The sequence below is a fragment of the Caretta caretta genome, chromosome 15, assembly GCF_965140235.1.
Source record: "Caretta caretta isolate rCarCar2 chromosome 15, rCarCar1.hap1, whole genome shotgun sequence".
Classification (NCBI taxonomy): domain Eukaryota; kingdom Metazoa; phylum Chordata; order Testudines; family Cheloniidae; genus Caretta; species Caretta caretta.
The window spans coordinates 25,459,553-26,017,215 of NC_134220.1; the positions used below are offsets into that span (position 1 = coordinate 25,459,553).

The window sequence follows — 557,663 nt, forward strand, 5'->3', positions numbered from 1 at the left end:
TGTGACTACAGGTCACACAGGAAGTCCTTGGCAGAGGTGAGACATTAACTCAGGTGTCCTGGCACCTAACCCAATACACAATCTAACAGATCACAGCTACAAAGGAGTTACCACCTATGAGTGCTGCACCAGACGTGTTTTATGTCAGGTGAACTTTGAATTCCTTTGGTTTGGGTTTTAGTCTTATAACATCATTTAAATGTAGTTTGTGTGTGTTTCTTTCCAAAAGCTAGAGGGATGTAGGATCCAGTCCTGCAGTACTTTCTCAGGAGAAACTCAGCAGAAGCTTTTGCCTAAAAAGAGCTGGGCCCTTACTAATGCTGTATATTTCTGTAGGGTGCCCAATGGCCTTGGAGGAAGGGGGTTGAGAAACGCTGATAATGGAAATAAAGAAAGTACACAGAAGGAGAAGAACCAGGTGAGGGGTCACACAGCTTATGTCTTTCAGATAGTGCAGTAGTATTTGGAAATGTAACTGCATGTAAGGGGGCCAGAAACAAGGTGTATAGAGAGGAGGAGATGATTTAGTGGAGACTAGCCCCACTTATGGCCTTTTCTCCTTTGATTAAAAAAAATTAAGAACACATTCTTATTTTAAGTCACTCCTGCCTTCAGAGTGTGAGTGTTGGGAGAGAACATCAAACTCATGTAACACACTGGTTCTGTAGGACATGTCCCCTTCTAGTGGCTGGCCTACATAGGGATTAAAAGCCCACTACTGCTACCAGTTAACAGTCAGCTCAGATGGTGGAGACGTGATTTTGGTGCAGAAGGTTCCCAGCTTCTATCTCTGCTGGGTGTCCCATGAATAGAGGTTATTGCACCTGACAGGTGCTGGATGGAGAACAATGGAAGTGATGTCCTCTGTTTGCAGAATGTGGACCCCAGCAACATGACCTGACCCTCACCTGAAGGCAGTATCTCTGAGGGAATTCGGCTCTGGTATCCTTGCTACAATTGCCAACAAGGTAGATTGTTGGGATGATGTTTTTTTGTTGCAGCCACAAATGATTAAACGGAGACCACTAATTTTACATGGACCACAGACCATTAGATAGATGGGAACAACTTTTGGTCACTTTGTACCCAAGCCAACTTCACTGGGGGCTGCCCAGAGTGAAAAGTCAGAACAAAAGGTAGCCAGTCAAGCCAAGTAAAGTTGACATGTACTGCAGGTGCCAAAACGTAAGGGTCTGATTTTCTGTGGTCTTGCACCTTGTGTTGTCATTTACAGCTGAGCCAAGAGAGTTGCAGAGTTGATGTAAAATCCTATTGTTCTGACAGGGTATCAATAGACACCCACTTTGCACAGGTGTCAGTGATGGAGAATCCGGCTCTAAATTCTTGACAGCTTCCTATCAGTGGAGAAAGAAAAAAAGGGAGTGCTCAAAAAAGTAGAAGGGTCCCTCTACACCTTGTACTACTGTATTCTAAAGAGAGATGTTTTCATAGGGTCTTTGCTATTTTGAAGACATTTATGATAGGAGCATTGTATATTTTTAAGCTGTTAGTGTAAGAACCAGGTAAACCACCCAGACTCTAATTCTCCAAGGCCCTGCAGTTGTTTACACTAATGCAGAGTGGCTGTAGAATACTACTAACTGGGAAAGGCACCATTCTACACCTACTTCATAGACGTGTAAAGGACTGCAGCAGGGTCAGGGCAATGGAGAATCAGGCCCACAAAGAGCAAGGCCAAGAATTGTGTGTTTCTGCAAAGTTTTACAAGCATTCGAGGGATCATTGTAAACACAATTATTTCCAAATCCTGCAGCAAAGTTTCAGGGACAGTCAGGCATCAATTTGCAAAGTGCTGGTTAGGGGGTTTAGCTGTGTGACTCCTGTTGACTTTGATGAGAATTGCGCAGCCAAGCTTTACGCGCCACTTTGAAAATATGGGGTAAAAAGCATATAATTCTGTGCCTTAGGCTTTCAGGCCCTGTGATAACAGAGTACAGCACACATCAGTTGTTTAAGCAATAGTCCTCACCACTCTGGGCTCCACTGCCCTAACTTGAGATGCATTTGGAGTTGAAAGTGATACTTCAGAACATCCAGATCATTTATTTTACAGTAGATCAGGCATCAGCCATGATTATTCCTATTAGACAGTGCCCTTATGTAGTGTTTAGTGGGTAGAACAGGGGAGTGGAGCTCAGAGACTTGAGTTGCAGTTCCTGTTGTGTGACCTTACACAAATTGTTTAACCTCTGTGACTCAGTTTCTCCACCTATAAAATGGAGATCACACCTACCTTCCTTTGTAAAGCACTAATGAAATGGAAGATGATATAGGCCCAATTCTGTGCCATGTAAGTCAAGGGGAGGCTGCCATTAAAAAGGAACGGGATTGGGCCCCATCTGGTTGTAAAATATTAGTAGAAATTGTAACAGTGTTACAGCCTTCTCAGAGTGACACTCTTACAATGGAAATGCCATGTAATGTGAAAGTTCCAGCATGGTGCTTAATTACAGTTGCAGAACCCACTAGAAAAGGCAGTCGGCCAGATTCTGATCAATTACACTCAGGTAAATCTGGAATCATTTGAACTGAATATCCCACAGGTTTACTGTGGATAAATCTGAGGATAACTCTGTTGCAATTAAATCGATCCCATCGTCTGAATGAGTTTTGGGGTCACAGATTGGTGTTTCTAAGACTTTTTAAAAATTTTTAAACTTTAGCATTCTGAATCGGCGTGGAAATTTATTTTTCATGACCATGTCTTTGCAAACAGAAAACCAGTTAATTATTATTATTATCATCTAGTTTTGTCTTTATTAAAGCTCTCAGTTGCTGCAGTCTATATTAACCTTCAACCTCTGATCAGACCGAACTGATGGTCAGACAGAAACGGTATTTAGTATATAAAATAACTGAAAAGAACACCTGTTTCACTTTATTAGGAGAATTGAAAAGAATGTTTTCTAACTTATTAGCAGATATTGCCCACCACTCAAATTAATTGGAAAGATTATAATATTAAATTTTTAAAAATACAGATTATTGCCTAATCTCCCGCAAAAACCCATCCCAGGCACCCTAAAACAAATCCAGCTCTTTTTATCCTTTAAAGAATGCCCTTCAACACTTCCCCACACCCCGAACTCCCCCCTTTGAACAAGTTACAGGATAAGCTTTCAACCCAAAAGTTCTGCCAAAAGTTTCTGAAGTTAATTTAAAACCCCACGTTATTTAAAACAATAACAACCCCCAGAGCTCTATTGTTTGCTCTTTAAAAATCAAAACGACCCCCCCCCCCAGCAATAAAAATCTAAAGTGCTCTGGGCGAGGAGGACCCTGGCTGGGAGAGACGTGTGAATGCCTTTTCTCCCCTAAAGTTTTTGGATGCATGTCTCCTAATGATGTATGGATGATATATTGCATTGTGGGTGTCAATATAAGTGACGGCCATATTTGCCGGTGCTGCTACCGCTGTAAACAACCCAAAGTGTCTGGGAGACACAGAGACGCTCCACGGAGTGTCAGGGCATTTTTCTTTCTTGCCTTTGCCATGTCTCTAGGAATGTCTTACAAGCCCAACCTGAACGCCCACCTCCCCGGGACTTCCATCAACCAGGGTAAGTCTCCGACGGCAACTGGAGGGCAAGTTTCCCAGCCCCTTTTCGGAGGCACAAGCAGAGCGCCGCGGTGCAGCGCGGATACCTGGGGAAAGCCCCGGACTGTAGTTTTTGTCCAGTTCTAGACGTAGGGTCAGATTCCCCGGAGCTGATTCATATCCGCCATTATTACTAATCACCCGCGGCGCGGCGCTGCCCAAGGAGCAAACTTCGGCTCCCCCCCCCGCCGCCCCTCCCCGGGCCCCGCGGCGCCCCGCGCCCCGCCTGGCGCCCAGGTGCCGGCCGCCTCCGCGCGGCGCCGCTCGGTCGGTGGCTCTTTGGATCCGGCCGTTCGCTTTCCTCCATGATCGCCTCCCCAGGGCTGCTGATTGATCTGGATCAGGAATATTCTGTGCGCGGCTCAGCCGCGACCGCTGCTGGCGGGACGCTGCAAGTGCCTGGCCGCGCGCGGTGCGGGAGCCCCGCTTCCCTCTGCTCTCCAGGGCTCGCGCCCCGAGTGACCCCCCTTTCTGCAGGGCTGCGCCCCGGAGCCGCTTTGAAACAGCCCCCTCCGCCCCGCCCCGCCCCGCCCCGAAACGGCCCCCTCTCCGCCAGGGTTTGCCCTCAGGGGAGAGTCACTCAAAGTGCTGGAGTCTGGAGATTAGCCTGGGCTGGATAAGTCTCCCCCTACCAGCATGAGACTCAGTTAGGAGCTTTGGAGAGCTTAATTTTTGTGAACGAGGGCCTCCTTTTTATTTCATTTTATTTTTTCTGTCAGTGCTTGTTTTTATTCCCCATCTTTTCCACCCCCTGCAAAGTTACTGGGGTGGAGTGAACTTTTTTATTTTCAAAGGTAACCGTCATTTAAAAAAAAATTTTGCGGTGAACTTTGCTGCGTGTATGGGGGTGCGTGTGTAATTTGGAAAATTCGGAAGAAAGCAGCTGCAATTCACTGTGGGATATTTTCAGACGATCCCGTATATCTGCACAAGACGGATATTAAAACAAAAAATGGAGAAGTTGTCTGTAACCGTTCTGGTTTTAACAGTTCGCTCACACATATAGTGTCTACAGGTCTGACATCAAAATATCAACAGGAAGAAATGTGACTTAAAAAAAAAAGGCAGAGAGAGAAGTTTTGATGTTTTAGAAGGCGGTGGAAATATACTTCAGTGGTTTTGCAGCACTGTCTGTCATTCTGTTCCTGGAGTATTGATGAGCTAAAGGGATTAATTACATGTACCCCAAAGAAACTACAATGACCGGCAATTATAGCAGATCTCATTTTGCTGTAAGGAATTGTCAACAGCTGACAGAGAAGAAATGAACTGCAGCCTTGATCCTGCAAACACCTACACATGAGAATAGCTTGAAGCATGTGAGTAGCTGACTTAAATGGGTACTCAGGTGTGTACAATGAAGCATGTAAGTATTTGCAGGATCATGGCCTGAGATCAGTGTGCTACTTTTTAAAAAAAGCCAGGAAAAAGGCATGTTCCTGACTTCAGATTCTTGTGACATACTAAAGCAATGTCACCAGAAAGAACCAAGCGATGGAACTGTTCCTTTTTGTGTCTCACTGCAGCCAGTGTCTCATTCTCTAAAATACCTCCATAGAAGAGCAGGGACACTGAGCTTTTTGTTTTGATTTTTGGCTTACGTCATGGAGCGAGAGGAAAACACAAGGCTAACTGCACTTCAGATGAAAGCAACGGCTAAGACCATGGCAAACATGTTACTGAGACTATTGGTTTAAGTAACTTGGAAAGTTCTTTCTGTGATTTTTGTTGCTATCATTGTTCTGTCTATATGCTCTCTAATGATCCATGCCATGATTCAGGCTGTACGTTTCTTTCATTCAGTTTGTCCTCTTTTTTTAATGGCTTTTCAGCAGTCCCCTGTGAGGCTTCAGTGATCCCCGAACTTGTGCTTGTTTGATTCATGTTGTCCTTAACACCCACAGACTCTTTGCAAGGAAAAATATTTTAATCAGTATCCAAAATGGGCTCTCTCTTTCTCTCCATCTCCTGCCATTATCCCTCATGCACCAGCCCTTCCTCTAGCTAGTGGCGATGCCAGCATGATGGCCTGAGGCCAAGGGAGTTAGACAAAGCATTCCTTGCAGGGGCACACATTGCATTCACAGTGATGTGATTACAAATGGCTTCCCTCCTTGCTGGACCCTAATTCTGAGTTTCAGGAGGTTCCTTCTCTATTGTGTTTAAATTAAATGCCACCAGCTCAGCTAGAAGTGGAAATCCTGGGTTTGCTTCCAAACCCGGGGCTAGAGCATCCCTTTCCTTTGTATCCTGTGAAGGGGCTGAAAGCAGGACATCTGTCCCTTTGGCCTGAGATCAGCTCTGCAGAAGCTGCTCTGCGGGAACTTGGAGTGATTGGGGCTCAGGGCTTTGAGGGGATGCAGCCAGCTGGGGGTACCTATATAATAATGCCGAAGCTCTGTGCTGCAGGGTTTTTGGTGCAAGTGGGACTAGAGGGGCTGTGGTGCCATGTTTCTGAAGTCTGTGTCTTCACTGCACAGTTAACTTGTGTTATCTACGCTCTGGTTAATTCCTCTCAACTAAGTCTAGCTCAAGTGAGAGTGGCCACTCTACAAAATAGCACGTGAGCTACCTGGGGTGTTTGTATTAGCAGCTGATGAGTTCTGCTAACCTGAGCTGCAGACTATACCACCAGGCAGGCCAGCCAACTCCACCCTGGGGTTTTTGTGTGTGGATGGGTCTCGAATTAGGGATAAGCCAAGTTACTTGTGCAGTGAAGGCAAGCCTTGAGAGAGAGGAGAGTTGCCATAGGAGCAGGGAGGGCTGCAAAGGGTTAATGGGAGATCTTGGGATGACTGTGGGGATTCCCTGCAGATCTTGGGACGGCTGTGTAAGGAAAGTCTGTCTACTCCACAGGTAATTTAAACCCCCTCCCCAGCTATATGATACTGGGGGCACTCCAGGGGCCTGATTCTCCACTGCCTTGCAGCTTTGTCATTTACACTCATTCAAAGAGAGAGTAATTTGCTTCCAAAGGGGAATTTTACACCTTGCTTTGCCCAGACTTGAGTGATGATGCAAAGCTCAGGGCAGTTGGGGTTTAGGCCCCAGGTGATTAACCTTGCAGTGTTTTTCCAGGTATCTGTAGTCTTCCCATGGGACTTTCCACTCTGGAGCCTGGGCTCTTGTGGTATAACGTTCAGTGCTGGTCCTGTGTTTATAAACCAGCCCCTCGCAGACAAGTTCTTAATCTCAAACACAAAACCTTCTGTTTTTTAAGGTCCTCTTTATTATCTCACTCGCTTTTTTTGTTTTGTTTAGTTTAAACAGGGTTAGAGCTATTATGGCTGTATTTTGTTTGTGCACCAGCATCTTTAATAATTTCACCTGGAATCTGCACAGCTCTGGGAATGGTATTTGCAAGGCGCATACTGTATCCGTCTCTTTTTTTTTTTTTTGCTCTGAACCCGCAGCAATGACCGCTTAAACTGCCCCCCTCCCCAACAAAATGCGAAGATCAGAGTGAAGTTTTAAAACTTCCATGTGTAGGATCAAGTTCCAGCAGATTATAATGATGTTAAGATAGCAGGCTGCATCCCGGATCCACATTGTTCAACAGCAACCCTTTAAACAGAAAAAATATTGTAACCTAGGACTTCCATAGTTCTCACTGTGCTTGCAGTGTCACCACTCAAAACTTTACAGTACTGAGATTCTCCTGTTCCAGAAGCACAGGTACCTCCCGCCACTTGAGCCAAAAGAGAATCTCCATTATCTGGTATCAGTATAGTAGGGGCCCAACACAACTGAGAGTTCTGATTCCAGCCAGTAGAGGGCAGTGGAACATATGCACCTGCTAGCTAGTCTCTTATGTCCAATAATATGTTACATTATTAACATTAAGGTTCTGACTCAGCTCCATGAACAAACTGCTTCCTTAATGTTCTTTATGTAATTATATTCAACGTGATCCTGTTGTCCTTATTCAGTTTTTATGGAGGGGGGAGTCGATTGTGCCACAAGAGTGCAGAAAATGAAGTACTCTGTTCAGATATCAGTTTGTGGAAGCTTTTACATATTAAACTATGCTAGACACAAGGAGTAATTTGTGGGCATTATATTTAACATTCGTTTTCCAGATTTACATATATATTTAAACTCTCTCTTGTCTTGGATTCACTTTTTCAAAGATTCACAGTGGCATTGCTCTGAAACCTGTTTTTATGACTGTAATTCAATTTGCTAAAATGTAATACAGCGCTTGCTCACTATTCACTGGAAGTCCAAGTTGTTAAAAATAGTCTGAAAAGAGCTGAGCTAAACATGCTGAGTAGTTTACTTTTTCCAGATGTAACTCACCTGGTCTCTTATCAAGTGAGTGCCTCCTTCCCCCCAATTCTCCCCCCCCCCATAGAAATGGATAATGGCAGGGGGGCACTGAGGGGTGTTTTTTTGCTGGTTTGAGCCAAAAGGGGTGTGGAATTACCAAATATGAATTACCTTTGTCTGTGTCTAAAATGTTAAAGCTTAAAAGAGGTTCTTTGGCTGTTGCAGAAGAACAACCCGAGCATTTTTTGTTTGGTTTTGTTTTTAAGGAAATGGCCTGATTCTCATTTGCCTTTCATTGACACCAAAGCCCCTTTCCAGGCTCTGGCAGTGTAAAGGGGATTTAAAGTGGGTGTAAATACAAAGTAAATATATAGATATAATGCACGTTGCATTTACACAGCTAGAGCACTGTGAAGGGGACTTTGTAAAGGGGATCAGTCCCAATATTTCCTACTAAAATGGCTTGTTTGTTTGTTTAAATATTCAGTGGGACTGGAGTGTTTAGGGGAATTGGTAATGGGACACAGAGTGTTTCACTGTGAGGTTGGCAGTGCCTGTCCTGCTTTGCCCTGGTGCTGAAGTAGGATCTGCCTGCATAGACACTGATGCCCATGTGGCATCTCCATTTCTATTATTCTAATCATTTAGGACTGGAAGGGACCTTGAATCAATTTCTAGTCCAACTCCCCACACTGAGGCAGGACCACGTAAACCCAGACCATCCCTGACAGGTGTTTGTCCAACCTGTTCTTAGAAACTTCCAATGATGGGGATACCACAACCTCCCTTGGAAGGTATTTCAAAGATTAACTATCTTTATAGTTAGAAAGTTTTTCCTAATAACTAACCTAAATCTCCCTTGATGCAGATTAAGCCCATTACTTCTTGTCCTACCTTCAGTGGACATGGAGAACAATAGATCACCATCCTCTTTTTATACTAGCCCTTAACATATTTGAAGACTATTAGCAGGTCCCCTCTCAGTCTTCTTTTCTGAAGACGAAACATACTTTGCACTTGTCTTCATTAAATTTAATCTTGTTGATTTCAGACCAATTCTCCAGTTTGTCCAGATGGTTTTGAGTTTTAATCCTCTTTTCCTAAGTGCTCGTAACCCCTCCCAGCCTGGTGTTATCCACACATTTTATAAGCATACTCTCCATTTCATTAGCCAAGTCATTAATGAAAATATAGAATAATGCCAGACCCAGAACTGGACCCTACTAGATACGCCCTCCCAGTTTGACAGTGAACCATTGATAACTACTCTCTAGCAATCAGTTTTGCACCCACCTTATAATAATTTTATCTAGACCACATTTCCCTAGTTTGCTTCTGAGAACATTATGTGGGACTGTCTAAAGCCTTACTAAAACCAAGATACATTACATCTACACCTTCCCCCCCATCCACTAAGCTAGTAACCCTGTCAGAGAAGGAAGTTAGGCTGGTATGGCGTTATTCATTCGTGACAAATCCGTGTTGGCTGTTACTTATAAACCTATTATCCTGTAGGTACTTACCATTTGATTGTTTAATAATGTTCCAGTATCTTTCCCGGTATTAAAGTTAGGTTGACTGGTCTGTAATTCCCTGGGTCTCTTGGTTCCCCTTTTTAAAGACAGGTACCATGTTTGCCCTTCTCCACCTGTCCTCCAAGAGATTGCAGTGAAATTTTGTATAAATGAAGCCAAAACGTTTTGAGTGCTAAGAACTCACATTCTTTCCTTCTAAGTTTGAACACTAAAACCACAATTCAGACAGATGCGATTGTAAAATGGCCAGATTCCACAAATTGGGCCCAGCATCTGGGGTGAAATCCTGGCCCCATTGATTTCTCTCCTTGTGGGTAGTCACTTCCACCTGTGCCCAGGAGCTGTAGAATTCCACCCAATCAAAAAGGCAGCAGTTTGCCCAGAGTACAAGGCAGTGGAGGAATTTACCCAGTGAGCTTAATTCTGCTCTTACTTAAACCAGGTTTACATGCCTGCGACACCAATAAGTTCAATAGGATTATTTCTGATTTACATGGATGGATTTGAGAGTAGAATCAGGCCTATATGTTCATTACACAATCTTAGTTGGGCAAATGTGTTAAACTCACAATTAATCCACTTGTATTCAAAATGCAACTTAAGATGAACTGGCTTTTTCTTAGGGCTGAGAGTTGTGTGTGGGGTTTTGTTTTTAAGAAAAAGCTTTTATTTTCTGCTCTAAGAAATATCAGGTTTTGCCTTTATTTATTTATTGCCAGAGGATTCTATGGATGACTAGACAAGTGTGTGGAGGATTTACATCACAAGAAGATGACTGCTGAGCAATTGAGAGGGGAGCAGGTTTTTATTCAGACTCTTTAAGATGTGTTTTTTAACTTCCCGTTTTTGCTCAAGTGCTCGTCAAACATTTGGGATAAAAGCACTTTGTGAAAAATTCAGACCTCCTGCAGAGGCACTGTGGGATAATTGCATGGATTTTCTCCAGCAAGCACCAAAATATTCACAGATTTTGTACCAGTATAAATACTTTAGTTAAAATAATAAAATCAACCCTCTAACTAAATAGTTATACTTGTAGGACCCCTAGTGTGGACACAATTATACTGGAATAAATTCCTTAAATTTGTATAGTTTTTTCCCCTTCCCATACAGGAATAACTATACTGCTAGAAGCATCTGTAACTGTATGCAAGTGGAGGTGGGAACGTGTACCACTTTAACTACATCTATGTAATTAAAGCAGTACAAATACTGAGTGTAGACAAGGGCACAGTTAAGCAGCACAGTAGGTTTGGATGCGATAAACATGCCACATGGTTGTGTGATGACAAAAGCTGCCACCATGTGTCTGTAACTGTCTGTATGTGTTATAAGCAGATCAGATGAGAGTGCCTTGACCTGGCTACAGAAACACAGTTTACTTTGCAGGATGCACAGGGTTTTGTGAGCTCTCCAAGCACAACCTGACTTCCCATCCACTTCACTTGCTGGCAACAGCAGTAGATTTAAAAATGCAAATTCTCATCAACCACATGAGTGAAACCAGAGAGACTTGGAGGAGCAGCTCTGCAGGAAGGAAGAGGAGTTAAAGGCAGGGCAGCTGCATGGAAGGCATATAGCTCCATCCAGCTTCTACTGAAGTCAGTGGAAAGGTTCCTGTTGCCTTCTGTGGGAGATGGGTTGGGCATATAGGGCTTGATTCCAGGCCCGCTGAAGTCTATGGGACCTTTCCATTTACTTGAATTACACTGTGTGTTGAATCAGGCTGAGAGAGAGCAGCTGGAGGTAAGTTGGGGGGCTGGAATGGGGAGGATTGGGAGTAAATGTTATAACAGTCGTTCCAAGAGTGCAACTGAATCTTGAGCGGAGGGGATGTTTGAGGCTGAGGAGTGCAACTAGCATCTGTCATTCCTCCAGAGGCTCTGGTGACAGTTGTACTCCAGCATTCGTCTCTATTCTCTATTTGCGGTATTGCTAACTGCCAGCATTCAAAAGTAATGAGTCAGGTCCCAAAATCATGAGATTGTCCCATAAAATCATGAGATTGAGAAAATATACATTTGGCGTTCTTGTTTGACCTGTGGTTTTTGAACCTTTGGGGGCACTCAGATGACTTTTTCAAGCTTTTTTTCCTGCAATCAAGAGAAACTGGAACTTAAAAATGTCTCTTTTTAAACTTCTCTAAAAATTGCTAAAAACTTCTCTTTTTAAAAAAATATGCAAGCTGAGATTCTCATATGATCACTTTCCTCCAGCATCTGGAGCATTAAGAAGAACATCAAATAGTGCAAGGCTCGTGATAAATCCGTGAGCTTTGTCAGCACTGTTTACATCTAAAGATAGATAAATCAGCATGCCTATCATCTAGTCCCCCAGTCTCCTGGATAGAACAATACTTGCACCCCTCCTTTATCAATACCAGCATGGATTGGCTACCAGCCTAGGGTTAAGCAACATGGGTATCCCAAAATTGCCACCATCAGACCTTACACCCTGCGGTGAAGGTCAGCAGCCTTGACCTCAGTTGGATCAAACTGGGGAGTGAATTTGAGTTGTCGCTGCCCCTCCTACTCTCCCCTCCACGTCTACAGTGAGAACATACTGCTCCAGGTCCCAGATGTTCAGGTCTAGAGTCTGACTCCAGCTAGCCTCATCCCTGGTGCTGGCAGAGGGAGGAAGCTGCTCAGGTAGCCTGAACAGAAGCCATATAGCGCTCTGCAGATCTCATCAGCACTTTGGATCAGCAAAGGGTGCAGACAGGATGCCCGAGAAATACGACATCTGAATGCCATAATCGATCTTTCATCCTCTTCTATGGAGTACAGTCATTTTGACATCTTGACCTGGTCTCCTATGACTTATGATGCCATATAGGGCTCGCTGGCCTGGTTTTGCTGCTCATTATAATGACAGGAGCCAGCAAATGTAATTTGAAATCTATTAAATGCTTAGATACACAAATGTATTTTGGATTAACTAAGTAAAAACATCTAAGACCCAGGACCCTTCTAGGGGATTAATGGGAGAGTTGAGAGGGTGAGAAAAGGCCAAGGTCCATTACCCCTCACCAGACATTAATTCTCAGGACATACCTTGCACTCAAGCTCGTTAGGATCACAACCGCGTTTTAAATAAATACAAAAATTTGATTTTCCGTTTATTCTGTCGAGTCCAACTCCCTCCCCCACTCCCTCGGGGAATGACTGGCAGGCGTCTGACATGGGCGCCTGCAGCGCATGAAGAACTCGTATCACAGCCAAGCTAAATCCCTTTCTTTGTTCCCTGTGCCTGCTGCTACTGATAAAGTGGTTGGCGCATGGCATTATGTCTTATTACATTTTTGATGCAGACTGCAAAGAAACAGGTAAACTCACCATGGTTACCACTACTTGTCATTCGGCAGGACATTCTTTACTCTGTAATGGCCTCTAGTGTCTGCATCACAGCTTTGCATATGCTGTGGGTAAAGTAGACAATACAGTGTCCCTGGCTGCTCCAGTGCCAAAATTCCATTGATCTGATTATTGAGAGGTGATGCACGTGGTGTCACTAAAATCCCAGTGCCAATCCCTTTCCCATAGCTCTCTGACAGGATCAGGTTTTTAGCAAATTCTCCTTATTGGTTGTACACTTTTTCCTTTAATGCTCCTTCAGCCACTGTCAAAATCTGCAGCTACTCTGTACTGCAATGCCATATTGTTGTCAGTGTCCAGATCTGTGAAACTTTCTCATGCAGCACCTCACTGCTTTGTCTCAGTGCATCAGGCACCTGATGGTTTTTGTTCTTATCTGTACGCTCCTTGTGTTGTAATCTTGACTTCTATCCAGGCTGGGAACCTGACATAGTTCCAATTAACATGGTCTAAGCAGGAGATCAATGAGATGTCTGTTCTGTATTGTTGTTAAAAGCAGCCAGCGGAAACAAATAATGTTAGTTGTTTTCTTCTACTTCTTCTTTTTTTTTTTTTCACTTCATAGCCAATAGGAAAGGTGTGTTGGCTAGTTGCTAGGACAGGTGACTGGAGACTGGACTCCTGAATGTCTTGTCCTTGTAAACCAGGGATAGGCAACCTATGGCCCGTGGGCCAAAGGCGGCAGGGGAGCTGATTTTCAGTGTCACTCACGCTGCCTTGGTCCTGGCCACCGGTCCGGGGGGGGCTCTGCATTTTAATTTAATTTTAAATGAAGCTTCTTAAACATTTTAAAAACCTTATTTACTTTACATACAACAATAGTTTAGTTATATATTACAGACTTATAGAAAGAGACCTTCTAAAAACGTGAGAAGGTATCACTGGCACGCGAAACCTTAAATTAGAATGAATAAATGAAGACTCGGCACACCACTTCTGAAAGGTTGCCGATCCCTGTTGTAAACTGATTGACCCTGTAAATGCCTTTCCGCCCAGGTGGTGGGCTTATTACTGCAAACCGTTCCGCAGACTTCAATTAGACTTTTCAGAATCACCTAGTAGCAAGCCTTCACAGGATTGGGCCCATGCTTTGTGACTGGAGGGAAAGACACTTAACCCACCTATGCCCAGTTTTGTTTTCTGTAAAATGGGCATAACCAAACTCCCCTTCCTTACAGCGTGCTGGGCTAACTAATGGTTGTAAAGCGTTATGAGACCCTTGGAGGAAAGGTGCTACTTCCCGCAAAGTAGCATCATGGATGTCGGTTCGACATCATTCTTATAGATTTTGGAAAGGTCGGGTAAAATGTGGATATAAAAATATTGCAGGTGTAAGTGTGTCCTGAGACGACAACCCACGTTACAGAGTGTAAGAATGGAGAATGTTAAGGTGTACCGTCGCTAGGAAAAAGGTGTGTTATACCTCATGTTAGCAACCCTTTCAAGACAAGGCAGTCTGTAATTTTTCAAACAAAATTAGCAGATTGAGCTAAAGGTTAAAGGGGAGATGAGTCTTCAGCTCAAGCAACTGACTCATGAAAAAGCTACAGACCGCCTTGTCTTCACTAGGATTTTATCTCGCATTAGCTAACTCAAGTTAAGAACACCCTTTCTTTTTGTAGTGAAGACCAGGCCATCATGGTTCCCTGTGATTGCTACAGAAGCACAATGATACTTTCAAAATGAGGAAGATTAGACTCATGGTTCCATCATGCACTCAGTACTTCTTACAGTGTGATCTCTGCTTCCTCTGATGGTGTCCTTGCAAAAATAAATAAGAGTCAGGAGTAGAACACTAAACGGAACAAAATGACTCTCATGTCAAATCCTTTTCATTTGTATTTCATTTAAATTCCAAATAGGGCCACGAACATGGGAAGGGAGTGGGAAAAGCCTTGGAATTTTCAGGGAAGAGGTCTGTAGAGAAGGGAGTTGGTGTGTCTGGGTGGCTGCAGAGAAAGCCTGGACAGAGGGAAGTTACAGTAGGAGCAGGAACGTTTGAAGGGGAAGAGGAGAGAAAGAACAGCTAGCCATGATGATATAAATCCCCCTTAGGTCAGATTCTGCAATCCCTACTTGGGCAGAACTCCCAATAAGGTTATGAAAACAAGCAGCAGGATTGGGACCCTTACATGCCTTTTTATTTTTCATGGTGCATTTTCCTGAAAAGGATGATATAAGATGACTGAGGAGGCTGTTTCAGTGGGCAGACGAGATGAGATCAATAGGTGCCATTAGCAGACTCACATGGACAGAGGTTGAGCCCTTAAATCAGCAGTGCACAACACTGGATCTGTCTATCATGTGCATTTCCCCCCAAAATTTTGAATTTTAGAAACTGATTAAGGAATCTGTTCAGATTCTCTTCTACCGGAGCAGATCTTTGACTGATAACACTGGCAAAACCCATTAAATTAGGTCCTGTAACTCTTGCTTAATTTAAAAAGCCACCTTAACTTATGGAATAATAATAAAGGACACAAAAAGTTTTGGGTTTATTTGCAGGGAGAGTAGGAGGAATGTTCCTGTGCAGTGTGAGTAACTCACCTTGAACTCCTTCAGGAAAAGATGCAATCGTTCAGAAAGTGCCAAGTATAGCAGCTATCTTTTGAGGAACCTATTATTTTTAAAATAATCAAGATGGAACATTAAGTAGATAATTACTTCTATTACTTTACGATCCATGCAAGGTTTATTGACCCTAGAAGTAATGTCTGTCAGTATTTACTTAAAGGGACCATAAAGTTTGATAACGACAAAAGTAAATATATGTTCATAATAAGAATGTTCTGTCAGTGCAGTTTAACTTCACACAGAAGTCTGATGATCTTGTGAAATATCAGACTTAGTAACAAAAAAAGTGGTGTTATATTAGTGATATCTTTCCTTGGTTTATTTGCATAGCCCAATCCTACTGGTGAAAAATGTTTGACATCACACAAGAGATGAATGTGATGAACAATATTCACTGCTGACGTCACACAATAAATAGTTGTGGGGTTAGCTCAAAATAGCTTTTTAGGGTGATTTGCATTGCAAATGTGATGACAATTTGAGTTGTAAAATTATAGCCATATTTACAGTAAGTCTATACAGAACATTTAATTTTATATAGTGTTGCATTTTTAACAGTACAAATGATATAACTAGGCGTGGCAGAACTAAATTTTTACTTTTTCGGTGTTTATTTTTGAGCATTTTTTTCTATTAGTGATTTAAATATTCACAGTTGTGCAAAATGATGGGGTGTGGGTCAGACAGTAGATGCTAAGATTCAGAAAATTTAAACTTTATAACCCTTAAAACACAAATTGCCAACATCACATGTCAAAATATACCAAGTAAATATCCTTAAATCAAACTCTTTAAGTTCTCAAGCTTATGGGTTTGTGTGTGTTTGGTGACATGATCATTTACCGACATTTACCGATCAAAAATCTAATCCTCCCAAGGCTAGAGATATCTGTAATGTTTTAGCCTGCACTACTTTCACATGTAATCATCCTGTAGGGAACACTGTACTTTAACTGTCTGTACTGTTTGCAGTGAACAGTGTGACTCTTGAGTTAGTGATCTGGAAAAAAAATGTTGACAGGTTACTGTTTGTTTAAAAACAACATCACCTCACTGAATTATGCCCCAATGGGTATTGACTAATTTATTCTTAGATAATAAATCTTGCTTTCCTATTTTTTCTTCCTCAAAAGCTGGAAGTGTTCACTCTCCCTCCACAAGTATGGCAACCTCTGCACAATACAGACAGCTTATAAATGATTATGGACCCCCGTCTCTAGGCTATACACAAGGAATGCAGGTAAAATTCCAATTTTTTTTTTAAATTGTATTGGTGACGAGTTTTGAGCGATAGTATGAATCACATGTGGCATGGAGACTGATGTGACCCTCCCTTGCTTTGAAATGAAATACAAATGGCAGACAGATTCATCACATGCATCCTGGTTTCATATTAGACTAACTGTAGTGCTCACTGGGGGTTATAGAATCATATGTAAGTCTGGAAGGGACTTCAAGAGGTCGTCTAATCCATCCTCCCATGCTGAGGCAGGGTATTTAATAACTAACCACGAGTCCCTGCCCACCGGTGAACCTTGATGTGAGTTGTGTTTGAAGACAAAGGCACAGGTATAAAATGATCAAAGATTATAATCTGATGGTAAAGGCTGCAACAAACAGGACTCTATTAGTATGACTTTTAAAATAGAAAATCATATTTAATATTAAATATATTTCTAACTGTAAATTAAGATTTACACCAGCAAAACAATGTTATAAAATGCATGATCCAAACCTTCCTGTTGGCTGCTACAAGAATCTAATTGGTCAACTTTTGTGGAGTGGCTTCTACCATTTAACAGGGAGAAGGAGGCCTTCTTGTGGCATATGGACAGCTTTCTTCTCTCTCTTACTGACTTCCCCACCTATTTTAACATACTCTGAAAACATGTCTGGTCAGTTTTTGCCTGTACTACTACTTAAAATTAGAACAAATGGAGGGAGAGAGAGATGAACTTGAGCGTTGGGTTAGTTAATGATTTGCAATACTGTTCGGATGAAATGTTAAAAGGTCCCAGCCCTGCAGTCAGATCTGCCCTGATAGATCCTTGCAACTGCATGGTACCTCATCGTATCTGATGGCAGGAGCAGGGGCTAAAGCAGCATCGTGTTTAAAATCCTGTAAAACTATAAACTTGATGCATTTAGTGCAAGTGACCATGATCAACGGGAGCACATTATGAAATAGATTCTTATGATTTCTTTAATCTGCTATTTTTTGCTATGTATAATTCAGATTAATTTATTTCAAACTGTAGGGTACCAGCAGCAGTCAAGTACCACAAAGCAAATATGCAGAACTTCTAGCTATCATAGAAGAATTAGGAAAAGAAATTAGACCTACATATGCTGGAAGTAAAAGTGCCATGGAGAGGCTAAAACGAGGTAATCTTTTTTTTATTAGAATGGACAGTGTTTTGGATCCATTATTTCCAAACCGTTTCCCCACATCCTTTATTTCAGAGATGGGGAAACTTACAGCTGGCTTGACTTAGTGTGTTTAGTTATGAGTTGCTGGTTTAACATAGCTTAGCAATAGCCCATTCACTTTCTACGTGACCAACCAACGACTGAATGGATTTCATGTGTACAGAGGGGAGTACAGGTTAGTGTAACTTGCACCTTTTTCCAGCCCCCTCACCGTGTACATAACATCAGTGAAGGCTCCCAAAAGACTTACTTAGAATCGCCTAAACTCTCTTCCATAGATTCCAAACCATGTACCAAAGTATCACTTATACATCACTTTTCCAGCTGGTCCACTTAATCTTAACTGAATGTATCTTTGCTTGAAGAGATTCTGTGCTGTGGTAACTTGCATATTGAGGGGCCTGGAGAGAGGAGTATAGGGGGGAAAAGCAAACAGGAGGCTCACATTGAACTAGCCAGCATCTTCCTCTGTCACATGTATTTCTACTCCTCCTGGCTCCTCTGTTAAGTTCCACCTGCTTAGACTGCCTCATACGCCAGTAAGCAGATGTAAGTACATCTAAGGGAGCCTGAAGCTACTAGAGTCTAAGGGCCCAGTTCATCCGTGGTCCACAGTTCCTTTTGGCCAGCAAAAGAGGGTAGTGAGTCTCCTTTCCTCTCCGTTGGGGAAATCACTGCATGCCCTACAGCTGGTGCAGCCAGCTCCACACCATCCCCTGCAGGAGGCATGTCAAGGACATTCCTGAAGTGCTGCTGGAGTGACCCATAAGGGCCATGAACAGCTCAGTGCAAGGCAGTTCCCCAAGTTGCTCTATCCTGTGCCAGAGGCTAAAATGGTCTCTGGTTAGCCCAGCAGCTGGGTAGTGCAAAGGTGGCATTAAGCCAGCTGTATGTAAGGCCCTACCATTAAGGGGAGAGTAATATATCTACCACAATGTGCAATAAAATGAATAGTAGCTGTTCTTGGAAGGGATGTAATAAAGTCTGCTGATAAGAGTGGTAAAGTGGAATCTGGGCTGACTAAAATCAATGTTGCAGGAGTCTCTTTATTGCACTCGCTGAGTCAGTGTCAAAATAGATCAAGAATGGCTATAGGCTAATGAGAAGGACGTAGAAGAAACTTGGAAAAGTTCAGACTGTCAGCATGAACAATTGCTTGCTGAACAGTTGAGTTGCTAAATTAAAGTTGTGCTTTCCTACATTACAGCATGTATTTATATAGGGCTCATGGATATCAGCCAGTTTTTCTGACATCTTCTGACTCAAAAACTTGCCCACTTAATAGTGGAGGAGGTTTCTATGAGGAGGAATTAAGTGTGTGTGCAGGGAGCATACAGTAGTATGATGGGGTGGGGCTGGGGGAATCTTGCAGGTGTCCCGCACAGGAGCGGGAAGGTATATGGATCATTCCTCCTGCAGGAGACTTCTGTCTTTGTGCTCCACCAACTTAAAAGCCACACAGGCTGTCAAGCTTTGAAATCAATTAACAGTCTGTTTTCTACCTAATTCAGGGTAGCTCTGCTGCATAAACTGGGTACCTTGCCACATAAAGTCTAATGTGCTGCTTTGAGTCTGTATCTGTGCATACCATAGGTACAGGCACCAATTTTCTAGTGTGCATATATATTTAACCCTTTGAAAATCCTTGTATCCCTAACTTTTCTAGTGTAATTATTTAATGAACAATTATTTCTTTGGGTGCAATCACTGGCTGCTCTGTGACCATGAAGCTTCCGGGCTGGCAGTCCTTCAGAGGCAATGTACTTTGAGTGGGATGAGGCTAAGCATCTCCTGCTGCTCAACAGCAACTCCTCCACCCAGCTAAGGAGCAATAGTGGTGGGCTCTGAGCAGAAACCAATCTATTCTCTCTTGCCCTGAAACCTTGGTGCCAGAGCGTAGCCCTGTCTGCACGGGGAAAGTCATGCCAAAATCTCCCTTGGACCGAACACAGGCTGCTGTGAACTTCGGTAGCACTCGTCTAGATCTGCCACTAGTGTTTTAAGTATTAAGGCTGGGACTTAACGGTGCTTTTGAAAATTCTAGTTCATGTCAACTAGACCTGAGCAAGGTTACACAACATAGTGCTTACAATGATGGACTGTCTACGCTGGCACTCTCAAGGTTGTTACCACTGGTGGAGCTTAGACTTTGACTTTCAAGGCAGGGTGACAGTTATGGCTCTGAGTTGAGAGACACCCTCTCAAAGCGGGTTTCAGAGTAGCAGCCGTGTTAGTCTGTATCCGCAAAAAGAAAAGGAGTGAAGGGAGCTGTAGCTCACGAAAGCTTATGCTCAAATAAATTTGTTAGTCTCTAAGGTGCCACAAGTCCTCCTTTCCTCTCAAAGCAAAAGTTACTCGATGGACAGATCAGGTTTTTTTGATTAAATTATTTTTAGCAAATTTTCAAATTACAATTATGCAAGATCCAGTTTGTTTTTTAAATTAAGATTTGCAGTTTAAAATAGCCTGCGCTGCAAAGTTTAGATCTCTCTCTGAATGTGGAACTTAATTTCACAGGTGCTTGGATTCAGGGTTTTGGTTAGGACACATTTAACTGAAGTTTAACACAATGGTCCCTTCGGCGTTCATCTGTGAAAAGATGCCAGTTAGGAGAACCAAACTCACTTGCTTGAACTACAGGTGGGATGCTGCTGCCACCGCTGCCTTAGTTATGGTACGTTGCAGCACCCTTGCTAGCTAGTTTAGGACAGAAACATTAAACCGCTTTGTTGAATTTCGACTGTCACCTAACCTGATACTTTCAAAAATCTTCCGTTCTTTTACAGGCATCATTCACGCTAGAGGATTAGTTCGGGAATGCTTGGCTGAGACTGAACGGAATGCAAGATCCTAGCCTACTAATTAAGTTACAAGACTTTCCAGCTCTTTATGAAGAAAAATGTAATACTTATTCCTTTTGAAACATGCAGATGAATCTTTTTATTTTGAGCGTTTTACCCTTTTTTTTGCCCTTATGAAAACGTACAGTTAAGAAGGAGAAGATTTTTCAATTTACTGAGGGTTTGCATTTTTTTAGATGCTAAACTCCCCAAATTCTTTCTAAAAGGTTAAGACTAAAACTGCATGCAGAGGAATGCTTTCTCTCCCACAGCCTATACTTAAGTTCCTTTCTTATCCAGCCACCGTCTCATTCTTTTTATTTCTTTGACTATATTCACTTAAACCCACATGGTCAATCTTTCAACCTTTGACATAAACTCTAAGGATTTTTTTTTTTTAATAACTGCACTGGTAGCATGTTTTACCTAGTAGTTGGCTATACTCACACAGTTTGACATACAGCATAGACCCTGCTTAGAAATAATCCTTTTTTTTTTTTTTTTTTGCATAAGCATTTGCATGATTGTTAGTGCTTTGGAGTCCATTTAAAGTGCATGAGTTATAAATACAGAAGATAGAGCAACCTAACAAACAATAACAAGGTCCCAGAAAACTAATTTTCACCCTAAGGCTGAAGATTTCATTGTAAGTTTGCCAAAAAACAAAATTCTGGATAAGTTACTAAAACTGTTATTTGCATCTTTGTATGTATTTATTACTTGATGTAATAAAGCTTATTTTCATTAACCATTTGTATTAAAACTGTATGTACTGTCACTTTAATCAACATTATGTTAAAAGTGCAAAAACTCAGTAGATAGGCCAATGTTTAACCTTCATGCAAGAGCCTCAAGTCCAGGAACAGACTAAGGAATAGGGCTGCAGACTGCTGGAGACGTTCCATCCATAGCACTGGCCCGATGCAGTCAGTCTCTGGAGGAAGCAGGTAAGGCTGCTTGCCGGCTCCATTGCTACTTATAAAAAGCAAAGTGTGGGATATGTGTAAGAATGAAAGATACCGTAAAGTTCTAGGGATGTGATTTGACACCTTGTAAAAAAACCCATCACCACTCCATTAAGATGGAAGATCACCTCTTCCCTTTTGATTTTAAATCAACATCTTTAATAAAACTAAGCAGATGCTCCCTATTCAAATAAAGCTGGGGAAATTTTAAAAACAGAATAAAGACCCTTTCTGAGGTGAAACTATTTAAGTGTATTGTGATATAGTAAAGACAATGGCATAACACTGGTATTCAGTCACATCAAAATTCTGCAAGGTAAACTAAGTAAAACTGTCTACTGAAACTGGACAATGAAACCCAAAGAAAGGGAGACTTATCAGTGCAAACTATGGATGTTGGAGGATAATACATTTTTGGGAAAGGGACAATTTTGCATAAAAATGGTTCAGATGAGTGAACTCACAGACGTTCCTTTCAACCTACTGTATCCTCCACATCTTTGTCTGTTAGTTTTCACATCTTTCTTCAATTGACAAAGATATAATGTCTAAAAACTAAGGCTGTCAAATGATTTAAAAAAAATTGGTTTTAATTGCACTGTTAAATGATAGAATATCAATTTAAATTTATTAAAAATATTTTTGGATGTTTTTCTACAATTTCAAATATACTGATTTCATTTACAACACAGAATACAAAGTGTACAGTGCTCACTTTATTTTTTGATTACAAATATTTGCACTGTAAAAAACAGTATTTTCAATTTACCTCATACAAGTACTGTAATACAATCTCTATCGTGAAAGTGCAACTTACAAATGTAGAGTTTTTTTTACATACCTGCACTCAAAAACAAAACTATGTAAAACTTTAGAGCCTACAAGTCCACTCAGTCCTACTTCTTGTTCAGCCAATTACTAAGAAAAACAAGTTTGTTTACATTTGAGAGATAAGGCTGCCCGCTTCTTATCAGAATGTCACCTGAAAGTGGTAACAAGCGTTCACAAGGCACTGTTGTAGCCAGCGTTGCAAGGTATTTACGTGCCAGATATGCTAAACATTTGTATGCCCCTTTATGCTTTGACCACCATTCCAGAGGACATGCTTCCATGCTGATGACTGGTTCTGCCTGATAACAATCCAAAGCAGTGCAGACTGACAGACCTTCATTTTTATCATCTGAGTCAGATGGCACCAACAAAAGGTTGATTTTGTTTTTTGGTGGTTCGGGTTCTGTAGTTTCTGCATCAGAGTATTGCTCTATTAAGACTTCTGACAGCATGTTCCAAACCTCTTCCCTCTTGGGTTTTGGAAGGCACTTCAGATTCTTAAACCTTGGATTGAATGCTGTAGCTATCTTTAGAAATCTTATGTTGGTACCTTCTTTGCATTTTGTCAAACCTACAGTGAAAGTGTTCTTAAAATCGAACAACATATGCTGGGTTGTCAGAGACTGCCATAACACGAAATAAATGGCAGAATGCGGGTAAAACCACGGAGCACGAGACATACAATTTCCCCCCAAGGAGTTCAGTCACAACCTTGCAAGGCTCAAGTAGTGTTTCTAGCTTTTGCAGTTTTTCAAAATTATTATCTGGTGGCACTGATAGATTGGGCTTTTGAAGAGCTAATGTGGCTGTGATAGCAGCTTTACTTCTAAGCATGAACTGAACCATACCCAATGTGGAGTTCCATCTGGTTGAAATATCTTGTACAAGAGGTTCTTGTTTCTGTCCATTTGCAGTTTGTTGTATTTCTAGCTCTGTACTGTTAGCTGGATTGTGCTTGAAATGGCCCACAAGTTTTCTACATTTTGCCAGCACGTTTTCTAAACCACCATCGAGTGCTACTGTAATGGATCGCTGCAGACTGTGAGTGATGCATGCCATGTGTTCAAAAGGCAAATGACTGGCTGCTGCAATCATACTGTGTGCACTGTCAGTACTAATTGTTGTTACCTTTTCTTGAATATTCCATTCTTTCGCAACATCCAAGAAGCACTCTGCATATGTTTCAGCATAATGTCTCTCTTCAATGTGTGTTACCGTTAAAGCAAATGATTGCAGTGTCCATGCAGCATCAATTAGGTGTGCTGTGACTCCAACACAGCTGTGATTGCTCAAGGATGTCCAGTGATCACCACCCAAAGCAACAGCTAGTGCATTTTTCAGAAGCTCCAACTTTGTAGTCTTCTCATGATATAGGCATCACAAATACTTGGCAATGGTCTCTTGGGAGGGCAAGGTATACGACTAATTAGAAGATCCTATTTGAAGAACGTCTCTTAGCCCTCTGTTTACAATGTTGAGTGGTCTGCACTCCATAGCTATGCACTTTGCAATAGTACTGGTTAAACTGTTGTACTTTGATCCATGGGCTTGTAGCAATCCTGAAACTCTATAAGTGTACTCTGTTGCAGCTGGCAGGATTCATTTGCTGTCAGTGGGTTATCTGTAGCACAAGAACTGGAGGTGAAAGCATGTTTAGCACGTATGTGGTACTGCAGACTTTAAGTACTTCGATGGTACTGGAATTCAGTCTTGCAATAGCTACAGATAACTGTCTTTTTATCCAGAGGTTTCTTAAAAATAAACTTCCCATTCAAAAGACCTAAACTTTTGGTGCTTTGCTCCATTAACTTTTTCTGATATTTAATCACTCCAGATCATGAGAATACAGTAGAACTGTGCCAGTGTCCACCAAGTAATGTAGTACAGTAAGTAAGAAGGTCAAAACAAAGCTGTGCGAGTAACTCATTTAAAAAAACATTCATTGTTTTGTATTAATTGCTTGTATTAACTGCAATTAATTGACAACCCTACTAGAAATGAGAGGTTTTTTTTTATAGCTCATCCAATCTGTCTACTGTAAGTTATAAAGGGGATTCTGATTTAAATGGAAATGTTGCCTGAGTATGGACTATAGGATAAGGCCAACTATGTTTCAGAAGAAGTCCTCATCTTTATGTGACTTAAGCATGAAAGCATTAGAGATTGTGTCTAAATCCTCTCACAGTGAGAGAAGAATATTCTCAGCTGATTTGAGTTTTTCCCTCCATTAACAAAAGTGGATAGCGTTTTCCTGTAACATCCATTTAATTAAGGTTTTATGGATCTTGTTTTCTTATCACACCTGTCCGAAACTTGGCACAAATGAACTGACGATTATATTGAATCTGAGTGTACCAGGATGCCCACCGTAGATGAAATATATGACTGCTATTAACATTGGGCTAAATACTTTAGCCTTGCACTAATAGCAGGTCACTAAACTCAACAATTTAATAGTGTTTATTATGAAGTCTTAACAGCATTAAGCCAGAAAACTTCTAACACATGTTTCAAGGGTAGCAACAAACTCTCTCCTCTTTCCCTGACGAGCCAAATCGGTATTTTCTCTCTCACTTATTTGGCATCTGATTCTTGCATTTCTTTAATATGCCTTTTCTTTTCTAGATTCTCCTTTGCTCTTTTTTTCTTTTCTTGCTTTTTCTTCTCAGCTGCTCTTTTCTCTTTGAAAATGTCACTATTTTCACCTTTGTAAAAGAGGTCAACTTTTTGCTGCAGGATTTCTCTGGCTCTCTGTCGGTTCAGCTCCACTGATCTAGTTTGATGACACTAAAAAAAAATTTGTTATTGTAAATTAATTCTGTTCATTCTACACGTACACATTTTTTCCTTTTACTAAACATGTTGTACTACTACAGAGCCTCATCCTGTAAAATCCTTATTAATATAAATTAATCCTAAAACTTAAAAATGTTTATATGAGTAAGGAGTAGAATACTTGGCTTGTAATTTGATTTTATTTATGTACTAGCTGAAAGGAAAAAAAGCAACCCTGATAAGAGATATTTAATTTCAGACTAGTAAGGGAAAGTGCACAAGGAAATAAGAAGCCAAATTTGTGTCATGACAGTTTCTAAAGGAAAAGTGTTCTCTTTATGTGGTAACATTCAAGAAATGATTAGAACAATTATGAAGTCTATTAATTAAATTAATGGCTCAAAAAAATCCATTTTAAATGAGCTAGCCTCTCTCTTTCTGCAATAGCAGTAAACGGCAAACCATTTTTGGTAGCCATCAGATGACATGAAGTTAGTGTTTTGAAGTAGCATTTATTGTTTAAGGGTTCTTCTAGTTTTGCCTACTGATTTTTGTCTTAATCCTTTCTCACTGGTAGACTTGAAAATTGCTCCTCCATTCTTTTGAAGTTACTTCTGAATTTAAATTATACAGAGTAAAAGGAAGACACTAAGTTACAGCTAGTGAGCAAAAATTTGTCTCATAAGGATCAATGGGCAGCCCCTAGTTGATAAATTATTTTTACTTATGAGTAATTTGAGGAGCAATAGGTAGGCTCAGTTTGTACCAAGCTTGTTGGATCTGTAGTCTCATCTTGCATTTGTAATAGGGAAGGGAGAGCCAGGAGTTCTGATTTTTAGTTCCCTGCTCTAGGACCCTGGGAAAGTCACTTAAACTCTGTCCCTCCATTTTACCATCTGTAAAATGGAGAAATTTCCTTAGGGCATAGCATGTTGGAAAGCTTAAAGTTTATAAAGTACTTTGGAGTTCTTTAGATGATAGGAGCTATTGAAGAGGAAAATTTCAGGATCCCTTTAACTGGATGCAAGATTTGAATGCAAATTTGGTGTTGCCTACTTTTCCTATGAATGAAAGGATTGCCTCAAAAAAAAAAATCTTATCATTTAGCTTTTAAAGTCTAATTATTATACTCCTGGGGGAATTCTGCACCAAAAATTAAGAATTCTGCACACCATATTTTAAAATTCTGCATATTTTATTTGTCAAAATAACACAATATAATCAGGCTGGTTTCAATTATTTAATGGAACCAAATAAATGAATTACCTTGACTACAATCCCAGATGGAATATGCTTCAGGACCACACAGTTGCTTGTCTTATTAGTTGCTTGGCCTCCTGGGCCATCACCTCTTACAAACTGTTCTTCTAAGTCTGTTTCACTTAGTGCAAGAAGATCACAAGAATTCTTCTTTCCTGCTACCGGCAATAAAGGTACAGCCAGTCGGGGGGATAAAAACTTTTGCTGCCTCCAAAGCCATGGCCTCCAAGACAAAGTATTTATGTTGCTTAGTAAGATTGAGGAATGAAACAAACTTGAAGCATTCATAAGGAAATGGAAACAAAAACTCCTCTTGACTGGAACCTGAAATAGAAAATACCTTGTTTTAACATGATCTAGTTTAGCCTAATATGACCCAATGCATTTTAAAAGATGTTATAAACTAGCTATGTAACATTGTTACAGATCTGTCAAATTTGGAATGCTAAATATTTCAAATGAATGTTATGAAGTTGCCTTACAGACGAAATAACAACTTTGGCCACTTATTTTGTTGCATCTGTAAAATAGCCACTAAATTAAAACAGACTAAATTTCAAAATCAAGGTGTTAAGTGGCACCTGAAAACACTTATTAACAGAGAAAAGCCTCACACAATATGTGTCCAAATTTGAGCTTTAGGATGCAGTTAGTTCTGGTGAAATAAACTAATCGCTCACATCATTCTTTTAAGTTTACTTTGTCTTGGAAATTTGATATAAACAATGGTTCAAAACAGCATTCAAATAGGGAAGCAGTTTTGGTTTATACACTCTGGGTGAAATCCTGGTCTCAAGAAAGCAACGGTCCGAATATTATCCCATATACCAGAAAAGAAGGGGGTAAAGACCTAATGGAAAGAGAAGGCTATGCACCTGGCTACATAAAAATCTTATTTGGAAGTCCTTACTCAGGCAAAACTCCCACCAAGTCCTGATATCCTTAAGTCCAGATTCATTCTTGCATTAGCTTAATAGTTCCTATAGTTTTGAGACTATTCCTGGTTCCCATTCTAATTTTTAAAATAAATGGAAGTAATATGTTTTACTTGCTGGTACTTCATGCTGCACTGACTTTACTGAATTTATCAGTATACCAGCTTGATCAACTTGATTTCAAATTAAGAATCTTTTGTGCTCTGCTGTTTGCCATAAGTTGCTCCTGTCATCAAACCTTTGTGATTTCATTCATGATTTTTGTGCCCACTCCTCCGGTTCTATTTTTCCCTTCATAACTGTTTGTTTCCACATCAAAATGGACACTGACAGTTTAAGATAGCAGGTGAAAGAGCAAATGGGCTATGAAGACAGAATGCTTCACACCTAGAGGTGATCCCTCCTAGTCAGGGTTTTTGATCCTTATAGGCCTGAAAGTGCAGGGAAGCTTGCACTGCAACCACCTATTCTGTGGTTACACAAATGACTCCAGATTTCTAGTGTTATCAAAGAGCACTGTTCCTTGGGCTCTAAGTTAAGATAAAAGAAAAGGAGGACTTGGGGCACCTTAGAGACTAACCAAATTATTTGAGCATGAGCTTTCGTGAGCTACAGCTCACTTCAAGTGAGCTGTAGCTCACGAAAGCTCATGCTCAAATAATTTGGTTAGTCTCTAAGGTGCCCCAAGTCCTCCTTTTCTTTTTGCGAATACAGACTAACACGGCTGTTACTCTGAAACCTAAGTTAAGATAATAAATGTCTTTGTTTTGCTTTAAATATTTACTTATTTGGCTCAAAAGAATGACTACGTGAACTGTATGTCCTGAATGCAGTTGATGAAAAATGTTGACATTCAACTAGCAATAAATCTACACTGGTACAAGAAAGGGGGAAAAACGGAAATAGTTTTGAGTAGTTTTAATGAGCAAGTAAAACTGGCCACTTGGTGGCACTAAAAACTAAAAGATGGGAATGCAGTGTTTTATTGCAGAAACCATAAAGCAACATTTAATTCTTCAAAGCATAGCAGCAATGAGTTATGGTAACAATTTTCCCCTTCCTCCAACTCAGTTACTATTGTCAGTAACTGGTTGCTTATATAACCTTAGTTGAAACAAAGGATAACTGTCTGAGCTACTCATCACACATGAATAGAGAAGGTTTGGGGAGTGCTTAATGCTTGCAGACTAATGTGAATTTGCTACTGTTCCTTGATGCTACAGCTATAAAAAATGACTAAAACAAATATGTACAGAGCAAGACTGACCTACCAGGATTTCACTTTACACAAAACAGGGTCTAAACCCCCCCCCCCCACAGTTGTTAGATATTGTGTGTGTAGGAGAGAAAGGAAATAATGGTGAACCATAGTCCTACTCAGAATGGGTGGTACCTTGCTATCTTTAATATAGCTTAATGAGGGGAAACATCTTAGTATATAAAAACAGTATCATCCCAGGGTTTTTTTATACAGTCCTAGAAATGTCAAGTCTGTCAGAATTCCTTAGATCAGGAGGTTTGTACAGTTTGAAAGCTCTGCAATTATTATATCCTATTTATAACATCCAACAGCACACTGGAGATTTTAATTATTGAAGTCTCCACACACACTTAAGACACAGAAGTATCACTCCATTTTGATGAAAGGCTTCTAAATAGTCAACTGTCTTGGTGTCTCTTGGTTAAATATATCCTGCAACTCAAACTGAGAAAACTTTATCAATTTTAGCAAAATGCCCTTAACAGTCAGGCTAGGAAGAAGAACAGTCAGTACTTTAATATGCTGAATATTCTCCTGCTAGCCTTCCTAATTGGAGCAGTCAGCACATATTCCTAAATGCAAGGGTGTCACCTACAAAAAGAGTAGTGGACAACTTGGGTGTTAGGACACCTGTGTCCTATTCTTTCTACCCTGACCAACCGTATGACATTAAACAAGTCTCTTACCGATAGCTTATTTCACCCATCTCTAAGACATGCAATACCTGCCTTATTAAGGTGCTACACAAGTGAGTAGCATTATTTAATGAATCAGCATTATCATACTGATTTGCAGGTCACCTTATACATTAAAAATATAAATACTTCCTATGTGACTTAAGATGTGTTTTCACTAATGGCTTTCTCCTTCACAGCTCATCCTCTCCTTTTGCTTCATCCTGCAGTGAAGTCACAATCCAGTACTTACAATATCAGTTGTCAAGGAAATAACTGTGGTAGTAAAAACAATGCATCATGCTTTTACTGCAGGATCAGCTAGGAAGAGGTCAGCAAGGGACCATGATCTGATTTAAAAAACAGATTGGAAATTATTCATCATGGTAAGCAATTATGGCATATAGATAAGAGATGGGTTTTTTCCCCTTCTAATATAATATCTTTGGAACAGGCACCTTATCTTCATACCTGTCTGTAAAGCAACTAGCACCCTGTTGGCATTGTGTGTATGTATGTCTGTTGGGGCAACTAAGAACTAGTCCAAAACATCAGTGTTTATTTTGAAATGCAAATAACCACTTGCAATAACTTGTATCTATTTCTTAAGAAGAGTACCATCCACTTAAGGTCACTGACTAGGGTTAATAGTTAAGTAAGTAAGGCCTGCACAAACTGTTTCAGTGATTCTCAGTCTGTGGTTCATGCAAGTCTGCTTTCATTCCCTCACACACTGGCAGCACCCTAACAAGCACCTGTCCCACTATTAGCAGCATAAAGGATTCTAGGATAGAGTTGAGGTTGTGAGCACAAGCCTGGGGAAGCAGAAGAAAAAAGTAGTAGAATGTGAGGTCAAGGGAATAAAAAGTCTGAACACCTGCTCTGTTTGGTTTGCAGCCTGGGTTTCCAGTGTATGGGGAGCGAGATGGGTCCTCTCTCTCAGTCACTGGAGATACCACCAGGGCCTTGACAGCTGAGGGACAAAGCAGGAGGCTCAATATTGCAGATGCATTGTCCTGCTGGCTGAACACCCATATTGCTCCCCATCAGGCATATTTTTGGGGGCTCCATCAAGACCTTAAGTGAAGTTCTACAACCCAGTTCTAAGTCCATGAAAAACAGACAATTTTGAAAAGGAGTTTGTGCAGTGGTGGCTAGAACAGAGGAAGGGGGCGTGGGAGCCAGGACTCCTAGATTTTTAAGAGCAGGTTGGATAAACACCTATCAGGGATGGTCTAGATCAGTGGTTCTTAAACTGGGGTGTGAGACATGCCAGATTTTTTTAGAAAGTAAATAACTGAAAACACAAATTAAGCACAGTCATGTAAATACAACTACTTTGTTTCATCAAACCTAGGTTTTTATTATACATTTTTTAACAATTACTGTAATATACAAACACAATATATCTAGGTTTTTCATAAGGGGTGCGAGAACATATTTTGATAACCAAAGGGGTGCAGGCTCCAGTAAAGATTAAGAACCACTGGTCTAGATAATACTTAGTCCTGGCTTGAATGCAGGGGACTGGACCGAGGTCCCTTCCAGTTCTATGATTCTCTCCCCAGCTCGGGGAGGAGGGCGGGGTGTCAAGATGGGTGTGTAAGGAACAAGAGCTGGGATTCCTAGATTTCCTCCCCAGCTGTAGGAGCAAAGAGAGAATGGAGGGTTGGTGGGGGGGGGGGGGGAGGCAGGGATGGGGGCCAGGACTACTGACTTCTCGCCCCAGTTCTAGGAGCAAAGTGGGAAGGGGGACTGAGAGCCGGGACTCCTGGGTTCACTCCCCAGCTCTGGGACCGGAGCGGAGGGGGGGAGGGGTGGGCGGTAGGGATAGGAGCCGGGACTCCTGGGTTCACTCCCCAGCTCTGGGAGCAGAGCGGGGGAGGGGGGGGGTGGGCGGTAGGGATAGGAGCCGGGACTCCTGGGTTCACTCCCCAGCTCTGGGAGCAGAGCGGGGGAAGGGGGGGGGTGGGCGGTAGGGATAGGAGCCGGGACTCCTGGGTTCACTCCCCAGCTCTGGGAGCAGAGAGGGGATGGAGGGTTAGAGCGGTAGGGATAGGAGCCGGGACTCCTGGGTTCACTCCCCAGCTCTGGGAGCAGAGCGGGGGAGGGGGAGGGGTGGGCGGTAGGGATAGGAGCCGGGACTCCTGGGTTCACTCCCCAGCTCTGGGAGCAGAGCGGGGGAGGGGGAGGGGTGGGCGGTAGGGATAGGAGCCGGGACTCCTGGGTTCAGTCCCCAGCTCTGGGAGCAGAGCGGGGGAGGGGGGGGGGGTGGGCGGTAGGGATAGGAGCCGGGACTCCTGGGTTCACTCCCCAGCTCTGGGAGCAGAGCGGGGGAGGTGGGCGGTAGGGATAGGAGCCGGGACTCCTGGGTTCACTCCCCAGCTCTGGGACCGGAGCGGAGGGGGGGAGGGGTGGGCGGTAGGAATAGGAGCCGGGACTCCTGGGTTCACTCCCCAGCTCTGGGAGCAGAGCGGGGGAGGGGGCGGTGGGCGGTAGGGATAGGAGCCGGGACTCCTGGGTTCACTCCCCAGCTCTGGGAGCAGAGAGGGGATGGAGGGTTAGAGCGGGAGGGAGGGGGGCAGGAATAGGAGCCGGGTTCTCTCCCCAGCTGGGCCCCTGCCTGTAGCCTGACAAACCCGCAGCGAAGAGCTGGAGTCTGAAGTCCAGATCAAAGGGGGCTCGGGGTCAGGCGCGCGCCCAACCGCTCTAAGGCGCCAGGCGGGACCCTTCTTACTTACAGGCAAGGGAGGGTCAGCACAGGTCCCACAACATCCGCATCGGCCGTTTTGCGCATGCGCCCTTCCCCCCAAGACAGTACCACAGACATACATCTGCGCATACGTAATACACTTCCTACTGTATGAGCGCTCTGCGCATCTCCAATCCACAAGAATCCCTCACTGAGCATGCGCAGGCAAGCCAGTCCTCCCGCACACTATGCCGGAGCGCAAAAACCAATCAGCCAATCATGTCCCGGGTACTCGTGCGGCGCGCAGCCGCACCTGCCAATCCGAACGCGGCGATATGGCTCGCCTGTACTTCCCGCACCTCAGCCAATAACGTCGCACGATTGGGTCTGGCGCGCGGCCAGAACAGCCAATCATCGCGAGGGGGCCAGTCTCTCGTGCCCTCTGCCCCCCCCCAACGTTCGAATCCCAGCCGCCAATCGTGAGGAAGGAGATCGCGGCTGGTGCTTGTTTACCGCCTAACGGTCGCCGGAGGGGAGCAGTGCTGAAACCAGGATACCCTTCCCTCCGAACAGGCAGAGATGCAGGTAAGGGCGGAGCGAGCCCAGACATGGGACCCTGGAGCAGAAGACACCCAGTGACGCGGGCCTTAGCATGCCGCGGCTTTCAGCCCCCTCCCCCCTCAGTCCCAGTTAGGCGAGACGTCCTCAATTATAGCTTCGACCCCGCCCCCAACAGCGAGTGGCGGTCTTGTTGACCAATCCTGGGGTAGCAGCCCTGTCAACAGTCTAAAACGCGGTGGTTAGCCGCCCAATGAGAGGAGAGGGGCGGAGCCTGGACTGGGAAATTGGAACGGGGTGCGGGGCGGAGAGCTCTAGGGGAGAGGAAACCCACGGAAAGGAGGCGGGGTTAGAGGGGGAGAGGAGAGCAAGCGACTGAGGAGATAGCTGGGAGGAGTGAGGGAGAGATGGGAGAAGAGGCTGGAGGGAGTGGGAGGACCCAGTAGGGTGGGGTAGGAACTAGTGGGAGGTGAGGAGAGGGTGGGGGAGGACCCAATGCGAGGGAAGGGGCGTGAGGGAGGATGGGGGCCTGAAAGGGGAGAGATAGTGGACAGAGAGAGGGCCTGAAGTGGGAGGGGAGGAAAGTACTTGAGGGCAAAGAGACCAGATGCTGCTCAGATGTGGGGGTTGTTAAATGAGGGGGGTAATCCCCACTGTAAATGTGCTGGTGTTGGTGTAGCAGCTCACCAGCATACATGTTTAGTTCATGTTTTTTTGAGTTGGTCCTAGAGTTTGTTCTGGGATGTACCTTGGCCTGTAAGAATAGAGTCCAGGAAATGTTTCCTGTCATTTTTCTGTTTAATTAAAAGTGAGAATAGTCTAAAATTGTAAAAGAGTTTGGAGGTTACTTGTCACGCTCCTAAGCACTGGTGTAATTGAAGTGGTTTAGTTCTCCCAAATTAAATTTAGTGATCAAATGTGTTTCTTTTATGGCCCAGTTATTTTAAGAGTGATAAAAAAAGCCAACATTTAATGTCTGAAATGTAGTTTCTGCATGCTGAAAGTTCAGAGCAATCTAGATGCAATTTTATGTGCACTTGACTTCTCCATATTTTTACTCTCACAGGTATTTAACTTCTATTAAAAAACTTGCATCAGTTCATCTGAGGGAAAACACATAAGGGTTAGTTTTGCAGACTGGTCTAATTTAGTGTCTTTCTACACTAAATGGAAGATCAGTGTTTGGGACTGTAAGGGCTGATCGGTACTGCAAGAACAACCAAAATAAGGGACCCCATGACAGCTGAGTTATTTCCTGATCCAGTTACAATAACGTTAAAATTTGTAATGTGGACAGGACTAGGCTTGGCAAGCTGGTCAATTGACTGGCCAGTTGGTCACCTATTATTTGACCAATGTCAAATATCGTCAACAGATATTCCAGCAAGAACGCCCAGAGCTCAGCAGCAGCCTACTTTTGTTTGCATCCTCATGCTATCAATTAGCAACCCTACTTAAATGTCTTGTCGCTCACTTCACTACCTGTTTGGGGGGGAAAAGGTGAACTGATCGAAAGTTGAGCATCTTAACTGGGTGTAATCTTCAGAACAAACATTCTGTGTATGCATGTATATCATCATATACCAGACCATCAATATACGTAGCAGCTTACAAAGCACGTTAAACAACTTAAAAGACATGGTCCATGTCCCAAAGTGTTTACTATCTAAACTGACTAGACAAATGTACAAACTGAGAGGAGGGTTCAGTCATTAAACCTTCTCCCTAACACAAAGAAAATTAGATGCGCAGCCATTAAGCTTGAAGAGTTGGCCTCGCATAAGTGCATTTAAAAATGACTTTTTTTCTTTTATAGTTGCCATATGTTTGTTTTTGTTTCTGTTTAATTTCATGTTTCTTTTCTTTTGTAACTGTTAAGTCTTGAGTAACTTCATATTTAAATGCTAACCTAATATTGCTATAAAGTATAATTATGCTATCATTTTTTTCAGAACTCCACTTAATAGTGTTTTGCATTTTTCTGAGTTAAAATAACTCAGTTAAGTAACTCGTTTTTTGTACTTAGGTATAAGTATCCATCTAAGATTTTTGGACACCATAAAGTCATACTCTTTTTTGTTACTGTTGTTAATGTTCTGATCAATTAATGCTTTACAATATTTGGCTATTTTTGACATTATTTGATTAGTCAATTGACCATTTATTTTTGGAATGATCAACCAACAGAAACCACACACTGTAGTTCACCTCTCCACTTCCAGCAAGTCCATGGCATAGGTTCTGAACACTTGTAACATAGTTTGTTCTTGTGTTGTTTGTAGATGCAAATCATGTGACAACTGTGTTTGAAAATTATTCCAGATGCTGTTATATAACCAAGAGTGGACCAGTCCTGAACTGATATTCTTGAGGCAGCGGTTGAGTCTGAGTGCAGTGAAGGCAGTTTATTCAGGCCTTGAGGGAGAAAAGGACCTCATATTGTTCTATAATGGTTTCTTTTGCTGACTTGTAGAGCAGTACTAATGGATTCCCGAGGGAGCAAATTCTGGCTTTCCTGGGCTGGATCAACAGTTGACACAATCCAGGAACTTTTAACATGGAGCTTGATGCAAATTTGCCAGACACCCATTAGTTTAAAGACTAAACTTACCAGACAGAGCCAATATGAGAGAATGGTGTCAGGAGAGCCACCAGCAAATACCAGGAGCAATTTGCTGCTAAGGAACATAATCCCTGACTTCAGGCTGATGGAAAATGGGTGAATGCTGGGATTCTTGCTAAGAAGCTGTCCCTGAACTTTGGTTGGGACCTCTATTTTTTGTATCCACTTTTAGGTGTCTGATAAATTTGAAGCCTTTCCACATCTTTTCTGGCTGCTAGAAGGGAGAAAGAGCTTTCTTTTTCTAAGCACCTCTGACTATTAGGGAAGTGTGCATCTTTAGTATTCTACCCTTTCCCCAGCTTCTGTTTTTTTAGATCCTCCTCTCATGGAGATAGCTGCAGTGCCTGCCTGTGAAGTAATTTTTTCAGACATGACTTTTCTCAGTTTCACTGCTGCCTACTGAATTATTAAATACCAGCAATGAAAAAAACAGAGTCTAGTTAATTTTCATCAGCTGCTGCTTGGAAAAGCAACTTTAAGATGATGGTTTGGGGGGAGCAGGACGGTGCTCTGGGCTGGGACTGAGGGTTTCGGAGGGCGGGAGAGGGATCAGGCTGGGGCAGGGTGTCGGGGAACAGGAGGGGGTCAGGGGTACAGGCTCTGGGCGTCGCTTACCTCAAGTGGCTCCCAGAAGCAGCGGCATGTCCTCCCTCCAGCTCCTATGCGGATGTGCGGCCGGGCAGCTTTGCACACTGCCCTGTCCGCAGGCACCGCCCCTGCAGCTCCCATTGGCTGCGGTTCCCGGCCAATGGGAGCTGTGGGGGCAGTGTGCGGCACCCCCTGACTGCCCCTATGTTTAGGAGCTGGAGGGGAGACATGCCACTGCTTCCAGGAGCCACGCGGAGTGGGACAAGCCCCCAACCCTGCTCCCTGGCGGGAGCTCGAGAACCAGATTAAAACTTCTGGAGGGCTGGATGCGGCCCTTGGGCCACAGTTTTCCCACCCCGATCTAAAGATTAATCAAATTGTTTAATCAAACAACGAAGCCAAACTGCTTTTTGAATTGAAAGTATGATAATTCTGTATTTTCAAAGAATAACAACGGTATCGTTTTGGGGAATAAAATATGGAAAATTTGGACTTGGTGAAAACTGTGCAAGAACTCTCTCACTCTTCTATAGAATCTGACATCAGAAGTTCCTACAACTCTGGCTGTAACTTGAATACTAACAGGTAATGATAATGTATAGCACAAACTAATACGTATATTTTTAAAAGAGGAAATATGTATTGGACTACAGCTCTTTTTTGTCTCTTTCTGTTTGGATGGTGCCTAAACTCATTTGAAGTGATGTCTTGTTTCACTAAAGTAGAAGCTTCAGAATTTATTATGCGGCTTTGTTAGCTTCTGCTGGGACAAAAAGAAAGGTGACAAAAAAGGGCCAAAGCATACATGTGAAATAATACCTCAATTGTTGGTGTACTTCTTTATTATTTTAAATCTGTAGAGAATGCAGCTGTATTATTAAATCTGTATGTAAATGTATATAGGCCACTTCTACCCAAATATAATATTGTGAATAGTTTGTTCTTTCATATGTTAAATGGAGCTAATATAAGACCACTTTTATGATAAAATTGCTTATTAAAATAGGTTTCAGAGTAGCAGCCGTGTTAGTCTGTATTCGCAAAAAGAAAAGGAGTACTTGTGGCACCTTAGGTGCCACAAGTACTCCTTTTCTTATTAAAATAGTAATTGTATTCATTTACCTGTACTTACATTTTGTAATGTAGGAGGAAGCATCACAGTTCACATTTATTTATTGTTCTTAAAATGCATCTTCCTTGTTTTTCCAACTTGTCTCTTTCTTCCTTTCAAGGTTGAACTTTTTTTCTTCTTGTGCGCTTTGGGCCTGATAAAAGCCCAATGAAGTCGATGTGATATTTTCCATTGACTTCAGTGGGATTTGGATTAGGTCCATTCAGTCCGGGATCAGTTATGTCAGTGTCATGTGAGTGACAGTTGTGATCTTGCACAGCCTTTTGTAATACTGATGTGTTTTCTGGCATTGAGAAATGAATAAAGATAATTCTATTCCTTTAGTATACTGTTGCTGTAGGAGGGATAGGACTATCTATTGTGATTAATGAGTATTGCTGTTGAAAGCCACAAAATCTCATTTCTTTAGACGATAGAGAGGTACTTAGAATGAAACTAGACAACCTTTTAGTCTGTCACTCAAACTGCTAACAGTCACCATTTCCAGGCAGGTGACACAATAAATGTTGAGCCAAGAATGACAGTCTGTATCCAGAGCATTTTGTTAAATAAAGCTATAAAATAATAGAACATACCTGTTGACTCTTACCAATTCTTATTCTATCTATAGGTACATCTTTATAAAGACAAGAAGGAAAAATTAAAAATTCTGTAATTGTGATGGTCTCATAATATCTATCAATCCAGAAGGAGGCACTGCAGTTCTTTTCTTTTTCTTTACACTTCATAAAAACAAAGAAAATATATTGTAAACATCCTGATATGAAATAGGATTCTGCAAGACAACTGTAATGTGCAAAACACGAAAAGGAATACAAAAAGCTGTCCACTTAAGCAGATAACTCCATTGTGCCAGGAAGCTAAATCTGGGCTAGTGAACCTACCAGGTAGCTAATCAAGTGTAGGACTGTGATTACTAGTTCAGCATCAAGTGGTTAGTGAGCACATAAGCTTTCTGTGGCTTTACCCTATACTTTCACCTCCTGTGAAGGTTAGAATTTCCAAGTAGGAATTAAGGCTAGGACAGAGATTTTTTTTGGGACTGTACCAGATTCCCAATAGAAAGAGGGAAGGATGCATTTCCCTGGAAAACAGGGATTTATAATTTGTGATTAAATTGTAGCCCTGGTTGATCTCACTCACTAAACTGCTGTGTTTGAATCCCGACACTGGATGATTTTGTTTGACTCTGGCTTCTCTGGCACTCTGCCTGGGCATAGATTCTGTGTGGTACCCTTTCTGGAAGTGGGATCCCTGGGCCCAGTTGCCCTAGTTCCCAGGACCAGTGCTGAACTCCCTAAGAGTCCCCAGTAACTTAAACATGCCCTTTCCCAGAGCTCCATTTTTGTGGGCACTCTGGTTTATAATTTACCCCTTCAGGGGACATATTATAGTTGAAGCAAATAGACACAGATTTTGCAAAAAGATTTTTAGAACAATCACTTTTTGCTTTAAACAGCACCAGAGATACACAGATCAAGACAAAAGAATACACATCTACACACCATTACCTGCCCTCACTTCATTACCACTTGTGAGCATTCTTCAGGATTTGAATCTGTTTCTTCTCAGGGATCCAAATCCCTTCTCTGAGACTTCACTCCTCCAGCTCAGGCTTCTCTTCTGAATCTCCTTTCTGCCCCTGCAGCCGCTTTCTTTAGCTTTGTCTGGTCAGAAACCTGCCTTTTTTGAATCACTCCAAAGTTCTCAGTGTTTGTGTTTTTTAACCCCCTGTTCTGACACTTCTGTCTCTTTGTTCTCTTCTGGAGATTTTCCACTCCTTAAACCCCTTTTACTCTCTGCAGCCAAGCAAGAGAAAACTGCTTTCACCTAGGATGTAGTCATCCCATTTTTCTGTCTGGGTTTGTTGATGGTCTTTAACAACTGTCCTACTCAGAGATGGACACTAAGGAATCTCTCTCTGTCTCCTTAGGACAAGGAATATGAGGCAAGAATACAGTAAAGTTCATAGTGATAAGTACTCAAATATGCAAAAAGTTCATAATTTCAAACAGAATTAATAAATTATACATTGATTCCCTAAGTTATCGCAACATGTTTTATGAATTCTCTCACTTTTTTGAGGGGAAAAATAACCTTGTTTGTGTGATCAGATCAATCTGATTTTTAGTATAGTGGGTTTCAGAATGAGAAATCAATACATAAAAAGGGTTTTGTATTACTAGTGTATTATTTTGAGTACTGTTGTTGGACAACATTTGGCGCAGTAAATAATTCAAATGTTTTTCTTCATGTTTCAACAGAAGTAGTCCTTCATCCAATCCGAATGGAGTTTCCAGTTTCTCAGGGAAGACCAGCCCCTCTGTAATTCCTGGTTCTGTTGAAGTGCTGGCCTCCTTTATGCAAGATATACAAAAGAGTGGAAGGACAGACTCAGAAATTTTGAAGAACTGTGAGGTATCTGATGTTCAGTTTTATTTTTTTAAGTTTGTATTATGTAAAAAGGTTGCAGTATGGAGGACAGGTCTAATGGTGCTATAATTTAGAAATAAGATGTGACAATGTGTGTTTTGACATGTATTTAGGGAACTGTTGTGACATAACAGTTAGAATGTAGTACATTCCACAATGTAATCAGTTACATTTCTGTGCCTTATTGGAATCCTAGCTTGGCTTCGTATATCTTAATATGGCACATATAAAGTACAGATGTAAATGTGTTTGAAATGTAATAGACATTTTTTTAAAATGTTGCAATAACTTTGAGTCTAATTTTTAAACCTTTAAAAGCACTGAAATTCAATGTAAAATATTACACCAGGGTAACTACACGGTTGTTAGCAGAGTTACTTGTACTGTATGGTATGGTACCATGAAATCAGAATCAGAACCAAAGTCTTAGAAAAGTACTAGTGTGAGTCATTAGTTTTATTTTCAAGAAACGATTAGTGTTTTTGAATTGTGGCATCAGTGTGTGTTGCATTCTTCAACAGGTGTCAGGTCACTTTAGCTCATTCTAGATTAAAATATAAGTATAAAAATAAGATAATGTAAATAAAACCAAACTCACTGGTGCTATTTATAAATTTGATAGTCACTTAATGTTTTAGAAGTCTTTTACATCATTTTATTAACTTGCATTTGTTTTAGTCTTTTTAAAATCTGTAATAATGTTATTGACATTGTAGTAGCACTTTGTAGTGGTGGAAATGTCTTGAAATACTATTAATGTTTTACAAAAAAGTAGCTTCTTTGCAAATCCAGTACTTTTTCAGAGTTTCATGACTTGACATTTTAACATAAATTTCCCCAAACCACTAGGCAGAAGTCAACATCTTGATAGTGAATAAGAGATAGTAAGTAGGTAGAGTGGGATATGGTATGAACTTTAGACAAATATTACTCTGACTAGAACTGACCTGTCATCAAATGATGGGACTCAGGATTTTGGCCTGCATACATAATGTATGTTTGCTTTTTGGAACATACTCATCCTGAGAACCATTGGTGCTCCTATTCTCTTGTCACGTGAATGACAATGAGAGTGGAACCAGTGCAGGATTTTTATGGCAGGACTCTGCGAGACATGTTGGAGTGTTGCTGCCAAGGTGATTCTTAATGGCTATAATTGTCTATGGTCAGCCCCCAGTGGTGAGGGTGTCGTCTGTCTCAGTCTTGACAGTGTTGCCTTGACCTTGTCAAGGAACGCTCATAAATCCCTCAGAAGCTGGTCTCCTATCTCTGTATGTTCCATGGTGGCAAGATTTTCTTATAGATATGGCAATGGCAACATCATCACTGCTTATGCACCTGCTAACCTTGATGATGAGGAGGACAAGGAACTATATGCACCAGCCATGTATGATGTCATCAGCAGAGTATCTGTTCATGACATTTTCATTGTGTGATGAGATGTCAATGCTATGCTGGTAGCCAATGCTAGAACAGCTTGGCCGGAAAGCATTGGGCATTTCTTTGTGGATGCGACCACAAATGATAACGGTAAGTGATTGCTCAGGTTTTGTGCTCCAACCAGACTCCATGTTTCTGACACCGATTTCCAACAGAAGAACATACATGCCTGGACTTGGTATTTGAATGCTGGAAGAAGAATCAACAAAGCACTAGATCACATTCTCATATCCAAGCAATGGAGAATCTGTATACACCTCTGTTGGGTGATAAGTAGCACTGAAGTTGGGAATACTGCCTGCAGGTTGCCTGTGGCCATGGTGAAACCAAAGTTGTAGGCAACTCAAACCAAGCCTTCCGTTAGTCATTTAGACTGACTGACTGACATTGCTGTCAAAATGAAATACCAGACCGAAATCTTCAAATGATTTGACACTCTAATCCTTGCATATGAAAACCCTGAACATTAGGAAATCAACAATTTGTGCGACTGTTCCCAGCCTTCTGTTATGGATGCCCCAAACAAAGTGCTGGGGAAAAGTTGCACCAGCCCTAAACATTAATGAATCAATCAACAGAGCCCGGACATCATAGGAAAACAGCATGTGGCTCACTTAAATGGGAACTATCAAGAATACTGATGACTCAGTGCCTTGCATAATACAACTTTAGAGCAGGACCATGAAATGTTTTGGGCAAATAAGGCTCAATTGATGGAAGCTTCATTGGCCAGAAATGATTATGGCTTGTCTGTAAAGAACTGTGCACCTTAAAAACTGGTCCACGGAACAAATCCTCCATTGTGAAAGATGGACACAATAACATACTGGACACCGAGGCAGAGTGTCTGAATGGATGGAAAGAACACTTTCAGGAGCTTCTGAACAACCCCATCAAAGCTGCTGATGTGCAGCTTCAGGAGGATGCAAAGAATCCAGTAACCGCCCCACCATGTAGAGGATGTACTATTGAGGAGGTTCGAAGTGCAGCCTATACGCCCAAGAATTGTTGTGCTGCTGGTATTTGTGGTGTAGCTGATCAAACATGGTTGGTATTCTGTCTTGGAGTGGCTGACACATATTATCAACCAAGTATGGGTTCGTGAGAAACTACCGAATAACTGGGACCATAGAATTGTTTTGAAAAGGGAAAGGTGATTGTCCGGTGTGTTCTACTCACCATGGAATCACTTTGTGCTCCATTCCAAGCAACTGTTCACGCTGGTTCTTCTTGAGCATGTTAAGCCCACTGTAACGAATCTGTGACATCTACAGCAAGCCAGGTTTATGCCTGGCTGATTAACCATAGAACAGATTTTTACCATTAGACAAACGATTAAAAAAGCCCAAGAGTTTTGGTGTGGGAAGGATGAGATGTATATAGCTTTTATTAATATAAAAGCAGCTTTTGACTCTCTGGATCATTGCTCCCTATGGCTCCGCCTGCAAGATGCTGGTGTGCTTGGCAAATTCTGCAATCTTCATAGATATGCACTTCCAAAATGAAAGCTGTTTGCTTAGGTACTAGTGTGTCCAACTGGTTTGAGTACCACAGAGGCATCTCTTAAGGGTGCATGGCTGTTTCTGATCTGTTCAATACTGTTGTTCACTGACTGACTGGAAGCCATCACTAGCTGCACACAGGGGGTGGTACTGCGTGACTTTTGACATAATAGACCTGGAATATGCAGATGGCATGGCTGTACTTGCATTCTCATGAATTAATCTCATCAGTGCCCTCAATGTGTTTACAAAAGATGCAAGTAAACTTGGTCTTCTTCCAATTGACTAGAAGACCAAAATGATGTAAGTGGTCAAGGTATCTCTACCCCATCCCACCATGGTCTAATTTTGTAGAGAACACTTTTTCCTCCTTTATTTTTTAAATAAAACTTAGATATGAATACATTAACTAGAAGTGTCTTTTTTTATTTTTCTGTGTTTACTTTGAGTGTCACTTCTTTTCCTTTGCTGTAGTTGTTTTTCTAGCTGCTATTATTATTTATTATTTATATTGCAGTTATAACTAGGGGCCTTAACTGAGATTGGGGTCCCATTGTGCTGCTAGAGTAAAAGCAATATGATTTTTAATTATTTCACTTTTTGGTTTAATAGACTAGGTGGATACAGTTATTCAAACTGGTGGAGAAACAGTGTCAAGAGCAGATAGTTGCCCAGCAAGAGCAGTTCCATCACCAAATCCAAGTAAGCCATTATTTGTTTATGCAGCAGCTTTAGGCTGACTGCTTTTTAACGTTTTGATAAATTTTTGTATATTTACAAAACAGTACAGCACTGTATCATCCACTGCTGTTGTTTTTGTTCTGTGAATACATGTAGGGCCTGATAGTCCTTACATATGTTCAAATTTAGTTAATGGGAGTTGCGTGTTTTCATATCGGGGGAAAATTGGACCTCTGATGTTTAATATGGACGTCTGCAGTACCTTATCACCTGGCTGTTTAATAGTGTACATTTTTAGAAAGGGAAAAACAAAGTGGGTTTTTGACTCAAATTGTTCTTTTTCATAAACATGTATTTTGACCAAATACACAACAAATGAGATTTTTATAGATAACTACCATTATACGTTAACAGTTGGAATACATATTTTTCTAATTTTAAAATAATATTTGCTCTAGTTCAGAAAACATAATCTGAAACATGATTGTCTTAGTTTTATGGAGTTTTGCGCATAGTACAACATTCATTGTAATATTCGAACAGATATTTTACCCTTGACTTGGAGAACTTCCCTTTCTAACAATGAAAAAAGATTCAAGATGTTAAGATCTTGTTGTCAGGATTCAAATTCTCCCTCATTCTTGTTTCACAATAATATCAGATTAGAAGAAAATGTATGTGTGAGCATGTAAAAGAGAGAATATTTTAATATCTTCATTTTGGTTGCTGTTTTTTCCCTTCCCTTTCCTAATACCCTCTACGCTAGTAGTAAGCAACAGTTCCTGAATTGATAAAATTAACAAGAGGTACTGTCCTTTTCTTCTATCCTATCTCCTATTACCTCCTTATTTTTTAAAATATTTTTGTCTGAACATTTTTGTCCTACCCATGTCCTGCACTCTTGTATTTTCTTCCTCATGCTGTAGAGGTTAATTATAGTTGTTGTTGCTCTTGCTAGCCTTGACTAGTACACTATGTTGGCTTTACCAGCCTTGCTTTTATTGATAGGAGGGCCTACCTCTACAAGAGTTAACTCTGTACTTTGTGGTATTAGCAGAGACTAGCTGCATGAATGGTCACACTGTTGAATATAAAACTAATGGCCCTAATGCTTTTCTCAATTACTCCAGTATAAATTAGGAGTAACTCAATTAAATCCATCATGAAGTAAATGGAGTTACTCAAGATTTATACAGGTTAACTGAGAACAGACTTTAGCCCAGTGAATCAGTGGAAAAATATGGGGAGAAAACACATTTTTAATAAGGAGACAAAACTTGTCATGTAGCAAGAAGCTTCTTTGATATTTAGTACCACTCTGAGATATTTGGTTTGCTGTGCTGTCAGTGACATTTTAACTCCAAGGGACAAAGAGCCTGAGTTCGGTTTGGAATCACAACGGGGCAGATCCTCAGTTGATATATGAAATTCTTTGAAAAGCTACCTAAAATACATGTTTACTATAGGTCTGAACGTTTGCAATAGATAATTCAATATCTAGATATTATGTAATATTTTCCATTGCTTTTGACCTTGTGGAGTCATTTACATCTGTGCAAAGTGGGTGTACAATGCTGCCCAGTTAGAATAGTAGTGTTTTACACACTTTCCATAGATGTAAATGCCTACACATATTGAAAGGCAATGGAGAATCTGACCCATTTATGTCTAGTTCCTCCCCACCCGCACAAAGAAAATTAAAACAGAAAATGTTGTTGGTCTTGTGATCCAAATCACCAGTGGCCAAGGAAATTTTAATTTAGGACAGGAACTCCATCCTTGAATGTTTGTGGACAGAGAGGGAGAGAAAAAGACTGAGTTAAAATCCTCAGTAGTTCATTTTTATCACAAGTTAATTAAAGCTAGTGGGCCTGATCCTGAGAGGTGCATTACACCTGCAACTCCCACTGAAATCAGTGGGTTTTGCTGGTGTTCACTATCTCTTGGAATCAGGGCTTGTTTTTATTTTTCAGATTTTTGGACAGAAAGGTTTTTGTTTAATATTTTAATCTGTGCTCTCCAGAAACATTAAAAGAGATTTGACTCCTGTGCACAGAAAACTTATTAAAGTGTATGGGAGTTTAGTACGTTACATTTCTGGAAAACAACTATAGATTCTGATCTTGCAATGCATGCATAGAGGACCCCTGTGTACACATAGAGCTTCACTGACTTCAGTGGGGATATAGGTTACAATTCTAGTGCAGCTTATTGCAGGATCATGGCCATAGGTACCAACACAGAACTTGATAAAAACATTTGGTTACTCTTTGGAACTGTTCCAGTAAATCAGCAATTATAAAACAATTTTTAAATGGTGTATTGTTTACCAGTATACTGAAATGGCTCTTTTGGAGACAATCCAGACTGAAAATTAAATATTTGAATTCATACTCTAATTCTAGCAAATCTATATAGATAATCCAGTTAGTGTGGATATTTATGACAGAATGTTGTACAACCATAAGGCAAACACATAAAAAGTAAACCTCTGTGTCAAAATGAACTGCATAATATAAACTTATTACCTAAAAGGGATATTTTAAAACAAAGAGTTCATAGAAAATAATCTTACAGAGGTATGTTATTCCTATTACAGTTAAAGCTGAATTGTAGTTTCCACTTCCATTAAAGCTCTCCTTCTATTGTCAGAAATGTATAACTTGGATATAAATTTCCTTTAGACCTAAATTTAGCAAACATGTTCTTTGCCCTGAGACAAATTGTTTGCCTATTTTAAAGGATATGATTAAACAATTTATACAATTTATAACTCTGTATTTAGCTGATAAATCACAATAATTCTGAAGGCATATTGGATACACACATGCATGTTTTTAAATTTATAGGTGATTGCTGAGGATCGTCATTCACTGCTTCAGACTAAGATTTTTTTTTAACACACATTTTACTGTTATGCATAGGACACGTTTTTATTTTATGCACAATATATCTATATATCGAAAAGCCTTAACCGGGAATTAGTTCAGATAAGTTCACTAATTCCTAACAATGAAAGTTAATGTAATATTCATCAAAATACTAATGGGATTTGTGGCACAATTGTATGGTAAAAGCATTTTATCTATTCATCTTTTCTTTTTTTTTAGTGTATACAGAATGAGATAAGACACTTAGTGAAATTGCAGAACAGTAATGCTTCATGGGATTCCTTCAACAGCAAAAGTTCTCCCACTAAACATGCAAACAATTTCTCTTCACTAGAAAGTCAAATGGGGTTTTGTTCTGAAAACTTTGAAGAAACTCGGTGCATTGTCAATCAACTTAAATCTAATGAAGCTGAAAGTCAGCCAAAAGCATCTGCTGAGCATCAAGAGTGTTGTGTAAATAGTATTTCAATGAGCAGTGGTTATGGTACCCTTTCTGCATCAGAACTGAATCCTAGGAATTCTAAAGACATTCTGAAGTGCATGGGGTATCCAGAGAAGATTTCAAAAGGACAGGGTGATGCACCTGTGACGAAGAAGGATTCAATTGCAGCCAATGTACAAACTAAAAGAGAATTTATACAAAAAACTGAGAAATATTGTCCATCACTAAAAGATGGTATTTTAGTTTTTCCTGCTGAACTTGAACATGAGATTACTGAAGGTCAATGTGGAAAAGCAAACTGGTAAGTGACAGACTTTCCAATTAGTAAATTTAGTACAGTGTGGCGCCAGTCCTGCAAACACACACGAGTAATTTTATGCACACAAGTAATCCCATTGAATTTAATGAGACTACTGGCATGCGTAAGTGTACTGTGCTGCTTGGCATATGGTCAAGTTAATTTATCTCAGCTTTTTATGTATGATACATTTCTTGCCTTTTATGATATTTGGAATGCTTGTCTGTTATTGATATGGGGGGATAAATGCAGTGATATATTTCTGATTACAAAAATGAGCTAAAAACACATAGTTGCTATGCAGTGTTTTCATTTATAGGTGGCAAATTTCATGTATTTAAGTTTTGAATGTCTGCCTGTATGTGATTAGTATGCTGCTATCTTGTGCAATGGCATCGTTTCCCGTGTGCATGCATTGTAGTATAGGTTGGACTGTCATGAATCACAAAAAACAAAAATTGTTCTTTTTTTGCTGTACTCAGCAGAATGAAAGTTCGAAGGGTAAGAAGAACTTTTCATCATCAATAAACTGAAATGAATGTCAAAATGTTTAAATTAATTTGGCTGGTTGACAGCATATAATACCATATATGGCTGACTCTTCCCTTTCAGTGAGGTGGAAATGGGAATGTGTGATTTTCTGCTCCATATTTATATCCTCTGGGTGTGAGTGTTTCTCTCCCTCATCCTTCTTTTATTGGGGTAGATTCTGATAACCTTGTTCATGATGACTAGTATCTTAGTTCCATGAGTTGTCCTCTTGAAGTCAATGGGGCTCTCACAGAGTACTACTCATCATAAGTAAAGGTCTCAGTCTCTCTCTCTCTCTCTCTCTCTCTCTAACTTTTCTTTGTGTATCTCTGTTTGCATCTCTCCTACTGTTACAGAATCACTTGGATTGGAAGGGACCCCTAATAGTAGGCTATGTGGCCATGCCCCTGCTTAATGTTGTGATTGAGTCTGTTGTTCCTAAATTAACATTGATTGCTGTTGAGTCAGTCAAATTACTGCTTTACATTTGGCTATCTTTTTATTCATAATCAGACTGATAACAGACACACTGCACTGAAAGACTTTACTTATGGAACTAGCCAGGATTCCATGGTTCTGGTCAATTTCAGCCTGTCACCAGTGTGCCACTGTTAACATAATTCTGTGAATTAACATAGCGCTCACTTGGTTTATTGTAATCCACTGTGTAGTTACTTGAACTGACCAGGAAACATGACGTTTGTCTAAGTATGTGTAGTGCCTCTGTTATACATATAAGTTTCTGTTGTGATTTGTTAAAATATAGAAAGTTTGATTCTAAGTTTACGGGGCCAATAATTTTCCTTATCAGTGCTTTTGCTGGAAGTCAAAACGCAGAAAATCAATTTGGTATCAGTTATTTCTCACTCTTTCTCAAAAATGCATATGGGCAATGAAACTTTGATATCTGTGTTTCATATTGAATGAAATGAATTTAGCAAGAAATGAATTTCAGTAGAAATTATTTTTACGTTACTATAAAGGGAATAGCTGTTGTGTGTGGTTGTTGTTTTTTTCCCCTCTTCTTTCCATGTAGTAAATATCTAACATCATGGGCACAAAAGCTGAAACAAAACCAGCCGAAAAGAACAAATCTGGAAGAAGAAGGGTACATGAACGCTGTGCAAGGAAATGAGCAAGCTAAGAAATTAACATTTGAGAACGTAAGTGATCTACTACTCCTGCCTAGGATGTTTCGACACAGATGTTCAAATAAAGCTTTACGAGTTACTTTTTACAGTATGTACTTTTTATAAATGATCGTATACTTTGCAACTGTGTTGTATTACATCCAGAAATCTCTTCCTAAAAAATGTAGGGCCTAATGTGAGGTGAAGCCCTACAGAGCTGAGGGCACTTAGCATCTCCTCGGATACCCTGCACACCCCTTCCAGGTCGGGAACCTTAAGCAGCTGGGAACCACTGACTAGTTTTATTGGCCTTTTATAATAAAACTCGTGGCAGGTTTTTCTTTTTTCAAGCATTGGTTGATGTAAGCACAAGGAACTTTGTCCCTCCCCATATATGCTTTCACTAAAAACCTGCCCCATGAATCCAATTACAGTATAGGGTGCTAAAAACACACAATCAGCCCTACCTATGAGAGACATTTGGGACACTGGATTAGATGTTCAAAACCACTTACAGTAATGTACATAGTTGTGGCTTTGGTATTCATGGTTTTTGTGCTGTAGCTCTAAAAGTATAATGTTGCCTTTTCTTTTAATGTTCATTATGTTGTCTGCCCAGAATGCATTCACTCTTGTGTTGCCTTCCATAGAATAAAAGTGCCAGCTGGCATGACGTTTTTAACCTTAAAGGAGCAATATGCAGTATAATAATTTACATGCTAATCTCAGAATCTGGTCAAACATCTAACTATGATGCTTTAGAACGATGGTAATTGTACTAATAATTGTCATACACCTCTCTCCTGACACCATCTTAAGGAAGAGATCCTACACAGCTGTTTAATGACTCCACCTGCCAGGAAGTAGCAGCCTTGAGGATTGCTTTATAAGGTGCTGCCTATTCACTTTCCTTTTAGTCTCTTTGCCGCTCTAGAAGCACTCAGTTGAGACCTTTTCATTTTTCATTGTCATGCCTCTGAAGAGCAGAAGAAAGAAATTTAAAAAACTGAAGTTAAGAAATAAGAAAAAAAAATTTGGGGGAGAGAGAGAACATGTGATGCAATGATTTGGGAAGGTTTTTCTGCTTTGTTTTGGTTTTTGTTCCCACTTTCCCATTTAGCAAATCCTCCCCTTTTTCAGTCCTGAGCTATACTGAGCTTTTCAGTTCTGCCAAGCAGCATAGTTACTGAGCAACAATAGCTTCCTGCATTTGGGGCTGAGCAGCATCAGTATGCCAAAAGGGTGGGAGGTGGGGGCTATCCTAGTTGATTGGAATGTCTTCAGACCCTAGCATGCTCTTGAGTAAACTTGAATGTACTGCAGGATAGTATTTCTGTCTTGATTTTCCCCAGCTCTGCTTAGCAGACCTTCTTGAGGTGTACTTCCCACTCTACTCCTTTGTCGGTTGGTGCTTTTTCCTGGAAAACAAACAAACCCCATATATATATAGCTTCTGACTCTTTTTCCTTACTTTTCAGATGGTATTGGAGGGAGCTTAGCTAGTCTTTCAATCTTTGGGCACCCTGAATGTAAAATCCAGTTTTGTATGTCCTGCAGGGGGAAGAGGAGTAATGGATTGTGTGATGTAATTCTTAGAAAGTACAAAACTTGAAGTTGCAGCCGCTAGGGACTTTCTCCCAGTAAGAAATCTCTTGGAATCACTTGCAAATGATTGGATATCTGCAATGTAAAAACTTTGTTTTATGCCAATATGTGTACAGGTTATTAAGGAAAGCAATATACTGCATGTATACAGGACATGCTTTTCAGAAAACAACTTTATATAGGTATCAAATGTATTGAAATTTAGGTAAGATTGTATTTTTCATCGAAGACTACAGACATGCTGAGTTTGACTCCTTTACAAGAAAATATCTTTGAGTTATTAGAGTGCAAGTTCAGCATTTCTGAAGAAGAACACAGGAATTGCCAATCTAGTCTAGTATCCTGTTTCTGACAGTGGCCAGTACCAGTTGCTTCAGCAGAAGGTTTAAGAAAACCCTGCAGGTGGGATGGTGCTCTCAAGTATGATGCTTTATATACCTTCCAAAACTCTTCATTTTTTAATATTAAAGGTGGGTTTGTAAATTAGAGACATTGTCTGTTGATTTCTGACTCCCATCTTGAATTTTACCCCCAAAAGATTTAGTGTATCAACGTACTACATCAAAAGTCTTGCAGAGATGGTCTTCGGTGAGAGTTGCAGTACTTGGCACCTCATTGAATGAAGTTCCTAGTCATATCCTACTCGTATTCTGTTTTAGCAGTGTTTCTTCATTACAAAAGCTGTTTTCATTCACTGAATGTAAAACAATTTTTGAAGGTTCCCCGAGGTTGTACTAAGGAGTTTTGAGATTCCCAAGGCTTGCTCTGTTTGATTCCAGGCTCTTAAATAGGGTCAGAAAGCTTCAAGCACTGGGCTTTTAAGATGATGCAATTAAATTTGAAATCACGTAGAATACATTACCAATGCACAAAAAAGGTCATTTTACTAGAGTTTTGACAACTTCATGGGTTGAGATGATGAAGGCTTAAATAAAACACCTTTGTATAGAGCCATACCGGTTCATTTGCCATATTTTCCTGTTCTTTCTTAAAAGATGGGACTACTTTTTTCTATGGATGCTTCATTTTTGTCAGAGTGCTGCAGGTAAGACCTCAACCTAGTTTAACTACCCTATACATCAGCTTAGTGAAAGGCATTTCTTCCTTTGATTAGGGAAGAGGAGAGAGTTATGACAAAATGAAAATTGAAATTATTTGCTGTAGTCTTCTCCATACTACTTCCCACCTCTGTTGAGGTTTTGTGTCACTTTGTATTTGTTGGGGTGGTTGATTAGATAGTCTTGAGTGATGACAAAAGGGTGTTGGTGGTGTATTACAAAGTTAAGATTATAGAGAGTATTTACCTCCTGATTCCTGGTAGGTGGAGTCATAACAGCTGAATGTAAGAAATTCCAGTCTTAGGATGAGGAGAGAGAATAACACATGTATTGGTAAGTAAGTCGTCTCTATAATTGCACCTTTTATGGAGCAAAAATTCAGATGACTGTCAAGCTGACAATGGGAGAGTTCTTAGTTTTGTGAAATTTCACAAAACCACATTCAACTAAACATATCACACTTGAATTAAATAAAAAAGTGGGTTCCCAAATGTGTGTGTGGGTCTTTTTTTTGTTTTTTAACAAATATAGTATGCTGTGTTTGTTGGCTGCAGCGTATTGGACACACAATGTCTGGGCCTCAATATCAATTCAGTTGAATGCAGATGAATCATGTTATTAAACTAAATTTTTAATTAATTGTTTGTGTAACAAAAAATGTTCTAATGCAATATTTTGAACTGGTGCACCTTTATTCCTCCTTTTCTGCTTTTATGTTTTGTAGTCCATAAACCATGTTCTTTTCCCTTTGGAATTTTAGACTAGTGTTGCTGCTTCACCGTCATACACTTTTTACCTCAGCCAACCAAATGAAAGTCCGAATTCCTTAGCCTCTGAAGCTTCAGGTAGAGTTAATTACCGGTTTATTACTAGTAAAGCCTGACATTCCATTCTTTTTTCTTTTAGATTCTCAGTATTTAGAATTCAGTCCTTTACAGTTACCTCTTCTGTTGTTTTTATTTTTCTCTAGGAAATTTGTTTCTAGCATTGGCAGGCTGTTGAACCTTTTAAAATCACATAATTCTGATTATCATCTTGCTATTTTCCCCCTTCAAACCCTTGATGACTTTCACAGCCAATATCTCACTACAGCTAGAGTTAGGCTGTAAATCAAAGGATCTAAGGCAATGTTTCAAAACCTACTAGGACTAAAATCACTATGCTGGATTAATAAACATTTTCAGTTGTCAATCCTGGTTCAGTGATCGGAGGGGGTGTGGAAACTTGGAAGCACCACTGCTGTAAGCCTGCAGCATGTTTCCATACTCATTCCCCAAATATGTGAGCAGACTGCATAGACCTGTTTTTGTCAGTCAGACCCAAACAATCAACTGACATATTTTGATCAGAACATAATGCAGATACATTTTAGGAACAAGACCAAGTACAGAAGTACATTTATGCAAATTTACTACACCCACTCATAACCTACTGAGACAGAACTGTGAATTTAAGGCAGCAACTTGGACTCGGAGCTGTTTGTTCATCCCATTGATGCTGGGTCTTCTGGAGGATTTTATTAGCTTACTCCAGAGTGCTGATCCAAACCAAGGAGTAGGCAATTCAGAGTTATGACTAGGGCTAGATTCTCAGCTCTAGCGTACATTTTCATAGCTCCATTGACTTAAATAGGTCTATGACAATGTACAGTAGTGGAGGATCTGTCCACTAGAGTCCAAGGAGGAAGCCCAAATATTTTCACTAATTTATTGGCACTATGTTTCTGGAGTGGTATAGTGTAATACTAGTATACTTTTGTTAAAACCTCTTGATGCAAAACACCAGTTGCTGCTGCCAAAGATTTGAAGATGCTTAAGTAGACACTAGTATTTAATACAATGGCTATGTTGGCTATGAAAACAACAGCTACATAACAGACTTCACTATTTTTGTTATGCAGAGGTGAACTTTAAAATTGTGATACATCTTTTATTTTTGCGTCTTAGGACTTACCTACTGGAAACTAGATGAAAAGGAAATGTATCACTCTTTGCCTGAAAATTGTAGAAATGAATTTTCTAGTATTTTTGCCACAAAAGTTTCATCAGATCAGGTACTTTTTTGTTCTTGCTTTGAAAATCCTATAACTGTTCATTGTTTCCCATTTGCTCTTTATAGTCCGCAAAAGAGTCAATCTCTGCAGTCTGCCTGCTATAGGGGCTATCTAATTTCTTTTGTGATCCTGTGGCTGTTGAGGTCATAGAGGTGCTCAAGCTACCAGTAGCAGCCCCCTATTTTAAAGAGAGGGGGATAGAGGCTAGTGTGGTCAATGAAGGAGCCTGAACTCTGGATCTCCCCCTTTCCCACTCTAAATAAGACAGCAACAGAATCTGTAGACCTTTTAGAGTATGTCTACACTGCAGCTTGGTGCATGGCTCCCAGCCTGGATAAACAGACATGGGCTACCTCTACTTGAGCTAGCAGTACAAACCCGCCCAACCCCCTAGATCTGTACTTGGGTGGCTCACCCATGCCACTGCCCGTGTTACAATGTCCACACTGCGCTTTTTTTTAAATGCACTGGCTCAAGCAGCGCTTGCACATGTCTGTCTACCTGGACTGGGAAGCATGCTCCGAGTTTTTTCCCCACCCTAAGGCATGCTGCAAGACCTCCACTCAGCAGGCTTTTGGGACGGGGTGCATTGATGAGGTTCTAAGTGAGTAAAAGAGATTAGTAATTGATAATCCTGACATTTTGGTTGTGTGGGGAACATATCTAATTAATAAAAGGTTATTTTGTAAGGTTTGTATGTATCATATTGTACACTTGCCTAGAGTTTAAAAAATAAGTAACTGAGAGATACCTCCTAAAACAATTGCATACAAACTTCATTAGTAATTAAAATATCTTTAAACCCTGCAGGCCTGAATGTCTTGTCACTCCAGTGATTTACAATGTTAGGTAGTCTTATGTAAGCTTTGGTGCCTAAAGGGAAGATGAGACGGTGGATAGACGATTATGAATTTACCATAACAATCATACTTCAGATGATCCATTTTCATTTGGATTGAGTGGTGGGCTTCTGTTATTTAGCCCTGTCAATTATACAGAGAAGTAAACTTCCCCATGGAAATGTCTTTTTTGCTATTAACTCCCACTTTCAAATTCTGCTTCTTCATTATTCACTTGCATCTGATGAACTGCTGTGTTGGGGTCCTGTGGGCTGTCAGGTGGAGAAATTGTAGTAAAATTGAGGAAAAGGCAGAAGTGCTGTTCTTCAGCCGTTCACTATAGATTGCTTCTCCTAAATGTGTAGCCATTATTGTTTTGAACGAGCAGCAACCAGAATAATTGTTTTATTGAGCTCCTCATTATCTTCAGTCTTGTAATGTCTACTGGAAACTAATCTGCCTTTAACATGGGTTTAGCTGAGAACAGTAGAATTAAAATTACCACCTGCTTTTTATCTTGTTTAAATACTTCAGGCATTCAGAGATAGAGAGAGAGGCTTACTGTTTACTAAGGATTTATATATATTATTGAAAGCTCAGTGATTTTCCATGGGTGCATTAAACAAGCCCTTCCTAAGTTCTTCATTTTAAATGAAATGTATTAGGTGAAGATTGCTTAAATATCATGTTTGTTTTCATTTGGGAAACAATTAGCAATTTTGTTGTTTTTTAAGTCATCTTCTGGTGATGAGATGAAACCATCGTTGAAGGATATTTATCATAAAAAACAAAGGGAAAGCAAGCAGCCGCCAGAATGGAATCTCATTTCTCTAGCCCAGCCAAGTCACCCACCAGAGGTAACATTTATTTGCACATTAATGCCTCACGTTTGAACAGAAACATTTGGCATGTTCTGAGGTTTCAGACTGGTGATTCGCTCTCATTTTCCATTCACAAACCAAGTTCCCACTTTTGAAACAAAGACAAGATGTAGGTTGTGCAGATCTTCATGACCTTATCTAACTGTATCAAATGCCATGATATCTGATTTTCCCTCTTCTTCCTTGAATCATCAACAAAATAGTTAATCACTCTTTAAGAGTCAACCTTGTTAAGTTTCAGAACCAAAATCCCTTGAGATGATTAGGGACAGCACACCTTTCTTGCAGTTATATTGTCACATTCTCTGCAGTCTTGGGCAGATATCACTGAATTCGATTACATTTGGCTGACACTTTAAAAGTTTTCTTCACAACTACAAGTTCTAGAGATCGCTCCTTTATTAAAATGAAAACCAGGAAGACAAGTAGCTGCCACCAAAAAACAGTGCCAGCTCACTAAACTGTTGCAAGTCCACCCAGTTCTACCCTTGTGTATTGCTACCAAATAACTGTTGTAATACTACTTCTAATAGTTTCTGCAGTAGATTTGTATCTCCTTCTAATGGGTTAAATGATTCTTCATTCATAAAATCCAATCATAGTTTATTAGTATTGTAATTATTTATTTCATAGGTCTTAACACTAGATCCAACATTGCACATGAAACCCGGTGAGCAGAATCCAGGACATTGTTTTGTCAGTACTTTTGGTGAGAAGACTCCTTTTTCTCCAGACTCTATAGTGGGTCCCACTTTTTCAAGTCATTCCAACACTGATTCATTTTCACATACAAGCAATATAACTTCACCTCAACTAGGTGGTTCTCCAAAACATACTTCCAGCACTAAAGATTTACATTTGGACCCTTGGGAAAATAATGCATTCCAAAGTGAAACCAAGATTGGCTGTTCTTTTCCGATGCCATATGCTGATACTAGTAATGATCTGTTAATCAACACTGATGAAGAAAGTTTAACTTTAACTCCATCTTCGATCATCCAGTCCCAGCTTTCATGTGCTGACAACAATTTACCAGAATATAGTATTTCCGTGACTTCCTTCGAAGAGCCGGTGATGTTGTCAAAGTAAGCATTTTTGGCTTTTGTCTTATGTAAATTTAAAAATTCAAAGTTCAGCAGAATGGAGGGAGAGGTTGGATTAGCTCAAAAAAGCACTGCTAGAATGTCACTTAAAGTTTTTTGGGGTAATACAGATTTGTGCATACCCTCTCTGAGGTAACTAAGAACGTAAGAATGGCCACATTGGGTCAGACCAAAGATCCATCTAGCCCAATATTCTGTCTTCCGACAGTGGCCAAGGCCAGGTGCCCCAAAGGGAATGAACAGAACAGGTAATCATCAAGTGATCCATTCCTTATCGCCCATTCCCAGCTTCTGGCAAACAGAGGCTAGAGACACCATGCCTGCCCATCCTGGCTTATAGCCATTGATGGACCTGTCCTCCATGAATTTATCTAGTTCTTTTTTTGCACTGTTATCCTCATTTTACAGATGAGGAAAAACTGAGGTTCAGAGAAGTGAAGTGACTTGTCCAACACCGCGTTATTGGTTGTGAGAGCCATTAGAACCCTGTCACCCCATCCCATGCACATTAAACAGCTTGCACAGGAGGTAACATGACTGCTAACGTCTCTGTGCCTCTGTCACCATTTATAAAATGGAGATGATAATACCTATTTCACAGAGTGAACGTGAGAAGTAATATGTATAAAACATTTCAAGGGATAAAATATATATGTATTATTATTTGTGGCGCCCTGCTAAGAGGAGCAAAGAGCCACACTATCCAATGAAAAGCAAATATTCCTTCGCTCCCTCTTTTTAAGCTGTATTGCTTTCCTCAGAGACCAAGAGACCCAGTCTATATAAGGGGTGTGTGTATGTGTGTCTTTTCTAAGGGATCACGGCTTGGAGGTAGTTTTGGAGTTTTCTTCTGTTTTATCCCCCCTATTTTAATTTAGCGTGCATATCTTCTATTGGTCTGTGCGGGCAGAGAGAAAAAAAGTCTTGAATTTGTTAATATACATATGTACGTATATACAAGCACTGAGAGCTTGATCCTAGACCAGTAAAGCCAACTTTCTCTATTAACCTCAATAGGAGCAGTAGATAGTCCTGTGTGAGAGAAGTCCATGTAGTAATAAATATGGCAATGGTTTTAATGTTAGGTTGCCAGTGGATGGTAATGTGGACTAGGGTAAGATTTACATTCAGTAATGTGGAAAAAGCAATATTTTTTTGTTCTTAATTTTTAAAATCAGGATTAGGCAGAACTTGAGGAAAAAACATGCCCGACACATAGCTGATCTACGAGCTTATTATGACTCAGAGATACATAGCTTAAAACAACAACTTGAGGCAAGCCATAAAACTGCTTCATCTGAAGAGCTGAAGAAAATCAATCAAAATCTTGTTGATAGGTAATATTTGTTTTTGTGACTATAAGGGAAAGAGTTTTTTATTGTATAAATTCTTTGGTAATTTAAAAAAAAATTTATGCCTCTAGGTGTGACCAGTTAGATGCTGCTCTCAATGAAGCTAGTACTCGCCTGAGAACCCTTGAAAATAATAATAATATGCTAGAAATGCAAGTGGTAAGTATATATTGTGGGTAACATGGATTAAAGTTGGTTGTTAAGTGAAAAGGTAAGAATGTGCAACTATTAAAAATATAGATTAAATTGATAGTTATATTGGCCTCATCCAATATCACATAATATTAACAGCCAGATCATATTTGCATAGACACTACGTTCTGCACCTTTAGAACCTCTTGATCTACAAAATCCCCATCTTTTGAGTGTCATTCCATTCCAACCACTGCCCATTCTCATGCAAAGAAATTTTGCCATCATGTGAGTTCTCTCTGCCATTTTATTCTCACACTCCCTTCCCAGTGCATGATGGGCAAGCTGTGCTCTACAGATGTGATCCTCCTTATCCCTGATTGTTAACATTTCTGTTTGGGGTTTGGTTGAGAACCTTGACCTCTGTAAAGGTTTAAACTTTATTATTTGTAAATAACCCTATCCCCCACCTTCCTTCCAATTTTAGCAAGAACTAAAGTTCACCAATAAAATATTAAAGGCATGTGTTTCTGATCTCTCTCCCTCCCTCCCTCAATCCCTCCCTCAAAAAAAAATGGTGGGGAGAAGGCTAAATACAGTAATTACTTCCTTTTCTTATTTTACACCTGGGTGATGAGGCAAATTTCTTGTGCACTGAGGCAAAAAGAACTATCCCTATAGCTTTATTTACGCTACTGTAGGTGGTAAAGGCCCAGCTGGGTCAAAATATACGAATCCTCCTTTTATGACCCTCAGCTTTCCTGATAGGCCTGGACCTGTTCTTTCATGGCTATACAGCAAACTGGTTCCTTGCTAAAGAATAGGAAATATTTTTACGAGATGGAAATTGAGTGTCTTGTCTTGAATCTTAGTTTTATAGTCCAATGCATTGCACTAAAGAAAGTAGCTTAAACTTTTTTCAGTTTCTGTGCATTACTAAAAACTAACTTCTGCTTTCTATCCTTGTAAGATTTAAGATTATAACTTTAATATTTAGAGACAAAATATGTTATGTAAATGTTTTAATGAACCTTGGTTTTTTTTGTAGACCGATTGGAGAGAACACTTTTATGCAGTGAGTAATAGTTCCAAAGTTTTGCAAGAACGTATTGAAGAAATGCGTGCAAGTCATAAAGAGAAGGATAACAGTATCAGCCGACTAAAATCTAGGCTTAAGGATCTAGAAGAAGCATTTGAAAAGGCTTACAAGCTGTCAGATAATAAAGATGCCAGGTTAAAGGAAGAAAATAAAATGTTTCAAGATGTAAGTGAGAAAATAATTAATAATGGTTTACAACTGCACAATATTCCACAAACTGTAAAAGTCCTAGGTGCTTTTGGAATAACGCTTAAAATTTACTGCAGCAAAATCTGTCTTAAGTGATCAGCCAAGGGACCAGGAAAATTCAGTCCTGTGGAGGTGGCAGTTAAATAAAGGTTGAACAAGATTATACTAGAAATATAATAGATATTTTAAAATTGTTATTTAAGAGACCAAATTGTTTACTCAAATTGGTCATTCGTTCAGATTTGATTATTTTGTTGTTGTTGTTGTACATACTAAAAGAAAAGAATATGTATAGTATATCTCATCTTGTATTTTTATTACTTTTTAAACTGTTAAGATTATTTTACTGAGATTATAGAGAAATTAAGTATTATTTATACCCTTCAAATCCAGATGGCTAGGTGTTGTTTTGCAACAGCAGGGAGACAGATCTCTAAAGGCTCTGCCTACTCAGTTTCTTTTCTGTCTCCAGCAGTCAAATAGCGGTGCTAGCTTAGCTTACCATCTGTGTGTCTGGTAAGGCAATATTTTCTGAACTAATTTTAGAATAAGTTTCTCATTGATTTTTTTTTTTTTTAATTCACTGGGGATGAGCTGACTTTCTGTATTGTAACTCTTTGTGGTTTGTTTGGATTTTGTGTCCGACTGCAGACCAAATTAATAGAACCTTGCTCTCTAGCTTTTCATTATTACTTTATATTAAAATTAATCTGTCTTTACAGAATGGGTGTTAGCAGTGTGAAAACGTATTGGGAGCTTTAGCTCCCTTTTTAGGATGGGATTCTGAAAAGTGCTCTGTGTTGGCCAAAATCTTTCCTTTTAAAGTGAGTGGGAAATTTGACCATTGACTTCACTGGGAGCAGAGCAAAGCCAGTATTGAGCACCTTTGAAAATCCCATCTTTGGGTAAGTAATTTTTATTTCCTTTTTTCTGACTACTTTCTTGACATTTCTTTTATAAGAAGTTTTTTTATATTTTGTACTTTTAATAAAATTCATTTTAGAAAAATCTAACATACTCCAAGCAGGGTAATGCTAAAGCACACAAGGTTTATTAGATAAGTCAACAAACTGTTAACATTATTTGTGCAAACAAAAAGGACTGCAAATATTTTAGAAATAAAGCCTACTAGGGAAAATCTGACTTTCTGGACTTATCCAGTTTGTGTACTGTTATACATATGCCCCGAATATTTAAAAGTATGTCTGCCACTGGGAATTGGAAGAAAAAAGTGAATTTAAAACCGAAACAGCTGTCAGCAATAAAAAGGGTAACTCCTGAATAGAGACAACTATATTGATCAATAAACATGAATTCATTAAGAACCACTCCACAAAATCATTTCTTTATATTGTTCAGTAATATTCTTCTAGGGTGAAAGACACCTCTCAAACCCTTTTTAAAGCTTCAGCTCAGCAAAGCACTGGATCTTAGGGCTTAAATATGTCATAAATGGTGTAGATGTTCTTGCAAGCATCCTGCTCAGTGATGATTTTTCACCCGTTGTGAATGAGGAGATCCATATTAAATATTTTTCAGGTGTTGTTGGTCCCAATCTTGCAAATTGTTCTGCAACGCTGCATTTGTGCATAGCCCCATTGACTTTAATGAAGCTCCATAGGTAGGCAGAGGTGCCTGTGTGCAAAATAGTTTGCAGGATGGTGGCTGTAGTCAGAAAATTGCTCTATGTTAAATGACTTGGGTCCACATCCTGCAAACTCTGACTCCCACAGTTAAGCTCATGGGTCTGCAGGATCTGGCTCATAATTCTTTCCATATTAATTTTGTTCAGTTTACATTAAAAAGGTTTTTCATTTTTATTCAGCCTTTAGTCAGTTTTATGGCCCAGACTCAAATATTACATTATCTGGATTGCAAATACTCGAAGGGACTATGTGTCTTAAGAAAACTGTTTCCACTGGATTTTTTGTGTGTGTGTAAATTTTCAATGGATCGTAAAGCTTCATAAAACAAAAGTTTAACAAACCCTAAAGTTCAGGCTTAACTGATTTGGCAGTATGTTTTCAACTTTTTGCCTCAAGTAAACTATTCTTCAGTTCGAATAATTTCTACGTTTAAATCTTAATAGTCAAGATAGTGCAAGGGACAATGAGTTGAAACAGAGGGTGAGGGGATGTAAGGTGCCTCCTTATTTCTGTATGCTCTTCTTGGGGCCCAGCGCTGGAAGGAAAACAGCCTTCTTGCAACTTGTACTTCTCCTCCACTCATGTGCAGGTGGGCTGGTGCAGGCAACCAAGAAATGGTTGGCTTATCCCTCCGGTGTGCCACCCACTGGCACAGAGGTTGAAATAGTCTGCTACAGACATAGACCGATAGCAAACTGGTGTACTAATTCACCAGAGCAAATGGGCAGCCAAGGAGAGAAATTTAACTCTCTTAAGTCACAATTCCCTCATGTGTCTTCACCTTACATTTACAATCAGAAATATACAGTCTAGCCTTACCGTAGTGTAAGGGAGCAAATATGCTACAATTCTTATTTTGCTTGTAGCTAAATGGCTTAAACTTGGTTTTTGTAATTGGTCTTTTGCTTTAGGTCAATAACTTTAAAAGAAATTAAAATGCATATGAAATTATAAGAGTTTAGTTTTCCATTATGTTTTAATTTTACTACTTGCAGTTTTTTTTTCTTTTAGCTTCTGGGAGAATATGAATCTCTTGGAAAAGAACATGAAAGAGTAAAGGTAAGTAGGCATGGATTAATTATATTTTAAAAACTTTTGAGTAAAAAGTCTTTGTATAGTTTTAATATATATATTTTTAAAGGAGTGACAGTACTGGAATGTCCAGATATCCAACTATAGGTGAGAGGATAATATTTGAATCAAGGGAACTAAAGGCAGGGAAAAATTTGAACAGCCACAGTATTAGGCCTAGATATATCACCATGGCACAGAAATGCATATTAATTGAATATTTTAAGTATTTAAAAAAGGATTACAGGGATGAATCCATATATTTTAAGGAGTGGCTTCATAGTATGTTTGCAGTGTCAAAGAAGGAGGAAGAGCATGGAGTTTAGAGTACATCAGATGAAGAAGGAAATCTTATTGTTTATATGATAGTCTAATCATAGGCAAAAAGAGTATTGCAAAGTCAAATTGAAGTCTAAGGATTTTTTTTTTACATAACTCCCTTTCAAATAAAAAGGTGACACATTGTAATTTTTCAATATAGATGAAGTTACCCATTTTTTCCCTTATAAAGTATCTGCACTTGTTACTTTTTTCTTTGTGTATTTTATAGGATACATTGAATGCAACTGAAAATAAATTGCTTGATGCAAATACCCAGATTTCTGATTTGAAAAGGTAAAATGTGAAAGCATCTTAGTACTATCTTAATAATATGAATCTAGGTTATAAAGCATTTAGCATTTAATCCTTGATAATGAAAATTATTGCAGATCTTTAGATGCAGTGCGATTTGTAAAAAATTAATGAAGCACCTTTGTACAGATATTGAATAATTTTATGTTACGTTGCACAAATTATAAGAGCCTACTTATTTTACAACACTTTAAACATTTTTTGCCTCATCAGGACCTCCTCCCAATCTGGAATGAATGGGTTGTCTCTCTTCTTTCTGTTGTCACTCAGTTCAGCCAATCCACTTGTCAAGCTTTTCATGCCAGAGTTCTCTCCTCAAAAGCCCTCATCATCAGCCTACCAGTCTTTGTTCTGGTTTTCAGGAATGTGGATGCTGACAGGAATTTGCAGTTCAAGATTATGGCACCTAGGCACAAATAAAGGACAGGAAAGTGTTCCATGTATAGAGCAGGAATAATACCTCCTGTGGCTGTCCCTCCTGCTATCTAGACCTCTCTCCTGGCTGATAGAACTGCAATCCATTGAATTTACACTTTCTGGATATATATCAGACAGGACACATGACCATCAAGGGATGAATGTTGGGGCCAAAGTCCAGCCAGTATTGTGCATGGGTACAGACTGCTGAAAGTCTGTCTCATATTTCTCAACAGTTCCCTTGCAAGCCTGCTAAACAGAGCATTCAGGGAGGCTGGCAGGGGAAGAGGGACTTTACTCTGGGAAAGCTCTAGTATAAGCCCCACAGGATCTCTTTGAGCTGACTTATCTTGCTGTATGACTCACTGTGTTTCTCTTTTGTGGGTATGTGCTGTCATCCCTTCCCTCCCCATGTCCATTTGAGCATCTGGAGTCTCGCTGTTCATAAATCAGAAAGATTAGGAGAGATCGGGAAATTACAATTTTTCATGTACATTTTTGTTTGTTGTTTTTCACAGTGTTACTCTTAGGATGGTCACCAGTTTCATCTCCTAGTCAATTGTAGATTTCATTGCTGCTAAGCCATTAACCTTCCATTGCTTTGTCTAAAGCCAGACTAGCCAAAGAGAGAGAATTTGGGACCATTTTAGGTGTTGTCATGGCCCTTTTATATATTTGTATAATTCGCAGGTTTTTAGAAAGCCAAAATCCTTATTTATTTTGTTCTGGGTCCAAAAAAAAAGGGGGAAAGAAGGCCTCCTGCTTAAGCTTTGAATTTACTCCTCAATCAAGAAAGTATACATGATTAAGCATTTGAGAGTTTTTAGACCAGAAAGGGTGTAGAGACATCCCAAGCTGACATGGTGTCCACCTGTCTAAAAGAAACTTACTGGTCATTCACCTGGCTTCTATCTACACTTTTTTTAGGTATTTCTCTGAAGATTGAGGAGCCTTTGCCATACTTGTATTCTGTGTTCTGAGAGCAGGAGTCGGGGCAGTTCAGTCTAGTATTTCTTTTGCGTTGTCTGTTTCTCTCATCTGGTTCTGTGAACTGCTGGGGCATAGACCATTCCAGATTGGGGGAACCTTAATGGAAAAGGATATTTTGTTTTCCTATCTGAAAACTGTATTTCTCTGATGGATCCCAGTATCACTTTTTGCGGTTACTTGAGGTGGATAACTACCACTTTCTTACATCATGGGAGAGCCTTGTCTTTGCCCCCTAGATTTTAGGAAAGCCTCCCCAACTACTGGCTGTTGGCAACACAAGTCTTCTGCTCTGGGCTCTACAACCCCCTCTCGCAATGTAGGCTAGCAATTTCACACACCCCACTTTGATACACTTGAGTGCCAACCCTTTATTGATTGGACACCCACAGTCTACACTGATCCGCTGCCTCCATGGAAGCAGTTCACCTCAGTTCACCATTCTCCTTAGCACAAGGACTTAAATAAAATTCATTTTGGTTTTACGTCTAACAGAGTTTGAGATAGGCATTCAAATAAAAGCAAGTATAAAAGTTTGGGAACATAAGGATACAAGTAAAAGAAAAACATATACAAAATCTATAGATTATACTCATTAACAAGTTACTTTCCTGTCTAATACTATATTTCTCACCCAATGGTCAGTCCTTGCCACGTTTGTCCAGTTCAGGAAGCTACGATTCACCTTTAATGAGACAGCTCCCACTTCCGCTGGCAGAGTATCTCCTCTATAATAGAACAAATGTTGTGCCCTTTCCCGAGGGGATTCCTTTATTCAGAGACTCTTCCTGGAGTTCTTTTGTCTTTACAAAGCCTGCACCTGGTCCAGATAGTAACCATGGGGCTGGCTTCACAGATGTCTATTGTTCCCAGTGTTGATTGAGTTAGCTCTGAAACCTGCCTCGCCTCATGTGACAAATTCAGCAGTTTTGAAACCTAATATTCTGCATTTTACGTATCTCTTAAATTATTTCCCTTACAAACATTTCACAGTAATCATGACAATCAGCTAGTTCCTAGCTTTCAGCAGAGACCACACACAAGCTCTTTGATGAAATATTGAGAAATGGTTGGACACAGAGGTAATATACATGCCTGGGCATGTCTGTGTCACAGTCCCCCAATTTAGAAGCCCACCAGGTTTTGGCTTTTTCACTTTAACTCTGATTGCAGGTTTAATAGAATTCTTGCTAAGGTTTGGTTAATTGAAGGGGTGGGCTACTTTGTGGGGGAAGGCAGGTGAAAAGGGAGAGCTATAATGTGAAAAGTCTGAACAGCAGGCTGGGTGAGTTACCTGAGTGACATGTGAGATGAAGATCAGAATGGGGGAGCTCTTTATAGAAATCCACCTTTTCAAGGAGGAAAAGAGATTTTTTTTTTCTTCCTTTTGGTGAAGCTAATTTTAAAAAAATAGACTTCATTCAGCTAGAACCCACGTAACCTTATTAGTATTTTTAAATGGTTTTACACTTGGATGGAATTATTCCAGGGAAACATATTTTTTTCTTGCCCTCCATTCATGTTGTTTAACTTCTGATTAGGCAGAGCTTGGAATCATGTACAGTGAAGTATCTTTACATACTGGTTATGCTCCTTCCACCTAAACCTCCACTAAGGACATTAAAAAATTTAAAAAATATTTAAAAAATCCCTATATTTTAATACTGTGTAAGATCTAATAACACTATCTTAATCTTCTTTTTAACCTCCTTATAATATGTCTTCATTACTTCTGCATTAGAACAATTTCAAAACTCGAAGCTCAGATCAAGCAGGTAGAACATGAAAATATGTTGAAACTCCGTCACATTACTGAAAGTCATTTAAGAACATCTCATGCCAAGTAAGTGAATATTCTGTCCTGTGAAAAAGTGGGTGATGTGTTTTATTGAGCAGTTTGTCTGTTTTGGCTAAAAATCGGTTATCTAATGGTAGACTGTAGCAGTTGAAGGACATTACATAATCTAGTATATTATATGCCAGGAAATGATTAAAAGATCAAATAAAAAATATTGGCGTCCAGTTTTGCAAGCTTTACCTGTACAATCCTTACTCTCATAAGTGGTTTCAATTACTTCATTGGGATTACTTAAATGAGTAGAGATTACCCTTGTCAGTAAAGGTACACAGTAGGAAGCATAAGATCTGAACCTGCAATTGGACTGTAAAGGCTCCATGTTATTGTACCTTTAACACTTTGAATCAGAAAGGTGTACGTGACTCTTTAAATTTTTTAAAATAACATTTTACAAGTGTCACTTACATTTATGTGGAAATTAGAGTGTAAATTTTGCTAGAAGAAGAGAAAAATTGGGGTGTGCCTGCTTTGCTCCTTTGATGTATAAAGCAGGCCTCAAAAGTTTTACCTTCATCCGTTTTTTTAAATAATAGAAATATTAGATCATGACTTCCTGTTTGTTTCAATTTAATACTTTTAATTGGTGCTGTGGTGTGCACTGCATGTTAATCTAATGCATATGTTTTAGGACTGTCCATTGGTATGTACATTCTGATATAGAAGTACTTCAGAGAGCCAAAGTGATCAGTGATAGCAGTATTTTCTTGGATCTCAAAATTTTTCTATTCAGGAACTTCAGAAATGTACCAATTAGCAACTGGAGGGATAGTTTCTATTGAGGACTAGTTGAATAGCTAGAAAATGGGGATGCCTCCAAAATAGGAAAAATGGAGAAACTTAAACATTATGAGACAGATTTGCCCCCACTGGTGTGTAGGGAAGAGGTGCAATTTACTGAAGCCAATGTAGAACTGGGGATGAAATCAGGCCTTATAAATTGATAGCACACCTGGAGAAAGCATCATTCCATTTAAACAAACAGCAGGATAGATTTAAAGAAATATCATTACTGTTCTTGGTATTGTGTGAATGATATGCTGTTGTTCTAATTTTTGGGTACTTTTTAGTGAATTTATATATAAAATCACTTTTTTTGGTATTTCTAATCTGTAATTTTTCAGTTGAAAATAGTTGGTGGCCTCTATTCATCACTCCTTTGTATTATCAGTTGTGCTCTTTCTTTTTAAGAAATATATAGGATGAGACAAAAGAGAAGTAAAGAGTTGGAGGCTTTAAACCAACAGATTCACCTTAGGTACAGTTATATCTTAGTTTTGTAAAATTCATTCATAATCTTTGAGAAGAAGCAAACTTGGTATCCGGCATTTGAAGTCAGAAAAGCAAGTGTTTCTGTAAGGAAGTATAGATCTGTGGAAAATACTGCCTTCTAAAACTACATTATAAATAATTGCTGAAATTTGAGTGTGTGTGTTTTTCTTTCAATTAAAACACTCACTTTTTAAAAAGGTACTTATTTCTCCAAATATTTACAAATTTGTAATTGTGTGTTGGAATGTAAGATCTTTTCTCTCTTTGGCTAGTATGAGTGCTATTTGTTTGTTTGTTTTTTTTAATTTCAAAACCAAAACTTCAAGCATTTCATAATCCTGAAGCTTTTCACTCCAATAGCAAGCTGACAGCTTCTGATGTAAACAGACGGAAGTGGTTGATACCAGGGGCAGAGTATTCAATCTTCACAGGCCAACCGTTAGAAAATCAAGAGAGCATTATGGATAATAGACTTGAGGAAACCTACATTCCTTCTAGGTAAGATAGCTTCCTGTAACCACCACCCTCCACTCTGATGTAGTGGAGAATCAGAGCAGTTGTATTTAAGAAATATGTATGCAATTTCTGATTTTAAAAATAATTTTCTCTAAAATTGACTGTTCTTGAGTTTTGTGCTTGTATTTATTTACTAAAGTTCTAAAGTATTTATCCATTGCCTGAAGTGCTATGCATATTTTGAAAGAACCTACTAATCTAGTGTGAAAGAGGCAGGGACTTTCTTAGCTCTTAAAGGTCTTTTGGCCCTTGAAGGGACCTAATCAGTATATCTTGTTCACTGACCAATTGTCATTGTCTTTATGCCTTCTGGAGTGTTCCACTTCAGTTCCTTGGTCATCAAAGGAGTTCTCTGTCAGAATTGCACTGGCATGGTTGGTTGCAGCTCTGCTGGTTCTGCAGACTTCAGTTTTGATGAGGATGTCACTCTGTCTTCTTAGTAGTTTGCTTTGTTCCTCGTACGTTCCTCCGTCTCTGTCAGGGTATATTTGGTTTTAAGATTTTGCAGAGTTGATGTTTGAAAAGTTCTAGCTCACCAAACTTCACTCATTTCCACTATTGCTCAGATTTGGGGGCTCAAATCATCCTGTAACTAATATTTAGAAGTCAGAGGTTTCTGGATGAAATAAAGAACATGATAAGAATTTCCATTTGGACTGTTATAAGATGACACAATACTTTTTACCAACAAACTGTGAAGTATTAAATTCATTTCTGTGCGAGTATAACTCTCGGTTGACATTTGTATCGCCTACTTACAGTATAAAACCTTGGTTCCTCATATGCTGCTTTTATATATTTAAGGCACCATTCTCCTCCTGAAAAGGACCCTTCACAAGAAGACTCTTCAACAAAAAAAGAAAATGAGGCACCAGACACACCAATCATGAAAGCCTTTAAAGAACTTGAAGAGGGAAAAGCATTTAAAAGTTGGGGCACACAGACCGAAAAAGAAGACACTTCAACGAGTAAATTTATTTATATTCTTGGATTTGTCTTGACTTGCATCCTCAAAATCACCTGTCCTTCCCCCCCCCCCCCTTTTGTTTTCAAGGATTAAAATTAGTCTGGCTCAGGTGAAAAGGGTAAAAATAGTTAATAGCTTTGCAAACTTTGTGAAGTGTCTTTGTGTATCCTAAAACAATGCTCTGTAGTTTGCCAAACAAAACCTGAAATAATAAAGCTAGCTGACTTGTTTAAAATAGTAGGAATGCAAAAAATTCTCTATAGCATCATACTGGTTCATCTAGTTCAGTGTCCTTTCTCTAGGGGAAATTTATATACATTGAGGATTCAGAAAGTTCCTGCTGTCTTTGCACCCACCTTTGTTTTGTTGTAGTGTAACATCTAAATGTTGGCATGAAAGATGGCATGTATTATATGACTGAGTAGACTTAATCTCTTCCTCTATGGTGCTGGAGTTGCAGGTGCTCAGTACCTCGTCGCATCAGGCCTTTATTACTCAGGAGCCAAAAATATGGATTTAGGAGCCTAAATTTAAGCATCTAGGTTTGAAAACTTAGGTCCTGTTCTAACTCCTGTCTCTCAAGATACTTGTGCTACCCTGCTTTCTGTCTTCTGTTTCTATTAAGTCTGTACTATTTCTCACTAGCTCAGACTTGTCCTGTTTACCTTCACTTTAAACTCAGTTCTTCTCTTCTATATCTGTGCTGCAGAACAGCTCTCCTCATAGGTCAGGTTAACATCTTATTTCAATGAATATCAAATATTGATCAATTTCTAGTGGGAACAGGACTTAAGCATGTACAGCTGGTTAGTATAACACAAACCTGCTGATATGGGAAACAGCTGAGATGGAACAAGTACCGGTTTGAGTACAGTAGGGTACATGGGGACTGAGTGAAGGAGAATCTTCAATATCCTGTGTAATATAAATGTTAACTTCTATATGTTTGCTTTGTTACAGAAACATCAAATCGACGTCAAACTGTTGGATTTAATGAAAGCACTTTTAGTGCCAATGAGTCCCCAGAGAAATGCAGAGATCAACAAAGATCAAAAAGATATAGCTCACCTAGTGGGCAGAGGTCATCATCCCTCCCACCTTCAAACAGGAAGGCAAACACTCCAAGTAAGCATTTTTGTGTACAGGGTTATTGTGTCTCACTTCAAAATGCAATGTATTTAAATAACATAAGGTTGTGTTACAAACAGCTGAAGGTAGGAAATTTAAAAGTTGCAATTCTCACACTGTTATGGATTTTCTGAAAAAAGGATTGCATACATGAGCTACAGACTATGTGAAAGCTGTAACCTTACTATCATTTGTCAGTGTGTGACACATACTTTATATGATTTGAGAGGACAATACTTCATGGAGAATTTTGAAAATTAATTCTTTAAGACTTGGGTTCAAATTGTATTAAGAAAAACTATTTAAATAGAAAAAGTGTTGGGCACTTAAATCTTTTCTCCTCTGCAGCAAGAAGAGAAATAATGCTGGCACCAGTGTCAGTGACATACAGCCCAAAACGATCTCCAAGAGAAAATCTGTCTCCGGGATTTAGCCACTTGCTTGGCAAAAACGAAAACACAGTGACTAGGTACACATTTGTAAATATTAATTTTGGAGCAGGGTTTATTTTCTGATAGTAGTTACACAATTTATGGGCTTTATCCAGCATACCCATACTTTTGTGAATAGTTCCTACTCATGGCGGTAGTCTTATCACATTTAATGTGAAATACTCATATGAGAGAGGCCTGGTCACTTAAGTAAGGGTTTGCATGACTGGGACATATATCTGAAGTCAAGTTTGCTTTTTGAAATAGAGGAAGAATAACCTTGGATTCCCCCCAGTTAGCATTCACCAAGGTGATATGTCAGGTATATCATATTTGATGGAATAATATTGACAGGGAAAAGACTGTAGAGGCATTGTCCTATGTCTACACAGAGTAAATCTGGGTCAGTTTGCAGGGATACAAGTGATGCCTTAAAGAATGGGTAAAAGAAAGTAAGCATTTAGAGCTCTTTTTCACTCCCCCAAAGAAACTTGTGTGGAGACTAAACTTACTACTGAAACAAAGGGTTCTCTTTTTATAGTAAGCTGGATATCCTGTTTGGCAGAGCTGCAGAGGCAGCATTCTGATTCTGGAGGTGCGGTACAGGGCAGGCATACGTAAGGAGGAGGAAAAGGAAAGTACAGCATCACTCTTAAGTGTAACATTAAAGTGCTCTTGAGAATGGGAGTCAGGCCTCTTCCTTTAGAAAGAAACACGTTGCATGATTCAAGGCCTTTGATATATGGAAACCAAAGAACCGGAGGGTGGGGTTGTAATTAGGAGAATCCAGAGGGATCACATTTTCCATTGAAGAGGAAATTGTTTTTAATATGTAAAAGTATAAAAAGAAATACCAATTATAAAAAATTGTCTCTAACAAGTAGTTGTCTCTTCTACACCCCTCCCCTCATCATTCTGTAGATTCAATATACTTCTGGATGATTTGGAAACTGCTCCTACCTCTACATTACAACATAGCAATCCAAGAAAACAACTCCAGTTTCTTTCAATAGATGATATAGAAGGTAATTTGTCAGAATGGGCAGAATTATGTTTGTTTGTTTTTTTCATCCTCCTAAAGGGAACTCTTTTTCTCCACATAGCTTCCACCAACTAGATAGGAGGAATCATGACATTTTTCTAATAAAGCTCTATCTTTTATTTTGCAATAAATAAATGCAACAGTAATATTGCTTGTAGCTGTAGAAAATTACTATTATTACAGTAAATATTTAATTTTTATGCACAAACAATAGAATAACAAATAATTCAACTGAAAAATAAGAAAGGAAATACATTTTCTAATTTAGTTAAGCAATGTATGTATTACGAGGAACCATGTCATTGTATGTATTCAATATCCTTAATGAAGGATCTGTTTCTAAGTGTTGCATACAAATAGTTAAGGGTAATTATAATAATAAAGCTAGTTAATTAAAATTTTTTAAATAGTTGGATGAAAACATTATTTTTAATCACATTTTCATTAAAATACTGAATGTATGATATTTTATATTACATTTTAAATTTTTAATATTTTTAATATTCAATCATGTTTTTAATTCTTTAACTATAATATAAAGAGGAGTCTGAAGCTACAGTGAAATATTTTTCATTACCTGTATTAAATATTCTGGTTTAATATTGTAGTAAATTATTTTGTTGTAAATCTGAGATTACTAAGGTCTTAACTCATCAACAGCAACTAATCAATATTGCATAACTTCTAGCCAAGTTTAGCTTCATCTTGAAAGAATTCTGATAATATCATGAGTCATAATTAAATATATTAGTAAGTTTTAGTAGTGAAAGCCTCATGTGAATTTTTGTGCCTTTGTCTGTGTCCTACAGAATCACAGTGATTCATTGCTTTTCCTATGGTTCACTTTATGTTCTGTTATGTATAATACATTATATATAATGGAGAATTTAAAAAAATAAACAGCACTTTCATCTTTTCATAGGAAGGCAGCATTCAGCTAAAGGCATTGACAGCTGTGTTAAACATAGTTCTTGCACTGAATCTTTGCACACTGGAATGAAGAAAGGAACTGTGGCATCTGGTTGGGAAGAGAGGAATATACAACACAAAAATGAACAAAGTATTCCTCCACCAGTAGTACCTTATGATGCTGATTTCAAGTATACATCAAGAATTAAGACATTGGCTGAAACTGAGAGACTTTTTGATGAACTCACACAAGAAAAGCAACAGGTAGAAACCGTTTTTTCCCTAAATTTGTGAATAAATGCTGAATCCATCCGATGAAGTGAGCTGCAGCTCACGAGAGTTTATGCTCAAATAAATTTGTTAGTCTCTAAGGTGTGCCACAAGTCCTCCTTTTCTTTTTGTATAAGAGAGAGGCTAGTGAGACAGCCATATAGCTGCACTATGCCTGGCTCAAACCAATTCAAAGTTCCCAGAGTTGTTCTGAAAAATGCATCGTCTTCCTTACACAGTAAACTTCTGCAAAAAGAAAAGGAGTACTTGTGGCACCTTAGAGACTAACCAGTTTATTTGAGCATGAGCTTTCGTGAGCTACAGCTCACTTCATCGGATGCATACCGTGGAAACTGCAGGAGACTTTATATACACACAGAGAATATGAAACAATACCTCCTCCCACCCCACACTCCTGCTGGTAATAGCTTATCTAAAGTGATCATCAAGTTGGGCCATTTCCAGCACAAATCCAGGTTTTCTCACCCTCTGCCCCCCCCCCCCCCCAACTCACTCTCCTGCTGGTAATAGCCCATCCAAAGTGACCACTCTCTTTAAAATGTGTATGATAATCAAGGTGGGCTATTCCAGCACAAATCCAGGTTTTCTCACCCCCCCACTCCCCTCCAAAAACCACACACACAAACTCACTCTCCTGCTGGTAATAGCTTATCCAAAGCGACCACTCTCCTCACAATGTGCATGATAATCAAGGTGGGCCATTTCCAGCACAAATCCAGGTTTTCTCACCCCCCACCCCCCCCCCACACAAACTCACTGTTTGTGATACTGATACTCCAGTCCTTTGACTCTTCTATGCAAAGTCATATTCTGCAATTGAGCAGACAAATGGGGATAGAGGGTCTGAGGTGAATTTATTTTGCAACAAGCCAAGATTTAAACTAGCCTTTCAGAGATGAAAGGTTTGTGCATTAAACCATTCCAGCATCAAATCAGAGTGCGCTCTTCTTCAAAGGGATGTTTGTGAGGGTGGGCAGGAGTACACATAATTACATAGTATGGGACATATTATATAGTTACACAATATCTAAACAACTACACTGCACATATATCTCTAACCTATCCCTGACTTTCTTGGAGATTAAAGATTAGGCAGTTTTATACTGGCTCTTTAATTTACAGCTGCGATATTTTGTGTGTTACTAGATTGAGGCTGCATTGAGTCGAATACCTGGTAGTGGGGGAAGAACAACCTTACAAGCAAGATTAAACCAGGTGAAAACACTTATTTCTGTGTATCTGACTATTTTTTTCAGTTAATCTCCCAATACTGGAAGTTCAATCTGTATTCTCTGTTTTGCTACAGAATAAGGTATGGTTTAGTGGATTGTAACAGGAGCTTTTCCATACCACTCTACAGTGCCCATGAATTGGTTTGAATCTTTAGCTTTTATGGAAATTGTTTGCCAGTTATCGTGATGTCTTAGGACTAAATCAAGAAATGATGGGGTGTAAATTAGATTAAGTTAAAATCACTTAGAACTACTGATACGTGTAGTTGTTGTAAGTTAGTGCAGTGGTTTTCAACCTTTTTTTCAATTGCGGATCCCTACAATATTTCCAAAGGAGGTGTGGACCCCTTTGGAAATCTTAGACATAGTCTGCGGACCCCCACAGTTCTGTGGACCACAAGTTGAAAACCACTGTTCTGTGGCAACGACAACCTTTCACAGAATCCTTAGACATAGTCCACGGACCCCAGATTGTAAACCACTGAGTGAGAATACAGTAGAATCTCAGTTATGAACACCTCAGGAATGGAGGTTGTTCGTAACTCTGAACAAAACGTTATCGTTGTTCTTCCAAAAGTTTACAACTGAACATTGACTTAACACAGCTTTGAAGCTCTATTATGCAGAAGAAAAAGGCTGCTTTCCTCCCCTTTTTTTTAGTAGTTTACGTTTAATACAGTACTGTACTGTATTTGCTTTTGTGTGTGTGTGTGTGTCTGTCTCTCTCTCTCGCTGCTGCTGCTGCTGCTGCCTGATTGCATACTTCTGGTTCCAAATGAGGTGTGTGGTTGACTGGTCAGTTTGTAACTCTGATGTTCATAACTCTGAGGTTCTACTGTGTATCTGCACAACAAATGAAAGTATAGTGGTAGCTCAGGTAGGCACACGCATGCTAGCTTGAATCTAACTCGCACAAGGAACAATAGTAGTGAAGATGTGGCAGCATAGACTTCAGTGCAGGCTAGCTGCCTGAGTACATACTCAGGTAGACAAGCGTCCTGGTGCTAATGGAAAGCTGTTAATGTATCAGAAAAGACACTGATGGAAAATGGGGACAGTACCAACATATTAGTTTTAGAAGGACCATTACTTGTAACTGTATGATATTGAATGTATTATCTTTTTCAAATGTTTTCTTTAGGAAGCCTTGGAAGATCGCTTGGAAAGGATTAATAGAGATTTGGGCTCAATCCGTATGACACTGAAAAGATTTAATGTTTTACGTACCTCTGCAAATCTTTGAGACTTGTACCTATTAAATTCAGATATGCTTTTGTTTGCACTAATGTATAATTATGCACTCAGCAAATGCAATTTGTTTTGTATTTTTGTAAACCCTCAATAGTAGTTTTACAACCATGTTATCCTTTACACACAGCAATATTTTGTACTTCAAATAGCCACATATATTTAAACATATTTTCTTACACTTGAGAAATCAATCTGTTAATCGTGTATTTTACTATTTAAAAAAAAATGTGAATTATTTTTAAATAGTGTATAAGAATTCAGTTTATAATAAGGAAGTAAAGTGAGGCAGCTTGTTTTCTGAACAAAATCATGTTGTAATCTTTTTGCAGTTCATTTTGCTCACCATTTTTATAGAGATTAATATCTACATTATAAATAATAGATACTATGACATTTTGAACTTTTATATTATGCAGAAAGCAACACAAAGCTTCTGTGGTGAATATAACTACAAGCATATGGTAAACACCTTTTATTTAAAATATTGTAGCTTTGTTTTTAATTTGTTGTTGTGACATATCTTAAATAAATGCATATCTGCAAACTGGAATTCTATTAAATGTCCATTTGTATAAATGCATAGAAAGTAGTTATACAAACTGAAGATTTTTTTTCAGAATTGTATTTCTTGTGTGAATGGGTGAGGATATTACAGAGCCACGTGAATTAAAAATTATTTCTTTAGTGTTGAGACTTACTAATTTAATTTAGAATCCTGTTGGAAATATCCAGGGCCAAATTCTGGTCCATGCCATCTGGTCTTGTCCTCATATATCTCAGTGTTGGTAAATAAGAACTCCCCTCCCAAGAGGCTTGGAGAGGGAAAAGTATACGGAGCTCTTCAAGTGTTTAGGGCTTGCACAAACGGTGTGGCCTTTATCTCAGACTGTGAGGGGCAGCTTCTCACTGTGAGCCTAAATTAATGCTGAAAAGGGGTTTTCAAGTTACAAGAGGGTTGAGTGTTGAAGATGCAGAGCGCTGCAGAACTACATGCATGGCAGCATTGGTAGAGGGCCTTCTATGTATGGAAATCTTGTTCATGCCCCTCACAGTCTGAGATAAAGGCCACACTCTCTGCGCAAGCCCTAGACGCTTGAAGAGTTCCATATGTTTTCCCTCTCTTTGCCTTTTGGGAGAGTAGTTCTTGTTCTCTATTCTGTCTGTTTGTAATCATTAGGAGTAATTAAATGTAATGATCAATGTAATCACTCAAAAAATCTCCACAAGTATCTTCCCTTGAGGAAATAGTTTGCTATAGTAACTGTGTACTTAATGTTTCTACTTTGTCTTGATAAAATTCACTTCTGATTATCTCCTTCACACACACACAAAAGAGAATTGCACACAATGAAGGGATGTATAATGACTCTTAGAAAATAATACTTGACACAGAAATGCGTTCTGTACTATGCTTCAGCAAGTACATTGTATACGAGTGAAAGAGGGTTGAGTTCTGTTTCATTGTGGCTTTTAGGGGTTTGTATAAAATTTATCATTCCAGTTTGAGATTTTGCTTCAGTAGTTTTGTAACGAGTGCTTTCTTTATACAGTTTTAGCAACTAGAAGCAATACTTGCATTATGTCTGGATGACTGTAGATCGTGATGTTTTTTGCAAGCTTGATTGCCATTGGCCTATGTTAGCAGATCATTTCTAGTACTGTTTTGCTATTTCTCAACAGCTCTAGTTTGTAAAGTTTGGACACAATGGATCACAGTGAGTGCTAGCACACCTCTCCTCTCCCCATGACACTCCCAAGACCTGGGAAATCTAACCACAGGTTTTTTTAATATGCCAGGCACTAACCATCATGCTGTCCCTATTCCAATCACAGTTATGTTCACATTTGTTACCTTTGTCCAGCTTGTCTTCGTCCATCCCTCCAAGTCGACGTCACACCATTCCTTTTTGTTGCAAGCACGTTCTTTCCATTTCTGGCCAAAGAGTTTTATCATGGGATTGGCCCAGCGCATTTTCAGTCTCTCCAGTGGTCGCTTGTGGTCTCTGGGGATCCAGTCACTGGTGCGGGTTGTTCACCTATTGTCTTGCCTGTGGACTACATGATCTGCCCATCACACATTAAAAAATAAAATCTGCCTTTTACACTTACAAATTTTGTTGTGGTGAATAATATGTATTTGTTAGGTTGGACATTACTGAATTACAAAGGTGCATACCTAATTTTTCAGTTTAGTATTTTAGTATTAAACATTTAATTAGATTATTTCCTGCTGCCCAAGAATAATACTAGGTTCAGGGATATTACCCAGTGATGATCTAGGTTTTAACCATATCATCTGTTTCAAATTCTGTCATGGTTCAAGCTATCAACAATATGATTACTTTGCAACAGAAAGGGCAGGATCATTGGCATAAGGGAAGCTTGTGCAAGTTTGATTCTAACATTATAGAACTAGGTTTTAAAGCATTCAGTGAAGAACCTTCCCTATTTGCCCCTGAACACAGGCACTCCAAATACACACACACACACACTCTCTCTCTCTCTCTCTCTCTGCAGCATTCACTTTGCCAATGGAAGATTAGAAGGGGGACTGAAAATGTCAGTGAGGGGGAGCTCAGGAAGTGGAACATTCTCCCTCTGATCTAACATAGACTAGGACTAGTCTTCTGGGTATTTTATATTCTGATTTGTATATTGGATTCAAAATACCTAAATAGAATAGGAATCTCAGCCTCCAAACAGCTGCAATGCCACTCACAAGGAATGGTGTTGCCACAATTTTGAATTAGTATAGTGTGCTTGCTAATGCCTTCAAATGTATAATTCAGCCTGGAGGGTTTTCTCGCAAGGAGTCCATTACTGGATACGTTTACACTTGGGAATTAAGACAGGGCTTCAGTCTCCACATTGTCTTAAGTGCTTTTTTTCTTGTTTACAAATCTGTTCTCTTCCCTCAGTTATCAGAAGAACCAATTTTCCTTGGATAATTGATATACCTACTGGTTTCACATTTCAGCTATTCCATTATCGCTCCACTACCCTTCATTTTAGACCTAAATTTACCTCCATCCTACCCCCTTTGGTACTGTTCTCTTTTTATTACTGTCATTTGTTGACATCAGGAAAGAAGAATCATTAAAGTGAGTTTATATTATTTCTGTCTGAAAGTTACCTCCCATTAGCTCAGGCTTTCTGAGCTATTTCTGTTTGTGTTCTCATACTGCTGAGAAAAACTAGGTGTTGGTCCAACATTTTCAAAAAGTATCACTGATTTTGGGTGCCCTACTTAAGACACCTCATGCCTGATTTTCAGAAGTGCTGAGAACCTGCATCACCAAATTATGTCTGGGAAATCTAGATGTTCAGCACTTCTGAAAATCAGGCCAAGGGCTGGGAACCAAGAAATAGGCGCACCCAAAATCAGTAGCTGCTTTTGAAACTATATCTGTTATTGCAGCTGACGTTTCTGAATGGTGTCCTTTTAAATGAGATTTTTAAATGTACAATTTTAAAATGGCTTTCCTTTAACACCGATTCTGTGCTGAAGGCCAAATTATATTTTCAACAGGTTTGAACATATTTATGCTCTTTCCAAGTATGCTCTTTTCCCTTTGCAATTCCTCCCATTCCTATGGCACTTCTAAGCATCGGAGGGATGGGAAATTAACTAGGAATCACCACATTTGTGTGTCAGTCTTTTCTGTTAGTTTTCTTGTAGACAGCTCTCCGGTGTAAATCTCTTCCATTGCTGGATCCTGCTTTAATTTGTTGCCCAAATTTATAGCATTATGGTAAAGTGAAGAGAGAGGCAGATCAGTTATCTCCAGACCAACTGACTGATCAACATCCCTGCTCTGATAAGTATAGTTAAGGAAGATTATTCTCTGAACTAAATCACTGAGATGTGCTGAAAAATAAACAGGTGAAAAAAAATTAAAACAAAAGCAAGAGGTCCAGAGTTGTATAAAACTGTTGTCTATCTCATTTCCTGACCCTCAGATGAGGAGTTTTGTTACTTTAGTAGTACTTCCTTAAGTATGTTGCACTTAGCTGGTTTCAGTTATTTATATAGCAGTGTATAGTGTACTTGTGGACAGGCACTTTGCAAAGCAAATAAAGAGTCAGGGCCCCTGCTTTAAAGTGTTTATAATCTAAGTGAGAAACAAAACACAACAGTTCAAGCATATAAGCAGCAGATGAGCTCTTTGGAGGAATGGGTTTTAAGGAGGAGATGAAGGGCAGTGGACAAGAATTGGTAGATACTACATTTGGGTAGGAGACAAATTTTGGGAATTTAGTGGAAAAGATTAAAGGAGCAGTAAGGAGAGAGGATAGGAATGTTAGTAGGGAATGAAAGTTGGAGGATAAGAGAGCAGTGGTGAGATATATAAAAGGCTTTGAAGGTGGGGACAAAGATCCTGAACGTGCTGCAATAAAGAAGAAAGTTCAGTGTGTTGATAGTGCAATTATATGGAAAAGGCTAATGACTTTATTTGTAATTCATTGTATGTCTCCCAGCTCTGCAAATTGGTTGTTGACAGTGTATAGTTGTGTGATATGAGAAGTAATCACAGGACATATTTTCAATAACCAATTACGATAACTAATGATGTCATTATTTTTAAAATATGTAAGGAATCTGGTTACTTCTCAGGCTTCACACCAGCATAGATAACTGTATTTTTCTTGCCTTTATCCAATCTTGTTAGTGAGCAAAGATGTAAGAGTAGTCAGTGCTGCTCTAGTCTTGCTATGTATCTCAGAATCAATCACTATGTTGAAATTGTAACAGGGCTGGGGTGCTGAGAATTTAAAGGAGGGCGGCTCTGGTGGGAGGTCAAATTAAATGAAAATGTTAGGCTTCCTAATTCTGGCCATTAAGTTCCAACCCTGGTGTATGATGAAAAGATAATGTGAAAGAAAAATCAGTAAAGGAAAGCTTATAGGATGGAGCTTATCAATTACTTGTAATTATTTCAAGTTAATTTTAAGTCCCATTATCATGGGATGGAAATTAATGTGCAGATGATATAGGCAAGCATCATCAAACCAGCCTGAAAACATTGATTTGGAAATTCTAGAAAAGCCACGCACAAGTCTAGATGCAGACCCAAGTAATTAACATGTTGCATTATATTTATCAAGGGATAATGCAACAAATTAAAAAGGGTCAATGGGGGATCCTTCCTGGCCTAGGAAGTGAGAGAACATTTTGAGGCAGAGATAACATGGCTTAGTGAAGCCCTATCTTCATACTTTGAGCTTGTGATGTTGACTGGTGCTTTCCACCCACAGTCAGCAGTCATCTGAGGAGTTTTACAAATATTTGTTGTGCTAGGTGGGGGTTGCAATGCATGAGCAGAGATCTTTCACTTGAGTCCAGTTGACCTGATTTCTTTTCATGGTGGATGGGAAGTCCCAAGCCCTGCAGCTGCTTCCCCTACATCCAGCCCTCAATGCGCTCTGCCTTGCATTTGGCCATGACCCTAAAGCCATTGATCCCAGCAATGACCATAGCAATAGCACTATGGGAAAGTCCCCGAATACACTAGTGTGCATTACTAGTGTGAGGTGCTCCCTGTACAGATGTGCCATGAGAAACAGGGCTATTGTGTGTACACTGTGCAAGACAAACTTCCATTTATGGATCTGAGAGTTAGGAGAGACGGGATCCATTCCAGAAGTACTCCTTCTTTTTGCTGATACACATTAACAGGGCTATCACTCTGAAACCTATTACCTCACTGTGGCCCCTTGGGGAAGTCAGTTGACTTCTTGATACCTCCGTTTTGCACGTGAGAAATGGGATAGAGATGCTGACTGTCCTCCCTTTGTAAAGCAGGGGGAGATCTAACCCTGAAGAGTGCAAGGGCAGTGTATTATTATTTCTTAGGAAGAAGAAAAGGAGTACTTGTGGCACCTTAGAGACTAACCAATTTATTTGAGCATGAGCTTTCGTGAGCTACAGCTCACTTCATCAGATGTTTTTCCCTGGGGAATTTCTTAGGCTAACCCTAGACCATTGCACCTGCCTACATCCCCTGGCGGAGCCTGGAAAGTTCTTGAGTTTAGTCCCAGGGCCCAGCTAGTTTGGAAGGGAGAGATTTCACTACCTCTCGCCCCACCTCTGTAAAGCACCCGTGAGCCGGTGCTGGGGTTTTCCCGCCAGCCTCACCCAAGCCCCTTCCAGCCTCAGCCGCTCAGAGCCCGGCGGTGCAGCTCCCAGGTGGCCCCTGCCCAGCCGGAGCAGCCGCGCTGTCGTACCCCGCCGCGGCCGGAGGGGGGCGCACCCCGCCTGGCTTTCCTCTCGTGCTCCCGGCGCCCAGAGTGAGGGAATGCCTGCGAGCCGGGGAAGGAAGTGGCCGCGCTCTGCAGCAGTGGGCAAGGCTCGCGCCGGGAGAGGCGGCTGCCAGCCGGGTCCGTGTCGCTGCCGAGGGGGAGCCGGGGCGCCCCTCCCCGCGGCAAGAGCCCTGCCAGGCAGCCGCCCAGGGATTGCCGCGCCAGCGGCTCCGAGGAGCCCCGCTGCCCTGCCCGCCCTCGCCGGGGATTATGCGAGAGGGGAGCGGGCAGGTCGGCAGCCCGCTCCTGGTAGCCGGGGAGAGCAGCAGCCGCCGCCGCCGAGCGAGCGCTGGGGCCGCGACCGGCGGAGGAGCCGCAGCCGGTGCGTGGGGCGGGGGGGAGAAGCCGCTTCCCGCAGCGCGGGGGCCGGCGGGGGGGAGGCGCCGGGGCCGGCCTAGGCCGCTGGAGCCGGAGGGGGCGGCCGGCCCCGTGGCGACGCGGCTGTTCTGAGGGGCGCTCCGGCCTGGCCGCGGGGGGCCGGGCCGGCCGGCTGGCTGGAGGGGCATGCGGCGCAGGCTCTGGGCTGGGAGCCGGGCGGGTCTCCAGGGGCTGTGGGCTCAGCCCCCCGCCTGGCCAGCCGCGGGATAGCGCAGGGGGGCAGCAGGTGGCTGGACGGGCCCCCGGCTGCTGGGCATCGCTCCCTGGGGAATTAACGTCTGTCTCCTCTGGGCGCCAAACCCCACTGCCCCGGGCGCGGGGAGGGATGAGGGTCCCCCCCTTCCGCTCAGTTACATGGGCGTGAGGGTGGCTCCCTGAGGGAGCGAGTTTCACCTTTCTCCAGCTGTTTCTTGGAGGAGGGGGGGATTCATTTTAACTCCCCCCCCCCCCCCCCCACAGCCGCCGCCGCCGCCTTTCTCAAGCTGGTCAGGTCTGTTGGATTCGTATGGCCGAATTGTGGATGGGAAAGCTACCTACCCCCTGTGTTGCTAAGAAACAACCTCATCAAGCTGCTGCACAGACTCGGGCATTAATGGTCACTTCTGTGCCCACAGGTCCAGTCTCGTGCTCGTGATTACTACAAAGAAACCTTTCAGAGAGATGGGGGTGTGTGTGTGTGTTTCTTTTAAATGTTCTTGACGCATGGACACTTCTGTCCTAGAGACAGCATTGTTTTGTTATTTGCACTGACAGCTTTTTTCTAATATGGATTTCTTCTGGTGCTATAGTTAGCAACACAGGGCTGGTAATGCACCGTAAGAGCAGGCTGTAAGGTAATACCAGTCACTTGCTGTTTCCAACTGAGTATTGCTAGGACTCTTCTGTGTTTTAACCCCCAGGGTGGCAAACAGGGTGTTTTGCTAGCAAAAAGTTTCCTATGTAAATGAGGTGGTATAGTTGGAAAGACCGATTTTTTTGTAATATAATAAAAATAGTCTTAAGAGCTGCGGCAATAACAATACTGTTTTACAGAAAAGATGAACTGTTCATGATCTAGTTAAAATAACCCATAAATATCCTAAAATGTGTAGTTGTCTTGTTTGCTAGCTACTTGTGCAGAGTGGCTTTCCTCTTAATTTTAGGCTGTAATTTGAATATAATCTGAGGAGATGTTTGTGTTTGAAAATATGAGGTAGCAGGTGTACCTGTCTCTTGTTTCAAACCAGCAAATGGAACATTTTAGGTAGTTCATGTACTTGATGTGTATGAAATATTGCTGGGCTTCAGGGATACCACCCTGCTAGACTTTAAGGGTCATATAATTTTAATGCTAAAATTGATTATAAGCATGTGATTTATTTACCTTTGACCATAATCTTAAACTCGTAACTTGAAGGTTAGGTTTTTGGTTTGGTTTTTTTTGTAAATGAATTTAGCCTTACCAAAGGTGTCAGATTTGACATCCCTGGAGATTTCACTCTGCTCATCCCCAGAGCAGGTACAGCACAGGCTTTCCTCAAGCTGCCCTGTGGCACTTGTCAACTCTAACCTGGCTGGATCGCTTCGAGGGATATAGAAGGGCAGATCTGTCTAAATCCCATTTCAATTCTAACCTGTCTGCTGAAGGTTCCCAGCTAGTGGGCAGACTCTCAGGACAAGGGCACTTTTCAAATTGAAATGGAGCTGTGACCACCGGCTGGGTTTACATAATCCAGGGGTTCACAAACTTCTTTGCACCGTGACCACCTTCTGACAACAAAAACCCATGACCCCAGGAGAGGGAACTGAAGCCTGAGTCTTCCTGAGCCCCGCTGCCCCTGGTGGGGAGGCCAAAGTCCAAGGGCTTCAGCCCCAGTTGGGGGGCCTGTAACCAGAGCCCCACCACCCTTGGCTGAAGCCCTTTCGCTATGGCCCTGGGTGGTGGAGCTCGGGCTTTGTCTTTGTCCCCAGGTGATGGGGCTTGGACTTCAACCCCGTCTCCGGGCCCCAGTAAGTCTAATGCCAGCCCCGGCGACCTCATTAAAATGGGGTCGCAACCCCCCTCGTCCTGACCCACAGTTTGAGAACTGCTGACGTAATCTAGAAAAGAGTCACCAGATAAGAATAATAGAAATGTAGGACTGGAAGGGACCTCAGTCGGTCTTGTCCAATCCCCTGCACTGAGGAAAGACTAATTATTATCTAGACATTCCTGACAAGTGTTTGTCTAACCTTAAAAATCTCCAATGACAAAAGAATTCATAATTCAAAATCCATAGGTAATTTTTCCAGTGCTTAGCTACTCTGACAGGAAGTTTTTCCTAATATCTAACCTAAATCTCCTCTTGCTGCACTTCAGGCAGCTTTGTCCCAAGCCATTCCCTCTGCAATCTGACTTGGTTTACCCCTCTGGGAAGAGAGGTGGAAGGGGCTTTTTCCCCTTTCAGGGATCTGATTCTCTGGTTATTTGGGTGTTGGAGCACCTGCGTGGAGGGAGGGGGAAAGCATCTCCATGCTACTCTTTGTAAAGGGGCTCTAAAGAAACCTGTTGGTGCTCCTCCATCCACCTGCAAGGACTGAATTTGCAGTATTTCCTCACAGCCGGGAGAGCTTTTGGATTGCATTCTGGAGCTGCGTGTGTATATCCTCCCCATGGCACTGTACTGGTACGATCTGGCAGCATCAATAATGATGCTTTATAGAGTGCTGTTTATCCATAGCTCGCAAAGGAGGCTAAGGCATTACTATCGATAGTTAGGGAAATAGAGGACAGTTGACTTGCTCAAGATTGTGCCACACATCCATGGCAGGACTAGGAATAGAACCCAAGTCTCTGTTCTCCCAGTTCAGTGCCCTCTCCAGAGGCCCATGCCTCTTTCTGAAGATGGGCTGATTTTATTTCATTCTACTTTGGCTTATTCGTGACTTTTTAATGTAAACTTTATAAATATGTAATAGTTGCATTGAAAAAAAATCCTGTTCACTGATTCCGACTCTGTAGAGTCCATTCCAAGTGTCTTGGTTTTGCAGTACAGTGCAATAAAATGTAAATTGATGCATGTGCTCAAGTCCAAGTATGTGAGTAGTCCCATTAAAGTCAGTGGGACTGTGCAGTCTTTGTAAGCACAGGGGTTTAGTAATTAGTATGCACTGTCTTGATTTCATATTTGAATAAAGTGGACTCATAAAATTGCCTCTCCCTTTATTGCTTGATAACCCCCCTTTCTGCTCCCAATCCTTAATCCTCTGGAATATTTTTGTCATGTTTATTTCTGCCATGTCTGTTTTGTGTGCCTGAGTAATAGAAGAAGATTGATTGTGTTACAGAACACAATCATAGCTTCTAAGTGATTTTTCCACTCTCGAATACTAGGCTGCCGCTTTTGGGCATGCACCATTCTGTCCTTTCACAGAGCTCATGCCTGATATGTTCAATTGACCTTTGTACAGCTAGTTATTTTAATGGTTGATCAGTTCATGGGTTGCTCGATGGCTGAAAAGCCTCAGCATGAAATACAAAGTGAAGAATAGCTAAGCATGACAGAAGAATGGCCACAGACCAGTCCTCTCTCGCGGTTCTATGTTGCAATGCTTCTTTACAATACTGTTGATGTATTCTGATCATGATAGCATCTCAAAGAGAGAGGGAGAGACATGTGAGGCTTAGGGGTTAAAAATGTGGCTTGTTACGTCTTACCGTTGATAGAGCAGACTCCTGATAGGATGTTAATTTGCATTAATCATATTTAAGTTTCCATAACTAACTTTTAATTAAAGCATGGTTGATACCAGCTTAATGAATGTACGTATGCTAGGCCATCTGCATGAATAAAAATTCTTTTTAATTCCCTTACTATTCCCTTTATGGCCCCTTAGATGCTTTTGGTGGCCATTTAAACAGCATATGGTAGCAGCTGTTCATCTTTTTAATATAACTTTTTTGCATCTGTGTTCAAGAAACAAGAATTGTATAAATAAACAACTATCTCGTATCTTTAAAAATATTTTTTAAGTAACTTGGAACATGAAAAGGGGGTAAATTATGTCTAGGTGTGTGTATGAGAAAATGTTGCCTAATTTAGGACCTCATCCAAAGCCAGCTGAGGTTAATGGAGAGCCTTTTTTGTTGACTTCAGTAGGCTTTGGATCAGCTGTTGGGCTCCAGTTCAGCAAAACATTTATTTATGTGCTTAAGTCTCACTGAAACCACTGGAACTTAAGCATGTGCTTTAACTGTTTTGCTGAGTAGAGGTGGATTGTTCTTTCTTAATGTACTCTGATCCTAAATCTCCTCTTAGTTACAGTAACCTTTCACTAGAGTAACTCTAATGACTTCAGTAGAGTTAATCTTGATATACACCTTGGTTAGTGAGAGCAGAATGAAGACCTCAGAGAGTGATTTAAAGCTCATGCTCAAATAAATTGGTTAGTCTCTAAGGTGCCACAAGTACTCCTTTTCTTTTTGGATTGTAATTTATTTAATTGGCATCTTTCACCAAAACAATAGTTTCTGATACAATATCTCTGTTGTTTTGGATTTGCCTCGGACAGCATATTTGAATGTCTTCAGTGTTGTGCATCGAACAGCCCAGACGTTTATTGTGGGTTGCCATCTGGTATGTGGGAGTTTTATGCGACTGCTAATTTAGTTAACAACCAATTTAGAAAGACTGTGTTTTAGCCTGTTGAGAAATGCTAAAAAGTTGCAAGTGAAAGTGGGATGTTTTGGGGTTTAATTATTTTATTGATTTGCTTTTTAATTTGAAATCTGTATCGCCTCTGAGAGTTTTTCTCTAATGTAGCATCACATCTTCCAGGTAAGTTCATTTTTTAAAAGGCTCATTCAACTGGCCCCAAACAGTTTTTTTTGTTGGAATTTACAGACTTCAGTAAAAAAAAATCTGTCCTATTTGTTGTGATATCCACATAATATTATAGCTAATTAGCCACACTATATTTTTTAACAAACTGTTATGTGAGGGCCTGATTCAAGAGCTGCAGAGTGAAATGGTGCTCTTTCTAGTGTAGAGTGGTAGCTGCTATTTATTTTTTTTGAATCTAGCATGACTCATTACTGTGAATTTGTGAGAATACAATAATGTGTTCTAGGACCAGTACAATCCACTGGGAAATATTTCTTAACCTGTCACTTTTCCTTTTAACATTTCCCTTTTAAGTTTTCTATCAAAAATGCATTTTTCTTATTTGAATAGTCCTAAATTAACCGTTTTCTCTAATTTCTGAATTTTTCCTCTTCTAATTAATTTTGAAGCTGATTTGTATAGAGAAGGAGAGCAATCAGTGTTTCTATTTAAAAAACCAAAAAATTAGTGAGTGTTTTTCAGGCCCAGATTTCAGGTTTTGTAAACAAACAAGGGTTTTGCAAATCCCAATATGAATAGAAATGTAGTTGTGAAACTGAGGAGGGCTGGGGTGGAGAGAATAAAATTAAACCACATTTGTTTATAACTTTTCCCAGGCAATGTTGAGAATCCAAATACAACAACATTGCACTAGGGCAGGAGAATCTGAAATTGAAACTTTCTATAAATCTAAAGTGTCTCTAGCTAGTTCAGTTTCAGTGTCTAAGTTAAGTGTGGTGCCAATTGTAAACAAACAACATAAATAGTGAACGATAAATTTTTGGAAAATTATTAAAATTTTAATAACGTAAGGTGGGATTTTCAAAAATACTTTGCATCAGCCTCGCTCGACTCCCTTTAAAGTTATTGGGAGTTTTACCCAATAGGGGTGTTAAGTCAGTGCAAAGAGCTCCTGAAAATTCTACTTATAAAGTATCAGTAACATGGGCAATGAGGTTAATACGTGTAACTATCTGAATAGTGCCTCTTCAGTGAGTTGCACTGAGGGAACTGGGAAACAGTGTGAAAATACACCAGGTCTTATCATAGATGATCCTGGCTTCTGGTGCGTCACCTAAGATCTACAGGTGTCAAGAGTCAAATCTCCTTTCCATTCTGTGGGGTACAAAGGGCTACAGGGTTAAATAGTTTGGAGCCCTTGTGATCACCCTCTGCACAATGACAGATTTTGCCCAGAGAGGAGCATGGAAGGATTTTCCTTGTCAGAGGATAAATAGTGGAGGATGTGCCACAGAGAAAAAGGTAACTGAGCTTGAAAATGTGTGTGCAAGCTCCATCAATGAAAAGTAGGAAGAATCCAATAATCTTAGAACTCAAACAACCCCTGGAGAGTACTTGGGAATACCTGAGGAAATCCATGCGCTCTGGCCCACTCCCCGGCAGGAGTGCTGGGTGGAGCAGGTCAAGCCCCCGACCCAGCTTACCGGCTGGAGTGCCTGGTGGGCGGAGTGGGTCGGGGCACAGGGACACCCATTTTTCTGGGGTCCCCCAGTTGGCCGGGTTGCCTGAGCACGGGCCCCGTTGGCCCAGTGGCTAATGCGCTACTGAATCCTGGTATCTGTAGATCTTCATAAAGGAGAGCAGGGAGGGATGCTGTGTAACAGTAAGAGCTGGCATTGCTGGTATATGGTGCCTTTTCATCTAAGGATCCTGAGGGATTTGATGAATGTTGACTAACCACTGCACAATACTCTTTATGTTCAGAACAGGATGCATGAGTATTACTTCCTCTGCCATTAAGTTGCAGTTGCCACCTGAGAGTGTGCAGCAACAAAACAGTTGAGGACAGGAATTGACAAAGAATATTTTAGCCAATAAGACTGTGGGTAGAATGTAATTGTCTGAGTTGGAATATGAGCAGCAGGCCAGGGTTACCTGGGCTCTTATAGAAGAGCAGTAGGATCTTTTAATGACCATGTGTCATTAGGACTTCAGTTTTTGCATCTCTTCCCAACTCAGTTGCAGCTCAGGGGTTCCAAATGAACTGCTTCTGGACTTTATTCCAGCTTCGATGCAGCAGCCAAAATGTTTTGCTCAGATGTGTCTGACAAGACTATAAGATCAGGAATCCTCAACCTGGTGAACAGTGAAATGCCCACCAATGAGAAAAATGTAAGGAGTTGGGTATCCTGGATAGTTTTGGAAGAGTTACACAGATTCCATTTGGTCTTGCATGGTGTTTAGACAGCTGTGCTCAGTGAGGGCCATGAAACTAACAGGAGACTTTATAACCGTTATGCGCACAGGAAAGGAACAGCACTTAGGCAGCTTGGAGAGAGACCTTGAATAAGATAAGCAATGGTGATTCACCACTAACTCTTCCCCCACCAGAGTGACTTAGCAGCTTAGCTCCCTAGCTGAGACCATGTACATCAGATTCCTGCTTGGAGTGAACTTTTATAGCCAGTTTATAAGCCTAGGTGACCAGGGGAAAAGGGCAGAGAATTGGCTAATGTCCTAAATGGTGTGCTGTAGCAATCGGAGTGGTAGCCGTGTTTGTCTGTATCAACAGAAAGAACAAGGAGTACTTGTGGCACTTTAGAGACTAACAGATTTATTTGAGCATAAGCTTTCCTGGGCTAAAGCCCACTTCAGCATTCTTGTACCGTCTGGAGAGGTTATAAAAGACAATAGTGAGTTAATGGTTTAAAGTTTTTAATTTGTCATGGTGAGTGCAACTAATTTGATGGATAGAAAAGCTGACTATAATTTGTTTGGATTGCTGGTGCTTACATAACTAATCCTTAGCTACTAGTTCAAGCAAATTATCTTATTTAACCCATACAACCGTGTCCTCAAAAGGCATTCCCTTCTAATTGTGTAGTGCCCTGCTTAGAAAGTGGGCATGTGTAACAGCACAAGCATATGGAGGACCTTGACATACCCGAGCACTTCACTGTCGAGAGCCACTAGATAGGCGTTGTTATCCCAGGATGTATAGGAAGAGTCAGGTCCTTGCAAGATGTTGGAAGTATCATAAGGATTTAATTCTATTTAAGTGCTTTAAAAGGATATGGGAGGATTGCAGGTTTTATAGTACAGCTGTGGGTCACTACTCTTCAGCTTACACAATGTGTCCTGAATTGGTTAGTCATCAGGAATCTGGTTTAGGTTAGTCTCTAAGGTGCCACAAGTACTCCTTTTCTTTTTGCGAATACAGACTAACACGGCTGCTATTCTGAAACCTGTTTAGGGCTCAGTGAGTCACTCTTCTGACTGCTCATTTTGAATTGAAGTCTATGAATTATGACTTCTTGGGAAAGCTGGCAGGGCTGTTGCCATCTCCGAAGAGGTAAAGAATACCATTGTGCCCTTGTATGAGAGTTTACGCTCAGGGTCCACTCCTGGTTCCAACAAAGTCACGAGGAGTTGGGAATTAATAGATTACAATTTTTCTTTTTTGCCTTCTGTCACAAAAAGGCACAAAATGGGGTGTGAATTTCTGTTGTGATTTTTTTTTTAAGCTCAATAGTTTTAGGTAATCTAAGAGGTCTTCTTTTAGGGAAAAGGAACAATATAGAATGATTTTTCTCTATGTGGGTGGTTTACTTACTTCAGTGTTGTTGTTCTTCACCCTGCCACTTTTCTTTAAAGGAAATAGAACATGGTTTTTTGTTTATCATGTCAGATGAAATTGAAATCCAAATATTTACATCTTCTTGCAGTATCTCAGGTTCAAAACCAATTGTAGGCGTTTCCAAGCTGTTAAATTTTCCTTTTCACTGAGTCGGTTTTTCCCCCTGCATGATGGAAACATGGATCCTAATTTCTTTTCAATATTTCCTGGCCAGACTCTGCAGCTGGAAACACTTCCCTCTCAACCTGGCATCAGGCTCGTAGTGTTCTAATCTGAACATACCCAAACTTTGTTGCTGGCCCCCTCTCTAGTAGCAAATGAAGTGAATTAAAGTGTGAGAAACAAGGGCAGAGATAGTTTAATGTCTAAATAACTATGTATACCTCTGAAAACATGAATTTAAAATGCTGTGGGAAAAACAGAGGACTTATCTCTCTCTAGATAACCCTTACCTCTTCTATAACGCCCTTTGTCTGACTATCTCAAAGCTCTTTGCAAAGGAGGTTGAAATATCATCTCCATTTTACAGATCTTTACACTGAAGCACCGAAGTGTAAAGTCATTTGTCCAAGTCACACAGTGAGGCAGCCAAAGAGCCAGGGAAAGAACCCAGGTCTCCTATCTCCTAAGCCAGTGCCCTATCTTTTGGTCCACACTAACTCTCATGAATATTCCCATGTAACCAAGCTGAGACTATTTTTCTGTTGAGCCGTTCTGACAGATCACTCATTTGGGCCCCTATCCTGTGCATTGTGTAGTCCCACCTAAATAAATGATATGAACAGAAGCACAGTAGGCACCATGGTGTGTGGGTTTTTGAGGGGTTGTGTGTGTGTGTTAGATGCCACATTTACAAAGGTTTGAAAACAGTATTTGAATTTACTGCTGTTTTTCCCCTACTTAGACTATGAAATACTGCAGCTAATTTAACTATCGAAGAAGTTAAACACTTGTTTTGTTTTTAATTGTGTCCACTGTAAAGTAACACTTTGAGGAATGGTTCCCAAATATACATTTAGCATGGCTACAATGTGTCCTATCTGTTTTGTGAACCCAGAATGACTCTTAAAGCTCACCATCTCTTCTGTAAACTCCCCTAAATGGGCTTTTCAACGACAGAATTTATTTAACACACAATAATTGCCAGGTAGAAATGCATATTAGGGCAAGCCTAATTGAAGCATTAACCTTTTGGCAGCAGCTCCTCTGTAGCAAGCCTCTGTTCTAGCCTCATGTGTATTTTATCAGTTTGTTTGTTTGTTTAGCGTAACAGGATGAGTTTTTGACTCTCTGCATACTTTGCTAGCTCTATTTGACAGGCTACTTGACCAGAGATTCATATAATGATATTATTTGAACCAGAGCACTGGAAATACATCATCACTGCTTGGAGGGGAAAAAGCCACATTGAATTAGGGGCTGATCTTTAACAGCGCTGATTATTTTTGCAAATCTGTGAGGAAAACTGCTTAAAATGTTTTACTCTCGTACATTGCTTCCCATTCTGAGTTAATCGCCATACACAGTGGACTTTACCACAGAGATGCACCAGTTCTGTTACATGCTTCTCCTTTCCCTTGACCCTATGGAAGGCTCTTCTGTAGGCCTGTCAAAGGGCTTGAGCTCTATAGATGGTGAGGGCATTTGTCTCTTCCCCCACCCCCATGGAGATTCTCTTGCATAAGATAACGTTGACATCATCAGCATCCTCTTATGCTGCATGATGTGGTATGCCCTGGAGGGGAATTTCCAGCAGCTGCCAGTGGGGAGTCCATGGGAAGTACTGTGGAACTAGGGTGACCAGATGTCCCGATTTTATAGGGACAGTCCTGATATTTGGGGTTTTGTCTTATATAGGCGCCTATTACCCTCCACCCCCATCCTGATTTTTCACACTTGCTGTCTGGTCACCCTATGTGGAACTGAATAGAAGCACTGGATAGAAGCACTGTAACTAGCCTGTGTCCAGCATGGATGTCAGGATGCCTGTAAGTTTATGGAGGGGGACCCCTGTCTCTCCTCAGTGAACAGTAAGAATTTCCTGTGGAATCAGCTTCCTTCTGCTGGTTTCTCTGCATTAGGGGATGATACTGTCAATTGTTAAAAGAAAAGGAGTACTTGTGGCACCTTAGAGACTAGCAAATTTATTTGAGCATACTTACCTCACTGGCAGTAATGGAATTCCCTCTCCTCCCCCCAAGCCTTGGTGAGGCCAAGTCCCTCCCTCCGTTACAACCATACAACCCTGTTGATTTTGGTAGGGCTGCAGAAATGTAACTGAGAGCAGAATGTGCCCCATATAAGCATTGGACTTGTTCTGTGTTGCAGGCTCTTCTTCAGAGAAAAGCTGTGGAGAGTTTCAAATTTGGTTTTTGATTTTCAAAATGGGGCCACCTTTCCTAACACACACCCTGCGGGAATAGTATGAAAATGACCTGTGTCAGTGTTTTTTATAGTACGAAACATGGCTGTAATAAAATGAGCACAGTTCTACTAGTACCTACTCACAATGTCTGCAATCTGCGTGTCTTTGAGCCATACCTGATAGCTTTAGTGACAAAACCCTGTTTTGACTCCCTGCTAGCAGTGCGGAGCTTAAAGAGCAGGCAGGAATATCTTTTATCTTGCGCATCATCAATAACGTTTTCATCTAAGTTGCGTTAGCAGTTTTTTTACTGCTGATGATCTGAGGCAGACCTTGACTTTTAGACCTCAAGTTGAGTTTGCAGCACCAGCAGTTAGAATATGCATCTTCTGTTTTAAACTGAAGTCACCAAGAGGATAAACTTGGAATCCCTGGTGTCCGTTTTACAGCTGCTTCTCAGAGGAGAACTGCATTTTAATATTCCCACTAAGTACTTGAAAGAGATCTTGCAGTAAACTTGTAATTGTTAAACTTTTGTGCATAATTTGGTTATATTATTATGAAACGCTCCATGAAACCTAATATAAATGAGTTAAACTCTTAAAAACTTTATTTGTAGACGGGCATGAACTGGGTCCATTCATTTGTTTTCCCCCTCAGTGTACTCTAGTCAGGTTGTTATTTAACACCCTTTACTGTAGTATCTGTAAGGCAGATGTTAACATTGCACTTACTTATTTTTCATAGACTACTGAAGATCAGAGTTGTACAGTAGATTATGTAACTGAATACCAGCGTGAAGTTAAACCACTAACTTGGGGTGGGGGGAGGAATCGGTGAGATGCCTTTTCTCCAGAATCAGTTGCTGAATTGGCAATACATTCCTTCTGCCAACATATGTTAATCTGACTAGCTATAGCTGGAGTAAATATTTAAAGCTCTTCTAGCAAAGATTTCAGCAGCAAAACATTTAGCTTTTTTATATGATTAAAACTCTGATGTAAATCCTACCAAAGCTGTTTGCATTCAGGGATAAATCCAATTTAAAGCCAGCTTCCTAAGTCTGTTCATACTTAAGTCACTTGGGGTCTCTACGACTGAAGGCCAGCGGGACTGGCTCCTAAATTGTGGCCATATGCTACTACTATATCTAGGAGAGGGGAGAAATGTAGCTGAGCTCACTACTAATCCTGCATGACAAGCATAAGCTCAACATCTCTGAGTTTATGGGGGTCTAAGGAAAGATAGGAGCAACGAGGGAAGGGAAATCCAAAGCACTGTACAGTACACTGGAAAGCCGACTTAACTTAATCATAACAAAGTTACTGTAGCTCAGGGCAGTAGCGTTTGTTTTATTTTTAGGTTTTAATTTTTGATTTCTCTGTGCTCCCGTCCCCCAGCTGTAAAATGGGGGTAATGCTTCCTTTGTCTGTCTTGTTCGTTTAGATTGTGAGCTCTTTTGGGTATGGACTGTCTCTCGTTATGTATTTGTACAGTGCCTAGCACAAAGGGACTTACCTTTCAGTTGGGGCCTCTAGATGCTATTGTAATACAAATGACAGCACTGGGGCCCAATGTTCTTAAGCTACTACAAGCTATTGCATCTTGAAGAAAACCTTTCTATAAAATATTTCTTAATCTGTAAAATAATGAAAGCTAGCAAATTATGCCAAACCTAAAAGATGTGTTTCCATTTGACTCATCGGTTGTCCAAAAGATGACACCATTTGCCTCATTAAAAATGAGACATCGTTGCTGAACTGGCATATTTGTTCATTCTGTTAGGTGTTGAGCACTCATTTTCAGTTAAGAAAATAAGTAAATTATTAGTTCAGCTAAAGTCGGGATGAAATTTGTAAATTTTCAGTCTTAAATATTTAGGATTAAGAATTGCAGCAGGGATGGATTCATGTGTGATGCTCTACCTCGACCTAAACAATGTGCAAGAATCCACTTAAAAAATAATATATACTGTATTTTTAAAACCCTTTTAAAATGCAGACTAGCCAGATGGTCAAAAGAACCAATCAATGAGGCAATATGTAAATATTTTCAATCATTACCAGAGCACTTCTGTGTTGACACTGAAATGTTAAGGCTATTCCATGGAGCTCATGGGTGATCAGTAGATGAGCTCTGATAAAACAGAGAATAAAGGTGAAAGCCTGAATATTATTATGGATTGTGGGTTTCATCTATACAGAGAGACTACAGTTAATTTGTAGAACATGATGGAAAAGCTCTCTGTATTCTCTCTTTAAGCATATTATTTAAACCCAGACAGTCTTTATTTCCTCTCTGTCAGGTCCTGATCAGATGTTGTTGTGGGTTTTTCTTTTTTCTTTTTTTGAGACTTCTCATTTCAACTGAAATGTTGTGCAGTAGTTACCACTTCTGCTTTAATTGCCACGTGTATTTGGAAAGGGGCAGAGACTGGAGCTGTTGAGGAGTTCTTTGCTTTAAACATACCCAGCTAGAGAGAGTGATCAGAAAGTAGTTAAAAATCAGCAGATTAAAATAAATTTTAAAAGTAAAAAAGCCTTCCTAAAAGGAAGCTGCATGTATCAGCCAGAGCAAACCTTTTAGAAATGTGTACTAAGAGCAGTAACATTTTCATATATAAAACATGAGGTTCCCTCAGTGAGAACAAATCCGGAGCCCTCATCCAGCAGAAAGCAGCTTCTTCAATTGCTTGGCCCTTCAGAATCTCAGTGTCTGTGACCCCCATTGAGGATGCTTCCACTTGGGAGGATTTTTTCCACCCTTTTGTGGTAACTGTCTGTCTAATGTTAATTTAGGAGCTATGGCAGATCCTCCCCAGAGTCTGAGACTGTAACTGGCTGCCTCACTAGGCCTGTGTGGAGCAGTTACTATTGTTCTAGTAGGGGCATGGCAACAGAGGGGCCCAAAGGCCATCGTCCATTTTGGAAGGTGGGGTTCTGAACAGACTGGCTGCAGCTTACAGCAGGCTCTCATAATATTAAATACAAGTTCTCCCTGCTGTAATGAGAACACAAGGACCAGGGGAGTTAAGTCAGGATGTATGTGGGGCCTCCTCCTTTGAGGTGCTGAGTATTGCTGAAGTCAATGGGATATAGATATGGCATCTTTAGTCTGTCTCCGTGCAGTCTAGCACAAGTTTGGCTCTCTGCCATTAATTTTATGAGAGGCCTGGAACAGTGCTTTGAGTACAGGGCTGGAAGACAGGAACTGCTGAGTTCTGATCCTTGCTCTGATGCAGACTCCATCACTGACCTTGGGCCCATCGCTAACTTTTTGGCCTCCATTTTCCCATAAGTAAAATGGGATAACCACTTGCCTACCTTGCTAGGGTACTGGGCTGGTTACTGTTTGCAAGGAGCTTTGAGAATGAAAATGCCATGTGAATGCTGAATGTCATTGTAGGCACTGCATAGTCCAAAGAGCTGTCCCTGGATGACATCTCTGCCCTGGTGCTCGGCCAAGGAGAGAGCTCTTCTCACCCTCACACAGCTGCTTCCTTTCCCAAACAAAGTGATGGGGAAACTCCATGCGAGGATGGTAGGCTGAGGATCCCTGCCTGGGTGGGGGTGGGGCGAGTCTGAATAATCTTACTCCACCAAGAAGAGAGAGACCTTCATCCTCCTAACTGTGTAAACAAATTTACCACATGAGCCTTGGGGGGCCCACTTGTATTCCCTCTCTGAGGGCCACATACAGGGTGTTACTCCATCCCCAGGTGTGGAGTAACACTCTTGGGCTCAATAGCTGTAGTTGGGTGCAGAGGTCCAGCATATGGGGTTGCTTTGCAGTGAAGTGAGGTGTGCGGCTCAGTGAACTCCTCTTCCCTTCCCCGAGCTACTTTGTCATTCTCCACCCCATCCCCCTTTCCCTTTATGCCTTGTGCAGCATCATATCCTTTCCATTGGATGGATCAGCCTGCAGCCCAACCAGTACCTTCAGCCTCTCAGACCTAGCATTTTCCTGAAGCCTGTATATATTTTCTCTTGGCTCAGGCCCTTTGTGGGTGAAACCAGAAGTATCTCTCTGTTACTTAAAATGTGTAACTGCAGCAGCACAGTAAAGGATCCAGATGCAAGTGAGGGGAGGGAAGAGCTGGGAACATCCCTTTCTGTGCACCTTCTATTATTTCTGCATTTATTGCCACATTTAGCTTTCTTGTTATTAACTGCACGTGTTCCCCGGCGTGTTCTGCTGTCTGTTTTATCTGAATACAAGGTGCTTTTTGGTTTTGGATTTATTTATTCCTTTTTTTTAAACAAAAAGCCAAAGTGCTGGCAGCAGCTTAACTAGTTATAGCCGGATATGGCCTGTTAGGACCGATTAAAGGTCTGATAAGACAGGGAAAAACCCTTTCATTTCAGGGTAGGCAACTACTGTGAATGCCCAGCCAGAGAATGTTGCTTGCAAATTGTGCATGTACAGTATTGGGCAGCAGCTGACCTCTATGAGGATGTAACATATTATTATAGATTGTACAAAATCATTAGACTGGGCTATAACAACTGCGCTGTTTGGAACTATTTCATTTACCCTTGGAAAATTGCACTGTGCCCACTCTTATGGGGATGCAGAAACAGAACAAGGATCTTTTTTCCTCTCTTCCCCACTCCTTTCTCGGTAGCAGTGTGGCAGTGTTCTTCTGTTGACCCTCCCTGTTATCACATGCTAGAGTCCTGCGTAAAGCTACTGACTGATTGTGGCAGGTGTGGTTTGTTAACTCTGGTTAAAAGAAGGTGAAAGTACCCTTCTAGGCACAGGGAACTAGGGCACAGAGGCTTCTGCAGGGAAACCGTAGGAATGGCCAAGCATAGGGACAAGGCTGAGGCTTATGGTGTATTGTTATATTTGTTTAAACAAATGATAAAGCCAAATGTCAGGTGGGGACCAAACTTGGGATGCAGTGTTGTGTTGTACATAAGGCACTAGAATGGAAATTGGGAGTCTTTGGTTATGTTCCAAGCTCTGCCAGTCATCTGTTGCCTGACCATGGTGAGTCACTTCCCCTCTTTGTGCTTCTGTTTCCCCTTCCACCCTTTGTCTTCTCTATTTAAATTGTAAGCTCCTTGGGGCAGGGACTATGTCTCTTGTTGTATGTCTGTACTACATTTGGCCCTGATTTTGGCTTGGGACTGTAAGCGCTACCATAATCCAAATAAATATTTGGTCCATGGTATACCCCAGTGGCTGTCAACCAGGGGTATGTAGAGGTCTTCCGGAGGTACATCAGCTCATCTAGATATTTGCCTAGTTTTTCAACAGGCTACATAAAATGCACTAGTAAAGTCAGTACAAACTAAAATTTCATACAGACTGACTTGTTTATACTGCTCTATATACTATACACTGAAATGTAAGTGCAATATTTATATTCCAATCGATTTATTGTATAATTATATGGTAAAAATGAGAAAGTCAGCCATTTTCCAGTAGCAGTGCGCTGTGACACTTTTTTGTATTTTTATGTCTGATTTTGTAAGGAAGTAGTATTAAAGTGAGGTGAAACTTGGGGGTATGCAAGACAAATCAGGCTCCTGAAAGGGGTACAGTAGTCTGGAAAGGTTCAGAGCCACTAGTATATCCTGTTGTATTTGTTCTGTTCACGGTGGGAACTCCACCCATTCCCCAATAAAAAGGTACTTGTGTGTGACACTTACGATATCTCTTAGGGGGAACAACTGAGAAGTGCAGCACAACACATCAGTTAAGTAGACAGGCCTTCAGAAGCCAGCCAAAAGAATGTTATAATTAGTCTCTTTCCATGGAAAGATAAATGCCAGTTCTATTAGTGTAGTGCAGCGTTTTCAACGTTTGTGCTAAAAATGAGCAACTCACCACCTGCTGGGTGGCACCTCATCCTAACTGCAAAATGTATTTACATCTGAATCTATCTACTAATAGCTACGGCTGCTTTGATCATCTTCTGCATGGTATCATGATGCTTTTGAACCTAATTTTGTGTGTGTGTGTGTGTGTGTGTGTGTGCGCGTGCGAGAGAGAGAATCTCAAGAGGTGCTGAGCAATCCCAACTCCCATGGAAGTCTGAGAGAGTTGGGATTGCTCAGTACCTCTCTGGATCAGACTCCTAATTGGTGGTCAGTAAATATGCTATCATGTATTAGCATTTCTGTGTTTTTTCTGGTGTGAGCCACCTTGACCCAAATGTCTCCCTGGTGCAACTCCACTAAAGCCTTCATGGTTGCAGCAAGAATGAATTTAGATCCATGTGTTTAAGAAGACACTATCATGGTATGTCTTTATAATGAAGACGCAGTGGATAAAAGTTGATGCTTTTTTTTTTATTTAAAATAACAATCATTTTCTTATTGAACTTGGGTTTTTTAAATTAAATACATTTATCTTTTAAAAAATAAACATGTTTAAAATTAAATTTGAAATTATCACAAGCTATGTAAAGGTCTAAACTTAATATAATTTACTAATTGTTTAAATTTTTCAAAAAATTGCAGCACCCTTCTGCAAAAATGAATTAAAGGGTGCTCCTTTTTTAAATTATACATAGATTAATGGGGTGTGGGAATCTTTAACTTTTGAGGACAATTCAAGCTATGTCACAATGTCCTGTACTGTATTAAGTAAAAAGAAAAGGAGTACTTGTGGCACCTTAGAGACTAACCAATTTATTTGAGCATAAGCTTTCATGAGCTGCAGCTCACTTCATCGGATTCATTCACGAAAAGCTTACGAAAGCTTATGCTCAGATAAATTGGTTAGTCTCTAAGGTGCCACAAGTACTCCTTTTCTTTTTGCGAATACAGACTAACACGGCTCTACTCTGAAACTGTATGAAGTAAGTATCTCTGTTGTTTTTAGTCTTTACAATGGAAGGAATGCTGGTATTTAAATTTTTCCAATGTAAGTACTTTGTTTCTTTTGTACAGAAAAGCTTTTGCCTTAATTTCTTTTGGTTTCATTTTAGTTAGCAGGTGCAGAGAGAATATTTTCTTCATGCAGACTAGTTAATTCAAACTTGAGAAGCTGATAGGGAGTTGAAAAAGCAGGAATGCTCATTTTCCTTATCCAATCTATGAATAAAAAAACAGGTGGGAGAGAATGAGGTCTACTAATTCTAAAAATGTGAAGGACATGGCAACAGGTTTTCAATGGTATTTAGGCAGAGAGGCACCTAATAGGATTTTCAAAAAGTGATTCCCATGGGAGTTAGGCACCTAATGTATTTAGACACTTTTTGAAAATTCCACTAGGAGCCTAGCTGCACCTTCAGGCACTTAAACACTTTTGAAAATCTGGCTCATGGTGACCAGAAACAAGTTAGTCAGTTCACTAACTGCAAATGATATTTCCTTTATTTAATAAATCGGTTAGTTTAAAATGCAAGGCATAATTTGATAAATGTTTTTTATGTAACTAGCACATTTAAGGTAGTTTTATTTAACTCATAAAAACTAGTTTAAAATGCTGCTTTTGTGCATTTTTAATTGAATTCAAATTTTCATCCTAATGCAAGTGAGAAAGAAATCATGAGTAAAAAATATTATCATCTAGTCATGTAAATAGAAAATGGTGAATGACACATTTTTTAACATGATAAAAAATGTAAAAATTAAGAATCTGAACAAATGTATGTTAAGCTACATAATTCCTTAAATAAAATGTGTGTAGATACAGTGTAAACTTGATTAGCAAAAATGTTGATTAGTACCAACATTTAGTGTAAAGGCTATATTTGCATTGCAAATCAACATATTTGAATGGTCATGACAGCCAAGCAGGACAAACTTTTCTTTTGGACCATATACAAACAAAACAAAATTAAAATGATTTAAATCAAGGTTTCCTGCTTGCTTATTGAAATCACTTTTAATTTAAATCAAGCCTCTTAGATGAGGGTAGGAGGTAATTCCTGTTGACTTTTGTCTGGTATCAGATTCTTGCAAGCCTGAAGCTGAAATCTATCAATAGATGTTTCTTTGTTGGCACCAGGGTTAGCGTTTGGGACTGCCTGACTGTTGTTCCTGTTGTCTGATCACTATGCCATGTCGCCAGAGTTGCAGTTCAATTTCTAAGTCAAATTGCATCCATTAATAATAGTCACAATACCAAAGGTTTGTATATAGGTTAAATAACTTTCTGTCGAACTGTTGTAACGTTTTTATCTGTGCTGGGAAAGCAGAAGTGGTGTTTGGGCTCCATGCGATTGGCTGAGCTGTGAATCGGCAGATGAAGTTAATAAGCATTTGAGGACTAAATATATTTTAAGCTGTCTGGCTGTTTGCTGTCTGTGACGACTCTGAAACTAATGGACCTGAAACATTGCTCATGCTTGCTCTTTCTCCAGTGTGACTGTGACCCGCGCAAGCTTTGTATGAAGGTACAAGAGTAAACTGCAATTAAAATCTATTTTGGTAAGGTATAAATCAATCCTATTAACCATGGCAGGGTCAGCTAAATAGTGCACAGTGTAGTGATTCCACGCCTGGCTCGGTATGTCCTGCCTTCTGGCTCATAATCCATGTTCCAGTCCCAGAGTTGCTGTGCATGTGTGTAGTCTGTTCTGGTAGGCGTGTGTTCCAAGGTATCTCCTGCCAGGATAGGTTTTACTTTATGCTTGATCTACAGGAGGTTTCTTTGGGGGGGGGGGGGGGAGGAGGAGGGGTTGAGGCTGCCCATGTATCTCTGCTGTGAGTGTGTGTGCTGGGGAAACGCTTGTGCTGCCATGAAGTGTTTTTCTCCTGCTATGTAACGCAGGGGCGTAGAGTCCAGGATAGGGGCCAGGATCACCTGTGCTGGCACAAGTTACAGCTCCCAGTGCCAGAAAGGATAGTTGGACACCTCCCAAGCTCAAAGGGATGATGTTTCCACTGCCCCCCTGGAGGTTCTGCTGAGATAAGGCAGCTTTAACAGGAGGCCAGTTAATGGGGGCTGCCTTGTGGATGCATTGAATTGGTGCATCACCACTCCCTTGGCATGCCTGGCTATGCCACCTCATCGCCACACCCACCTCTGAGATGGTGTTGGCTGGCTGTTGGCCTTGTGGCAAAGGCAGATGCATGCAGATGCCTGGTGTCATTGCTGTCTTCCCTCCCCTCTCTGGACTGCCCACTGCTGGGAGCCTTTGTCAGGGTCTGTGCTGGCTGCCTCTGGGAGAAAGGGATTAAGGAAGGAGTCAGGAGCAGAGGTGTGGATGAGGCCAAAGTTTTGTAGGGCTTTGAAGAGACATAGAGGAGCTTTACTCTAATGTGGGAAAGGGGCAAGAAGCAAGTGGAGTGAGGGTTGGTGGGACTGGGGAGGGTTGTGTGTGTGTGTGACCTGATGTACTGATCAGGCACTTTAAAAGAATGCATTAAAAATGATCTACAGTAGTTAAAAGCAATGCTGAGAGTCCACCCAAAGGAATCTCTTTAAAAAGGTAATAGGCCACTTGCCATTATTAAACTCCATGAGCTACTTAGGATATAGTTGTTCTATTATGTTCCTTGTAGATCTCTCTCAGCTCTCCGGGCAAGGGCAGCCTGCGGGGCCAGGATACCAGTAACCACAGGCGGGGGCAGGGAGGTGGAAGGGGTGGTGTCTCAGATATAAATTCCCCATCTCTGCCCCAGTACAGGAGGGGAGCCGACATCTACCTGGCTTGAGGCACTGAAAACTCTCACTTCCCCTGGTAGCCCAGCCCTCTCCCCTTTCACTGTGCTGCTCCTCTTGCAATATTAGGGGTAAAGAACCATCTCTCTGCAGTAGTACTGGGAGGTGCTATTTTTCCTTACTCCTCCCCTGCCTGTGGAAGCGAATAGCTTCTATAAAGACAATTCCAGCTCTCTTCCCACTCCTAAAGCAACGGGTCCTGCCTCATCTCAGGGGAGCTGTTTAGTAGACTGCTGCTATGTGAATTTTTTCTTCAGCAACATCCACGCTAAATATCTTACATCATTCAGCACCCTGCGTGAACTAGTAACCTTGTATGGGGGATTATGATTATGTTATGCAAAGAGAGCATGTGGTAGTGGTCAGTGCAATAATTTTTTTTCTTATTTTAAATTTCCATGAGTTAGAGATTACGATGACTCATGGCTTCGAATGAGCTGAAATCCCTAAGGTGCTTGTTACCGCCTACTATCATGTATTGAATTTCTAACATACTGGAGGGATGTCTGCAGAGAACTATGATGTACAATTATAAAAGGTTATAGCTTCATGTTGTTTGTACAGGAGCTATTAGCATGCCATAACTTCACTCTTGCTGTTAATTTCCCAGCGGCATGGTTGTTAAGTACATGTTTTTTATTTTCTCTAGGATGTTGACATATGTGGACCAACAGTGACATCCTACGTCAGCAATGCTGCGTTAACTCCCTGCTGCATTCAGAAGTATCCAGAGAGATTTCATACATAAGGTATGTTCTGACAGTTCCATTGAATTTCAGTTCTCTTTCTATTAAAAAAAAAATTATTCATACACTACTGTGGGGAATGGCAACCATCTCTGGGGAACAAGTGGTTAGCCTCAGCTCAGGTTCCTCAGTGGAAGGGCTATACAATGGAAGTTCAAAGAGTGGCTGCTTGGGTAGCCTTTGGGAAGGTCAGACTCCATGCTTAGGGTCACAGGAGTAGGTTGTCCTGTGCTGAGTTAACTTGTGTGTATTTTCTGGTTATAATTGTTCTCCTTTTGAAGAAAACTTTTGCTGAGTGTACCTGTGCTTTTGTTTCTGTTCAGTCAACACCCAGAGCTCTCTTAGGTTTGTAAAGTGGGTTCACTAAAGGGATGCTACCAAATAGGTTTCAGAGTAACAGCCGTGTTAGTCTGTATTCGCAAAAAGAAAAGGAGTACTTGTGGCACCTTAGGGACTACCAAATAGGTTACTCCCCAAATTTAGACCTAATATATTTAAAAAACAAACAAACAAAAAAAAAACCCCAAAACCCCTCATACAAATATATTCATTTTTCTTCTTCTTTTAAAAAATCAGTGAATATAAGTATTTTGTTTTTAATTTACACCAGGCAGTGTTTGGAACCTGAATACTGTAATATTGTGTTAGTGCAAGTAATCCAGAAAGCAAGTAGAAATTGACAGGCTTATGTTCATTTTCCAAGCGGACAGAAATTGCAATTCCTCCCCACCCCCACCCCAAAACAAACAGCACAAATGGTGAGAAGTTGGAATTCTTTTTCTGTTAGGATAATTAAAGGTAACAAGCGACTTTTTTTTCTTTTGTAATGACATAGTACATTGCAATTACATTGTGATTTAACCTTGTGGTGTATTCCTTTAATGTTTGTTTTAAATATTTGGTGATTTTCATTAAATGTCCTTCATGTTAGTTTTACTGTCCTGACTCATATTTCTAAAACTGCCTATGGAACTAGCAAATGTACAGGTGTTCTGCAGCTAATTTACTTGAAAGTAGGTGTGGCCTCAGCATACCCTTTTGACTATTCATGACTGTTCTGCTTGAATCTGTTGTATTTTCCCACTTCCCTTACCCCATTCCCCCAAGCCCCATTAAAATTTGTACCAACAATGGTTTAACTTTTATCTCTAGTCAATATTTCCCTTTGGAATGATGTCTAGGGTGCTGCAATCTTGCATTCTGCTGTTATATACTAAAATTCGGGGCTGCTGACCTTCAATTCAAGAGCAACTGGAAGCAGGCACAGGGTGGACAAGTATAGCTGTGAGAGCACCAAGGCTGAGAAGTACAAGTTGCTTTCAGTGATTCTGGATTCACACCCTCAAGGCACTGTAGTTATTCTGAATGTTCACAGTTGTGAGTGAAAGCGTAATCTGGCCTTGAACTAGCACTTGGATGCCTCAAGCAGAAGTCGCTGAAGACAAAGGGCCACGTGGTACCCTTAGTATTGTACTGGCATAAAACCCATGGGAGAGGGACAGAGAGCCCAGGAAATTGAGCAGCATTCACCTTGCAGCATCTCCTCCTGATACTCCCCAGAAAGTCTGTGGGGCCCAGATACTGGTATGGTAACTGTTCCTAACCTTGCAGACGGCTTGAGCCTCTTTGGGACATAGCTTCTCTCCTGGGGGAGCCATGCTGCCATTGGAGTATCCCTCCCTACTGCAGCCGTGCAGTAGGAACCATGGATGGGTCTCTCTGGGAGTAAATACTACTGTTAGCAGCTTAACAGCAGGGTTAATGCTCTTAGCAGCACAAATTTTCACTCCTATCCACAGGGCCCTGAGAAGAGCCTCCCCGAGCCTCCTCTGTGTGGTGGAGGCATTGAAGGGCCTCCACTTGCTTGGAGGAACGGCAGGAGCAGGCTCTGCTCTCACTTCCCATGGGTTTAAGGTGCTTTATGTCCGAGTTCCTGCTCCTTTGCTCACCTCTGAGCTGTGTAATGGAGGAGAATGTGCTCTGTAAACTAGTGACAAGCAAAGGAAGGCAAATGCAGTGTCATCCCATTTTCAGGGTTAGCTTTGCCCTGTGGGCTTAGCCCCATGCCTTTCACTCACCTGAAGAGATTAATGTATCAAGAGGCTTGAGTGTTTCTCTGTAAAACAGACACAAAATTGGTCGTCAGTTACTTAGAGAGCAAGGAAATGCTACCTTTACACGCAGCAAAATGAAGCTGCACGGTGTGGGTCGCTAGGAAGCTGCAAGGAGTGAGGAATATCTATGGCTCGGCAGGGTAAGTACGTAAGGGAATAAAATTGGCTTTAAAATGATGGTGAATGCGGCACTCATGAAAACAAAGGTCTAAATGGCATTGGCCAGAAGTAGGAGCAGTTGGATGCAGGCGCTGGGTAATTTTCCTACTGTGCTCTACCACTGTCCCTGTGCCAGATTCTGTTGTTCAGTCCCTGAGGGACTTGTGACCAGACTGCCAAACAGAACAAATAATGTGAGGGGGTGGGGGGAAGAGGGAGCTCCCTTAAGGCTGCTCCTCTGAGGTGCTGAGGATCTTCCACCCCCCACTGCCCTGAGCACCTTACAGGGTCGGCACCTGAGAGAAACCATATCCCACATCCATGGGGGCATTATAATTAAAATATAAGAACTGGGCTTGATTCACAAGAACAGAGCTGGCCCTGTGGGTGTGCAGGCTGAGTGTCCATGTGTGGTGCCTCCACCCTGTGGGTGTGCAGGCTGGGAGGCAGCACCCGTGCTAGGGGACAGAGGTTGCTGGTACGGAGTGCCTGTTGCACGAGCAGCCTAACCGGTCCCCCCTGCTCCCTTGCGCCTACCTGTTCTGAGGGACAGAATTTCCTCATTGCCCTTCCACCCTTCCCTGAGCCTCAGAGGGGAGGAAACGAGAATGTTCCCCTCCCTCATACTCATGTCAGTTAGTCTCTGCCTATACCTCTGTTGGGTGGGAGGGCAGTTGGGAGCTGGTGTACAGGAAGGGAGTGTGGAGGGGTGACAGACCAGGAGTCGGGGGTTATGTGGGGAGGGGCAGCAGGAGTGAGGTATGAGGGAGGGCAGGAATGGCTAATTGGAGGCAGGGCTCTCGTACTCTGGAGAAGCTGTGCCCCCTCTGGGCAATTCACATGTCTTAAAACAACAATGCATAGAACCACCCCGCAAAGGGAAATATAAATTACACCTGAATTGGCTCTTCCCCATATATCCTGGTTGTGCCCCCTTTTCCAGCCTGCACTACCACTTCTTTGGGCTGCACTGTTGCCCTAAGCCCGCAGTAAGGCAGGTGGGCACAGCTGAGTTGGGTTGCCTGAACCAACCCTGCAGCAAGCTTTCCCCTGTAGAGCCCTGGGCCTCTATGTGGGAGTAAACCAGGGCTGAATCTAACCCTTGGCATATGTTGTACTAAGCAAGAGTCTTACAGTTATGTGGTCTGAGGAAAGTGGTCTGAGCATCACCCATAGCATGAGTGAAGATGACTCTAAAGGCAGATGAATGGATCAATACAACACAATCTGTTTTTATGTAGAATCTTTGATATGAAGTATCGCAAGCCATTTTACGAGGAGAGTTAGATCAAGGTGATAACACTTCAGAGAGCTGGGTGACAGCCACTCTCCAAAAGACAGAGAACTGGACTCTGTGTGGAGATGCAGCTGAGCAAGATAGGAGAGAACTGCAATTTTAAAAGCGTTTAAAGTGATGCGTGTTAGCACGGCAGCTGTTGAGTTACAGTGACGGGAGAGGAGAAAGGAGTCGGTAATAGGAGAGACATGAGTGTGGATAACTTGTGGTAAGGGAAGTGGATTATGAGCAAATTGAATTGGGTATGGTATTAGCTCTCAGCAGAGGTGAGCAATCGGGTACAGGGTGCCTCTCTTTAAAAGACTATGACTTCAGCCTGCACTGATGTTTTTGAATCTCTAGTGGAAATAAGAGTGTGTTTAACTTTTTCCCCCCATCTCATTGTCGCAGTAATAGCACTAGGCGTGATGAGCTGTTTGGACACCCAGCGTAACGGGGAGGAAAGAGCTGACGACACTGGTGTGGTTCTAACCGCAACATCAACTGACAGTAGTTTCCTGTTACTGGTGTAACTCCCTATAGATGTGAACTTTCTTCATCTGTGTGCTTGTCTCTCTCTCATTTGTTAATTTTTGGCTAAGGTTCTGTTAATTTTGTTTAGGGATGGTTGTATTCTTCATTTTTTAAATTTTTTTATTTTATTTTATTTTATTTTTTTGCACCTTTGTCATACTTGTGTTTTGAGGGTGAGGTAATTATAGAACTCATTACTATCAAACATTTAAGAACATGAAAACAGACATCTGCACCTCTCTTTTACAGATAACAATAACAAAGCCAACAAACAACCCCTCCCAAAAAGCATGCCAGGCCCCAGTTTTGCAATCAGATCTGCACACACAAAGCCCTACTGGTTTCAGTGGGACTCAGTGGTCATAAAGATATACCTGTGGGGATCTGATTACAGGATTGGGGCCTCTGATTTCACCCTTTCCACAGATTCATTTCATCCCCTCCTTAATGTGTAAAATATCGCAGTTGCAAAAACTAGAGCATGCTCTCTTCTGCCATTCCCATTCCAGCTGGAAAACTTGGCCTGATCCTTCCCTTGTGGTTTGTGATATTGTAAATAAAGGCTTGGGGAGGTCACACGTTTTCCAGCTACAGTTATTTTGATTCCAAGGCTGCGGGGCGGAAATTAAATTGAACTCTTCTGGGTTGTTGTGGGAAAAGTATAATTATTATGGGAAAACAATGGAAAAAAGACCATCCCAAATAAGACCATTCCTTTCTGACAAGAGCTTCGTCTAGGGACATGAGGCCAGAAATATTCTAAGGTAGGCACCTTAAGAAAAGTGACCTGATTTTCCAAAGGTTATGAACATCTGCAGCTCCTGCTGACCTCACTGGCATTTATGGATGCTTCTGAAAAGTAAGCTATTTATCCTTGAGAGCATAAGGACATAATTCTGCAAATATTTGTGTATGTGAGTAACTCTAACCATGCCCATAGTGGCACTAACACATGAGTAAATTTACTCAAAAGCATTAATGTGTGTCAGTCAGACCTTTGAATATGGAGTTTTGGAAAATTTTGGTTATAGGTCTTATCAGGTATGACACATCCTGTGGTTCATTTAGTCCAGTACCCTGCCTTAGGTAGTGAGCAATATCTAATGCTGAGGGGATTAGGGTAGAGGGTGCAGGGGGAATGCATTATGTAAGAGCTGTACTATTTTGTGTTTTGAAAACTTGTGCTGGTTTTTACTAGTAGATGTAAACTCTCTTGTGCTGAGCCATGATTTATTTGTTTTTGTTATCGAAGTAAATGCCTGTTTCATCTATCTGCCTGTTTTTTGTCTCCCCCTTCTGTGTTGGTGTTTGAAACTTTCTGGTAATAAGTATTCACAACAGAATATTGTTGGTCTTTAAACTACTATTTCATGTTGTTAGTTTAGATATTTATATTTAATCCTGTTAGGATTTACTAAGAGACAAGGGATCACAACAAGGCTATTGGGGCTTTATTACTGGCTGATATGCCGTGTGATGTTAATGTTGGCTACAGCACTGCAAGTTTCTCTGTGTTGGTCCCAGGATATGAAAAAGGCAAGGTAGGTCAGGTAATATCTTTTATGGGACCAACTTCTGGTGGTGGAAGGTACACGCTTTTGAGCTACACCGAGCTCTTCTTTTCTACCAGCAGAAGTTGATCCCATAAAAGATATTACTTCACTTACCTCATCTCTTTAGAGTAACTAACAATTACTAGCAATTTCGTGTCACTGTTTGTTGTTATTGTTGCTTTTATTAGATATTTACGAGGAAAAGGTCTTTAAATAAAACTGCAAAGATTTTTCTTGGTGCTTTTCTTTATCAAAACAGGATATAAAGTGTGAATGCCATTTGTCACTTGAATCTTGCATTGTAGCTCAGTGCTAGAGAAGTCAAATTTGACATAAAATTTATATAGCTCTAAAAGTGTAGCAGGAAATAGATTTGGTGAAAATACATTCTACATATAGATGTTAATTTTGTGTCTGCAGGGCAGGTTTTGGATACTTACTTAACCTGATTTTGTTCTTAGTGGGCACATAATTCATGGACATAAAAATAATGGCCCAGTTTTATCCCTGCTGTAACTCCATTGACGTCACTAAAGTTACAGCAGGGATGATTTGGCCCAGTTTCTTTAAAAGTAAGACCTGATGAGCAAACCCTTAAGGAAAAGACCTATAGAGAATGATTTCCCTGGGACAGGATAAAAGGGATCTGATTTTTTATTAAATTCTATAGGACCAGTTTTGGTTCCATATCTATGAAATTAGATAGGACCCTTTCAGAAGGGAAGGGTGTAACATGCACTTGCAGTCTGGAGGTGTCACAAGTGACACCAGCGAAAGGTTAATCAGTTCAGAGCATATCCACTTTAAAGGGACAAATTTAGAACTAGTCATGTACATGGAAGTCAACTGGGTTGTATCCCCTACAACAGGTTTACATTTTGCATGTTGAAAGACCCAGTAGAGCAATTTATTCTGTTATCCCTCTTTCTTAAGAAACAACATTCTGAGACATGTAATCTTGAACCACGTTTTAGAGAAGAGACTGTGTCTATTATTGAGATGCCAAGTTTTCCTTTTCCCTACTGCCTTCTAGAACTGTTGTGGCTGAAGTATACCAGGTTAGAAATCAAAGACACAATAGCTTCCACTTGTCCTGTTTCCAGAATTTTGTCCTGCTGTGGAAATGAGAAGGCATAGACAATACTGAAGGCAAAAAACAATACTGACCACTACAGAAATGTAAATAACAGTTGTCTTAAATCTCCCCGTCTCCCCAACCAAAAATAAAAACCCAGCAAAACAACCTCCTGTATTTGCAGGCTTAGCATAAATTGAAAACTGGGACAAGTACTATGGACATTTAAGAGTTGCTCGTCATTAGCGTCTCCCAGCTCCTTTTGAGGGAGTTGTAGATACCCAGCACTTCTGAAAATTGTGCCACTAATTCATAAAGTGATTATTTTGGTTCAGAGCCTATTGGCAATATTTAGGAGAAGAAATCTTTAGAAAAAGTGAGGCCTGTCGTAACTCATTAAATTTCAGAGTACGGGTTCAATTCGGCTCTTGAAATGCTCATTTTTGTTGTATAGGGTAGCTGTGTAATTGGGAACTCATTAAGCTGTGGGTTCTTGGCACTTTAGATGGCAACAGCTATATCTGGTCAAGATCTAGTTAGCAACTTCTTTTTTTAAAGCGTTCTTGACCTCTTGCACAACAGCAGATTATTCATTTCAAGGTGAGTATTCCTGGACATACAAGTAATTCTCCATGATGAAGAAAATGGTTTTCACATTTTTGGTGAAATAATTCTCCGAGCATGCAAAGCAACTGGATTGCAAAAGAAATACCTTGCTGATTTAGGGGCCAGTGTTTCCTTCTGTGTATGTGAGTGCATGCACTGTAAGGGAATTCAAGTGGGCAGGCTTTTCAGCATTTTGGTAGAGCACTACAGAAAGTGCCATTGACTAGTATAAACAGTGAAAAAACTGCCAGAAGCTGGAACTGGACGACAAGGGATGCATCTAGCACTGGCCATTGTTGGAAGAGAGGATATACACGGCTAAATGGACCACTGGTCTGACCCAGTATGGCTGTTCTCATGTTCTTATGGTCTGTTTTCTCTCCCCACCCCACTTTAATTTTCATACTTATTTTGTTAGCTTCCTTAACTCCAAATGGAAAATGTGTACTCCTTTATGGTGGGAGGGAGCTCTTAGTGAGGATGATAGGTTCTAGAACCTAATCTTGAGTGTTTCTACTGTTCTAATCTCTGCTCCTGTGCATGGGCTCATTTGCTCCAGTAGGACCAAGGATAGACAAGGCATTTAGTTTGCAGGCTTTTTTCATATCCATTTTATATATGAAAATACCACCCCTTTTTTCTAGCTTGAGGAAGGGTGGGGGGTTGGGACTCCATCTGGTACAGCAAAGAATTGACCCCCTCCTTTTCTAGCCCCTTATACCTCCTATAAGGGGGGGACGATGGGGTCCCAGCAACCAGATGGCTGGGGCCAGGCTGGGGTTTTGTGGAAATCATTAGGGGAAGGGAGATGACCTGTACTATACAATTTGTTGCTGGGCACTCCCAGATATGTCAAGAGAATAAAGTTGTGGCAAGTGTACCACATCCATTGCCTCCATTGTCTTTCTTCTGGGGTGGCTGGACGATGTTATATGGCATCAAATTAGACAAAGGGCAAAATTTTCAAAAGTGTCTTACGAGCCTTGAGTCACTTTTGAAAAATTTGCCCTTGCCTATTTCCAAAAAAAGAGGATGCTTAAAGTGCCCATAAATTCTTTAGCTGTAGCATTCACTGTGATGGTGTTTGCAATGAATTTATAGGTCTTGTGGACAGAGAGCCCCCTGATGTAACACTTTTGACCATAGAGAAGTTAAAACAGATCTGAATTTTGCTCAGTATGTTTGTCACATCGTGTCCATGTGAAATGGTGCATTAATTAAAATCATAGCAGATTCAAACGTAGATAGACTAAGAGTTATAAGCATTGGATTACTGCTGAAGAAAATAGAATGGCACTGGTAGAATGCTGCTCTGATACATTTATTGAAACATTAATAAGCCTTTGGGTGGGTTTTTTTGGTTTAAAAATAGTGGCCAAAGTACTGTCCTTCAACGGATACCTGCCCTCTCTCAGAATATTCCCAACCCCAATCATTGAAAAATCATGAGTCTGGCCCCAAAAGATGATGAGAATTTTGAAAAGAGTAAATTATTTTTTTTATTTGCCTTTTTGGTGTATGAGTTTTAGGTATCTCATTTTTTTTCAAGGTTTCCTCAGCAACCATGAGGACAAGAAACAACATTTTAACATGAAAGCTGAGATCGTTATGCAGTGTAATAACATGACTCCAGGAGCTAAGCCTCTTAAGAAAAATGCCAGATGTTACAAGACTTGTGATAAAATTGTGAGAGTTATCAACAGAGTTCAAGCATTGATTGTAAGATCTCTCTCTCAGCCCTTTAACGACTTTTTGCCCTGAGATCTTCCCTCAGATGTATTTTCAACCACTTCCCCTTTACTCATGGCTGTTTCCCCCCCACCTATGGAGGCAGACTTATGTGGCATTTCTCTTAAATCCCTAGCCCATTGTTACATTCCTACTCTTGACTTATCTGCCATCTTGAATCAATGATTACACCCCCTCCTTTCCTTGGATTCAAGTGGGAGTTAAAATTTGGCAGAAGGGTGTGGAGGCATGAGATAGATGTATTGTTTTATTCAATGGGGCAGGGCTTGGGAGACATCTAAACTTCCTGGGAATCAGGGTGGTGCATCCTCACTGTGTGGGCAGTTGAGGTAACTTTAAAATTGACTGTACACCAGTCATTTTACTGTGAATACAGAGCCCAGTGCTGTGAGTTGCTGAGGGCCGCTGGCTCCCAGTCAAGTCCATAGGAGTAAAGGGCACTACTACCTCATGTGACTAAACTCCTGAAAGCACGAGTTGTGTTGGAACAAAATGAACAGACTGTTAATCCAGCGTTCTGATTGTACTGGAGGGGCCACCTGTAGTACAATGAACACTGAAGTGCTTGTGCTCTTCGTGCTGTCTTTAGCAGTTTTTATTCAAGGACAAAGACCTGTTCTCCAAACAGGATGCCAAGAAGTTCAGAAGGTGGGAAAGCAGGAAGCAGTAGTATGATGCAGGGTTATGATGCATACAATCCTGGTTTAGATTTATGCTCGCTTTGTTTTGGTGGGATTTGTACTTCATTTCCTGGCGTACTCAGTGCATTACCCTTTGTCTTGCTAGACGGCTACACTTAACCCTAGGTCGTCACCATGGCTGTGAGTAGAGATAAAGGCCAAGATGAAAAGCTTTTTTGTCTGGATCGAGACTTGTCCCAAGTTCTGAGGGGTCTGGACCCAGGGTTTTGGTTTGGCCCTGTCCCTAACTCTTATTGTACAGAGGATTATAAAAACATGACCTTTACAGTTGGCATTAGACATAAATCTGTTTCCCTAAACATCTAGAAACACACTTTTAGCAAATATGTGATCATTGCGAAATGAGGATGGTGTTTGCGCATGCGACTGTGTCAGCAAATTTTATATAATTTAGGGAACTTATTCCACTTGATTGTGTTCTCGGAATCATTCCCTTTTTATAAATGGGGAAAAAAAATCCAAAACCCTCCATACCTATTTCCATAAGAGGTTCCCTCTGTCTCAATATCAACTAAATTATACCAATGAAAAAACATACCAGGTAGTATAAGCTGCAGTGCTTGGGACCGTTGCTGTAGAATGTAGCAGTACATCTTTTTTCATATATTTTTTAAAAGTAATCATATTCTAAGAGAAACAAGTCTCAGACATTTTTGCTAAACCTGCAGCCAACAGTGGCCTCAAGTCATGCGGTGCCCCACCTCACCAGGGACATGTTGAAATGGCAGCATGATGTTTTCTGCGCTCTTGCCACTTGACTTGGGGGGTGAGTGGGTTCATGCCAGGCGAGAGCTGTGCAGGGGATTAGGGTATCTGCCCCATAGGCCAGCCTGTCATAATTGCCCCCTCCTTCTGTTCAATGGAAAGCATCCAGCCAATAACCCTATATGCCCCTCCACAAATACCCACATCAGTTCTGGACATGCTACCTATTGACTTCCCTCGTCTGTGAAATACCCCCCCCTCCTCCATCTGCTATAAAAGAGGGGATTGAGGCAGGTGAGTGGAAACATATAGCACACTGACTATTTGGTTCTGCAGCTTTGGATTGAAATGAACGGCTCTGCAGAACCTGCCAAATTTTCTTGAATCAGCCCTGATCCTAACATGTGTTGCATACAAATACAAAATCCTACTGAGGAGGGCTTGTTGAGAGCTAAGCTAAATCAAGTGGTACTTTTGCCAATTAAGTTGACTTATACCTTCTATAAATAAGTCTTTACAAAAAAAATATGTACTTTATTGTAGTGCATGGAAACTTTCAGATGGATTAATTTCTTTTTCGAGTGATGGCCCCTATCTGTATTCCACACGTGGGATATGCATGTTCTCTGAACATTCGGAAGGCTTTGGCCTTCTATTTGCAAAGAGCAAAGGACAGTAGAAAGATACCTAAATATTTGTTTCATAGCAGAGTGATCAAGAGGTCAACCTATATGGTGCAGAGACTTTCAAAATGGATCTTGGGTTGTATTACCTTTTGTTACCACCTAGTTCCCCACCCCTCATCCCCCAAGAAAGAGCAAAGGCTCATTTCACCAGGAGGCAAGCTACTTCAGCTGCATCTGTGAGAGACGTGCCTATAGTAGAGATATGTAGGGCAGCCACTTGGAGCTCTTTGCATACTTTCACGGGACAGTACGCCCTGGTACAATCGTCAGCTGTGGATACGGCTGTGGGGACAGCAATGCTACGGTCAGCCATCACTTCTGCATCCTTGCACCACCTGTTTGACTACTGCTCGTTAATCTCACGTGTGGAATACACGTAAGGACCATCACTCGAGGAAGAAATTAAGGTTACTTACCTGTATCTGGAGGTCCTTTAAGATGTATGGTTCCTATCTGTATTCCACTACGCACTCTCCATCCCTTCTGCTGGAGGTTCATTACACAGCAGTAAGAATGGGAAACTGGAGAGGCATCAGCCTGCACCACCCTTTATGCCCTCGGTTGGGAGCATGGAAGAGCGATGGCGCATGTGTGGGCCAATACACGTTGTTTGCAAGAATTCTGGACTGAAGAGCATAGTGCGCATGCATATCCAACATGTGGAATACAGATTGAGACCATGCTGCTTGAAGAACCTGCAGTTACAGATGAGTAACCTCCATGTCCTGAGTGACCCATTAGTGTAGCTTCTAGTGACTTTAAAGATGTTATTAATTTAATTCCTTCACTTCCGTTAAAATTGTCTGCTGTTTTTACTCCAGCTTACAGTAGACACGCACTTAAAGTGGGGTGAGGAGGGGGAAGAGATACTGAAATGTTTGTATCCACTTACGTACAAAAGATTCTGAGAAAGAAACACACTACCCAGCTCTACCATAGCAACTGAAAGCTTGGTATCAAAGTACAAGCAGATTCATCAGGTGAGGTAAGATGGCGTCTTGTTCAGACAGCATTTTGGTGTTAATTTCATAATGTGGGAGAAGGGGAGGAAACATCTACAGAATGTTTAGTCAAAACATATGCTTTCAGCTAATACTTCTTCTAAGTAGCCCCTTACAGTTCACTGAAATTGCCAATGTTGGGTGTATGATCACATCTCCTCTACTCGTGTAGTAATGGCATGTCCTCCAGCCTTGGTGACTCTCTGTTGATAAGTGCTAAAATGTTACCCTTTTGAGTGTTATAGTGGTGTCCTGGTAGTGCCTGTTTAAAGATAAGGTTAAAGAAAAGTTTTTATTATAACACTGTAAAATGGCTGAAGTTTGAAACTTGTCAGGGGCAGTGTCTTCATTATGATCTAGTACAGATATTCCAGCATCATGGTCCACAGAGCAGTTGCCAGTGGTTTGCAGAAGGCTGGATGGTCACATGCTGCTGTCTCCAACTTGTTTTTAGTTGCAGAACTGCATTAAAAGAAAAATACATAGGCTATATGTTGTATTGTATGCTAAGAGCTGCATTGCGCGCGCTCTCTCTCTCTCTCTCTCTCTCTCTCTCTACTTGGGTTATGAGAGAGATTCATCTGATCTAAGGCAACTGTTAGTACTGTAATACTAAGGTTTCTCCCCCCACCCCATCCTCTTCCCCTTTTTCTAAAAACATTTCTGTTTAATAGGTTGGGAGAAAATAACTAGTTCTATGAAATTTTGCTTTGTTACTTGAAAATAATCTTACTGATTTTAAACATATAAAATATTACAACTGGGTTTTTTATTAATGTTATGTTTTGTTGGTATAATTTAATTAATATGGAAATAGCAAAAGTCCAATGGAAATAAAATTACACTGATGTTAATGCCAGATAAATAAATCATGTTCAGTGCTATTACAATGAATACAAAATTATTTTTTAAATTCTTAATGGGACTATTAGAACAATAAATGTAGATCTAAAGAGACATGCTTATATGCTCTAAGCTTATGTTTATGGGTTTATAATTAAATGTTAGGTAATAACATGTTAGTCCTTGATCTTGGCTAATAACTAGATTTCAGCTGTAGCTGAGAGTGCCAAAATGTCTTTACTATAATAACTTCTCTCCACAGCCAGGTCTAGAGTTTTTAAAGCACCTGCATGTACCTTGTGCTGGCTCTGTGTAGTTTAATTAAATCCTAAAATAGGCCTGTAAATAGTATCATCCCTGTCTTACAGATGGGGCATTGAGCAAGTGGGGTATTCTTTCAGTCTCCAGCCTCAGACCCTGGCCAAGTTGGTAAGAGAATCTTGGCTAAAGATGGATGAGGAAGGGTAAGGTGTGTATAGCTTCCTAATTCACTGTTTGCATTGTATATCCTATTTTGTGAGTAATCTGTTTCCACTGGTGGGAATCATATAATATCAGATAACTCATTAACTGAGAAATGTTTTATTTAACGTAAAAAGGTGTCAGTGGTTTTTACAGCTCTGTTACAGTATTTTATATGATTAAATTGTAGTTTTGAACTAAGGATTTTTGGTATATAATTTTCAATAGTACTTGTAGTTTCAGGGATCAGAAATCCAGTTTCTAGCAGTAATGAAACGCTTCTTAAAATGCTCCTCTTGTGTGTGCCTTTGTTTAAATTATTAAATCATTGTGGTTGTGACTATAATAATACTGTCGTTTCATATCTTGGAAAAGGAAAAAATAATTTTATTTGGGCAGAATAATGCAATTGGAACACACGTGCCTCTGAGTTCTTTGAGTTAAAGGCTAAAATGGTGCTGATAGTTGACAGAGATGCATAGTCCTGTTCTTTGATGATCTGCATAAATTCCACCACCATATAGTGGCAGCATATTGGTTTTCCTCTAATTACTCATGAGTAAACACTAATGTTTTTATGATGTGAATACACTGGAACAATGCAGGATAAAAAAGCTTGCTTGTCAGGGGAGACAGTATTTCTAGTGTTTATACCTGGGGTTTTAGAGTGAGTAGAGACCTGGGCTCTGTTATGGGAACTACCACTGACTTGCTATGTGACTGTGGGCAAGTTTCTTAACCTCCTTGTGCCTCAATAGATCACTTGTAGAATGAGTGTCAATATCTATTTATGACATACTTTTTGTGAAGCACTTTGAGATCCTCAGATGTAAATCTCTGTAGAAATGGAAAATGTTGTTTTATTTCTCTTTTGAAGGAGAGGGGAAATGTATGCAGAAACTCGGCCATTCCCTAGAGAATCTTAAAATCAAGGCTCCTGCACGTACTGTATCCAATGCTGAGTCAAATATAATTTTATACATTAAATATAAAGACCCAGTGTATGACCTTCTGCAAAATGCAAAGGTGTGTGTACCATTTGTGCTTTAAACACTGTGCACATCTTTGTCTTTCCTGTTTGCTACTCATTGAACGAGTCCCTTGTGCCTTGTTGTTTTTGGCTCAGTAACGGATGGCTTAGTGGAACGTGCTGAAAGTGAAATTTCAATATAAAAAAGTGGTGTGCTTGTTTTTCACATAAAGGTCTTTCTATAATTCATTTAAAAAAACCCCAAACCTTCTTTCCACTATTTATTATCTCTGTTCTTGTGGCTCCCACAATCTGCTAGGCACTGTCTACATAATCACATAGTCCAGCCTTGAAATAGATGACTTCCCTCTCTGAAATATGTGCCTGAGGTGAGGAGGCAGAGAGATCAATTTCTTTCCCATCTAGGCTGAAGCATCTTGTGGGCTATAAACATCTCTTGCCAGCTCAGTGGTATGGCCAGTTTGTAGACACAGGTATCTGGACAATGATGTGTTTTTCCCCTCTGTTTCAAAGCACGGTACATCTTGACTATTTATTTAACAGTTGTCATTGCTGTCATTTGTTGGGCGAAATTTTTAAATTGCATCACATCCAGTTTCTCATTTCACTTCAATTGACTGTGAAGCCTTGGTAGGAGGCTGTTCAAAGACATGTGAAGCAATAAAAGTTCAGTGGAGCTAGCATGTGAGCAATGTTACTTGTGTGAGAAATAAGCCCACATATTTTGAAGGGCTCTAGAACTCTGCTCTGTCAATGGGATCCTATGCCTGTGAGGCCTCGTGAGCTGGTGTCATGATTTGTGCTACTGGACACATAGAGTTGAGGTTTGTAATAGATATTTTGTGTCCCTCTCTCTCAGTGCCATGGATTGGAATGCTAGGGGCTCAGTGTGATAAGTCCCTGGCAGAGTTCAAGGGACTAATGAGACTCTCAAGATGAGAGGCAGACTGGGCTGGAAGGACTCTTGGATTTCCTTGTCCTTCTTTCCCCCTCATTGTCTTCCTTGCCCTCTCTGAACCTGCACCTTTCCTTTGTATTCCCCTCCACTCCCTCCAGCCTGCTGGCAAGGTGAAACCTACACTGCTTGCACACTCTCTTGCCTCAGTCCGATCATCATCAACACTCCTTGCTCTGCCAGAAACCAATAGCCAGAAACCAATAGCCAGAAACCAATGGCCAGAAACCAATGGCCAGAAACCAATGGCCAGAAACCAATGGCCAGAAACCAATGGCCAGAAACCAATGGCCAGAAACCAATGGCCAGAAACCAATGGCCAGAAACCAATGGCCAGAAACCAATGGCCAGAAACCAATGGCCAGAAACCAATGGCCAGAAACCAATGGCCAGAAACCAATGGCCAGACTGCCAGTAAGGGAAGCAAGTAGTGTTGCTCTAAGTGGTGCTTGGCTCCCTGCAAGTGAGTGAGAGAAATGGACCTGGCGGGGAACAGCCTGAGCAATAGGGTTGCCAACAGTGCCGTATTACAAGAGATGTCCCTTATTTAAATAAAAAATAGCCCATCCTGTGTTAAATTAGTACGGGACACCTTTTATCCAGTATTTCAATGAGGGAAGTACTTCTGGTTGGCAACTTGACCTGGGGCACAGGGTTGCAATGCCAAACGCCACTCAGATTTTACCTGGCCATCCCTCCATCATCCCTATGTGGCCCATGGGTTTGTCCTGTATTTTTGAAATGCAATGTTGGCAACCCTACTGAGCAGGTAGGAACTGTCAGAGATTGAGGGAATTGGAGACCACTCTCACTCTGAGGCACTCCCGGAGCAGGCGGTTCTGAGGGAAAATACCTTGCATTGTTCAGCAGCTGCCCCGCCAGTCAACTTAAAGGGACATCTTCTTAAACTTGTTTTGCCAGGAGTCTTTGGACCTACTATCGTTAAAAGTAACCTCTAAATCTCTCCATTTACTCTGTGTTTTTGGTAGAGCTTTGTGTTCAGTCATCGTCACTGTTTCCCTGCGTGGTCAGTTAGCACGAGAAGATAACTGAAAAGACCATTATGAACATTAACAGCGGAGAGAGAGCAGAAACACTTTCTTTTTGAATATGAGGCCCTGAATTTGTTTGTGTGCACTCTTTTGGAGAGTGTTGCTTTCAGGAGTGGTGTTGATGGGCTCAATTTGAGAATCCTGACTTAATTCCATCAGGGAAGGTCAGGAGCAATGAAATTGGGTATTGAGGTTGGGGAAGAATTTATAGTAATAACAACACTGGTAGATTCAAGTTATGCTGTCTCTTAGTTATAGCCCAGCCTAGAACTCTTTTCACTGTCAGGGCTCCTAGAGGTTTTACTGACAAATTAAAATAAATTTTTTTCCAAATGCTCCTTTTTGTCCTGCATGGCTGCTTCATATCCCTTTTGGGGTAAGTTCAACTGTGATCACATTTTGCAGAGCAGTAGGCTACAAGGGGAGGTTCAGAACCAATAAAACTCTACCCATGCACTCATAGGAAATAAAGTGTGGATAAAGGGGAAAAATAATTAGGGAGTAGAAGGTACCTTCTGCTCTGCACAGTAAAATGAGTTCATTTTACTCTTGTCATCTTTAATACTGCCTAGTATTATTTCTTTATACAACCAAGGACAGAAGCTGCTTCAGGGCAAGGGTTGAGAGTCTGGGAGTTGAGTTGGTACCTTTGAAAATCTTCCTCTCTTTAGAAGTGGTTGGTCTACAGTCTGAAAAAGTTTGAGAACCACTGACTGTACCAAATTGTAAACCCTCTCCATGACTTAAAATTATTCTGCCTTGTGTTGGACACATTGGCAACCTGCTGTCCTATGTCCAGCACTAAAAGCCTATGAGTTATTGTTTCAGCAGGATGAATAATGGAGTTTTAGCACCGGCACCTCTTCTGATGGAAATAGGGGAGGAAGGCCATCTGTATTTTGCTCCCTCCTCCTGTAATTACAGCATGTTTGGGCTAGAGATGTATTGAACTACCCAGGCTGCAGAGGATGTTATGGATTCTCCATATTGCGAGCCCTAATCTTAGTTACATACGGCACAGTTCATGCCAATATTCACCCACTTAGATTTGCACTTCCAGTAGCAATCATCACACTGTGAATTTCACCTACGCACAGCTTGTCGTGCAGTTGAACCTGTGGTGTCGATTCATTTTTGCCACAGCATGGTGGGGGAAAGGAGGGAGAAGAAACACACACAAATGAGATACTGGGACAAGCCTCTGAAAAGCGCTGCTTTGTGGTGCTTGTTGCAGCCCATCAGAGGTGGGTTGAGGGAAGAAAGGGGAAGAAATTCATTAACTCTATTTTTTCCTTCTACTTTGAGAAGCCCTGTGCATTTGGGAAAACTCTGCTGTATGTTCCACATTGGTGTGTGTGGGCTGTTTTGAGATCCAGTTTGTCAAGTCAGGAGCTTGAGTAGATTCCAAAATGCACTTGACAATGGGGAAGCTCTACTGTCAAAACCTCTCCTCCATTTGCAATGAAACAAAGAAGCTCATGAATAACTTCCCCCCCAAGTGCTTAAAAAACCCACCCTTCCAATTTTCCAGAGTTGTTCTTGTATGTCATCTTCATTGTATTGAAAATGTGTTTGTACATCTTTCACATTGCCTATTGGAGCACTAAAAAACTTGTAGTTGTGGTGATAGCACATGATTTGGTTTTTATGATCTCTTTAATTGAATGGTCACAGGGTAGCTGGCTCTTGTAACTGAAGTAGGTCCAGCTCTCCTGTGCCAAAGCAGGTGCTCCTAGTTGGGCTAATTAAGGGGGTGGGGTTGCAGTTGCAGCTATAAAGTGTTTGAGGGAGTTCCCAATGCTCCAGTGTAGGGCTGGTTTTGAGAAGGAACTGGCTGGGGGAGAGTGAAGCAGAAACAGGAAGCTGTTGGAAGCAGGACTTCGAGTCCCCTGGGAGGGGAAGCAGTGAAACCTTGAGATGCAAAGTGTAAACTGAGAAACTGTTTGTTTTGGTTGGTGGTTTAAGTTTGGACCATAGAAACCTGCCTAAAAGAGACTCTGGTTGTGTCACTGAGGCCTCCATAAGCTGATGAGAAGCCCTGTCATGTGACCCACAATGGATAATGCAGGCGCCTCAATTAGCTTCTGATTCCAGGGGAAAATGAGGATTGTTGGTGAAAGCCAAGAAAGGGACTTCAAGTTTCCCTTTGAGATTGACTAACCCCCACCTCATTTGAATGTTTAAGGATCATGGAAAAGGCCATCTGTATACTGGTGACAGTGCAGCAGGAGACAGCCACATTACAGTGGCAGCAGGAACAGCAGCAACAAACACAGACTGTGCTCCGGTAGCTGTTGGACAGCCTGCAGAAGCAACAATAGGCAGAATTCGGCACTCAACAGTGGAGGCAAGAGGCCCACTTCCAGCAATAGGAGTGGCTGCAGAAGCTTCTGGGCCAAGGGTTTCAGTGGAATGTGGTTGATGCTGGAGAGGGAAGCTCGGGCTGGTCCCCAGCCTGGCAAAGCTAGGGCCAGAAGATGACCTGGAGGCCTTCCTCCAGACCTTTGAGAGAGTGGCAAGTACTGGTAGGAATCAATTTGGGCAGCCCATATAGCTCCGTTTCTGACTGGTGAGGCACAGGCACCCTACTGAGCTGTAAGTGATGAGCAGGAAGATTCCTATCCTGTGATGAAGGTTGCCATCTTAGATAGATTGGGAATGACTCTGAAGGTGCATATGCACCAATGTTGGGTTGAACCCTTCCAGCATGGGACATGACCCTGGGTAATAGCTCAAAAATTACAGGACCTCACAGCTTGGTGGCTATGCTCCCAAATCAGCTCAGAAGAGAAAATCATAGACCAAGTCATCCTGGAAAAGTTTTGAAGTACTACAGATGGGAGCCCAAAGATGGGTAAAATGATTTCAGCTTCCCAGCAGAAGATTATCAATCATTCAGTAGAACTGGAACAGCAATTAGCCTGGGTTAGGGTGGAGGCAGAGAGTGAGAATCAGCAGTGCTTACGCTAGAGCAGGAGTTGGCGAGGCTCCAGGGAGAGAAGGGGGGGCAGAGTATAGTGGAGACTTAGAGGCTGAAGCTAAGTGAGCGGGGTACAGTAGGGACCCAGACAGAGCTTCATCAGCGTGCTGGGAGCCAGACCAGAGGCCAAGGGCAAAAACAGTGGCCTTTTGCGGAAGGGGAAACAGGGATACCTGATTTATGGCTGCCGTCCTGAGGACTGGAGAGCTCCTGGAATGACTGGAGGCCACAGAATGTTAGCTACAAAACGTTGGACCAGAAAGAGAGAGAGCAGCTGGCTTCAGGACATCCAGCTGCTCAGGAAGAGAGAGGTTGCCTGATCCTGATGGTCAGTGAGCATGAGGGGGAAATAGTGAGACTGCATGCAGAGACCTCAAAACCCCAGAGAGGATAAAATTCTATAGACAATCCCTGGTGAAGATAGGAATTGTCCGATTGGTGTTAAGACCTGTGGGGAACTTGGGGAATATGGAGACACATATAAATAAATGTATATGTATGAGTTCACGTAGAGACTTTGTGTTTTGGATTAGGGGTCAGAGCGGTCCAGATAGGGCTCCACAGGCCAGTGTAAATACCTGTATGTGAAAGAGACAGGCTTTTCTGAAGGGAGGTTCATGGCAGGGTATGTCACACAGTCGTTGGCCCCTATAACTGAACTAGGTCCAGCTCCCCTGTGGCAGAGCAGGTGGTCCCAGTTGGGCCAATTAAGGTGGGGCTGCACTTGTTGCTATAAGGGGTTCGAGGGAGTTCCAGTGAGAAGAAATTGGATGAGGGAGAGTGAACCAGAGAGAGACAGGAAGCTGCTGGAAGCAGGACTGCCAAGCTCCCTTGGGAGGGGCGGCAGCGAAAGCCTGAGATGCAAAGGGTGAGCTGAGGAACTGTTTTTTGGTTATGTTTGGTTAATAAAAACATGCCTAAAAGAGACTCTGGCTGTGAGGCCTTGGCAAGCTATTGAGAAGCCCTGCCATGGGACATGGACTATGTGAGATTATATATATTGACAGAAGTGTCTAGGGGGAGCTGTCAAAATACTAAGGAAGGAATGAATGCATATAATGTTGTAATCTGCTCTTGATCAATATGTTATAGCTTATTTATCAAGTCAGGGCGAAGCCTTAATTACTGATATGAAGCCGTTAGGGTCTGCAGCAGTGGTTTGAGCTCTTATTGAAGTTGTGCTTATATTTCTGAAGATTTAAGCACATAGAAGGCTTTCTAGGTTGGTTTTATAGGCTAATCCCTTGCTTTTGTTCTCTCTCCAACAAGCTTGTGTGATGGTATCATTGCTTAAACCTAAAATAAATGCTGTGCTGCTCTGTTTAATGCAATATTTCTCCCCCCAACAAGAAGGCTAAATGTGACCTTCGCTGCTGTCGGGCAGGATAAAATGTACATCATTTGTTCGTGTTTTCAAGCAGGCAGCTTCTGTAAACAATTCCAAATGTGACATGAGAGGAGTGGTCAGTGGAAGCCTTAGTCTGGACCAGTGCCCTGCAATTCCATCTGCAGTGTTTTTGATTCAAATTGGCTACAGCTTGTCTTCAATTTAATCTTTGGACTCTTGGTCACCTCTGTCAAAATCAGTGCTTTGCTCTGTTGCCGTTTATGCTCCCCAGCACAAACAAACACACACACACACACATTTGCAATAAGCTTTGAGTTGCCTAAATGCAGTATGTGCCTCATGCTGAGAGATGCTAAGCACCCAGCTCTGAAGTTAATGAGTTGCAGGCTTCTTGCTGTAAGCTCCCCTGGGCTGAGACTGTGCAGTGTGGTGGGTCCAACTTTTTCAGCCGGTGGGTCTCGCACATTATTTCAAGCTGCATTCAGTATGTTGGAGGAAGACTCTCCTTTGCCATAATGCTAACAAAAAAAACTTGACCATGGTTAGGTTCCTGGTGTGCAGAGGTCACTGCCTGTCGTGCTGACATGCTCTCATAATTTCCTTACAGTGCCCCATCTGCCTGTGTCAATCGGTTGTCTCTTATCTTATACTTGATTGCAAACTCTTTGGGGGAGGGATCGTCTTTTTGTTCTGTGTTTGTACAGCACCTAGCACAACTGGGGCTCTTGGGCACGATGATAATACAAATAATTATAATAGTTGGTCTGCCCTTCTGTGTCAGTCAGTGGGAAACTTAAATCTCTGTGGCAAGTTCTAAGATTTATTATTGTATAAAAGGCCTATTTTCTCAGATTGTCTGTCCAGTTGTCCGTTTCAGTCATTTTACGTCTGTTTTAAGGCTATGTTTTTTCTGACTTCTGGCATGATAAGTTGGTTTTGGTGGTGGAAAATATTATTGCCTAAGCTCCATAGGGTAATAATTCACAGTATGGAAGTTGAAGGATTACTTGATGTCTTTGAGTGGCTGTAGTAATGATACATCTGGTATATTTTCAAGTTTTCTCTCCCTGAACTACCCTTTCCAGAGCAGAAAAGAGCTAATTAGTTGTGAGGTTCACGTGACAGCGAATGTGTAAGGCTCCTAAATGATGCAGCAGCTAGTGAGCATTCAGAACAATTTCCCTTAGATGTTAACAAGAAGCTGTCCATGAAATCTTCCAGACACAGTGCTGCTGCATTTTTCATTATTTATCAAAAGGTAAAACTTCTCTGTTTGATGTTCACCCTAATAAACTGCTGTGTGTTAGATGGCTTTTTAAAAAACATGTATACATTATTACACATAGAGCACTGTTTCTTTCCTGGATGACAGCACTGCCTGCTTAAACCCTGTCACTGCTGTTCATAAAAAGAATTGTTAAGTATACTGTCCAGAGTAGAATATCTGACCCTGAATAGTTTTAGAATTACTGTTGATGTTTAATAGCTTAAATTAATACAAATTATCTATTTTTATGAGTGGGTAATTTGGCCCAGTAAATTGTTTACAAGTGTAAATCTGTAAATATCTAAGAGACATAAAAGAAAGCGCCAAGGAGCTGTTTGAAGAATCCGTAGAAATTTTAAAGATGGGAAAGGCATTTTATATTTACTCTTCATTCATCCTCCTGCCAAGACAGAATTGGTTTCTTCAATAGATTCTCCAGTACTTGTTCCAGTCCAGCTTTAAATGACCTAAGGAATGGATGGGGCTTCTGTCACTTCACTTAGGGACTGTTTCACTACGTGAAATCTTATTGCCAATATGTTTTCCCTGATGTTACTCATAAATTTACTTTTGCTTTAATTTATTCCAGGCACTTCCAGCTGTATACTGACATTGAGCTATCCTGAATCATCTTCCTTGGTGTTTTCATCCTGCAATAGGGTGACCAGACAGCAAGTGTGAAAAGTTGGGATGGTGATGGGGGGGTAATAGGAGCCTATATAAGAAAAAGACCCAAAAAATCAGGACATCTGGTCACCCTACCCTGCAAATGCTTGCAGGTGATACCTCCATCTTAGTTACTGCGTAGTTAAGCTATACTCTTTCCATAAACAGTGATTTTCCCTTTCCCCCTTAATTTTTTTTTTTTCCTATGATGCTGAGGCTGGGATTTTCAGGATGGGTGACTGAAGGAAATTGGGCACCCAACTCTCATTGACTTTGTAGGATCGGGGCCTTATTTTGCGCAAGCACCTCCTTGAGGCAACTATATTATTACTGTCTATGGGTTGGTTCCTGTCTCCCTTAGGCCCCTTGACAATTCTCTACAATGCATTGTGTCCTCTTGGGTTCTTACCAGTGCTGGAGAGAGAGACCCTCACCTCTTAGATCTATAGTTTGCCTCTGTATGCCTCTGTGTATTCCACTCAGAATCATTGGGGATTTTTTGTTGTCATATCACAATGCAAATTGATATCTAATTTACTGTCGACTGCTATCCCCAGGTCTCCTGGATTATCTTTCCCCAATGTATTTGCTTGCATTTTTCCAAGCTGAAACTCACATTTTGTTATTTCAGCCCTGTATTTCTAAACTCTCTACAGAAGTACTTTATCTTCTTTTGTGTGTGTGTGTGTGTGTGTGTGTGTTTTCTTGATCCTCTGTGGTCTTCAAAACATCATCTGATTTCATATCATCATCTGTGAATGGTATTAACGTGCTGATTACAGTTTCTCTTCCAGATCATTAATAACCATGTTAAACGAAGCTGTGCTTAATACCAAGCCATGTGCTTTATCAGCCCTGTATTGTTTAAAAGAAATTCCACATAACATAATGTCACCAAGAATGTCTGATGGTGCCTTGTGAATGATTATGCCGCATAATACGGTATCCTGTAGGGTAAGGTATGATAAAACTAGGTTAAAATGTGTTAGCATAGAAATCTGAGAACAGTGAGACAGCCCTAGAATGAGTTGAGGGCCCAGATAAATCAGGATCCCTTTCTGGTTCCGTTGCTGCAGGACAGGGTGAGTGGGTAGGGGCCTCCATGTCTCAGAGCCTTCCTTGTGGGCCAGACAGAGAGCAGGTTTACTTTGCTAGACCTGAAGGTCTAGGAAGAGTTCATCTGTATGCCCTGTTGAGAGGTGGGTGGGAATGATCTGTGAGTATAGTAATAGGAGAGAACCTAATATGCATTACTCTTTACCCGAGCAGATGTTTTGGGGAGTGGGAATTATAGCTTTGGAGGAAGTTGCCCACTCTAATGTGTGATGTGGATTGGGTTCCAGTTTGATGTCTGGCTGGGATCCTCCTTGGCACTGGCCCACCTGAACAACTGAATGAAAATCCATTTCAGGTAAACTTCAAGGCTGGAGGAATTTATGCTTAATGGACTAAAATCTGCTCTGAGTGACATTGGTGTTGGTCTGGAGTAACTGCAGTGGCTTCACTATGGTTACTCTGGTTTTACTCTAGCAAATGTGAGAGCAGAATTAGATCTAGTGAGTGTTGCACAGTACATCCCTTTCCCATCCTGGAAAATTTTAACCCTTGAGGATGGTTGGGCCTTTCTACATTTGTGTTGATATGTTTTCATTTAAAAGGGCTCTGGTGGCTAGGTTTTAGTGCTAGAATTTGGGAGATGGAGGGCTGGGGAGAGTATATTACAAACATGTATTAATAGAAATATGTTAAGTAAACTATTAAAACAGTTTTCATTAACTGCTTCTAGTATTCAAACCTCCAGTTGCAGTTCATTGATCTAGGTACTCAGTCATTTATTAGTGCATGAGAATCAGACTGTGAAATTGATCTGTTTTTTCATTGTCAAAACTGAGCGAAAAGCCAAAAGTAAGTGGCACAAATGGTGAAAAGTGAGCTAGACTTTTAAAAGCCTTTCAGCTTTGTTACAGATACTACAGTACTAGAAACATGGGGAAGGACGTTTGCTTTAAAAATAAACCTAATTTATTTTATCATGACAGTGCTCTTTTAAATTCTCTTTGCTTTTGTAACACTTATAACTTTTTACTTTTTCCTGTGCTTTCCTCTTTGGCATAGACTTGCACAGTGTGTGGTGTTCCGTCTCGTTACGTTGTGCTTCTTCTTGCAGCCTAATGTCTCCACAGACTTATGTTGACAGTGATTTTTTGACATCACTCTGTTGCTGTCTTATATTTTGCAGTCTCTCCTGCTTGCTTTTCCCTTTCTTCACAGCATAACACTGTTTCCATTAGTTTTGCATTGACATTATCATGAAGCGGCTATCATTCAAACAAATGGAGAATTCCTATTAACATGAGAAAGTTAAGAGAATTGCTGCATGAGGATCACCACAGCATTGGTTTTATTAAGATGAATGGAAAAGCTTTGCAAGGAGAGAGGAAGTACTGGTGTCTTGAGGGCATGATGTTTGGAAATGGCAACTCTCCCACCTGAGGAGACTTGGTTTGAGGGTGCTACGTCTTCCCCTTTCTGATTATATAGGCCAGATATTTTCCACTGCTGGATGATGTGAAGGGGAGAGGAAAGGTACGTTAGTGAGGTAGAAGTGTTCTGATAGGAGTCTGCGGCGGGGGAGTTCACAGCATTTACTCTTTTCCTAGCCCCCACCTCAGAACCCTGAAGAATCTTTCTTGGCTAGCACTGTGTAAGATTGGGTTGGAGATGGAGAGCCCATGCAGTGCGTGAGCTGCTCCAATGGTGGAGCTAATAGGGAGACAGGGGTAAGTGGGAGGGGCAGTCTTCCCCCTGTTGTCCTTTAGTGGTGCCATATCAAACCAATAGGTATAATTGAAGGTGGCATCACCAATGAAACCCATCAACCCCCTGGCTCTGTATCTGCTCAAAACCTGGGCTCCACTACTGAAGCTCCCTCAAGCACTAATAGAAAGTGGGATTCACCCCTTCTGTAATTTCTTCACCATGGGGGGTGGGGGGGGAGAGGGTTGGGGCATAGCCATGGGTGAGACCTATTAGCAGTGTAACTCTTCAGGGATACGCTGCCTAGCAGGATGGGGGCGATGGATACCCCAGGAAACAATGGAGGATGCCTCTTGTGAGACTGGAGCTAGATTTCCCCAAGGGTCCTTGACGTCCCCGCAGTGTGCAGCGACAGTCAAAAAAAAAAGAAAAAAAGTAAACAGGATGTTAGGGATAATTAAAAAAGGGATAGAGAGTAAGATGGAGAATATCTTATTGCCCTTATATAAATTCATGGTATGCCCACATCTTGAATACTGCGTATAGATGTGGTTTCCTCATCTCAAGAAAGATATACTGGCATTAGAAAAGGTTCAGAGAAGGGCAACTAAAATGATAAGGGGTTTGGAACGGGTCCTATATGAGGAGAGATTAAAGAGGCTAGGACTTTTCAGCTTGGAAAAGAGGAGACTAAGGGGGGATATGATAGAGGTATATAAAATCATGAGTAGTGTGGAGAAAGTGAATAAGGAAAGGTTATTTACTTGTTCCCATAATATAAGAACTAGGGATATAAGAACCAAATGAAATTAATGGGCAGCAGATTTAAAACAAATAAAAGGAAGTTCTTCTTCACCCAGCGCACAGTCAACCTGTGGAACTCCTTGTCTGAGGAGGTTGTGAAGGCTAGGACTATAACAGGGTTTAAAAGAGAACTAGATAAATTCATGGAGGTTAAGTCCATTAATGGCTATTAGCCAGGATGAGTAAGGAATGGTGTCCCTAGCCTCTGTTTGTCAGAGGGTGGAGATGGATGGCAGGAGAGAGATCACTTAATCATTACCTGTTAGGTTCACTCCCTTGGGGGCACCTGGCATTGGCCACTGTCAGCAGACAGGATACTGGGCTGGATGAACCGTTGGTTTGACCCAGTATGGCCGTTCTTATTCTTATGTTCTCTGAAGTTCCTGGCCCAGGCTCCTTTCACAATCAGTAAATCTATCCCCCAGTGAGAGATGGGGAAATGCTGCAGAGTTTTCTGGCTGCTTTTGCCCTCTTCTTTGTGTCTTTCTGATGCAGGCAGCATTTGGGCCTCTGACTGTGAGATGATCCCGCTGTTATTCTGCAGATGTCATTGCACTAAGTGACCCAACAGCATAAGGAACCTGAGAGAGACACCAGGGAAAACTTTTTGCCTCCCAAGACCTGAGTTTGGGGCTCTGTGACTTTACCTACAACAGTAGATTGTATCACACAAAACTGAGAGCAGAAGCTGCACTCTCTGGAACTTCTTTGCCTACTTTCCAAACACACTCTCCTCCTTGTTTGCAAGCAACCTCTGTTGGTTTTGATGGAAGTTATGAGTGCTCAGCACTTCTAAGAATTGGGGACTAAAGTGTCTCAAAATAAATGGGCACTTCTAAAAATGTTGGCGGTAGTTATTCCTCAGTCGGCTCTTGAGATATAAACACGCTGTTCAGCCCTGCCCAAGGGAAAACAAAATGTATATTTGGACTCCCAGTTGCTTTATATGTGTGTGAGTGCATGTTCATTTTATTTAAGGAGTTGGTACATAATCCGTTTTAAAATTAACTAACTGTCTGTTGACTTGTCACCCTGTGAATGAAAGCACATTGCTTGTAATTTGTTTGACATTATTCTGTCCTGTTATCAGACTTCTAATTACATTTAGAACATAACCCAGATGTTTGTCTTTCTCTCTCTCTTTTTTTCCCCTTTTAATTTTAAAACATGGAGGGAAACAATTATCCAGTGAACCTGTGGAAGTCTGTTTGATCTTGTAAAACTTGTTTACTTAATTGCTGTGTGGTCATCTGCAAGTAGATTTGAGATGCAAAGTTCATGTCAGGATCTGGACCCGTCTTTTCAAAAGGGACTAGTGGATGCTTTGCTTGTGTGCCCAACCTGAGATGCCTTAAAGGCAAAATGTGAACACTTGCCCTTCTGAACATGAGGCCCTTTTAAAATGTCTCCGTTTGGGTCCCCTAAATCACTAGTATTGTTTCAAAGCTTAGACCCTCAAGTGGAACTTCCCTGCAGTTTGGGGTATTTGAACCAACCTCTAAATGTATCATGCAGACCTATATTAAGCATCTGTCTTTAGCCATTGCTCTAAAAAGATGAGGTGGGGAGTGAGAGGAGAAAGAGAGGGAAGTTGCTTGTGCTTTACAATGTTTGTATCTAAATAGTGATAAAGAGATTTAGAAAGGTTGCCCCCTCAGGAGGAAAGCCATGTTTGCAAGTGGGTGATCTTTTATAAATCAGGAGTAGGATTGGCTGTCCTCTAAATAAGAGCATGATATACCCTGCCGGCTTGGCTTTGTGAGGGTTTGGCTGGGAGAACTCAAGCCATTTCCCACGTGCTGGAGTGGGAAGTTTACCTCTCAGAATCTCTTTGCAACTTGTGTTTCTTAGCGACTCCCCACACACTCTTAGACACATGGGATAAAATTATCAGTAGCACGTAAAGGACATCAGCTTAAGTCTCTCTTTTTTCAAAAGCACCTAAGCCACTTCGGCACTCTTGAAAATTTTACCCTAGCTCTAGCTAGTCCAGTAGTGGAGTAAGAAAGTCCTGTGTAGGCTGATAGGTGAATACCTGTCCCAGCTACAGTAACCCAATTCAGCTGATCCAATTTTGTAAGGAGATTAGTGCTTGGTGACTTCACTCCTTTTGAAGAGCTTTAGTTCCCTCAAGGTCTCCTGAGATCCAACTTTTTGTGTGCGTGCGCTGATCTCCATCTTTCTAAGCACCCCAAGCTGCAACACTAGCATCAAATTTAACACTGTCTTCTCTAGAGAAAATATTTTGATCTGGCTGGCTCCAGCAGGGGGACTGATTTCTCAGTTCTACAAGGCTTCGATCAAAACTGAGATCGTGGTGGAGGAGATGGCAAAAGTTTGAGGAGGTCTCAGTGGGTTGTTGTAGAGAAGGACACCTGGGGAAGAAGAAGAAAGGGAACAAAACATACTTTTAATACAACATACTTTTAATACAATTGATGTTTGAGAGACTTAACACAAAATAATTCCTAGGCTTTTTATTTCCCTGCCACAAAGAACAAATATTTTCTGATGCTTAGTCTGAAAGTTTTAAAGGTATGACAGGCCACTCAAACTGGACCTCACGAGTGATTCTGTCCCTTTGGTGGAGGTGATTTTGTTTGTCATTCTGTTTTAGCGTTGTGGTGCCTTTTGATCCTCTGCCTTTGTTACTTAAGGACTTAACATCCTGGCTGTAGAATGACCAGAGAGAAGTGATGAGGGGTTATTTGGGGTTCCTTCCCTGCTCTCCTGTCTGCTCTTCTGAGCATTTATTTTATTATCAAAGGGAAAAGCTTTGTCTCTTAATTCTTGTATGTTAGTTTCTGTAACTGATAATTCACCAACAAAATAAATACCATAAATGTTAACTTCATCTGGCCTGTTCATACATATTCTTGAATCTATAACAGTATTTTATGCATACATAAAGAAAATTTTTTTTCACCCGGAAGAGACGTTACTGAGTCCATATGAGGACCAATATGAAAATTCAGAGCATATCTTTTTAACAAAAGATGTAATTTAAAAAAAAAATTACCTGAACTAGGATGTGAAATTTCAGGTGGGTTGGTTTGATTTTGTATAAGTTAGGCTCTGGTGGGATGTCAGATTTGCTCTTGTCATGAGAAGCTAGCTTCAATAATTGTTGGAAGGATGACGTTCCTCTCCATAATATAGCTTTCTTCATTTTTCTTGAAGGAAGTGCTGGTACAAAATACAACCCTAATGCTGCAGATGTTAAACTTTGTGTGCATGAATTGTCTCAGTAGCTGAAGTGGAGCTATTCATGTATGTAAAATTAAAAATGTATGTTTGTATGTATTTGCAGGATTGAGGCCTTGGAAAGTAAGGAAAATAAAATAATAAATGAAACATTAATAGGACAAATATGCAGTGTGCCTTTTACAGAAAAAAAATATTGAACAGAAAAAGTAACCAGTATTATAATTGCACTAATAAGGGGAAGAATTAAAAAGATTTAACAGCTTAGATATATTTTTGTTTTTCCTTGTATTAGGTATTATATTCACTATACGTGTCACTTCTAATAGTGATAGTTTTTTCCCCATGATGAGGTGCCCCCATGATTTATTAAAGCATTTATTAACAGGGATTATGCATTTTTTCCAACTTTCAGCCAAAGCCTAAAAAGAGAGAGAACTGTAAATAAGATTACATAGTATGGAAGCAATGAATTATACACCCTTCGTATTTCGTTTTGATCATGCAGTAGCATAGTATGAAAGGGAATCTCTCTTCTGTGCTCATCGGATTTCATGGGTCCTTTCTTGTCCATGATGCAAAATATCCAGGACCAGTAAACTAGATCCTGGACTTCTCTTCATTGCTGAATTTTAATTTAATTTGTTTTCAGTTGTCCATATTTTCCCTCTGTGATAGAACACTAATCTTGTTCTTTCTTATGGCACTTAATTACCCCCTCTACTCCCACCGAGACAGGAAGAGCTATTTGCTCACTTTTGGTAGGAATCTTTCCTTTGCAGCTATATCATCTTCCTAAAGAAGAACTGATGAGACATCCGAGAAATATTGACTACATTTGAATATATAAATCTCTTTCTTTCTCCATCTGCTATGGTTTCTCTCTGGATAACACTGAATAATGCTGGTTTCTCTCTCTCTGTGCTCTGCCATTTGTGGATACAAAAGGTCCAGTCTAAAGGCTTGACCCTTCACGTGCTTACACGTATGCATAATCCTGTTGAGTTCTACAGAATTACTCACATAAGTAAAGTTATTAATGAATCTTTGCAGGCTGGGGGCCTAGCAAAAAATTCATCTAGGACTTAGGAAATGCAGAGCCCATTTGAGCGTTTGACGAGGCAGACCACTTTCAAACTTTTTACGTTCTGTTGGTTTTTTGATTAAGGGCCACTGCTAAAGTGTACAAATCCTTTCAAATTAATAGAACTTAAAACAATTCTGATTGGCCAGTTCAGACAGGCATTCGGTCAATCTGCATTTCTGAGTCCTCCCTTAGCTTATCAGGCTAAGTAGGTGGCTTCCAATGTGACAATCTTTTAAAATTATACTGAAGACACTTAGTAATAAAATGATGATTTATTTCCTCTTTGCAGTTTGCCTCGGTGGTTGGGTTATCATCTATATTACACTGCCTGTGTGCTGTAATGAAATGGCTAGCTAGAGTAATCCTTGACACATTCACCTCTGAAAACTTTGGGGAACTAGCACTTAGTTTTCCTTTTAGGAATCATTCCTTCTCATACTTTTTCCTCTTCATACTCTAGTTCTGACATACCCAAAATAAACCAAACATGCAAACCACTCCTCCTCATGTTCCTCCATGTCTGTAGGTGTTGACATTTCAAAGGGATGCTGTCAGCTGAAGTTGCACTTGTCTCTGGAAAGTTTTGGTTTTACTTATTATTCTTTCCTAGTAAAAATCATACCATTTGCCTCTTTGTGCCTCAGTTACCTCACAATAAAAAGGGGATAACTGCACTTCACCACTTCACAGGATTGTTGTGTGGCTTACTGAGTCTTCATAAGGCATTTGGAGATACTCTGTGGAAAGGCGTTCCAGAAGCACAAAGTTATTATTTAATTATTTTTACTATTCAGGATGTGTGAGGCCAGAGTTCTTAGAATCACTCATATGTGGAATTTGGGAAACTTGTTGCTTTGGTAACAGTTCTGTCTGGTGTTGCCTGCATGCGGAGAATGGGCTGCTTTTGACACCAGTTATTAAAATGGCTTCCTCCAGGCATTTCTCTAAATGTTTTAAACAGCTGTCCTTCTGGGGTCAGGATGGTCAGACCAGTTCAACACATTTTGTAGGAACACATTTGAAAGGTTCAGAAAAGAGCCATGAGAATGATTAAAGGATTGTTATAGTGATAGACTCAGAGCTTAACTTATTTCACTTGACAACAAAAAGGTTAAGGGGTGACTTAACTACAGGGAACAGATATTTCACAATGGGCTCTTCAATCTAGCAGAGAAAGGTCTAACATGATTCAGTGGCTGGAAGTTGAAGCTAGACAAATTCAGACTGGAAATAAAGCATACATTTTTGACAGGGAGGGTAATCGATGGCAAATTTGAAGCAACTATAGAACCATAGAATATCAGGGTTGGAAGGGACCTTAAGAGGTCATCTAGTCCAACCCCCTGCTCAAAGCAGGACCAATCCCCAATTTTTTCCCCAGATCCCTAAATAGCCCCCTCAAGGATTGAACTCACAACCCTGGGTTTAGCAGGCCAAGGCTCAAACCACTGAGCTATCCATTGGTAATGGTAATGAACCATTGGAACAATTTACCAATGGTCGTTGTGGATTCTCCATCTCTGATAATTTTTAAATCAAGGTTGGAAGTTTTTCTAAAAGATTTTCTATAGGAATTATTGTGAGGAAGCTCTATTCAGGAAGTCTAGATGATCACAATGGTTCCTTCTACTACGTATCTAGAACTATTTGCTATAACTTGTATTGAATCTCTCAGGCGCTGTCTTTGCTGCAGAAAAGGTGGGTTCTTTACAGTGGGATAACTAATGCACAATAGCTGTCCTGCTGTAAAATCATAGTGGAGGCAAGGCACCTGTAGTTTTTACTGCAGAGTAGCTAGTAACACTTTCACACATAAATTCCCTCACCTACCTTTCGAGTCATCCACAGTTGATCTCGCCTAGGCTACCTCGTGGTAAAACTGCAGAGTCTTGTCTCCACTAGAATTCTACAGTGGGCTGGGTAATGTGCATTCGTTATCTCACAGTAAAAACATGCCTTTTTGACAGTAAAGACAAAGCCTTAGACTGCAAGCTCCTTGGGATAGTGCATATGTCTCCCTCTAAGTTTGTATAGAGTCTAATGGTGATACTGTAATATAAATATTACATATTAATAATGTTGACCCTCTCTGTCCCAGTGGGGCAATCATTTGCAACAACCCTTTGAGAGGTACAGGGGAGATGTTGTCAAGAATGGCTAATTTTCCTAATGTATACTCTGCCTCCCATGACATTCTTCAAATCAGCAGCCCGAAGTATGCTGAGATGTGCACACTTTCTGTGAATACAGCTGCTGCTGTTAACCCATCTGCCAAAAATTCTGGTCCTCAAATACAGCTTGCTGCTGTTTAGCTCTCTGTTTTGTTGGAAATGAGAACAGCATTTTAGCACAGTTTTCCTCAATGCAAAAGAACGACTAACTCCCCTTTTAAGGATGTGTTCCAGAGTGTGAATAAGCATGGGCTGAAGTTTTAAAACGGGCCAACAATTTCTGAATTTGAGCCATCACATAAAAGTATTTGTCACTGTGAAAAATCTCCCTTCAAGAGCATGAAAATTCCTTCAGCAAACATGGCTGTGTGATGCCAAACCTAGTTCATTTAAGACCGTGCTTCTTAGATTTCTTGCCCTCCCCATTCAAACGAAACTTGAATCCTCTGGTGCATCTTTAATTTTAATGAGTAAGCTATGGGTACAAGGATTTTTCCTGTGCCCAAAAATTATAGTTGTTTTCCATGACTATTTCTGGATGCCACTTTATAAATTAAAAAATAGATTTCAGATAAGTGTTTCCCCCACTCCCTTCGATTCTGTTAAACTTGACATTTTAATGACTCTCTTAAACCTTTTTTTTTTTTTAAGTTAGGGATGTTAAACCAACTGGAAAATGTTCAGTTGGCTGAAGGCCTGTGAACATCCATTCTGCATTTAAAATACCTTGTGAGATGCACAAACAAGAAACTCTCTAGACTGACGTGAAGTGGTGGGTATGGGAGACATGCTTGCGTATGTATTACTGCTCTCTACTGGAATGAATGGCTAACTCATCTGTGTGAGAGAGTGTGGTCAATCTCTAGTGGCTGCAGTCTACAGCTGAGAAAAGCCCTAATACTACAGCAGTTCATGGAGGTTAGAGGATAGATGTCTGTTGTTTTTTTTTTAATTATTTTTTGCAGCCATAAACTCCAGGTCTTATTGCCTGGTTTGTATGCCTGAGGCTTAGCTGATGACCATGGTGAGAGGGAATTTGCAGCGTAAGGGGATCCATAACTACAACCCCAGGGGAAAAAGAACAAACAAGATTTTACTACTCATTTAAAAAAACAAACAAACAAAAAAAAACCTTTCTCTTTTGGACAAATTGTTTTAAAATACGTGGCTCCTTGTGACGGGGTGCAACTCGCCATTGCAGCACTTCCTACTGGCTGTTTTGGGAATTAGCTCTGTGCTCTCTTCTGGTGGTGTCTCGCCCACTGTCACCTCTGCTCCTGGACACACGTCACTCCCAGGACCATGGCGTCCTTTTCATGACCCTGCCCTCTGGCTGTGCACACTCTGTGTTCTCCCCTTCCGGGGGACCTGTAATCTCCTGTCCGGCTGCTCCCTTCAGTGGCAAACTGCAGTCCACAGTCTAGCCACTTCCCACATGGTTCCATTACCTCATTGCCCTTGTGTCAGGGCCTCAGTCTGCAACCCCCAACAGCCAGACAGGAGTTCTCTCTTGCTCCCTTGGCCCCTGTTGGCAGCACTTTTCTGTCCAGGGTGCTGGCAGTTCTCTCAGCCCATCAGGGACCCAGTCTTTCCTCCCAGGGCTCTCAACAGAGAACTGCCCTCCTCTGCCCTGCAGCTCCCTTTTTCTATGGTGTGATGTTGCACTCTATATGATTTTATGAAAGTATGCTGATGAGTGTGAATATAATGTAACTAAAATATGCTTCATGCAAAAGGTCTCTTGTAAGGTATCATTACAAAGCTAATAATCTACTGAGTGTGGTCATCCTGTTTGTATAAATGTATCACTCTTGTATCCAAAACTAGAAATATGAAATATAACTGTGAAGGTCTATTGTAATTATGCAAAGTGTGGACCATTAATGATGGTTTGAAATCTTGATGGCGCCCATCAACCAGGACAATTGACTGTGGATGGCTCTGTTTGCAGGCAGGCCTTCCTGTGAGTCAGGTTGGGAGGAATGAAGGCTTGGGGTCTTACAGTGACATGCGATCATGTCACCTGAACTGGAATCCATCTTTAACCTAGTGTTTTTCCATTGAGAAGAAGGGGTGGGAACCCAGAGGGACAAAGGATTCCCACCTTATGCAAAAGATATATAAGTGGGTGGAACAGAACAAGGGGGCAGCCATCATGAGAAATCCCCCAGCTACCATCTGAGCTGGAACATGGGCTGTACCAGGGGAAAGGATTGTGCCCAGACTAGCAAGGTGTTCGGTCTGTGAAAGAAACTTATTGAAACATCTCTAAGGGTGAGATTTTATCTGCATTCAGTTTTTATTACTGTACTAGACTTAGACTTGCGTATTTTATTTTATTTTGCTTGGTAATTTACTTTGTTCTGTCTGTTACTATTTGGAACCACTTAAATCCTACTTTCTGTATTTAATAAAATCATTTTTTACTTATTAATTAACCCAGAGTATGTATTAATACTTGGAGGGGAAAACAGCTGTGCATATCTCTCTATCAGTGTTATAGAGGGCGAACAATTTGAGTTTACCCTGTATAAGCTTTATACAGGGTAAAAAAGATTTATTTAGGGTTTGGACCCTATTGGGAGTTGGGCATTTGAGTGTCAAGGACAGGAACACTTCTGTAAGCTGCTTTCAGTTAAGCCTACAGCTGTTAGGGGATGTAGTTCAGATCTTGGTCTGGGTTTGCAGCAGGCTAACGGTTCTGGCTCAAACCAGGCAGGATGCTGGAGTCCTAAGCTGCCAGGGAAGGAAAGCAGGAGGAGTAGTAGTCTTGGCACATCAAGTGGTAGCCCCAAGGGGGTTTCTGTGATCCAACCTGTCACACATGGGTCTGTTTTGCCCTGATTGGCTGCTCCCCTCAGCCCTTCTTTGATTGGCTCTCTCCTGCGCAGCCTCCCTAGGGCTGCTATTAACCCCTTTTCTGCCAATGTGAGGCAGACACCCCATCACACTCCCAAAGGGGGCTCCCAACTGAATTATAGGGACCCTAATTCCAGTGCTAGCTAGTGACAGAATCTCTCTTCTTCGCGACCTGCTTGCTGCCATGAGCAGTGTTCGTGAGACCCCCCTTGTATGACCCCACCCTATACTTTTCAGTGTTCGTGAGACCCCACCCTATACTTTTCCATTAGAAGTTACTCTTTCAGTAACCATATCACGATATTGTTCAGATTTTGGAAGCTGAATGGACATAATGGAACACAATTGTTAATTCATTACAGTGGTATTTTAGCTTTACAAATTAAATTGAGTGTCCCAGTGAGGCTGCTTCTCTGTGGTGCTGGGGGCATCAGGCTGGTTATTGTTGCTTCTGTGGAAACTGACACAGGCTCTTGGTACTCATAAGTATCTTGGATGCTTATTCGCTGTTCTGCTTAGCTGTGTGTCCACCTCTGCGGCAAATATTCAGTGCATTAAATACATGTTCCAGCTATCTAACTAGTTGCAGTCCTCTTAAGGGACTCTGGGTTGACTGGCTCTGATAGACCTCTCTGCCTGCTCCCTGACAGCATAAAAGGGTCTAAAGAAGATATGGAGGCCCCTCTTCATCAAGCTGCATCCTGTCTCCTCTTTTCTGCATTTGCCATACCATGCCAGTGAGTGACTCAGTGGCATCCTCCTCGCCAGGCCTGCAGCACCCCCCCAGCATAAGAGGGCCCTGCAGACTTTTCACTTAGCAGCTGAAGTGTATGTATATGAACTTGAGCAAGGACACCAATGCTGCCTGTCACCACAGTGCCAGTGTTTTATGCAATCAGTGAACATCAGCTGCAGGCAACTCAGGATACTAACAAAAAGATGAGTATCTGATCCTGCTGGGGCCTTTTGCCTCTTGGGACACACATTCATGTGAAGGTAATCTGAGGGTATGTCTACACTACTAAATTAGGTCGAATTTATAGAAGTCGGGTTTTTAGAAATCGTTTTTATATATTTGAGTGTGTGTCCCCCCACAGAAAATGCTCTAAGTGCATTAAGTGCATTAACTCGGCGGAGTGCTTCCACAGTACCAAGACAAGCGTCGACTTCTGGAGTGTTGCACTGTGGGTAGCTATCCCACAGTTCCCGCAGTCTCCACTGCCCATTGGAATTCTGGGTTGGGATCTCAATGTCTGATGAGGCTAAAACATTGTCGCGGGTGGTTCTGGGTACATATCGTCAGGCCCCCGTTCCCTCCCTCCCTCCGTGAAAGCAGCAGCAGCAGACAATTGTTTCGCGCCTTTTTTCTTGAGTTACCTGTGCAGACGCCATACCACGGCAAGCATGGAGCCCGCTCAGGTAACCATCACTGTATGTCTCCTGGGTGCTGGCAGACGTGGTACTGCATTGCTACACAGCAGCATCAACCCATTGCCTTGTGGCAGCAGACGGTACAGTAGGACTGGTAGCCGTCATCATCATGTCCGAGGTGCTCCTGGTCGCCTCTGTGAGGTCAATCAGGAGCGCTTGGGCAGACATGGGCGCAGGGACTAAATTTGGAGTGACTTGACCAGGTCGTTCTCTTTAGTCCTGCAGTCAGTCCTATTGAACCATCTTATGGTGAGCAGACAAGCGATACGGATTGCTAGCAGTCCTACTGTACCATCTTCTGCCAGGCAGGCAAGAGAGGAGGATGGCTAACAGTCCTACTGCACCATCTTCTGCCGAGCAGCCATGAGATGTGGATGGCTTGCAGTCCTTCTGCACCGTCTGCTGCCAGCGAAAGATGTAAAAGATAGATGGAATGGATCAAAACAAGAAATAGACCAGATTTGTTTTGTACTCATTTGCTTCTCCCCCTCCCCCGTCTAGGGGACTCATTCCTCTAGCTCACACTGCAGTCACTCACAGAGAAGGTGCAGCGAGGTAAATCTAGCCATGTATCAATTAGAGGCCAGACCAACCTGCTTGTTCCAATAAGAACAATTACTTAGGTGCACCATTTCTTATTGGAACCCTCTGTGAAGTCCTGCCTGAAATACTCATTCATGTAAAGCCACCCCCTTTGTTGATTTTAATTCCCTGTAAGCCAACCCTGTAAGCCATGTCGTCAGTCGCCCCTCCCTCCGTCAGAGCAACGGCAGACAATCGTTCCATGCCTTTTTTCTGTGCGGACGCCATACCAAGGCAAGCATGGAGGCTGCTCAGGTCACTTTGGCAATTAGGAGCACATTAAACACCACACGCATTATCCAGCAATATATGCAGCACCAGAACCTGGCAGAGCGATACTGGGCGAGGAGGCGACATCAGCACAGTCACGTGAGTGATCAGGACATGGACACAGATTTCTCTCAAAGCATGGGCCGTGCCAATGCATGCATCGTGGTGCTAATGGGGCAGGTTCATGCTGTGGAACGCCGATTCTGGGCTCGGGAAACAAGCACAGACTGGTGGGACCGCATAGTGTTGCAGGTCTGGGACGATTCCCAGTGGCTGCGAAACTTTCGCATGCGTAAGAGCACTTTCATGGAACTTTGTGACTTGCTTTCCATTGCCCTGAAGCGCATGAATACCAAGATGAGAGCAGCCCTCACAGTTGAGAAGAGAGTGGCGATAGCCCTGTGAAAGCTTGCAATGCCAGACAGCTACCGGCCAGTTGGGAATCAATTTGGAGTTGGCAAATCTACTGTGGGGGCTGCTGTGATGCAAGTAGCCCACGCAATCAAAGATCTGCTGATATCAAGGGTAGTGACCCTGGGAAATGTGCAGGTCATAGTGGATGGCTTTGCTGCAATGGGATTCCCTAACTGTGGTGGGGCTGTAGACGGAACCCATATCCCTATCTTGGCACCGGAGCACCAAGCCGGCGAGTACATAAACCTCCAGGGGTACTTTTCAATAGTGCTGCAAGCTCTGGTGGATCACAGGGGACGTTTCACCAACATCAACGTGGGATGGCCGGGAAAGGTACATGACGCTCGCATCTTCAGGAACTCTGGTCTGTTTCAAAAGCTGCAGGAAGACTTTATTCCCAGACTAGAAAATAACTGTTGGGGATGTTGAAATGCCTATATGTATCCTTGGGGACCCAGCCTACCCCTTAATGCCATGGCTCATGAAGCCGTACACAGGCAGCCTGGTCAGTAGTCAGGAGCTGTTCAACTACAGGCTGAGCAAGTGCAGAATGGTGGTAGAATGTGCATTTGGACGTCTAAAGGTGCGTTGGCGCAGTTTACTGACTCGCTTAGACCTCAGCAAAACCAATATTCCCACTGTTATTACTGCTTGCTGTGCGCTCCACAATATCTATGAGAGTAAGGGGGAGACGTTTATGGCGGGGTGGGAGGTTGAGGGAAATCGCCTGGCTGCTGGTTACGCGTAGCCAGACACCAGGGCGGTTAGAAGAGCACAGGAGGGCGCGGTACGCATCAGAGAAGCTTTGAAAACCAGTTTCATGACTGGCCAGGCTACGGTGTGAAAGTTCTTTGTTTCTCCTTGATGAAACCCCCCGCCCCTTGGTTCACTCTACTTCCCTGTAAGCTAACCACCACCTCCTCCCTTCGATCACCGCTTGCAGAGGCAATAAAGTCATTGTTGCTTCACATTCATGCATTCTTTATTCATTCATCACACAAATAGGGGGATGACTACCAAGGTAGCCCAGTGGTGGAGGAGGGAAGGAAAATGCTACACAGCACTTTAAAAGTTTACAACTTTAAAATTTATTGAATGCCAGCCTTCTGGTTTTTGGGCAATCCTCTGTGGTGGAGCGGCTGGTTGGCCGGAGGTCCCCCCACCGCGTTCTTGGGCGTGGAGGCTATGGAACTTGGGGAGGAGGGCGGTTGGTTACACAGGGGCTGTAGTGGCAGTCTGTGCTCCAGCTGCCTTTGCTGCAGCTCAACCATACGCTGGAGCTTACTGGTTTGATCCTCCAGCAGCCTCAGCATTGAATCCTGCCTCCTCTCATCATGCTGCCACCACATTTGAGCTTCAGCCATGTCTTCAGCCCGCCACCTCTCCTCCCGGTCATTTTGTGCTTTCCTGCACTCTGACATTATTTGCCTCCACGCATTCGTCTGTGCTCTGTCAGTGTGGGAGGACAGCATGAGCTCAGAGAACATTTCATCACGAGTGCATTTTTTTTTCTTTCTAATCTTCACTAGCCTCTGGGAAAGAGAAGATCCTGTGATCATTGAAACACATGCAGCTGGTGGAGAAAAAAAAAGGGACAGCGGTATTTAAAAGAGACATTTTATAAAACAGTGGCTACACTCTTTCAGGGTAAACCTTGCTGTTAACATTACATACATGGCACATGTGCTTTCATTACAAGGTTGCATTTTGCCTCCCCCCACCACGTGGCTACCCCCTCAACCCTCCCTCCTCCCCGTGGCTAACAGTGGGGAACATTTCTGTTCAGCCACAGGCAAACAGCCCAGCAGGAACGGGCGCCTCTGAGTGTCCCCTGAAGAAAAGTACCCTATTTCAACCAGGTGACTATGAATGATATCTCACTCTCCTGAGGATAACACAGAGAGATAAAGAACTGATGTTGTTTGAACGCCAGCAAACTTACACTGCAATGCTTTGTTGTACAGTGATTCCCGAGTACGTGTTACTGGCCTGGAGTGGTAAAGTGTCCTACCACGGAGGACGCAATAAGGCTGCCCTCCCCAGAAACCTTTTGCAAAGGCTTTGGGAGTACATCCAGGAGAGCCGCGAATGCCAGGGCAAATTAATCCTTTCACATGCTTGCTTTTAAACCATGTGTAGTATTTTAAAAGATACACTCACCGGAGGTCCCTTCTCCGCCTGCCGGGTCCAGGAGGCAACCTTGGGTGGATTTGGGGGGTACTGGCTCCAGGTCCAGGGTGAGAAACAGTTCCTGGCTGTCGGGAAAACCGGTTTCTCCGTTTGCTTGCTGTGAGCTATCTACAACCTCATCATCATCATCCTCTTCGTCCCCAAAACCTGCTTCCATGTTACCTCCATCTCCATTGAAGGAGTCAAACAACACGGCTGGGGTAGTGGTGGCTGAACCCCCTAAAATGGCATGCAGCAGCCGTTCGCCTCTCTGGTTTTCTAGTAGGCTTGCCTCAGCTCCTTAAGTTTCACGCGGCACTGCTTCGGGTCTCTGTTATGGCCTCTGTCCTTCATGCCCTGGGAGATTTTGACAAAGGCTTTGGCATTTCGAAAACTGGAACGGAGTTCTGATAGCACGGATTCCTCTCCCCATACAGTGATCAGATCCCGTACCTCCCGTTCAGTCCATGCTGGAGCTCTTTTGTGATTCTGGGGCTCCATCATGGTCACCTCTGCTGATGAGCTCTGCATGGTCACCTCTGCCGATGAGCTCTGCATGGCCACCTGCAGCTTGCCACGCTGGCCAAACAGGAAATGAGATTCAAAAGTTCGCGGTTCTTTTCCTGTCTACCTGGCCAGTGCATCTGAGTTGAGAATGCTGTCCAGAGCGGTCACAATGGAGCACTCTGGGATAGCTCCCGGAGGCCAATACTGTCGAATTGTGTCCACAGTACCCCCAAATTCGACCTGGCAAGGCCAATTTAAGCGTTAATCCACTTGTCAGGGGTGGAGTAAGGAAATCGATTTTAAGAGCCCTTTAAGTCGAGAAAAAGGGCTTCATCGTGTGGACGGGTGCAGGTTTACATCGATTTAACGCTGCTAAATTCAACCTAAAGTCCTAGTGTAGACCAGGGCTGAGGGGAGAAGCAATCTGCTCCATCATAGGCAAATTAGCTGCACCCTTTGGGTTCCAAGCAAGCTGTAAATACAGCTTTCAGTTGTGTGAGGTGTGGGCACCTCCCTTGCAAACTAATATTCCGAGGGCTGTGGTTTTTATCTCCAGTTTATTTAGTTAGCTGTATTATAGTATATTTTCTAAATAGGTCACATTTCCAAAATATGCTAACTGCTTTTTAATTCCTTACGTGCAGTCTCTGCCTTGTAGAAAAGGAGGTATGGTAGCAGTGCTCCGACGGGAATAGCCATAGTTTACCTGAAAGAGACATTTCAAAGCTGGTAATTTCACAGAAAGGGGGATGGCAACGGGTCTAATGCTGCCGTGTACAGAAAATATTAGGGACGTTTTACTGTAATTGTGATTGTACATTGTCTGATTTCAGTGGTTACAAAGGTTCAACAAAACGCAATTATCTTAATAGGCTAATTTGGCAACGGTGCATGGTTTTTTGTTTTGCTATTGTGGGGATAGCACTGGCTCATGCTCATGAGTGTTGCGTGGAAGTTACATTAATAGTAATTGCTAGTCATTTCTTCTCAGCCTCAGATTATTGGGTGCACTTAGAAATGTGCCACTGATGGCCCATTTGTTTTTACTTTCCCTCTGGCGACACTGTATTGTCTCCTTTCACCACATACTTCAAGTTGCTTCACAGCTCCCCTTTTCTCCATGGCAACTTAGCTTAGTAGTTCCAGCAGAAGAGAGAATCTGTTTAGTTTTCTTTTTGCCTGAACATGACTTTTGTGTCCAACTGACATGAATGCATCACTCTGCACTTCTGGTTTTATGGCATGTCATAAAAGAAGTGGTGGCAGCCAATTCATTAAAGATGCCAGAACAGGGGAATGCCTCAGGATTCTGCAAAAGTGTATCAGACCAACAAATGCTTACTGTGTTTCCCCCGCCCAAGGTAGTTTTGCAGTTTCTTTGGAAGTGTGGTGATACAGGGGTTCTGTCAGCTTGTAAGGCGAAGGATTAGTCACACAAGCTTGTTTTCTCCTAGACTAGCTGGAATTTTCAAAAGAGAGACTGAAAGTGGATGGGTTTCAGAGTAGCAGCCGTGTTAGTCTGTATTCACGAAAAGAAAAGGAGTACTTGTGGCACCTTAGAGACTAACAGATTTATTTGAGCATAAGTTTTTGTGAGCTACAGCTCACTTCATCGGATGTATTCAGTGGAAAATACTGAATGCATCCGATGAAGTGAGCTGTAGCTCACGAAAGCTTATGCTCAAATCAGTTTGTTAGTTTCTAAGGTGCCACAAGTACTCTTTTTCTTTTTGTGAAAGTGGATGTACAGAATAGTTTATTCTTCCTGGGAGAATCCTGGTGGGTGCTGCTTGTTCCATTCTGCTATGCAGGAAGTAATCAGGCAGCTTTATCTATTTAATTCATACTTAAAAATACAAGGTGTACTTATCAAGATCAGGAATAATACATAGAAGTGCATGGTACTGCTACAAATATAGTATTTTAAAAAATAGATAAGGAAATAGAAATATGGAGAAATACTCTTTATTCACTGTGTATTGATTTGAGAATAAATCCTTTTCCATATTAGAAATTGGGTTAGGTTATATTAAAGACTGGCTTAAGGGCAGAAGTATTTTGTTAGCAACTTTGATGAGAGCAGGCAGATGTCTGAAAACATAATCTTGCTTGCAAACATTTCCTGTTTTAAGAACAGGAGTACTTGTGGCACCTTCGAGACTCTGGCACCTGTCTGATTCTTCAGTTACCTTATACCTTTTCCCCCTCTCTCCTCTCATCACTGTTGCTGATATTTCCATTGAAAATAGAGTCCTAATTCAGGAAAAGGTTAATAAAAGGAGATCTTCTTGCCATACTAGTGCTGGGTGCCTCACCTGCCAGGAAGACGGTATGTCTGCCCCATTTTCACCTTAGAGACCTCAGCTATGATATTTATTTACTGTGGGTTAGAATATTCCCCCTGTCTTCATATGCCGTGTGCTCAAGGTAGTGACAGAGAGGACATTGCGGGGATGCAGTTCAGCAGTCAGCTCTTAGAAACAGCTGTTTTGAATTTTGTTTGAGAATAAAATGTCTGATCTTTTAAATAGCAAATGGGCACAGAAATATGCTTCATGAGGCACTTCCAACAGATTTATCAGGACTTTGTGATATAAACAGCCAGAAAAAGCAGTGGTTTGTTTCACCTCATCTGCGACTGACAGTACACCTCTACCCCGATATAACGCGACCCAATATAACTCGAATTCGGATATAACGCAGTAAAGCAGCGCTCTGGGGGGACGGCGCTGTGTGCTCCGGTGGATCAAAGCAAGTTCGATATAATGTGGTTTCACCTATAATGCAGTAAGATATTTTGGCTCCCGAGGACAGCGTTATATCGGGGTAGAGGTGTAATTGTAATGAGTTCATATGAAATTCAGGCTTTTTCTCTTTGTTCCTTTTTTCTCTCTTTCGATTGCATTGTTGGAATATGTGGCTTCTGCTAAATGCTGGCTTTTAGTCAGTTTTGGAGAGTCCATATAGGGTGCATGTTTATAGCAATAAACACATGGCATTTTCAGTCCAGAATACAAAATGGATTCTTTGTGGGGTAAAAATATTGATCTTCCTCTTCAGCATCTTTACTAAGCAACAAGTCACTAAAAGTAAATAGAGCTAAAAGGGCAAATGGCTGGCTCCCTAAGCGGAGGTTCACAGTCCAGGTTAGTTGTCTGTTTATAGGTTGTTTTACATTTTGGTTTTAATGGATAAAGAAATGCTTACCTTCTTGCAGTGCCAATTAACTGTGTTGTTCTGTACTTCAATATATCTGCATTTGTTGGGCTGGATTTGGAATGTGTGTTTTGTGCTGTGAAAGACTTTATCTTTTCTCTGAGGCTGAAAGGCTGAGTATGAATGTAAGAGACAGATATGTAGGATCTTTAAGTGCTCATTTATATTGACAGAGCGTTACTAAACTTTTTTGATGTTTAGTTGGTTGCAGTGTGCGTGCGTGTGTGTGTGTGTCTGTCTTACAGGTTGCTTCATGTAAATTGACGGTTTAAAAAAAATTACTTTTCCGAGCAGTATTTAACACTGAGTGGAGAATTTAAAGGTCAAATTCTAGACAACAGCTCTGCTTTTGTTATCCTTTATGTTCTCTGCAGGACAAATTTGTTTTCTGTATCTTGTCCAGATCTGCTGTTGTGTAGATTTATTTTTCTTTGTTTTTTTTAACAGGAATTTTGAAATGGTTGTGGCAGTAAAACTGTTCTCAGAATGTATGTATTATACTGTATATATCATAGCCATTGCTCCTCTCCTACTAGTTATTCAGAGATAGTAGTATTGATCGGAGCATGGAATTTTCATACTGTTGGAAGCAAAAATTATGCTATTATGCTGGAGGCTTTTAAAGGATTCTTTTACAGCAATAAATGTATGTGGGCACTAGTTATCAAAACTCTTTATTAAGTTATCTGTAAACTATCTGCCAAGCTGTAGGCTAAAAATTCTGCTGTCAGTGTGTTAATATTTCTAACTCTCCTTTCAGCGTAATGGTGTATGGACTGTATGTTCACAAGCTAATTCCAGAAAGACATTTCTGTCTGATAGGGTAGTTTTCAGGACCAGCGAAGTGATTATCTTTTTCCTTTATGGAAGATCATGTGCTATTTATGAAGGTGGTTGTTATTATTAGGGCTTAATTTACTGAGAGAAGGGGGGAAAAATCAGTTCATAACATCATGAACTTCAGTAGGTAATGTGTTTGTTTTGTCCTCCTGTTTGTTCAGTTCAGATGGCTAGATGAACCACCTGTTCTTAGAACTGTATTGGCTGCACTCTTAGAACAGTAAAGATGCAATGACATAAATTGCTCTGCGTGACTTTGATTTAATTTTAGTGCGAGTGCAGCTGAAGTGAGTGTTTTTAATTTGCAAGGTGAGCAGCTCTAATGAACCGTCTTGTCTTTGGGCTTTAAAGATGTCCTTATGTTTTGTTATGGCAGATAGCTCTGTGATTTTAAGTGGAGACTTTGTTTTGTAGGGCCCCTGGTGACAGTGTTGATTAGGAATTTGTTCTTCATGGTACATTTCTGAATAGTTTTGCAAGTTTATTCCAGTTCATGAGCCCTGGAGTTTGATGGGACTGAACCAAACATCTTTGAATTTGGGGAAATTTCAGATACAGATTTGCATACAAATTTTGTGGGATTTGGCTCAGTCTCTGGTCTGGGCTAGTGCAGGAAAGCTGCTATAGCGTGTAGCTTGTTTTTTATAGCTGAACCAATTTCCTGGGAAAGATTTTTAAGATACATTAAACTTCACACCAAATGATTAATTTTGTAACAACCAACCTTCTTTTGTGTGTGTTTCTCTCTGCTGGAAGAGCCTGTATTGTCAGTATAAGGTAGGCTTACCAAACATGAGTACATGGCTAGTTATCTGAAACAAAACTAGAGCATCTTTAATTACTTTGGAACCATTGCTTAGCATTTTTAACAGGTCTCTTGACGTTGTGCAAAAACATTACTTGCGATGTATGAATCTTTAATGGGACACAGGTTTGAACTGAATTCTGCCTTGAGTGGCTCACTTTTTTGCAACTGAACTGTTTGCTTTTTGAAGTTCTGATCAGATTTTGGCCAAATGAATCCAATGAGTTCCTTTCCAGAGGCGTTCCAATAATTCTTTACTCTCTTGATCATACCAGTGATGAAGATGCCTGCTCCAAAAGGCCTTACCCAACCTATGGAAAACTCCAGATTTATCAGAAAACACCTTACAGTTGTTAACATATTAACATCAATCATAGTAGTCTTTAGGTGTCTGAGACCATTGGATAAAAAGCAGCTTATAAATGTTAATGAAGTAATCTTCACAAACTTTCCTATCAGGTAAATGGTATTATCCCCATTACACAGATGAAGAATCAGAGGCACAGAGAAATTTGGTGACTTTCTGAAGGTTAAATGGAGTCACTGTTGCTGAGGCATGACTTTGAACCCAGATCTCCTGAGTCCTCTGGTGCTTTTAATGTCAAAGTTTGTGGGAAGTAGGTATGTATATTCTGTGTTTATGTATCTGTGTGGCCTTTGTGTATACAGGGCTTATGTGATGGAGCTGAGGGCATCTACAAAGTTTTTATGGACAGGAGTTTGGCATGACTACATTACTGATCAGTGTCTCAGCTGCTTGGGGTGGGAGGATTGGAGAGGGCCTTCTGAAACAAGTGGCAATACAAAAAGATCATTCCTCTGGAATTATATATTTTACCATGTTTGTCTTTGTGAATTTTTAGGTTTTTGTGCCTTTATTTAGTGTCTCTCTACTTTCCTTTCCCTCTTTAGTTACAACAGAAACCATGTCATTGGCACAAGCGGAGCTTCGTGACTCTCACAACTGCCAAATAAAATTGCCCCCATAGTCTTTAGTTTGTGAACTATGTGTAGTGTATTTGATACCCTAGGGCAACGTGAGACTGACCTTCCTTGTGTGGACATGCTAATTTTTATAGCATCTACTGCCTTAGCAACTAGGAGCTTCAATTATAGAAATTAAAACCATGCAAGGAACCTGTACCACCCCCAGCAAGCATGGGTATTAAACTGAAAAACACCCTGACTGCAACTGTGCCTAGCAAGCCTTGGAAAATGAAACACAACCATCAACCTGAAATATGGGTTGCAGCTGGACCCTTCACCCTTTGCACACATGAGCTTGGGTCCCACTGAAATGTGTAAAGAAGCTGAGAGAGAGCAGCACTTTTCAGGGTCTGACCCTAATAGAAAGACTCCTATTGACTTAACGATGTTTGGGTTGGAACCTCTATGCATGGAGTTAAACAGCAAATGCATTTTTAAATCAAAGCAGCTGACAACTCATTCCTGCCTCCCTCCTCCAGAGCTCTCCTTGCGGCAGTTGACATTACAAACACTTTGCAGGTCAGTGCAGACGTGCTGTCTCCCTGCTCGGTTTATGGGGTTAGTAATGTCACACAACTCCTATAGGAACCCTGAACTTGGAACTTGGCAAATCAAATACCTTTTCAGTTTACCTTTAAAAATGAGATACTCTGTATCCTCTGCCTGGCTATTTTAGAGATTTATCTAGAAATGCAGTGTAGCACAGTAATGGTCTCTGTACTGTATGTGAACCTTACCTGTCTTTACTACTGCCTGATTTATCTGGCTCTGTGCACTCTGTTCTGGCGTGATGGCTTATGAGTTTCTTCCTGAGAACTAGACAGAATGGATATTTTAATAACACTCATATTGATTTCCCTATTAGAAAGCAGACCTGCACTTGTTTAAAAATTTAAGCAGGTATTTTATAAGAGCAGCTTGCTATGGTGTGATCTAACAGAAGCATCTGCCACCCTAGCCTTGCCTGACCACCTGAGCGATTAATTGTGGAGACCCCTTAACTGCTCCATAGTTCAAGTTGCCTTCAGAGTTTCACTTAAAGCAGGGATAAAATTCTGCTACCTTGCACTTTATGGTTTTCAGTTTAGTCTCTGAATTTAACCCCTTTTTGTAAGGTCAAAGATTTACTAGCTTTGGCAGAGGAATCATTTATACATGAAACCTTTTTGAACTTTTCATTGAGATTATAAATTCTTCTATGGGCTCTTCTGTCTGAACCACAAGCCCTGTGTGTGTGTCTGTCAGGACAAACTGGTGGCAGTGTCAAGTTCTGCTGCTGTTTTGTTTCTCAGATGCTGCTATCCTAATCATCAGGTCTCCCCAGCATGGAGTCTGAGGGGACAGGGAGGTCTGAGTGGGGCTGTGTGTGCTGGGGGCTTTGGGAAAGGCAGGATCTGTAAGGAGATGGTTGGGGTGGGAGGAGCAAAATCTGAGGTGTGCAGAGACTTGGCTTCCCAGCCTGCTGGGTGTTGTGCCATGGGTACACAAGGTAGATGGGTGTAATCACGGCTATAGCATGGTCTGGAGGTGCAGTGGAAACGTGTGGTGGAGTAGAGGGATGCGTGAGGGCATGCATCTGGGCTTCCTGGGGATTCCCACCATTCCCCACTGGTAGTTCAAGTCAGATGGACTTCCCTTTGGCAGAGCAGAGAGTGAAGCTCCCATCTCTCCCCATCTCCCATTGTTACTCAGGAAAGCGGGAGAAGCCAGTGCAGGGAGATGGGGTCAGGGCTGGGACCAAGAAGCTGATCTTGGTGGCTGTGTTTTGAATACAGAAACACCTGGGCAGGTAGAAACACGTGCGAGTCCTTATTTATTGTTTTTTTAAAAACCAGGCCAGGTGCACATAGTGCATGTGTAAATAGTTGATTGCACACACAGACTGACATTACCACAGCAATTACATGCCTAATTTGTTTAAAAATAATCCTGACATCATCCTGGCTTCTGGGCAGCACCAAACCTGCTTTGAATGTTAATTGAAAAGGCCTGAATTTTTAATTTAATTTTTGATATTATGGGGCTTCCGGTGCTTAATTTACCCGCACAAAGTTGGTATAATTTTTTTTAAAAGTAATAATCTTGTATTTTTTTATATTCACCAAGCATCAGATTTGAGACACCCTAGAAGTGTAAATTGAAATTCCATCTGGGTAATCTCAGCCATTCATCATTTATACATGTCGTATATTGTATAGTTCACTGTGTTTAATCCTTTTGGATGAGTCCTTAAAAAACAAGCTGTAATCTGCACTTCATGGATGCTAGTAATATGCTTGCTTGCTACCTACCATCCCAAACTTGGCTGCATTTCAGTAGTGAAGAGCTTTGGTTACTCTGGGAGGAAAGATGCTAGAGAAAAGTAAAATATTATCCTTATTGCTACCTTTTTAGCCTGACCTTTGTCCCACTAGACAGAGCAGTTGGGCCTAGAGCAGGCTGAGAATAACTGCCCAGGACTATTTTATGGCCATTCACAATGAAAATTCTGAAAATGTGTCACAAAGGACATCTATAGAGCTTTAAGGTATTAATTACCACTCTTAAAAGACCAGTCTTTGAAAAACCTGCTCCTTCAATAAATGCGATCCTATAAATTGGGACTTTCAAAGCCTAAGAGAATTCGACTCCCAAATCCTATTGAAATTCAGGGTGAGTTGTGTGCCTAACACCATTGGGCTCCTTTAAAAACTTCAGCCATAATCCTTAGGAGGAAGAAAGAAGGTGCCACTAGTACTCCTTTTCTTTTTGCAAATACAGACTAACATGGCTGCTACTCTGAATCCTTAGGAGGGGAACTTCAGAAAGCTAGGCTGCTGCTCATTGCCAGGTGATCATTGTGGGGCATCTAATGGTGAATGTGACTTATCTGAGTTTGTCTGTTATTACCAGGCTAAAAAAAATGTGTCCTGTCGTGTTAATGAATCATGAGAGTGTACCTTGAAAGTACAGTGCTGGAGTGGATAATATGAAAAAGAGTATTATAACTTTTTGTTTAGCTTTTCCTATTTTGTCCCTGTACAGGAGCACCTAAAAATAAGTAATAATTCTGTGATACAGTCTGGTTGTAATCCCATTTGTCACTATAAATCTGGCAAATACTTCAAAATAAACTCCATGCACTATCAGCTGAGACCATCAAGCAGAGTAGTTTCCACATATATTTTCTCTTCAAAGGAAAGATATTGGCCTTTCTCTCAACGAAGGACTCAAGCAGGCTTTAGTGGTGCTTCTGAGAAACAGTAATGGTTGTCCTAAGATTGGCCGTCACCTTGTCCATGAGTCACTTTACCTTGCATATTTCTTTAGACTGTGTGCTAACTGCTTATACTAAACTTATCTGTTCAATCTTATTTTTAGCTGTGACTTTACCTTTCACAGACCCGAAGAAGAGGTCTGTGTAGCTCAAAAGCTTAACTCTCTCTCCTACAGAAGTTGGTCCAATAAAAGATATTACCTTACCCACCTTGTCTAATTCCCTTATAAAAGGGTGTTTTCCTCAATTCCCCTTTTGATACAAATAATTAAGCATGAACGATCTGTGTAAAATACTAATGTACCAGAGGAAACTGCCAGTAATTGGTTTGTTGGGTGATGTTGTGTAAAATGGCAGACTCTTTGGTTCAGCTTATCTCTAAGCACTGCCCATCAGTGTATTAATGACACAGCTTCTCCATGGTAACAGGCCTCCTCTTAAATTATTGGAAAATAGTGACGCTTCCTTCCCAGATGGTAAGCGTTCCCCTGTATTAATCTCTGCCCTGGCATTGTAGCTGCCAGAGTCATTGGCACGTTGTGATGACCTTGTGAAATGAGACCAAAGCAGCACAGTTGTGTGTGTTCTCTACTGGGCTGTAGACTAGCAGATCTCCCCTTCTTATGGTGGCCCAGTTTAACGAGTCCATGCTCAGTAGTGGGGGTTGTTTAATGTGAGACTAGTTTGTAGTCTAATGCGGGAAAGTTCGTTCTGAACTTCCTGTGGTACTAGATGGGATTATTAATGAAGGGTCTTTGTGTTTCGTACCACTCACTCTCAAGAATAGTCACCTTGAAGTTGAGGGGGGATTGTTATATAAGTGGTTCTTGGTCTGAGCAAGGGTTTCAGAATTGGGCCCCATGTTGTTATGAGTAAATGCAATTTGTGGTTTGCTACCATAGCTCATGAGAGAGGGTTTCCCACTGTGAGAGCTGAGAGCATTTATAGTTCAGGCTCCTATAGCACGAACTTCTCAGGGTGGGGGGTGCTCTCTGGAGCAGGCTCTTGGCTGTGGAATTCCTGTGTCTTCTAGGGCACAGTGCGAGGGTCCTCTTGTCATAGCCCATTTAATGAGAGAGGCTTGTGCTGTGTGGCCTGAAGATTTGATCCCCCTTAGGAATCAAATGGATAAAAATGAGGGCGGGGTGGAGATGGCTGTCTTGTATGCATAAGAGAGAGCAGCAACAATGCTATATGCACCCGTATGCTGTGGAGATTGGAAGAGAGAAATGGGTAGATGGAAACCTTATAAAGTCCAAGATAAAATGCAAAACGTAGAAGAACTGAGCAGCAATCCAGGCTTTTAATTGCCTTCACTCTCAACTCTTCTCTGAAGTTTTGCTCTGTATTGACGTGCTAACGCATAGGAAGCTAATGCTGTTGTTTTCTCCTAATCTTTTCCCAATAAAAAAAGCACTGGCTAAGTTTAGAAAGAAACAGTCCTCCATGTTGAGCATTGCAAACCACTCCCTTTTCAGAAATTCGTTCTCTCTGTTGACTGACATTACTGGTGGCTTGTGATACTGAGCTGAGTGCAGCAACAGTCCACCTAGAATTTGTCTTTGTCCATTACTGTAAAGATCACTGTCTCACAACTCTGGGTCATTGCTGGCAAGGTGATGCATTTAATATACTTCCTCACTACACATGTTTAATGATGCTCCTAGGTTTTATGCCAGTGTAATGAAATCTTGACTAATTACTCTAGTCTGTGAAAGATGCTTGCAAACCTAGTTAGAAAGCCCAATGGCCTTAGTTAAAGTGCATATCAGAAGTGAAGAGTGTATGTGTAAGTATACAAGCATGATGGGATGAAAAATGCTTGAGCATAAACAGTTTAATGTGTCTATTTTGGACGGGCACCTGCCTGCTCTGTACAGTCAGGCAAAATTTGGATCTGGATTTTGACTCTCCGCAGCAGATAGGTGTTCAGGTCTGCTGCACTGTTTCAGTTTGTTTATTTGTAGGTTCCTCAGTGTGATGGACATTGTACAAATATATAGAAGGTATGGGACCTGCCCCAAGAAGCTTGGTCTTTAAAAAAAGAGAGAAGGACCGTGAAATTCAGACTTTGATTCAGATTCAGAGAGGCTTGATCTAGGGATTTTAATTTAATCATCTCTACTATCTCCTTTTCCTTCCTAAAATCAGTGAGATATATTTGGCATAAGAAAGCCATTACTGTATTTCACGTCTCTAAAAGTGCGTTTGGCTAATGAATTCATCCTGATCAGTGTTAATCCACAAAGCTCAAACACACCAGAGAGATAAGGCATCAATTTGCTAGTACAAGAAATAGAGCAGTAAGGAAACCTGTTGGTAATTTCAGTTCTTTTCAACCTTATCTGGCCTCTGCTGTCTGAGGGTCTCAAATCACTTTAAGCCTCTTAATCTTTTGTCTTCCCACCTCCTCCCCCTTGACCTTTTTTAATCGAAAGTGACCTGTACAGTATGACTTTCAAATATGGCTCTTCTCTCCATGTCTGTTCTGAGGAATGATGTAAACTTGACTTGTTGATAATATGCGATTTATTTTGCCCAGGTTACTAACATCCTAGGTTATCAAAAGTGAAAGAAAGTTTTTTTTAAAAAAATCCAATTTATTTGTCAGTGTTTATGCTCTTACTTTTTGCCTTTCTTTCTGCTTGGACAATAAAAATCAATGAAGTCCATTTCACTTCAGATTCTTAGTGTCGTGGTGATTTCCAGTCACTACAGGGGAATGTACTTGCAATTTAAAAACAACTGTTTTCATGAGTGTTTAAAAAAAAATGGAAAATTTTACAAAATGTAAATGATGAGCCTCCTGTAAGTAGACAATGGTCTCTTTAAAACCATTCTTCCTCATTCTCCTCCTTTCCTTTTTCAGGCTTTCACTGAATGAACATTGCATAGGTTGTCTGTCGCTTGTCTGGCTTTGATATAGTCAGATTTATTTATTTTAAGTGGCAACCACTTTTGCTGCTCTAGAGCTACTAAAAATAACACCAGAACTCTCTGTTAAAGACAGACTAGCCAGAATTTTTCATGGTGGGATTATACTGGACAGTGCCCCTTCTCCCCTGATCTAAAGAGGCTAGTATGGAGCAGCTGGGTAGTTTTTCCAAATGTCTTTTGGAAATGGCAACTCTGGTTAATGTTAATGGAGAATGTGGGCTATTGGCCTTTGCTCTTTAACTCAGGAGTCAGAGTGGTAGCATGTTAGTCTGTATCAGCAAAAAGAATGAGAAGTACTTCTGGCACCTTAGAGACTAACACATTTATTTGGGCATAAGCTTTTGTGGGCTAGAACCCACTTCATCAGATGCATCTGATGAAGTAGGTTTTAGCCCATGAAAGCTTATGCCCAAATAAATGCATTAGTCTCTAAGGTGCCACAAGTACTCTTCGTTCTTTTAACTCAGGAGTGTTCACTATTGCATTTGTTATTTCAGCTCTTACATGATCACTTTATTATTGTCTCTCAAAGTATTTTTGAAAAGTAGTGGATGAATAGTGGCAACATAACAATAACATATTTAGAAGATTTGTTCCCTGTGCGTATTTTGAGTCATCCTTTCTGACTTTAGTAAAAATATTTTTATCACTACTGTCTGCTTCTGACCTGTTAGTCATCAGAAGAGGGTGAGCTGGATTCTGTTCTGGCTCATGCATGATCAAGGGAGTTAACTAGGGCCCCAATCCTGTAAACACTTAAGCACGTGTTTAGCGTCACAAATGCGAGTAGTCTCATTTAGCTCACAGATTCCTGTCTGATCTATCTTCCTGTACCTCAGTTCCCCTCCTGTAAAATGGGGATAAATCTTCCCTACCTGGCAAGGCTGTTGAGGATAAATTAATGTTTATGATGTGCTCAGATACTAGTGATGGGCCAAATAAATATCTTGGCAGATAGATCTGCAGACTGTAATCACATGAGTAAGAGTTTGCAGGCTTGGGCCCTATGTGAGTCTATGTATAAGCAAAGGAAGTGGGTGGGATCTGACACAGACTCGTGATTGTTTAGCTCAGGCTTCTTGTTTGTTTTAGGGGGGTTTGTTTGTTTTTATTTTTCATATAACTTATCAAATCAACTTAGAAGATTTTGCCCATCTATAATGCTGCCCTGAGAGCAGGAGGAGGGGATAGTTCTTAGTGAAAGTGAGTTTTCAGAAGGTGCTTGAAGACTGGACAGGCAGGGTTGTTTGGTTTATGTTGGGTATATTGGTATCTCAGTCATGGGTTTCAAACATTTCTCCACTCTGAGTTGCAATTGCAAACCTTTCACTCTCTTATCTCCACCTAAGGATTCTGTGCTTTATTCTTGCAAGAGATTCTGGTTGAGTGGTGTCCTCTGAGGGCCAGATCCTCAACTGGTGCGAATCAATAAATGATCATAGCTCCTTTGACTTCAGTGGAGCTATGCCAGTTTGTGCCTAGCTGAGGATCTGGCCACTTTTTTTTTTTTTTAATTAGTCCTTTTTCTTCGAGTGATTGCTCATGTCCATTCAACTTTAGGTGCGTGTGCTCGCCACATGCACTGGTGCCGGAAATTTTTCCCTCAGAAGTATCCATAGGGGACCAGCTCCGGCGTCCCCTGGAGTGGCGTGCACATGCTGTGGTATATAAGGCTCCGCCAATTTCCCCCCACTTTCAGTTCCTTTTTGCCAGAAACTCTGACTGTGGGGAAGGAGGGCTGGTTGTGGAATGGACATGAGCAACGCATCTTGAAGAACACGAATTATGGAAAAAGTAACTGTCTTTTCTTCTTTGAGTGATTGCTCATGTCCATTCAACTTAGGTGACTCTCAGGCAGTACCCCTTGGAGGTGGGCAGGAGTTCACGGACGTGTAGCTTGCAACACAGCTCTGCTAAACCCAGCGTTGTCCCTGGCCTCCTGAGTGATGGTGTAGTGGGCCGTAAACGTATGCCCAAGGACCATGTCACGGCTCGACAGATGTCCTGGATCAGAAATGTGCCAGGAAGGCCGCCGAAGATGCCTGTGCTCTGGTCCAGTGGGCTCTGACGATCGTTAGTGGAGGGACTCCCACCAAAGCGTAGCAGGTCCGAATGCAAGAGGTGATCCAGTTAGAAGTCTTCTGCATGGTCACTGGGAGGCCCTTTATCCTATCAGCTGTAGAGATGAAAAGCTGAGTCGACTTACAGAAAGGCTTTATCCGATCTAAGTAGAAAGCCAGAGCCCTTCTTACGTCCAAAGCATGAAGCCGCCTCTCTTCACTAGTCTCATGGGGCTTAGGGCAGAAGACTGGAAGGAAGATGTCCTGGCTCATGTGGAAAGCGGACACCACCTGGGGAAGGAAGGCCGGGTAGGGCCAGAACTGGACCTTGTCTTTATAGAAGACTGTGTACCGTGGTTCTGAGGTCAGGGCTCACAGCTCAGAGACTCGCCAACGGCACTGCCACCAGGAAAGCTACCTTCCATGATAGGTGAGACAGGGAGCATAAGGCCAAAAGCTCAAAGGGTGAGCCTGTGAGCCTGGACAGAACCAAGTTGAGATCCCACTGAGGGGCTGGGGACCAGACTTGAGGAAAGAGTCTCTCAAGGCCTCTAAGGAACCTGACCATCATGTCATGGGAGAACACCACCTGCCCTTGGATTGGCAGATGAAAGGCTGAAATTGCTGCCAGATGCACCCTGATAGAGGAGTGCGCCAGGCCCCGGTTCCTTAAATGAAGCAGGTAGTCTAAGATCGACTGCACCGAAGAATACAAAGGGGATATGCTCCATTTGGCCGCACAGCGGGAGAACCTCATCCACTTTGCCAGGTAGGTCTGCCTAGTCTAGGGCTTTCTACTCTCAAGGAGGACCTTCTGAATGGGCCTGTTCATCTGGGTTCAGCCACGCAACATCCACACCATGAGGTGGAGGGACGCGAGGTTGGGGTGAAAGAGTTGGCTGTGATCCTGTGACAGCATGTCCAGTTGGTTCAGAAGGGGCCAGGGAGGGATCGCTGACAAGCTTGATAGTGCCCCGCTGGCAAGGCCACGCTGGGGCGATCATGATAAGGGTGCTGGAGTCGGTCCCCTACGGATACTGCTGAGGGGAAAACTTCCAGCACTGGTGCATGTGGCGAGCACACACACCTAAGTTGAATGGACATGAGCAACACATCTCAAAGAACATCAGTTACGGAAAAGGTGACTGTCTTTTCCGTTATTGAGACTGCATCGCTCTTTCTCCTTCTTTCCAAGCCGTATTGACTCCAAATAAACTTCCTCTTTCTTACTTTCTTTACAGGTGTTGTCCTTGGGACACAAGCCAGCCACTGACTGCCCGGGGTTAGAAAGAAACTTCCCCTTTGGGCAGGTACTGCATAATTGCCCCTTATGGGAATTTCACACCTTTCTCTGAAGCATCTGCTACTAGCTATTGTCAGAGGGAACAGAAGCCTAGATGGGCCACTGGGATGATCCAATATGGCAATTGCTGAAATGCCTTCCAGTAACTCCCCATGGTGCGAAACTGGCTCCTTGCCTCACTTGCAGTCAAGAGTGTTCCAAATCTGTCTCCTAAAAATCATTTGTGTTGTGAATGGTTGACTTCCAGAGTTCAGAAACTTCATAGTGGCATAGTGAAAAGCAAAGAGCAGTAGGAGGACAAATGTATCAGTAAATCACATTGAAGAAGCAGTAAGTAATCAGTCTGGGATGAACTCTGCTCATAATTTAATTTTTGCACAATGTAAAATTAAAAACTTCTGTTGTACAGCCCAGAGGCTGTATAGAAAAAGGTTCTTACCAGTATATTTTGGAAATCTTGTACAGTAAAGGGGTCTCGCTAAAAAAAACAAATCAATTATATGTATTAGTAGCTCTGTGGCTTGCTGCTGCTTTGCTTCTCTTGTAATTAGCAAGGCTGGTTTAGGATAGTTTTTCCACATATCAATATTTCCTGCCAAATTGGCTAAAGAAATGCAAGCATTTGTCTCCTCTGACATGAGAAATGTTCTCTCAAGAAACAGACACCGCACACATCCTGAACTTTCCTTCATGGTGAGGTCTGGTTTTATTCCTTTAACATTATGGTAACAGTACTTGATATAATCATGTCATCTTTTTTAAAGCATGCTTGTTTTTATTTTTATATGTACACATATAGACCTCATGAATTAGGCTCATGGATCGGAATGTTGTCTTTGGCTATTTTGTATTACCAGCCCCAATCATAGCCTCTTTCTTTTTCTGATATTCTTTAAATGCACATCCCCGGACCTTGATCCTGCAACGAAATCAATGCAGAAAGACCCCTTCACCGAGGCAGAGCCCTGTCTGCACAGATTTCATTGTAGCAATGGAAACTTTGGTCATAATAAATACGAGCAGGTTTTTTTAGTTCCTGCATGATCCCCTCTTCTCCCTGTTGAGCTGGTCTCTGCTTTAACTTCTATGATTTCTTGTTACATCAGGTATCAGTAGTGAGTTGAGTACCAGAGACTGAGTTATATTGATCATGCTTCCCCTATTTGAGTATATTTTTAGCATTAATTAAACTCCCACAGTGACCTATTCTTGCATGCACTGGATCAGTATTTTCAGTAAAATAACCTGGGTTGCACTTTCTCGTCTTGTTTGTACCCAAACCCTGGTCACAATATTGCATGGCGCCGTAAGAGTGGACATTCTGTTTCCCTCCCCATAGCTGCAAATCCTCTGCCCCAGTCTCTGAACCTTACCTTAGCCTTGAATCTCCTAAAATAAATCTAGTCTCAGGCACAAACCTGTCAACTGCCTCCTTTATTAGACCCAACTGCCCTGAACCAACCGGATGCTGTTGCTCCACTTCTTTTGAAGTGACTTAATTTGTGTCCTAAATGCCTGACTCCTGGAAGTGAGACTCTTGACAACAGTCTTGTATATGGCGAAGAGCTGATTACCACCTCACTGACATCATGCCTTTTGTAATGCTGCTCTTCTTGTGTCCCTTCACTTGGTGCTTTGTCCCACATTTGGATCTTAGTTAGTGTTTGAGATCTATTGAGCTGTGAATTCACCTGAGTTTACTGAGTAGAGAGATACCCACTGGCTTTAGTTAATATTGGACTTTGTCTGATAATGGCTGGAGCACTGTGTACCTTTTTAAGGTATTGCAAGGAACACAAGAAAAGGTCAAAAAGAAAAGGAGTACTTGTGGCACCTTAAAGACTAACAAATTTATTTCGAAACATGTAGCCATTGATGCGGCTAGTATGTGCTGATGTAAAACTCCTCTTTAGGAGAAACTGAAACTGAATATTCAATGAACATTCATGAATATCCTCCTTGGAACCGCAGATTCATATTCCAGAAAGGTCATCTCAACCCTTCCTCTTTCTAAAGAGAAATTCACTACCAGGCAGTGCATAAGACTTTGCATGAGAACATGAAGTGGAGATCCTGCTTACTCTGTACTGACATTAAGGAGCCTGTGGTGTCTTCCATAAGAGAAGGTGTTTGCCCCAGTGTTGCTTAGTAAAATCTCCCTTTCTCCCATTGTTGTGTGCCAGTTGCTTGTGGGTGGCTGCACGCAATTGGCATTTTACGTATAGTGAGTAATGTGCTTGGGGATGAGATGCACTATAGAAATGTAAAAGGTGGCATTGGATACTTCTTCGCCCGACTTGTAATTTTGGAGCTTCCATGGCTGAAGCATTTCTCTGTAAATATAGGCCTCCTGTCTGATTTAATGATGCCTCTAAGGAGATTTCTACCCAGAGGTATTGTTGTCTGTGGGTCTGACAAGGGCTCATTGTGCACAGGGCCTTTACCCAGTGACTTGTCTCAATTCCTTCCTTCCTTCCTTCCTTCCTTCCTTCCTGCTTTAACTCCCAAACTCAGGAACTTGCAGTTATTTCACAGATGATGGGCCTTGTTCTGAAACTCAGACGGCTTATGCTTTTACTGTCTCTGTAAATGCTGACTGGCTTATCATTTCAACTCTCTTGTTTCTCTCCCACTGTCACCACCATCAGTAAGCAGCTGTGGTTGCAAACAATGCCTGTTGGGCAGCTGAATGACCCAGATGCCAAGTGGAGGAAAATATGGATTCTGTTTCCAGCAGTTGTCACACTAGTTGGTGCATGTTTCCCTCTTTGATAAGATAGAATCACTTCTGGGAATGGGTTGGATCAGATGACTGGAGCAGCTGAGCTTTATTTTCCTTGGGTTCAGTTTTGATTAAATAAACATACAGTAGTTTCACGTCTTTGAAAAGAAACCCTTGTCTTTGGAGGGTTTATATCTACCCACAATGGCATTTGTAATGCTGTAAGAGCAAAACAGGACCGTTATTCTTCAGGACCATTTGTTGAACAAATTGCGAGGTCTTTGCATCACCTCTTCAGTGATGGATGTGATCAATATACTCAAACCAGTAATGCACATAATGGGGAAAGGTTCATTTGAAAACTAGGCTGTATACCAGAGCTCAGATAAGTTTTTAGGATTGTGATCTGGCTTAAGAAGCTCTACTTTTCTTGAGGATTCTCCCAGAGAGACTTAGTTTTTTCTGGTGCCTTTTTTTCAGGAGTTCACAAAGATACAGGCTGAATAGTAATGTCTCAACACTTCTGCACAGTTTGCGCTCAGGTAAGCCTCCTAAATGAACGTGCCTCTCATTTCACATCCAGCAAACTGTAGCAACCAATTTTTTTAAAATAAAAGGATAGTTTCCCAGGCAACATAGAGGAGCAGTAAATATATTTTAAGCACCCTGCATGTATAGCAAACTATTGCCCATGGAGACTAGAGCCAAGTAATGCCAATGACCAGAAAAAAGCCTCATTCAGGTTTAATTAAAGTACATGGAAAAATAGATTGGTGAGATGCTGTGTATTCTCAGAGGCAGAAGAAATACGTTAGTGAGTCGGGACAGAGCCTGGACAAGAACTCAGTAGGGCCTGGGCCTGCTCAGGTCACTGCCTACAGTGAGTTCTGCAGATTGAGTTTATCTTTGCAAAAATAGTATTTCTAAACGTGTCACCTGTATGGAGATCATTTATACCTCAGTAGGTCAAGATTATAAATCCGATCTAAGACCTTAGGCTAAACTTGGAGATTTCCCATCAAAGGACATGTGATAGGACCTTCTGATTCCAAACAGTCTAGACTGTGAGTAGTTCCATGGTGCTCATCAGAATAGTACATATATATATAAAGGGTGACAGGAGCAGTCAGCGTGGCTCAGTGAGATCTACAAGGCAATGTTTAGCTTACTAAGGATAAAAGTTGTGGGGGTGGGTGGGTGTGTTACTGTCAGGCAGGACCTATGTCCCAGACAGTGGGTTTTGAAACTGTAGGAAAGGATCTGTAAGCAGCTGTATGCTGTTGAATGGCTTCTCAGGTCACAAACCATAGAGCATAGTATTTCCTACAATGAGTATCAAGTCTGCTATCCTGCCATGGCCAATATCTGATGCAAACCGTGCATCCGGCAGTTTTGTGCAATACTGTATGTTGGGAGACAGGGAATTTCCTGCATGACCTCTACTGCAATCAGCTTGTCACTAAAGCATGCAATTATATTTCTATTATTGTAGCTTGCATAGCTATGGATGTCATCGGTCATAAAATGTATACAGCCTTTTTTCAAAAAGCCAGTCACAATATTTGTGATATCTATTTCTGTTGCTGTTAGGATCTGAAGAAAACTGGAAGAGCAATCATAGAGTTCCTGGAATAGCAGAACACAAATCAATATATTAGTGTAACAAAGCTGTAGCGTGCCTGGCAAATGAATCTCAAATCTCCCACTGAAAAAAAATAGAGTTTGAACTTTTAATAAAAACAGACATGAGAAACTGAATTATCAAATGGTTGTATTATGAGTATAATAGACACTCTTCTCAATTTGGTGAGCTTTAAATATTCATTTAAATCTAGAACCTGCTTTAAAATCTCAGGCTTCTAATCCATTTTCAAATGGTAATTAATTTTGAAAAGCAAACATTTATTTGTGTCTATGGTGACGTGATCCTGGATAGTCTGGGGTTACCTCTGGAGAGGTTTTATTAGGTTTTTTAGCCACAGCATGTGGGTTCAGTAGTTTTTGGTGATCAACTCAAATTAAGCAGACAAGATTGAGACCAGTAAGAAAATCAGTCCATGGTATCGTTTGCTCATACATTTAGTTGCCTGTTTGTTGTAAGTGTTTGGAACAAATGGAATAGTCGAAATGAGGAAGTTTAGTGCTCAGCTGGAAGGTGCTTTTAAGACTTCATGGATGTATTCAAAACTTCAGGGCAATAAAAGGTGTAGCATCTAGATCCTCCTCCTCCAAAAGCACAGAGTACTAGTAGAGTTAATGGGGAATCTCTGTTATTTGTTAACATTACAGGGACTATGACAGGTAGTTGACCAGTTCTGATTCAATCCATTAGAGGACAGGAGTACTCACACACCCTCAAACAAACCAACGCAATAATCTTAATGTTAAGATTATGTTTTAAAAGTCTAGAACCCAGGTTAGGTTACTGTTTACATCAAACATATGTCTGCTGTGTATACAGCTGTAATGCCCCAGTGTATGAAGAGTGTGTATGATTTTTCACAAAGATCATGCAGTGTACCTCCTATCTGATATACTGACAGCTGAAGCCAAAATATCAAGAATAAAGAAATTCTCAAGACACAAGTACTAGGTAAATCAGATAAGGATGGACAGGAGACCGCAAGTGACGGAAACAGAAAATGTATTTCACAGAAAGAGAGCTCAGCCTGGTGGTGCAGAAGGGTGTAGTGGTGGTGGTTCTTATTGTGTAGGGCGAGAATACTTACAAACAACACTGTCCTACGGGAGGCCAAATCCTACAAAATTTATGCAAATACCAAATATGGTAGAATTGGGTTCTCTAATTCTACCTGTGCTTCTGTCGGAAGCATCATGCCTGTCTAGAATACATCAGCTATTTTCAAACTGAAACAATAATTCATTCTTTCCTGTAACTGTTCTAATCAAAAAATAAATTTGTGCCATGACCTTTGCAAACTGAGGTCAATTAATTTGGTTTGTACAGGATTTTCTTAAAAGGACACTCTCGGGAGGGAGGGGGGAGACGGTTTGCTCATTGTTTATACTAGCCATGGAAGACTGAAACTGAAATCTGTTTCCTATCTTTATTAATTGCTTTCTGTTGCACATGCGCACAATGGTTTTTTGTTATAGAGCTGCCCTTGAGTGTTGGGTTTTTGTTTTGTTTTGGTTTAACAGAGGAAAAAATGTGTATGGAAGTCCAGCTTGTTTTGAGAAATAAAAATACATGGAATTACATGAGCATTTGTCAACGGTTATAAGAAATCTACTCTTGGGAAAATCTCTAATATATTATAGCACTGAAATCATTATAGTTAATGGTCAACCTTGCCCCTCTAAAAGAGTTTTTTTTTCTGGGACGAAACCTAGCACAATCTTAACAAAATCTGATCTCAGATTTTTAGAGCAGCCAACAGGAGGAAAAAATGTTTCTGGGGACCTCAGTCTTAGCAAAACAACTCAAAATAAAGTACTAAAAATGAAGCTGACGTATGGTCCTGAATTTGCGCTTGTGTATTTGACCATTTGAAAATGAATTAATTCCTGTATGCCCAAAATATTAATGCTAAAATGACTGCTCTGGATTCAAGTTAACGACTTCTGATGATGTGTTATCAGTGGCAGGGATTATTTTCACCAGTCTTTCTTTGAGGAGCCCATTTTAATCAGGGTTAGATAATCTCCTGAAGCCATTGGTATTTAGGAAAAAATGTCCATGACACATTAGAGGAAGGGGCTGCTCCACAGATTTTTTGGTACTTGTATCATGGGGAGAGGAGTAGAACGTCCATCAATGGATGCCATGTTATATTGTGGTGATCTGCCAAATTTCCTGTTTCCATTCATGCTATTGAAGTCACATTTCCAAGGAGTAAGGGAAATTTTCAAAAGTTATCTTGCCTACACTATAAATAGTGGCCTCAATATCCTTGCCATTGAGAAGGGGCCTGTTCCATATTAAAAGGGGACCCAAGCTCAAGGGTGATGCCTTTTGATGATGGCAGTTTTAAAGGAAAAAAAGTCCTTGTGGTGTTGAGGAGTCTTTTTGTAGCTTGGCTAACCAATGAGTATGGAAGATTATACAGGGATGTAAGGAGAAACTCTTATTTCTGAAAGGAGAATCCGTTTAACTGGGGCACTTTCCAGGAATGATCCATTTCTCTGGAAGTTAATAGTTCCAAGTTTTAAGGCGGCATGTGTTAAGGAGTCACTTTAAACACATCTTTAGTCCATGTTGTTTCTGATTTTATTGGTAAACCGCATGTAGGGATCTACTTTGGCCATACAGAATGATGCTGATCAGCTTAGCCTCATTCATTTACAGAGGGGAAAGGTGGTTTTGTGGCTGAAGCCTAGAAGTGGGAGCCAGGAAGTCCTCAGTTCTGTTCCCAGATCTATCACCCATTCATTGTGTGACCCTGGGCAAGGCACTTTGTCTCTCTCTCTCTCATTTCCCCACCTGCAAACTAGAGATAATGACACTACCCTAACTCAAAAGGGTACTGCAAGGCTTAAATCACTAATGTTTTTCAAGTGCTTTGAGATTCTTGCAAGGAATTCACTAGGTCTGGGCAGCTAAGTATTATTTGTTACTCTTACAGCACTTGTTGATCACCATCACTCTTTTATCGTTCCCTGCTTTGTAAAATTTTTGTTCTTCTATACTAGAGTTTTGGGAGTGCTAAGCATGCTTCAGATTTTAACCCTTTTCCCCCCGAGTTAACCTTTGGTCCCTGTCTTCTATTTTCAGACAGTGTTCAATGCTGTTGTGGTTTTTTTTTTTCTCATTCTTAGTCTGTTTTCTGAACCAACAATTTTAAAATAACACAAAAAAGCCAATAGATCTCCTCTTTACAGTTCAGGTAGTTGAACACCTTGCAGAGTAGTCACTTAGGATGACGGGCAGGAAAGCAGTTCAGAATAATTCGTGATGTTGCTCAGGGTTTTTAGAACTGACCACATGGAGGGGCTAAGATTCCATTAAGAGGTGTTGTTTATTTTCTCTTCTCCAGCTCATCCTATTACAGCTGCCGCTGCAGTATACAGTTTGAATGTTCTTTATTTTACAGCAAGGAAACTAAACAAATGCGGGATTGAGTTTAATCTTGTAAAAGGTTTATTAGTACTGTGCTGAAACATGCTGTACTTCTGATTCAAAATGGCTCCTACAAGTTTAAATATACAAAGGTGTGGCTGGCTTCCCTCTTGGGACTGGCAGGGTCTTTTTCTACAGTATAATCAGCCTTCTCTGACCGTAGCCTGTCTCTGCACCTGGGTTTTATTATGATCAACTTCGCTGCAGGTGTTCTTTGAGTTGAGGTTTGCAAAAGCTCGGCTTTGCTATTGGGAATTATCAGACAGATGACTGGGCTAATGAAGAAATATGGGGGTTCAGTGGGAAGTTGATTGGGGCATTGTGAGAAGAAACTGGGGGAGAGATGACTTTTAAAAACCAATCTAACAATTAAGGAGAACTGTATTTCATTAACCACTTCAGTGCTTTGCAGATATCCAGCATGAATACATATTTGCTGTGATTCCTGAGTTTGCTTGCATCCAAAAAATATATATTTGGCTTTCCTTCCCCTCCAGTACAATATGGCTAAGTAACCTACATCCACTGTCTTTGTATCTCCAGTTTATATCGGCACGTGTAAAATGCATGTCCAGTTCACTTTATGCATTGTATATTTAAAATGCCTTTTCTCTAATTCCATTTTCTCCTCATGCAAACTTAGCTATTTTGAATGTCAAAAATGCCTGCAGAAAACAGGTGTTCAACCAAAAGCTTGCAAAATGAGCAAAGGTTTTGTGAAAATACTGGCAATTTCAGGACAGTTTTGGGGATTGTGAGATGTCACACAGGCCCAAATTTAACCACAACGTCAAGAGTTTGTAAAAAGAATTTCCCAAGAGAGAGGATTGGCATTGTTTCACACAGCTCTGCTGTCCTTTGGCGAGTGAATGTGATTTACTGGATAGAATGGCAGGGTACTGAGAAACAGGAGCCTTGGGTTCTATTCCTACCTTTGCCCATGTCCTGCTGGGTGGGGGTGACCTTGGGTGAATCCCTTACCCACTCTCTGCCTCAGTTTACCAATGTTTAAAATTAGGATAATCTTTCCTTATTTAAAGGTATCATGAGGAATGCTAATGTCTGTAAAGTACTTCAATCCTCCGAATTATGGCACTGGATATAGTAAATGTGGCTAATTAGCCTTAATATTGATCTTCATTGATGCGGGTTGGGCTGAAGCCTCCAGCAAGTGTTAGAGGATCCCAGGAAGCTGTTCCATTTTCCCTGATCAGTATTTGAGGTTGGGTTACATTCTTGGAGGGTACGCAAGTAGGAGTGCGACTAGCACACAGAGATGAACAAATTTGCACCGCTCAGTGCAAAACAAAGTCATCTTTCAGCTAGATATGAAACATAAATCCAGGGCTTGCAATAACTGGGGTTCAAACACAGGGTTAGGCTTCCTACAGCAGAGAGCCAATGGGTCAAGCTTCCTACTGTGATTAGTTGCTTGTGGACATGAGTTGAAGGCTCAGACCTGTTTAGACTTCTCCAGGCTCCCATGACAGTCTCTTCTGCCTGAGTTTATATCCCCACCCACCAAGGGAAATGGGGTCTGCTGTCAAGTCACCTCGATAACCAGCAGGAGTTTCCTGGGAGCGTGCGTGGGGAGAATGCTGAAGAACCTAAATGTTGGAAGCAGTACAGGGCCTGCGGCTGCCTGAAACTGGGACTTAACCCCTGGCTTGACAGGTGCTGCGTGGGATCCATTGTGCTGCCACAGGGGCTCTAGGAGTTCTTTATTCTTTACATTTAATTTGGATCCCAGTGCTGCAAATGGGAATACTGCAAATAACCCCCCCCCCCTCAACCCTTTGTACTGCTTCATGGCCCCTTTGCTCCCTCTGCAGCAGGCAAGTCTGCTTCTCCTGTGACTCATGCACTGAAATTACAGTTTTTCTGGCATTCCCTGGGCTCGTCCAATGCTTGACTGGCTTTGCAAGCTGCGCTGTTTCTCATTTATTGATAGTCTGTAATGTTTGATAGGAAAATACTTCTGCTCAGAACACTGTAGAGGAGTGGTTATGCTGTTATGGGGAAAATTAGCACCCTGGATGGTGCTCAGTCGCTACACAAGCTCTGTGGGAGTTTTGCCAGGTAGACATATTGCTCCAGGATGTATAATGGAAAATAACTTGTCGCCAGACCTTTCTTGCTAAGTCCCTGTGCTTAGACCTTAATGAGAAAGAAATAGCATTGGGCCTCTTTCCTTTTCACAGGGGCTTGGATATCAATTTTGTGTAGCTATTTCCTATACAGACATTTATCTAGAGACTGGATTAAGTCAGTATGACAGATTAAAGTACTATAAAAATCTGCAGGTAAAGTTACTGCAGGCAGCAGGCAGGGAAAATGCGGGGTGCTAGTTGTCAGTGCTGCCATGATCCACCATCCTTCAAAAAACATAAAATAATATGAACTTCATTACAGCCAGCTGGGATAAGAGTGCTATTTCAATTACGGTAGCCAGACAGAGGGCCCAATGCAACTCCCACAGATGTCAAGGGAGAAACTCCTATTGGCTTCAGTGGGTCCCAGAAGACAGCCTGGTGCCTGACTCTTCTGAAACTACATACAGTGGAGCAAATGTTTCCAGGCAGTTTTCAGAACTCTGGATGGTGTAACTGCTGTTGCTGGTTTAAGCCCGTATTGATCTGTGACCTCCTTAAAGATCAGGCCCTCTCGGAAACACTGGTTTACTTTGAACTAAATGTTTATCTTTATTACCTTCAACCGTTGCCTTTACTGCTATTCTAATTGTGTTTATTCTTGAACCATCATCACTGTCCTCAAAGTATCAAGGAAGGAAGCATAGATAGTCTGTACTTCTGGAATTTTACAATGAAGGGGCCAAATTCTGCTCTTGTTTTAGAGGCACAAATCTGTAGTGAGTCTTTGTTTGAGTAGAGTTGAACCAGATTTATGTCTGTGGATCAGAGAATGGAATTTGGCTTTAAGTGAATTTTCATACTTACTGGGGAGTTTTCCATGGCTGATGGAATGGGAACCACTTTTTAAAATCTGGCTTTATACTGGTCTTCTTAAAACTATTACCCTTTTTGTCAAATTCCAAGCACCAAGATTGTGGCTACTATGACTTTTTAACATGTAAACTTTGATTTATCATCCAGCCACCTTGTAGGTAAGTAGCCACATGAGAGTTGGGGGCTGTTAATATAGCGTTATTGGAGGATCAGACCTTTGGAGGGGCATTGTTTGTGTCTGAAATGTTTCTCTCGTAATGAAGAGAGCCAGATCATGTAAGTAAGGAATGCTTTCCTGCCCGTATATGGGATTGCTGCTAATCCACTATGGTTGATGAAAGGGATTGCTCAGCAATTTTATGTATATAAATTTAAATAAAATTTATTTATTTAGTGTTGTTCTTGGTTCAACCAGGATTATTAGTAATGAACTTTGGAAACTGAGTTGTCCCCCACTGAAACTCACTTGTTGTGCAGTTCTGGAACATGCTTACTTGTGCTGGGGTTTGTGGCATTAGTCCTGTGGTGCACTTGCTTCCTGCATATGGGATAGTTCTCTGGATGAGAAATACAATACTGTTTTTGGCTCTTTAGAAATGTCTTTGGGTAAAAATTGTTCAAGCTCTGGTGGAAACGTCAGTGGTTGCTCTGCTGTGAATTAGGATTTGAAAAGGTTCTTTGTAAAGATGGCTTTGAACTAGAATTTGAATATCCTTGGGCTTGTGAACATTCATATCCTGACTTCCCAGCTCCTGGCTGATCTCTAGTTATCAGTCTACATCTGAGTTTTGTGTACTTCATTTGGACTGATGATCACATAAGACCCCAGCTACCTGCAAAACCTTAGTTCCAGTGAGAGAGAACAGAGCAAAATCAATATGGCATTTTCCTTGAGCCATCCCAAAGAGAACGTGGTCTTTGAGGTTTGAAATGGCTTCATTTCAAAATCCTAATATTCCTGCACCCAGGGCATTGTTTGCAGATGCTATTGGCTGAAAAAGTAACCAGCAGTTAAAAACCACATATCAAGAATAAGAAATGGTAAAGTATCAAACTGATGTTCAATAACTTTAAAAAAAATACTTAGAAAAATCAAATTTTAAAAAAATGTAAAATAAAAAATACTTTTGGTTTGAATTGGTACAAGCAAAAAAAAAGGAATGATTACAGAGAGTGTGCCATACATTAGTTGGGCTGGAGAAGAATACTGCTGCCAACCATTCCATTTTGTGAAATGCCAGCAGTTTTCACAGAGTTTTATAAGAAGATAAAAGTTTTAAGGATTTAAAACTTGAATCAGCAGCAGCTGTTGTATGTGCATGAACATTCTCAGAGATGTGACCAGGGACTGGCAGTTGTCTGTGTTGGGACCGAAGTGTCTTTCTTCCACTACCAAAACCTGCCGAACCTCACCCTGCCGCTATTGTAGCGGCATTCCAGTGCAGCATTAAAATACTAATTTTGGCTCCAGTCAGAACTGTCGGCTGTCGCATGTTCATGAAGCAACCAACTCAACTCAGCTCCCTTCAATAAAAACAGAAGAGTAACAAGATGGGCTTATTTATTCTTTCTGAAAGATATTGGGCCACATCCTGGGCCCTGCTTGGTAATGCTGTTGTGGATGAGAATTATTGGGTGTCATAGAGCGTTTATAGCAGTACCTGTTCCACCTATTCACCTCCTGTTCTGGAACTGTGTGAGGGAAAGGATCATGACCAAGGCACCCTTATAACCCACTCAGCCTGACTGTTGAACAGCCTGTGGGGTCATGGGCAGCCAGGGATAAACTGGAATAGCTGCTCTTGCTTATGCCGGGAACTAGAGTGGTCCCCTGGCCAGCACTTGAATTAGGGGTGTAAAAGTGGCTTAGTGATAGCTGAGCCAGAAGACGATCTGCCTCTTTGTTGTTCTGAACCTAAATAATCAAGGGGCAATAGCTGGGAGTCAACAGAAATTATATACCTTGTGTGTAAATCATTGAAGGACCCGGTATTGCCTAGAGTAGCAGCAGGTGCACATGTTCAGGGAGGGTTGTTAGAGAGGAGCAGTACGTTTTGTTACACAGCCAGAAGAAGAAATCCCACCAATCTACCAGTGCAGCTCAATTTGGACTCCTTTGCGTCAGCTCGCAATCTGCTTAGCTGAAAATATCCTGGAAACCCATATATTATTTAGGCGTTATTGGAAGCTGGGTTCCATGTTGCATTCAGTATTAGGAATAATTTGCAGCAGCAATAAGATCTGACGTGTAAAAATGCTGCGTCACTTCATGTGGGGGGGGGCGGAGGGTGTCTGGGAAATCAGCCCCCTAAATGTACTGATTGATTGATTAATATGTAAAAGTTCTTGATTATCCATGTACCTTCATTATTCTGGTGCAGTGTTGAAGGGAGGAAACATAAGTCTTTTTTCGGAAAATCACCGTAAAAGGCACTTATCAGATATTCAGAGTAATTATTTTCAAGATTGAAACCTGAAGGCATTATGCAGCGTGTGAAACCTTGTTGTTAATCTGTTGGCGTTATGGATGAAAGAAGCAACAGACGCAGATATTAAACATTCAGGACATAAGTATCACAAACTTTGAATCTCAGTTCCAATATTGGTCATCAGCCCCCACTAATTAGTCTTTCTCCTCCCATCCTTTGCTTCGTGTGCAGTTCAAGGTACCTGGGCAGTTTTCCTGTGGGATAGATAGTGTGCACTTTCTCAGTCCCTAATTGGTCTTTAGGCAAGGTAGACTCCACACTGACAGAGTCTAATGTGGAGTATTGTAAAGCCATGGTGATGACTCCATAGTTGAGTGTAATATATTTTTTCCTTTTATAAGACCATCTTTAAACCAGTTCTGAATGTTCATTTTAACAACTGCAGTGTTCAGATTTGCTACCTTAATCCTGGCGTTTATGCAGCAGAGAAAAGGGTGAAACGCTCCTGTTTACTCGGCAGTGCTTTCACAATTGCAGACAGGGTTTTTTGTTGCAGTTTTAAGTTCAGAAACCCGCAGTTTTAAGTGTGATTTTGAGCCTGGGAGCTCTGCAGGGTTAGTGTCATCCTCCTCAGCCCGGTGGCTGAAGACTCCGAATGACGAATGGACCACCATCTAGCAAAGAGGGCAGGTGTATACGATGGGCTGTTGCTCCCTTAGCCCTTCCTTTTACCACTCTTAGTTCTCTCACTTGGTGCAGTTAACGTAGGTCTTATATGCACTACTCAAAAAGACTGTTCTTAACTCGAGTTAGCTAATGCACAGTGAAATGCTAGTGAAGATAAGGTGGATTCAAGTTCTTCTTCGAGAGATTGCTCATGTGTATTCCACAGTAGGTGTGCGTGCTCGCTCTGTGCACCAGTGCTGGAAGTTTTTCCCCTCGCAGTACCCATGGTGGGGAGCGCCCGCTGCGACCCCTGGAGTGGCGCCAGCCTGGCGCGGTATAAGGGGAGCTGCGCGCTCCCCTCACCCTCAGTTCCTTCTCGCCACCAGTGAAGGAACGACTCTGATCCAGCTTTGCTGTAGCTCGTCCTCAGAACTGTTCGTTCGTTCAGCGTTAGTATCTGTAGTTAGTTAGCTCTTTAGTTAGTTTGGTTAGTCAGCAAGCCCGAGCCAGGGCCTGCCCCAGGGTTTAAGTCGTGAGGCTCTTGTAGGCATTCTATGCCAAGAAGTGACCCGCACACAGACTGTTTCCGCTGTTTGGGAGAAACCCGTATCAGTGAAAGGTGCAAAATTTGCAAATCATTTAAGCCTCGGACCAAAAGAGAAAGGGACATTAAGCTCTGGGCCATCCCAATGGAGTTGGCGCTGATCCCGACTCCAGCGTGGCGACCCTTTGGTGCCATCGACCAGTCTGCACTGCTTCCCGTTCACGGGGCACGTCAAAAGGGCTAGGAAGGCTCCCTCTTCGCAGCGGCACCGAGGGAAATCTGGGACAGAGGCTAGACCCCTGTCGGGCAGTCCTCGCTCCTCACCTGGCCCCAGGCCTCCGACTCACGTTGAGTGGAGTAGCCTGGCCCCTTCGAAACAGGCCTCTCTGGATGTCCGGGTGCCTTCCATGCCTGAAGCCCTCCAGGTGGCCTGGGACATTATGTCCATGCTGGTGCCAGGAGTGCCGCCGATGTAGGCCCCACACTCCAGAGGTAAGCCTCTGGCTCGGTCTCGGTCTTGGGAAAGTTCCCGACGCCATTCACTGCCCAGCAACCGCTTGGGGAAGAGTCCAGGTGGATCGCCCTCGACGCAGACCAGACTGTCTGACTGGGTTCCGTCTGACCAGGACTCTCGGCACCGCTTGTCCTCAAGGAGTGATTCATGGGACCACGGCAGGCGCAACCAACGGTCCTCGTCTCAGAGAGGGTACTGTGGCCGGTCACGGCATGGTCGTCAACAGCATTCCCACTTGGACTTCTGCTCCAAGTCTCCACCAAGACATCACAGCCCTGGGCATCGATTGCTGGCATCTCGCCGTCGCAGGTCCGCCCGTCGAGGCCATTCGCGGAGCAGCTGCTACCGTCTGTACCGGTCCTCCATGTTGAGATGGCGGTCCCGTGGCCAACGTCGATACTGGCACTGCTGATTCTCTCAGTCCAGAGGCAGCAGCAGATCGTACGTCAACCCGGCCTCCGTTCATAGCCGTCCTGCGATGGGCCGGGCCAGGCCAGCAAAGTCGAACAGCCGGCCCCGCTGGTACTGCAGCAGGTGCAATGGCACCGAGCGTTGTGGCCGGCCCAATGGTACCAGCGGGCTCTGTGGCCTCCGGCGCAGCCCCCAGTGGGGGCTTGCTCGGTGGCCAGAGCTTCATAAGCACCATCGGCCTCCCTCTCCAGACCCCCAAGGAAGGAGTCGGTGGGACATACATCCTTGGCACCGTTCCCGGAGTCCGACCAGATAGTGGACCCTCCGGTGCCAGCCAATACCCAGAGCACTGCACCAGCCTCCTCGCCCCGCCTGGAGGAGACGATTGCAGCCTCGCCTCCCTCCGCCCCACAGGAGGACTTCAGGGCCCATCAAGAACTCTTAAAGAGAGTGGAAGTTAAACCCCTCCTTGTTTAACATGTTGTCCTCATCGGCACCGGGTAGAGTGGCCTTGCTTCTCCATGAAGGGGTAGCTAAAATTTCAAATGCCCTGTGGCAGACACCGGCCTCGTTGGCCCCTATCTCTAAGAGGGCAGAACGCAAGTACTTTGTACCCACCAAGAGGCATGAGTACTTGTATATCCACCCGGTACCCAACTCCCTGGTGGTCGAGTCGGTCAACCACAGGAAATGGCAGGGTCAGCCCACCCCAACCCCAAAGAACAAAGACTCTTGGAGACGGGACTCTTTCGGAAGGAAAATGTATTTGTCTTTGAGCTTCCAGTTGTGAGTGGCAAATCATCAGGCTCTCCTGGGCCGGTACAAATTCAATCGGTGGGGCTCCCTGCCCAAGTTTGAGGACTCCCTCTAGGAGTGCGATAGAAAGGGGTTCAAGGCGCTAGTGGAGGAGGGGGCAGCGGCTGCTCAGGCATTCCTGCAGGCAGCCTCGGATACTATGGATACAGCTGCACAATCCATGGCCTCTGCGGTGACCATGAGACTGGCATCATGGCTCCTGCTCTCTGGGCTTTCTAGCGAGGCGCAGTCCTCCACGCAGGATTTCCCATTTGATGGGAAAGCCCTGTTTGCGGAGGAGACATATACAAGTCTGCATGGTGTGAAAGACTCCCGCACGACCCTCTAGACTCTGGGCCTACGAGTACTGGCTCCAGCAAGATCTAAGTTCAAGCCGCAGCAGACTCCTGCCCAGGCTGCCCTCTTGAAGTATGAGGCCGCCCACAAGAAACAGCAGGACTATAAGAGACGCCCTCAGAGGCAGTCTCAGCCGGCCCCCCAGCATGGCTCCTCTAAGGGCAAGCAGGTGGGGAAAAGGCGCTTTTGACGGATGCTTGGGGGCACCCCGCTGTCCTCATCAGGGATCCACCCTCAATAAAGCTCCCCTTCTCCAACCAGTTGTGTGCTTTCTTCCCGGAATGGTCGCGACTAACCTTGGACCAATGGGTCCTCAACACCATCTCCCAGGGTTACACCCTTCAGTTTACTTCCTCCCTACCCAACCACCCGCCTCCCCCGTCCCTATTGGGGACCTCGCACGAGGCTCTGCTCGAGCAGGAGGTGGGGCGGCTCCTAGCACTAGGAGAGGTAGAGGCGGTGCCCAGGGAGTTCATGGACAAGGGGTATTACTCCTGATACTTCCTTATCCCGAAGGCCAAAGGGGGGCTCAGACCCATCCTGGACCTGTGAGGTCTGAACCAGTACATGGTGAAACTCAAGTTCCGCAGAGTTTCCCTGGCCTCCATCATCCCCTCCCTGGATCCCGGGGACTGGTACGCTGCCCTCAATCTGCAGGACGCATACTTCCACATCCCCATTGTGAGACACTCTATATGATTTTATAAAAATATTTTATAAAAGTATGAGTGTGAATATAATGTAACTAAAAAATATGCTTCATGCATAAGGTCTCTTGTAAGGTATCATTACAAAGCTTATAATCTACTGAGTGTGGTCATCCTATTTGTATAAATGTATCACTCTTTTATCTGAAACTAGAAATATGAAATATAACTCTTGAGGGCCTACTGTAGTTATGCAAAGTGTGGGCCATTAATGGTGGTTTGGAATCTTGATGGCTCCCATCAACCAGGACAATTGACTGTGGATGTCTCTGTTTGCAGGCAGGCCTTCCTGTGAGTCAGGCTGGGAAGAATGAAGGCTTCGGGGTCTCACAGGACATGTGATCATGTCACCTGAACTGGAATCCATCTTTAACCTGGTGCTTTTCCACTGAGAAGGAGGGGTGGGAACCCAGAGGGACAAAGGATTCCCACCTTATGCAAAAGATATATAAGTGGGTGGAACAGAACAAGGAGAGCAGCATCATGAGGAATCCCTTGGCTACCACCTGAGCTGGAACAGGGGCTGTACCAGGGGAAAGGATTGGGCCCAGACTAGGAAGGTAGTCCAGCTCCAGTCTAAAAGAGACGTACTGAAACATCTCTAAGGGTGAGATTTTATCTGTATTCAGTTTTTATTACTGTACTAGACTTAGACTGGTGTGTTTTATTTTATTTTGCTTGGTAATTCACTTCTGTCTGTTATATTTGGAACCCCTTAAATCCTACTTTCTGTATTTAATAAAATCACTTTTTACTTATTAATTAATCCAAATTATTGGGGGGGGGGCAAACTGCTGTGCATGTCTCTCTATCAGTGTTATGAGTTTACCCTGTATAAACTTTATACAGGGTAAAACGGATTTATTTGGGGTTTGGACCCCATTGGGAGTTGAGCATCTGAGTGTTAAAGACGGGAATACTTCTGTAAGCTGCTTTCAGTTAAGCCTACAGTTGTTAGGGGACGTGGTTCAGACCTTGGTCTGGGTTTGCAGCAGGCTAACGGTTCTGGCTCAAACCAGGCATGGTGCTGGAGTCCTAAGCTGCCAGGGCAGGGAAGCAGGAGCAGAAGTAGTCTTGGCACATCAGGTGGCAGCTCTCATAGGGTTTCTGTGATCCAACCCGTCACATGCACATTCGAGGGGCACAGGCGCTTTCTCTGTTTCGTGGTGGGACAGAATCACTACCAATTCATGGTCCTCCTGTTTGGTCTCCACTGCCCCCAGGGTGTTTACGAAATGCATGATGGTGGTAGCGGCCTACCACAGCCGGCGGGGAGTCCAGATTTTTCCCTGTCTTGGTGATTGGCTGGTCAAGGGCACCTCCCAGTCACAGGTGAGGGATCACGTGGCGCTCTTCCTGTCCACATGCACCGCCTTGGGCCTGTTGGTAAACAGCACCAAATCCACGTTAGTCCCGGGCCAATGCATAGAGTTTATTGGGGCGGTCCTGGACGCAGCATCGGCCACAGCCTCTCTCCCGCCAGACAGATTCGAAACCCTGACAGGTCTCATCGACTCAGTCTCAAAGTTCTCGGTGAGAACAGCCAGGGTTTGCCTGCAGCTCCTGGGTCATATGTTGGTGTACACATACGTGGTCCATCACGCCAGACTCAGGATGAGGCCCCTTCAACTCTGGTTGGCCTCGAAGTTCTCCCAGGCCACTGGCAGGATGGACAAGGTCCTCACCATGCCGGACTCTGTCATCACCTCCCTACAGTGGTGGTCCACCCCAAACAACATGCTCCAAGGAGTCCTGTTCAGGGACATGGCCCTGTCGTTGGAGCTGGTGTCCGACACGTTGGACCTGGGTTGGGGGGCCCATGTGGGGAACTTTCAGACCCAAGGCCTGTGGTTGGCCCAAGACCTGACCCTACATATAAATGTCAAGGAACTCAGGGCGGTGTGGCTCGCATGTATGGCCTTCCAATCGCACCTGGAGGGCAAGGTAGTCAGGGTCCTCATGGACAACACAGCCTCAATGTTCTATATCAACAGGCAAGGCGGGGCCCGATCCTCTGCCATGAAGCCCTCAGGCTGTGGCCCATGACATCCACCTGAAGGCCTTCTACCTACTGGGCACACGGAATGAGAGAGCGGATCGCTTGAGCAGGGACTTTTCCTCGTAACACGAGTGATCCTTCCCCCCTGAAAGTGGCCCACCGGCTCTTCCAAACTCCCCAAGTGGAGCTATTTGTGACTCGGCAGAACCATCAATGTCCCCAGTTCTGCTCCCGGGGGGTCTGGGGAGGGGTGCTATCTCTGATGCCTTTCTCCTGTCCTGGTCAGGCTGGCTTCTCTACGCCTTTCCCCCGTTCCCTCTAATCAGCAGGGTCCTGGAGAAGATAAAGACAGACAAGGCCCGGGTCATCCTGATTGCCCCTGTGTCACCCAGGCAACATTGGTACGGGACCCTCACGGGCCTGGTGGTTGCTCTGCTATGGCCGTTACCGCTCCGCCCGGACCTGCTCTCTGAGGACCAGGGTCGCCTCCTCCATCCCAACCTATCGGCTCTTCATCTCACGATGTGGCTGCTCAGTGATTAGTCAGAGAGGAGAGGATGTGCTCAGAATAGATTCAGCGCGTCGTCCTTGAAAGTAGACGGCCCTCCACTCGCCATGCTTATTTGGCGAAGTGGTCCCATTTTTCTAGATGGGCAGCGGACCACGGTGTCTCTCTCATGACCGCCCTGATCCAGCTTATTCTTGACTACCTCCTCCACCTGAGAACCCAGGGCCTGGCGCCTTCATCAGTCAAGGTACACCTGGCAGCCATATTGGCCTTCCATCCGTCAGTGCAGGGGCACATGGTATTTTCCCATGCTATGACTGGCCGGTTCCTCAAGGGGTTGGGACCATCTTTTTCTGTATTCTAGACCCCTGGTCCCGCAGTGGGGCCTAAACCTGGTGTTGGCTTGTCTCACGGGGCCCCCATTTGAACCACTGGCCACCTCTCATGGAAGATGGCCTTCCTGGTTGCAGTCATGTTGGCCAGGTGACTCGCGGAGCTCAGGGCCCTGACTTCTGAGCCACCATATACAGTTTTTCATAAAGATAAGGTCCAGCTCTGCCCACACCCCGCATTCCTCTTGAAGGTGGTCTCTGCTTACCACATGGGTCAGGACATTTTTCTACCAGTCCTCTGCCCCAAGCCCCACACGTCCAATGAGGAGCACCGTCTCCACACGCTCGATGTGCGATGGGCTCTGGCTTTCTACCTCGAGCGGACCAACCCGTTCAGAAAGTCCTCACAACTGTTCGTCGCCTCGGCTGAGCACGTGAGGGGCCAGCCAATTTCCACTCAGCAGCTTTCTAATTGGATCACTTCGTGCATCTGTACCTGTTATGAGCTGGTGGGTGTCCCCCCGCCGCCCATTGTGAGGGCACACTTGACTCGAGTGCAGGCCTCGTTGGCTTCCTTTTTTGCCCATGTCCCCATTCAGGACATCTGTAGGGCCGCCACTTGGTCTTTGGTTCACACGTTCACCTCGCACTATGCGATCGTCTCCCAAACCAGGGATGACGCCGGGTTCGGCAGGGCTGTCCTCCATCCCAGGAACTTGAGAACTCCTACCCATCTCTATCAGATATAGCTTGGAATCACCTATTGTGGAATACACATGAGCAATCACTCGAAGAAGAAAAGACAGTTACCTTTTTCGTAACTGGTGTTCTTTGAGATGTGTTGCTCATGTCAATTCCACATCCCGCCCTCCTTCCCCTCTGTCAGAGTTGTCTGGCAAGAAGGAACTGAGGGTGAGGGGAGCGCGCAACTCCCTTTACACCGCACTGCGGCGCTCCCCCCATACTGGTGCTGCTAGGGGAAAAACTACCAGCACCGGTGCACGTGGCGAGCACGCACACCTATTGTGGAACAGAGCAAAGCATCTCAAAGAACACCAGTTACGGAAAAGGTAACTCTCTTTTTTCATATGAACTAACGAGTAGAGTGAGACGAGGCTCCCCCACAGTATTTGGCTGTTTCACAGCCAAAAAAAATAAAAGGGGCTCTTCTTTTTTATGATGGTGGGATCACTAACGTGTTAGTGTGTTACTGGAGACAAGGCACCAGTAATTCTGATGGTGCAGTAGCCAGGTGATGTCAACCACATAGGGCGGTATGGGTATGGTGTTGACCTCACCTAGCTATGTCATGGTAAAAATGACAGGTGCCTTGTCTCCGCTAGGGTTTTACAGCGGGATGGCTACTGCATGTGAGTTATCTCACAGTAAATCACATCTTTGTCTGGTAGTGAAGACAAAGCCTTCATTGGCCCAAAGGGCGCTGGCTAAACACAATCATACTCAGTCTCTTCCTAAACTCCTCCAAGAGGGTCCCACAAAAGCTGTTGGACTTGAAGCGTGTAGGAGCTATAGATTCTTCCATAGCCATCTTAGGGGATGTCTTCACAGCAGCTCAGAGGTGCAATTCCCAGTGCAGGCAGACAGCTCAAGCTAGTGCCTAAAAATAGCAGTGTGACTGTGGAGGTATGGACAGCAGCTCGGGCTAGCTACCTGAGTACGTACCCAGGGGGTCGGTGGGATTGTAGTAGGGCAGCTGGCTCGAGGTCACACTGCTATTGTGAGGTGTTAGCTCAAACAGAGCTAATGCATGTTTGCCTGGCTGCATAGGGAAATACATTAGCAGCTGTTGTGCTGCCATACCCAAAGTCAGAAAAGCCATTGCTAAGCATTCTTGGCCAGGCGTCACACCTCCCTAGGTGCTGCTCACAAATTGCACAGGCTTCCAGATGGCAGTTTCTTAACAATCCACAGCCATTGCATTTACCATGGAACAGATGCAAAAATGCCGCCCTCTACTGCGTCCCTTCAGGTTTGCGATGTCTATTTACAGCAACCCCCTGCAGTTACCGTTCTCTTAATGCTGTTCATGTTTATTTTTGTATTCACTTATTTTTAGTAATGGGAAGTGGGCTAGGAACAATACCGAGAGAGTGGGGTCTGCGTAGTTCTCTTCAGCAGAGCTGAGCCTGGAAGAGACTGACTAGAGTCGCTCTGCTGCAAGCCTTCCATCAGGGTGCTCATGACATTTTTGTGACTGTTGCTTGAAATGTGCATCAAATAAAGATTTTTGGAAGCATTTATCATTTCATCTCAGATGTGTTCCTTTTTATATCCGTTTTTTCTAAACAGCAGCAGAGGGGGAATTATAGCTTTTTATTTTTTTTCCCCTAAACTTATCCATGACTTCACTATTCATAGCAGGTTTTCAATGTCTCTCTTTATTTCATTTTTTCATAACCTCCAGGCACGGAGTAACCTTAAACATTAATTTTCCAACTACCATTCGGCTAATGGACTTCACTGCTATTAAATCCCCTTGGAGTTAGAATGCCAAAAGCTGAACTGAGCACTTTGGGGAGCTCACACAGTAACATCATTAATACAATAGAAAGAAAGAAATGCAATATTCCTGTACCCAGATGTCGCAGGAATAGCATCAATGGAAATGGTTATAAGATACTGTATTGTAGCTTCATATTAAAAAATGTTTCTTGAATCATTTTTTGCTGCAAGCCAGTATTTGGCTGCCCAGTGAACTATAACAAGATTTAATAGCCACAGTGCAGTTGTATTGCATTTGGACTGATTCCATCCTTCTGTTGTAATAAACGTTGGTTTTACAATGGACTCTTAAATTCTACAAGTGACGTCAAATTGCATCTAATAATGGAAAAAAAGATTAAGTACTGTAAACTCAGCTTTTTCTCTTAATGTTTTCTTCAAGTCTTGCGTTGTCTTCTTGATCTGTGTCCTCATCCCAGTGCACCATTATCTACACCAGTGGTCTCCAAACTGGGGTGCGCGAGATGATCCCAGGGAGTGCGCGGCAGCAGGAGCGCCACCGGACAGCACTCCGCCATTTTTTTTCTTCAGCGGCAGCTCTGCACGTCCACGGCTGGTGTTCCCCTCCGGCGGTGGTCTTCTGTCTTCTTCTGTCGGTGGCTCACCTGCGGCAGGTCTTCCGGTCTTCTTCCATTGGCGGCACGCCTGCGGCTGGTCTTCTGGTCTTTTTCCGTCGGCGGCACTTCTGCGGCAGGTCTTCCGGTCTTCACCCTGGGGGTGCGTGAGCCAAAAAGTTTGGATCTACACGTTCGGTATCTGAGTGGTCTACACGTTCGGTATCTACAACTACATCATTGATCTACACGTTCGGTATCTGAGTGAATTTGTTCTGAGCTTTGCATCTTAATAGCATCACCTTCCACACATGCCCACACCTCCTTTTGTTTTTCTCTTTTATATTCCTGAAAGTGTGGGACTCATTGTACTGCAGGCTAGAGACAGATATGCTGTAGGCAGACACTCTGCAGCCTTTCCCCCCTCGCAGCTCTTCCAGTGCACCTTAACCCATTCTTGCATTCAGTATACCACTCCGGGGAGGTACTGGATTGTGTCAGATTGTGTGGTGAATCTGTGATGTGGGCAAATGTTCTGTAGGGACCCAACTCATTTTTTACATGTGATCTAAAGCAAGTTTTGAAACTGAAGGTTTTTTTGGTTTGGTGTTTTTTATTTTTTTTTGAAGGGACATTATCAACCTGAATTGTTTGCAAACTAATTTCAAAAAATATCATTTGCTGAGACAGAGCCCTTCAAACCAGCATGGTGTGAATTATACATATTTAAAGGATTTTTCTGCTCCCTGATGTTTATATGAATATTTCCAGTTAATTAGTTTTTTTGCTATATAACTATATAGGAAAACTGAGACTATCTGTACAAAAAGTGCTGTCAAATGCACAAGGTGGACGAACTGAAGAAATAGAGAAAAATATTTTTCTCTCACTACTTTCAGGTAGTAGGTGTTGTTTATAACGATCCTAGTCGTCACAAAGTTAATGTGCAGAAATGTGGTGTTTTTTTCCAACTTCTAATGTGAAAGTTACATGAACAAATCTACTTGATCCTGCATATCGTGTCACATGTTTTTAAAAATTGCACAATGTTCACTTGTTCTTCAGCAAACCCTTGTAAACAGTATTTTTCCCTGAACAAAGTAGCACTTAGCAAAATTAACTTTGTCCTTAGGACCCTTACACCATCTTTCTCAGCAGTGTTGGTATCTCTGTGTACCACTTGTAGTGTTTGCAGTCTTGATAGAGTTGGCCTGGGGTGTGGTTCAGTCTGCCTTCCTGCTCACTCTCCCCTCAGGGACCTCTTACTGGATTGATAGGATTTTAAAAGAAAAACAATTTAGGGGACAGCTCTTTGAAATGTGGTTCTTAGAATGAACATTCTAATGCAGTTGGGACAGACTTTTTTTGTGGTGGTGGTGGTGGGAGGGGACACAGGACTGATCCAAATGCTAAATATCAGTCTCTTCAAGAAGAGGTCATTTCAGGGGATAAAGAAACCATACAGAAGCTAAAGAGGGGCTCAGAGCACAAGGGACATAGAATTTTTAAATGGTCTCTAGGTAACACCTTTACAAACCCCTTCAATATTATTTTGTTGATTTGTTTTTATTGCATATTACAATTGTTTCCTCGTTAACTAACATTAATTTCATAATTATGTGAAGATACTTTGAGGAAAACTAATTGGTACTTGAGTTATGAACACTGATATCCTTAAATAGTTGGATCTTCGTGGGAGGGGGCTGTTTCGCAGGGAAGGGAGGGAAATTCAGTCACTCCCATTTCTTAACCGAGTAAGTGAGTAGTATAGCCTAGTGGATAAGGCACTGTACTAGTACTCCGGAGACTCTGGTTGAGTTCCCAGCTCTGCTCCTGAGTGACTTGAATCAGTCACTTGCCCTCTGTATGCCTCAGTTTCCCCATCTGTAAAATAGGGGTAATGATACTAACCATGTTTGTGAAGTGCTTTGAGTTCTACAGATGAAAAGTGCTATGTAAGAGCTAGGTGTTAATAGTAAATAATAAAATAAACATCTTGGGTATACCTGTGTGTGTACATGTGTACCTTTTAATTCTAACTGTGTGGGATAAAGCTCCTACCTGCAGCTAGAAAAAGCTATTTTCTATTGCTTTATGCTTTTAGGATTTTATTTCTCCGCTAACAAATATGTTTAATATTAGTTTCAGCATGGGGCATCTCTGTCGCTTCTGCTATTTAGCTCATTTCAGTCCTAGCTCAGCTCTGTGTACTGCAGAGGCACCTCTCAGAAAATATTAGCTGATCAAAAATTAATTGTTGAGGTGACAGCTGGGAGCACAGCCATAATGGGTATTTATAGTTTGAATTTACCGGACGGTGATTGGTTTTCCCACATTGGACCCAACTGACAAGCTGAGCAGCCAGAAGATAGTAAAAAAAAATAAAAAAAAATAAATTTTTTTTTACTGGTGTGGTTTTTTTTTGTTTGTTTTTTTTTGGTTATAATCTCAACCCAGACCTTTTAGGGTCATCCCTTCAGCTTGATCAGGGTTTGGCCTTCAGGACTTTTGATGTTTAAGTATCTGCCATTAATGGTCTCAGCACTCATTAGCTCTTATTCCCTAATTACAAGGTTTCAGTTGTCATCAGTCCTTCAGTAAAGCCCTTTTTCAGTCCCCGAAGCTTCATTTAATGCCAAGGAGGCTGTGGCAGTCACATCTCAAACCTTTGGTGTCAAACAACTGATATGTGGGCCGGATTGAGGTGTTTAGATGCATCTGCTGATGGATTTGGATTCTGCTGAATCTAATCTTTTTTTCTTTTTAAATGGAAGTTTCTAAGCCTTTTGTTGTGAAGGAAACCTTTACAATCAGAACTCAATGAAGTGAGAGGGGGTGTCTTCAGAAAGCCTGAAATTATAGTTCATAGGTGGCACTGACTTGACTCGTCTCAGTAGGGCATTAACTCTGAAGCCCAAGTACGATGCTTTAAGAGCCTGACTTTAAAAATAATTGAAGTATAAAATTATGTGCCTAGCATATATGCAAATAGTTATCGCAGTTCTGTGTACAAAGGAGTAACGGCGTATACGAATAGCCAAATAGCAGTGGGCCTAAAAATGCCCTGTATCACTATTTCCTTCCACTGCACAGCTTTTTAATGTTACTAACTAGCTTTGAGTTCCTCAGATTTTGGTGTCCTCCAGGAGCTTCAGGTACTCAGCGCCTTGGAAAATCAGGCCCAACATGCCTGAAGGTGGACAGCCAAAAGCCAGAGCCCCTCTTGAAATGATGCCCTCAGATGCAATCTAATGGCCATATTCCACATCTTTGCACAAACCCCCACTTTTAGCAGTGGGGATTCAGCAGTGGATTGGGCTAGTCTATATATCTGTAGACCTGGCCCACAGACTGTAAATAAACTTTCATTGGTCCCAATTCACAGACTGTTGACAGCCCTGCTCTAGAGCCCTATTCTGATCTCTCACTGGTGGTCACCCTTAAAAGCTTTGTTTTTGCTTTAGATAATATTACCTCTGTGCAGTATTTGCAGTATTGACTATACTTGGTACTGGGAATACTGCAAATACCAAGGTCATGCTATCTGCTTATCTGTGACCATCAAAAAGTCTTTACAACAACATCTGCTGTCCATCAGTGTGAATCAGGAATAACACTCCTGATTCAGTGCATTAACTCCCAATTTGCATGGATGTATCTCAGATCTGAATCTGGACAATATCCGTATTTTATCCTTCCCAATACAATGCGTTTTCCTGGGTTGCCACTAAGTCAGACTGCAATGTTTGACACAGGTTGCTATTTTTCAGGTTAAAAGCAGTGCAGACTCCAAATTTTTCCAGAGTTATTAACTCACTGACTTAAAAATTTGCTTTATGTGTGCTGAGTGCTTGATGTCCTCCCTCAGGACCAAGTTGCTGATCCTAATCCTGGGTACATTGGCTGACTGGCACGCACAGCTTGAGGCTGAAAATGAAATCTGGCATTTCAGCTCAGTTTCTTTCAGAAGGTTAGTTGCTTCTTTAGACTATGTTTTGTGGAGGATGTATACGTAACTGCCATGGCAGGCTTCCTTATGTTCAGGATGGGACCCAAGCAGTGGAACAGAGCCACAGGAAGAATTCAGAAAAGTACAGTCCAGATGGGTGGATCCTCTGGTCCTGCTCTTTTGTGGAGTGCTTGGTGGTTCTAGGCAACAGGAGACTTATCAGTCGCATATTGGGCCAAACCAAAACCTTGGCTACGAACGCACTGAACTTTTGGAAAGGCCAGACCTGGAGGGGAGCTTTGCAGCAAGGGCTCGCTCATCTCTCTCAAAAAGGGAGATGTGAGCTAGATTGCTGCCCATTTCTGTAACCAAGACAGGCTATTCAAGGGGGGCCTGACACTCAAAGACCACATGCAAGTTGAGGCTGCTGGCGGCTGCTACTGTATGTGCTTGCGGCCCTCAGCCCCTCCCCCCCCCCTTTTTTTTTTATTTAAAGGATGTAGTAAAATAAACCATCTTGTGTCTTGCCTGAGTCTGTCTGAATTATTATTTATTACCCATCTGGCACTGAATTATAAACACTTTTTCTTCATCCCGGTACCTATTTCCTGCCATTTTATTGCTCCTAAGCTGCTCTTTTGTTTTATTCATCTCTTATAATCAACTGAAAAACCCTGTTTTTAGCAAGTGAGCCAAGACAGGCAGGTGACGGATGCACCCAACATGCGTGTGACACCGTTTCAAAGCATCTGAAAAAGATTTTAACTTAATTTTAAAAGATCCGTACGTAGACTGAACTGTTCCACCCCACACAAGCAGGCAAATGTTATGTTAAATCTCAGGCGAACTCCTGTTTTAAGAGTTCAGATGCCAGCTTCTCCTTGGAAGGTCAGATCTGTTCTGCTCTTGGGGGGAGGGTGTTGTTCAGGGCCTCTCTCTATTAAATATTATTGCTTTGTTCCATAACATTCATTAAAAGCCTCTTAAGATTATTCACACCCCATTCTGGAATGTTCTCCTAGTGGATTAGCCTGCCAGAGGAATTCTTTTGGTAGAGTGTACACACGTGTGTGTGTCAGGGGTTGTATTGACAGAACTGTTCCCCGCAGGGTCTGTCATGTCAGGGAAATTTTCCCTGGGGTTGCGCTGACAGGAATAATAATAATAATAATAATAATTTAAAAGCAATAAAATGGCATGAAACAGAATTAAAAATGGGGAAAAAAATCATTTAAAATTCAATGCCAGACAGATAATTATTCTGGGCAAGTCATTGAGCAGCAAAATAACTTTGTTTTATTACCTCCCCTTAATAATAATAAAAATAATAATAAAAAAGACTTAGAGTCCCCATGTAAATATCCCAGCAACCTACCACCCCCATCCTGCTAACACTTACACAAGTGTGTTAAGTGTTAATATTCCCATTGCATAAACTCAGGTGTGTGTAGGTGTTTGCTGGATTGGGCCTAAACTTGCTTATACGAGAGTGCTTCTTGGCATGGCACAATGAGGTTTAGGCACAAGACAGGAATGAGGAGGAGCCTGGGTTCTGATGCTTATGTACTCTGTGATTTGGGCATATCATTTAGTATTGCCAAGACTTATTTAATGTCAATAATGTGCGGTGTAAGTGCCAAGTATTATTAGGGGCCCTCAGTGAGAGAGATGGGAGAGTAACTCAGTGCTCCCAGGCTTCCTGCCCTCTGCTTAATTCTCTAGATCATGTGGCTTTTGTGGGATCACTATCACTAAAACAAATTTTAGGATTTAATGTATTATCTGTATTAAGCTAGGCAGGCATCTTGCTGTATAATGATAGCTCAGTGGTTTGAGCATTGGCCTGTTAAACCCAGGGTTGTAAACTCAATCCTTGAGGGGGCCATTTAGGGATCTGGGGCAAAAACTGGGGATTGGTCCTGTTTTGAGCAGGGGGTTGGACTAGATGACCTCCTGAGGTCCCTTCCAACCCTGATATTCTATGATAATGAGCTAGTGGACTGTGCTTTCACTCTACTGAACAGCTCTGGCCCTCTGTTAGCAAAAACATGAATTTGGAAGCTAACGTTTAGTGTGGGTGGAATCCTTTGACAAGGTTGGAGAACTCAGCCACGCTTTTCTTATAGTTATTACAGTAAGTTTACCAAATGTTTTGCCCTGGTGTACATTGTTTTTCTGTGGTATCAATCTTCAAATTGGGATTCCTTTATTTACCATGTACTGCACCTTTGCATTTCTAAAGACTGCCTCTCTGCAGGGACAGCAGCCAGATTGTCATCAGCCAGATTGTCATCAGTCACAGCAGCTGTTACAGGAGTCATACAGTGTGCATTCTCATGGAGACTTTACATGGAGTTCTTGTTGTTTTCATTAATCTAAAATCATTCAGATTGAAAGTACGTGTTTTGTTCTTTGATATGGAAACATTAACGGTTTTTACTTCCTCTGTTTTGTTTAAGAGGGGGTTAAAATCTTGTCTAGTGGTAGGACATCTTATTCTAACTTTCTAATATACACAATAAATAATGCAAACCAGTGTTCACCTGATTTTGAAATGAGAAATGGAAGTACACGTTATAGAAGCATGTTGTTTCTTTTGTATAATTACAGTATCTTACTTCTGTAAAAACAACGAGTCCTTGTGGCATCTTAGAGACTAACAAATTTATTGGGGCATAAGCTTTCGTGGGCTAAAACTCACTTCATCAGATGCATGGAGTGAAAAATACAGTAAGCAGAGCACATGAAAGATGGGAATTGCCTTACCAAGTAGGGGCAGTGCTAACGAGGCCAATTCAGTTAAGGTGGAAGTGGCGTATTCTCAACAGTTGACAAGAAGGGGTGACTATCAAGAGAGGGAAAACTACTTTTGTAGTGCTAACTAGGCCAGTGTAATCAAGATGGATGTTAGCTATTTCTAACAGTTGACAAGAAGGCGTGAGCATCAGCAGAGGGAAAATTACTTTTTGTAGTGACCCATTACTACAAAAAGTAATTTTCCCTCTACTAATACTCAGACCTTCTTTTCAACTGTTGGAAATGGTCGACATCTACCTTGATTGCATTGGCCCCATTAGCACTACAAAAGTAATTTTCCCTCTCTTTGTAGTCACCCCTTCTTGTCAACTGTTGAGAATAGGCCACTTCCACTTTAATTGAATTGGCCTCGTTAGCACTGACCCCCCCCACTTGGTAAGGCAACTGCCATCTTTTCCTGTGCTATATATATATACTGCTTACTGTATTTTTTTCACTCCATGAATCTGATGAAGTGGATTTTAGCCCACGAAAGCTTATGCCCAAATAAATGTGTTAGTCTCTAAGGTGCCACAAGGACTCCTCGTTGTTTTTGCTGTTACAGACTAACACGGCTACCACTCTGAAACCTGTTACTTCTGTAAGCAGGTGTAAGATCCTGAAATTGCCCACCCTGTGAATGAGTCATTAAACAATTTTTCTCTGCTTTTCCATTAGATGTTCTTTTATGAAAATATATATATAACGTAACCAGATACAAAAATCTAGGTTAAAAGAACATTATTCAGGTTAGAAAGTCAATCACTCAAAAGATTTAAGGTCCCCTGTGCAGCATTTTTTCTGCCTCCTTGAAAACACAATAAAGGGATTTTCTCTCTGTTTTTTGCAAGAATTATATTGGAACAGTTTAACTAAGCAGATGTGACAAGAGGCATGTATGCTTGCTGTAGAAGAAAATGCATTTGGGGTTTATGTGCTGGGGAAACTGTTTTTAAAAATCATTTATTCTGGTGACAATGTTATCCCGTAATGCTGCTGAGGTCGGTGTTGTCTTGGATAATCTGCCCATGGGACTACTAGACAGATTTACATGTCTGACTGCCAAAGGGAGTTTTGCAGTCACGATTCAGTGTTCTATGCTCCCTCCATTTCTATGTTTTGTACTGCTACACAGCCACCACCCCTCGTCTGCCCTGTCTTGACAGTACTTCAAAAGTTGCTCTTGTAGCCCTCTGTATTAATCAGTCCTATTTTCTTCTAAATTGCACAGAAGCTGTGTGTTGTAGGACTTCTTTTCTGACTTGAAGTTTGATCTAATGCTGTTAACTTATGCTATGGGTGTGTAAGACAAGTTCTGCCATTGACTTCAATGGAGAGAGGATTTCATCCCTGGACTTCAATTGGAGGGAAAAGAGAATGGATGCTGTTAATAATAATAGTGGGAAGAAAAATACGTTTTTACAGACCTCTTTGTTAGAGTCCAATTTAAGTTCTCCAATGTGGTGTTACCGAGGGTGTGGAAGTCTCCTAATTAGTCTCTCTTGTTAGCTGGAGAGCAACCATGTGAGAGGATAAGAAGATCTGACACCTCTGAGTGGCTGCATCTCTGATGTGTCACTGACATTGGAGAGAGACATTATTGTCCTACAACAAAAGCTTCACTTTTTCATTTTCAGCTGTGTCATATCTCAGCCATGGAGATGTATTACAAATACAAATCTGTTTGATATGGTGGCAAAGATCCCTAGGGCAATAGCTTTGAGGGTGTCCCCTGTAGCAAATTAAAATTCTTCTAAAAGAGTCTGTTCAACTTTATACCGGTTCCAGAGTAACAATCAAGGGATTTTTCTTTCTTGTTTTAAGAAAAATTAATGTCTCTAAATGTAATAATTTAATCGGTAATGAGTGCAGAAAATAATTGCATTGCTCTGCTTTTATTTCAGGGGTCCTCAATGCACTCACTTACCATTATTTAAGGCGCCTCTGCTAGAAATATCTGGATTGCGTTTCTGAACTGACAAAAAGGCTTGGACTTCAAGATGCTTATAAAGGAATATCGTATTCCAATTCCAGTGAGTGTGGAAGAGTATCGGATTGCCCAGCTGTACATGATACAGGTTAGTAATGGTTCAAAGAGACATACTGATAGGCCCAGACTGATTTACAAAAATGGTATTTTGGTCTTCACTTCCTGTGCAAAAAGAGATGTCTTGATGAAGAACATAATAACCTGGAGTTTCCAACAGACTTTTCAGCTAACTTTTTTAAATGCAGTTTTTCTTTTAAAATGTGTTTGACCATCTTCTTTCAGTTAAAGGCTAGATCCTGCTGTCCTTATACTGGCAAAACTTCCTCTCTTGAAAGAAGAATTGGAAGTAAACAGATATAGTACAAATTTGGGAATTATCACACCTTGGGTAGGTTATTCCTATGTAGGAAGGCACTGGACCTTAATTTTTATGTGGAAAAATTAATTCATTGTAACTTCCAAAAGGCAAACTAAATAAATAGCTTAGCACATGACTTACAATTATTAAAGAAATAGTATGTATGTAAGCACACAGATCCTGTCATCTTAGCTTAGGCACAAAATTTAGTTTTTATTAAATCTAAAGTAAACGTTTTCATAACTTTTAAAAAAGAAAACAAAATGTTTCTTTTTGTAATCTCAATCTTCCATGCTCCCCCTCCTAAAAATGGAAATCCAAACACATTGGCCTTAGGATGGTACATGAGAAACCCAGCAGTGAAACTTACTAAAAAGGAAATGAAATTGCCCATCTAGTTTCATTGCCCACAGAGCTGAAGAAAATGCAAAAATGCCCTCAATCCAGCAAAACACATGCCGAACTCTGAGCACACAGAGCAATTCCATTTTATTTGAGTGGGACTGCTCCAGAGGCTTGTAGTTAAGCATGTGCTTAACTGTTTGCTGTATTGGGACCTAAAATGAACAGCATAAATGGTGAAAAATTATTCCAGATATGAGAAATTATTTTTATTATACTGTGATTTCAATTTTTACAGTGCCCCCTTAAAAAAAGAAGAAGAAGAAGAAGAATTAATTGCTAGACTCGACTACCAAGCACAAGTTACTAACCATTACTAACCTGTATGCACAGCATAATATATGTTCTTAAGTATTACCAAAGGATTTCCTTTTTCTGGCAAAAATATTTGAGTACATATATACATTGATAAATGGATTTGTAACTTAATATTAGCATAAGTGAGTAAACATTTTCTCAGGGGGCTTAATTTCTCTATGGCTTCTCCTGAAGCTAAAATTGTTTTGAAAAATGTCATATAATTATTTTCTCATGACTTTTTCTTTCACATTTGGATTAGATGCTTAAATAAAAATCGTACTAAGAGGGGAAAAATATTAGCTATGCAAATGTAACAGCAGGCTAAGGAACCCGTTGAAGAATGCTCTCATTAGTGGGAGAGATTCAGCATGCTCTTCGTTGGGGAGAATACTTGAATACCACATGCAATTCTGGTTTCCCCATCTCAAAAAAGATACACAACAACTGGAAAAAGTCCGGTAAAGGGCAACAGAAACGATCTGGTGTATGGAACAGCTTCCGTCTGAGGAGAGATTAAAAAGAGTGAAACTCTTCAGCTTAGAAGAGAGATGACTTGTAGGGCAATGATAGAGGTCTATAAAATCATGAATGGTGTGGAGACAGTGAATAAGGAAGTGTTATGTATCCCTTCACATAACACACAAACCAGCAGTCACCCATTGAAATTAATAGGCAGCAGGTTAAAAACAAAAGGTAGCTCTTCTTTCACACAATGCACAGTCAACCTGTAGAACTCGTTGCCAGGGGATGTTGTGAAGGCCAGAAGTATAACCGGGTTCAAAAAGATAAGTTCATGGAGGATAGGTCCATCAATTGCTATTAGCCAGGATAGTCAGGGACACAACTCCATGGTCTGGGTATCTCTAAACCTCTGACTGACCGAAGGTGGAACTGGACGACAGGGAATGGATCACTTGATAATTTTCCTATTCTGTTTGATCTGGCCACTGTGGGAAGAGAGGATACTGGGCTAGATGGACCATTGATCTGACCCATTATGGCCATTCTTATGGGATACGTCCTCAGGTTAACAATATTGTTGAATCAGAGTTGCTGCCAGGTTTAATGCCTTTTGACTGTGGAATGTTTAGTTAGTGGAATTCTGCTGGTGTTCTCTCAGAAGCCACAAGCAAGATTTTATCAGGTTACTACTGAGCATGTGATTTCATTTAATTGCCTGAAACCACTATTGGGTGATGTGTGTAAGGTCTAGATTCTACCTTCTGGCACTGCCTTGAGCAAGGGGTGGTGTATAAATGCACCAGCCCAGCAACATCCCTCTCCTGCTGCCCTCTTGCCATACATAATTTGCTGCTGGACTGTGCCCCATCAGCAAATTACAATTTCCCCTGCACCAGCCCAGCTGTACTGGCTGGTGGGTTGGAAGGTGGTTGGAGCCAAGTCTTCAGCCATTGACTGCCTATGCATTCCAGCAGGGCAGTAAGTGAGCTTGTTTAACCCTGTGTCCCAGTTCCAAGGTCCAACCTGCAGAAGGGTATAAAGGTGGGGGAAGGTTTCTTACTCCCACATACCTGAAGGTACAATTAGTCCAAGACACAATCTAGCTCTAAGAATGAACGTAAGCACTTCTGAGAGAAAATACCTATCTTAGCTCAAAATATTTTGAAAGGCCCTTGAAATAAAATGTTAGGGTTAAATTCCCCTTTCTTTAATCTTGTTCTGTAAGAGCTTGTTCCATCTGCCCTTGAAAGTCAATGGAAAGACTCCCACACACTTCAGTGGGAATTGGCATGGTCCCCATGACATTAACTGCCTCTGTAAAAGAACACGGCTTTATCCTTTGAGAGATAAATCAGGGAATGTTAACTCAGAAGGAGCAGGAAAGAGCATGAAAGACTTTTCTAGATGTTTTCAGAGTGTGATTTTTAATAAGACCCTTTTGTCTGGCCATAGTGGAATCACTATTTTTCTTTTCTTTCATTCCTTTGGAATCTGTAGCCCACAGGAGAAGTTTTTTGTGTGTGAGTTATAACATCTAGTTGGTGAGCATATTCCAGGGGGAGCAGCAAACTGGGATGTCTATATGTAATATATAGTAATGTAAAACCCATTTTTTAGGACAGAATGATGTAGAGGGAGACTTTTCCATGTTCCGAAAATAAATTGAACATCTCTCCTTGAGAAGGGATTATTCTTTTCTTTCCTTTTATTAAAATGTGTCCTAAGGAGAACAGAGCCTAGTTTTAAATTTCATATGTCATGCAGAGCACTGTACAAATGCTGCACTAGTGTGATAATCATACCAGTTGTTAAGAGAGGAGCTAGATCTCCAGCACTGCAGAAGTGAAATATGTAGTAATTCATTGGAAACTTTGTTCATGAAGAGTATATTTGGCTTCAGTGAGTCTTAAATACATGGTTGACTTTAAGCATGTTATTTGGGGCTTTCCTGAATAGGGGTGGGATTATTTATTAGCGTGAAGTGAAACAAATGCAAGTCAGGTCTTTTAAGAGCAAAGTAAAGCTTTGTGCAAAAGTGTAGCCTGTTGAAGTCCATGGGCAAAGTTTTCAAAAGTGCCTAAATCGTGTGGTAGCTAGGCTCCTAAGTCACTTAAGTGCTTTTGAAACTTTCACCCCATGACGTTACTTGTGTGAGGGTTTGCAAAGTCAGGCCCAAAATAGTTGCAGTTTTTTTTAAAGAGAGGAATGTCCATTGTTTCTCTCCCCCCCGCCCCTCCCCTATTCACACAGTTTGTGGAGAGGCCACACTTTACGTTCTGAAGGAGCTGCTCCTGTTGGAACTTTTGGAAAGATTCCCCTTCAGTTTGCTACAAGCAGGATCGGTTCCTACAAAGAACAAAAAATTCTCACAACTGCTGCTTGGAATGATGCGTGGTAAATGTACACTGGATAGGAGCAATAAAAGTGTACAGGATGAGATTTTGGCATCCTAGTTCTTGGCTCTTTCTGTGATATTGGCTGCCCAAGGCAGCAATAAATTATCTCTTCCATACTCCTTAGTATCTTGCATCTCCCACATTTTCTGCGGATGTTTAAAGTTCCTAAGGCTGAAGTGAATTAATGTCCAGTTTCTTAGAGGTTTGTCATTTTCCCCTTAGCATCACTTTTGCTGCTTCTGAATCCTTTTCTGCAGAGATAGCGGTTTCAGTACACAGAGTAGCACTTAGATTCTTCAATAAATAAGTTAATTTTATATTACAGCAATGAGCTTAATGGATCCTTGACCTGCTTGCAGACTAGAAGATCTGAACCAAATTGTTTTTTCTCAATTAGATTTGAGACTCTCTATAAATATAAGTATTTCCACGGGGAATCTCTAGCATGATGCTTGTCATCGTGTTCAGTTCAGGAAGTCTTGCTGCATCTGTAATAGGGCAGGTAGGGTAATCCTCTGCTGTATGTACAGCTCTCTTCTCATCTTCACTTGTCGTCATTGTCTTGATGATGGTCTTATTTTTCTCATTTGTTCTCCATATTAAAAAATTCCAGCTGTTTAGTCTAGACTTCTAACCAATAATCTCCTTTATTCTGGTGCATAAATCAGGGAATTGAGAAAATAGTGCAAAATACTGAAAATATTCTCAGAACCTCTTTTCTAGACATTATTTTATTCGTGTCATTTTCATATTGATTTCACATTGTTCTTTGATTTAACCAGATCATCTCTCTGGAACACGCTCCATATGTTTTTAAATGAGATCACAATAGTGATTCCCCCCTGCCCCCCATGATAAATGGTTGGTTGCCGCACCAACCAGCCACAAGATGGTTGCGGGGAGTAGATATCAAGCATAAGCAGCACATATAAGAGGCTTGGGGAGGTTAAGCCTCGCCAAAAAATGCTGGCCATGCAGGAGGGCAAATGCCACAGGTGCAGCATGGGTCCACCACCCTTTGGAGGAGCGCTGGAAGCGAAGCTCGCTACAAGTGGGGGGAGGCACCGGTCCCTGGCCCCACTCCCACTCAGCCTCTTCCCTCAAGACCTCCCCCTCACTCTGCCTCTTCCCTCGGTGGCCCCTGCACACTTTTCACCACCACAGAGTGGAGTGAGTGGGCAGGACTTGGGGGAAGAGGTGGAGAGGAGCAAGAAGCGGGCGAGACTTGAGGGAGGAGGCGGAGTGGGGGCGGTGCCTCAGTCCAGGTGCCGGTGCCCACCCCTGCTGGGGAACTTACAGCACTCACGTGTAAGCCTCCTCAAACTGAAGACTCGCATGTCTCCTATAATATCAAGCACTTCTTTTGTATGCTACCAGCATATGTCTCTGCTAAGAAACCAGAAATGTGGTACATGCTTATTCAAAACTACCTCCTACTACCAAATGTGAAGGTTGTCTCGGTAGAATTTGCTCTCAGTAACCAAGGACTAATAGGTTTGCACAAATGGCCATGATGAGCTTGGGGAACTGCAGTCTGGTGTGGGGAAGTGCACATTCCTATCCTGGCAAAAGAGGGATACAGCCCAAGAGAACTCTTCAAAAGCCAAAGGCTGGAAAGTAGAACTACCATCTCTGTGAGGGTCTCTCTACCAAGTGGTTATGGAGACTCCTGCTCTGAATCCCAAAGTGGATGTTTCTCCATGGAGAGAGGAAATCAAGTGTGAGAAAATGTCTAAAGCAGCTTCCTTTGATCCTCAACACAAAATGCTCACAATACTTGTGCTTAAAATACAATAAATCTGAACTGAGGGTTACAAACATTCTGTTTTCATTTGTTGCCACTTCAAACTATGCTGTTAGTTTAAAACATCTTTCTAATTCTCTTTTTCAATCTTCTCAGGAGTTTGCCATCCCTAATCCTTATCAGGGAATTGACAGTGTTATTGTTACCCGCCTTCAACAAACAACCATTTTAATCTTGAGTCTTTTTTGCTGTTTCATAAAAGCTTGTATTCAGCTGTATCTTGACCCCATTCACCGTAAAGATCACTGTATCATTGGGTAAAGGTCAGTCCATTTATCATCTCCATGCCAGTTGTTACTGGAGTTCCTGTATGCCCCGGGATTCCATGAGGTCCTCACTCTTGGGACCCTTAGATGAAGGGAGATATTTTCATTTGATATTAAATTTTATTTTAAAATCAGTGTTCATAACTTACTTTCTTTGTAAATAACCATGGCCCTGTCTAGCTCTAAGCAGTTTCCTGTGGATGGTTGCGATCTTCCTTGGAAGACCATATATTTGAAGAATAGTCCCTCTTCATCTTCTGGACCTTGACAGTTGCCTTCTGAGGATGAAAGTTATTTGAAGCTGATGCATGAATCCCTTAAACTAAGAATCATAATACTTGGTACTCTCTTTGGCATTTTATGGGCCTCATCTTGCACCATTAAGGAGACAATAATTATTTGTAGCACCTAGAGGCCAGAGTCTCTGTTCCTGCAAGGCACATTGTGTAGAACACAAGGAACTCTGGGGCCTCTTGTCTTCTCTTAGAATCAGCCCTTTCATGCAAGAGTCTCAAAGCAGTTTGGAAATATTATCTAATTAAGCCTCATAACTCTCCAAGGTGCACTTCTATAGAGTCTAAAAGCAGCTGTAGCCTGAAGCCCCACCATTGCTCATGGCCAAGTGGCCTAATAGTGGCCCTCTTAGCGTCTTGGCCAGGAAGTTCAGCTGAGATTGTGGTGGTATAAAACTGTTTAAAAAACAAAAAGCCACAAAGTGAAAACAGAAGATTATGGCTGAACTAAATAAGCTAGTCAGGAAGCAGGTTTAGCTCAGCTCAGCTAAAGCAGAAGTGGGACATCAGCCTTTAATATTCAGGCCACTGCTTTTTAGTGTGATGCAGTATATTTTGCTGTTGAGTTGAGACAACAGGCACTATTATTTGTTATCCGTTCCTGATACCTAGCAATAATGAAAGGCCTTCCCATGTGAAAACCCAACTTACCCAGAATTCCCAAATAGAATTAAAGAATAAGTGCCAGAACTTGTCCCTGGCATGGAGTGCAGTGTTGTTCTTCTCACCAGTTAATAATAATGAAAAGTTTCACAGCATTGTGTGGACAAAACTCCTCAGAGCATATCCTGATACCACCAATAAATAAGGATTATTATCCCTGTTTTGCAAATGAGGAAATGACTTGTCCAAAGCCCCCAGAGAGTTGAGATGGTTATTGAATTTAAGAGTTCCTAGCCTCATACTCAATCTGCTATTTCATTTGAGGTCATTCTTTGGCAATCACAGTTTTTCCTATGTTGATGCAAGTCTTTGCAGTGTCACCTTTTGAATGATCTGGACAAGACTTGCAGTCAGTCCTGGAAATTTAAGTTATGAAAACCTCAGACCTTGTTCTATATTTTAGTTCTGTTGGAATCATTTGGCTTTACCTGATCTCATGGGCTTTCTGCTGGATTCGTGGAAGGAAATCCCGAGTCAGATGTGTCTTGGCGTTCTTTCCATCTCACTGCAGGCTCCTTTTTGCTAGCTCATTCGTAATTTGGCTTCTGCTCAGACCCTTTTGCACATTGACTTGCAATGATCCTCCAAAGTCTATAATTTGCTGTGTTCTCAGAAAAGCAGGCAGTGCTTTCAAGGGTGAGAATCTTCTCTCACTTGTGCTGCTCCTGTCTGCTTGATTGGTATTGACTCTGTTGTTTTTCTTTCTCCACATATACTGTGGATTCTGTCAATCTTCAGTTGTCATTTTTTTCTTGGCTGTCTTCATCATCTGGGCTGGGCTCTTCTCTCAGATGCTTGCAGCTGCCAAGTAGAGTCTTGTTGGTTCTTGAAAATGGATTTGAAGAAGTTAAGTGTGTGTTTGTGCAATGGATTCCTGGCATTCTGTCTGATTTCTAGTGGACAGGAGTCCAGCTCCACAAAACCTCCACTGCATTTGGCACTGGCCAGCCCTCTTTGCTGGCGGCCTCAGGACGTAGGTAAAGGATGGAATGGGTTTGGAGAATGAGCTACTCTTAAATCTCTGGACACTGCAGAACAGGAAGAAACACTGGCAGGAACAGTGTGGGTGAAACCTGTGCATACGTTGCGTTTCATGTACAGGAGAACACGCTTTCCCTGTTATCAGTGTGGCTTGTTCACTAATGCTACATCTTTGAGTTGTCAGGGCTACCCCATGTACCCTATGCCTCAAACCAGCACTTGATATTCATACTGTCAATCAGATCCCTTTCTGTTTGTGTTATCTGTCTGACTTCCAATGCCATGCCAGTGTTGGGTTGTCTTTCAAAGTCTGTCTTTAGCATGGCACAGATTAAAGCACCCAAGATTTGACAGTGACTGTGAAAGTCTTCTGTTTTCTCTGAATCTGTTTTTTTTTTTGTTTTTTTTTTACACCACTGATTAAGATGCAGTTGATCTGGTTTGCATACATGGCCATTTGGAGGATGGACAATTTGCATGTTCCTGTTTTGAAGGCAGTTGCCACTTATCAGTACTGTTATACAACAGCAGCAGCAGCAGAAAAAATGGAGGTCCCTTTCTCAGAGCAAAAAAAATGGTCCCATAACCAAATCCACATTTTCAGCCTGCTATCTGCATAGTATTGCCAACCGGAAGTGCTCAGAGTACGGTCTCCCAAAATCATGCAATTTTTAAAAGTCTTCTATTTTGTTTTGTTTTGGGTTTATTTCGGGCCATTAGGGTGTACTCAGGTCATGTTTTCAAGATTTTCTGTGCAGCTATAAGGGTGAGAAAGATACTATTTTAAAATGAAAGCTGAGAGTCTCACATAATCACTTAACTCCAGAAAATGGGGAAAAACACCAAATATCGAAAGACTCACAATAGAGTTGCAAGAGTTGGCAATATTGTCTACGTGTAGTGTTTGAAAAGTGCTACATAAACATGAAGTAGTATTATTTGCAGTCATTGTATCAGTACCAGTTTGTGTCCCTTGCTCCAAAAAGGTGAAGATTAGGGTTGATTTTATAGTAATTAACTGGTTTGGTTTTAGCACTAAGAGCAGGAAACAATATGTGATGTTAGACTGGGGTTAGGATGTAACTCTTCCAAGTTTATTGGGAGTCTCACAGTATTTGATGTCTTTCTTAAAGCCCCAGCTTCTGGAGTCATGTTTTGTAAGAATGTCAGTATGTTGTTTTTAATGAAACTTTCTAGCTATTGACAGGTTTCAGAGTAGCAGCCGTGTTAGTCTGTATCCACAAAAAGAAAGGAGGACTTGTGGCACCTTAGAGACTAACAAATTTATTTGAGCATAAGCTTTCGTGAGCTACAGCTCACTTCATCGGACGCATTCAGTGGAAAATACAGTGGGGAGATTTATATACACAGAGAACATGAAACAATGGGTGTTACCATACACACTGTAACAAGAAAGTGATCAGGTAAGGGGAGCTATTACCGGCGGGGGGCGGGGACCTTTTGTAGTGATACTCAAGGTGGGCCATTTCCAGCAGTTGACAAGAACATCTGAGGAACAGCCAGGGGCGGGGGGGATAAACATGGGGAAATAGTTTTACTTTGTGTAATGACCCATCCACTCCCAGTCTTTATTCAAGCCTAAGTTAATTGTATCCAGTTTGCAAATTAATTCCGATTCAGCAGTCTCTCGTTGGAGTCTGTTTCTGAAGTTTTTTTGCTGAAGAATTGCAACTTTTAGGTCTGTAATTGAGTGACCAAACAGATTGAAGTGTTCTCCGACTGTTTTTTGAATGTTATAATTCTTGACGTCTGAATTGTGTCCATTTATTCTTTTATATAGAGACTGTCCAGTTTGGCCAATGAACATGGCAGAGGGGCATTGCTGGCACGTGGTGGCATATATCACATTGGAAGATATGCAGGTGAATGAGTCTCTGATAGTGTGGCTGATGTGATTAGGCCCTATGATGGTGTCTCCTGAATAGATATGTGGACACAGTTGGCAACGGGCTTTGTTGCAAGGATAGGTTCCTGGGTTAGTGGTTCTGTTGTGTGGTGTGTGGTTGCTGAGTCTTTTGAGTCTTTGTTGGGCCTGTCCTGTAGTAGGTAACTTCTGGGTACTCTTCTGGCTCTGTCAATCTGTTTCTTCACTTCAGCAGGTGGGTATTGTAGTTGTAAGAACGCTTGATAGAGATCCTTTAGGGTTTGTCTCTGTCTGAGGGGTTGGAGCAAATGCGGATGTATCGTAGAGCTTGGCTGTAGACAATGGATCGTGTGGTGTGGTCTGGATGAAAGATGGAGGCATGTAGGTAGGCATAGCGGTCAGTAGGTTTCCGGTATAGGGTGGTGTTTATGTGACCATAGTTTATTAGCAACAAAAAAACTTCAAAAACAGACTCCAATAAGAGAGTGCTGAATTGGAATTAATTTGCAAACTGGATACAATTAACTTAGGCTTGAATAAAGACTGGGAGCGGATGGGTCATTACGCAAAGTAAAACTATTTCCCCATGTTTATTCCCACTCCCATCCTCCCCTCCCCCCCTCCCCCCCCCCCCCCCCCGCTGTTCCTCAGACGTTCTTGTCAACTGCTGGAAATGGCCCACCTTGAGTATCACTACAAAAGGTCCTCCCCCCCCCCCCCCCCCCCCACTCTCCTGCTGGTAATAACTCCCCTTACCTGATCACTCTCTTGTTACAGTGTGTATGGTAACACCCATTGTTTCATGTTCTCTGTGTATATAAATCTCCCCACTGTATTTTCCACTGAATGCATCCAATGAAGTGAGCTGTAGCTCGCGAAAGCTTATGCTCAAATAAATTTGTTAGTCTCTAAGGTGCCACAAGTACTCCTTTTCTTTTTTCTAGCTATTGTGGTTGTGGAGAAAAGCTTGAAACTGTGACCCGAATGAGCCCTCAAAGCTCAGAAACCGAAGGCAAATAAAAAGAACCCAGAATTTCTGACTTTCTTAAAATCTCAAGTTTCAGAGTAGCAGCCGTGTTAGTCTGTATTCGCAAAAAGAAAAGGAGTACTTGTGGCACCTTAGAGTCTCTAAGGTGCCACAAGTACTGCTTAAAATCTCAAGATTTTTAAGAGAATCCCATGACATTTTGGGCCTTGGCTCATGGTTACTAAATGGTTGGGATTGGCAATACTGTGTGTACTTTTTAAATAAGTAAAGCTTTTTCTTTTCAGCTGGGCCACATTTTTTTATTTTATTTTAATGTAAAATTTGGTTATGTTTGGTTTGCAAAGTAGAAGGGAGTAGTCTGAATGTCAGACTGAGATTCAGAAGTTCTTGATTTCACATCCCATCCCTGATGAATTGTGTGCACTTGGCAATGTGCTTCATCTACCTACCTCAGTTACTCCATCTGTGAAATAGAGATAGTATTTCTCACAGATGATGCTTTGTGGAGCAGTTAATGTTGTGCAAATCTTTGAAGAAGAAAAAGCAGGACATAAATGCCAAGTAGAATAAAAAAAACTAAGCAGGAAATGGAAGCTGAAATGTTAACAGCCAGATTAAAAGATGTAACATGTAGGGCAAGCAGGTTTGAGGTATCTTCATAATAGTTATTTCCATTTTGCATTCCTGTGCGGCAGGCAGCCCAGCTCCAACAAACATGTGGTTGTATGACTTTGCAGTGCAGAGTGATTTATGATCAGGTATAAGAATGGTTCTTTTTTTAATACTGTTAATTATTTATAGACTTGCACAGCTGATTGCCCACAAAATAACATAGTGCGTTGTACTAAGAGCTCTATTAATAGCCAGTCCTGGTTCTAAATAATGCAGTGCAAATAGTATTTGTACAAATTGGGCTTGCATGCAGGTCTGTACTCTTTTGTGAAGGCCTGCTGCTTTCAACCTGGCCATTTTACATTTGCAGTGAAAGCAGCAAAGAGTAATGGAGCCTCAGGCGACAGAGGTATTCATCTGTGCATCATGCTGTAGGAGCTTCTGCAGTAACAGTCTCTTCTTCAAGGGACAGGGAGGTTGTGTGCCATCAGCACTGTACTGCATCAGCACTGTACTGCTGCTGCTCCTATCTGGGTATCTCATTACAGCCTTCATCAGATGAGTGCTGAAAACCAAGTGAGAGAAAGTTCTTGTGGTCTAGTGATGCACAGCAGGATATTTTTACAAGCCCAAGCAAGAATGACACTTCAGACTGAAGTGAGTGCTGTCTTCGTTGTTCCGGTTTAAGCTCTTGCTTGGTTCAGACTTTTGAATTTGCTTCTGAAGGGGCCAGCATCAGGAACTCAAATTTAACTTTGTTTTCTTAAACTAGCAACACGTAGCTTGCATTTTAGCTCAGATGTTGTCCATTTTGTTGCCCCTCTGCACTAATGTACATGAGCACCATTCCTCAGCATAGAGCTGTAAATCAGGGGTTCTCAAACTGGGGGTCGGGACCCCTTAGGGGGTCGTGAGGTTATTACATGGGGGGTCGTGAGCTGTCAGCCTCCACCCCAAATCCCGCTTTTCCTCCAGCATTTATAATGGTGTTAAATATATAAAAAAGTGTTTTTAATGTATAAGGGGGGGCGGGTCACACTCAGAGGCTTGCTATATGGAAGCGGTCATCAGTACAAAAGTTTGAGAACCTCTGCTGTAAGTGGTCACTAGACAACCTCTTCAATGTCATAACAAGAGGGCAGTACATTAAATACAGTCTTGGCATAAGAAACCAATTTACTGAAGCTCCAGTCCAGGACATATCTGGGATTTTGGGAGCAATTTAAGGTTTTAATAGGTTTGGCTGTTTAAATCCTTCATATATTTTACAGTAGATGCACGATGTGATCTGTAGTTTATTCCAGCATACCCACACTCCCATTTTACTGCTGAGGGAAACTCTGGGATAGGGCAGCTAAGTGATTTGTCCAAGGATACTTTGGGAGGTCTATGGCCAACCTGGGAATAGATCCCAAGAGCACTGACCCCTAGTCCTGAGCCCTAATCATAAGACCATGTGTAATGAAGGTCTGCATTTTGTTGACTTCCCAAGGTCACTTTCAAACTCTTGTGTTCTGAGCCACTGGGCTGATGTTTTGATTTACATACAAATAGATACAGTGAACTCTGTGCTAATGGCCTCTAACTTAATGGCCACTAAAATCTCAGTCCTTATGAGAGTCTTCATATTAATAGCACTGTACTATGTGACCATCTGTTGTAGCAGCCTGAAAAATAGCAATTCCCTTGGTGGTGATGTTACCAGGTTTATCTGTATATTTTTAATTCTCTCACTTTGCAGACATCCTTCCCTGAACATTCTTAGATTTCTTCATCATTTTGCCTGAAGAGTAGCAGTGTTTGCACAGACTTTAGAGTTGAGACATTTGGCCGAGTGCCAGTGGGTGAGGGGTAATGTCCAGATGAAACAATGCACCGTGTGCTGCTCAGAGAGTGATCAAACCTAGAAAAGGGGGATCTTTAAAACAGCAACCCCTTTTGCCTTTACTAATAAGCCACTTGCTGAGTGTGTAACTTTCTCCTCCCCCAGTGATTGAACATTTTCAGATCCTCAGTAACTTACAATATGCTGAGACTAGAACTCAAAATACCCTTGTCAAGCACCATGTTCTGATCTTCCTTCGAGTGACTCAAAGTAACCTCCCTTTGCTGAATATGTGTTAATGCTGCCTCTAAATATATTGACAGGTTTCAGAGTAACAGCCGTGTTAGTCTGTATTCGCAAAAAGAAAAGGAGGACTTGTGGCACCTTAGAGACTAACCAATTTATTTGAGCATGAGCTTTCGTGAGCTACAGATGAAGTGAGCTGTAGCTCACGAAAGCTCATGCTCAAATAAATTGGTTAGTCTCTAAGGTGCCACAAGTACTCCTTTTCTTTTTTCTAAATATATTATTTTTCACAGCACGAATTGGATTAAAATCATTTTGTGTCATGCATGAAGGATGCATGTTACAGCACAAATGGCACACTGAGGCCTTCTCTGTGGGTACCATGGTTACTGGTGACATCGTTCAGTTTGATATTAATAATGATTTGTGTGTAGCTCAGAAGCCTGACTGAAGGTGGCCTAAACTAAACCCATTGGATTGCTGATGCAGTCCCATTGCCATGGAAACAGATGCTGCAGCTTAAGGTTGCCTGTATCTGTAACATGAGGCATGCACACAAAAGCATGGTCTGGTGGTGTCCATAACCCTTAAAAGAATATGAGTGTGATTACTGGAGAAAATGGGAAATTGTAATGGGATTTGATTTATAATGTAGGGATCTCTAGTTATAAGTGCACAGTAATTCATGGCGGTCTCTGTATTTGGAGAAATAACAAAACACAGGTTTTTAATTGTGACTTGACCTCCAACTACGTTACTTTTAATGAGCATAAGCCACACAGTGCATGAATTGTTTTTGTGTGTGTGTCTTGTACAGTGCAGAGCACAATATCAATGTACAACTAATAGAGCAGGCTCACAAATACTGATAAACCTCCCTGAGTTCGGTTTTTTTTGTCTAAGGGGGGAGGGTGTAATGGGGAGACACTCTCCTCCTGTGCTCTATCCCAGCTTTAGTAATGACTTTTCAAGTGACCTTGGGTAAATCCATTAAGCCTCTGCTTACCCACCTACAAAATAGGAATAATTAGACTTGCTTTACTTCACCAGAATGCTTGCAGCTTAATGTTTGTAAAATATCTTGCAGTCATTTGGTGAAGGTCCTGTATAAGCTCATGGCAGTACTGAGGAGAAAGGGTGGCCTTGTGGTAAAAACACTGGACTGGGACTTGGAAAATCTGGGTTCTAATCCCAGTTTAGCCACAGACTCCCTGTATTCAAATCTCTTGAATTTTCTGTGCCACACATTCTCCATTGTAATTCCCGTTCTGTGTTGAGGCTACATCTGCTAATGTTTGAGAGGTAATTGAATGCCAGGATGATGAGTGCCATAGAGAAGCCCATCAATAAATAAACATTTAGTCATTATTATGTACCACAGCATTCAATCAATTTTAATGCATTTACAGCAGTATATGTAACTTTCTTATTCATATGGATTGCAATTTGGTCTTCATGTTGTGTTTTTTTAAACTAGTCAAAAGAGCACATTATGTGCTGATAAAATTGCAGTTTTGGTTTTGATTTCAGTTACTTCCAGAAAGGTTCCTCTTCACTGAGAGGTGGGTTTCTCGCTAACACAGAAGAAGTTTATCTCCTTGGCTGAGATAAGAGTGGAATTATTAGCATCTCCCCCACTCCTTCCCCTTTTGACTCTGGAGGTGATTTTTTCCCTCCAATATTAGTCTAATTAGTTTGCTTACATTTTAATTGGGTACTCCAGATCCTTGATGGAATAGTGGTTCTCAAACTTTTGTACTGGTGACCTCTTTCACATAGCAAGCCTCTGAGTGGGACCCCCCCTTATAAATTAAAAACACTTTTTAAAAATTTATTTAACACCATTATAAATGCTGGAGGCAAAGCAGAGCTTGGGGTGGAAGCTTATAGCTCATGACCCCCCATGTAATAACCTCATGACCCCTTGTGGGGTCCCAACCCCCATTTTGTGAACCATTGGAATACTGGATGCCTTGTTTTAAAAACCCAGTTTAATATTGTTTTATATAAATAATTCCCCTACCCTCTGCCCAAGTATATTTTTAGGGCAAAATTATATTTTGTTCTCCTATTTAATTACATGATTTTGGGGGAACCAGCAGACATTAGGTAACTGCCAGCTGTGAATGATACCTGGACTAATAGGTATCTGTATCCAGCAGACAGAAGGTGCTGGTGGTGAAAGCAGATTGCTCATAATGAATTAGATGTCAGATCGAATGATCAAAAAGGAATAGTTAACAAAACACAGGGCTGACTCATACCACAGCAGGAGACAGCTGAGGATAAAAATGATACACCCATGGGTGCGCATATTATCGCAGTATGTGTTGTCAGGAAACGACAAATCTTACCCTGGAAAAGTGTATTAAAAATAAACACTGCATTAGTTGCAAGACCTTCAGGTATTTTTCCAATTACTGTATCAGTGGGCTTCTGTTTCCATTTAATTATGGCTCCCAGCAACTATGCCCAGACCCTTGTGTCTGTCATCATTCCATTTATTTGTGGCGCCTGGATGCTAGTCTTTGTAAATGGCGTGGTCGCAATAGGCCCAGATGCATGAGTTAGGCTGAGTGGCTGTGCTACCTATTACTTGACCCAGCTTTTCAGGGAGCAGCTGTAAAAGGATATTGAACACTCATCAAGGAAGAGAGAAGAGGCAATTTTTAAGCTATAAAGAGAGGAGAGAGAGAGGAGACTTCATTTCAAACCACAATGCGTCCTTTAGCTAGATCAGCATGCAGGATCAGTAGTTATGTGTGTTGCCCATCTGTAATAGAGAACAATGCTACAAAACAATAAAAATGATGGGAGAGAAGTCGAGGACTGTGATTATGTCTGTAAGCTAGGAGTACAACACAGTGCAGCCGAAGAGCCTTAACGGCCGCTCACCCACACACTCTGTCTCTCACTGCAGTGTCGGGACCAACCTGATCAGGTTGGGTTCATCCTTAGTGAACTTAGACAGTTTTTATTCCACAATCACAGATGATGCAAGGACCAGCTAATGTGCGGCTGGCTTGTATTTGATTTCAAACATCAATCCTTTTTGGGACGCAACATAAGCATGGCCATTGCTCCCCTTGGTAATTTTCCAGTGCATCCCTTGGTATTGCAGAGTTTGGGCAACCCCAGTTGTGTAAAACCATAGATAGGGTTGTACATCCCTTCTGTGTTTCATCAGTGGCCACACACAGTGTTGTGGTAAGTAGCAGGGTGCAAACAGTTATAATAAACTGTATTTAACTGTCTCCTTTGATTACTGCACTCGCCTGTTGGAGGAGTTGTGGAAAAGACCCTGGCATCAGACGGTTCGGAGTTCTACAAGCACTGGAGGGAAGAAGCCATAAATGCTTGAAATTGAACTCAAAGGACCTCAGTAATCAAGAAGGAATCTTGGCCCTGCTTGGCTATTGTTTTGCTTGGGCGGAGGCATTTATTTTTTGTTTCTTTAAAAAAAAATGATTGTGAAAAGGACATTGTCAGGTTCGGTAAGACTAAAATTTGGTCTCTTGTGGACTGCAATTTCTTGTATTCCCTCTGGTTTTTCACTTGGACTGTTATCACTCTCTGACCAAACAAAATTATGGTACAAAATAGATACTATTTAAGACATGTAGGTGGAAAAGGGACTAAGATTATAAGTGAGTGATATTCTGAGATTTAGGGACTCAGTGCTTGGCAACACAAGAGGGGAAGAAAAGACTGATGCATTCTAGGGCACAATCTATCAGGGAATTAATTGTAAGTCAGGGAAGGTAATGGTCATTGTTTACAAGGTTCTTTCAAAGCCCATTTGGAGCACTGTGTGCTGGTCTGAGCACTGATTATTCTTTGGAATGCAGTAGCATCGGGTGGCCCCTACTGAAATTGGGGCCCCACTGTGCTAGGCACTATACAAGCAGGGTGGGGAACACAGTCCTTGCACCAATGAGCTTACAGTCTAAATAAACAAAGGGTGGGAGGAGAAACAGTCACCCAGGGAAGTGAAATGACTTCCCCAAAGTCATACAGCAAACGGACGATGGAGCCAGGGATAGAACCTATTATTTCAGTCCAGTGGTCTGTCCACTAGACCATGCCTCGTACCCTGACATTCATTCTGCCTTTGGAGAAGGTGCAGATGGGGGAAACAAGGATTATTTAAGGTCTGGAAAGGAGGAGGGTCTCTTATTCAGTGTTGTGAAAAGTTGACCTCATCATAAAGTTTAATTAGTTTAAGGGAATTGTTGTGACTTTATCATGAGTCTTGCAATATTTGGTGTTTTTCTTATAGCCCCAGCTCCTGGAATCATGAAAATATGTGAGAATTTCAGATTTCATTTATAAATAAATAGTTGGTTTCTAGCCTTTATGGTTGTGGAGAAAAGTTTGAAAATGTGGGCTGAGTGCACACTAAAACCTCAGTAACCAAAAGGCAAACAAAAATAACCCTAAATTTTTTATTGCTATTATTTTAAATAGTGCTTTGTTGGGGGCCTGACTCATGCTCGGGATTGGCAATACTGCCAAGGCTCAGGAAAAGACCATTCTGGATTCCAGGGAGATTGTACTACATGTGATCGTGACATTGGAAGAGATTGTGAGACACTGTGAAATCCAGCAGCAACCTTTGGAAAAATGTTCCCTTCTTTGCACAAGCAGCCTCCACCATAAGCACAGTGCTCCATGTCTGGAAGAGACAGTGAATGGATGGAGGGCAGTTGGCTTACGCTTATAATGGCAGATAGTGATGGGAAGAGGAGGAATACTGTGCAAAGTGTTTGGAACACTGAATTCACCATTGACTAAGGACATTCAACTGGTAATAATCAAATTGGTGTGAAGTTACTGTGGGAGTTGTGCTTGATTCCATGGGGGGTCCCAGGGCACACAGGTTACAGTGGCATCGAGGAATGTTTTCTGTCCTTTTGGCTGGCCACCGGGATATTTTCCCTGTAGCTTCTGGATGAATTGGCCAAAAATCCTTCATCCTTCTCCTCCCCACACCCCCACACCCCCTGAGACAGCACTTGTAAACAGGAAGGAATCCGTGTCTGATTGGTGATAGGATATTTCAGAACTGTCTAAGCCACTAGTGACTGATGGTTGCTACCATCTTGTTGTTCAGTGGACTCTGAAGGATGCGTTTGATCTCAGTGCAGTTCCCAATGGACAGGTGCTCATATCACACACACTACTCCGCATTGGAGTCCAGTTAGCATCCTTCCTGCTAGCCTAATCAAAACAACAAAAAATCAGGAATAGAATTCATCATGCAGTATAAGTTCCTACTTTGCCTTACTAGGGTTAGGATTGAGTGTGTTGGCAAGTCAGTCTGGGGAGGTTTGCCCCAGTGCTCCCTATGCTGTTCTTGTTCTGTGGGTAAATAGATGCCTTCATTCTCCAGGGCTGTCGCTCTGGCACCTTCCACCAGCATTAAATTCACACAGAATTTTAAAAAATCCCAGCAGTTGCTGTGATGCACTCTGCAATAAAAGTGAAGCAAAGGATCAAAACTTCCGGTCACCGAACTGGAGACAAACCTTATGGAGTTACAGAAACCGCTTGGTTATTGTTCTCAGAGAATAGACTGTGTCTTCATTATTTTGGACACTTGGTTTTATCAAGTATAATACTGTCAATCTTTGCATTGTACGTTACACAAGTTCAAACCAAAACCCCTCATCTCTCATGAAAAGCAAGCCTGTGTAAATGTCACAGTCATGCATGAAGAAACTTCATTGTAAAACAAAACCATGTCAGCCTGTTATAAATGTCTAATTTATTTAGATGTGATTGAGGGTTACATCTGTAAACCATAATCAATGGTAAACAAGTTAAAACTTTATAATCTATTTTAAAAAGCTAGAACAATGTCTTGGACTCCAATTATTAATATGCAGCTTACGCTTTTCTTACTGTTCTCTGCCGCACAATAGCTTTGCTAGAAGTAGCAAATTATACTTAAAAAAACAAACAAAAACAAACAAAGAAAACAACAACCCTCAAATGAAGCCAAACATTAAGAAATCTGTTCCTTCATTGGCAGTTTCACTGTAAACTGTTCTATGGATCTACAGCTTTTAGAGTCAAAATGTGGTACATTTTTACCCTGAAAGCAAAGCATGATGAATAGGATTGATTTGTTTAGGATCATCCTATCATCAATCTCTCTCATGAGTCACTTTGAAATATAAATGGCAAACACAATAATATCATGTATACATCTACGGAGTGTAGATTGCCAAGTCATCTGCATGCACAACATACTGCTGGAAGCTTCCATTAAGCAAATTAGTTATGTAAATTGAATGACCTAAAATAGATCTTCGTGGAAGTCTTTTTGATAGATAACAAGCCATGTTAAAGTCGATGCTGCAGACCGAGATCTTCATGATCCTAGAAGACTGGAATTGGTATAACAAGCAAGTTCTGCACACTGTCCATTTAAATTCACTCTGAAGGAATGAAGAACAAGCAAGTTCTGCTGGTAAAGTTCTTCTGGGCATTGGGAGATACGGGTTCTATTTCAGGCCTGCCACAGACATCCTGTGTGATCATGAGCAAGTCACTTCACCCTGCTGTGCCTCAGTTCCCCATCTGTAAAATGGGGCTAATTAATGTGTCTACCTAATACAAATGTTGTGATGCTTAATACCTTATCTGAGGTGCTTTGAGATCCTGGGTTTGGATGTGCTCTGAAAGCACAACACATTTTACACTGATAACCAGCTAAAGCATTTTGGTCTGAATAAGAAGGAGGTTATAGACCAGCCTCTAAAGAAGGGGCCTCTAGTTCAAAAAATTTTACTGAGGAGGTTAGGATTTTTCCAAATCTCCCCATGCGGTGCTATTACGTGTTGTATTGTCGAGATGCAAATGAGAGGGTGTTATACAGCCTCATTTTACAGGGTTCCTATTCCTTTATGCCACTGGCACCCCTAGTTACACACCAAAGCTATGTCATGTAATGACAACGGAGTTGCATGGTTATTTCTACCTCCAGATCTAGGCTGCTATGCAGCGATCACAAGAACTGAAAATGGCTGAGATCTGACTGTCTCATATCTAACCCCATCTCTGAGAGTCAAGCATTTTGAGTGTTAAGGAAAGAAGAGGGATAAGGAAAGAAGAAAAGATTCAGTGTGATTAGGATTGTGATTATGTTGAATACTTGTTATATTCGATGGTGCAGAACTAGATAATGAGGCCGGAGAGTACCTATGCTGAACAGCACTTGTTGGGGGTGAAATTACCAGTTAGTAGGCAGGATTTGTTCTCTATTGGTGCCCTTTTGGAGTAAGTATGCTGTAGTAGGCCTGCTTTTCCTTGCCTTACAGACGCTGGACACTCAGTATTGTTTGCCTGCAAAACTTCCCCACTGCTTGGGATTTGGGCTGCATTTATTAGGCCTTAAAAAGGAGCAGAAAAACCCCAGGAGGATTCCTGTGCCTAGTATCCTTAGGCTGGGGGGGGTCTTTCACAATCATTAAGGGCAGCAAGCAAAATAATGGTAATTTGGACATGAGCTACTTCTGCAGGCTCTGTGGCCTTCCAGCCTCCATCCTAGGGAAGATCAGCAGCTGATATACATTTCTGGCTAACAATCCAAGCTACCTAATCTCTGCTGGTCCTCAATACATCCTTGCTACCTGCTCTGGGTAGGGTGTATTCTGTGGAGAGAGGTGCTTCGTGGGCTGTGAGGGGAGGGCGTTCATTCTGTTCCACTGATCCAGGAGAGCAATCCCTGTGACTATCCAGGTAGGATTTTAAACAAACTCTCTGAACTTCTGGGAGCAGAGGCTAGAGGCCCATCCTGAAAGTCATCAGCAGAATAAATCGCTTTCGAAGACATGAGAGCCTTTGGCCTTATTTGCCTTCAAAGAGTGAGGAGAAGTGCCTGTTTTTTGAGCAACTGCAGTGAGGACACATCACTATCTTCTTCTCCTGCTTGTACGTCATTACCCACCTCCCCAGCTCTGGACTGCAGAATCAGGTTGTGAACAAGACTGGCCTCAGAGTAGCAGCCATGTTAGTCTGTATTCGCAAAAAGAAAAGGAGTACTTGTGGCACCTTAGAGACTAACCAATTTATTTGAGCATGAGCTTTCGTGAGCTACAGCTCACTTCGTCGGATGCATGCCGTGGAAACTGCAGCAGACTTTATTTATACACAGAGAATATGAAAAAATACCTCCTCCCACCCCACTGTCCTGCTGGTAATAGCTTATCTAAAGTGATCATCAGGTGGGCCATTTCCAGCACAAATCCAGGTTTTCTCACCCTCCACCCCCCCACACAAATTCACTCTCCTGCTGGTGATAGCCCATCCAAAGTGACAACTCTTTACACAATGTGCATGATAATAAAGTTGGACCATTTCCTGCACTGGCCTGCTGGTTAGTACAGCAGTGACAGACATAGAATCTGTACCATTAAGTATAGGGCACCCTAATCAAGTCTCCCCCCATGATTCATAATGCTCTGATTATTTGATTTCACAGAGTCAACCAAAAAGGCAGCCCTCACCTTCAGAACATGTCTACAACTAGAAAATAATTTGGGCAGGTGCATTGTGCTTTAATTAAAAAGAAAAGGAGTACTTGTGGCACCTTAGAGACTAACCAATTTATTTGAGCATGAGCTTTCGTGAGCTACAACTCACTTCATCGGATGCATACTGTGGAAACTGCAGAAGACATTATATGCACAGAGACCATAAAACAATACCTCCTCCCACCCCACTCTCCTGCTGGTAATAGCTTATCTAAAGTGATCATCAAGTTGGGCCATTTCCAGCACAAATCCAGGTTTTCTCACCCTCCGCCCCCCCCCCCCCCCCCGCAAACTCACTCTCCTGCTGGTAATAGCCCATCCAAAGTGACCACTCTCTTTAAAATGTGTATGATAATCAAGGTGGGCCATTTCCAGCACAAATCCAGGTTTTCTCACCCCCCCTACCCCCCTCCAAAAACCACACACACAAACTCACTCTCCTGCTGGTAATAGCTTATCCAAAGTGACCACTCTCCTCACAATGTGTATGAAAATCAAGGTGGGCCATTTCCAGCACAAATACAGGTTTTCTCACTCCCCCACCCCTCCCCTCTTTTTTTTTTTTGGAATACAGATTAACACGGCTGTTACTCTGAAACCTGTGCTTTATTTGTCCGTATTTGTAGCTTTCCCATATGTTCTTAGTCTTGGACTCTTACAATCATAGGGTTGTTATATCTGTCTGCTGCCTATATACATTGCTGCAATGAGAATCTATCCATTTAGTAGCTAACTTTCAAGATTTTTGGATTACTCTGATATTCAGTAAAAGTGGAAAGATTCCTGTGGCACCTTATAGACTAACAGATGTATTGGAGCATACGCTTTCGTAGGTGAATACTCACTTGGTGCATTCGACAAAGTGGGTATTCACCCACGAAAGCTTATGCTCCAATACGTCTGTTAGTCTATAAGGTGCCACAGGACTCTGCTGCTTTTACAGATCCAGACTAACACGGCTACCCCTCTGATACTCTGATATTCAGGAAGTTCTGAGCTCTAATCCTGGCTCTGACATTGACTCTCTCTTTGGTCTTGGACAAATCACTTAACTTCTCTGTGTCTCAGTTTCCCCATGTGATGATAATGACCTCATAGTTGGGTTGTGGATTAGTTAATGTTTAAACAGTTTTGAAAATAAAAAACTGTACGTAAAAGCTATATTATCATTCCGTTTTATAGGACATGATACAGCCTTTAATTTAAATACACTAACTCTTAATCCTGTTAAAATGAGACAAACATAGAAAATTCACTTCTCAATGTTTCTATGGCCACCATTTTAAAAAATGTCAGAGTTTGCATCTTCATGCAGTTGGACAAAGACAATATCTATGTACTTCATAACACTTTAGTTAAACTTACTAAAACTGTGCCCTCAAGCTGTGAACAGATGTACAGAATATTAAAAGAAAATCATATAAACTGGACCAAAAACCTACAAATGGCACCCCAACAGTTTCCACACCCTTTTACAATCACTCACCCCCCTGCAGCCGGGGAAGAATCCAGGGAAACTGATAATCCTGGAAATTTTCAGGTAACACTGCAAACTCTGGGCTCTTTGTAAGTCAAGGAGGGGGAAATTAAAGGGTAATGTGTCATCTTTAACTTTGAATTTTGTGATTTAACAGCCTGCGTTCATCTGTACTGACAAACTGTGACACGGCTGCTCTTTGACACATGGTGGGAGGCAGCTGTTCCCATAGAACCAGTGGTTGTAGTAACTTGTCCAAAGAGAGCTTCTGCAGGACTGCAAAGTTCTGGCCTGCAGAACTTGTAAGATCATAAGTTACTTTGTAAGCCGAGAGCCTCTCAACTCGGCCAGAGATGCCAGGTTCTGGGTTAAGAGGAATTAGCATCTTCTTTCACCAAGGAGATTGCTCATATCCGAGAGAGCCTCATAGGCCACCACTGAGATTGGGACTGGAAAACTGTGCACCATCCTCCCAAGAACTCTGCCTCTTCATAAATTCAAGTAGAAATCATGACTGAGTGCCACCAATGCTTCCATCACTTTTGACTCTGACCTCTTCCATTACTGGATGGTAGAAGAAAGTAGAGAGAACCTGGAGCCTTTCCTAATGGAGACCTTCAACATCTTCTGTAATGTGGGGAATCTGCCACCCAACCTCACACCTGCAATAATCCATCCTGTACTAGAGAAATGGTCACTCAGTACTAGAGATGTCAGGAACCGTTAACGGTTGTCTCACCCTCCCTTTTGTAAGCAAGCTGGAAGGGGAGAATGTTACCTATCAGATGGCAATAACCTGGATCCCTCTTACCCCAACTTCAGGCCAGGGTGTGGTATGCTTACAATTTGGAGAAATGGATGTATTGTGAGGTTCAGTGACTTGCTCAAGGTTCCACAGAAAGTCAGTGGCAGAGCTGGGAATAGAACCCCGATTTCAGTGCTTCCTTTTCCAGTCTGCATGAGTCAGAGTGACTATCCCAACTAAAGTGGAGAGGCAGTGCAAAGGAAAAAGGCACAGAAAAGAAAAAGCGTACCTGCCAAAAGGTTTGCTTCTGATTGATTCCCCCACTGATACAAAAAAGATGTAATGCACCTGTCCTGCTTATCCTCCATTATTATTCAAGAAGCCACAGTAAACATTCAGTTCCAGGTAGTCTAAGGCTCTTCACGCTATTGGTTTCTAATGCCAATAATTACCATAATTCTGCTGAATTGCAGCATGCGAGAAAAACATAAGAGCTTGATCCAACTAGCCCTGACTAGGTTAACTCCAGTGAGACCACTTGCCTAAATAAGTGTTTGCAAGAATGGACCCCAGGCAGTTAATTAGTAGGGAGGCATACTTTTTCATATGGGGAGGGGACAGAAAATCTGAAAGCCCGTCTTTGAGTGGAACTCTTTGTTTACAGACCTTTATTTTGTGTTGTGAAGGGCTCATGATAAACGGGGTTAGGTTAGCCCAATATTTAAATGACATTCATTGAAATTACTCATTCCATAATTGTTATTGTGAGGTCATGTGCTGTGTCCCATGTTTGCGCTGCCGTGCCAAGCGATTTATTTTCATAGAAGCCTTTAAGTAACTGGCATTCTTGCTAATCATGGTGCATCTGCTTCTCTGGGTTCCCTGTTTCGAGTAATTTAATGCTATTATTTTAGCTGGAAGGGCTCTGTGTCACCATCTGTCCTGGAAAGCTATTGATGGGGCTGTATGGAACATGGAGTGTCATCAGCAGAAGAGAGAGAGTTCTAAAGGGATGACTGGATTTCCTGTTGTAATACAATATAAGAGGGCTTACTGTGATTATGGCTTAGATGAACTCGTATCTGAAGGTTGTTAGCTGCTATTTGAATTTGCTGGGGACATTTCCCCAGATGTGTATGGAGAGATGTAATGTTGTTAGCAGTTAGTTCCAGGTAGTAATCACAAAGGTAAACCATTAAAAGGTTGAAGTTGGTAAGGATACAAGTCCTGTGAAATTAGTATTTAAAGAGCCCCCAACCTCAAATGCCTGCACATCTGCAGACCCAAGCAACCTAACGTTCAGCAGCAAAGGCTTGCCAGATGCTGCTCAAGCCAAACATTTTCCTAATCAGTGATTATTTTTTAATTGTTGTTTACAGACTTGTTCCGCGTAATAAACATCTCTTCAGAATATGGAAAGGAGTCACAACAGATATGAAAAGGCTACACAGTTGAAAAGCAAGTTGCTCTTTCATTATCAAAGCCAGGGATGCAGTATAACTTGTAAACTTGTAAATTGAGCACAGGTATATGGTATCTTCTTAGCTGTGTCAGAGCAGAGCTGATGCCTTTACTTTAGTCATGAGATGAATTCACTTATTGTTCAACTGACTGGTTTATAATCAAGTTAGGTAATTGCACTGTTCTCAGTCTAACCGGATCTGTCCTTGCCAAACCATTGTGGTTTCATAGGTTTTCCCTATAGTCTAATGGAAAGCATAGGAGCTTTTGACAGCATACTGCTAAAGGACTTCAGTTACGGTTTTGTTTTATTTTGTTTTTGTGATGGTTCTGTCCTTATAATGTGCCTGACTGGATGGTGCACAGTAACTTACGTTTTGAATTTTTAGTACCCATTGGACCAACCCAGAATCCTGGCTCCAAACTCCTCTGAAAGTTCAGTTCCAGATCTCAGTTCTGTGATTCAGGCCCAGCTTTAATTTGATTGAGCAAAATGAAGCTTCTCTACATTTTTAATATAAATTTAATAGAAAAATGTACGTGCTGCATATCAGCGCAGCTTGTGCAAATAACCTACACGCAGGAAGAACAGATATGCACCACCCAAACTCTCATCCAGCTGCAAAGCCCACACAGAGAAGCGAGGTGGAAGGGCTGGTGTGTCTGAAAGCTCCTCCACCCAGTATGCTGGGTGTGAATTAGGCAGTCACTTTAGAGCTGTTAGTCCAGACTCTGGGCTATAGTAGCTGACTGTGGTGCTCTACAAGCCCCGCTACCCAGGTGTTTTGGCTGTTGGCTCTATGCAGCTCATGGATTTACTGGCCAAAGCTCTTGTTTACCACCAACCCTTCTCCATGGTGCCATAAAGGGGATCACAACAAGGAATACTCTGTGGCATGCATGTGTCACGGGGCATAGCATGTCTGTATCCCTCCATGGCCCGCCATCTTCCATACAATATTTCCATTGCACACCTATGCCAGAGGTAGCAAGGTTGACCTGTAAAATAGTAAATCCTGATCTGTGCACAGTTACACAGTTTCCAGCTAGATTTACAGTGGTCACCCATAAGCTGTTTTAATGACTCCACATAAAACACACAGTCACAGCTGACAGGAGTCTTTTCCTCTGGGATAATGTTTGTAAGGAGAAAACATAACAAGTTCATGGAAACAGAAAAAGAATTGGAAATTATATAGTATTATAACAATGCTTAGCTTTTCAGAACAAGTTGATCTCAAAATGTTTTACAAAGGAGGTCAGTATCATTAACCCCATTTTAAAGACAGATAAACTGAGGCACAGAGAGGGGCAGTGACTTAGTTGGGGTCACCCAGTAGATCAGTGAAAAGTGCCCCTGCTTGAGCTCAAGCCAGCCTGATGACCCCTGGATGTGGAGCCCAGCCTTCCTAAAGGCATTCTCCCCCATTTTCCAGGCAACATCTTGCCCTGAGTACCTATGCAGCAAAAGAGAGAAACCCCTTTCACCCGTGACCAGGCTATGCCATGGCCTTATGCCACCTGTCCCATCACCCTTAAAAATCAGTCAGTTGCCTTGAAGAACTAAATGATTTTACCTCATTGTTGACAGTCTTATAGACATAGGCTCCAACTCCAAGGGTGCTCTGGGGCTGGAGCACTCATAGGGAAAAAATGGTGTGTGCTCTCCCTCTCACCCCCTCAGCACCTCCCGCCTGCCAGCGGGCCCCACCAATCAGCGCCTCCCCATGCCTCCAGTCCACCATGATCAGCTGTTTCATGGCATGCAGGAAGCTTGGGGAGGGGAGAGGAGTGAGGATGCAACGCGCTGGGGGAGGGGGTGGAACTGGGTGGGAAGAGGTGGGATGGGGATGGAGCGGGGGCAGGAAGAGGCAGGGTGGGGTGGAGTGGGGGAGGAAAGGTCTGGGGTGGGGCCTTGGGGGAAGGAGTGGAGTTGAAGCGAGGTCTGGGGCAGAGCCAGGGGTCGAGCACCCTCCAGCACTTTGGAAAGTCAGCACGTGTGCTTACAGGTATTACCTATTGCAAGTACAGGGGAGCATAAGCAATCACAGTACAGATGCTCGTGCAACTATTTATTTGTCAATGACAAAACCAGATAGTATTACAGAGTCACCATTGTATCAACCATACAACACAAACCAGACAATTTTTTCTAACACCAAGTCAATTGTGACAAAGTAACTTAATTGCAAAGAAAAAGTAGAGGATTTTGGTCTTGGCTGTGTATTGTGATGATCGCGGTACCACTGGAGTCCGAAGCAGACGGGGATTGTTGTTCATCTTGGGTCTATTCTTGACAAACAGCCTGTCACTAATTAGCTGTTTCTGAATGTCAGAAGATGATTCTGATTTTCAGTGACGTGTGTATAAACCATCCTGGAGCTAACCTCACACCTGGTGTCACTGTAGAGTGAGTGACCCCAGGCATGGATCTGGCCCCACTATTTGTAAGCAACTTGTTGCTTGGTGGAGTAAGACTAGTGAAACTGGTCGCTGGGCAATCTCAAATGTAAGAGATTTCTTTCTGGCAGAGAATCAACAGTTTCTGAATCACAACATTTATAGATACTCAGCAGAAACATTTTCAGCTAAAGGCATGCAAATTACTTCTTGGGAATTGTTAATTTTGTCTGATAAGGGGGGAGAGGCCTGTTTTACAAGGTGCTGGTGAAGCATAGCAGATAGCAGGTTTTTAAGTGAAAGCTAAGGCTCTGTACACACTACAGCTTACATGGGTATAACTTATGTCACTCAGGGGTGTGAATAAGCCACCCCCGTGGGTGACATAAGTTACAGCAACGTAAGCATCGGCGTGGACAGTGCTATGCCGGCGGAAGAGCTTCTCCTGATGACATGGAAACCACTGCTTGTGGGGGCTGGAATAATTACATCAATGGGAGAGCTCTCTCCCATTGGCTTAGAGCAGGGGCGGGCAAACTTTTTGGCCTGAGGGCCACATCGGGTTTCTGAAACTGTGTGGAGGGCTGGTTAGGGGAGGCTGTGCCTCCCCAAACAGCCAGGCATGGCCCAGTCCCCGCCCCCTATCTGACCCCCCCTGTTTCTCGCCCCCTGACGGCCCCCCCCCCGGGACTCCTGCCCCATCCAACCCCCCCTGTTCCCTGTTGGCCCCCTGGGATCCTGGCCCCATCAACCCCTCCCTGTCCCCTGACTGTCTCTGGACCCCCTGCCCCTGACTGCTCCCCGCCACCCCATCCAACCCCCCCCCGGGACCCCTGCCCCCATTCAACCCCCCTGTTCCCCACCCTCTGACTGCCCCGACCCCATCCTCCCCCCCGAACTCCCCTGCCCGCTATCCAACACCCCCTGCTCCCTGACCCTTTACCGTGCTGCATGGAGCACTGGTGGCTGGCGGTAGTACAGCCTCGCCACCCAGAGCACTAGGACAGGCAGCCACGCTGCCCGGCCAGAGCCAGCCACGCTGCCCAGAGCATTGCGCAGTGAGCTGAGGCTGCAGGGGAGGGGCTGAGGGCGAGCCTTCCGGGCCAGGAGCTGGGCAGGAGGGTCCGGTGGGCTTTATGTGGCCCGCGGGCCGTAGTTTGCCCACCTCTGGCTTAGAGCATCTGCATAGTAATGCTACAGTGGCACAGCTGCGCTGCCGTAAGCTCTGTAGTGTAGCCATGGCCTGAGTCTCCAGCCCTAATAGTTTTGGAGACAGCCTTGAAAACTTGGGAGAGACAAGGTGGGTGAGGTAATATCTTTTATGCGTAGGGTGATCCTATGTCCCGTTTTGCCTGTGACAGACTCCTTTTTCAGCTCTGTCCTGGCTGTCCCTACACTTTTGCCAAAACTGGGCATTTGTCACAGCTGCAGGGTAGAGTGGAGAGCAGCGGATGCTGCCCGGGATCAGCTGAAGGCAGCGCTGCCCCCCCATCAGGCGAGCAGAGAAATTTGCTGCTGGAGGGCAGCACTGCCTTCAGAGCTGACTGCCCCCCGGCCGGTGCAGAGCTCGGGTGGTCAGCCCCAGCCCCAGCCGCAGGCAGTACGGGGCTCAGCAGCTCAGCCCCAGCCGCAGGCAGTACGGGGCTCAGCAGGTCAGCCCCAGCCGCAGGCAGTACGGGGCTCAGCAGGTCAGCCTCAGCCCCAAACCCAGCCGCAGGCAGTACGGGGCTCAGCAGCTCAGCCCCAGCCGCAAGCAGTATGGGGCTCAGCAGCTCAGCCCCAGCCGCAGGCAGTACGGGGCTCAGCAGGTCAGCCCCAGCCCCAGCCGCAGGCAGTACGGGGCTCAGCAGGTCAGCCCCAGCCCCAGCCGCAGGCAGTACGGGGCTCAGCAGGTCAGCCCCAGCCCCAGCCGCAGGCAGTACGGGGCTCAGCAGGTCAGCCCCAGCCCCAGCCGCAGGCAGTACGGGGCTCAGCAGGTCAGCCCCAGCCCCAGCCGCAGGCAGTACGGGGCTCAGCAGCTCAGCCCCAGCCGCAGGCAGTACGGGGCTCAGCAGGTCAGCCCCAGCCCCAGCCGCAGGCAGTACGGGGCTCAGCAGCTCAGCCCCAGCCCCAGCCGCAGGCAGTACGGGGCTCAGCCCCAGCCGCAGGCAGTACGGGGCTCAGCAGCTCAGCCCCAGCCCCAGCCGCAGGCAGTACGGGGCTCAGCAGCTCAGCCCCAGCCCCAGCCGCAGGCAGTACGGGGCTCAGCAGCTCAGCCCCAGCCCCAGCCGCAGGCAGTACGGGGCTCAGCAGGTCAGCCCCAGCCCCAGCCGCAGGCAGTACGGGGCTCAGCAGGTCAGCCCCAGCCCCAGCCGCAGGCAGTACGGGGCTCAGCAGGTCAACCCCAGCCCCAGCCGCAGGCAGTACGCAGCTCAGCCCCAGCCCCAGCCGCAGGCAGTACGGAGCTCAGCCCCAGCCGCAGGCAGTACGGGGCTCAGCCCCAGCCCCAGCCGCAGGCAGTACGGGGCTCAGCAGCTCAGCCCCAGCCCCAGCCGCAGGCAGTACGGGGCTCAGCAGCTCAGCCCCAGCCCCAGCCCCAGCCGTAGGCAGTACGGGGCTCAGCAGCTCAGCCCCAGCCCCAGCCCCAGCCGCAGGCAGTACGGGGCTCAGCAGCTCAGCCCCAGCCCCAGCCCCAGCCGCAGGCAGTACGGGGCTCAGCCCCAGCCCCAGCCGCAGGCAGTACGGGGCTCAGCAGCTCAGCCCCAGCCCCAGCCGCAGGCAGTACGGGGCTCAGCAGCTCTGGTGAGCCCTGCGTATAGGGGTGAGGTGGGGCAGGGTGGCTTGGGTGAACCCTGGGCCATCCCATTTTTACTTTCAGAAATATGGTCACCCTATTTATGGGACCAAGTTCTGTTAGTGAGAGAGACAAGCTTTTGAGCCACAGAGAGCTCTTCTTCACCTACATTGAAAACATGAGCACAGTTCAACCGAGACATTGATTCCTGCCTGTATTTGCAGAGAGCCTGAAACAGGAGCTCTGGGAGGTGTGGGCTGCCCCATTCGCCTCAGTAGGCTAGCAACTCAGATGCTCAGTGATGGTATTTTAAATGTCACCATTGTTAGCTATTTCACTGCTGTTGGGAGGAGGAGGAGGAGGATCACAGATCTGCACAGTGTACTCTGAGTGGAGTCTCATTTCATTGATTGGTGTTTGGGAGAGGAGCACCATTCACATACACACCTGCCCCTTTCTGAGCCATGGAGCCACCATGTCAGACGGGAGGAGCAGAGGTTGGGTACATTTGAGAACCACCAAGGGGGAGTAAATATTTCAGAGCCCAGCAAGCCCCCTGCCAACCAGCCCTTTACCCAGCCTTCCAGGCAGTGAGGGACAAGTCTGTGCTGGTGGTGGGTGTGGAGCCAGATGGCTTTCTTCCTGGCTAACGGCGGCTGTAAGCATGAGGACTAGAAACATAACTCTCTTTAAATGCTCTGAGAGCTGGGGCCCTAGGTACATGCTAGTTGTGCCTGCTGTGCCTTAATCCAGCCTGCCCAAGGGTGATTCTGAACCGAGCAAGGGAGGAGCCCAGCAGAGCCTGCGTGATCCTATTTTGAATATCTGTGCAATGGGCTGTGAGTGGCATGTCACTGTGGCTTGCCTAGTGGGTGGAGCTTGGGAGAATACAGCCACTTTTTCCCCCAGTTCAAGCCTTGCAGAAGTTCATGCAGTTTATATAGACAGTAAATACAACATGAGAAAGCACAGCTCTTCTGCCATGATCACAACTGGGCCTGATTCCATCCTGTCTCAAACTTGCTACATGGTAGGCGGTTGTCACCTTTAGACCTTTACTGCGGTACAACTTTCTGATCCATTCGATGGGAGTCTCATCTCAGTAAGAAATGCAGATGTTGGGCCTCCAAGGTTGTAACTTGGGCCAGCAAAGTGGTTGGCCCACTGGATAGCTCTCGTAAAGACTATAAGGGAAATGAGAAACTGTTAGCAGAAAGTCAAAAGTGGAGTTACTGTGCTCAGACTTAACTCAATTATAGCCATGATATAAAGTGTATGGATTTACATGCTTTTGTCAAGAATAAAGCCTAGATTTCTCTCCCTCTCCACCTACCTGTCTTGGTATCAGCTATGGTTATAAAAACGGGCCACATAAGTCATCAGCATCCAAATCCAGTGCAAGTGTTGGTCTGCAAATCTACACACACAGTTATTGTTCTGTGTGTGTTATAATAAGCTTGATCCTGGGTGCTGATTTCAGTGAGAACTGAGGGTGCTTGCTGAGGCCATTTCATGTTTCAGCCCAGAGCAGGGAGCTGTTATCTGATTCTGAGTTCTTGGAGACTTTATCATCTCTAGTGGTAGGTCTCAAGGCAGCCAATGCAGGATTTTACATGGTGTGATTTGGCACTAAATATGTCATCCATGTTTCTCCTGCTGCTTCAGATTTCATGTACTACCGCCATGTAATGAAACTCTAGAGCACCATAACTTCAGACCAGATGCTCTACTATTATTCTGTCTGACACATTCGCCATGCCTGCTGGGTTGCTGCCTTTTCTTAGACCTGAGATGTTATGAAATTACAAAATGTTCAGGTCATCAAGATTATTTAATGTTATTGTCATAAATATTTGGGCAGGACTTGGCCACTACTTACATAAGCACTGAAAGACAGTAACTTGTTTTAAGAGGATGTGTGTTTAATGAACAGCCAGGTCAATGCTCTCTCTATAAATTATTTTTACAAATGTGCTTCTCTAAACTGCATATCACAATTTACAAAAAAAAAACCCAAAACATTTTTATATTTTGATTTTTTTTTGTCTGTTATCTGGGGAGATTTAAAATGCTTCAAGAATTGGTTTGAAAGTAAATAGCTCTTCTTTGCTTGTTGTTGTGTCCTCAGACGCAGATTCTGATCTTCTGCATCTTATTAATCACTTTTTGTTAAACCATGTTTCCTTTCATGTTGTTTTTCTGCCAGAAAGAAAGGGTGAGTATTGCAGTATCTTTTACAGTCAGTTTGTACTAACAACTCCAACTGGTTAATTTCCAAAGTGCTATCCTTTCCAATGCACTTTAAAAAACAAAGAAAATGAGACAGGTGTTTTGAAATATCAAACTCCCTGCATTATCCTACCTGCTGCAGCATGTGTGTTCGAAGTTCACGAACATTTTGGGCATCTCTGTCTTTCTTTGCAGGCATTGAACTTAGGTTTTCTTATGGAAGGAATGCTGCCAGGGTTTGGGACAGTTCTCAACATCAGCCAGGATTTGGAAGCTGCCAGAGGGCACTGTGTGCGTTCTGGCAAATTTAATATATTTCTTCTCTAAATATCTTTAATCAGGGTGTAGTCTTCAGGCTGTTCTTAAAGAGTTCTCTTCCTGGATCATTAGAGGAAAATGCCACTAAATGCTACATTTTCTGCCTATATGTTGCATTGTGATGTTGCAGCTAATATTTATTGATTAGTCACTCTGATGTAACATTGCAAAAATACGTGTCAAAGCCTGCAAAACCCTATTGCTGCTACTTCTGGTACTGTAAAAGATTATGTGGTGTGGTCTGATCAATTCAGATCTGAATCCAGACTTCAGCGTGTTTGAATGCAGAGCTTTGATTCAGCCCATTATAGATCGGGGAGTTGCCTGTGACATTTGGGTTTGGATCTTGATTTAACTTCTTCACAGTTCCCAGGCTGTCCTGCACTAGGCTTTTGGCCTGAGCCGCTGTCTAATAGACCATACCTGCCTTCCCGCTTTGGTCAGTGGATAAATAAGATGACCCAGTAGGTCTCTTCCATTTATAATCTTTCTGATTCTGGGGGTAGCATGTGATAATCTTAGACCATTGGGTGGCTCTGCAGTGAGGAAGTTCTGCGCAGGGATGGTGTCCCTAGCCTCTGTTTGCCAGAAGCTGGGAATGAGCGACAAGGGATGGATCACTTGATGATTACCTGTTCTGTTCATTTCCTCTGAGGCTCCTGGCACTGGCCACTGTTGGAGGACAGGCTACTGGGCTAGATGGATTTTTGGTCTGACCCAATAGGGCCATTCTTATGTTCTTATGTGTTGGTGGTTAGTGGCAGGTGTTGAATATCAGTCAGTTCATGTAGGGGAAATGCCATCTCTCATGTTAACATGCTTTGAGCATGTGGTATGTAAAATGTGTACAAGTAAAAACAGTGGTGTCTTTTCCTTTCAGAAAAAGAGCAGAGAAGAGACATGTGGAGAAGGCAGTGGAGTGGAGATCCTGGAGAACAGGCCATACACGGATGGTCCTGGTGGCATTGGGCAGTATACCCATAAAGTATACCATATTGGTATGCATATACCCAGTTGGTTTCGGTCTATCCTGCCAAAGGCAGCTTTAAGAGTTGAAGAGGAGTCATGGAATGCATATCCTTACACAAGGACAAGGTATTATTCCATGTAGCCCTCCCTAGATTTTGAAAGGAACTGAATGTCACTTTACTTGCCATGACTGAGTCACAATGACATCTCTTGTGTTTCCATGAACCTTTAGAGAAACATTGGCACCAACTCCTGAAATCCTTACTGAGTCCTCAGAGATTTGTGTGAGCAGGCTGTGTGAGAACTTCAGGATTTGGCCCATTGTCTAAAAGTGTAAGCCCAGTTGTGCACCAAAGTATGGAAAATCATTAATGTTTTACACAGAGTCTTGTGTGTCACACTGCATGTTTCACTAATTGTTGCAAATATCTGATAGTTAACTTAGATTATATTTAAATGTATGTGAAGATGGCAAGGTCAGCATGTCAAACACTGCCTAGTAAAAGTGAAATTGGATTTGCATCCCAACCCTGTTCTAAGTTGGAGAGTCGGAGAAGGGGGAGAGAGAGAGAGATTTAAGGATAGAACAAAAATAATAGATACTTTGGAGGTTCTCAGATATTAACATAGTGGGGGCTTTATTGTTGTTGTTATTATTTATTATTAATTTATTTATTATTTATTTATTATTTTTTAAAAAAGAAATAACCCTACAACTAGTAGATTTTTTTTATCCCAAAAAGGGAAGCGAGCCAAAGACTCCATGGGGCCCCTAGGGACATTGCCATTCACTGTATTTGGAAGGCATTCAGATATTAGCGTGATGGGCACCAGTCACTTTTAGCCTAATATCAGAGATAGTCTGTGGTCTTGGAGTCTTAGTGTAGCAGAGCATTCCCATATAAGCCATATCCTCAGGCCATGCTCTAGCCTTAAGAGCAAAATGTTAACAAAGCAGAATCATTGGCTCCTTTTTTGTACATGCAGATTGCATCTTAAAGCAAAACATGAGCGAGAAATGGCCTGGATTCACAGCCGGTGTTTAGGTGTCTGTTATGAAAGCACTTCTCTCTACTCCATCAAATCTAATAGGATTTAATCTAAGCTTCATTACTCTTCTCTTCCAGGTATACGTGTCCTTTTGTGGAGAAATTCTCTATTGATATTGAAACATTTTATAAAGCCGATCCAGGGGATCATGTCAATGTATTCAACCTTTCTCCTGCAGAAAAAAGACAGACAATTCTTGGTGAATATCACTTTTTCCCTCACTTTTTCTTCTATCCTGCCTATTGATTGCTACACAGAAGTTTTTATAGAATTTTTCTTAGGAGAAGAAGCATTGCCTAATGGTTACAAAAAAGAACTGGTAACTAGGAGATCTGTTCATGGCCCTGCTGCAGACCATGAGTGAAGCTAGGCAAATCACTTAATTTTTTCCATCTGTCTCAATTTTTCCAACTGTAAATGGGACTAATACTTCCCTGTCTCATTTGGATGCTGTGAGGACTAAGGCTTCTTAAAGGGCTCTGAGATACCAGATAGAAAGAGCTATCAAAGGGGAAAGTATTGCTATTTTAAAATAATTATATAATAATATATTTTCTTTGTATGGGAAAACATTGTTCCTATGTAAACTTTCAAAACACATGAAGGCTCTTCCCACTTTCTCCCCAGTATCATCGCAGCACTGGCTAACATTTCAGCATTAAATTCCCATTTGCACCTTTTTTGGCAGATCAGTTTAATGAGCCTTACAAACGAAGGACTTTAATGTGAAGAAGGCAAAAGGGGGCATTTTGTGAAAAGGCCGAAAATGGCAAGTGTCATCCTGATTCCTGTCATTTGTATTTCCTACTGGCCAGTCCCTATGGCATAATCAGTAGATCCATTGTGTCGGAGTTAGTACTAATTATTATAGTTACACACCATTAAAGCATCAGTTGCTTATGAAACTACTGAGACTCTCATGGATTGATTTGAGTTCTGCCTGGCCTTCTTTTAGGAACTGTGAGATTAGCAAGCACCGTATCCTAGTTCTGGAAATAAGGACACCTAGTGGTTGCTGTACCTTTTTTCTTAGCCACTCCTGAAATGCTGCCTATCAGTGGGCACCTTAGTATCTAAGGTGCAATTTTACTGTGTTTAATTTCTGTAGGCTTGACATTTTTTTTTTTTATTTTCAGCCTGGATTAGTGTGTTCTTGTCACTAAATGTCAAACCTTCCTGATCCGCCTTTGTGTACTAAATTGACTCTATTTAAGAATGATTTGAGTCATGTTCTTTCATACAGAACTTACTGAAAGGCCTGTCAATTCTGAGGGAATAACTGAGATATAACTGCTTCAGATGGAAGTTTAGATCCTCTAACAATGTTTTCCGATCTCAGGATTATTTACAGACTTTTTAAGATATATTCATTAGTTCAGCTACACTTGCTTGGTCCCCCTTATCACAAAAGTGTTCATTAAATAATCTTTAGACTTCAAAGGCAGAAAATTCAGATTACATATTGTGCATAGCACAACATCAGCAAATGAGAAGTAAACCAGTAACATCACTGTGATGTTCTGCAATGGTACCATATTCAGTGGCTAGTCTCTGTTCTATGATGATATTAGAAAAGGACTGTTGTATTATAAGCTTCTAAATTTAGGCAGAGCTACAGCATTGTGGTGGCATGAGAAGAGCTGAAGGGTGAAAGATAAAAAACCCTCTTCTTACAGCTGAAAAGATGTAACAGACCGGTCTGCCAAAATACCCTGGATTTACAAAATCTTTGGGCAAAAATATCCATTTGCTAAGACTGTGCATGTGAGTTCTCCTGGCATTGTCAACATCACTGTCTAGCAGAATTGTATAAACAGTTTAAATATAAGTTGTTTAAGGGAAAATACAAAGGAGCTAAATTGCTTTAATGTTTCTGATAGACACCAAAGCGATTTTTAAAAGTGTTGTTTTATAGTTATGCAGAAAGGGAAAACTTTTAAAAAAAACTATTTGTGTTTTCTGCCTTTAGATCCTATTGATATTGTTAAAGATCCTATCCCACCACATGAATACAAATCAGAAGAGGATCCAAAGGTTTATAAATCTGTGAAGACTAAAAGAGGGCCATTGCCAGAGGACTGGATTGAGGGGTACAAGAACAACCCTGGGAAATATCCAATCATGTGTGCATATAAACTGTGCAAAGTGGAGTTCAGATACTGGGGGATGCAGTCCAAAATCGAGAGGTTTATCCATGACGTTGGTGAGTAATTGTAGTCTTGTACTTGCTGTCAAAATTTTAACATTGTTTTTAGCATTTCTGAGTCAAAGAGCAGCAGCATGTTACGTAAACAGTATGTGCCCAGTTTTCATGTGCGGATGCCTTAAGAGGTCACTGGGCTACTCAGATTAATACTTGGTACAGAATCCTGTGCATATAACACAAGAGATGCCCAAAAAGAGATTCTCATGTTTGATTTTGACAGCGCCATGCAGGATGGCTGTGGGACTGACCAGAGTAGTCAGCATCATTCCCATTGTTTGCAGTCAGACTGTGTGGGGACCCTAACCATGTTTGGTCATAGCTGTATCCAGGAAAATGTTGGACAGGGCCTTAATCCTCTGAAAAAGGATTCTTCTGTCACAAATCTAACTAACGCTTTCAAAGGTCTGTTGGCTTTCCTTATAAAGGGCCAAATCCTCAGCTGCCTCCCAAACCCAAGTAAATGAGTCTCGCAGAGGGCCCTGCCACAGGGCTCAGTGGAGGGAGGTGGGGAGTCTCCACCCTGCCCCACATTTTCAGAGCCGCTCTCTCTCTGGCCTCCCTGCTTCCCTTCTGAGTGGGAGGAGGTTGGCCAGTTTCTCTCCATAGTCACAAATCTCTCAGCCCTCCATGATGCACTACTGAAGGTTCTCCGTCCTCTTGTGATTATAATTAAATATGGATCAGTGGCAATTGTCAGGTACAGTAAAGGTACCACACTGATTAGCATGTGCATTCTTAGATCAGTGCTTCTAAAGGAGGCCAACTAGTGTTTATGTCAGAGGACTAGCTAACTGGATGCTATACACAGCAGGACAATGGCAGCAGTGTTGGTAATAATTTGCGCTTTGGCTTTGCAAAAAATCTGTAACATAATTGAGACAGTTTTTGTGCCACGCCACAATAGGCAGGATGTACAACTGGTCTGAAAAGAGATGAAATGGTGTCTTAAAACAGTGAAATCTGCCAAGTGTCCTTCCCAAGAATCCAGGCTATCGGGGGGCCCTACTACATAGGGGGCCTAGAAGGTTGCTTGCTCAGAACATGCACATTCAATGATCTAGAAATGTTGTACTGATTAGATGCATTATCATTAAGTACAGAGCGATGGCACTGATGCATGTTAAATAAGGCCATTGGTCATCGATTGCCGTGCTAACTGAATGGCCAGTGCAGCCCCGTAATTTCTTCTTTCTAGTAGGGATCCTGTGGTTTTACTGATATTTCTAGTCACTGTAGGGTCTCAAATGCCAAGTTTTAGCACTTTGACAATGAATTGTGAACGCATTGGTACTGGTTAACACTGCTTTCTAACCTCTCATCTGCATTAGAAAATTGCAAAGCTAATGCAAAAAAATCAAACAAGCCCCCCTCTACCTGCGACTGAGTCATTCCAGTTGTATCTCATCTGTAGGTACACTTTCAGATGGGTCATTTTCCCTCCTTGCTTTCAACTGCTCTAGTTTCGGAGACAATTATTGGGACATGCACTATAGGGAGTAGGTGGAATAAGGTAATCCATTTGGAAAATACATCTCTAACTTTTTCTTCCAACAGCCGATCTCAAATTTTAGACCCCTTCATTAGTTTGTCTCTATAGAGGAGGAGGCACTTCTGTTTGTGCTAGATGAAGTGAAGAGAAGACCTTTAAAGGTTTGGAGATTTGGTTCAGTTTGGGTGAACACCCTGTAGTTTGTTTGCTTATCCAAAACTTTGAGTCTGCAAAATCATGCTTTGTGAAAACAGGCTTTCTTGCAGTAGTTTGGAACTTCCCAACTCTGCCCAAACCCATATGCATTAATGCTCCCAACAATGGGGAAGGGGGGAGAACCCCCACAGAAACAGGGTTTTGGAAAACAGTTCAGCATTTAAAAGTTTTTATTTATTTATTTTATTTATTTATTGAAGCTCAGAAGTTTAATTTGCGTTGGGTCTCAGTTTGGGGCAAGAATTGGGGAAGAGAATTACATTAGCGCAAGCAAATTCAGTTGGGGAGTCCACCACAGGTTTTATAATGAGCCCAGTCTAGGTTGGGAGAGAGCTGTGGGAGTTTGCTGAGTGCCATGCAATGCAGAGGTGGTAAATGACACGTACAGTTAAGTACCTTGTGTTATCAAGTTAAGTTTCAGTGTTCTTTTAAGAGTTCCCAGCTACCTGAAACAAAACTGTACTAAACCTCAGCTCTTGCTTACTTTAAAACTCTATGTAAAACCCACTAAATTCTTGGCTCACAGAAGGTAGGGAAGTAGAGGGCAGTGAATGTGTGCATGCTAACCAACAGATGTCTCAGAAAATATGTGTGTGAGTGCTGGGAAAAAGGACAGATAATCCAAGATTTTAGTAATTACACTAAAACACAATCATTAAAATGGAAATGAAGATGCCAGATGTAATGTCCTAATTCAAATGTATATACTGAAAGCCCTTGGATTCCATTAAGTAATGATACCCAGGTTCTGTTCACGCTACATTTTCCTACGTTATCTGCACAGTCGTTCCTTCCTATTGGCAAAGCTTCTTTGAATTGATTCTGCCCGCTCATGCAGAACGACTGTGGTACTGCTTACAATAGTGAGTATTGGTCCCATTGTTTGAAATCATTCTGTGTTCGTTATCTCAGGAGCACTGTTACAGTCCATTCACTAGCCTTGGGAGCAGGCATCGAGAGCTCTGCCAGTGCCATTTTGGTTTTACTTTTTCCATAACTTGAGGTTGTTGGCCAGTCTTTCAGTCTGGTGTGGACAAATTGTTCCTCCCTGACAGACCATACTGTAGATGGCTCTTCTACTATAACAAATCCCCTCAGTATATTGGGGAAATGAGTTAATTTCATCTGTCACAGAATATGGCAACAAAAGAAAATGAGCCCTTTTTATCTGGAAAATGAAGAGGAAGTATATGGCCCTTTCAATTACTCATAAATAGGATTGGCAGAATTGTTTTTTTTCATGATTTCAACAAATAGTATCAATGTTTATTTTTAAGCATTTTTTAAATTTTTTTATCAGTTTACATTTTCATTGTGTGAAATTATGGGAGGTGTCAGACAGTAGGGTGGGGCCAAACAGCAATTGTTTAATGACTGTGGAGGTTGAGATTCAAAATATTAAAGCTTTATAACTGTTAAAACACAAATTGTCAACATCACAAGTCAAAATATACAAAATAAATATCCTTAAATCAAACGCTAGTAACTTCTCAAGCAGCATTTTTCTTTCTTTGCCTATCTGTAAATTACGATTATTATCGATGGAAATATTGTTCATTGGTTTGCTTGTGTTGGGTGAAATTGACGTTTACTGACATTTAGCAATAAAAATGTAATCTTTCTAGTCCTATTCATAAAGGAGCTTTGCATAAGTTAAATTGTGATTCTTTCGGAAAGATGGCTCTTGTATATTTCCTAAAAGACTTCATTCAGTCTCTTGTTGATCCAGCTGTTGCAGTGAGCCATGTCACCTGATTGTCTGCCACTCGGGCTCCTTACCGCTGTGTTTTATTGATATAAATAATGCATCTTTGATCTGAAGTGACTTTAAGTTGCATAAATAGAAGAAGTCTTTGGAGCAGAGACAGAAAATTGAATAAAGAGTGGAAATTAAAAGTTGGGTATTTGTGGGAGATGGATAGCCTTGCTTAGCAGCCCTGGATGCAATACTTGCCATGTGAGAGAGAGTCTCCCTTTTGTTAATACATTTCCTTGGTACTGGTAACAGTTTGGAGGATATGCTTGTTATCTCAGGCCACATTGGTAATAGCGAAATCACAATGCATTAGTAAACTCTAATTTGGGGTTTTTTTTAAACTTTACTCAGACCTCGCACTTCTCTTGTCTTTTTCATCTGAGGACTTTTATCATCCCAAACTCCCTATTATCCTCATTTTACAGATGGGGGAAGTTTATACATGGAACAGCAAAGTGACTTGTCCGTGGTCAACAAGTCAGCAGCAGAACTGGGAGTGGAGTGAAGGAGTTCAGACTCCTAATTCTCTGCACTATGTAGTTATTTAGACTGTGTTCCCTTAATGAAGTACAATAGAAAGTTTGGGGAAAGAGTTGAAAGAGAAGAAAAACATTAGTTTAGTTAAAAATAGGAAAATTATAATATGTGGTTGACTTACTGAGAGGCAAGATAAGGAAGGGAATGGCTTTGAGAGAGGCTGTTGAAATGTTCTCAGTCTCTCATTGAACATAGAAGTCATTTGTGAACTAACTGGACAGTCGCGCTGTTGTCTGACATCTTGAGACACTCACTTAAAATGTGGGCTATTAATCTAGTCTGCTGTGCTAATTGAATGTGCTTTGGAGTGAACCCCAAAGAGTTTAATTACATTAATGGTGCACAATGTTACACAAGTTTCGGATTTTTGCCATTCCCACTCAGTTGGTACCCTTTGTACATGCGTTATGTTTCTTTTGCTTTTCTTAAACAATTCAGCGATGATGTATCTTAAGAGTGTATATTTGATGTGTATGCCAGTGCTGATAACTTGAGAATTTTCTGGATAAGCCCATATTTTTCTGAGAAGTTTTGCTTCACTTAAACTTTCTCCATAAAGTACTCGTCTAGTAAGGTCTTATCCAATGCCCAATTCAGTCTATGGAAGGACTGCCATATATTGGCCAGCCCTTACAGCGTGCTATATACAAGTGTTGGCATCTCCTCTAAGCTTGTGTTTTAACAGATTGCACCTGGAGGATCAGACATAACCATATCATTTTGCTTTGTGAGTAGCCTAAATAAGAGAAATGGGGGGGAAATAAACACACAACTTCAGGGTTACATTTTATCAGAAATGTTCAAGCAACTAGAACTGTTCGGACAAGGTTATGGTATCTGTTGTGGTTATCAAGGAAATAAAGTGCCACACAAGGGAAATCAGACTTCCTTTATCTGCAGCCAGGAAATTGTGAGTGTGTTATAAAATGCTTGGGACACATCACACTTGTGTGTAAAAACAACTGCCCAGATATACTTAGATTCTGCAGTGTTTTTATGTTATACTTGGATTGTATTTGTGGTTTTACTTTAAATAGAAAAAGCAAACCCTGAACTGCAAAGAGAGATCTTTAGCTACAGACAGAGCCCTCCAATGGCTTCACACTGGTTGACTTCTAGAAGTATTATTATAATTTGACTGTAACAGGGTTGGCTGGGATGACAAGTTTGAAAGACAAGTGATTAAATGTCCACTGCCTGCTGATAATCACAAGGGATAATCTTTCCTAAAACAGTGGAAAATATTACCGTTAAATCAACACAGAGATACTAGTTTTTTCTTAAGTCAAAAAATACGGCAATATTTTTTGTTTTAGTCAAAATGTTACACTCCCTGAAGAGTTAATAAAACCACATTCTTCACTAACTATTATTATTATGTAGGCTGAAGAGGTATTTGGTGCTTATCCATAAAGAGACTGTTCCTGCATTTCTTTCATAGGCCGAATTCACATTGACTTTAGTGGGTGTCTTGTCTGCATAAGATAAACAGGGTTGTGCTCATTCCATAAATGAAGGTGAGAATGGGAATGAGACAAGCCAGGGCTTTGTGACAGTTTGATCTCTCTAAATTTCTCAAGATGAAAATCAATTCTGATTCTCCCTTACTATTCGTCTCTTTTATGAGCAAAAGAGAGCTCTTTAGGAGACTACAAGGTAACACTAGCTTTTCTTCATGTTATTGGACCAGTCTGTTGCATTCCAATCTATAGATATGTCTATACTGAGGCTGGGAGAGTGCTTCCCAGCTTGACTAGACAGGATCAAGCTACCATGCTCTAAAAACAGCAGTATAGCTGGGGTTAGCATGGTGGTGGCTCGGGTTAGCTGCCCAGGGATGGTGTCCTTAGCCTCTGTTTGCCAGAAGCTGGGAATGGGCAACAGGGGTTGCATCACTTGATGATTACCTGTTCTGTTCATTCCTTCTGGGGCACCAGCATTGGCCACTGTTGGAAGATACTGGGCTAGATGGACCTTTAGTCTGAGCCAGTAGGACCGTCCTTAAGTACATACCCCCTAGGAGTCCATACTCACAGGGCTAGCCCAAGTTGGCCCATCCATGGTACCCTGGCTACACTGTTATTTCTAGTGCATTAGCTCAAGCCCGGCTAGTGCATGTAAGTCTACTTGAGTTAGGAAACATGCTGCCAGCTGCAATGTACGTGTACCTTAAAAGTGTCAAAAGTGAAAGAACACAATTCAGTAAAGGTTAGTTCCACCAAGTTCAGCAAACCTGACCCATATTACCATGCGATAGTGGTTTGCTCAGCAGGGTCTGTTGCAACTTTCCAGGTTGTTGCAGCTCTATTCTGTAAAAATAGCATCCTGAAGTTCCATGGTTATTTGCTCTTACTGACACTAGATCACATTTGCCCAGCTTACAAGTAAAATGCTTTTTGTTCTGACAGCCCCAGAAAGTTCTCCTGGGATCTGGCAGTGGAACTGGGAATCCCTTCGTGTACAGGGAGAATGGTCTTGTGATTAAGGCACTGGACAGACACTCAAAGTCAGGGTTCAATTCCCAGTTGAGCCACAGACTTCCTTTGTGACTTTGGAAAGGTTACATGGTCCGTCCCTCTGTGCTACAGTTCTCCATCTGTCAAGCTGCCACAGTATTGTTTTTCTACTTCAGAGGGGTGTTGAGGATAAATTCAGTGATGTTTGTGATATGCTCAGATATTGCGGCAGTGGGGGCAAGGTAAGAACTTAGATCATAGACATCAAGAAAGATTCTTTCTAGAGGCCAAATTGTACACTGCAATCTCATTCTTTTTCCTTCTCCAGATCTTGTCCTGTGCCTGAAAGAGCCATGCCCAGCTTAATTGTCATATCCCAGGTTGAGTCTGCGGGGCTGGCAGTTAGAAAAAAACATGTCTTTACTGGTTAAATGAAAACTTCTGGTCTGGAATGACAGGCACACAATAAACAGGGAGCCCCATGATGCCATTTTCAAAAGAATAGTGCTGTAGGAAGAGGTGATTTAGATTTCCGGCCAAACCGTTCATCCAGTTCTAGTACAGAAGAGATGGACTGCTCTCTTGTTGTTGGGATGGGGGTTATACATATAATTCCTATAATCTAAGGGAAGGGGAGTGAGACAGGAAGGTGAAGAGGAATTAAAGGAGGCTGACTACTTATCCCATGTGATTTTCTTGGTCCTAATGATTAAAACAAAGGTCTGTGATCAGACCTCTCTAAGCCTTTACACAGAGAGTTTCTGAGAGAAGCAGAGCAGTTGAGGCATTACTGAAGGAGGACTTGTGGCACCTTAGAGACTAACAAATTTATTTGAGCATAAGTGGAGCTACAGCTCACTTCGTCAGATGCTGCATTCAGTAGCATGAGCAGAGATTGTCATGTTAACGAGCCTCCCGAGTTCTGGAATAGGGGCAGGCAGAGGAAGCAGGCTTCCAGCATTGAGATGGAGCTGGAAGGGTCACTGTGATCGGACCAAGCACACACCCTTTCTCAAGGCGTTTAAGCAATACTTTTCAGAGTGTTGCCACTGTCCTAAAAAGTGCCAATTCCAACCCACAATAAATTTCAACCACAGCTGTGGCAGAGCAGAGCACAGTACAGTTGAAACTAGTGAAAGAATTTCTTGGCTTTAGAGTCTCAGCCACAGAAAAAAGGGGGATATGTGACTGGGAGTTTAAGCCTTGTTGGTAGCTGCTGAATGTCCAGCTGTTCTTGGGAAAGGCATTGGCGATGACACCCGTAGCTAAAGAGTTCCCCAGCAAGTCTATGATAAATAATCTGATTGGTGAAACAAAATCAAATTGGACTGGGGGAATTTAAACAGAATTGAGATGCTGCCCTGCCCCAAAAGGTCACAATGCGGTGGCTAGGAGATGTATGTGTTGCATGAAATTACCTCATGAAAAAGGGCAGTGGATGCCTGGCAAGCACGCACAAAATATTGATACACGACATTGTATTTTGCAAACATAGCCTGAGCATACGGTGAGCTCAGACTGATCTGACACAAGAACCAATGACCCAATATACCTCCTTCTTGTCTTGAGTCATTCTATCAGGGGCAATAAATGACTTCGTGATGCTTGGCAGACTGACTAGAGAACTCACCAGAATGAATAGCAACAACACTGTCTATGGGCTGGAGGAAATGACTTATATGGAAAGAAAGAATCAAATATATGTATAAAAACAACCATGGGGGGGAGGAGGAAGATGTATTGGGTAATATGTTACTAATAATTAAAGGGTGCAAGTGACAGGGAAGGGAGAGAAATGATTTTTAGGCTGCTACAAAACAATAGATAACTAAGCAAAAGTAACATTAGACTGAAGATCTGGAAAATCTTTGTGGTAGTTAGATTTCTAAGAATGGCTTTCCTAAGGAAGCTGTGAATATCATGTGATACAAACAACTGAAAACTATATTCTGTGGGGAGCAGTTCTGCCTTGGCCAGGGGCAGAGGGCGTGGAGGATGGCTTTACTAGGTCTGTCCCATCTCTATTCTCTGTGGGGCTGAGAGAGCCAGTCTTTACCCACTGCCTCAACTGCTTTTTTCCCCTTAATTAATTGTTAATTGGCTTCAATAATCCTGGGGCAGTTCAGTGACCTCTTTGTGGCTCATTATATCAGAAGCACAATTGTGGCCAGTGATCTTAGGTCAGAGGCCTCATTGGAATGGTGACTGTCTGCAGAGCTTTCCTCTGTAGTATCATTCCCACTCAGAATGTGGGGGCTCGATACAATAATTGAAGTGCCAGTAACTCTGGACTTCCAATCTCACCTCTGTTGTTTTGGGCAAGTCCGTTAACTCATCTCTGCCTCCGTATCCCAATATGTAAAGTGTGGATAATGTTGTTTATTTGAAGGGTTTGTGAGTATGAATTTGTTAATGTTTGTAAAAGACTTGAAAGTTGGAATGTGCTGTTTGTATGCCTTGTGCATCCGTCAGAGATAATCACCAGTTTAAGGGCATGATCGACCATGAGATTTTTAAGTGGTCCTCATTGAAAATCCCAAGCAATGACATCTGCTTTAAAGTTGAATGTCCTGGTAATGGTGGCCATCATGTTTAACTTTGGAAGAAAGTGTCTGGAGCACAGTCATAAATATTGTTCGTTTGTGGATGTTTGGAAGGCTCTCCCTTTCAGAAATGTGGTGCATTGGAATAAAATGCTAAATGATGTCATTATCCACTAGATGTTTCTAATATGTCAGTAAAAAGAGCGTGTATGTTGTGAAATAAAATATTTCCTCTTCTCTCTCTCCTCCTGTGCCACTAGTTTGGAAGCTCATATTCATTATTCCATTTTGCCCACAAGTAGAGCTGCATGCAATATTCATGGGAAAACCTGATAGCACCGTTTGAAACTCTCCTGGATAGGAAACCAGACAAAGCTTTGACCAGGGATAAATACCTGACCCACACAATTTGGATCCAGACTTCAAACCTCCCAAAATTCGGAGTGTGAGTTGTAGCTGGGTCTGGCTTTTTAGTTAGGTTCATTATAGAGAGAGAGGAGCCGGTCATGAAATCCAGCTCTGGGTTTGGATTATATGAAACGATCCCCAACTTAAATCAGTGGCAAAACTTGCATTGTCTTTAGTGGTGCAGACTCTGACCCATTGAACATCAGTGCAGTTTTTGGGTCGCTGTGGTCAAGGATTAGTGAACTGACCAGTCTCTATAGATTTCAAATGCCTGGTAACATCCCAGAGACCTCTTTATGGCAGATTGGTTAGCTCTGTGTAATTAATGCCACTAAAATCAACTCAGTGGTGATTTAGAGTCTACTAGATGAATAACGTTCCTGTAGTGTGTTAGTTTTGCTGGTAACTGGCATGTTGTTGCTTTGCAGGCCTTCGGAAGGTAATGGTGAGAGCCCACCGGCAGGCGTGGTGCTGGCAGGATGAATGGTATGGGCTCACCATCGAGGACATCCGGCAGCTCGAGAAGGAGGCACAGCTGATGCTGGCTCAGAAGATGGCCCAGTTCAGCTACAGTGAAAATGAGGCAGAGCAACACGGAGCCAAAGATTCCCCAGGCGAGAACGATGCTGAAAGCAAGGCCATGTCCTCTGACGACGTGGCAGACGCTGCTAGTAATATTGGTGAAGCCATGTCTGGGAGAGGGATAACCAAGCAGTGGTCCACATCTTCCAAATCCTCGCGATCTTCAAAAAGAGGAGGTGAGATGTTCATAATGGGATTAATTGCATTAGGAAAAAACATACAACTCTTGCCTTGGGTCAAGCATAAAGTGTGCTGATGTAACATACTGGGTAAGTGTGATCATGTCTCATTTTAGTGGCTAGCCCATATGATGGGTCAGAGCTTATTTATTGCTACAAGCTGACTGAGTCGCTTCTTTAGCCTGTGCATGTTGTGTGAAAGTCCCCTCTGATGGAACTGTGTTGAGGGTTATGCCCATGCTGCAACAGCAGCTCCTGAAATGACATTGCCATGAATTCCATCACAGTTAAATAAATTACGAAAAGGGGAAATGAGGGAAGGCAGTGAGAGCTGGTGGCAGTGATTGTTGTCAAAGAAAACAAGCAGGGCACCACAGAGGGGGGATTAGTCCATGTTGTTAGTGACATGGAAGTTTTTATAAGGTTTAATTCCTCAGGCGATGATCTCTCTCTGGACATGTGCCTGTCTGATGTGAAATGCTAGATGCAGAGAGAGAATCACTGAATACGCCTTGATCTGATTAATTGTTAGATTCCATGTCTCCTGCTTTGGATTTCTCTGAAATACAGTTAGTGACAGGCATAATCCTCCCTGGTCAGCGATACATGTTACTGCTTGTCGTTCATTTCCAAGGAGGGGGTTGGCTCCCAGGCTGCTGCAATGTAGTTTGCACAGCTAAGCACCATAATTGGCCTTTTGGGAAGATAACGCAGGTCATCACTGTCAGTGAAGAGAGAGGTGAATGACAGCTGTTGCATTTTGCTACTGTTGATGTCCTCTAACCATCATCCATGGCTAAGGAGATCAGATGCCACCATGGATCATATTTATGTTACCTTTTAAATGCCGTGCAGGAAAAAATGTTCAAGAGGCTCCAATGAACCTAACTGAAGGACTCACTTCAGACCCATGAATCTCCCCTGTGCAGTAGGAAGTCATATTCTCTCAAGTGTCCTTTACTATAGACTCCTCATTTTCTTGAGCCACTCTTTGAAAAAGATGACTCCTGACATCTTAACTCAGTGTTGATGACTCCTGACATCTTAACTCAGGCACAAGTCACATCGAAGACAGTGGCAGGGTTTACAGTAGCAAAAAAGTTGTGTGTGTTTTGCAGTAGGTTAGCTATCTCACTACAAAATCCTAGAGTGAAAATGTGGCCCATTGAAGTTCTTGGGGCCAGAATTCATCCCTTTGATGTAGTTGGGCGAAGTGAACCACACAAGACAACCTACAGTTCTTCTTAGAGTTGTGTCCCTGTGGGTGCTCCACTTTAGGTGTCTTGGTGCCCTGCGCTTCTAATTGGAGATTTATAGTAGCAGTGCTCCAGTTGGCTACACATGTGCGGCAGCCGTCTCGCACCGCTCTGAGCAGTTATCCTGCCTGTGCAGCCAACCGTCCCCCAGTTCCTTCTCTACCTCCTTTGGCTTTGGCCAGAATGACAGCAGCGCCTCTCAGCTTTCGATATTTCTTATTTCAGTTCTTTCCCGGTTAGTACCCTTTCTTTATTAATTTCTCCTTAAATTTTTCTTTACCATTAAAAAAACAAAAAAAATATTTCCTCTCCTAGTCCTCCCCTTTCCCCCACCTCATGCGGGTAATTACCCAGCAATAAAAGAGGCATAAGAATGGAACTATTCCCATTCTTGCTTTCAACATAGCCTCTCAGACATGCCAGGCTCTCCAGGTTTCAAATGCTGTCTGACTTGCAGTCTGAAATGCCTGCCATCACTGTCTCCCCTAATCTGCAACAGGACTGTCCAGATTCTCACAGACAACTTGGCGACTATGTTTTATATAAATTGCCAAGGAGGGGCCTGATCTTATCCACTCTGTGCAGAAGCAGTTGCCTCTGGCAATGGTGCATCTACAACAACATAGGCATCATGACATTCTACCTGCCAGAATGCCACAGCAGACCAGCTAAACAGGAACTTTTCACAAACGCAGGAGTGGGAGATGGATCCCGCAATCCTAAAAACTATATTCAAACCATGCGGATTCCCCTCAATAGATCTTTTCGCAATGGCCCACAATGCCAAGTGCCTGCAGTACTGTTCCCGGGCCAGGCTGGGACACGACTCTCTGGGTGACGCCTTTCTTGTGAAATGGGAAGCCCCACTTTTGTATGTCTTCCCCCCAATTCCCCTTCTGAGCCGTGTCCTTCACAAGATCAAGCAAGACAAATCCAGAGTCATCCTCACTGCACCAACATGGCCCAGACAAACGTCGTTCCCGTACCTGAAACAGATGGTTGTGACACCACCATGAACCCTTTTCCTCCTGCCTCGTTTGCTGACACAGGACACCTCCATCACCCCCAACATTTCAATATTCCATCTCAAGGCGTGGCTGATCTGTGGAGGACAGAACTTCAGACAGACCGTTCCAAGGAAGTACAAGACATACTACAGAACAGCCGGCGGCTGACCACACGAAAGACATACACACAGAAGTGAAAACGGTTCTGTACCTGGTGCCAGGAAAAGCAGATTATTCCACAATCGGCCCCACTACCCATAATCCTTGATTACATACTGACACTAAAAATAATCGTGACTATCTACTAGCTCATTCATAGTGCATCTAGCAGCCATCACCTCCTTCCACACTAAGGTGGACGGAGTCACCATCTTCACTCACCCACTAAGCACTTCCACCAGGGCTTAGAGAATAGATATGCCACATTATGGGACCCGACTCCCATGTGGGATCTCAATCTCGTTCTCCGTGCCCTCATGGGCAAACCCTTTGAACCACTAGTGACCTACTCATTGTTGCACCTATCCATGAAGGTCGCCTTCCTAGTAGCTATCACATCAACAAGAAGGGTGGGAGAGCTGGGTGCCCTAATGGCTCACCCACCTTATACCACATTCCTCAAAGACAAAGTAATCCTACGACCACATCCTAAGTTCCTACCCAAGGTTGCCTCCCCCTTGCATCTCAACCAGCCCATTTACTTACCTGTATTTTCCTCAAACCGCATGCTGACAACAAGCGACGTCCCTTCACACGCTGGATATCTGCAGAGCGCTAGTTTCTATATAGACAGAACAAAAACATTTAGAAAATCATCTAGACTGTATCCACAACAGGACATTCCCAAGGTCAAACCAGCTCCAAGCAGAGATTTTCTAAGTGGATATCACCTGTCTCCAATTATGTTACCAAAACTATGATCTGCAAGCTCCCTCTGGACTTCGCGGACATTCCACTAGAGTGCTGTCCATGTCGATAGCCTTTCTCAATAACGTATCCATCACGGACATTTGTAAAGCAGCTACCTGGGCATCAGCCCATACCTTTACCAAACACTGTTGCTGTGATGCACAATCAGCCGCAGACGCTCACTTTGGACTCTCAGTGCTCTCCACCGTACATACATCAACTCCGAAGCCCCTCCTCTCCACCGAGGGGCACTGCTCAACAGTCACCTAAAGTGGAGCACTCACAGGAACACTCCTTGAAGAAGAAAAGGTTACTCACTTGTGCAGTAGCTGAGGTTCTTCAAGATGGTAGTTCCTGTGAGTACTCCACTACCCCCTGTCCCCCCACTTCGGAGTTTCATGTTGATCCTTTGGGGTAGAGAAGGAACTGGGGGATGGTTGGCTGCACACATGGGGTAACCACTCGGAGTGGCGCGAGATGGCTGCTGCGTGCATGGCCAACCAGGGCACTGCTACTACAAATTTCCGATTAGAAGTGCAGGGCGCCAAGACACCTAAAGTGGAGCACCCACAGGAACAACCATCTCAATGAACCTCAGTTACTCCACAAGGTGAGTAGCAATCTCTTCACTTGCTACACACTTACCTGGAGATAAAACTACCACTTGCCTTGGCTATGCTGGGATTTTACAGTGACAGAGCCATCTCTTGTTAGCTATCTCCTTGTAAAAAACACACCATTTTTGTCCCCTGGTATAGACATGGCCAATGGAAATTGCAGTTCTTCAGCATCTCTCAGGATTTCACTTTAACGGCTTTCACTGGTAGCAAAACATGATTTTTAAACTTCAGATTGGCATGGATTTTACTGGAAAAACTGATGAAAGGAGTGAATTGCAATGAGCTGGGAAATACGTCACGGAGATATTTTAATCCTCTTTCATGCTAGGTTTAAGAAACGGCAGCATATTCACATACATAAATGCGAAGAGCTGTCTGGATTTACAACTGCCTTTGACAAGAAAGAGTCCGGTGGCACCTTAAAGACTAACAGATTTATTTGAGCATAAGCTCTCGTGGAGGCCATGCATCTGAAGAAGTGAGGTTTTTACCCACGAAAGCTTATGCTCAAATAAATCTGTTAGTCTTTAAGGTGCCACCGGACTCCTTGTTGTTTTTGTGGATACAGACTAACACGGTTACCCCCTGATATTTGACGAGAAAGTAACTCTCTCTCTTTGTATGCAGATTTGATCCATTTTACACTGCCTAAGCAAGACCCCTGGTGTTAGTGGGGCTCTTGTCACCATCCCATATATTATTATGTGCTCTATTTTTAGAAACTAGCATGCGAGTGCATTTGACGTCATTCCAGTGTGATTTAGCTCGGCTATGCCAATCACACTGCTCGCTATTCCCAGAGGGGTGGATGGTGGGATAGTCGGGGGCTACAGAACCAACTAAGCTGTAATTAACTGCCTCTGCTCAGGGTCGCAGTGGTCTTATCACATGACAATTAGGAGGTAAAATTAGAATCGGAAGTATCTGACTCACATATTTAACCCTGTTACAGCAATAGCATAAATAGTTTTCATACAGCCATTACAATAACATGAGCCATTCAATGTCCTTTGTGTGCTAAATGAACATTTTAACCCTGCTGTGTTACATTAGAATGCTGCTACAGGTACTTTGTGTGTGCTCCCTGTTCTATAACATTGACTGGTGCACCACAATCATGAGTGAAACTGAGAGAATGAGAGCGAGAGCTGGTCTCTCTTGCTTCTTTGTGTATGATTTTCACTTTAGCTGACTTAGTATCTTGTGAAGAGCTCAGCTGAAAAGAGTTCACAGTAGCTAGTTTCTAAATTGCATTTTGAAAGCTAACGCCACAAAAGGTTTACTTAGCACAATGATCTTTGAAATAGAAAATGAAAGGGATCAAGTAGATGTAAGAAAAGGGAGGCAAACAGATGCTGAAGGAATTGTCATGTTCTCTTATTCTCACTGTATTAGTGTAAATCTGTCCATAGTGCACACTGAGAGCTTCCATAAAAATAGTTTGATCACATTTTATTTAAATCACCCCAGTTAAAGTTCAAATAGATCTCTGTTCCAATTGGTATGGAAGCAATTTCCTTCTAGAAAACAGATTATTTCTCTCCATGCTGTTCCATATAGTTTCCCATCTGAAAGTTAGTGGAAGCTGTAGCAGAAGGCTTACAAATCAGACTGTTTCCTTTTTAATTGCAAACTTTAAAAACAAAATGATTTTACACATCCTACTAATGGTTATAAATAGCTGCAGTTCAAAATAGTGTAAGTGTGATACAAACAGCTTGCTTTAATGTGGCAGCTTGCGGGCAGGTTATAACCACAGTAAGCAAACAGGACTTGTAAAGTGGTACATTGACATCACACCAGCATCACTGGAATATTGTGCCTTAATCTATCACTGCAGTGATAGATTTTCACAAGGTGCACATGACTATGTTCCTGTAGCGAAGACCATGTCAGGAACACTCTGCCTTGTTTATGTAGCTTTCCGCATACGCCTTTTTTTTGTTTTTTCCAGCAAGCCCCTCCCGCCATAGTATATCCGAGTGGAGGATGCAGAGCATTGCCAGAGATTCAGACGACAGCTCAGATGATGAATTCTTTGATGCACATGGTATGTGGAACCAAAATGGTGATCAGTTGTTTTATCTTCTTAAAGGGTGGAATTGGGAGGGGAGTAGGCAGTGAGACCACCTGCCTTGCTTGAAACTGTATTTTCTATTTAAGGGTTTTATGCAGCATTGATGTAATTCAGAGCAGCACCCAGCAGACTATTTCATTTAACTGGGCAATATTTAAAGTTTAATGTAATCTGTCTGATTATTTTTTAACATGAAATGATCTTGAGTTCTTTTAATGTATGGAACTTTGGGGGTTTTTTGGTGCGAATGCACCTGGGTAAAGTTCTGCAATTCTCTACACAAGCTGTGGATGTAACTCTTAATATTTCTGATTCAGCATAACTGAGTTTGTTTGTTTTCAAATAGCCAAGTGGTAAAGCTCATAACAAGTAGAGTCCTGTCTAAGTAAGAAGAGACCCTAGTCTGTCTTTAGTAATAGTCCTTTTTAACACCTTGTATGCCTGAACGAAGAAATGCAAAAGGGAGTGAAGGGAGATGTCAGAGTTCACCAGCATTGAAAGTTTTTTTTTTTTTTCCTGTAAGAATTCCTGAAGTGTTTTACTTGTGGCACCTTAGAGACTAACCAATTTATTTGAGCATAAGCTTTCGTGAGCTACAGCTCACTTCATCAGTATGCATCCGATGAAGTGAGCTGTAGCTCCCGAAAGCTTATGCTCAAATAAATTGGTTAGTCTCTAAGGTGCCACAAGTACTCCTTTTCTTTTTGCGAATACAGACTAACACGGCTGTTACTCTGAAACCTGAAGTGTTTTAGTGTGCTGTAGCTCTCTCCACATATTTTTATGTTCGCTGCTTGTATCTAAAAGGAGGATGCTCTGCTCTACAGGACTCATATTGTATATTTTACGTATTTATTCCGTATATATTTGTTAAGCACTGACGGTGAGCTCAGCACTGGTACAAAGCACTAACTACCAAGACACCCTTCTCCAAACAGCCTTCCAATGATCATCTAACAAGCTGGCTAACCTGCACTGCCGGAGCTGGCAAATGGAGTTGCTGGTACCATTTTGTAAATAGTATTTCGTTCGTTATTGACCATAGCAAGTAGTACAGCTGAAGTGATGTACTCCAGAAAAGTTTTGATATCAAATATTACAAATATGCCCCAGATTCTCAGGCTTTCCTTCAAATGTTTTCTTGTGGGAAATAGCACGCTGCTATAGAGTAAGACTGCAGGTTTGTGCAGGCTAAGAGGCTGCTTTGAGTACAGGTTGGCTCAGGGTTGAAGCCCTAAGTGTCACTGGCCCAGAAGCCAGGGTTAACTTATTTTATGTGTCTTTATTTATTAACTTCTATAGTTCCTGTAACAACTGTACCTCAGGGCTTTATGATAGCAATATAAACATATGAATATAAGTGAGTCATCTAAACAAACTCATAGCTATCCACCATGCATTTTACCTTTTAATCGCTGACTGATAGAATCTAGAGATGGACAACATTTGCTTAAATCATCTAGCTCATCTGCTGCAAATGAAAAATTCCTCCGTATTCTGCTTTGACTGCGTCCTATTCAGTCTAGGTTGAAATTTGCTTAATTTGATTGTTTTTTTTGTTCACAAATCGATGTTCTCGACAATGCATATTAAAGCTACTCTGGTTTTTTGGGTAGTGACAATCTGCTACACCTTTTATTGCAGACTAGACAGCTCTCTCATTAGACACCAACTGCACTGGATTTGTGAATATGGAATGAGTGTTTCTTACAGTAAATACTGTAAGAGAGGCTTGCTGGGCCAGTACCATGGAAACTAAGTGTCGATTGGGGTATGAGTCAATGATGAATTCAGCTCCTCATGAGTGCTTCCCATATACATTCAGATTTCCTTGCTGAAATAGTGAGTGTAATCTGAGCCTATAAAGATTTTTATCTTGTTAGACTTTCCACATGTTCTCAGTCACTGGCATGTTCTGGTAAGGAGAGTTAAAAATACAGTAATATCTATACTATAATAAATTATAATAGGAGTAATGTCATATTTGGTGATCATTTAAGCAGCAGTAAGACCTATAATTAAACCTCTCAAGGAAATGAGTTCAATATTTAGATTAAGTTGCTGGAGAAGCTTTGAATTTAATCTCCCCCTTTTTGTTCTCTGTCAGTTTGACACACACGATTTCTCTGGTGTATTCCCGTTGGCAGAGGTATCATGTGGTGTTACCTGTTCGTTCATTCTCTCTGTGCAGTGAAATCAGATCAACTCAAGTTTTATTCGGGTTGGAAGAATTAAATGGCATGCTGACATTACCATTTCCGGGTCGCTATCTTTTATGGTTGAAGTGTTATTAAAAGCACTAAAAATAAACAGTCTTTGCGCAGCAGTGCATTCAACCCCCTTTATATAACTCTTAGCTGTTTATCAGATTTTCTGAAAAGAATAGGGTTTCAAAATCTTTTTGTTCCTGATCCAAAGAACCTTGTAACTAATGGTCTTATTAGTAGCTGTAAAGCAACAAAAAAAAAGAGAACCTTAGCCTGTGAATCTGAAGGTTATAGCTTTTACATCTTGGAGATAGCTGAAATTGCAGTCATTTTTATGTTTATAACTCTTCGTTAAATTTACCTCTTCAGGAAAAAAAATCGCTAAGCCTGGAACGATAAATACAATTAAAACACAATTAACCTTCAGTGATAAATATGATTTCAAATCAGGATTACATAAAAGCTGAACAAAAGCAGTGTTTTATGTGCAGATTTGAGGGGTCATTAATTGGTTTCTCTGCAGTGTCAGAGGGAAGAGTGCCCAAAAGTCAGAGATGGTCTGCTAAAGAATTGGCCTCTGACTGTGGGCAGTCTACAGGGAGAGGGTTTTGTTAGATGAAAGAAGAGTTTTAGAATAATGATATTGATACAGTGCCTGTCATCTGACAAGCTCGCTATGCTTAACAAATAGTAATTTAATGAAGGTGAAAGTTGTATGAGGCATAATGTTACACACTCTCTAGTAACACAGATTCTAATGCTCTTCAAAGACACATTTGCTTTGCTGCTATGTCTCCTGAGTCTGGACAAGAAATACTAATGAAGTCACTTAATAACTGTGTTTAATTAAACCTGTCCCTGCAGATAGCTGTGCTTGACTGAATAATGGTGATAGCTCGTAGGAAGATAACTGGTGCACCGCAAATCCAATAGTCTTTCATACATTTCCATTTGAGAATTCTAATACTTTTAATAGAGCAGATTTTGCTGGTGGGTTTTTACTAAGTTCCACTCTGCAGTGTAGGAGAAACAAATATTTAATATGCTCCAGCTTCCAAGTCTCAAAACTGAAAAAAGAAAAAATCACTTAACAACTTCCTGGCTAGCAATCAGGCAGGTGTGTCAATAGGGGTGTTATACGGTTAAATCTGTTTGCTTGCCAGACTTGGCATTTTTCGAAGGTGATTTGAAAGAATTTTTCACTTGCTAAGACATGAGCTCAGAGTTCTGAGCAAACTATGATGTCATTATTACATACATCAAACATTTATAGGAGCCTAACACCATACTATCAGAGAGCACTTTACCCAGCTTAAAATTGCATCCAAGACCTTGTCCAGGAATGAGGAGCCATTGCACTATTCCCTCTTTTAGCTCACGTGCTTACAATCTAGAGAACAGAGTGACACCATTGGGCGGGTCTACACATTTAACTTTTGCCAGTACAGGAATGTTGGCAAGGGGTGCAATTTTTTAACAACATGTTTGTATCGGTAAAGCCCTAGTAGTTATACCAGCAAAAAAAAAATTGCTTTACCTGTATAGCTTATTTCATTCAGGGATATAAGCTATACTGGCAAAAGCACTCTTTTGCCAGTATAAGCTGCATATACTCTAGGTGAGTTTGTCAATATAGCTATCCTGGCAAATCTATTCTAGTATAGACTAGGCCTGGTGCCCGGGATTTCTAGCCCATGGTCAGTATAAAGTGGAAAGCCTGTGCAAAGTGGGTGTCTTGTTGCTCTTCCTAAATGTGACCAGGTTCAGGCTTAGATTTATTCAAATTTATTAATGCCCAAAATAGCCTAGGGAATTAAGTTTGCTTTATTCCTTTTAGGTACTTTGGTGTTAAAAATAATGATACTTAGCACCCTTTAATCCAAAGATCTCAGAGCTAGACAAACAAAGCAGCTAAGCTTCCTAACTCCTCTGGGAGATATGTATGACAAATGTAGGGATTGCTGCACCCACTCCTGAAATGCAGCAACTCCTGAAGTGGATCATGGTGCCTATTTATTATTTGTATTTCTGTAGCATGTAGGAGCCTTACTCATGGGCCAGGACTCCCACTGTATTACATTCCGTACAAACACAGAACAAAAAAGATGGTCCTTGCTCCAAAGTGCCCACCATATTAGTATAAGACAAGAGACAACAACAGACGGATACAGGCAGACAGGGAGCACAAAGAAACAATGGGTATGACTACCCTACGGCAGAAAAAAAACTTACTTCAGTGAGTCTCCGTGGCTGGGTTACCTGACTTGGGCTTGCAGGGCTAAAAATAACAGTGTAGACATTCCAGCTCGGGCTGGTGGCCAGGCTCTGAAACCCAGTGAGGGGGAGGGTCTCAGAGCCTGGGCTCCCACCTGAGCATCTACACTGCTATCTTTAGCCCCACAGTATCAGCCCCTTGAGACTAATTCAGCTGACCTGGGCTCTGAGACTTGCTGGCATGAGCTTTATTTGGTCTGTGTAGACGTACCCAATGAGTCTGTGTCAGTCAGTACGATGGGCAGTGGTCTCAGCCCTCCAGCCTCATCAGGTTGTTTTTGGAGGCATCATGGCAAAGGAGAGTTTAGATGGATGATAGTGAATTAGTTTTGTGAGTGTTTACGGGGAGCTCCTCCCAAGCTTGAGTACAGGCGTGGGAGAAAGCACGAAGGTGCTTGTTAGAAAATGTAACAAATGGGCAATGGAGGCTGATCAGAGATGAGAGTCAACATTGTGATAGTGAAAGAGAGGTGGTAGGCCAAGAGAGGATAGGCCATCAAGGGCCTTGAAAGTGAAGACCAGAGCTTATGTTTGATGCAGCAGACAAGGGGGGTCAGTGGAGGGATGCAAAGAGAAGGTTGACATGGTCAAAACAATGGGCTAAGAAAACTGTTTGCAACAGCATTCTCAGTGGATAAGAAGGGGGCAAGATTGCGTTTGTCAAGGCCAAAGAGAAGGATGTTGCAGTATTCAAGACGCAAGATGGTGAAGGCTTGTATGAGAGAGTTAACTGTGTGGATGGATAAGAAAGTCTGTGTCTTAAAGATGTTATGCAGGAAAAATGGGCAAGATTTAGACACTCCCTGTATTTGAGGACCTAGAGAGAGATCCAAGTTGAAGATGGTGCCCGCTGTACAAGCATGAGTGACAGTCAGTATGATGGTGGTGTCCACAGTGATCGAGAAGGGAGATAGCAAGGAGGGCTGGAGAGGGGGGGATCAGGAGCTCTGTTTTAGGCACACTGAGCTTGAGCTGGTGGCTACACGACCACAAGGAGATGTCAGCGAGACAAGCCAAGGTTTTAGTTTGGACAGAAGGAGACAGGTCTGAAGTAGTAGGGGTAAATCAGTGAGGTTTTTTAAAATCATACAGCAGTGTTTACAATATAGTTTAGGACAGAAAACGTGTCAAGGAAAACACCAACACTTGGATTCTAACAACTAACAAGAATTTAAATCTACCTATACATATTTCAGAGCTATACACAGATTACTTGTATACTCTGGTGATTAACTTAAACATCTTTTCTTTTGTATTTAAAATGCATTTTGCTCTCACTGTCCTGAGAGCTGGTGTCTGTATAAGATTCCAGGATAGTCACTCTCTGTGTGTCGCTCTGAAGCCTAGAAGGTCTATTGAGTCAATGTGAAGCAATGGAGACAGCTAGAAGAGGATTGAGAACTCTTTTTGTTTAGAATATCACCAGTTTCAATCATCACTGAGATTTGTGATATGTTACCATCCAGTGTTTAAGTCTTCAGCCATTTTGACTTTACAAATTGTATCTGTGCTTTGTACAGCTACACTACATGTATCTATGCCATGCCAAGAATCCTAGACCATTGTCATACCAGAGGTAACTCAGCCAGTCACCATCCTTACTCTGCAGCTAATTTGCATGTTTTTATGCAATTTTATGCAAATTTAACCAATTTTATGGTTACATGAGGGAGACTGCACAGGTGGTGGGTTTCGTGGCCCAACTGCCACATCCACGTGACAGCACGAGCATTCAGTTACTAGTAGATTATACAAACACATTTAAACATTATCTTGCCTCAAATTGCAATGAGGTTACACAGAATTAATAAAGGTATTCTTTTATTTATAGACATGCTGTATTTTTGTAATGTGTGTATGTGCGTGCATACACACGTCTGCACATACATATACAAGTGTATCAAAAATATTTTTTCTGTCTTTAAAGAGGACTTTTCTGACAACGAAGAGGGGTTCCCGAAAGAAATCACCAAATGGAGTTCCAACGATCTCATGGATAAAATTGGAAGTTCTGAATGCGATATCCAGGGTAATTTATTTCTTTTTACTTCACACTGTACATAGCATTTTTTACAGTCACTTAATTTAATCTTCATGACCAGCCTCTAAAGATGATAAAATTTGTTACCCCCATTTTACAGCTGGAGAAACTGAGGCAGGGAGAAGTGACTTGCCCAAGGCCCTGGAGAGATTCAGTGTCCAAGCAGGAGTTAGGAATAGGGAGATCTTGTCTTTCAGACTCTCTCTCTCTCTCTCTCTCTCACGTTCCATTTCAGTTTGATTTCTTACTATAACAAAAGCAATTATCTGATAAAATGATTAAATGCTGTGGTGTGGTCTTAAATCACCCATACATTCCTCAGACTTCTTAACCCCTTGCTCCCTCCCCACACAACAGGGGTTTCTGTTAGGAGAAGGTTTAGCCTTCTCACCTGTATCCTCCTCGTCTGATAACATCTTCCTCTCTAAGCCTTCTTGAAGTGCTGAAAGGAAATTGACTCATCAAGTTAGACTGATTCATCCAGTGATATGGGTGTGGTGAAGATTACACTTGGGCTTTCTTGAGTCAAGTAAATCCACGCATGCAGGAGCAGGTCAAACCCCATTCCCTTGTTAGAGTTCAAATAGCCTCTTCCATGCTCCTGTGCAGCTGATGGTTTCTAACAGCTGTGCCAGGGTATCTCCCACTGCCGCTCTTTAGTTGCTTGAGAAGAACAGTTATCTCCTTGATGAAGAGACATGTGGCCAAATTTAGACTGTTGTTAGCAATTTGCAATTCCATTTCCTTCAGTGGGCTCCTGCCTGCTCACACCAAATCTGAATTGTGCCCCTTTTTTTCAAAATATGGGCTGTGTCCTCAGTTCTACAGCTGAATATCCTTTAGAAAAACCTTCATGTTAAAAAAGAGAGAACTACTAGGACATTTAATGATGGCGTAGCTCATGGGTTCTCAGCTTGGGAGGTGACCAAAAAGTGTTGGGATCACACATACCCCATCTTTCCCAAATTGCTAAATGCGGGAGGTAATCTGAGTAGGTGGGAGGTGGATCCTGATGTTGAAAAAATTGAGAACCACAGCCAGTGCCATCATTTATATAGCTGCTGTATAGAATGGAGTCTGGCTGTACTTATATTAGAAACCTCTTTAATTCCAGATGACTTGTATCATGAAACATCAACAGAGTACCATGTTGGTTCCAGTGTGGAAAGGCTAAGCATCATAGAGGTAAGCACTTAGATTGCATCAAATTAAAATCCCTATTTGTTTAGAGAATGTAGCTGGTGAAGTGATGGAGTAAATAGCGAACTTCATTGCTGCAGATGTTTTTTATGTGTCCCTTGTGGCATCTCTGTGTCATGGAGCTAGTTCATGACCATGCTTACACAGTTACTTCATTAAGGTACCTACCTATGGAATATTGTTAACCACACATAAAAAACTACAAAGCTTGTGAATGGCAATCATAAAGTTCCTCAGCTGAAAGAACAAATGATGTACCCTTGAACTAGCCTAGCAGCAAACATATTCAGAAGTAGCTGTCAATGCACTGTTCAAAACCCTGTTTGAAAATCATTTTCAAACTTGGTTACAGAGATGGATCCAAATCTGAGCCCCAGATACAAACAGCCCTGATGTACTGAGAAGTTGTGAGCTCTTTGTGATTCAGGCTCATCTTTCGTTGTAGCACAAAGTGGAGCAGGGATTTTTATTCCTCCCTCTAGAGAGACATGCAAGCTCAAATCACATTATGGACAAATCCTCCCCACCCCCCACCAAAAACCCTCTAGATTTGTTCCAAAATTAACATGCGCAGAAATGAGGTGGAAAACCAATCGAGTGAGGGTGTAATAGAGTAATTCTAAAATCTGTTAATTGTTCCTTATGGGGAGGAGCCATGTTTTTATTTTACAAGTTTAACAAGTCTTAATTATCCAAGTGTAGTTGTATTTCCAGAAACATGTCTTGAAGTAATTTTCTAGGGCTTGATCGGATTAAAGAATCCAAAGAGCCCTCTCCACCCCTAAGCTAGTCAGAAATTCCTTGGGTGTGCTTACCTTACCTTTACGACCAGAAGTCATTGAACTTGACAGGAAAGGAGCTTACAGGTGACTGCTGATAAGCCTCCGGGTTATTCATGGCATCTCAGAACTACACGGGGAAGAACTACACACATAAAACATTTATTACTGAAAGAAGAAAGAATCAATTTTCTTTAAAGATACCCTCACTACGGGAGTCCTTCTTGGGCTTGAAATCCCCACAGTTGTGTATCTTGAAGTGCACCAATTACAGTTGTATGGACAATGTATGTGTTTTGTTGCTATTGAGTAGGAATTGGCCTGTCCCCTGGAGGTGCCTGTATTTCAGGGGCAGTGTTGTAAGTACGTTGTGAAGGGCTGTAGAAGAGAAGGTGCTAAATAAACATAGTTTTGTTGGGGCAAATACCAAAGGCTTGGGGGAAACAAGTACTTTCACTATATTTTGTTTCATTTCCTTTTAGGATGAATCAGTGCAGCCATTAATGCAGCCAAGCAAAATCCACGTCCTAATCTTGGTACTACATGGAGGAAACATTCTGGATACAGGAAGTGGTGATCAGAATTCTAAACAAGGAGATGTCAATACTATCACAACAGTGTTTGATACAGTCATGAGGGTACATTACCCAGCTGCTCTTGGACACGTTGCAGTCAAGCTAGTCTCTTGCCCAGCCATCTGCTCAGAAGCCTTTTCACTGGTATCCAAGTAAGTTAGTGCTCCTTTATCTTGGAGTGGGGTACATTTGTAAAATTTTACTCTGTTGTAGTGCATCTATAATCAACACTATGGGGTATGCTCTGTCCTTGTTGAGGATGCTCAATATTGATGAGAGCTGTCCACACACTTTGAGAGCGGACTTTATTAATTAACTAGCAAGACTTCAAGCCTCAATTTTATACATGGCTGTAATGAATACAATAGCAGTGCAGCTGGAGTTCTGTGATTGATTTACTCAAACTAGTCAGATAAGTACTTAAACTTGAATTTACAGAGTTGTTGTCCAAGGGTCATTCTGACTGTGTGTGTTCTCTGAAGGTTTAGGTTTAAGGGGGAAAGAAGTGCATTTTCCCCAGCCCAAGAGCATTTCTACCAGCAAGAGAACACACAGCTTTTGTACTTTGAGATTTTTTTTTTTTATGATCTGAAACATTGATTGTGCTGGCTGCAAATGATGAACTCATAATGCAAGCCTCTGTGTCTTTTATCTCCTCTCCTATATTCAGCCTCAGCCCTTACAGTTATGATGAAGGATGCCTCTCCAATAGTCAGGATCACATTCCACTCGCTGCGCTTCCTCTGCTAGCAACATCATCCCCACAATATCAGGAGGCGGTAGCCACGGTGATTTTGAGAGCCAATCAAGCCTACAGCGAGTTCATTAAATCAGAAGAAGGCACATCATTTACTGGCCAGGTGGGTAAGCAGTTTTAGAACAATAAAATGAAGAGCAAACAAGGCCATTTCCCTCTGAATCTCTTGGAAGAGTTGGAAAAGTTTGACAATGCTGGGCTAATTTATGAAAATGTTTTCTTGGGCTTCTTGTTTTGTTTTTAAGATAAAGATTTTCCCTTATTTTACATTGTTCTTATTGGAGATTCATTTTTATAAGAAGACAATGCAAATTAGAGCTAAGAAATTTAACTGTAAACATGTGAAGCTTAAACGAAAGACACCATAGGTGTGATGTGTCTCTCCAAATGAGGTGTAAGAAATGCTCTTTATCTGTTTTAGGTACTCCTCTGGCCCCCATTACCGTAACATCTGAGCTCCTCACAGTCTTTAATGTATTTATCCTCACAACGCCCCAGGAGGTAGGGCAGTGCTATTGTCCCCACTGGAGTTCTACAGCCTCCAGACAAGAAACTGAGGCACTGAGAGGCTAAGTGACTTTGCCCAAGGTTGAACACAAAGTTTGTGAGAATTGAATCTGGGCCTCCTGAAACCCAGGGTGGTGCCTTAACCACTGGACTGTCTTTCCTTGCCATGTATCACAAGTGCTTCTGCCTCTCCCCACCTTTTATAATCAGGGTTTTCACGACCTCCCATATGGGAAGAAATTATCTCAGATCCTGCCTCAAGCCAGATCTGCTCCATAGCTGGAAACCTTCCAGAGTACCTCATAGCCTGGTATAGAGTAACTGCTGACCCAGAACTCGCCCATCTGAGACATGATGGTCAATAATTCCATAACTGCTTGGGCTAGCGAGGACTCCTAGGTACATATTATGTGATTAAGCAGTGATGCTGATAAATACATGAAGGATCTCATGTTCCCCATTTTCTGGGCTTACATCCTTTATTCCTTTAGCTAGTATTTCTGTGAATTCAAAGTGAGCGGGATCATTTTGGGTTTTTTTCCCACCTCTGGTTTCTCTTTCAGGTCTGTTTGGTAGGGGACTGCGTAGGAGGAATCCTGGGATTTGATGCCTTATGTTACAGCAATCAGAGTGTGTGTGAGAGCCAAAACAGCAGCCGACGAGGGAGTATTGTGAGTGTGCAGGTAATGCAGCCTACTAGAAACCAGTCAGGATAACTGTGTTGGCCACAGAACTTCCCTGTCCTTCCAGAGCTCCAGACGGAAGGGAGGGCTCCATGTTTAATCCTTCCCTCTTCCACCTCCAGTCATCCCCCTCTGCCCAGGACATAGGCACTATGGAGGAGGACTGGTTAGGACTCTGTCAGTGATGCCCTAATATCAGCAATAGTCACCACTGCTAATGTCAGGTTTCAGAGTAACAGCCGTGTTAGTCTGTATTCGCAAAAAGAAAAGGAGTACATGTGGCACCTTAGAGACTAACCAATTTATTTGAGCATAAGCTTTCGTGAGCTACAGCATGCATCCGATGAAGTGAGCTGTAGCTCATGAAAGCTTATGCTCAAATAAATTGGTTAGTCTCTAAGGTGCCACAAGTACTCCTTTTCTTCTCACTGCTAATGTGGTTGTCAAAGCATAAGAATGTATTTTAGAAAACATGGACTGTTTCTAATGTATTTAGGGCTTTCGTCAGAAAGAACAAAGCTCCATTTTCCAGTTTCATGGAGGGAGTGTGCACACTGGGGTGTGTGCTTGTGTCACGACTTTTGGGGTAGGCTTTGCCCAACCCTGCTGTTTTGTATTGTTTTGTATTGTACACCCGCCTAGTGACTATAGAAAGAAATGTTTGGTTTTAGGTTTCAATACCAGAAATCCCATATGAAGCTAGTTTTTTTTAGTATACTTGTCAAGTGAAAATTCATCACAGACTAGGATGTTCTGAGTAATGTTGCTCAGGACCATCAAACCTCCTATTCTCCCAGATGGTGTGAGTGGAGCTTCAAGTTGTTAGTGTCCTTTTTAAGTTTTTCAGTTGCACTCCGAGGTAGGTAAAGTAGAAAAATTCCTGGAGTCCACTTAGATAGGTGTGTTAGGAAATGGAGAGATTAGGTAGATTTGAACTGGAACAAATGAGGAGGCAGTGCGGTTATTTGAAGAGGGAGGGTCTAATGTGGTTGCACTTCTGACTTGTTGCCTGATGCCTGTGTACTTCAAATCCTAGGACACTGACCTCCTGTCTCCTGGAATAATTGTGAACAACAGTTATTGTTCCAGTGGCTCCAACCTGGAGGCTAGCAGACACCTCAGCAGAAGCAACATTGATATTCCTCGTAGCAACGGAGAGGATCCAAAGAAGCAGCTACCCCGAAAAAGGAGTGATTCATCAACCTACGAAATGGACACAATAAAGCAACATCAGGCATTCCTTTCAAGGTAAGGTTTCAAAGGAAAGGTGAGTCAGGAATCCCCGGGGGCAAGAGAGACGCCCGTGTGCAGTTTTAATGTTGTTTTGTAACCCCGGGGATGGCAAGGATGAGGAATGTTGCTGAAGAATATCAGAGGTGTTCAGATTCCATTGGCAAGTGTGGGCTTTGCAGAGGAATTACCAGCAGCATTCTACGATACTGTGTGATTGTGGGGACAAAATTACCCATGAGTTGCTGCTGTGCTGCACCCATGTTACAGTGAGGGTAAAATGGCCACACAAGAGTAGCAAGAGGTTGGTGGTTATTTTTTTGCCATGTTACTGCAGCAGGATGGAGCAAATGGAGCAGGGGTGGCCAACCTGAGCCTGAGAAGAAGCCAGAATTTAACAATGTGCATTGCCAAAAAGCCACAGTAATACGTCAGCAGCCCCCCATCAGCTTCCCCAGCCGTTCTCAGCACTTCCTACCCACTGGCAATCCTGCCGATCAATGCCTCCCCCTCCTTCCCCGCACCTCCCGATCAGGTGCAGGGAAGGAGGGGGAGGCGCTGATGGTGTGCAGGAGGCTCTGGGGTGGGGGCGGGAAATGAGGGCACTGCAGGCTCAGGGGAGGGGGCAGGAAGGGATGGAGCGGGGGCAGGGCCTGTGGCAGAGCCAGGGGATGAGCAGTGAGCACCCCCCAGCACATTGGAAAGTTGGCACCTGTAGCTCCAGCCCCAGAGTCGGTGCCTATACAAGGAGCCACATATTAACTTCTGAAGAGCCGCATGTGGCTCCGGAGCCACAGGTTGGCCATTCCTGAAATAGAGTGTCTGTAACCAGTGCAGCTACGGACAAGGCAAGAGAACTTAGAGTCAAATGTCATTTTAAATTTAGTCATCTATCAAAATTGATCCTGACCTGGCTGGCCTGTTGGTCAGAGAGATGGGCCCAAGCCATCTGTTATGAGTATCCCTAAACACTGGGATATTTGAGGATGGATATGAACGCTGACCCTGGGCCCTTCCCAGGTTCATAGGGCCCTTTGCTGCTATTCTGGAGACACAAGTTCAGGGCAGTAGTCCCTTGCTCCCAGGCCATGGGGTTTGGGATGCTCTAGGTGCAGCACTACAGTCCCCAGAATTGCTCAGCTTTGTCCAATACTGACCCTGACCTTGTTTAAGGAGCAGCATTGACTGGTCTGAAGGGTGGTTCCAGCCAAGCCTTCTTGCCTGGAGGTGAGTGGGAGGAGCCCAGGGCCTCGCATGTCAAGCAGGGAGATGAGGGATCCTCATGGATCTGCCAGAGATGCAGTGGAAACCTGGGAGAAGAAATGAGATGATCATGGGTCCTAAAAGAACAGAATCCTATGCATTAGAGATGGAAGAGACCAATTAGTTCCCATCCAGGATGTCCCCAGTTAATGCAGGAGTGTCCTTGACAGGTTACTCAGGGTATGTCTGTGCTACAAAATTAGGTCAATTTTTATAGAAGTTGATTTTTCAGAAGTGGTTTTATACAGTAGATTGCATGCGCCCCACAAAGCACAGTAAGTCGGCGGAGTGCGTCCACAGTACCGTGGCTAGCGTCGACTTTCGGAGCTGTGCACTGTGGGTAGCGTTCCCACAGTCTCCACAGCCCACTGGAATTCTGGGTTGAGCTCCCAATGCCTGATGGGGCAAAAACATTGTTGCGGGTGGTTTTGGGTACATGTCGTCAGTCGTCCCTCCCTCCCTCCGTGAAAGCAACGGCAGACAATCGTTTCGCGGCTTTTTTTTCTGGGTTAACCACGCAGATGCCATAGCACTGCAAGCTGGAGCCTGCTCATCTCACCGTCACCACTGCTGTTACGGGCAAGTCTACTGTGGGGGCTGCTGTGATCCAAGCATCATATTCCTGTCCTTTGTTGCTGGTGAAGAAATCTTGCAGCCATACATTCCACATGTAACAGCTCCAGAGCTCTTGCTCTTTTGCCTTGGCCACACAGCAGCCGCTCCTGGGTGCCTTCGCATCAGTGGTGAACGGCTCCACCGCTTCTGCTGCAACTCTGCTATCCTGATCTCCTGCGAGCTGGAGGCTTCTGCCTCAGGCTGCTTTCCTAACCGGCAGCACCGCGCGGTCGCATCTACCTCAGCCTACCCCTTGCTCCCATGTCTCATGAAGCCTGGACAGTAGTAAGGAGCAGTTCAACTATAGGCTGAGCAAGTGCAGAATGGTGGTAGAATGTGCCTTTGGACGTTTAAAAGCTCGCTGGCGCTGTTGGTCAGACCTCAGCGCAACCAACATTCCCATTGTTATTGCTGCTTGCTGTGTGCTCCATAATATCTGTGAGAGTAAGGGGAGACGACATGGTGGGGTGGGAGGATGAGGCAAATTGCCTGGTGTCCGATTTTTAGCAGCCAGACACCGATTAGAAGAGTACAGCAAGGCGCGCTGCGCATCACAGAGACTTTGAAAACCAGTTTCATGACTGGCCAGGCTACGGTGTGACAGTTGTGTGTATTTCTCCTTCATGCAAACCCGCCCTCTTTGTTGATTTTAATTCCCTGTAAGCCAACCAACCTCCCCACTTCGAAATAAAGTAACTATTGTTTTGAAACCATGCATGCTTTCTTTGTTAATTAAAAAAAAATTGAGATAACGGACAAGGTAGCCGTAGGTGGTTTTGGTTACATGTCGTCAGTGACCAATTCCTCCCTCCGGGAAAGCAATGGCAGGCAATCATTTCTCACCCTTTTTCCTGGATTGCCTGTGCATACGCCATAACACTGCAAGTGAGAGCCCACTCCAGTCACTGCTGCAGTTGTGAGCATTGTAAACACCTCACATTTGCCCTTGGAAATTTTGACATATATATTGGCATTATGTCTTTTGGAACAGAGTTCTGTTAGCATGGATTCGTTTCCCCATACAGCAATCAGATCCAGTTCCTCCCTTTCGGTCCATGCTGGAGCTCTTTTGCGATTCTGGGACTGCATGGTCACTTGTAATGATGAGCTCGCCAAGATGGCCAAACAGGAAATGAAATTCAAAAGCTCCCCAGGGCTTTTCCTGTGTACCTGACTAGTGCACCTGAGTTGAAAGTGCTGTCCAGAGTGGTCACAATGGAGCACTCTGAGATAGCTCCCGGAGGCCAATACTGTTGAATTGCATCCATGCTACCCCAAATTCGACCCAGCGATGTCAATTTTAAGAGCCCTTTAAGTCGACAAAAATGTCTTCATCATGTGGACGGGTGCAGGGTTAAATCGACCTAATGCTGCTAAATTCGACCTAAACTCGTAGTGTAGACCAGGGCTCAGACTGAGCACAGCATTAGATTTGAGTGTTGTAAGCTTTGGGTCCCCCCATCACTTCCTTTGGCATACTGCTCCCCACTCTAACAGAGTTTGCTATGAGGAAGGTTTTTGTTCTTTTGTTCTTGCTCTTCAGCCTGAATTTTCCCTTTTGGGAAATCTTTTTCATAACACACTCCTGAATCTCCCAGTGCATAGGCTCAGCCAGAGGCATGTGTTGTATATTTACAGTATTGCCAGCACAGGCAGTCAAAGCTGCCTCTGCCCTGTTAAGCCCCTCCTCCAAATTAATGTGTACCCTTTACTAAGCATGGAGCCTGTTCAGTTACATCAAAAGTCTGTTTCAGCTTCTTATATGTATTGAGAACCTTAAGTAGCATAATAATGAACTTTTTAAATGGTTCACTAGAAAAATCACTTAATTTATTATTTATTAATTGAATTACTTTCCTAGAGGAAGGTCCTGTTACCACTTAGATACTGTTCAAGGAGCACCTCTTTGAAGCAGGATGCTTATGTCCTCACTGCTGCATTTCTATCGGCTTGTGGAATTAGGAGAGTTCTAGACATTTTCTACTGATCCTTCCCTTTCACTGCCTGACAAGCGATGAACACTATATGCAACTCCAAGCCTCATTCTCCTACACCAGCTAAAGTTGTCTTTCCATTCCAACTTGGGGGCTTGGACTCTACTCACCTGTCAGGGGCCCTTTACTAAAAGATCTATACAAGAGGGAAGGTATGAAAGTGAATGGCATTGGGGTATGGAACTGCTATATTAAAAAAAGATGGCTGCATTTAGGAAAACCAGTAAGCTCTTTCCACCAGGGTAATAAAAGACAATCAGTCTCTTGTCATAGCTTAGCAAGGCAACCTCCCATATTAGACAGGCAAATGCTGGTCAAATCAAAACGTACTGTTTTCTCCTCCTTGCTTGCTCTAGAAGCCAGAGAGGGATGTACCTGGATTGAACCAAGGAACATGGCCTTATTTGGTATCTGGCAAGCAGCTTCCTGTTTTCTTTGTAAAATGGGTGGTGGGCCCGGAGTGGGCTAGGGATATTGGCAGGTCCATTGTGTTTACCCCTGTATGACTGCATATAACCAGAGTGTTACATTACACTCTGCTTATGATGATTGATTAATGAATAGCAGGGTTACCAGTACACTTTCCTATCACTACATAACTTTATCACTAGTATCAATTTTTGCTATGAAAACCAAGACATGATGTAACATGGTTACATGGCTTAGTGCAGAGATCTTGGCAGGAGAGAGACCCAAGTTTTCCTAATGAGCACAGCAAATGTGTGTCATTCAGGCAGCCTGGCATATGGTGATCTTTCCATTGGTGCCCAATGCAGACTTTAGCACATGCCAAAGACAGATTAATTTTCATTCATGTGTTAGACTTATCCACTACTTTGGGACAATGCCCAGCAAAGTCGGAGCATCATCTGGTGAGAGAACCACTCTTTTATTTTTAAATTCAATCCTTCTGCACAGGTACAATATTTCTGGTTGTGTTGGTTTTATATTACTGTCAATTAGTTGACTTGCTACTAAACCCAGTTTGATCCTGTCTAATCAATGCAGCTGTAGCATTATAAAGGAAAAGCAGGACCATGTGGATTGCTTGGGACATGATGGATCGTGATTCCCCCTCAGATCTCATTTCCTTTGATTCCCAAAAGGGCTGTTGAATGTCCACTAAAATGAGAAAAACTGTACCAAATGGCTTATTAGAGTATGTTTTCTTTCCCACATACCTGACCTGAGGGAGGCTGCAGGAGGAAGGCGCTTGGAATGTAACAGAAATTGGAACCCATCTAGAAAATCCATTCCTGCCATAATACATTTGATATATGTGCTGTCTGTCATTTTGCGTATTCATTTAAATCAAGCTAATGGACTGGGTCTTCTCTATAAGGGTGAACTCGTTGCTTATCAAGTTGTCTTAGTTACACATAAGACCAACGTGTTGCAGCCCTGACAGCTAAAATGGTTCTAATTTTACCAGATGATTGTTCTTTTGCACACGCACGCTAACATCATGCGTTCTAGCAGCATGACCTCCTGGAGCATTGTTCATATCACAGGAAGGGAAACAGGCTCATTTTAGCTGTCATTGCTGTTCACTGTCTTGTTGCCACTGTTTTGACTTTCTCAATGATTTGTGTGCATAGTATAAGCAAGCATCATAACTTGCTCTCATTGGTAACCAGAACTCTAGACATAGAGCTGTGTGTGTATTACAGAAAATACATGCCAGTGTGGTATGGTGCAAAGGTTTTATTAGTGTCTGTCTAGATTGGCAGCCAGTGGAGGCACAATGAGGAAAATAAAATCAGAGGGAAACCAATTTGCCGCCTTCCCAACTGTGTGTGTCATTCGCAGCTGTTAATTTGTCAGATTGGCGTTCTCAGATGAAGGATGCATGCAAGGGCAGCTGTTCCAGTATCCCAGTTGGCATAGTGCACACAGCCATGTTCCACTGGGGGCTCCAAGGCAGCAGAAAGTAGCAGGACTTCACTGCACAGCCTGGCAGCCACTACACTTTCAGAAGTGCCCCTAAGGAATGAGCACTTTGTGCATGCAGAGCTAGGGCAAATTGCAGTGACCCCCTCTAGAACTCTGCCCCAGAGCCGGGAAGGGCAGTGTTATTTGGGTCATCCCTGACTCCAGGCCAGTAGAACTTTTCTCTCAAACCAAGCTGTCATGTAATTCATTCATCCCCCTTATTTTACAGGAAAATTCTTTTAACTATGTTACAGAGAGCTTTAAATACAGCCAGATTGTCTTGGTCCAACGCTGCAGGCCTTGGAAAATTACAATTCAGACTCAGACTCAGAGTCTGAAAAAAACCCAACCCTCTTTATTCCCTAAAATAACCTCTTTCTAATTCATACATTGTGATATTTTGTATCTGATAGCTCACAATCCACCAGCTCTAGAATAAAAACAAGCACTTTATCCTGTTGGAAGCTGGAGTGATCCCCAGCTTACCCATGTAAGACAGCTTGTGTTTCTAACCCTATTGGAGTTCCTGGAATATTGGACTTTATACTTGTCCTTTAAATCTGCATATTGCCACCCTGCACTTCAGACCCATTGAATTTTGTAGGGAAATTAGACACTTTAGAAGGGGGAAAAAAAACAAATTAGGGGCAGGCTTTATATTTTTTAATTGAAGCTTTCTGAAGCGGCTCAGGATGGCGCAAGAGGGGAGTTTAAAATGTGAGTCGTCATGATACACATGGATTACTGTGCAGAATCTAGGGAAGGACATTGCTGGTGCATGATAAATGCAGTTCATCACATGGAAATCACCACCATAGTATATGGGGTATAAATGTGTATGTGTTTTTATATAAGTTTATGCTGTTAGAAAACTCTGTGGCGTGAAGTCAGTGCACAAGAATGTAGGAAACCCTCTTGCAGTTTTTGATATTTCTTTTTCTCTTTCCCCTCCCATTTTCTTTTTTCTTTCCTTTGTAATCCCCTAACATTTGTCCCACTTCCTTGAAGAAGAAATGGGTAAGCACAGCTCACTGCTTTCCGTAGCACTGAGAAATAGAGTGATGAAAAGAAAAAATGATAAAAAGAATTATGTTGACAAGAAGAGAGACGGTAATAACAATACATGTACTTGGAGTTAAGTTAAAATTGATTGTAAATGCTGCCTTTTGCATGGTACTATAGTAATTTTTGTTTGCTCTTGCTAGCATGCAAATTACTACTTCAGGAGCAGCAGCCAGCATTTTACTCAAACCCACAAAGAGCGAATTAGAGATTGGAGGAGTGGGAACAGGAATCCTAGAGATTGTAGCTCACTTGGAGCTTGAATTTATGGACTGGATCATATCAGTGAAACAAGGGGACTCGGCTCTGATAGGGTAGCTCACTAGCATGTAGAGGCACAGGTGATTAATGGATACATTTCCTTTTCTTAAAATAAGAAGAATTGTCTACATGATTAGCCACATTACAATCTGTGTTCATTTTTTCTAAAAAACCCCACACCCTTGTGAACAAAATTTTGGCTTTTGACCCTGTTCTTATTTATGAATTTATTGTTGTTTTAGTTTACATTCTAGTGTTCTGAGAAATGACCCAGGATCCAGACGATCGAGTAGCTCCACAATGTTGGATGGAGGAAATGTTGGAAAATTTGAATTTGAGATCACTGATTTCTTCCTGTTTGGGTCTCCCTTGGGCCTGGTCCTTGCATTGAGAAAAACCGTCATCCCAGCTCTTGACAGTAGGTTTTGGCATGTACCAGTAGTTCCACTTAGTGGGCATTTTAAATACCTTCTACAAAAAAAGCTTTCAGACTTGCAAAGAAGAAATCCAATAACTTGGATGAGATGAACTGTAGAACATATTGTAAAACTAAATTATATATGTGTTGTTCCACCATACAAGTTAGTACTAGCTACTCCTATAAATATTGATTACACATTTTTTGTCATTGAACCCTAGACAACAAAAATCTAAAAATATGCTGCAAAAAATTTCGTAAAGTATGTTCCAAAGAAACATCAGTTGTCCTGCTTGACTTACAACTGGAGTGTGATGGAAGTAAGCACTCTGAGAGGGCTTTTTTCCCCCCATGCTTTACAAATAGTATATCACCTTTTAAATAGATTTATACGAGCCTCACAAATAACTTCGTAATACTTGGGAGTTTCTTTTTTCCCCCTCCTTTTCTCCTTAGTCTTTCAGCTGAGGCCAGCCTGCCAACAAGTCTATAACCTGTTCCATCCTGCAGACCCATCTGCCTCACGCCTGGAGCCCCTTTTGGAAAAGAGATTCCACGTGTTGCCTCCCTTCAATATTCCACGCTACCAGAGGTTCCCATTAGGTGACGGCAGTTCTGCTCTTCTGGGTACGTTAGTTTTTATCTATCATCTGTCTATGCCCAAAGGCTGTGCTCTCAGCATAGCTGCTGAAGTGAGGGGGTGTTTTAACCATGTGAGTGAGGTGCACAGGATTAACCTCCTAGTGTTTAGCTAAGTTCCCAGGCAAGTGGATTTCTCTTTACAAATTCAACTCCTCACATCCAAAATGCCATTGTTGTCATTTATTAAATAAAACCCACAAGTTGCTGTGAGTCAATATGCAATGTACTCTGTATGTTGTTCTCCATTTTACATCCCAGGCAGTGCTTGAGATTGGAACCATTTCATAGGAATGAAATTCATGATCAGCTAGGCTGAGATTTAGGGACTAGATCTTTCAGGGGGTCGATAGGGGCTGGGAGGGAGCAGAGCAAAGCCACGTAAGGGATGCAGTTTGCCTTGTTGCACATGATCAATATGGGTGAAGCAAGCTGAGGCAACTGGGTGCCTGAATACAATTAGCTATGCACGGCACATTCTGTTGAACTGCTGCTGCATATTTTGCCCATGCAAATGGCTCAAATAAGGGGGCAGTGCTCAGAAAGCCCATTTTCAATTCTTGTAATCTACCCATATGTAAGCCAGCAGTTGGAGACCTCTTTCAGCCTAACAAACTTGTCTATAGTGAACTCCATTCATAGTGAAATCAAATGCAAGTCCCTGATTATCTCAGTGTATCTCAGTGTGCAAATTTAAAATCTTATTGAAGTAAATCTCCACTTGTTTGGGGGAATAATTTTCTCACTTTAAGAAGATTCCATTATATATACCGTAAAATTATGATCAGTGATCATTTTGAAAAGCTACATTGGAGGATTTCCTTTTCTTTTGTTGCAAAATTGCCATTCCTGTGCTTTCTTCTGACTTTATAACTGTTTTAACTAGTAAGGCACTGAATTTAGGCTTATTTGGAAGGCCATCTGTATTAGCTTCTATTCCTCTAATTGAAGGTTGGTCCTTTATAGAAGACCCTGAACTGTAGTTGCGAGTGTTTGATTGTAGTTGTTTGTATGTTTTACAGTTTGTGGCCACATGTTGGTTGTTCTTGTCCTTTTGTTTTCTTCCCCATCTGCTTCTAGTTGAGACAGTCCAGAACAACCCCATCCTCCTTGTGGAAAGCAGCCCATTGGTTGCTCTCCAGCACCAGGACAGCTTCATGGAAACCAGTATACCTGTTCCTGTTCTGAATTGGCAAGATGTTTCCAATAAAAATGCCGTTTTTGCTGAGTGTGTGTAACCTACCCTTTTCTAGTGTCTTGTGTTGTGTACTTGGGGTGCTCCTTGGAGAATGGTCTTCCACCTCGTGGGGCTGAAAGCTTTGCACTGTGTACCTGAATATGACATGTGAAGTACCTGCATAACCATGTATTTTTGGGCCCCAAGCAAGAATGGGACCAAAAGCCACTGACAGGGGGTGGTGGAAACTGAGCTGTGAGTTGTCTCCCCTTCTGCTGCTAATGCTGGAAGGGGAGATTGGGGCCAGACAATGAGTTTGCTTTTCCTCTTGTCGAGCTACTGGAGAGGCATCGAATGACCGAAAGGCTCTGGGCCCCCATGCTTGCTTTGCTTTTGCTTGAGGCCTTCTGTGCTGTTACAGTTTATGCAGTGTACAGAATCTGCCACTGAAACTGACACATGGTTTTTGCTTGCAGTACACAAAGTTTGACAGTGCAAGTCAGCACCTAACTACAGAATAACATACTCTACATTTCAGAGGAACAGCCGTGTTAGTCTGTATTCGCAAAAAGAAAAGGAGGACTTGTGGCACCTTAGAGACTAACCAATTTATTTGAGCATGAGCTTTCGTGAGCTACAGCTACATCTGATGAAGTGAGCTGTAGCTCACGAAAGCTCATGCTCAAATAAATTGGTTAGTCTCTAAGGTGCCACAAATACTCTACATTGTATGTCTGTACCCGAAAGTGACCAGATCAAAGGTGCACATCTTGTATTTAGTCACTAATTTTGCATCATCTAAACACAGTGGACAAAGCTTTCATGACCCAAAGGTGTTTTTTATTTGATTTCTCAAATAATTGCTGCTTAAAAAACAAGTTTAGTTTTTGTTGCTATCAAAAATGCTGCATGGCTATATTTTTCTCGATTATAGCTGATACCACATCTGCAAGTTAATGAGACTTTCAGCTTTATTTATTTTCTCCTATATATTTTTTTTTATTCTTCCCACCCCTTTTAAATATGCCCCCTGGAGAGCCTGATCCTGCAGCCCTTACTCATGTCAGTCAGCTCTTATTGGTCTGAGTAACCCCATTGTGCTGATTGGTAATTTCAGAACAGCAGCACCTCCCATTGGTTACACTGAATAGACGATGACACAGGGAGAGATTCTCAAAGCTACAGATGGATGTTAGGTGCCCAATTGCCACTTGTGCCTTTTGAGATTCTCTCCCCGAGTGTTCTCTAGGAAGGGCGGGCGAAAGGACATGACGGTATTTCCTACCATTGCTTCCCACTCCACTGGTGCAGGGTCACTTAGCCTTCATCCCATGTTAGCTGACTGACCATGACTAGGCATACAAAAAACTCTTCTCCCATCATCTCCAGAGTGTCCTGTGGCCTAGTTGTGCCCATATCTGACTCTGCCAGTGGGGCTGCAGACGAATTTTCAGGACTAATAAAAAGGCATTTCAGCCTCTTTTTCTGTTGCTGTTGAAGTTAAGGGTGGGATTTTCTGAAGCTCTCGGCATTGGCCACTGACTTCAGTGGGAGCAGAGTTAGGTCAATGCCGAGCATTTAAAATGCCACCCCAATTTTTTGTTTTAACTGCTGAAGAGCTCCTTGCTTCAATGCCACAATGCAGCCTATGTATTCCTTTGCAGGGTACCATGCTGCATTGAAACAGCCTGTTGCCTGATGGCATGCAACCCTGACACCCCAGGAGCTTAACTCAATGCCACTGATGTATTAGATAGCCCGATGCTGGTCATTTGGTGGGAAGCAATAACTGAACGCACTGAAAAATAAGCCTTAAAATGAAGAGGTGCGGCATTTGAATATGTATTAAAGCTCCAGAGTTGGGAGAGGAAAGGATTTTCTTCTCTCCCCACCCTTTGATCACTTTGGACCTACATGAGAACTTTACTTATTCACGCTGCACTGATCTACACACTCTGTAATTCACACACACAAAGGTAACTTCCCACAACTTCTTAGCAAAGATCTACTAGCAGAGATGGTGCTACAGTTTGAGATCTCCAGTTTCTAAGTCTTCGTTACTCAAACAAAACACACTATCAAATCTTTCCCACACAAAGTGCATTTAGGCCAGCATAGTCAAACGGACCTAAATCTGTATCTAGAGACCTAAATAAGTGGCCTGATTTTCCAAGGAGCTTGTCACCTACTACTCCCATTATAGTTACTTATGCATCTAATTTTAAACTCCCCAGTTTGAAAACATTGGCCTTAGCACACAGTTAGTTATTTTATTTAGAAATAAATTGCACCCATCAAGTTAAATTAAAGTATGACCTTTTGTTGCTGCATTATCCTTACTTTTTTAAAACTGTGTGCAAAATTTTAATAATTTATACTGAGTGATTTGTAATGCAGTGAATCTCCCAGTCATTTGTGTGAGTAAATGAGGTCCTATATTGAACAGCCTAGGGTTTAATTTGCAAATCACTTTTGATATAGATTTGGGATTTTGGAATACTTGACAGAAGGGGTAAATTGAGATGGCTATGTTTTCTAGGTTTCAGAGTGGTAGCCATGTTAGTCTGTATCAGCAAAAAAACCGAGGAGTACTTGTGGCACCTTAGAGACTAACAAATTTATTTGGGAATAAGCTTTCGTGGGCTAAAACCCACTTCATCGGATGCATGCTGTGGAAAATACAGTAGGAAGATATAATATACACAGAGAACATGAAAAAATGGGTGTTGCCATACCAACTGATTAATTAACCAATTAATCAAGACCAATTAATCAAGGTGGGCTATTATTAGCAGGAGACACATTTTCATCTCTTATGTTTCCTGTCCCGTATTTTCCCTGAAAACAGCTCTCTGTTATAGAATTGAGGGCTCATGGTTTGAAAAGGGGGGGCTCTGTGCACTAAAAAAGGGAGAGATTCTGGAGGTTTAAGAAAATATGAAAGCAGATATAATTAAGGCTGTGTGAGGGAGCATTGCTGTCAGAGCCAATAGACTCCCTTTATCTGCATGTAGAGTGTTAAGCTCAATAGTGTAGTGTAACATTAAAAAAAACTTAGATATTTATATGAATGAGAATAGTCTGTGGTGACATCAGCTAGGACAATATCAAAAGGACTGTCGATCTTCCTGCTTCAGACCCAGTATTGCCAACCTCCAAGCATTCAAAAAATCATGAGTCAGATCCCAAAAATAATGATTGATTTACATATCATGAAATTTTTCTTTTCATAATTTGTTTTAAAATTTGTATCCTGATTTGTAAGCCTTTAGTGTGGCCTCACTTCATGTTTCCCAGCTTTCTTGCCCTCCTGGTTGTGGAGAATACTTGCTTTTTTATCGGCAAGACCCTCTACCACTTTTACAGATCCAGATTAACACAGCTACCCCTCTGATACCTGCTTTTTTATGTTACATGAAAGATGAGATTCTCCTGCAATCTCTGATTCCAGCAGCTGGGGCTCTGAGAAAAAAAACAGATATTGTAAAAGTCAGCAACATCAAATGCCAAGTGGCTGCCATTTTGGAGCATTCTTACTAGGTAGCTTTTGAGCTACACAAGCGCTGCAGCACTGTCACCACCACAGCTCTTGTGCTGGCATGGTTGAAGTTAGTCCTTGCTCCCTATTGCTGCTGGCTGCAGTTGGGATAGGAAGAAAAGTGCCTCCCTGCCCCCCAAACCCATTGTGCGTGCCTTGGGAGTTAAGTAATTTCCTTTGAGGCATCTGTCATTGGTTTAGGAGTCAGGATATCAGACATGCTGGATCATGAGTCTGATCAGTAGTCTGTTTTGCTGCAGCAATTCTGTAAATTTTTACAGCCTGGCAAAACCTCCTGAAAATAGGCTTCCGTCCATGCTTTCTCCGCACACCTTTGATTGTGGGCCTCATCCTGTGAGGCATGGAGGTTCACCATGCAGGTAGCTCAATAGGGAGCTGTACAAATGCCACTGAGGATAGAGTGTGGAGACTTTAATAGGATCCACCTCTCTGGCCTGGTGTTCACTAGGAAAAATGGTTGAATTTAGGCTGGGTATAGCTAAAACGTGCTAGCTAGGCCCAAACTGAACTCGACCTTTTCCCCCCTAGTGTAGGTGCAAGGTAAGATCTTGAAATTAAATTATTTAGCTAGGCTGCAGCTCAAGCAATTGAGCTCAGGATGTTACACTATATCTACACTAGGACAAAAGGTCAGGCTTAGCTAGCACATTAGCTGAGCCCAACCTAAACTCTACGCTTTTCCGAGTCAGGATAAAGTCTCTGAGTCCGAGGGGTCGTACAGCTGAGCCCTGCCGTGTGTCTGCTGACTTAATGGAGAGCTGTTCCCATCACACAAGTTCCAGGCCCTGATACTGTATCACTCTGTGTTATAGGAGGGCTGTTGGCCCTGTAGAAACACATGGTAAGAGGCAGCCCCTGACCCAGAGCACTTACAATCTAATAGATAAGGCCAGACAAAAGCTAGGAGGAGAAACCGGTGCAGAAAGGGGAAGTGACATGCTCAGGTTCACACAGCAGATTAGTGTCAGAGCTGGAAATATTAGATTGTAATCTGTTAGATTGTGTGTCCCATGACACGTGTGTCCCACTTCAGCATCCCTGTCCACTGGACCACGCCAGATCTCCATTCAGTTCGGAACTGTAATCAGCTCCCACACTTGACTTGTACCCCTTTTTGGAATGTGGCTTCAGTGTGTTTCCTTTCTGTAAAACTTTTATTGAAGGAAGTGCCAGTAGGAGCATGAGACTGCTGCAAAGCGTGGCACGGTGAGACATGCTGCAATACAGACGCTGTGCAGCAACCTTGATAGCAGGCAGCTCAAGGGAAAATGGAAAGAGGAGGGAAGTGAGGGGAGCATACATCAGAGGAGAGGGTGACACTAGCAGAGGCCTTTCAGGCTTAACTCATACAGTGTATGAAACACAAAGTGTCAGGGTCAGACTCCAACTGGGCCCTAGGCACTGGCAGTCCATATGGCTTTAAGTTGATCAGCTAGTAGCCTTTTTTTTCCTGAAGAGCATTGAACTGATTTTACCAACATTTAACTCCACGGTTCTACTGGTTTCAACCATTCTCTTTCCCATCAGAACAGCGTAGTTCACGTCATTTGTATGCCAGAGTCTACAGGTATCTAAGAAAGCACAAATGTTTGAAGTTCCAGTTAGCAAGTCAGCAGCACTAGGCATATGGGCTTCTTGGATCAATATTTAGATGACTCATTTGTGCACTTGCTAATACAACGCCAGACTGACCTCATCCAAGGATATTTAATTTCCAGTTAGATCATTTCCCACACAGCTGAAATAAATAATTTACAGTAGGACTGTTGATTGATAGCAGTTAACTCATGCGATTAACTAAAAAAAATTAATCGCGATTTAAAAAATTAATTGCAATTAATCGAATTTTTAATTGCACTGTTAAACAAAAGAATACTAAAATTGAAATTTATTAAATATTTTTGAATGTTTTTCTACATTTTCAAATATATTGATTTCAGTTACAACACAGAATACAAAGTGTACACTGCTCACTTTATATTATTTTTATTACAAATATTTGAATTGTAAAAATGATAAAAGAAATAGTATTTTTCAGTTCACCTCATACAAGTACTGTAGTGCAACCTCTTTATCGTGAAAGTGCAACTTACAAATGTAGATTTTTTTTGTTACATAACTGCACTCAAAAACAAAACCAATGCAAAACTTTAGAGCCTACAAGTCCACTCAGTCCTACTTCTTGTTCAGCCAATCACTAAGACAAACAGATTTGTTTACATTTACAGGAGATAATGCTGCCCACTTCTTATTTACAATGTCACCAGAAAGTGAGAACAAGCATTCTCACGGGACTTTCATAGCCGGCATTGCAAGGTATTACGTCCCAGATAAGCTAAACATTCGTATGCCCCTTCATGCTTCAGCCACCATTCCAGAGGACATACTTCCATGCTGATGACGCTAGTTAAAAAAAGAATACATTAATTAAATTTGTGACTCAACTCCTTGGGAGAGAATTGTTTGTCTCCGGCTCTATTTTACCCACATTCTGCCATATATTTCATGTTACAGTAGTCTCAGATGATGACTCAGCACATGTTGTTCATTTTAAGAACACTTTCGCTGCAGATTTGACAAAACGCAAAGAAGGTACCAATGTGAGATTTCTAAAGATAGCTACAGCACGCAACCCAAGGTTTAAGAATCGGAAGTGCCTTCGAAAATCTGAGAGGGACAAGATGTGGAGCTTGCTTTCAGAAGTCTTAAAAGAGCAACATTCTGATGTAGGAACTACAGAACCCGAACCACCAAAAAAGAAAATCAGCCTTCTGCTGGTGGCATCTGACTCAGATGATGAAATTGAACATGCATCAGTCTTCATTGCTTTGGATTGTTATCGAGCAGAAGCCATCATCAGCATGGACGCATGTCCTCTGGAATGGTGGTTGAAATATAAAGGGACATATGAATCTTTAGCACATGAAACAGGCAGCATTATCTCCCACAAATGAAAACAGACCTGTTTGTCTGAGTGATTGGCTGAACAAGAGATAGGACTGAGTGGACTAGTAGTTTCTAAAGTTTTATATTGTTTTATTTTTGAATGCAGGGTTTTTTTGTACATAAGTCTACATTTGTAAGTTCAACTGTAAAGATAAAGAGATTGCACTACAGTACTTGTATTAGGTGAATTAAAAATGCTATTTCTTTTGTTTTTTACAGTGCAAATATTTATAACCAAAAATAAATATAAAGTGAGCACTGTACACTTTGTATTCTGTGTTGTAATTAAAATCAATATATTTGAAAATGTGGAAAAAATCAAAATATTTAAATAAATGGTATTCTATTATTGTTTAATGGTGTGATTAATCATGATTAACAGCCCTAATCACTTGACAGCCCTAATTTACAGCTGACTTTTGTTGCCAGAGAGAGGCATTTTCCTCCTTGTTTTGGTGTTTTGTGCCTGCTTGCACAAAATTGGTTGATAGATGTGAATCAAGTTCAGATGCCGATATTCTGATTCTACAGTGATGAGCAGCAGTATAGAACTTTAGATAAAAGTGCAAACTCACCTGCTTGATTGCCATGTCAGCTTTGCATTCCATTAGATATCTTGCACTTACAGGACATAGTTTCTTTAAATTGAGGATCTCCGTGTGCATCACAGACATTAATTAATTCTGCCTTGCAATACCTCTGTAGGGTGGGTAGGTATTGTTATAAGCAAATGATCAGGTAGGAGAATCAGACACAAAAGCTGAGTGTGGCTTTGAGTGAGTCACAGCAAATCAGTGGTACAGCTGGGAAAAGAACCCAGGAGTCACCTTCATTCCCAATCTGTTGTGCTAGCTACTAGGTAACACTGCCTTCCCCATGCTTTAAAATGTGGTTTTAATGTATAGTTTTTCCCCACAGAAAAACAGGATTGCCCAATAGATCCACATAAACCTCACAGTTTCTCAGTTACATGCATTATAGAACTAATTTCCCACTAATAATACATACGTACACACACACTCACTCCATCTGAGTGTGATTTTTACTCCTCGTTCCCCTCGTGTTTACTTCCTGAAGGATAAGGCCAAACTTTTCAAGCCTGGGGGCCTAAAGTTGGGCTCCTAAATCCAGATTTTAGGCACCTAAATAAAAATGGCCTGATTTTCAAACAGGCTGAACGCCCCCAAATCTCATTTAAATTAAAGGGAAATTTGAGTGCTCAACACCCAGGCTTCTTTTACTGAGAAGGCTAAATATGGAGTTAGGAGCCTAACTGGAGGCCTTCAGTTTCACAAACTGTGGCTGTATTTTTTCAGCAACTAAGGGTATGCCTACACCGCAGCCAGCGATGTGATTGCAGTGTGAGTAGGCAGCCCCACACTAGCTTTAATCTAGCTAGCACAGCTAAAAATATCAGAAACAGTGGAACAAATCCTGGCACAGGCTAGCAACGCTAGTACATACCCAAGGTTTCGGGTGGGCTTGTACAGCCCACGTTCAAACCCATGCCGCTGTGTCTTTGTTGCTGTTAGCCGGGCTATGTAGGTTGAAACTAGCCTGGGTATGTCTGCCTGAGCTGCAATCACACCTTGGATTGCAATGTAAACGCACCTGAAATACAAGTCCAACATGAGGACCACCCTGGCATGACAATATCTCTCCTTGAAACTTTCCCCTTTAGTTTAAAAGATGCTATAAAACCAGTATCTCCCAAATTAAGTTTTTTACCTTCCGCCCCTTCCCCCCATTGTTCTGGCTAAATGTGAATATATATAGCTGTATATATTCACATGGGTCTGCATGACACGTTTCTATTCTTGCTGCTCAAGCAAACCTATCCTGATTTGGTTTGGTTTAAACTGATTCTTTTGCTTTTCTCAATCGGACAATGAGATGCTAGATGCCAACTCTCCTTTTGCCTGCTCTGGTGTTTTCTTTCTTTTCAAAATAGAGCTGAGATGAAATGTGTTTTCCTTCCAATTGGTTTGAAAGGTTTTGCATTTGAAAGCCAATCCTTGCCTTGTTTGCCTCCTTTTCTCCTCTTGATTTCGTCTTGCCTGGTCTCTGTCTGTTGGTCTAATATTTTGATTTCCCTGTTTCAACTTCATAGCAGATGTTGTTCAGTCTCATGGTGCAGTCGTCATGGAAAATGCGTCCCTTTCCACCCCCATTACAACCCCTCAGTTCAGGGGATTCCGGAGGGCCAGTGAGATCAGCATTGCCAGCCAGGTCTCAGGAATGGCAGACAGTTACACTGCTTCCAACATAGCTAACAGTAAGTGTTTCGCACCCTCCGAGATTTCTTCTCACTGTAGAACTAAAGTAGCAGCACCACACACCAGGCTGACCTCAATGTATAGGACAGACCCATAGAACTCTTCTCTCTGTCTTTATTTTGCGTGTGTGTGTGTGTGTGTTTAATATATAGCCTGGTTTGGAGTTAGCCACTGAATTGCTCTATGATCCTTCAAACTCTATGCTGTGCAGTGTTGTCAGATACAAAGGGTTGGGGAGAACAGGACACTGAGGGTATTTCCTGCTGTTGAGAGTGTTTCCTGGTCAGGGTCAACCATAACACCCTCCAGTCCTCCCCTATTGCTTGCTTAATTAAGTCTAATAATAGCAGCACAGAACATCAGACTGCATGGTCAAGGGTCTTCTTTGAAAAGCATTTTGCTCCTTGTTAAAGGAAAACCGCTTCTTTGTCTATTGCAAAAGATGTAGCTCTCTGATCCATTGTAAAGCTGATCCCTGCCTGAATATCAAGAAGAATATACATACTTGCATCTCAGAGTCTGGTGTTCCTATTTATTTTTATCTATATCAATGCAATAACTTGTTGTATTTGTGTTAGACTCACCTGTCCTTTGGAATTGGGGTGTGAATGCAATAGTTTGACAGACTTCCCCCCCCCCCCCCCCCCATGGGAAAACTCATATAATTTGCACCTTTGAAACTGATGTCTGCAGAAATGGAGGTCCCTTATTCCAGATATTCATGGGTGAATCATCGGGCTGTTTGTCCTCTTAACTTCTCGTTACAATAGTTGCATGTTTTGTTTAAATGTATTCTCTTGAAATACAGTGCACCCGCATTAACAGGGGCTTCCACAGGTCGGATTGGAATAGGTAGGATTTGAGCCCTATAAGGTTTACATGAATTCCTGCAATGAGGAGTCAAACATTGCTGAAGACTTAGACAGGCTAACTTTATCACTGGAAGTGGGGCTGAACCAGAATGTCTGGGGCTGTTCAAATCCCATATCTGAATTTGATGGCAAGAGTCAGTCTCTGCTTGTAGCTGGGAGCCTTGCAGTGAGGGAGGATAACGAATGTAGTTGCTTGTCTGAGGTTGTTTTCAATGATTAATAAGAAGTTGAAACTATTCCACCTAAGCCCAATTTTATCATTGTCAATGACATATTGTTAATGCACCCTTAGGAAGAACAGATGCCTACAATTATAATACAGTGGGCTGCCACTATATTATGCATGTTGGAGTGATTATGGGCAAAAGTTGTTCATGTATAAAAGATAATTGATAACCTTGAACAACCATTGGCCCCTGTGCATCATTAAGGAATCAAATGGTACGTCTAGTCTTCAATTGATAATTGTGGTCTATGCAACTGGTACATAATCAGCACTTTTAGATAAATAATGTAAGATCTGACAGGTGGCCCATCACATATTATTTAAAGGTAATGTGCAAAGGAGAAAAAAATGGGTGTGTGTCCCCCTCCCCTTTGTTTTGGCTGCTTTCTGTTTTTTAAAAAAAGTCTGGGGGACAAAAACTGAAGTTTTTCTTGTTTGGTTTACACATTAGAAATTCAGCTCATATCTTGCCCGGAGGACTCTGGTGACTAGAGAATTAGCAAAATGATGACATTATAAGAACCAAAGCTGAGCAACTGATTGTGGAAGTGGTTTTTAGTCAGATTGAGTTAAAAAACATTTTTGTCAAGGGCCATTTAACTTCAATGACTAAGAAATCTTTTGGAAAAAGGCAGCCTTTGCTAAAAATTCACTCTCTTCCTCCTCTCTATTAAGGTGTAAGTGTTAACAATCGACATTCTCTGAGACCCCAAACAAATCAGCCAGAACAGCTAGACCCACCCCAACACTGATGTCCCTGATACTTCTAAGGCAACAACCCACACAGAATTTTTAAAAAACAAAAAAACTTTGAGAACCTGGAAGGAAGCCAAAAACCCTAAAGGCACAATCCCAGTTTTAAAAAATACCTTGCGCATGTCACCTTTAGTGGACCACTGGGCTTTGAACTATTACGTTTATAAGTAAACAGTAAGGTTTTTAGTTCCTCTTGAGGTAAATATAGGTGAGATAATCATAATGTGAAATAAAATCTGTAGGGTGGGACGTTCAACAGAGCCCAAGGCTTGTAGGTTCCTGACTCCCGTTGAAATCTGCCGAACTCCCTTCTGCATCTTTGACAATCCCAGCTTTAGACAACAAACAAAGGGGGGCACCTGCTCTTCTGGATATGTGCACGTACCGCCTCAGAGCCCTCGGCCAAGTGCAGTGCGTGGTCTGTGTGCAGGATTGGGAACCAGGAATTCCCAAATCCTCCTCCTGTTTCTGATACTGTCTCCGATACTGTCTCCCTCTGTAGCTTTGGGCAAGTCATGGAACCACTCTGCCTCAGTTTCCCCATCTGTAAAAGAGGGATAATAATATTACGCTCCTCATGGGCATGTTTTGACAATGAATCAGTTAATGCATCTAAAGTACTTCGACCATGAAAAGCAGTATATATACGTTCCTAGTATTATTAGGACTAGCATTTCTGCCTGCACCCTGTGTTTATGCCCTGTAATATTTTTGTGCATATGTCACAATGGGGTTGAGTAGCTTCTTGTTTTCTTTGGCCAGATGTCAGTGTGTGGCAAGAATAAACTACCTGCACTTCAACAAATGGGGTTTTCCTTTCTTAAGGAGAGGATATTTTGTTTATCGTATCAGAGCAAATACACAAAATACACAGTGGGATTGCACAGTAAAATGTGTTCTGCCTTGCTACATGTTAATCTGTCTGTGTAGAAGGTTCCTTATAGGGCGTTTGTTTTGTGCACATTTCACACCCCGGGGTAATTGCTGAGCTCAGCCAGTCAGGAAGGTAAAGTGTTGATTATTAAATATGTATCTTATGGTTGCACCCCAAGGGCCCCGTCAGGATCAGGGCCCCAGTGCACTAGGGGCTACACAAACACAGAAGGAGGTGATTGCCGCCCTCAGGCGTTGACAAGCTGAATAAAGCCTTAGGGTAAATATCCAACATTTCCCTTCCCTGAGGACGTGAAGCTGTGCAGGTAGTGTGGGTCAAATTCATTAAGCCACCAGCTCTGATGAAGTTACACCATCAGATTTGGCAAGCTCTCTTCAGACTGCCAACTGCCTTCATTATATGAAGGTGGGAACAATTTGTGCCCTTGCTCCTGCCTACATAACCCCACTGACCTCAGTGGGATTGATGGAGTTTAATGGAGAAAGCAGAATCTAGCTCATCAGATGAAAGCTGGTGCTTTTGTATTGGACTGAAATACCCGCTCTTAAAACTAACTTCCCTACTTCATTTCAGGGGCACTTCTGCATGTGTTGCTGAATAGAAGAGTTGACCTCCCCACCCCTGTTTATTTGATTATTAAGACTTCTGTTTGCAACATGATTTTTGTCTTCCTGCACAGATGGCCTCTAGAGCCAGAAATGTAGCACTGAAGGTTCTGACTTTGTCTCATTGTGAAAGGGCCCGTCCTCAGCAAGCACTTGAGTTAGGCCTTCCAAATGCATTTCCATCTCTCTATCCCTTCCAGAGCCAGCTTCAGATGCTGGGAACAAGCCACTGTGATTCCGTTGCATGAAGTCCAGTGAGAATCCGCAACATGGGATTCCACAGCCCTGCTTCCTGGGGAGTTCCCTCTGCATGGCACTGTAGAGTGATGGAGGATAGCTAAGTCTGTGGATGCACAGACTTAACCTCTCCTCCCCATGGAGAAGCAACATCCTATCAACTGTGGCAGCAGCTTTGCAGCCATTGAGTTGAGGAAAGAAGATTCCCAGCTGTATACCTCCTTAGATCTCCACCATAAAGACAGGCTACTCAAGGTGGCAGTTGGTCAGCCTTCATCTCTTTATAAGGAAATAGATGTAAATGCTTAATTTCAACTCCAAAATAATAGTTCTTACACATGGGATCGCAATCTCGTTTCTTTAATCCATGTGTCTTTTCCATCACAATGTTAATTGCTGGAGGACAAAACTGATGTGTTCTGCATGTGCGTGCTGTGATAATAAGTGTGGATTTTTGTTTGTGTGTATGTGTTGTTGTTTTTTAATTTTGTTCCTTTAGAAAACAAAAATCATCTTAACCATGCCAGAGGAGGATTTAGCTTTCTGTCCCAACTTGCCCTCCCTCACAAATCCCCCACCCAAGCCTCGCCCAAGAGACATAGGCAACGTAAACATGAAATACCCCAGAATCATTTAGGAAGAAGGCTTGAAGGGCCATCAAGTTGGGATCCGGACTATATTCTACAAATACCAGATCTGGACATCAAGAAAGGTATTCTGGAGAGGGGACTTATCCATCCAACTAATCTCCTACATCATCTAACCAGGGCAGTCCTCTTCTCCAGAGGAAATCTATTTGCTTTCTCCTTTCACCAGAGGCCCTCGCAAACTTAGCACTATTTAACAAATACTTGTTTTCGTATTGCTTGAAAGAGTAACTGCAGCACTGCCAACAGCTGGTGATGGCACTAATTCTTTTAGACGAGAGATGTGGGAGCAACCGCACTGGCCCATAGCCCCTGTTGCAATCTCTTCCTAACACAAAGGCATTAATCCTGGCTGTTCTGTACAAAGAATCTGAAATTAACCAAGGATAGGACTTTCATGAGAAATGGAAAGTTGGATCTTTACTGGTGATTCCATAGCTGGAAAAGCAAGCAAAATATCATGTCTTTTGATAGGTCAAAATCTCTGTATAAGTGGCCATTGCGTGTCAAATCCCGTGCCGAGCAGGGAAAGCAGAGTAACCGAACTGGCACACGTATACTTGGAAAAGGCAGCACCTGTACTCTGTCTGCCAGCAGCCCCTCCTGCCCATTATTCTTGCTAGAATCAGGTTAGTTGGCATGGGGAAGCATGGTTCATAGCTGCCATTGCTGGACCAAGGGGCGTATGCACATACCAACGCCATAGCTCAGATCATCCTGCTCTGGCTCCTGCTGGGACATCCCGCAGAGAAGTTGTCTGCTCATTTGTGGAAAGAGTGGGCAACTCTTCCCTTGGGCCCAGATTTTCAAATGAGGTGTCTGCTTGGTGGCAGCTATCACATCCCCTCCCATGTCAGGCTGTCTCATTTTTGTGTCTAGTGCCTTATTGGAGAATGTCTAAAGAGAACCAGCAAAGCTATTTTAAAGAATCCCAAGCTCCTTGTCCAAGCCCCAGTCCTCCTAATACCACTGCTCTGGGGTCTCTATCTCCTTCTGTGGCTGCTTTTTCATCACAAAGCAGGTGGGAGTTCAAGGCTGCCTGCATCTAGAACAGGGGTGGGCAAACTTTTTGGCCTGAGGGCCACATCGGGTTTCCAAAATTGTATGGAGGGACGGTTAGGGGAGGCTGTGTCTCCCCAAACAGCCAGGTGTGGCCTGGCCCCCGCCTCCTATCTGACCTGCTTCTTGCTCCCTGATGGCTCCCCCGGGACTCCCGCCCCATCCACCACTCCTTGTCCCCTGACCACCCCCCAGACCCCCCAGGTGTCACTTGTGGGCTGCTGATGAGTCTCAAACTGTGGTCTTGCAGAAGGAAATATTCTGAAGAGCAAAACTAGGGAGTGGGATCTGGGCAGTGGGGGTGGGGCATGGGAGGGAATGTGGGTCCATTTTACAGGGAAGACGTTGGGAACTCTCTGGTCTAGCTGAAGGATCTCACTGGCTGTTTCTTGTGTTTTGGTGGTGGTCTGTGTGTAAACTGCCCCCACTGAGCACATCCACTTCACCACCTCACTCCCATTGGTATCCCTGCAGTGTGGCTCTGCTGCTAGAAGAGGGAATGACTTGGTATTAAAATAAGGTCCTTGACTTTTCTGCTGGCTTTTAAATTACCCTGTAGCTCCCAGCTTCCTCTGTAGCTCCCATCCGAGTAGATGCTGATGAAGCCTGGAGATTCGTCCACCGTTTAATGCCCCCGTCCTCAAAGCTCACCAGAGCCTCTGTTCTGAGAGCTGCAGGGTTTGCAGACTCCTTGCTGGTTCTCCTGTTGGGCTGGGGGGTTAGCTGTGAAGACACTCACGCCTGCAGAGGCTGAGCAAGTTGCTTCAATAGCACTCCGGAGGCTGGCAGCCTGCAGAATGGTGGTGGTGATTATGAATGCATCACCATGGGCCTTTCTCATAATCCAGTCTCTTTCCCCTTCCTAGTGTTTTGCTTGTGTCTTTCCATAGCAACTAACCTGTGGCTCCATTGCCTTTATATTGTTCACTTCGGCTTCTGATATTAATAACAAAATATGGGATTTTACCTCTCTGGGTTTGAGAGGGTTTGTGCCTCCATGAAAGTTAAAGGGAAACATCCTGTTTGTTTAGTTTTTTGCCTTTAGCAGCATCTGCTAGCCTCTGCTCAAAGTAGGCCCATGGAGCTGAAAGTGACTCAGGTATATGCGTGCAGTGTTGTTGTGGCTGTGTCGGTCCCAGGATATTAGACACACAAGGTGGGTGAAACAACAGCTTTTATTGGACCAACTTCTGTTGGTGAGGGAGACAAGCTTTTGAGCTTACACAGAGCTCTTCAGGTCTGGGAATGGCTGCAGTATATAGACACATCCATAGCTCTCCCCCGTCCCACCTCCAGAGCAGAGACTCTTTCTATTTCATTTTTGCTGTACGGATGGAGAGATTTGTTTGTTCCCCATCACCACAGCATCAGCACATTGTCACAAACTCACTGTGAGTGGCAGTGACCCTGCACTGAGGCCACCCACTGGCCCTCCCCAGAAGGGTTGATGACATGTACATGCCCCATCTAATCTGAAAGTTATTTTGATTATCGCTATTCTGGTATTCACAAGAGACTCTAGGGTATTTATTAATGGCCTCTAATACCCTGGCTGGGCATGGAGTCACCAGCCTTTGATCTGTGTCTCACATTCCCCTGGGGTGTGGATTAATGGCTAGTTACTGCCTCCCCTCCAGGGACATCCTGTTTGATTTAATAAAGGAGATGTCATGCTCTGTGCCTCGTACCATCCTTGGGTGGCTCATTAATATTTTTGAGCCCTGTTCAAATTTTGCTTCATCTTAACAATAAAATCAACGGGGAAGGAATTGCCCGGCGCAAGGACCCATGGCCTAAGGTTAACATTTAAAACAGCTCTCTCCTCTCTCTTTAACAAGCCTTTTCTTTCATTAGTTGCTGCCAGATGGTGGGGAACAAAAAGAATAGACTATGCCCTTTACTGTCCTGATGCCCTGACTGCCTTTCCGACGGTAGCCTTACCACACCTCTTCCATGCAAGCTACTGGGAATCGACAGATGTAGTCTCCTTTCTGCTGAGACAGGTACCATAAATATTTCATGCTTCTCTCTCTCCTCCCTTATGCCTAACTTTTGTTGGAAAATATTTTGGAGACTATTTTCACCTTGCTGCACCCTCCAAAATAACTTTTGTTGACACTAATGGGGGCTCACCATACAAATGGAGGAAAAAATGTACGCTTCACAACTGCCACTCCATCTTCTTTCCCTTCCCATGCTATGTCAAATACAGCTGCGTTGGAAATAATACTTACTGCTATGCACATGGAACACTATGTTTCATGGAAACTATCAAATCACACATGACTTGCTTGGTGCTGGCTTTTGTTACTGGAGCAGGTTCTTGGAGAGAGGTTCATTAAAGATCTGAACCATTTGGAGTCAATCTGGGCCCATTTCATATCATAGTCTTGCAGCATTGCATGATTTTGACGCAAAAACCATGTGATGTTTGGATTGAACTTTACTTTGAATTTTTAAATCCTTTCAAACCTGAAGCTCAAAGGGAAGCTCTCTGTGCAAAGCCTACATGGAATAAAACAGAAGGAAAAGTTTGTACAAGTTTCAGACTTGGATTGCTAAAATTAGTGTTCAGTCCTCCATTTGGGCTCTCAAATTAACACTTAAACACCCTGAGGACTATGGATTTTTGCTTCAAGATCCAGAACTTGGTACCACAGTTCAAATTACTTCTCAAAGGGTTAGGTAAATAACAAATGATGGTTTCTGGACCATCACATTTTGGATTCTGTCTGTTTAACTTTGGTCACATGTTTAAATTTTGCAAAATCACATTTTTTTTTCTAAAATCCAGTGGGTATATTTCCCTTTAAAACAAAAAACAAACAGACATTGAAAATAGTTGTTTTCCCAGAAGTGCATGAAACCCCAAAATAGCAGCACTAAGACCCTGGAGGTGAAAACAAAGATGAACTAAAGGGGGACACGTTCTTCTTGATTGCCGTTGTCCACCTGGAGAGAAATGCAAAGAGTAAACAAGAAACATAAATAGTTAAAGAAGAAACTTGCTAGCTTGTGACATATGGGCCAGTATATTCAAATCAGGGGCCTAAAGTTGGGCTCCTAGATTTATGCTTAGGCAGCTAAATTAATGTAGCCTGATTTTTTTAGAGACCCTAAATACCCCAAGTCCCCCTGAAGTCAGTGGGAGCTGCAAGTGCTTAAACCCTGTGAATTTTGGTTGTCTCAATATAGATTTAGAAGCCCAACTTTAGCCCCCGAGGGTTTGAAAACTCTTGCCAGGATTATTAAGTTGACAATGTAACTTTAAAGCACAGAGCATTGTCAGAGCATAACAATCCCTTGCTGCAACACAAACATTGCAGTCCGCAGAGAAAAAACACACCAACCCAAAGGGCTGCTCTCGTGACCATGTTGCCATGGCCCAACATCATTCATTTCTCAAACTCAAGCAGAGATGCGTTCTGTCGTTTTCATCACAGCGGAGAGGTGGCTGCTTCTGTGGATTGCAACCCGCTGGCCCTGTCCTTCCAAATGCACAGTGGGCTGGAGTCTCTTCTCTCCGTCCTTTCCCTGCCCCAGGTTCTTTCCCTGATAAGGATTTGGAAACATCTTTTCATTTGGTGCATCTTCTGTCGGGCGCTAGCGAGAGAACAGGTCACCCAGTACAAAGGGATAGTCTAGGATCATCACTCCACAGACTAGCTGAACTCGAGCTAGTTGTATCCATTTTGGCTCTGCCCCTGTTTATTCTGAATTGCCAGTGGCATGGTGCTGGAGCATTCAGAGGGGATCTGGCCACTTTGGTGTTGGCTGCATTAGTCCCTTCTGCCAGAAAAAATTCCAGGGAGCCCTCTGCTGAAGGATGGAGAATAATTATTTAATCCCAGTACCCTGATTTTATGCTTAGACTCCTTTTAGTCTAAACCTTTGAACCTGCATAAGTGAAGTACTAGCACCCTCCCCTCTGCAGCTCCTCAGCACGGGGAAGGATCCAGCTCCGCCTATTGGCCTGGGTTTGCTGTGTATTAGCTCAGCTGTTTAAATTACCCCATCTCTGTTACAGCACATCTGACTGCAGCTCTCCATTATTTATAGCCTTCTATTGGCAAACTCTTTTTCGTTGCTGTCATCCAAGTTTGTCTGTAGGTTCCATAACCATGGGGATGTTAGCACTGATGGCTGTAGTACCCTAGTATTAATCGATCTCGACCTTTTATTCCCTGACCTGTCTCTAGTTTCCAACCCAGTGGGCCAGTGTTGCACTCACATGCTGTGTCTCCTCATTTTGAACAGTAGGCTCCAATGTGGAACTTTTGCCTAAGTGGCTGCAGGAGGGAAACCATGTGTGTATGTCAGAGCCTTAAAGAGTCTAACACACAAAATATCTTGTTTTAGAAATAGCCCAGCCAGTTACTCAGAATGCAACGAAAACAGGTTTGTATAAGGCAGTGTGTGATTTTACATCTTGTGGCATGAAAAATATCCTTGCCATCCATTCAAAGCCCCTGGAGCTCAGCAGCGGCTGTCTCTGTAGGGCTGTTTGTTTAGCCTTGTCTCTCTCTGTTGCCCCACCTCTGCTTCTAGAGCACTATCTTCCTCAGTCCCCCCTCCCTATTCTTTTAAGGCCCTGTGTTGCCTTTCTTCTTCTTCAACAGCCTAGAATGCCAGCATTGGAAAGCTAATAATAGGGACATGATTTTACTCCTCATTGAAAGGCATTCTGGACAAAGTTAAAAGGAAGCTATCAAGTAGATTTAGGCCCAAACCCTGAGGCTTTATTAAAACAAATAAACCCAAATATGATCAGAAACATTTTCATGATTTAAATTTCTCATCAGTGATGGGCATTATTTTATTCATCCCCTTAGGTTTTCATTCCCAATAGCATTGGGGGTGAGGTGGAGGTGGGCAGGTGGATTAGGAGAACCAGGAGGTGAAAATGAGCAGTCTAGTTTTGCTGTGAGTGAAATGGGAAAATGAAACAGTCTAAATTCTGCAAAGTAAACTGGTCTATCAGATTGCTTCAGTTTTAATCTACATGGCACTACTGGTAACACGTAAGGGAATGTGTGAGGTTTTTAAAATATGTTTATTCACTTGACAGAGCCCCTTTCAACCTTTGCAGGGTCTGGGGAAAAAAACATCTGATCATAGTACAATTCAAAATGCTCTGTGCAATATCTCTGCCCAGTCCTTTTTATTTTCTGTGAAAGATTCACCTCTTCTGCAACTGACCTAAGAACAGTCTAGCTGCAATGTGAACCCAGGACATAACCCCATTTCCCTCTGCCGTTTGGTCCAGCCAGCAGATGTCCCCGAATGTTGGCTAGTGAGCTTACCATAGGAAATGTTCGTACACTTTGCAAATCTCATTGTATCAGTCCATTCATCCCCATTCCAGTGCAGAAACATCACACTTTTATGATGTGCTTGAACTTCTCCATGGACCCAGAGAGCCAAAGCCCCATTCCTCTCCTGAACTCTGGTCTCCTACGTCACAGAACACTGCTGGCCCAGTGCTGAACCTGGCTCAATACCTAATGTCTTCATCAAAATGAGAGGAGCACAAGAAGCAAGACAGGAGAATGCCATGTGTAATGTATTTAAGTAGAAACTCTAAATGACAGGCAACTGGGATTGACTCCAGCCCAATCAGGAAGCCTGCTGGGATCTTAGCCCTCATAGGGTCTGGCTTGCTCAGTGTAGTTAAGGGCAGACTTAGTAGGAGTGGAGGGGATGATGAGAATACTTCGGAAGAACAAGCCTGAGGAAATGACACATGCCGACAAGCGAGCACAGTTGGAACAGGTAGCGATGGATCTGAATTACTGAAATGGCAAGCAAATGATGACTGGAAATGCGCATGTGACTTGAAGACCTGGCAAGAAGGCAGGCAAGGCTGGAGCACAGTGAGGCAAGACGGTGGCTGCAAATCATAGGATTCCCTGCAGAAGAGGCAGTTTTCTATAAGTACCTGAGTGCCAAAGTTCTTCCCCTGTAGTGTTTGCTGAATGAGCATTTTCCAAGGGCATCTTTCTGGACATGGTCTCAAGGAAGTAGCAGGGTCTGGGGTGCCACAACCTCTCAGTTTGTGTTCATTGAACATCTGGGACAAAATCCATCCCTGGTATAAGCCCAGTGAAGCCAAGAGAGTTAAACTAGCAGCCTAGCAGTTATGTATCTGTGATCAACATCTGTGCTTCGTTGCCTTTGCTCCATTTTGTACTCACAGCTTGTTAAACTCCCCTATAGTTCTTTCTGTTCCTTAACTCTTCCCAGACTCATTCCACCTGTCTCGTCAGCTTTTTCTAGCTTCCTCCGGCTTCTTTTTCATCTCTCTCTCATTCTATTCTAACCATGCTTCACCAATAAACGCTTTCACACTTGCCCTCCTATGTGCCTACTTATGATCTCCGTTTAAGGTTCCCTTTTATATCTTCATCCCACATGATATTAACTCAGCTCTGGCAACAACTTTTCCTGGCTCTAAAGGTCACGAACATTGTACCGTTACGAGAAGGCCAGAAAAATCTTGTCGGCTAACAATGTAAATTTCCTGCAGGCAAAATTCTATAAAGCCACCCGCCCAGCAAACGCTGCGATTCCATCACATGCTTTGCAAACACAGCAGAGAGGAATAAATACTAAAGCTGGGGGGAGGGAGGTGTTCACTATGAAATTCCTGTAGCTCTTGGGTGTTAGCCCAGGTGCATAATGAGTTGCTGATGAGGGCTGCTCTTTCCTTAGGTGATGAGACACGAAAACTCCAGCATTCTGGAACTGGATGGAAAAGAGGTCTCTGTATTCACTCCTTCAAAGCCCAGGGAGAAGTGGCTGCGCAAGAGGACGCATGTGAAGCTAAGGGTAATGCTGTTTCTATTACATGTCTCTCCAAGGGAAACTACTGTTAAATATGATTTGGCTAGATTTGGACCTGTAATAAAAACAATATTAAAGTTAACCAGTATGGGTACAACTCTGTTACTGCTCATGGACTCCACAATTACATGGGGGTGGAGAGATTGCATTGCAGTAATCGTATGTGTCAGTGAGATATCCCAGTTATAGATTTCTGGAAGAGACAGACACTCTCTCTGCAACAAGGTCTCCTCCATATAAAATACTAAGTGTTGGCTGTAGGTCAAGAAAGGAGACGGAATTGTTTCAAAGCCTGGTGTCCTAAATTGTCTGTACAGTAACTGTCATTCCCTGGAGTTCGTGAATCCAGAGGACAAGAAACTTTTCTGATTTCCATGAGCGGGACGTTTGTTTAGCCAGCAATAATCTGCTGACAGTAATTTTTCCTCCTAATTTGAAGGTGCAACATACAGAATTTTGCACCACAAGGAATCAGATTTTCAAGATGTTCTGTGTCACTGACTACACAGTATTTGTGCCCAAAGGGTCTGGAGTAGTATTACTAGAGAGTGACAGTATCCTTGTGTGATATCATGGCATATGCATGCATAAAGGCCCAGAATTTCAAAGGACAATCGTCGTTTTTGCAGACACAAATTTTTCCTGTAAGGAGTGGCAGCAGGGAAACCAAGTAGAGGTCCCTTCTCAAAAAATGCCCAGGATCAATTAACTGTAGGTGCAAATTCTACCATTTAGATGACTAGGTAATTAACTGCACCCAGACATCAACTGCTTGGCCAAATGCATTAGGATCCACACCCACAATTGATTGTGGGTGCAAATCATGTGGTCATAAATTACTGTAGCTAAAACGGAGACCAAGTGCAGAAGGCCCTTTAAAAGTCTTGTCCTAAATGTACAATACTTTTTTTCCTTTAAAAATGTGTTGTTTAATACAGATATAGATATATAATAGTGTGGGGAGAGAAAGGATGTCATAAGAAGAAAATTACTCCTCCAAAAACTCCTGGTTGTCCATGCGTTCGGCATTACTATCACTATAGCAGCTTTTTCCTGTAAACTCTGCATTAACCATGAGGTTCTGCTGGGAATCTAACTAGGTTTGTTCTGTTTTTCCCCTGACATCTGCAGAATGTCACAGCCAACCACAGAATAAATGATGCCATCGCTAATGAAGACGGACCCCAGACCTTGACAGGAAGGTTTATGTATGGGCCGTTAGATATGGTCACGCTCACTGGGGAAAAGGTACATTTGTCTTAAGTGTGAATTGCCCATAAACAGCAGAAGATGTAGGCAGTGGTAGTTGCTGGTCAATGCTCCTTTTGTATCTGTAAACATTAAGAGAGAGAACTGTCCAGTTACCCGCACAATCAAACACCTTTGCCTGTGTCCATTAAGAACCCCCTCTGCCCAGCCTATCTATTGCATTACGCTAGAGAGAGATTTGAGGACGCCATGTTCAGAGCCAGGTTAGGATCCTGTCTAGTATGAAAGTTACTTAGTCCTGAACCTCCTTTGCCTCCCAGGTGGACATTCACATCATGACCCAGCCGCCATCTGGAGTGTGGATTTACTTTGACACCGAAATCAGCAACAGCAGTGGTCGGATTTCCTACGTTATCCCTGAGAACAAGCGTCTGGGGATTGGCGTATATCCCGTCAAGATGGTGGTCAGGTGCTATGCTTCAGGCTCATTTGGCTTAGCCCCCAGTTTGACAGGAACCTCTGAAATATGACTGTAGACACTTCTCGGTTACTCTGATTGCATGATAGACAATCCACATAAATGTTAACAGGTCAAGTGCAATTCTACCTGAAAAACGATTGTGTTTAAAAAGTGGCATGTTCTCATCAACCGCTCTTCTCCCTATTGTGTCGTCAGAGTCTGATCTGCTGACTTGACAGACAAAACAATTTTACTCTTGTTACCCTGCAACACCAGTGATGGGACAAAGAGCTGTATTCTGTTTTGCTTCCTGCATCATCATCAGCATTATTAACTAAGTTCCAATTGCTGGACCAGACTTTTCCTCCTTTTCCAGATGTGCAACTTCATTGTCTTCAATGGAACTGTACAGCTGCGCACACCTTGAAGACTGTAAACTTGCACTTGCCCAGGTTCCCCTAAGGGCAGAGCCTTTGTTATTAGTGATGGTGCACAATGCAGAAAGTCTCCCACTTGACTTTTGGATCACCAGGTTTCAGAGAGAGCAGTGCCAAAAAGCGTCTTGACATTGGTGAACTGAGCAAATCTGCTCTAGAGGCATTGAAACACACCAAAACTGGAACCCCCCACAACACTAGTCCAAGTCACTGTAATTATATTCATCTAACATATAGGCATTTTCTGTGGGGCTCTCGCTGTAGTATCATTAATGACTGGGGCAGATTTTTAAAGATATTTTATAGGTACCTGGTGGGATTTTCATAAGTGCCCAACTACCATTGGGGAAAGGCCCTGCACTGCCTCTCAATGGAAGTTAGGTGCTTTTGGAACTCCCGCTTGGCAGCTATCTGCAAATTTAGGTGCCTAAATACCTTTAAAAATATGTCCCTTTATCCTTACAATAACACTCCCAGGTAGGAAATCATTAGCATCGTCCATTTGACACATGGGTAACGGAGGCACAGAAAGATGACTTGCCAAATCAGGAATAGAAGCCATATCTCCTGAGTCTTATTCCAGTGCCTTACCCACAAGACCTTCCTTCCTCTCCAAGTACATACCTATCAGACCAGTGGATAGTCTTCTCCACTTGTGCTGAGATACAGACACAACAGGCCAGATCTGCAGCTGTTATAAATCAGAGTAACTCTGAAATCCTGTATTTGTGCTGGAAATGGCCCATCTTGATTATCATGCACATTGTAGGGAGAGTGGTCGCTTTGGATGAGCTATTACCAGCAGGAGAGTGAGTTTGTGGGGGGGGGGCGGAGGGTGAGAAAACCTGGATTTGTGCTGGAAATGGCCCACCTTGATTATCATACACATTTTAAAGAGAGTGGTCACTTTGGATGGGCTATTACCAGCAGGAGAGTGAGTTTGTGTGGGGGGGGCGGAGGGTGAGAAAACCTGGATTTGTGCTGGAAATGGCCCAACTTGATGATCACTTTAGATAAGCTATTACCAGCAGGAGAGTGGGGTGGGAGGAGGTATTGTTTCATGGTCTCTGTGTATATATAACGTCTTCTGCAGTTTCCACAGTATGCATCCGATGAAGTGAGCTGTAGCTCATGAAAGCTCATGCTCAAATAAATTGGTTAGTCTCTAAGGTGCCACAAGTACTCCTTTTCTTTCTGAAATCAGTGAATCTGTGATGATGATTTACCTCAGCTGAGACAATCTGACCCTTAAGACACAGCAAGTGTAGGGCCTTAGCAGAATTGTGTGTGTGAAGTGATGGCAAGATCTGGCCCTTAATTCTGCATTCCCTGGTCATTTACAATGCTTGCTGAATTGGTATTGCAAATGGGTCTTGTAGCTTTAATCTCTCAGTCAGGTTTGTCCTCTGTTCTTAACCCCCCTATTCCTTTCCATTTAGGGGTGACCACACATATGCAGATAGCTATATCACCGTTCTACCTAAGGGGACAGAATTTGTGGTCTTCAGCATTGATGGTTCCTTTGCAGCCAGCGTGTCTATAATGGGGAGTGACCCCAAAGTCAGAGCTGGCGCAGTTGATGTTGTAAGGTCAGTGGCAGGGGAGAGGTCTGGGGGAAATGCTTTCATATTAAATGAATATTTTAACCCTATTGCAAATATAGGTCCATAATACTGTTGTTTTTTTCCCCACTAGGCACTGGCAAGACCTTGGCTACCTCATTATCTATGTCACAGGCCGACCTGATATGCAGAAGCAAAGGGTGGTGGCATGGTTAGCACAGCACAATTTCCCCCATGGGATAGTCTCATTCTGTGATGGGCTTGTCCATGACCCACTGCGGCACAAGGCCAACTTCCTGAAAACCCTCATTACAGACGTAAGCAAGGCCAACTTCCTGAAAACCCTCATTACAGACATAAGCATGAGCTGTCCTGAGATGTGAGCAAAGCGTGGGTTCATCCACGGCTTAGTCAAGTCCTGACCTGCAGTGGGACATTAACCTGCATTCATTTGATTTTTAGCCACCCTCACCCCTTTCTTTATTTTCTTACTCCACAAAGGTGCCTGTGCAGTTAAAATGTGTTCACTTCATTCTGCACGGTCTTGCTGCAATCCTTGCTGCTTCCATTACGAAATGCCTATTGCCGTAGAAGAAATCATGATTCTTGTGCTTTTTCCCCACCTGCTTAGTGCATTTCTGGATGCCTGTCATATCTGCACATAAAGGGATGCTTTACAGATAGAGGGCCATCAAAGAGATTGTGACTTGCAGCCAACCAAAACCCAGAATTCAAACCTGTCTCCATATTGGGCCGAATCCAAATACCCCAATATCTGGGAAAATTTGGACTGGAATCTCCATGTTTGTGAACGTTAAGATCTGGGGCTTGGGTGAGGTCCGTTATATAGATGCAAAGTTCAGATTCAAAGTTCCAGTTCAGAGGCTTGGGGTGGACTTATCTCTATTTGGAGAGTTGGGCTATGTTAGCACTTGGATGAAAAGACCTTTAAGGAACATCCAGGCAGGATTGGTGGTGGGGGATCTTCTCTCAGACAGGAATGAATGAATGCCCTCTTGTGGTGCTGAGGGTGCATACCATTCTTTAGTTGAAACAAAACCAATATGGTCATTAGAAATCCCTTAGCACTTTTTGCAAGAGAAGGCTTGTTCACCTTGTTGTCATGGCCAGATGCCAACTGAGGTAGTTACATTCAATCTCCCTAAATTCCTCCTGTAGTTGACCGTTAGTGAAGTCCTTTGAGATCCTTGGATGCAGGATTCTATAGAAGTGCCATATAATTTCCTTTATCTTTTGAAGACTGTGCTTTGCAGGGCTTAAGAGGACCTCCAGGTCTCCATCTCCCACTGCTTTGAGAATTGTAGAGAATTGTGGTAGTATAGGGTGATGCATGTAGTACTGAGAAGAAAGTGCTGGTTCAGGTGACAGCAGAGCAGCTAGGGAGGGGCTTTGACAGATCAGTGAATGTTACAAGAGGTGGCAGGACTTCAGTCCATGCCTTGCTAAGATATTGATGTTGTCAGGCATATCAAAACATGTGAGTTTGCCCGGCAGCAGCCAACTGATGATGATATGGCACTGCTACAGCGCCTTCCCTTGGAGGATCTCAAAGCACTTTATTGCTATTGATCAACCATCCTTCACAACACCTCTGATGTAGGTAAATAATATCCCCCTTTTACAGCTAGAGAATCTGAGACACAGAGCTGAGTTGCCCGTCACAGAGAGGATCATCTGAAGAGCCAGTCTTAGAACCCAGGAGTCCTAGCTTTCTGCTCTAACCATGAGATCACTTTGCCTCTCTCCAGCAAAGACTGAGCATACTCTTTGTAGCAGTGCACAACCAAGGAAGTAAATAGGAGTTAACTTCTTGGTTTGTACTCCCTTATTAACGTGAAGAGTGAGGGAGCAAAATCAATGGCATGGTTCTGTAAGACATTACAGAGTATCCACAACCCCGTTCAAATGTTCCCCTCACAAGATCTGGCTCTCACTCAGCATGGAAAATAACCACCCAGTTTTAAAGAGGCTGTTGGTGCCAAGGAGACCAGACAGAGTGTAATAAATGTAAAAGGAATAGAAAGGCACCAACTTGCCTGCATGTCGTTAAACCCAGTCAATCCAAAAGGTTGTTATAGAGAGTGGAAAATGAGGTACAAAATAAAACCTACTGCACAGACTCTGTTTTTAAAGACTAGCACCGTGCGCTCTTCGCCTGTGGGGATGCCCCAAGGTCATACTGCATACATTACCTGACTCTAAGTGGAGAGAGTGCAGAAAAGAGCAACAAGAATGATCAGCGAGCTGGAGGAAAGATCACATGTGCCATATATCTGCAGTTTGGGTATAGGATGACTCAGAATAGGACGTGCTAAATGTCTACTGCATGAGGAGGTGTAAATTGCAAGGAGGGAAAGGAGTTATTTAGGAATGTAACTAGGAGGAATGGCTTCAAAGAGTTAAGAGTGTGAACATTTATGTCTGAATATCAGAAAAACTTCCTAACTATGAGATCTACTTGTTGTAGGAACGGAAGTGGTGGAAGCTTTTTAGCTTGTGACATTTAAAACTGGACTGAGCTGAATACTAGAAAATATGTTGAGGGGATTGATTCTACCCTGGCCTCTGGGATGGGAGTAGATGTCACTGCTAGGGCTTTTCGAGCTCTAATATCAATGCGTCTGCGAAGTGCAGTCTTTGGACAGACTTCCATAATGTCATATTTCAGCCTGGTAACTGATGGGCTTTTATCATGTCTTAGACCTAGGTTGTTCGAATTTCCCCTTTATTTCAGTGATAAATCAGGCCTAATTAATGGGGCCATCTTGGTTATCTAGCCCACTGGATCAGACATGCCATTGTCTAGCATAGTGAAACAGTTTCCATTATTCTAGGGCCAGTGTGCCTTATTCTCCCTAGACCTTGACAAAATGAAAGCCCATCATTAAATACTGAACACAATGACTGTTGGAATCAGCCTTTAACTTGACATCTAAGTCCGAATGTCAAGAGCGAGCTGTCTTTGGAACCCCCTTGTTACAGAAGATGCCATATTATTATCCCTTGTTGGAAATCTACCTTTCCAGAGGGCACAAAGGTTCACAGATTTGCTACAATGGGTCTTTGGCCAGCTTGCAGCTCTCCAGGCAGAACCAGATGGATCCATGCTTGGCACCAGGATAAGCACCTCCTCCTGCAGAGCCCCACCAGTTTTATTCCACCGCCACAGCTGCAAAATGATCTTCTCAAATGTCTGGCTAAAGAGTAAATGAAATCTTCTGCTCTGTGGGAACAGAGCAGTAACTACTAATGGGTAGAAAAATCCAGTGCATCATGCAAGGTGATATGCATAGTTGTCTGTCTAAACCACCGCAAAATCCAACAAAATTAGATATGCAGTCTGGCTAACCCAGCCACCAGACTAGTGCTGTGGTCTCTCGGTGGAAGGGAATTCTTCATATAAACAGTTACTGAATATAATTGAAAAATGCTCCCTCCCTGGCTAGCGTTTACAAAACTCCTTGGAACAGAGCTGTGGAGCGTGCCACACAAAGAAAGGACATTAGGTAAACATAGCTACATTCCTATTGTACTTCCTACTTCATTCTGCCCTTGTATTCTGCAGAACAGCTAGAACAGTAATCGGCCTATAGTACAAACCCTCAGCACTGCTGTTGGTTAATTAGTACATATCTCTGCAGAGCATTGTCCAGGTGGGACTTGCAGTGCACTCTTGACTGCATATTCCCACAATCACTGTGAAAAAGCCAAGCGTGCTGAGCAGTGTCATAGAATAAACGTTCCCTCTTCCCACAGCTCCACATGAGGATCCACGCCGCATACGGATCCACTAAGGATATTTCGGTCTACAGCTCCATTAGTTTGCCACCCACGCACATCTATATTGTTGGCCGACCAACCAAGAAATTACAGCACCAGTGTCAGGTAGGAATCCAGGTTAGTTTGTCTGTAGAACACTCCAGTGGCTGATGCTGTCCCTACTGGAGTTAGTGGGAGTTCAGACACTAACTTCACCAGGAGCAAGATCAGACTATTTTGTAAAGAGGAAGTTCCCACACACCAGGATCCCTCCGCATCTCTCTGAGAGGTGTGAGGGTTCCTTGCTTTATGCATCACCGCTATGGAAATAACAGAGTGAAAACACCAGTTGCTGTTCCACTGCATTGTGCTTTGTAGTGTTATATAATTAGATTTTCTTTTAAATGAAGTCCTGTCCACTTAAAAATCCCCCTTTTGTCTGAACTTGTCCCTGCCGTTACTCAGGCTGAGTAAAGCTGAAGATCAGAAGGGGGGGAGGGGGGTTCGCTGTAGAGCTGGTTTCTGTTGTGCGTGTACCAGCACCATGTGTCACTGTCGATTGCCTCCCCCGTACAGGGTCAGTCAGTTCCCTCTGTTGTTTTTGTGGGATTTTCACAAAGCAGCAGAGGAAAGAAACATTTAAGAAAGTGATTGTCAAACCACAACTGAAAGAGGGACTTGTAGATAGATGTGGGATCTGAACTGACTGTGACTCCATTTTTTTTTTTGAAAGTTGCTTGATTTCAAGTTGACTCTGTCCTGTAAAACCCCCTGACCTATTGTTTCACAGTTCATTACTGAGGGGTACGCAGCCCACCTTGCCCAGCTGGAGTATAATCATCGCTCCCGGCCTGCCAAAAACACGACCCGGATGGCACTGAGAAAAGGCAGCTTTGGTCTCCCCAGCCAGCCAGATTTCCTGCGCAAGAGGAATCATTTGCTACGTACCATCTCCTCACAGCCCACGGGGGCGAGCGGGAATGCCAGCCACAGACCTGAACGAACGCAAAGCCAGTCAGACAGCGATAGGGAGAGAGAGCGGGAGCGCAGCCAAAGGAGCATGAGCATTGCCACTGGGTGCTGGGGCCGGAGCGCAGCCTCAAAACTGGACTCTGGCACTTCAGGTCAGAAGTAGAGCCAGCCAGGAGCCAGTGACAGTCGGCCACAGCCGCCGGAGGAGGAAACAGAAGGAATAAAGGACAAGGCCAGCAGTGTGAGATGGAAGGGTAAATATGGTGCTACTCTCTAACAACAACATGGTATGCTAGGAGGAAAGGCTGGTGTATTTTCCACATGGAATTTGCAGGCCTTAAAATGGCGTGTTGGGTTTGCAGAGCACTAGCCCGAAAAACCATTTGAAATTAGGGAACCAAGGGGGAAAACAAACAGTTTCCAGATCAAGACCATGCTCTCCTCTGCCTCCTTTTCTTATCCAGGTTTAGTGACTGTAAATATGTGCCTCCCTCACCTTCTTAGCCATCAATCAGATACACGTGACTGAGTGTGATCCTCAGTGCCATGTGGTGGAAGGGGAAGAAGTCTGGTTAGACCTTTCACTTGGGTTGTTCCATTAGCCAGACTGAGAGAGACTGCTGGATACCAGCACTTTTTTGTGTTTTTAAACTAAGCATGTCATTTCCAAGGTGCAGAGAGGCTGAAATGAGAGGCTTCTGCTGCACTGGGTGAAGCAATCAAGTGTTTTACATGTGCAGAGAGCTTAGAATTTATCCACTTTGTACCCAGGAGGATGTATATCAGCAAAGCATTAATGAAGTATCAACTGCTGTTGATAGGAGCCGTATGTCAGCAGATTGATGCTCTAGAAAGTGGGGTCATTAGTTTTTTGGTTTTGCTTTAAACATTTTGAAAGGTGATGGAATTTAATGTATTAAGCTATTCAAAAAAACAAGGAGTTTTGTTTTAGCTGTTAACAACATCAGCCACTTACTTTACTGTATAGTTCTCCAAGTATTATTGCTGTATATTATTTCAGAAACTAACCACCATATATTTGCAAGTGTCTGAAAGTACTCAACAGCTAGATTGCACTGCATTTCTTGTCATCAAAATGCAGGGTCCAAATATTTCACCACTATCCCCCACTCAGAGACATTTCTTCTTCCCAGGTTCTCTCCAATATCAGTAACAGCTTTCACGGGAATTAGACTTGCTTTTTTTAACTGTAGTTATTCAACTGTAAAACCTCATTGTTTTTGCACTGATAATTTTTAGAATGGAGACCTGTTACCATCTCATGTAGCTACACCTAACTGTTTGTAGTGCATGACAATTAAATATTTCTAAGCCAGGGTGGGTGGGGGTGTGTGTGTATATATATATATATGTGTGTGTGTGTGTGTGTATATATATATATATAGATAGATTTGTGCAAAAGTTTTTCAACAGTAAGGAGACTGTAAGGAAGTGTGCCAACTAAGTTGTGCAAGCTTAAGAAAAGGCCATATCTTAATTTTCCTAGCCTCTCTTTCAGTCGATGTGTCTGAGCTGATGGTTTAATGCGCTGCCATGACCTGAATCTCTCTCTTGCACTGGGCATGCAAGGGTCTGGGAGCATTGCAGAGGTGACATTTCCAGTCTGCAGGATAATGTGCTCTGCTGCTTGCTAGCGACAAGGAGATTGTAAGCCACAAGGTATTCAAAGGTGAAGGACATAATTTAACGAGGAGCAGAGGAGAACAGTGCCTAGAACAGAGGGGTTGCCTGAAAGCCCCTTAGCCCTGCCCCCCTCCCAGGTCAAACTAGCCAGGATTCTGAATTTTCAGCCTCAGTGAAGGGCGCAGTTTTCTGCTTGCACACACCAACTTGGGTATGGGAAATATCCAAACTGGGTGGATATTTGGGGCTCCCACCTGCCTATTTCACATGAAGATTTTATATTCATAGCACATTCATTGGCTAAGTATTGTCCTGCTTTCCTCCACCACAATATACTATGTTTATATCACTTTCTACTTACAAGGATCTTATTTATAATCGATTTTTTAGACTGCTTCATTTTATTAACGGTTTCAGTACGAAGTGTAGCACCTCTGCACCGAGACGCAAAGCACTGTGAGCTCTGCTCTGCTACCTGGCTCAGAGCTGCAGCAGGCAAACACGTCACTCATCCAGACATCAAAAATCTATTTCATGACTACGGCTTAGACCTCAAGTTTCAAAACGAACTTAGAATGTGTGCTCTATCCCTACAGTGATCTAAAGAGGACAGTGTTTAACTACTGAGAATGTCCATGTTGATGGAGCTTTAATAGATCCACCCGCAAACACAGTGCATCTCATTTACTCTTAGCCTCATTGCAAACTACTACGCCATTCATCTTTGATAATTATATTACAGAACATCCGTACAGATTTTTACTACTGAAAAAATTACTTCCCTTTCTGCTGACTCAGCCTAGTTACCTTGAATGTATATCCAAAGCTACTGGCTAAAAATGTGAATTGTGTCATAGCTTTTTGCTAGTTGAATATTGTACCAAACTGTTGCCATCTGACTTAGAAGCAAGCCGCAGTCCATTCTGTAAAGTAACCAAACCATGATCACAAAGCGTATTTGCAAATTTGGATATGGCCTTTACAAAGTTCAATCTTACTCTGAAAGAAGAGTCCACAAACCAAGGCATGACATGTACTTTTTTTTCAAAATGCAGATGAGCTGTTAACATTTTCTTGTGTGTAGATAGTGTAAAACTGAGGATAATGTAAATGTTAAAAAAACAAAAGTGGGTATATACAAAGTGAAAGTTATTTATTTTGTGTAGAGAAAAAGTGTCCGGAGGCAACAGAACCTTCAGAGATTATTAATATTAAAATGTAGCTTTTTTTTGTTTCAGGCATTATGTACAAAGCAATTATTTTATGGACCAAGTTTAATGTAACTGTCAATGACCGCAGAAGTGCAATATTATAATCACCTCTCCATCACTCCATATTTTAAACCAATAATAATCAGTGAGACTGACAATCGTAGCACCTGTGTTCTGACCCTTTGTTGAGCTTCTTGAATTTTTCAACCTCTCCCCCATCTGTTTCCATTGTAAGAATCCATACAGAGAAACAATCGTAGTGCAGAATCTTTGTTCATCACTGCAATAATATCAGACAATGTGGCCATGTATTAACATGACATATGCAGATAGGTTTTTTTCACCCATACAAGTACACTATAGTTCCCCGTGAATCTATCTTCTCATACATCCCTGTCTTATTATTGTCTATCTGAAGCAAAGATCAGTATATTACTCTGTCATTCTAAAAGCAATAGCAATAGTTTAACTTTTGTGTTTATAAACTGCTCTGAAATGTTCTAGGGAGTGATGCATGTGAAACAAAATGTCTTTCTAAATGCACAAAAGAGGCTCCATTGGGATACAGTTAGGGAAAGCTGAATGTATTTTCCATTCTTATTAAAGGGGCACTGTCAGGTTAAAGACCTTATTTACCTTTGTTACAAATAACAGTTCTGTGTTGTTTAAAACAGAAGGAATATTAAAAGTTTATTATACTTTTCACTGTTATGCTGGTTAGTTCCTTTTTGCATTCATCAGATTAGGCCAAGGAAAACAGACTAGTTGGTTCTGGTAACTATCACTTCCTGGTTCTCATGCACTCAGCACAAAACTGCAATGTTTATATTGTAAGCACTGAACAGAGATATTTATTTATTGGGTTTTTAAAAAACAACATCTGTTTCCACTGGAATTAAACATTCGAGGAAACATTTCTGTGGATTTTTTTTCCTAAAAAGCAGCTTTTCTATAATCTGAACGTTGGGACAGAAACCTGACCCTGTCCCTTTCCACTTTTTTTTTAAATCCAAACTGTCACTTTAATTCCTTGTTTTCTTCTTTTGATAAATCATTAAAAAGGAAAAATTTTACTACCAAAAAGAACGTGTATAGTGTTAGAAGATATGTTAAATGAAAACCAATAGCTAACCAAAGGGTTACGAACAACCTGCTCTTCCCACAAGCAACCTGCACTTCTTGTAGTACCCCTGCTCTTCAGGTATCTTCACCTTTGCTGCATTTTCCTATTAGTTCTAGAAGCCTTACATTTTTCTCCCTCCCCTTGTATGAAAACCCTGGATATCGATATCCTTGACCGTCAATTTTATATTCAATAATGTTCTATTTTATTTATAAAAAAATCTTTTAGGGATACAGATGGGGGGGAAAACTATGTCATGGCTTAATTTGACAGACACACCTGCACCCCACCAGGGAATGAGATTTAGATCTGAGTCTGCCTCTTCCTGGTTTTCATTTTGTGTATTATGTTGTGTGTGTAAAATACTGTTAAGATCTATTTGCTTGTATGTAACAAACCATAACTACTGTACAACTTCCTTCTCCTCCTTGCTGTTAGTGCATTGCTCTAATGCCTGGGTGTGCTTTGTGTACAGTAACTTTGTACATTACACAGATTAAAGAAATGGGAAGGCTACATTCTGTGTCTGCTTCTTTTGGTGACTTACAAACTGACAGTTAATGCATCACAAAAGCTAGGAATTGGGAACTGAAAATGATCCAGTTTAATGAAAGTGTCCAATGGAATTAGATGCCAAAGAAAAAGATGGCAAAGATGTGAACTGCTGAGCAGAAAAATAGAGGGGCTGAAAACATTGTCATGAGGCAAATGGAAACCAAACGGAAAAGAGAGAGACAATTACAAGCACTGTGTGCTCTGAATTGAAAATGATGTTCTACAGCCAGTGAGAGAGTGAAATGATGGGGGACAGTAAGTGAATCAACAACAGCAGAGCGTGAGAGTGGAGAACAGGGAGCCACCCAACAGCATGTGGGAGCTTCCCTTTGAACTGGCTGCCAATAAATGCACAATCCGTAAAGCCTAAGTCTGGCTAGCTCAGGGGCTGTCAGCGCTGCTGCCTTACACGGACCCTTCCAAAGGGGGAGGCTCAAGGGAGCTGCACCCTCTCAAGCAAGCTGCACCCTCTCAAGCAGGCCCTTTCCTCTACTGTTCAGTAAGGGCAGAGATTCGCCTGGCTCAGCCCTACTCAGACACCTACCTGTTTGTCCACGGCTTGTCCCCCTCTCATCCTGGCTGCTGTCAGTGTCCTTGTTAAACATATGGTCCCAGGGAGGTTTGTGCCATAACTAGCTCCTTTATAAAAGGGAAGTGTGTTGTCTCCATCTGACCCATGTGCCTAAAACCCAGCTACTAGAGGAGGAGGCCTGCATTAAAGGGAAAAGGAAGATACGTTGATAGGAGACCTGCCAGCAGACAGGATGAATCCATACATACGTGACCAGCCTCCCACAGTCAAAAACACCTCAGGGCCTTCTAAGAGGTTAGAAAAGTGGCACATGAAAACTAGTTCAAATCATACAGAAGGACAAATTTTTTTAAACAGGCAGTGATTTTACAGTTCAGAACAGGACTTTCCACCAACAGCCATCAGACCCAAGTAACCAAAGAAGTCTGCGGTGGGATCTGTTAAATAGAGTGGAGTAAAGGGACCAAGGAAACTACTACGTCACCAAAGTAAGCAGGCATCTCTAGGGGGAGTCAGTGTCATACTGATCGCACTTTGGGCTTTCTAGGTCTTGCACTTTGCTAGCTGTAGCTGCTCAGCTGTGGTAGCATAAGGTCAAAAATCTGACCTACTGTGATTTCCTTAGCAAGCCACTGGGTGCAGAGGACGGGGCAAGCATTCATTTTAAAGCTTCGGGTGTTAGCCAAAACAATTGAGCACGCCCACGCAAACACACAAAAATCTTGCCTGTCCCCTTGCAACAGATTGGTTTGTATAATTGCTACCTGTCGTTCATTCACACTGGCACATAAAAGAATAACTTGGGCTGCTGGATTGATTTAACCAGTTTATTTTTTACAAGTTTTCAGATTCACCAAGTTAAGTGGGGCTTGAGGGGGGAGAATCAGAAGACTGAGTTTTCCTGGGCTCCTCTGCTTCTGAAAAGGCCAATTTCACTAACAAACCAAAACTGCCCCTTGCATTGTCATAAAGAGCAAGGAAGGGGCATCACTTTGGTGCAGGGATATGAGCAAGGCTGAGCAAACCCCCAACAAAATGTGCCCCTGTCCATTACACTTAACCCACTGTCCCAGTGCAGCCTGCCGTCAAGGGAGCCAGTGCTAATTTAAAGCTTGAACCTGTACCATGCCAAGTGCCTTCACCTCTCATTGGCTCAGTGAGAAAAGGCACCTTGCAAGATGTGGACCTAATGCTGGACCTAATGTTGCAGCCTGCACAAAGCTGGGGCAAAGTATAAATGGGTCTCTGTACAGCTGAGGGCTGTAAAGGGACCCCTCTGTAACTGAGCAATCCAACCAAACACTGGAGTAAACACAGGGCAAATATTAATTCAAAGAGCAGGCACGTAGCAACCACATGTGAAAAATGATTTACGGCACCCTCATTTCAGGGGATCACTGTGGCAGTCACCCCAGTATCAGCGGGGTTATGGCCACCTGGTACCTGGGCATTTGCCTTAGAGTTTGGAATCTGAATCACCATCAAGGAAGTGTATTAAAGATAACATGGTGTTAGTCACTGGGTGAGTTTATCTCCTCTGGGGACTCAGCATTGTTGTGCTGGTGGCACCCATGAGCGCCCTGGTGGACTGACAGCTACTTGCTGCCTAAGAATCATTTGCTCAATCATTGAGCAGTAGTGGGAGGAGCCTCAGAAAGCGACCAAGTTGAGAGCAATGTTGGTCAGGTCTTAAAGACTTTGCATGGACTGGCAGGAGAGAAGCCATGGCTAAAGGGGAGGTGCCATCAAAGTCACTCCCTCCTCCAGGCAATAGATGGACCCAGCAGAACAGGACATGTCCACAGGGTAAAGATCCTGCTGTGTCACACACAGATCTCGCCAGTGCAGGGAGAATGGGGAGCTGCCTGCTTTGGCAGAATAGTGTCTCAGTGAGCAGAACAAGAAAACCACCTTTCCTGATGTACTTGACATTTAGACTGTTACTGAAGCATCCCTGTCCTCATCTGGAAGGCCAGGCCGTCTCCTCGGGTGGCTTGCTGTGAAGGAACAAACAGGCACTTATAGGCTAGTCTTCCCAAACCATCTGCTTGGTGCTTCCATACCACCTACCTGTGAGAGGCTGAAAGGCCTCTACCAATGTGTGTGATCAAACCCACTTCCACCCTGGCTAAGTAGGATTTATCCCAGTTTTGCAGATGGGAAAAGCCAAGAGAGAGGCTGCAGTTTCCACAAGGCCATGCAGTGAGTAAGCAAAACTCAGCTCTCCTGCCCCCCAGGCCTGTGTTCAAGCCACTAGCCCATGCTTTACAAACCCAGCTTAGGGCCTTGCTGGTTCCAGAATGTCTCTTCACTATAAAAACCATCTACCTTGTTAATCTCTTTGTGTCTTTCTTTGGTGACAATTTCTTCTAGTACTTCTCCATCTCCCTTAATAAGCCTGTAACAGAAGCACATCAACACACACAGTAAAGTCTACCAGCCATCCAGTTACCAACTGTAAGCAACACATTGCTTTGTTTCCCCAGCAGCAGAAGGCATCATTCAATGAGGGTTCTGTTCCCCACTGGAGGAGTGACTAGATCACCTCTCTTACGCAGCCACACGGCTAATGTTTCATGCTGAGGGAGACAGTATTTTGCATGGGAAGATGTCCAACAAGCTGGACTTGTTGAGGGGTAACACCAGAAGCACCTTCTGTGTGAGCATGTGCTCTAGAACAGAGTCAGGGGCCTCTGCCAACACAGGCTGGCTGCAGCACGGTGTCCCCCACACTCTCTGGGAGGGTGGCAGCTTTGCAGTGCCAAAGAGAGTGGCAAAAAGTTCTCATCATATGCTGGGGCTTGGGCCAGATGCTGCTCTGACAATCTGGTGTAAACCTGGAGCAACTCCACTGACTGGTGTAACTCTGTAGTCTCTGTTTAAAGATGAGGGCAGCTCCATTATAGAACACCGTGAGTCAGGCTTTAGCCAACCCTCGGGTAAATAACCTTTGCAGCCTTTTCCATTATGCTGCCTGCAGGATTAAAACCAACAAGGTCCCGCTTCAGTGCACTTCTTCGAAAGATGCTGTGTACTGAATGTATTGGGAACAACCTTCCTCTCCCAGCATTCCCAGGATGTAGGATCTGCCATGATTTAGGCAATCCCCAGCCCCACAGAGCATTCCCTAGAGATCAGGCATGTTGCAAATCAAGCTTTCCAGGCTAGTGTGCTGCAGGGAAGACCCATGCTAAGGAAAAAGGCTCTCCCATTACCCTATAACTCTGCGAGTGGATTTTCTCGGCAATGGGAAACTGGGTTGGTTGGTTCCCACTCTCAAATTTAAGATGTGCAGACAGCTTCCTTTATGATTGAGATGGGGCAATGCAGAGGTTTAAGTCCAGTCCCTTGGGGCACATAAAAGTTGCTGGATCATCTAGTAATCAGACAAGCATTTGACCTTTGGTAACAGAACTGGAAAGGACCCAGTGGGGCTAGGGAAGGGGAGTGGTATCAAACCAGCAAATCCAGCAGCAGAACCATAGGCAGTGTCCAGCCTCTGAATGCAGAAGAGGAATTTAACCGTCTTCAGCATGTGCCTTACGGGTAACTGACATCCATTCAAACATCTTTCCTGAGCATTGCTGGCTGCCTTCTATTTTAAGAGCTGGCTTGCCACAACACAATTTTCTATTCACTGTAAAGATGCAGTTTAGTGAAAACAGGGTCATTTCTACTCCTCTGGTTTTGAACACTAGTTTGGTTACAGGCCTGTGGGCCTCCTAGAACAGAGAAGCAATTGCCCCCGGTTGTGTAAATAAACCCCTCTGGCCAGAGGATCTGTCTATAATAGGGACTGGATGCTTCAGACGTGACAGGCAAGCATCCAAAACAGCAGCTGCCACTGAAAGAGCAATGTCTAATAGGTCAGGAAACAGCTAGCTCAGAACTGCCACCAGATCTGCCGGTTCAGATTTTATCCCCACACCATAGCTTAGAATTGCATTTACTCTGGGGACACTGATATCCCCCTCAGTGGAAGGAGGAAAAAACCCTCCACCCTGAGTAACAAGGCTTCAACCAGATCTTGCAATAGCTGCTGCTCTTGGCTGCCTTCTGCACCTCATACTGAGCACAAGCCATCAATGACTCAGCTCTGGGAGGCTGTCCATGCTCTGTAATCCCATTGATTTCAGTAGCAAGAGAGAGCATTCAGCACTACAGAGGAGGTGCTTAGCACCTGGCAGGATCAGACCCTTACTTGGCATCTTCTAACAATAATAGTCTCAGCCTGTCTGTCTAAACACAGCAAGCCTTTTTCTCCATCCCTCTGTCAATCCTAGTACTCTGATCTAAGCATCTCTGCTAGTCAAGCAGAGACCAGAGTGATTTATACCTTTATTGTCTGGGCCGGAAAGCTTTAATCTCAAGATGGCCTGATGGGTCACAGTGTTCACCTTTCCTACTAAGAGCCTGGCTAGTAACAGCAAGGTAACAATGAAGGCTCAAGAGCTTGCTGCTGAGAGTGACCGCCCCTGGAGGGGAGGTTAAAAGGGATTTAGAGAGAACCCTGCTTTTACAAGCAGCAAGGATCTGTTGCTAAACTGGCATATGCTTCTGCCTCTCTTTGGAAAAGCCTAAAAAGATTCAGCTGCCCCATCTCTCTCCACTCTTCAGCCAGCCTCATACACTGCTCGCCAACTTGTTTCCCTGGTTTAAAAATAAGAAGTGGATTCTTGTCCACTGTTCAGAAGCTTTGCGGATTGTAAGCTCTTCGGGGACCGTGTCTTCCTATGTGAGTGTACGGCACCTACCACATTTTGGGCACTATTGCAGTCCAAGTGATACATCCTAAAATATGCTCCTTTGTGGATATGCTGAACTAACTATGATTATTTATCTCAACATTATCTACGACACTTACATCTCAGCTGGTATAAGTCAACTAGCTCTCTAGACTTTAACAGCGCTATGCTTATGTGCGTCAGCTGAGGATCTGGTCCCTAGAATTCTTGTAACCATGGAAACCATGCCTCTCCAAATGCTCCCAAACAGCACTGTTTCTAAGCTATTGTTTCAGGACCCTCTTTAACCCATGGGACTGTACCTTGTTCTTCCCGTTTCGGGGTCCACGACTTTTCTGATGACACTTTGCCTTGCGTCCCATTCTTCTTTCGTCATTGGTTTCATAGCCTGGATGCGGGACTTTTGCTCATCTGTCAAAACTAGAATGCAAACCTTAATGAGCTCGTTGAATAAGAATGTGCGCACACAGGTTAGTCTTCTGTCAGAGGACCATGAGGCAGAGGGCCTTACAATTATTATGGAGCACCGCTCTGTGCAGTGCACTGCTGAAAACACTCGTTCCAAAGAGCCACCTACCCCAAAAAGCTTGAACTATTGAAGCCTCACGCTGCTCCTCTGAGGAGGATATTGCTAGCTCTGTTTCTAACAGGTGAACTGAGGCCCACAGAACAGCTAAGTGATTTTCCCAAAGCCACATTGGGTGAGATTTTTAGAAGCACTCAGCATTAACCTGACACGCCTCCCGTTTTTGTCAGTGATAAAATTCCCATTGATTTAAATGGGAGCAGAGTTAGGCCAATGCTGAGTACTTCTGAAAATCTCACCACTCGTCCAAATGCAGAGATGGGACTAGAACCCAGGCATCCTGAGTCCCACTCCTTTGTTACACTACAGACATTTAACCCTACACCTGTCTGCTTGGAACATTTTCCTTTCAAATTCTATTTACCTCCTTATTTACCCCCCTCATCCTCTCTCTTTCCCTTTAACAGTAAGAAGGATTTAGATACTTTGTAAATATCTTTAAGACAGAAGAGGGGAAATCCCTGGGGAAGGCTGGACAAAATGCATTTATCCAAAGCAGGTGATTTTGGATTCCTCCCTTATCAGCAAACCTTCATAAGTTGGCACCTTCCCCCACAATGGCTCCATTACAATTCCTCTGTGTAGATCCATTTGCCACCTGGCCTGCTGCTGGGACTGAGACTACCTGGCCTGCCTTATGTATATAATTACACACGTATTAAAACTGAATTACTACCTATTGTTAAAACCAATCCTCTTTCATCACTAGCATACACCACGTACTATAACCCCTACTGCTTAGACAACACACAAAGAATGGATAAATAACAGTTTGACATGAACAAGATCTTTCCAAAAAAATCATAGATCCTGAGAAGAACTGAAACAGGGATTTGTGTATGTCTGCAACTCAGGGATCAAAGCCTCACCTGCTTTTCTTACTGTCACAAACTCAAAGAGCATATAGACCTTAAATTTCAAATTTGAGGCCTGAGGTAAATTTCCCAACACACCCAAGTGACTGAGGTATCTGAAGTCCCACTGATTTTCAGTGAGACTTGGGCACTTTTTGAAAATTTGTCCCCTGGTTGTGTATTTCTTGCACTCTCTGCTCACCCATGAGATACACTGGAAGATCTGGGGGCACCTTAAATCAGTGGTGGATACTGTATAGAGGACCTAGTCTCAACAGATAAAGAATGAACACAAATGTAGTGTTATCTTCCTCATGGCTTTACATATCACCTTTGTGAGCAAAGGAACATGCAGAGAACTATCAGCTTCACATCCTGAATGCCAATACCAAGTGCTTCATGAATTCATTGCCTGTGGGTCCATCCTTTCATTTTCAACTTTTGTTCCCAGATCACAGGCAATTTTAACAAGCTTACAAACAAAACCATCAATTTGGGTCCTTGTATATATTCATGGTTGCTCAAGCTAGGCCACTGAAATTAGGAGGGAAAAGGCACCCAGGGTTCAGCAATCAGTGTTTCTTATCATGCAATTTCTAATGATCCTTGGATGAGACATTAAAAGAATCTGTTTCATTAATGAGTAGGAGAGTCGCATGGATTTTCTCAAATGGCGCATCACTTCTCTACTCTTTAAGTGGGCAAGTGTGAGTTTTTTAAACCTGGAAACAAGAACATTACCTGGGCCAGGTTCCACCAAAGATTCTTTCTGCCACTGCTCCAGTGAAGGGCCTGGCACGCCTTCCACCATGGCTCTCTCCTCTTTAGGCCGGTCCTTCGATTTCTTTTTCAGTTTCTTTTTTATTTTTTTCTTCTTTCTCTTTTTGTCTTTCTGTTTTGTTCGTTTCTTCTTGCTGTGTCTCCTCTTTTTCAGTTTGGATTCACTGTCACTCGAATCATCTGAAGAGCAGCTAGAGGAGGAGGAAGTCCCAGAAGACGAACTTGTCGTCTCAGAGGAGGAGGTACTTGCCTTTTTCCTCTTCTTGTCTTTGGCCTTCTTTTTCTCTGCAATACATTAAGAATGGGGTGGTTTGGAGAGAACATTTGCTCCATGGCACCCAAAGAGTCTGTCATGTTCTGCATTTCAAGCTACAACAGTCTGCTGTTCTGGTTTTGTTCTTTGTTAGGTTGCTCAGAAGACTGAACAAATCAAAACACTAACGCCACAGCAAAATCCCACTGGGCTAATACTTCTGTATTATGGTGGGAGGGGGCTAACTGAGCACTGTCCCTGATCCAGTCAGCACCCCTCCTGTATGCCTAGTTATCCCAAGACTGGGGCAGGGGCTGGACTCCATTCAGGCCCTCGAGGCTCATCCTACCCAGGGACTATACAACCCAGAGGCGGCTTGGATTTTCCTCACGGGGATGGTCAGCGAGGGGTGCCTGAATGGATCTGTGACAGGCACAATGCTAAAAGATCTGCATGCTGGAAATGTTTAAGGCTCTAGAGATGTCAGAACACAAGAGTAATGAGTATGAAGTGTGTGTTGAGATGACTGTATAAAGTTAATTGCTAAAAGCAAGCATTGTGTATTCCCACAATGGTACTCACTGTGCATATGCCCCCTGACCATGTGAGAAGTCAGCCCTCAGCAGTAGCTATCACCCCCACCTGCCCTTACCTTCTTTAGTAGAAGCTGAGCTCGACCTGCATCCGTGAGACCTGGCTGCCTTCTTCCTTGGAGGAGACTGGCTGCTCTTCTTTGAGTCTTTACTGCTTTTTCTTCTTTTCTTTTCATCCTTTTTGTCCTGCCTGCTTTGAGAATCGCTTTCACTCCTGCTTTGGGAGCGTTTCCTGGATTGGCTGTGAACCATTGTGCTTTGATTCCTATTTTAAACAATTCATTTTTCTTTCATTAATGGTATTAATAAAGGACAGTGAAACTTAATTCCATGTAAGGAGACTGTCCCAAAGTATCCCTAAACACAGCAATTCCAGTTCTGCTCCACAGAATCAGGGGGGAGGCCTTTGCACATTAAGTAGTTGCTGAAGACAGGGTTAGCTTGTTACATTAGACTCAATTTACAGCCAACTTTTCTCCCGAAACTATATGTGAAACTTTGACAACTGCACCGAGGGTTACTCTGTTACATAGCAGTGGCCAGGCTGGGTTCACTGAGACCTTCCCCGTAGTCCGCAAAATAAAGCACGAAGGTGTGAGGAACAGAGAGCTGAAGGGAATGGCTCCATGAGAGGATCTTTCAAATGCTGTTTTTCTTTGCACTACAAAACATTTAGGCAACTCTTCTATGCCTCCCAACCAGCCGCCTTTGATTAGATTTGGCATGAGACTTCCACCACACTCTCTTCCCCCTTTCTTTTAAATGTCAGCAGTAGCTACTGTTACACACAGTTTCACAGCTGTGACGATTCAGCAGAGGGTGGTGATAAACACACTTTAGTACTGTATATTCTCTGATCATTTTTCATCCTTCTCAGGATTTAAGAGCTAGGGGTTCTACTTTCTAATCAATGCCTCTGTATTGCCCCATTACTGTTAGCAGGAGTGTCACATGCTCTTTATGGCCCCATGGACCCAGACATCGTATGATGAACACTGCCACAGCTGTCAGCAGCATTAAAAATTCCATTCAGAACTGAACAAAGAAGAATCAATTACCGGTTTATTTAAAATACTGACAGCAGCCGCTAGCTAAGGGAAAATAATGAATTTTTAATATTTCAATTTACTTTTATAAAAGAGATTACATGCTAAACTGGCACCTTTTTCAATCAGTCCAAAACACTGGCAGTGGAATATAAGGGCAAACCCATCTATGATAAGAGACAAGCTCTCATTCGTTTAAAAAGAAAAACAAAAGCCTAGCATCAACAGCATAATTGTAGCTGGGAAAAGCTCTCGCATATCAGATATTTAGTGGCTAATATATTAATCCTGTCTCTACCACACAAGTTCAAAACAAGATAATCCAAGATACATACAAGTGAATCTCAAGTTCAAATTGATTTACAAATGAAAGCCTCAATAAAAAGCAACAAAAGATTTGCTTTAAGGACACATAGTAGTAAAGCTGCAAGGAATCAGATCCATCAATACACACACCAAATATATGCGTCCATATGTATACAAAAATACAGAAATCTCTTTCACTAGGTCCTTGAAGACACAGATAGCCGTAGAAGCACTATTCTGATCTCAGATACACAACATACACAATCCTGTACAATTAGCTAGTGTGGACAAAAGTGCAGGAGCTGATTCTATAAGAATTCCAGTGATAAAGTCCACAGATTCATGGCTCAGGCCAGACTGTATATGGTTATTTCCCTGAGCTGCATTTTCTCTGTATTGCCTGTGTGAATGTAAATGAAAGCTGACATTAAACAATGCCTTTTCTTTCCAAACAGGCATTTGATTTTGCCCTTAGATAAATGGGGGGAAATAAAGAGCCAAGTTTTTCAGGGCCTGCTAGAGAAGCTGGATGTGTGTTTGTTTGGGAGTCTGAATCAGGCTAATGACGTTTACAATAAGGACTGACAATGTTTTCCCACCTGCAGAGAGGTCTCAGCAGTCTCAAAAGCCAGAGTGGAATCGTTTAGACACATCATGCTAGAGAACAAGTCACTAGATCTTAGACCAGTGATACTTAGACCGCAGTGGTTCAGGAGCCAAATTACTGATCAACATTACCCAAGAGCACCACAGTAGTATGAATTCCTTGTTTCATTTACACTCTCTCTCTCTCTCTCATACACACACACACAAAATTCTCACAGCAAAATGACTGACCAAGTATTATTAACCAGTTATTATTATTATTATTAACCAGCTGATAAAATAACACAGTAAAAGCATCCTGATTGGTTAATAATTAAATCACAGTGTTTTAATATGTGCTGCAAAGAGCTGCAGGAGACACACTGAAAAGCAAATTGTGGCTCCCGAGCCTCTGTCTGAGTATCACTGTCCTAGACACTAGTCCAAAATAGCAAGCTGTAATGGTGCATGGGCAGACACAACTTTACAATGGTGAAAATGTTTCGTGCCCTCTTTTAGTGTTTGTTCAACACACTAACCACACCCATAGACCTCAGCCTAAAATAATGGAATCAGATTTATTTCGAAGTGATTTAGGTTGAAGAAGTAGATTAGTCCAAACTATTCAGTATCTTAAAACAGCTGCATATACACATCACTTTTTTCTCTCTCCCTTCCTATATCTCCACCCACTCGCCCACTCCTTTCACAAATCAGTTGAGATCATCTCTCTTCCCCCCGTACACATTTCCTAATTTCTCTCTCTTTCAGCTCTTTTACATTTAACGCGGCAAAGCTGGCAATACAGCTTGTGTGCAAGACAGAGTGAAGAACGGAAGCCCACTCCTGCAACCTTTAGTGGGGAGAAATCTTTACTCCCAGCGTAGTTCCACTGATGTCAAGGGGACTATCTCTGCAAGGTCTGCAGGATCATACAGCTCAGCAGTCCTACATTCACACACCCACCCCTGTACTTTTCATCAGTAGCTCCCAGTGCTTTACAAGGCAGAGCAAGTGCTTTTATGCCCAGTTCACAGACGGGGTGCCTAAACCCTGCCCCACCCACCCACACTCTGACACAGTGGGTAATGGCCCTTTAAGACACACAGCAGGTGGCTGGCTCTTTAAGACTCTCCCCCTTCTCCTCCACTCCTGCTAGATACAGTCCGTCCCCGGACAGCACCGCGCATGCGCCCCGATGTCGGCCGCTGAAGGCTTTGCGGACCCAATCTCGCCCCTTATTCCTCCCGCGAGTGTCCGTCCCCCTCCCGCCCACAGACAGGCCGCCGCAGGTAAGGGACTCACCCTCGGGGGTGGGAGGCGCGAACAAGCGGCCTGCCCCGCGCGCGCTGGAGGGGGAGGCCCAGCCCCGGCGTCTGTCGCTGAACGATCCCGGGAACGGGTCACTTCGGTTGGTTTCCGTTCGTTGCCTCGCCCACTTCCGGTATTTTGTGCGTGGTTCTGTGGGTCCGGTGGGAAAGCACAGACCCCGCGCATATTGGTTCCTACCCCAGCTGTATCTGCGCTGGGGAACCAGGGCTCAGCCCGAGGGAGGCGTTTACCGGCTGCTGTGCCCCACTGAGCCCGGCTGGGGTCAGCCCCCAGTGGGAAGGGCCTCTTCCCATGACAGGGTGTAGAGTCTCCCTCTCGGGGTGATAGGGGAGCCCACATGTTGGTGAGAGACGGGCTGGCTGTGCCCTGCGGACCAGGGGGCTGCAGCAGGGAGGAGACGGGGCTGGGGGCTCATGCTGCCTGTGCTTTGTGGCGATGAGACCAGGTGGGTGAGGGAATATCTTTTATTGGACCTACTTTTGTTGGTGAGAGAGAGAAGCTTTCCAGCTACACAGAGCTTTTCTTCGCATCATGCCGCTCAGATCGCGGGCTTCTCTTCCCCAGCTTTGGCTACACATTTCAGGGAAAGACAAAATAACAAATCTGAAAGTAGGGAAGCTGACACAGCAGGACCCGCTAGAAACTATCATAAAAATAAAGGCGGCTCAGGTGGTTGTGACACGTAGACCATATGAAAGATTGGAAAGGTGCTAACCCAGCATTGAATTGGGTACCTGAGGTAGGAAAGAGAACGCAAGGAAGAACTGGCAGAAGACAATGACAGAGGATATTGAATACTCTGGCATAATGGCAGGAGGGGGGAAGTACACAAGCACCTCAGAGTTAGGAACACCTCGGGAATGTAACTGATCAAAATGTTATGGTTGTTCTTTCAAAATTTTACAACTGAACATTGACTTAATACAGCTTTGAAACTTCTCTATGAATATAAATCTCCCCCCTGTATTTTCCACTGAATGCATCCGATGAAGTGAGCTGTAGCTCACGAAAGCTTATGCTCAAATAAATTTGTTAGTCTCTAAGGTGCCACAAGTACTCCTTTTCTTTTTGCGAGTACTTTTTTGGTCTCTGCTGCTGTTTGACTGCATACTTCTAGTCCAAATGAGGTGTGTGGCTGACTGGTCAGTTCATAACTCTGGTGTTCATAACGCTATGGTTCCACGGTACACAACTAGCGAGTGATCATAATCAATGGAGGAACCAGACTGCCTGATGGGTCAGTGGCACTAGAGGAACTAAGATAAGGTAGTGCCTAAGGAGTGGGAGTGGAGCCCTGTTGTACTACGCACTGTTCAGAGTAGTAGACAGACCCTGACCCTTTGAAGAGTTTACACTCTGAATAATGAGACATTTACAGTCTCCCTCATGGTTCTTGGCGAGTTATTTTTTCCCTTGTGTCCCCCAAATTCTGTGTTCCATCCAGAGACAGAGTGAACTTGTAAGAAACGGATGCAGCAAAAATACAAAAAATTCTCAACAAGCAGCCGTGTGCTGATCTTATATTTTTCCTAGTACTCCAAACTATTTCCAATGTCATCATCTTCCTGGTGAACAATTCCAACCTCAGCCTCGTGCAGCTTCTTTGGCAGCTTGACTGTTTTTGTTTTGAGCCCAAAACCCTTCTGGGCTTTTCCAGACACTGGAAGTTACACTGGTTATGGATGACTGCAATTTGTGTTAGAACACTCTGCTGAAGCAGAAATTAATGACACTGCCATTTTCCCTCTTCCACTTTCTGTAGGTGAATAGCAGTTTATGATCCCCATTTGCTTAATGGTTCTGATTTGTTAGAAATAGGGTGTATTTGTCATATGGACAATGCATGTATTTGCCCTGGTCTGCAATGCTTTCCTCCTTAACTTTGAGGAGCAGAGTTTAGTATGTCAGGCATCTGATAACCAAGGCATTCCTATCTGCTGGGTTAGGCAAGTTCGTCTTGTTAGTCTGTTGCAGGCAAAAGTCTCACTGAAGAAGAGGCATTGGAGCAAAAGCCAAAGAAAATTTTCCTTCTCCTCTATCGCTGTCTTGAAGGGGTTGGTTTTCCCTGTGCAATTCAGAATGATCTCTGGAATTGAAGTGACGTTCAGGTGGGTTGCTGGTCAAGGTCAGTAAGAGGAGTATCCATTGATGACGCCCAGGTAGAGATCCCTTGCTCTATTGTTACGGCTGTCCTTGACATACACAGCCTACTGCTTTCTCTCTTAGAGGGTCCTCCTGTATTCTGCTTTCTGCTGTTCTACCTCAAAGACTTAACCAGCTAAAAGCTCATCAGAGATCTGATTTATTTTCCTCCTCCAGAGAACATGCAAGTGCCTCACACGAATTAATGAATTTAGCTTTGAATACATGTTAGATAAGAACAGTATCATCGTAATTTTACACATGGGGAAACTGAGGCACAGAGTTGCCATACCCACGATGACTCAGTGAGTGAATGCCAGAGACTCCCACGCTCCTGCTTTAATGCCTAGATGACAGAGGAGAGAGATTATTCTTGTCTATCCCGGAGCCTTTTCTTTACAGTCAGTCATTTACAATCTGAATTCACTATAATAGTATTCAGACGGCAGCAGCCATATTGACAGGCACATTTTTCTTTCATTAATTTAATTTTCTTGGTATAATTTAAATGCAAATATGAAACAAACATTTCCTGATGAAGAAATTCAGATTCCGTGATTGATTTTGTTGTTATGGAAAACAGCAGAAGCAAAATCCTTTGGTGCTGATTCTGGGGTTTTGTGCACAAGTGTAATGGCCATTTCACTTTCAAAATGCAATTTGAAGGCGTTTTTCAAATGCAAACTAATCAGCAGCATACGCTAATGAGATGTCAAGCCCAAAGCACTTCGGGATCTATTGGGAATGCTTAAAATGAACACTCTTCATAAACTACAGTGGTTATATTCAGAGTCTGCCTTTCATCATATTGTTAATTATGCAAATGAGAAAGCTCATACCAAGTAATTACCAGAGTTAAAATGAATGATCTGAAGAAGCCTCCAGTAAAGTCAGTGGTATGGGTAGCTAATAGACATCTAGTTTTCTGGGGAGTCATATGAGGCAACAAAATCAAAAGGATATTTTGGCTTCTTGAATATCAGTTTTCTAGATTTTTAGAGTCTGTGACTTGAAGTTTTGAATTAATGTCATGGACTAACAGGCACTGAGACAGATAATGTGTGTGACTATCTAATCTCACTCTCTCATCATAGCGGGATCTTCGTGCCAAATTAAAGAATTCAAAAGATTGCATTGGTCATGTAAGACTAGAATGTCCACTCTTCCCTTGAAGATAGTTTATTCTGTCTGCCCATCTTGGAAGGATATTCTCATACCTAATGGAAGGTGATTACAAACGTTTAGACTACTTCTGCATGCTCTTTCCTTACACCCGAGAGACGTGTTGTCATAAATTGCAAACAGCCCCCCAAATCCTTGGCTCTACAGTGGATTTCTGCTTGTGTATGTGGAATCCACAATATCTTTAAAAAGTGATTTTTAGCGCTCTCAGTCTGGGGTTATAATGTAAGGCAATAAGTGACTCACTACACTCACTTGTAGAGTAACAGGGTTTATGCTTGTCTTGTAAGATGCAGCCATTGGAAGCAACTTGATCACAAAGTTGCTTGTTTTAGCCCCTAGGGGACAACTCTGTCACATTCTGAGTGGGTCTTGCCTTCCATCCACTGGGAAGCAGCAGGCTCTTACCCTAGTGAAGTTTGATATTGCATCCAGAAGAGGGCAGTGGTAATTGTGAATGGATGCTGACTGACATAAAAGAATTATACAATAATATGCTATCTTTATACATCAACCAGTAACAGTGGCTGTCAGAACAGCTCTCTTTGTATAAGACGTAAGCAGTCCTTCTGTTTTCTATACGTGTGATTGTACTCAGATGACCTCTGCAGTTCATGGTATAGATCAATACCTTAAGCCTTTTTACATTTTCAAAATATGCTTATAAAAAATTCTCAGAGTGCAGGCATTGTCTACCCCAGACACCAACTTCTCCAGTAGACCCCAGATGGCAGCTGCTGCTCAAAAAGCTGTTTTCCCTCGCCCCAAGAGAACAGTTTTTGAGTTGCCTTCTAAGAAGCTATTTGTTGACCTGACATGTTTCTGTCAAAGGGATACTGTGCTTATTTCTGCTGGCTTGGGGCTTGGAGCTCAGTTTTAGTCAGCTCAGAATGGAGAATTCACTCCTTACCATCTCCTATATTAACGAGCATAAATCCACAGTCTTCGGCATGTCACCTTCAGAACTTCTTGTGAACCCATCTCCAAACCCCTCAGCATCCACTAATTCAGGTTTCTTGTTGCACATGGGGCAAAGCTGGTTGCGGACAGCAGACGATCTCATCCATATAATGAGGTTCCAGCGCTCCCCGGAAGTGACAGGCAGTGCCCCATGAATCTGCCCTCCTCGGTGTAGCAAGCCTTGGGATATCACATGTTCAATCTCCACATACGTTGGCACTGGGGTTGGGGCCTTGAAAATAGATAATAAAGCAGACACTAGGTTACATGAACTATCTCTTGCTGCTGACTTTCTAAAGAGTTGTTATAACTTGCTTTTAGTGCCTTTCACCACAGACTGTTTTACTAACCAATGATATCTAGGGATCACTTCACATACAATTGAAATGCAGCCACCTCTGGGATGAGATGTTACAGCTGTTAAACTGTTCGGACAGTTAAGGACAGATCGTAAAACAGCTCAAACTACATAGAGGCACATAGAGAGGCAGACTGTAACAGTCCAATAGCAATTTGGCCAGGACATGGGAGTTATTAACCCTCTCTTGCTAAAAGAGAAATTCTAATAACTGCAAATGATCAGGGCTTTAGTTTTCTCAAGTGAAAGACTGAAACAGCTTGAGTCTTTAAAGCATTTTGTCCACTCCTCCAAAATGAGCCCTTCTGATCATTATTTTAATTGTAGAAGGAGGTAGAGCATTTTACTCCCTCCTCTGATGTACGAATTATCTGTGTGGTCTATTTGAATAGACTCCTGTTAACTTCAATATTTATGATTAATTTACAGCAGTAAAAATTTTACTATAACCTCCTCTTACATAGAAAACTGGTGAACAAGATAGTCCTGATTTGGTCAGAAGCAGACAATTAATTTTAGTCAATCAACTTTTTATATGATCTTCTTTTTTAAAGTACAGCTCCCTACAAGCACCAATCCTCCTCCACAGCTTATTCTAGTTAGGTTCATAACATCAAATAAACCAATCAATGAAAATGGCCAGGTTTGATCTGTGAGCGTTAACCCTATATTTTAAGCATAAGGCTACTTGATGGTGTCTCCTTTAACTCAGTTATTCAAAAAGTTCCTGAAACAAAGTTAATGGCCTGATCCTGCACCTCCAAAGTCAACGTGAATTTTGTGGGGAGCAGGATCAGGCCTAAGTTAGAGAGAGATTCTCAGTACCTGTCTGAGGTCTCCAAAATACAAGTTGCCCTCGGTATATTCTTTTCCTAGGGATACATTTAATGTGACTTCTGCATTGTCATAGTGAGAGCTCAAATCCAGATCTTCATGTAGCGAGTACTTGACAACGAATGCTTTGTGGCTGTCCAGGGAGCCTCCCCCACAGTCAGGGTAAAGCAGAGATGTTATGGGCTGCAGGTATTTTTCACGCAGAGGTGTAATGAAAGCTTCATACAATCCAAGCTCATTTAACAGAACCTGCACCAAAGAGAGAGTACATGGAACACACCGATCAGCAAATAGCAACATGGTGACTTCTGGTATTTTGTCAGATATGCTACTGAGCCTCCTGGTAGCAGTCTTCCCTTCCAACCTTGCTGCTTACGTGGATAAAGAACTAGCGAGCAAAGACACAGGCTATAACTGGGGCAATGAGTTCAGAATGAAAAGTGATGTCCTGCAGAATGCCAGTAGGATCAAAACCAGCATGACTAGTGCCATATACAAAGCCAATTTTTACTGGTATGTTGTACTATCCCTGCTGTTTACATAGAGGAGTCCTGTCTTGTGTGGCTAAAGAGAACTCCAGTCTCAGGCTGTTAATCCAACCCCTTTCACCAGCACTAAGTTAACATATAAAATGCTACATTCCTGAAGTATCAAGTCCCAGTTGTATGCATATATACAGTCAAAGCAAGGACACGGAGACCACACTTGGAATGGTGTGGTCAGTGTACAGTCACTCTGTTTTGAGGCGACTTTCTAAAGCAGGGAGTCAGTGGATCCCAGAGCAACGGCAGTAGACGCCAGAAACTTGCTGCAGCAGTGCAGAAAGGCAAGAGAAACTGGGACTTGTAGTCCTTGGAGAGGAAGAGGCTAAGAGCAGACGGCCTCACGGATGGCAGAGGGAAATGAACTTCATTGTGGAAGAGCTAGAGATCAGGACTATTGAAGTTTGTGTGCAGAGCCACAAACTCTGCCTGACCTGTGTATTTCCACAGTTTCTTTTACAACCTTTCCTTGTCCATTTGGACACTGCAGTTTATAGTTCATATTGAATAGATTTCTTCTCTTTTCAGAGAATACAGTTACAATGCACAAGTGACTACAATAAAGACACTGGCTTATGTTCTCTGTAATAAAGCAGGACCTCCAGTCTGAACAATAAACCTACTAACCCACTCTTTGCATGGTATGTCCCAATTTATACAGCAGAAGTCTCTTAAGTGGGACACTCGGGTGGATGGCTAATCTCCCACATCAGATGAAGACACTTATTAAAAATAGACTTGAACTGAATACAGTATTGCATTAAATATTATGCATGGTATTTCATCTTTCTTTTTAAAAACTTTATTTGGCAGCTTTTGTACTCAGAGCAGAATTACATCTACCATATCAACACCCAGTTAAACACCAGTTAACCCCTTGGCACTATCCAAGTGTGTCCCCACTTATATTAATGCTGCCCCAACTGAGTAGCAATCATTGCCATTCACTATCACTAGAATAAATAGATCCGCGGAATATGGCCCAGTAAAGCAGCCATCTCAGTTAACTAGTGTACATTGTGCTACTTTTCTGAGTGTTTGTTTAAAAGCGGGGTGCTAACATTTTACCATCAAACTTTTTCAGTAATTGTTTTATTTTTATATATAATATAAAATTTTAAATACAAAATTCCACTAAAGCAGATTTCACCTCACATCTCCTTCCTGGCAGCCTCCTCCCCCTCCCACATGTACTAAGTTAGAAGTATAAATAAAATTAACTTCCTCACCCCTCTGCCTTTTAATTTATGAGTGTCTCTGCATTTGGGGTTGCACATCAGTGTGTGTAATGGATTCCCCCAGATCTTGGAGGGGAATGGACCTTGAAGCATGCAGATAGGTTGGTCTGATATGTGTCACTCAGCTTAAAGGCTGGAATAGCACATGAGAGATTAACCCTACAAAGTTGAGTCCTACCCCATAGTTATTCATAGTGTTTGGCCGGCCTTTGGGCATCTCAGATTGCTCGAAGTTCTCCAGCTCTTCAATGAAGACTCGGCAGAATTCCTCACTGAACACTGGAAGTCGATATATCCTCTTATCTGACCAAGAAAAAGGAGGTGTCTCTTATTAGGTAAAATAGCAGTAAGGACTACCCTTAACAAGAACATTATTTGCCAGAAAACAGTACTTGACAGCAATACAGTAGAGAACACAGCCTCCATATGCCTCACTGCATATTTTACTGTTTGTTAAACAGTTACTGCTACAAGGCGGATGGACTCTAGGGCACGGTACTTATTGGTCAGACTGGAAACTGAAAGCCTCCCAGGCCAATAGCTAAAAGCATTTGAATGATGAGGTGAACAGGTGGTGATGGAGAATTACTTGAGGCATGGCATTTTGTGGGAGGTGGGACATCATCTCTCTAAGACTCTCCATGCCAATCAATTAGCCCTTTCTGTTAGGAATACAATACAACAACATTACACTTCCAGCACAGGGCCTTAGAGATCTGCATACAAAGTGGATGAGTATTACAAATGAGGGAGCTGGGACACTGACAGCTTGAAAAAGTCACTTGTGCCTGAAAATTATTCCTCTTATAGGCAACACCCACAATGGGTGTGAAAGCAAAAACCCCTCTATTTTCCATTTTACTTTTTATACTTTCATTGCTTCCCCTATATATTCGGTCTGTCAGCTTCTCCCATACTGAACAGGCCCCATGAACATCAACAAGCAAGCAGAAAAACCCTGAACTTCTAAAAAAATATTCAAGACCTAATTTAAAGGGGGATCTACAAAATGGTAACTTTGGGAAATAGCCCATTTAAAATAATCCACGTGTACAGCATCCCTTGAACAGACTTGCCCAAGGTCAAACATTGAGTCAGTGGTACAGCCAACGTAGATCCCAGTGGTGAAATCCTGGCCAATGGGAGTTGTGCCATTGACTTTAAAGGGGCCAAGATTTCCCCCATCTATAACAACTAGACTACGCTGCTTCTTTCAAGAACTTTGATCATACAGAAGAAAACATTCTAACAGTGGTCAGTCATTTTTCAAAATTACAATATTAGAGAACTGGTTTAGAACAAATAATTCACCGCTGAAACCACTTGTGTGTATCAGAGTGTGGCTCTACCCACATTGCTGATAGGTCCTTTCACTTTACCTGATATAGAATCAATGTGGCGCACGAGGCCTTGGAGATCAGCATCTTGTGACGTGCAGTACTTAACTGTCTCTAAAAACTCCGGAGCCAGAAATGAATCCTTGGTGTTAGATGGGGAGAAAGACAAAGAAAAAAATAAAATGAACACACAATGACTTCATCTCTGACCTTCAAACAGCCACGCCACTGGCAGCAGCTGAAATGGAAGTGGAGTCTAGGGGCCACAGCTAGCTTGGATATAAACATACATAAAATATTTAAATCGTGAAGAAATGCACAAAGCTGTAATCTGCACTTGTTTTTTTCTTGGTAGATTTATGTAAATTACTTCTTGCTGGGGTTCAATTGTAATTATAAGCTATAGCTGGTCAGATTTATCTTTGCACAGATCACACTATGGGCACACATAACCTAGCTGACAGCAGTTCTCAAACTGTGGGTTGGGACCCCAAAGTGGGTCACAACCCTGTTTTAATGGGGTCGCGTGGGCTGGCTTAGACTTCCTGAGGCCCGGAGCCAAAGCAGGAGCCCCACTGTCCAGGGCCGAAGCCCGAGTTGCTTCAGCCTGAATGGCAGGGCTCAGGTTACAGGCCCCCTGCCAGGGGGCTGAAGCCCTTGGGCTTTGGCCCCCCCACCCCCATAGGGCAGTGCGGCTCGGGCTTTGCCCGCCCCCTCCCCAACCCGGGGTGGTGGGGCTTAGCGGGGCTCAGGCTTCAGTCCCCCTCCTGGGGTCATGTAATAATTTTGGTTGTCAGAAGGAGGTTGTAGTGGAATTAAGTTTGAGAACCCCTGGCAGATCAGTGTGCAAACAGTCATGCCCCATAGATTTTTTGTTTTAATTTTTTTTTTTTACCACCTTGCTTTGGGCCAGGATCTCAACACCAGACAATAATCGGGCTGTGCTATGAATATTACACAATGAAGAGCGTGATGCAGAGTGTAGCACTTGTTATTAGATTAATCTTTCTATTGGCTGCTCCTTAAACTCTGTACTGCCCAACAGTCTTCGTGATAACACTTTACACCTAATATTACCAACAGCAGTCTGAGCTGGTTCTGAGTCTATTCTCATCTATGGGAATGTAACTACTGACTTTAGTTAAGTTACCCCAGAATAAACCGAGAGTAAGAAGAGAATCACATCCAGAGGGTGTTCTGTCTACTTCAATAGAAATTTATGAGGATGTCCAAGTTGTGGAAGTCAGTCCACTTTTAAATTAATACAGTCCTGAGACTATACAGGATTCTGAAGGGCACAAAAGAGGCTTTCCTATTTCAAACTAGATTTCCATGTGGTTACTATGACACCATTACAGATTCAAAACAGCATGTATTTTACCTGTAGAACGTATACTTCTGGATGCTTTGGTTTGTAACATTGTGAAATTATGGCTTTTCTTGCCATGGACTGATGATCTAATTGCTGTCTTCTTTGCACTTCTTTCTGAATCTAGGAATAAGAGACACGATCTCATTAAGCGATCAAATGCTGGCAGTAATAATAATAAAAAAGTTTCATTCATTGATTCAAAACGGTAATTTTTGCTAAATGCATTATCTGCTCATGTGCACCTTCCGGAGTTCTGAATGTATTTCTGTGCCTTCAATGGGTCATTAAAAGGGCAAGGAGAGGTCTGAGTCAGACTCCCATTAAGACAGAAGGGTGGGTTTAAAAAACAAAACAACACCTAAAGGAATTCCATTGAAGTTAACTGAGACTGCAAACTTTCAGCACCTTGAAAAAGCAGGCTCCTTATTAGGTGCCTACATGTGGTTTCAGTTGCCTAACTTTAGATAGGCCAGAATGTTCACTCTTGAGTAAGCTCATTACCAAGCGCTGTTGTCACTTAAGGAGGAAGCAACCCGTAGTAGCATTAAACTCAGGCAGCTCTTCCAATTTCATAAACCTCCTGGGAGGCTAATTTTGAGCTACCCTTGTGAAAGTGGGAGGCAGAAGAATTATCTGGAGGGTTCGGACACCATGTCTGAGCTCCTCCATTCTCCTGGGCCTATAAAGCCAGGCACTTACCATAGAGAGGGGTAACTTACTTTCAAAAATCTCCCTTTATTTGGGCCTATTTGGCAACCAGAGATGGAATACTCCCTTGAGATGGAATACTCCCTTGAAAGTACCCTGTAGAGAGAGAGATCCTGCTCTTAACAATATCTTATAGTGGCAGAAACTGGGTACTGCAGACCCCATGTATTTCGGGTTAATATTAATATAGACATTGATTTTCTTTTCAGTCTTGACTTGAACTGGATATTGATGCTGGAGGACTCTTGGTTTCCATATGGCCAAAGAAGGCTGTGGGGGTTATACTGATTTTAAGTTGTTTAGGAATCCTTTCCGATTAAATGATGCAATTAATATTAATCTATTTTGCTGAATACCTCACCCTAGAAGTGGCTGCATTTCAGTGGTATGTGAGTGATCCCTGTACACAGTGTGTACAGTGCTGCAGGATCCTTTGGGATGAAATGGTATGATCTAAATGCACTACACTAACTTCTGAAACATATTTTACGAAAAAGGAGAATGGGGGAAAATTAGAAAAGAGATGGGGCAGACTGGTTAAACCAACAGGAAGGAGAGCAAGGGGCCCATTGTCATGGAATAAATGTCAGTGTTAACTTCAGGACTTTGTCAACAAATGAGCTCATCAGGATATCCAACCTGGTACTCAGGCGCCAGTAGGTAGTTTTCAACTTCTATATCAATCCAGCACATCATTTATGTCCAAGTGTAAGAGAGTGTTGGGGGACAGGAGGGAAACCAGGACCGAGTGTTTCAATCCTATATGTAACATTGCCTCCCTCTGGCTTTCAGCAAATCGCTTGACCTTTCTGCTTCACTGTTCATACAAACTATATCCCCAAATGCTGTAGCGTTAACCCTATATATAAAAGTTCCTGTAAATAAAAATTTGTTCTGAAGAAAGCCTTCTAGATTAGATCTCTACTCCCACTTAAACAGGCAGATTCCGCAACTTGTGGTCGGAAAATTGTAATTAATCGAGATAAGCAATACATATGAAAACAGGTGGTCCATGTGGAGTTGTCTGGACCTTTACAAATGACTTATTGGTGAAATTGTGTATACCTCTTCCAGAACTGCATTAAAGTCTTCATCACTCCTACAGCCATGATCACCTAACACCTGTAATATAGAGAGATTAACTGTTGATAAGTATCACTGATTTTTATGGTGCTCATCAACCTGGCATGGGCAGTGTTGTCAACTCTTGCAATTTTCAAATGAGTCTCCTGATATTTGGTGTCTTTCATCAAGTCCCAGCTCCTGGAATTCTGAGAGACTCTTAGCTTTAATTTAAAAAAAATATGTTTCTGGCTCTAATCTAATTATGTCATGTAAATCTATTTAGATTTAACAGTAGGCAGAGCAATTGACACAGCAGTCTAGCTCCTTAAGAAAGGGTCTGGGGCTCTGACACTGCAACCCAAAGTTTGCTTTAGGAGCAGAATTAAAACACAAAACAGACTATGAGCAAGGTGTTTGGGTTTTCTCCCCGGATTCTTTATTCTGGGCTGCTTTTTCCTTGATCCCGATATACCCACTCCACAACCAGCCCTTTGGGGTGTAGGCCATACCCACTAATTCCTTTCTCCCCAATTCTTTTGCATAGTAGCACTACCTGTTGCCAGAGGAATCAGGAGGTCTCCTAGATTCTCAGGCCAGAAGATAAACTAGCTGTCTACTCACCTAATCCATGCCTCCCTATCTACACAGCTAATTTTAGCAGTATAGCGTCCTGCTGCTGGAGTTCTTCTCCCACAGCAGGGAAAGCCTCCAGCACATCCTCCGCAATGTTGTGCTAGAAGGTTGTCAATTACCTGCCAGCTTTTTGACATAGCTAGATGAACTACAATTTGAGTCCCACCTCATCTGTACTGAGACTTGACAATTTGGGAGGAAATCCCAGACACTGGCAAGATGGTCTTTTAACATGTTCCTAAAAGAAAACTCATTAAAGGATATCTACTATGTTTGTTTTACAGTTTGAATTATGCAATTCTGCTTTTAATGGTACTATAGAGATGGGTAGACCTGAAAATTGACCCACATTACCCCAGTGGTCAGTATCCCAGTTGAAGGTCGTGCTTTAGTGACTCTTTGATCATTTTTTTCCCTTCTAATATGATCCTAGCTTTATAGGAAACTTGTATATCGAACATGGAGTTCATAGATCACCTATAATATGTTAAGGCAATACTTTGCATAGGGCATAAGAGATGGCTGCCTCCCTAGGGAAAAGTACAATATTTCTATAGTAAAGGCGCTGAACGCTACAGCTTGCTTTAGCACATACCCCAAGTGCAGGTTTGTGTTTTCCAGTAACAGCATTTGCAACACAACTTTAATGGAAAGACTCCAGAAGGTGACTAGACTTGTGCGTGTATTTTCTTTTAGCATGCAACTGTTCTGAATATACATTTTAAAGAGAAGCAGTGTTGTCTAGGGAACCATGAGTTAGGAGATCTGGTTTCTACTTCCAGCTCTGCCACAAATTTGTGACCTTCATTAAACTCCTTAATATGGACCTCAGTTTTCCTATCTATAAAATAGGGCTAAGACATTCGCAATTTTGCAGACTGGCTTAAAATCCTCTATGGCAGTGCAATATTAATGGATGTTGCATTTCCACTTATCCACTTCTTGATGGAGACTGTTGTGTTAAATAGCTACTACCTCCTTCTCCAGAGGTGGATGCATGTCAGAGGCAGGCCAGAGGCCCATGTACAGTTTGTGAATCATTTTGGAATCCTGTGGGATGAAATGGTGCAATAAGTGTTTATTCAAACCCTATTTTGCCTGCAGCTGTAGGGAAGATCCAGCCCCAAATGTAGCTGAATTGCGGGGGATGAGGGCGGGTGACCACCCAATACAGCACCTGGGATCCACCAGTACAATGTGAACACCAGGTATTGGTGCTTGCAGGAGGTCCCCATCTGCTTTCCCCAGCCAGGGGAATCTCCCCCCGCCCCTGGCCCCCATCTCCCCCATCCCCTGTGGGTGCCGGGGGGCGGTTACCAGCCCATAGTCCCTGCGGAGCTGCGGCTCGTCCCGGTAGCTGACGTGCAGGCCGTAGCGCCGCAGGAACAGGTTGTCCGTGTGGAAGCAGGCGCAGGCCAAGAAGCCCCGGGCCGGGGCCGCGGACCCCGTGGACATGTTTCCACCCGGACTGTGGAGGGCGGAGCGGCGCCTCGGGCTGAGATAGTCACCAGGGAATGGCTGTAAGGGCAGCGGGTCCGGCAAACAAATGGCTCCGCCAAGAACCAACAGGTCCTGCTTCCGGTGGCCGCTGTGCACACAAGGGAGCGTCAACAAATTACTCGGGGAAAGGGAACGAAGAGAACACAGGGAGCTTTTTGCCTGTTTCTCAGTCTTCGGTCTCCAGACCCCTATTTACTGACTCTTCCCCTTCTGTTTCTTCTCTCCTGTCCTATTTTCCTTCTCTTCCTCCTCTCCTCTTCCACCCGCATTGGGCTCTCCTGAATCAGCCCCATGGTACATTAAGAGCCCTAGTGGAACAGTGAGATGGAAAGGGGCATTTTAGTTCTGGGTGGGCGACCCCTGTGCATGGATTAGAAAGCGTTTGGGATCTTTCTTTGGGGATGACATGGCTTGATCACCCTGTGCTGATGCTCTATTGATGATGATTGTAATGACCAATTTTTGAACTATTTTGCAAGAAACTGAATAAATGTCAATGTTTCACTTGTTACCAGCACAGACATTCACCTTTGTGTAGGTTTTATAATGTATTTTAAAATGTACCCATCCACGTCATCGCAGAATAATGGAGGGGTGGGTGCCCCATGCCTCAGTTTCCCATCTATAAAATGGAGATAATGGTCCTGATCGCCTTTGTAAAGCACTTTGCGACCTGCTGATGAAAAGTCAATTCTGTTTACACTGATTGAGTTCATTCTCTTTGGTTGAATTTTAACTGAAGCAGTATAAAGAGCATTGCTATTAATCTATAATTTCTGTAATCATGCGAGATATCATGATATTGGAAGGGGGTGAGTGGAGAACTGTCCACCCAGTGCTCTAGGCATATGCATGCAATATACCTAACAAAACAAGTGGAATTAGTATTTAGAGCCCAGCCAACCTCCTCAGTAGGCTGTGGATGCTAGAAGAGACAACATGGTCCCACTTGTTTATGCACTTGAGCAGTGCTGATGCTCTATCCAGTCGAGGGCAATGGTGACAGATACACAGTGTAGGAGGGCATTAGTGTGTCATATATGCTGAAAGCTCCAAACCGAGACACTACCGGAGAGCCTGGAAGCTGTAATTAATCCATTCGGTGTTTTCTTCAGGAATGGCAGGTCTGACTGAGGTGGAACGCGGCACCCAGACAGAAGTCCGAGCTGTGGAAGGGATCCAGGCTGAGACCAGGGCTGAATCCTTAGAGAGGTACAAGCAGGTGTACAAATACCTGGCCAAAGGCCGATATCCCAGGCACCTCACTGCACTACAGAAGAGGAGCCTCCGCAGATACGCCACCAAGTTTGAAGTGGAAGGTAAGTTTGAGGCAGTGCCCTAACTGTAGGGCCTGATCCAAGGCCAATTTAAGTCAGTGGGATTCTTTCCACTGATTTAAAGGGGAACTGGCTCAGGCCCGTGGAGCTGGGTAACTTTTTTCTCAACACCTGGTTTCATTTTGTTCAGGAAAATCCCTCCTCGCTCTCTTACACTCACGCATCGAGTGTGGCTGCTATAAAATCAGTGGATGTCACTGGAGGAATTGTTACCCACGCCGAGTTCTGTTCTCAGGCAGACTTTCTGAAGGCAGTTGCTGCTGAGAACACCTTGCCCTTCAAACAAACCACGTTAGCTTTTAAAGCCTCCAGTGAACTCTGCAGTGCTGTAATTCTCAACGAAGTCTCCAAGCGCCTCAGTCCCAAGGGAGAGGGTTTTCTGTGCTGCCTACTGTCATTCCCCACGGCCAGGCTCTGCAGCTGGGGCCAGGCAGGGGGCTGGCCTAGACTCCCACTCCAGCCCTATGATATGAGACTCCCTTCCTCTGCAGCGGGGCTGGAACAATTGGCATAGTGGGGGTGCTAAGAGCCGTTGAACCACACAGTAAACCATATTATTTGAGCATAAGCTTTCGTGAGCTACAGCTCACTTCATCGGATGCATACCGTGGAAAGTGTAGAAGATCTTATTATATACACTCAGTATGCATCCGATGAAGTGAGCTGTGGCTCACGAAAGCTTATGCTCAGATAAATTGGTTAGTCTCTAAGGTGCCACAAGTCCTCCTGTTCTTTTTGCGAATACAGACTAACGCGGCTGTTACTCTGAAACAGTAAACCATGGATATGATGTAAACCACTTCAAGCCGGGGGCGGGGGGGGGCAAGCACAGCAGTACCCCCAGGCCCAGCACCTGGGATCCTCTGTGGGTCTGGGCCGGCGGGGGGGAGGACACGGAACGCAGGCAGAGCTGCGGAGAGAGGCGCTCTGCGGCGCTCGCTGCCGAGCGACACTGATCCACGGACCCTTAGCGGGCCCCCGCCTCGGCGCTGCTGGTGTCCCTGTGAAAAGAGCCCGGCCTGGCCTGAGCCGCGGGGGGGGGGACGCGCGCGCCGTGCCTGGGCGGCGGCAGAGCCTCCCGCGCTGCTGGCCTCCAGCCCCCCCGAGCCGCCAGCCCCGGCGGGGGGCCCCGCAGCCTCCCCCATGCTGACCATGGACTCCGCCCTGCAAGTGGCCGAGGAGGAGGTGGTGGAGTCCTGCAGCCCCAGCAGCAAGTTCGAGGACATCTACCGCCTGCTGTCCGAGGGCTGCTTCCCGCCCAGCTTCTGCTCCATCAAGAGGAAAAACCTCAAGCGCTACGCTCAGAAATTCATCATCGAAGGTAACGCGAGGGAGGGGGGCACGGTAGCCGCCCCTACTGCCACCCCCAGGGCTCCAAAATCACGAGATTGGCTTTGAAATCATGTCAAATGAATAGGCTTGGGGTTCTTTTTATTTGCCTTCTGATTTTCGAGCCTGGGTGGCAAACCGGGGTCACATCTGGAAGCTTTCTCTGCAGCCACCAGGACTAGAAACTTACTTTTTCCTCTAAGAATGGAGGCTGAAATCATCACATATCCACCTGACTCCAGGAGCTGGGGCTTTTAGGAAAACAATTCGTTATCATGAGAGTTGGCAACCCTGAACTGCCCCTGCAGATCGCTGCCTCCCTGCCCCAAACACTCCTGGCACATGCATGCTACGCACCCCCCTTGCACCACGCCCACAGCTCTGCACCTACACTGCATGCTCCTACGTACACAGCCAGGGCTGACTCCTGCACGCTTTCAGTGGGAGGGCGGCGAGGTGTACGGGTCTGTTCTGTTCTTTGGAGGTTTTTATACCACACTCATCACCAGAGCATCTGAGCACCTTTGCGTAATGTGTTTACCGCTCACTGTAGGTAAACTACTATACTAGTAGTAGGTATAAGAACCTATATCGCATAGAGTAGAGAGAGGAATGTGGTCACTTATGTTCTAAGCAGAAGGTGAGTTTCAATAGAGCAGCCCAGTTCATATAACCCTTAATGAGATTCCTTTTCTGTTGCTCTCTGATGGAATTGGCTTCTAGTGACTCTGGAGGGAGGAAAGCTCTGAGAGCAGTAAAATAAAATAAAGTAATTTTGATGCATTCCAAGGGATAAATTATAATTCTGGTTATAGGAAACCTCTGCTTAGAGTGAAGTTATCCTGGGACAAAATGACTTCCCTAGCCTGGAGAGTTCTACTGCGTTCTACATTCAGAAAATAGGTTCTTGGATTTATTTTGTTTAATTCTGTCTCAGTGGGTCCATGGTCAATTCTCTATTATGTTTCTTACGGTTTTCTCAGCATGGAAGAATGGCCTCTCATTTGGGATCCACTAGCTGGAAGTTTTGGGAGTGTGCCTTTTAAAAAAAAAAAAAAAAAAGTCTGAGCTAGCCAGCGTGCTGTGAAGTGCTGGTTTTGAGCTGTCTGTTGCTAATCCTCTTTTGTGTTTCGCTGCAGGTGGCTGCCTCTATTACGTGGGACCAAAGAAGGAGGAAAAGCGTGAAGTCATCGTGGATCCTGAAAGGAGGCGGCAGGTCTTCCTGGAAAGCCACTTCACAGAAATCGGGAACCATCTGGGACAGAAGAAGACAGTGCACAGGATTCAGAGCCGGTACTATTGGCTGGGGATTGTGAAGGATGTAGTAGACTGGGTAAGTACTAGAGCTGTTGCCAGGGTTTTAACCATGTCAGAGTCATGCACGCCCACAGAGACAGTTCAGGCAATGCTTCCAAAGGCGCCTCCTTCCCCCTGCACCTCCATCAGGGTGATGTGATCTCTTGTGCACAGATGCCATGTGGCACTTGTGCAGACTCTCTGCAGATGAAGCTCTGCGGGGATAGCCCGAGTCACGAGGGGAATCATAGAACTGGAAGGGACCTCGAGGAGCCATCTAGTCCAGTCCCCTGGACTTGTGGCAGGACTAATTATCTAGACCATTCGTGACAAATGTTTGTCTAACCTGCTCTTAAAAATCTCCAGTGATGGAGATTCCACAGCCTCCCTAGGCAATTTATTCCAGTGCTTAACCACCCTGACAGTTAGGAAGTTTTTCCTAATGTCCAACCTAAACCTCCCTTGTTGCAGTTTAAGCCCATTGCTTCTTGTCGTAGCCTCAGAGGTTAAGAAAAAATAAATTTCTTCCTCCTCCTTGTAACAACCTTTTATATAAAACTTGAAAATTGTGATCATGTTCCTTCTCAGTCTTCTATTCTCCAGACTGAAAAAATTGTTTTTTTTTAATCTTCCCTCATAGGTTATGTTTTCTAAACCTTTAATCATTTTTGTTGCTGTACTCTGGACTCTCTCCAATTTGTCCACATCCTTCCTGAAACGTGGTGCCCAGAACTGGACACAGTACTCCAGTTGAGGTCTAATCTTGATGTCACCCTTGACTGGTGTGTCACTGGTTTTCCCTCCTGTTTAACAGGAAACCTTCACTTGCAGCTCCCCTGAGTTCCTCCAGAAATGCACTATTTGTGGATATGTTCCCATCTGCGCCCTCCCCACCCTGAAGCTAACACACCCAGCTGTTGCAGCAGAGCAGTTTGGGGCAAGTGGCTGGGAGAAGGTCACACACTGAATTGTGGCTTTCACGGGGGAAGAGGGCAGCCAAATAGAAATCTCTTTCGGGGGCAGTTGTTTCTCCAGGGGGCAGAGACAGGTGATTCTCTGGGATCCTTCTTTCCTTTTGAACCCTTTGGTGGTGGGTTTTTCATTTGATGTTGGGTTCATTGGAGGTATCCTTGGCTGTGCCTGGCCTTGACCATCCTGGATTCCTGCCAGAGCTTCCTGCCTTCTCCAGGGGGGACTGGAGCTTCCACCCACCTCTACATTTTGGATGGCTGGTTTTCTACCTCCACTATCTCACCACCACTACTCACATGCACCTTAATCCCTGCAAAAAGAAAAGGAGTACTTGTGGCACCTTAGAGACTAACCAATTTATTTGAGCATAAGCTTTCATGAGCTATAGCAAGTGAGCAAGTATAGCTCACAAAAGCTTATGCTCAAATAAATTGGTTAGTCTCTAAGGTGCCACAAGTACTCCGTTTGTTTTTGCGAATACAGACTAACAGGGCTGCTACTCTGAAACCTGTCCTTAATCCCTGCAGTGTCTGTAACCAGCCACTAGGGGAAGCTGAAGCATGATTTGAAAAAAGATTTATGCTTTCTCACAATCCAAACAACTCCAGCTCCTCCAAAGCAGAAGATTATCAACAAAGATGGGGAACACTTGCAAACTCTTGGAAAATTCTGATCTGGACCAGACCTTGCACCTTGGGCTTGGCCATCTTCATTTGGGGGTGTTCACCTCACCCCAGGACTCCCTGACAGTAACTCCCAGCTGAGTCAGAGATGGTCGTATGTGGGCTTGCCAGGTCGCTGTGAGGGGGACTTTAGAGTGCGGCTGCTCCAGGGGAAAAGGGTTCTTGGTTTCAGTTGTGATATGCAAACCCCAAAACGTATCCCAAGAGGTTTAAATTCATAGGTTCCAAGGCCAGCAGGGACCATTGTGATCATCCAGTCTGACCTCCTGTATACTGCAGGCCATTGAACTTCCCAAAAATAACTCCTAGAGCAGACCTGTTAGAAAAACATCCAGGCTTGATTTAAAAAATTATCAGTGATGGAGAATCTGCCACAACCCTTGGTAAGTTTTCCAGTGGTTAATCACCCTTACTGTTAAAAATTGACATGTTATTTCCAGTCTGAATTTATCTAACTTGCAGCCATTGGATCATGTTAGACCTTTCTCGGTTACACTGAAGAGCCCATTCTTAAATATTTGTTCCCCATGTAGGTACTTATACAATGTAATCAAGTGACCTCTTAGCCTTCTCTTTGTTAAGCTAAATAGATTGAGTTCTTTGAGTCTAAAGGATTAGAAAACTGTGACAATCATTCTCATGGTTCTTCTCTGAACCCTTTCTAACTTTATCAACTTAACTTCTTAAATTGTGGGTGTAACAGGGTTCACTACTATGGCGCCTCCTTGTGGCCGCGCCTGGGGAAGAACTCTTGATCAGTCTGATGCCCATCCTTCAGTCTCTCTGGATTCAGGTGCTCTCTCTTCGTGTCTCAGGGTGCTCCCTCTTTGTGGCTTGGCCCTCCGTCCAGGTCACTGTAGGCTTCCTCTTCCGAGGTATCAAAGTCTCAGGCAGTCTTCCATTCCTCTGCCAAGAGTATGCCACTTCCCCAGTAGGGGGACCTGGGCCCACCCATTAATCCAGGTTCTAGCCCAGGGACTCTATATCCAGCAACTATAGTCTAAGTAATCCTAGCTGCTTCACTGTTTCCCTAGGCTCTTTCCTACCTTCCTGTCTCTGTCTTCTAGCCCATCCCATGTTACCACTGGAGCCTCCTCTGCTCCCTATGGCTACTTCACCCTTTCTTGGATTCTTGCCAGAGTCTGTATCTCCACGCAGGATCCCAGGGTTCACCACTCCCCCAAGACTCCTCCATGTCTCTTATCCTCTCCCCTCCTCTTTAGGGAGTGGTGCACTGTTCCTTCTGCATCCCCTTTTCCTGCTTCCATTTTGCAGCCTAGCAGACTTGCTTCCTGAGTCTATGATCTCCCTACACTGTACTTTGTATCTTTTACAGCCCATTCTTGCGTTCCACTCCTAGTTTTATACCAGCTCAGCCTGCCCCTGCTGAGCTGGGCTTCATCGCCCATCTTACCTTTTCAGCCCTGACTCTCCCCTAAGTGCAGCCTGTCACAGGGCTAATTGGCCTTTTTTACCCAGTCGGGCCTTTGTGGGGTAACCACCCCATCACGGTAGTCACCAGAACTGGACAGAGGATTCCAGCAGCGGTCGCACCAGTGCCAAACACAGAGGTAAAATAACCTGTCTGCTCGAGAGTCCCCTGTTCATGCATCCCAGGATCCCATTAGCTCTTTTGGCTATCGTGTCACATTGAGAGTTCATCTTCTTCAGTTGATTAACCACCACAATGCCCAAATTGTTTTCAGAATCACTGTTCCCAGAATAGGGTCCCCCACCATGTAAGTGGGACCTACATTCTTTGTTGCTAGATGTATACGTTTACATTTAGCCATATTAAAATGCATATTGTTTGTTTGCGATCCAGAGCGCTCTGAGTCAGTGACCTGTCCTCTTCATTATTTACCACTCCAACAATTTTTGTCTCATCTGAAAACTTTATCAGTGATGATTTTATGGTCTCTTCCAGGTCACTGATAAAAATGTTAAATAGCATAGAGCCAAGAAGTAATCACTGCAGGACCCCACTGGAAACACCTGCTAGATGATGATTCTCTGTTACCTTTTGAGACCTATCAGTTAGCCAGTTTTTAATCCATGTAATGTGTGCCATGGGAATTCTATATCATTCTTGTTTTTTAATCAAAATGTGTGGTACCAAGTCAAACGCTTTACAGAAGTCTATTACAGCAGCATTATTACCTTTATCAACCAAACTTGGGATCTCATCAAAAATGATATGAAGTTAGTTTGATGGGATCTATTTTCCATATAACCCATGTTGATATGGATTAATGACATCACCCTTTAATTCTTCATTAATGGCGTCCTGTATCAGCTGCTCCTTTATCTTGCTCGGGGATCAATGTCATGCTGACAGGCCTGTAATAACCCAGGTCACCCTGTTTACCCTTCTTAAAAATTGGCACATCATCAGCTTTCTTCCAGTCTTCTGGAGCTTCCCCAGTGCTCCAAGGCTTATGAAAACACTATATTAACGGTCAAACCAGCTCCCCAGCCAGCCCTTCTACAGCTCTTCTGGCCCTGCTCATTTAAAGCATCTAATTTTAGTAGCTGCTGGTTAACTCCCTCCAGGGATACTAGTGGAATGGGAAGAATTTTCTCATCACCATATGATGAGACTATATCATCTGTTTTTTCCCCAAATACAGGAAAGAAATATTTAATGAACGCTTCTTCCTTCTCTGCATTATTAGTGATAATTTTACCACTTCTATCTAGTAATGGCCCAATACCATTGTCAGGATTCTCTCTGTTCCTGATCCATAGATGCTGGATGTTTCCAAGCAGCATGCTTCAGCTTTGACTAGTTGGGTGCAAATCCAGGATCCTGTGCAGAGCCTGAGGATGCAGCTTGAGCACAGGCAGGTGCTCTGATGGGGTCATGCGATCTCAGGGTGGGGGCATCCCCCAGGTCTTGGAGCAGCGACAGCTGCAGCCTCGGGGCTGTTGTAGCCTCTGAGGGAGATATGCCCACTCTCCATGGGGGGTACGTTTGGCAGGTGGCTGCCAAAGGCATGATCTTCCCATAAATTCTGGCCTGCACACCAACCCAGCTTGCGTCCCTTGTGCTCCCTTCATCCTGGTCCCCACTATGCAGTGGAATCCCAGTTTGTTCTGGTATTTTTCAAGCCTCCTGTGGAATGGGGGAAAATCTGCAGTAAAGCCAGACGAGGGAGATTATTGAAGGGGGGGGCGGGTGTCATTACATGCCATACCAGTTCAAGCTGTGCTAATTTATTTATTTACTGTAGTTTCTCGACTCTAGGGAACATCTTGTGTTGAGAGAGGGGCTCAGAATCCTGGGGCCATTCCATACATGACTAATGGCTTCACAGTAGGTCAGGTCTGGGCCTAGCAGAGTTTGACAGCCTCTCTGGAAAGTCATTGGGCCGCACTGTTTGCTTTTCAGATCAAAATGTGTGAAACCTGCCAGAACGCAGAACACAATAAGAACATGTCGCGGAAAGTGAGGCCTGTCAAAGTGGAGTCGCCCTGGGAAGTGCTAGGACTAGACATTCATGGTAAGTCATTGGGATGAGGTCCTCCCCCTGCCTTTCACCAATAAACAGGCTTTTCCTCTGTTGTTAGTCTGCACAGGTTTCCTATAATCAGTGGATAAAGAAAATCTATCACTGTGTGTGGAGCAAAATTTACCAGACTCTGCACTGAGGGAGAAACAAGGGTGAATTTTTCTGCCTGCTAAAATACAACCTGGTCCATGCAGTTTGCTGAGCATCTTTTGTACACTTATTAGGAGCTCTGGGCTCTCACTGCCACCCAGGATTGGGACCGCAATGAAGATTTTTGTGCTGACAAAAGTTACTGAAATTTGACAGCTCAATGCCATTGCACTGCAGATGTCGTCATTTCGCCGTGACGTTCTTTGCGCTGATCATTTCACTGTGTTGTTCCTTATCTTCCTCGTTAGTGTAATATTATGGCCTGGTGTTGATTTCGATTGACACTTGTTTTCGTAGGACCTTTTCCAGAGACAAGCCGGGACAATACGCACATACTGACTGTAACGGACTATTTCACCAAATGGATTGAAGCTGTCCCAGTGCAGAAGAAAGATGCCTTCTCGGTGGCCAAGGCACTGGCTGCAATTTTTTACAGGTGGGCTCTTCTGGCTCTGGCTCCTGACACTTCTGATGTGTTTTGTGGACACAGTACATTTTTACGATACATGTACACTTCTCTCTGTAATATTTCCCATTCTGAGATTCTGGTATGGATGCTAGGGAGTGCTTTTCAAATGGTAATGAATTCTTCCTCACAAGGCACCTGTGACATATACCCATTAGTATCTCTGTTTTCCAGATGGGGAAACTGAGGCATAGAGCAGTTACTTGAGTTGCCAGAAGTCTGACAGCTGGTGTCCCCTGATTCCCATCCCTGTGCATTAGCCACAAGACCATTCTTCCTTCTTTAGAATAGATATAGGGCCTGATCTTGCTCCCACTGAAGTCATTTGAGGAGTGTTGCCGCGGATCTCAATTCAATATGAATTGGGCCCTAAAGAGTAGAGGAGGCATGTGAAACCCAGAAACTCTGGTGTAACTAGAGAAGATGGAGAGATTTGTGCCTCTAATCCCAAATCTCTTCCCCCTCAGCCAAACCATCTGCTTTCAGATGATTCTTTCGTTACTGAAAAGATGGACACAGCAAACGTTCCCTGCCCCAAGGGAAGGTTAGTTTGTGACTGTCCATTTAATAACGAAAAAACCAAATACCTGCTGACCTTGGCTGAGAGGCCTTTTGTGGGTGATCACTGCAGAGCTTTCCCTGTGTCTAAATCAGTGCCTTTGTCAGTCTTCCTTGTCCCATAAGGCAATGTGAGAGCAGCTTGCGGGGAACTGAAGGCTTGAGTTTGATGAAATAAAGTTGGGTTCTATAATTTTCTTTCCTCCTTTTTGTCCAGGTTTGGAGCATCCAAGAACATCTATTCCAGTCAGAGCTGGGACTTCTGCGACGAGGTGGGTCAGACACTGGGGTGAGGCGTGTAACAGTGAAAGTGCCTCCAGGGGGGAAAGTTGCGTTCTTCTGTGCAGCATTCTATCCCAGATCCATGTGCAAAGTGCCGTACGTGGGTTTTGTACAGGGGATTTCAGTGGTGCTTGGGGGGCAACAGGATCCTCTCCCGGCTCCGACCCAGGGGCAGAGTGCAGGAGACCCAGGTGCACTATGGTAGCAACTGGTGCTCTGCACATCCTCTTATGGGAGATCTTGACCAATGGCTCTGCGAAGTTGACCATGCATGCAGTCTTCCTCCTCTCCACAATAGGCAGAGGGTGAGGAGTCCCAGCTGGTGACCTATCCATAAACTCTCCTACCACAAAATGGAGTCCCACCGGCTACACATGGTTCTAGATGGCCCCAAGCATAGTTACTATTTATTTATTTCAAAAGCCGTATGCAGCATCATTCATTCATGTGGTGCTTTGCACACCCTGCTAAAGTCTTCCTCCCTGCCCTCAAGTCCTTTCAGTCTACAGGGAGGATTTCTCCCTAAAATTGACACTTCTCACTGTTGTCAAGCAATGTGGGTCTCAGGTTCATCTAATTTCATCCTGCAAATTTACCATTTTCCTTCAGACTCCCTCACTTCAATTCTGATCTGATTTTGGCAGCCACTGTCTCATGAACTGCTGGAATTCAATGCCTTAAGCCATTTGAAAGCACACCTGAGATATGGGCATTAAATTTGTCCCTCCACACCACTTTTGGGGCAACGGCACTTTTTACAGTGCTGGTTCACTGCTGAATATAGCCAATCTTGGAGCTCAGACCAGTGTGATCTTTACCCTCTGAAAGCTGTGAAATGATTTTTGTTGTATTAAACCTTGTTGTTCAACTGATTTTTTTTAAATATTGTTGTTCGACTGATGCAAGCGTCTGCTCTTTGCAGGTGAGCCGGTGTTTATGTGAGCGCTGGAATATCTCCCAGACGCTGACCCCTGCCGATCCTGCCCATTGCCCCGGCCTGGACAACTGCACCAATGAGTTGCTCAAATCCTCCATCCGAAACGTGGTGAATGAGAAGCCAAGCGAGTGGGATGACTATCTCGACCCGATTCTCTTTGACTTCCGCACATCTGTCAGCTCCGTCACTAAATACACCCCGTTCTTCCTGATGTTTAACAGATATGTCTGTCTTTCGTCGGAGGTAACTTTTCGAGAAAGAAAAGCCAATGCAGATGTTCTCTCTTAATGCAAATAAAAACCGTTGGGTCTCGTCCATGCCTTTCAGGTTGAGTTTGTCAAGGACTCTAAAGAGCAGGGTGCTGCTCCCGGTAAAGTGGATGGCCTTCCACCATTCACCGCGGCTGTTCAGGAGCAGCAGAATGCAGTGAAAGAGATTGTAAGTCACATTGCGCTTTGGAATCCTCTGAGTGGGGTGGAGAATTTGCCACACATGGGGGGGGGGGGGGCGAAGAAGGGACTGTCCATGCACCAGGGTTGGCATCATTCGATATGTCTGCTCGTTGGCCAGCATGAGCACAGGAGGGATGTTGCAGCATGGCACCAAGGTGGGAGCTGAATAAGGAGACTCCTCCAGGGCCCTATCTTGTGAAGTGCTGAGCGCCCTCAAGCCCCACTGAAATCAGTGGGGCTTGTGGATGCTCAGGAGCTATGGCTGGGCCTGGCCAGTGCGCTGGCTCACATCTGTGATATCAGAATAATGCGTATTGCCTGGAGTAGCACAGGGAATCCTTTGGTGGTGTGTCAAAGGGTCGCATGGGAAGCCTGATGTCAGGGGAAGGTTTTGGAGGCGTGCAGAAGCCACCCCGCATCCACCCCACAGGGGCAGCTCTTGCAGTTCTAGTCCTAGTTGCAACCTGATGCATGGGGGTCACAGTCCTGCTCAGGTTTGGCTCAGCTGTTGTTCTGCTGACCTAATGATGGGGACCAGCCAGATCTGAGTGGGTGGCGTTGAGCCCCCGTGCACCAAGTTGCAAAGCCCCCAGTCAGAGCAACTGGCCCAAAGCTGAGCAGTGCTGCGACCCCGGAGGTCACACTGCCTGGAGTGGGGAGCTAAGCCCAGCCAGTGCCATGGGACAGGAGTCCCAGGAGCCACTGCTATGGTATGCATGGTATACTTATCTAGTGCTTATTATGTTAATGTGAACCTTGTATAGCATGGGTAAGAAATAGTTAGGAAGCCAGATATTTTTTGCACTGAAGCTATTTACTGAGTATTGACAGACCATTAAGCTTTACAGATGGGTCCTAAGTCCCAAAAGGCTGAGAACCACTGGCCTAGTGGATCGAGCACTAGACTGGGACTCGGGAGAGCTAGGTTTGGTTCCTAGCTCTGCTACTGACCTGCTGGGTGACCTTGAGCTAGTCACTTCACCTCTCTGTGCCTCAGTTTTTCTCTCTCTCTAAAAGGGGTATAATGCTATTGACCTCTTCTGTAAAGGACTGTGAGATCTATGGATGCAAAGTGCAATGTAAGAGCTGGGTGGTATTTTTATTTGAATTGGTCGACTTGGTAAGACTGTCTTTTTTCTTATTCCAATAGGATTTTGATTCTCTTTATTCTCTAGTAATTGTAGTAAAATCTAGTGTGACAAGATGAGGGCTGAGAGCCTGGATCTCTGGGCTCTACACCTGACTTTGCCAGGTAGTGTGACCTTGGGGGAGTTATTGAACGGCTCTGTGACCCAGCTTCCCCCTTCTGTAAAATAATGATAACAGTTTGGTTATGTGTTGTGAAGCAGGGCAGGTTCTAACAGCCAGACTTAGGGGATGAGTAAGCTTCACACTGGTAAGTGATTCCATCTGAGTCTAAACTCACCCTCCAATGGGCTGGAAGAGAGGGATATAGCAAGGAAAGCAACCAACAGGAAAGTGTAAGGAAGAGTCCGTTATAATACCCACCCATCCCCCAGCATGCAAACTATACCAACTTAGACCCCCTTATACCTAGTTACAGACCTGTAATTCACACCCCAGCAGCATCCCCACGGACTACAGCCCTGCAACTCACTGGCTTTTTGCTGGAATGCCTTGTTCTAGGTCAGCGTAGGTGAGAGAATTGGCATATGCTGACATATGAACTTAAAGCAAACTGCTTGCACGTGAGAGAAGAGAGGTTTTAATTAACCGGCGCCGCAGAAACCCCCCATTAACTGACGTGATCCCCTTTGCAGGTGATAGCCAATATGGCCGCAGCTTACAAGCGGGAGCAGAAGAGCGTGAAAAGAAAAACAAGGAGCCTGCCGTCCCTCGCCTTTAAAGTGGAAGAGGGCGTGTTCGGTGGCAACACAAATGCATCCCTGAAGAAGCTGAAGAAGAGCCAGTTTATGGCATTTCAAATTGAGACCGTGCTGACGCCCGAGCAGAGTATATCCGGGGTGAAGAAAACCAGCTAAACTCCGGGGTCTAACTCCGTGACATCCTGCTGTTGTCTTGGTAACCTTAGCATGAAGTGTTCTCGTAAGATACCTGTGTGGAAGATGAATGCTCAGACCTAGGTAGCTCTGTGGGAAGGGATGGTTAACATTAAGATCAGGTGTGTCTGAGCATCTATATGGCCCCCCCAGCTGTCGTGCCAGAGCCCCTCCCGGATTTTTCCATACCACATCCCAGAGAGGTGTCGTTATTCCCACTTGACAGACAGGGCACAGAAGCAAAAAGCGTTGAAGTGACTGGCCAAAAGCCCCACAGTGAGCGTGATTGGGATTGCTCTCACGTTGATGTAAATCAGGAATAACGCCATTACATTTTATGGGGGTAAATGAGAGGAGACTCAGAGCCACTAGGCTGTGGCAGAGCTGGAAATTTAACCCAGATCTCCTGAATCCCAGGCCATTGCCTTCGCCTGAAAATCGTCCCTCCTACCATCAGCCTAGATCGTTGTTGCACCCGGTCCGTGTGTGTCCCTTTGGATGTGTAAATAGCCTGAAATCTACACATTCATCTTGGAGGGGTAAAACCCAGAAAATGAGAAGGGTTTTTCTCTGATTGTCTAGGCAGAGGGAGACTTGGCCTTGTGGTCTTAGCTTTCACATCCTACTCTTCCCTAAAACAGAATGAATTCTAGGAGTCCTATGCAGTCAGTTCCCATATTGTCTGGGGTTATACAGTATAGCATGCAAGTCCAGAAAGTGCTGGGCAATGCTGACCACTGCACTTGTGACAATAAACAGCCTAGGTGTTAATATTGTTTTGTATATAAAGTAACTGCGTCCGAGCCCTGTGATAAGGCATATACAGGGGAAGAGATTACAACAGTCTCATAGTTCTGAGATATGTGGGCTATTCCGATTTTGAAAGGAAATATTTATGTCAGTTCTTGGACTTCTTGAAACTAGGTCCCTCACAACTCTCACCTAGGGTTAGGGATTTAATTGAAAATCCTCGTGAGCTGATTCACTGTTTAAATCTAACTCCTATTTTGTATTTTCCTGTTGCTGGAGGCTAAGGAAGCACTGTAAAGAATAAAGCATTTGGACATTTTTTGTAGATGATAACTTCTTTAATTTGTGTACCTTCCGGGCTGCCTGTGTGGTGGTCTGGAGTAAATTAGATCAGACTTTTGTTGCTGGACCGGAAGAAGGGCGTGTGCAGCTGGCTAGTGAACTTCTCTCTTCTCTGTAACACTGCCCAAGTTGCCCAGGAGAAGGCGAGATGTGCGTGGGAGAACAGGGCTCATTCCAGTCTTGACCTGCTGTGTAACTCTGCCAGGGCAACGTGCATGTTTGTTACACCTGTTTTCTCTACACTCCTAGTTTAACTCATTTTGCCTCTTTACAACAAGATCATCCCTGGATCCTACCGTGGCAGGGAAAGCAGATTGATTTCACGATGGACAAAGCAATCTGAACTTTCCCTTTGGGCCAGCTGCAGAAACATTTTCACCCCATGAAAAGGACATATAAAAATGGGGAGTGAAGGAAGCTTTCACTGGAGGATAAACACCAAGGTGAGGCCTTTTTGACCGGGGAGCCGCAGGCCCCAAGAGCTTGAAACAAGAGGAGTGCAGCCATGAGTTCTTCCTTCTCTCCTACTCTCTGCCACGGGGGAGTGGGTGCTGTTTCCGCACCCTCTGCCCTTGCTCCTGAAAGGAAGATTGGAGAGGGCTGTGAGTTGCCAGGTCGGCACAGAGGCACAGAAGGGTGGTTGGGGGTAGGGAGGTTGGTACAAAGGCCCTGAACACGGCATAGGTGCTTGCGTTGATTATGCCCACGGCCTGCTGCTCTGCTTCGCATTTCACTTTAAATCAGCATCACCATTTCATTCGTTCAGCCTAAAAGGAACAGAGTCTGGGCAACACTAGGGCCCTGGCAGCTGAACCCAGGCACCTCCTTAAGCAGGAAGCTGGAAGGCCCTGGCTAGTGCAGGGTTAAAATTCAAGGGACGTAGCAGGAGGTCCCCAGCATTGATCCGCAGCCCTGCACCCTGTGTTTACAGCTCCAGCCAAGCTTGGCAGCTGTGGATCCCCAGGGGCACGTTACCCTCACCCTGCCCATCCACCCCTGCGCAGGGCTGGAGGCTGCAGCCAAGGGCTATGGCAGCAGGGTCCCCTGTTTAGCAACCCGTAGTGCAAACTGCAGGGTTGCCAACCCTCCAGGATTGTCCTGGCGTCTCCAGGAATTAAAGAGTGTCATGTGATGAAACCTCCAGGAACACGTCCAACCTAAACTGGCAACCCTAGTGCAAAGCCCTGTGTGGGGCAGAGGGGGCCAGCCAGGAGGGGTAGGGCCAGGAGCCCACCAGGACTAGGCGGACGCATTTGCACAAGCCCCAGCTTGCAGTCCCGGCTCCTCCTGCGCTCAAGCAGCCGGTGCAAGCCAGGGGCCAGGGCAGGGTCCCTCCCCAAGGGCCCCAGATGCTCTAAGGTCAGGCCAGGCACGTGGCTGCAACCTGGGTGCGGTGCCTCCCTTCCAGACCCCACCCTAGGACAACGACCAGCCCTCCCTCCCCCCCCACCGGCTGCAGAGGTGGGAGGGTCCTGATGATGTCACGCGGACAGGCTCCTCCCACTTCCGACCTTGTCCTGCAGGTCCGAGGGCCGGGCGGCTCCGCAACGATCCGAGCCAGGTAACGCGGCGCTGCAGCCTCCCTGGTCTGGGACTCTGTCTGCAGGGGCAGCTCGCTGTACCTGCCCCAAGGGGTGGGGGGGTGGCTGGGTTTGGGGCTCCCCCTCCCCCGGCTGCAAGAGGCTCAGAGTCTCGCTGCCGATTGCTGCAGGACCCGCAGGGTGACGGTGTGTCTGGAAAGATCAAACCAGGCGGGCATCTGCGGGGCAGCTGGAGCATGCACTTAATTCCCTTTGCTCCAGGGCAACTGGGGACTTGATTCTGCCTGCGTCTGCTGGCGCAGATCGGAGCTCGGACGCCCTGGCCGCTGTCAGAATGAGAGGGTGGGAGGGTATCCCTGGGTCTGATCCTGCCCTCCTTTAATATGGTGCAAATCAGGTGCAACTCGAGTCCGGGTCAGGAGCCAGATCAGAATCGGGCCCCTTGTGCTTTCCCGTTTGCAATAAGTGCTGTACATTGTGTAGCTTGTCAATTGTATTTATTTGGTCTGGTCCCCCTTCAGACACTCCCCCTCTTCTCTCCCCCACGTTAACATTGCAACAAAACAATAGGCGTAGACACCCGGCTCTGAGTTCACGGCATGGTGCTATAGTCATTATGGGCCACAGTGTGGTATTTCAAAGGTTCATTTTTCTTCCTACAAATCTTCCAGTGAGTCTGTCGTTAGGGAGTATAAAGGGAGTAACAGCAACGATGACAGGTTTCAGAGTAACAGCCGTGTTAGTCTGTATCCGCAAAAAGAAAAGGAGGACTTGTGGCACCTTGGAGACTAACAAATTTATTTGAGCATAAGCTTTCGTGAGCTACAGCTCACTTTAATGACACCAGTACATTTAATTTCACATTTAGATAGTCTTCTACAACATTTTCTATAACTGTGAAATAACTTTATTAATGGAACATGAACTAGAATTATGATACTAAGCACCATTCTGGCTCTAGCCAAAACAAAATTCTGCAGAGGGCTCATTATAAAAATCTATGTGATCAACAAACTTTCGTTTTAAACTAAAGAGTAACATAACTTATATTCCTTTCATTACAGTAACATCATAACAGTAGAGTTCCAAAACTGATGTGCAAGTCAAGACTGTTTTATTGAGACCTGTTTAATGTGGCATATCAAGCAATTCGTTTGTTACAATTGTTTTCCTCTTTTGATTTGGCTAAGCAAGGTCAAATAGACTGTAATTAGTTTCTAATTTCTATCACTTTAGCCAAAAGGCAAATGCCTTTTCCCTAATCTGCTATATATTCTCTTTTCTTTGAGTCTGATGAGACAGGGCACTTGTTAGAAATCATATTTATAAAACTCTGCATCACCTGGAGTTTGTATGTGGCCAAAGGAATGGATGAGGGGATATGAAGGTTTTTAGCCTTAGGAATTGTTGCTGATTTGAAACAAGCACAGACTGTCACCAAAAGTCCTTATATCTGGATGGTTGTTCAGGTGCGGGGATAAGCAACCTTTGGAACGCGGCCCATCAGGGAAATCCGCTGGCAGGCCAGGATGGTTTGTTTACCTGCAGCGTCCGCAGGTTTGGCCGATCGCAGCTCCCACTGGCCGCGGTTCGCCGTCCCAGACCAATGGGGGCCGCGGGAAGGGCGGCCAGCACATCCCTTAGCCCACGCCGTTTCCCGCAGCTCCAATTGGCCTGGGACGGCAAACCGCAGCCAGTGGGAGCTGTGATCAGCCAAACCTGCGGACCCTGCTGGTAAACAAACCATCCCGGCCGGCCATCGGATTTCCCTGGCGGGCCGTGTGCCAAAGGCTGCGGATCCCTGTTCTAGTGTCCCGTAGGAAATGAGATTGTGGGTCTCAGTCCAATTCCTCTAATTGTGAGGTGTCCTCATTACAGCTGGCACTAACTGGCACCCCTGAGGACACTCTCAACAGAAAGGCCGAGTGGTGCATGGAACCTGAATCCCCCCCATCCCCACCCCGCAGGGCTGGAGCACATTGGTGGGGCAGTGGGGAGGAGTTTGCATAGCTGCTGGATGGAGGCGCTGTCAATCCAACATCCTTGACAAGCACTGCAATTTGCTTGTTTTTGTTTTTTTTTTAAACTGTCTCAGCGTAATAGGTGGTTTTAATGCACAGAAGCTGGGAAATCCACGGTAGTAGAGCCTCCAATGCAACTAACATCTAGGAGGGGGTGGGCAAACTTTTTTTTGGCCCAAGGGCCACATTGGGGGTGCAAAACTGTATGGAGGGCCGGGTAGGGAACGCTGTGCCTCCCCAAAGAGCCTGGGTCCCGCCCCCTCCCACTTCCCGCCCCCCTCAGAACCTCTGACCCATCCAATGCTCCTTGTCCCCTGACCACCCCCATCCAACCCCCCCTTCTCCCTGTCCCCTGACTGCCCCGACCCCTGTCCCTGACCCCAGACAGGCCTCCCCCATGACTCCCACACCTGTCCAACCTGCCCTGCTCCCTATCCCCTCACTGCCCCGACCCTATCCACACCCACACCCACACACCCACACCCAGAGAGGCCCCCCGCGACTCCCACGCCTATCCAAACCCCCCGTCCCCTGACTGCCCCCCCCCAGAACCTCTGCCCCATCCAACCACTCCCTGTCCCCTGACTGCCCCCCGGGACCCCTTGCCCCTTATCCAAACCCCTGCTCCCCCCAAGCTGCTCAGAGCAGCAGAGCCCCACCGCCCAGCCAAAGCCCGCCACGCTGCCCGGCAGGATGGTCCCGCAGGCCATAGTTTGCCCACCTCTGCTCTAGGAGGATCTGGACATTCAGTCACTTTTGTTTATTTGAAATAGTATTTAAACTATCAAGGTTCCAACTACTGGAACTGCACCCGGTACTTGTTACACAGGGAGTCCAGATGCTATTGGATGCCATAGATAACATGTCAGTCCAGTTCTATTCTGGAAGGTTATTTGGGACACAGGAGAGTCTGTGGCTGAGTTCCTAGTTAGAATCTTTAGTTTTGATTGGAGTGTCTGATGCCCTTTCTCCACTGGGTCCCAATCCTGCCGTGAAACAGCCACTCCAGCCCTGCTGCTGGACGCTTATGTCCTCAAGTTTTCACACACAGACCTTCATCCGCTTGCTTTCTTCTCCTTTGCTTGCCCTTGGTGCTGTCTTCTGTAGGAAGCCCTGCTGCAATTTGGGGTATAATGCAGATTTTAATGGTGGTGGAAAGACAAACAGCATTTACTGCTTTGCCCAGGAAAATAGAAGGAACATTTGTAAAGGAACTAGAAACCCTCCATTCTCCAGGGTTCACGCGTGTTGCAAGGTTGGCCTAACCTAAGTGTCTCTATTGGGCTCCCTTTGAATTCCAGATCCTCCTCACTGGGGGTGGGGTGTGCTGGGGAGAGGTTTTGGATGGGTTCCAGCCTGAGAGGCTGATGATGCCAAGCTTGTGACAAAGGCCTTTGCCCTGGGGAGCTGAGCCAGGGAGATGGCCAGGATTGGAGAGAGCTGTAGGGGTCCTGAGACCAGCTAGCACCAAAAAGGGGCAAAGCCCAAACAGAGCAAGAGACCAATTAAGTGGAGCTGGTGCTGGGGTTACTCAGCTGTCAATGTCTGGGGGGGTTCAGAGCACTTCCCTGCAGATGGGGATCTGGCACCGGGGTATTTGGAAGTTGTTCTGCTCGTCCCAGCTCTTGCTGGTTGGATCGTTAGCGGTTCCTACAGGAACAGACCCTGGCAGCGGGCATGGGTCACTGCATGTGTAGTGGACAGCAATCTACAGATCGAATAAGTTAGGGGGAGATTTTCAAAGGCACAAAGGGCAGTTAGGTGCCCAACTCCCACTCACTGCCCCAGGAAGTTGGGTGCTTAATTCTCCCTTGTGCCTTTGAGAAAAATGCCCCCCTCAGTGCTTGTCTACCCAAGAAAATTGACCAACACAGCTAAAGCGGAGTAAGTGTTATTCCTGTCATTCATAACTATTCTGCTATAGCTCTGCCGATCAATTTCCACGGCTAGACAAGCTGTTAGAGAATTATTTTCTGAATAATAGATGAAGGTGATAAACCATGAGGTTGGCTGAGGCCTCTAGTACAAAGGCCCTGTCTGTTCCAAATGGGCATCAAAGGTCACAGGCACCTTTCATTAGAGGAAAGGTTTCCCCCAGCCTCTTTGGAACACAGAATGGACCGCATTTCTGTGACCCCTGCAAGAGCTGCATAGGAGAAGGTTCTCACACAAATAATGCTTTCAGTGGTCTCAGTCAAGTCACTGATTACTCTAACCCAGGGCATGGCCATGCTACCTCTTGTGAGGCTCCTTATTCTACCCACCTGGTAAACAGCATTTACTCTTCATTATTTATTTGTGTTCTAGCCTCCACAGACCCCCATGGTGACCAGGGCCCCGTTGTGCTAGGCACGATGCAAACATGTGGGAGGACATGTGCAATTTGAAATTCCTCATCTGCTGGTTGGTGATTGATCATTCCTGTTCTCTCCCTCGCACAGTGTTAGCTCTGGGCGCAGACTGGTGCAGAGCCTGCATTAGGATCAGGTAGGCACAAATTGGAGCTAGTTCTCTTGAGCCGAGGACTCCAATGGTGGTTAAGCTAGAAAGCCATTACGGTGCTTTTCCTGCAGATCCAGTAGGCGGAGCCAGATGGTTAATGAGAGATGGTTAGCACGGGCCAGAATTTCAAAAGAGCGGCGCTCCTATTTAGGCCCCTAATGAATATTCTCTTTGAAATTCTGGCTATTGATTTAGGTGCCTACATGGGAGCTGTTGGATGCTGAGCTCTCCTGAAAATCGGACCCTGAATGTTTATTTTTGTGCAACAGCATGAGCCAATCCGTGTCTTTGGATCAATCGACTGCACCGGCACGAACAGGACCCGGGGAAAGTGCAGTGGCACACATTTGTGCGGTGAGATTTTAATAACGGACCCCGCATTCTTCGGAGTCCAATCAATTGAGTAATACACCCCTGAAGTGGCTGGTGCTGGTTAAATTAAAGGTGTTAAATTAAACATGGCACCCTGTGCTTGGATAAATACACATTTTAAGACCGAGTATCCCCAACACCTACTTCTTGTTAATATCGCTCTGGCTTTGGGTTTCTCATTGCCCAGTCTTGGGGGAGAAGCCTCATTCTTCGATCTTACGCCCCATTTTGTATTACACAGCAGGGGAAAGTAATCTAATCTTCTTTCTAGTGTTTTTGAGACTGTGGAGTGTGTTCTTTATGGACAGTGGTGATTGAAACTGCCTGCTCTCTTGACTGTTTGAAATCCAGTATTTCAGGCATTTGATTGCCTATTTTATTCCTTTGGAAAAAGGGTGAGAGAGGACTGGTTTGCCACCGTAGGATCGGTATTTTCAATAGAAAAGCTCCAACAGAAACTTCAAGGGTTTTGAAATTTGTTGCCTAAAAATGAATTTCATCTTAGCCTGGAAGGAATTGGGATTTAGCAACATTTTAGGCCACTTTTTAGATTTTAGACTGAAAAGTAAACATAGGGTTTGTGGCTCTTGAGACATTAGGTATTTTTGTTCTGTTGCTCCAGACTCCAAAGATTTTATGAACAGGCAACCTTAATAGTAGATGGTGCTTAATAGCCACAACTTTCCTTCATCTCCAAACTTTCCTCAGAAAGGTACTGAGCTAATTCCGACCTAAACCAAGCCTGACCTCCAGTGGCCAGCTCCAGGGCATGTCGCACACGCACCTGAGCACTGAGAATGAAGCTGTCCTATTGGTCCTGGTCTCCAACTGCTAGGGAAGGACCGGTTCTGTCCCAGTGCTCCATCTCCATAGTAACAGACAGAGGCGTTGAAGTGAGCAGGTTGTTACTTTATTTGCCCTTTGAATTTTGTAAAGCATTGGTATGGTTTATAATGAAAATAGTAAGGACCTCTGGGGTCAGGAACATGCTGGCATTTAATGAGGGACTGTGTTTACAGCCGGTGTATTCATTTAGATAGAGAATGAATGGGCCGAAGATGTTAATATAACACAGTCACTGTTCAGTGTTAAACAGCGTTAAACAAAGTTCGGGGTTCGGTATAGAGAGACCTCAGCCTGATTAGCACCATGGCAAACATGCCATTACGTTTTTTAGCCTTTTATTAAAGATCTGGAAAAGCCGTTAAAGCATTTGAAATGTGAAGCATTCAGTAAGGCTTTCATTTTAACAACGTTGTTTGTTCCCTTTCCCTTTAGCTGGAGAGAGTTTTTAGAAGGAAAAGCCCCTCGCTTGACAGTCTCTTAGATGGTATCGAAGATGGTAAAAACTGGCCTTTTGGGAGAAAGAGAAGCAGTGAGTTGAGATGGGCTGATTGCTCTTAAAGTCCGATCCCATTTCATCCCAGGTGGTATCTGGGATTCAGCTGGAGCTGGCAGAAAGGAAGTCTTATTTGGGCCCCTCTTCTTTGCCCATTCCAGTCAGGACATCTCTCGGGATCAAAGCCAACAAGGACTGGGGTTCCAGGACATGGTGAGGGTGGCAGCCATGACGGTAAAGCTCACTCCAGTAGACACCATCTGTTCTTCTCTATTCCCCCCTTCCCTCTAAGTCTCTTTCTTGAAGGACCCCCAGAAGGAGTGGTGGGTGGAGTAGCCCAGCCCTTCATTATTTTGTCTACCAATTAGGTCTAATATTGGATATCCCAGTCTTGGCTCATTAATTTTTGGTTCCACATCTTCTGTCTTTACCAAGCATGATTTCAGTGGCATCACTGGATTCTATCAACATGGCCTTTTTGTTTAGACTAATTCAATCTTTTTGTCTCCCTTTCATACCTCTTTCCATTAACATTTGTTGTTATAAGTTACTGTGACATTTGATGACCTTTCACGTACTTTTCGTAGCTGAGCTCACAATTAGGATAAATTTGCAGGCCCGATGATCAGAACAGAGCACATGGCTTTCAGCATCACCAGCTATTCCTTGAAGGCGCTAATGTAGGTCCAGGCTTTAGGTTTTCTTTCTCTTGAAAGATTGCATTTGAACTATCTTTTTTGACTAGTTCATTTGCTGTCTATGAAAACTTAGTTTTGTCAGGATCTGACGGTTTTTGCAACCCGAACAGACAACAGGTTAGGGTCGTGCAGGACACTTGGAATGAAACTGATGTGGGGAGCAGAGGGACACCAGAACTAACCGGTTTATTTTCGTTGAGAAGTGCCAGGAGTAAACACAGCATCAGTAGTGTAGAGTAAAATAGACTTTTCGGGTGCTGCCTGGTTTGAATCTAATGTACTATTAGCAACCAAGGGAAGGAAATATTTTTGGCCTGAGTGTCCACCTGTAAATGTGGATAATGTTCCAGACCCTCCTTTGGAAAGCAGGTGTGAGATAAAAAGCATCAGAGAAGAGCTCAGTATTATTTATTCTTCTACTCGCCAGGAAATGCCCTGCTCATGGCTTAAATAGTCCACTGGGCTGCTGGCGCCCTCGGGCAGGTTTTCTACCTTTGCTTTTGTTGGCTGCTGCGTTCCCGCTTGGACACGCCTTACGCTTTCACACTGCCCTGGACAATAACCAGCCCTGGTGGCGCAAGCTGTCCCTTCAGTGTCTAGAAACTGGGGTCCATCCATCTGTCTGATTTCTAGCCTCTGCCACCCACTTCTGTCTCTTGCGGCAAATCCCCTCTTGAATCATATTAAAGAGCTCTTTTCGTGTGGGCACAAAGAACCAGCCCCCTCTCTCTCTTGCTGGCTCACAGTGGGGAGCTCGCAGCAGAGGCGTGGGGGAACGCTTCCTGTCGCACACCCACCATGTCTTTGGAGAGCTGAGGGTCACCTGGGTCTTAACTGCAGCCACTCTGGCTTCAGGGACCTGATCCATCCAAGAAACATGAATAAATATAGGTTCTGGGGGTAGGGATGGTGCATGTCAACTTGGAGCCTGTCCATCTTGATGGTTTCCTTTTACCACACAGTGCTCCTATGGAGGAAACGGAGAGGCATTGCATAGACATTTCAAAACAATTTGTTTGACAACATGTTCTGGGGACCTCCTGGAACCTATTGTTAACGCCGTGGTGCTGAGAATTGGGCTGGTCTGGCATTGAAGAGAGTAGCTGAAAACACACCGTGATGCGACCTGTAGCCTAGAAATAATTCTCGGCCCTAAAAATTGGAACAATGGGGTCAGCCTGAAAAGCAGGATCAAACTCAGGCCTGCATGAAGGCATGTTGTACAGCTGTGGGCTCCCCTTCTGCCAGCACCTTGGGGTATCCTGATCTGGGAGGGGATGGCAGGGAATTGGCCTCTGGGAAAACCAGAGCTCTCACATGAAACTAAACCACAGTGCTCCATAGCTCTTGGTCCCCCTCTCTGCCATTTCATAAAGGTCACTAATATTCTTGTGTTGTTCCTTTCCACATCCCAGGAAGGACTAACATGGAAGCTTTTACCTTGAACTAGGAGTTGCTCTACCTCAAACTGCAATCTACCTCGCCCCAGGGTCAGCTGAAGATGAGAGTCTGGAAGGCTGTGGCTACCACGCTAGCGTTCGTCGGCGTGGACGTGCTGGTGACCACACTGCTGTACGCGCACAGCCATAGCGGCAAGGACATTGTCCAGGATCTGAAGCACTTCAACGTCTTTAATTCCATGTTGGACGTGTGGGGGGCATGTCTGTACAGGAGCTGCTTGCTGCTTGGCGCTGCCATTGGGGTTGCCAAGAACTCGACCTCTGGCCCCAAGCGCCTGAAAGCATCCCAGACCTTTATCACCTCGGTCTGCCTGCTGGTAGGCATTTATGCCCTGGTCAAACTGCTGCTCTACTCGGAGGTCAGGAAGATCATTAGGGACCCCTGGTTTTGGAGTTTGTTTGCATGGACGTATGTGTCGCTGGCTGCAACTTTCTGCCTGTGGCAGCTGCTGTCTTCCGTGACGTCCTCCAGAGAGGCCTTGGGGGTCAGTTCGGAGTCCCAGGCGGAAGCAGAGGAGATATGTGACCCCAGCCCTGTTCCTGCGTCAAGAGCCACTATCCATAAGCTGCTGTCTTACACCAAACCAGATGCTCTCTTCCTCGGAATAGCCACTTTCTTCCTCCTGGTTGCTGCTTTGGGTGGGTGAACAGAGTTTAAAGGGACATTGCCAAGATCAAAATTCCATATTTTCTATTAATATCAGTTCTATAAAAATCAGACCTGTTCACCCTGATGAAATCTAAATATTTGGCTTAAACAACCTTTTCATCTTGGTCTCATGCCTAGATTATCAAGGCCAGAAACACCTTCAAAGATATTACTGTTCCCAGAAACCAGTTAAACTCCACTGCTAACTTTTGCTTTACCCAATAGCTCTGTGTTTGAAACGCTGTCTCTTGTTCTAATCCACCTTCTCTTATGCTTCTGCCATACAGGGGAAACATTCCTTCCTTATTACACTGGCTTGGCGATTGATGGCATAGTCATCCAAAAAAGCATGGATCAGTTTTCCACTGCAGTGGTGATTATGTCGCTTCTTGCTATAGGAAGGTAACTGCAATAGACAGAGAGATTATTTGTGCCTCAGTTATAAGAAGTTTATTATGTTGAGGTTTAAACCTTCTTCCATAATATTGTCCTGAACTGGCTAGTGTTTATATGAACCTCTGCTCGATGGATTAGGAACTGCTCAGCTGTGTGTTGCAGGTGGGAAGCTGCTAACAGCAGTTCTCCTTTATCTCAGGTGGCGGGGATGTGTCCTTGTGGACCCATAAGATGTAGGTAATCCCTGCTCTTGCTGCGCAGTTGTGAGTGCCCACAGTGTGGCAGCAGAATGACAACTGTGAAGCCTTAGATGGCCATGACTTTGTTACAATATTTACAGACTCAAGAGGGAGTAGGGAAAGAAACATCTTAAACACTTGGTTTAGTTTTATCTTTCAAACATCCTTGCAGAGGACGAGGAGATTCAGAGGCAAGGCTTTGGCCCATCCCTGACTCTTCCCTGGTGGCAGCTGCACAAAATAGGCAGTTGCAGTTTGCAGAGGGACCAGATGTCATGCCAATGTGTAGGTTAGTTTTGGTTAACACAGCTTTGCGGCCCTAAGTCACTTGGAGTTCAGAGGTGAATGAGCCCCGGATTGAATGGCCATGTGCATCCCTGCTTGCCAGTAGAAATGACATGGAGTTTTTCATGGTTTCCATCTGAAACTGTGAAAGGGGCCAGGGCTCAACTGAAAGGTTTTTCGTTTTGTTTTTTGCTTTGTTTAAGATTAGTTTCTACCAGAACCAGGTTAAATCAGCCTGATTCTGGATTTTGTAACAAAAATTTCTCTAGTTTCTACTCCTGACACTTGGGTGTTGCCTAAAACAGGATGCACAGTGTTCATATACAGTGGAAGCGTTGTCTAGTACTGATAGCACACACCTGAGACTCTGCCATTGACTTGGCCATGCCACTTTCACACTTGTGTGTCAGTTTTCCCGATCTGTAAAGTGGGGATAATGAGATCCATCTCTGGGGTTGGGGGGTGTTGTCAGGCTAAATTAGTTGTCTCAGCAGCTCTTTGAGATCCTGGGATGAAAGGCACTGTCAGTACAAAGTGTTATCATTGGCCCCTGTTTCGATATATTTGTCTGGGGTGTGATGGGGCTTGTATGTTGTGCTAAGGAGTGGATTTTGTGCACACTGTTATATAACGTCTCTTATCTGCAATTAGCTCATTTGCCGCAGGTATCCGGGGTGGCGTTTTTACGCTCATATTTGCCAGGCTGAATATTCGACTCCGCAACTGCCTCTTCAAGTCGCTGGTCGCTCAGGAGACAAGTTTCTTTGATGAGAATCGCACAGGTTGGTATCTCTCCATCCATGAGATCAGTTCCTCTTTCAGCGGTCCAGCCTCATCCTCGCATGGTGATGGTCTCTGGGAGGCAAGTGTGCTTGGGACGCCACATTCCCTCTGTGTCTCAAGATATGAGAATACCATTTGAGTAAGTGATTGACCTGCAACACTAACGCGCTGATTTCCCAGTACCTACTAACAGTGTCTGTCAGATCACAGCCTAAGGGAAATCTGTATAAATCCTGCAATCTAAAGTGAACGGAGGTGCTTGGTTGCTCCTGCTGGAAATCAGAGTCCCCAGTTTATCCATATAATGGGTACAACATGGGCAGTGCAAGGGTCACATGGGTGATCAGTAGGGACAGAACCCAGGATCAGCAGCACCAATTCACAGGCCTCCACCATTTGAGATGAAGGAGCAACCCCATTAGCTGGTATCAGTCTCTTACCCTCTGGACTAGCCAGCTGAAGGAGATACAACTCACTTAACCAGTGTGTTACCCAGACTTCCCTCTGACCACTCTACCCTACATGTGCCTCAACCCTGGCCTGGCAGAACCATGTCTAGGCGGGGAGAGGGGACTTCACAAGCTTTTCAGTCTTGATCTCTTAGCTGGGAATGCCAGCAGGGCTCTCCAGCTGTGACTATGGTTCTGTGTCAACTGTTGACTGGACTGAGCCCACTAGCTTGCTTCATGAAAGCCTCCAAATAGCTGTCAAAGGGTTAAAACTTTAGGTTGCTACTGACCTGAGCTGGATTAGAACTGTAGGTATGTTTAGCAGCTGGCACACATCCTACGTACACCTGTACCTAGCAATGTGCCTCGGCCCTGGCTTGCGGGATGTGAGGGTGGTTCTGTCGACATGGCCCATTCAGTACTTGGGCTCTGCTGAGATTGCCAGCAAGGATCCTGATTGTGGTAGTAGATTTTGTGGTGTTCTCACCTTGATTAAGACCTGCCAAACTCATTTCACGCCACCCACTGAACTGCCAGCGAGTGGTAACAGCTTCCGGTCACTCCTGACGTGGGTTGGATTTGAACTGGGAGCCTAGATCTGAAAGGTTCTATGACCCATCATGAATGGCTGCATCCCCTTAGCCCCTGATCTGTGTACATTTCATTCTTGCTTCCCCATGACCCTCCAGTTTGGCTCATGGCACGTGCAATCACTACCTGCCTGTGCTGGTATGGTGGTGGGGGCTGTGATTCCTGAAGCACTGATGGATCGGAGCTCTTCCCCACTCCCCTTTGCCTTGCAGGGGACATCATCTCCCGGCTGACCTCGGACACAACGATTGTGAGCGACCTAGTTTCCCAGAACATTAACATCTTCCTGCGCAACGTAGTGAAGGCGACGGGCGTGATTGTCTTCATGTTCAGCCTTTCCTGGCAGCTCTCTCTGGTGACCTTCATGGGCTTCCCCATCATCATGCTGGTGTCTGACCTCTACGGGAAATATTACAAGGTAAGGCAGATTGCTTGCGTCTTTAATTTAGGCCGAGTCCCTCTGTCTCCCTCACAAAGCAAGGCACTTCCGTGGGCCAAGTGACCTCTCAGAGCAAGGCTGGGATCTAGCTGTGGGCTGCTTCTCACGGAGATTGGGGGTGAGCGGCGAGTGAACTGTCTCCCCTCGAGCCCAGCTGCCATGGGAAGAGATCAGGCCAGCCTGTGAGTTGTGGTGGCAGCACAGGACCCAAACACTCCCTTGGTTTGCTTGTGCCTAAGACCTGCTTTGGCTCCGAGGAGTCAGGATGGCTCAGTGGCATTCAGGGAAGGATGCCGGATACATCAGGGATGCTGTATATGAGCAGGGGAGGGTGCAATCTGTGCTGTTGTACTGCCCCCTGCTGGCTGTCCAGAGAGCAACGTTGGCTGTAGCTCTTGAGCACCCGGAGTGATTGTCTAGAATACTGTGGGTTCCAAAGTAAGTGGTGAGGACTTCTTTAGGGTACAGTTGCACCACAGGCTTTTCCCCCAGCCAGTTCCCAATCTCTGTTCCCTGTTTCTCTCTCCTTTCTGCCTGAAGTGGCCAGTAATCAGCTCTGCAGGTCCACCAAGACAGGGAGTGTAACCAGGCCAGCGGTCTTTCCCTTCATTTGCTGCTGACGTGGAAAGAGTGGGCTAGAACTAGCAGTTAATACAAATCCCCCACAATGAGCTTTAGCTGTTAACAGCCCCCTGATCCATCAGTCTAATTGTGGCTGGCCCTCACCCTCCACTTTCTGGAATGAGTCACTTTTGTAAGATTAAACAAACAGTATTTGCTCAGTATTCAAAAGACCTTCTGTCTTGATGCTGGATTTCTCTGTTAGCCAATCTAATGGAGTTACAGGCTCTCTAGTAGCATGATCATGGGGATATCAAAGGAACGTGTTCTTTACGGGGAAAGGTGTCTGTCTGTCTGTCTAATTCATTCTCTCCCCCCCCCCCCCCCGTATGTGTGTGCAATACACAGTACTATGTGACCTTTGCTTTCTCTATTCCTATCCCTCTTTAGTCCCAATGTGAGCTCTGTTAGCCTGTGGAATCCCCATTGCTTGGGACTTTTAGAAAAAGGACAAAACAACAGAAAATGTACAGCAGGGAGGAATCCTGCCCTGGTCCCCAAGGGGGGGGGGGGGGGGCTGGGGTGATCTAATACATCTTCTCCTCTGAATCTACAGCTCTGCCAGCTCCATTGTCAGAACCTGTAATACCAGTTGGGGCCTGTGCGCACCTGGCAGAGTCTCATTGCTCACGAGGAGCCTCCCTCATATTGCACTGCTCTCTCTGAAGTGACATGCCCGCTCCTCCGTTGGGTGGAGCACGTGAATCCGTACAGCCCGTGGGCTGTGTGCTGTGCTTTTAGAGCTTTCTCGCTCTCAACCTCAGTGCCATGGGGCAAATCCTGCCTGTGTGCATAGTGCCGCCCACGTGACACGCACATGCTGGCATGCTGTAAAAGCAGAGGCGCTGTGCCTGGATTCTGGCCAGCTGTGGTTCCCCTGTACAGATTCTCCACCCTCTCCCCAGGCTTGTTCTTGCTAGGAGTGTGTAATTGGCAAGTGGGGGAAGTTTGCATGTTGCCATTGCTTGCTCAGAGTGTGCACATGCACAGACACCAGATTGTGCCCCCCCAGTCCTAGGTTCTGACCTGGTGAACCCCTTTGTGGCTTCTGTCACAGGCACCTGCTGGCTGTCCCAATGTGCTTAGAGATCCCAGCAGTACAGGGACTTGTGTTCATTTCCTGGCTCTGCCGCAGACTTCCTGTGCGACTTTGGAAAAGTCACTTTGTCTCTCAGTGCTTCAGTTCCTCATCTGTAACATGGGGATAATAGCACATCCTGTCTCCTCCTTTTGTCTGTCTTCTCTATTTATACGGTAAGCTCTTTGGGATAGGAACTCTCTTTTACTCTGTGTGTGTGTGTGTGTGTGTGTGTGTGTGTGTACATACATACAGTGCCTAGCACAATGGGCCTGGGTCTTGACTTTGAGCTCTAAATGCTATCATCATACACAAAGAATAATAATGATTGGCCCAGAGCCACTGAAGGAGTCTGTCAGACCAAGTGTCAGGACTCTGGTTCTCAGTCCTGTCCTCCCACAACCCCTCTACCAGATTCAGTCCTCTAGGCCAGTGCTACTCAAAGTGGTGGTCCACGGACCGGTGCCAGTCCATGAGCCATTGGCTGCCGGTCTGCACACAGACACATTAGGAAAAAAAATATGCCGGTCCCCCACATCAGATAGCTTGAGAAGCACTGCTCTAGGCTGGCATACCAGTCCAGGGACAAAGGGACAGTGAAATGAGCAATGGTCTCTAAATCCCTTTCCATCGGGTGTGCGGTGTGTCCTCTGTGGGGGAGCACGATGAAATGGAACAAAAGCGCCCTCTGGTAAATACAGTCCTGCTTTCCCTTCCCGCCTTTCCTTTGTTCACTGCAGAAGCTCTCCAAGGAGGTTCAGGATGCTTTGGCGAAGGCCAACAACACAGCAGAAGAAACCATTTCAGCCATGAAGACTGTGCGCAGCTTTGCAAGTGAGGACATGGAAGCAAATGTCTATTGGGAAAAACTGCGGCAAGTGTACAAACTGAACAAAAAGGAAGCCCTGGCCTATACGTACTATGTGTGGTCCAGTGGGGTATGTGCCTTGTTTCTATTAGCCACCTGTTCTCACGGTGATGATTCTGGGAGCAGGGAGGGGTTATGTTCTGATACTGCTTATTCTCTGCTGTATGAACTTTTAATATATTGTACATAAAAGTTTTGGGGCCAGGGGTGTTAACAAAAGACACAAACGTTAAGGTCTGCTCACAATCCCCTATTCTTTATGGCAGGTTTCAGAGTAACAGCCGTGTTAGTCTGTATTCACAAAAAGAAAAGGAGGACTTGTGGCACCTTAGAGACTAACCAATTTATTTGAGCATGAGCTTTCGTGAGCTACAGCTCACTTCATCGGATGCATGATAACTATTCTTTATGTTTAACTCTCCAAACAAAGATACATTTCTGTTAAGGATTTTGAATAGTGTCATCCAACAAGCAGTTTCCTGCAGTAAGCAGCACTCTAATTAAGATCAGTCAAGGGCATTGGAAGCACTCTGTGCACACGTTACTGCATTACGTTCTTAGGCCAGCTAGTTTTTGGTATCCCAAACTATAAAACAATGTTTATGAGATTCAATCTGCTGCTCAGAAACTGACAAAACCGTTTTCAGTGTAGTTGCTTTTTTGAAAGGCACTTTGTTGCCAGTCAAGCCTAGATTTCAGGGCTTCTACTGGTAACCAAAGTAGTGCAAAATCTTCTCACACAAATGATCTGGTTCCACTAAATTTCCTTTGTTGAAAGGTTTGTGAACCTGGTGAGCCAACTCTGGGGTGATTCATGGCATTCTACCAAAGTCCTGCAAGATTTGTGGTTTCTCATAGTTTGGATGCAAAACTAGACCATTTTGAATTTGATTTTTTGGGATCGTCCAAAGCAAAGCTCCCAGCATGGACCTGTGGTGGCTCAGGAAATTGAGAAGACCTGTCCAAACTGAAACTGACAAATTTAGCACAGCTCTAACAACCTCTTTCTCAGGGAAGTGCAGAGCCCTGAACTCCGATCTTGGCAGATGAATAAAGGAGGAATTTGTTTTCATTATGTTTGGCTTGTAGAATGGATTTATTCGTGGCTTTGTAGTCGACCGCTTTCACTGGCTAACTCTTACCTCTTAGCCACTGGAAGAGTAGATGAGTCAGGTTTCCTGTGTTCCATATTCCACACTCTGCTACTAACTCATGTGACTTTGGGCAAATCATTGAGCCTTGCCCCCCTGAGAACCTGGACTGACGAGTGCTATATAAATGCAAAGCACTTCTATTTTTCAGTTCTCTTTCAAGGGTCTGATCCAACTCCCACTGAAGTCAGTGGAAAAACTCTTTTGACATCAAGTAAGAGTTGGATCAGGCTTTAAGGCAGCACTTCTTAGCAGATCGCAACATGCCTCAGGTGGCACATGACCAGGATTCATCACTGAAATACACTTAAGTAATTCCATTGTGATTTATAACTCAGTCTAGCATATTAGGCCCCAGGCCAGAGCTCCATGTACATTTCAGTGCCAATGTTTGCTCTGAACTTCAAATGTACTTTCTGGATTTCAGGGTTGACCTTAAGTACCCTTGAAACAAACAGCTGCAGGGTGGAACCAGGGGCACATGGGGTACTAGTGTGTTACTCGTTAATTTCCATATACTCCATCCTCTCATCTGTCCCCTTAATGTAAACTACTGCTGACCCTGCCTATGCTCCTAAGTGGTTTTTATGTATTTATTTATTCTTTAACCACATGCAGGCAGATTTCTGGTCGTAGGGCTTCCTCTGCTTGGATGCCAGTAATGTTAATAACAGCTTTGCCTACCAGGGGCATAGCAAAAATGGGCTTCTCCTGGCATCTTCAGTTTGAAGTGGAAAGCTAGCATTTTTGGCTAGGTGAAAACTCTGATAAAATGTTCCCTTTTAGTCCCAAATGGGACATTTAATCTGCTCAGGGAAACCCGTTCTAAGGCGAGTCATGTTTAGTTTAGTTCTTTGTTTTAATTGTTTCGGTCTTAAAAAGAAAAGGCGTACTAGTGGCACCTTAGAGACAAACCAATTTGTTTTGGTCTTGTTATTACATAGTCCTGCCTTGAGTGCAGGGGACTGGACTAGACTTCTTGAGGTCCCTTCTAGTCCTACACTTCTGTGATTTATACACTTCTGCACTAACTTGGGGACAGAGAGGTGCTGAACCACTGCAGCTCCCAGGGAGGTTAATGGGATCTGTAAACTGTTATTTCTTGTTGTTGAATTAGTATCCCAGCAGTGCCTAGAGTTCCCAGCTGGGATCAAGGTTGAATTGTAGTTGGCACTGGCCACTCACTCAGTGAGAGTTTGCAATCTCAATGGATAAGACAAAGGGTGGTATAAAGAGATAAGCAAAAGACTGGAGACTGAGTCACAGGGAGATTGAAGGGAGTTGCCCATGGTCACACAGGGAGTCTATGGCAGAGACAGGAACTGAACTTGGATCTCCTGAGTCCTCGGACAGTGTTTTCACTACAAGATCATGCTTCCTTCCATTGCTTGGGGCTTTTCAGAATCAGAGCTTTTAATTACAGCCCGTTGCTTGAGGAAACATGCTACCGAATTAAAGAAGAGTACCCCTTCAAATGCCCATGATCCTTGAGGAAGTTTGGACTGGGATCTGAAAGTTATGCTTCAGGCCTATCTCTTTAGCCCACGCTCTCTTGCATATATTCATCCCTAAACTCAGTTCATCCCGTTTTAATTTTCCATACAAATCAATTGTTTAGATGTTACATGTTTTTCGCAATATCTGACATAACACCACAGTCCTGCAGCATGGCTCGTCTCTCCTTGCCCCTTGCAGTACATTTCAGATCGAATTAGAGGCAGCCCAGAATCCCAAATCCCAAACCCTTCATGTTTCAAGAGATGAGCAGAGCATTTGGCTTTGAATTCCCAGATCTGAATCCTGCTTCTGGGTTGGATCCTATATCAGAAAGGCCCTGTTTTCTGCTTTGAATGCTGACAGTATCCATTATGGTATCTTGAGATTTTGGGGCTGTCCAGTCCAAACCCTGGCACTGATTCAACCCCCACCCTGAAGTCTAACATAATCCAAAGAGAAACTGCATAAGAACATAAGAACAGCCATACTGGGTCAGACCAAAGGTCCATCTAGCCCCACATCCTCTCTTCCGACAGTGGCCAATTCCAGGTGCCCCAGAGGGAATGAACAGAACAGGTAATCGTCAAGTGATCCATCCCCTGTAGCCCATTCCCAGCTTCTGGCAAAACAAGGCTAAGGACACCATCCCTGCCCATCCTGGCTAATAGCCATTGATGGACCTATCCTCCATGAATTTATCTAGTTCTTTTTTGAACCTGTTTATAGTCTTGGCCTTCACAACATCCTCTGGCAAAGAGTTCCACAGACTGACTGTGCGTTGTGTGAATAAATACTTCCTTTTGTTTGTTTTAAACCTGCTACCTATTAATTTCATTTGGTGACCCCCTAGTTCTCAACCCTCCTCTAGTTCAGATCTCTTTTTAAATCGGACTTAATTTCCACTGCTCTGACCATCTCCTGAGCATCAGATGCTTTATGGTTGAGCCTTTCAGAGTAGCACAGGGGGATTAAACACATCTTCCATGAATCTTAATGAAAGAGATGAGTCAGAAATCCCATAGATCAACCTGGGCTTCTAAACTATTTTGTTCCTCCAACATCAGTGTCCCTGCTTTGAGTTTACAATCTATTGCACAACCTCAAGCACCCCGTTGGGACACTCCAGTAATAAAGCTTACACTGGTGAATTCTGGATAGCTGTGTGAATGAATAAACATGAGCCCGAGAAACAACCAGCGTTGTCTGTTTATGTGTCTGTGCTTGATTTCAGCTGACTCTTCTTGTGGTGCAAGTCAGTATCCTTTACTATGGTGGCCATCTGGTGATCTCTGGGCAAATGACCAGCGGAAACCTGATATCTTTTATTATCTATGAATTTGTCTTGGGAGATTGCATGGAGGTGAGTGTGGGTTATCCATGCACCAGGTTTTTTTCACATCCCAGGCTAGATAGCTGTGGGAGGGGAAGTAGAAGTGTTTTGTTTTTCTCTAGGTCACCATCGTCATAGTATTTTATCACCTCCCAGGTATTTAAAAATGGAAACAATGACAATCACTCTTTTTCTCCTCCCCCACTCCTGATAGGAGTAATAGCTGGTTCAGAGTATAGGGTTTTGCTGTGTGTGGAGGGGTGTTATAGGAAAGTTATGTAGGCTATGTCTACACTACAGTCGGGATCAACGCTCTGAGATCAATCCACCAGCGGTCGATTTAGCAGGTCTAGTGAAGACCCGCCAAATCGCCAGCAGATCGCTCTCCAGTCGACCCCTGTACTCTACCCCCGAGGAGAAGAGTAAGGTAAGCTGACGGGAGAGTTTCTTCCGTTGACCTCCTGTGGTGTAGACCCCATGGGAGCTCGACCTAAGATACGTCAACTCCAGCTACATTATTCACGTAGCTGGAGTTGCATAGCGTAAGTCGACTTACTGCAGTAGTGTAGACATAGCTGTAAATAGAAATTAGTTTCGCATTTAGTTCTGAAAGCGGGTAGGTTCATGGTCACTCTTGTCTCCTTAAAAAGCTCTTTCGATTCGGAAGGGCCAGATTTGGGTATGACTCGCGTCGAGTAATAACACAAGAGAATCAGGCCCTAGATGATGCTGAGTGCCGGGTCCTTAGCTGGTGTGAATCAGCTCCAAAGACTCCAATGAGGCTGTGCCATTTTACACCAGCTGAGGATTTGCCTCTGGTTGCTTTTGTTATTCCTACGAGTTTCCTGGCCTCTTCTGCCACGAACCAGCTGGCAGTAGCTCCTGCAGGACGTCCTTCGGATTAGACCTGGGACTTTGCCTCCAGGTCCGATTGCCCCCGGTGTGACGATGAGCTGGGGAGGCAGCCTCGCTCAGCGAACAGCGCGGGGTGGGGAGAACCACATTGTTCTCTCAAAATAATAGAAGTCGCTCATCTGCTGATGAGACAGCCAGCTGCAGGAAGTGGAGCGGAAAGCTGTCCATTGCTTGAAGGACAGAGTCTTGGATGTCTTCCGGGCAAGCTTTCCTGCGGGAAGGATGAAAGGGTTTGGAGGCTGCTTGTTACATTTCAGGGCCCATTAAAAGCTTAGTGGGATTCTTTTATTTAATTGGTTATAAACGGCTAAATTGGCAGTGAGTTAGTGAGATGGGAGTCTGTCCGGGAGAGCCCTGGGATTGCCGAGCCTGCACAAGTCTGCTGTTGTCTCGTCTCATTAGCCCAGCTAATCCAGGCAGAAATGATCAGCTCCAAACTTCCTCCTAACCTGGTGCGATCACCTAGGTGCTCCAGCCTCCCCTGGAATGAAGAACAGCACATGTGGCAGTAGCCATCTGTTCATAGGACTGCAGGATCCAGTGCTGCTTCCAGCCTGCTTTCCTCTTTATGGGATGCCTGTTCCTTGCACTGTCTGTTCTGAAACTTTGGGCTTGGTGCTGGAGGCTGAAGAGTATCCGAGTTTCAAGGGATGTTTTACTCTAATCGGCCCCACCATCTGCTGCACAGTAGACCTGGGTTTGGGAGTGGGCTTTGGGTTCCCATTGGGGCACTGATGAAATACATTTCAGAGGAGGGAGGGGTTGCCCCATATTCATAGGATTGCTGCAGAATCCGGGTGTTATGGGAACTGCTTGTCTTGGTTGCATGGAAAATGACAGGAGGGTTTCAATCCATGTTTGGGTGATTTGTTTTCAGGGAGACCCCTCCCTGCATTCCATTTTTCTTCCACTGTCACACGCACACCTTCTACAACCTCCATAACCATCATTCCACCATTGCACGCTTCTGTGTAATGAATGTTGGACCAAATCCTGAAATCGCAGGTGTATACAGTGTATCTTAGACCAGCAGTCAGTGCTGCTGCAAGCATCTGCCAGAGAGGGGTCACTCAAAAGCTACGTCAGGTATTGGTGGGAGGGGAGATAGACCCTTTCACACCCGACCCACCCTTTTGTGGCTCTGCATACGGTACTACGTTCGTGTCATTCCCTGGGAGTTTGGGCTTAGCTGCCGCCCTGTCATCTGGGAAGTTACTTTCTATTGCAATGTATGACCATGTAGTGCATGTTTATTTTGTTTACAAGAGAGTGATATATTTTAATGATCATTATTTCTCTCTCTACTAAGCTCTGACACATGGAGATGTGTAACCTAGGCCTGTTTTGTGTTTCTATTTAGTCTGTTGGTTCCGTCTACAGCGGATTAATGCAGGGAGTAGGAGCTGCTGAGAAAGTGTTTGAGTTTATAGATCGCAAGCCGACGATGGTGAACGATGGAACCCTGGCACCAGACCATGTGGAGGGTAAAGTGGAGTTCAGAAATGTTACTTTTTCCTATGCTACCCGGTCTGCAACACAGGTCCTACAGGTGAGGGTCTTGGCACGTGTTCAGCATTCCCTTCCTGAATACACAGCACCATAGGAATAGGTTAAGTGCAATATTTCGCCAGCAGGTCAATTACTAACTAGTCGCAGACTGTGGCATAATCAATGAATCATAGAAATGGAGGACTGGAGGGGACCTCAAGGGGTCATCTAGTCCAGCTCCCCAAACTGAGGCCGTACCTACACCATCACTGACTAACTCATTTGTCTAACTCCTCCTTAAAAACCTCCAAGGGAAATGTTGGAAGCCCCATCCTTGGAGACCTTTCAAACGAGACTGGACAAAATACTGGGAAATAGATTGTGGGAAACCATTCCACATGGCGGTGTGGTGAAAAGAGGGCATTTAGGGCCTAACAAGGGATACTTATGTTAATAAAGCCCTTGTTCACTCTTACAACATTAAAGAGCTAATTGTGGTCCAGGGTCTTGAGTCACGTTATTGCTGGCAACTCCCATTGTAATGACCACCATTAAATTGTTGTTGTTCTTTTATTAAAGACACAGAAAAAGAAAGAAAACAAAACAGTTAAAGCCTTTGAAATACAAAGTGTTAAGTAAGGCTTTCGTTGTAGTAATTCCCCTTATTTCCTTTCCCTTACTTGCCCTGTATTAAGATTTTTGTATAGGAGAAGCCCCTGTTTGACAGAGGATATTGCCGATGTTATTACCTGTCCTTGATGGGGAAGAGAGACGAGGTTAGTTTTAGTGGCTTGGAGCTATTGCTGCTGTTATTGGAGTCCAGTCCTGTTTCTACGAAGACTAAATAAGACACCCACAGACAGACAAAGGGACAGAAAAGAACAGCAAAGACAGGAAATGCAGCTTCTGCCTCGGGTGCTGACTTTCACTGGCTGCTGGAGGGACACAGGCCCAGCACACCTGCTTCTCAGCCACTCACTATCTGGCAAACTTTTATCAGTATCAGGCTGTTTGAGGCATTGCTACTAGCTGCCTTTCTGGTCACAGGCTCGGTGCAAAAGGTGGAGTTGTTTTGGCCGGTTCAGCCAGACTCTGATTAGACAAAAGGCAAAGGAGAGGATAGGCAAGAGGAAAGATTACGTGTGAAGGGAGGAAGGACACATGAGGAGTGGGTAAGATCCGGAACCCATGTCTCCCGCCCCATGTATTGTTCAGCTGAAGCTGGTGGCAGTTACTGTGTCCTTGGTTCCCTCTCTGGCCTGACTTGAGGATCAGGACAGTGCAGGCCTGGTGATCACAGGGGCCCAGGAGACAGGTGGCAGCCATGACGATGAAACTCGCTCCTTCTAGCCCACCCTTTCCCCCGCTCCCATTGAGTGACCTCTAGATAAACAACGTCCAGTTGAAACACATTTTGGGGATTTCAACTGTCAACATTCCCTCCCATTTCTAGACCCTTTCAGCTTGTTCTCATGCCAACCTGTGACTTTACCAGGAACTTTGACCCCCTTCTCCCAGTTCTCTGAACCTAAACCATCCAGTTTGTACCAGTCGCTGCATATTCAACTTTGGCTGACTTTCATAAACAATTTTATGTAACAGGCTGAGTTGGACTTTTGTTACTTCGCACATCTTAACATACAGACCTCTTTGTAACTGGCTGCCAGAGGACTTACTAGATGATTCCTCACTGTCGTCCCTCTTCTCTCCCCCTCTCCCCCCCCCCCGTTTTTTCATATCTTTCACGCCTATGATTTTGCATAGCTGGAAAAGTCCATTTGTGAGCTCACTTACTAGAAAGCCTTTTGTAGCTGTTTAACACTGAGACAGAAGGGTTGTTTCTAGGTAACTCTGGAGGCTTGGCAGACAGCGAACCAGGTACTGATCTCAGATGCGTGGGATATATGAGTAATGGTGTGGTCTCGGAGAATCAGCTAGATTCCAAGTGTTTATAGATATAACACTGGAGGGAAACTGAGAGCAGGCTATGTAGAGCTGCCCATTTGCAGTGGTGGTGTTTTGTGAAACTGCGGGCATGTTCTGTTTTGTGTCGTGCTAATGAAAGCTGTTGGCCTGTTCGACCTCCAGTAGGTGTAGGGAGGGCTCTGGAAAAAGATCCGCCCATTAAATCTAAAAGAGCAGGGGTGAGATCAGAGGATGGGTACCAGGACATTGCTGGACTGACAGCCTTTGAGACTGAGCCACAGAACAGGTATAGCACAGGGACAGCAGAGAAAGCGTCCCCGTGCTGCCTGGTGCCAGTGTGCCTCAATCCTGACCCTCCAGATCTAGCCCATTCAGCCCTTAGCTTCTCTGTTGAGATGACCAACAAAGTTGCCAGTTGTGGTTGTGCCTTTTATGATGTGGCCACCAAATCATTTTTGGGGACTGAAGGGGGGCCACTGACCATTCCCAAGTTAAATTGGGTCAGAGTAGCAGAGGAAAGAGGTGCAATCTGCAGTCTCTCTCCTGGTTTTTGGACCTGCCTGTTCTATGGACAGGTGAGTCTGAAGAAAAGATGTTGGGCCCATCTGCTTGTTGTGAGGGAGGGGAGGAGTGAGGCAGAAGATGATGATACAGCACTGGGAGGTTATCTAGTGGGAGCTCATACATGCTCATCTCCTGGCGTTGAAGCTGGAGGCAGCCAATCTAGCCGTGGTAGGACAGGAGCACTAAAGAAAACCCTGATCGCTGTTTTCACTCTGTTTCAGCTGCCTTTTCTAGTGTACTCTCTGCAGATCAGACACATGGATGCTTTAAAAAGCCGGGTACACAGGCTATCACTCACTCACCTCTTACGTTACAGAATGTGTCCTTCACCCTCTATCCTGGCAAAGTGACTGCGCTCGTGGGTCCTTCGGGCAGTGGGAAGAGCTCCTGCGTCAATATTCTGGAGAATTTCTACCCTCTTCAAGATGGGCAGGTCCTGCTGGACGGGCAGCCTATTAACATGTATGATCACAAGTACCTGCACTCAGTGGTACGAGTTACTGATAAACCTACTAGCTCTACTCTGCCATGGATCAAAGGGTTTTAGATCATTCAGGGGATATTGTCTGGTCAAATTTGGGCCCAACATTTAATTTAGGTCTTTCTAAAATGTTTCCTCAATGCCTGAGACTAGAGCTAGTTAAAATTTTTTGATGGGGGCGTGCGGAGGAAGAAATGCACTTTTCCCCCCCAAAAAAATTTCACCAAAAAATTGTCCTTGTTTTGACTAGTTCTATCTAAGACCAGTAGAACCATGTCCATGATTGTTAGGGTGTTTTTAAAAATTCTAGTATAAACCAGGTTTTTTTTAATACTTCGCACTTCTACAGCACCTTCTATCCATGCACTTTACAAATATTAATTAGTTAAATCTTCCAACACCCTGTGACGTATACAATCCCCATCGGTGAAGCCAGGAGACAGAAAGGTTAAGTGACTTGCCTAAGATGATGCTGGAAGTCTACAGGCTTCCTTTCTTACACAAATAAACATTCTTCTGCAGTGGTTACAACCCAGAATATACAACATTAAGCTTCTGCATGAGAACCTGAAAACATAAGGGATTAGAAACTGACTCTAAACCAAAAATGAAATTGACTAGTGGCATAAATGGTGAAAAGTATATTAGTAAATTTTTTAAATCCTTTCCCTTTAAATAGCCTGATGTCGGGGTGTCAGTAACACAAATAAGGCTGTTATTTTTTTATTATATATGCTTTTAATATCTGCTGTTGCTCTACATGTTAATTTCTGGGAGAGAATTTGGAAAATTTGATTTTTAAAATGTAAGAGAGTTTACAAAAGGGGGTTACATTCTGCAGTTTGTAATGGTTGCTTTCAGGATGGGAAGGAAAAGGCATTGTTTAGGAAATCAAAAATGGCAGCTCTGTAACTTTCTAATTTGGGGATTGAAAAATCATGCAGAGCCAATACTGCTGTGTGGCTGAATGGTCTAATTCTCAGACGCCCCACCAGTGCACTGTGCTCTGTAGGCCTGGAGCACTTTATACTGACTTCATGCTTCTATTGACTTAAATGGTTTTGGACATGAGTTTATGTGTTGGTTGCTAGGCTGTTGCTGCAGCCAGCATTGATGGCGATCTCCATGCTGTGTTCAAGATGCCTAACTGTGGTGACTGGATAGATGAAGCAGGAGGTTCTCTCTAGTTTGACTGACACATGTTGCCAGCACTGGGTTTGGTTTTGTGTTACTGCCCGGTGGACTACAAGAAATGGCAGCCCTGAGCTTGCAGTGTTATAACCAAAACGCAACAATATCACTAGTGAAAGCTGCAGGGTTCTGTCCCATTGCTGCAATTCTTAATAGGGTAATACCCTGAGATAAACAGGCCAGATTCACTTTTGTTCTCCAAGAACTGTGCTTTCAAACAGAGCGGAAACCGGAAACCACAAAGCACTAGCAGGTGTTATTACCCTTGGCTCCTATCATTCGTCAGTTTTGTTTCTTGGTTCAATATGAAGGTGGCGCATAATCACTTCCCCACACTTAAATACCAGGTGCATCTGGCAAAATGTGCTTCCAGTGCTGACTAATGCCCTGCAGCTTCCATGAGTCAGCTAAGAGCTACTTCTGAGGGCACAGCTGCATTGTTCACACGGGCAGCCTGCAACAGAGTGTAATTAGTACCCTCGCTGAAATCCTCTCTGGTTTAGGCACTTTGGGTCTAGGTTTAACGATGGAACTCTGCCATCTACACTCTCAAACCAACTGGAACCAATTATTATAACCTACGAGAGGACTGTAGTCATTAAACGGTGACTGTTCTGTTTTGGTTCTGACTGCCTCTTCCCTTCCTTTCTGCAGATCTCTTTAGTGAGCCAAGAGCCAGTGCTGTTTGCTCGAGCTATTGCGGAAAATATTTCATACGGTTTAACTTCAGTCTCGTTCGAGTCTGTAGTCCAAGCTGCTCAGAAGGCCAATGCCCATGCGTTTATCACAGAGTTGCAAGATGGCTACAAGACAGGTAGTACGGACCATTTCGTTTTCTCCAGTTGCAGCAGAAGCATGACACTTAAATATCCAAAACAGTTCTTGGAGATTGGTGGTAAAATACAGAGCCTCTCCTCTCAAATTAAGGGATTAAATTCAGCCCATGTTAGCAGTGACCAAAACTCACTGGCAATTGATGGCTGTTGGCCAAGATGGCCTCTGGCTACCAGATATTGGGACTGGCGACAGGATGGATGACTCAATAATTGCCCTGTTCTGTTCATTCCCACTGAAGCATCTGGCAACACCCACTGTTGGTAGGCTATGAGCTAGGTGGACCATTGGTCTGACCCAGTGTGGCCATTCTTATGTTCCATGGCTTACTGTGTGTGAACTTAGTTTGGTCTCAGGCCCAGTTTCCTATTGGGTAAGTGTCCACATCACAGAAACCCTCACCAGAGTTAGCACTAATTGCCCACTCCCCCCACGCCCCCACTTATTGACAGGCTCCTCAGAGAGGACAAGGACTGAATGAGCTACGGAGACTGAACTATCTTCTCCCCACAGAGGTGGTCTCTCCAAGTCAGGCCTGTGGCACCTGATTGGGCTTTACGTGGAACTCCGTGCTATTGTTGCCCCTGGTATATCTGTTATGTGGCTACGGGGGGCTTTAAGTCAGTTTTCCGCAGGAACAGGATTGGGCTCTGGATCCCTAACTCGTAGTTCATCCAGTGCCAGGTCCTGGATGGAACACACCCTCTATCTTGTTTAGTTTTTCAGTGGGCTTATTCTCTTAACAACCCAATAGCAATAAAACTAAGCAGTGAGGCATAAACCAACCTGCTCCTACTTACCAAGAAAATAAAATGACAATAAATCTGCAGGAACAAGAGCTGACGTGTTGGTGACAGAAGCACTTTGCATTGGGACCAATGAGAGTAATGGCTTATACAATGCAACCGAAATGTTTCAGTTTCCCCTCCCTTCTCTCTTCACTGGAAGATCTGCAGAATGGGTCTCCAGGGAGAGAGTGCACGTAACTGACAGTATATGTAAATGTGCAGAAGTAGCAATAACTGGCACTATCTTTCAGTGCTGAGGTTTCCTTTGAAAAACTGGTCAATGAAGGTTTTGGATAGTTGATCGTCCAGGCTCGTGTAGCATTTCTCATCCTAAGAACAAGTGGTTTGAGCACTGGCCTGCTAAACCCAGAGTTGTAAGCTCAATCCTTGAGGGGGCCATTTAGGGATCTGGGGCAAAAATTGGGGATTAGTCCTGCTTTGAGCAGGGGGTTGGACTTGATGACCTCCTGAGGTCCCTTCCAACCCTGATATTCTATGATAATTCTAACAAGGACTCTTGGAATCACTGTAGCATTTGTCAATCCCCTAAAATGCCAGGTTGACAGTGGTGATCCACTGCTGCAGAGAGAGGCTATAGCATTCCTTTAAGGGTATGACTACTGTAGGGGAACAGGGTTATTTTGGTAACTTAGGGCCTGAAAGACTCCCACTGAACTCAGTGGGATCAGGTCCTTATTGAGGAGTATTGACCTTAAAAACCCAGACCAGCATTTCAGAGGAGGGCACAGTTAGAATGGCTGCTGGGAGACGAGAACACTCCTCTCTTCTTGTACCAAAATATTTTTGGTTCCTGTTTTCAGAGTAGGAGAAAGACAAAATATTGAACAAGGAAAGTTGATCTGTATCCAAAGCATTTTAATATATATTCTGGAAGTGAGGGAGGGAAAACAGCCAAAGAACCTTGGGCCCTTCATTCTCCATCTGTCAGTTTGGTGGTTTACGTGAGTGGTGGGTCTCAGTTCAGTTTCCAGGGCTCTAGTGTCTATTTAACCCCCTTCCCCCCATAAGGGTACCGCTACACAGTCCATGGTAGTGAGCCTCCAAGCCAGGGCTGACAGACTGGAGCTCACGGGACTTGTGCTACTGCACCAAAAATAGCTGCAACATGGTTGCACCTCAGGCTGGAGCCTGGGCTCTGAAGCTGAGGGAGAGGGATGCGTTTCAGAGCCTGAGCTCCAGCTGGAGCTGCAATATCAACACAATTATTTTTAGTATGGTAGCACAAGCGCTGTGAGTCTGAGTCTGTCATCCTGGGCTTGGAGGACTCACTGCCACTCACCATGTAGACATATCCTTAGTGTCCCTGTTTGTGGTCTGGGAAGAGGCCCCAAGGACTGAACAGGATCAGGCCATGGAGATTGAATGAGCTCCCCCCCCCCCCCCCGTTCCCTTAATGCAGTCCTTTCAGCTTAGAGATGAGGTGCATTAGGGCACTAGCCTAGCACTTGAGAGACTGCAGTTCAATTCCCTGCTCTGCCACCAACTTCCTATGTCACCTTGGGCAAGTCACTTAACCTTAGAGTATCCTAGAATCATAGAATATCAGGGTTAGAAGGGACCTCAGGAGATCATCTAGTCCAACTCCCTACTTAAAGCAGGACAAATCCCCAATTTTTGCACCAGATCCCTAAATGGCCCCCTCAAGGATTGAACTCACAACCCTGGCTTTAGCAGCCAATGCTCAAACCACTGAGCTGTCCCTCCCCCCATAGGAACAGTTTTTCAAGGGTCATGGTGGATTCTGTTTCAATGATGATTTTTAAGCAAGATTGGATGGTTTTACTAAAAGATCTGCTCTAGGAGTTACTTTGGGAAAGTTCTCTGAACTGGGTTATACAGGAGTTTAGACTAGATGATCACAGTAGTTCCTTCTGGTCTTGGAATCTATGAATCTCTCTGCAGCTTAGTTCCCCATAGGGAAAATCGCACTGCCTTACCTCACGGGGGTGTACTGAAAGAAATCTGAATCCAGTGATACATCTTGATTTTTGTCTCACTTCCCCCCCCCCCCCCCCCTTTCATCAAACAGAAGCTGGTGAAAAAGGAGCCCAGCTGTCTGGTGGCCAGAAGCAGAGAGTGGCTATTGCAAGGGCTTTGATCCGAGCCCCCCCAATCCTAATCCTAGATGAAGCCACAAGTGCCCTGGATGCAGAGAGTGAACACACGGTTAGTAGGGCTAATTCAGTTTATTCCAGGAAATAAATAGGAGTAAAGTCTGGACTTGGGTACAGATGGGCAGAGACCTGAGCTGAAATTTCTAGATGGTGGGCCTGCATAGTCTGGACATACTGTGTTGCCTTCTTAACATCTGGCAATTGTTGTATGAGCAGGTGAGAATTAGAAACTAATTTCCGCTTTATCTTCTTTCAAACATAACATTGTAACCATTACAGAGGGAATGATCCGGCATCTGTAACATACCAAGGCTAATTCAGGTTAGATACAAATCGCTTTGCCCAGGGAAAAAGTTAAACAATGCACAGAAAGGTTACACAACAGCTTAGGACAGGGAGTGGAGAAAACTGTATCCTGGTGAAATTGCAGTAAGACAGAATGTAATTGCCTGAGCTGGAATGTAGCCAGGACACCAGAATGAGCTTCTCCGCTCTTGCCAAAAGTATCCAGGGAGCCTTCAGGGATAGTGAGCAGTCAAAGCCTTTGTCTAGTCTCTTATGACACCTTCGTACCACAGCGCCCCCTAACACCGTGTTGGGATATGGCTTTGGCGTCATCTTGAAGGAAAATTGGTGAATTGCCAGCACCACTTTCTGCAGCAGCTACATTCTCCATAGAGATCTCCCATCTGAGTACAGTAATGCCTCGCTTAACGCTGTAGTTCTGTTCCTGAAAAATGCGACTTTAAGCAAAACGATGTTAAGCAAATCCAATTTCCCTATAATAATTAATGTAAATAGGGGGGGCTAGGTTCCAGGGAAATTTTTTTCACCAGACAAAAGACTATATATATATATATATATATATATATATATATATACACACAGAGTATAAGTTTTAAACAAACAATTTAATACTATACACAGCAATGAGGATTGGGAAGCTTGGTTGAGGTGGTGGAGTTAGAGGGTGGGATATTTCCCAGGGAATGCCGTGCTGCTAAATGATTAACTAGCACTTGGCTGAGCCCCCAAGGGTTAACACATTGTTGTTAATGTAGCCTCACACTCTACAAGACCACACAAATGGAGGGAGGAGACACAATAGATGGATGGCAGTGGCTGCAAACATTTCCTGCGGAAACTGAACATGATGATGAACCCATGCTATCCCACTGGAGCCCACCACTCCCTCCACTTTCCAAAGTGCCGGGGGGTGCATGTGTGTTTGTATGAGAGATGCATACCGTGTGTGTGTGTGAGAGAGAGAGAGAGACACACACACACACACACCATGTGTATCAGAGACACACACCGTGTGTGTGTGCGTGCATGTGAGAGAGAGGTGCATTGCCCCTTTAAGTATGCTACCCCCAATGTAAGTACACTGCCTTTTTAAGTAGATCAGCAAGTTGAGACAGCAACTGCTGCCAGCAAGCTCCCTCCATCCTGAGTCCTGTGTGTGTCCCCCTGCTCTGTGGAGATGGGGTGCAGGAGTGGGGACAACCTGACATCAGCACCCCTCTTCCCTCCCTTCCCCCGCACAGCAAGCAGGAGGCTCCCGGGAGCAGCCCCAAGGCAGAGGGCGGGAGAAGCACATGGCAATGCGGGGAGGGACACCTGAACTGCCTGGCAATTGATAGCCTGCTGGGGGGGCAGCCGCACAGGGAACTTGGGGGGGCTGCCGGCCCACCCTAGTTCCAAGCTCCCACCAGCTCGCTCCAACGGGCTGCTTCTCCTGCAAGCAGTGGACAAAGCAGGTGGCTGCCAAACAACGTTATAAGGGAGCATTGCGCAACTTTAAACGAGCATGTTCTCTACTAGATCAGCGACGAAACAACGTTAACTGGGACGACGTTACTGTAGTGATTTTCCCCCAGACTTGCTTTGCTTTCAGGGATCTGATGACATCACAGCTTGAGGAGGTAATATGACTGCAGATCTACTGAACAATTCAAAGCAAAAACGTGGGGACTTGAGATCCATGGTTGACTGCAGCTGGTTTGAATACCTCATGTTGGAGTGACTCAGTCGGTAGCAGTCATCTGAGTCAGACTGTGGAGCTGAAGTCTCACAGCAGGACCTAAGGGCATATCTCATGATGATGCTACTGTGCAGTACACGGAGCCTGGGACATTGTTAGGAACAGTCAGACACATTGTATTTTGAACTTGTACACTATCATCTCAGTACACGATGTAACTTAATATGAGGCACTATAGCAAGATGTGTAGTCTACAGTGCCGGTCCCAAAACAGCATGATCCCTACGGTTAAGAGAAACTGACTCATAAATGTTGAAGCTGGCAGTGGAAGGGTGTTTAATATAATATACTTTACATTTATCCCGTGGAATTATACAAACTTCTGACCATTGAAATGCCGCCTCCTCTAGGACGGAGTGCAGCACCTGCTACACTCCACAGCTGCGGGATGGAGGGGAAGTTTTGAGTCCGGTTACTGAGGAAAAATTTAATTCTTAAAAAATGTGTATGAGTTCATTAATGTCCACACACAAACAGATGGGACTTGGGCGTTTGGAAGGGCCTGCCTGAAAGTCCCACTGAAATATACAAAAGGCCGACGCTGGCTCTAGTCAAACTGAAATACAGGTTTGTATTTGTGTAACATGAATGCATTTCAGGATTAGTACTGCTGACAGCCAGATGCTTTATTAATGATGACAGCTGTGGGACTACAGCCATCTTTGTTTCCGAGCAGGTAGAAGGTGTGTCCATTTGACACATACCTAGTCACCAACTGCCTCACTATGTTAAGACAAATGTCTTGTTTTTTGTGATGCTGCCTTTATTGTTGCTCAGCCGGCCAATATCCCCTTTTTTCCAAACCAGTGCATTCACGAGGTGCAAGCTTCTTTCAGCCCCTGCCACTATAGAGCGGCTTCTAAATTCAGGGCCCAATCCTAATGAGAGTTCACCTTGCAGGATCAGGGCTGTAATCTCTAGACCCACCAGACCAGTTAGTGGCTGCAGCAGGAGCTGCTGCATTGCACGGATGGAATTTGTGAGTTGAATTTTGAGCGGTTTGAGGGAGTGCTTAGGGATAAGTAGTCCAGTGATATTCATGCTTATTTCCCATTAATACTAATGGGATATCCTGTTCATAGATCCATGTGTATCCCGAGGAGAATAAACCTGTTATTGCAGATTTCTTAGTAAGGAGTCATAAAAGACACACCTCCCCGCCCCCATGGATAACAATGACATTTGTATGTTAATCTCTTCCCTTCCCCACCCCCTCCCCCCAAACAGATTCAGCAAGCAATTTATGGTGACTTGCAGAACCACACTGTGCTTGTCATAGCCCACAGGCTGAGCACTGTCGAGAAGGCACACAACATCATTGTTTTAGACAAAGGCCGAGTAGTGCAGCAAGGAACGCACAAGGAGCTCATGGAAGAAGGCGGCCTTTATTCTAAGCTGGTGCAGAGACAGATCCTCGGGCTCGAAACTGGCACAGGGGACGGCTGTCATCTGGAGACTAGCTTAGCTGCTGCCAGTGGAGATTCGATGAAGCCGCCGGGAGGACTGGATGAAGAGTTCAGGGTGTGACATGCTCTCTCTGGATTGAGACAGGATGGTTACAATCCTGTAGCTCACAAGTGAGAGAGCACCAAGGATTCCTTGAAAGATCCTTGTTGGGATGCTGAAACAGGAGTCCACCGTAGTCCAGACTTGGACACATTACTGTAGAACAAGGCCTGTTTACTAGTCACGCACACTAAGCTTCCAGTAGGCAGACTAGTAAAACAGGGAAACAATGGGCCCAGTTTATTAAGGGGAGTTGGATCTTTAGCAGTTCCCAGTATTTCTACTGGGTTTCTTTTCTTAGAGTCAGCAATTCCCAAGGCAGTTGATGGGGTCTGTTCTCCCACTGATATGTCTGTTTAACTGCTGTTAATTGTAATGGGTGTTATACACATGCATGGAGGGGAAGAATGAAACCCCTTAAGGAACTTCAGGAGGTGGTTTTGTGAATTGGTAGGAAGACATTGAACATAAAGTAAGATCTTGATCCTGCAGTCACTCTGTGGTGCCAATCCCATACTCAGTGAAGTCAATGGAAAGACTCCCATTGGCTTCAATGGAAGCTGGATCAGCCCCAAAGTGCAAAACTCTTATTCAAATCTATGAGAATTCTGCACAGAGTGTCTGCAGGTTCATGCTCCTGTCTAAAACATTACCATGCAGAGCTTTTATTAGCTTCATTGCAGTGAGCCAGGGGCCCACCGGCAGATCCTGCCTTCTGAATCGCTGATGGAGTCTGGTGATTTTTTTGTTTTTAAAGGATGTAAAGTTTTACCATAGCTTGGTTAATTTTTTTAAATGGCTCTATTTCTATGGGCACCAGCCAGGTTTCTGTCTGGCTCCATCGTCCATTGAAAGCCAGTCAGTCTTATTTCAAAATGTGCTTGTTTTTAAATTCACAATTTCAGTGCCCAGGTTGAGAAATATTACCTAAAACCAGGCGTAAAATATAAATAATGGCACTTTATAAACCCTACCCAGGCCCCATTCAGCTGTGGGCTATGCTAGCAATGTCAGTGCATGAGAAATCCATACAGCCGCATTCCTTGAAATCTAACTCCGACTGCCTGAATTCCACATTTAGTTCTTTGATGTTTTTTTAAATTATTTATTTATTAGTAGGAGGGCAGAAAGAAAAATACCATTTCTAACTGCATACAACACTGGTGGAGCTGGCCCAATCTTACTACCACTCCATAAAGACTGGCAGGAACGTTTATGCAGCCCGCAAGGTGCGATTTTAAAAATAGCATTAATTGTATCTCATACAGGGAAGATTGATTCAGGTTGCGCAGTTGTTTAATAACCTCAAGCACTTTAGCTCTCGAGTTAATTACTTTCCAGGGTTTGGCTGCTGCTCTGTAATACTTTGCGGCAGCTTTCTTGTTTGCAATGTTGTTGTTTTTTATTTTTAAAGTGACGTTTTACAAACTGTTTAGTGTCCTCAAAGGGGATACTTTAAAAATAAAGTACTACCTCTGCCATTCAACTTTATACCCAATGTCTCAAGGCTTGATTAATTCACAGATAAGTTGCAGGTTTTTTTTAACAAGCCAACTTGTGAATACAACCACATACCTTTCTAGTCCTGTCACTGGGAATGAGGCAATACCTACAAGGATCAAGTTAGGCTGAACGTCAGCTAGTCGTACTGAAGCTCTAACAGTAGGTGTAACCAGCTTCACGATTTGTTTTTGTTCTGTGTCTCATTTGGTTAGTATGTCTGCCCTTCTGTGTGATATTATCTCATCATTTCACAACGCAATGTGCCCCATGACCAGCTCGATCTTTAGTATCCAGCCTTTGTAATGTGATAAAAGTCTGGGCCCTGGAATTCAAAGGTAACCCAAGGGTGATGCCATTCCTAGTACAATCTTTTGTTTTATCTTCCTGTGCTTGTGAAATTCTGCCTCATTCTAGAGAGTCATCTGTACTGTTCTACAGACATTTCCATAGTTAAAGGTAAATAGCTAGGCACATACCTGATTGCAGAAGATTATTGTATAGGTGTGACAGTGTATGGACCCCATGTAGAAGCTGAAAGGGGTAAGAGTTAACCCTGCATTTACATCAACGTAACTAGGACCAAAATGTGGCCAATAATCCTTAAAAGTGGAGTAAATTTCTACTCCTTTGCGAAGTCTGAGAAATGTGGTTAATGGACCTAGAGAACACTGCCTTTGCCTATGCAGTGCTAGTTATAACAATCCTAGGTAAAGAAAATAAAGTGCCAGCTACAAATGGGATGCTGGAAACCAGAGCTAGAGGTACATGGGTGAGCTGGAGAGTCCTATAAAAATTAAATGGGGTATGTAAACGGTCATACGTTTCATTGCAATGCCAGCACTCTCAAAGACTGTACTGAACCTGAGCCTGCATAGTGCTTTGTTAAAATGCACTCAGATAGGATTCTTGGTTCCCAGGCTTATTATAATAATCTAATTTTTATTAATACTCCAGATGCTTAGATCCTAAGAATGCATTGGAAACTGAAAACTGGGCATCTCAATGGCAACAGTCTGACCTAATATCAGATTTTGACTTTTCTAGGTGTTCATTGCCACAAATGCTGAATTCCCTCCTATACAGTAGAAAAACTCAAAGCAAATTTTCTGGATAGGGTTAAATGTTAGGGTTTGTGAATATCCTTAGTTATCTTGTCAAACCACAAGTAGGGCTGGATCTTTCTTTATGCTAAGATCCCTAAGATTTCCTTGTAGCTTTGGTGCTTTGGAGTGAGCCCAGACTAAAAGTCAGGATATTAATTGCAGCTCTATGACTGACTTTGTTTTTTTGACTTGGGCAAGTACTTAAATAATGAATATTTACAGCTCACTGCAAGTGTATAATACATTCTGCCTTCCACGAACATATGAACTCACAACTTCCAGTGTTTCCCCATCTATAAAATGGGGTACTACTGCCTCCCAGGGATGTTTGTATCAGTTAACATTTCAAAACACTTTGAAGATGTCTGCAAAGTATTTTTTTCTTATTGTGCCTCTACTATTGCTCTAGTGAGGTTTGAAATAGCTGTTCTATTCTAAACCCCTTCATTCATTCCTCACTCTGTCTGTTCAGACCGGGTTGAGTTATGTGATCCTGGAGAAAAAGTTTTTTCCTTTTAAGATAAAGGGTATTTATTTTCCACACACATAACTCAGCTGACTTTGTTTTAAAACTTACCCTGTTGACCTTGATACTGAAGGCACATGCTGGAGAGCTAGAAGAAATTAGGTTTGGAAAGAAGTTCAGAATGATTGCAATTGCTATGCTGAGCATGTGTAGCACTTTCCTTCCTACGGCTACTTCATGTCATTCCAAGAGCCGTGGTCATACTGGCATAAACACAACTGTGTTTGGTGTAAATGCTGAAGGACCCCTCCAGAAATCTAGTCAAGGTGAGATACTGTGGTCTTAGCCACGTATCAGTGACACATGGTTACATCTGTACCTTCACGCTGACAATGAATGCGGATGTCCTGTTGACATCACCATGGAAACATAGTGTGGTGAATCAACCCAGCTGTGTTTACTTCAGTATGTGTATATTCTAATACATCTGACTATGCCGAAATAAGAACATGTATTTATTTCAGTGGTTAGGCATTGGAGTGTTTGGTTACACAGGTATGGGAAGACATTGCAGATCCACAAAGCACCTCTATTTCAATATTTGAGTTGCTAGAGATCTTTGTTTTTCAGAGCTGAGCGCCTTAGCTTCTAAGTTTTGTGCACTGACTTCATTGGGAATTTATGATGACCAGGGTGTCCAGGACTAGGCTCTTACTGTATTGCCTTGGTAGCATACCCTGCCCTTTCTAGTCTGAGAAGCAAGGTACTGACGACAATCAGCTCTTGCTCTCTTAACTAGCATTGGGACCACTGTCTCTACCCCAGTGTGCTGGATGGTCACATCATTTTGATATATGAGAGAATCGGCCTTTGACTAAAATGGAGTGTCTAAAGAGAAGCTCCAGGGGGCTCCTCTTCCTAAATATACAAAAGGAAATTAACAAGCCACAGGGTAGCTTGAATGATGTACCTTTGTTTAAAAAAAAAAAAAAAAGAGTACTTGTGGCACCTCAGAGACTAACACATTTATTTAGGCATAAGCTTTCATGGGCTAAAACCCACTTCATCAGAGCAAGGGTTAATAGGCTCCAAAGATTAGATTTGCAAATTCAGTTTCTACTAACTAACCAGTTTTTCCAGACAAAACAAGCTGTCAAAAAGGTGACTTGCAAAACATGGATACACCTAATAAATATGCACCGGTACCAGAAATAACCTTGAAATGATACAAGGGGAGAAAGGGAGATCCAGGATCATGTTTAAAAATACATCAATATAAATATTAATAAAATAGGTTGGATGCTGATTCTTTTTAATACTAATGTTGGATTCTTTATTAAATGCTATGCAATATGATTTTCATTTTGAGCCTGAGCCTTTTCATTCCTTTCTACTGAAAAGAAATTCCTCTTGCCAGAAGAAAGCACTTTGATAGATATACAGGCCATTTTTTCAAGGGCTATGGGAGAAATTCACTTCACTACACCTGTGGGTTTTGGTTGTATAACTGAGTGCTGTAAGGAAAGGAGCCTGTCTTCCATAACTTGCATGTTGACAAATGTAATGTTCATAAAATGCTGTCAGCATAAAAGTAATGCCAGTAAAGATAAACAGGAACCACTCCTAAGTGTCTGATGGCATGACATGCACCGTTCGTGATAAGTGTGGCGTACCTCCCAGTGTCCCAACAGAGGCCAGATTCTGGAGTTCTTGACACCCAGCCCTCTGCTCAGTCCAAGAGACCATTCTGCCTCAATATCTCTCATTAATGTGACTGAATGGAATTGCACATAACTGTCAAGATTAGAATACATGTTTATAGAAAAAGCAGCTGAACTCTGATGTCTCATTTCACCTCTCTTTTAACCTCAGTTGCCTCTCCCAGCTGGCTAGGAAGCTAAATTACACACAAACTGTGTCCAAGAAGGTAGGTCTGTAGGTGACACAAATGCCACCCAGCAAGCTACAATAAGCAGAAACTCCACCCCAAGAGCTATAGCTCTTAAACAAATCTGACGAAGAAGGTAGAAAGGTTATTGGCAAAAGGGGTTGTACTCAGGGGTTGAAAGTAAGCTGGTACGGCATACCGGTAAAAAGTACTCAGGCCTGTACTCAGCTGACATTAAAGTGCTGCCGGTAGGGACCCATCAGAGCCACTGATGGGGGGCACAAAAGGGGCAGTGATGTTAAAGTGCTGCCATGGCAATGCTTTAACATTGTTGCCTCTTTTGCACCCCCCGGGGTTGCCGAGGGGGGGGGGGGCAGGAGGGCCAAAAGGAGCAGCTGCCCCGGTGTTGTGATTTAAAAGGGCTGGGGGCTCCAGCCAGAGCCCCAGGCCTTTTAAATCACCGCCGGAGCCCCAGGCAGCATGGGACAGGCAGCGTGGATGAGCTGGCTGGGGGATGCTGACCCCCCCAGCCCTGCCCCTTACGGAGCCAGCCCCCGTACTGGTAAGTATTGAATGTTACTTTCACCCCTGGTTGTACTTAAGCACTAATGAGTGCGTTCAAGTCCCTCTGTAAATTTTGCCATGACTTCACTATTATGTATCAGCAGGTTATAAACTTTAATTTAATAAAAGCTACTAATGTGAAGTGTGACTAATTAGAAGAACTGATTTACTGATGGCTGGATTACCAGACTCACAGCTACCCCCATTTTCACATAGCTCCCACTTGGTGTAGCAGTCTGGGGGAGGGGAAGTGGGCTGATCCTGACTGGGGCCTTGCTATGCCACTGTAAACCAAATAATTAAACTAGTGAGTCTTCCTAAACAGGTAGTTGTAATGTGAATAATAAATGATTGATAGTGCTTCACCCAATTAATTCAAAGTATTTTACAAGTATTTGTTATTCCTTACAATCCCCCTATGAAGTAGGAAGAAATTCCCAATTTTATAAATGAGGAAATAGGCAAAGGCTGAGAAACTTCCTGAAGATCATACAATGAGTCAGTGGCAAAATTGGGTTTACACATCAGAGTTCCACGCTCTTAAACCACACCATTGCCCAATACTGCTTATAAAGTGACCCTGATAAAGTTATACCCACTTTATACCTTTATAAAGGAGGGTCTCTTTTAAGCCCTCATCTATTTAATTTCTCCTCAAATGTCTTTTAAAAAACGTTATTTTTCCCATGATGATGGGTGTGTGTGTGAATGTTATGTGATATTGTGTTGTCATAGCAACTATCTGCTAGTTTTGAATAACAAGGTCGTACTGCAACAGCTCATGTCAGTCACCTGTAAACACACAGGTGAAAATTGCTCATGAGTAACATTTATTTACCCTTTTTGTAGCATCCCCCACTGTTGAGGATATACACACAACAGAGATATTCTTCAAAAAGCACAACATACATGTTGTATGCTGGTTTCAGAGTAGCAGCCGTGTTAGTCTGTATTCACAAAAAGAAAAGGAGTACTAGTGGCACCTTAGAGACTAACCAATTTATTTGAGCATAAGCTTTCATGAGCTACAGCTATGCTGGTTATGTGGCTTGCCTATAAATAATAATGACAATGATTGTTCAAAGAAAAGGAGTACTTTTGGCACCTTAGAGACTAACCAATTTATTTGAGCATAAGCTTTCGTGTAGCTCACGTGTAGCTCGTGTATGCTCAAATAAATTGGTTAGTCTCTAAGATGCCACAAGTCCTCCTTTTCTTTTTGCAAATACAGACTAACCCAGCTGCTACTCTGAAACCAATGATTGTTCAGTATATTTGAGCCTGGGAGTTTAAATTCATAACTTTGCTAGACACTAAAAATCATAGAGTGAATTGAGACACTAGATTTGTAGCTTACTACAACAATCTATAACCTGCTACCAACTCTGCCCAGCTGCTTTCTTCCCCCCTCCCTTCTTTTTTTCCCAGTGACTGGAGGGAAGTTAATGGGCCACTTCACCTTGAATGGTCCTTTGTGTTAACTACTTATGTCAAACAATCTGTTCCACCTTGTATTTAGCTGTGACAGGATGAGTATGTTTCTCAGACCTGAAGAAGAGCTCTGTGTAAGCTTGAAAGCTTGTCTCTCACCAACAGAAGTCGGTCCAATAAAAGATATTACTTCACTTACCTTGTCTCTCTAATGATTGTTCAAATCAAGGAGCTGAGTATGTTTATTAGACTGATGATAGACCATAATTTTTTTATCTATACATTCAGGTGTCTGCTAGGATATCTTGGGCCAACTTCATCCTTGGTATAACTCCAATAAATTTAAATGCAACTTTATTACACTTCAATGGAGATACACCAGAGATAAGCTTGACCTAATATGGTAACTGTATTTCTTCCATCACATCAAAAGTGGCAAAAACCAGGATCATGACCTTATGACCACTACTTGTCCCCTCCTCTTGGCTGCAAATATTCTATCTAAGCATTCCAAGAAGTCAGAACTTACATAATATGCAGACTGGAAAATATATTGATCCAGTAAATGATTTTTAGGCATAATTTTATCAGGTACTATCGTAATTGGAAATTTCCTGGGTCAAATTATTACTAGACCAAATTAATTCCTGGTGTAACTCCATTGATGTTAATGGAGTTACACCAGGAATACATTTACCCACCGTGTATAAAACATTTCAGAATGTTGCTGCTATACAAATATTTAACATATGTACTTAACAGATATTAATCAGAAGAAATAAGCAAATTTTAAAATTAAAGCAGACACTCCAACCTGAGCCACAACTTTTTGGTGTGGTGGTTCTGAATCTTTAAATCTTCAGGTTTTTCCTGAATTAATAGTCTCTAAACAATTTTGGATTTAATATGAAAGAAAGAGCTTTGGATATGTTCTGTGATTCCACTCTTTAATAGGAAAATACGTAGACACCGACAAGAGTTTGGCAAGATATTATATTAGCTATTTTTATATGAGTGAGTACTGAATCTAGATTTGAGAACAATAATCTGGTCATTCTTCTGAGACTTTATGCAGTCAAGAGCTAAATTAGTAAGGAAGTGTGGCTAAAGTAAAGTTTTCCTTCCTAATTTACAGATGTACAGCCATAAACAAAAGGGGAACAAAAATACATGTAATTATGACAGGTTTCAGAGCAACAGCCGTGTTAGTCTGTATTCACAAAAAGAAAAGGAGTACTTGTGGCACCTTAGAGACTAACCAATTTATCTGAGCATAAGCTGTAGCTCACGAAAGCTTATGCTCAAATAAATTGGTTAGTCTCTAAGGTGCCACAAGTACTCCTTTTCTTTTTACATGTAATTATGTTAGTCTGGATTATTGAAACTCAGTGGTTTTCAACCTTTTTTCATTTACAGAACCCTAACAAATTTCAAATGGAGGTGCAGACCCCTTTGGAACTCTTAGGGTTCTGCAGAGCACAGGATGAAAACCACTGCTGTAACTCATTGTATCTGAAACTAAACATGAAAATGATGCACAGGCTCCAGCTAGTTCAGAATGCAGTGCCCACATTCTCCATGGACCTGAACTCAAGTCCCTCAACTGGTTCCCAGTCAGCTTCCAATGCCAGTTTTGGTCCTAATTTTCAAAGCACCAAATGGACCAAGAACCAACTACATAAAAGACCAAATTCAGTCTATGAATCATCATGACAGCTGAGCTCCTCTGGGACAATGTAGATCTCAAAGCTCAGGACAAAGTATGTGAGAGCTGGAGACAAAACATTCTCTGTTGAAGGGATCTGACTAAGGAACAATCCTCCAATAAAGAGCAAGTAAATCCAGAGTCTGATCATCTTTAGGAAGGGTGGCAAAGCCTTTCTCACTGAGAAGGTCTTTCCACCATAAGTAATGGTCACAGTTCAAACATCCCTTTTATTCACACACCTCTACCAACTCTCTCCCCCCCCCCGCCAAAAAAACCCAAGAACTACGCCATGCAGACTTATGACCTCAAAAAGGAGAAGTACAAAAGCCACCAGGAAGTCTACTAGGGACTTAATTATTGCTATTGATTTTACACAAGTGCTCAGCTGCTATGGTGATAAGCAGCGGTATAAATCTCATAGATAGATTTCAATTTTACTCTGTGATTTTGTACTAAACAAAAATTATAAAGCAAAAATTGATTCCATCCCTGTATTGTTATTTACAAAATGTAAACACTAAGGGTCACATTATATCATTTAGTATTAAATATAAATCCTAAGGCCCCAATCCTCTAAATATTTACACACATGTTTAGCTTTGAGCATGTGCATAAGCCTTTGCAGCCGGAATTTCTGCTTGAAAATCTGTGTTACAATATCATAGAATCATAGAACTGGAAGGGACCTCGAGAGGCCATCTAGTCCAGTCCCCTGCACTCAAGGCAGGACTAAATATTATCTAGACCATCCCTAACAGGTGTTTGTCCAACCTGCTCTTAAAAATCCCAAGTGATGGAGATTCCACAACCTCTCTAGACAATTTATTCCAGTGCTTAACCACTCTGACATTTTTCTTAATGTCCAACCTAAACTGTTCTTGCTGCAATTTAAGCCCCTTGGTTCTTGACCTATCCTAAGAAGTTAAGAAGAACAATTTTTCTCCCTCCTCCTTGTAACAACCTTTTATGTACTTGAAGACTATTATCATGTCCCCTCTCAGTCTTCTTTTCTCCAGACTAAACAAAACCAATTTTTTCAATTTCCCTCATAGGTCATGCTTTCTAGGCCTTTAATCATTTTTGTTGCTCTTCTCTGGACTTTCTCCAATTTGTCCACATCTTTCCTGAAATGTGGCACCCAGAACTGGACACAATACTCAAGTTGAGGCCTAATCAGTGCAGAGTAGAACGGAATGGTTATGGACCTAAATGGTTAGTAATGTTGAAAATATGAAAGCTTAGTACCTTTTATTTGTGCAGGGGTGGGGGCAGGGGCATAGTTTAGTGCTGGTGAAAGCGCCAGATTGTTATCCACAGAACAGGTACAGCTTGAGAAGGGGAAATACAAGCTTCTTCCTCCCTGTCAGCATACCTCAACCCTGACCTGAAGGAACCATATGTAGGGCGAAGAGGGGAATTCAGTCTCCATTGCCTAGTCCTTCCCCTAGAGTACCCCAAACCCCATGATCCACTCTGTCCAACTCCACTGCTCACCTTCCTTGTGTCCTCAATACTCCAGTGACTCTTTCTCCAGACCCAACCACACTCTCCCAAAAACCCCCCAACGCTGCCCTGAATCCACCCCTTCAACTCTCTCCCGTAGTCTCTTCACCCTCCTCCCAGTTCCAATCAGTGTCCTCACAACTCCCCTCTCAGTGACCCCTGCTCCCCTCAGTTCCTCTCCTAGTGTCTCCCCTCAATGACCCCTAGCTCCCCTCCTTGTGTCTCCCCTAGTGACTCCTGCTGCCCACCCAGTGACCCTCCCAGTTTCCCCCTAGTGTCTCCACTCACTGACCTCTGCTCCCCTCCCCGTGTCTCCCCTCCCAGTGACCATTGTTCCCTCTAAGCTGTGCGTGTGTGTGCGCACACACAGATCGTAAACCCCGCGCACATGGCAAAACACTGTACACACAAAAATTTGCACAGAAGCACAAAAATTTGCATTGAAGAAATTTTTTGCACACACGGCCTGTCAAAAATTAGAGGGAACATTGCCAGTGACCCACCCAGCTTGCCTCCTAATGTCTCCCCTCAGCGACCCCAGCTCCCCTCCTAGTGTCTCCCCCTCAGTGACCCCTGCTCCCCTCCTCGTGTCTCCCTCTCAGTGACCCCTCCAGCTCCCCTCCTCATGTCTCCCGCTCAGTGAACCCCAGCTCCCCTCCTAGTGTCTCTCCTCAGTGACCCCTGCTCCTCTCCCAGGGACCCCCTGCTCCCCTCCTCCTGTCTCCCTCTCAGTGACCCCCCCAGCTCCCCTGCTAGTGTCTACTCCTCAGTGACCCCTGCTCCCCTCCTCGTGTCTCCCTCTCAGTGACCCCTCCAGCTCCCCTCCTCATGTCTCCCGCTCAGTGAACCCCAGCTCCCCTCCTAGTGTCTCTCCTCAGTGACCCCTGCTCCTCTCCCAGGGACCCCCTGCTCCCCTCCTCCTGTCTCCCTCTCAGTGACCCCCCCAGCTCCCCTGCTAGTGTCTCCCCCTCAGTGACCCCTGCTCCCCTCCTCGTGTCTCCCCTCAGTGACCCTTCCCAGTGACCCCCCCCAACTCCCCATCTAATATCTCCCCCTCATTGACCCCCAGCTCCCCTTCCAGCGTCTCCCCCTCAGTGAGCCCCAGCCCCAGAGTCTCCCTCCCTCACCCCCGCGCGCGCCCTAACTGTCCCTCTCCTGCAGGGGGCGCTGCGGGTCGCGGGGCGTCACCCTCTACCCACCCGCACGGGGAGCAACCGCAGCGGCACTTCCGGTTTGGTGGCGGCTGCCGGAGCAGGGCCCGGGCGGAGCAGGCGGCGGCTCGGAGCGGCGCGGCCGGGATGGCGGTGGACACGCGGCTCCTGGAGGGTCTGACCCTGTGTCAGCTCAACGAGCTGCTGGAGGACGAGGAGCAGCTGCAGGGCATGGCCCTGGGGATGGACGAGGTGAGCGGGGCGCTGGGGCGACGGGCCCGGGGCAGTGGGCGCGAGCCGGCTTGGGGGGGCTGACACTGCGGGGGTGGGGCGGGCGGAAGGGACGTGATGGTGGGGGGCGCGGGCCTGGTGCGGGGTGGGGGTGGGGCCCTTTTCGGGCCACTTCTCGTCCTGTCGCCAGGAAATCCCGCCTGTTGGGGGGCGTCTGCCCCGGGCCTCCCCGCAGCCGAGGGGAGATAGTGACTCCCCCCCCCCGACCGGCTCGGAGCTCCCTGCGCTCACTCTGGCTCCTGGTTGATTTGGGGGGGGGTAGGGTTAGGCTCCTCCACCAAGGAGAGTGATTGATGGGGCAGGTTAAAGAAACCTACTGCCCCTCTCCCCGACCCAGGGATTGCGGGGTCCCACCTCCCCTTTGCATTTGGTGCTCTCCATTATAACTTGGTAAATGTGATGAGCTCCTGGGGTCACAGCTTCCAGTCTTGGGTGTAGCTCCCCGCCCCCCGCCATTTTCACTTAAAAGCCGGTGACCTTTTTCCTCTTTATTTGAGTTGCTGTGTCCCAACAGCAGATCAAAGAAGGTACCTCTGGGTGTTGACTCTTTTCTGTTCCCTATCATATTCTCTTTTGTTTGTTGGTTGTCTACAAGGGAGCGTTTCTGCTCTGTTCTTCCTGGCTAGTACATAAAGCGCAAAGCCAGCCTAGGCTATGGGTTTGAAATGTGGAAAGTACTGAACAGATCACTGTACTCAACTATAGAGACACCACTGTAGCTGAGATTGTATCAGTCTTTCCATTAATACACCTCTTGTTTCCATGGTTTTTGTGCCTTGGGCATAAAAAAATTGTGCTCTAGAATAAAACATGTTTATGCTCTCAGTCTAAGAGCAACTGTTTTTTCAAGCTGACAGGAAAGAGAATTCCATGTGGCGCTGTGTGTATGCTGAATGCAGAAGAAAAAATTAGTTGAGTTTTGATGCTGCTTGTTACATATTTCTTTTGTTAGTGTATTAGATCCTTAGTAAATTTGGACTGGCTATACTCTTAAAATTAGTGTCTGTTAATTGTTAATATCTGTGTGAATACTGTATGCTGTAGTCTGATATAAGGCTAATTCAGTTTTACAAGATCACAGGTCCTCCCTCAAAATTTCACAGATGTTTCAATTATGAGAGAGAGCCTCTTCGTACATAAAATTATTAAAGAAGCATAGATGTACCAGAGACCATTGTGTTCCTCGCTAGAATTAGGGTAGTGCTTTTTTAAATGCAGTGTAAAGCCATGGGAGGAAAGTTGGTGGCAGTTGGGAGATCTGCTTTAAAGAAAACAACTTAAAGTTTTTCTTAGTTTATCTGCATGAACTCATATCCTTATGCACTTATCCTTATGCAATCATACGGGGCTGACACTGAGTCTTGTTATATCATTGTGTTAAGGAAGTAACACAAATTGAAACATGTTCAAAGATGAGTCTGAAATAAATACTGTAGTGCACCCTTTTGTGATTACCTGTTGCATTACATATTGCAAAATGCGAAATATGGAAATAAGTAGGTGATTTGGGGAGTGCCAGACATAAGTGAATTTCCTTTCTCCTGTGGGTTTGCCAGTCAGTTTAATGTTAAAGAAACAGTATTTATTTATTAGCTTTATTGCTGTAATAACTTGGGTGTGCAGAGAACTTAGAGATTGTAATAGATCATATGAGAACATTGACAGTCTAATGAAATCCTGTTACTAAATGTGAAGTGAATTCAACAGGGTTATTCTTCAGTCTGAGATAATGGGCCAGATTCTCAGATGGCATAAATTGGTGTTGCACCTTTCAGTGGAATCTGACAATCTATGCCAGTTGAGGATCTGGCCCATAGGGTGTGTAATTTTTTTCAGGATGTACAAGTCAAAACTGGATGTGTGTTGTGGGAGACTAGCATGAGATAAAAATGGTAGAAACCCTTTTCAGTCTGTAGAACTAGATGGTATTCTAAAGTTGATCCTATGGTTTTCCTCTTTAGTTGGCAAGAGAAACGTTTTAAATTGTAGAGTAAAGTTCCTCAGGCCTGAGGGAATATTTTGTGGTGTATGGAATGTGTGGCTAGGTTTGAAGGTATTCAGTGTTGGGCCAAAACACAACTATGTTACTGTCTGCTATAGTATAGTCCTTTTTTTAATTGTGTGTGTAGAGGCTTTACCAGAGTCCCTTCAATTAAAAACATATTTGCCCAATTCTGGAGTGGTTAACTCTTACTAATGAGTGCTGTGAGATGTCCCTTCTCTGTTCTCAGTGCAGTCCTAAAAATGGTGAAATCACAAATTTTAATAATTTGGATTTAACTGTGTGCCAGCTATCATATTGTTTGTTTAAAGTTTTCTAGTGTTCTGGTAAAATTTGTCTTCCTCCAGTTATTTACTTAAACTTTTTTGAGTATAATTGCGTTTGCAATACAGAGTCCTGATCCAGCAATGTTGTGCACATGAGTGGACCCCTGTACCCATGAGGAGACCAGGTGGGATCCATTCATATACATCATGGTGCTGGGTTAAGCCCCAAGTCCCTACAAGGAATAATTTTAATTGAGCATGCTCATAAGTCATGCTTCCAGGGACATAATTTTGAGGTCACTTAGTTTTTTCACTGGCAAAATTGACTGGAGCTAGTTATTTCACAATTGACAAATCCTTTGTTGTCCTTATTGTAAGAAGAACCCAGCTCATCATAGAACAATATTTTGCTCACAACAAGGAGAAAGATTTGGGAAGCCTTTTGGATTTTTTTCTGAAAGCTAAAATTAACCAGCCTCTATATTAAAGGGAATGTGGCCGTGCTGTAATGTGGGCAGTGTAGACATATCCTTTGTAAGGTTGTTTTTGAAGCCTGTAGGCTTTTAACACTTGAACAGAGAACATCTTATCTGTTAGAATGAGGAAGGAAGCCAATTTTCTAACTGGGCTCCTAATCTGTTAAAGTTCTTCTGAATTTTATAAGCCTTTGGGTTTAATCTTTTAGTACATAAGAAATCTACAGTATTAATCTTTGTGGAATAATAGTACTGTGTTTACATAAATCAGAGAATCTCAGTGTGACAGATTCTGAACTGAGTTGAGCAGCTAATGGCAGTATATGTGTGATCTGAGTAATAGAAGATCCAGAAACCTTCTCAGGTTCCATGTGAATATGGATTTTTCCCTTGGTACATGTGTTGGAACTATACATTAGTAACAGTGAACCATCATGATATTGAACTCTGCAGTTCTTTAAAATGTTACAAAATACAACTGGCAAAAGCATACACTGTCTATGCATTTAAATATGTAAAATCAAGAAGCCAAAAATGTAATTTCCTCATCATCCCCATGACTTCAAAGTACAGCAGTAAGCACAGGAAAGTTTTCAAGTGTAGTCTTTTTCTCAAAAGCTGCTTGAAAAGAACTGGTGATTAAAAACTCAAGCTTAAACCAAGTAAATAGATGCCCAGATTTCTTGGATCCCTAATCCTGTTTTACTTGTGGCACCTTAGAGACTAACAAATTTATTGCATGACATGCATCCGATGAAGTGAGCTGTAGCTCACAAAAGCATATGCTCAAATAAATTTGTTAATCTCTAAGGTGCCACAAGCACTCTTTTTCTTTTTGCGGATACAGACTAACACGGCTGCTACTCTGAAACCTGTAATCCTGTTCTAAAACCACATTGTGTATGTGGTTATGTACTGATTGGCCAACATGAAACTTAGTTACAATGTTAGGAATTAAATATGCCTACAACTACAGATTATTTTTTCTTAAGAGTCAAGTTAATAAATTGCCTACATCTAACAAGCACAAATTACTGTTTTGTGCTTTCTTCTGATGTAAAAATGTTTTCTTTATACCATAATTACTGCCCTGTATATTGTCATCTTTAATGTAATTATAGTTACCACAAGAAAATAAATAATTTAAACTTTATTAAAGGTCTTATTTTGAAAGGTGAATTACATGTTATCAAGAGGGCTGTCAAGCAATTAAAAAAATTAATCTCAATCGTGTGATTAATTGCACTGTTAATAATAGAATACCATTTATTTAAATATTTTTGGATGTTTTCTTCTTTTTCAAATATACTGATTTCAGTTACAACACAGAATACAAAGGGTACAGTGTTCATTTTATATTTATTTTCCATTATAAATATTTGCACTGTGTGGCAAGGCACCTCCTTCGTCTCGCCAGACCAAGAACTTCCCCCTCTGGTGATGACAGGCCTAGGGTAAATCAGCCCAACCCCATTCTGGGCAGTGTTGGTCTCTCCCCCGGCTGTATTTCCTGGGTAGGCCTACGGGGTGATCCTCCACCAGAAAAAAGCGGAATGGTCCCATACACATACAAACAAAGGGTGATACCTTCCCCTGCCTCCTCAATGGGGCTGGGTGTCGCCCTGCAGCCTGTCCCGGGATGTCAGTCCTTCCCTGGGCAGGCACTCAGGCTTGTCTGCTTCCCCTATGGGGAGGAGCACAGCCTCCCCTCCTGGAGAAGCTACTTCCCTGCTGCCACTAGCCTGGTAGCAGCTTGTCTGTCTCTCTCTCCCTCCTGGTTTTAAAAGGTCTCAGGCAGCCCTTAACTGGATCCAGGTGTTCCTAATTGACCTGAGGTAACCCCTTCTCAGTTTATATGGAAGAGGGCCTTTAACATTATAGGGCTAATATGTCTGCCTTCCCAGACACTCTTGCAGTCGTCCAGCCTGACTTTGTCACAACGGTAAAAAAACAAGAGAGTATTTTTCAGTTCACCTAATACAAGTACTGTAGTACAGTCTCTTTATCATGAAAGTTGAACTTGCGAATGTAGAATTATGTACCAAAAAACTGCATTCAAAAATAAAACAATGTAAAATTTTAGAGCCTACAAGTCCACTTAGTCCTACTTCTTGTCTAGCCAATCGCTCAAACAAACAAGTTTGGTTACATTTGCAGGAGATAATGCTGCCCGCTTCTTGTTTACGTCACCTGAAAGTGAGAACAGGTATTCTCATGGCACTGTTGTAGCTGGCATCGCAAGATTAATTTTTAAAATCGCAATTAATTTTTTTGAGTTAATCACGTGAGTTAATTGCATTAATCAACAGCTCTAATTATAAATACATATTTTATAAACCATCCAATTTTATAGTGTACATATAACTCACCAACACTGATGGACTCTCTTATAAAGGCTATTATGTAAGAAGGCTGAACCCTTTCCTCCTCTGTTCTAGTTCTCTCTTTTACTGTTCCAGGATTGATCCATCCCTCCACGTTTGTTGAGCATCACTCTGATGGTTGACCTCTTGCATTGTTGCCGTACATTTTGTTCCTAATTTTAAAATATACATAGTATGTAAATCTGTTCCAATTCTCATAACTATATAATGTTTTTCCCCCCTGAAATTCATAAATTAATCTACCAACAAGCTCAAGCAAAGTGGATTAAAATGTCCACAAATACAATAATGGTTTCAGCTTCTGTTAATCTGTTTATCAGTTGCTAAGTAAAATAGTTTTCTCTTTTGTTCTGGGTTTTGTTTATAGAACTGCTAACAGGCAGTTCATAAATTTTCTCATTCAGTTATAGTGTACCCCAAAATGTGCTGGTTGCATCACAGACAAATAAGATAGTGTACTTGCCCTGAAGACTTTGTACTGCTCTTCACTGTACTGTCATCAGTGCAGTTGTGCCAGTGGAAGCACTAGTGAAGACTGGCAGCAGATATTTCTACCACTGTCGTCAGATCATCGAAACACTAGCCAGGAGGGAAGACTGGCGTGCTTCTGCACTTATTTATAGTCTGCTTTACGGTGCTCATTGCCATAATATTGTCTTACATATATTTTAACTCCTGCAACACTCCAATGAGGTAGTTATCCCCACTCTATGCATAAGGAATGATGGGTTTATGTAATTTGTTCTTGGTCACCCAGGAAGTCAGTGACAGAGCCAGGAATTGAGCCTGGGTCTCTTGAGTTCTAGTCCAGGGCCTTAACCAACAATGCCATCCTTCCGGTTCATATCTTCAGGCTGCTGTTACTGCTCTTTCGGCAGAACTTGGGCCTTAATATACCACCCTGAAAGACAGGAGGCAGGAGATCAGATGGCCTCACTGTTTCTTCAACAGCTAATCTTTGCAATTTTGGAGAGAGAGGTATCAAAGTTTAAACTCAAATTGGTATATTTTGGGATAGTTCCATATACTATAAATAAATCAGTACTAAATCTAAATAAGATGTCAAAAACAACCCAGAGAAAATTTATGCTAAATATCCACAATAACCTGATGATTTAGTTCTATGGGACAGGTACTGCCATTTATTATCTATTTCTACAGCACCTAGCCCAATAGGTTCCTGACCTGGTTGGCCCCGCAGTGCAGGAGCAGTGTAAATGTTAAATATTAAGAACTTGGACTGAATCAGCCAGACTCTGCTGTTATAGGTTTTTGATCCATGCATCTCATCCCATCCTACGTATTTGAGTGAATGCTTGGATTCTGTGCTACATGATAGAGTTCATACACTACCACTGAAACAAAGTGAATAAATGTTGTAATGTGTAGAAGCTGAGGGAGACGGCTTCAGTCTGCCTTTCCCACAAGACCCTAAAATCTAATATATTCAATCTTTTGGAACAAGGGTTTTGAGTGCACAAAAAGAGGGGGGTGTTGTAGCTTTAAATACAGTATGTGCAGAGTATAAAATCTGAGTCTGATGTTAAGGGAAAATGTGCCTCCTTCTATTAACTTAATCAACAAGTTTAATAAAAAAGCACTTCAGTGATGTATTTCAGTGCGTAAATTTAAGTTAACATTTTTCCTCCACCTGACAATGAATACATGACAAAGGGTTTTTGTTTAGCATGGACTCAGAGGAACATATTAATTTGTTGCTTTCAGTAGATTATCTAAAGCTAGACTCTCTGGAACTCCACTTAGTAGATGTGAAAGTAGTGGGGGATACAAAATGAGGAGGAAAAACTATTGAGGAAAGTCCTCATCTTTTAGGTTCAAATTTGAAAAGTGAGAGTAATAATGGTTAGTCTTGCAGTATGCTGCACGTGCAGCATTTTAGAGCAAGTAAAACTATGATCATACCAGTTTCACTTTATGCCACAAGTCCCAAGTGTACTCATGCACTGAAACACTGGTATTATGAAAAGACAGAGGGTGCAGAACTGGTATTCAGTGCTGGTTCAATGGACTTCAGTTTGTAAAAATAAAGCAAACCTGCCAAAGTACCAACATGTATCTTAGAAATGTGGACTACCAACTTGTTCATAAGTACAAACTTTGCTCTTGCTTTTCTGAAATACTCCCTGTGTTTATACTAAAGAATTTTTGCAAAAATTTCCCTCTGGTAATAAAATGCCAGCAGCAGCTAGAGTTTTGTCTACACCAGATCTCCTACCAGTGATATCAGGTCTGGAGGTAGCAGAATGGGAGTTACTTTGCTAAATGTCTCCAGTGTAGACAGAACCTCCTTGCATCTAAGGTTAAGTATGTTGCAATAAAAATAATTTTCAAATAAGAAATTGTCACATTTGGGCAATTTTCTTTTACACAGTTTAATCTACATACCTATTTGATAAGCATCTCTTGTTTTCTAACATACTTAAAACACAAGGAACCGTTGTGTATGTATAAACACTGCCTTTTAACCAAGTTTTAACCAAATTTCCAGACACTAAAATTCCTTGACCATTTAAACAATTACTGTAAGAATATGTTACTAATCAAATATTAAAAATTTGCTGTCCTGCTTTAAGGAAGACTTAGCACTGTCTTAACATAGCTTCTTATTTTGGCTGTTTTCTTTTGTGTTTATACAACAGTGGCAAAAGAAAAGAGAGGACAAAAGGTGGGTGTATTAGGGTATGTGGGGTTGGGAAGGGAAGCCTGAAATTAGTGTGTGTGAGAGTTAAATCTAAAGCAGGTTAAGGGATGCAACTTGGAACATTTTTTTGTGAATTTATAATTCACTTAAAATAAGGATTTTTAATGGAAATGCTGACAGTGTATTTACTGCATTGCCTGCCAATGCAAGATTATAATTATGGTAGGATTTGCCAGACTTTGTGGCTAGTTGGGGTTAGTCTCATTCAGACCTTGCATTACAATAGGTAGCTGGTTTGGAATTGTTCCCTTAGGAACACACATTCTAAAACTAAACTACACAGTAACTGACCACCATTGCGCCACACAAATGAGTCTTGGAGAATCTCTTATGTAAACCAGTGTTTTTAAGTGTTGAACAAGCTTCTTTGGCAAGGCAGCAAAATCAGGGTTTTGCTCTCTTAAAAAATATATGCCTAGGTATGTGTGACCATAGTTTCAATTTCTTGCCGCATAGTCTTTTGCCTTTTTAATTATATATATTTAGTTTCAGAATGACCCACTCAGCATTAAGCAATCCCTCTGTCATTAGGTCCCTCTTCTGATTAGCTCAGTATTGTTGCATTGAACATTCAGTGGGTTTTGGTGAAAGCTCAAGTAGTTAAATTAGAAAGATGAGTTTAGATCCCCCCTCTAAGGTGGCACTGTCTTGTTACCAATTCTGACCAGTGCTCTGCGTCTGTGTTTCAAATTGCATGTTGAAATTTTTATCTAACTTTCATTAAGGTACTCAAGTACCTGCTGGTTTGTTTCATTTGAATTTAACTATTTGTCTATACTTGGATTATGTACTTGAAAACTAATGCTTGTAGTTTGTGTTTTAATTTCCAGATTTGATCTCTTCTGAGCAAGTCTCAGAGGGAAGGCTCACATACAAGTAGCTGAAAAAAGCATTCCTCCCTGCTGGCTGGAAAGGAATCTGATGGAGATTGCTTGAGACAGTTTTTGGTTTAGAGTTCATATCTAGATTTACTAAGGCTTGGTCTATACTTGAGTTTTGCTGGCTTACCTATGTCCGTTATGGGTGTGGAAAAATCACACATACTACTTATGCCCCAAAAGTTCTAGTCTGGGCGTAGTATAGCTTATTTTGTTTGAGGAACTAGTATAAGCTGTAGCGGCAATAACTGTCTCCATCTAGGAGACTTTTCTAGTACAGCTATATTGGCAAACCCTTTCTAGTGTAGACAAAGCTTAATTGTGAAGACTAATTGGAAGAAGATGAGTGTTCTGTTGTTAGTTTAGAACATTCACAGCTTAATTGTAATATTGGAGGCCTGATTTTTTATAATGCTGAACAATGCAGTTCTTGAATCTGTTTCTTCTGAATTAAATAAAATAACCTTAAATAACAAAATTGCAATATTTTGACCAAAACCATGTTTTTAATCTTAATTGTAAAATTGTTTAACTTACTTTACATTCTTTGGAGGTGGACAAAATTAAGGTTGCCACGCAGGGTACATCTACACAGCCAGTGGCAGCCCAGAGCATCAAGCCTCCAAGCCCAGGTTGACTGACTCAAGCTCTTGGGGCTCATGCTATTGCTCTAAAAAATGCACTTTTAACTTGCAGCTTAGGCTCTGAAGCCAGCCCTCTCCCTGGACTTCAGACCTCAAGGCCAAGCCCCAATGTTTTCATAGCTATTTTTAGCACTATAGCGTGAGCCCTGGAAGTCTGAGTCTGTCGACCTGGGCTCGGGAACTTGTTGCCATTGGCTGTGTAGACATATTCTAAGTGAATCGGTTCCAAAGCCAGGATTAGAACTGGGGGCCCTCCAGCTCTGTCACCCGACTCCTTCCTCCCGACCATGCTTCCTCCCAGCAATAATAATTTAAATGTGTTCTCCAAGGTAACTTAAAGGCTATTGCAGGGTTGGGCACTTGACCTGTCCAAAAATTATTGGTCAAATATTTTAAAGTACTAATTTATGAGAACAGTGACAAAAACGAGGAAGACTTTTGTTCTCCAGTAGGCTTAACTTCAGATATTTCTGCCTAATCACAAAAACCAAGTTACTTAACGTGTTATTTTAACTCAGAAAAATATGAAGCACAATGAAATGAAGCTCTAAAAGATGAAACAATGACACCATGATGCAATCAGAAATGGAGTCCGCCACCTACATCAGAGTGCTGTTGTTGGAATATTTGACTGGTCAATTGACTGAATTGCCAAACTACTGTTACTTTAATTGGCTTGTGTGTCAGTTGTTGGGAATGGGGCAGGTTTTGAAATAGGGAATATTCCTTCATTACACAACAGTGGTAGGGCAGCCTGTGAGGCTCAGGTAATGAAATCATAGAATAGAGCTAGAAAAGACCTGTTAGGTTATCCAGTCTGTCATCTGCGTGTCAAAACCAGTTTGTTTCCTTTTGTACATTTACTATAGTTTTGTCTAGTGTTAAACATGCCAAAGATGGAGCCTCTACTCCTTGAGAAACCGTTTCACATCTCCTCTCACTAAGAAGGTTTTCTTCCCTTCTAAGTTTTTTCCTTTTCCTAATTTTACACCCTTTATTACATTAAATAATCCCTTTTCCTCCTGGTGTTTACACTTCTCAGCTATTTGTAGATTTTTGTCTCCTTTATCCCACTAGGTGTTGCTTAGCTATGTTATATGTATTTAACAGCTCGACCAACCTGAGGAAGATCAGAGTCCACTCATAAATTGAGAATTATAGCCACCCTTACAGATCTATAGTCCTTAGATTTGATTGTAAATTGGTGTGATGGGGAAAGCCTTTGTCTAATATTCCATTGGTGAGGTGAGGGACAGAAGCATTTTAGATTTTTTTTTTGGTCCCTGTATATACAATGTGCATCTCCTGTTTCTTCAGCAGATATCTAAGCTGTTAAAAGTTGTGCTGATGGTAGATGTGTTGATGGGAAGCTGGTGATGTATAAATTAGGTTGTTAACTATGAACAGGCATGGTTTTTTCAGTTCTATTCAAAACCCAGGGAAGGGCAAAGAGGGTGGAATGATGTTGAGCAAATGGAATCTGGCAAAATTGCGGGAGAGAACTTATTTTCAAGCTTTTAAGAATGACAGACCATTGCAGGAGTTTTTTTCAGTGCTTTAGATGGCAAGATGAGGACGAACAAATGGGAGCAACCATGAAATATTAGACAGTCTTTATAGCATTGGATTTGGGTAGGAGTGAATGAGGTTGAAAATATGTGGTTGGTTCATGCTGCCCTTTATTCTGGGGAAAATCCTGTGAAAGTAAAACAAAATAGCAAATTCAGTTTGTCCTAAATTGAAAGAAATAACTTGAGTTTTGGATCCATATCACTGTTGACTTACTGGTATGCTGAGTGGATGAGATGGGTCAGGTAGAGGAGTACAAAAAACAAAGGCAAAATAAAGCTCTTACTATACCTCAAGTACTAAGGACGATATGCATTTTAAATATAGCATTAAGCCGTGTTTGAAGTTGGCAGATTAAAGCATTACACACAATTCAGAACCTTTCAAAAGGTAACCATTACTTCTGAAGATATTGTTGACACTGCCCTTAGTACTTTGCAAATAAACATTATTTTTATTTTGATGCAGTCTGAGCACAGGACTAGAAGCTAGGAACACTTGGCTTCTGATCCTCACTCCCTCTGTGGCATGGAACAGGTCACTTGAACTCCCAGCTTTCCCGGCTCAGAAATAGGGAATTTCATACATACATACCAACTTCAGAGATGTTTCTGAGGATTCATTAACATATAGACAATGCTTTGAAGATAGAAAGTGGTATATAAATGCGAAGTACTGTGGGCCAGATTCTTCCATCCTTTCTAATGTTTAGTAGTAGTGTACTCCACAAGCGTCCTTACTGAATTAAATGGGATTCATCTTAATTAAGGTACTACTATCCGTGAATAATATTGGTATAATCTGTTTTTTTAATGATAAAAGGTGGTTTTGGTCTTGGTGCTGGGCATGACATGTTCTTAGTAGTCATTGACATTCTGTACTGGAAGGAGTCCTTTGGCCTGACTGTTAAAAGTATCTGTCTATCTCTGTATAACATGACTGCACAAAATACTACATGTAGGTGTGTCTAAAGCACCTTACAAAACATTGGCATTGTATTTGTTGGTCTTGAAAGATTTAGTCCCTCTACCAATTTAATCAAAAATACCAAGTTTTAATCTGCGTGCACACTGGCATATTGGAGAATTAAATGTTAAACTAGGAAATGGGCAGACGTTGGCACAGAGTCTATATAAAAGGCAGATGAGAGGAAGGAAGCAGCAGCTAAAATAAACAGATGGGGGTGGACAAGGCGGAAATATTAAGGAGTAAAACTGATAACACAGGGAGGGTTAGGGAGAGAACAATAAACAAAATGGAAAAACTTGCATAATTAAAAAAATAATTCAGTAATAAGGTCACTCTGGGGACAGTGAATTACAATTGAATTTAATTCAAGGAGAAGGGAAACCAGAAGTCATGTATGCAGAAAGAGTTTTTGGCAGTTTTGACTTAACCAAACATTTTAGGAACGCAGACACTAATGGGGGCTAATATATTTAGACCTTTTAGGTAACAGAAGTGGAAGTTGTAATTTGCTTATTAAATCTATCTTTATTGGGCTCCTGGCATGGTGGGGGAATGGAGAATGGGGAGAGACAGAGCACCTGTGATCTGGTGGAGTGAATGAGGGGAGACAGAGCCCCTGTCATAGGGAGGGGACAGCTGGGGCACACAGATCCCGTGGTATGAGGGAGGGGGAGTGAAGGCTGCAGGGGGGTCTGAAACAGAAGGGATAGGAGCGTGGCACACAGGTCACTTGTCGGGTGGGGAGAATGCAGAGATGCAAGGAGCTCCTGGTGTTTGCAGTGCGCTCACACTTAGCCTATAGAAGTAACAAAGTGTGCAACTCTCTCTAGTATAAAGCTGATTGGAGATTTTTGAGGGAGGAATTAATCATTGTTCATTTGAATTTAATCAGGGAGCACATTGATAGTGTGGAGAGTCACCTAGAGCATTGATTAGTCAACAAAGTGCAGTGTGGTGAATCTGCTAATGCTCTTCTCCTCATGCTGTAGGGCGACTAGCTCACAGTTCTGTGGTGGTTGGAGGAGGGGTCACAGAGGCAGGCCCTAGGAGGAGCATAATGCTGAAAGCTGTTGGAGAGCAGACGTAGGCTGATAGAGCCTTAGCCCTGAATTGCCTACAGTGTTTGCGTGAGGCGTGATGCACCTTGAGGCATGTTACCGGGGATCATTTCACAAGGGACACTGGTGTACCACTGTACTCCCAAATTTACCACGCAAAATCTTCCTATGAAAAGACACAAGAGGATGAAGAAATAAATAAAATTTCTTGTGAGACTACATAGTGCAGGAGGGTAGACACTGTGTTAGTCCAGCAGGCAAAGAACACAAACTACTGAAAGTTGTAAAGATCTTTCATTGGATTAAATAATAAAGGCAAGCTTCAGAGAATCAGTCCCCCTAGCAGGCCATGGGGAAATAGTACCATGGTGTTGATTCAGACTGAACAGCTGAAATAAAATCTCTTACATTTTTCCCCTTTGATGTCTAAATCTTGTTTTGAAGTCTAAATTGAAATCCTGCCAAGGCAGCCTTTCCCACAATGCTCTGATTTCCCAAAGTCTCATGAAGACTTTATTGAAAAATTACTGTTTTTGGGCAAACTTGGAATATCTCCTACAGTGGTCTTTGTTTCTTGCTTTTTGAGAACTGGCCATTCATTCTTTGAGTACAGTGTCATTCAAACTAGGATGTGTCAACTGGAAGGATTAAACTGGAGGGAGGAGAAGGGGGATGTTTTTTGCATCATTTCCACTTTGTGCCAGAGACAACTATTTCATAAGTTTTCTGCTTATGTGTGAAGGAAATGAAAGCAAAATCAAAGAAATGAGTCTTTAATTTCATTCTGAAAGTGATTTATTCCACTCTTATTTCCTGTGGTAGAGATTTCCATAGTTGAGGTGCAGTTCCTTTTAACAGGTTTCAGAGTAGCAGCCATGTTAGTCTGTATTCACAAAAAGAAAAGGAGTACTTGCGGCACCTTGGAGACTAACAAATTTATCTGAGCATAAGCTTTCGTGAGCTACAGCTCACTTCATCGGATGCATTCAGTGGAAAATACAGTGGGGAGATTTATATACATAGAGAACATGAAACAATGGGTGTTACCATACACACTGTAATGAGAAAAGGAGTACTTGTGGCACCTTAGAGACTAACCAATTTATTTGAGCATGAGCTTTCGTGAGCTACAGCTCACTTAAGTGAGCTGTAGCTCACGAAAGCTCATGCTCAAATAAATTGGTTAGTCTCTAAGGTGCCACAAGTACTCCTTTTCTTTTTGCGAATACAGACTAACACGGCTGTTCCTCTGAAACTGTAATGAGAGTGATCACTTAAGGTGAGCTATTACCAGCAGGAGAGCGGGGAGGGGAAAACCTTTTGTAGTGATAATCAAGGTGGGCCATTTCCAGCAGTTGACAAGAACGGCTGAGGAACAGTGGGGGGTGGAGAGGGGGAATAAACATGGGGAAATACATTTACTTTGTGTAATGACCCATCCACTCCCAGTCTCTATTCAAGCCTAAGTTTATTGTATCCAGTTTGCAAATTCTTGTCAACTGCTGGAAATGGCCCACCTTGATTACCACTACAAAAAGACACACACATACACACACACACACACCCGTGCTGTCCTGCTGGCAATAGCTCACCTTAAGTGATCACTCTGGTTACAGTGTGTATCGTAACACCCATTATTTCATGTTCTCTATGTATATAAATCTCCCCACTGAATTTTCCACTGAATGCATCCGATGAAGTGAGCTGTAGCTCACGGAAGCTTTTGCTCAAATAAATTTGTTAGTCTCTAAGGTGCCACAAGTACTCCAGTTCCTTTTAAGTTTGTCTCCAGCATTCATGTGCCTCTTCCAGAATAGTCCTTTCTATTGTAGGCATTTCTAATATGCTCCTTGCCATATACATCTTACCTGTGTCTTCTAGAGCTGCTTTGTTACTTTTTTTATCATAAGGCTAAAGCACAGTTTTTTGAAACGGATTTTCATACTAGACTGGACAGAGCACAGAAGATATGGTAGGAAACAAATCTACAATGGTTGGAATAAGGGATGTACAAGATGACCGAATAGGTCTTTCCCATCTTTAGTTTTTTGGCTTACTATGCATTGTCCAAAAATATCAGCATGTGTTTTAGGATCTGATTCAGTGGTGATGAGGATGACTCAGTTTGGATTTTGCTGCTCCGTCGAATTTATAGAAGTCTTGTGTTGTGTGCATATATATCAATATTTATCTAATATATCATTGTCCCATTATACCTTACACATCTTTCTTTTGCAGGCCCAAAATGTTCAGCTTAGCAAGGAAATGACTCTTGCCAGCAACCGTAGTCTGGCTGAGGGCAACCTTTTGTACCAACCAAAATTGGACACTCTGAAAGCAAGTTTGACCCAAAAATATCAGGAGCTGCAGGTTCTTTTTGAAGCCTATCAGATCAAGAAAACCAAGCTAGGTATAACATGTTCTTGTGGTTATATGTCTCCTATTTTCCTGTACTTTTCTCTATTATTCTAAAATATGGATAGATATACTCTTTTCTGATGCATGTCCCTAATTCTTAGCTGTGTACATATAGAGTATCTGTATGTGTAAAAGAACTGAAGTGTCAAAATAGTAATGTTTGGATTATAGATCATTCTATATTATTATTTATTATTTGTGCACTGGACCCTCACTAGAACGGGCATTGATATAGTGCAAATTCACATATAATGTGGTCGCGGCCATAGATCCCAATTTAATTACTTTAATTGCATTTCATTTTAATGTGGTCCTGCACATGGATCCCAAATCCCACGTTCTAGTGAGGGTCCGGTGTACTACCATAGCACTTAGGAGCCCTCGTCATAGATCTGGACTTCATTGTGTTAGGCACTCTACAAGCACAGAACAAAAAAAATCATCCTTGCCCCTGACGAGCTCACAGTCGATAGTAGATCTGGCAAATACCACTGTTCTCAGAGATGATTAATAAGGCTGCGAGTTTGTCACAGAAGTCACGGATTCCCTCCATGACTTCTTCAGTGGCCTGTGTGCCTGGCTCAGCAGCAGCTCACACAGCCCCTGTGCCAGTCGTACCGGCCACTGCTGGGGCAGTCTTGGGCCACCACCTGCTTCCCCCTTCCCCCCAACAGCAACAGAGTTTGGGTGTGGGAGGGGGCAGGGGGTTGGGGCACGGGCCTCCACCTGCAGATACCGCCCCCACAGTTCCTATTGGCCACAGTTCCCAGCCAATGGAAGCTGCAAAGCCAGCACTCTGGGTGGAGGCAGTGCGCAGAGCTCGTGACCTGCTGTGACTTTTACTAAACGTACCCATGACTAAAACATAGCCTTAATTATTAAGTACATATTCTGCCACCTAGTAAAAAGAACTAAAGAGACGAGCATGTATTATTGGAATACACATTCCTTTCTATGATTAAAAGAACATACATATCTAACTACTGTTGATCTTTTGTCTGAATATGATCAAATTTCACTTGATGTTTAAAAATACCACAATTTTTTTTCCTGAGATTGTCCAACCAATGACAATTCAGACTGACTGAATATAATATTGCATTTAATATATTCTTGTGTCATACTTCGTTATGAAGCATTTTATCTTAACACATTTACCAACTTAAGTTCATTTGATTTTTTTTCAGTTTACTGTAGTGAGTAATTTTTAAATGAAATTCTCAGAAAACACATTAAAATTTTCTACTTAGAATCCTCCTGTCTGGAGTAGAACAAAGACTAAATAATCAAATAGTATGTTTGGCCTTTAAAAGAAGCCTTATACTTACCGGAACTGTATAATTTCAGTCCGAAATTATCGCTTATAGCAGCTGTTCCATTAACTATTCTTTTCATATTATTACAGATAAACAATCCAGCAATGCTTCCCTGGAGACACTATTAGCACTACTTCAAACAGAGGGGGCTAAGATTGAAGAAGACACTGAGGTAACGGCAGTACATATGTAGTGCAAATAAGGGATTCTGCTACTCATCTCAGTTACACGAGGCTTCGAACAGACACAGTTGTAACATACTATTAAATAAAGATATCATAGATCTAAGGGATTTTCAAAGAATAGGGCCCAAACCATCACTTCAGACTTTTGCAAGTTGAGTTCACTGGGAATTATTTTGTCTGAGTAAGGATTGCATGCTTACTTTAAAGATTTTTAACATAAATACTATAATTCTTCTCTAGCTGCATGTGAAAAGCATGCTCAGGCCATAGGCACATAGCTACGGGCCTCGGGGGTGTGTGTGAAAAATTCACACCCTTGAGTTCCGTAGCCATGTCAACCTAATCCCTGGTGTAGATGCAGATAGGTGAACAGAAAAATCCTTCTGTTGACTTAGGCTACCATCACTCAGGGAGGTGGTGTTCCTACAGCGATGGGAAAACCCCTTCCATCACTATAGGCTGTCTGTGCTATGGGGTTACGCTGGCATAGGTAAGGTGCCGTAGCTGTGTTGCTATAGTCCCCATAGTGTAGATGTGCCCTCAGGTTGTTTTCAACCTAATAGCATATCTGTATAGAACTCTTTAAATAAACATCCAGGTGTAATGTTGTTTGCCAGGTGCATGTATTAATCTAACACAAAATGTCAGTCGCTCTTGGAGTCTGGGCGAGATGAAAAACAGAGGTGAGCCATTCTGTCTTGCTCAAACTGAAAATGTAATATCAGTAATGACGATACAGAGTGCGCAGTGTTCTAGGGTAGGAGGAAAGCCACCTCAGCAGCAATGGAATATTCCATTACGATCCTTCCATGTCTGTCTAGTCTCTGGTCACCCCTCACTGTGCTCAAGTTTGTAGAGGCATTGATGTGGTTGGCTCTATTTGTGAATTGCGTGTGAGACATTGGCTTGTTTTTACTACATTGCTTGTTAAGGGTAATAACCAAACCTTTTAAAACTGACTTGTAATCTCAAAAAGTCATTTTCAGGGCAAATGATAATTGGTTATATTGAAATGTATTGTCGCCTGTCTTGATTAAAGTAGCATTTACCAAAGCCTCACTTTGTCCAAGCAGTGCGAATGAGTAGACTAAAAACATGGCTTAATACTGATCTCTGACTCTCTACCGATGCTGGAACCAGTTCTTGCTTGCAGGGTTCTACGTGGTTTTCTGGTCAGTGTTGACAGTGCTAAATCATAAAATGACAGGTTTGGCCAGCCATCTGGAAGACTGTTGAATGTGATTCATACATGTTTCCAGAGGTCAGGGAAACACGAGAGCCTTGCTAAGCAAGAGCTAGGTTTAAATGTTTCTTGCTACCATGACTTGGGTACAAAATGATAGCTGAACAGAGATGAACTCAAATACATCTGAGAAATAATTGAGAAAAACATTGCGTGGAATTGTAAAGTATACCGTCTTCCATGTCCAAGCTGGAACAAATGACAGGAAAGGAGACACAATGCTGTTAGGATATAAGCTATTTCTGGTTCCTTCAGAACATATTACTTTCTAACAGGGTTATTCAATGTTTGACAGAATATGGCAGAAAAGTTTCTTGATGGTGAAGTATCCCTGGATTCATTCATTGATGAATACCAGAGCAAACGTAAACTGGCTCACTTACGACGTGTAAAAATCGAGAAACTCCAGGAGATGGTGCTGAAGGGACAGAGACTTACACAGGTTCAGCAGCAGCCTCAGCCAAAAGCACCTGAGACAACACCAGCACCTCAAACTTCCTACTCTTCAGATGCAAACACTCCTCCTGCAGTTTTGCCCCGGCGAATACCACCCCCACCTCCTCCATCAGTCCCAGCAGGACGCCTCCCCACTCCATTTACTGCAGCAATGGATTCAGGACCAGCTTTTCCTTATCCAGGAGCTCCATACCCTCCCCTTCCCCCACGAGTGGGAGTTCAATCTGCAGGTCAAATGCCACAGCCAGGATACCCATCTCAGTTTGTATCACAGTACCCTCCAGCACTGCCCCAAAGACCACCACCTCGTCTTCCACCACATCCTGGCTTTATCCTACAGTGAATACATCAGTACGCCTAACTCATGTATTGGTGCTTAAATTTTTGTTCTTTATCTCTCCCTCCCAGAGACTTAATATAGGCAATGGCAAACCTCTGTGCTTTGCACAATGGAACACAAAGTTTGGGCTGCAACATGGGGTTGTGAAATTGCACTCAGTAAATGTAATCCTTTTCTTGTCTGTTTCTTAAAATCAGTGACTATGTAAACTATTTTTTTGTAGGAAGATGGTGGGGCTGAATTTTGTAACTCTGGCAAGTTGTGAAGCAACGCAGTGGATTTGTTTGCATTCTAAGTATAGACTCAATACTCCAGTAATGGTAAATGATTTTAAGGAAAATAGCATACTTGTCTGATGTGGTATTGTGTTCTCATTGCGACTGGATTTTAAGCATGGTTAATTGTGAGCTATTTATATCTCAAAAGAATTTTCTGTGCTGTCAGTTCTGGTATTTGGATGGTAACCATTGTATCTAAATGCTAAGCATAAAGCTGCAGTGGAAATGACCTGCATTCTTTGAAATAAACCCAAGGCTCCACATTGGTGGCTGGGTTCACTAACTTTGTTCTCAGAGCCTGGTAATCAGAAAATGTTCAGTAGCTTATTTTGAAAACCATTAATTCTTAAAATATTTTTAACTCCTAAATTTATTGTTGCTTTGGGTTTTTCACAATAAATATGCACACCTTTCACTTCTGTACATTGTTAATTTCCTGAAAGTCCTGGTCTTTTGAAATAAGTAACCGAATATCTTTTTCTATTAGATGATTGATCCTGGAAGCCATGTAAAGAAAACTATTCGTAGTGCCAATTCAAATTTTTGTACAAACTTCACCGGCCACACCCTCTTGAACCTAGTCTCGCCAGCCTCCTCCTGTTTTCCCCACTTTCCTGCCTTGCCTGTTAGGGTAGCTGTTTACTTTTTGCTTAATTTGTTCTTCCCATGCCATGGGGTTGAGAAGCAATTTTTTTTACACAAGTGTAACTTTTGACGTTGTCTTGTGATTTTAGAAGCCAAAGTGCTAGGCCTAAATTTGTCTTAATCCAGCACTGGGCAGTCATCTCATTTGGTGCCCATTCAAAGTCCACAAACACATATTCTCAACCTCTCTGCTCTCTCTTATTTAGAGGCACTCCTTGCCACTAGACATCATCATCTTCTGTCCTGCAGTGTTTGAAATTCTTTTTAATCTGAAATGTACAATTAACCTTCCCTCCAATAGTCAAAACACTCTAGGATGGCTGTTTGCATCTTGCTTAATTTGTCCTCCCATTCCCATGCCATTTGGGGGCAGAAGGGGGATCTCTACACAAGTTTAGCTTTCAGTGTCATTGTGTGACTCCTGGAAGGCTCCAGTGCCTTTTTTCTGATAAAGGTCAAAACCAGATTATTTGATGCCCTCCCCCCTCCCCCCCCTTCTGTGTAAATCCTCTGACTCCCAATTAGTTATTTCCCCCTGAAGTTTGGTAGTTGCTAATAATAAATAATCTCATAACAGGAAACCCTTTGGTCTGAAAATAGGACTACATGGCTAACTCTCCCATTTGAAGATCAGAGACTGCAGATTGGTACCTGAATAGCTCCCCCTACATAAATCTGGAAAGGGGGAATTTTGTAAGCCTAGCAAGTTGTGAAACAATGTGCAGTGGATTTGGTTGCATAAGTATGGTCTCTCTGTAATCAAGTGGTGGTACATGATTTTTTAAAGTGTCTTTTCTTGGTATTGTGTTCCCATTGAGGCTTCGTATATGCATGATTAATTGTGAACTGTTAGTCTTTCAAAATAAGTTCTGTGCTACCAGTGCTAGGATCTGGATAGTAACCGTTCATTCTGAATGCTGAGCATAAAGCTGCTGTAGAAATAATAAAGCCAGCTCTAGAGCTACAAGATTGATAGATGGGTACAAAAACTCTAAACAGACACTCACAGATTAGATTTGCTAAAGCTTTGTAAAAATAACCAGGTAGTTTTTAAGGTTATCAATTGCCAACTTATTTTCTGAGTTAAAGAATTCCTCAGAAATTATGGTGGGGTGAGATAAGGGTATTTTGAACTTTACACTGCATTTTATGTACCTAACTCTTTTTCGAATGGTATAGCCCATTATTGGTATTACTGAGAAATAGTCCAAAATATTTTTTATTACTTGTTAAATTTGTCTGGTTTCACTACCTTTAGTGATAACAGGATCATTCAGGGATACTTTGTTTAAAAAAAACCCACTGTATTGTGCAAACTAAATACAGATTAATTTGATGCAATTATCTGAGAACAATGCATTATCACATATGCATGTCTCTGATGTGCCTTAGGATCACTACTTGTGATTGTAATATTCTTACTAGATTATTAGCATATCTTTCAAATCAACGGCCATTGCTTAACCCTTTTGATGTAAGGACACTTTCTTTTATGAAAGATTTTTTTACCTAGTACTTTAGACTAAGACAGTATCTGCTATTTGTATGCTTAATTGCTCTCAGTGGATGATTAGTTTGGTTTTTAGACACTGTCACAATGACTGACTGTTTCAGTTGTTATAACAGTCTCAAAACTGAACTCCAGATGTTCATGGAAAATGCTTGGCCATTAATGAGTATTGGTGTATGTGCAAACTGGTTTCTAGTTACTTATGTGCTTGCTTGATGGCAATGTTTGGTGGGTGGAGGAAGAAGAGAGCTTTGGAAAGTTTTTTGAGTCTTATTTTCAGAAACACAAATTACACCACACTAATCTGGCTGGGTAGGGTGAGAGATGCAGGGGCTGTTTGATGCCTACCACTTGCTGACACTGTTTCGAACTACACCTGTTAGAGGTAAAGAGTAAACTGTGCTATAGAAAGGATGTTTAGAACCATATAAATCTGTACTGTGTATACTGAAAGTGTTGTTAAAATGCTATTGGCAAGTTGGCTCTTATATAAGGGGATAGCTCCATTCTCTTGCCAAAATGTTCTTTAATATACAGTGTGGTTTGATTTGAAATGTGTGCTACAAATGGCAAATACTTCCTAAAAAGAATCAGATTTAAGGAAACATTTTTATAACATAAAAGTGGACTTGGAGTTCAAATGGCGAGGTGTAACATGGTTTTAGAATGCAGGTAGCATTTTAAATGCCCATTTTGAATGGTTTTTGCGTCTGCTAACCTTTTGTATGCAACTTTTAAATGATGACTTTATTCACTTTACCTGTAGTGGGTAATTAGTGTTGAACAGTAATAATTTAAGAACAGTTTCGCTGCCCTGGAAAGCCATCTCCAGGGGGACCAACCAATCAGTTGTTTATAAAGGTTGTTGTGGCAACCCCTGTGATACAAATAGAGTCACTGTTTAGAGTAATCTTACATCATGTGACTCCAGGAGGCAGGATACTGAGCCCAAGCCTATGTCTTAATCCAGTCCTTGGTAGCTATATCATTTGGTGCCCAATTAAAGCACCACAACCTCATATTCGCAATCCCTTCTGAACCTGCCCACTCCAAACTGGATCAATGATATAGAAGCAGAGTCCAAAATGTGTCTGTCTCGTGCTGTCTCTCTCTCTCTTGTCTGGGGGTTTCTGTGTTCAGTCCCTCATCTCCCAGTGTCCTGAAGCTTCTGTAATTTCTCTTTGGCTGGAATGATTCATGAGCTGTCTTCCTCTAAAGGTGATAATAGAACTTTTTAGAATAATAGAATATAGAACATAAAATAATGTTTTTCTCTATCCAAACCACGATTTTTCAACAGGCTGTTTTCCTCCTAACACTTGGTAGTTGCTAGCAATTACTAGGAAATCTTATCAGGAAATCCTTTGGTCTAAAAATAGGACTTTTGGCTAGCCCTCCCCCTAGGAGTTCAGAGGCAGCAGATTGGTCAAAGTTCTTGGCACCTGAACAGTTCCTTAGATAAGCCCTGAAAGCACTAATGGAGGGGTCATTTTAAAAGCCTAGCAGGTTGTGAAACAATGTGCAGTACTTTTGTTTGCACAATAAGTATGGTGTCTCTGTAATCTAAATATGGAGAAATAAGACTCCCAAGTCTACTTACGCACCTGAGCCATAGGAAGGGCAGAAGAGATACCTGGGGATACGCCCCAAAAATATCTGCCACTTTAAAAGCAGTATTAAGCAGAAACTCGAGCATAAGTAGACTGATCACCCGCTATGGTTAAGAAATCTTTCCTCTATAATATTGTTCCGTTAGCTGCATCTTGGGTGTGCAAGGATTAGGGACAGGATTTGAACACACTTCCCCCTGTGTTGCAGGAAACTGGCAATGTTGAAAGCTGGGAATATAAAAGGCTTTCTTACTGTGCCTTTAAATGATGTGGCCTGTGGGGGAAGACAGAATCAAGAAGTTGCAGTTCCTGAGCACTGGTTTTCTAGGAAGTTGGGACAATGGCTGCGTTTGAAGACTGTTCATATGTAACTTCTAAAGAAGTCTGTTAAAAGCATTTACTCTGAGATCCAAATAGGCCATCCAGGAAGTTGTCAAATGTTTGGTAAGCTGAAAGTGATATTTATTCTGCATGGGCAAATGTTTCTTATGTAGATTATTGTCCAAATGGTGGTAACCTTTAGCCTTTCAGTATGGTGAAAAATGCCTTATGTTAACTCCTGGAGGTGGGGGGGAGACAAATTGGTTGCCTAACTCGGGTTGTGTTAAATATAAAACAAAGGTGTAATACCATTAAAACTGAGATCAGCATGTCATTGGCTACTGGCAACCCTGCGGATATTATAGAACTTCTGTTTCCAGCTAGGAGTTGTGATCTGTCATGAATGTTCAGTCGTGAGAAGTTTGTGTGTATGCACTGTTCAGCTCTCCATATCCTTTTTCACCAAAATTATTATAAATTCACCACTTTTGGTACTAGATGATCAATTCTTTTGTCCTATGTAAAGAAAACTGCTAGTATCAATTTAAAGTTCAAAACACCTCCCACCCCAATCTCAGTTTTCTCCCACACTTGCTGTGTAGGGGCAGACTGTGTGTTTGCTTAATTTGTCTAAGTATGTGGGTTAGAATGTATTTTTACATGACTTTGGAAGCTTGTATTTCATTGTGGTGATTCAAGAAACTGGAGCCAAGGTCACAAGCCTACATTTTTAATCCACCGCTGGGCAGCCTAGCTCATATTCTAAACTCCCTTTGACCCCAGATCTCTCACCAGTGCAGCCTAAAACAATGACACCCACGAAAATGCAAGGCCCAAAATCTTTTCTATCTCTCATCTAGAGGCACCGGTCTTTAAACTACCATCTCCCACTGTTTAGAAGTGGTTGAAATAATTTTCCATCACGAATGGTCTTTTTCTCTACACAAACCATAACTCATCTAGTTATTTCTCCCCTAGAATTTGGTAGTTGCTACATGCTAACATTAGTATAATAGCTTCTAGTCTGGAAGGAAGGCTGTTGGGCTAACTCTGCTCCTAGAAGATCAAAGGCATCTGAACAGCTCCCTGAAAGCCTGGAAAGTGATGAGAAGGGACTTGGTAAGCTTAGCAAGTTATGAAACAATGTGTGCTGAACATGTTTGCAAGTATGGTGTCTCAGTACTCTTGCTGATGGTAAATGATTTAAAATAGAATAGCATACTCTTTTCTTGGTATTGTGTTCCCATTATGGCTCGCTTTAAGCATGGTTAATTGTGAACTACTAATGTTTCAAAATAATTTTTTTTGGTGATGCCATTTGGATGTTAATTGTAGTATCTGAATGCAAAGCACAAAGCTGCAGTGAAAATGAGCTAGGCCACAAGAGGTTGTGTACAGGGAGTTTAGGGGGTTTGTGTGGTAAATATGTCCCTAATCAGATTTTGAAAAGGATAGTAAAATCAACCAGGTAGATTGGACACTTAGCAAGTGCCAATTTATTTTGAGCTAAGAAAGGTTCAGTGATGGAGGGGATAAGAAGGTCTGATCTGAATTTTGTACTGAATACTATCTACGTACCTTCATGGGGGGGGGAGTGGCATTGCCCAACTATTTCTAGTAAGAAATAGTCCAAGTAAAATACAAGTAAAAATTTCTATTAAGAATAGTCCAAAATATTTTTACTTGTTAAATTTTCCTCTTTTTAAAGTAATTTTGTATAACGATGACAGGACCATTCAGGGATACTTTGTGTAAAAAAACAAACCTGTACTGTGCAAATTAAATACAAATTAAGCTGATGCAATTAGCTGTCTGAAAACAATGCGTTATCACATATGTATGTGGCTGATGTGCCTTAAAAATCACTATTTGCAATTGGGCCAGTAAGACTATGAACATACCTTTCAAATCAGTGGCCATTGCTTAACTCCTTTGATTAAGGGCTCTAAAAGGCATCCTTTTTTATAAAAGATTTTTCAGCTAGTACTCTAGAAGATTAAAGGGTGGTATCTGCTATTTGTATGCTTAATTGCCCTCAATAGATGATGGATTTGATTTTTTTTTAAAAATACACTGTCAAGGAATCTTGTATTAAGTCAGTTGTAACAATCTTGTAACTGAACTCTAGCTGTTCATGGAAAATGTTCTTTCATAAAGTGTGTGTTCAGACTGGTTTGTGGTTACTAATATGCTTGACAGTTAGCAGTGTTTGAGGCGGGAGGAGGAAGAGAGCTTTGGAAGGTTGAATCCTGCTTTCAGAAACCCAGTTGACACCATATTAATCTGTCTAGGTGGGATGAGAGATGCAGGTGATATTTCAGGCCTATCCCCATGTGACAGCTCCCAACTATTTTTGTTAAAAAATGAGTAGTTTGTTGTACATAGGCTGTTTAGAACTATACTAATCTGTACTCTTTATAATGAAAGAGAGATTAAAATACCATTGGCAAGTAGGATCCTATATAAAGGGATGGCTCAATTCACTTGCCAAAATGTTCTTTAATATACAGTGTGGTGTGATTTTTTTGCTACAAATGGCAAATACTTCCTAAAAATAATCTAAGTTAAGGAAATGTCTTTATAACGTAGAGTGGGCACTGAGCTTAAATTGAGAGGTGTAACTTGATTTTAGAATGTAGGTAGCATTTAAAATGCCCGTTTTGGATGGTTTTTACTTCTGCTGACATTTGTATGAAACTTTGTAAACAGTGACCTTGTTCACTTTACCTGTACTGTGTAGTTGAGGTTTTTAAAAAAAGATAAAAGTACCACAGCGATGAAGATGGACGTGCCATGTTTATCCATAGGGTTCTTTACAAATCTCATTTGTATACGTTATCGTAGTTCTATAAACATTCAGCTAAATGAGCTGTGGATAGACAAATGGTGATGAGTTGTGAGTGGTTATAGTTCTGCGTTAGCCAAAGTGTTTATTCCTTGGAGGTACTTCCATCATGGAACTCACTGTGTTAATTGGCTTTGCTCTTCCTATGAATAAATCATTAGCACTGTTTGTACATATGCTGGAAACTTCAATGAAACTGAAGAGCTACCTTCCCCTTTTTGTGCATAGTGTGACAAGTCCACTACGTATTATTTCTCAGACCTTAAAGGATGAAATTCAGGATGGAGTGAAACTGAAGAAAGCTAAGAGGTATTGGACTTACCTGACATAGTTCTGAGAACCCTATAATTATGACTAATCTGTCAACACTACTTAGCATATTAAAATAATAAACTGGTATGTAAATATCTCCCCCTCCACGCGCACTTTAATGTAGAGGTTAGGAAGGATGTAAATCTTCCGGGCGGGGTGGAGGGTACTCAGTATAGCTTGATGCATTAGACATGTTACTTGCTTTGTCAAATGACACACAAGATTAACACCAAAACCCCTACTTCAAAATCTGTATGCATTTCATACAGGGAAATCAGACCGGGGCAGCTGGAAATCAAAGAGTCTCTAAACTCTCACTACGCTTACAGTGGTATTTGTTTCTAATGTAACATAATAATACTATAACGGTTTTATTTGTGCTGTATAAGAATGGAATTGTTAGTGGTTAAGAGACCACTAGTACATTTCAATAAATGATAAACCAAATTCCTTTGGTGTTTACTTTTTCTTTAGAGTTGGCAATCTGTAATTGTTAACAGTTTCAAGAGTACATTCAGTAAATGAATAGAGTGGGCTCTGCTTTGTGCAAATTTCTCCTTTAATGATTTGAGTATTTGTTGGGTGATTATTTTTTTCCTGAAAAAAAATAGGATTACAATTTAATCCAGTGAAAATATTAATAATTTAGATGATTAGAGGAAAGAGTGCAATATCCTCTTACACGTGAAGCAAAATCACTTCTATTGTATCCATCTAATTTTGTGATAGTTCTGCAGGAACCAAAAGCTGTTCAGAATATGTGTTCAGTCTTTCCTTGGCTCGCTTTCATCCCTGATGTGTGGCTTCAGGATACAGCTCAGTCCTGCAGAAGGGTTCTGTGAATGATTTGAATAAATAAAACCAGGGGCAATAGCTCTCTGCCTGCCTTCCAGTGCTGAATCCTGCAGACACAGGTAAGGAAAGGAACCAATGCCTCAGACAGGAATAGTTATAGTCTACTCTATGCAGGGTTGTTATAGCTGTGTCGGTCCCATTACCTCAACTAGACTCTTTTTGCCAAACATTTCTCATGGTAGCTACGACTGTTTTGGCTCTACAAGTGGCGGTGTAACCAAACTGCTGCAGCCCAGTCCAGCCCTGACATAAGCGCTAAAAGGCTTTCCATTTAAGGGTTTTCTTAAATGGCTTGAACTTTGATCATTTTCTTCACTGATGTAAAAATGTAACTTGTCATTTATACAAGCCTGTCTGAAGGCTGGCCCCTTACATTACAGATTTTGAGATGTGGATATGATCTGAATTCCAGCATGTTTAATTGCTTTTCCTAAGGTCCTTCCGTGTTGCAGGCTACACATGTGGATTTGAATGCGTGAAGGGAATAAGCATGGTGTTGGGAACTGAAGGCCTGAGTTCTAATCCTGACCCTGCTACTAATCTGCTATGAGACAAGGTGGGTGAGGTAAAATCTTTTATTGGACCAAGTCCTGTAGGTGAGAGAGAAGCTTTTGAGCTTGCACAAAGCTCTGATATCCCGGGACCAAAATGGCTACAACAGCACTGCATACAACTATTAAGAAAGGCCAATTTCCATTTCCAATGCTAAAAAAAATTGAACAGTGTGGGGAAAAGTGTGAACAAAAACTTGGCATTCAAGAACACTTCCTTAATCATAAAAAACCTTACCTTAGCTATTGTCTGCATTAATTTGACTCAATAGCAGAACCTGCCTATTTGTTAAATTGTCTCCACTGACCGGCTACAATTTATAATAAAGCTATTAGACCCATGAACACATTTTATTGCTGGTTTGAGATTTACAAAAGAATACAAAACCAAGCTTTCCTGCTACTAAAATATAACAAACAGATTTCAGTATAAAAACAGTTACAAGTCTTCAGTTATCCATCATGTAGTCTTGTCTTCACACTGAAAAGTTGATTGCAAGCAACTGCTGTAGACTACCTGTCAGTACTAGTTTTAGAAGTGATTTGTGATGTGGTTGTCTACATGGAAATACCTTAAATTAACTGGGGAGGGGTGCAGTGACAGGCTATGTTGTCACCTGGATTCACTTCAATTAACAGAAATCTTGGTTCTGAGCGGTCAGAAAATAAAGGTACCAGATTTCTTATTTGAAATCCTGAAGTGACAAAAATCACTACCCCGGAAGCAAAATGTGGTTTCAGAAGACACATCAGCCACCATTTTCAATCTGGGGTGTATTGCTGCATAAATTAGCATTTCAAATGTGGATGCACAAGGTTGAGTACAGGGCTCTTTGCACAGTGAGCAGGGCTTAAATTCTCACAGAGTATTTCCTGGAGCCCTGCGGGAGGTGCTGGGTCTGAAAATATTTACAGGAGCTGCTCTGCTCCAGCTGAATTTAAGCTCTGAGCGTCAGACAATTCATTCTGACATACAGCAGGGGGAGTCCATTATTTTTTGTCGAAGTATAGTCAGACTCCAGAGAGACATTTTTTCACACTGCAATAACCATAACAAGGAAATAAGATTTCAAGGTCTGTTCAAAAGTGTCTGGCAGTTCAGATTTGGTTGGTGGTTTGCCTATTGGCTCCCCCTGCAGTATATAGCCTGTGCCATGCTCTCAGCAGTGGAGGAGGCTAAGTACAAAATCACTGGTGTAGGGGGAAAAAGGCTGCTGATCAAACAATGTCTGAAGACAACCCCACTTCCCGTTTGAAAGCCTGATCTGACAGTGTGCCCAGTGCCCTGCCCCACCCCCCCACAGTAGAGAATAAACAGGATGGGGAGTGGGAGTTGGAGCCAGTTCCCTAAGCATTCTGTACTGAAGAGCAGTCACATATTCCTATATACTACACTTCCTAGTGACAGAGAGAGACTGTGTTAGGTCTAAAACATTCCCACCAGTGCAGCAGGGGAGACCTAGGACCTGAAACTGACTGGACTTAAGAGATCTACAATGAAAGTGACTATTGTCCAAAAACAGCAAGAAAGGGGAAAAAAGACATTATTTAAATAGTGTTCTCAAATTTAAATGTTACTAGTGACTCAGGAGAAGGAATTTTATAGTATTTAAACCAACACTGTCTCTCTAAATTAATTAATATCTCCCCAAAATTTCTTATTGCTGTAGACTTTTTAGCAATAATTATTACATGGTTATTGTACACCAAGATTGTTTAATTATCTTAACTATAAACACAGTGAAACTATTCCCCTGACGTTGATCCATTAATAAGAAAAAAGTTTGCACCCTTATTGCCATCATATATATTAACTAGTTTTCCCATGTATGAGCCCTGTTCCTTTAAAGACATCTAAACATTGACAGTTTAAAACTAAATTATGCCTCTTCCTTTGAGTACTTACCCATGGAGAGACATCAGTTACCCTTTCTCAGCCTGCCCCATTGTTTAACTCAAATGGCTGCAAGAAAAGATCAACTTCCTACTTTAAAAATGTTTCACAGTTCCTTAAAGTTTGTGCACGACAGTACTGAGACACACCTACATTTACGTAAGATTCCTATTGCTGATAAATAAAAAGTCAATCAATGAGCTGCTCCAATCTCTTTCCGTAGAACTGATGTGCCACATGGCACCGTTAGCGTCGCTGTAGTAACCCAACTGGTCTGGTGCTAGGAAGGAAGTGTAAAGTCATGTTGTTCTTCACACGTGGCCGGCGGGAGAACCAGCCGAACAACACAGGTGTGCCAGCTTGAAGGCAATTCTCGCGTTAATCCAGTTAGGATCTGTTAAACACAGATATAACAGCGCTGGAATGTCTACATCATGGGACGTGCCTGCACAGTCCGAGCCCAGCAGGAATAGGAGGGGCAGGAATCCTAGCCCTCTCCACCGAGACGAAGTGTACTGTGGCTGGAAGGCGACTGCAGCAGCCCACTCCTCCTCTTCCTTTTTGTGCTGAATCAACTTCCGTAGCCCCCTAGAAATTTACGACGTGGGCCTGAAAAATGCCATCCTGCTGCTGCTCCAGCTAAAAATGCAATGTGGAAAAAAAACAATCAGTTCCGTTGGTAAAAGGCAGCATCATCACCAGTGCGAACAGCAACCGCCGCAGCTAGGTCCTTTCAACAAAGCAGTGGTGAAAGCTGTCAAAGTGCCCTCCTGCCCCATTCTCTGAACCACAGTAACCATCATCACAAGGGGAACTCTCTGCCCTTTGTCTGGAACTTGACTGTAGGTTGTTTGGGGCAGGGACCTACCTAGCCCCCAGAGGACAGGTGCACTGCTCCTCCATTCCTCTTCCTCCCCCCCCCCCGCCCCACCTGCCCCGCTTAAGAATTCGTGGCTGGGTGGGAGGACTGTGACCAGACACCCCCTGGCCTTCATTTGTATGAATCCCCCCAGTTTATTGATTGAAGTGTATTGGGGACTATTCATGCTGAAAACAGACTGCATGTAGCAGACATGGGGTTGGACTGGGCTCAGCCCTGGGAACTGCAATTCCCGTGTTCTAATTCCAGTTCTGCCACTGACTCGCTGTGTAGTCCCAAGCCTGTTGCTTCACTTCACTGTGCCTCGGTTTCCCCATCAAACAAGGATAATTAACACACAGCAACCACCAGGGGTGTTTAGTTAGCACTGCTGAAGGGGAATGGATCAGAGAGAATACCTCACAGTCCTGTTTTAGGGCGTAGGCAGGTTTCTGAGCCAGTGGTGGCTTCTTCAAGATGCTCTGTTTTGGAGCCATAGCTGGTTTCCCCTCCCCCTCCTCTGGGTCTTCGTACACCCCAGCCAAAGCGTAATGCTTCTTCCTCAGCTCGCCAAGACGAATTCGCTCATTCTCCAGCTTCTTCTCTAGTTCTAGCACCTTCACCTGCATAACAAGAAGCCCTTTACTCTCTAACCTCAATATGCTGGGTGCACACCACTATGATCCCTCTAGTCATAGACAACAACAGTCAGAGAAGGGGACTGTTCTCCCATCACATTATGGTTTATGAAGCTCTCGATCATGGCTATGTTCTTTTCCAGGGCTGTAATGGGGCCTAAAGTACTTAACAGTATCATAGGGATCTCCTACCCCAGAAATGCAGCCATGTCTGGGGTAGAACGTGGCAGCCATTCTGCACCAGGATCACCATACATTGAGGTTAGCTTTAGGAGGGGATGTGACTAAGACATTTCTGCTGTTGAACCACAAGCTGAATTTTAGGCAGCTTCAGTATCCCATCGAAATTCAATCTTAGCTAATACAGTCTGCCATATACTCCTATTCTAGGAGACTGAACTCTTTGGCAACAACTGGACAAGGTCATTTATGTTGTGTATCCAGTCTCAGCAACAAAACAGAATAGTGTCTGCTTAAATCCATACCAGAGATTCTCAGAGACTAGTTCTGAGAGGATGGCTGGGAGCACTCTGTTTGCTAGATGGTAAAACGAACCCAGCCCTGTTTGCCTATTCTCAGCAAGGGGTGCCATACCTGTGTCTCCATTTCTTCCTTCTTCAGTTTGATTAGCGACATGCCAGAGAAGTCCATAGTATCTTGTGGGGGGAGAGGGAGAGAGAGGGGGATTTATCTTGTAGCTTACAAGGATCATGTCCCAACAACAATACAGAACAGAGCCAGCTGGACACACACAATCTTTCACACACACACTCACTTCAAATAGGTGTGGAAAGTGCTAGTGTAACCCACTGGTGAGTGTGTTACTGACCCTCTCTCTGTGCCCAATCCACAGGTGATGCAAGTATGTCTCCACCCCAGGTACAGAGCCATGATGACTCTAGCTAGATCAACCTCTTTTAGCTTTGGAGTTCCCTTGTTCGATCCCTGGTGTGTCAGCGAGGATGGCCGTTGTCACACTACTTCCCTGGAAACCTTATAAACAGGGACCCAAATATTTATGGGAAAAGACTGAAAAGTCTGATCCTGTAACAGTTAATTTTCTCTTAGTCCCTGTGGAAGTTATTAGAAATCCCTTCCTATATTGTGTCTCCATTATGGAATATTTCACATTAAATGAATGCTAAACTATTAAAAATTACTTTTAACAGGCAATCGCTGAAAAGTTGTAAGAAACAAGAGCAGCTGGTAGTTGGCGTGAGACTGCAGGATAACGACACTCATCTCATCCTGGCTGCATTGCAATTTGGTCCTGTAATTCACCGTCTGTAGTTCAGGCAGGCCTGAACGGTTGGTGCCTAGACAAAGTCCCTAAGATGGCCCTGTGGAGGCTGTAATAAGAGCAGTGGTGTAGATGGTGGTAAAAATGACTGACTGTGCTTCCCAGAGCCCAAAGAGAGGCATAGGACACTGCAGGCCAAAAGCCCAAAACCCCAGAATGTGGGAATCCCATAGCACTTAACACTGATCTATCACTCCATGTCTATGATTTAGTCAGGGATCGGTCCTGCTTTGAGCAGGGGGTTGGACTAGATGACCTCCTGAGGTCCCTTCCAACCCTGATATTCTATGACTCTAGTCTCCTCCCAAAAACCCTGTATGTGTGCTTAGCAGAAAGCATATAAATTATCTGCTCATTTGAAATGCACATATACTGACACTTGGAGAGCTTAAAGTTCAGTGTGAGAGTCATGGGGGTTTCAGTGCAGAAATAGACAAGGCTCTGTTTACACCTCACCTTTGTCTTCAATCTGCTCTTGTCCGGACTTAGTGGAAGCCACAACATTGGCAGCCATTTCATTTACATTGCGTGAGCACTCCTGGAGCTTGACCAGGTTCCTGCTGTTCTTATCGGCTTTCACCTGCAAAGATCAACCAGGTGCTTTCAGAGTTACTTAGCTACAAAGGAAATGCAAAGAGAGGCCAATCTTTTGTATATATGTAAACACACTTCCAAATGTTTGTGTGAATGGAAACCTGAACTCTTTAGATTCTACTCAGAGCTAAATGAGACACAGCTAAACTCCAGAAATGGGGCAAGATATCATTTGCTTTTATTTGAAAGAATCTGGTTATTTTTAAGAGACACGGCATCAAGCAGGTTAGGCCCAACCTCTAGGTTTTGTTTTTAAAAGGTTATTAGAAATGTTTTTTAAATTTTTTAAATTTAAACATTACTGCAGCAGCATGCTGCTAGTCCATAAGAACCTGAAGATTAAATGGACTAGAAGCAAACGTGAAACTGACTAGTTTATTTTCATTGTCCAATGTGACCAAAATAAGTGAACTAACAAAGCATCAGTGGTGAAAAATAAAATAAGCTTTTAACATACTTTTAGTTTTAATCAACTAACGTTGCAAGGCAGATAAAAGGACCCAATATCTATCGACCTAGCAATCATTTTTAATCTTTAAAAACCTCTTTTGTCCATATATATTGGAAAGGTGGCAGAAAATGGAATATATATAATCTCCAACACAGATGTCTACAGTTATTTATTCTGGGGTTTTGTGTTGGTATCAGAAATCTTGCTACAGAGTCAGCTCACAAGGAGAGGCAAGAAGGTTTTGTATCCTCTTTTCAGAGGCCAGCGCTTCTGGAGATGAAGGATTCAACATCTCTCTTAAAAAAACCCATGGTTAAATTGAAAAGTAATAATTCCTCTCCAAGAGAGAGTTTTGCTTAGCCTGCACTGATTCTGAAGGGGAGGCAGATCCCCCCACCACATTGACACCTAGAGGTGTCCCCACCAGAACAACAGAGGAGAGAGACACTTGTCACAGCTTTACACCTCTTTCTGTTCAAAAGTTTACCTTGGATGCAGCCACCAACTGGGCTGTGCTGGCTGCAATCTCACGGGAGCAGACAATCAGTTCTTCATATTTGCCCATATGCAGGACCACTCTGTCTGCAGATTCTCTAGAATATAGACCAACAGTGAAGTCTGATTAGAGAAGCCTGACATAAATTTAAAGTAGGGAAGTGCAAAGCTATTTATCCTTAGAACTCTGCATGTGGCTTTAAATAATTGCTTGCAAAGCTTTTCTTTGAAAGGGCTCATGTATAGAGGAAACATGCTAAAACCCCAGAGTCTAGAAGTACTTGAAGGGTGTAAAAACCAAGGAGGAAGGGGATGATTAGAGTGGTCCTGGATTCAGGCTATCAGAAAACGAAACTTCCTTGCTGTGAAATGTATTAGGCTGTGGAATATTCTCCCACAGATTCAATCCTACCATTTACGCCAATCAGAATGGAGGTCAGCTCCTGGCAGGACTGAGTCCTACATTATTACTACTGTTTTGATTGTGGTAACACCCAAAATGTATTCAATATTTGCTAACAAAAGGAAGCAAAAATCCTTCCCCATGGGACAAAACATCTGTATTATTAGGGGTCAGTGACCAGGGGCAGGTGGGGCAGCAGACAGGGAGACAACACTAGCTGTTCAACTGATTGAGGGGTTTGGGTACAGAGAACTGGGCTCCTAGGGCATATAGTCGATTTGGTCAGCTCTAAATTCAGTTGCTAGGAAACCGGAGCTCACACTGATTACAGGTTACAGCATATACAGAGGTTCTGTACACCCACAGTGCAGCACCTACTGAGAGTAACTTCCTGTGCAGTGCATGAGAAACATTTCCAATCGGTGACTATTTAAAACCGACAGGCACTGCAGATACCTACACAAGCTGCGTGGCTCCCCATCCCACAGCTTTGGAAGCAGAGATCAAGCCTTCTGTCCAACGGGAGTTCTTGGCATAAAATTCTTGTGTTGTTGCTGCCCCCTGTTGTCACAAAAATGTTAGGTTGCATTTAATAGGACACACTTTGCACCAGTTTCTAAATAAGCGTTCAACATATCAAAATAGATGTCACATTTTCAAATTGTTCTTCAAAGTTTCAGCTCCCCTGAATACACCATACACAGCATGCCCCAGGGCACCGTGGTCAAACAAACGTATGCGACCAAAACCATAGAACATGCAGGTGAAATTTTCCCAACCCTGTGAGGCTCCTAAATCCATATCCAGGCACCTACCCAGAAGTGGCCCAGTTTGCAGAAGTGCTGTGCCCATAGTCAATGGGAGCTGCAGGCACTCCACATCTCTGACAAATCAGGTCACATTCACTTAAATATCTAAATCTATAATTCTAGCCCCCCCAGGATTGAAAATTTTGACTTCTGTTTAAAATAGACCGGATTGAGTCATTGCCATCCTCTGTACCTTGACCAGGCTTGTTAAGATGAGAGCAAACATCTCCTAAAAGCACAAGTTATGGATGCCTTTTTCAATAAACACCCCACATTTCACGGTGTACAGTCTGCTTTAGAAACTGTGACGTTAGGTTAATGTTTGCACAAGTCGAGCAATTTTTGAAAAAAATTCCTCCAGTATTTCATGTCAACCCACAAAGAGGAGTTTCTGTATGGTCCCAAAGTGAGCCTTACCCTTCCACTTTCGACAATCTCCTTCTGTAAGTTGGTAGATGTTATTACGAGAAGCCTAATTGCCTGAAACAAATCAAAGCAGACAATTGTTTTACAAGGATTTTATAAAGAGCAATTGCTCAGCCATCCATTTTAAGTTACACCACATATTTCCAGGAATTTTAACATAGGTTTAATATCAGAAGTACCGACCTTCATCAGATCAGTGCAGGAGTTCAAAATTCTGTTGGAAACAAGGAGAAAATATTTAGCAAGTTTGATTCAGGGAACATCTTCCGGGTGATTAAAATAAAATGGAAATGAAACTGGATCAAGGGGAACCTGGTTTGAGGGACCCCAGAAAACAGCTTCAAAACAGATGCAGCGATGTACAGTACGTGTAGTTTTGCAGTAAAACACATTTGAGCCCAGCATCTTATATACTCTGCGTGAGGTAACGTTTTGCTTGAACTAAGAATCCAACATTGCTGTTATACAATAAGTGGTGATTCTACTAGGCACATGAAAGGCAGGCTTGTCAATAGAGACACCACTACACAGATGGCTTCATTTAAAGAGAGCTATGTCCTCATTAATAGCTCTTCGCCTCAAAAACAGAAGCTCCAGATTCCACAAGTGCTGACTCTCCCTTAGTTGATGCTTTTTACTCACCTCTCGTTCACTTCCAGTTTAACACCAGAGCTTTTATTTCTGGCCTGATTCATCATTTCCTGTTGAGAAGACAGGAAGAGGTGGTTAAAAACTGCCACCTGATTGGCTGTGGTAGGAAAAATAAAGGAAGAGGGTTTCCCTTCATGAGATCCTGCCAAACGAACTGACGTGGTCAGGTCTGAGAATTCTGGATCCCTGTCTGCCTCGGGGGCCTTGACAGACACTTAGCTTTACTGGGACTCAGGCCAGAAGTCTGTCACACAGATTTGCAATTTTTTCTCTGCTAGACACAGAGTCCACAGTCTTCATCTCACCTCTATTCTTCTGACAGCATCTTCAATCGCTGCTGAGGTGGAGGACATTTCCTTATCAACCATATCACCCAGCTCTTCTTGCTTGATGTCTAAGCTTTTAGGTCTTAACTCCTGGCAAAGGGAAGAAAGCGACGAGCCAGTGTGAAATCAGGTGCCAGGATAAAAACTTTCCTAAAGATTTCAAACAAACAACTAGCAAGAATCTCTCTTTGGCCTGGAAAGAGCAAAACCCCAAGAACAAAACTCTCCACAAAGATGAAGAGCTGGGAATGATCCAGATGAACTAGATTCTTGCAGTAAATATATCAGAGGAAGCTCACAGAGATTCAAAGGGTCATAAAGGAAGTTTGGTTTTCTATTTAAAGAAAACACTCCGAAAACAGGGACAGAACTACACTTCACAATGGTGCCATTCTCAGCCAGCAGGAGTGCTGCAATAGCTTTCCAGAGTACACAGAAGGCAGAACAGCTCATTGTTCTATAAGTTAGCAGCATATTAATGTATAATGCTAGTGGGGATTTGGAGGCAGGAGGGTGTATGTGGCTTTGCAAGTTTTTCACAGTTTCAGGGAGCCACTTACTGGGCTAAAATAACTTGATCTGGTCTAAGGGTATTTCCACTGAAATGCTACCTAAGATCATGTTATTTCAACCTCTATAAATGGCTCCTAGAATTAAAACAAAGCACACGGGGAATTAAAAAAAACACCAAATACAAAAATTGAGATATTGGACTTTGATCAGGTTCCTGCAGAACCCAAATGCACGGGAGAGAGAGATTCAAATTAGATCTTAGATCAGGATTGTCCCCCAATCTGCGCTTGTACAGCCCCCAGCACAATGGAGCCTGCTCCTACATAAGGAGGGTGGGTGCTACAAAAATACAAATAGAATTAATGTGTGAAGGCTCCAGGCTCTCAGTGATGCCTTCACCAATATTACGTTCATTTGGGGTTTGTTCTTTTAATCTAAAAAGAAAAAATAGGCATTTGCTCCACATTAATATCTAGACAAGATCATAAAGAATAAGACATGAAACCAATTCCAAAAGAAGGTTTCCTTTTTCCAGCGGGGGCTTTGAATGCTGAATGAGAATTCAATACACACTTAGATTTTAAAATGTTACCAAATACAAACACAGAACTCCTGCCCCGTGATTGCAAGAAAAAGAAATTAGAGGGGGGTTTAAATACAGAGCAGAGGAAAGAGGTGACGGACTAAGGGAGGCTGGAATACATCACAGCTCTGGATTTATGGTGTAGAACAGTGAGGAGGGAGGGGCAGCCATGGATGGAAGCGGAGCAAGTCCCTCATGCTAGCACTCACCACAGCGAATGCATCATTGCCTACCAGTCTAAGACACAATGGTGGGGTCCTTTGGGGGCCTGCTGGTGGTACCAAGAGCAAACGCCCATCAGGACGAGACTCAAGGAGGGAGATGTTCTGGGACCTGGAATAGTCATTTCTGAAGAAGGTAAAAATGCCATGTCTAAAACCCAAGCCAGTCCCCAGCCTCGGGTATAACAAGCTGGAAGGATCCGACAGACTTTCCAGCAAGAGAAAAAAGTGAAAGGTGTTAAGCTCCTTGCTGCTAAGCACTAATCTGCATTCATCTCTAGCCAGCAGAAGCCACATCCTTGCAGAGCAAAGGCTTAACTTTGCCGCTATAAATAGAAAGCAGGAAACCACCAGGCTCCGCCATGCACGTCACCAATGACAGAGGAAGCCAGGGGGCGCCACTTGCAGACACTGTATTTCGTTTGCATCTGAATCATCTGAGCATCCTCTTACTTGCATGTCTCAGCCCCAGTGGGTTAAATCCATTCCTGGTGTGGCTTCTCGGGAGAGGATGGAGTTACACCAAGGGTGGATTTGTCCCAAGACAATGATGTGTGTCTAAGATGAAGTGCTCCTCCACGAGAGTAGCCCCACTTCCAAGAATCGCTCCCTACCTGGCCCAGTTGAAGGATGCCCTGTAGAGTTCTCCTCACGTCCTCCGGGTTTGCCTGTCTCAGCAACTGCTTATCCTTCAGCTCGTTCAGATACTCCAGACTCCGATGCCCACAGTCCCTGCAGGTTTCAGTTAATTCTGACAGGAGAAAGAATCTCAGTTACAGCAACGGATTAAAAAAGAATGCAGGCAGTTTGTTTCCTTTGTGCGAGGGGGGTATGGTCTAGTGGACCAAGCACAGGACTGGGGGCCAGGAGCCCCTGAGTTCCAACCCTGGCATTGACACACAGACTCCGTCTGTGGCATCGGCCTCAGACACATTGGGTGGATTGAGCAATGTTTGTAAAATGCTTTGAAGAGTGTGATCTTGGTGCCACGTATTACAGTTGAGGAGAGAAATTAAACAACAGGAAAGACCCCCAGCCATAGGAGAGAGTCAGGTGAACAAACAAGACGAGGCAAGAAATAGGGAGGCAGCGTGGTCTAGTGGCCAGAGCACTGGACTGGCGCTTGGGAGACATGGGTGGCTGTGGCATTAACTCATTGCATGCCCTTCGGCAAGTCACATTGTCTCTCCGGGTCTGTGTCCCTGCCCACCCTTTGTCTATCTTCTCTGGTTCACATGGAAGCTCTCTGGAGCAGGGACTCTCTCACTACGTGTTTGCACAGTGCAGCCCTGATCTTAGCTGATACAGCAAGGTGCTAGTGTCATAAAAAATAAAGGAGAGCCTGCTTCAGGGACGGCTTTGCATTCATTCCTGGCAAAGAAGGAAGATTGCCCGTAACGTTCAATTAGTGCATGTCCAGACAACAGAAAGGAAGATCTGCTGAAGCCTGCACACCATTTAGTAAACGGAGAGAGGCCCTGAGTCAGATCTGCCCTCCCCAGCCCTAACCAACACGCAGCGAGTCACTCAAAACCCCTCCAGCAGACATGAACCTTCCTGCTCATCATCAGATGTGCCCCTCGCGGGGCTAAGGTTGCAGCGGCACGAGAAAGTACCGGCTGCACGTGCATGTCCTCTTTCCATCAGCCAGGCGCCGACAGCAACAGTGGGTCCTGCCACCCTCCCACATTCCATGTGGGTTGGGGGGCCCCCAGAGGCCCAATGCACTAGGCAAATGGAGGGCGGGTTGTTTTCAAACCTGCACCAACCTCTGGCATCTGCTGATTACGTGGAGCTGGAAATGTGGGCATGTTTGAGAGCAGGGGAGAGCCCATGAACTAGTCACTACAAGGCATTAGATGTATTAGCTGGTTGGGTCTCAGTCCAGTGTCTGCATCACACAAGTTACCAGCACCTTTGGCACTAAAGGGCACCATGCTGGCAGAGAGACCAAGGCCTGACTGGACCATTGAGACCAGAGTCCCCTGCTCCCACCAGGGCGATCTCTCACATCAGGTTGGAGGCACCTCAGCAGGGTAGTGTGGGGGATCCTGCACTGGCCCGGGCTACACCATGGCTGCCCTGGGAGTGGACAGGATGCAGGGCTGCCTGGCTGATGCCAGTCCTCACTGCACCAGGATTTTTGAAAGCGCCTAAAGCAGGTTTTGGGTTAATTACTCACTGTCAGCATGGTCAGTGGGTGCCATGTGGGACGTGGCACTGCCATTCACGATGGTGTCAGCGGTCAAGTGAGCAAACTGGGCCAGGGCTGCTACCAACCCAGTGGCATCTATCGAAACAAAGAGAGACAGGCCACAGGGTGAGCACTGGACACCGATGCTCTCACACAAAGGTCCCTGCACCACAGAAACGTTTCGGGGACCATTCTAGGCGGGAAGTTGCCTGCTTGGTGGCCATTGGCTCGCCCTTTTCCTCCCCTATACTAAACGTTTGTCAGCGACCCCCAGAGCAGAGAGCGAAGGCTAGTGTCTGAAGCACCAATGCTCAGAGCTGGGACACACGGTGAATCGGTAACCGCCTGGCAAGCACAGAGCTGTCCACGCACAGGCCAGGGAGCCAGGGACTCCTGTACCCTAGTCCGAGCCCCAACATTGACTCACTGGGCGACCCTGAGTAAAATCACCCTGGACAACCTTTGCACAAACAGGAGCCTGATGTTGAGGCCAAAGGGACGTCTGCACTTAAGTCACTTGGCTCCCTTTGGAAATTCCACCCGTGGGAGCCTAAATATGGATTTAGGAGGCTGAACTATTTTGGCCTTAATCCCTCCAAGTCTCAGCGTTCCCCCACCTGGGAACAATAATCCTTAGCTCCCAGATAGAGAGGTTGGGACTTGAATACCCTGAACACAAGAAGAGCCTCATTAGTTAATTCACGTGCATGTATTAAAATGTGCCCGTCAGAGCTCTGGGCTTGCAGGCACTCTCCATAGAAATGACAGCCCAGGGCTAGCACACCCCATGCTCCCCAACCCATCCACAACCAGAAAGTTTCCAGCGCTCTCACTGCCCAAATCCCCACCTCCTCCATGCATGACTATTGCTGCTTCCCGGCGGGAGCCCAGCCTCTTAGCACTGGGGCAAAGTTACAGGGTATTGAACGTAGGGTATTGAACATGGCCCGTTGCCGTGTGATTTATTTACACCGCACGGATTTCACAAACACATTAAGCACACGGAATTGTTCAAGTCTGAACCAAATCGCAGTGACCACGCCCAAACTTCCTTGTCTGCCCATCTCAGATGCGCCCTCCCGCGGGACTGGCCTCGGTGCCAGCTTTCGATCCGGGCACACAGCGCCCAGGCACCTTTACCTGTCATGTTGGTCATATACTGCGCGTGCCCATTCACCAAGGAGTTCACGGACTCCAGGGCTGCCTGCGCCTGGCTGATGAGGTAATCTGCAAAGACACCAAGGGTCAAGTGAAGGTGAGGAAGGGGTTACATGGGACATGGGCCTGAACTAGGCCACGTACCTGCCTGAACAGCCCAACGCTTTGGAGGGTCTGGATGTTGCAGCTAGGCCCCCTATCAGGAGAATTAACCTGTTCCTGGCTTTACGGGCCACACTGTCCTACCCTGACTGCATTAGTAAGACCATACCTCCGCATACTGAGCAAGGAGTCACAATCCAATCGGGGGCTGAGCCTTTATTTTGCCACAAACCCTTTTGAGTGCTACAGTGATTTTGAGATGCCTCCTTTTTACTGAAGCCCAACACTCCTTCAGCCGTGACCGAGCTGCTGCTGACCTGAGACCCCTGGTTCGGAAGGCCCTGCAGCTATTCGGCACCAAGAGCCATTTCCAGACCTGCATCTGAGCCTGGCATCTAAGCCTGGGCACCCAGAAGGGCACAGACATTAGCACGGAAAGTGGATCTAACAAACGTTCTGCCGAGGCTTGGCTGGCCAGATGGGGGCGGAGGGTGGGATCAGCATTACCTATCCCTGCCTGAGGGGATCTTCCCTCTCCTCGCACTCCAGCATCAAGTGTCCAGTTGACTAAGCCAAAGGGTGGTTCAAACAGTATTAGGGTCTGACTCACGAAAGGAGGAAAATTCTGTGTTGCAGATAATCCACCTCAGGGAAAGCCAAGGAGCCCAGAACCCCTCAGGCTCAATATTTAGCCAAGAAGACGGTGTTGGGGAGGCTTATGGGGCAGCGTCACCCACTGCCAGGGAGAAGGCACAGAGCCAGCTCTCATCTGCAAAGCTCGGCTTTCCCTGGCTGCCAACAGCCATCAGCCGAACAGCTCCCTACCTGGAGAGCTGGTGCATTGGACGTGCAAGGGGTCATCTAGCTTGGCAATGGCATCTTGGATGATGTTCTCTGCCTCCTTCACCGTCCCCTGGAGCATACCGAACTGGTCATCCAGAAGCTTCTGCTGGAGGCTCTGCTCCTGTTTTTTCTGTAGGTTGTAAACAAAAGACATTACACATGCTGTAGGGTCTCAGAGTCTCTCCCAGCCTGCAGTTGCAGGAACTGCTTTCTCCACCTCTGCAATAATCATTTCCCCTCAGCAGTGCCCTTCCTCCCAGGGTCTCAGTGGGCTCTACAGACATTGCTCCAGAGGCTGGTGGGAAGTATAACCTACATTTCACGGATGGGGAAACTGAGAAGAGGTAAAGTGACTTGCCCAAAGCCACATAGGGAGTCTCTAGCAGAGCCAAAAGAGAATCTAGGGTATGTCTACACTGCAATTAAAAACCCGTGGCTGGCCCGTGCCAGCTGACTCGGGCTCACAGAGTTCAGGCTACAGGGCTGTTTAATTGCAGCGTAGACGTTCAGCTCAGGCTGGAGCCCCTCTTCTCTCCCACTCCTGTGCCTCACTCACAAGGCCAGCCTTCACCACGCAGCCACACTACACTCCAGTCCAGGAGAGGGAATGAGAAACGGGCTTCGGCAAGCCAGGGGGTTATCCGGCACGAGGCCAGAGTGAATCTTGGGGATACTGAGGAGGCCTTTCACTGCAAGATCATACAAAGCCCAGATTAATGGCAGAGTCAAGAAGAGATTCTCAGCTCACTGCTCTGACCACTGGGCAATACTCCCTCCCAGAAGGGCAGAGATGTGGAGGGGCTTGGTTTATTGCTGGCTGCAAATCACCTGGAGATCTGCCCATGAGAGAAGCTGAGTCACTGTGAGTGACCATTCAGGTTGTAAGGGGTTCACCATGCCAGCCACGTGACCTTCGCAGTCTGGCCACAAAGGTGGTTTCTTTGGCGTTAGGTAAATTCATTCCACACTGGCTAAGCCTCCTGCCTGGCTCTTTTCTCTGCCTGCGCATCACTCGGGGCCTCAGCAGGTTCCGAGGGATGCTCGGGAAAGGGGCTTCTGCCCTGAGATCCTAACCATTTCTCCCCAGTACCTTTTCCATGAGTTTCCCCTGCAGCTCCCTGATTTCTTTAGCACTCCTCTCTGCCTCCTGGTTCAACAGCAGCTCCTTCTCCTGAATCAGGCCCTTTATGGACAGCAGCTCACACTCCTTCTCGCTCACCGACTTCCTCAGCGAGTCCTTCTCAGCATGCAGGGCTTCCACTTGAGAGTGGAGCTCGGAGCCAGCCTGAAAACAAAGCAGGAAGATCCAGGGTCTCAAAACTGCTCTCACACAATCCAAGCCCTCAGCATAAATCTCTGCCTGCTCCACTATGCACCAGGTACCAACTAACCCCCATAACAGCCAATGCCAGCCAGCCATGGGGGATTCTTGGCTTTCTAAAGATCTGGGAAGGAATTCAGTGCTCTTAGAAAGTGATGAGGGACAGCCCCAGACACAGAGACCCCTCCCGTTATCCAGCAGCAGGGCAAGCTTCCCTCAGACTGTTCTCCTGGAGAGACCAGCACAGGGAGTGGCATGAGATCACCATGGCCTTGGCCTCTCAACTAGTTAGCACCTAGTCCAGTGGTGGCTTCTGCAAAGAGGACATGCACCAAGTGGGAACGGGCCTGGGACCCACCGAATTCATTTACACACAAGCCGTTGGACAGCCAGCCACTGGAGTCAGTGCCCTAGACATGAAAGATTTACAGCCCATGATGAATCCCCTGAGACAGCCCATCCCCATGCAGCATCTAGGGTGAGATTCTGTGCTGCTTATCTCAGAGGCGCAGCACAGGACTCCCAGCCCTGGGTGAGTGGGCCTACAGTGGCTTTAAGCCGCCTCTGTGACCTCCGAACCCTGGGCTGCTCCAGGGCTGGACTGGCCTCCGCGGTAGCTTGGGGTGGTGCCGGGCGGTCTGTCTAAGTTACAGCAGACTCCCAGGGCTGCCTCATGAGCCACAGCTCTGCCCGGAATCTCTGCAGTGCTCCTTGCTGTACCCCATCCACGCCCTCTCTGCTGAGACTTGCAAAGGGGGGCTCACGAGGCAGCTGTACGGCTGTCTTACACAGGACCTGTGCTGTGGAACCCCGCCCCTGGAGAGAGAGGGATCTTTCAGGGCCCCTTTATGCCATTCCAGCCCCTTTATTCGCAATAGAGGGGTTGGCACCAGGGTGACGCTCTCGGGGTTTATCCCATGTTCCTTATAACTCCAGTTCTCCAAGCTGAGGTCCATCTACAGCCTGCACAGCCTCTGCAGTATATTCAGGTTGCCACCTGGTGGATCGCGCACTCAGAGAACCTGGTTTTAATGAGCGTGGGGAGTGGGAGAGGAGATCTCTAGGATCTGAGTGGGAGCAGTTGCCTGGCGCCCTGTGGGTCTGAAATGCTGCCTAAGAAGAGCAGGAAGTCTGCCAACATATTGTGTGGCCATCTACACAAACACACAGGGGCAGGGCATCCTTCATTTCCTTCTCCAGCAAGTCACAGGGATGCCAGAAAGTCCCCCACAGTTGAAATGCATCACCGGGAACTCTCTTACAGGCAGGATTCTGCTTGGAGTCCAATTTCCAGAGCTGCTAAGCAGCCCTGGCCCACTGCTTAGCACCTCGAAAAAGCAATCCCCTTCGTGGGTGCGCTCCTACCATCTGGGCCATGTACCTGCTTGGAATTGCTGAGTGAACTCTGAATCTGGGTCAGCTCTTCTTTCTTGGCTTCCAGTTCTCTCTTCAGCTGCTCCATCTGCAAGGTCTGGTCTTCAAGCTACATTTGCAGACAGACAGACAGATGGGAATCAGAGAAGGCATCAGGATAGCTCTCCAGTTTTACTTCTGTGCCCATTTATACAATGGCTTTCTACAGCTCTGCAACCCAGGGGGCCACAGGCAAGGCAGGGCAGGGCAGGGCAGCCTAACTGCTTAAAGAAACAGGAGCTTACATTTTCCAGAAGTGACTAGGGATTTTATTTGAGACACCTTAAAGGGCCCAATTTTCAGCAGGCGGGTGCTCGGCACATTCTGAATACCAGGCTCCCATAATCTTTAGTCACGTCTGAAAATGTCGACCCACCCTGGAGATTTCATGGACAGACAGACAATGAATCTGGAGGAGATGTGGGTGAAATGTGCCTATAAACCACCTGACTGCCGAGGAATCTGGGCAGCGACAATCTGGTCGTTAGGAAGGGTTTGAATCACTAATTGCCCTTGAAGGCAGAGGGCAGGCTATGTATTGGACACAAGGAAGAGTACTAGACTGTGTCTCGATCACACACGCAATGGGCTAGTCGGGGGACTGCTCTCTGCTTGGAGAATTTCAGTCCCATTCGTTCAGGCAGCTGTGCTGTAAAACACAAATGCCAAGGGCTGATTTTTCAGAGATGCTGAGCGCTCCCAGCTTCCACTGACCTCAATGTTCAGGGAAGGCTGCCTTGGTGCTGCAGGTGCTCAGCACCTCAGAGAAATCAGGCCAGAGATGATCACTTGATCTCAAAGCAGCCTCTTATTTTGTGGCTGCCAAACCAGCGAAGACACCTGCGTGTTCAGGAGCAACACGGCTCTATGCACTATTTTTTCAGGTACGAACACGTGCACACGCATTCCTGCAGGAACAAGACCAGCCCTCGAGGCTATTTTGGTCAAAAGCAAGGCAGAGCTTTGGGCAGCAGCAGACATACCTTCATCTCCGACTCCCGCTTCACCTGCTCCATCTGAAACGCCAGCTGCTCTTTGACACGAGCCACTTCTTCCTGGCTCTGCTGGGTGACTGTCAGTTGCTTAGCAGTATCTGCATTCTGAGCACAAGAGAGGAGGATTGGAGAGTTGTTTCAGTATATCAGGGGGGCGTGTGTGTGAGGGGTGGGGATGTGGAACATCCAAGCACCACTGCTAGGGTTGAAAGCGTTTCATGACTCATTCAATCCAGTCGATTCAAATTCCAAATTCCTCATTTGATCCTTCGCCTCTTTAGTCAGGCCAATGAGCCCTGGCAGGAGCTGTATTTTGGACAGCACTTTGCATACAAAGTACATATCCCAGGTAACAGAAAGAAAGAAATTGACAGGCCTAGGCAAAGATAAAGGGGGTCATGGAGAGACATAGAAAGGCTGCAGATGGCAGGAAGGGACTCTTGAATTAACAGTGCCGAGACTGCAGGGACGGATAGAAAAGAGGCCAGGGTTAGAAGGCAGTGGCAGCAGGGGAGTGGAACAGGGAGAGAAAAATATACAAGCTGATTTCTGTGACACCCTCTGGCTCCGCTAAAGCCCCAGCCAGCCTGTAGCCACACTAACCAGCCCTCACCTTTCGCAGCAGCTCTGCATGCGTGTTGATGAGCTCGCTGTGTTTCTCTTTCAGCTTGGCATAGCGCATTTCCGTGGCGCTGGCTTTCTCTGGCAGAGGCGAGAACATTCCCAGTGTTAGTTACACCCAAGAACTCCACCCCAGCGATTCAGTACTAACCAGCCTTCTCTAACCCACAGCTGCTCACACACAGGGAAAACACAGGCGAAAAGAACAGCAGAGACTAGTTGCTAAACACAGGGGCATCCTCTTAAGCAGTTTGATCCAGTTTGTTCCCATCACTTTGACATAAGCAGCTAATGGCATTTCCCTTAAAAATATCTGGTCAAACACACTGCAGCTCCCAATAGCGATACTGCAGGTTTGGAGCTGTTCCTGACGAAACAGTGAATGGCTACATGGAACATCTCTCCACAAGGGACAGACCCAACACCGCAGCCCTGGATTCAGCCACCCATGGGCACCAAAGGTTTATTTTAGTTCTAGGCCCCTCGGTTCATGCTTTCCTTCTCTCTCTCAAGTCCCTGAAGATGTCACCTACTTTCAGCTTCAACGTAAAGCCCCTGCGTCCGGCTGCTCTCCAGCTGTGCCCTCTGCAGTCGCTCCACCTCATCCCGGAGTTGTTCGTTATCCACCAAAGCTTTCTGCTTTTGTTTCCGCTGCCCCTCCAGCTCAGCCTCCAGGCTGTTGATCTGGGCCTTGAGCTGCGAGATGTACCGCTGAGCCTACAGACACAGCCAACTGCAGTTACCCACCCGACTCAGCGAGCCTGCACGGAGTGAGCACAGGGCTGGGGGCCAGGCATTCCTGAGTGCTAGGGGTGGCTTCGACAAAGACTCTGACAATGGCCTGCTCTGGATTCCCCAGAGTCTACATTGGCCTGTGAAATCCTCAGCGAATATGCTAACACACCCAATCCGACACGGGATCTCTGGGAATGGCACTAGATCCAACTGGAGAGGAATATATTTTTCTAACTGCAAAATTGCCTTCTCCCCAGTACACTGAGCCGCCCAACTGGTGACACATTCAGCGAATAATTTCAGGCCTGTCACCCAGCTGTGGTAATCCGGAAAGTTCTAACATGAGAGGACACAGAGCAGTGACAGAGGACAGGAACTGGGTTCTGTTCCCATCTCTGAGAGACTTCGGGCAAGTCAGGCTCTGAGCTATCGTGTGATACAAGCCACACCATCCTGTTCCTTCTCCACCCCAGCTCACCGCAGTGCCAGGCTTTACCTCCAGTTTAATTTTCTCTAGCTCAGCTCGAAGCAAGTCCACTTCTTTCTTTAGGGTTTCGATTCGGAGATCCCTGGGAATAAACAATGAGCCTCATTACCAGCCCAGAAAGCAGCAGCACCCTCCTAACGTCAGCTGACCGCGGTCCCCCTCACCTGTCATCCCGAACGCCATTGGGGGGGCCGAAAGTCTGTTCAAATATATCCGACATGTTCTGCAAAAGAAAAATGGCACCCGAGTTAGGCTCAGCCCTCCAAAGTGTCTTACAGGGGTTGGCCTAAGTCTGATTGGGCCTCGACCGCCTGGAAACCAATCACAGAAAGTCTGGGAAGGCGGCCAGGTTAATCTGTTTTGCACACAAGCTGTCAGTAAAGCTAGAGACAACAGTTGCAAGAAGCTCAATACCCTGGCTATAGGAGAGAGCACTATTCATGCCACTTACTCCCTACTGGGGCTCATCCACCCCAACAGCCTCCATGACAAACCAAGGCTCTCAGCCTCCTGCCAGCCACTCAGATTACAATGATGTGAAAAAAATAGCCCCTTTCTACCACCATGGTCCTTGAAAACATTGTTAAACGTCAGTGTCCTTCCAAATTAGAAGGCAAGGAACTTCCTAAATCACTGGGTCTGCATCCCATTCTGCCATCAACTTCCCTGCCCTAGACAGACTTTGGTTTTCTTGCCTTTCCAACACACCCCTGAGAAGAATCTCTGAGCTCCCACCTGCTGTTCCCCTGGAGGAGCCGTACTGTCCACTGGAGGAGCCGTACTGATCTCAATTAAGTTTTCTGGTTCTTCGTCTTCAGGGGCCTCTTCGGGGATGACAACCACCGGTTTCACATGCTCTGCCAGGGCAGACGCCCGCAAGAAGTTAGGGGGGCTCTGTCAAGACAACAGAAAACCAGACATGTTTCACCTGGTTGTGGTTAAATGAACTGAACAGTGCACCCAGAGTACAGCCCCAGGGGGGGAGAGCACATTGCTAGATCAGAAGGGTATTGGGTACCATCATGATAATGTTCTGTTAGGCCTTCTGCACCTCAGGGTATGGGAGAGAACAAGATAGTCCAGTGGTTCTCACACTATGGCCCCTGGCCCACTGGCACCCACAGAGCCATTCCTGGCGATCTCTGGAATTGAACACTTTGAGAGCCAGGCAGCAGGGGCAGATCCAACGAGTGTTTTGCTCTCTCTGACAGAGTGGCCTGCAGAGTGAAAAAAGGGGGGAACCCCTGACATGGACAACCAACCTCACCCCCGCTGATTGTCCACGGTGCCTGTTGCACTGCTGCCTTCCTTTGAAAGTTGATGGGAACAAGACACACTTTCAATGTCTGGCATTGTTCCGGCCATCGGATCAGCCAACATTCCCTCTCTCTGAACATGGAGCCAGCTGGCCATCGCAACAATCAAGGAAATTCATTGCTGAAGCTGAAGACTTCAGACCATTGAAATAAAGAGACTGCAGGACACACTCCCTGCATTGCTGTGAGCACCTTGCGATAGGCAGTCATTATAGGGAGAATTAAAGCTCAAGCGAGGCACCTCTAGCTCTGAATTCCCTTGCTCTTGGACTCTGAGGTGCATTTGGACACCTGGAGAGCCATGAGTTGCCCCATGGCAACTGAGATCAACAGGGTTACCCATTTTCTACCCTGAAGTGCCTGGCTTGGGTTGCCGGCACACCTTCTTGTTTCAGAGACCTCATTACAGCACTCTGCTTTCCATGCACTGCACGCACTTAATAGACTGCAAGGCCTTTGGGGCAGGGTATTCTGTAAAGTGTAGTGTATGTTTCTGGTTCTGTGGCTAAAGACATCAGCACGCAGTAAGGAAAGTGGATGGTACCTCTGGCAGCCTGGGGATCTGGATGAGCCGCTTGAAGTACAACATGTCTGAAGCCCTTTTAAAGAAGTTTTTGAGGCTAGAGAGAAGAAAACGGAAATCATTAAAATGGGAGTAGTGGGAGCCTTGGTGAATGGAGCATTCGGAACAGCTGCGAGTCACTACCCCGCACTAAAGCGCCCTTCGTTACCTGCGGAACTGCTCATGGAACCGGTCTCGGTGACCTTGCAGTGTATCAGCTGGCAGACCTAGAACAGTCGAGGAGATAAAGGAATTACCAGCCCAGCCTGATAAACACAGCAGGTGCTAAGGCGGTGCACAGAGCACAGTATCACCCAGTGCTTCAGCTGGGAAAGGATCTTTCCATACACCTGATCCAGCTAGCTGGAAGAAACTGCCCATGAAACACTGGGTGAGAAAGAGATCTCTGAACACTCCGGAGAAAAATGTACTAAAATGTGATCTGACCACAAACTACTTTTAAAAAAAATCCAGGTAGGCTCAAGGTGCTAAAGCCGGTCCCCAGAAGTTTTCACGTTTGGAGATGCAGTTTAGTTACTGGTGCCTCAATGGGAATCCAACCTACTGCCTGTCAGATGAAAGTGATACAGGAATTCTACTGTGTTCTACCCCAGCTGTGGCTGCAGCTGCTGCTATATCTCTTTTACGGCCATTTGTGTTTCAGCCAAGCTCGGTTTGATCTTTTAATCCAAGTGGGAAGCATAATGCTGAAAGGAGACGGGGCTTTGACCCTCTCATTTCCTGGGAATGTGGAGTACTCAGGTTCCCAACCTCCAGGTGAAATCAAACCCTTCCTCGCGGCTCCCTGGAGAACCAGTAACAAAGCATGTACTGCAAACAAGGGAAGTAGTCAAAAAGTCAGCAATGGAAACAAATGGACTATAGTCCACAATCAGAGCGCATACTTTATAAACCTTCCGTACACACAGACAAGCCTGATAGTGTTACTGAGCTGCAGGGATATGAAAACTGAAAGCTGATTGCAGGGGAAGGTGCTCTGGGATGAAAGTGTATCTTTACAGTGGGGGAAGGGCCTTTAAAAGGCATCAGAAACCCAGGCATAGGAATTACTGCTCAGCTCAGCACTGTCACATGCAGATCCCTGCTTTAACTCTTCCAGCAAGAGGAAAGTGAAGCTTGGCCCCTGAAATCAAGCAAATGGCCTCAGGTGAGAGACCATCATGAAGGGAGAGGTTTGCAAAATGCACCATGGGGCACCATGCACATGGCTCACATTAGTTATCTTAAGCCAACACTTGGGGTTTAATAGTGTAGCTGGCACCAAGACACGGGGATAAAAGGAGAGATTAATGGCTCATGTAAGGAATTGTATATTAGCAATCACCTACCAACACTCAGTGACAACCAGCAGCATGCACGGACCGAAGTCCGCTCCAACCTAGCACCATTTTTAAAGGCAGCCATTGCTAGAAGTGCCTGTCCCCACCAGTCAGAAAATTCATGCGAGAGCTCTGCTAACACCTTGGCTGTCAGCCAGCCTGGGTCTGGTCTCACAATGGACAGGCCCTGAAACAACTGGATATTGAAAGAACAGATTCATAGATTCCAAGGGCAGAAGGGACCATTAGCTCACCTAGTCTGACCTCCACAGAATTGCACCCAGTTACCCATGTCCCCTGCTTACACAGCCGCATGGCTCCCCTGCCCCGTGGGTAGTGCACTGAATTAGATATTAAGCCACACAGTGTCCGGCACAGTCAGAAAGCCTGGGGCGGAGGAGGGAGCAGGGGCCTGAAAGTGTTTATCACTGTCGTGAGGTGAAGGGTGCCAAGCTACTTGAGACATTTCAGTGCCGCAGATAAAGCCAGCTCAGTGGTATAAACAGGAAGTTGTTGCAGGTTGGCACCTGTTAATGGCTTTAACCCGGCACCCAGGGAAGCTGAACTGCCGCAGGTGCAGTGGTGGCTGCAAGTGGCAGACGCGACCGTGAGTTCAGACGCCAGAGGGGCAGAGCTTCAAGAAATCACGTGCGGGGGGGTGACTCACATGCGTGGAGCTTGAACATTAACTGGACAGTGTAGTGATAGAGGTGGCTGCAGTCCTGGATCACCTGGATGAGAGGAGCCAGCCTGCACTGAACAGACGACATCTGAGACACAGCCATGGCGGTGTTGAGCTGTCTGAGAACTGCAGGAGGAAGCGGGGTTAGGACTCTGCAAGGGTTTCATCTGGTAAGAGGTGCAGTTAAATACAGGCTGCCCGGGGGCATGTTCAGGCAGGATGGAAGGGTCTCACTGACAGGCTGCTCCCAAGAGAGGAAGAACGGCCTCCTGGGACACAGGAGATCTGGCTTCTAATACTGGGCCGATCACAGACAACTCCTGCCTGCGTCTATCTACTGCTACTGGGCAGAATCGGGACCAGAGGGCGAGACCTGCACAAATGAAGTCTTTACCCAGTGTCAGGTTACAGTGAGACAAGTTAAAAGCCAGTTCAGTGCAGCTGGGGTGGCTAACGAGATCTTGGATCAGATAGGTACAGACTTGGTGTCATTCTGGGGAAGCAGCATACGGGAACCCTGACTGAGCCTGCAGCTGGAGCCCTACTGTCTTTGTTTACTTAACTTCCATTGGGTGGAGTGGAGCGTGCTACCGGGATTACAAAGCTTTATAATTAACTACGAAGTCCATGTCTCTACCTACCACAAGTGGAATGAACTCTTGGTTCACATGCAAGGCCAGTGCAGCTAAACTACACCAGTGGGGCAAAGCAGCCGCCCTCCTTGTGATCAGAACTTTCAGAGTTCTTCCTGCTAGTCAGAGTCACTTATGAACTACCTGGGTTCTCTCCAGGGGCTGGCTGGCACTGAGCACTTGAGGTTAAAGAGACTGAGACCGAGATGGGCGGAACTTCCCTAGCTTTTATTCTCAATGTAAGACACCTGTTCTGTCACACACTGATCCACCTGCTCAGATATCTCGCCTCAAGCAGCAGCCAATATTTGATGCTACAAAAGGAAGAGGGGGCAGGTAAGCAATTGTGAAGGGCGATGAAGACAAAGGGGGTATAAGATTCCCTCCTGCTCCATGCTGGAATTGTCTCACGCCCTGACCATGAAACTGGATTGCCATTATTGTCAATTTTGTAACTCCATGTCATCAATGGTCAGAAAATTATTCATTTCTTTTACAGAATATTCAACTTCCACCTCCTCTGTGTTCAGATTCAAGTATTTGTGACTATAAAATGGCAGTTTTAATCCCCCCCCCCAGCCATCTTGGAGGAGACAGTAAGAGAATCAAGTGTTTTAGTCACTCGGGAAGTGAAGACCATTAGAATATATTACGTTTCCTGCCCCCTCTCCAGCTGCACGTTCCTGGCTGGTTAAAAAAATAAAAAATAAAAATTTTAAATCATCAAAAATTCTTTCAGAATGAGACTAGGCAAGTAACTAAAAGCAGCCTCGCTGTTTCCACAGGCCGAGTCCTTCAGCTTTCAAAGAGGACATTTCAGAAAGGGAAATGAATATTTAAAAAGAATACATTACTGACTGCAGTCTCCGGTTTATGGGAATAAAAGCCTTGTGTAATGCATGTAATTAACATCTCTGTATCAATGAGCAATAAAAATACATCCTTTCCCAGCACTACTGCACATGGTTTGTGATCGTTCAGAGCCAATATGGGTTTGCTACAAGCAGTCAGATTGTTAAATATCTTCCCCAAATTAGCCTGTTTAGACAGCTGTGGTTATAAGCAAACAAAGCTGAAAGACTACTTTAAAAACCTGTGCATCTCATTATTAGATGAGGAAAGACTAGATTTTAACTAGATTACTGACCGAGATGAGAACCTAACATCTATCAGCCTGGGGCCTGGAGAAAATACCCCAAACAGTAGGGGACGGCTTCACATTGCTTACCTGACTCTGTGAGTCTGAGTTCACAGTCCATGTAATCAAACATCTCGACTGTGAGCTGAAAGCTGAAAAAACAAAATCCCCCCCATCATGTTACACAAAGAGCAAGGTCAGGATCAACATAGAAACCCTTATTTAAAAAGATGCTGAAGTATTGTACAGCACAGTATTGTAAGACACCTTCACAACACTGTCAGCTGCACTGTTCAGACCACAGCTCCAGTCATTTATTTTTACCATCGGCACATGGTGGCAGGGGTAGCAAGCAGGCTATAAATACAAACCTAACTGCCACTCAGCAAGTGAGAGGATTACTACAGTACTAGATATACCCTTGGTAATACTGCAGTAACAGTGCAAAGCGATATACTTGCATTGGGTTCCCACTGTGTGTGGGGGCCATGACTGTAGGGTGCTGTCTTATGTTTAGTACTGCAGTTTTGTCATTGCATTCCTGCAGTGCTTACACACAAAACTTTCTTCCTCCCTCATCCCTGGAGAAGCAGTTATTACTATGGCACTGGGTGCCCTTTCGTCAAAAAATACTAAAGCACTCTACAGTAAAGGCTATCAACCACGGTGGTAACGCAGCGGAAGGTGCATGTTTGGGGCCAGGACCATAGAACGTTGTCATCTCTTTCCCCCAGCATCGGTGCACAGTCCTGTTCTATTATCACCTTTAGACATTGCCATTAGGACCCAAGATGCTGCAGAGCGCCAACAGGTCCACGGAGGGAGAAGCAGATTCTCCCCCCTTACCCCATCCTGCTTGTGGATTGGACTATCAGACCCCCTGCTATGCAACAGGGTCAGCTCCCTCCTTACAGTATGCAAGTCACTTTCTGAGGGTTCCCAAACAGAATGGGATGAGGTTGGGAGTGGAGCCACTGGGCTATTTTTCGTTGCATTCTGGTGCACACAGAATAAGAGAAAGTCAGCCATTGACCCCTAGGGACTTCTGGGAAGCAGCTATCTGGGCATTCTTACCACGGGGTCCTGGCTGCCATCTCCTTAACAGATGGACTTTGGAATCGGGATCACAGAAGTCAGAGGTAGATAGATGGAATGTCCCTATTGGGCCATCTAGGCAAACCCTCCCAACCCAGCTTGTTCCTGACAGGGTTTTCTCCACAGCTCTGTCCAGTCTTAAGAGACAAGGAAAGGGGCTTCCACCGCCTCCCTTTGGAAAGAATCTAACAGATCTGACTGTTTCCTGATGCGCTGCGAAGGTGACAGAACTTTGGGGCCCGCTTTTCAGAGGTGTCCAACACCCAGGACTCCAATGAGAGCTGCAGGTACTCAGGTCCTCTGAAAATCAGGCCTTTGCTTATTTGCACTTTGGCCCATGGCTGGAAGGGTCGGCTGATGTGGTTAAAGGCTGAAGTTCCCTGCAGGAGGAGTATCATCAGCGTGCACTTACCTTTACACTCAGCACCATCTTGCCACTTATAAACGATAAACAACAGTCTCACCCACAGCTCACGCAGCACTCCGCAAAGGTGCTTCTGTGCAAAGACGCTGTTTGCCTCACTCAGATTTATGATGCATTTTGTGGCTATATTAATCTAATAAAATAAGCTGGCCTCTGTCTCCCACACAGAGCACCGTGAACTTTAATGTGGGGTACTTCATTAGCAGGATGCACCATTTACATTAATGGTGCTCAGGACAAAGAGAGTCATGCTTTGTAGAAGGTTTTAAATACCTAAAAGGAAACTTACATGTTATTCACATCTGTCCCAGCAGCCTTTTCTAGCACCTCATCCGTCACTTCTAGGCCTGGGGGAAAGTCATGATGCTTCAAAAAGAAAAGTCTTCATGAATTCAGTAGCATTTTTTTATGGCAGGTCCCACACCTCCACTCCAGACACATAGGTACATTTCAGGCTAAGATCCCTGCTGAATCATGGCTCTTCCTAATCTAATATTCACACCCGCTCTCAGAACAGTGTGAATTCAACAAATAAGAGAAAAAGAACAACAGCTTGTAGCAAAAATCTGTCAAAATTTCAGAGGGGGGGGGAGATGGAATTACCTTTAGGTGAAAGGATATCTTGGTGAGTAGAAGTTTGGTATAAATATTCACAAGCTGCCCATATCTGTCGTGCAAGTGCCCCTGCCAAGGAATATCAGGGAAACATTACAAAACTTCTGGGTGACACTAAACATTCATCTTCCCACCCAGCTGAACAGGACTCAGCCATCAAAGAGAGGAGTGTCTCCAAACTCAGGCACAGCTCCACTAAAGTCAAAGGAGTGCCACTGATTTCTGCCACCCGAGGATCTGGCCTCCAAAGGACCAGGAAGAAAAATGTAATTGTGGGCATAGTAGGGTGGGACCTCACACGCCTCTAAATACAGCTCTCATTCACAAACACAGAACCACACTGCTAGTCCCATCAGGAAGAAGAAATCACTGGCTCAGTTCCAAAGGATAAATCACTTCCAGTCCCCTGACGAAGGTGGAAAAGACTTTCCTTTTATTCATGATCCAAACACGAGAAGAATATGGACAAATTCCAGTTTAGGCTATAAATGTAATTGCCTATCTACCCTCTCCCATCCCCTCCTACCCCCCTTTGCAGTGTCAGTTAGATGCAACAGTCTCTCCCACCTCCTGTCCTAAACTCCCCATGAGTTGCTGTGTAACACAAAGCTCCTGCGCTCCATTCACTCAAGATGGCCACACTTCAACAGATCCTTGCTACTTAGGGATTACAGCTGGGCGTTAAGGTGATGGTTAATGATTTCCATAGTATCCAACTACCACCCAAAAGCCTTCGTATCATAACACAGAAACCTTCAACACCCCACTCAGAAACAAAGCATTCACCAACAAACACCCTCCCGCCCTGCACTTCTCCAAAGGCCTGACTGCTCTACCCCCGTTTCAATGCAAGGCTTTCAGTGGCCAGCACAGTCCATTGCTGAAACTCACCCACAGGTCTCCTGTCTCTCGGATATTACTCTGATATCTTTGACAGTCTTGAAGAACCTGGGGGAAAAGGCAGAGGGATCAGATATGCAGCCTGTGTGCTTAAGAGTATGGGGGCGGGGGAAAAAAAGAGGATCAAGACAAGCCTGACCTGAACTGCCCCACCCAAGCTTCAGTCTACAACCCCCTCTCAGCCCCGTCTGTTGCACCGTACATATCTGGATTTGTCAGTTCCCCCTTTACTGACCTATTGCAAGGAAGCAACACAAGGAAATTCCAAGGGGAAATTTTAACTGGTTCAAAGTGGCAACAAGATTTTTGAATGGAGGGATTGATCTAATGGTTCCTGGTCCTCTAGCAGAAACCAGAAATGGATCCCATTTGTCCACAGAAGGTGGAGACTGAGCTGAAGTTTCAGTCTAAAAACAATGGGGCTGTTCAAGAAGAGATGTGTACATTCTTAAAGGACGTGTTAGAACAGAGCACTTTAAACACAATGTTGCATTTTGGGAAGCAGATCTAGTAATTAGAGTTTCAGAGTAACAGCCATGTTAGTCTGTATTCGCAAAAAGAAAAGGAGTACTTGTGGCACCTTAGCGACTAACCAATTTATTTGAGCATAAGCTTAAGTAATTAGAGTAGGGAACTAGGAGTCAGGAGACCAGGTGTTAGTCCCCCTCTGCTTCCGTGACTTTGGGCCAGTCACAAACTCACTGTGACTCAGTTTTCCCAACTATGAGGCAAGAAAAATGACACCCACTTTCAAGAAGTGCTTTGAAATCTACAGGTTAAAAGCACTAGGCAAGTGCCTATGTATAACCATTAAGTTGGGTGACTGCTTTACTCAGTATTTACTAAATTGAATGTAGTGAAAATTAACATTTTTGGAAGCTTCACTGAATTGTTATCTAGCTAAGGCTTTTCCTAGGTGCCTTTCACCTTGGTATCCAAGTGCTGAGCTAGTGATCTATGTATTTAAAACCCAAAGCTCGACTCTCTCTCAACACAATCAGCCTAACACTAATGTCTGTATCAGCCTCTGTGGTTAGCCTACAAGCTGACAGGAAGAAGCCTCCCCGAGCTCACTGCTGTGTCCCAAACCCCTTGCATTAAACGTTAAAAACAGAGGGGTAGTACTGGAACAGGAGACCCCAGCAAGGCCCTCGGCATTCACAGATGGCACAGCTGATCGCAGCCAGGCCTCGCCAGTGAATTGTAGCCTTGTATTCGCTGGAGGGCCAGGCGCCGATCTCCAGGAAGCGGCGCATGGAGCAGCGAGGGAGGAGAGCTCTGGAATATATGTGAGGTGAACATTAATGATCCTCACTGGAGGAGTGTGTTAATACACAACAGAGGAAATGAAGGGAGTTCAGCAGCAGAAACACACCAGTAAATGCTGCAGCCCACGAAGGCTTCCTTAAGCACGGAAGACCTTGCACCTGCTGCCCAGATTGTAAAATGTTGCTGGGCCAGCCAGACACACTTTCTCCTATTTCCGATACCTCTCTTCCCTCTGACTTTTTAAATGCCTCTCCAGGGTCTTTCCACCAGGTTGGTGAAGTTGGGGAAGTATTTCCCTCCCATCAGCAAGCAAGAGGCAGCAGAGAGCAGCGGTCACCCTCTCCTACATGCTCAGAGTCTACCCTACAGTCCCACCAACTGGGAGCCAAGAGTCCTGGGTTCTACTACTGGATCTCCCACTGACTTGCCACGTGCCCTCAGGCAAGTCACTTCATCTTTCTGTGCCTCAGTTTCCCTCTCTGCCAGATGGGGAGCAGGAAGCGGGAGCCTCCTTTATGATGGGCTTTGAAAGCTACGGATGAGACACACTCTATGAATGCACAGTACACGATTATTAAGCGGAAGGGAAGGAGCTACTTACATTGTGATGGCCATCTCTCAGGACTTTGTGCACAACATGGCAGAACTTCCAGCTGAGGATGGAGCTGCTGGGCAGGGGGAGGCCAATAGCGTAGGACCAGAAAGTAAATGCTCCTTTCTCATGGTGAGTTCCCAAGATAATTCCTTTCCAGACGTCAAGGCTAATTGAACAGCTAGAAACTCACGGCAGCCATTCCAATCTGACACGCTCATTATCTGTGTTTTCTTTATTGCAATCAGCTTCTCATTACGACTCTCGCCTCATCAAAAGAGTCAGGGTTCGGGTGACTAATCACCAATTTATGTTACATTTACTTTTTACAAAAGGCCTCAAGCTGGACTCTGGTGTGACGGCACACCAAAATGATGGCCTGGGAATGGACTGTGTTGCCAGCAGTGGGACATCCAAGTACAGCCCCATGTCCCTGCAAGCAACGGAAAGAGCAGAACTGCCTCACCCCACTTTGTACCCAGCTCCTGCTCTTTGTCAGCGAGTGTTTGAAAATTATTTGGTGTTATATTTCTCCTGGTGCTGCACATTTACTGATCGCAGCAAAGACACTGGAACATACAACACGCCATCCCACATCAAACCAGTGGTCTGTCAAGTCCAGTGTCCTACCCCCAGCTGCAACCTATGACTCAAAGGAAGGCAAATCTCCTCCCCACCTGCCCCACTCCCCAAAATACCCCATTATCTATTGGCAAATTCCTTTCTGATCTCCGGGGCAATTAAAAGAAAGACACCCTGAAGTATGAGATCTCATTGAGAATTGTGTGATGATGTGTAGGGAAATCTGACCATGAGATTACAAAGCTCCTTTTGAAACCTGGCCACAGTACTGGGCTCTGAGAAGCAGGGGTCACCGTCATTGCGAAGGAAAAGGATACTGCGGACATGTTTCTCTTTCACAGGCGCTTCTTGTGTATTGATGGCTTTGCTAATGCTCATAGCCTGTGCGGGGAGAAAAGAGGAGATGTCAGAGGCAGAATCAGCACAATCCTTTACTGCCAAACATTGTTAGTCCATAAAAAACTCAGGCACCAGGTCTGTTTCTGGATCCTTCTTGTCATTCAGTAGGCACTGCCTGGCCATATGGAGCGTTTGATAATGCTCTCAGTTTATACAACCTGCATTCCAACTATTCAGCCTTAGACTATCTCTGGGCAAGGAGAAAAGGAGTACTTGTGGCACCTTAGAGACTAACCAATTTATGTGAGCATGAGCTTTCGTGAGCTACAGCTCACTTCATCGGATGCATACCGTGGAAACTGCAGCACTTTATATATACACAGAGAATATGAAACAAGTCATCTGATGAAGTGAGCTGTAGCTCACGAAAGCTCATGCTCAAATAAATTGGTTAGTCTCTAAGGTGCCACAAGAACTCCTTTTCTTTTTGATGTCAAGAATTGCTCAGGACATCTATCAAATGATTTCTTTTGTACCTGCTAGCAATACAGCCTTGTCTTTGTATCTGACAACCATCTTAAGTCTTGCCTTGTACATCACCGACCAGAGAGATTCTAGCTTTTGAATTTGGGAGTCAAGTTGACGAGAGCAACCATGGCTGCTATGATCATAGTAAATACACAGACTGCATTTTCTCAGCAATAACTCAGAGAGGTGTCTACAGAGCAAACACGCATAACAGCAAAATGCCAATTTCAGAGCTGTTTATCTAACCATAACAAGCCTTTGAAATGTTTATTTCTTTTCACACAGTAGGTGATATTTTATTGGATCACCTTCTGTTGGTGAAAGAGACAAGCTTTCGAGCTACACAAAGCTCTTCTTTTCACAGCTTTGATGGCATCTGCCTTTATGTCTCCTTAAATCAATCTCTCGTCAGACCTCCTTTTGTAGTTTGAACTCCTAAAATTTAGAAAAGAGGCCACAAATAAATATGGGATTAGCCTCTGTCACACCCATTCAAAAGAACTCAAAGTACAGGGCAACATGATGAAAGTAGCAGCAAAATGCTATGAGAGTGATGCTGATTGCAATCTTTATTAGGTGGATAAACTACACCTTTAGGGTCTAAACACTTTCATCATGCCCCAATCTTAATCACACAGTTCTACTCTGAAGACTGACCCTATAAACAATGCCATCCATTTGCACTGGGTCTCAGTGACTCCAAATCAAGATATACTCCGTCTACAACTAAAGATTTTTCCCCCCTAATTCCTAGTCCTGCAACTCATCCACGGGTCCGAGCATGCAACCTGGGCTTTCTTCCTTCTTGCATGACCAATAAAAGGGTCAGCAGGCTGAATTCCAGCCTCAACCATATCTGTGTAACCACATTGTCTTCAGTGGATTTGTATAGGTGTAACCGCCCAACCCTGTAATTAGATCTTGGTGAACAATCCTCCCAATGGTGCATATACCAGAACAGACTCCTGCTCTCTCTCAATGCTACATTAACTTTGCAGGGCTAACAGAGGTAAAGCCTTGTTATACCATCCACAGTACGCAGACAGGATACTGAAGACTCACCAGGAGTAGGCCTGGTGAATATTAAGATGCCAATTTTACATTGTCAGGGGAGAGTTGCAGTTTAAATGCATTATGATCCTAAGGGGCGGATCACATAAAGAACAAGCTTTCTAGTCATAAGTAGAGCAGCAATCAAATGGCCAGATTGAAAACATTCCTGTAACTTTGATTCTTATCAGAGTTTCCTCCTGTTTACTCTGGGAGTTTCTGCCTGTTGCCTCAGAGCTTCAACACAACAGCAAATGCTAGGCTGTGGTTTTGCACCACGGATGGATTTTCAGGAAAGGAGGTGCATTGATCTAGCGTCAAGACACCTACAACTTGAGCTAGGATCCCAAAATGAGAGAGCGGCATCTCAACACACACTGCATTCTCCAGCCCTTTGCCCTGCAAAGGCAAAAGGTTATTTTGTGTCTGGGGAAGAAGGAATGTGAATGGGCAATCTGGCTAACAAGATGAAGAGGTGAAACACTTGTCAGGAGAAGCATCAGATGCACCATCCACTGCAAAGCCTGAAACACTCAGCATAGCTTTGAGAAATCTAGTCAAAGCCAAGGCTCAGTCCAGTGCCCCACTCACAACCCCACCCCCTGAACAGTATTTCTTGAGCTATTTAGTTTGGTCCTAAACCCTATTTCTCAGCCTCCCAACGTTAAACATTTCAATGTGCTGCAGATTTGGGGGCTGACAAGATGTAAGTGCGGGAAGAGCAGCTCTACAGCCTTCGCCGCAATATCCCACCAACTGGATTCTCTCCCGCCCTGGAGAGACCGAACGGGGGCAGCCTCTGTGTCTCTAGGCTCTGCTGAAACGGACAACAAGAACTTTTGTTTGTGTGAACTGGGGCAATGACTTCTAGGACATGGAGAGACACCTGATAAGATCTGTCCTTGTTAACTGGCTTCTAGCCTTAGGCCATGTCTTCCCTCAGAGTTCAGTCAGGTGATCTGTGCTCAAGTCTAGCCTGGGTGCGAGTGGCCACGCTGCCAACCAGACTCGAATTACTGTGTCCACGCTGGCATTGCGCTCACTGTGCAAGGCCCTAGGATTTCTGGGGTCGGAGCTCATGGTTCTTAGCACTGCAGTAAGGTGGGTAGCTCTGTGATTCTTTCCCAGCGACTTGTGGGAGAACGTGTCTATCTTTCTGGGCACACGGGGTGGGGAGGTGAACTGTGGGAAGGCACTGGAGGAATATCAGCTCTCAGATGGGTTAGCCTGTGTCCTCACCACAAAGCTGTCAGATTACCAGCTCAAGTGTAACCAGCATTTGAGTGTTAGCCTATAATCCAGGGCAGGCGAGCTAGTCTGGTTCAAAAGGACCACCAGACTCAGGGAAGAGAGCATTATGTGTGAACAGGAGCGGGGCTAGGGGTTAATAACCAAGGAAAAGTCTAAATTAACTCTGCAGTGAAGACAACCTTTAAGTTTCTCACATCAGTGTTGTAAGAGAAAGGCTGCTCTAAGAGTCCTAAAACCACACTCCAAGCCTACACAAACACACCCTCCCTGCCCCCGACACACACAGCCCTACCTCCTTGCCCCCAACACATACACCTCCTCTTACTTGTAATGAGGGCTGGGAGAATGCACTGAGAGAGGAGAGTAGCCCTGCTACAACACATAGAAACACTCGATCTCTAAAGTGGCCATTACATGATGCAGAAAGGAGAACCAGAAAACCACAGGACAAATGTGATACATTGAGAGGTGGCACGTGACCTTACTGCTCAGCTAGAGAGATGAGACCCTTCGCATCTCTACAGAGGGAGATGTGTAACAGACAAGGGTCACACACCCCCTCTGGATGGAGGAAACTCACCCCATGCTTTCCCACAACAGTTCACATCCCAGAAGAACCTCAGTCATGTGATGGGTGCCATATGGGCCAACCCTGGGAACTGAAGCAGGGAACTCCAGAGCTAAAAGCATGAGTCTACAGCTCGAGGTAAAAAACAGACCTTCAAGCCAAGTGCTATAACAGACCTGTATCCCCTGTGGATGGGGCACAGAGGGCGGAGAAGTACACACACAGACCCTGACTAGCGGGTTAAACAAGCTTAGTTAAAAACCCCAAATATGGGCCAGCTTCCCCAAAAGGCTGCAGAACCCAAGAGAAGATTCAAGTTGACTGTTTGGATGCTTTTAGAGGCTTGCTAATACTAATCTTCGTATGTCCCTCACAGGGCACACAATTTCCTCCCAGGGGGAACAGAATTCATCTCCAAAGCTGGCTCTACCTGTAAGTCTGTGACGTTATATTCCGCACCCCGTACGGTTGGATCTGCACGTTTGAGGGTCTCCAGGAAACATATGGTGTTTGAAGTTATTATTGTCCCATAGCTCCCACCATGCAGAGTCCTCATTCAATTTCTACATGCCTGACCTCATTTCATACAGAAGTCTATTGTGCCATCAATTCATTTACATTTGAAGAACCAGTGCTGCAGCTGAACTGTATAAATAAATGAAGACATCGCTACTCAGAATGATATACTACTGGTTAATTGTTCCTCATGTTTAATGGTACAACAACCCGTAAGACTTCCATATACAATTAAAAAAAAATCCCTGGATGTTATGGTCATCCTAGACATCTCATTTGTACATATTCCATTTAGTGAAAACAGTTGTGCTTTGCTTTGTCCGGTATCACTATGCACTACTCCATCCTGCCTGTGAAACCTGGATTATAAAAGGTTTCAGAGTAGCAGCCGTGTTAGTCTGTATTCGCAAAAAGAAAAGGAGGACTAAGAGTTGTCTCTAAGATGCCACAAGTACTTCTTTTCTTTCTGGATTATAAAATGCTCTTTGCTAATGACTGAGAAACCCAGCCTCTGATCTTTCAAACACGCACTATACAACACAACCAGTGAGTTGAAGGGCTGCTCTACACTGAAAATTGACATGGACATAGGTATGTTCCTCTCATCCCAGTGCCTTTAAGAGTACACATACCATAAGACAAGACAGTGAGAATCTCTCTGCTTACAGAGCACACACCAAAAAGGTATCCTTTTGAAGGAGAAAAGGTGGACCTCTGTTTATTTTTCTAGAAAAGAGGAAATCTCTCTCATATAAGTTTTTAATAGACACCAATTATCTTAGTATCTAGGGGCGGACCACAGCACAAAAAGGGATCAGAATGGATTCTGCTCATCATCCTGGAGTTCAGCCAGTGAAACTGAGTTTGCCTCCTGCCCAGCTGTTTTGTTCTATTCAAGTTCTTGTGCTGTACCCATCACCACAGTATCTGGGCACGAGGGGGAAAGCTTTTGCAAAAGGGCAAGAAGCCGGATGGACTAGAGCTCATTCCAGTCTCCTGTCAGGATACAGATTCATAGATTCATAGACATTTAGGTCAGAAGGGACCATTATGATCATCTAGTCTGACCTCCTGCACAACGCAGGCCACAGAATTTCACCCACCACTCCTGCAAAAAACCTCACACCTATATCTGTGCTATTGAAGTCCTCAAAACCACAGGGTAGGATGCAGCACCAAGAACGCCTGGTCTGTGAACGTTTCATCCTGCTTCCTGCATTCTCAATAAACACAGCTGTCTTAGTGGGTCATAGAGGTGACTCTGAGGCCTGTGGATTAGGCCCAGCAGCAAACAGTAGTAGTCAGTGGAGGGCACAGTGACAGGAGCGCTCAGGAGACGTGCAGCATGTGGCAGCCCAACATGGAGTTGCCGACTGGCAGGCCTAAGCAGAGTGAATTACAGTGTGTGTGTCCTGAGGCAGGGAAGGAATGGCTACTAGGGCAAGGGGAGTGGCCATATCTTCTGACCGTCTGAAGGTGGTGGAGGCCATTTGTCATTACAGGACAGGGCTACATTGCTATTGCTCTCTGGTTATTGAGGGGCACAGATGAATCCTCCACCACCTCAAGGCTGCAGACACTACTTCGACAAGCAGGCGGCAGATGCCTTCCCAGCACCCCTTCTGCATGCCCTGGGTTACACTCCATCCATCCAGCCACTTGTTTTCCCATCCATCTCTCTCGGAGAACACAGTGGGGTGTGCATACTCCACACCAGAGCAGGGAGACAAGGGGTTCAATTCCAGCAGGAAAGGCCAGGCTCCAAGGCCTGCCCACCTTAGAGAACCAAGAGGCAGGGAAGGGCCTTTCCCTCTCTACTCCCAGCCGAGGCTGAACAGCCTAAGGCCTGGACTCTGCTTGAGGACACCAGGCAGGTGCTCCTCAGGGTCCTGGTGACAGTGGAGCCTGTAGCGTTGTCCAGCTACTCCCAGGAGTGGAGTGGGCCATGCAGGACTCCAGAGGTGAGAGCAAAGAGCAGCGGAGGGAGCCCAGAATGCAGTCAGGACGGACGTATGAGTCAAATGCCCCAGGCAGACATACTGGGACGTCTGATGTGGAAAGAAATATCAATTGTATAACCCAATCCTTCCACCACATTGACCAGAGTAATGAGCCAGCTCAGCAGATAGGCATGAGCCACAGTGTTTGGATCCAGATCAGAACTTCCCCAACTTTCGGGGGTTTCTGGATCTGAGGTTTTGGTTCAGCCCAATAGAGAAATGAGAGTCAACCACAAAGATCTGAATTTTACCGGAGTCCAGGGGCATTCGGGTCAGGGCCCGTCTCCAAGTTAAGTAGCTCACTAGGGAAGTGTCCGGATTGTCACAGGATTGTTCCATGTCAGGAGGAGGCCGCATCCCCCCTGCCCCCACAACTGATATAAAGGTGAGATGTGTTGCGTAAACAAGCTCATTTGACCACTGACTCCCCGCTTCTCTCCCATGTCCTCCTTCAGAACAGGACCATTAAAGGCTGCTGCTCAGCTCCTCCTTAGACAGGCACGCCCAGGACACAGACATTCATTAACTGATTTAGAAACAGAGAGGTTAGCAATGGGGCACTTAAAACCCAGCTGTCCAGGACTCCTAAGGAAGCACTTCAGCTAAGGATTCAACTTGGCTTGTTCAAGCCACCAAGGATATTTAATTTAATAGCTAATCTTCCTACTCAGCTTTAGGAAGGCAGACAGAGGGCCTCAACTGCAAAGATAGGTCCAGATTTGTATTGGAACCCACCCAAAAAGGGGAGGTGTCTGGCTGTGAAGGTGGGGAGGGAATGGGGCTGGCTCAGACCCAGCTCCAGAAGCCACGGCCCCTCTGGAGTTGAAGTTACTGCACCTACTAAACTCAGCTCTTTGTCCAAGTGACAGGCTGAGGAAGAGAGTTCACTGGAGCATGACATGCCCTGCCTAGGCAGTCACCCATCTCCAGAACAGAAACACACGGCTGTGTGTTTAATGAGCAGATGCCAGTGCAAATACCACAGAGCCAGCCAGCAAGGAAACTTAACAGGGCAAGCTCAGAGTATGCACTGAACAAAGCTCAGCTTCAGCATACATTACGCCTAGGCCGCACTCCCAGAGCCCCTGAGCGAAAGCTTTACACAACACATCTCAGTCCTGAGCATAGTGAGACTCTGTTACATTTCATAGGATGCTGGGGGGAAATCACAACTTCATGATAAGCATTTAATAGGTTACATGCTATTTATAATCATTTCTAAACTCATTGGCCCTTAAATGTCTGGCACACCTGGGGAGACCAACGCCTTGATTCATTCAATTATTGGCATTTCGGCCTGCAATGAGGCTTCATTACATTCTGCTCTGTCAAGCTCGCAAGTCTCACTTCTGTAGTGACAAACAGGGCTAGAATCTCCACCGGAGAGAGAGGCCTGGAAAAGAACTGGCCTTTATTGCAAGCACAGGAATTCAGTACTGAAACAGGGAGACTTTATAGAAACACTAGTAGAGAATCTCTTCAGTAGCACATTGGTTATCTATGACCCAGTCCAGAGTGGGATAACCATTTTAACATGGGTCTGGGTCAGAAGCTCCTTGGGACAGGGACCAGTTTGTAAAGTGCCTAGCAAAATGGGCCCCAATCCTCACTGGAGACCCTGGGTGCTACTGCAGTAGAATAACTGCTGCTCTACAAAAGGTAGCCACATTGGGCTATTGTAATGTGATGGAGCCACAACCGTCTTGTACCATGGTCTGGTACCATCCTCGCAGAGGCCAAACTCTGTTCTAGTCATGATCCTGGTATGAAATATTTATAGAGCTCCATAAAGACACCTGCCACTCGGCAAAGTTAGTGAAGGTGGAGTCCCCACCCCAACCAGCTTACAAGGACAGATGATCACAAGGGCAGGGCTAGGAGTGGGGGGGGGGGGGGGGGCGGGGAATAAGGACAGGATATTGACAATCTCTCATAATAATTCCAAAGGCTAGTTATAACTACCCAGGGATGTTGGTGGTGAAGAAAAGGATGGATACAGATCAACTTGGATTTAGAGCTCTCTCTCTTCTGTAGCAATAGAATCACCATTGATGGGGCTGGAAAAGGAGCTTGAACCAACCCGTCCCATCCATCCCTGTGCAGGACTGTTGCTCAGAGAAAAGCTGCATGGCATGGCAGGAGTTAAACAGAGCACAAGCAAGCTACCTACCTTACTTCCCTCCACACCGGGCAAGGGAAGGTATCAAATTCATCTCACTCTCTCTCCCGTGACCTAGTTTCTATGCACACAACGAGTGACCAGCAAAATTAACAAGAGCTTGTTTTTAAAGGGAACAGGTGTGAATAATGGAAGGATCTATATATGAGAGGCTAGGGATGCACCAGGCTGTTGTATGCAGCAAGGAGGTTCTGGAAAAGTGTCAACCTGGTGATCAGAGCTGGAATGTCAGCATGTGAATGAGAACTTTATTTTTTGGTGGCTTTCCTCAAGCACCCTTTCTCTGGCAGGGATGTACAACTCAGGCTTTCACATGCATTCTGCAAAACTCCTCCTGAAGCTGGAGGCCAGGATATAATTCTCTGCCCAGACATTTGGGCAGAGAGAGAGAGAGAGAGAGAGAGAGTCTACTCAGGAAATGCCATCTTTACCCCATCATGCAAGTGGTCCTCCTTTTAATTCATTCCCTGCTTCTCCCATGCTTCTGCCATCCATCATGCAGCTGTACATCTTAGACAATTGGCATTTAAAAGAAAAAAAAAAGATTTGCTTCCTATCGATCAGCACGTACATAATGCAGCCGTTTCATACACATCTAGTTGTTCGCTTGGATCTGATGCTTACTGGACTCTACACCTGAAACTCCACTGTCGGGCAAAGGTTGGAGTTAAGATTTCCTCCATGATGGAGGAGAGGGTGAGTTCGCTTTCCTTGACTAGGGAAAAGGCATCTTTCTTCTGCAGAATGGGACTGCTTTGCAGGTGTTAATTACAGAGCTATTAAAAGGCCTTTCTGAGTCGTGCATTGGGGATTGTAATACACTTTTCAGTTCCATCCCCCACTCCCTTTGGAGCACAGCAAAAATCCAGTGGACGGTCACATCTAGAAAAAACTGATGTAAATAAGCAGCTTCTGTTTCAGCTACTAAAATGGGGAGATCTATACAGACCCAGATAAATGCCCAATGCCAATTAACGTCACATCATCTGTAGGCACTAATGGCAACACATTTTAACTTAGATCACTGCTGTCTTTGATTTGTCAGCATTAGCTTTGAGAAACTGCACTTCATCATCCATGTTTGCACTTAAAAATGGAACTGAGCGCAGTCAGGAGGTGCTGGTTTAAATGGGTAGTAAAGGGCGCTCAGCACCCTTCAGGATTAGGCCTTCAGCTAGGCTGTAGCTGAGTGCAAGAACCAGCTGCTGGTATTAAGTGGTTAATACTTTGACAGCACTTTGAAAACCAGTGGAGTAGCAACCAGCGCCTTCCTTCTACAATTTTAATTTGTGTACACACATGCGGACTTCTCTGATGCTAAAGATACCAGCCCTCCGAGCAAGACTTTTTATGGTCTCCTACTTGCCTTAAGGCCCCTTCAGTGAGTTGTCTCACAGAGACACTGTACTGGCATCTGCCAGTTGCTTTGCTTTTCATAGCATCAAACAGTGTGCAAGCTTCAGGGATAACTTACCCTGGGTAGGGGTGTTGTGTCCGTTACCAAGCAACCTAATGGCTTCTCTTCCTAACCAATGCCTCTGAAACAGTGTGGTGCATTACCCAGTCAATTAATGCAGCTATAAAAAAAAAACCCATTGAGGGTGACCCATTTTAGAAGGTCGTGTAAATTGTTTGGAGTCTCCGCCGCACTGTCTGACAAGCTGAGGACTCCATTACCAGCTTTGTTTGTTAGTTTTGGGTTTCTTTAGTAGAGCATTCCAGGGCCAAGGCCTTCTCCAGGGGGCAGAGACTGTCTATTGTTTCTTTCTCCTGTTTCAACAGCCCTGGAAGCGGACGTTCTCAGGTGCAGCACAGGAGCAGAGTAATACGGGCTCCGCTGACATGTATTCAGTCTCCACGATTGGCCCCTCCTCTACGGCTGCTGGCATAGCCTCCAATCAGTGTCAGCCCCCGTGGCGAGGACACCTGTTCATTTAGCACTTGTCAGGCTCATGCCTCCAGGTAGCAAAGGCTCTAGGAATCAGTCGTGAGCCTCCAGCTAGCAAAGGCTCTAGGAATTAGTCGGGAGCCTCCAGCTAGCAAAGGCTCTAGGAATTAGTCGCTTGGACATTAGATGTTTGTTCATTTCTGGGGTTCTGCCGGTGGCCATGTGGCAGAAACAGATGGGCAGCAGCTATTTCCAATAGGAACTGGTGAGGAGGAGAATGGCTCCAGTAGACATCTGAAGTAGTGGGTGCTGCGTCCAGCTGAGCAGGAGAGCACAGTTATTGAACACTGACAAATTAGGAGGAGGTGTAAAGTTACCGAAGTGAAGCAGTTGGAGAATTTAGAACGGAAGAACTATTCGCTCAGAGCCCATCCCCCTGAGTAAGATCCAGACCTCAATTCAGACTGTAGCAATGAATGAATGTAGGAATTAAACAGATTATACCTGATCAGTCTGCATGTGCATCCAAATGGGGAGGAGGTGTGATGTTTGGGATTGGTCTGGCTTCAGGAGTCAGGGGAACCCCAATGATATTAGGTTTAGGGAGGCCCTAAACTCAGTCTGCTCAAATAGTTGTTCCTTCATACAATGCAATGCTGCGGCTGTGACACAAAAAATAGGTCAGGAAGCCTGACTGTCCCTCTCGAATGTAGGCTAGAAGCATGAAAATAGACTTCCACAAATTTTAGCACTGGTGGCAACCACCCTCATTATTGGAGGCCACTTGAATTAATCCCCGCTCCCCCAAACACAGGTAGATGCGGTGTCTGAGGCCCAGTGCGTGTGGTTATAGAAAGGTCCGTCAGGTTATTTGCTCAGCATGGAATTTACTTTTGCAGAAGATCTTAATTATTTGAGGCTCAGCAGTACAGTGCAGACACACTCAAGCCTGCGTGGCTGGAAGGATCTACTGTAGGGGCAGGTTATGGGCTTGGAGAGAAGAGATGCAGGATTTATTTTCAGTGTATTTAATGAAGTCCTGTGGGTTTAAACTGACATTTGGGCTGTAATTGTAGTAAAGTAGCTAAGCCAATAATTTGATCTAATCCTCTTAACCCCTAAAGTTGATCAGTCTGAAACGCATAGCAAAATGCACTCACAGGTACCTCACAGAGCTGCTAACCCAGGGCCTAATCTTTCACAGGGCTGAGCACCCTCAACCCCATTTCAGTCCTATCGGAACAGAGGGTGTTAGCACCTCGCAGTACATTGCAGGCTCGGGCCCCCTTAAACTCTAGCTCTTAGTATGGGGGTTTGCAAGTGACCAAATGTCACTGGGAATTAATTTTAGATACACCAACTGTCATGATCTGATTAAGGATGGTTTATTAATAAAAACAAGACTTACAATGCAGGATACAGACTGATGCAAGAAATCAGCAATTCCTATGCCAGCAGGAAGCAATGTTTCTGTGCTGATCAAACAGGCACTAAGGATTTTATTTTCATTCTTCCTAGGTTTATTCAGCCAGTAAAGTCTCATAATATCCACACAGGTGGTTTACCGTGTGCCTGGAGGAAGTGTGTTAGGAACCCTTCCAGATACAAGGAGACAGTGTAGCCTAGTGGATAGAGCATGGGACTGGGACTCAGGAAAATGAAGGTCTATGCCCAGCTTGGCCACTAGCCAGCTGGGTGACCCTGGGCAAGTTGCTTCCCTTCTCTGTGCCTTTATCTCCCCATCTGTAAAAATGGGATAATGGTACTGAGAACCTTTGTGATGTGCTTTAAGAGCCACTGAAAAGATCTAATTATTATTACAGTGTGCTGTAGTGTTCCCATGAGAACATGCCTGTCTTTTAGACCCAAGGGCTCAATGTCTACCTGTTTTTCCACCTCCATAAAACCATCTCTGCAAGAGCCTGCTGTAGCCAGTCCCCGAAAGCTTACGCCCAAATAAATGTGTTAGTCTCTAAGGCAGGGGTGGGCAAACTTTTTGGCCCGAGGGCCACATCGGGGTTGCGAAACGATATGGCGGGCTGGGTAGGGAAGGCTGTGCCTCCCCAAACAGCCTGGCCCCTGCCCCCATCTGCCCCCTCCCTCTTGCTGCCCCCTGACAGCCCCCCTCAGAACCCCTGACCATCCAACCCCCCCTCCAGGGACCCCCCACCCCCAACTGCCCCCCCGGGACCCCACCCCCTATCCAACCCCCCTGCTCCCTGTCCCCTGACTATCCTATCCACCCCTATCCACACCCCACCCCCTGACAGGCCCCCCCCGATGCATCCAACCCCCCCTTGTCTCCTGCCTGCCCCCTCCCAGGACCCCATCCCTAACTGCCCCCCCAGGACCCCACCCCCTATTCAATTTCCCCTGCTCCCTGTCCCCCCATCCTGGGACCCCCTGACCCCCTATCCAACCCCCCCGCTCCCTGTCTCCTGACCGCCCCCCCTGCTGAACTTCCGCCCCCTCCAAATGCCCCCTGTGTGCTCCCCAGGACCTTCTGCCCCTCATCCCATCGCTCCTCCCCCCGCCCTCTTACCAGGCCACTCAGAGCGGCGGGACAGGCTTATTGGAAAGCCTGGGAGGTGGGCGGGCACAAGCCACACTGCCCGCGCAGCAGCGTAACTAAAGGGGAGGGAGAACAGTGGGGGAGGGGCCGGGAACTAGCCTCCCCAGCCCGGAAGCTCTGGGGCCGGGCAGGACAGTCCCGCAGGCTGGATGTGGCTCACGGGCCGTAGTTTGCCCACCTCTGCTCTAAGGTGCCACAAGGACTCCTGGTTGTTTTTGCTGATACAGACTAACACAACTACTACTCTGAAAAAGATGCTCTCCTCCCAAATCGATTACAGAGTCAGCCTAAAACCCCATCTGGCAGACCTAGGGGGTTGCATCAGGATTCCATACAGGGGTGTCCTCAGAGCCTTCCCAAGTGGTTTCCATATGGTCACAAAGCACTTACGAGCTGTGCAAACTTTCAGTTTACCTCCACCCTGCAATACTGAATAGAGAGGATGAGATCAGTTCTGTGTCTCGTTGCACAATCATGTGACTCACTCCCATAAGTAGCCTCTTTGCTGAGAAGCTAAGCATTAGGAGAAAGTCAATGGGCCTATGCATGTATACAAACAAGAGAGCAGGATTTGAGCCCTTTATGATCCCATGGGCGGAGTTGTTGTGTTTTAATTTCTCTGGGGGATGGGAGCTTGCTTTTCAGTTCTCTTCCACTGAGAGTTGGCTCTGTGTCCCAGGCAGTCTTTCATAAGACTAGAGCATGATTATGATTTTTCTTTTTTTATTACTCAGAAGACTGAGCTCATTTCTAATTCTGTAAGTAAGGCTCAAAGTATTAGCACTGAAGAACTAGAGAAGCCTGTTTTAAGCAACAACTTTTAACAAGTGATTCTTAATAGAAGTTAGATCCTTTTGGATCTTAGTAATTTTGAGTAGAGGAAAGGTGATGTAAAAACGTCCTAGCCAGAAACGCCATTTCTTCTGAACTGATTGATGGAATCCATTCACTGACTTTTTGATATGAGAGTTTCATTTAGATGTAAGAATTCACATCACTAAATAAACCGGACATGGAAACACATGGATCACCCTCGCTATACGCTAAAGGCTTTCCCCTTTAGCCAAGAGTTCAAGAAAAATCACTTCTTTAGCTATTGCTAAAATCTAAGTCTCTCCCACATGCCAATGAAGGAAGACAGTGGTTCCACAGCTGGAGTCTAGTTCCAAATAATTATGCTCAGGTGCTGCAGGTAAGCCTAGGCCAGCACTGATCTACAATGCCTACTGATGGATGGCTATTCAGTGCTAATGTGGTTTTAATTTGGTGGGTCTCAGTGCAGTTTCCAATGGACAGGTGTCCATGTAATAAATCACTGCCTCACTGACCACTAACTGGTATCTTTGCTGGCAGTGTGATAAGAGGGTAAGGATTAAACAGGCATGGAGACAGAGACTTAAACTCTCACTTCTGGGGGTGCTCACTTCAAGGAAGTTTGTACTGCCCATCCTATACCAGTTGTGTGGATAGTGTGTGTGATGCTGGCTGACCTGGTCATGCTAGAGTGTATTCGCGCCAATTCACTTATGTATTAGTATAGGTCAAAATGAGTGTAAATGTAAGAGTATATTCAGGTGTTTAAGCTTCATGAAAACTAGTGGAATGTTACTTCTTGTTTTCACGTATCTGTTGCCATTATAATGTAATAGCTAACATTTCCATTGGAAATACCCCTGTAACTAAATAACTCATCAGACATCAAAGGTGACTTGGGGAAGGCTAATGAAGGACTTTATCAGAAAAGGTGCTAATTTCAAAGCAAACGGCCACTGTGTGTGGTGACCTGAGGTCAGAGACTCAAAGTGCATTCCTCACCCCTCATCATCATCAAAGAAAAAGCAAAACTGGGTAAAGAGACTGTCAGCTTATCTTCTGTGATAAGATATAAATATGGATTCAAAGATCCTTTATCTCAGATTGTTTGGACTCTTACAGGGTAGTGGGCCAAATACAAAGCAGAGATCCCCAGACACACCTCTGGGCACCTTGAAATTTTTCTTGGGAAACTGGCAGTTTATTACATCTCTGCCACCATTTGGACTTACAAACTGTGACTCACCTGTTAATATATTTTACCTGCTTTAACCTCTCAATAACTCTCATTTCCTTTTCTTAGCTGGTAAACCTATAGTTAACTATAGAATTGGCTGGCAATGTTGTCTTTGGTGTAAGATCTGGAATACCAATTTATCTGGGGTAACACTGGGAGAAACCTGATCTGGTGTGATTTTTGGTTTAAGTGATCATTATCACAAAATCCAGATTGTGTGGGTGGCAAGATAGGCTGGAGAGTCTAAGAGGACTGCCTGTGACTCCATGGTAAGACTGGAATAGTGATCCAGTTAGTTACTGGCTTGGTGAAATCCAGTTATAGAACATAACACCAGTTTGGGGTGTCTGCCCTGAGGTGGGCACTCAAAGTTGTGAGCTACTCCAGACAGCGTGACAGAGGGAACTTTGGTCACCAGGGCTATCAATTTCACAAGTTTTAAAGGTCTCAGAGTAACAGCTGTGTTAGTCTGTATTTGCAAAAAGAAAAGGAGTACTTGTGGCACCTTAGGGGCTAACCAATTTATTTGAGCATGAGCTTTCGTGAGCTACAGCTCACTTCTGTAGCTCACGAAAGCTCATGCTCAAATAAATTGGTTAGTCTCTAAGGTGCCACAAGTACTCCTTTTCTTTTTACAAGTTTTAAATTCACTCTCTTTTAAAAAGAAACTAAATAGAACAGTCCTGGGGTTGATGGTAAGGCTGCTTTACAACTAACGTGGAATGAAGCAGAGAAGAGCTCTGAGATGGATGTAATGCAGCAGTCTCTAGCCAGCATAGACAAGCAGGTCATTGTACACACCCTGTACACGTGCTAGGGCCGACACCTCTTTTGGTGACCAGCAGGTATTTGAGGGAGGGAGGAAGTTATGCCATTGTCTGCTCACAGTACAGCTACCTTTGGCCCTGGGAGTATATGGCGCCCAGGGCAATTCGCAAGGATGCGGATACATTTTTTAAAAAGGAACTCACTGAACCCTTCTAGTTACTCCCTAGCAAGGATGAGACTCCCATCCCACAAGCAGCTGTCATTGATGACACCATGTCCCTCTGGGACCTGCAACTCCATGACTAATAATGGACCATGGGCTGCTCTATTTACACCAAGGGAGGCAGGAGCTAGCCCCAGGGCTAGATTGGCAAATGTTGACCAGTGAGGAACTTCCCTTTTCCCCAGTTCAGTGAACTCATTCCTTTATTTATAGGCTTTAAACCAGGGAAGCTGCGTTCTCTGCTTCGATTCAAGACCTGAGCAACCACTCTTCTGTCTGTCCAGGAAGTAGCCCAGCCCTGATGAACATGTGAGGTATTGGCTCTGACCACAAGGCAATGAGACAGAGACTCATTCAAGCACTATTGACAAACAGTCATGCTGTCTCCACTAATTAAGGCACAGGGACACATGAGATGGCTCCAGCCCCAAAGGCAGTTGAGTAGGATTCCAGGTCATCTGGCTTCCTGCTTCCTGCTTCCACTCTACGCTGTAGCAGGGATAACCGGAGATTGGCATTTAGTGCAACTTTGCAGCCAGGCTGGGAAAAGTGCCCCAAAGGGCAGTACTTGTGGCACCTTAGAGACTAACCAATTTATTTGAGCATAAGCTTTCGTGAGCTACAGCTCACTTCATCGGATGCATCTGGAATAACGTCTTCCAAAGGAGACCCTGAATGCACACTCTTATTCCAGAGTAAGCGGGGTCATGGAGTCATTCCAGAACAGCTATCTTGGTAATTTCCAGTTGTAGACAAGCTCTACGGAAAGCTAGCCAGAGAAGCCTCCTTGAGCCAGAACACAGGAAGCAGCTGTAGCAACAGTAGCAGCTTGTTCTTCCAGATGCATTGCCTTAGCAAGACTGTAACGGAAAGGGAGATGATATTTGCCAAGCTGGGCACTAGTCTGAATCAACTGAGGAGTTTATCCTGGCTTCTCAGGTTACTCAGTCCAGAGATATGGGTGGAAGAGGATTTCATTTGGCGTTCTGATGTGTCAATCCTCTCTCTTTTTGACATGACATTACTAGGGAACCTCGCATTTCCCAGGCCATCGATTCCCTGCTTCTAAGTCCTCACTATATAGATTTTGATTTAAAGTTGAAGATAATTGAACTGCTTGTGATGAGGCCACACTGACAACTTGGGAACCTACTGTCCACAGAACAGGTAGAACATAGCGAGTAGCCACACAAGCTACGCTACTCTCAACGTGCACCACCCTGGCTATGGGGAGACCACAGCAGTGAGAAGCGGAGTTCAGCTTCCAAAATCCACTCTGCCTTTGGTCTCTCTCCTGAGACCAGGATGCTAACTGGGATGTGGACACCTGACTCTTGGGAACATAAACACGCAAACCTTCTTGATGCAACTCACTAAGAAGGTGTCAGACTATAGTGAGCTTCAGATTGTACTGAAAGAAAAGGAGTACTTGTGGCACCTTAGAGACTAACCAATTTATTTGAGCATAAGCTTTCGTGAGCTACAGCTCACTTCATCGGATGCTTCAGACCAAGGACCTGAGGGGAGAGGCTGTGTATTTTATTACTAATTCCCTGAGCCTTCCACTCTGTGGAGTGCTGTTGGCTTTTTTTTAAAACTTACTCATAAGAGGTACAACAACTGAAGTCTATGTACAGAACTATAATGTCAATAGTGATCTATTATCCATGTGTTACATTTATTTTACAGTCACTCAGGCTTATAACCCAAGTTATAAAGGTCAAAGCTCTGAATCAATTAAGATGCTTTAGAGCAAGAGAAGAAATATTTGTAATTATTCAAATGGACTGGAGACAAAAGCATTAAAAATGGAGGGCCAGACCCTCGGCTGGTAGAAAGAGGCAGTGTTGTTTTGTGGACAGAATACTGCACTGGGACTCAGGAGACCTGGGTTCTCTTCCCAGCTCTGCTATTGGGCTGCTAGTGACCTTGGGTACGACATGTCACCTCTCCGTGCCTCAGTTTCCCATTTGTAAAATGGGACCTCCTTTGTGAAGTGCTTTGAGATCTATGGCGGAAGCACACAATATAAAAGCTAGGAATTAGTATTATTAAATTGTCATTATTAAATTTAAATCTCAGTGTCTGATTTACCCCAGCTGTGGATCTCGCCCTCCAACTGCGCATGCCTGTCTATTTACTAATAATGCAGGGTCAGAGTTCTAGTCTTGTGTTCAGCCAAGATTCATTCTTCTGACTCTTCAGTCCCAGTTCTCCACTGGACGTAAATCATCAAATCTGGATATACTGCCAATCCCCTTGTCAATGTCTAATTTCCATGGCAAGAGGCCATTACTCACTGAGCTGCCTTGGGAAAGTCAGACTACGCAGGGATTGGAGGATGTCTTTGAAATAGGTCAGTTGGAATATCCACCTTGACGCATTCACACTCGTGATCACCCAGTCCAAGGCTCACCCTTCATTTTTCCTGAGGATTGTGGTAAGGACTGGCAATTCCTAGACTGATCTTCATTGGAAAAACATCCCGAGGTCGATAGGTGTTCAAACTCTGATTGCTCAACTCTTTAAAGGATCCCTTTATGCAATTAAAAAAAAGATGCTGAAGTGACTATACGACAGAGCAGACGGTACCCATTCTGGCATTTCTAGAGCCAGTCAGGCTCTGCCTGAGCCAATATCGTATGGCATGCCAGACATAGTGACCCCATTTGTTTTGACTGAATTTAGACTCTTATATTTTATGCCTATGAGTATAACCTTGCAATAGCGCTGAACGTTCTGAACTGCCTCCCATTCATCTGTCTGGGATGTTAGCTCCATAGCTCGGTGGAGACAATTTAAATATGAATATGATTAACTCTTTCACTGCTGCTCATTTAAACTCCCGCTACTCTGGGATGGTGAATGGTGCTTAGGTAGAATGGCCCCCAAGGGAAGCCACTCAGTCTGACAGAACAAGATGTACAGAGATGAAAGTGGGATTTGTTTGGAGCCCAAGTAGGAAATATTTGACCAAAATTTAGAGTATTGGGGGCTGTATCATATCACTGAACCTTGTATATATGAACCTCATGCATATAATTCCACATCCTCCATTTTCAGTATCTCTAGACTTACGGTGCAGAATGTAGGAAAATTGGCTCTTGTGTTCCAGGCATAACCAAGATGCAACAGAGTCAGCAATGGTCCTCACAGTCTCTTGGTATCCTGTGTGCTCCAAGAAGATAGAGAGGCAGGGTGAATGCTCTAGTGACTTTGGACACAACTATACATCAAGTAATATTAGAAGGAAGGGCTTGGGGTAAGGCAGAGTGTAACCCACACACCTCCTGGGTGTGGTTTTCTGTCCTGGTGGGTGCAGGGGCGGGAAGAGTGTGATTTTTTATATATGAAGTTTGCTCTACAGCCTTAGCTGACAGACAGTTGGCTTTTAACTCATGCCGTAGAGGCTCATGCACTAAGCTCCAGAGGTCCCAGGTTCAATCCCGCCTGTCGCCAACCAGGGTCTGTAGGCATTACAACAGCACTAGGAGTCAAGACACCTGGGTTCTACTCCCAACTCTACCACAGATTTTCTGCGTGCATCTGGGCAAGAAATCACCTCAGTTCCTCCAGCTGAGAAATGGGGAGAATAAATACCTGCGTCAGACATTTTTCATGCTTTAGTCTTTATAAAGCACTTTGAGAGATACTTGGATGGCAGATGGTCTAGCAGGGCAAAGTAGGTTGAAATGATGTTATGGGAGAAAGAATAACTATGACCATTTCAATGTCTTTCTTGAGCTGTAACCTGCACTCCAGTTCACTGAATACATAGTTCATTGGAGCCAGACCCACCTACCCTGCCTATATTTATTTCCAGAATCAGGACTTTTGATGAGTTATGAAGGGACAACAAGTGGCCAGATTTTTTTCCCCATTAGGCCAGACTATAGTCTCCTACTCAAAACCCTTACGTACCAATACAGTGACTAAACCTGATGATTACACAGTCCGGCTGATAGAGACTGGTGTTTCACCCACTCTTTCATTTCAGGCCACATTAATTACTGCTAGATACTTCCACCCAATGCTCTTCCAACTGTCTTGCACGAGGCAGTGATGCTAAAGTGCCACCATCTTCCCCATCACAGAGGTGGGACCAAGTCTCCTGCATGACAGCGCATAATGCTCTCTGTAAGGCCACCCTTGTGGTTTATTTTTGGTAGCAGAATAGTGCACTGTAAACCTTTTACAGTAATTGGTCCAAGGCTTGTCAAATTGGCCTAATTCCCAATGGCTATTTAAAAGGATAAGTGTCCTACTAACATTTCCCCGCCTTCTAAACAAACCAAATGCAATATGAAAGTGATACCAAGTGGAAATATACATTGTATTCTGGGCATCTGCCTGGTTCATTTGATCTTTGAATCTTCTGGTGGAGATGTTTATCTTTGAATGCCTAAGGAATGCAAAACCCAGCAGGATTTTATTCCAAGCTACACTTTACAACTCCTGGGTTCTATGCCTGTATCTGTCATGGATTCACCAACACCTCCAGTATGTTATGCTTACAGGGACACGGTCTGGATAAATTCAGCCCCAAAATGTAGAGTTAGGGGACACAGAATTTAAGACCAGTGTTCCTATTAAATCATGCTTAAATAATTTAAATGAACATTTTATATACGCACCCACACAGACACACAAGTAGCAAAACAAGCAGCATGAAAGAAAGGATTATTCACATTTCTATAAATGATCTACATGGGGAAAGATAAGCTGGAAGGGGCATGAAGCTACTGGTGATCAGAAACCGGACTGCAGTCATTCTGAAGCAATTTTCATGCTGTGCCACAATTTGGCTCCTAGTTCCAAAGAGTGCTCAAGCATGTGTGGGGGAGGGGAGGAGGAGTCTCAATCCTGCAAGGTGCTGATGGTCAAAATCGACTGACTTTGAGAACAGGAATTAAGAGCTCCCAGCAGCTCAGGATAAGGCTGTAATACCCAAATGAAAGTGTGAACACAGAATAAGGATTTTAAAGCTCTCCAATCACGTATTCCAACAATAGCCCTAGACAGTTCCACAAGGGTTACTGCCAAGAAAAGGTGCTGGCCAGTAAATGTTTCTTGAATCCATCATACTCCTTTCTCCAATGGCTCCCGACAACTTGTTCTATTAATTGAGTGTCCCTCAGCTGGTACGGTGTGCCATACTCTAGAGAAGGTTTCCTGCTTCTGAGCAGGCTTCCTCAGTCACCCAGCCCAGCCAGGAGCAGATGGCAAGGCAAACTGACACCATTCCAAAGGAAGTGACTCAAGAAGAGGTCAGGCTTATTCAGAGGCAGTCATGAGGCAATGTGGACAGGCATTGCCCTGCTTTGCTCAATGGCGATTCTTGTTTGGGAATGGAATGTACAATCAGGCCTCTTTGTGACTGCATGTCAACAAGCATCACTTCCTTTGGGATGGTGTCATCTCCCCGTTGGCATCTGCTCCCAGCTGGGCTGAGTGGATGAGGAAGTCTTTTTAGATGCATAAAGGTGGCTATGGGAGGGGAACCGTTCCAGGTGAGGGATGCTTTATTTGGAAATAGAAACTACTTGTAAAGCAAGGAAGGAAATCCCACTCTGAGCTCTTTGATACGACAGTTTTAGTTTCAGTCTCTTGGCTGAAGTGCCAACTCTTACAACAATATTCTTCAGTGAAGTACAACAGATTGCCCTAAGCAACCATACAGTAAAGATACCACCATCACAAAGCTGTGATACATCAGAGAATAGTGCTCATTCTGCACTGGTATCAATTGGACCTCAATGTGATACACTCTTATTGTCTTTGTATCAACCAAAGGGGCTGCTCTAATTAAATTGAAAATGCCCATCAATATAATTTATGACTACTTTGAAGGGTTTTTTAAAGTGATGTTGGTTTCAAAAATGTACAACAACTCAGTCATTAGAATCCGTCTTACATTAAAGGTGTCTTTGGATGGTACAAAAAGAAAAGAGGTCTGTTCCATACAAGGCATACTGTTATTAGCCAGGAATTCACTAAAATGTATTGAACTGATTCAGGCACCTGCCCCAGCTAGCCCAGGCACACAGTAATTTATAGCACAAATACATTTAAAGGTGCACCCACAACTTTAATAAAACCTCTCACTTCTATCTGGACTGTTTGTGGCACTAATTATGGGAGCTGGATGAAATTTTTCAGCTAAAAATTTTTTTTTTCTTCAGATGATAAATGCAGATTTGGGTTGACAAACATTTTGTGAATTTGAGTCAATTTCGCTGAATTGTTTCAGTCAAAGTCCTAAAATAAAATCAGAAAAAAAAATCAAGACATTTTTTCTGATTCATAGTGACTTATTTCAAAAATTGCTTTCCATTTTATTTAAAACACGTTTTAAAAAATTCAACAAAACAACATGTTTAGTTTCAGGTTGAACAAACTGTTTAGTTTTATCTGAAACAATGTTTTTTTTTACTTTTCAATTTGCCAATTTTTTTAAAATAATTTTAGTTTGAGCTGAAAAATTAAAAAAAACCCCTTGTTTTAGAATACCCCCCTCCCCCACCAAACCCTAGTTATGTGTACAGGCTACTAGTGACACACTGTACTCTCCTATGAGGCTCATGAAAGTGAAAGCTCTTGAGAGATATTTGTTTATATTAAACAATCTAACTTGCCGAGATGTTAAGAAATTTGGTCTTGGACAGATCAATAGGTGCATGATCAAGACTTAATTTAAAAAGGTATCAGTCTGAAATCTTCCCAATATAAAACAAATGAGTTACACTAGTTTTGGACACTAACCTCTTGACAATATTTATGCTTTTGCAATTCTATTTTCCTATTTTAGAAAAATTTCTCTACCTTCTGTGGCTGCGTGAAAGACCCACACAGAGACTATGGGAAAAACTGACAATAATTACACCCAAAGTGATAAATGCACAAAGCAAACTGAAAAAGTAGAGAGAAATATTTCCTCCCTAGTCTCCTTTCAGTTGTTCAGAGGGGTTACTGGTAACAATAGCAGGTAAATCTAACAAAGTAAGAACTTTGCTTGCAGTGCTATTCTAGCCGTGTTGGTCCCATAATAAAGACACAAAGTGGGTGCCTCTCTCACTAACAGAAGTTGGTCCAATAAAATATAGTACCTCACCCACCTTGATTCTCTCTAAAGTAAGAGCCTGTCAAATTTCTATATTGACTTGTCCAAAGGGAACCTGAACTGCAAGTTTGGTTCTCCCAACAAAAAGACAGCCTGAGTTTCCTCAGTAAATGCCAGTTATACTACAGAATGCACTTCAGGAAGGCATTAATCAGCTACCTGCCTTTCCCAGCACAGCTGGACAAATTGAAAAAGAGGAACATAAAGCAGCAGTAAAGTCAGCAATTTTTTATATTGTTTGGTGGTGTTTACAAGGAAACTGAGACTCGGCCTGTTTTCATTCACTTTGTTCCAGCTAACCTGGATACCTATATATGACTCCCATTACTGTAGTGTGGGCATATTAGTTAGCCAGTGGGACAGGGCAACATGGAGTGAGATTCCGTCCCTCTGCAGAGAGGAAGAACTATCAGAACATCTGGGACAACAGCTATGCGACAGGAGAAGCGATCAGGTGTTTGAATTAGCAGGTTGAGTTAAAGACTTGGTCCCCCACAGCCTTTCAACTGTAAGCCACAGGAGATGCCCTTTGTATTATTCCAAGAAGAAACTTATCTGCCCCTTTTGTCAGGAGAAGATGGGAAACAAATGATCACTTGAGATATTCTTATAGTAGGGAGCGGAAGGGAAAATTTTCATGCACTAAACATTAGAATTGCCACAAGACATAAGAGTCTGTTTGCAGTATGAGATAGCAGTAGAAATTAGAGATGAAAAACTTGTTCAGCGTTATCCATTTCAAAATATTTCACTTTTTTCCATAGTGTGACCATATCAAAATAGAAAGATATTCCTGAGCAACCGGCGCTCCCATTCACAGTGCTGCAGGCCACTATGCCTTTCATGTGAGAGCACATAACATCTCTAGGGCAACTATAGCAGTCGCTTGCATGTAAGCGATCAGAAAAACAGGTGTTTATTTCTAGCTGTCTTCTGGGTGAAGAAGTGTTTTGTCCTTTTAAAAGACAGTCAACTATGTCTATTTTTATTCTTCCTCTTCTCTCTCCTCCATTTGCTTTGGCACCTGGCGTGAATCTGCTTCTATTACACTTTGCCAATAGCCAAACGGGTCAACTTAATGTACTTAACTTTTCAATCCCAGAGTCCATCCTACACTAGTGTCATGAGTGAAACAGACCTGGGTTTTTGTTTTTAAGTCTATGCACAAGAACAGCCTATGATCTACAGCAGATAATATGGGACCAGGACAAACAGACTTTACCACCTCTATTTTAAAAAAGGTTATCACTGCAAGACTTAAAGTCATTTGAAGGGCAGCAAAGAACAGCTTGCAGCATGTTTACCTGGCCTGCACTCTGTGTTGATAGAGTACTTGTTCAGCATTCTTTGTTGCTGCTATGCCTTTAACCTTCAGCAGCACCACTGAATTCCAAAGGATTGCAGGACCCTCATGTCCATCAGCCCGGAGTTATAAAACTTTCTATTCAATAACTTGCCAATATTTGGAGTGTTCAAACAGAAGATAACACTGTGGGGAAAAAAACCTTTTCTTAAGGGTTTATTACTGTTCTTTAGTGCAATCATTTAAAAGGGGATAGTCCTGCAGCACCAGTCTCAGGCAATTCAAGAGCTAGAGGCTTGATGTTCAGGAATGTAGGGCACCCATTTGAAGTCAGTGAGATCTGCAGGTGCTTAGCACCTTTGAAAAAGAAAAAGAAAAAAAGTAGACCCTGTGTGCATATTTTATACACAGGTAAGAAAGAAGCAAAGAAAAACTATAAAACCAATTACTTCAGCAATTGTTTCAGAGTAACAGCCGTGTTAGTCTGTATTTGCAAAAAGAAAAGGAGTACTTGTGGCACCTTAGTATGCATCCGATGAAGTGAGCTGTAGCTCACGAAAGCTCATGCTCAAATAAATTGGTTAGTCTCTAAGGTGCCACAAATACTCCTTTTCTTTCAGCAATTGTGTATCTGGTATGTCAGTGAACTCACAATATACAACTCTTGGATAAACTGGCTGAGACTTATTTTATCATGCCTTAGGCACCCTATGTAACTTATTCACTGCCCCTCCTCCCAAACTAAGACTCCCCCAAACAACCAAATACACATGCATAGGAATTGCATGACTAAGTAGAAAAGACTCCACAATCTTGTGGGCCAAATTAGGAGAGATTATTCAATTTTGCTGCAAGGGAGCTGAGTAGTGTAGAAAAATGACGTGATCTCAATTAATGCTGCTATTTCACATGACTATTGCTTGAATTTAAGTTCACTTGCTATTTGAGGAAGTGACCTAATACATCTAGTCAGCCATAGAAATATGGCTGCCTCATCATCAGTATGTCCTACAAAGAACTGAAATCAGACTTAATAAATAAAGCTATAAGCAGGGGCAGTATCCTCTCTATTCAGCCTTTCAAAATACAGAGTGAGATCTACTTATTAGAAACTACTTTATAAACATGAACAAAAAGGAGGTTCTTCCTTGCAGCACCATGAGTCTATCTAGAAGTGCACAGACATATTTTACTTTAATATATTATTACATAGAAATATTTGAACGTAAAAGAATAATTACTTCTTCTGGGTACGTGCAAGTGTTTGCAGAATTAAGATCTTAGTGTAAACACTTCTATACAAACCTCAAAACTTTCTAAAAATTGATAGTGTCAAAATATATTTTGAAAAGGTGTTATTGTACAATATCTGTTCCAGATGTCTCTGTTTCAGTTTAATGGAGAATCTATTCCATCTTTGCTTATAATTTGGTATTTGATATTTAGCCAAGATACTGAATTTTGATTAGCCTATTTAGTGTATTATATTAGCAAACACCTGAATTAGAAATTACAGTCATTTAAATCTCCCTAAAGTTATTAAATTGTGGAAAACTATTTGACTACATTCTTATTTTAACCTTCATGCCAATTGACAATTGAGTTATCTATTCCATGTGAAAACAACAGTTAATTGCTTATGCCTCCTAAAAAAATGTAACACAGACTTTCAATTATGGAAGGGCTTGAACGCAAAATAAAAATAATAATAAAATGAACAACCATCCCACAAATTCTGTATTCCTCAGTCTCCTCTTTAAATATCTGTATTTTAGGTTATTTCAAAGCGTCTTTATACCATATTTTAACTCCCAAAACTTAAGACCCACAGACATTTCTACACCTGATTTTTAAAATCTATTATAAAGGTATACAACACATGGAAAAGCCAATTTTTTCCATTTGCTAGAAAAACAGTCACGTTCATTTTCAGAGAAACAGGTATACTAAAGAAAGTTAAAAATAATCCACACCACAGATATTTAAACAAGAGGGTGTATGTTTTAATATACACATAACATTATCAGAGTCAATTACATGTGAAACTTTTCACCTCACAGATTCCTAGATAATAATGGACCAGTTTTGCCAATGGAAAGAAAAACAGGTTTGCTCCTGCATCAGGCTTCTGTAACTGTGTCAAACAGGATATACTAGGACGACTAGAAAGAGTACAATCATTGAAACAACACGTTTCTTTAAAAAAAAAAAAAAACCCTTATAGGCAGAGGAAATGAGAGAAATGTAGTAAGACTGATTCACTTTTACCTGTACAAAACAAACCAGCCTGATCAGATCTTTCCTAATACCACTTCTTGACACCCACCCAAACACATACTACACCCCTTAGTCCCTAAAAGGAAAGAACCGAGTTGGCAGCTGGCCCAGCCAATGAAGAAGGTTGAAGGTGTCTGTGATTTAGACAGGCCACAGTTTCCTTATTACAGGAAGTGTACATTGTATCGATGCAATCAACAGGGGGCATTTCACATCCAGATGTGTCTGCTTTTTTCCCCCCTCTCGGTCTTAAACTTAATGAATTTTATTCACGAAAATTAAAGAGCAAAGAGCCAGAGATAAAATGTCTGAGCCAGGGACGACAAGTCCCCAGAGCCGTAAAGAGCCCAGGCCTGCCCTGGGAAGAAGCAGTGGAGATCCCATAAACCACTGACACACACCCACCCACCCCCCTTTTCTCTGTCAGAGTCCAGCACAACTCAGTGAACCCACAAGCCCTTTATGGATTTACTTCCTGTAACAAACTCCACCGGCTGCTCACCCCCTCGCTGGGGTGTTCTTTGGCGGGACCCCGCTCTCGCCCCTTCCCCAGCACAGACCCGTCTCCACCTCACGCCGCCCCCCGCCCTAGAGATGCTCCTCTCCCCCCGTCCCCCCAGCAGGCGGGCTGCATGCTCCCCCCTCCCGCTCGGCTACCACCCCGCTGCCCCCCGCCAACTGTGCAGGGTGGACCCTGCCCCCGCCCCGCTCCCCGTGCCATGCAGCACCCTCCTCCTGCCCCGGTGCCGTCCCCTCCTCGCCTGTGTCTTGTCAAACTGCTCCCGCTCCGCCTCCAGGCTGTGCCCGGGCCGGCGGCTCAGCACCCGGGCCGGCACGTTCTTGATGGTGTTCATGCTGCTGCTGCCGGGCAGGGGAGCCCGCTGGGCGGCAGGGAGAAGCGGCGGCTCGCTCCGCTAAGGGCTGAAGCGCGGAACCTTCTGCTCCCGCAGCCGCCAGACACTCAGCCTCGCAACTGCTCGCATCCCGGCGAGACCGCGGCCAGGGAGCGCAAGGGCGCCCCCAGCGGGCGGGCCGGGCCACTGCTGGGGCAGCAGCAGCCACTCAGAGGCGAGGGAATCCTCCCTTCTCAACTCCCAGGCAGCCACTCACAACCAGCAGCTGCTGCGCGCCCTCCCTCCTCAGGCAGCATCCTCCCCTGCTTTGCCCAGGCAGCGGCGGCTCCCCTGCAAAGTATTGTCTCCATCTCTCCCTCCACCCACTGCAGCCCCTAGGCCCAGCCTTAGTCTGAATTCTAGAATCACAGTCAGGGTATGAAATGAAGCATCCCTTTCTGCCCAAGGCAGGGTAGTAGAAGATCCTGAAATGATACCAACGGGGAAAGGCTGAGGGGGATCAGTGCCTGTTTACTAACTAGGATTGTTTGTATTTAATTACTCCTCTTCCCCACTAGGGTAATACAGAGTTCATAGGGAGACTGCAGTAACTGTTCTGATTTCCTTAGAGTGAATTATGCAATGAGGCCCAAATCCTGATCTACTTTAAATCAGTGACAAACCTCCTTGACTTCAGGAGAAGGATTTGGGTCAGGAAGCGGGTTTCTAAACATTTAGCACTCCATCTTCACTTGCATTCACTCATGTCAAATTGTTATGAAAACAGAAGATAAGCATTAGTACTCCAACCCTCCCCTAGTCCATAGTACACCCTGTTTATCCTAACGCCAATTTTGTCTCTATTTGTGTAACTCAAAAATAGCTAAAGTGATCTTATAAATACAATAGAATCCTCTTACTTGGAGCATACTGATGGACAGCTTACCACACTGATTACACCAAGAGATCATTTTAAGTCTGAAGGTTTTAACAAAATGTTGTAATGAATAAAAGTATAGGTGGTTCATTTCAATTTTGACACATGTGCACAGAAGCCTGTCTACCAACAAACAGTAACTGAATCACTGCTGAACAGTTAGTTGCAAATGCAGACAAGGACAAACAATGGAATGGTCTTGATGCTGTCTAGTAAGAAGTGGGCCACACTGAAAAAGCTTAAGAAGCCACTGCTGTTTGATTTCAAACCCACCAAATTCTTTGGCTACTTTTGTGCTTGCCCCCATCTCTATATAAAAGGTACTAAATCACTTTTACAGCGCATAGTAATGCATCATAGAACCCGTGCTTTGGTAAAAACCAAAAAACCTTTGCAGGCACACCTGAATAGATTTTGTTCTTTAAACTGCATTTTTTCCATTCTTTTTGAAAAACTTAAATGCTGCTGTACTATTCATGTGGATGTCATTTAGGATTCTTTGATTGTGTATGCAGCTATATAAATATTTATACTACTGTAGCATATAGAGCATGCAAACAGTGATCAGGGCCCCATGTGATAGGCAGTGTACAAACACGTCATAAAAGAGTCCCTCTGCTAAAGAGTTTGATTAAACACAACATATAACAGGTATGGGAGGCAAACAAAAGGGTAATAGTGGGGGATTGGGAGAATGAGATACCAATAACACAAACACATTTTCACATAGACTAGATGTACACTAATACAAACTTACTACTTGTCTTAACAACTGGCAGTGTTTCACAGGCAGCTCAGCTGAAGTGAGTTAAAAGAAGAATTTTTCTTATTCTTTTGTTTCACTAAAAGTTCTTCATTATCTAAGACATTGATTTTTTTCCTGCAACAGACTAGTTCATTTAAGCGCTGTAAGTGAGCTATAATAGAAAAATTGCTGAGTAAATTAACTGATAATATATTAAGCTATTACAACATTTATAGATAGAACAAAGTATTTGAATTGGAATGATCCTATACACGTTTTCTCATAAGATTAGTCACCAAAACTAAATGCATACAGAAAAAAAAAAGTAATTATTTGAAACCATGATCTGCTATGATTAGTTCAAGAATAGTGTAGTTATGTGTTGTAAGATATTTGAATATAGACATCTAAATACCAGCTTTCTTTAGGAGTTGAGATACTTTACCTTCAGGGCTTTAGCAGGATTTGCCCTAATTAGCAGAGTTCCAGTTTATCTGTTAAGGGAAAAGGAAAATATTTGAGACAATTATGTTAATTTTTCTGTCTGTACTGTGTAATTGTTAACTCTCTCCAGGTTTTCTATTTGATGAAGCTTTTTCCTGAATCCAGGCGTGTTTTTGTTTTATTTTAAAATCAAGCTTGTTTCTCTATACAAAACTACATTAACAGAAAACGTATAAATTAGTTCAAAAAGCTCATTGCTATCTTCTTCTGTTTCTCAGACCTCTAATTAGAAAGGCCAAATAGCTGGAAACACCTACACTCTATCTGAAAGCAGTTAAATAAAAGTCTAATTTCCTTTAATAGTATATGTTTCCAAAGATCCCTGTTGTTAGGTAAAAAGAAAAAGAGTACTTGTGGCACCTTAGAGACTAACTAATTTATTTGAGCATAAGCTTTCGTGAGCTACAGCTCACTTCATCGGATGCAGGTTCAAAGAGTTGCATAAATTGGTTAGTCTTTAAGGTGCCACAAGTACTTCTTTTCTTTTTGCAAATACAGACTAACACGGCTGCTACTCTGAAACCTATTGTTAGGTAGTTGATTTAGTTTGAATCTCCATAGAAAGCCTCAGAGCATGATCTGTTTGTTTTGCAGGTGTGTTAGTTCATGAATAAATTCACTCAAGTATTTCACCTCTCTTTCAGTTTGAGAGTTGCAATCTTCCAAATCATCTCATGCCTAAAGAAAACCATATTCAGAACAAGATTAAGACACAGTGGTGTGTGTGAGTATGCCAGACATGAATCCAAACAAATACAGCAGCACTAATAAAGCATGCATAATATGACCAAGATACTAACTCTTATACTTGCCTACACAGTTTTTGCACCTTAACTAAACTCAGTTTTATGTATTGATTTAATTAAAAGAAAATCAGTACAACCCCTCTGGTATGAACACATGTACAAGTTTCAAAGAGTTTATATTATTTAGCTTGAGTTGGTTAGATATGAATACTTTTAAACTGATAAATGCATCCACAGTAGGAGATTGCACTGATTTAATTTAAAATAGCTTTTTTAAATGTACCAATTTAGTTAAATTGGTGTAAAGACGGAGGATAGACCAGGCCTTAGTGCTAGCATCATGATCTTACCGTGTATGCACTCCAATGCTACACTTAATAGTAGTCCTTGAGAATATTAACCGCAGTGCTCATTAGCAGGTAGGGAATTTGAGTCTCAGCTGCTTTAAAAATTACTTTGAAAGTTTGTTTTATACTAGTTCTTGTCATGCAAATCTCAGAGCAGGGATCCCTCCCTCCCACCAGTGCCACAGAGCAAGCCAGGGTTTATACATGATAGGAGCTGTGATGCTAAATTTGAGACCTAGTACATTCGTGGTCAATAACTGGTTATATGTCATAAAACTAAGATGTAAGGAAGAGATTCAGAAGTGAAAAAATGGAATTTATTAGGTTGTATGGCCTTTTTTTGTTAAAAATATTTTCAAATACAATAATGGATCATTTCCACTTTTCCGATAGATCACAGATACAAAAGGCATAGTTAAAATATTTAAAAAGACTACACATTAAATCCACGTCATATACTGCTAAAAACATCCATATCAACATCCATATCAAGCCCATGACTGGGGAGAGTTATTTTGCCCATCTTGTGGGTGAAGGGTCTCATAAATTTCAGCAATGTAGGAGGTATATCCTTGTTACTTCACTAATTAACAACTTCTTATAAACATTATTCATATCTATTTACATGGCAAAATGTCCGGAACTAAAACAGAGTGAACACTCTGCTGTTATACACTGTAAATACCAAATATTTATGCACAACTACGGAAGTAGTAATAATAATAGTTCTATATTTTAAAAAAAACTCATCTTCATGGAGTAAAGAATTACGCATTTTATATTATTACTTAAAAAAAAAAACCCTAGCATTTAACCTGAGTACTGATCTATAAAAAAAAGCAGTTTTTCATCTTAGCATAATTCTAAGTTATTATTCACAAACATAGAATACATTCTAGAATACGGTCACATCTTTTTGGCACTTGCAAAATTTTCAAACATGGATGAGAGGTAGAGCCAAAGTGTTTAGTAACTGTCCATTGTAGCGGAAATGTGGTAATGATCTTCAGTTCTCAAAATGTATTTTAATTAATAAGGACAACAACATGGTCTTTGTTCCTGCCAGATAGTCAGGATGTCATCTTTGTTTCTTCCAGAGAACATGCAAGGAATCTGGTTAAAGGAGGGGGGGGAAACTCAGTTAAAAACATATTGAAAAGTGACAACTACTACTACTAATAGTACAAACTAAAACTACAACTCTAAATTTTTTTTCCCACGGCATAATAGAAATAGAAATACCAGTAAAGACATGAAATGTCAAGGGGAAAAAAAAAGGTTATTTTATGGAGTGAAGTGCATATGAGCAGTCTCCCGCAGGGACATGACTGGATGTTAATCGCTACATAGATTCTTTTCATTTCTGTGTAAACACTTAACAGGTCTGCAATTCTCATTGCACAAGGACTACTCCTCTTTCCCCTATGTAATCCCGAGAGTCAGGATTTACAAGCCAGGGTGCATGCCATAGCTACCAAGAGCTTAGAGTATCATTTTTCTCATTGCTTTCACCTGTTTTAGGGCTTTTAGACTCCCTCCAAATTATTCTCTCTTTTCTAGAGGAAAAATGACAGACTGATGAAGCCCAAGATGGCCAGAGCTTTGGCAATTAAATAGGAAATTAAGACAGAGCACCTTCCAGCTAAGGATTTCAAAGCAGTTAACATTAATTGATTATGCCTTTAAATAAAAATGTACAAACATACATTAAAAGTTATTTCTGGTCTGCTATAAACTTTGTAATGATTGTTTTGGATTCAGTTATATCAATTTTTAAGGGAGTTTAAATAGGAACTATGCAACAGTCTCTAGGAGTATTTGTTAAGGATTTGCAGTGAGTGATTGTGGACAAGTGCCTTTCTTCAGTTCTCTCTTGGCTGAAGTAAATGAGATCACTCGCAAGCTTAAAGTTAAACAGTCTCTTAGTGCTCTGCTGGATCAGGCTCAGGCTGCTCAGCATTTTGCAGTGCGTTGCCTCTGAGCATATCACATCAGCACTCCACGCCTGACTGGTTTCCAGATGCAAGTCAGGCTGTTGGTATTGATATATAAAGCCCACAATGGCTTAAAGATTCTATACATCTTTGGCTGCATCTATCGTGGGCTTTTTTTAATTCAGCATTTTTCCTTTGTTACTAACTCTGGTTCATACCCAAGCAGCATTTAACCATGTCATCTCACCCTGCTCAGAATAGGTCTAGACAACATGGTGCTTAAATTGCTGGCTGCAAGTCCCTTGTCTACACTAGTAGTCCCTTGTCTACACCAATTGGTGGTGCTGGACAGTGGGAATTTTTTTTTGGCGGGGTGGGGGAGGCGTGGAACAACAAAAACACTATCAAATAATACTTTAGAGTCAGCCTTATTTCCTTGAGGCTTGAGGTCAGCTCCATATGACCATCTATAGATTTGCAGTTCTCGGAGCTGGGGACAAAACATTCTCAGTAAAGGACCCCTGACTCCAGAATTCACTCCCCACTTCTTTGGTCCAGTAATGCCTCAGGCCTTCATCCTGTAATCTGCTGCCCATGGAAAGAATTGCTGTGCCCTCCCAGAGATCCACTAATTTAAGTGGGGTTCTGTGTGGCACAGACCATCACATACATGGACTGAATTGCAGGATCAGGGCTTGAGTTGCAAGGCTTAACTGCCCAAGGGTTTTTGGAGGGAGATGTCTGAGGAGTTACTGGCTGCATTAGCTAACATCGGTTTGCTGCTATATGTCTCATGTATATGGGTTTTATTGTAGATGCACTTAGAGCTTTGTACTAGGCCCATCTTAAGTAAAAGAATACATATTATTGCTGCATTTGTAAACATTACAAAATAAAAAAGAAGACTTACTCAAGATCATAAAGAAAACAGCGAAAGTTTTGTCTCACTTTCTTCCATAGCTGGCAGCTGCGCTTTGCAAAGAGCTTCTGTAAGTTCTGTTGTCTATAATATAAAATAAAAAGATTAAGTACAGACTTAAGAACGTCATAGTAGATCATAAAAATTGATGCAGCTGCTGAGTTCAAAACTGGAGAAAAGTAATTATGTGCTCTCCAACTCATCTCATTCTTTCCCACCTTTTCCTTTTCACCCGAGAAGTAGGGATATGCATATGCATTTATCTGCCCTAACTGAGCAATCTACCACTAAGACAGCATCTAATAGTCTCTACAAAATAGCATTGTCTTTCATGCAAAAAAATACAGTTATGTTGTAAAAATAAAATTGTAGCAGGAGCGTGAAATTAATAGGTATAGGCTAGGGAGAAAAATAAATTTTCAGATGAGATTTGAAATGTGATGATGAGTACATAAGGCAAAGAGGTAGGGGAAGAGTTTCATTTACACCTAGAATAATAAAATAATCTCAATCATTATAATCCATCTATAACTGTCCCCCCAGCTGATAGCAGAAAATAACTAAAATTAAGAGAGAGCATAACCCAGCAGGGACAAACGTACACCTGCCAAAGGTTTATGTTGGATCCTTTAAAATCAAGCTTTAAATGGTATAAAGCCCAATTTAAAAACAGCCTCAGTGAACTCAGTTTCAAACCAAATTAGTTGGCCAGTGTAGATTAGATAAACCCTGTTAAATATGGTTTTTAAAAACTATTTTGAAACTAGATCGAAGTTTTCATCTTCATATTTGAAGACAGCTCATACTTCAAAGTTTAATATATCAATATTCTGTGTACAGAATCTTCCTAATAGGGCACATTGATAAGTTCTACTTTTGTGATAACTGCATACAGATTATTTTCATGCACTTCCATTGAGACTTAATACATTATCTTTAATCTTGTAATGAAAGAACTAAAGAAATTAACCTATTAAAAATGAGTATTTATGCCTGTACCAGAACAGATCATATATACCACACATTAAATCTCTGATATCACCTTCCTCCCGGCAAATGATACGAAGCATAAGAAAAGGATGAGTTAAGATCAGAATTATGTTCATTATCTGCTGTCCTGCCACAACTTACTCCAAAACAACAACTTCCTTCTCTGTGTTTAGACACATAAGCCAAATTCTGTCCTGATCAAATGAAGACAGAGGAGTGCAAGACTGAGCCAAGTTTAGCTCAGACACTATCATAAATATCCAATCATTTTCCCATCGGTAAAGTGTTAAGAGTGCATTGTCTATGTCATATTACAAGCCAAACAAAAGGAAAAGAATGTTCACAGTAACTCTTCCCAACATTCTAAATCTAGCCATATGAAAGTGATAAATACCATATTAACACTGCTGCTGTTGGGACTGCAACAAGGGTTAATGTGGAGCAGCGTGCTAAGCTCCAGATCAGCAACCATCTGTCGAGACTCAGCCAGCAAACGCTGGAGCTTACTTGTTGGTGAACAGGAGTCCTAGAAGAAACAGAAATTGAACCAAAGTTATTAAATGATCATTTTAAAACATGTTCACTGATTGCAAATGTGAAGAATTACCACTGGGCATTATTTAAAAAAACAAAAAAAACCCTAACTTTGAAAATACATTGTACCATACAATGCCATTCCAGAATCTGTAATGGTTACAAATTTAAATGCTAACGTTTCCATTGAAAGGTCTGTGCAGGGTAACAGCTTGCATCTTGCTATGCATATACACATACACACTCCATTACTGTTAAAGACAGGTGCCAGTGACGAAACAAAAGCTAGTGTTTCAAATAGATGAAAAGGCAGCAAATTTCTTACTAGCTTCAATAAAGCAACTTGTCCTGGCAGCTGCTGAAAGGAGAGACAGCTGGTGGTAACTGAAAATGTGATCTTCCCCCATTTCTATACTTATAAACAAACAGCATATCTCCAGATTTAGAGAGGCATGCTTAATTCTTAGGCCCAGATCCTAATCCTAGGCCTATTAGGTCTTCAGTTAGCCTAAATGACACCACAAAAGGTGCTGTGCTGGGTTATTGCTCATTTTCCTCACACAACTGGGTTCCCACAGACTCAAATGATACTGAAACAGAATGGTGGGTTGATGCCTAATAATGTAAAGAATGGGAATTTGGGGATATACCATATCAGAGAGGGACCAAGAGACAATTCATGCCTGCCCCAATAGTTTTAATGACTGATTTGAAGTCTCCTATGTGGGAATGGTGAACTAACCTCCTGCTCCTAGGATCAAACTTGAGTTGCAATCCTCATCAGATGGACAGAACAAAACCCACAAAAGGTGCAAATAGAAATCTGCTCAACATTTCCTGCAATCTATAAATAAATCCAACCTGCACAACCCAAAAAGCAAACACAGACTGGCAACAAGTGGAATCAAGACAGTGCAAAAGCAGATTATAACCACGCAACAGCAATATTGTAATGACTAAGAAGAATACGAATAGAGAGATGGGAAGGAGGGAAGTTTCCAGTCAGCAAGCAGAACAAAGGAACAACCTCTGCCCATCAACCTCTAGTAGTAACACCTAGTTAATCTCAGATCCCAAGATTTACTGGGATTGAGTAATGGTGACTAGCGCTATGCAAGCATGCTTGCTATTACCTGGTCCCCTGATGCAAAGGGGAGACCCTCTGGCTTTGCCCCCTATGCTGGCACCATTAATAAGGCCAGCATCATTTGCCCTGCATCATTTGCGACCTAAATACTGCAATATCATGCTAACTCATGGTGGGAAACTGGAAGTGAAATTAATTATTATTTTAAAATATTTTTAAAAGGCAAAGACATGACAAGCAAGTGAGATTTTTAAAGTGATTCCAGTTTTAATAATCTATAACTCAGTGTAAAAAAAATAAATCAGGTTTTTTAAACATGATTTGTGACTTGACTATACACTTTAAAACCCTTTTAAAAAGTCTAATTTACTTCATATATAGAAGGGAGACACAATAAAAACCAGACGCAAACTCACTCTTTTGTGAAAGTAAATTCACTCTAACTTTAGCCATCCTAAAACTAAATGTACCACATTATGAAGCTAGATACTGACATAGTTGATCGTAGGACTGGTGCACTTATTTGCTGACTGAATCACTGAAAAGTTATTGATCTCTGAAGGGAGGTCTGCATCGAAGAATTTCTCACATTTCTGGGGCCCATCTCTCTTCTGTGTGGACGTCAAACAGGGAGAGTCCGAGTAAAAGGAATTCAGATCCACACGTTCTTCACTGTCAATATAATTAAGATATTTTCTGAAACAATATCACCAGTAAATTCACTAAGAAAAGTCATAATACAATATAAATACACTTAGGCCTTGATCTAGCAAAGCAGTCAAGCACATGACTAACTAAGTTAATGACATTACTCTCAAAGTTATTTACATGCTTAAGTGCTTTGATGGATCCAGCCTTATTTTCTGAATACAAGAGAGGAATCCTGAAATACTTTCATGAAGAAGCGGATATACTACCATATGCTTAGCATGTTTACCTTAAACGACAGCACAAAAAGTATCAAGGTTCCTCAAAATATCTAAATGAAGGCAGCACCCCATGCTTTCATACTCTGACTCCACCTATTCCCTTATTGAAAACCTCCTTTAAACAAGTCTAAAAATGTAGCTTTAAATATTAAAGCAAAAATATTAAGAGTTTAAAAGTTATTTGCGCACTTTGGACATCACTGGTCAGCTTCCTCCCACCCTTCACTACACTGGATTTTTTTGGTGAGAGTGGGTAGGGGGGACAGAATTTAAATACTATTTCTCATAAAATTGTAACTACAGCTAAAACTCAACTGCCTAGATAGGGTTTCAGAGTGTGGAGCTAAAGGTGTATTGTTTCAGATGTCAGGAGGTAAACATCAGGCAGTGTAGGATCAGGCCTGACCTTTGGACACACACCCAACAGCATGCAAGACCTGTTCAGCCTGGGACTTCACATACAGCATTATCTCTTTATACCTTCACTTTCTCTGCTGAACTTTAGACCAGGTAGTATACTCAGAAGAGAGAAAATTCCAAAGTTGATATCGCTAATATTTTAATATGTATGTAAAGCTTTTTTATGCCAAAGGACTTCAACCTATACATAATTCCGCATACAAAAAAAAAAAAAAAAGATTAATTTAGGGTTCAGGTTGTTCAAGTATATTTCTTCACACCACCACATATTAAAAAAGCAATTGAATTGTAAGTTAAGGTAATAGTCACACCCAACACAATACCAGTGTCCAAGTACACTGACCCACTACTATCAGGATACTCAACCATAGCATCACAAAGCCCTCTCTAGCACACTTACTTTCAGTTCAACAATAGGAACTCCCAAAATATGCCCACCAAGGAACTGAATGTTACACATTTTCTTTCTTTCTCTAATAAAAATTAATTTTACTTTCTACCCTTGATAAGAATATTGCTCAAGGATAGGGGGGAAACTACTTCAAGAAGATAAACATCTTGTCGCAATACACCACATGGAATCTATGCCAACCTCTCTGACTGCTCTGTAGTTTGACCAGCCACTTACTAATACTAATTAGATGTTTTACAAAAAATAATAAAAACTTCAGCCAACCAGAAATCAGTCTATTCACATATGGCAGCACAGGAAACGCACTGTACTAGTGCTCTAAATAGATGTTAGAGACACTGAACCGGGATAATTGCTAGAAAGCCAGCAAGTTGCAATGATTCTAAACAATAAATAGGATCACCTGCATCCGGTGGTCTGCTTACACAGAATGCCTAGTGTAGTCTGCAGCTTATTCACAGTTGTTTACATGTGTGTTCAGGGGTTTCCTAGTAGTTTCTAGCTGTGCAACGACTTGTTTATTTCCAGCTGCTAAATGAATCAATTTCACTTTAATGGAGCTTTTTAAATGTTGTGTGTTATTTTTATTTTAAAAAGTTAAAAATTAAGAATTGACCATCTCTCAGCATGTTTTCCTATGATCCTCCCTCTCTAATAAGCAAAAGCACCTTTTTGGACACATTTCTGCATCTATAGGGAATTACCAAATACCAAATGCATTTTTACATGCAACCCGACATTCATTAAGGACCACCATTAAGCACCACACTTTACAGGGCCAATACAGACAGTCCCTATCCCAAAGAATTTACAATCTAAAAAAGATGCTTTGGAAGATACAAAGGAAGAGGTTCTCAGAACTGTTTTGTTTAATTTTAGTTACCCACTTATAAAATGGTACGGTCCAGAGTGCATTTGATTGACATGCACTAACATTTGTGAGCCTTTAGGAGGGATATGAATGAGGAGAAGTTGAGGGCCTACCACTCTTGGTTTAGGAGGTCAAGCCACACAGTGATCCAGCTTTGAAGACGACAGAGTGCGGAATGGAAAAAGGAAATGAACAGGCTTGAATTTGGCATGAGTGGTTTGGTTCAAGATACAAATGGGCCTTGTTCAAACCAAATGGAGTGCAGGCCAGCAACACTACAGTGATCAGCCAGTTTCGTGCTCCAACTTCAAAAATATAACCCACATTCACGTCCATTAAACAAAATGCAGCAACTGTTAGTACAACAGAAAGAGTCACTGTAGTATATAAAATAGAGATTATGCCATCAATATAAAATTTCACAATCTCTCGTGATAAAAATATGGCAATTCATTAGCTGAGTTAAGATCCCTCGACAGTTATTACAAAAACGGCAATGACTCATGCCAAAATGTCAGATGGACTGACAAGGGAAGCACCCTCCTTTGCCGACTGAATACCCAATTAAGCTATCACCAAGAGACTACAGAATCAAGAGTCAAGCCCTGGATAAGAGTGCAAACCCTAGCAAAGAGCCCAAGCAACAGTAAATTCACACTGAGCGGGTTTGTGGTGGCAAAAGGTACCTTCAACCTCCCCTCATCCAAGGAGCGAATAAGCATTTAGTGCAGATTCCAAAAGAGGATAGCACTGGCTGGGAAATGGATGTGGCCAGGACAGCACATCTTCCATCAGTTGGGCTCCTATGAAGAAAAATCCTCACAGGAGGCAACAGTAGAAGCACCTCACAGAGCAAATCCCATGCAAGGTAGAGTGGCCTTCACTGGCAGAAGGAAGTGACATCTACTCTTCCCTGCACTACCAAGGTTGAATGTTCCCAAGTGAGACTTTTGGGGGGCAGAGGCAAAGTGATTAAGTTAACAAAGTTTATAACTAATTCTCAAACAGGAATTCACTGGAATGGGAGTGTAGGGTTTCTAGGAAAGGGTGCAAGGTTTTTGAGATGGGTGGGATGGAGGAGGTAGAGAAAGGGGAGTAGAGGGGGAGAGATGATTTGTGGACAGTACAAAGTAACTCTAACCAAATGAAAAAGCTGGTTTACAAGTGCAAAAACTAAGCCATGTGGGAATGCTCTGGAACAGCATTCCATTTCAAACAGATGCCTATTCATCAAGCTTTTGTCCCTGAACGGAGATGGACCTATACAACTTCTGTTGTTGTATTGTTTTAAACAAACAAGAAAGAGTCAGTACTTTAAACGTGCCCCTACATAAAGTTCATATAATTGGATGTTGGAATATAGTCTCTGGGCAAGATCCTCAACTAGTGTAAATCAGTGTAAATCTATTGCAATCAATTGTGCTAGCTAATTTGCACCAGCTGAAGAAATGGGCCTCTTCTGTGTCTAGTGGAGAGCTAAGTGGGAACAGGGATGAATTCTTTGTAAAGTGATCCAAAGGATTACGTCCTTGTATAATAATGTTGATAACTGAAAAAAATTAAGCAATCTAGGAGGGAAACTGAAGCGAAGTGCTCTTCAGTGAACAGCTGCTGTCATGGTACATCCATCAGAATAGCCAGAGCTTTGAATTTCCTTGCCTATTGTCAGCATAACACTACGTTCATAAATGTTTCCTTAGGGGGCTCCCAAAGCCTGCAAAATATACCAGTATTTCTTTAAAACTTCTTAATATGCAGAAACTCATTCTCCATCCCACTTGCCTCTACATAATTATAGCTGTATCTATAGATTTGGGTTTTCAAATGTAACAATACATAACCTTTTTAAGCTGGTACTTTTTATTCCATGTGCAGTCTTGAGACAGTTGCAAATTGCTCTGCACCACACATTTCCATCTCCTTCTATGGGTCTGAAAATCTGCATCCATTCCAGATCTGTTAGTGGCTTATAACATGCAGCTTTATCTATGATGGAGTTAAGAGTACAGAAGCCAGATTCATCTATGGGAAGTGTACCAGGAGACGCTCTGCTTTTTCGGTCACATGAAATTCCCACTGTCTCTGTCTGATCATTACATTCAATATCAGTTCTGTCAGACTGCTTTGACCCAGGATGCCAGCAATTCAATGAATCTAAATGAGGACTGAAGTTGAGCCAATGCTCGTGTATAGGTAAAGATGCTCTGAAGTTTTGTTGGTCTCTGCTTAGAAATACATCTTGTGAAGTTTGAGATGTTTCCCTGCCTTCCACAGACCTCATACTGTTTCTATCAGATACAGTTCTGCTGTCTAGTTCATCTGTGCTTACTGAAGCATTCTGCTTTTCATCTTCCATAAACAAAGTCTTTTGTCCATGTGATAAACCTTTACAGATTTTCTGAAGCTGATTTAAGTGAGCCAAGGTACTTTCCTCCATGTCTGACACATTAATTAGCTGGCTATTCTTTGCTTCACACATATTACAGATTTTTTTTAGACTGCATTTCTGAGTTTGCGTAGTCCCATATTCCTTAGGTATCTTCTGAGTGCCTTCACTGCTAACTGTGTCTTTTTCGTTGCTACTTTCAAGGTCTGATAATACCAAACCGATACTACAATGGCATGATAAAGAACTCTAGTTATAAATACTGCATTTAATATTTGAATTGTATTTGGTAATAAACCATACTTTGTAGGATTGTGGCTTCATCCTGTGCTAGATGTGCGATACAAAGGCAAAGAGCTGTGCCCACACAGAACCCCACTGACACACTGGAGGGGCTATCAATCCATGCATTGTACATTGCAGGATCAGGAACAGAGAGTCTTTTTATATTTTACCCATATTATATACTGTAGGAATTCTACTTGAATCTATAAATTGTGCTCTGATTTTCCAGACTGAAAACAAAAGCCATTTGAATTTTTAAAAATTAGACACTCTATTAATAGGCCAGTTTCATGATGCTCCATATCTCCAGACCGCTCTTTAGCAGTTTCACAAAAGAGAGAGAAATGGACACCAACGTATCAGTCTAAGGATTGAATTCATGCTGGGAAACAAGGAAAGTTTAATCTAGGACAGTGGTCAACAAAAATTTTTCATCCGTGGACACCTGAAAAAATTTCAAATGGAGGTGCCAGACCCCTTTGAAAAATCTTAGATATAGTCTGCAGACCCCCGGGGGTCTGCGGACCACAGGTTGAGAACCACTGCTAACATTCAATATAAATAACAAAAAATATTAAAGGTGAGAGAAAATATAAGCTTTATACTGTACATGTAACCACATGTACAAACAACAGGCATTAGGAATAAAAGTCATTTGGTGTAAAAAAAATAGTTTGAATTCTACACCGTTTTTGAGGAAAAGCATGCAGCTAAAAGTATGTGGCTAAGAATAGCGTAAGGTACATCCACTAGAAGAATACTCATCTAAAGTGCTCCCAGCTACTTTTTTGTAGGCACAGTAACTTAATGTTGACTAATTAAAAACAAAAATAAAAAAACAAGGAAGCCCCAGAAGCCTGACAGGCACTTAATCTGAAACACTAGTAGGGATCAAATTCATTAAAGAAATGTTACAAGGTAGAATGATTAAGCAGGCATAAAGAGATAGTTTCGTGAATAATAGTAATTTTTACTATGGCTTATTTTACTAGAAACGTTTATGACTAGATTTGTTATGTTTACTCTAATTTGATTTTATAAAATTTTATTTCTTACACAGTAGTAGTAGTAGTTGTCTGACTCAGCCGATGCTCTAGTCTGTGACTAACATACACTATGTCTCTTGACCACATCACCGAAAACTACATGAGAACAGTATTGCATATTTGTGGCTCACAGGCCCGAGGTGTCATATTTTAATGTATAAAAGTGTTGAAGTATTATACATTTTTTTAGAATACTAAATGTGTCATACATGATTGATTCTCTCCTTAAACAATTATGAAAGCCACATCACCAAGCTTACTTTGTTTCGTGTGCCTCCCCCTTGTGTTTCTGCCACAATTCTTGAGAACTCTCCAAGTTGAAATGAAGAAATTGCAGATCATGCTGCTGTTTTACATAGATCTACTTCCAGACAGTGATAAAACAGTTAGTGAAACGCTGAAGAACAAGGAATATTATGCCATCTTACTTTAATATACTGCTTTTCATCTCAAAAGATCTCCAGAGCATTTTACAATCCAACACTGATATTCAAACAGAAAAAAAAAAAGTCTGATCCTGCATTTCCAATGGAAGTTTGGGGGGAATGGGAATGTAAGATTTGGTTCTACCTAGGAATTACTTTAAACCCTATTAAAAATGCAGCCATCCCTGATTGAAAAAAAAACAGTAGCTGCTCAGCAAAATAGGACAATACCACACAACACTGTAAGGCAAGAAGTACAGAACACTATATTCAATTAATACTATGTGGAAATCGTATAGACAGAATAAAAGTTACCAGAGTTGGATTATGGTCAAAACACACACAGACTAAACACTGCTACACTTACAAAAAGCGCCATGTGATCATTTAAAGATTCCAAGTCATCAGGACATTGGCTTTAACTCTCTTCTGAAAAAGGACAGCACATCTAGCACAGTGCCCCTTAATACCAAGTGAATTCACTTCAGTCGTAAGGATCTGATTTTCCAAGGTGCAGAACACTCACAGCTCCCATTTGCTTTAATAGGAACTGTGGGTGCTCAGAAAACAAGGCCCAAAATTTTTACAATTTAATTCCACAGATAATGACAAGTTATTCTGAAAATGTATCTTATTAAATATCAAAGCAATGCATATTTGGTAAAGTTGTTTATTTTAATTCATGGTCATTTTCCCCCCTAGACTTAGGCCCCAATTCTGCAAAAACTCATGCATGTGCTTAACTTTACACTGGGAAGGTGGGACTCCTCCCACTGGGTGAAGCTGAGCACATGCCTAAGTCTGTGTGGGTATGGAACTTATTTGTCACAACACCAAACATTTTGACATAAATCAGTGCTCTAACCATTACTTACTATAATCAGTATGTAAAAAATAGGGATTTATACCATAGGTTAATAGTCATAAACAGCTCAAGATCTACAGTGGGTCCATGATTTAGCAATAGTGAACAAAATTTATTACTTAATTGAACTGTTAATTCTATTTATTTGTATATAGTTCTATATAGACAAATGTTATTACTGAAAACTGCCTTCATAAACACAGAAAAGAAATGCAATGAGGATCATACCTGCCGCAAATTGGACAGTTCTGTGTTGGTCCGGACTTGTTTAGACTTGGCAGATTGAAGAAGCTGATCTTGTCTATTTGCTTTCTCAACTGTTTTAAAACAATTATTTTCCCCATAGAAATCAAAGTGCAAAACGAAATACAGCCAAGAGAAATCTCAAATACACACAAGAGAGAATGTCATAAAAAGTAATATTAACCTAAAAAGTCTCAAGATCAACACAATGCTTTTTCATGAACAAGACAGACACCTCTTTCTATAACTCATGGGCCAACTAAATAAAACATTCAGGTATGGTTTTTCACCTCAACATGCACCCAACTTTTAGCAATATTTTTAAAATACATTTCATATTACCATCACTCACTGGCTTATCTTTGTTGTTATATTTTTAAGATTCCTTTATGAAAAAGCAAACTCAGAAATAAATTCCAACTTTGTGTCTGTGTGGGGGAAACAGCTGCAAGTATGGTTTTAAACACATGAGGGGTCAATGCTTGGTGCAGATGAGATGGGGGAGGTCACTGGCTTAAAGCTCCCCGCAACAGGGGATAGAATCTCTTATTTAGTCTTTTCAACCTCCATTGTACATTTTGAAGTATGGAAGAGCAGCAATTTGCCATTCTCTTAGTACTATTTTGCTGCAGTAACAGCAATATCTACACACAAATGCAAAGTGCACATGCCAAGACATACACTCACTCCTTTTTGCTATTCAGGTCTTCATGTTAGGGCATTTTAAACCAAGAGAGTTCATTATGGGAGAATAGCAGCCAAATGAACACTCTCCCTCCTTTCCAACATTTGTTTACTGCTAATGGTAGAAGCTGAAGGCATTCAGCACCTCACAAGCTCAGCCTCAGCCATGTTGCAGACTCTTGTCTTTTTATTAGCTCTAGGTTTAAGAGTCATTTTTTTGTTTTTAATTGTTTCACCATTTTCTATGCAGTGGTGAAAGAAGGGGAAAAATGTCACTCATGTTTACCTATGTTACTAATACATTATATCAGAGGTTCTCAAACACTAACACAGAGACTGACCCCTGTACCACCTATCCCCCCCATTCACAATCCAAATAACCACCTTCCCTCCCATTCATGCTCACATAAGATCCCTGTGGCAACTACATAAATTGATTTAGTAGAAAAGCAATACTATGAATATACTTTTAGCTTCTTTTAATATAATTTAACAGGGGCCAATAAAGGGAAGGATACAATGAGATAGCTCTCTCTAGACCACCAGCAAGTGTTGCAAAGACCACAATCTGAAAACCTCTGATTCATCAAGAATTGGGCACTAAAGCCCTTCACTCACCATTAAGTACGAGCTCATTCTTCAGGTAGTTGTTTTCTTGTTTGAGGCGTATGATTTCTTCCCGCTGTTCATTATTTTCTTTTGTCTTTTCACTGAGGTCATCTTAAAATAAAGTGTGTTCTTGAGTGAAAGGTATACACTCAGATTTACAGTGGAGGAGGTGTCAGTTATATTACTTACCTTTTAATTTATTCATTTCAAATGTTAGTTGTTTCAGTCTCAGTTTGAAATCCTGCTTTTCTTTATTGATACTGGATTCCCCCATCTTAGCTGCACGCAATGCACTTTCCAACTTTTTAAATTTAGACGTAAATTCAGTAATGTGATTGGTTGCTTCAAGTATATCTTTGTCCTACAAAAATAAGAAAATAAAACATACTCAAATATTTTTTCTTTTATCTTCTTTTCTAGGTCTTCTCATTTTGCCTGGTAGATGCTGAGGCAATAGTGAAAGCTTCCCACTCTACTAACAGTCTCATGCTGAATTGAAGACGACTTGCTCTGAACTCTGGACAATCAGAAATGTGTTTACAGAAGTCCACTATACTTTCTGAATACATGGGTTTCTGGTTTGTTGAAGATTTTTCCACTTTCAGTCAAGTCAACCATCCAGCAATCTGATCACACCACATTAGGTAATGGCATTGGAGTTTTGTTCAGATACTTTGGCATGCAGTGAGAAGATGATAGATGTTACCTTTAGCTTTAGCATCGTAATGAGTTCCTGTTCTCTAGCTTGTAACTGGCCTATTTTAGCAGACAGCTCCAACACTGAACAGTTGAGACTTTGATTTTTCTCCTAATAAATAGGAAGGAAAAAAGTATCAACTAGTGACTAGTTACACTGTTACTAAATAAACTTTCAGTAATTCAACATCAAAGGGCTCTTTCTTCTGATAAATATATGCACAACTTTAAATAAATGTCAAGAGGGAGGCAACATAGTTTAGAGAGTAGAAACTGGGGCTTGGGAGCCAGTTGTTCCTAAATTCTAATCCTGGTTGTCCTCCAATTTACACTCTTACTTTTGACAAGTCATATCTCCTCTCTGTGCATTAGATTATCCATCTGTAAAATGAAGAGGGGTGGTGAAAGAATTTATAAATGGCTTTGAAGACATAAATCACTATTTAAATAGCAACAAGTTTTGGATGGATAAAATAGGACTCTTTAAAAAAAAAAATCTTAATACCATTAACAGCTCACTTCTTTTTTTTTTTTTTAAAGGTAAGAACAAAAACAAATTAACAGCAAGGTTCAGAAATTCCTAAGTATTGAAACACCAAGTTTGGGAAACACTATTCCAAAGAGTTCTAGATCAAGGAAGGGAACAGAGAATGAGGGGATAAAACAAGAGACAGCAGAGGCAGCTCTGCATTGTTCAGCTAGTATATATCAGAGCTAAACTTATGGATATCCCATTCTGTATTATAGTCTATTGGTTAGAACAGGGCATTAGGAGTTAGAACTCCTGGGTACTATTCCCAGCTCTTTCATATGATCACAGCCAAGCCTCTTACCCAATCCGTGCCTCTGCTTATCCAGCTGTAAAATGGTTATGCTACCACCTACCAGCCTTATAGAGCTTGTGTGACACTTAATGTTTAAAAGATCATCAGGTAAGAGAGGACATAGAAAATGCAAAGTATTACTGAACTATATTGTAATAGTATTTTTAAATTGCGTTTTAGATAGATAAAGTTATAATTCCCAAATGAACAAAAAGACCTTAAAAAAATCTGCAGTTTTAATTACTTACATATCTTTAAACTGATGACAAGATTTTATAATTCATGATAGCAAGTTAAATTTATAGCAATGGCTTTCTAAAACTGTTCATAATAAAATGGCAAGTACTGCAGTTGGTCAGTTTAATGGCTGCAGTTTTGGCATCCCCTCACTGGTAAGTGGCGCTCCCCAGAAACCAATCAAATAGAGACCGCAATCACAAAACTTTGTTAGAGTAATACCTTAACCTAGTGTTATTTGACCCAAAGACAAGAACAATATAGAAGCCTAAATCTGCAGTCCTTATATACAGAAAATACCTGCAGACTTCAGTGGGAGTTGCATGAACACAACCAATACCTACCTCCAGGGCCTGACAATGAAGAGTTGTATCTGTTGCTTTTTGAGACAGCTCCTGAAGCTTCTGTTGAGTATTTTCAAGTGTTGTCCTACGATCATTCTGCTGAGATTCTAAGAGCTTTAATCTTTGTGTTAGTGTTCTTATCATCTCATTTCTTTTGTGTAGTTCATCTGAGGAAAGAGATCAGGTATCTAATGTGAGCAAATAGTTTAAATGATGTTTCGCATACCATCTTTTAAAAAGTAGAAGTACTTTACATGTTTTTTGTACTTTAAAATGCTGTGTTAATTTCTAGAAATGGATGCACAGTGGCATAATCCTGAAGTAGACGTATTGATTTTTACCTGACATATTTCCTCCCTACTTAATTGTACATTTTTGAGTTTGCAGAGAGAGTTATCAATATGTATTTTATATAAATTCTGCACAGGTTAAAAGGTTATAATAATGAAGTAAATTTACAGTCCTTAAAACAAAAAATTATAACTGTTTTCAGGTAATAGTTTCTTTCAGAAGTGCAAAGGATCTTGCTGCTTTCAGAGTTTCTATAACAAATCATCTTTCAATAAGCTCTAAAGAGATCCTTCCCTCCATGACATTCTAGTATTTCCATGGTAATCTAAAACACATGGAATATTCATTCTGTTGTGAGATACCATTTAAACATGGCTGAGGGGACAGATCACCCAAAGTCTCATTCTGATTGGCTGGCAGTGGCTTCCTGATGATGTCACAGCTGTGCACTAATTCCTGATGGTACAGAGCTAAAATCTCATTGTTAAAATAACACAAAAATCCCTACACCCTTAATGTTCAGAGAATGTAAAGGAAAAAGTTAGCGAGGAAAGAGGTAAAAAATAAGTACCCTGTGGGGCTGACAGAAGAAGACACACCACTGAGGATAAGGGGACAGCAAAGGGATGAACAACAAAAAGTGACAGTCACAATTTAAGGGGCACCCCAACCAGATTGACCTTTCAGTAGCAGGATGTGACTTGAAAATTAAACTCCACAATACTCCATAGACCAAATTATTTTTATAATCAGGTTAAAAGTGGCTGTTAAATTATAAGGATATCATAGGAAGAGCAGCTAGATTTCTGTGGGACAGAAAGGGAGATGGTAAAATCCAAATAATCCAGGGAATGTTTAAAAAACAAGAGAGGTTCAGAAAAAAAAAAATCCCAAATAGCCAAGTTAAGGACACTCTGCTATAGTTTATTGCTACATTAAAACAATACTCCTAAGATATGATTTACAACATTATGTGCTTTTTCCTACATATTTTATGATGCAATTTTTTAAATTATACTTTTCATTAGTAAGGATTCATGGAATCAGCATGTGGTTTGAGAAGGAAAAGATCATCAAATTATCAGGTCCATCTCCTTCCAATCAATAATCAGACCATTTTAGTACCACTGAGGAAGTTGTTGTCTCTGAAAGAATACCGACAACTACATTTGGAAAGATGGAAAAAAAAAATCAAAATCAAAAACATCCTTTACATGCTGTAACATTATTACACACAGAGGGGGCTCTGCAAGGGCACAAACATCTACCCATAAGAATCTGCTGACAGGACCAGGGCCTTACATTGTACAGTACTTACTTTCTAGCCTGCTGCATCGTTCTGCCAGAGTCAGTATTTTTTGTCGATCATCTTCCCAGGCTAGTAGCTGTCTCTGATGCACTGCAACCATGTCATTGAGCTCCTTATCACGATCTTTCAGTTCTGCTATTAACAGCTGGAGTTCTTTCCTCTGTTTCTGAATGGTGCTGCTCTCGAGGTCTGTGCGAGGATTCTACAGAAAGAAACTGCTCCATCATATACAAGCAACAAGAAATTAATCACAAAACTATCTAATTAACATGTTATGTCATTATATAATGCTGTGAGGTGGCTACTTGTATTTTTAAAACAAACTTTTCAATAAGCCATTTAAAATCGCCAAAAATAAACCCAAGGAGAGCACTAGAGCCTTCCTAAATTTCAATATAAAAATCAGAAAGAAATTGCATTTTTATAGCTCAATTAAAGCCTCCTCTTAAAGCTAAATAGTAATTTACTTTTAATAACCAAATTCCAACATTAAAAGAAGAATCGATAATGTGGCAATAATCACCCGCTAATTAGTTAGCATCTTTAAATTTAATCTAAAATTAAACATCTTTTCACATCTGAAATCAGATAATCCGAGATCTCTTGTTTACACTTTGATAAATACACAAATAGTTTAGCATTTTGGGGGGAGTATTCAAACCTTATTTCTTTTATTTGGTTACACTGACATTTATTAACTCTCGATAACTATCTGATGAAGAATAAAGTAACTTAAAACAACAGTTCAGCCTCTGATACCACCTCAGGCCTCAATCCTGCAAACATTTACACACATGCTTAATTTTATTCCTGGTAGTAAAATTAAGGATATCTCCTTGAAGAAATTATACAAAAATTGTAAGTGTCTGTAAGACCAGGGCCTAAATCTACACAACAATCCCCAGAGATATTCAGCTTGCTGTACCGTTACAGGTTTCCAGGATTCTACTAACATTAAATTAGAGCAGATTACAATGTTTCTTTTTACAAAGATGTATAAAGTAGGAGAGCATGCTTTATCCTATTCTCCATCTTACTTTGACGTACGACTTGAAGAAAAACTAATACCTAGCAGTTTTGATTGAAGCTCTCTGCACTTCAATGAATGCTTTCCTGTTAAACAAACTATATATGCTACGTTTCAGAGTAGCACCCGTGTTAGTCTGTATTCGCGAAAAGAAAAGGAGTACTTGTGGCACCTTCGAGACTAACCAATTTATTTGAGCATGAGCTTTCGTGAGCTACAGCTCACTCCATCGGATGCATAAAGTGGAAAATGCAGTGAGGATGTTTTATACACACAGACCATGAAAAAATGGGTGCTTATCACTCCAAAAGGTTCTCTCTCCCCCCACCCCCCACTCTCCTGCTGGTAATAGCTTATCTAAAGTGATCACACTCACTCGCCATTTCCAGCACCTTGATTATCATACACATTGTAAGGAGAGCGATCACTTCATTTTCCGCTTTATGCATCCGATGGAGTGAGCTGTAGCTCACGAAAGCTTATGCTCAAATAAATTGGTTAGTCTCTAAGGTGCCACAAGTCCTCCTTTTCTTTTTGTATATATGCTACATATTTAAAGTGTTGTTTGTTTGGTTTTTTTTACCTGGGGTGAAGCTGAGAGAGGTAATGATGAATTCATAGGTATTCTGTGATCAGGTGTTCACCACTTACTAATGGGTCTGGATAAATATTTTCTACAATTTTAAGTTTCAGTTTGAAGCGTTGTAGGTCTTGGTGGGCAGGTATGTTTGCACAATGAGGTCGCTAAAAGAGTTTAAAAAGTACATCAATGAATACTGGTATAAGCATACTCTGAAGTCATCCAGTGAAACAGAGGAAACATAAAAGAGGCTCCTCTTGTTTTTGCTGATACAGACTAACAGCTACCGCTCTGAAACCTGTCACTAGGAAAGAGACGTCTGTTTACGGGCTGCCAATAAATTCTGTCCTGTAGCACAGGGACCCTTAACTCTCTCCGCACCCAGGGGGGCAACTTCCCGTCCCTGGCACCACTTCCCTGCCGGTAGTTTGCCAGGCCTCCATTCTCCTCTCCAAATCACACTTCAAGGTCTAGAACCCCAGCCTCCCCGCAGGGAGCTACTCGCCGCCCCCTCCCCCGGCACTAAGGGCTCAGCCCCAGAGCTGGGGGTGCCAGGCGGTCTGAGGGGAAACGCTCCCCCGGGGGCTCAGGCCAAGCTCGCGCTGCCGCCTCCCACAGGCCGATGGGAGCCGCCTGGCAGTCCCGCGGCAGCGCTTCCGTCCCAAGTCGCCCTCAGGGCTGCTCCTCGGGCGCGGGGAGGCCCGGGCGCCCCCTGGCCGCGCCGGAGCCCGGCTTGGAAACCCGCGCCCGCCGCCGAGCTCCGTGCGGTCGGAGGGACCCTGCGGCTGGGCTCGGCTCCAGAGCCTGTAGCCCGTTATCCGAGGGAACCGCTGGGAGCTCAGCCCCATCCCCGAGGGGCGCCCCCGTTCGGAGGCTGCTGGGCAGGGTCGCCACCTTGCTGGGAAAGCAGCGGGGACACCTGGCGAGTTTTATACCATGTCGGTGTCCGCGCTGTGCAGCCGCTCCAGTCCTGAGCTCTCCAGTTTAGGGCCCCGCCCCAGCCGATCGGAAACCCTAATCCCGCTCCCCGCCGGCTCTGGTTCGTGCCGTGTTTTGCAGCTCCTGGCTGCACTCCATCGTCAGCTGAAGCACACAAAGCCGCAGACCTCAACCGACGTGTGGTCTCCCATCCAGCGGCTGAATCCCCCGCGATCCCGCTTAGCTTAACTGATGCCTCCATCGCAGCTCTCCCGCCTCAGCCGGCCCACAGACCCCTCCCTCCGGCCTCCATTAGCCCCACCTATCGGGTTGCGTCACTCGGCTCACGCGCCGGACCTGTTACCCGGAGCAGTTCGAACGCCGCGCGAGCGGTTAAAGCCGTTGGGTCGCGAGCAAGCGCCAGCTTCTCCGCGCCAGCTCGGGGCGGGAGGGTTTCGGAACTCCGGCTCCACGGCTTGGGGCGGTGCCCGGCGAAGGAGCGCTGAAGGGGGGCGGGGCCAGGGTACGGCCGCCCCCTGCCGGCCCCTTTTCCAGCCCCCCCGTAGGCGTTAATTGCCCGGCCGGCGACTGCCCCTTGGCTCGGCAGCTACTGGGGGTGCAGCTCTCCCCCTTTCGGGGACACGCAGACTCTTTTGCCCTGGAGAAGGGGAACGGAGTGGGTTAGTTACTCCGTTTCTGCCCTTCGTTAGTGCGGAGGGGGGAGAGAGTGTTGAAAGATCTGGTTTTTGCACAGCTTGAAGAGGAAGTGTATTTAGTTTTTAGAAGTACTGTATAAGTGGCTACTTATGTGCACTTATAAGTACTTCTGTGCACTCTAAGTGCACTTCATTTTATCTAATTTTATGATTACATGAAACTTGTCATGATAAAATTATTGTACTTTAATACACTTCAGGGATTTAGAACGATTGAGCTTTTCTGCTGTCATGCAGTAGTGTAATAGGTGAAATTACAGAAAACATATATGCTTGAAACTGAATTCATAAGACATATCTAACAAAACCTGGCACGTATATGCAGGTGCCACAAGAAGGGGTGTTTCTATGAAGGTGACTAATATCCTGAACATCTTAGGGCAGTTGTTGCTTGTCAGATACAGGGCATAAGATTAATTAAATCAGTTTATATGCTATGATGACTGAAGTTAGGTGTATTTAAAACCACTTTATCAGAGAAGCTTTAGCTGCTACTGTATATATATATATTGCAAGTCATCACAGTAGCACCCCTTTATTAAAAATTTGAACATAACAGTTGCAAAGAGAAATTTCGTAATACTCAAGTACCAACATCAATTCTGGCCCATCAATTTACAGACTACCTATGCTAAAACATTTAGCAGGAAAAGTCTTTGGTATGAAGTTACTTAGTTATTTGTCACAAAGGTGTGGCTACAATCAGATGAAATAATATCTTTCAACATCAATATAATGCCTACATTGAAGAAATTTGGCCCCTAGGCCTAGAGGTGGTTTGGTTTAACCACAATTTGAATTTCTCTCAAGCCAGTTACATTATAATACTACTAAGAAATCAGTTGAAGTCTTTCTAAAAGATGAATTATCTTTATTACATGATTGACATAACTAGTTACAGTTTCATAGTATAAAGCTGAAAAAAAGAGCTAGGGTGTGTTGTTCAGCCAGGTTGACACATTTATTCACAATACTTTTTCCTAATATTCAGTTTCTTAATTAGCACTGTATTTAAATTCAGCAAACATTTATCTTTAAGCATATAGTCCTGGTTTGAACTCTATCAGTTTTATACTAGCAGCAAACCAGAAGTCAGATTTCCAGATACTGTTTATTCCAGACTCGTACGTATTAAGTGAACTAACCATATGAGCCAGTATAGCATGAGACTGGTAGGAGTCATGCAAATCTTATCTTACAGTATTTGTTGCAAAAAGCTTGTCCTACATTCTTTCAGTGCTCCTTGCTCTATCAACCCTTTTAATAAGAAACTATTAACAGATCTTGGGAACTTGAGGCCCATTTCTGATCTCACTTTTAATTTACACCAATTTAAATAACTCCACTAAAGTCAGAGGAGTTACACAAGTGTAAGTGCATCAAACTGATTTCCACTTGGATCATCTAAAAAGGGGGGAGGGGGAAGGGTCAAGTGAGAATACAGTTTTACTAGGCTGTCAATTAATTGCAGTTAACTCATGATTAACTAAAAAAATTAATTCTAATCACACTTAATAGAATACCAATTGAAATTTATTAAATATTTTTGGATTTTTTTCTACATTTTCAAATATATTGATTTCAATTACAACACAGAATATAGAGTCTACTCTGCTTACTTATGTTATTACAAATATTTGCATTGTAAAAACAACAGTATTTTTCAGTTCACCTCATACAAGTACTGTAGTGCAATCTTTACCATTAAAGTACAATTTACAAATGTAGATTTTTTTGTTACATAACTGCACTCAAAAACAATGCAAAACTTTAGACCCTACAAATCCACTCAGTCCTACTTCTTGTTCAGCCAATCATGAAGACAAACTTGTTTGTCTATATTTACAGGAGGTAATGCTGCCCACTTCTTATTTACAATTTACAGAAAGTGAAAACAGGCGTTCATATGGGACTTTTGTAACCGGCGTCACAAGGTATTTACGTGCCACATGTGCTAGAGAGTGTCATATACCCTTTCATGCTTCAACCACTATTCCAGAGGACATGCTTCATGCTGAGGACACTTGTTAAAAAAAAACAACGTGTTAATTGTGTGACTGAACTCCATGGGGGAGAATTGTATGTCTACAGCTCTATTTTACCTGCATTTTGCCATATATTTCATGTTATAGTAGTCTCAGGTGACGACTTAGGACTTGTTCATTTTAAGAACACTTTCGCTGCAGTTTTGACAAAACACAAAGAAGGTACCAATGTGAGATTTCCAAAGATAGCTACAGCTCTTGACCCAAGGTTTAAGAATCTGAAGTGCCTTCCCAAATCCGAGAGGGATGAGTTGTGGAGCATGCTTTCAGAAGTCTAAAAAGAGCAACACTCCAATGCGGAAACTACAGACCCCAAACCACCAAAAAGGAAAATCAACCTTCTGCTGGTGGCATCTGACTCAGATGATGAAAATGAACATGCGTTGGTCTGTTCTGGTTTGGATTGTTATCAAGCAGAACCAGTCATCAGCATGGATGCATGTCCTCTAGAATGGTGGTTGAAGCATGAAGGGACATATGACTCTTTAGCACATCTGGCATGTAAATATCTTGCGACACCAGTTACAGTGCCATGAGAACACCTGTTCTCACTTTCAGGTGATATTGTGAACAAGAAGCAGGCAGCATTATCTCCTGCAAATGTAAACAAACTTGTTTGTTTGAGTGATTGGACTTGTAGGCTCTAAAGTTTTAAATATTTTTGAATGCAGGTTTTTTTTGTACATAATTCTACATTTGTAAGTTCAACTTTCATGATAAAGAGACTGCACTACAGTACTTGTATTAGGTGAACTGAAAAATATTATTTCTTTTGTTTTTTACAGTGCAAGTATTTGTAATAAAAAATATAAAGTGAGCACTGTACACTTTGTATTCTGAGTTGTAATTGAAATCAATATTTGAAAATGTAGAGAACATCCAAAAATATTTAAATACATGGTATTCTATTATTGTTTTAACAGTGCAATTAATCGCGATTAATTTTTTTAATCGCTTGACAGCCCTAATTTTTACTGAATCAGGTCTTAAAACTCTTTAAATTCTGTTACAAAAATAAAAACAGCTGTAAAGAGACAATAACCTCGGTAAGTGAGGAACAACTTTATTTAATTAAATCCCTACCTTCATGCATGAGCATGATAGAACCCCCAGTTGAACTTTGGCAAAAAAGTCACAACAAAAACAAACCAAGCAGCCTATATAGAATGGTGATAATGCCATGGGTAAGGACACCCTACAGTTTACTGCAGAGTAAATGCATTTAGAAGCCTCGCTTTGGCTCCGTCAACTATAACCATGTATTTAAATAAAGGCAGTCTTTCAAAATCACTTCTTCACTTCTCCAAGATCTTCAATGCTGTCATCATCCACCTACAACAAACAGATATTACTTTAAGTGGGGGGAAAAAAGTGTGCATTCCTCACTATGCCCTGCTGTGCTAGGTTCTTTACAGCAAGTCACTCTCTGACGAGCTTCCCATTTAAGGCTCTCACCCTGTGATGAATTTTACATGAATGGATCTCTGGGTCCATAGAGCCCCACTGAAATCAACAAGGCCAGTCACAGAATCCATTGCATAATGGGCACCAACAAATGGTCAATATACAATGGCAGGAGAGACAGATACAAGCCAATAAAAATGTCTGGTTATAATTACATCAATAGAACTCAAACCACTTCTGAACCATCTGAATCTCAGTCCAACTACTTAAACATTAACTAATTTCTCATAGGTAGCAACAGACATATGGTTGAGAAGGAACTTGATCTGTTGGGGAAACATTCCACATACAAGGAACAGAGTGGAAGAAGTCATGGAGATGTTTATATCGATTGAGATATTTGTGTCTTTCATCACTGTAGTATCCAAGCACCTAGCAGCAGATAATTATGTAATTTTTTGGAAGATAAACGGATATTTGGGTGTCAGGTTCTTATGAAGGATTAGGTACTGTTTAGGAGTGAACATATCAAGGTAGACCACTGGCCCTCTTAGTTTGGTATCTTACATTTCTACTTGTGGCCAGGATGGAAATGAAAAACTAAAACAATTTTCAGAATCATATCAGAAGAGCATGGGCTTATGACTTAACTAGTAATTTCATGACTATGACGTGATAAAAATCAGTCACATTTACCTCAGGCCACTTCTCCTGGATTACATCAATAATGTCATCTGTAAAGTCCCCCTGAATTATGATTTCATCTTCTCCTGTTACTGAGGCACCGCAAGAGAATTTCTGAGCAAAAAACCTTTGTGCTTCCTTCAGATCAATTTCTGTTTACATAGAAGAAATTTATAGAATTAAAGACAGTTAGTATCATAAGGTCTTCTCTAGCTTAAACACACAAAATTTAAACCTGGATTTAATTAGGAAGATATCAGTAGCAACTAGTTTCATCATAGTTAAGGTTGTGCCAAGGTTTCTAGTTAAAGCAGATCTGTAAGTGTGTAACATTTCAGGACCATTTATTCTCTGAATTTGGCATAACTTTTCAGAGGACATTTTAATTTTCTCTAATATTTCTTCTCTGAATGGTCGCTACAAGTTCCCACTCTTGGGATGAAGCAATGCTGCATGGTTGGGGCATCCCAAAAGTGGGACTGTGCAGAACTCATCTCAAATAACTCTGGTTAGAGATGAAAAAAAATTGCTTGAAATTGATTTTTAAGGAGAGAGAGGTCTGGAGAAGCAGAGACAGGAGCACAGAAATAGCAGGACAGTAGAGTGAAATCAAAAGCAGGAAGAGAAAGTGACTCAAAAGAAGTTTAACAAATTTATTTGGGCATAAGCTTTTGTGGGCTACCATAGCGGTCCCACTGACTTGAAGGTATAAATTGTCCCCAAATCTGAAATAGTTGTGGGTGAGGACAAAGTCAAAGTTCAGTTCACCTACGTGAACTACAGAACTGGAATTAATTTGCAAACTGGACATCAAATTAGGCCCGACTAAAGACTGGGAGTGGATGAGTCATTGCAAAACCTAATTTTACCATACCAATTTCCCCCTACTGTTACTCACACCTTCTTGTCAACTGTTTGAAATGGGCCACCCTCATTACCACTACAAAAGTGATTTTTCCTCCCTTGGTATTCTACTGTTAATTGAATTGTCTCATTAGACTGACCCCCCACCTGGTAAGGCAACTCCTATCTTTTCATGTACTATGTATAAATATACCTGCTACTGTATTTTCTACTCCATGCATCTGATGAAGTGGGTTCTAGCCCACGAAAGCTTATGCCCAAACAAAATGTGTTAGTCTCTAAGGTGCCACAAGGACTCCTCATTGTTTTTGCTGAAACAGACTAACACGGCTACCACTCTGAAACCTGTCAAAAGAAGTTTGTTGCTGAAACTTTTCCTGCTAATATGAACCAACAAAAATGTTGAGTTAATATAACTCAATGGTCAAAAGAAAATGCAGTTAGACTAATGAAGTGTTCACTTGGCAAACTCACCAAAAGTTGCAAGGCCACACACTCTTGTGACATATTTCTTCTTTGCTCTAGGAATTTTAGCTATTGTAACTTTCTGTGGTACAGTCTTCTTCTTCTGTTTTATCTGACCCCTTCCACCTTTGAGACAGGACAAAATTAAATCAGTATCTAAGTAATCATTTCATATACTGCGCTTGCACGTCAGAAAAACAACAACCTGAAATATGCAAAAAAAATTTCACTTAGTAATTTTGAAAAAGTTGCTTATCACCCTTACCTCCATTTGTAAAGCTATACATTCCCATACAACACTTAAATTATAATAAACATTACATATGTTGCCTAATATGTTATATCAATATAGCTACAACATTGCAGCATTGTTGTAGCTATATTGATAATATAGCATATCTCACAGTTGTCTTAATCATGCCATAAAGTTACAATATTACAAGAACCATTAATACACGGTCAGCTAAGGGTGAAACATTAATTTTTATTTCTTATTCCTACTTATAACAGTATTGACCGAAGGACATTAAGTCTGAGAAGGGTTAAAACATTACAGATGCAGGAAACCTGATTTCAGTACTCAGTGTTAAAATAGTTTTGTGTACTATATACACACACACCTAGCCAATCAGAGAGTTAATTCCTGTATTAAAATGCAGCATTTACAGCAAACCTTTGATAGTTATAAGCAGGTAACATTTTCATTATCTTAGTACTCACAGTGGATTTAGTCAACCCTGCAGTCTAATACATGACTACAAATTTTCCTGGTTTTTCAGCTTTACTGAAGCCCTTTTATCTCACGCAGACACACGGAGCCTTTAGACCAAGTTATTTGGGCCAGAGACCGTCAGCCATGTACATCTTTGTACAGCACCCAGCACAAGGGAGCCCCAGTGTTGACTGGGCCCTTTGGATGACGTAGCAATGATCTGAATGACCAGGAAATACAATTTGCATCTTTTATATGCATTTGGTATCGTTACTACCTTGACTCTTGCCAGGCTGCCTGACATTCTCAGCACTGTGCACCATATATCTGCACCAATTTGCAGGAATATTCTCATACAGGATTTGTTCTGTGCACCATTACCTCAAAAGCTAATAAATTAGTTTTATAAAATGATCCAAGAGGTTGAGAAGTTGTGCTAGAGTGCACTGTCCCAAAGTAGACAAAGATTCTACAAACTGCATATGTAAGACAGGTTCTAAGTTTATGGGCTAGATTAATACCACAATCAGCTATTTAGACCTTGCCTCTCTTTTGCTTTTTCTTCTCCTCCTCTTCTCCTGCTGTTCCTTGACCTTCTCCAAATCCAGTCTCCTGTTTTGGTGAATTTTCTTATTACATAAAAAAAATAAAAGTTTAATAAGTAGGACTCCCACATGTCTTACATATTGCATCTGCAAGGTGATTCTCAGGCTTAGTAAGATGTTACTTTAATGCATATTCTATCAATGCAGTATCCGATCTGCAGACGTTTGTTTTGTGCATGGCATTATATCACCACATTTGCACAAATAAGACGTCAAACATTAAGAAACCTTAGCCTCAGGCTACATTCTTTCCAAAGTAGCCTCTCCATATAATAGTTTTTAGGAGAGAGATTAGTATCAACATTGTCATTAGTGTTCCACTCTAAACATTTATTTTCACCAGTAATACTACTTGTTTAGAATCCCAATAGATAGCATTTATTACTTTTCCACCTATGGGTAGTTTAACATTGAACTAACTCACCAGTCAAGTTAATAGCAATTCTAGATGTAATCTTAACTGAACAGATGACTGGATACAATAGGAAATTTCTGTGTAGACCTGGGAGGAAGCTGTATGTGTCATGTTAAACATTATTTGACAGAATATAGCGTATTCTCACATGTTGTCAAGCTTTTTATTCTTTTACAGCACCCAAAAGTATACAAGGCCTTCACAGAAGCTGTAAAACATCATACCACCTCCCTTAAGCAGCTTAATCTAAATTTTAGACTTGACATGACCAGAGAAGGGAGATGAATAGTAGGGTGGTAAAGATTATTACAGTACAATTACATGGATCAGAGAATGGACAGAAGTAGAATGTTCAATTTCAGCAGTGTACCATAATATATAATTCTCACAGGATGTAGGGTTTTGTTTACACATGCAACCCTCTGTCTTTAGGTCACAAGCCCTGATTAACTGGAAAAATACAGAAAGATTCTTACCTACAGTAAGTTTTGCAAATTCATTTGGAAAATTCTTCTCTAACCATTGTCTGCATTTAGCCACATCAGGCATGTATTCACAGTACTAGTGGGGAAAGGCCACATATAAATTATCTGAGAAATTACAAAATATACCACTAATACACAGTGAGAATCTGATTAATAGGCAAATTAGCAGCAAGATAAAATGCAAGCTATTTCTTCATTTTGCTTGGGGACATGCACTTCAGTTGATTTCATTTGTTAACTGGCAGTAAAGTTTTAGGTCTGGATTATGGAGTGAAATGGAGCTGGTGTATAAGCAGGATTTATGGAGTAGTTTGGATGGGGTGCAGGAAAAAAAGCAGAAGCAAGTAACATAGGATCATGGGGGGAGGGATAGCTCAGTGGTTTGAGCATTGGCCTGCTAAACCCAGGGTTGCGAGTTCAATCCTTGAGGGGGCCATTTAGGGATCTGGGGCAAAAATTGGGGATTGGTCCTGCTTTGAGCACAGGGTTGGACTAGATGACCTCCTGAGGTTCCTTCCAACCCCGATATTCTATGATCAGACTAATTGATTAGTGACTGTGCTCTGCACCACCTTACAGGAGACATGTTCAATTCTTCAGACCAACAGGGGCTGGGCAAGACAAACTATGAAGACTGTCGTTTGCTACCCAGGAGGCTGGAGGAAAGTCGTCCTGTATAGCTCAATGGTGTCTCCTAGATCAACACTGACTGGTTCCAAGGGAGCTCTGCACATTCTTCTTCAGCCAGATAGTGGCTGCAGCATAGAACTTTAAAGGTTGAAGTATAGCAAGCAGAGAAGGGCAGCAAAAATCCCCATAGTTGGTACATGGAGGACCAGGTTGGAGGAGGGAGAATAAATCCAAATGTGAAATGAACTCACCTCTGTTGGCAATGAACAGACTGGGGAAGGAAAAGAAGGAGATTATTAAGAAATTTAAATTCTTCACCCATTAATATTTCATATCAAGAACAATCTGTCATTTTAATCTTTGGGTGACTTTTTATGCCATTAAGTTGACATCTATTAACCACATTGCTCTGTTAGCAACTCAGCACCCAGCCCTGAGTTCTGAAAAAGTACCAAAATGTTGTACCTCTCTGCTAAATACATCTACTAAATCATATCCTAAAAACAAGAGAAAGTATACTCTGTCTTATCAACTCTCCAAAATATTCTCACTATTGTTTTTCCCTATCCATTACATTCTAGTGGTTACCTTTCTTTACTACTGGATCATGCTGCCTACCTATAGTCCTAGTACTGGACATGCAGAAATAACAAAATGAAGATGCCACTGTGAATACACAATCTATTTTACACTAAGGCAATGCATTTTTCTCAGCCTGAATGCCCTAAATTCAAACTTCAGGAAAGGCAGACCACAATGTATTGTAGAGACCAAACCTGCCCTAGCAAGAGGGATGGACAAAGTGATCCAGTGGGTGTTTGCCCCTCGAGCCCATCATAATACACAGCTTTCAAGAATACACACCATGCATTTTCTTCATATGCACTCTTAATACTAATAAGTAATAACGTCGGTGTCTGCATAATACAGAATCAAGAATTGTGAGGTTGGATCTCTTGGAGCTACTGCAGTCGAACAGTTGGTGTCTCAACTACAATTTTTAATAGCCTTTAATATCTGATACTTTACATATAAAATCCTATAGCTATATTATAAGGCTGTAACATAAAAAGATAAAAGCCAGGAAGTTTGCACATGAGGACAAGAAAACTTCCTTAACTGAAGAGTGCACAGAGTGACCACAACTTTGAATCTTCTCACTTGCTTAGCAATAAGAATGCCACTCTAGCATGAAGCAACCTAGTATTGCAATTCTGGCCCTCCTGAGCTGTGCCAAGCTAGGAAGTGATTCTGTGAGGTACTCCAAGAGGAGTGAAAACTAAGAAGTCCAACACGTTTTGATTTGTGACTCAAGTCCAGATTTAGACATCATTTAGATTTACTTGAAATGGAAACACCTCAACAGGGCTTTTTCCTGTTAAGTCAAACACATCTGTAGTGCTACAGAACTAAATCGTCTTTTAAACCCAAGATCCAGAGGATGAAAGGCCAGTGAAATAACCACCAAGCCCTTGCCGCAAAAAATGATGTTTATTTTGTTGAGGTCAACCAGAGTTTCAGTTTTCTCTTACTAGTCATTTGTTCAGACACTATGCATTAGAATCAAGGCTCAGCATGAGAGTAATTTCTATGCCCAGGGAGAAGAGCGAGCAGAGGGTGCCCAGATCTTTCAGGCAAATACGGAGACACCACTTCTCCTTGAGGCAGATGATATTTGCCACAGGAGATTACTGGATCATCTATTTAATTTTGCTGCCCCAAAGAGAAGCCAATATCCAAGGAGAAGGGTAGACACCCAAAATATACCTAGCCAACTAGGTTATTTTTTTAAAATTAATTTTAATTTATCTATATTATATATATAGCAGAGTAGCAGCCGTGTTAGTCTGTATCTGCAAAAAGAACAGGAGTACTTGTGGCACCTGAGAGACTAACAAATTTATTTGAGCATAAGCTTTCATGGGCTAAAGCCCACTTCATCGGATGCACAGAATGGAACATATAGTAAGAAGTATACACATACATACACACACACACATATATATATAAAAAATAGCTCATCTTAATTAGTTAGTCTCTTACTCCACCTTTTCATGTTTTCTGTGTGTATGTGTATATATATACATACACACACAGAGAAAATATGAAAAGGTGGAGTAAGAGACTAACTAATTAAGATGAGCTAATTATATGTATAAACAAACTCAAAATTATTCAGTTCCTTTTTAAATCTGGCCATAATATTTGACTCTGATCTCATATAACAGTGGATAAAGCAGGCAGACCCAACTGTACAGAGAATTTCCTTCCCTTAGTTCTAGTTTTATTACTAGTATTACAGTAATACCTAGATGCCCCAGTCAGGATCAGAGCTGCTTTGCAATAGGCACTTTACTCTGTACAGAAAAGGTCTCAGCCCAGAAGCGTATACAATCCAAGAGTGATGCCCATTAATTTAAGAGAGCAACTCCTTCTTCTTGAATAGGAAGCCATACCAATTGAATAGGAAGACATGCCAATTGAGAAGTCCTGTTTAACCCACCACAAATTCAAAGTACTGTCACAAATGCTCTCGGTAAACACCAGGTAACAATACTTTGAATACCAATGCTAGGTTAAGAGTAAACACACATATCTGTAGCATGAAGCATTACAGAGAGGAGACTGCACAGTGCAAAAAGCAGACCCTTCCCCCAGTTCTGCAAGCTGAGACTTATGACTTGGAAGTGGATCTCTCTATCATCACCTGCACTGAGCTATCATCATTTGTACAGCACCAGAGGCATCATATGTAAGTGCCTCCTCAGCACTTGCCTCCACAGTAGAGGACCCGGAGGGGATAGTCTGCATCTGACCTGGCGTTGCTCCTTAGGTCTCCTTTGTAGTCAGGGACTGTGGACTCAGCTGTATCCGTTGCCATCTCACAAACCTGCAGGCCACAAGAGGAAAAAACATAAACTACAAATTCTTATTTTAAATTGCTGAAATATAGGAGGATGAAGAGTAAGTCATCTTCCCTAATGTGCCCATTTTAGAGGACTGCAGAGGCTCAGAGATTAAAGCTCATGTAGCTACAAGGATGGGGGAGGGAGCAATTGGCAAGAGTGGAATGGGACAAGAAACAACATATGGGGACTCGGTGTCATGAGGTTGTGGGTGCACAGAGAATGAAATATAAGGAGGGACATAGATACACAGCATATAAAGGAGGGGTACGGAAGTGAAACATGCAGATTGGGGTGGAGTGAAGTGAGATGTGGGGTGTTGTGCTGTGACAGTTGAGATGAATAGTGGGTGCGTTGAGAGGACTATAGGTACATCAAGAGATGGAGTGGTTATAGTCAGCATTAGAGGGATTGGGACAAATGTTGGGGTGCTTGTAGGAAACATGAAGGAATTGAGGGCATATGGGTCAGGGGGGCAGTGAAAAACAATGTGGGGCCTGGGCGCATTGGTGGAAATGTGGAACATGCCAGAGAGGGTGGAGCAGACATAGGGTGACCCGATATCCTGATTTTATAGGAACAGTCCCAATATTCGGGGCTTTGTCTTATATAGGCACCTATTACCCCCTACCCTGTCCCAATTTTTCACACTTGCTATCTGGTCACCCTAAGCAAACAGGATGAGCCATACTTGGGAGATCAAACCAAGGTGGGGGGGGGGTGAGGAGTGCCAGTAGAGGGAAGATCAGAGAGATCAGGATGCGGAATACCGAGGGTCAGGTACTGACAGGGCAGAAGCAGGATCAGATCAGATGAAGGTGGGGGTGGAGATGGAGTCAGGGGGGAGACCTGGCAGTGGTGGAGAGTGCTAGGGGGAGGGGGAGTGTTAGACAGAACCAGGGTGGGAAAGGGCTAGGGGGTGAAGAGCATCTGAAGGGGCAAAGGTGCTGGGGGCTCACAGGAAGTCAGGGTGGAGAGGGATGCTGGAAGGGTGAGAGTCAGGGTGGGGAGGAGGTGCCGGGGGGGTCAGAGGGAGGGAAGCGAGGGATGTCTCAGAGGGAGGGGTGTCAGGGGGGTGTCTGAAGGGCAGGGGTTCCGGGGGGTGTGTGTCTGAAGGGAGTGAGGAGTATCTGAAGGGGAGGGGTCAGAGGGAGTGACGGGTGTCTGAAAGGGAGGGGTGCGAGGGGGGGTCAGAGGGAGTGAGAGGTGGTGGGGGAAGGGGAGGGGTGCTGGGTGTCTGAAGGGGAGGGGTCCCAGGAGGAGGTAAGAGGGGTGTCTGAAGGGGAGGGATCTCGGGAGGGCAAAAGTGCTGGGGGGGGGTGATCAGAGGCGTCTGAAGGGAAGTGGTGCCGGGGGGCTCACAGGAAGTCAGGGTGAGGAGGGATGCCGGGTGGGTCAGAGGGAGTGAGGGGTGCCTGACGGGGAGGAGTCCCGGGGGGGGGGGAGGTGTCAGAGGGAGTGAGGGGTGCCTGACGGGGAGGGGTGTCAGGGGCGGGGGGGTCAGAGGGAGTGAGGGGTGCCGGGGGAAGGGAGGGGTGCCTGACAGGGAGGGGTCAGAGGGAGTGAGGGGTGCCGGAAGGGTGAGGGGTGTCTGACGGGGTGAGGGGTGCGGAGAGGGGTCAGACGGAGTAAGGGGTGCCGGGAGGGTGAGGGGGGTCAGACGGGGAAGGGTGCCGGATATCGGGCGGGGTGGGAAGGAGTGCGGTGCAGACTGGGGGAAGGGCCCAGCGGGGAGCCCCCGCGCCTCGCAGGGCTCATTACCCGGTTGGCCCCTCACGCCGCAGTCTCGGGGGGAGGGGGCGGCTCCTCCTCCTGCTGCTGCTGCCTCCGACCCCAACAGCACATGCAGCTTCCCGACCAGCACCGCGAGAACGTCCCGGGGCGCCGCCGCCGCTTTATCGCGAGAGCTCGAGGGAGAGGCGCCGCCAAGCTTCGCTCTGTGTGACGTTAAGGAAGGGAGGAGCCTGGTTTTGGAGGGGACGACGTGGGGGTGAGACGCTCGCCATGGGAAGTTACTGAGCTACTAGGGCCTCCGTAGAGTGAACTTGGGTGGAGGCGGTGTAGGAGGCTAAGGTGCATTCTCTAGGTTCGGCACCTGGAGGGGAGACAATTGTTGATACCAGAGGGAGTCAGCTGGGGGCGCTTCTTTCAGTGCTGGGTCTATTGGCACCGCAAGGCGGGAGAAGCGATGTGTGCTGTGCCCCCCACCTTGGGTAAGAGTGGGATCTAGCACCCTACAGGATCAGCATACCTGTGATCTCTGCTCCTTCCTGTTCCCTTGTGAGTGTGGATAACTACAGTCTGACCCACTCAGACTTTTAAAAGTCAAGCAGAGTGTTGCCATAGTAAACAATACACAAAAACTTCTCTCTGGCACGTTTTGTCCACAGGTCTCAATACACTTTTTTTGAAGCAGGTAAAGTATCGTCATCCTCATTTTACAGAAGGAGGCAGGGGCTGGTGAAGTGACTTTCCCAAAGCCGTTAAAAGTCCCCTTGGCAGTGCTGTCCAGCTAAGGCAAGGCTAGTCCATACCTATTCTGATTCCACACAGCACCCTGGAAGCGGCCAGCAGCAGGTCCCGCTCCCAGGTGGGGGGCCACTGGAATCAGCGCACAGCCCCTGCCCTGAGCACCAGCTCTGCACTCCCAATGGCCAGTTCCAACCCCCTGCCTCAGCCCAGAGCCCTTCCCACACCCCAAGCCCCTCAGCCTCAGCTCTGTTGGGTCGTGGACATCAACAATTTTCTTCAACTGCGTCGCCAGACCACTGTACTAAGGTATATCTCTGACTCTCTTTTATAGGAGAGATGTATAGCATGTGCCGGGGTGGGGCGTGGATAAGGGGCAGAGGTAAGCTTGCTTGGCGTGCTAGATTATTCAGTGAGCTCCCTCCGGTAGCAGTGTGCACGTGAGCTAAAAGGGAGGGTGGTAGATGGCAGACCCAGCTCCCAGCAGAATTGCCAGTGGGAACAAAGGAGGCTATAAGGATCTTCCTAGTCAAGGTGTCTGTTTTAGGGGTCCTGATCTTGTAAATCTTTACTCACACGAATATTCCTTACCCAGGCAATTCGCTTCATTGTACAAACTACTTAGATGAGTAAAACCTTGTGGGATTGGGTCCCAAGTGTGTATATAGAAGACAGGTATGGAGAGCTGCCCAAAGGATGTATCAGAAATTCATCAAAGCAAGGCAAAACACTGAGCCAAATCCAGCTCGCCTAACTCATGTGAGCAGTCCTGCTGAAGCCAATGAGTCTCAGCCCATGGGATTTGGCCCATTCTCTACATTCAAATACCCCCAGTATAACACAGTTACTGGAACCACTTAGTGATATATTGATAAGAGGAAGCTGGTGAAATCCCCTGCTCTCTATCCCCCACGGCCCTGGGCTGTAGATGTTCAGTGACTCCCAGTCAGGGGGATGTACAGTCTCGCATAGGTTTCAGAGTAACAGCTGTGTTAGTCTGTATTCGCAAAAAGAAAAGGAGTACTTGTGGCACCTTAGAGACTAACCAATTTATTTGAGCATAAGCTTTCGTGAGCTACAGCTCACTTCATCGGATACATACTGTGGAAAATACAGAAGATGTTTTTATACACACAAACCGTAAAAAAATGGGTGTTTATCACTACAAAAGGTTTTCTCTCCCCCCACCCTACTCTCCTGCTGGTAATAGCTTATCTAAAGTGATCACTCTCCTTACAATGTGTATGATAATCAAGGTGGGCCATTTCCAGCACAAATCCAGCATACAGTGCTGTGCAGTCAGTTTACACTGACATTTGCTGAACAAACCTGTGACTCACTGGGCTGAGCACAAGCCGGGGACCCAGGAGCTCAGAGGCTAAGGCTGGCTCTGCCAACAGCCATAAAGGCCTTGGCTGTTTCACCTTCTAGGCACGTCACCAAACTATCCCCCTCTGCCAGCAAAGGTATCAGTTCAGCGGGCCTCGGGCTCCTCCGCAGGGGCGAACTGGGCTGAGCAGCGCGATTCAGACTCTGCAGGAAGCTTGAGCCCTGCGTGTCTCCGTATACGAGGAACTGCGTGTGTGTATAGCGTCTGTCCGCCACGCTACGGGATCGCGGAGTAGCCAATTCCTGCCGCTCGGTCGCTGTCTCTGCGTTGCGCTGGGCTCGGGGAACGGAGCAGGCAGGCATGCCTCGCTTCGCTCAGCTGGTCATGGGTCCGGCGGGCAGTGGGAAGGTGAGACCGGCCCCTCCCTGCCTTGTACCGGTGGGGTATTTGGGGGTGTAACTCGGGAGTGTGGGGGTAAGGGGTAGTTGGGGTAATTGGGGGCATGGGTGTAACGGGGTTTGGGGTAACTGAAGTGGAAGTTGCCATGTGCCATTGTCGGAGATTGTTGCAATTTAAAATGATGTAAAGCGGTGGTGGCTCTTCAGATAAAATAATACTTTGAAGTAGCCTACAAATAACCCTTTGCATTGCACTTGCATCGCTCCTTCTGAGGATTGGAAGGTGCTATACAGTGGACGTATTATCCCTATTTCACAGCCAGGAAAACTGAGGCATAGAGGGGCAGTAACTTTCCAACATACGCAGCAAGACAGGCAGAGTTGGGAGTTCTGATTCCCAGACCCTTGCTCTGACTGCTATACAGTTGCCTCTCCTTTCAGGTGTAAAATTGCAACACCTTTTAGGTACTTTCAGCTGTGTACTAAGGTTTCTATTTAAATTGCAGAGCACTTACTGTTCCACCATGGTCCAGCATTGTGCAGCCATAAACCGCTCTGTGCAAGTTGTTAACCTAGACCCTGCAGCAGAATTCTTCAATTATCCTCTGATGGCTGGTGAGTTGTGCTTGGGATCACTTTCTTAATTTCCCATACTCTCAGAACTGCCGAAAACAGGTAAAGAATATAACACTTCTTACTCAGGATGAATCAGGCTTGAAGATTGAGTTTTCTTACCTTTTAATAAGATACTTACAGATTTAGTTGTCTAAATTTAACCTGTCTTGATATCAAAGCTGTTCTGGTTTTATTGACAGCGTTCTCCAGAATCTAAATCTGTTTGTTCGTTTGTTTTTTAAATCTAAGTCAAGAAGCAATATATACATATTTTAGGCATTTGGAGACTGTATTAGTAGGACCTACAAAAATACTCTTCCTGAATCTACAGCAGTATTTAACAAACTTCTTAGAAATAGTCAGCTTTACTGTTTCCCCTGTATATTCAGTGAGTTTCTCTTGTTTGTTTGAGGGGTTTCTCACATGGGAAAAGAAAAACCCTTTTAAACAAAAAAGTAGGAATTTGTGACTGTAAAATCACAAAAATTGTGAAAATGCTTGTGGGGATGGGGGAGCTGGTATAGCACCTGAAACAAATTTAGTTGGTCATGTTTGTTTTGAGAATTACATTTGTTGTAGGAATTTACCTCTGGAACGTATGTACCCAGTGTTGAAAAAACAAACACACACAACATGAATCTTTTATTGTAGACATTCGAGAATTAATTGAAGTGGATGATGTTATGGAAGATGACTCCTTAAGGTTTGGCCCCAATGGTGGTTTAGTATTTTGCATGGAATACTTTGCCAATAACTTTGACTGGCTTGAGGATTGTCTTGGCCATGTGGAGGATGACTACATACTCTTTGATTGCCCAGGTAAACAAAATTCTGTACTCTGGTGCCCTCATTTTTTCTTATCTGATGTGTAACTCTTAGATGATTTTTGCTTGTAATGGTAATTTGCAGATAAAGTCTTTTTTGTACTGTTGTGTTGTTCAGTGCCAAAAAGTCACTTATTATTTTTATATAAATCTATCCAAGATCAAGTAGAATTATCTAAAAAGAAAGATCACACATTCTGTGCTAGATTTCACTAATTTTAATAGCAATATCCCATGTCTATCTGTTAGTTCATAATCAAATATCATTATAACATACTGGCACTGTCTCTGCATTAGCTTTACATTCCTACATACTAATTATGGATGTGTCCTAGGTCAGATTGAACTCTATACTCATTTGCCAGTGATGAAACAGCTGGTGGAGCAGCTGCAGCAGTGGGAATTCCGTGTCTGTGGAGTTTTTCTTGTTGATTCTCAGTTTATGGTGGAATCTTTTAAGGTATCGGTTTTAAATCGATTGTAACAATGAAGTTTATAATTTATAGAAGAACAATTAATCTGGGGAAGTGAATAACTATATTCAAAAGCAATCATAATGTTTTTTCACCTATCTGGAACTCTCCATTGTTACATTTCTGTAAACCTGAATATTGTTTATGGCCTAATGGTTCGGGGGTGGGGCGGGAAGTGGGAGTCAGGCATTCTGGGTCTTTTTTCCCAGATCTCATATTGCTTGTAGTGTGACACTGTCACTTGCTTAACCTGTAAAATGAGGAAAATTGGCACTTGGAAAAATGAGGCTCTGGAAGTAAGGTTCAGGGACACACCGAGATAGGAATCGAACCCCTGCCCCTCCAGGAGTGGGTTGGCTTCTGACCCGGCAATGTTCTTGGACAAACAAATGTCTCCTATGTTTCATATGTATCTGTAGCTAGTTTTGCCTCTCTGGTAAAAATATCCAGTTCCGGTAAATGAGGGTGTAGTGGTGAGCTGTGTGGAGATGCATAGGGTTGGGTGGAAAAGACTGACAGGGTAAGTTAAAAAGGTATAGTGCAGAATGGGGGGGAAGTGAGATTGGGGACTGGAGACACTGGCTATCTCTACGCTACAAGCTAAGGATGTGATTCCCCTGCTCATGTACACGTACTCGCGCTAGCTCTCCCCAAGTTAACGCCAGTATAAATAGCAGTGTAAACTCAGTAGCACAGGTAGCAGCAGCGGAGACATGGCTGAGCCATGCCGAGTGCATACTCACCAATTTTAGGTGGGTTTAGACTTGGCACTGTTCAGCTGTGCCTCTGTTCATAGTCATGCTAGCTTAATGAGAACTAGGGTGAGCGTGTGTATGTGAGCAAGGGAATCACATCCCTAGCTTATAGTGTAGATGTAGCCAAAGTATAGGGAAGGAGGCTAAGAATACAAAGCAGGAAAAGAGGGCTAATGGGTGTAGGAAAAGAGAAGAAAAAGAGGAAACACACAGAATTATCTATCCTAGGGAAGGAAAAGGAGAGAGCATAGTATAGTCACTTTATATGTGGGGCTTAGAGGAGTAAGGGTCGTTTTATTCTGGTTAGAAGGTGTCTGCTATATTTTTTTCAAGTCCTTAGGATACCACTTACATTCTGCACTTCAGACAGAAGGTATTAAAGTGCTTTACAAAGGAGCTTGCCCTTTTAAAAATAAATAACATTTAGAGCATACACCTGTGCTCATCATTTATTAACTATTTCAAAGATTCTAGACCTGGGGAAGGTGGGGTTGTTACGGTTTTGTTGCGACACCAAAGCTCTATGAGGGCAGCGTCACTACCTGCTTCCTTATATCATGAAGTTTAGTGCATTGTTGCAATGCAGTAGCTGTATATTTACTGCAGTGTTTACTGGGTACCTTTTAAAAATTCTTAAGTTATTGCTGTATATTTGTGTGTCTGTATTTAATTTAGTCACTTTTCTTATTTTGTCAGTTTATTTCTGGTGTCTTGGCAGCCCTCAGTGCAATGATATCGTTAGAGATTCCACAGATCAACATCATGACCAAAATGGATTTGTTGAGCAAGAAAGCTAAAACGGAAATTGAGAAGTAAGTTTTGAAAAATATGTATTCTGTGTTTTGACACCATGAGGCAAGATTCAGGACAAATTCAATCTTATGTCCTCCCAAAGTGAAAATGGAATCTCTGGGGACAGCTTGTGGGGAGCGGAAGCCAGATGGAGGAGTTAAATTGTTGAGACATTTACCATGTAGCCTCTGATAATTTGCAGCTAACTTTGTTGGATGATCTTCTGCATCCATGTGTGTATACACATGGATAGAGAATTGTCTTGGAGAACTGTAAGATCTTTCTGAATTCATTTACAGAGGATTTTGCCTATGTAGTTCAAATCCTAAATTAGAGGTCCTCCTGCTTCATCATATTGTAACTGTTTATAGCAATGAAAATATAGTCCCTTTTCTTTATATGCAAATACCAAGAGCTACATTTCTCCCATAGTCTCTCCAAAAATGTTTTAAATATTCATAGAGCTTTTATGGGTGAAAAACCCACTTCTTTAGCCTAAATAAATCTGTTGCATCTGAAGAAGTGGGTTTTTTACTCACAAAAGCTTATGCCCAAATAAATCTGCTAGTCTTTTAAGGTGCCACCAGGCTCCTTGTTGTTTTTATGGATACAGACTAACACGGCTACCCGCTAATACTTAAATATTCATCTAACCTATAAGTAGAAAATTTAAAACTTTAGTGAGTTTGGTACTAGAAATCATAATCTTGTAAGCCATGTTTATACATGTAAGAAAACTCTATTTTTAAAATAGCATCTGCAAATATGTTCCCGCCTAAAATTAATTAATTAAAAGTACAAAACCACAAGCAATGGTGGCAATGATTTGAAGGTACCATGCATTATTCAAAGTCTTGACAGATGTTTTTCTAATGTTAACAAATACTTTTTTCAGGTATTTAGATCCCGATATGTATTCTGTGATCGAAGATTCTGCAAATATACTAAAAAGCACAATGTTTAAGAAACTGACTAAAGCTATATGTGGATTGGTAAGTGATATGTTGGTGTTTTATCCTAACTGGTGCAATATACTTTTTGAAATTCAATCCTTTATGATTTACAAACATTACAGTATCAGGGTTAATTTTTCTGAACATGCTTATTTTTTATAGTTTCTAAAATATTTAGATCTTTCTCAAAAATGATGTTGTGATACAACTGATTTACTAGTATTGCTGGGAACTAGAGCAGTGGTTCCCAAACTTTTTTCCATCAAGGATCTCTTTAGCATCCAACCCTAAATGTCCTCAACCCCTTCCGTTTTCAGTGCTCCTGGAACACACCTGCCAGCGTGACCTCTCTCACACACTGCATGGGAGGTTACACTGTGCAGAGGATGCTATTTTGAGAACAAAATGGCATCCTCCATGCTGCAAGAGTGCCAGAATGCTATTTTGGTGCATTCCAGCCTTAGCTTCAGGGACTGACCCCTGAATAATGCATGGTGAACCCCGAAAGGTCCGGGGACCCCACATTGGAGACCACTGACCTAGGGAATTCTCAGATTTATGAGTGAAAATGCTGACAAATTGGATTTTTTTAAGCCTAGTCTCTCACCATCACTGGGTGCTAGACTGAAACTCAGACTCTCTCATAAGTTAAGCATATAGTCAAGATAACATCTAAGTGATCCTGATGTGTAAGCAGTGTAGTGGATTGAACTGAGGACAGGCAGCCAGGAGCTCCAGAATTCTAATCTTGTCACTGGTTTGCTATGTGGCCTTTTATCTTGCTTTCCCCATCGGTAAAGCAACTGATCTGTTAGCATCCCTGTCTTGTTAGAGTTTGTGTGGATTAATGCTTGTTGTTTGAAGTATTGAGTGTTCTTTATTATTTATTTAACACATCCTCTAAGAGTCATACTTTTAAAAACCTTCCTGCAGATTGATGACTACAGCATGGTTCGATTTTTACCTTATGATCACTCTGATGAGGAAAGCATAAATATTGTGCTGCAGCACATAGACTTCGCCATTCAGTACGGGGAAGATCTAGAATTTAAAGAACCAAAGGTAAAGCCCTTTTGTCTTTTAAAATGTAAAGTTTAAAAAAAACTCAACCCAACCAATTAAATGTAATTCTTTGAGTTTAAGAGGGTTGGTGTTACTTTGAAACATGGGCACTGACACTGCCGAGAAGGATTTGTGCAGCAGAAGAGGAGCTGGCCAGCATTTTCAGCACTGAGCAGGGCAGAGTTTAGTTTATGAATTAACTGTGACATTTAACCTCTGCAATGAAAATGGATGGGTACGGAAAAGCTCTCTTGGCATAGTTCTGCAAGTTTGAAAAATGCATTCTGTGGGCTGCATTATTCATCAAACTAGGTTTCAAATTAATGGAATCCTAGATTTTAAAGCCGAAAGTGACCCTTGGGATCTTCTAGTTTGACTTCTTGCATGACACTGGCCAAAGGATCCCACCCAACAATTTCTGCATCAAGCTCATACCTTTTGTTTGAGCTATAGAATAATATCTAAAATATAGACTCTAATGAGACAGATGCATTAAACTCAGATCAAAGCCATACTTAGTTTTATTACTATTCAGATATTCATGAATCCTGAAGAAATAAATATCTGCCCTTCTTATTCCATTTTGAAATTCAGTTGTTCAGTACTCTTTAAATATACAGGTTTCAGAGTAGCAGCCATGTTAGTCTGTATCCGCAAAAAGAAAAGGAGTACTTATGGCACTTTAGAGACTAACAAATTTATTTGAGCATAAGCTTTCGTGAGCTACAGCTCACTTCATCGGACGCATGCAGTGGAAAATACAGTGGGGAGATTTTATATACACAGAGAACATGAAACAATGGGTGTTACCATACACACTGAAACGAAATATACAGTATGCCTGGATTCAGATTTGTTACACTCTAATTCTTGGATCTATAGTATTTAAAAGGACTGCAGAAACCAGATTACTTCTTGGTATTCCTTGCTAACTGTTTTAAGGAATGTTGTGATTCCTGTTGCAATAGAAATGCCATAGAATAGATGTAACCATAGAAAAAAACTGAACCAATATTTACTTCGTTTATTTTGTGGCAGGAAAATGAAGAGGATAAACCTGCTACCTTAGATGAATATTTTCAAGACCAAGTGGATGAGTAAAGGGTGTATATACCAAAAGAAGAGAGAAAATAGCCTGGTTGTAAAATATGCCTAATTAAGGAATCCTTCTCTGAATATTTGTGTGTGGTTTTTTTTTTTTTTAAATATCAAAACTAAAACTTGAATAAATGAATAGAGGAAGCCAGTCATGCATTTCCACATTATTACTTTAAGAAATAATTGTCATTATTGTATATAAAATATTTAGCCACAGTCACAATAAGTTAAATTCCATGCAGATGATTACATTTCTTCTTTAAATGCTAGATTGCTTGAAAAATCTGGTGGTTGTAGAGGGGCACTGTCAAAATAAAAATCATATATTTTTTTCTTACCCCATTACTAGTAGCTTATTAGTAGGGAGAAAGTTTTAAAAAAAATCTAGTTTATTTACCATTTATGCTGTTGGTTCATATTTTGTATTTCATTCATCTTAGACAACTAAAGGTGGAGTAGTCATTTTCACTTTCTGGTTAGTTGTGTATTAATTTAGTGTTGTTGGGTTTTGGTTCCCAGCACTGCAGAAAAATGTTTAAAAGCCCCCAATAACATGTTTTTTTAAAACTTCATGAAAATGTTGTGATTGATATATCAATCACCAAATTCATACCTGTTATAAATTGATGTAGCTCTCTTGAAGTCAATGCAATTGTACCTGGTTATACCACGTATGAATTTGGTCCATTAGGTTTTTGTTAATCTGCTCACCAATTATTTAATTTCATTTTAAACAACCTACATCATAGACCTATGCAACCTGGCAGTGTCCATCTATCCTCCAAGAGATGTTTTGAAATCCTTAGCTAATGGCAAGTTCTCTGAAAGAGAAATCTGACTTTTAAGCGTTGAGTTAATACTTCAGATTTACACAACTGTTCAGAAAGGTGTGAAAAGCTGTTCTTTGAAGGAAACTGTGACTATTGCTGTAGTACTCTGTACAATATTTAAATATGAAAAAATACTTTTTCAGATGTTTATATTTCATTCCTTGACTATCACAATGTTTAATAAATTGTATGTATAGGAAAACCAACAATTCCCTTGTTTATCCTTCTAACTTCCTTGGGATTTCTAGTTGGAAGATTTGTTGATTTTAGGAGTTCTTGCCTCATTTTAGCATAACTTTCAGACTAGAACACTTGCATGGTATATTTTAAAGGGGCACTCTTAGGTTGTTTAGGTCTGACACCATTTGACGAAGCGTGTAAAAAAAAAAAAAAAAAAAAAAAATGTGACTGTCACATGACTGCTCCACGGTCGTATATGCACACCAGAGAGAATGGTAGTGATATTCATGTGACAAAGTTCATCCTTCCCTCATCTGTATTCTGTCTGCTAATCTGTCTCCCCAGGGACTATTTCTAGCATTCCAAATTGTTGAGCAGCTTCAAAGAGCTGTCACTTTAAAACCAACAAAACAAACGCAGGGAGATATAACTTTTTCCTCCAAAATTAATTACACTGGTTTGGGTTGCAGCACGTGCATCCCGTCCCTTAGCAGCAGAAAAGTCATAGCTTGGAGATATTGGATTTTGAACCTATCACAGGTAGTAAGCTTTACACTACTGGAGGTAACAAACTCTTTGCAATGGGACACAACATCACTTCTCCTGTTTGTGATTCATCGTGAAATATTTGACCTGAAAGTACAATGACATGATTTTAAGATCATTTTTTTTCTCTCCCTGCAAACCCTGAAGAGTTGTACAATATGTGCCATATTCAGAATGACCAGTCATACGGTGTGGTATAAAGGTTTGACACTTGTTTGGAATGACTTGTAAAACTCATTTGTGACACTATCACTCGTGAACAATGCAGCCAGCCTAAACTCATGTTGATAAACATTTCATATGTGTGGTTTACATAAACATAGGCATTTCATCAGTAAGCACAGTGGTGGTAAAATGCCTGTGTTCACATATTTGACTCATTGGATTATAAATAAAGAAAGAAATAAAAGCAAACAAGCTAAATTCAGATGAATTAATGAGAATTGGATGTGACAACTGTAAAAGGACAATTGAAAAAGGAAGAGTGAGTGGAATCCTAACCCTATTGAAGTCATTGGGAGTTGTGCTATTGACTTCAACAGAGACAGGGTTTCACCTATATTCTTCATGCTTCCAAGAGGACATTTTAAAAATTCAGTTGAGGAGGAGAAGTAGAGTAATTGCTGGTTTTCTTTTAAAATACATGTGCTTTCCCTTGTACCGCTATTATATTGTCAACAAGTGATGTGTTGCCAGGGCACGCTCATTTATATATTGCTCCTTTTATTACCTTATTTCAATGCACTAACGACCAAATCAGTCTTTAGAGGTAAAACTCTTATGGACTTCGGTGGGAGAACTGCTTGAATAAGTGTTGCAAGATTTGGCTCTGTGTGATGATACATGCTTTCAGGCAACCTACTCCAGCTAAGATTCCATGAACAGGAAAAAAATAAAATCCTCTCATGTGCTACTTAAAGTAACTTTTCTGCTGATAAAAACTTAAACACAGTGATGCCCACTTAAGAAAGAAAAGCATTTCTAAATTAGATTAAAATTGCCAAGAGTTATACAGGGTTGTCCATATTATCTACCAATAATAATTTTAGAGGGCATGCTGTCCAGGCAAGAATTTGGTAGCAAATAAGGCAACTGTATTGTGTCTAATGTTTCTTTCCATAGATAATTCATATTTCAGTGGTAATTGTATTAAACTTATACAATAAAACCTTTGGTGCTTTTGTACAGACATAAAATCCTGTATGCATATTAACCCTTAAGTAACTTCATGCATATGGAAGCAGTCCCACTGATGTCTCATGAGTAAATTACTCATGTATCTTTGGAGGATTTGGCCCTAAGTGTTAATTGTATGCAAGTCATACAAGTCTACTCTTGGATTTAACTGATAGGCTTATCAAATATTTGTTAGCTTTTTATATGCGAGCATTATTAAATTATATTCTTCGTAGTGATCCATTTATTAACATTGCATATCATACATTTTTAATCACAAATACTTAAAAATGAATGGATATCTTTATGGAAATAATTGTTTAATGCTTTAATTTAGGATTGTATTTGGATCATATCTTGTGACTATGTCTCAATATCTGCTTCTGGAGTTCTAAATGGTTCAAATGATGAGCTTTCTGTCACTTTCCTTAAGAGATAATTAGATCATCTTATACAACACCATATTTATATTCATCTGTGTTTCTGCTTAGGTATTTCTGCTGATCACATATAAACACCTGACAAAGTCCCCATAAACTCCCTTTTTCTTTAATCTTAAGAAACTAGATTGCTTGCAGAGACTTTTGATGAGGCATGAAGTAGATTTATTTTTTGAATAAATGCCAGACTCATCTGTATCATGTTAAAAGCTGGACCAAGAAAAATATTTTGGCTGAAGACTGTATTTTTAATTTGCCTTTTCAAAGGATTGCAATAGAATTTAAAATCCCTATTCTTGAACCTAGTGAGCATGTCATTGACGTGCTCAGTTTGATACAAAGTGTTAAATCACCATCTTCTCCAGGGATTCCTTGGTGAAAAATACAGCAGTTTACTATAAAGGAGAACGGTATAGAAACATGTTGATGCCCAGAATTTCTAAACTGCTGAGATGAACGGCTCCCTGGAAGTTTGAATCCGTGAAGTACAAATACTTTCTAATAGAGCTTTGCATTCATTAAATGCCTAACATTGGAGAATGTATGTATCTAGGCACTGATAATGGTCCCTATCACCATAATATCAGAGCATCACTCATTTATTTAAATAGAAAACAATGTCTCCCTTCCCAATCTGTAGAAGTATCGTGATTAGTTTATATGTGGTTGTGTGTGAAAATACCTCATTAAGGAAAAGCCAAATCAAAGAAATGGGTTCCACACTTAAGGCTGAGCTGCTGTGAGGCCTGTGGATATTTTAACTACGTAAGCCTGAGTGTATAGTACCAGCTGAGCACAGTTTCTAGGTTTGTTTTTTTACATCAACAGGTATAATTTACTCTCAGTCTGCGGGGTTGTTCTCAGTTTGGTAAAATAAAGCCATAAATTTATCTGGTTGTTGATCTGCCCTCTGCTTTCAAACAAGGAATCTGTCTAAGATCGTGATAGCAAGAGCAGGCTTGCAGGGAAAGTCCAAAGGGGGACAAATCTGGTAATGGTGGGGTGAATCTCAGGAGCAAATCATCTGTGTCTGGGGGAGAGTGCAGCCCCCTCAAGTCTTCTGCGGGGGTGGCATCATTGCAGGGAGAAGGGAGAACTGCACTTCAAAAAGAAAAATAATCTAGGTAGTGGTTGGTGGCTGGTTAAGGACTGCACAGAGTGGTCCAAACAGGAACAAATAACAGCAGGGTAACAAAACATTGCTAGAAAATTGAAATCGTTTCTACAAAACCTGGTCTCAAACAATACCCTGAAGATGTGCCATTTCTGCATTGGTTTTAAGTGAGTAATGTCTTCAAAGAACATGTTTGTTCTCTTGCTAAGTAAAAGAAAGTGCCATTGATGTATCTTCCCCCTTTGGGTTTCTATTAGAACAAATGAAACATTCAGGCAGGGATTTAGGCCCTGATCTGGCACTGGGAGTCTCACAAGTGGGGCTTTGCGTCCACAGTGGTGCCAGCTCTCATGATTTTATCATGAGTCTCATGATACTTGGTGTTTTTCTTAATACCCCAGCTCCTGGAGTTAAGTGACTGTAAGAAACCCAACTTCCATTTTTTAAAAAGTAAGTTTCTAACCATCATGATGGTGGAGAAAAGCTGCACCTTCTGAGCTCAAAACCCAAAAGGAAAACAAAAGCACTAAATGTTATTTTTAAAAAATCATGATTTTTGAGTCAATCTCATGATTTTGGGGTGGGACTTTTTGCTTCTATTTGGAGCTGATGCAGGACTGGGGCCCCAGTCTATACATGTCTGTACTTTGAATTCAGCAATCAGCAGCCAGGAACCAACTTAGCTGCACAGTGCAAACCTTAGTGCAGACAAGGAGAGTTGTGCTTTGCACTGGTGGAACTGCCCTCTCTGAATCTCTCTCTTTAAAATATTGTGGGCTCAGTTCACTCCCAGGCTTGCAGGCCCCTGGTAATAACAAATCCATCTGGAGCAGCGCAAGCAGAGCTCAGGGGTCTGAAGCCTGTTCATTTCAGTGATGTTACATCGGGGAAGAATTTGGTCCATTGCATTTAGAATGTGAGAATCTTGCCAGAGCCCCTTCCAGGAGCCAAGTCGCTGTGAACTCAGGATGATTTTTATTTGCCAAGGCCAGCAGATGGGAAGGTGCGTGTGACAAAATTCTGATGGTGACTCCAAGGGAAAATTGGTCTCTGTTAAAAGCATCCTCCCCTAGGTGTGTGTTGGGCACATACAGGGTCTCTACCCGTAAAGGCTCAGGTGTCTCCTTAGTGCTCTGACTCCCCCTGCCGGCCAGCTCTCGCTCTCCGCCCAGTCACTTCCTGCTTGCAGCAGCCCTGGGTGGGACAGGAAGCGCTGCCTCTTTTGCAAGCCCTGCATTGCTGGCTCGAGCAGCTTCCTGCTCTGTCTCCTGTGAAACTGAACCGTCGCCACCAAAGATGCCGGTAAGGGAAAGGGGCGCGTGCAGTTCTGCAATGCACCGGCTTCTGGTGTTGGCTTGTGTTGCATCCTGCTGCCCACTGAGAACAGGCAGTGGCTCTGGGTTGCTGCTAGCCAGGGAAGGGCAGGAAAGTGCTATGCGGATGCTAGGCCGCGGGGTGATAAATTGCTTCTTCCCCCTTAGCAGTCTGCAGCCCAGTGGGGTTTAAAGGAATCGGGTCGATTATTAAATGTAACAACATGTCTGGGTTTCTGTCGCTGTGTAGAAATAGGAAGAAGCTGAATGAAACTGTAGCGGCTGCTGGGGGAAGTGTCACCTCGACTGGAAAAAAAGGGAAACTTCCTTTTATGGCAATAGTCAGTGACATTGAAAACCCCACAGCACTAATAATGGTCAGTGCAAAGGATTTTGCTTCATATAGGCTTGTGGATGCAAAATCAATTGGTTGTGATTCTACAATTAGATTGGGTGGTCAGGCCCTTGTTGATTTAAGTGGGGCCTCTCTGCGGAGGAAGGGGTCTTCTGTGCTCGGAGAGCCAGTAGCACCATTGAGGCCTTTATATTGCAACTTCACCCCAGTTTAGCTTGTGTAACTTTCTTTACACAGCATTCTTAAGACTGAAAGAATTGTTGTCTTGGGACTGTTGTCTTGCATCACTTAGCATCATACTGAAATAGAGTAGGAATATATGATCATTGCCCTCACTCAAGCCCCCTCCCCCACCCCACCCCACCCCAGTCCACTACAAAACCTAGGGACCATGTGAGCCTTTCCAGTGACTAAAACTCTTTTAAAAATTAAGAATATTTCCTTGTTTCATAAGATAGGAAATTATAAGAGAAAATTTATTTTTATATTAAAATATTTAAAAACCCTACAACAAAGCAACAACCCCCCCGCAGCACCAGGGTTTTAGAGAATCTTGAACATGTATTTTAAGTGCATGTATATTTTGGAATAAGCCTCCTTTATACAGCATTGGCTCATATTGCAATTGTCAAGAAAAAGCTTATGCACCAAAGTATAATATGACTCTTAAGGTGTGTGCATTGACACTTTTTTGGAAAGTATCCACTGTTTAAGCTTCACAGGGAGTGGAAATAGAGAAGGATCTGAGCATTTTTACCACCAAGTCATTTAGACCTGCTCTGAGTTAGACAGCATGGTGATGAAACACAACCATGCACCTGGTCTACATTATAGCATTCACCATTATTGCCCCTGGTGAGACTATGCCTATGGCAGTTCCATGGTATGAGCTTTTCCCCCCAGAATGTTCCTTAGGCCTGATTAGCTAGGTGAGAAAATAGCACTGGACTTACGCACGGTATGGTTGCTGGATCATTGTTAACTGGATAAACTGCGCAGCCGTCGTTTGGAGGAGATGTGGGGGAAGTTTGTGTAACTTTGTTCTTTCAGGGGAGAAAAATGCCTATTTTCTTTTTATCGCTCACAATCAGCCTTCCTCTTTGTTGCAGGCTTATCACTCCACTTTAATGGACTCTGATATCAAGTTAATTGGGAACATGGCTTTGTTACCCATTAGAAGTCAGTTCAAAGGACCAGCTCCAAGGGAAAGTAGGTTCCCAACGATCTTTAAAAGCACTGTTTCCATATTCACATTTATTTATTTATTTATTTTGCAGTCCATTCAAAGCCAGTCTAAAATGCAGCATTAGGCATCTCTTTGATGGATGTTTCACATCGGTGATCTGGAGATGGTTAGAGGACTGTTGTATAAACATTATATAACTGAGACTTTTGAATAGTTTGTGTGTGTCCAGTTTTCAGAGTGAGGAGAAAAAGGACAGATTAGAAACAGGGGCACTTCCTGGTGATGGAGGAAAATGGCTCTCAGATGATTGTTGATGCAGTTGCATTGGGGTTTGCTTTTCCCAGATAAATAGCACAGCACAAGGAAAATTTACCTTTCCTCATCCAAGCTTCTGAATGCCTCTTCAGGAAGAGGAATCCTCTGATCCAATTTTTATGATGTGTCTCTCTCAATTGCTGTGTAAAAACAGCCTGTTAAGCTGATTTCAAACTCTACTCAATACTGTCTTGTGAAATTCTCCCCTTTCTGTAACTCTTGTACGAAATTATTTGTAGCTTTATTGCTTCTGAATTGTGTTTTTTCTTTTCACTCCATCTTGGTTTCCCCTCCTTCTGCCTCTGGGAGTTGCTTTATCCAGCTCCAAATAATATTCTGTCTCTAGCCCTTGCTTCTGTTAGGCATTTTATCATCTTGGGTCTTCATATGTCACTTTTCAGAGTAACAGCCGTGTTAGTCTGTATTCGCAAAAAGAAAAGGAGTACTTGTGGCACCTTAGAGACTAACCAATTTATTTGAGCATGAGCTTTCGTGAGCTACAGCTCACTTCATCAGATGCATACCGTGGAAACTGCAGCAGACTTTATATACACACAGAGAATATGAAACAATACCTCCTCCCACCCCACGGTCCTGCTGGTAATAGCTTATCTAAAGTGATCATCAGGTTGGGCCATTTCCAGCACAAATCCAGGTTTTCTCACCCTCCACCCCCCCACACAAATTCACTCTCCTGCTGGTGATAGCCCATCCAAAGTGACAACTCTTTACACAATGTGCATGATAATCAAGTTGGGCCATTTCCTGCACAAATGTCACTTGCAATCAAAGACACCAGTCCTGTAATTGTATCCACATGCATGCATGTGGAGCCCCATTGATTTTAATTAGCCTCCCAATAGGTGCAAAGGTCTGCCTACAGAGACCCGATGGGGGTCTTAGTGTATAAGCTTTTTGAAGCAGGGACCATATTTTCATATGCGTTTACACAACATCTAGTGGAATGGAGCCATTATTGTTAATTGTGTTTATTACAGTAGTGTCTAGGAACCAGCCAAGATCAGGGTCCCATAGCGCTAGACACAAACACCGAATCCACAGTCCCAAGAGCTTGCAGTCTAAGCAGACAGGACAGATGAAGGGCAGGGGAAAGGGGTATAACACACAAGCAGAGTGAACAACGTAATGTGATCAAACATTTGCCCTGATCTTGACTAGGGCTTCCAGGTGTTACCATAATAAATAATAATGTGGTATCTTCCTGGTGTTACCTTCAATGGTGAACACATTTGATTTGTTTTCTCTTTAATGCCTCCAGAGTGCATAAGCTTATAAGCACTAAGGAAACCTTGTTGTAGTTTTAATTACATTCCATAATTCTCTTGGTTTGTTTTTTTTTTGTTTTTTTTAAATTAAGCCTAAATTCACTATTTTCAGGCTAGTTCCTGCTGCATCATGCAGCCATCAAGATTCAGAACTGTGGGTTGTGGGTTTCAGTAGGTTTTAAAATGGTGGTGGGGCATTACCTAGAGCCTGTTATAATAATTGCATACTGCTTCCATATTTTTCCTCCTGTAAAGTCTTTCACAATGTCTCATGACCACCTGGCAGCATTACAACATTTGAATTTGAAATGGGAAAACATTCAATTCAGGTTTCAGAGTAGCAGCTGTGTTAGTCTGTATCCGCAAAAAGAAAAGGAGTACTTGTGGCACCTTAGAGACTAACAAATTTATTTGAGCGTAAGCTTTTGTTTTTGAGCATAAGCTACAGCTCACTTCAACGGATGCATATTGATTCAGATGATTCTTCAGCTCTATTAAGGAAACCCAGAGCCTGCTGAATGTAATGTTATGAGATCATTTGTTCTGTGCATTTTTAAAGAGGAAAGTGAGGGTTTTTTTTTTTTAATTTTCTGTTGTATTTCAGAGGAGTTTATTTTTCCAGAACTGGTCTCAAAAGGCATTTTAATGACAACAGAACCCTCGTTATTTCCCACTAATGACTGGGAGACCTATTGAGAATCACTGGATTATTGCCCATAATGGAGTGAGCCATTATGATTGTAAAAATATCAAAACTGCTTGATTGTAAAATTTATTTTGACAAGTGTATAGCTTGAATTCATTGATACTTCATCTTACAGTAAGTGTCTTGTACTACATGCTGCTGTGTGCAAGTAATGAGGCCGTGGTCATATGGAATATTACCACAGCACTTACTTTCCTATTAAATCTTTGCTGGGAAGTGGCACGAAACCACTGTGGCTTTGTTTTTTGTAAGAATGATTGTTTTTGCAAATGAGTGAAATGAAAGATAGTGGTATTATTTGCTGTAGGTCTCAGCAAATATTGCTCATCTGTTTCCATCTTTAATGGCTAGTGATGTTTAAGCGCTGCCTAATTTTCCCGTTTCCTACCTTTCTTGCTAGCAAAGGACACAGATATTATAGATGAAGCCATCTACTACTTCAAAGCAAATGTCTTCTTCAAGAATTATGAAATTAAGGTAAGAAATGATGATTTAAGATATTAAAACTCTGTGCACAGAATAGTTATTGGAGTCTGGTACCCTGTCGAAATGTAGAACTACTTCACGGCAATAAGCTTAAAGTTTCTGAGAATTTGTATATTTTGTATGTAGTATATAATGAAAGAAACCATTTTTCTAGTTAAAACTATTTTTAAGTAAGGTAAATGTGTCTCCTGTACTGTCAATGCCTCTCTTTTGTGAGAAGCCATAGGCTGAACATGTGATCGTTTTTACAGCTGCTGACAAATGGCTGTGGCTTCTGCTTCCTTTTATTTTGCAGAATGAGGCTGACAGAACCTTGATCTACATAACTCTCTACATTTCCGAATGCTTAAAAAAGCTGCAAAAGGTAATAAAATGTAGTTGAATTAAAGCTGAAGGAAGAAAATACAATAAATGGCAACAAAAATGTGCCAGTTCTGCTGATTTGCCAAGGCAGTGTGGAAACCCAGATAGGCAAAAATGGTGTTGTTTAGAACATAATGCTTCAAAGCACTGTACAACTTGGGCCCTCACACCCTATTTCTGATGCAGGTAAGTTTTAACCTCTCTGTAAAAAGGGGTAAGTGACGTGCCCAAGGCCATAGTGAGAGAGTGGCAGGAATTCCTGACACCCAGTGCTGTGCTCCTCTTACTGTTCCCAGGCCCTCCGTCCCCCAGTACTGTTGATAATTCTTGGGTCTGTAATATTCTCACCTGGACAGTATGTTTATAGCAGGGCCTGCCAGCACTGCTATGGTTTTAGCTCCTGTCAGCATTTCCATTGTAAACCTTATTTTATTTTTTTAAAATTCTTTCCTCACTCCCTTTTTCCAGGGTGTAGCCAGGATGAAAGGCAGCATGAAGTACTGTATAATCTTCATCTTTCTGGCCTCTCTGCTTCTTGCCTCTTTCTGTCCCTCCCCACCTATCCAAATACCACTGTTAGTCATCAGCCTCTACCAGCTTTTCCATCATCTGCTCCCCACCCACTCCTCAAATCTGAAAGCACCCAATTCAAGATCACCGTAATCTTTCCCTTGCCTAAATCTCTAGGCTCTTTAACTTTCTCTTCCTACTGCGTGTCCCATTTGACCTTTGATTATATCTATGCACAATACCAATGAAGCTGGTGGGGGTTGTGCATTCATGTCTGAAGAAGAATTTGGCTACTTTATTACATTTTAAGGCTTGTCTATGCACACAAGTTGTACTGTTTTAACTATACTGCTACAGCTAAAGGGGTTCAAACCGCCAAGTGTGGACCCAGGTATACAGGTATAAGAGTGCTTACTCCAGTATAGCTGGTCCTATACAGGAAGGGAAATAAGCTATACTGGTATAAGGCACCTTTATCCCAGTATAACTGTGTCCACACTAGGGGTTTACTCCTGAGGGCATTCTGCACCAAAAAAATAAAAATTCTGCACATATTTTAAAATATTTTAAAATTCTGCAAATTTTATTTGTCAAATAAATGTGGGGGCTCCAGCATGGTATTGGGGCGCGCAGACCACTGGCTGCACAGAGGTAGGAGATCACTCTGTAGCTCCCCACCTGGGACATGGCTCAGCAGTGAGGCTGCACCCAACCCTGACAGCGCAAGGACTGGGCCTGCCCCAGAAACACTCCAGGGCCCTGCCCCTCCATGCCAGGTGCACCAGGTGTGGGCAGACAGGCTCAGCCTGGCAGGATCCAAGTGTGGGGGCATCCATGTGTGGGTTGAGAGGGTTCTGTGTGGGGCAATCTGGGTACGGGAGGTGATCTGGATGCACAGGGGCATGTTGTGGGGGTTCTGGGTGCAACAGTTATGGGATTCTGCAGGGGGGTCCAGGTGAAAGTGTTTGGGGCTCAGTGGGGCAAGGTCTGGGTATCGGGGGGATAGAGCTTGGCAAGGGGGTCTAGGTGTGGGTGGTTCAGTGGGGGTCCAGATGTTGGGGGAGTGGTGCTCAGTGGGGTGGGGATCCAGGTGCAACTGGTTGGGGCTCAGTGGAGTGGGGATTCGGGTGTGGGTGGCTCGTCGGGATAGTCCAGGTGCAAGGGGGGTGGGGCTTGGCGGGGGAGGGGGGTTCTGGGTGCGTGAGGCTCAGCAGAAGGGTCTGGGTATGAGGGGGTCTGGCTGCACAGGGGTTGGGGGGATTGGGAAACAGCTCCCCATACAGTGATCCCTCCACCGGTAGCTGAAGATCGATGGGTGGGGTGTTTGCAGAGCTTCCTGCAGCCTGGGGAGAATTCTGGGGGTGGGTCTGACCCAGTCCTAGATGCCATGCAGGGGAAGAGGAAGTCCCTGTCCAGTCCAGCCAGGACTAGCAGCTGAGCCTGGCGCAGGGTAGGAGCCACCAGCTGGGTCTTCCCCAGTCTCACCTCCTGCCCCACAGTGATTTACCTCTCTGCCAGCTGCCCTGGGCACCCAAAACATACTGCTAGGGAAGGTCGTATTACTGCTTTTGTGGCTTCCCTTTGCTTCCCCATCAGAAAATCATTTTTCTGTGGGGAAGCAAAGAAATCTGTGGGGGACATGAATTCTGTGCATGCGCAGTGCAGCAGAATTCCCCAAGGAGTAGGGGTTGTACAGGTGTAACTATGTTAGTGTTTAAAACAAAACACAAAAAAACCCAAACCCCCTCACCAAAAACTGCAGGTGGATCAATCATCAGTCCCAACTGCCAGAGCCACAGATATTCCAGAAAGCCTCTTTATATAGAAGCAAATGTACAAGGGCTCAATACTCTATAAAGACCTTTCTAATTTAATTAGATACAGAAGGACTCCTCAGTACTTTCTCCTACCAGGGAAGCCCTGATATGTATCAATATAGCATTTCGGTTGCACCAGCTTGTGTGTGTTTTGTTTTTGTTTTGTGATTAATCTCTCTTGTTTGGTTCTTCCAGTGTAATTCGAAAGGCCAAGGAGAGAAGGAAATGTACACGTTAGGAATCACTAACTTCCCAATCCCCGGCGAGCCGGGCTTTCCACTCAATGCCCTCTATGCCAAACCTGGCAACAAACAGGAGGACGGTAAGAATAAAAGTAGCCAAAAGTGTCTCTTAAAGCCATGCTTTGGCCTGCAGTTCACAGCCTGGATTAATTTTGTGGCTAAGGCCAGAAAAATGACTATGTAAAACAGCACCTTCTTAATTGATGGTTCTGCCTCCTGTGTGTATCTGGATTCAAATCTGCTGACTTTAGGAACAAAAATAGGCTGTGTCTACTTTTCACTTCTACTAGCTCTGTAGAGCCAACAGAGCTAAGAAGGAGGGAGCTGGACCCTCTTCTAGCTCTATCAACGGTGAATAGCTAGCTTAGTTTCATTTATAGGGCCAAATTCTGCTCTTATGCTTGTACGCAGTGTTGTTGTAGCCATGTTGGTCCCAGGATATTAGAGCGACAAGACGGGTGAGGTAATATCTTCTATTGGACCAACATCTTTTAGTGAGAGACAAGCTTTCAAACTTAAAAAGAGCTGTTCTTCAGGTCTGGGTAATCTTGAAAGCTTGTCTCTCTCGCCAACAGAAGTTGGTCCAATAAAAGATATTACCTCACCGACCTTGTGACTCTTATGCTTGGACAGTCCCACAGAAGACCATAGACATGCAGAGGTGTAATTGCAGGCTGGACATAACCTGTAAAATCTTTACTGCTAATGCATGAACCAGAAAGATCCCAGGTTGAGTTACCTTTTTCACTTGTAAATTGAGCAAATTTACTCTTGCAATCACGGAGTGACTATAAATGTGGAAATCCACAATGCTCCTTTCTATGCATTTTGATTCTAACACAGCTAAGCAAAGCGGAAGAGCAATAATTGGTAGCGTTCAGATTATAGCTAAGGAAACGCTTACAGAGATCTCATATGTGATCTTCAATTAAAATTGTAATGGAAACTTATTAACAACAGAAAAGCAAGGTGCAATCATACTACTGCGTTGACTTTTGAAGGCAGATGTTTTCCTAGAATACTGACATGAGTTCCAATGCATAGAAATGTTCTCAATTCTCTCAAACTGAGCAGTTAAAACCATTTGAGGAATAATAATACATGGCACTTCTGTAACACCTTCATCTGAGGATCTCAAAGCACTTTCCAGACACTAATGAATTAAGTCTCCCAACAGTCCTTTGAATAGGTAAATACTGTTATCCCATTTTGTGGCAGAGGAAAAACCGAGCAAGAGGGAGGCTAAGGGTGGGATCCACAAAGGTTCTTAGGCATCTAAAACTCCCATTTTTAGGCACCGCTGCAATCCATAAAACTCCCAGTTGGCTGCCACCAAGCCTTGTAGGTCCCTAAACTCAGCACCTAAGGGTGCATCTGCTCTATCAACTTACATCAGTATAACTGTGTCGCTCAGAGGTGTGAAAAATCCACACCCCCGAGCAACAGTTATACCAACCTAACCCCAGGTGTAGAAAGCGCTGTGTTCACTGCCTCCCGTTGACATAGCTAGCACCTCCTATGCAGAGATGAGAAGCTCTTCTGTCGGTGTAGTAGCATCTTCACTGAAGCGGTACAGCTGTGCCACTGCAGCGTTTTAAGTGTAGACCTGCCCTAAGTGGGGTTTTTTTTTTTCTTTTTCTTTTTCTCCAGCCAGACACATTACTGCCTCATGATAGGCATCCGGACACCACAGACCCAGAGCGATTCACCAACTGGGAAAGACAGGCGTTCGGCTGCCTGTGTCTGATATGGGGGCCCCATCTGGTAGGCAGCCTCTGAGCACCAGTACCGGATCAGGCCCCCCAGGCGAGTTCAAACAAAATACCTGAGGTTGGGGGAGGAGAAGGAGGAAGACCTCCCTTATAACCTTTGGCCTAGTGGAGTGGGTACTCACCCAGGATGTGGTTGAAGTCTCTCCTCTTTCTGAGGGGGAGAAGGAATTTGAACAGGGACCTGCCACCTTTCAGATGAGCGTTCTAACCACTAGAATTAAAGTTATTGGGAAAGTTTCTGCCCCCCCCCCCCCCCCTTGTCTTGGGTCCTCCATGCAGCATAGGTGACCAAGTGCCTATCTTCCACTGGTTTGTGGATCGCTAGCAGACCTAGGTACTACCCTGCATCCCAGACTTAGGCACCTGAGAGAGAGGCAGGGTTTAGCCCACACCTTTCAGGTCAGTATCTCCCATTGGCTAGCTTAGATGGCTCCCTGCCTAGCATGGTGGCTGTTGTGGATCACATTTGTTAAGACTCCTTTCTCTGACCATTCACTGTAGAGGAGGCTAGGCGCCTAACGCGGGCTTTTTGGATTGCAGTGTTGTTCCTGTGGTTTTCTAGGCACCTGAAAGTTAGGCATCACAGCGCTCAGTGTTACAACACCTAAGTACCTTTGTGGATCCCACCCTAAGTGATTTGCCTAAGGTCACACAGTGAGACAGTTGGCTGGATAGAATCTGACCTGGTTCTAACCCTGTGTATTTCACTCTGTATTGGTATGTGCTCTGTTTTAGAGGTGATGAGGGCCTACTTGCAACAGCTGAGACAAGAAACAGGTCTTAGGCTTTGCGAAAAGGTGTTTGATCCCCAAAGTGACAAGCCTAGCAAGGTAAGATGCCGTCCTCAATGACTGGGTGATTATTTATCCCAATTACAGGCTGTTTTTCTTTTCTGATTGGTGGATGCTTGAGGCATGCTCCTTCTTAAAAATGTTAACTCCAGAAATAATGTAGTAAATCGTGTCAAACATGGCTTGGTTTGCTATTTAAAAGGTGTGTCAGGTGTAGACCAAGGAGTTGAAAGGATAGCTATGGAATGCGGTAGGGCAACAAAGAGGAAAAAGGAAAAACAACAGGGAGAGATGGGGGAGAACCTGTTAAGCAAGAATCCTGAGACTTAAAGGGATAGTGGAATAGTGAAAAGCGATTTAGACAAACATCTGTAATGTGATATGGCAGCAAATGCCATTTAGGTTGCATAGGTAGAGGCATCCTGTTAAAGAGCAGGGCTGTAACAGTCCCCACTTGTTGGTCCAATCCTATGAAGTCGTGAGCACCTCCTGGGAGCTGAGAACCCTCAATTCCTTGCACTGAATTCAGCAGGCATTTAGAATACTCAGCATCATTCAAGTTGGGTCTGATATGATCACTCCTATTTGGGAAAGCCCTTTGCTACAGATATGAGTAGCAAAAATATCTAATTGATACATCAGTTCCTGACTGGCTAGGTAGACATTTGCACATAAGTAAGAGTAACTTTACAATGATTAAGCCAATTTATTTTTTAGAATTATTGCCTGCAAGTCACTGAGGACTCAGCTACATACCATATCCACAGTCTTGAGTTCATCTGCTTTTGAGTCAAGTGCAAGAGAATAAATTTTTTAAGTAGATATTGTGTGGGTTTTTTTATGTTCACTTAATTCAAAAGTGACTGAAATGACTTCTTAAATGTTTGTAAAAAAAGTTGGACTGAGATCAAGAATGAGACCCTTAATCCGTTTGTTTTTTTATAACCAATGGAAAATAAAAGCTTAGATCGGAATGATCACCTCAGCCTTAACTATGAGTCTGGTACTGCAACCTTATTCTACAGTGTCTTGACTTAATCCACACTTTGGGTCTAATCCTGCCTTCCCTGCACACCTAAAATTCCAGTCGAAGCCAGTGGAGAAAATTGGATGTGCAACTAATGCAGGATCAGGTCCATTACATCTGAGTTGGTTTTAAATCCTATTTTGTTTTGCCTCAAATGTCTTACCTGGAAATTGCTACAGTATATCTTCTGATCCCACTGTATTTCTTTCCCTCAGTGGTGGATCTGCTTCGTGAAGAGGCAGTTCATGAATAAGAGTCTGTCAGGACCTGGGCAATGAAGAGGCAATGAGATACAGTCACAATGTTAAGCATTTTGCAGCAAGATGTATAAATATTCTGCCTTTGTTTCATATACATTTTATACCAAGGAAGAATAAGTGCTTATGAGGAAAAGCTGTCAATCTGCGGGGGAAGATGGAACAGAAAGCCATTTGAATACTGTACACAAATGATGTTAAGCTGGTGCTTAATAAAAAATTATTTCTAACATGCTGTTTCAGATCAATGCTGCTTTATTTATTGGTGGGTACGTATAAAATAAGATTTGACTTAAGCCTAAAGAGAGATGTGTAATGGAGCATCTAAGTACTCTACTGGATAGAGTACTGATATCTTTGTCCCTGGACAATAGGCCACTCATGTTGTATTGTAAAGCACAGTGAATTTTACTGTATCAATAAACTTAGCTTACATTTCAAGTGGTAACTGCTTTATCTCTTATGTATGTAGATAGCTTTAACAAAAATCAACACTTTATTTATATAGCAGTAGTGCCTAGAGACCCAAATGGAGACGGGGGCTCCATTATGCTAGGCACTGTACAGACTCATAGTCAGAAATGTTCTCTGGCCTGAAGAGCTCACAATGTAAATAGACGAGACACCTATGGGGTAAGAGGGGAAAGAAGCACAGGTGGGTGAAGTGACTTGCCCAAGGTCATGTAGGAAGTCCGTAGTGGAGCAGGAAGTAGAATCCCAGGGTGAAATCCTGACTCCAGGGAATGAGGCCAGAATGTCACCCTGCATTCTAGTCCAGTACCTTAGGCACCAGTCCATGCTACTTCTCACTCTAGAATGCCAGCCTTGCATTGAGAAGTCTCTCTTCTTGATTGGAAACAAAATTAAAGATACATGGGGCCAGATCCTGAAGTTTGTTCAGGCTACACTCCCTTTGATGAGACTTTTGCCTAAGTAAAAACGATAATATGTTGCTAGAATGATTACTGTGTCTATAATATCACCCTGTGGAACAAGGTGTAATTCTAATATGGACTGCAAGCTGTCACAGTGACTAGAAAGGTGCATTATAGTAACTGGTGATATAGATGTGGAATTCGATTTGATGTTAAAGGGACATTTTACATGGCAGCCACGTGTTGTGTGTCTCTCTCAGTTCCCCTCTCCTCTTCAATATACACATGCCCCTTCCTCCATGTCTGCTGGAATGCCCCACATCTGGCAGGGCTGCAGGAAATCCCCTCCACCCTCAAAGGATCTCCTCTTTGCCACCAGGGTGCTGCTGTGGCAAAAGAATTGCAGGTCTCCAAGCTTAGCATGGGGTATCTGGGTGGTGGGGAGGAGTTGGCTGGCTGACTACATTTGGTATCCTACTGGAAGGAACAGGGAGGGGCAGAGAAGGGGGGACAGGTTATGGAAGGGTGAGGGTACAGCACAAGGAGCTGAATGGTTGGGACACATGCATAGGTTGGAAAGGGAATTTGGAAGGGGACAGGGAGAGCTAATGAGAAACAGGAGCACAGTAGAGGAGTCTGCTTCACGATCTCCTGACGCTCCTACCCCCTCACACCACCCTAGGTTCAATTCAGTCTCCTTGGCTCTCCTCTGCCCTCTCACTGTTTCTGAGGGCTAGAGTGGAGTGCATAAGTTCGTGGTTTGACTGTGTACATGTGGAACATGAGGGGAAATAGACTTGTTCACACTAGGTGCAGGGGTTCTCAAACTGGATCAGGACCTCAAAGTGGGGTCGCCAAGGCTGGTGTTGGCCCTGGGCCCCAGGGAGGAGCGTTGCCCCCCAAACTGCGAGCCTTAAGCAGGCATGGAAGTTGCCCCCCCCCACGCATGACCCCATTAGTCTGACTGGAGCTGCCCCACCCCGAAATATGAAAGTAAAACCTGAAGCTGTGCAAAACTTAGCTGCTCTGCCTAGAAGGTAGGTCAGGCCCAACAATTTAGTTCAAAGGAGAGAAGAAGAGATGTTCTGAATATTTATTTAAAAAGAGCCAACAAACAAACAGTTTTTAAACCTATAGCTTGAGGAGCAAAGCCTTAATAGGGACTCAGCAGCCTCTCAGCCTTAATCCTAAATCTCAGCCTGATTGATGAGACTGTTCATCTAAGGACTGCAGGATCAAACCCATACTGTATAAAGGGAAGAAATACAAAAACTTGAAAATACGGTTGTTAGAATATTATGAAAAGCATGCTTCATTTTAAAAGAAAGAAACCGTTTATATTTTTTGGAGTACCATCTGAGATGCCTGCACCTAATTTGTTCTCCTACAGAATTGTCCTTTTCTTATGTGGTAACATCGCACTTACTTCCCCCCCACACATTGAGTAAAATGAGCATGTGACTTTAACAACTTCTTCATCTCCAAGTGTAGCATACATTAATCCTGCATTCCTTACAGATCCGGCTCGCTGACTTCAGAGGGAGTTGTGGCTACAGAACGAACAGAATAAGGCTGATAATATTGTACTGTTTTTTCTGTGGTAAGCGTACAAAAATTTTTGCACGGGAGGCCACAATAATGCACAACGGAGCAAAAGGGGAGAAAAACCAACAAACGCCGCGAACCGCACCAGGGAGCGGGTTTCGGGACCGAACGCGAAGCCGACCCGTGTGTGAACCATGGCACCACAGCCACCCTGACGTTACTTCGTGGTTAATTTGCTACAACACCCACTGCCCATCGATACCGTAACAGCGAGGCCGCTGCACGGGGCCCGCCCAGGGCACCAGGGGCCCGCTCCATCCCTTCCACAGCGACCGAGCCCCACAACCGGCCCGCGCGCCCACCGCTCGCGGCGCCTCGGCAACACGAGGCCCCGACTGGCCGAGACAGCCGCTGCGCATGCGTAGAGTGTGTTTCAGCTGCGGGGGCGACTATTTTGGTGCCTGCTGGAACATGTCATCGCTTTGTGTCCTATACCTTCAGCGGCAGCGATTTTAATGGTGGAGGAGCGGCGAGGCTGGCACCTGGGCGGATTTCCGTGGGGTCCCGACGGAGAGGTTTTTAAACTGAGGCGTGAGGGAAGGCCAGCTAGAGCGGTATGATGGACTCCTGCCTGCGAGGACCCCTAGGCGCCGCCATTTTGGAGTCGCCGCGGGCTGAGGAGCCGCTGTCTCTTCCGACCCCAGCCCCGGCCCCGGCCGGCGCCCCGCGTTCCACTCCGGCCTCCAGGATGAGCGTGGTGGAGCATGTGCGGGAGATGGCGGCTGCCGGGCTCCACTCCAACGTGCGGCTCCTCAGCGGGCTCCTGCTCACCATGAGCGGCAACAACCCGTGCGTGCCGCCGGCAGGGGGCTCTGTGGGGGCGGCAAGAGACCGGGGCTTTGGGGCTGAGGCCAGGGCGCTCCTGGCGTGGCGTGGGGGGCGGCTCGGGGGTTGACGCAGGAGGCTGGGGGGTTCTGTGGGGTGACCGGGGGGAGGGGGATGAAATAAGGAGCTGAGCGCTTCGTGGGGCCCTGCGGGAGCCCCCGTGGGAAAAGGTCCTGGGGGAGCAGATCGGGGCTGCAGCTGCTTGTGGTCTGTACCTGGCTCTGCCATAAGGCTTGCTGTGGGATCATTAGCAGGCCCCGTCGTTTCTCGCCGTCGCAGTTCCCCGCTGTGTAAAAGGCGACCAGCAATGTATAAGTAGGGGCATAGCGAGCAGATCGAGGGACGTGATCGTTCCCCTCTATTCGACATTGGTGAGGCCTCATCTGGAGTCCTGTGTCCAGTTTTGGTCCCTACACTACAAGAAGGATGTGGATAAATTGGAGAGAGTCCAGCGAAGAGCAACAAAAATGATTAGGGGTCTGGAACACATGAGTTATGAGGAGAGGCTGAGGGAGCTGGGATTGTTTAGCCTGCAGAAGAGAAGAATGAGGGGGGATTTGATAGCTGCTTTCAACTACCTGAAAGGGGGTTCCAAAGAGGATGGCTCTAGACTGTTCTCAATGGTAGCAGATGACAGAACGAGGAGTAATGGTCTCAAGCTGCAGTGGGGGAGGTTTAGGTTGGATATTAGGAAAAACTTTTTCACTAAGAGGGTGGTGAAACACTGGAATGCGTTACCTAGGGAGGTGGTAGAATCTCCTTCCTTAGAGGTTTTTAAGGTCAGGCTTGACAAAGCCCTGGCTGGGATGATTTAACTGGGAATTGGTCCTGCTTCGAGCAGGGGGTTGGACTAGATGACCTTCTGGGGTCCCTTCCAACCCTTATATTCTATGATTCTATGCTCCGGGATGAGGCACGCTGAGGTGTGCGTATGAAAAGCCCTATAGATGCTAAGAGTTTCAGCTTCCCAGGCGGGGCAATCGAGAGACAAGGTGACTTGCCCGTCACTTTCTGATGGATCATCCCTGAGGATCTGCCACCCACCTCATTCTCCTCCTGTTGACAGTGATGATAGCGGACATAGCGTCTTTCAGCACTTAAGCTACAGTGCATCGTTCGTGTTCAGTGTAGTTTGTGAATCATAATTGTTACTGACAAAAATTAAAATACGGTCCTAAAACTGAGTTCTTGGCTCTCAAATCTGCCTGTTGCAGAGGGTGGTTAACAACAGTTCCCATTGTAAGGTCTTAACAGATGATCAACAACTATCCAACAGATGTTCTAATTGGGGCTACTGTGTTTAAAATGGAACTTGCTTGTAGTTGTGCTTATCTTTTAAGGGTACAAATATTGCACTCTTAGTTCTTCCAGATTTCAGGCACAGCTAGGGGATTTAATCACTAATACTGAAAATATAGCATTTAACACTTTTGCTCCTATTATGTAATCAGCCAGTTTAAGCTTATATCTTTTTTTAATCTCTTCTAGTGAGTTATTCTCGCCATCACAAAAGTACCAGCTTCTTGTATATCATGCAGATTCCCTCTTCCATGACAAGGAATATAGGAATGCTGTAAGTAAGTATACAATGGCCTTGCAGCAGAAGAAAGCATTAAGTAAAACTTCAAAAGTAAGACCCTCTACTGGGAATGCTGCAGCCACTCCACAAAGTCAGGTATTTGGAACTAGAGTAACATACTGCATATAACTCTTATTCTCCCTGTAAAATGAAGTATTGGTGAATTAATTTTGTAGCGGTGGACTACAAAATTACCACAACAAAGAAGCCTGAATTTTGTGGCTATTTAATTTTGAAAATGTGTCTGACCGCTACTTTCTAATGAAAAACTTAACTTGGTCTCAAATGTCAGAGAGAATGCCCATTTAATTTGTAGTTTTCATTAACAAGAGAGAAAATAGTCTGCATTATAAAAGTACAACCTACTGTCATCTTTACATTTTATATCTTGACTTTGTTAATGGAAATACAAGCCTTTCATAAGATTTTAGTAATTTAGACTCTGGTTTTTATTTAGTTAGAACAACATTTGAGAGAGATTACATTTTAGTGATCAATTTTATTTTAGTGTCTGCCATCTGAAATTGAAGTGAAATACAAGATGGCTGAATGCTACACAATGTTGAAGCAAGATAAAGATGCTATTGCTATACTAGATGGAATTCCTTCAAGACAGAGAACCCCCAAGGTAGGTTCTGGAATTGATTTGTGGCAAACAGTAGTTTAGGTGTTTTTGAAGTTATATAATCATATTTGCTCAAGAATGAAGATGTAGTATATAGCGGTAAAACGATTCAACCTTGACATTTGTGCTTATAGTATTTAAATGAGTTATTTGGAAACACTGGCTAAACACTTCTAAATTATCTGAGTTTAGTAAGCATATCTTCTTTAAAACCAGGTAGTCTCTAAATGGAGTTTCTTTGTTTGAAAGATTTCACCAAACAAATGGGAGCTAAATGTTTTTGGATGTCTTTAACAGGTAATTTCTGTGAAAATTACCTGGGCAATTTTATTAATGCTAGTGGGAATTACAAAATCTTCCCTATGCGTGAGGAACAATAGACACCTTGACATGTGCTGATAAGCTATTGAGAGCATGTATACGTAACCTATTTAGGATTGAATTCTCTGTTAGCTATGCAAAATTCTACTCTCCCCAGCTGACTACTCTGAGGTTTTTGGAAGGTCGCAGAACTAGTTTTTATAATTCTGGGAAAGAGTAGCTGCTGCTCTAGACAAAAGTGATAAAAATGCCTTAGCTCTGACTATGCTAATACTCCCACCGGTGCTACCACCAGAGGTAGTAAAACAATGGACGGTTCTTGAAAACGGTCCCCTTGTATTGTCACTCTACCAATGGGAGTCTCTTAAGAGAGAACTCTTTTTTTCCTTAAGATTCTTCTCACACTTTTTAATTATTTACATAGTGCTAATGTTTAGGACACTTAGTATTTTTGGCACTGAATACTACTGAGACTTTGCTTGCTGGTTCTGTCATCTAGGTAATCTCTTAGGCCGTTTACACGTCATGCATAACAACTTGCATGTTAGCAGCATCCCATCTTGGCCAGCGAGTGGTAACCGCAAGGTGTTCTACCTTTAGCAAGGCTTGCTGTACAGAAAAGGAAGAAAATTGAGGAAAAGAAAAGCAGCCTTCTACTCCTGCAAACCAATAAACCAAAAATGCTTAAGCACTAGAACAGCTAGCTGCATTGAGGGGGGAAGCTTGCTCAAGCCACTTCTGCCCTTTCATGAGCTGTGAATTCAGTCAGAATCTAAATGCAAACCTACTCTTCACCTCCCAAATACAAGTGCTCTGGTAGACTTCCACTGGTATGTGGAGAGAGCAAGTAAAAGGAAGCGATAAGGTAATATATAGGCCTTTGCAGACATCACTTCTACTTACGTAAACACTTGCCCATCTTTTGAATGAGTGTTCATAAACCATTTTGAGATTCCCAGAGGCACTACACTAGTGTATAATATTAGGATATCTCCACTTTTCTGTATTCTGAATCAGAAATGAGAAACACTTATTTTATAGGAGTTGATGACTTAAGAAGCAGGGCTCATAACTATTCTCTGTACAGAGAGCTGGGAAGATGGGGCTATGCTTGATAACGAAAACATGACTTTTTGGTGAGGAACTCTGCTTTTAATAACTCTTGATTGGATTGTTCTCACAATCAGATTTTTTTGATTACAGATTAACATGATGTTGGCAAATTTGTACAAGAAGGCAGGTCAAGAACGCTCATCTGTTACCAGTTACAAAGAAGTGCTGAGACAGTGTCCATTAGCACTCGATGCCATACTAGGTAGAGACTTTTTCCCCACCAAGTATCTAATATTAAAAATTACATCTAGCAACATTATCACTAAAATATGAGATATGTAAGACATATTAGTAAACTAGCTCATTTGCATATAGTACAGACTGCATGCAATCTACAAGTTGTACAGGAGCATTGTAGCTAACTGCCTGTATAAATTCAAAGGCATGGGATTCTCTGTTTTTAGACATTTTAACGAATTTGTATGACACTGTATTGGATACTTGGATTTGACTAGTGTATTTTTCTGAATAGGTTTGCTGTCACTTTCAGTAAAAGGGGCAGAAGTGGCTTCCATGACGATGAATGTTATTCAGAGCATCCCTAACTTGGACTGGCTTTCAGTGTGGATCAAAGCATATGCATTTGTGCACACTGGAGATAATACTAGAGCAATCAACACCATCTGGTAAGAATCAAGGTGAATTAAATTACTGTTCCTGAGTCACTACTTCACATAGTGTTGTGATAGATTTAAACATGCTGCTTGGCACAGCATGATGCCTATTTTGTGCTGTTTGAGGACCATGCAGTTGATCTGTAAACATTGCTTGGATTTTGTCAGATGCTGAACATAATATTAAAGATTTTTTCCTGAGTGAGGAAAAATCTTGATTTGGAAAACTTGAAAGCGTAACAATATTTTTAGACTTGCTATCCATTTTTATGATAAATGTTAAGGTTCTGACAAACTTAAAAAATCATGACATTTTTCCGTACTGGTCTTGGATTGTACCACAGCATATAAATTAAATAATGTCTGAGATATGTGCAAGATCTGGGTATTCTGTGAAGAAAGCCCCAGTTAAAGTAAATAGTTCTGCAAAGGCTATACACACTTTCATGGGGAAGAGAAGGTACCTTGAGTCTCCTTAGAGCAGAGTGCTTAATTTTAAAATACGAACTTGTTTTAATTTACAGGATTGAAAAGAAGCTTCTTAAATTACAATCTTTTTGTAACTGAAAACACCAGTGCAGCTACTTTTGAAAACTGACTGCTGGAAACTAGTTTTAAAGTTTTTGTGACTTAACTATACATTTCTAGAACTTGAATGGAAACTGAGAACCCCATGATGATGCTGTGCTGTTGGTACAATTTCTTTGCTCAGATGCTCTTATAAAAGCTACAAGTTTCAGTCAGTGCAGATAAACTTAACTAGGGCATTACATTTAAAAAAACATATTTCCTTTCGGATGTCGGTTGCATTGTGCTTTACTTGAAGCTGCGTTTGAAGTCCAGCTGATATAGATTCCTAGTGCCTATCTCCTAAATGATCATTGCCTGGGGTTAATGGTGTGAACTAGCTACCTTGCTTGTGGGTGCAGCTCGACTTGCTGGTGATTTATCTGTAAAGCCCTGGATGGGTCTAAGACCTCACCCCCCTGCCCAGTTTATCATGCCAGGGAAGATTATCTAGGGTGCAGCTATTAATTTCTGGCATCAAACTTCGGGGCTGGCAGCAAGATATCTTCAGTACAGGGTCCTTGCTTAAGAACTCTCTCGCTCTCCCAGTTTGGCAGCCTTCAAGGAACAATGTAAGTTGTATGTATGTCATCAAGTAGTTTTTTGGATGAATGTTCAAATGGTGGGTGTGTGGTCACTCAGTAAAGAGTGATACCACATTTTGTGGTAACTGTAGGTCTTTAAATGAATGACATTTTAAAATCATAATTTTACAGGTGTATTTGAGAAATAATTTACAGGTTCCAAAGAGTGTTTTAGCATTCAACCAGTACATAACAAGATGCTAGTTTAAATGGCATTTCTTTTCTCTTAAAGCTCGTTAGAGAAAAAGTCTTTACTGAGGGATAATGTGGATCTATTGGGTAGCTTAGCAGACCTGTATTTCCGAGCTGGAGATAATAAAAACTCGATTCTGAAATTTGAGCAGGCACAAATGCTGGATCCTTATCTGATAAAAGGTAGGTAATTGTAAATTCTCAAAGTTACCCCAGCATGCTAAACCCTTGATTGTCACTAGCACAGCAGGTGCATCCAGTTCACATTCCACTAAAGACTTAACAGCTACATAAATATTTATCAGCACAGCAGGTGCATAGTTTCTGTCCATACCCAGAAGCAGTTGGTGGCAGTCATAGTAGAAGTTTGTCTTACATCTCGTTAAAAATTACAGTACTTCAAGAAGTTAGTATAGCTGTACATCAGGCTTTCCAAAGAGGAACATAGTACTAATTTAGTTTAAGAAGCTTGTGTGTTCTGTTTTTCCTTCTAAATGAACTATGTCTTCATTGTAAGGTGTCTAGAATTCTTCATGCTCTCATTTTATACCTGTTTTTCTTGATTCCTCCTCCACCTTTATGGTGAAAGTGCAGAGTCTGGTGCTCAAACTTAGTCCCAGAGCATGTATGATCTAAGAGTAGCTATGATACAAGTGCTGTGAAATCACTGGCCCTTATGGTCAAGTTCCGTTATGACCTTAAATCTTCATAAAGCTTTTAAGTTTCATAATTAGGAGCTCAGCAATAATACAACTGATCCCAAAGTATTTCATTTTTAGGAATGGACGTATATGGCTACTTACTGGCACGTGATGGTCGACTGGAGGATGTGGAGAACTTGGGCTGCCGTCTTTTCAATATTTCTGATCAGCATGCAGAACCATGGGTGGTGTCAGGGTAACTTCCACTTACTTTTCACTTCCTCGCATCCCTGGGCTCCTTAGCTAACCTGTGTTAGGAGCTTGAACGTGTTTGGGGCAATGTGTTCAGGTTTCATTAGTTTGGAAGCTGTACTTATTTTGTGAGTCTGCTGTTCTGTTTAAACATTTAGGTCTTGGTCTAACTTTAAAATATCTTGCTAGAAATACATATTACATTTTTCAATCCTTTTCTGGCTGTAGTTAAACACTTTGGAGTTGTTGGGTCTATCAGATAACCAATGTTGCTGTAACTAAGTACCTGAATCACCAATTTTGTTAAAGGCTAATAAGCATCCTATTTTGTTAATATCTTTTAAAGTAACTTTGCATACTGTAAATCCATCAGTTCCTTTTCTTTTCAGCTTTCCATGAATGACTTTTGGTAGTGCACACTTACCACCATTGCTCTTCTTTTTGTAGGTGTCACAGTTTCTACAGTAAGCGATACTCCCGGGCCTTGTATTTAGGAGCCAAAGCTATTCAGCTGAATAGTAATAGTGTTCAAGCTTTGCTGCTGAAAGGGGCTGCTCTTAGAAATATGGGACGAGTACAAGAGGCAATTATACATTTCCGAGAAGCAATACGCCTTGCACCTTGCAGGCTTGACTGTTATGAAGGCAAGTAAAGTACAATGACTATTGTATACAACTTTGATAGGGCTCTGGTGTACGATGTTGTCATGGTATAGGAAGAGTATAAATTGCCTCCCAGAGTTCCCTGCAGGTGAAGTAATATTGCTTATTACCTAGTAGGTTAATTAATTATATTGAAAAACCCACTAAATAGAGCTGGAAATAGGGAGAAGAGGGGGAAATATTAGACATTAAACGCGTGCTTGTTAAACAAAAATAGCTGAATTTGATGTACTGAGAAGCATGCTTATTAAATTCTGATAGAGTCCCTGTACACAGATTATTAGTGTGCCAGTGTATAAATATTTTCTTCTTTTTGGTCTTCAGGTCTCATTGATTGTTATCTGGCATCCAACAGTATCCGTGAAGCAATGGTTATGGCTAACAATGTGTACAAAACCCTGGGAGCAAATGCACAGACGCTTACTCTGTTAGCAACAGTCTGTCTTGAAGATCCAGTCACACAAGAGAAAGCAAAAACCTTATTAGATAAGGCACTGACACAGAGACCAGATTACATTAAAGCTGTGGTAAAAAAAGCGGAGCTTCTTAGTAAGTTTTTTTTTTTCTTTTGAGATGTCTCTTCCTTGTCCAGTTTATTTGAATAATTTCTTACATGAAAGTGAGTGTTCCACAAAGTCGCTAATATGAAAAACACTATACAAATGTTACAGCCAAAGACTAATCAGTTCTGTGTAAAAGAGAAATCACAGGATGCCATAAGATATGAATTGCTTAGATATTACCATGATTGGCCCTATAGTAATACTTCAGATGGAAGAAATTATAACTTGCTAATTATTTAAGAGATGATCATGTGTGCATTGATTTGGTTTAAAATATAACACTAAGAGCAAGAACTACGTTTTAGAAGAGCAAGAACTACGTTTTAGAAGATTTAATCATCACCAACTGCAGATGGTTTTAGGAATAAAGATGAAGATTGTGATTAGTGTATTACATATTAAAGTTATTTTGTGGAAGATCTATCTAAACCATTAATAGAGCTGTAGCTCTGCGTGTCAACAGGTAGAGAACAGAAATATGAAGATGGAATAGCTTTGTTGAGGAATGCACTGGCCAATCAGAGTGACTGTGTTCTGCATCGAATACTGGGTGACTTTCTTGTAGCAGTCAGTGAATATCAAGAAGCCATGGACCAGTACAGTATTGCCCTAAGGTAAAACTTGTAGACACTTGAGTTTGCTGTATGCTTCTTAGAAACTAAAAATTGCATGGCTGCTGAAAGATGGCTTAGTGGCACATCTTCAGTCACTTTTGTGTGGGGGGCAGTGGGTTAGTTTGTTTGATTTCCCCCCCCCCGCACATACACTCTTATCAGTGAATTTGGGATTGTCTACAGTGGCACAACTGCACTGCTCTAGCTGTACTGTTGTAGTACTTCAGTGTAGACACTACCGATGCTGACATGTGAGGGGTTCTTCAATCAGCTTACCACTGTCTACACAGGGATTAGGTCAGCTTAACTACGCCGCTCAGGGCTGTGCATTTTTCACACCACCTGAGGAATATAGTTAAGACAACTTGATTTTTCTAGTGGAGACCATGTCTTACTCTTTGTGTCTTATGTAATGCAATTCCCAATTCAAAGTCTCAAGGACAAAAATTTACAATCGTAAACTTGTGTTAATGTTAAGTATGTTATCAGGCAGTCAATTGCTAGACCAATAAGAAGGATTAAGGCATGGATTTGTTTATAATTTCTTAAACTGTTCTATACTCTGTCAGGCACCTTGGGCTCCACCTTTAGGCTGGAAGGTGCTATATAAATGTAAGGGATTAACTAAGTTCAAATGGAAAGGTTTTGAATTCAACTGAATCAACGTTTCTTCTTACAATAAAACGGGTCCCTCAAACTCAAATAGAAAAGAATTATTTCAAACTTGGGTAAAATTTAGCATGTTTCAGAATAAGATGCCATATTTCCTAATAAAAAATCTTATGTTCTCTGTATTTTTAAAAGATAAATACCTATCTTGACTGCAAGACCTTGTTATACACACAGTAAACTGTAAGGTCTGGTAGGCTGGCTATTTTTGCCTGGATGGAGGTGGGGGAAACAGTGTTTTTAGTGCTAGTCGCTTAAATTGCATTTATCTGTCTTCTGCTGCTTTAGTTAGTGTTTCCTAGAAGAATTGTGTAAGCTTCGTTGGGAGGCTCATGGAGTTCAGACAAGTGCATTCTCAAAGGTTAGGAATTTGTATATAGATGATGTAATTGGTGTTAATTGTGCGCTTTCATCTTTTGTCAAATGGTTATTACGTCAGTCTGAGGTAAAGTTGCAACATCTTTGAGTTTAAATATCAGTAGCAGTAAACAGGAAGTGGGGGAAGCAAGATGGAGATGTTTTGATTAGACATATTTCTAATGTTTGGGTTTCAGAGTAGCAGCCGTGTTAGTCTGTATTCGCAAAAAGAAAAGGAGTACTTGTGGTATCTTAGAGACTAACCAATTTATTTGAGCATAAGCTTTCGTGAGCATCCGATGAAGTGAGCTGTAGCTCACAAAAGCTTACGCTCAAATAAATTGGTTAGTCTCTAAGGTGCCACAAGTACTCCTTTTCTTTTTTCTAATGTTTACTGCCTTAAGTTTGATGTAATCCTTTTTTCTCCCCCAGCTTGGATCCCAATGATCAGAAGTCTTTAGAAGGAATGCAGAAAATGGAAAAAGAGGAGAGTCCAACAGATGCAACCCAGGAGGAGGATGTGGATGACATGGAGGGAAGTGGAGAAGAAGGGGATTTGGAGGGCAGTGATAGTGAAGCAGCACAGTGGGCAGATCAAGAACAATGGTTTGGCATGCAGTGAAGATTTTACTTAAACTGATATGGGTTTCAGTTCTTGAATGTGCCATGTTCTCTGAAGGAAGAACGTCACCTGCAATTTTTGTATTAACAAAGTGGACTTTATAAAACAACCGACTCTGAAACCATTTGATAGTTCTCTGCATCACAGTTCTGTTAATTTTTGTGATGCTTCCTATTTATCAATTACAAGATTGAGCTGAACTATGCTGGAGATTATTTGTAAGAGTCGTTTAGTCTTTTCTTGCTAAAGCTAGGATCTTGAATATAAAGCATTTCATATAATATACCTATTGCTAGTGACTAAAATGTCAAAATTGGGTTCAAAACTAAGTAGTCTTGATCCTTAGCTATAGATGTAAATACAAGAGTTTTTTATTCCTTTGTGAAAGGCTTTATTCTTTTGTCTGGGCTCGTGCATGATTTCTTGCAGAAGCTTGTAGGAGTCACTTGTATGTATTTGAAAGGAGCAATTTTTCCTCTCTCTTCAGCCAATTAACCTGTTTGGTGTAAGGCATTGCACTAACTTTAAAGGTGGAATTTTATCTCCGGCAACCTTGACTTATAGGATACTTTGTAACTAATCAGTTTCTATGTACGAAGAATAGTACGATGTTAGAATTATAGTAATTTCCCCAATCCATACAAAGCCCTATAATTACTTAGCCTATATGTGAACATTTTCTTCTAAATAGAGTTCAGTTTTATTTAGGTAAGTTACTAAAAGGCATTACAGCAGTAGTGACATAAAGCCGCTTCATATCCTGTGTGTGGCACTGTCAGTTTAAAAAAAATTAACTTCTCCATTGCATCACTAGTAGAAATTTTAAATTAGAATGGCTGTCTTGGCTTTCTTTATATTTTACACGTACAATTTAGCTTTACCTATTGAAAATAGAATCTCGTGCTATCACCTACTAAAACTATAGTGAATTGTCCACGGTAGAAATTCTCACAGTGGGCATCTCTTATTAAAAGTAAATCTTTCACTGAAACCAGAAAACCAAACAAAACTATTTCTGTGGCACTTAAATTTTGCAAAAGAACTACCCTTGTCCTAGTGTTTCACTCTTGATTTACTTGCTTCTTGCTAAAACATATGTCTTTATAACGCTTTCTAGTGGTGCTATAGTTCACATTGTCTTCAGTCCATGGTCATGCATAGCCTTGTAATTCTGCCTGTGGCTGCTCAAATCTATTGTACTCTTCAGTGCTGTCATAGCAGCTGAAGCAGAGGTTGACAGTTTTTTGTATTGGAACTTTTTGATACTCTAGAGCAAATACTTGACACACACAATAGAAAACAAGCTTTTCACTAACTATAGTAGCATAGCACATACAAGAATAAAATACATGAAATATCTTCAGTCCCAAAATCATAAATAAAAATACATATTAAAAGGAGGGGACACTTAGTCCTAGAACACATATTGTAGCCTGTTGGTTTTGGGATGTTTAGCATGTGTAAGTATTACAGAGTCTGAACAGCTTCTTCCTGTACATATCCAGACAGCTACCCATAATGGATAGTCTCCTCTTTCTAATCTTTTAGCTATGTTTGAGGGTGGGGGAAACCACTAGCTTTTCTCTGGTGTCAATTGATTTGCACTAAAGTAACTGAAAAATAAGCAAGCAGGTAGCCTGCCTTACTGTCCTATTATTGATGGTCTTAATTAAGAAGTCTTTTGGCTTATTATCTCATTTCACTAAACACTGTGCAATCCAAATGGGCTACATTTAAACTTAAAAACAAATCATATTTAGGTATCTGCTCTCTGAGATTGTGATCAGTCCCTTCCTGGCTCTAGTCTACTTCATGAAGAATTCAGCTGTTTGTCATTCAGCAGTGGATGGTGATAAGTTTCAACTCCTTGCATGTTGTTAATTCTTTACAGAAGGAAACTGTAAAAACCAAACTGTTCCTTTTGCAATCTGTCCATTTCTTCCTTTCTGTGCAATAAGCCTCAAAATCGGTGCTGCTTCTGAAGGTTAACCTAGGTTGGCTGTTTCAAGTCTCTTAATTGTATGTCAGACCCTAGTTGTGAAGATCAGATTACAAGTATTAAGTGCTCCCTTAGGAAGTAAAGCAAAAAGGCATTGTGTGTTTAAAAGCTGAGGAGTATGTGGGAGACACATGGTGTACGTTTTAAATTGGCAGCGGCTCAGCTGAGGGTTTTTACTTCAAATGACTCATTCAAATGCCCCTAATCAGAGCTATTCTTATAGCTTCCAGCTGTGTTAGCACCATGCATTGCAACACTTCTTTTCCTCTAAAGCAAGGTTGACGTGGCACAAGAAACCTGAAGTCTAGAGCCCAGTCATAGGATGGTTCAGTGTGTTTGCAGGTAGGAAAGCCTGTTAGTTTTCTCACCTTAGATCACTCTCTTTGGTTAGAGGTAGCCTAACTATTGAATCACTACAGCAAGGGCTATGAATGATGAAGAGTTTTGAAAACCTTTATCCTGTAGTAACATAAACCAGCTGCTGCAGGGTGGTCCTTCTTTCATTTCACCCAAGGCCCAGCCCTGATCCCATTGGTAAATGATGGAAGGAACCCAATTAAATGTTAGGGAGAGGTAAAATTGTATTGCACTTTTGCTAATTTCAAAGTAAGATCTTAGTATCCATATGCAAGCAAATTGTTATTGGGTAAGACTTCCGTTAAGACAGTCTCTTTGACAAGAATAGAGGCCAAATTTCAAGAAGAGTTTCTGCTGTAAGAAACTTTCTTGTAGATTTCCTTTATGGGCAGCTGTGGAAAGCTTAATTTAGACACCTTTTACATCCAAGAATAAAACAATATCAATGTCCAAGAATATGGCCCCGGTTTTGTTGTGGTATGTTTTTTGAGAGAGAGTGCTTTGTTCATTATCTAAAATATAGAAAGCTCAGCCAGATTCTGCAGTAATGGGTACCTCTATCAATGTATGTAATAATGTTAGAGCTGTACTGATCATATCATGTATGCTTTTGCTAATGAGTGTACTGTGGCTGGATATGGAATTATTTTAAAGAGTATTTTAATGTTTGTCTCAATTCTAAGGGGATTCTTGGTCTATTAAAGACCCTTCATTAACAGTCTAATTTTAGAGTATGAGCTGTTTTTACAACCTTGTGCTCCTGAATCCTGTGGTTGGTTCATAGTTTAGGGAATATAGCTAATGCAATTAGCCCATAACAAGTAGTTGTCCTCATTCTGTACCTTAATCTTTTGATGTGTACGCTCAAAGAGATAATGAAACCCAAAACTAAAGCTCAACCTATATCAAGAGCGTGATGTAAACTCCCTAACGTGATGCAATTCATAGGTGAGGTTGGAATGTCATAGCTACCCAACTGCTTTTTGCAGTACAAATGGTAGATTAGCAATTGCAGGTGGTCTGAAAGAGTAGATAGTCTCTGGTAAAGGGCAAAGACAAAATCTGCGTATTTGCTTAACTTCCTTGCTGTTTGACATTAAATCACAAACTTCATTAACTTCAGCTTTTACTATGGTGGAAAGACCCTGCTATGATGTGAGGAGACCAAAGTTCCTTCAATCCTACAGCTCCCCCCAAAGTCCTGTAACCATTACAAATCTGTTTTGCCAGCACCTTAAGGCAATGTGTGTTGGAGGAATCGGGCAGTCCTGGAGCTGCCAGATAAAGAGCTGTCCTGCAGCAAGTTACTGAACCTCTTGCCAAACTTCCCTGTCTGTAAAACGGGGATAGTGCTTATTTCCCTACTGCACAAGGATGTGAGAATTTTAAGCAAAGATTATACAATGATTAGAAAACCATAAGGTGCTATGTAAGTGCTGTTTACCCAATTAAAGTGTCATATTCTTTCTACCCTTCCTTTCCTGTCATTCCAGATTAGGAGCTTTCTCCTTAATAATCAGCTTCTTCCATAGGCTTGTTTCACTTAGTGATGGTTAGAGCCTTCCCTTTTCATGACTCTCTGGAGCTGACATTGAAGTTTAAATCAGCCAGAGTAGTAGCAGTGTTTTTGTTACACAAAAACTCCTAGATGTGGCCTCAAAGGGAATCCCATCAGCTCTATCTGCGCTGGCCTTGTGTGTAGCTGTAGTGTGGGAGTATTTTAATCACCTTGTCAAAACCTAAATTGCAACAATTTATTTCAAATCTGTTAGTGCCAACCCCTGTGTGGACACTTAAACTTGAGTTTATAAATTTACCAACACAAACTAACCAGCTATAAACCAAATTTAAATCAGTTTAATGTCATTGTTTTCATCAGTTTAGCATGCCTTTAGTTAAATTGGAACAACTGTGTGTGTAGACCAGGCCTACGCTTGCTCAGAGCAGATCGAGGCAATGCTGTACCAGAACACCAATTGGATGTGGGTGAACTGTTGCACTTACTAGTGCAGCTGTGAAAATGGGAGACTAAGAATGTCAGTTGCAGTTTGGCTATTGCCAGAAGGGAGAGGGGTAACTGGTATGTGTTTGGGGCATAGTGGAAGCCCACAGTAAAAAGCATGAGAAAGGTTAATGTTGGAGAAAGGCATGGGGACAGTTTGTAAAAGCATTTCAAATGTATAGAATTGTTTTTGGCTAGTCCATATCCTTCCCCTTATTGTTAACATACCTGATAGTGATAAAATAGGGAGTCTAGGAGGTCTGTGCACTTGGACTTGATGTACTGACCCTTCTACTTCTGTCACTAGCCTCAACACTAATGCTTTAGCGTTGGAAGTTTCAGTAAGGTTAGCCACTGACAGATGTTTACATTGTGAAATCCTCTATTAAAACTGCTCCCCTGCTTCATTAGTAAGCTCATGAGAGACCAAGGACTGAAACGGTTTTGAGAACAAACTTCCTTCTCCCAAGCCCATCTTATTCTCCCCAGGTTGTGCTCTCAAAGGAATGAGGAATGCTGGTAGAATGCTGTTTGGAGCTTGCTCTGCCACTGTCCCGGTTGTACCCGATATGTGGAACTGAAAGGACTTTGTGCTCCATAAGTGTCAGTCCTTTCACAGGCAGTAACACTTCTCTATAAAGAAAAAGAGGAATTGAATAACTTCTTTTGAATAAGATGTCCTGGAGGTGGTTTTTCTTGCAGAGTGTAAGAGGTTTGTTTGGCCAGTGTGTGGCATGAAAGGAAGCGTTGTTTCAAACTCTGCCCTGATAATGTCTTGAACTCTTCCACCTTGTCAGCTGTGCATTCTAGGGCCCCAGTGAGCGTTAGAATGTGTCTAGCATGGGGGGGAAGAGGAAAAATAGCCTGTCCTGAGATAAGGACTTGATCTAAATCTTAAAATAGAGCCAAAGAACAAAAAGTCCTATTTACATCAAAGCTGGCCTGACCAGGAGGTAGCAGCAGCGCTCTGCTTTGCTCACTGGGGTTTAGAAACTTGAAACGCTCCCAGCTGAGAAGAGCTTAACAGTTGGCACAAGTGAGATACTTATGTTGGCAGCTGATTCGAGAACTTCATGCTGCCTGTATCAACCCAAGGCCCTCTTCCTAATTTGGCTTGAGGTACAGTACATTGCCATGCTGCCTGTGACAATGCCATCTTTTCATTTGAACTATTTAATTTTTTTTTTTTCCTCCCAGCGTTCAGCATATAATGTAGGTAGATTTCAGAGTAGCAGCCGTGTTAGTCTGTATCTGCAAAAAGAAAAGGAGGACTTATGGCACCTTAGAGACTAACCAATTTATTTGAGCATAAGCTTTCATGAGCTACAGCTCACTTCATCGGATGCATTCAGCTGTAGCTCACGGAAGCTTATGCTCAAATTGGTTAGTCTCTAAGGTGCCACAAGTCCTCCTTTTCTTTTAATGTAGGTAGAGTTTCCCTTGAGACACTCGATTGGCTGAGGAGGTGAAGTTGATAACTCAGGAGCAAGATAGAGCCCAGCAATGTTCCTGTAAACTTCAGCACTGTGCTCTCAGAGCAAGGAAAAGTACTGCAAACATATATCCTCCTTGTGTGTAAACTGCAGTCAGTATAGTTCCAGCTGCAGATTAGAAGGGCTTTGCAAATTTTTATCAGAAAACTAGTAAAATTGCTCTTGAGTATTTTTTCATCTTACAAATCTTGACAAGGTCCTTTATCAATATATAGTCAAACTGGGTTGGAGGGATAACATGGCTTAACGTCTGTTGGGCTCTCTTTTCTGAGCACAAGATTGTAGTATCTAAGGGCACATAATTATCTCTGCCAATCCGCTAGTCAATGGAGTTGTGTAAGATCCAAGCTGAACTTGGCCCGTGTGTGTGTGTGTATCAGTGACATCTACTTGCCAGCATGTCAGGCCTGTTGAAGTGACTGTTGCCCCTCTGGTGGTGGTGGAGGCTTATTGAAGCTATAAGCCCTGGTATAACTCTGGGTATTACCCATTAGTGCAGGTGCTAACTGGCCTGGAACAGCTGGATCTGAATTCCAGACCTGCTGCTGACTGAATGCCCAGAACTATTATCAACTGCAGAACAGAAGGTGGAGATGGTACTCTGATCCTTTCTCCAGCTCTGCAGTAGGGTTTTTAATAGGTGCGTGGGAAGCTAGTTCCAATTAATCTTGCAAAGATTGTTCTGTAGAGGAGAATGTCACACTGCTAAGGTTTGTAAAGTTTTGACTACGCTTCTCCCCCCCACCACCCTTGTCTCCATTTAAAGTCAAAGTAGTCCAATGTGTGGGCTGAACTGTAACCCAGGTCTGCCACATACCTGTTCTGTGACTGAAGGTGGTACCCAGCCTCTGGACTTAGTTTCCCCATCTGTGAAAAAGCAATAAATACGTCTAGCCTGCCAGGTGTGGCTTGAGGATTGTTGAATGTTAACTCTTCTCTTGCTCCAATGGCAATGCTGATTTATTTTCTTTGCTTATCTCCATACTGGGACGCTTCTGCCAATAACACTCAAACCTTGGGAATGCTGGGAGAGTGTGTGCATGAGAGAGAGAGAGAGAGAGAGAGAGACAGACCGGTTTAACCCTTCTTCTGCTGCATCCTGATTGCTGCCAGACTGTTTCTGGCAGCAGCATCATTTGGAAAGGACTGCAGGAAGCAGGGTGAGCTATTAACCTAGTTTTAGTCCTGGTGATTTACTGTTCAGACTGTAAATTCAGAAAACCTTTCCATAGTAGAAGGTACATCATCCATCATCCGGCCTTACATAGGGGAAGAGACATTTACGATGGCTAACCCTGCTGTTGCTACTAGAATTCTTGGCCTCATATAGGAAATCATGTTCTTGGGCATGTGGCCATTATGTGAAACGAAACATTCCCTCTCACAGGCAAAGAGCCTTCGATCCATGCTCACTCTGGGGAGAAGGAAAAGGGAGTGACCTACCTCCGCCCAGTCCATTCTCGTTGTAGACCAGTGATGAGCGCTCTAGCCCAGGGCTGTATAACACATGCCACTAACGGATAGCTTTGTGTTATATTATCGAGGATGGCCACAAGACCAGATAATGGTGGTTGTCATGGGTTATGGGTGCCTCAGAAGGGTACTATGATGATAAATGTCTGGGCAGGTAAGTATTAACCCAATTGAGGTATCGCTCCCCACTGATGCAGCCACTCCCCCTTTTCCTCTGCTCTGTGTAACTTCCCCTCATCATGGGTTGGTTGCACTCATCACCAGCAAGCAGTAGAGAGATTGGGATACTCCAAACTGTCAACACTCCAGGATTTGCAACTGAACAACCCTCAATGCACTTGTTGCTCTCCCCACGGGAAATGCTGCAGCAAGCTAGGCCCAGATTTCATTGTGGCAGGGTAAGGGGTGATCAGAAGTGGTGTCAGCCTGAAAGGTTGCCATGGGTCATCCATTTCTCCTCACACTGGTTGTGGTGTTTTGGGACTGGATGGCTGAAAAGACTGGAGATGGGATATAGAACCCTCCAGCTGGATGCTATAGGGTTAAATCCAGGCCTAGTAGCTCTTTGGCAGTCTGTGAAATGAGTTGGTGGGTTCTTAGGCCAGCTTCTAGTCCAAATCTCCGTCCTCCTCCCACTGGCACTAATTGCCCTATGTGCTGGCAGTCTCCTCAGAGAGGCTGTGGGCTGAATAGACCATAGAGATTTAATTATCCTTTTCCCCTCTGGAGATGCTCCCTGCAGCTCCCCATGCTGCACCAGGTCTGTAGATAGAGCGCCTCAGGCTGCCAGGCTGTCTAGGTGCTGCTCTTCACAGGTGCTAAATTGACAAAAACTAAGGTAAATACATTAACTTCTACTTTACTTCAGTGAAGGTCCGAAATCCGGAGGAGAAGGGTAGCAATGAATCAAGTTTATTGGCTAAATTTATCTTTGGTGTTGGGTTCAAGGTCTATTGGCCCAACTTACCTTTATAATGGGCCCAATCAGAAACACTCCAATCATGCCGAACTTGGAAAGGTATAGACTTGGCTCTGGCTTTCACACCCCAAAAGTCAGGTCTGTTCAGCTCCAGCACTGTGTACGTTTGCTTCAAATGGGACCTGAGGTTCAGTGTTAAATGATTTAAGTGGGAAATGTTTCTGAGCCACTCACACCC

General features: G+C 43.0%; 14 protein-coding genes and 3 long non-coding RNA genes across 64 annotated transcripts; 9 read left to right on the forward strand and 8 right to left on the reverse strand.

Annotated features, from left to right (window-relative positions):
- Nucleotides 1-3,337: 3,337 nt before the first annotated feature.
- Nucleotides 3,338-21,389, forward strand: CDK2AP1 (cyclin dependent kinase 2 associated protein 1). 2 transcript variants are annotated; one of them, XM_048821482.2, is made up of 4 exons: nucleotides 3,338-3,581; nucleotides 16,505-16,611; nucleotides 17,630-17,756; nucleotides 20,588-21,389. In XM_048821482.2, the coding sequence occupies exons 1-4, from the start codon at nucleotides 3,353-3,355 to the stop codon at nucleotides 20,653-20,655; spliced, it is 531 nt and encodes a 176-aa protein (XP_048677439.1). In that variant the 5' UTR covers nucleotides 3,338-3,352; the 3' UTR covers nucleotides 20,656-21,389. The 2 variants fall into 2 exon arrangements, with proteins under 2 accessions (XP_048677439.1, XP_048677441.1); XM_048821484.2 differs by lacking the exon at nucleotides 3,338-3,581 and adding an exon at nucleotides 4,159-4,938.
- Nucleotides 21,390-22,302: 913 nt separating this feature from the next.
- On the reverse strand, nucleotides 22,303-32,191 carry MTRFR (mitochondrial translation release factor in rescue). The gene is made up of 3 exons (XM_048821481.2): nucleotides 32,084-32,191; nucleotides 26,479-26,796; nucleotides 22,303-25,224 (listed from the first exon to the last, which is right to left on the reverse strand). Exons 1-3 carry the CDS (start codon nucleotides 32,174-32,176, stop codon nucleotides 25,012-25,014), a joined length of 624 nt encoding a protein of 207 aa, XP_048677438.2. The 5' UTR covers nucleotides 32,177-32,191; the 3' UTR covers nucleotides 22,303-25,011.
- Nucleotides 32,192-32,508: 317 nt separating this feature from the next.
- MPHOSPH9 (M-phase phosphoprotein 9) lies at nucleotides 32,509-74,792 on the forward strand. Of its 3 annotated transcripts, XM_048821470.2 has the most exons (24): nucleotides 32,509-32,619; nucleotides 36,250-36,388; nucleotides 39,200-39,353; nucleotides 42,923-43,012; nucleotides 46,102-46,625; nucleotides 48,190-48,316; nucleotides 51,707-51,791; nucleotides 52,893-52,999; nucleotides 54,573-54,695; nucleotides 55,353-55,804; nucleotides 57,001-57,159; nucleotides 57,246-57,333; nucleotides 58,355-58,570; nucleotides 61,252-61,299; nucleotides 61,862-61,926; nucleotides 65,090-65,191; nucleotides 66,836-66,973; nucleotides 67,796-67,959; nucleotides 68,919-69,083; nucleotides 69,435-69,555; nucleotides 70,439-70,542; nucleotides 71,482-71,732; nucleotides 72,906-72,974; nucleotides 74,133-74,792. In XM_048821470.2, exons 2-24 carry the CDS (start codon nucleotides 36,282-36,284, stop codon nucleotides 74,232-74,234), a joined length of 3,561 nt encoding a protein of 1,186 aa, XP_048677427.2. In that variant the 5' UTR covers nucleotides 32,509-32,619; nucleotides 36,250-36,281; the 3' UTR covers nucleotides 74,235-74,792. The 3 variants fall into 3 exon arrangements, with proteins under 3 accessions (XP_048677427.2, XP_048677429.2, XP_048677428.2); XM_048821472.2 differs by lacking the exon at nucleotides 36,250-36,388; XM_048821471.2 differs by lacking the exons at nucleotides 32,509-32,619; nucleotides 36,250-36,388 and adding an exon at nucleotides 37,720-37,822.
- On the reverse strand, nucleotides 67,164-81,375 carry LOC142069320 (uncharacterized). Its single transcript, XR_012665086.1, has 3 exons — nucleotides 81,314-81,375; nucleotides 76,095-76,306; nucleotides 67,164-67,465 (listed from the first exon to the last, which is right to left on the reverse strand). It is a non-coding gene; the product is annotated as an uncharacterized LOC142069320 (long non-coding RNA).
- PITPNM2 (phosphatidylinositol transfer protein membrane associated 2) lies at nucleotides 80,539-299,451 on the forward strand. Of its 20 annotated transcripts, none has more exons than XM_048821452.2 (28): nucleotides 80,539-80,864; nucleotides 101,998-102,097; nucleotides 115,465-115,565; nucleotides 190,233-190,406; nucleotides 224,623-224,837; nucleotides 225,839-225,960; nucleotides 227,731-227,964; nucleotides 237,801-238,130; nucleotides 243,880-243,975; nucleotides 250,411-250,512; nucleotides 251,639-251,709; nucleotides 252,986-253,230; nucleotides 253,749-253,938; nucleotides 254,906-255,025; nucleotides 256,062-256,273; nucleotides 263,625-263,800; nucleotides 264,257-264,427; nucleotides 265,520-265,669; nucleotides 274,232-274,396; nucleotides 278,488-278,700; nucleotides 281,549-281,697; nucleotides 286,406-286,522; nucleotides 287,669-287,785; nucleotides 288,067-288,215; nucleotides 290,083-290,232; nucleotides 290,339-290,522; nucleotides 293,983-294,123; nucleotides 294,776-299,451. In XM_048821452.2, the coding sequence occupies exons 4-28, from the start codon at nucleotides 190,329-190,331 to the stop codon at nucleotides 295,118-295,120; spliced, it is 4,242 nt and encodes a 1,413-aa protein (XP_048677409.1). In that variant the 5' UTR covers nucleotides 80,539-80,864; nucleotides 101,998-102,097; nucleotides 115,465-115,565; nucleotides 190,233-190,328; the 3' UTR covers nucleotides 295,121-299,451. The 20 variants fall into 20 exon arrangements, with proteins under 20 accessions (XP_048677409.1, XP_048677408.1, XP_048677406.1 ...); XM_048821451.2 differs by lacking the exon at nucleotides 115,465-115,565 and adding an exon at nucleotides 158,415-158,483; XM_048821449.2 differs by lacking the exon at nucleotides 115,465-115,565.
- LOC142069321 (uncharacterized) lies at nucleotides 240,382-242,055 on the reverse strand. The gene is made up of 3 exons (XR_012665087.1): nucleotides 241,951-242,055; nucleotides 241,102-241,177; nucleotides 240,382-240,491 (listed from the first exon to the last, which is right to left on the reverse strand). It is a non-coding gene; the product is annotated as an uncharacterized LOC142069321 (long non-coding RNA).
- ARL6IP4 (ARF like GTPase 6 interacting protein 4) lies at nucleotides 280,852-311,228 on the reverse strand. Of its 6 annotated transcripts, none has more exons than XR_012665085.1 (8): nucleotides 311,076-311,227; nucleotides 307,893-308,098; nucleotides 306,949-307,272; nucleotides 305,070-305,187; nucleotides 302,351-302,420; nucleotides 301,934-302,019; nucleotides 300,035-300,200; nucleotides 280,852-282,199 (listed from the first exon to the last, which is right to left on the reverse strand). XR_012665085.1 is itself a non-coding variant. In XM_048821476.2 (7 exons), the coding sequence occupies exons 2-6, from the start codon at nucleotides 308,083-308,085 to the stop codon at nucleotides 301,963-301,965; spliced, it is 762 nt and encodes a 253-aa protein (XP_048677433.2). In that variant the 5' UTR covers nucleotides 308,086-308,098; nucleotides 311,076-311,227; the 3' UTR covers nucleotides 280,852-282,199; nucleotides 301,934-301,962. The 6 variants fall into 6 exon arrangements, 4 of the variants coding, with proteins under 4 accessions (XP_048677433.2, XP_048677436.2, XP_048677435.2 ...); XR_012665084.1 differs by lacking the exon at nucleotides 280,852-282,199 and adding an exon at nucleotides 297,738-298,092; XM_048821476.2 differs by lacking the exon at nucleotides 300,035-300,200.
- Nucleotides 311,229-314,681: 3,453 nt separating this feature from the next.
- OGFOD2 (2-oxoglutarate and iron dependent oxygenase domain containing 2) lies at nucleotides 314,682-324,954 on the reverse strand. The gene is made up of 7 exons (XM_048821474.2): nucleotides 324,791-324,954; nucleotides 322,841-322,897; nucleotides 321,077-321,187; nucleotides 319,738-319,837; nucleotides 318,537-318,661; nucleotides 316,570-316,827; nucleotides 314,682-315,618 (listed from the first exon to the last, which is right to left on the reverse strand). Exons 1-7 carry the CDS (start codon nucleotides 324,926-324,928, stop codon nucleotides 315,343-315,345), a joined length of 1,065 nt encoding a protein of 354 aa, XP_048677431.1. The 5' UTR covers nucleotides 324,929-324,954; the 3' UTR covers nucleotides 314,682-315,342.
- A 16,598-nt stretch (nucleotides 324,955-341,552) lies between these two features.
- Nucleotides 341,553-375,732, forward strand: ABCB9 (ATP binding cassette subfamily B member 9). 9 transcript variants are annotated; one of them, XM_048821638.2, is made up of 14 exons: nucleotides 341,568-341,621; nucleotides 346,320-346,478; nucleotides 347,775-347,871; nucleotides 349,949-350,632; nucleotides 350,930-351,044; nucleotides 352,214-352,344; nucleotides 353,598-353,803; nucleotides 356,264-356,461; nucleotides 360,271-360,399; nucleotides 362,645-362,833; nucleotides 365,579-365,752; nucleotides 367,589-367,748; nucleotides 370,607-370,743; nucleotides 373,963-375,732. In XM_048821638.2, exons 4-14 carry the CDS (start codon nucleotides 350,035-350,037, stop codon nucleotides 374,260-374,262), a joined length of 2,337 nt encoding a protein of 778 aa, XP_048677595.1. In that variant the 5' UTR covers nucleotides 341,568-341,621; nucleotides 346,320-346,478; nucleotides 347,775-347,871; nucleotides 349,949-350,034; the 3' UTR covers nucleotides 374,263-375,732. The 9 variants fall into 9 exon arrangements, with proteins under 9 accessions (XP_048677597.1, XP_074976149.1, XP_074976148.1 ...); XM_075120046.1 differs by lacking the exons at nucleotides 346,320-346,478; nucleotides 347,775-347,871 and adding an exon at nucleotides 345,930-346,109 and having other exon boundaries at nucleotides 341,578-341,621; XM_075120044.1 differs by lacking the exon at nucleotides 341,568-341,621 and having other exon boundaries at nucleotides 346,125-346,478.
- A 9,897-nt stretch (nucleotides 375,733-385,629) lies between these two features.
- VPS37B (VPS37B subunit of ESCRT-I) lies at nucleotides 385,630-412,743 on the forward strand. The gene is made up of 4 exons (XM_048820896.2): nucleotides 385,630-385,810; nucleotides 401,056-401,227; nucleotides 402,641-402,723; nucleotides 404,275-412,743. Exons 1-4 carry the CDS (start codon nucleotides 385,706-385,708, stop codon nucleotides 404,776-404,778), a joined length of 864 nt encoding a protein of 287 aa, XP_048676853.1. The 5' UTR covers nucleotides 385,630-385,705; the 3' UTR covers nucleotides 404,779-412,743.
- Nucleotides 412,744-414,034: 1,291 nt separating this feature from the next.
- Nucleotides 414,035-474,495, reverse strand: HIP1R (huntingtin interacting protein 1 related). 3 transcript variants are annotated; one of them, XM_048820887.2, is made up of 32 exons: nucleotides 474,474-474,495; nucleotides 445,199-445,262; nucleotides 444,309-444,451; nucleotides 442,430-442,486; nucleotides 441,527-441,607; nucleotides 441,213-441,289; nucleotides 439,495-439,556; nucleotides 437,620-437,760; nucleotides 435,782-435,839; nucleotides 435,595-435,670; nucleotides 434,470-434,628; nucleotides 433,899-433,957; nucleotides 433,744-433,816; nucleotides 433,046-433,229; nucleotides 432,505-432,593; nucleotides 431,880-431,996; nucleotides 430,865-430,966; nucleotides 429,253-429,447; nucleotides 428,145-428,292; nucleotides 427,200-427,286; nucleotides 426,048-426,155; nucleotides 424,480-424,616; nucleotides 422,528-422,638; nucleotides 422,214-422,272; nucleotides 421,755-421,785; nucleotides 421,563-421,625; nucleotides 420,797-420,897; nucleotides 419,926-420,031; nucleotides 418,850-418,973; nucleotides 417,688-417,749; nucleotides 416,875-417,078; nucleotides 414,035-416,235 (listed from the first exon to the last, which is right to left on the reverse strand). In XM_048820887.2, exons 2-32 carry the CDS (start codon nucleotides 445,257-445,259, stop codon nucleotides 416,185-416,187), a joined length of 3,126 nt encoding a protein of 1,041 aa, XP_048676844.2. In that variant the 5' UTR covers nucleotides 445,260-445,262; nucleotides 474,474-474,495; the 3' UTR covers nucleotides 414,035-416,184. The 3 variants fall into 3 exon arrangements, with proteins under 3 accessions (XP_048676844.2, XP_048676842.2, XP_048676843.2); XM_048820885.2 differs by lacking the exon at nucleotides 474,474-474,495 and adding an exon at nucleotides 472,275-473,110; XM_048820886.2 differs by lacking the exon at nucleotides 474,474-474,495 and adding an exon at nucleotides 463,892-467,072.
- Nucleotides 437,715-439,219, forward strand: LOC142069322 (uncharacterized). The gene is made up of 2 exons (XR_012665088.1): nucleotides 437,715-437,804; nucleotides 439,052-439,219. It is a non-coding gene; the product is annotated as an uncharacterized LOC142069322 (long non-coding RNA).
- A 1,433-nt stretch (nucleotides 474,496-475,928) lies between the features above and the next one.
- CCDC62 (coiled-coil domain containing 62) lies at nucleotides 475,929-496,974 on the reverse strand. Of its 7 annotated transcripts, XM_048820895.2 has the most exons (14): nucleotides 496,508-496,779; nucleotides 495,576-495,736; nucleotides 493,975-494,167; nucleotides 492,366-492,532; nucleotides 490,971-491,072; nucleotides 490,454-490,625; nucleotides 490,274-490,375; nucleotides 488,957-489,045; nucleotides 487,699-487,799; nucleotides 485,563-486,333; nucleotides 481,584-481,761; nucleotides 479,863-479,994; nucleotides 478,470-478,562; nucleotides 475,929-476,738 (listed from the first exon to the last, which is right to left on the reverse strand). In XM_048820895.2, the coding sequence occupies exons 2-13, from the start codon at nucleotides 495,609-495,611 to the stop codon at nucleotides 478,476-478,478; spliced, it is 2,130 nt and encodes a 709-aa protein (XP_048676852.1). In that variant the 5' UTR covers nucleotides 495,612-495,736; nucleotides 496,508-496,779; the 3' UTR covers nucleotides 475,929-476,738; nucleotides 478,470-478,475. The 7 variants fall into 7 exon arrangements, with proteins under 7 accessions (XP_048676852.1, XP_048676846.1, XP_048676845.1 ...); XM_048820889.2 differs by lacking the exons at nucleotides 485,563-486,333; nucleotides 496,508-496,779 and adding an exon at nucleotides 496,813-496,974 and having other exon boundaries at nucleotides 481,584-481,785; XM_048820888.2 differs by lacking the exon at nucleotides 485,563-486,333 and having other exon boundaries at nucleotides 481,584-481,785; nucleotides 496,508-496,775.
- Nucleotides 496,975-500,293: 3,319 nt separating this feature from the next.
- On the reverse strand, nucleotides 500,294-510,340 carry DENR (density regulated re-initiation and release factor). The gene is made up of 8 exons (XM_048821432.2): nucleotides 510,183-510,340; nucleotides 508,291-508,405; nucleotides 505,767-505,786; nucleotides 504,877-504,961; nucleotides 503,926-504,009; nucleotides 502,678-502,794; nucleotides 501,352-501,491; nucleotides 500,294-500,583 (listed from the first exon to the last, which is right to left on the reverse strand). The coding sequence occupies exons 2-8, from the start codon at nucleotides 508,394-508,396 to the stop codon at nucleotides 500,539-500,541; spliced, it is 597 nt and encodes a 198-aa protein (XP_048677389.1). The 5' UTR covers nucleotides 508,397-508,405; nucleotides 510,183-510,340; the 3' UTR covers nucleotides 500,294-500,538.
- A 140-nt stretch (nucleotides 510,341-510,480) lies between these two features.
- On the forward strand, nucleotides 510,481-520,229 carry GPN3 (GPN-loop GTPase 3). 3 transcript variants are annotated; one of them, XM_048821431.2, is made up of 8 exons: nucleotides 510,481-510,634; nucleotides 513,125-513,233; nucleotides 513,885-514,052; nucleotides 514,393-514,517; nucleotides 515,982-516,097; nucleotides 516,973-517,069; nucleotides 517,964-518,092; nucleotides 519,131-520,229. In XM_048821431.2, the coding sequence occupies exons 2-8, from the start codon at nucleotides 513,143-513,145 to the stop codon at nucleotides 519,191-519,193; spliced, it is 789 nt and encodes a 262-aa protein (XP_048677388.1). In that variant the 5' UTR covers nucleotides 510,481-510,634; nucleotides 513,125-513,142; the 3' UTR covers nucleotides 519,194-520,229. The 3 variants fall into 3 exon arrangements, with proteins under 3 accessions (XP_048677388.1, XP_074976151.1, XP_048677386.1); XM_075120050.1 differs by lacking the exon at nucleotides 510,481-510,634 and adding an exon at nucleotides 511,177-511,199; XM_048821429.2 differs by lacking the exon at nucleotides 510,481-510,634 and adding an exon at nucleotides 512,461-512,628.
- A 4,412-nt stretch (nucleotides 520,230-524,641) lies between these two features.
- ARPC3 (actin related protein 2/3 complex subunit 3) lies at nucleotides 524,642-536,132 on the forward strand. The gene is made up of 7 exons (XM_048821751.2): nucleotides 524,642-524,778; nucleotides 526,254-526,353; nucleotides 529,038-529,114; nucleotides 529,419-529,487; nucleotides 532,009-532,135; nucleotides 534,563-534,657; nucleotides 535,861-536,132. Exons 1-7 carry the CDS (start codon nucleotides 524,773-524,775, stop codon nucleotides 535,921-535,923), a joined length of 537 nt encoding a protein of 178 aa, XP_048677708.1. The 5' UTR covers nucleotides 524,642-524,772; the 3' UTR covers nucleotides 535,924-536,132.
- Nucleotides 536,133-538,965: 2,833 nt separating this feature from the next.
- On the forward strand, nucleotides 538,966-552,262 carry ANAPC7 (anaphase promoting complex subunit 7). 3 transcript variants are annotated; one of them, XM_048821933.2, is made up of 11 exons: nucleotides 538,966-539,171; nucleotides 540,696-540,882; nucleotides 541,295-541,414; nucleotides 542,936-543,047; nucleotides 543,318-543,471; nucleotides 544,843-544,985; nucleotides 545,582-545,699; nucleotides 546,143-546,339; nucleotides 546,682-546,906; nucleotides 547,384-547,534; nucleotides 548,993-552,262. In XM_048821933.2, the coding sequence occupies exons 1-11, from the start codon at nucleotides 539,071-539,073 to the stop codon at nucleotides 549,180-549,182; spliced, it is 1,698 nt and encodes a 565-aa protein (XP_048677890.1). In that variant the 5' UTR covers nucleotides 538,966-539,070; the 3' UTR covers nucleotides 549,183-552,262. The 3 variants fall into 3 exon arrangements, with proteins under 3 accessions (XP_048677890.1, XP_048677891.1, XP_048677892.1); XM_048821934.2 differs by lacking the exon at nucleotides 538,966-539,171 and adding an exon at nucleotides 539,341-539,578; XM_048821935.2 differs by lacking the exon at nucleotides 538,966-539,171 and adding an exon at nucleotides 539,343-539,578 and having other exon boundaries at nucleotides 540,696-540,784.
- The last annotated feature ends 5,401 nt before the right edge of the window (nucleotides 552,263-557,663 follow it).

Bases quoted from the DNA above. Each gene is read 5' to 3' on its own strand.
- CDK2AP1 (XM_048821482.2), top strand. From the start codon at position 3,353: ATGTCTCCTAATGATGTATGGATGATATATTGCATTGTGGGTGTCAAT. The intron at 16,612-17,629 runs GTAAAATTCCAA...TTCAAACTGTAG, and splicing joins GCTATACACAAGGAATGCAG to GGTACCAGCAGCAGTCAAGT. The intron at 17,757-20,587 runs GTAATCTTTTTT...GTTCTTTTACAG, and splicing joins CATGGAGAGGCTAAAACGAG to GCATCATTCACGCTAGAGGA.
- MTRFR (XM_048821481.2), bottom strand. From the start codon at position 32,176: ATGTATGTCTGTGGTACTGTCTTGGGGGGAAGGGCGCATGCGCAAAAC. The intron at 26,797-32,083 runs GTAAGTAAGAAG...TTTCTATTTCAG, and splicing joins GTGCTGACCCTCCCTTGCCT to GTTCCAGTCAAGAGGAGTTT. The intron at 25,225-26,478 runs GTAATTCATTTA...ATTTTTTTTTAG, and splicing joins CATCTGGGATTGTAGTCAAG to TGTCATCAAACTAGATCAGT.
- MPHOSPH9 (XM_048821470.2), top strand. From the start codon at position 36,282: ATGGAAAATTTGGACTTGGTGAAAACTGTGCAAGAACTCTCTCACTCT. The intron at 61,927-65,089 runs GTAAAATGTGAA...CTTCTGCATTAG, and splicing joins CAGATTTCTGATTTGAAAAG to AACAATTTCAAAACTCGAAG. The intron at 67,960-68,918 runs GTAAATTTATTT...GCTTTGTTACAG, and splicing joins AAAAGAAGACACTTCAACGA to AAACATCAAATCGACGTCAA.
- PITPNM2 (XM_048821452.2), top strand. From the start codon at position 190,329: ATGCTTATAAAGGAATATCGTATTCCAATTCCAGTGAGTGTGGAAGAG. The intron at 190,407-224,622 runs GTTAGTAATGGT...TTTTCCTTTCAG, and splicing joins CCCAGCTGTACATGATACAG to AAAAAGAGCAGAGAAGAGAC. The intron at 278,701-281,548 runs GTATTCTGGAGA...TTCTTTCATTAG, and splicing joins AGATCTGGACATCAAGAAAG to TTGCTGCCAGATGGTGGGGA.
- ARL6IP4 (XM_048821476.2), bottom strand. From the start codon at position 308,085: ATGGTTCACAGCCAATCCAGGAAACGCTCCCAAAGCAGGAGTGAAAGC. The intron at 307,273-307,892 runs GTAAGGGCAGGT...AATGTATTGCAG, and splicing joins CTCAGCTTCTACTAAAGAAG to AGAAAAAGAAGGCCAAAGAC. The intron at 305,188-306,948 runs GTAATGTTCTTG...TTTGCATTCTAG, and splicing joins TTTGGTGGAACCTGGCCCAG to TTTTGACAGATGAGCAAAAG.
- OGFOD2 (XM_048821474.2), bottom strand. From the start codon at position 324,928: ATGTCCACGGGGTCCGCGGCCCCGGCCCGGGGCTTCTTGGCCTGCGCC. The intron at 319,838-321,076 runs GTAAAATACATG...TCTAACACCAAG, and splicing joins CAGAAGTATACGTTCTACAG to GATTCATTTCTGGCTCCGGA. The intron at 315,619-316,569 runs GTACTGAGAATC...TCTATTTTCAAG, and splicing joins ATTTTGGAGACCTCAGACAG to GCCCCAACCCCAGTGCCAAC.
- ABCB9 (XM_048821640.2), top strand. From the start codon at position 350,035: ATGAGAGTCTGGAAGGCTGTGGCTACCACGCTAGCGTTCGTCGGCGTG. The intron at 353,804-356,263 runs GTAAGGCAGATT...TGTTCACTGCAG, and splicing joins TCTACGGGAAATATTACAAG to AAGCTCTCCAAGGAGGTTCA. The intron at 360,400-362,644 runs GTGAGTGTGGGT...GTTTCTATTTAG, and splicing joins TCTTGGGAGATTGCATGGAG to TCTGTTGGTTCCGTCTACAG.
- VPS37B (XM_048820896.2), top strand. From the start codon at position 385,706: ATGGCGGTGGACACGCGGCTCCTGGAGGGTCTGACCCTGTGTCAGCTC. The intron at 385,811-401,055 runs GTGAGCGGGGCG...TTTCTTTTGCAG, and splicing joins TGGCCCTGGGGATGGACGAG to GCCCAAAATGTTCAGCTTAG. The intron at 401,228-402,640 runs GTATAACATGTT...ATATTATTACAG, and splicing joins GATCAAGAAAACCAAGCTAG to ATAAACAATCCAGCAATGCT.
- HIP1R (XM_048820885.2), bottom strand. From the start codon at position 472,367: ATGAACACCATCAAGAACGTGCCGGCCCGGGTGCTGAGCCGCCGGCCC. The intron at 431,997-432,504 runs GTGAGGGCTGGT...TCTTGTGCTCAG, and splicing joins ATGCAGAGCTGCTGCGAAAG to AATGCAGATACTGCTAAGCA. The intron at 430,967-431,879 runs GTATGTCTGCTG...CTGCAAATGTAG, and splicing joins AGCGGGAGTCGGAGATGAAG to CTTGAAGACCAGACCTTGCA.
- CCDC62 (XM_048820895.2), bottom strand. From the start codon at position 495,611: ATGAATTCATCATTACCTCTCTCAGCTTCACCCCAG. The intron at 490,376-490,453 runs GTAAGTAATATA...CTTTATTTTAAG, and splicing joins TGAAATGAATAAATTAAAAG to ATGACCTCAGTGAAAAGACA. The intron at 487,800-488,956 runs GTATGATCCTCA...GTCTGGAAGTAG, and splicing joins AACTGTCCAATTTGCGGCAG to ATCTATGTAAAACAGCAGCA.
- DENR (XM_048821432.2), bottom strand. From the start codon at position 508,396: ATGGCAACGGATACAGCTGAGTCCACAGTCCCTGACTACAAAGGAGAC. The intron at 504,962-505,766 runs GTGAGTTCATTT...TTTCCCCACTAG, and splicing joins TCTGTTCATTGCCAACAGAG to TACTGTGAATACATGCCTGA. The intron at 502,795-503,925 runs GCAAGGTCTAAA...CCTGTCTCAAAG, and splicing joins GAAGAAAAAGCAAAAGAGAG to GTGGAAGGGGTCAGATAAAA.
- GPN3 (XM_048821429.2), top strand. From the start codon at position 512,581: ATGCCTCGCTTCGCTCAGCTGGTCATGGGTCCGGCGGGCAGTGGGAAG. The intron at 512,629-513,124 runs GTGAGACCGGCC...TTTAAATTGCAG, and splicing joins GTCCGGCGGGCAGTGGGAAG to AGCACTTACTGTTCCACCAT. The intron at 516,098-516,972 runs GTAAGTTTTGAA...TACTTTTTTCAG, and splicing joins GCTAAAACGGAAATTGAGAA to GTATTTAGATCCCGATATGT.
- ARPC3 (XM_048821751.2), top strand. The intron at 526,354-529,037 runs GTAGGTTCCCAA...CTTTCTTGCTAG, and splicing joins AGGACCAGCTCCAAGGGAAA to CAAAGGACACAGATATTATA. The intron at 529,488-532,008 runs GTAATAAAATGT...TGGTTCTTCCAG, and splicing joins GCTTAAAAAAGCTGCAAAAG to TGTAATTCGAAAGGCCAAGG.
- ANAPC7 (XM_048821933.2), top strand. From the start codon at position 539,071: ATGAGCGTGGTGGAGCATGTGCGGGAGATGGCGGCTGCCGGGCTCCAC. The intron at 540,883-541,294 runs GTATTTGGAACT...ATTTTATTTTAG, and splicing joins CAGCCACTCCACAAAGTCAG to TGTCTGCCATCTGAAATTGA. The intron at 543,472-544,842 runs GTAAGAATCAAG...TTTCTCTTAAAG, and splicing joins AGAGCAATCAACACCATCTG to CTCGTTAGAGAAAAAGTCTT.